The sequence below is a fragment of the Apteryx mantelli genome, chromosome 2 (genome assembly GCF_036417845.1).
Source record: "Apteryx mantelli isolate bAptMan1 chromosome 2, bAptMan1.hap1, whole genome shotgun sequence".
NCBI lineage: Eukaryota > Metazoa > Chordata > Aves > Apterygiformes > Apterygidae > Apteryx > Apteryx mantelli.
The window spans coordinates 51,017,520-51,583,332 of NC_089979.1; the positions used below are offsets into that span (position 1 = coordinate 51,017,520).

Consider the following 565,813-nt stretch of genomic DNA (forward strand, 5'->3'; position numbering starts at 1 on the left):
AGCACAAGCAGTTCTTTGTCCTGCTAGTCTTTCAGGCTCCAGTAACACAAATCATAATAATATCTGATTGTGTGCCCCTTACTCCTCCCTTGGAGCAGCAGGTCTTGAAACGTCAGTCTGGGACGGAGTCGCCCTGTGCCATTTTAGCTTGTCTAGTGCAATGGACTCTCATCCCAAGCTCCTCTACACAACTAATAAAACATCATAATATATAGCAAAGCTTGACTCATACTGCTTTTTTCTCCATTTACTCTTACCATAGGAACTGCTGGCAAGATCACATTTAATAATAATTTTAATGAGGTTAGGCATCATTTTGAATGTATATGAGGACAGTTTCCAATCACGATAAGGTGAAACAGATTTTTTTTTACTGCTGAGCCCTATTTGCTCTGAGTCATTATTTACCTCTGGCTCTTCATAACCCTGCTGTGCTAATACTGTTTCAACAGAGATTTTTTAACATTTAATAAAGGCACTACATTAGCTTTTAACCAACTGATTGTTATATTCTGCATTGCTGAACTTAATTTTTCCCCTCCATTTTTTTTTCAGTCTAAGCATTACATTCATTTCAACCAAACCAGTCTCTGAATAGGCCAAATTTCAATTTAGGCAAACTTTCTTATGATTTCTCCACTTCCAGATAATAAAGCAGCACATGATTATATTTTCTGAAGTGCTGAATGATACACTGAGAAATAAATAGCACAGATAGTAATGGATGAGTGAAAAAAATGACATGATGAGTGCTGTTTTAAGAAGAATTAACATTTTAAAGGAGAACAAGGAACACACAAGGACTATGCCTGGCCCATGGGTATGAGCAAGGGAGACTCAAAGAAAGTCCTTCTTGCACAGCTAGTGCAAGCCATGGCAATACCTTGTGAGTCTGATTGTTCCTCGTATGGATACAGAAGCAGAGAAAATCCAGTATATATATATATATATATATTTATTATATATATATAAACACTGGTAGAGCCCAAAAGATACTATATCCCTCTGAGGTATCTGTGGGTGCTATGGGTCTATGCTAGCATACAATCTAGCTCAAAGCAACTGTCATCTCTTTACAGCAGGTGGATAAAGGAGAGACAGTGTTCAATTTTCTGGCATATAGTTTAACACATCTTCCATTCTGGGACTTTAATTATATCCAGGTGGTGTCCAGGTGCAGTTGTCTGGACTATCTCCATTGGGCACATTTGCTTATAGAATAGGGTGGTTGGTGGTTTCTTTCTGTTTTAGAAAAATGTGCTCTCCTGGCCATTCATTATGGGCTTTCTTCCCAAATCTTCCCTATGTCCCTAAACTGAATAGCAGCTAATCAAAGTCATAAATAAAAGAAGCCAGCTCTGACAACTGAAAACACTTCTAAAATGGTTATATAATTTGCTTGGCCTCACTGATCTTTTCAAAATGTACAGCAAGCAGATTTTTAAAACATGTAGTATTATTCTTGTGCTGAAAAAAGCTTTTTTTTTTTTCCTGGTGCTCTGGAGAAAGCTGAATTTCCCATGATATTTAAAAAAGAACCTGAACTTTATAAGGTAGTTTTACTAGAAGTAACCCTTAAGAAGACAGAATTATGGCACCAATAGGCTATATGCACTGGAGGCAAAAAAAACTAAAAAAAAAAACCTGGGGGGACAAGAGAAAATAATCTGCACTAAACTCCACCACCAGATTTAACTATGCCTAACAATCTCACTACGGTCATTAAAGAGGTGAGTGCTGTCAGAATCAAAGAACCACAAAGTAGTTGACATCGGATGGCACCTCTAGAGATCATCTGGTCCAAATCCCCTGCTCAAGCAGGATCACCTAGAGCAGGTTGCCCAGTCAGGTTTTGAATATCTCTGAGGATGGAGACTTCACAACCTCTCTGGGCAACCTGTTCCAGTGTCCAACCACTGTCAGAGTAAAAAATTTTTTTCTTATGTTCAGACAGAATTTCCCATGTTTCAGTTTGTGCCTCTCACTCTGTCACAGGACACCACTGAGGAGAGTCTGGCCCCATCCTCTTCTCTTCCCATCATATATTTATAAACATTGATAAGATCTCCTCTCAGCCTTCTCTTCTCCAGGCTGAACAGGCCCAGCTCTCTCAGCCTTTCCTCATATGAGAGATGCTCCAGTCCCTTCATCATCTCTGTGGCCCTTCGCTGGACTTGCTCCAGTAAATCCACACCTTTCTTGTACTGGGGAGCCCAGCACTGGACAAAGCACTCCAGATGTGTCCTCATCAGTGCCGAGTAGAGGGGAAGAATCACTTCCCTCGACCTGCTGGCAACAATCTTCCTAACGCGGCCCAGGACGTTGTTGGCCTTCTTTGCCACTAGGGTGCATTGCTGGTCCATGTTCACCTTGTCCACCAGGACTTCCAGGTCCTTCTCTGCAAAGCTGCTCTCCAGTAGGTCAGCATCCATCCTGTACTGGTGCATGGGGTTATTCCTTCCCCGGTACAGGACTTTGCACTTCCCTCTGTTGAACTTCATGAGGTTCCTCTCTGCCCATTTCTCCAGCCTGTGCAGGTCTCTCTGAATGGCAGCACAGCTCTCTGGTGCATCAGCCACTCCTCCCAGCTTTGTATCATCTGCAAACTTGCTGAGGGTGCATTAAATCCCATTATCCAAGTCATTAATGAAGATCTTAATATTGGCCCCAGTATCAATCCCTGGAGGAAACATCATTATGGGAAACCATAACGTCCTAAATATAGGTTAGCAATAAAATGCTTCTAATGGTAGTATTGTCTGACAATACCGTTAGCTGGGATAGCCAACAAGTGTCTTCATCCTCAGTGACCTTCATTCAACAAACATGAGATGATCAGAGTTGAGATTTGGGTTTGGTTCATATTAAAGGCACTGTACAAGACAGCTGATCACAGAAAATAATTTTGCAGCAAGTAATTACAAACTGATTCATCTTAAATTAAATGGAAAACACAGCAAAATTGTTTTGCAACTAAAATTATTGATTTCACAGAAAAGTGTGGGCAAATCAGCTGAACTGAATCTTGAATGCAGAGAAAATGTGCAACTTCCCTAAGACAAAGGTGACCAGTGTGCTCAGATCAGCAGGAAAAGAAAATGTCCTGCCTTACGTTAGGAAAGCTCTGTCACATGATTCTTCAAGTCTGTTAGCAAGTCTCTTTGATAAAGTAATCAAGTTGTGGACAGTTCCATAGGATTGGGGAAACGCAAATGTATGACATGCAATTAAGAAGGTGAAAAAATGGACCCACATTAGCAGGTCCATTAGAGGCACTTCTATAGCTTGCAAGGCTTTAAAATAGAATTCTATGGGGAATCTAATTAATGATGCGGAGGTAAAAGCAATATGGGATAAAATGCAACATTGGTTTACTAAAGGTAGACCTTGCAAGACTAACTCAATTTCTTTCCTTGAAAAGGTAACTATGAATGTATCAGGGGAGGTATTGCCAGTAAAAATAGGGAAGCATTCATGTCTTTGTACGAGGCCCAGGAGACACCATATGGAAAACTGCATACAATCGTGGTCACCCATGTTTGAGGGAGACACGTTACAGCTGGAAGAGGCACAGAGAGGTCAGCAGAAAGATTAGGAAAATGGATACGAGAAGACTAGCTGTTCAGCCTAACAAAGGGGAGGCTGGCTGGGGACATGGCTGCTCTGCAAGCACTCTAGAGGAGGAAGACCTATGTAAAATAAAAGACAACACTGGCACAACAAAGGCAGGCATGATCCTAGTCTGACTGATGAAGCCATGCAGCCGTATATAATAATCATGCAATGCATAACTACACCCCACACCAGCCAAATGCTAACAGAGAGTCTAAAGATGCTTCTGCTGTACACTTGCACTGAACCTACGCATACAGTGTGGTCTGGAGGAAATTTAGGCTGGAAAGAAAGCTAACTGCAAAAGCAAAGGGGCTCATGCAGAGGTTTCCAAGAAGAGTTGTGGGACAGAAAGCTAATTACATCTCAGGATGAGCTTATGCTGTTTAAGAAGGCATGGCCCAACAAAGTAGCCTGTGAGAGCAGGGGCCTCTCAGACATTCAGGAGCTGTCTTTATTTCCTCATTTCCCACTTGCTGCTTTTTAAAGACCATTGCTATAGTTTTACATAAAACACATGCTCTAAACTAACTTTCAAATCAAATTATTCAAATTAATTCATGTTAAGAAATACAGCCTAAAACTATTACTATTAATTTTGTGAAATTGCAGTGAAAAGCAGGGTTACTTGAAAACCTATATAACTGAGTCATTTCAATAATTCACATAATTTATATTCAAAGATTCCTGGATTTTAACATCAATGAATATTATCTTGAAAATAATTTATCATGTGAGTAAGGTAATAAAATTAGGAATAGAAATAAAGCCCAGCAGCAATACACAGGTATGGGTATAATTACAGGATGGCTATTACTAACCATTACTGCAGACTTCCCCCATATGCGTAGAACAAGTTACACAAAACCTGATTCTGTTTCTGATTAAATCAGTTGGACTAGAATCAAGTATCCCTCCACTCTTTGATTTCACTTCCCCATCTGCAAAGTGAGGGTAACTCTTCCTATAACCATATTTTCTTGCTTTTTGATTAAGTTAACTAACATTTAGAAAATTCTCTGGATTCCTAGGACAAAGAGTGCAAAATATGGTAATTCTGGAAATATTTTTGGCTTTTTCTTACCATTCTGGAAGACAAAGGAAATCTCATTCCCAAAGAACTTTCCATCTAATGCTTTGACTCTCCAACAGTGGTATTTGCAAAGTAGTCAGAAGTGGCTAAGTAGCACTGTATCAGGGCATAGCATTTTCAATCAAAATTTTCTTAAGGCTATCCAGGTTGTGAAAGAAATTGTAATGGCTCACAGTGATCAGTAGGTCCACAAAGTTTGGGAGACACTGTTGTAGTAAATGGAGGTCAAAATGGCTGGAAAAAACAGAGGAAATGTTGTTTTCATATTATGACCACTACACTTTTAATACATGCCACCTTGAATGTCCAATTTAATGGTCATTGGCTGTACTATTATCATGTAACTGGTCAGCAAAATAGGAACTGTTAGCGATGGCAGGAAGGCCGTAGAGTAGAAAGGAGGATTGCTGGCCGTTCATGGAGTGTGAAAGCCCATTTCCCACTTTGAAGGGGCAGGTGCTATGAGGATATAAGTACCACATTGCTGGGGAACCCATGCATAGAGATCCTATTTCACAACCTCAGGACCTCATCTTTCACAACCTCAAGACCTCATCACCATTTACAATTTTTCTAAATTAAGCCTTCTTTATAATTCTCTTAAATAGGACAACAATCATGGATTGTAGCGCTGTAGTCTCAGTGCTTTCACTTATTATGCACTACCTCAGAGAATCAGAAGAACTAAAACAGAAGGAGAAATGACAAAAAAAATTGTTTATACATTTAAAGTGTTCTCTGCTTCACCTACAGCTGCAATTAAAGGACAAATTTTTCAATCCAGCTTCCCAGTGTTCCATGTCCATCAGCTCATTAGCATTTGATCTATCTTCCATTACTTACATTCCCTTTTGGATGACTTCCCCTTTTAATTCCATCTCATGCAAGTTGCTTTTCAATAGTTTGACCATGTCCATGCACTTAAGCTCAGACTGAAGTTGTCAGGTCCTCATCCTTCAAGCACTGCTCACTTCTACTGTGTGCTTTGATAGCCCCACCTTTAGTGGTAACACAGTCTCAGCCCTGGTAGCTGCAGGGTTGGTTACAGCTGTGAGACATGCAGAGAAATAGCCCAGAGGACTAGTCAGCTGCTCCCCTGTTATATAGCAAGTTCAACCTAATCTAGCTTCAGTATTAACCCTATTTTGAGCAGGAGTTTGAACCAGATGACCTTCACAGGTCCCTTCTAACCAAAATTATTTGAAGGAGTATTAATGGCCCCTTCATCCTCTTCTTCCAGCTACAGTCTCACTGAAGCTGGAAATGATAGGGAACACCAGGGCTCCATTCAGTGCCAGGTTCAATCCACCTACAAGGATGACACTGCAAGACCAAGTCATAAAAAAACTACTGACAGCATCCCTAAACTCATGAACATTTGGGGAAAAAATAATAATTAAACTTTGGGTTTCAATAATTTTATTTCCATAGATCACTTTGAGATGGACATAAGGTAGACCTCTAAGTACACTTTGAAAAATGTCGGATTAGAGGCAAACTCTGCTGCATGAGAAAGCCTTAAAATCTTTAAGTTGTCTTAGCAATGGTCTGCAAAGCTGCAGCCAAGCTACAATAAGAGTTTTAAGACAATTTATTATTTTCTACTCATCTAAATCCTTAAATCACCTTAAACTCTTTTGCTCGCACAAAACCTTAAAAGAATGGAAACTCACTGTGTCACTATATCAAACATTAATCTGATCAATATTTGTTAAAATTTAAGACTGTGAATAAAAGTATAAACTGCATATTATTAATCATTTGCCAAGTTTTAAAAATGTCATGACAGAAGATGCCTCTCAGCTGACTTCACATAGGCCATGAACAACCATGTGAAGGTTCAAACTTCAGAGATACTTTACTCCCTATATTACAGGCATCCCATAAGTTTAGGGACCCCACTTTGTCATTTATGAAGTTGTGGACCACTGTAAAAGGGGTTATTAAAATTGATGCCATAGCATTTATGTTTCTATGACTAAGGTATGCATTTCACAATATTTGAAGCTTTCTCTATGAATAAGTGCATTCAAATTTTGTAAAACTTTGTTTCCCTTCACTGGAGTTTTAGTCACAAGTTGCACAAAATACACCAGTATTGTGAAACATATATAGTCTGGCAGCTAGCCTCCTTCTGCTTTCTTTTTAAAATCTTCCCTCCTTTTCCAGAGAAACCTTACTTTCCCTGTTCTATGTAACTACAACCCTCCTGTACTTCCCTCTTACTATATCTTCTGCTCGAAATAAAGGAGAGTTTTGCTTGGTCTTTCTGTTCCTTTAACACAACCACAGAGACAGACAGGGAGTTTTGCTCTTTCCCTAACACAAAAGGAAGGAGATGTCCAGAGCAGTTAAGAATGAGAGAAGAAAAAGGTAGCTTTAATTGACTAAGAGCTCCTGTTACTAGAGGATCTTGAACACTATCAGGGGATTTCCTGGCTCAACATAAAAAAGGCATTGCAGTGCCTTCATGCACTGTAACAGAGCAGGGGCAACAGAGCAGCCTACGGTACCTTGTCTGCTTGGACAGAGGGTTTGCAGGGTGGCTGTTGTCTCTTTGCTTCCCCCTCCAAGCAAACACCTCAGCTGCACTCACTCTTGACCAGCAAATCAGCAGATTATCAGCTGGAAACATCCTGAGACAGCATTTGTACCATTAATTCATGGAATCAAAGAGGAGTCATTACCTTTTGGCCCTAATATGTGCCAGGAATTAAAAGCAAGTTTGCAGGCAAAAAAACAAAGTTACTTTCTGTGAAGTGTTAAGTTTAGTGCGAGACGGAAAGAATCAGAGGATGTTGCCCAACTTTGAACTCACAAGCCTGAGGAGAGTCATAGATTAGGCAAACCTGCCCTCAATTTGCAGTGTTACATATGAAGATAATTTTGAATTTGAGTCTTTGCAGGCCTGGGACATCCAGGTGCCCAAGGCACAGGATACCCAGAACTTGAAAGTTGCCTCCTGGGCTTGGTGTCATGTTGCCTACCTCAGGTCCCTGCCCCTTCTCCTTGGAGCAAGCCACAGCTTTCCAATTCACCTCATAGCTGTGGAGAAGTTTTCACCTATTAGAAAAGCTAAATTGGACACTATGTGCCCTGCCTGTCAGCAAAGCATGGATAACGACAACAGCCAGGGGGGCAGTTTGCAATGCAGCGCTTCTCTTTGCAGCCCACTGCCTGACCGCAGGCTCACCACCAGCTCCTCAGGTGGCTGGGCCGGGGTGGCGGCTTTCCTTTCAATTAATAAATCTAAACCGGGAAGAGCCATGGAGGGGGGAAGAATTATTCAGGGTGGTCAAAGGAGACAAAACAAAGGCTAATGGCCTGAAGCAAGAAAGAAAGACAATCCAAGATGAAAAGATCCTAACAGCAAGCTCAGCCAAAAAGTGCCCAAGGGAGCTCTTACACTGGTGATTTTTGCTTTGGGAGGGTTGGGGGGGAGAAAGGAGAGGAGGCGATGGCCTCTGTGAACACTGTGTGACTTCAGGGGCAAGAAATAAACAGACTTGGAGGAATACTAATCACTACAGACTGTAAGCTGCTCCATGGTGGGTGAGGTAGTCCCCACTCGCAGACCTGACTAAAAAGCTGTGATACTGTAAGCGGTGTGAAATTCCAACACACGCTCTTTCCCCTCTGGATATTTCTCTACACAGTTGACCTGTCGAAAACTAGAGAAACCACTTTTTTGACCTCAGCAATCTAGTAAACTACACCCATGTTACAAACATCCTTTTTTAAAACATGTAGTTAAAAACTACCAAATTGTGAAAAGAAAGAAGATTCTCTTTTAAATGAAACCTGTTGGAGCTTCTCCAGCCCAGAACTGAATTTAGCGTGGCATTGAATCACACCTGTTGCTCTGCTGGTCTATTTTCCACAAGAAATACATCCAAAGAAGTTTGCTAGATCTCTCTGTGGCATTTGATTCAGCCAATCTTCAAACAACCCCATCTAGTGTCTAAGAAGTTATGCAGGAAGAGAAATTCAGATATGGCTCGAGGTCTTTACCCAGTCCAGAGGTTTTCTCATCTATTTGTTATTTTAGTAGGCAACTAACCACTCTCGCTTGCATCCCCAGTGGCCAGTAATCATTTGGTTCAGCCTTTTCCTTTCTACCTTTCAAGATCTGTGTGGTCCAATCAGAAGTCAGGCAATCCAACACATTGCCTGCAGATACGCCAGCAGGTTGTATATGCTGCTGTCTATACATCTTTTGCCCATTGGAGCAATGGTAAGTAAAATGTGTTTCATTGCTCAATACTTCAAGTCAAGTAGTCAAAAAAAAAGTAAAAACTATTTGACTGAAATTGAGAGTAGCTAAACTGCTCTAGAGGTGACCACACTTCTGCTTTTGCAGCCAATGGAACTGGCTTTACCACCCAAGGGCAACATGGACAAAATATGTAATCCATGCACTGAAACTGGACTAAACTGAGATGTTGCTTGAACAACAAGAAAAGTTATGAGAAGAATTTGTCTCATTTGTAATACCTTTCACCATTCAGGGCACCTTTTCTCAAATGGATGTACAGTTTTTGTGTCATTCCCACCCACCCACTCCCCTCAGTGTCACTGGGAGCCCCAAGTCTCATCAGTAAAACCACTGACTTCAGCCTGTGAGCCTGATCAAATAAGACACAAGTTCTTCCTAATGAGCTGGTCAGCAAGAAACTTCTGTCTGTGCCAGGGACAAAGACACTCGATCCTATTCACAGCCATAGCTCCATCTGGAAATTCATTTCCCTCTCCAGGTTGGTTATGTTTTTATTCTCTGTTTTAAAAAACGAAGCAGCTTCTCAGCTCAGTATCGCCTGTTTTTGCAGATCTACTGTGGTGATTTGCACTCCACACTGGCTCCCAAATGGAGCTGACATCTCTCTTTTAATGCTCAGAAGCTGGAACAGGTTTAATCGTAACCTCCTGCTTTTCCTCCCTGCACAGTTGTGCCTTCCCACAGTACCAAAAGACAACAAATCTAGCAGCTTCACAAGGAAAAATTGCGCAGAGATAGGACCTAGGCTCTGGACACTGCCAGAAAGGAGACGTGTTCTCAGAAGGAAATTAAAACATCTTTTTGCCTCAGTTTTGGCTTAAACTTTCATTTTCTCATTCTCTTATATGCACAGATTCAAGTTGGCAAAGAAGACATAAACCTGCATGCTAGATGGGAGAATTAAAAAAAAGATAATATTGCCATTCTTCATTATGAAAAAATAGCAAGCATTTATGCACAGCTCCTCAAAAAACCCTATCTCCAATTCCCCCGACAAGATAGAGAGGAGGGGCACGCCACTAGGTATATGGCTGTACGAAGAGGTGAGTCAGAGGCTAGTGCTGTTAGCTCTGCATTAGGATGCACATAGCCCACTGGCCTGGTGCAATGTCAACAAAAGGGCAACTGCCCAGGCAGACCATGGTAAGGGAAGTCGGATGTATAATAATGAAAAGATTCACAAGTACATTGTAAGATTAACCAATTTGAACAATCCATTGATAGATAACAGAAAAGAAACACTGTATCTGTCAATATAAAACCAGAAAAGCCTGGCAATGGGTTAATCCAAAATAGCAATAGCAGAACAGGTTGAAAAATAATTGAAAATATTACTGAAATATAATACAAATAATGTAAACAGTTCAACTTCAGAGGCTATGCCCATTCCTTAACTTCCATGGCATTATTCCAGAAATTAATCTGGCTCATGTCCTGTAACATAGGCATTTGTATTGACATATTGTCTGTGTATGTCTTTGAGATCTGACTCTACCTGCAGTTGTCAAAAGCAGCAATAGCAGTTGAATGTAAATGTCTCAGCAGGGAACTCCACTAATTTTAACAGTTACAGACAGTCTCCCCAGACAAAGAGCTTGAGCCGGAGTTAAAGTTGCTAAGACCCTTACCATGGCAGGGAAAGCAAGAGAACCGAGATCTGTCCGGCTGTGCAAGCGCTCCAGCCCAAAAGCCCAGCTGAGCAGATCCCTTTGAAGATGTCTAGTCATGCATGTCAGGCAATTTCATCCTCTGGTCTATGATGACACAACTTTGCCCAGCTAAAGATCTTCTCTGCAGAAAACGGCTGAGAAACATAGCCAAAGCTGCAGCTTCATCCTTGTGTTATAACCAAAATAAGCTGCTGGCAAAGGGAGAGGTCTCTCCTCTTCTTTTACACCAGCGACTAGCGTTTATGTGGTTGTGTGATAAACTAGATAAGGTACTCGATCTAAACTAACTAATCAAAAAGAAAAATGGTTGCTTTTCATCTGGATGAGCTCCTAGGCTCAGTTTCCTGTGCAGCTGTACCTGCCCTTGCCCCCGGATGACGGCCAGGGCACGAACACGGGGTGGGGAGCAGCAATAGCAGCAGGCAGGGTGGGAGAGCTGGGCTGCCTTTGCAGCAGCAGTCCGCAGTTAGATCAGCTTTACGCAGTCACGAGAACAAAGCCTTTTATATCAGAGGAAAGGACATGTTTTTTTTCCATAAGCCAGTACTGAGGATCTGCTCTCAGCCCGGCAGGACTCTCCATCCTTTCTCATGGGTGAAAGGAAGCTGTGTTTTAAATGCAGAGCATAAGATGATTTCTATGCAGAGCAACTTAGGAAAAAGGCCTGCACTGACTTACGATTATCTGCATGACTAAACTCTTCCTTTCTTTTGCCTAGGTAATAAGTCCTTCCACTAATCTTTTCTGCAGTAGAGTAAATATTAGATGTAATATAACAGATCTGGTGGCTTTTTTAGCAGAAAGCTGCTGGTGTCAAATCAGGCAGTACTGTACAAACGGCACCTTTTGAAAAATCCACAGATTTAAAAGGTTTGAAAATACCATGTAGCACTAGTGACATCTGCAGGAATACATCAGTTGGAACAGCAGAAGGAAAATGCCAAAAATCAGGCTTTTGTGGGACTCTCTCATAAGGAAAAACAGCAGATGTATTCATAGCACCTGTCTTCACACGCCTACGAGGGGAAGAACAGGCCCTCTGAATCACTGTTGCACAAGGTTAAGTCAGGGCCCTCTCCTACTTTGCACTCTGGAGGATCTTCTCATTTCGCTGACAATATAGATGGGCTTGGAAAGCTAGCCCCCGTTTTACAAGGCACTTGTATAGCAGTTTGACTATCCCCCTTTTTCCCAGAAATAAGAAATAAAAGAAAAAAAAACCTCCTTCCAGGGGAGTTTGTGTTGTTTCCTCAGTCGGGCCTAGGTACAGTGAGCCAAGAGACACAAGCATGAAGGAGACAAACACAAATCATTGTGCCTTGTCCAACAGAAAATGGGGAGAAAGGGAGCAGCTCATTTAAATTTTTCCACGACTCAAGAAAGAGCAGGTCAGTAAGAGCTGTTATTGGTTATACTGAGTTTTTCTGCAACTGATAGGTCTACTGAATCTTCTTCTTTGAAGATATAGTGATAAGAAAAGAGTTCCCACCAAAAAAGCATATTCAGATACAACCTTTGGGCAGAGTTGTTTGGCATGGAAAGCAAGTAAGCGAGTGAGCATGCACATGAGTGAAGATGAGAGCAATGTGCAAACACTTAAAGGCAAGAAAGTTTGATTCAGCCTGAAGAAGTATAATAGCCAGATCCTGAAAAAAAAATGGCTAGAGGGAAAATGTCTTGGGAAGATGATAGCTAGATTTAGCGATGTGAAGAAGAGAGGGTCTCCTTTTTCAAGAATGCTGCCCCTTCCACATAGTAAAATATAAAACTTCACCTTCTCTCACTGTATGATACTGTTCCAATTTTGTCATACACAAAACCAGCCACTCTACCTCCTCAATAACCCTTTATGCTATTTACACTAGTAAACCTATTTCTAACCCACATAATTAACACTCCCATTAAAACAGTGTTTTCAAACCAAAGGCACATAAGCATAAAACCAGCAAAAAGAGGAATTGAATTTTTCCTGGTCTGGGTACATTTGTTGTGTTTCTTTCCTTCAAGTTGCTTCATTTCTGGTCTTGTTTTTTTTGAAAACATTATTTCTTAAATAAAATCAGGCATTTCACAGTACGGTTTAAGCAAAGTTCCCTAAACCCTTATAAAATATTGTGGCAGAACCTCCATACCATCAAAGCGAGTAGCTATGATCATTTATACTTGTTAAGAACATAGGTCATTAAGTTTTGGCATTTGTGAGATAAGGCAGCACTATCATTTTGCAGATGCTGGGAATGAGACGTGTTCTGAGGTGACAATATGCAAGAATGCTGTGTTCTACCTTAGAATTACAGCAGGTCTTTTAGCATAACAGCAGGTAGGCTGACAAATGGTAAAACTCTTACGAAGTAAGGTATTTATGATTGCGTTAGACTGCTAACATATTACCAACAACAGGTTTTACTCAGGAGGATATTCAATTTCTGATTAGCTTTCTTAAAAAGAACGATATCTTTACAGCACAGGAAATGAGAAAGAAAACAGTAATGTAAAGGAGAACAGTAATCACATCTATGATACATTTAGTGAAAAAGCCATACCAACATGCCTAGGGAACTGCTAAGCAAGGTACACAGAAATGTGCACCACGGCAAATCTATAGGCACCACAACAATATGGAGGAACATGAACTTCTTGATGCAAAATGGGAATCAGGTACTGCAGGAATAAAAGAAATGTGGTGAGACTGCAAGGAAAACAGTGCTGAAGGATTTAATAGTCAGGGAAGATCACTATGCTGATAAAGCAGTAGGACAGCTTTGTACATCGTGTCATGGTAACCTGGTTAAAAAAAAGAGGTGGAAGGGGATCTGGAATTGGTTTTGGGAAGAGCAGCAAGCAAACTTTGGGGGGCAGAGCTAGGAGCCTCCTAGGGATCAGACTGGATTTGCTCCACTTGTGTGATTTTTCTCGGAGACAAAAGCGGTATCACAGATATGTCCTTGTGGAGGACTTCTGTTCCCCAGGCACAGCCTGGGGAAGAGACACCCCAAGGCACTAGGAGCAGTGAGAGCAGGGAGCTCTGCAAGGGAAGGCAAGCCAGGGGACCACAATATGCACTGGCAGCACTCGCATCTACTGGGCGCAGCCCCACAGTGCCCTAGTAGAGCAGGGAGAGGACGGTCACAGTCCCATCAAGGGCCCAGTGGTCATCAACAAACATGAGGTGATGAGCTGGGTCCAAAGTCAACCCGGGAAGTCCAATCAAATGTCAAAAAATGCAGAAGAGAGGGCTGAGCGCAGCCTGCAAGCTCTGTTGTAGCCCTGGCCAGGTCTTCCCAGCTGAGGGGAACTCCAGGGCCCAAGGGTGAGGGTGTGGTGGGGGCCAGTGAGGCTGCTCATGACAGCCAAGGCCTATTGGTGCCCACAGTGCCTTCACACAAATAGCAATAGGACCCAATTGCTCTTGATTAAGATTTGCTCAGCAAGAGGATCCTTCCCACCATCAGTTCTTCTGCTGAAAGCCCAAAGAAGACCTTTTATCAAAGACCAAGCTGTTGTTCAATAATAAAATTCAAAAGCCATGTGTCCAGAATCCATCTAGGTACATCTTCCCCCTAAAGACTGTGACACTGTCTTTTTTCAGCTACAACTTTTGCAATTAGATGCACATCTGAATGCTGTTTATAGAAGTCTTTTCTTAAAACATTTTCACAGCAATTGTCAAGTAGATTATGTATTTCAAAGTATCATTTTACTCTGATATTTTGAAATTTTTTTTTTTACATCTAAGAAAGAAAGGAAGTTGTCTGGTTATGCTCAGTTATCAAATAATGCATATGTGAGAAGTCCCTTAAGGTTCAGTCAATCCAAGGGAGAAGTAAAATTTGCACTAAACATAGTATCGGTTTTCCCTCTAACCAGTGCACCTACTGACACCTTTCCTCAGCACACTCTGTGGTGTTCAGGACCTAAGCCCTCCTCCGCACATTAGCATACAGGTGCTGGCCAACCTTTTCTTAGCAAAAGCTATGAGTCCCCTGGGGCTTCCCCACACAGGGAGTCTGAAGCAAGAGCATGTAATTTACTGTGCGGTCCTTTGTGTTAAAGTATGCTTCATATTGACTTAATAGTCTTCAGTGATTATAAAACACTTCCTGAGAAATCAGGATGTCTCTCTTTTTCACCTGAGCTTGGCTGTTTGTCAATCCCTTTTCCTCTTGCTGTTCAACAAGATTTCTTCAGCTACTGTTCCCCTAATTTCCTCCAAGGGGAAATTTCCATTTGGAATTTCCCAAATCAATTTCCCTCTTCCAAGTATATTACTGTTCTGCCCTCTTTCTTTTCAAGGACATAAGCTCTTCCCCATTTTCTCTAGCAGTATGAATTACAGAGATCCTGTGCCTTTTTTTGTTAGAAATAACCTCTACATTTGAAAAACAGAGATTGATCTAGCCCCTTACCTAAATCGCTCTATTTTTCTTGCCCATCAGCCCTTTTTTTACTTCTCTCTCCTACTAACAATATCTGACAAAAGGTGAGGGAAGGCAAGAGCAATTAGATGGCCAACTTACTTCCCAGTATGGTTGCAAAGGCTGCCAGAAATAAGCCATGGGTATTACTGAACTATCTGCCCATGCCCCTAAAACTAAGTTTACATCAAGAAGCACTGTCCAGTTAGAAAAATTACTTTGACAACTTCTAACATGTCAAGTAAGCCCAAATGGAGACAGAGCTAGGTGCTTCAGTGCCCCTCAGAGGAGCTAGGCTTGTCCTCAGTATTTTCTATCGACTAACTTAGACTCAGTTGTTGGTTTTTGCAAATCAGGCTGCTGAAAAATAAGTCCCTGTTAATATCAGCATTCAGTTGATGTTCTGACCTGTACCAAGCAGCTGTGGCAGAGATCAGGCTGGTATGAGAGGCAAGCAAAAGAAGAGCGCAAGAAGGAGGAAGAATAAAAAAATTTAACTCGACATAGATATAACAATCTGTTTCCTCATCTACACACGGCAAAGGCTTCGTTTCACAGATATCCTTTTGATAAGTTAACCAGAATGAGATCTTTAGCCCTCTGTCCCTGGCACTGTCACAAGCAGGTCTTACAGAGCATTAAGGAGCCATTTGCTCTTCAGGCTGACACAAAAGAATTTCATTGTGCACATTAAACATTACTGAATTTACAAGTTGTGCTTTAAAAGAATGACAAAAGCTCTGCGGGGTACAAAGCTGGTACACACTGCATTTAAAGAAAATTGTTATGTGCAGCAGGCAGCTGTGTTTTGTGTTCTGCCCTGCTTCCATAAATCTGTAGACTTTGAGCAGTAACTGTAAGCCCAGGTGATGGACCAAGGCCCTGTAGTGCCCAGTGCTGTTTAAATATCAACTAAAAAGATTACTTCTAAACTAAAGATAAAATAAGAAGTGTATTCAGAGAATGCTAGGGAGGAGGTAAAAAAGCCAATATGCTTTTTTAGACCTCGCAGTTTCGAAGCCTGATAGGCCAAAAAGAAATATCATAGGAAGAAAAAATCAAAGGAAATGTTAATAGGCATAAGGCTGTAGAAGGAGAGGCCTTCTTATCTCCACAGCTAAGACTGACAACAAAACAAGCCTAGGCTAGGTAAACACAGAGTATGAAATTAGGGTAAAAACTAGACCTGGTCTGCCTGGAGACAATGTCAAATTAAGTACACCTGCTTGCTGTGTTTTTAAAATGCAGCTTTATATTAGTGATTAGACAATAAAATAATGGCTTTGTCCTTGGCCGTCATTCTTCTGACATTGAGCTTACGTTCATGTTTCTACCTGCAAGTGTATGAACAATTTTCCTTCCTCAAAACATTAAACCTGAATCCTGGGCAAGACTATTCCCAAAAAGCTGACCATCCATCAACGTTTGCTAATATTTTAAACCTCACAAAATGTCAAAATTGAGATTCTTATCTTCCCTTTAAGTTTATAAAAATAATACCACTTACATATTTCTTTCCTGAATTTTCTGTATTACATTATTTTCAGTTCATATGCTATACTCCATGATGAGTATCTTCAGCAAAGTTCTGTTCAAAAAACAGGTCTTTGAAGTAGTTCCTGTCAACTCTTTCAGTTCCCAGTTTATGTTAAAGAGACAACACTTCTTACAACATTAGTGAATACATATTTAATTTGTGTAGGTAGACAAGTTTACACTTTCATACCATAGAGCAGGACAAATGACTGTGATTAAGTGGTCTTCAGCCCAGAAGAACATTAAAAGGAATGTTAAGTTAAACATACTAACATGGGTTTGCATTAAATAAAACTGTGATGTAAAAGGGACACCCACTACCATTCAAGTTTCTTTAGTATTTATTCCTCCATTCATTTGCCAGCCTTATACTTACTGTGTTAAGAAAAGAAACTATTTGTATTTTAAAGAGTTACACCTGCTTATTTTAGTAAGGAATCTAGTACCTGATAATTCCAGAATTCTGTAACTAAATAACCTTAAACTTTTTGGAAGCTGAATGTTGGAAGGAGTTTACCTCTCCTCTGTCTCAGCTAATTCACCACATGTACTATCAACAGCCATTAAGATTAGTCATTTTTCTGGCTCCTACAGCAGACCAAACACACCATTAGCGTGTAAGACATTTAGCCACTTATCATAATTTCCAACAAAGGTCTTGTAAAAGAAACAGAAAATGTACAAGGGAGGAGAAATGGGATAGAATATTCGCAATCAACCTGTTTCTCAGTTATTTGAATTGTTTGGCCATGGGCACACTGAACTGAATGGGGTTTTGCTCACGTGTGGAATTGAGCTGGCCCTCATGTATTACACCATATTTGGAAATGAGAAAGGCCTGCAAGACCTGCATTTCTCACAGTGCGGGTTTCCGTTTCACTGGAAGTCAGGAAAGGGTTCGGAGGGGCCACAAAGTGTTTGCACTGCTCTGCCCACTGCACACATGTCCTCCTGGGTGGGCAGCAGCAGAATTTCTCCTCTCTGGGTATAACTGTACAAACTCAGGAAAAGCAAGTGACTCTCTCTGATGAGCAGCCCAGCTCCTTCACAGAGAGAGAAGGTGTGTTCTTGCATGGGATGGTTTAAGTCAGGCCCCATTCCCCCTGCTCAGGGTTGGGCTGATGCTCTTGTGGCAGCACAATCAGATGGGATCTGAGGAGGTCATATATTACAAATTCTGCAAGATGCTCTGTTGGGTTATTCGATAACAGATACATTCCCCACCATGGTCAACATGTTGCTCCCTATGGACCTGCCCTCAATTTCTATAGTAGCTTTGAATAGGAAATGCTACTCTTTTCTATAATCTTTCAAAACTATAGCTGTAGAAGGCTGGTTTCTTAAAGAACAGCTGAAGATGTGCATAAATGCCTTATACCTCTGAATTCTCCACCACTTCATCTAATCAGGTATGTAGATTAATGCCTTCCTGCAGAGGACATCTTCATTGAGGTCTTTAAAAGCAGTCCCTGCATTAGCCCTGATGTCCAAGCATCATGAAAGAAAGTAATCCTGCCATGTGCCTGACAACAGAAATCATAAATTAACTGAGTATTTTACAGTAGGAAAAGAATTGCTTCTGATTGCAGTACAAACTGTTAAAAAAAAAAAGAGAGAAGATATTGCCTTTTGAATACTATTGATCTTACAGCAAATACCCATCTTTATTGCCTTGTTAACTAATACCATCCATGAACACAAATAAAAGCTGTACTATTATTGAAAATAATGTCTTCAACAACCAGAATGAAGATAATGTGGATGGTCTGATAGGGTAAGTCAAGGTAAGCTTTGAAGATAGAGGCAATATCTTTTACCTGGCCAATTGAAATAGCTGGGAAAAGTACACAATCTCTGGGCATGCAAGCTTCTCTGAAGGAGGACATATTTCCCCAGAGGTTTGTCTAACCTTTCTAACTAGATTAATCTACTGAAAGATATTACCTCTACTTACAAACCTTGGCCATTTACATCCCTCATTCAGTACAGCTACAGCTGCTCTTCAGCTGTAAATCTGTATGGGTTTTTTTCCTTCTAAAAAGAGCTTGATCTCAATGTTGCAAACTTTTGGGGACATAATATTTTCATGAAAGCCATTCGAAACTTAACATGACAGAGAGGGTAGAGAAATGGGTTCAAAGACGAATTGAGCCACAAAAGCCAAAAGGTAGTTTCATACAAGGAGTTATGGACACACACTCCATGGCAGGCTCCACGAATAATCATTAGTAACGTATACGGGGCCCAGCAAATGGCAAAGACACACACAATTATGGCAAGTGACTTCGCAATTTTCTTGTCCTGCTGCAATTTTGACCTGGTCTTTGCACAGAAAGAAGTAGAGAGATCATTCTCTGGGGTTACAGAATTGCCTCTGGATGGAGATGAGCTTTCAGTTACCAAGGACACTTTCTTCGGCCTCATAGAGGAAGAAACGCTGTCCTCTGCTTCTACAGAAGATAATCCTTGCCTTGGCAAGAGGCAAGATCTCCAAGACAGGCTGCTGCTCTTTAGAGGTTCACCCTCCTGCACGCTGCCACGTCTCTGGCGCTTCTGGATATTCCAGAAGATGTGCACATTGAAATACGTCACTGAGACCAGCGGCACGAAGAACTCCAAGGTGGAGGCGCACAGGAGGAAGTACCAGTTGTTGAAGAACTCAGCGTAGCACTGCCACTCTGGGACCACGCTGCAGCCAGCCACGTGCTCCCAGAAGAGAATTGCTGGGCAGTAGAGGAGGAAGGCCAAGACCCAGATGGCTACCATCTTCACAACAGGATTGGAGGCTGCTCCCTGCTGGACTCTGTAAGACACCTATGAGAAACAAAGAAAAATGTCATACCTTTAGAGAAACATTTGGTACCAACAAAAATACCAGCAAAGGAGCTGGTATGCTATTTGGTAATTTGGAGCTACAGCTATGCTGAGCAGCTGAAGTTCACCCAGGAATGTCCCCAGTTATGTTTATTTTAGTGATGTTGACATAACATAGGGGTGTCTCTTGACAGGTTAATGTAACAGTGCTAGAGTCCTGGTCCAGGCAATGAAACATGATCATCCATCAGTGTCAGAAGTATCTCTTAATTTGAAGTGCCTTGTTTGAGACATCTGCAGTCTGAATTGCCAGACTGGTTAGCATTTTATAGTTGCTCAGAGCACAACTCCCATTCACTGACAACTGCACTGCCTTTTTACAGCATTTTACAAGGAAATAGGACTGTATATGTAAAAGTAGTTGACAGAAAACATGCCACAAATATTTAACAGACACCTCTGAAAAAATGCATTTACTGCATACATCATGAGGAGGTAGGGATAAACTCCAGTTCTGCAGTGCAGCCTTTTGCTGACAAAGCCATGAAATCATCCTTTTTCTTCCTTCTTCCCCCAGCTCCTAGCCCAGTACACATTTTCCACTATATGGTTTAGAACAGACAGATATCTTACAGCTCTCATGCCCTGCTCTATCCTTTTGACAGGATGTTAGGAAGAATCTATAATTCTGGGAGCTAAGTTAGACATCCAGCTGAAAAAAAAAGTATGAATGTCATTAAAGACTACCATATAGATGTCCGTAGGTCTTAATTGCATTTGCACAGGTGCTCTTAATTTGGCCCTTTGTAAATGTTGAGTCTTTGGCTTTCCAATGCAATGTTTCTTAAATGTAAAATGTTTAGGTGTTTAATTTCCTAGATTTTTTCCTTGAAATGAAATTAAATAACAGAAAATAATAAAATTTAATAAAAATAATGCAAGTATAATAATGTAAATAATTATAATTAATAAAAACAAAAGCTGAAATGTATCATAAGACATCATATTGATATCCTTATAGATCACCAAAGAGCTGGAACCTTTGGCTTTCCCACGTATTTCCCTACCACTTAAGCTAACAGAATTACTGGTGAGAAAAAACTGATCTCCATCCTTCATATGAACCAAGACATAAGGTATACACAAGGCACTCTGCAGAAAGCAGAGGCACAGCGTGAACTTCACATCTGAAGTTTTGGGTTCTGTTCCAGATACTGAGAGGAGTTTATTCCTGCATATCCCCAGTGTCCTTCACTTCACTGCCCTATCACCAGTGCCTTTTTCCCCCATGCCCAATTTTAGGTCCAAACCCAAATCCACAGTTTACTTCAAACTTCCTCTTTCCTTAGCCCTTTTGTTGTCAGACTCCTCCCTTACCCTTTTCACCCCTCAGGCTGTTTTCTTTAGAAGCACAACAGCAGCCTGTAGCAAAAATGGGGAGAAAAGAGCTGTTCTACTGGCTCTGGCTTGGAGCATGCTCAGTGCAGTATATTCACCTCATTTACCTGCAAAAATCTAACCATTTCCACATGTCAGCACATTTTTGAGAGCTCTTGTCTTGATTAAATTTGGGCCTATGCTCACTAATACAGCAAAGGGTATATCACTAATATCAAGATTTGACCTTGCCACATCCCACATTCTTGAGACAAAACTCAGAGAGGCTATAAACAGGGTACTTACAGCTTTAGTAACAGACAGGAAACGGTCATAGCTGATAAGAACAATGTTAAATACTGAAGCTGTGCACAGAAGGTAGTCCATAAGTAGCCAGAACTTGCAAACGCCTCTTCCCAATTGCCATTTCCCTGTCAGGATGTAAGGGATGTACAGAGGTATGCAGAATGCACCTATGGAAAGCAACAACAAAGCCACAATGCAGTTGTTACAATCAGGATTGCAAATGGTGCTCATGGAAGCAGAGAGTCAGTATTTTGGTATTTAGTTAAAAAGAAATACTAGTAAGATACCAATAATTTATACTAGCATGTAATTTATATATGGAAATTCTTAAATTCTCATGAAATCTGATGATGACTTTCTGTATATTAGATCTCAGTGAATTTGTGTATGCTGATTGTTAGAAATAAGCTTAGGGCAAATCAGCAAAGAAGGATCTGCTGAAGAAGAAAACTGCAATCTAACCAGCTTTATAGACTCTAAAGATATGTAATCTGTGCCCAGCATGTATGCATTGTGGTTAGGCTTAGAGATGTAACCTTAATACTATGTGTCCGACAATCTTTCATCTGTGTTAGAGTTTTTCCCCAAACACAACTACAAATGTTGCTAATGTTGCTTATTAATGTGAGATTGGTTAGCATTTCTAAGTTAGCAAAAATATACTGGAGATTTTGCATGTTGTCTGGAAACCTACCAAAGATAGAGTAGTCACAGCAGAGATATGAAACCCGCCTTAAGTGATGTGTTAAATCATGCTGGTTCTCCAACTGAGATAACTCCAATAATTATTTTTTGTTTTGCTGTGTTCAACTTTCATCCAAAAGGCCAAGAAACAAAGAAATTTAAGCAATGAGAGAAACAAGTCAATATTTGCCCTAATATGGGAGAAAGGTTGGTTAATAGAGACTGAAATTCTTGCAGTTAAGGAGGTGTTAAACACAAAGAAAAGAACAAAATAAAACAGTAAAGATGAAAATCCCCCAAAATCTCTCTATCTGAAATCAGGTAATATTTCATATTGTTGCAAAGTGCTGAAATGTAGTTGCTTGCAAATGTAAAAAGTTTGTATATTGCTACCGGTAGAGTTGACCATTTCTCTATTCAGCAGGAATCAGAAATTCTCTTGCCATAGGTGAAGAAAAGTCTCCACTAATCATTGCTAATTTGCTGGCAGATATGTTATTTTTGTATCACTTATTTGCATTACGAATAAAGTTGAAGTAGGGAGTTGCCTTTAGACAGAATACCAAAACATTGCCTTCCACTGGACTATTTTCACGAGAAAGTCATGTTTGTGTTTTATTTTTAAGCTAGTAATTCAGCAACTTCATTCTTAAAATGTAGTTTTACCACCACTAATATTCTTTCAAAAGTATGGTGCAATATCTGATGTTCCATGCCTGAAATAGCTGCTCCACTAGAGACAAATGCAGAACGATATGCAACTTCAAGATCCATTGTAAACTTTTCACACTGTTATTTTTTAATAAGTCAGCTGAAGATGACAAGATCTTAAAATTTACTGAACATATTCAGGCTGGTGTGATCCACTGACAATAATCGCTTTTGGGGGAATGAGCAATGGCTGCTATCAGCAGGCACCCGCATGGAGCACTTTCAATATCAATGGCTTGTCTTAATACACACTTGAAATACAAGCAGCATCACTCCTGTACAAAATACTCATTTTTCAGAGTTGCTGACAACAGCTACTGTTCTCACCGACTTCAATGTGATCAGCCAGTGTTTGGTACCATGTCAAAAATAATCCCTGATTTTAGCTATAGATGTAACTATAGAGGTAAGAACCAGGCTTTAAGCATTTGTATTTGAAACTATTCTCACTTTTAATAATAAGAGGATGCAAAAGACATGAGTCACACTGTCTGGAAAGATTCCAGTTCCCTAAGACTACATACTACAAGACTAAATACTACAGCAGTTTCAGAAAATAAAGCATTTTCTGACTGATCTCAGAGACAAAGGCACAGATTTAGGTGGTCTATAGGCCAACAAAATGCCTGTACCAACCATTTCCTCTGGGCTGACTTAAGACTCCATGAGGCACCAGCTACAAACAAGAACCGATATAGTAGGTAGGATTTAAAATTTCTTGATTAAATTGTAAAATACGAGGAGAAACAGGCTTTTTGCAGAAGACCTGAGCAATGAAGAGGCTCCCTACTGCATGTAGGGAGCAGGAAAACAAGGGTTTCAGCACAGGCATCATTTAGTTTCTGCCCCAATGGGTAAGCCCCAGAATTAGAGACTGTCTGTTAAAAATCACATAAATGAAGCAAAGTCTTAGAGGCTAACCTCATGTGCTCCACTACTCAGCACTGAAAGAGAAACAGTACTGAAGAGTGAGCATTGCTAGAAGCAGTGCAGATCAATGAGGGTGCTACTTCCCTCCTTGTGGTTCAATGAATACTGGTCTCTGTGACGGCCCGAAAGAGAAGCACTTGTGTGCAGAAATACCAATTTGCTAGCCTTAAGTCAAGATAATGCAGGAAGATTTTTATAATACTTCTCAAGATGCAGTCACTACCTTTGCTCCTAGGATCCAGGTTTAAAAGCTTGCAATCCTATACTGAAGTTGCTACATTAAAAGAGCCAGGCAGACCTCACTGAAAAGCCTTCTAAAAACCAATATTCAGCACTTTTGAACTTGCTAAGGAACCTAACTCTTGTTTCCTTTTTGCTGGGACATCTGCCCCTGGACAATGCTTGCACGAAGCTTTCTCTGCTGCACTGGTTCCTGGCTTGAACCCTGAAGGCATGCTGCACAATGCATTCCCACCACCCACCTCCTGTCCTGGCATTGCCCACTGCTACTGGCTTTATTGTATGTCCATGGGCAACACTCCGGTTCTGCAATGACATTATGGGAAGAGGGGGCTAATAAGGAAAATAGATGGGAGCAGACTGCTGCTGGCATCAGGACAATCCATCTGCTCCATAGCTTGCCCTTGAGTTGCAACCAGTAAAAGGAACAAATGGTAGAACACTTTTTCTGTAGTATAATACTTTAATAAGCCTTTAGTACTATGTAGAGAAGTAATTTACTTACTTTGATGTAACACAGGTAGCTATATAAGAACATAGTTACATTGTCAAATATAAGAATACTCTGACAGTCTGCAATGAATAATTTAACAGGAGGAGCAGAGTTAAATCAGAACTAGCAGCACACAACCTCTTTCCTTCAGTCAGTATTCACCTATAGTGGTTGCTCCTTTTTTCTGAAGCAGTAACATTAAAAGTATTTATGCGACAACAGATGTATTCCTCATTATAATACATTTCTGAGAAATAGTAGATTGCTAAAACACTTAATGAAGTTTCCACCTTTCCTTATCCCTCCCTTAGACACACAGCTGGGAAATACTGCTCTTAGAAGAAACCACCCAGCAAAATACACTCCTGCTTCGCCTAAGATTGCTAAGGAACAAATACTCCATGCCTCCACGGTTGCAACTTACCCACTGCAAAGTCAGAAATAGCAAGATTGAGAAAGAAGTAATTACTCCGATGCCGGAGGTTTCTGTCCATTATGAAAGCAAGGATCACCAAGGCGTTTCCAAGGATTGTGATCAGAGCCAGCAGCGCCATAAGGACAGCCAGGAGCACCAACACACCCAGCGAGAACTCTGAGCTCAATGGCTGTGAGGACGTGGTCCCATTGCACGTTCCAGTCGTACGCAGAGCTTCAGCACTGCTGTTGTGCATCCTGCCTGTCCAGGTCAGTTCACTCTGGGAAGAAACTCACGTCTCGCAGGTTTATCCAAAAGATTGAGACAATTATATTAACAGCATGGGCTGAATATGGAAACATCCAAAAAAATCACAGTATCAAAATAACGGACTGCAAGATTCCTGGGCTATTATATCTGGACTTGTTAATTCTCCTTGATCTGAAGACACATTTTTGCCTGAAAACGAAACCTGTAAAAGACTCCCCATAAGCAGCACTAAGTGCACACTTTTAAAATAAATTATCTGCTTCTCTCCTGAAGGTTGATCCTTATCTACTGAGGTTGAAAAGTTAGTCTGAAAACAACTCTCTTCAAAGACAAGCAGTTTGCATATTAGCATTATGTAAGCACTTTTACACACTGAATTCTCTTGAAGCTAAAAACAGAATTCATTTTCACTTCCCTAGTGGTCAACAGGGTTTGAATTATAAATTTCTCTCGCTGTAAACTGTAGGCATTGTTGTGCCTGCTGTCATACCTTGTACTGAATTATAAAGTTAAAACACAGAGATATATATTTCTTAATGTTGCTTATTACAGAGCTTCTAAAATTCAAACTTATACACAGAAGAAGTATCATCAATACCTTCTGAACTCACACTAATCAACATGCAAGTGTAGCCCTGGACACAGAAGACCAGATACCTGTGCTTTGGAAGACCCTGTAGGCTTAGCCTATTTAATCCTTCACTTCCCAGGTAATTTCAAGTAATCTTCCCCTCCACAAAATGCCAAACTCTAACCCTTTGCAGGTGTGAGGAGGTACATCCCTTCCTCCTTATCATTTAATTTATTTTGGAAAGAGTGACACAGAAGCTGGCAGGCCATGAATCATGCCCACAGCTCACCAGCTCCATAGCACCACAGCACAGTTTTTCAGACTGAGGCTGTGATGCTGAGAGCTTGACAAGACAAAGGGCAAGAAACAAGGAAAGAGACATGTACTTGGATGGGCTGGGGGGAGGAGAGACATGGTGCTGCAGGACAAAGTGGAATATATTGTAAAGAGTAATCAAGAGCAACGGCACTGAATGGCCTCTGGAGGAGAAAGAGCAGAGGTATAGTGCCCTGAGAACAGGCGAGAAAGACGATCTCTCGCCGGGGGAGGCGTCAGAGCCAGCTGAGACTCAACCAAGTGCTCGCACAAGAAGAAAAGGAGAGTGATGATAGCTATCAGAGTCATCCCTGCAGGGGACAGGGGCACCCCTCTGCCAACATGACATCTTGGGGGTTGCTGGGGAAACAAACTGGAGAAACTAGAGCTCTGTGTGCCATCACAAAACCACAACATTGCTGCAAAGACAGACGTGGTGGGACAGCTCACATGACTGGCATGCTGCAATGGACAGATACAAACATGTCAGTAAAGACAGACAGGGAAGACGAGGAGGGGGAGTTTCCCTCCATGTGCAGGGACAGGTTGAACGTATGGAGTTTTTTTATGGGATAGACAACAGTCTGGTTGCTATTTTGCGGGTCAGGGTCAGAGGAGAGGACAGTGACATGAGTGACATCATGATGGGAGTGTGTTACAGACTACCTGAACAGGGTGAGGAAGTGGATGAAGTCTTCTTTAAGCAAGTCAAGGAAGTGTCCGGATCACAGACCTGTTACTTATGGAGGACTTTAGTCTCCATGACATCTGCTGGACAGGCAACACAGCAGGGTGCAAGCAGTCAAAAAGATTGCTGAACAGCGTCAGGGACAACTTTTTGATGCAAGAACTGTTTGCCACTGGAGGGTGACACACAGCTGGATCTGCTATTCACTAGCAAGGAGGAAATGGCTGGGGGTGTGTAATCAATGGCAGCTTTGGCTATGGGGACCACGAAGTAGTTGAGTTCCAGTTCCTAAAGGGGTGAGGAAGGGGAGTAGCAGAGTACAGACCCTGGACTTGAGGTGAGCAGACTTCATGTACTCAGGAAACTGGTAGGGGGGATCCCATGGGAAGCAACTCTGAAGGGCAAAGGAGCTTAGGAAACCTGCAGGCCTTTAAGAACAGCATCCTCCAAACATAAAATTTGTCCATCTCAATTCTCAGAAAAACAAGCAGACGTATCAGGAGACTAGCTAAGGAGGGAACTCATGGAGCAACAATGCAAAAAGGCAGCATAGAGGAGTTGGAAGCAGGAACAGGCTACAAAGGAGGAAGTTGGAAATGTTGTCCAGCCATGTAGGCATGGTGCTAGGAAAGCTTGCAAAGGATGTCAAGGCCAACACAGAGAACTTCTACCACTACATTAGTATTAAAAGGCTGAACAATGAAAATGTGGTCCCATTGCTGAATGGGGTGGGTGATCTAGTGACAGCAGACACAGATAAGGCTGAAGTACTCAATGCCTTCTTTGCCTCAGTCTTCACCATCAAGGTCTCACAATTCTCTGTGTTTAGTGAAAGAGTTCAAAGAGACCTGCAGGGAGTGTGTGAGGACAGATTCAGGGATTACTTGGGAGAATTTGACACATACAAGTCCATGGGACCCGACAGGCTACACCCAAGGGTGCTGAGAGAACTGACTAATGTTCTTGCAAGGCTGCTCTTTGAAAGGTCATGGAGATCAGTGGAGGTCCCCAACAGCTGGAGAAAGGAAGATGTTGCACCCATCATAAGAGGCCAAAAGGACGATCAGGGGAACTACAGCTGCACTTTGGTCCCTGGGAAAATTATGGAGCAAGTCCTTTTGGAATGCATTTCTGAGCATCTGAAGGAGCAGATGGTGACTGGGAACAGTCACCTTCAATTTACCAAAGGTAAATCGTACCTGGCCAATTTGATTGCCTTCTATGATAAAATGACCAGATTCATGGACAAGGAGAGAGTAGTGGATGACATTTACCTTGACTTTAGGAAGGCTTTCTACACAGTATTGTTGTATCCAAGTTAGGATGTTAGGGTCTGGATGGATGTACGAATAGATGGGTAAAAAATAGTTGGATGGTCAGGCTCAGAGGGTAGTGGATAATGGATTGTACTCTACCTGGAGGCCTGCAACAATTAGAGTACTACAGGGGCCTACCCTGAGACCTGTCCTTTTTAACATCTTTATTGATGATCCGGGGGTGGTGATGAAGTACACTTTTTCAAGTTTGAACACAACACCAAACTGGGTGAACCAGTTAATATGCTCAATGCAGAGCTGCCATTCAGAGGGGCATAGGCTGGAGAAACAGGAGAAACTCCTGGAACCTTACCAAATTCAACAAGGACAAATGGAAACTCCTGCACATGGGAAGGAAAAGCCCTGGCAATGAGACAGGTTGAGAGGACTGGCTGGCTGGGAACAGCTCAGCTGAAAAGGACCCTGTGGGTCTGGGTAGACCCAAAATATGAGTCAGCATTGTGCCCTGGCTGGAAGGAAGGCCAAAATGTTTATCCTCCTTTTCTTGGTATTTGATAGACCAAATCTAGAAACTGCCCAGTTTTGGGTCCCCCAGTACAAGAAAGTCATTGATACACCAGAGCAAGTTTAGCAGGAGGTCACCAGGATGGTCGGGGGCTGGAGCACTTGCCCTGCGAGGAGTGGCCAAGGGATCAGGGTTGTTCTGCCTGGAGATGGGACAGCTTTGAAGGGACCTAACAGCAGCATCCCAGCACCAAAGGGGAGGTTATGGAGAAGACTGAGCCAGGCTCTTCACAGTGGTGCATGGTGGGATGCCAGAGACAATGGCCATAAGTTGAAACTAGAGAAGCTCAGGCTGTATATAAGAAAAAACTTCTTTACTCTGACAAAAGACAAGCAGAGGAACAGGCATCCCAGGGAGGCCATACAGTCTTCATCCTTGAAGGTTTTCAAGACCCTACTGGTCAAAGCACTGAACAACCTGGTCTGATCTTACACCTGACCCTGCTTGGAGCAGGAGGTGGGGGACTAGATACCTCCTGAAATCCCTTCCTACCTGACCTGTCCTATGATCCTATGACAAAGTGACTAAATTGTACGTGCATGGGAGAGGTGCAGAGTTTTGAACCAGGTATTAACATGATTTTAAGTCCTGCTTTGGAGCCATGTCAGACATGCTGTAACAAGTAAAGATTCTCACTGACATCAGAGGACAGAGTCAGTCTCTTGCTTTTAAAATTAGGGAAGTCAAATGGAATGCTGAAGTTCTATTATCATTCTCGATGGGGCTGAGGGAGAAACCTCTGTGGTCTCTCCTTCCTTCCTCCCTGGAGAGAAAAATTATATGCTAACATAAAGGAGACAGACATGAAAATCACTGGGGCTAAAGACCTGTCCAAAATAACAGGAAAACAGCATTTCCTCCAACGGGTATATTTGGGGTTTTTTTTAAGACTTGAGAGGGTAAGTCAGAAAAATGCTATTGTAGTTTGGGTTGAACCTCACTGACACTCACAGGCTAATCCCCACCATGTATTTACAATAGCTATTAGACATCTGCAAAGACAGAAGGAAATGAAAGGCATGAAAGAGTGAAATGGGTGAGTGAGTGAGTGAGTGAGTGAGCGAGCGAGCAAGTGGATGAGGGGACTTTGCCTAGGAATCGTTTTGGCAAACAAAGCACACTTGTGTCAGTGCATGAAAGGTGCACTCAAAAACAAATACTGAACAAACATATTAGCATGACCCTGAAAAATGTCCAACAGAGTGGAGAAGACTTCTAGAATACCACATTGGGCAAGACAGCTTTAATGTTGTGAGCATTAACTATCCAAATGTTTGACTTACCCTGGGTGCTGGAGAGCAAGAAATTCTATGTTTAGAAAAACATGATGATCTTTTCAAATATACGAGTGGTGTGACAAAATAGTTTGAACACTGAGTGAATACACAACCACAAGAATACTGACTTGTAACTTCACCACTCTCCTCTGTGTGGTTTCAAATTTGCTGCACATTGTGCTCCCTGACAAACTCTCGCATGCTGCAAAGTTTGGATCCAGTTTACATAGTCAATAATTGTGAAGGCCATTTTTCCAAAGTAATCAACCCATTCTTTATTCACAAAATGCAAGCAGTTCTCTTACATCAAAATTTTTATGCTAAAAGCATAGGGATAGAAAAGCAGCCAGCTCAAATACTTTCCCAGTTTGGGCTTACCTGCAGTTTCTCTGTTCAACAGATGTTTACTTAGTACACCAGCTAGTCTATAAATGTTCTAAATTTTTTTTTTAAGCTTTACAGAAAAATAAAATGAATAAAATCTATGCCAATTCCTTAACTCATGACAATGAAAATAGGTGTGCTGAATCAATGGCCTCCTGAAGCTGTACACCTCTCAGCAATCAGGCTCACAATGCATAACACTATCCATACAAGGCAAGGAAGCATAACAGGAATGGTGAAAAATAATGGCAAAAGAAGTCTTCAGTTACAAACCTCTAAATAGAATGGCATTTTAGTTCCTCAAAGTCATTAACTTTTGTGCTATGGTTAAGCTGTTTACATGCATTTGAATCGTTGAACAAAGAAATACTCTGCTTTTGCAATATTTCAACAGCCAATTTCAAATTAGATATTTATTTCAAATAAGACTTTGCAAATTGACTATTACTCTTCATTATTTTGTGCATTAGATTGGTTTATCTTTCTATATTTTATACTTTTATACATATATACAAAGAGGGAAGTACCTCAAATCCACAAATGACCCAAAAAGCACACCCAGCAAAACATTGTTATACTTTTCTTTGCACTAGATGGTGTTTATCTTGGCACGATACAAGCGAAAACAAAACAAAACAAAAAAATCAGGGCAAGTACATGCCTCCACTGCACTCTCAACCAATAACATCAGTGAACAAAAGCTTTTCCTATATTTCTGCTGAAAATACAAAAATTCAGCACTAAATAAGAGAGGTACCTTATCTGTAAGTTCTTTGCTTTAACTCTCTAAAAAGAAGGTGTGTTACGTGATCTCAATGTTGCAAACTTTTTGGGACATAATATTTTCATGAAAGCCATTCGAAACCTCATATGACAGAGAGGGTAGAGAAATGGGTTCAAAGACGAATTGAGCCACAAAAGCCAAAAGGCAATTTCATACAAGGACCTGTGGATGCAAGTTCCTTGGCAGGCCCCACGAATAATCATTAGCAACGTATACGGGGCCCAGCAAACGGCAAAGACACACACAATTATGGCAAGTGACTTCGCAATTTTCTTGTCCCGTTGCAGTTTTGACCTGGTCTTTGCACGGAAAGAAGCAGAGAGATCATTTTTGAGGGTTATGGAGTCAGTTTGTGTTGGAGAAGGACAGTTAGCCACCACTGCTGGTCTCCATGACCTTGTTAACGATGAAACGCTGTCCTCTGCTTCTACAGAAGATAATCCTTGCCTTGGCAAGAGGCAAGATCTCCAAGACAGGCTGCTGCTCTTTAGAGGTTCACCCTCCTGCACGCTGCCACGTCTCTGGCGCTTCTGGATATTCCAGAAGATGTGCACATTGAAATACGTCACTGAGACCAGCGGCACGAAGAACTCCAAGGTGGAGGCGCACAGGAGGAAGTACCAGTTGTTGAAGAACTCAGCGTAGCACTGCCACTCTGGGACCACGCTGCAGCCAGCCACGTGCTCCCAGAAGAGAATTGCTGGGCAGTAGAGGAGGAAGGCCAAGACCCAGATGGCTACCATCTTCACAACAGGGTCGGAGGCTGCTCCCTGCTGGACTCTGTAAGACACCTATGAGAAACAAAGGACACATCACTCATTCATATAACATTTTGGAACAAATATCTCATAAAAATAAAAAGCTCAAGTATACTTTTGGTTCTGTAATTCCCCAGAAACCCAGAACCCCTTCACTTCTGTACAGTCCTGAAAAACTCTATTAATCTTGCTCATGAAATATTGTAGCTCAATGATTGATTTTACTATTTGGGATTGGGGAGGAGCACAGAAATTATGATAGCTAAACTATCACCTGAAATCTAGGGGGAAAAGGATATGGTTTGATTTCATCACCACCACAGCAAGGAAATATTAAGGAATCAGTTTATGACTCAAAAAATGCTCAGGCTCAGAGAAGAGTGAAGACAATTGTGGAACTTCCTTTCTCCACTGGCAAAAGTAGAAGCCCTCTATAGCTTGCCAAGAAAGACTGCAACCAGTAGACAATCTAATTTTTAATATTATTTCTTCCTTCCATAACAGAAAATCTATTCCACACATACACTTTAACATTCCTTACTTTATTGAAACATTCTGTTTTTAACACTCACTTTACCTTGTAAACAGCTCTTTGTCTACTGCAAATGTTGAAGATTTTTGTCTACCCAGATTGCATTAATTTACCTTACTCTCTAGCCATAAATAAATATCTATCTTTAAAAAATATTAAGAATTAAAATCATGTCATCCAAAGTTAGAAAATGCAAGAGTTAATACTGCCCTTCTAACAGCCCATGTAAGAATAATACATACTTCTCGTTCTTGGCCCCTGCATCTTTCAATGCACAGGATGATCAGTTAATGAGAAGCTGGTCAATATTTTATTTCCTCCACACTGTTCAATATTTGTAATCTCAGGCTTTACTGAGATCCAGAACTATTATCTTCTTCACTGGGTTTCCTATGCTATTCATTAGTATAGCATCTGCATGCTATACAAATATTAATAAATGCTTTCTTCACAACATAAGGCATGATGGGCATCATTGTCCCTATTTTACCAGTGAGTAAGAGAGCAATGAGGCAGTGTTACAGGCTTTATTTTAGATTCCATATTTTAAACATCTGTAGCCTGAAGTGTCAGTGTTATATCTTGCACCATATTGTCTCAGAGCACAGCTCCAGTTCACATCAACTGCAATTACGAATTTGCAGTAAGACCACAAGCTTCTCAATTTAGTAGGCAGAAAACAGGAAGCTCAGTGCAGCTTCACTGAAGTTTAGTCTGAAATGACTGGCCCTGACCACATGCTAGCTCTGCAGCAGGTGCAGGGGAAGATCCCAAATCCATAAGGAACCATGGTGTCTTTTGGATAACAGTCCTATGTTGCATGCTCCCAGATTCACTCCATCCTAATCACCTAGAGGAGGAAAACAGAATGTGATCATGTCACTAAAAACTATCATCAATGCACAAGAACATGGGGCCCAGTTGGGTTGCAGAGACCTTCTTAATTTACATTTCTCGCATTCTGAGCTCTGCAACAATATTAATATTTCTCAATATTACCATTTCTCAAGCACAGGGGTTTTTGTACTTGATTGTTCAGCTTTAAAACAACAACAGCAGCAGCAGCAGCAACAACAGAAGACCTTAAAACCATAACACTGGGGAAGAAAACAGAGATAAGGCATCTTATCAGCACTTTCTGAATGAGAACCTCCAGATCTACCACATAGCTCATGTCACTTGAGCTAACAGACTGATAACAGCAGAGGATGTCCATCTTTCTTCTGGGCCAAACACGAGGTAAGAGCTTAGAAATGGTGAATGTTAATATTTACCAGTGGATTCCCCAGATATCCTCTGAAGCAGGAGAATGATAAAACTCATGAAACACCTTTTCCCTCACTGCACATTTCTATCTACTCTTGTTTTCACTTCCAAGGATTCATTTCCACCCAACTGCTTGTTTGGTAGCACATCAGTCACCCTCTGTGGTACTGCAGTTCCTCATATATTCTCCAATCAATCCATCCCACATCTCTCTCCATATCCCCTTCTCCTTTTAGAAATTTATCCTAGGCCCATGCACTTCCTTGACTTAACCTAGTTTTAACTACCACTCTTTTAATAATCAAAGCCCAAGTCCTCTACACTTCAGTTACCCCATTCCTACCTTGACCCCCACCTCCTCTGTAGTGTAATTAGACAGCTTCCCATGTGGGCAGCTGCAGGGAAACACTAAAAACTCAAGCAAGACATTCTCGTTTCCCCACGTTCCAATGCCACAGCACTTAGAGCAGCCAGCAAATTGATAGAAAGCATCTTATTTCTAGTATACCTAGCTTAAGCATGAAAAAAAATCTTCAAAGACCTTAGCTGCCCACCTCTACTAAGTCTCTACAGAGTCTTTGAAAACTTGCATATTTAGGCAAATTTTCACAGGCTAGGAAAAGGCATAGCCATGGCAACCTCTCTGCCAAAAATTGTACCTGTTATGATACACTGAAGCACCAAAGTTTATCCAGAAAAAAATGGTACAATAATATTTTAATGTTTTCAGAATAAAGAACCTTTCCCAGCTTTGCTCTCAAAAAGCTGAATCATTTCAGCTCAAACTTTTAATCCCCACAATGAAGGGCTATTGAGCTTTTAGTATTATTGTAAACACTCTGAGTTTTAGAGAAGTCTAAATATCTATTTATAGATATAAAAAAATAAAGAAATAATTAGAAATGTTCTACTTACAGCTTTTGTAACTGACAGGAAACGGTCATAGCTGATAAGGACAACATTAAACACTGAAGCTGTACACACAAGATAGTCCATAACTAGCCAGAGCTTGCACAGGTTTCTTCCCAAGTGCCACTTCCCCGTCAGGTTGTAAGGGATGTACAAAGGTATACAAAAAGCACCTATGGAAATAAACCAAATGAACACATCATAGCACTGCAGGCAGTGCTCATGAAAGCATAGGAACATCTTTGTGGTGTCTGATAAAAAAGTTATACAGATTGGAATTTCCATGTGGAAGGCTTTGTATTCTCATGCAGACAATGGACACTGTACCACATACTAGGCACCAGTAACATTCTTATCATTAATATTTTTTTGAAAGGCATATCATGTTTATTGCCATTACTTCTCAAATTTATATCACTTGATAAAAGAGAGAGTGACTGACTTTGCTTTAGCTGCTGTAGTAATACTATTCTGTATTAAGCCACTGAAATTCAAAAAAAAGATCTTTTTTCTTCTGGTGTAATCTGCTAACTGGTTTCTACAAAATACAGTCTAACAGTCATGCTTATATCCACTCAGAAGCATGATATGGTATCTGAAAGTGCTCCAGAATTTACTGTTACAGAAATACAAAGTGGACTTCATATTAATCTTTCAAATTATATAACCAAGAAGCTAAAAAGAACTGCACAATTAATTAAGTGCATTGTCTAACATTTCTTCTGATAATATGCCCTTGATCATAACCATTTTTCAGCAGTGAACTGATAGGCTATTATCTATGGGAATGCACCAAGCAGTGGGAACATACATGAGTGATCAGCACCCATGGCTATCTAAACTTAAGCTGTTATAGCCAAATGTTGTGAAAGTGCCAATGTGACTTCATTTTAATGAATTTCTAGGTGATTGTACTAGATACTCAGTTACAGTACAAACTTGTAAGGCTGAAGAGCTAACAGTGTAGTTTGCTATACTGGAGAAGTACAGCTAGCCCTAAGAAGGAACAGCATCAGTGCTGCAGTACAATGGAACTGCTGCATCTATAGAGCAACTATTACTTGCTCCTTCGATCAGAAGGTTATAGTATATATTTTAACGTTTTAACATTTTAACGTTCACAAGAAAAAAAACTGAGGATTATTTTAATTTTATATGTACTTCAAAATAGTGTACACTCATGTAACAGGCACTGAGGATTATCTTGAGAGTTCCCATTTCTCTAAAAATGTTACAGTTCTTGTTATTCTCCCTCTTTACTAAAACTTAAGAGATCTCTGTTCATATGCTATATGTTATAGGTCCAGAAGTACAGAGATAAAGCAAACATTGTTGAAGATCAAAATCATATCGATTAAATATAATAAAACAAAAGGCAAAGAGCTCCGCAAGCATTAGAAAAGCTCACATTTAGAAATTAGATCAAGTAGAAATTAAGGATAGTCTAGATACTGACCCAATCCTGAATCTAAATTATGCAGCCACATAGCTACAGATCAATTAATTTGACTCTAACATATGCAAAGCTTTCAACCAAATTTAGAATGAGAAACTAGTCATTGAGGTAAACAGAATATCACGAAACACACTTTTACAGAAGTTAGGCTGTGCTAAGTTGTACATCTTCCTTTGCAAGGAGAAATTATTTACTTCGTACTTCTCAGCCAGATGCCACTATTTATTCAACGCAGTGCTAGACTATGAGCATAATGACAGAACACCGCTCTATCAGTTGGTTTTCTATTCACTGCTGGTTTTTCTCTGTCTACCATAAAGCACTCCTCTATGACAGGGAAAGAACTGCTTGGGCTGACAGAGACACCGGTCTTAGAACACGGACAGGCAGAAGAGGGTTTGTGAATGGAAGAGGAAAGACTCAAACATGCCATGGTCAGGGGCACAACAGATTCAAAACTGCGCCTGCATGACTCTCCCAGTCCTGGGACCGATCTGAATTTTGACTCAGCTGCGATTCAGTGTTTTGACTCAGCAGCACCTATTTAGGTGCTCAGAGTACTACCATTCCCTTACACAGGCTCATGCCATTCTGGAGTCAGACCAGTGGCTGACTAGTTGAGACGATGCCCTCAGTGAGGCTTAGGATGCAGCCAAAGGGCAGACAACAATCTCTGCAGCACAAGGCAGGTATAAGCTCGAAGAAGTTATCATCCATACAGGGGAAGGGATCAAAACATTGTACAGAATGATCTGGATATCATGAAGACTGAAATATTAAAAGCCATGCACATAACAGAATTTCTGATGCTGGCTATTGTGACTATAAAACTTAAGAACAAAAATGGTGTCTTCTATTCTTTCAGTGTCCTTTTTAGATGTATATCAGGTAAAAAAGGTAGAATGAAAACAGTTTCACTTATAAAAAATTCTGTTGTGATGCAGTAAGTCAGAATATAGATTTTGTGAAATATTCACACTTGTTTAAAACCATTCTTCTGCCTATACAACATTTTAACCAACACTTTCAATAGAAATATGCAAGACTTCATAGAAAATATCAGTACATCAGTCAGTCTCCAATTGCACATCATGCTAGCATTTTAACTATACTTTTCTCAATACAAGTTTCAAAGGTAACTGTGTCCATACATATAAATATGTACATAAATCATCAAACTTCCTATAAATTGTTTGATTTGTTATTTTTATTTACCTACACAAACACATATTCCTAAGGTATGACTCTAGGTAGAGTCTAGGCCATGTACAATAAACTGTTTAAAAATATTATTCATCACTATTAAGTTGAAAACTTTAGGTGATTATCAGTATTGTGTTACAGTACAATGAACTAAAAGATAAAAACAATGTATGAAAAATCTGTCAGATAATATATACTGTATTCAGTTTCAGAATCTAGACTTTAGTCCAGACTAGTCACAAACAATTCCCCCTCCTTCTTATTCCGAATCAATCCATACGCAGTAATATTTTTTTTCCTGAAGCAATAACATTAAACATTATCTATTTATCTGACAAAGGATGCATTTCATATGATAAGGTATTTCTGAGAAATAATAGACTACTAAAACACTTAATGAAGTTTCCACCTTTCCTTATCCCTCCCTTAGACACACAGCTGGGAAATACTGCTCTTAGAAGAAACCACCCAGCAAAATACACTCCTGCTTCGCCTAAGATTGCTAAGGAACAAATACTCCATGCCTCCACGGTTGCAACTTACCCACTGCAAAGTCAGAAATAGCAAGATTGAGAAAGAAGTAATTACTCCGATGCCGGAGGTTTCTGTCCATTATGAAAGCAAGGATCACCAAGGCGTTTCCAAGGATTGTGATCAGAGCCAGCAGCGCCATAAGGACAGCCAGGAGCACCAACACACCCAGCGAGAACTCTGAGCTCAATGGCTGTGAGGACGTGGTCCCATTGCACGTTCCAGTCGTACGCAGAGCTTCAGCACTGCTGTTGTGCATCCTGCCTGTCCAGGTCAGTTCACTCTGGGAAGAAACTCACGTCTCGCAGGTTTATTCAAAAGGTCAAGATTCATAAGGAACATTAACAGGCTAGACCAGAAAGTCTATAAACCTCCAAAAAATCTGACTTAAGGGAGGGAATTAAAAGGTTCTGATGCAAGATAAATCTTTTTTTCCTAAGATTTTGAAATTTTAATAAATAGCAATGCATCTGAAACCGTGTAAACCTGTGTATGAGTTATCAGTAAGAAATATGTAGTGTTTTCAAGCTCACACTTTAAAATGTAAGCTCTTCTTTATGCAACCTGATCCTTATCTGTAGTGGTCAGGAGGGCTGCTTTAACATTCTCTCTCTTATTCTCCTCTCTCTCAGGAAGTGTTTTGCTTGTTAGCATTATGGACCTCAATTTTTTCTAAAAGTTGTCTCTTATTCTGGGGTACACAGCCTTATGAGACTTAATCTATCTTATACTTCTGATTTCATCCTCATTTATCTAGTGACATTAGCTTTCAGCAAGTCTGTGGTCCCTTTATATTGTCTTATATGTTTTTGCCATCCAAAGGCATAATCAGCATTTTTTTTTTGGTCCTCTTTCTGTAGATCCTAGCACTGAAAACTAATACACTGTAAACACATATACAATTACTTACCATGGTAGTAATGGTGCAATCCTCAGCAATCGGTTGCAAAACTCCCACTGAAATCAGTTGTAAAACTCTTACCCGCCTCAGTGACACAGCATCAGTTGCTACCTTCCTAGAATCAAGGAATGAAATACTCACTCCCTGAATGGGAGCTTTGCAGTTAACTTTAATAGGGTTAAGCCTTTCTCTCCACACTGATGGGAGAAATGGTGTGCCTTCTGCAAGTGCTTAGATTTTGTATGAATAATGATACCATTTGCAGAGAGCTGTGAATATTCCAGAGTTGTAAAAAAACAATCATTTTTATTGTAGGTCCTAAAAACTTTGGTGTCTAATTTAAGATATTCAAATTTGAAACATTTTAGCCTCCATGTCTGTGTTTCTGTTCCCCATGTCTGTGGGAACAAATTTATTAGCATTTGCCTAGTACTTTTACTAAATGTTTGCATGGCAAGAGTACAGAAAGCAAAACTTTATTATCCATACAAATATCTGCACAGCATGCATGTCCATTTCTGCTTTAAGCTTTATTTCACTTTCAGGTAATGCTGAAAATGCTGAAAACACACTTGGGCAAAAAGTATTAAGTAATGCTACTAACCTGTCTTAAGTTTTTGAGGTCCAAGTTATTACACGGTTGAAAAAAAAATAGTGGTGCACAAAAGCCAGGTCAAATTAAGGGTTCAGCTAAATCCACATCCTGTGTGCATCAGCAGCCAACAGCCTATAGAAGGGAGTAAGAACATAGCAAGATACAGTAATATATAGTATATATGTAGTATATGTAAATATGTAGTACATAGTAACTGCTGGTATGCTCTGCTTGCCTCCAGTGATTTGTGGCTCAGGGTACCAATATGGCATCAGAGATTACATTCACTTACTTTAATTCACTTCATCTTCTAAACAGTCACCTACTTACCCCAAGAACTTTTGCTTCTGCATTATTTTGATAATAAAAGACATCGCGGTGCTTCTATAGGCCTCTAAGGAGGGTAACAGTCATGTCTGTGTTTGCTTCTCTGCATTCAAACCCAAAGAACAGCAAGAACATTGCCACAGATACAGTCAAAAACCAGATCCTATATAAAATGTACCATGTCCCAATTATACTTACACTCTCTTTCCTCATAACTAATGCAATCAGTGCTTTTTGACTGGTCTCACCTCCTCATCACAGGAGCAACAGCTCATTCAAAGTGACAGTCCCACGGTAAGAAAGCACTGAACCCAGGACAGCTCGCATGTACACACCATGCCCACTGCAAACCCTCAAAACTGGGTTTTGAGACACCTAGTCACATATCATAGAGGAAAGCACATAAAAGGTTTCCTTCCTTTAGACGTGGGAGTGCTTGCCCTCAGACAGGAGGGGGTCCTGTGTTGGACTTTCCATACCCAGTAACACCTCCTCCCTTTTCGACTGCAGAAGATGGGAGAAGATCTGCGCTCTTAAGTATTCTCTACTACTGGGAACTTTTGGATATACTGTTGATTCCTAACTTGCCCCTAAGAGGCCAGAGATGTCAGCTTGAGTGTTCAGGCTTTGTAAAGACTGCCTCCTGCGACAAATCGATATACAGGCATCAATCCTGGAAGAAAAGCATTTGTTACAGTCTCCCAAAAGCTCCTCTATGACCAAATTGCTGTAAAAAATCTTATGAAAGCAGAAATACCATAGATCCAAACTGTGCTCAGATAGAATACATTTTTATAAAAACACAAATAGACAAATCATGGTGCAGAAAGCCATTGTGTGTAGCAATTGCAGTTAAACCTGGAGTCTCATAATACAAACCCCTTATAAATTTTTTATGCATTTTTTCTTCAGTGATAATCTATGACAAAACCATTAAAGCTACAGTAGCAGTTAAGTTACTAATGTTATTTACAACTATCCCACTTTAGAACTGGAATGCTGCAATTACAGTTCTTTGCAAAAGTTAGTATAACGGTTTGTATCTTCTGTATCTCTCTCAAGCTGCTTTCCAAAGTATAAATAGCCAGGTTCTCCTTGTATCTTAACCCAAAATTTTCAGTGCTCAGGTACTAAATTGGAAGAGCATTATGGGTACTGAATAAAGATGATGAATCTGCCCAAATAATAGCTTCCCATATACAGTGGCCACATCCTCAGTTTTGTAGCACGCAACAGAATACCAGTTTTAATATACAGATATATAACAGCTGGGCTATGTCTTGTTAAGATAAGATGTGGAAAAGAATTTAAACAATTAAATTAAGAAAAAAATAACTTTGAATTCCTTGCTTTCCTTTGTCATCTTTATTCTTTAGTATTACTACAAGAATTAAAACACCAACTTTAATGCAATAAAGTCTAACAGTCCTAGAATCCCCTGGGAACATGGAAATTCTGGGCTCACTTTTGGTTCAAGCAGATTCCCCTTGTAAGCTTTCAGTGCCTTACTTGATGTCTTTGCTTCAGTTTCCTCACACCCAAAAGGAAGGTAATGCTTAGTGAGCGTCTCAAAATCTGAGAGAAATTATGCATTAATTAATTAATAAACTACATCAGTAGAAGAAGATGAGAGACATTCTCCAAAATACCTTTAGAATGTTAGTTAGGATTGCTCATTTGAGAAGCAAGAAAGCCTTATTTTACAGCCCCCGAAAACAAGCAGAAGACAGCATTCATCCCATCTGAGCGATCAGCACCTTCACTGTTTTTCATGGGAAGCAATTGACCTTACTGAGCAGCTTAAATTCAAAAGTGCTTTCTAGGAGTATACGGGTACCTTATTCCCCTCCATCTCCCTCCCTCAAAATTTTTTCTTGGAGCTAACTATCTAATTTCTCAAAATCTTAGATACCTAATTCTTCCACACTATGCTTGGAAAGTCTGCGTGCAGCAGGGCACCTAAAAACACGGATGCTACACCCCTGTGCCTTGTGAATGTACCTCCAGGATCACAGACCTATTTTGTTTAAGTCATGAAGTCATTTAACTAATTCGTTAACATTCAAAACATAATCTATGCTAGTCAGCATTCTTTTTCGAAAACATCAGCAGTGTAAGTGAAGTTTATTAGCAGATCCATTAAATAAGCTTTTTGCGGAATTTTGTTGTGTGGCTGTAGCTATGATTAAATCAGTCTAGAAAACTATTGTCTAGCTAGGAAAACATCTTAAGTAGATGCTGAATAAACTGCTGATTTTCTACTGGAGTCAGGGCAGCATATAAAGAGTTTGATGATAATTCTGTAAAAATATGAGACATTTTTACTCAAATAGACATGCTAGACAATTCATGAGAACAGATTGGTACACTGCAAGGATCCACAATAAATGTTATGTCTTTCTTTTCCCTCTTTTCTTCCCCAGGCTTTTAAGAAGGTATAGGAAACAGTAAAAGAATCACCTTGAGTTATCTGCTTATTATTCAGGCTTTACAAAATCAAGGTACTACAAACAGACCAAAATTGCTATGCTGCAATTAGAGAGGCATTTATCTTCATTTTTAAAAGTTGCAGACAGCATGTTTTAAAAACAAGTGATCTTTTCATACTTCAGCATGGAATAATTCTGGATCTATAATAGGACATTCAGATGAAATGTTCTGTGTCATCACAACTTGAAGAGAAGAGCTAAGAGCTCTTTGTAAGAGCTAGAAAAGTTCTTTTCCATTTCTCAGCTGTCTTGAACTTATTAAGACTCTTCTACAGAAGTTCGTGTTTTACACAGAAACCATCTGGCAATTCTTCAGAAGATATTTTGCTAACAAAATCCCCTGATCAGAGACCAGATATAAACTCCTGCTGCTGCCCCACTCACTTCAGTTAGAGCAACATGAAAAATAAATCATTCTGATACTACCTTGTGGGATTCTGGGCTCCCGTAATGGCTAATCTGGTTTCAGCTGCATTCTGATTCATTCCCTGAAGAGCAAAGTGAACTGTAAAACAAAGAGAGAGGGCAGAATAGAATGGCAGAAAAGATGAAAGTGACAATTGACCTTCTTTTGCTATTATTTATGGACATATTTTTATGACCAGCAACTGTATTTTAAGTGTGGATTAATGCTATAGTCTTTCTCTTATTTTTTCAACTAATGAAATTTATAATTCTTTCACAAATAGGGGATATGTTTACAACCTATACTGTCTTAAACCAATTTATAATATTTGGCAACAAAGAAACTTGCTCTGAAACTGCTTTTCTTGCTTGTTACCAGTATAAATTGTATTAGGATGTTAATTTTAAAATTAAAGTTGCTGCAAATCATTTTAGTAATCTTTTCTTTGTTTGATCCTATGTGCTAGTTCATATACACAAAATTTGATTAATACAACTTGAATCCTCATCAAGTTGCATTGTCACTTCCTGGGCTAAAGAGCCTTGTGCTCTATTTCAATTCAGTTGATTTTCAATACATTCCTTTAGATCCGTATTTAAAAAAACTTTAATTTGCAGTAAAATATTAAACCATCACAGTTTACATTGATACATTGATTAGATTGCTACATTGTTTAGCAGTAGGAGTTTAGAATAGCAGTATTTATGATAATGTATTTAACACGAATATGGAGATTGTGTTCCTACAAAACTCTCCAAGTTAAAAGTCAGACTTCCTTACAAGCAAACACTGATCCCATCCTTGTCACCTGGTAGAGGAGTAAGCTGTGCCAAATCTAAAACAGATCTCCTGTCAGCACACTTTAGTTAACACAGAGTGAAAACATTCATTCCCACAGTCAGAGGTAGGTTGGCTGACTCTGCTTTAACCTAGTTTCACCGCAGAAACCTGCAAAAACGGTGACACATACATAAGAGAAAGGGTAAACTGTTCTTTCTCTTTTCTGTATAGAGGCATACTGAAGGTAACAACTTCTAATATTCACAAACTTTACCCAAAAATCAAAAATGAGAAACCATCAGCACCATAAAAATTAAATGATCGTTAGTTATCAAAATGATAGGGTTATCATGATTACCACATCATCTATTTTGTTGTCACAGCATTATTTTAATAGATGAGTGCCAATCTAAAATTACTACAGTTCAGAGTAAAAAGATGTTAATAATTTCAGTCTGTTCAAGAGTAACACATTGGCTCCCAAATAATATTCTTCAAAAGCATATATTTCAGCACTGTCAAAGTTCATCAGAGATACCAGTCTATCCAAGATTCAAACATGTCAACCACTGTAGTGACTGCATGTGTTTTTGCTACAGGAATCTGAAGCTTCTATAAATATTATGAATTCTATGATTTCACATAACATTTTAGAGATCTGCATATTTTTTCTGAGCAACAGCTCATGGCCTTAGAGCACAACGGACTTACAAAGCAAGCTCGCTGCTTGTAAGAGAGGCCTGTTTATTGTTTTCTTTCTCAGATTATGGGGCATGCGTGTTCTCCAATAAGTAAGAACAATAAAACATTTCATGGACCAGTTTCTGAAGAAGACTGTTTCTTGGTGTCTTTCTTAACAAGCCAAATACATTATAGGCAACTATGAAAGTGGAAGGATTATAATATATACCACATCTGTTGCTGCTTTGCTTTAGATGCTAATATTCTTTCTCTATTTGCACCCTTTGAGGGGACCAGTCCCAGTATGAAAACACTCTTGACATGCCTCAAGGACTTCAACAGCTAGATCGGTGCTAAATTTTTTGATCCTGATACTTAACGACTACTGCTGCTCCTATATTCTCTCCATTACAAAGCAGGAACAATTGTATTCAGTGAAATGATGGGACACAGACTCCCTGAAGGACAGCTATTAATCAAAGTATAACAAGAATAACAGGTTCTTTAAGTCACAAGGTGTACTGAGTCATTGCTCTCAAAGGTAAGGACAAAATTCACTGTTGCAAAACTCTTCTGGAAAGCCACATGTAGAACTTGTTCTTAGAATAAAGGAAGTTTAAACTTAGAAAATGCTTATAAACAAAAAAAGGAAGAGAATGCAACTTCTCTAAACAAATGTGTCCACAGGAAGGATAGCTAGCCAGCACTTTATATTCTCACTGAAAGAAAAACTGTGAAAATACAAACACAGCTCCGCTTCTATGATCTGCTTCTAGAGGTTTGTTACCAGCCATTCTAAGTTACTGTGTTTTAATTGCTCATCAAGTGGATGACCTATATGAGTCTATCTCATTAAGGCAGTGACTGGTTACCAAAAATCTGTTTCTTTCATTTGAGGGTTTTCATTTTCACCATCATGCAAAACTAGAACATGAGATTTTTGAGGACAAGGATCAGTATTTCTGAAAAAATGGGAAGACCTAGCTCAGTTTGAACATTCAAAAGCTAAGACCTTCAGAATCACTTGTTGATTCTGAGCGTTCAAGCTTCAAGGGTGCTCTTTGGAGAGAGAATACACGTTACCACGACTGAAATGGAATCAATGGCAGCTGTAGCAGAACTTCTAGCAATTAATTTGCTTTTCTTCTTAATTAATTGTGACGATTTCAAACTCTAATGAAAGTATCAGAAACTTTGGAATACTTAAGTCAATAAAATACTGCAAGTGAATGGCAAAATTTTTACTTTAAAAGAGTCCATCAGTAAGATAGATTCTTATGAACTATGAACAAGAAATAGTTGTATCACTCCAGAAATGCCAATACTTTTACATAAGGTAATATGTAAAAGGATATTACATGAGAAGAATGTCTTCCCTGAGAGGAATGCCTTTTTGTAATTACAAGAACAGATGTTAGACTGACCACGAAAGAGCTTAACAGTGCAGACAAGGAAACGTAGCTGCATAAAATTGTTTCAATAAATCATTGCATGATCTGTCTGCCAGAGAATCTACGGTAAAAGCTTTTTTTTAAAAAAAATATATATTTTAGTAACTTTAGTTATTAAAATACCTATACCATTAGTATACTATACTTACCTTAGTATATGATACTATACCTTTAGTATATTCAGTACCCCTTTAAGTTACTGAAACTGTTAAGAAATATCTCTTGCTATATGAAACTCTGTAATAATTAGTTTAATTTGATGAAGTCTACCTTTGGAAAGGTTTCCTGAAGTAGCTGTACTGTAGAAGTATAATGAAGTGTAAAACATATTGGCAAAAGGTGTATACCAGACTGATGGTCAAATAAGCAAGTCATACAAATATGCTTTTAAATTATGCAATTGTAACTATACCGTATCTTTTGCCACTACACAAAAGTCATTAAAAATTATCACAGTCCTAACTGGCACTACTATACAGGAAAAATACGTAAGGTATACCTGAACTAAGAAAGCATCTGACTCAAATGCTAATAATTAAAGATCACCACATTTAGAAATTAATTTGAAAAAAAAAAACAAAATCAGATCATTTAGTCCATCCTCTGCAAGTGAAAGATACCAAGGTAATGTTAAAAAAAAAAAAAAAAATCAAGATAACAATTTACTGCCAGAAATGTCCTGTCAAATTTTTCTGTAATGCATTAGAAAAAAGTCTGGAAGCTATTAATAAAAGAGAAGAAAAATGCAAGTGTTTGTGATTGTATTTTTAACATTTGTATTTTTTCCCACTCTACATCACTACAACCCGTTTCAGAATGTTCATTAATGTTCACTACTAGCTGTAACAGTGTAATTTCAAAGTCTCCATATTCTTTGTTGAAATCGCTGGTTCCCTTAGTTACAGGACACTTATCCTCAGCTGTTCAACAAGATTCCAGAGTCTGACACTCACAGTGTGTTCCTCAAAGAAATTTTGAAGCAGCATCTTTACATTTCTGTAGTTCACCACCCATGTCCAGTCTTCCTTATGTCACCAAGCAGGTTCTATCAGACATGACTGAGAACTGTGTAGGCAGGACCTGGCTCTCCAAAGCATTATAGTATTGGGTGATCTGTTTTCCTTTTAGGTACTGAAAACTTCAAAAACCAGGTCACTTGCAGAATCTTAATGACTTCAGTCTCACCCTCAAGACAAGAAATTAGGGTCCCACTTTTAGTACAGGGCAGGTGTTTGAGTTCCAACCCCATAATAAAGAGGATAGATAATCCACATTTTAATTAATTGTCCATAGTTGAGGGGAAAGAATGGTTCTGGATGCTATGATGCCCTCATAGCAAGGAGCTGAAATCTATACTGCAGAAAACTCATTTGTCTAAGCTCTCCACTTCAGAATAGCTGAAGAAATGACAGAACAAGAGGAAAATATATCTATAGCTTTACTGAATTTTCTTTTGAATACAAAATGTCTGTTGTGGATAGGCAATAATGTCCATATTTCATTTCTATAAATATGTGCAAAGTAATTCTTTTTAGTTTTTAATAATAAATTAATGTTCCATTCTCTTCTTGTCCTTCTTTATCTTTTTGCTCTTTCCCACTTGTTTAGATGATTCTTCCTGAAATAAAAACCAAGCAAATCAAAACTTAAAAGCAACATTCCTACACACTGCGAGTACTCTCTCAAGGTCATCTATAAAACTTATTCAAATAAGAATAGTGTTCATAATTCACTGGTATTTGTGACAATTTTTAACAATTGTAGAATATTTAGCCAGCAAGTTTCATTATTTTTCCTGCTTACCTTGCTATTTATAAACTTCTGCCTTCAGCAATGCTAAAATTACAGGCTCAAAATACAAAGCCTTTGGGCAGGGTACAACCTCTTTGAAACTTCTGTTTGACATACATATGCCAACAGAAGCATGTAATGCAGAAATAATCTAAGCCATTTCTACTCAAGGAGGAGCTTATCGGTATAGGAATACTAGTACACTATACTGCAAACTCCTTCTAGTGAGGATGAGACTATATCAAAAGATATGCTGTACACCAGTACATTAAAACCAGCTTCGTAAGTAAAACAAACCTACACTGGGAAAAACAAAACTTTACCAGTCTTACTGCATCAACATTGCAACAAGCAGCCTACTCTGACTGTCAATTCTGAAAAACACGATTTTTCTTCACAAGTGAAAACCAATTGCTGTATGAGCTTTTGCACTTTCTTTCTGAGTTTGGGGGACCATAGTTATAGTTTTTAATTTTTTTGTGGATTTCAGCATATTATTAGATTAGGATCACTCTAATTAAATGCAGCAGGCATTCATCTTGGGCACTTCCCAGTGTGATGAGGGAATCTGCCACTACAACTCACAGAACTTGTGATTTAGTAATCCTATCTCCTGCCTCTTGTGCATGGAACAGAAATAGACCCTAACAGAATGTAAGAACTCTGCCATTCTGAAGAAAGTTAGCCAAAAGCATACTTTTTCAAGAGCACATCCATGGGACTAGAATAGTAATTACTATAACTGCCATCTATTATTTTTCCAAGGGATATTGGTAACAAAACATATTGGTTAATATACAATAAAGAAATATGGTCTGACTGAAGTAATTAAAATATAGAAAAATGAGAAGTAATTTCTGGTATTAAACTTTCTCTTGAGGGTAAATGCTTAAAAATTGCATTATAATTTCCTATTATTGTATGACTAAGACATATAAATAAAAGAAAACACTGATCAGGTGACAAGAAGGGGAATCAGTAAGTATATACAAACACCTCTAAAATGCAAAAAGCAAATAACTGACAAGTGCAGGCAGAGGAATTGGGAAGAATGTTCAGCATCCAGCCACAACAACCTTAGATGCTTTTATGTAAACAGGAAAACTTCAGACAGTTGCATATTTTTTTCAGATATCCATTTGTAATTATTTCCTCATGTCTTAAACTTTCTACTGTTAGCAATTATGTATTTTAATGTACATACACATATTTAATATGCTCCTGAGAGGAAGAAGAATAGAAATGTTGAAAACCAGGAATATTAGCTGAATAAATGACCTAAGTCCCTTCGGAGGTAAAATGCCACTGAAAGACTTTTGGGACTTAGTCTCCTGAATCATTTAGGTCTCTTTGAAACATTTCCCTGCAACAATTAATGTTACTTGCATTCCCCTAGTCTAGCTTTAATTTTTTTTTTAATAGTACCTATTGCCTACTCTTTTAGTAGTATTTGCTGTTGCTATGAAGCTGTAGTATGTTCTATTCTATAATTCTGAAAACTTCTTTGGGTCTAATAAAGTTTTGACTTTTTTAAGTGTCTACTGGTTACAGGAATTCCCAAGCTCAGTCTGCCCACACACTAGCACTGGCAGTGGCGGCACGTGTAACCATAAGCACCAGCAGCAGGTCCCAGTCCCTGGCATGTGCAGGAGCCATATCACTTTCCCATCTGCCCCCAAACCTTAAATTCAGGTTTTAGACTGATCTCAACTGCTGCCGCCCTTCCGTTGCACACCTCACACTTATAAAGCAGGTCTCTAACTTCATTCCCTTTATTTGCTGTATTCTCTCACCCAAGCGTTCTGTGGAAGATGGGTAGCAGGCACCTGTATCTCCTTAAAGCCACCTAATGCAACAGGAAATTACTGATGGGAACTGAAAGACAGCTCCCAACTCTGCCTGGAGGCAGGCACAATACTGGCAAGGACACGGAGTCAGCCTCTCAGGTTTGCCTCTGTGAAGGTATTTAAGAAAAGCACAGCTGTGCTGTATTTTCTTTTTAAGGTGGACCCCATACAAGGCATATAAGGGAACCCATGGTATAATATTAATTCTGTCAATTCTGAAAAACATCTCTGTTGCTAAACAGTACCTAACAAGAAATAAGAAGAACATCAAAAAAGTTAGTCAAAGAAAATAGCTTTAAACCCCAGTCTCTTTCAAGTCAGTACTGCTACACACACAACTTAACATGGAGTTCCTACTAGCAGTGACTTCATGAAAATTTATTTTCCCATCTGCATCCGTACGTTACTTGAGGGAAAAACAGCACCCATTTTATGAGATTGGTTTTCAAGAAATATACCATAAGACAGGGATCTCGCACACCACCTAGGACCATCAAGTATTTTTTATTTAGAGGTTTCTTCAGTTTTGTCACCTTTTTGTTTACTATTAGCACTATTGTATTCCCAAACAAGTGACAAAATTACACAAATTTTAAAGAGAACAATGATAATTTACGCAATTTGAAAAAGGAAAACAATTCTTAGTTAGTCTTTGCAATGATCCTATGCTTACTATGAGTGCATCAAAGCAACGAGAAGATGACACAACTAGTATTACTTCTCTTCTGGCTTCATTTGAACAGTGAGAGTTTATGTAAGTTATCATATAAATACCTTCATTCTAAACAGCAGTAACTTACCACTGAATGTACATAGTTGTATTCCACAAGTATAGTTCTTGCACAATTATTGATGTGTTTAAAACGATCTGGTCCTAACAGAATACCTCCATACCAGCGGGATACCACAACTAACACATTGTGGACATTCAAAATCTGTTAAAAAAAAAAAAAAAGGAAAAAAAAGTGTTTTTTGTTTTTTATTAAGCTAGTTTTGCTGTTGACATCTGTCTTAAACATAGAAAGAGCCTACTTTTTTGTGCTTTTAGGAAGAATTTACAGTCAGCTCTGTTTCACACAGAGAAGTTATCACAGGGTAACAAATAAAGACAAGTCAGCAATTCTGTGGTAACTGTCCCTTTCTGAGCTTTTACCCAAAGGTGAATTCAAAGTAGAATGAGTCAATACTTCCCTCAGAGAGGGGTAAAGCTAAGTGGTAAAGCTGTCTCATGTACACTGCAGTTGCCCGTCCACGCATCAAAGGCCACAGATACTATTTATAGGGACACTTACTGAGTTACGCTTATTATTTTTTGATATGATGCATTATTATTTCCAGAAAACCTCTGTTACTAAGCAAATCATCTATCCACATTTTGGAATGTCAGTGTATGCAGTTAATGACAGCTAGGGAACAAGCAAATGAGGCATGGATTATATGGATACTTGAAATGCCATAGCTAGTACTGTTGCCATTTGCAGGATTTCAGCAACAGCATCTGGAGAATACACAAAAACCTCTGAATCTTCCAGATTTGAGTCATGATTTCTTGCCCGCTAGCAGAAGCTTTCCAAATTCCAAACAGCACATATATACATACTTCATGCTGATGATCTTTATTAGCAAATAGGACTGAAAGGAACTAAACCTTTATATGGTGTTTTCAAAACTATAAGTACTCAAGGAGAGAATTAAACAGAAGATAAAATTATGATTTCTTTTACTGTCATTTAAGGCAAGAAACATGGAAAATCTTCAACAGTTTTATTTTTCACAATATCTAAATGTGACTTGACAAGACTTGAAAACTATCATTTATTCCACCTTAGAGCAAATCTCTCCTCAAGGAGATCTCCATTGCCAGCAGCAAACAAACATTAGAAAGACAGTGAATACCAATTGTCTAAATATAGGAGAGAAACATACGTCTTGCCAAAATATCGACTCCTTGCTTCCTTTGAAATATCCCAGTTCCCAAGTTACCCTGAAGTCTCAAAGATCAAACTGCAAGTAATGATCAGTATTGGTTTAGTTCATCACTTGTATAAAACCATCAGCTTGTGTAGATTTACCATATCTGATCAAAGCACAGAGCTAGAAATTGCCCAGTCAGAATCAGCTTAGGAAGCCACATGAAAGCTAACACAAATGGAAGCACAAAGGCCCAGGTATCCCTGTTTAAGTCAGATCTATATTACCACATGGAAACATGTAGCAACAATCCTGAGCTATCATTTTTGCTCAAATTAGTCTTGCATGAATAGTGACCACGATCCTGAATTTGGCCCTCAAACTGAGAAGTCTAAAATCTCTGTGGAAAGTCTTCACTTAAAAACAGCTTACTCTTAGATCCCGCACAGCACTACACTGATGCCCACAGATGGCTTGGAGCCAGACAGCGCAAACACAGTTTTATTTGCATGCGGCTAAGCAAAAATACCATGCTCTGCAAGTTACATGGTGGTTTGGTGGAGTGGAAGAGGTGGAAAACCCCTTAAGAGGTAGCTATCAATAAGCAGATAAATACCATTCATAACCTCCATTAAGGAGAAGAAAAAAAAAAGCATCTGGGTAATCTGAACAATAATATCAGAAGATTCTACCATTGTGAAGAGAGAAATATTCTTAGAATTTTAAAATAAAAAGGATAATGTAAAAAACATAAAGTTTCTGTGACAGGCATCTTCTACTCTACATTTACACATTAGCAATAAAGTGCATTTATAGCAATTGTTCACGGTAAACAGGATGCTAAACACAGCTGGGAAATTTTTTTAACTTTAACTGTAAATTTTAAGAGTTAATCTACAATACTGTTTCTTGTAACCGGAAAATGCTATCTTGACTGAGTGTTAGGTTTATCTGAAACAAGATAAAATTTCTACTGCAGAGAAGAACTATAACTACGGTAGCAATAAGTAGACTAAACCACCTCATTTTCAAGCCCATATCACCAGTCCTAAGTATTTATACAAGAAAACTGAAGAGAAATAAGCCCATAAACTATTTTAATCATTTCCTAGTTGTGGAAATTCAGCTTTTCTGATCCCTACAGAAGTACTCTCCCAAAACAAATACACTCCAGTAATTAGGACGACAGATGGAAAGAAATGATCCATGTGATTTAAACACATTCACATTTGCAAGGCAGCACTTCATGTCATTTTCTAAACTGGATTTTTATGGAATGTTAAGAGCCTAGACACTGTAAATTTGACAACTTTCAAAAGTATACATTAGCAGACTGAAAAAACCCTGTGCTCAATATAAGCTCAGAATAGATCAGGTACCTCTGAGAACAGTAACTGCAAAGTTGTTTCTTTACATTACTTTTTATTATAATAACGTTTTCACACCTACCACCTATGCTTGCATATATTACATAAAATAAGATTTGGCTTCCCAAGTCAAGTTTCAGTTATTTTGGAAGTTTCAAAAAGTTCTAAATGAAAATTGTCAAAGTACTTCCATCAGTTACAACTGGTTTCAGAAACAAACTTTGAAATCAAAAATTAAGCTTTAAAACAGTCTCCAAGAGTAAGTGGTAGAAATGGTGTTGCTTAACGTGCTGTACAGCACGTTAAGCAAAAGAATATGCAAGCTGGAAAAGGATGGAAAAAGAAAACCTGTGTTCTGAAGGTGAGAGCAATCTAAATAAAAGCAAAAAACAATAATTATTGTGCCCATATAGTTAAATAACTTAAGGCACAGCATAAAATGTACTTAGTTGTTCCCTGTAGTTAAGATATTTTACTTGGGGTACTACTGATGGGCTTGCATCACGCTGGTGAATCACAATTTATCAATCTCAGTTCACATTTAATAGTAACTTTGCTGAGGGAATATTATTTCAATCCCGAAAACTAAGAAATATGTGAACATGAGGGCTAAGAACCCAGAACTGGAAACAGCACAAAGAAATAGATAAAATTATCATAACAGCTCCCTCATCCCCACTACCTTTTCCATTTGAAGGCCAACTCTGCAAGCTCAAATAGTATTGCTTTTTTATTAAGAATAATAAAAGGAAACGGAATGAAAGACTGAGCTTAGGTCAGCTCTTCTGTCCTGTCCATCAGTTTGTTTCAATCTTCATTCTCTGTATACTTACACCACATAGTGAGCATAGGAATTAAAATTTAATTCCCTTTTGAACTGTTCAAACTATTAATACAGTCTACGAACAGTACTCATTTTTATGATCGAAGAGTTGGAAGACTTAATTTATTATATTCATGCAGCAGTCAATACTTCTCTCTTTCATGTCCAAGAAAGCAATCATCTATTGGGCTAAGAGCAGAGCAAGAATTAAATAAACTTGTACAAATTTATTTACACTGCTGTGATTTTAAAAATCTATTCAAGACTGCCAGAAGTCAAAGTTTAATTCCTATAACCTGCATAAGATGAAGAAGGCGTCCTCCTGCTGCTGTCTCCCCATCATCTTCACAATCCTGTAAGAAGGTCTGCTTATCTTCACAGTATATTCTTAAAAAAAAAAAAAAAAAAAGTGAAAATAGGATGTCAAAATGAATTCAAATGAATTAAAAAATGTCAATCAATTAACATTTTCACATGATTACTGAAGTCTCAGAAATCTTTCATAAGCATGTGCTTCCCTACCAAGGGCATTTACATGAAAACAGGATGAGGCTTAGGGTAAACCACAAATATTTATCTGTACAGTATAACATGTGTTGAGACGCTTTTACAAATACTTTTGACTACCTCAAGTTAACTCCCAACTCATTATCAGTGTAAAGTCCCTATCAAGAAAAACCCTTAGGTTTTCAGCCTAAGCTTAGCTGAAACCAATTCTATCAGACACAATTATGAATTATGGTGTAGGAATGGATTTGGAAGAACTCTGACAAAACTACTATTAATAATTAGTTAAGTCTAGATTTCAGGAGTAGTGTGAAACTATTACTGAAATTCATCTTCAAATTCTCCATGACATCTACCGAGCCTTCTTCCAGAGCAAAGCTGTGACAGGTTATGGCACAGCTGAAGGTTTACACAGGGAGCACTCCAGGAGCCTTTGGAGCCTGTTGTTTCAAATAAAGGAATACAGTCTAGGTCTAATTTTCCAAAAGTAATCCTCACAGAGGTCTACTGTTGTTACCCAATTGATTTCATAACTTCCACATTTACACATGAAAATGACAGAGGCTTAATGTACCAGATGAAAACTATGAAGCAACAAGAATGTCTCTGCTACTTTTTAAAAGTATGTTTAGATAGTATGAGCGCAAGGAGTCAGATTAGCAGCAGCAGTGACAAAATAAATCCTCTCTTTATAGAAACCTTAATTTCAGTAGACTTGTTGGTGAAGTAAGCTTTCAGTTGCTCTAATTTTCATGTGTCACTAGCATCACTCTAAGATATGAGCAAATGGATTGGTTTCCATATGTGCTGTTTCAGCTCCTTTCACTGTTGGTTAGGTTCTTCAGAAAACCTACATCACTCTACCTGGACTGAGACCTATTCATTTCACATAAGCTATGTTTGCAAAAGCTGCCAGAGACGGACCACTGCAAAATTCTTTTTACCTTTTTCTCATTTTCCCTGAAGTTTCAAGTATTTCTGCAGAAATTTCATATGCCATATGTCTGCTTCAGGCTTTTGATTTTAATTCTTATTTGAGCTAAAACTTTTCAGTCATTTCCAAATCAGGTCAGGAATAAAAAGTTATTTTGCCCAGATAAAAAAAATAGTAATAGCAGACATTTATTTTGGGATGATGTAGCATTTCCATGCTCACACATCCTATAGAAAGTATAACAATATGTGTTCAAATCCACTTACAAGTCTTCCTCTTTATTCCTAATGCTGTTTTACTACCTTAACATATTTTCTACTATACGTTTTACTTTCTTGATCTCAAATTCAAAATAAAGCCTAAAACCTTTAATATACAAGAAGCCCATTCCTGTACAGATTTATTAGCAAAGAACTTCTTTAATGGATTTTACTTTTCTCCCATCCTGCATCCACTTGTCAAAGAACCCTGAAAAATCACTGTTCAGCTCTCACCTGTATGCATATATGTTGTGGGTAGCACTTGCAATTTTCTTATTCTCATATAATTTTTCAAGAACTCTCTTTACCTTTAAAGAAAAAAAAAACAGAAATAAATTTGCTTTTACAATGGGGTTTTTGTACACACCATCTCAATCGGACTGCTAAACAAATGCCTGCTTTTTAATAACACAATGAAACAGCTTTAAACTTTGACATATTTAGCAATAAAATAAATTAAATATTCAACATATTAACTTAAGCAGCAGCTTCTTAGTACCCTAATGCTAGTTTCAAATTATTTTTCTGGGATATTGAAAACTGCTGTTCCTTGAATTAGTACATTGCATGCTTAATTCATGTTATTGCTGAATATGTAAAAGTGCCAAACTGTTTCATTAAACAAGAGAGACAGCAAGATCTAGAAAACATTTTCAAATCAATATTAAATATAAATTGCACCTAACTACTTATTTCAAATATAACATTAAGCTGGAATAATATGACACAACTTGACATATGTGTTCATATTACATACTGCTTTTGCCGATGCCACAAAAACACGAGAGGTTTAAAAAGTTCTACTACGTCTCACTTTGAGACTTTCCTTTTTTCAAACTTACTTTCTCAGAGTTTCCATTTCACAGAAAGAATCAGAAAAATAGATTCTCTTTAAAGGTCAGTGTCAGCATTTCCCAGACAACAGACGTTCCCACCACATTTCTCTCTCTGCTCTTAAGCAGTATGAAATTCAAAACATTTATCAATATTAGTTCATCTTCTGTTTCTAATTAAACAAGCTAGCAGTTGTTCAACCCTTATCAGCTTGGTCTAGCAAAGAGGAGAGCTTTGATCAAGACATTGTTTTAATAGATAATACATAATTGATATTACTTTGAGCAAAGCATTACTGAAGTTGAGAAAGCTTGGGAAAACATGCCAGGCAAGCAAATTGCCTTCCATTCAAAAGAAAAATGTCCCTGAGGAGTAATCAATATACATATTTAATATCTGTCTTAGCTATAGTGTGCCATTTCCAATTCTTCTGGAAGAAATTCAAGTAATAACTTATAAAAATTACCTCAAATGTAAGACACCTCAATGAAAAAACTCCTATTATTAACTGAGAACATTGCCTTGGACACTTATTTTCTTCTTTTTTTTTCCCCCAAAGGGGAATATTGAAGAAAGACAACTTATATTACTTAATACGCACTCATAAATACATTTCAGTAGACTCATTTAGGGTACAAAGCCTATGAAATGATCACTACCTTTGACATTAGTCATTTGTCAGCTATGATGCTCCTAAAAACGTCTTAAAGATTCATTATGTCTGTATTAGCAATGAACCTCTGACACAGGCATCTTACTGCCAAGCAATAGCCTACCCTTCTTCCTGCTGTAGCTCTTGAGCCTTTCTTTCCCTGTTTCTTCCCTCTATTATTGTTCTTTTTCAGATTAGCTGAACAATAAAGTCTCCAAATTAATGGATGCAAATTCTCTACATGTTAGTCAGGCACCTGTTCATAAAAGACAAAAAAGATCCTTAACCAACAGATCAGCTCTTTGTACCATCTTACAAAATCAATGTCAAGTCCAAGAATGATGTACATTTTAAGCATTAGAATGAGCCAAAAGGAGACAAGGAAAAGCAGTGGTACTAAACCCAGCTTGCTAGCTGAAATATATCTATCGCTTTCCTTTCCCGTATGTTTTATGGTAGCATACTCTATTACTATAAATATACTGTAAATAACTACAGTATTAGTCTGGCTATCATTGAAAACTACAGTAGAAGTAAAATTTTATTATAAAAAATATTCAATAATTTACACAGCAATCTATGTACTGTATGTACTGTATTAAAAATCTGTGAACATCACTACAATATACAGTGATGCAGATAAAGTATTATGGACACACACTAACCTCTTCACAGTTGATCAAGAAGCTAGCTTTCATTATAGGTGCAACGTTTATCCCACTCTTCACCCCTCCTGGCTTTCTCTCAGGAAAATGAGACCATAACTCCATACCAAAGCAAAAGTGCCCTGCAGTCCAGAGACCAATCAAGTCTCACTGCACAGCAAGACTCAGTGAAACAAGATGGATTTGACCCTTGGGGAATTGCTCTACCTTTATACTCACCATATACCAAGAAGTCTTGACCTGGAATTCCTAGGTCTATTGAGTTATGCTGTCTTTAAAGGGAAGTCATAAAAGAAATTAAGAATGTCTTTGTATGCAAAAAGAAAATTACTAACCTGCTTTAAGTAAATACTCTTTCTTGACACAGACATGCCCTTTTGGAAACCCATGTCTGCTGGTATGGACTTCTTCTAGGTAGGAACTGCCTTACTCATAAATCATCATCAATGAGTGACAGTATTGCAGAATGAGAAAAGGAGATTAGGCCAATGATTCTGATCTCCTCTCTTTCTGAAGCAACACTGTTCACAGGAACTGAGCACAGCTAAGAAAACTTTTGAGGTTCAGTGCTACTTTAACGAAAACAATAATGGAGTGTTTTAAACCCCTGAATTATTCCACAATAAGCCTAAAAACATAATTACTTTCACTTTACAAACAGTAAAAGAACAGTTCAAGAAAACTGAAGCTGGGTTCACAAAGCTGAAGTTATATCCAAATACAGGCATACCTCGTTTTATTGCGCTTCACTTTATTGCACTTGGCAGATATTGCATTTTTTACAAATTGAAGGTTTGTGGCAACCCTGCGTCGAGCAAGTCTGTCGGCGCCATTTTTCCAACAGCATGTGCTCACTTCATGTCTGTGTCACATTTTGGTAATTCTTGCAATATTTCAAGCTTTTTCATTATTATTATATCTGTTATGGTGATCTGTGATCAGTGATCTTTGATGTTACTATTGTAATCGTTTTGGGGCGCCACGAACCGCACCCATATAAAACAGCAAACTGAATCGATAAATGTGTGTGTTCCGACTGCTCCACTGACCGGCCGTTCCCCTATCTCTCTTCCTCTCCTCAGGCCTCCCTATTCCCCGAGGCACAACAATACTGAAATTAGGGCAATTAATAACCCTACAATGGCCTCTAAGTGTTCAAGTGAAAGGAAAAGTCGCATGTCTCTCACTTTAAATCAAAAGCTAGAAATGATGAAGCTTAGTGAGGAAGGCATGTTGAAAGCCGAGATGGGCCAAAAGCTCGGCCTCTTGCACCAAGCAGTTAGCCAAGTTGTGAATGTAAAGGAAAAGTTCTTGAAGGAAATTCAAAGTGCTACTCCAGTGAACGCACAAACACTAAGAAAGCACAACAGCCTTATTGCTGATAGGGAGAAAGTTCTAGTGGTCTGGATAGAAGATCAAACCAGCCACAACATTCCCTTAAGCCAAAGCCTCATCCAGAGCAAGGCCTGAACTCTCTTCGATTCTACGAAGGCTGAGAGAGGTGAGGAAGCTGCAGGAGAAAAGTTTGAAGCTAGTAGAGGTTGGTTCATGAGGTTTCAGGAAAGAAGCCGTCTCCATAACATAGAAGTGCAAGGTGAAGCAGCAAGTGCTGATGCAGAAGCTGCAGCAAGTTATCCAGAAGATCTAGCTAAGAGAATTGATGAAGGTGGCTATGCTAAACAACAGATTTTCAGCGTAGACAAAACAGCCTTCTACTGGAAGAAGATGCCATCTAAGACTTTCATAGCTAGAGAGGAGAAGTCAATGCCTGGCTTCAAAGCTTCAAAGCTTCAAAGGACAGGCTGACTCTCTTGTTAGGGGCTAATGCAGCTGGGGACTTGAAGTTGAAGCCAATGCTTACTTACCACTCCCAAAATCCTAGGGCCCTTAAGAATTATGCTAAATCTACTCTGCCTGTGCTTTATAAATGGAACAACAAAGCCTGGATGACAGCACATCTGTTTACAACATGGTTTACTGAATATTTTAAGCCCACTGTTGAGACCTACTGTGCAGAAAAAAAGATGCCTTTCAAAATATTACTGCTCATTGACAATGCACCTGGTCACCCAAGAGCTCTGATGGAGATGTACAACAAGATTAATGTTGTTTTCATGCCTGCTAACACAACATCCATTCTGCAGCCCATGGATCAAGGGGTAATTTCAACTTTCAAGCCTGACTATTTAAGAAATCCATTTTGTAAGGCTATAGCTGCCATAGATAGTGATTCCTCTGATGGATCTGGGCAAAGTAAATTGAAAACCTTCTGGAAAGGATTCACCATTCTAGATGCCATTAAGAACATTTGTGATTCATGGGCGGAGGTCAAAATATCAACATTCACAGGAGTTTGTAAGAAGTTGATTCCAACCCTCATGGATGACTTGGAGGGGTTCAAGACTTCAGTGGAGGAAGTAAGTGCAGATGTGGTGGAAGCAGCAAGAGAACTAGAATGAGAAGTGGAGCCTGAAGATGTGACTGAATTGCTGCAATCTCATGATAAAACTTGAATGGATGAGGAGTTGATTCTTATGGATGAGCAAAGTAAGTGGTTTCTTGAGATGGAATCTACTCCTGGAGAAGATGCTGTGAACATTGTTGAAATGACAACAAAGGATTTAGAATATTGCATAAACTTAGTTCATAAAGCAGCAGCAGGGTTTGAGAGAATCGACTCCAATTTTGACAGAAGTCCTATTGTGGGTAAAATGCTATCACACAGCATCACACGCTACAGAGGAATCCTTTGTGAAAGGAAGTCAATTGATGCGGCAAACTTCATTGCTGTCTTATTTTAAGAAATTGCCACAGCCACCCCAACCTTCAGCAACCACCACCCTGATCAGTCAGCAGCCATCAACATCAAGGCAAGACCCTCCATCAGCAAAAAGATTACGACTCGCTGAAGGCTCAGATGATGGTTAGCATTTTTTAGCAATAAAGTATTTTTTAATTAAGGTATGTACATCGTTTTTTAGACACAATGTTATTGCACACTTAATAGACTGTATCGTGTAAACGCAACTTTTATATGCACTGGGAAACCAAAAAATTCATGTGACTCACTTTATTGGAATATTCGCTTTATTGCGGTGGTCTGGAACCAAACCCGCAATATCTCTGAGGTATGCCTGTAAAGAAAAACATGACAAGAAGGTATAGATGGCAAGATGGACGTGAAAAGCATAGCGAGGCAAGCCAAATTTTTTGGACATGTAAAAATGAAAGTAATAATGATTTTTTTTTCAAACACATAAGAAACAGAAGCCTACCAGAAATCTGTATTGCCAACACATAAACTTAATATAAAAGAACCACTCAAAGATACAGCTGTAGCACAAAAACTAAATGGTTGTGTAGTGTTTGTGAACTTAAACAGTCAGCCAAGGATGATACAGTGGCAACTTATTGCAAAGCCAGGTTTTAGAACAAGCTGACAAAATGAATGGAAAAAATCAGCAGAATCAGATCGTATTTTTATTTAAAAGGAATTTGAGTATGAAGCTATCAAACTGTGACTAAGGTATCTAACCTACCAGTTAAAATTGCTTCTACAGCAGAGCAGAGGAATGCAAGGTGACTAAGTGATGTAAAAGCAACTCCAAACTAGTTATTAGCACTCAGAAAGAGATCTTGGGGTTATAGAAGACATTTCTGTGAAAATAACAGATCAGTGCTCAGCAGAGGCCAAACAAGCAAACTGAAAGGTATTACTAGGAAAAGAACATGGAAAACAGCAAACTTTACATCACTCCAAGTCCTTGGTGTGATTGCATCTTGAATGTTGTGTAGAGTTCTGGACTGCATCTCAGAAAGAACATAGAAAATATAAGTAGAAGGGAAATAAAAAAAAATATGCGTACAGAATCACCTCCACATAAGAAGAATCAAAATAGACCATGGCTCTTAGGCCTGGAAAACAGAAAAGTAAAGTCTATAAAATATGACAGATGTCTATAAAATTCAACTATATAGAAGAAGTAAGAGGTAATTAGTATTTACTGTTTGTCATGCTACAGAAACTAAGGGGACAACAAATGAAATTATGATGGACTGATCACAGTAAACACAGGAAGGTATATTTTCATATGATGTTGTGGATTCCAAAAGTTAATTCTAGTTCAAAAAAGCAAGACAATTTCCCTAAACAACAAAAAAAAAAAGAAAAATCAGAAGTATTAAACACAAGGATACCTTCTTTGCCTTGGGTTAAATGGCTGAAAGATGGGATGTATGATGGGAAACAAAATATGGCCAGCCTACCTGGGTATACAGCCACTACTTGTCCATATCAGAGACAGCTGCACTGATTGATGTGAACTAGTATGATACTCCTACTGACTGTAGACAAATACAACTGTATAACCATGCTTACCCCTCTCACTTATTTCTAGATGAAGATTTGCTTATGCATTTTAACCAGTTTTATTTTTCTATAGAATTTCTTTCTGGAGAAAACATTTATAAAATCATTTTAATTCATTTTCCAAGCAGCATATGGCAGACTCAGTAGCTTCCAAATATCATATGACAAACTATCAGCATCCAAAAGGCAAATATCAGTGTTCTTATTCTCTCTCTTACATCTATGGCACTTAAGAGAAAGAAATAGCAATACCAACCCACTTCAACAATAAAACTGGAAAACTACTGGGAAGCATTGCAGAGTAATTATTTAGCTGATAATGAAAGCAGATAGCTGATGAGTACTCGCACAATGTTAGCACACAAAGATATAAAAAAAGAAAGAAATATGCAGCTAATTCCAAGTATTTCAGTAGTGTTTTGTCAAAGCATAGACAAAAAACCTGTAAGAGTCTGTCCCTCAATCTCTACTAACTTGTTGAAGTGTCACCACAGGAGCCAGATGTGCCTGGAAGGTACTCCTTCGGTCTGTGATTGGGTTTCCATGATGTATTGATGGCAGTTCTTCATCTACAGAACACAAACAAGGAAATGTTTCTTTCTTTTTAGGATACTGAAACAATATATATGGCTACATAAGTAAAGAATGTCTTAACTTTAAAAAAGGGACTAGTTAAAGTTAAGTATACAAGCTCACATATAGAACCACCAAAAATATGTAGTTTTTCTGTAACAGTTATTAATCTTTATTGTAATTTTTAATGTTATTAATTTGCATTACTCAAAAGCTAAGTAAAAACAGAAACTTAAGGCCTGTCTTTTCTAAACTATCTAATCAGAATTAACAAGGAAATATTCTTACCTTCTTGGCTTTCAGATGTAATAAAATTCAACATTTTAACTGAATCTTCCTGAACTGGCTGATAGTCCAGGAGAAAATCATCTTCATTATCTTCATCAACTTCTTCACTGGTTTTCTTATTATCTGGTTCTGCTAACATGTATGTAGTAGAATTTATTAGACATTTTTTGGAAGATAATTAATACAGCATTTCCAGTTGTTTTTCCTCAAATTATAAAATGTAGAATAATAATATTAATTACTGCAAAATCAGAAATGTTCAGTCCAGCATTAGCTAAAATCTTGCCTGGAATTAGGAACAGAACACTCATGGTATGGGATCCATGTGCAATCAATTACATAATACCTTCCGCTTTAATACTAATTAACACTATTTCTAAGACAAAAAGAACATCAATGTTTACATTTTCCATTAAATGTTTCCAATGCTACTGTTAATCTAATCTGAATTTAGAGAACAAAATAGTCTCAGTTCAGAGAGGTTCAGTCATTTGTTGGTCATTTCTGGAAAAATGTAAAGCTATGGTTCAATGCTACTTAATGAGGTTATAAAATCATTAAATTTGAAACATCTCTCTGGACATTTTTCAACTGCTCTGGGAGTCCTGCAGTCGTATTTTTCTTCATGCAAAGGACATATGGAAAATAACAGTCAATAGCAAAAGCATAAATATCATACACTTCCATTACTCAGGCAACTGGATTTAGAGGGAGTCTACCACACAGACAAGTTAGTATATAACAATCTAGTTATTTATTTAGAGGGCCTATGACGCGGTGATGATGCAGTTTTTGTAACACAGGTGTTTTCCAATAAAAAAGAAGAGGTGCAATACAGCATGCTAAAAAGGTCTAGAAAAATTATTAGTTGAAGTAGAAGCCATAGGGTCCAAATACCCAACAAACTTCCAATATTGTCACTAAAATTTTCACTTTTTCACAGAATCACAGAATCACAGAATCACTGAGGTTGGAAGGGACCTCTGGAGATCATCTAGTCCAACCCCCCTGCTCAAGCAGGGTCACCTAGAGCACATTGCACAGGATCGCATCCAGGCGCATTTTGAATATCTCCAGAGAAGGAGACTCCACCACCTCTCGGGGCAACCTGTTCCAGTGCTCTGTCACCCTCACAGTGAAAAAGTTTTTCCTCATGTTCAGATGGAAGTGTCTGTGTTTCAGTTTGTGCCCATTGCCTCGCGTCCTGTCGCTCGGCACCACTGAAAAGAGTCTGGCCCCATCCTCTCGACACCCTCCCTTCAGATACTTATACACATTGATAAGATCTCCTCTCAGCCTTCTCTTCTCCAAGCTAAACAGGCCAAGCTCTCTCAGCCTTTCCTCATAAGAGAGATGCTCCAGTCCCCTAATCATCTTTGTGGCCCTTCGCTGCACTTGCTCCAGTAGTGCCACATCCCTCTTGTACTGGGGAGCCCAGAACTGGACGCAGTACTCCAGATGTGGCCTCACCAGGGCTGAGTAGAGGGGGAGAATCACCTCCCTCGACCTGCTGGCAACACTCTTTCTGATGCAGCCCAGGATACCATTGGCCTTCTTGGCCACAAGGGCACATTGCTGCCTCATACTTAACTTGGTGTCCACCAGCACTCCCAGGTCCTTCTCAGCAGAGCTGCTTTCCAGCAGGTCAACCCCCAACCTGTACTGCTGCATGGGGTTATTCCTCCCCAGGTGCAGGACCCTGCACTTCCCTTTGTTGAATTTCATGAGGTTCCTCTCTGCCCACCTCTCCAGCCTGTCCAAGTCTCTCTGAATGGCAGCACAGCCCTCTGGCGTATCGGCCACTCCTCCCAGTTTTGTATCATCAGCAAACTTGCTGAGTGTGCACTCTGTGCCTTCATCCAGGTCATTGATGAAGAAGTTGAACAAGACTGGACCCAGTACTGACCCCTGGGGGACACCGCTAGCTACAGGCCTCCAACTAGACTCTGTACCACTGATCACAACTCTCTGAGCTCTGCCATTCAGCCAGTTCTCAATCCACCTCACTGTCCACTCATCTAACCCACACTTCCTGAGCTTGTCTATGAGGATGCTATGGGAGACAGTGTCAAAAGCCTTGCTGAAGTCTAGGTAGACAACATCCACTGCTCTCCCCTCATCTACCCAGCCAGTCATCCCATCATAGAAGGCTATCAGATTGGTTAAGCAGGATTTCCCCTTGGTGAAGCCATGCTGACTATTCCTGATCACCTTCTTTTCCTCCACATGCGTGGAGATGGCTTCCAGGATGAGCTGCTCCATCACCTTTCCAGGGATGGAGGTGAGGCTGACTGGCCTGTAGTTCCCTGGGTCCTCCTTCTTGCCCTTTTTGAAGACTGGGGTGACATTGGCTTTCTTCCAGTCCTCGGGCACCTCTCCTGTTCTCCATGACCTTTCAAAGATGATGGAGAGTGGCTTAGCAATAACATCCGCCAGCTCCCTCAGCACTCGTGGGTGCATCCCATCAGGGCCCATGGATTTGTGGGTGTCAAGTTTGCTTAAATGATCTCTAACCCACTCCTCCTCCACCAAGGGAAAGTCTTCCTCTCTCCAGACTTTCTCTCTTGCCTCCAGGGTCTGGGGCTCCTGAGGGCTGGCCTGAGCAGTAAAGACTGAAGCAAAGAAGGCATTCAGTAACTCTGCCTTCTCTGCATCCTTCGTCACCAGGGCACCCACCCCATTCAGCAAAGGGCCCACGTTTTCCCTAGTCTTCCTCTTGCTGCTGATGTATTTGAAGAAGCCCTTCTTGTTGTCCTTGACATCTCTAGCCAGATTTAATTCCAAACGGGCCTTAGCCTTCCTCGTCGCATCCCTGCATACTCTGACAACATTCCTGTATTCATCCCAAGTGGCCTGTCCCCCTTTCCACTTTCTGTAGACTTCCTTCTTCTGGTTGAGTTTTGCCAGGAGCTCCTTGCTCATCCATGCAGGTCTCCTGCCTCCTTTGCTTGACTTCTTGCTCATAGGGATGCACCGCTCTTGAGCCTGGAGGAAGTGATGTTTGAATATTAACCAACTCTCTTGAACACTCCTTCCTTCCAGGGCCCTCACCCATGGGATTCCTCCAAGTAGGTCCCTGAAGAGGACAAAGTTTGCTCTCCTGAAGTCCAGGGTTGCGATCCTACTTGGTGCCCTGCTGCCTCCTCGCAGGATCCTGAACTCCACCATCTCATGGTCACTGCAGCCAAGGCAGCCCCCAACCTTCACATCTTCCACCAGTCCTTCTTTGTTTGTTAGTACGAGGTCCAGCAGCACACCTCTCCTTGTTGGCTCCTCCACCACCTGGGTCAAGAAGTTGTCACCAATGCTCTGCAGGAATCTCCAGGACTGTTTGTGCCTAGCTGTGTTGTCTTTCCAGCAGATATCAGGGTGGTTGAAGTCCCCCATGAGAACCAGGGCCTGGGATTGTGAGGCTACTTCCAGCTGTCTGTAGAAGGCCTCATCCACTTCCTCTTCCTGATCAGGTGGCCTGTAGTAAACACCCACAACAGTGTCACCTCTATTAGCCTGCCCTTTGATCCTTACCCATAAGCTCTCGACTCGCTCTTCATCCACCCCTAGGCACAGCTCAATACATTCCAGTTGCTCTCTCACATAAAGAGCAACTCCACCACCTCGCTTTCCTGGCCTGTCTTTCCTAAAAAGTACGTAGCCATCCATGACAGCACTCCAGTCATGCGAGCTATCCCACCATGTCTCTGTAATGGCAATGAGATCATGGCCCTGCGACCGCACACACATCTCTAGTTCTTCCTGTTTGTTCCCCAAGCTGCGTGCATTGGTGTACAGGCATTTCAGGGAGGTGATCGAGCATGCAGGTTTCCCAGGAGGGATACAAGAGGGTCCTCCATAGCCACATCCCATGCGCACTTCCCTGGCTGCATTCACCTGTTGGAGGCATCCTGACTTGAGCAGTCTTTTGCCAACTACCCTGTCACTATAACTCTCCCCTTCCCCCATCTTTCCTAGTTTAAAGCCCTCCTTACCAGGTTGGCCAACCTGTTGGCAAAGACCCGCGTGCCCCGCCTCGTGAGGTGGATCCCATCTCTCGCCATCAGTTGTTGATCTTCAAACAGGGTCCCATGGTCGTAGAAACCAAAACCCTGTTGCCAACACCAGCGGCGCAGCCAGTCGTTAACCTGGAAAGTCCGTCTCCTCCTCCTCTCATCCATCCCCCTCACTGGCAGGATTGAGGAGAAGATGACCTGGGCTCCCAGACCCTTGACCACCATCCCCAGAGCTCTGAAATCCTGCTTGATGGTCTGCAGTTTGCCCTTGGTGTCATTGGCACCCACATGGAAGAGCAGCAGTGGGTAATAGTCCGAAGAATGGATGAGCCTTGGCAGTCTTTGCATGACATCTCTCACACGAGCCCCCGGCAGGCCGCAAACCTCTCTAGACAAGAGGTCAGGTCGGCAGATAGATGCCTCCGTCCCCTGTAGCAGGGAGTCCCCCACAACAATCACCCGCCGCTTTTTCCGGGTGTTCCGGCAGGGCACAGGGTCTGTTGTCCCGGTTACTTCCCTGGCAGCCATGCCCATCTCCTCCTCATCCTGGAGGGCACTAAACCTGTTCTTCAGCTTCAGGTCTTCGGGAGGAGTAGGAGCCTTTCTCCTCCCACGAGCAGTGACCAGTTTCCAGCCTTCTTCTATGATGTTATGATGTACCATTTCACACGGCACAGAGCCCTCTGGCAACTCCACTGCTGCAGGGGGTTGGGACTCCCGAAGCTGCACAGTCTCCGAGAATACCCTGTCTATCTCTTGCTCTGCTTCTCGGATGCTGCGCAGCCTACTGACCTCCTCCCGTAACTCCCTTACCTGACGACACAACTCGTCAACAGCAGCACACCTCCTGCAGGAGAGCTGGCTGCCAGCCCAGGCCTCCCGGAGAGGCCCCAAGCACTCCCTGCAGCCTGAGACCTGTAGAGCTGCATCTACTGTCAGAGGGCCAGTCTGGGTCCAAGCCTCTGACACAGCAACTCCAGCAGCCGCTGGGGAACGTGCTGTGCGGCGTGTCACGACCATATTGGGGAAGTGTACACCGCAGGGAACAGAAATGAAGGTCCCTTCGCACGTCCCTTCGCACGCCCTTCTGCGCGAACTGCTGCGCAAACTGCTGCGTCTGTTCGCTGCCTCTGTTCGCTGCGCTCTGGGAGCTGCGCTCTAGGCCTGGCTCTTATATAGGCCTCTCCCTAGCACTGACTCACAGGGTGCTTGACCGCCCAATCAAGGGCCACTGGGATCAAAGGCCCCAACCCCCTCTGGTCAGGGGCAACCCAGAGAGCTCGTTAGCAGCAGCCACTCCTAGCTGGAGCTTTTCCCACGAGCTTTTCCCAGGAGAAGTCAAGGCCTCCTGCAGTTGTCCTTGCCTAGCTTCCCCTTTCCTGTTCACAGCGATCACCTTCTAGGTCCTCGGGGGTCCTCAGAAAGCCCACAACTTCCACAAGATCCTCAAGTTCTAGTCAGAGCCCAACCACTGCTGCGCAAACTGCTGCGTCTGTTCGCTGCCTCTGTTAGCTGCGCTCTGGGAGCTGCGCTCTAGGCCTGGCTCTTATATAGGCCTCTCCCTAGCACTGCCTAAGAGGGTGCTTGACCGCCCTAATCAAGGGCCACTGGGATCAAAGGCCCCAACTCTCTTTGGTTAGGAGCACCAAGAGAGCTCGTTAGCAGCAGCCACTCCTAGCTAGAGCTTTTCCCACGAGCTTTTCCCAGGAGAAGTCAAGGCCTCCTGCAGTTATCCTTGCCTGGCTTCCCCTTTCCTGTTCACAGCAATCACCTGCTAGTTCCTCGGGGGTCCTCAGAAAGCCCACAACTTCCAACAAGATCCTCAAGTTCTAGTCAGAGCCCAAACACTGCTGCGCAAACTGCTGCGTCTGTTCGCTGCCTCTGTTAGCTGCGCTCATATCTATTCCTTCCCTTTCATATCTATTCCTTTAGTCATGTCAATGAGAAATGATTTTTTAAATTCTTTTGATGTAGCACCAAAATGCACACAGTCTAATGAAATACTAAAACTAGACCTTACTATGAAGGAGCACTGAAAATACATGTTTTTTCTCTTCAGTCGTTTACTCCTCACAGAACTAAGCTAACATTTACCACAAAAAAAAAATATTTGTTTCCTTTTGCCACAAGTGCATGAGAGATGTATGTACGTCTCTCATGCATTTAATAGACTGGCATTTTAATGCAAAAGAAAAAAGCTCTTCAAAAGAATGACTGTGAATTTACACAAACTCTGTCACTGTAAGCAACAGTATGTACCTCTTGGCAACTGCAGAAGAATCACTGCAACTCTAGTGATCATGTATGTTTTCATCCCAATATAGTATAATGCAATTCAGATGGAATACGATGATTTGTCTGCATATTCCACTGAATTTTGTCTTCTCTTCAGGCTACTGCCAATCTTCCAAGAGTGTACTCAACACCAGAAGTTAACTACTGCTATGAATGATTCCTCTGCAGAATAGAGGACAATGCATGATGTACCTGCATACTGAACTCTACTATCACAGAAGTAATTCAATTCCTAAGAGAACTGATGTCCTTGTTCTAGTTCACTGACATCCTCCCTTCCTTTTTTTTTTTTCCTATTGCTTTTTAAAAAGGGAAATCATTGTGGTAAAACAATAAGCCATAAAATTAGAGACTGCTGTTTTCTTTTATCTAGATCCAATACAAAACTGGAAATAAAGCTTTAAGTCACAGTGAAATCTTACTTTGCAATTAAATCAGAGGTAAACAGAAAAAAAACCCAACACCCATTTTCTTAAGTACCTGGATCTGATGACTGTGCCTTTTCTATCAGAACTTCTCGTATCTTCTCCACCCATAAATAAAGAATACTTTCACCAAGGTTCTGTCTGGAAGTCATTTAAAATTCACAATGAATAAGAATTCTTTTTTGCAGATTTCACTTGGAAAGTATCTACATTAAATAACATGCAGAGTTCAGACATGCAAAAATAGAACATTATAGTCTAGTGTGATAAAGAGTTTTGACAGGCTTGTTTAAAGGTCTATTTAGGTAGTTCACTGTATGAAACAGCTGACTTCTGCATCATTACGTACTGTCTTTGTGGCTTTCTTTGACATTAAAAGCATCAATGATGGAGGAAAACAGGCAACTGATGGAAACTGGCCACAAAAGAAAGTGAAAGCAACTGAGAAAAGGGTAAGTTGTTCGTTTCCCCTACTGAGTAACTTTTTGCAAGAATCCTAAGCCAGGGTGTCTAGCCTCAGAGCCTTCTTCAGGTCAGTTGCTTTCTATAACAAAGTATTGTACTGCCAGTGGTGAACTCTTTCAGCCACTCTGTGGCTGTAGGAGAGTCTTCGCCTTTATGTTTTCAGGGGCTCTTCCTTGGAAAGGTGCCCCTTCTTTTCCTGCTCATGCACTCAGTACACAAACATCTAGGGTTGAGTTTGGTGGACTGCATAGTATGGCAGTGGCAATAGACCAAATGGAGCACTGGATGGATTTGCTAGTTTGGGTGAGAAGCAGTCCCATAGGAGGGGGAGGAGAAGCAAGGATTTAGGTCTGGGAGTCCTTAGTTAGGCGGCACCAGTGTAAACATATACTTTTTATGTGTATATTCAGAGCTAAGTAATGTTGCCTTCATGCACAGCAGGACCCAAACAACCCAAAATATATTTAAAAGTGTCCTGAAAAGTAATCTTCACAATATTTTGATGAGAGTTGTGCATGTTTGTCTCAAAACCAAAACCGAAGATTTAGAGCCTTAGCTAACTCACACTTTCTCATTAATAATTTTATACTTACTGCCACCATCTGGGGCAGCATATAAGTACACATCAATGACAAAATTACATTTTTAAATGCTTACTTTGCTAATTGTGCACAGCACTATTGCTGAACAAAATCAGAAATTCAAACAGATATACATATTTCACGAAAAATATTCAAGGAACAGTAAGAACGTTATAAACTTGTAGCTAGGTCAAATTTGGACTCTCAAAATCTGGACAGATTCCAGAACAAGTCAGTGCCCTACTTCATGCTGCTGCTTATCATATAGAAGCACCACTTCAATACGCAAAGAACTACATTTAATTATGACATTTTAACTACAGAATCAAGAATTAAACTTCATAGTAGTTCTCTGAAATATATTTCCCATTTCCCATCTCAGAGCATATTTCTTAATATGGAGCTGTTATTAGGAAATGCTCTGGAATGAGAGAGATAGAATGAATATGATTTCTCTGCTGTGAACAAGTAACTAGCAATTTCTAAAGTTATAACCCAGTTTCAACTTTCACCTATTATTAGCAAGTTACACTTAGTCTTAAAGGTCTTTCGAGGCTGTTTTCTATCTTGTCACTTAGGTATCTAAGTCCTGAAAAAAGCTTTGCACTGAATAAAATTTTTACTTTGAGAATATCTTAAAAAAAAAAATCCAAATATTTGTTACTTTTTAAAGTACTTTGGGTCTGCCCAAATTGACTTGTGATCTGTAATTATCTGCTTTTCCCACCTCATTATGCAGACTAGTGACTAACAGTATAGTTCGAACTGTTTTAGATGGAAAAGGTAGGTAGTTTAGATCCTTAGGCATTAAAAGCCAAGTAGATCGCTTAAACAATTGCTAAAAAAGCACCTGCAAACCATGCAGTGTACCTATGTTTACCTGATAATTACCCAGATAATTACCCAGACCTTTTGATAGATCAAAGACTTTCAAGGAATACTGTGCACATCAGTGACTACTGCAGTAGTGAGACACTTAGTTTAAACTGAGTTAGTGTTACATTACACTGGAGATCGTTGTTTGAAACACAGTAGGGCCTAAAGTAGAAACACATTCATTTTCTGCTGAACAAGTAAAAATGACAGGAGAGCAGGGAAGCTTCTCAACAGCAAACGATATAGACAAAACAGAGCTCCCAGGGACTGACCTGAATAGCATAACTTAACAATCTACAAGACTGCTGCAAGTAAGAGTGCTTCAGAAGTACATTATTCCTCTCCACAGTTGTCATGTGGCAATTTGCTCCAGATGCTCAGGACAAAGTATAGGAACAACCTGCAGCAGCTCTACCCTTGGTAGAGACTCCCACAACTCAGGTGCCTGAACAGAGAGTTAAGGTCAATCTCTGTTCCTTCTGCACCGCTGAATACTTGTGGTTCATATGATCCCATATAAATTTTCACTGAGCATCCTCTTCTATTTTTAACACTTCCATTTTGTTTGCTTAAATTATCTGCTACTTAATTAAGAAACTCAGTTACCCAAGGTAATAGGGTAATTAGATAAAAAACCCTCATCCAAGTTAGAGTACCGCCTTCCTTATTGTATGCCATTAAAAAACAATACTTTTCTTATGTTCAGATTTCAGTATTTTGGGCATAACCATTCTCGCTTATGACATATTTCAGTTTCATTTAGTCTATATTATCTTTGGCATCTAAAAGGATTAAATAAACTATATACAATTACTATGGTAACTACCCCAATTTCACAGCACTTCAAAACCATATAATTTAAGTATTTCTAAATGTTATGTTTATTCTCTGAGTTGCTGCTAAGTTTGCTGCATGCTGTGATAATAAACTGTCTCTGTTACTTTATAGTTAATAGATTCTACACATGGTTTAATTTACTTTAAAAACCAACTCATTCCTTAGCTGAAATACTGCTTTTTAATGCAAAATTGTTTTGCCTCTTTGCTCTAAGATATCAACAAATATTTTCACATCTTACAGTTTAATATCCAAATACATAACAGATGCAGAAATCTCGTACTTAGTTCTCACAAAATGTTAAGTATAATAAATATAGAGCATATTTGACTGATTTATAAAAGAAACTTACTTTTGTATGGCTGTTGCAACAATCATTTTGTAACCACTAACATGGGTACTTAAAACACACATAGAGCATGACATGAAACTGGAAATCCATTTTCTCCTGTTAATATATTCCACTGTCTATCACTTACATGTATATTTCTTCCAAGCTATTTGCTAGTTCCATATAATCCTGTCCTCGAAGCCAAGAGGCACTAGGAAGAAAAGAAATACAATGAAAATGGTGCCCATACACTGATTCCAGCATCTCTACTGAGCTCAACAAACGTTCATTTTAAAATAAATGTAACAGAAAACACAAAAGTAACATTTTGTCAATCATTCCTGCTGAACATGATTTCAGTTTTAAAAATCTTGGTAAAACCAGGAGCATCTAGTTTCCCTTCAAAACTCGGTCCTTGGGGTTACACTCACCTCAGGTAAGAAAGCTGGACTCATTTTTCATTGTAGGCCATTGTCACTCCAGAGTCACCTTATGAATCACTAGCTTTCTTTTCTGGCCCATACCACCTATTACCTTTACAGTGACCCTTCAGTTCTGTACTGGTATCCTCCTGGTCTCATGTTAAACTATACTTAGTCTCAAGTCTACTACCCCTATTTTCTATTGTCTTGCCAATAAACTAAAACTCTGATAGACATGTTCTGTATCATGCTATGCAGGCTTGGTCCCTCTATCATTGGAATCAGGGATCCAGCTGGCACATCTCCATTGCCTTTGACTTACATATCAGGACTTCCTTCTAACAGGAACCAAGGCATGTGAGCAGCAGGGAAGGAAAAGAGTAAAATGGCTTGTATCGTTGGTTCCATCCCAAAAGAGTCAGTGCTCAGACAAAAAACATGCCTTATAATCTGAAAGAAGGATCCAGACAAGAGGGGTACTCAAGGAAACAGTGAGACATCATTGTCTAACATGACAAGCAGCAGTCACCATATTGCCGCCTTGCAACAAAATAACATTTTTATTAGAAGAGTTCTGAGAGAAGAGAATGAATTGTCATTGAGAGCTCCATGAGGCTGGGTTGGGAGAAAGAGTAAACGTTCTTGCTTGAAACATCCTCATCCCCAGGATATTTTAATTCAAGGAGTCATCTTAACTGAACTTCAACTTACACTTTGAACAATTAATGGTGGTAATTCAGAAAAGAGATACAAACACTTAAAAGAAAAAAAACTCGACAAGAAACTTCACTTACTTTAGTTGATAAATAGGTGGCTCTGCAGATGGATATCCTGGAGGCAAAACTACCTGAAAAAAACTTGGTGTAAATATTCACTGGACTATTCCTCTCAACTACCTGAACTTTACTTACAGACTCTGATGTGGAGCATTAGGGCAACAATCAGTGTTCCAAATGAAGAAAATAGTTGGCTTTGTTGTTACAGAATGAAGAAAACCTTTATGTCTGTATTTAGGATTCCAGTAACTGTTATATGTACAAATAATATATTTCGCAGTGTAATCTTTGGGGATGAAACGTCATGCAAACAAAAGCACAGAAGAAACTTGGAAGCAGCTACATGCATGGCTGCTGGATTTATTTAAGGGGCTCTGTACTTCCGTAATTAGGCACTTCAGTGTTACATCCTCTAAATAAAACTATTGTTTTCAGTGCTGTAAACACACAGTAGTAAGTTACTCAGCTAAGTTGATCTGAATTCAGTTTGTCTCCAGGCTTCACAGAAAGTAAGTCTAGAAGTGGTCACAGCTGGTTCACTCAGTTCTCCTATGCAAAGTCAATGTTAAAAAAATAATTTAAAAAGGAGACTTGGGGAAAACCACTGAAATTAGTTTTTGACAGGTGTGGAATTAGGCTGTGTAATGTTACATAAAATGTTACAAGCACATTGATGTGTTACAGGAACCATCACTGAGAAGTCCATCAAGCATTCTGATCCAGAAGCTTGTTGATCCATATTGGATCCTATTTAAAAGGGCTTCATGCAGGCACAAGGTTTCGTGGGGGGGTCCAGTGGCATATTCTGTGCCAAACTTTTAACAATACTATACCTGCAGACAGAGGGTCCATTTAGGTTGCTCCAGACAATCACTGATCTTAATGCAATAGATTTTTTCATCTTCATCAACAACACACCAATCTTCACCATATATGGATGAAAGGGCTTCAATTTCATCGAGCTAGAAAAAGGGTATGTCAAAGTAAACAATAATAATTTTGTGTGCCAAGCACAATTTTAAGACATGCTGCTCTACAGTTCACTTACAAATGTGATAAGATTCACTACAGCTGACTCTACCAGAAGGCCACAAATACTGGGGCACCAATGCAGGTTCACACTGTAAGTAGACTTTGCTCAGTTCTCCCACGCACACAAGTGTCTTTCACGTTTCTGTGGATAATCTGTAACTCTCAGCAGTGACAAGGTCCTTCAGGGAGCAGCTGCAACACATGCCTGCAGCTCCCAATCAGTGTAACCCCTGGCTGGGTCATCATCCAGGAGGAGAAAGACATCCAGAACTCAGCACTAACTTTTGCTGTGTAAGACTGAGTAAAATTATCCAGCAAATCCCAGTAAAAATTGGGCAGCTACATTCCACCTAGACATTTCTTGCTGCTTGCAATGCTATCTATTAAAAATCTGAAATCAACATCTTCAGTGCAAAATCATAGTCACCCCTCAGCGCCTGAGCAAAGACAATCAAGCTGTCGTGTGGGCAATATCAAGGCCTACTGGCAAGAAGCTCCTCACGGGACTTGGGGTTGTTGAGAAGCTACTTAAATCCACTCATTTTGATTTAGTGCTTACACTGACAGCACAAGGGTTTCCCCGAAAGACAGAGCACGCCGCTGCCCAGCTCAGCGAGAATGCTAAGCGGCACCGCTCCTCCATCGCCGCTGTAAGAGCCATCTCACACCTCCGCATTTCCCCACGTTTTACCCCCTTTCCCTCTGGGCTGGCGCGGCCGCTGGCGGCCGTTAGCGCCGGGCGCCCGTCTGGGGGGGGGGGGAGGGGCAGGCAGGGGGCTGCCCGCGCCCCGCGCGCCCCGCCACGTGCCGGCCCCGCCCCCCGCCATGACGAAGGGGGCGGGGCTGCACCGCCCCCGCCAGACCCTCTTCCCACACCCTGGCTGATCCCCGCAATCCCCGCACGCGTTCTTCTCCCCCACGGCCGCTCACTTGCTGCTGGGCTGTTTCCGGGTCACTCGCCGCCATCGGTACCTGAGGGAAGGGGCCGCCAGCGGGCGATGCGGAGCAATAGTGCGCATGCGCCGGCGGCGGAGTTTGCGCAGTAGCGGCGGCGAAGCTGGCCGCCCTTCCCCCTGCCAGCACCCCCTCCCCGTGGGGGGCGGGTCAGCGGGCGCGGGCGCAGTGCGCGTCAGTGGGAGCTGCGTCAGCATTCGCCGGCCGCAGCAGCGGAGCAACAGGGCGGCGCGTCGGCCTGGTGCGCGGCTTGTACCGCTCCTCGTTTCCCTGCCCGCCTGCGTGCTTGCTGCGCCCTGCTGTTGCCTCTGGGAGCCCGGCTCGCAACAGGCTGTCCCGTTGTGCTAGAGGGGCAAGAGGGGAGGGGCAGCTGCTCCAGAGCACTTGCAAACTCATAGCAAGAGCGAGCCTGCCTGCCCGCGGCCTGCGCCCCGCAAGGAACTTTTTTAATTGCTGTCCCAAATTAAATAAACTAACACATGCATACAGGAAGTGCCCCAAATACTAGGTCAAGATACAGCACTAATAAATTGTCAAAAAAATCTACTTTGGTCCTGTGTTGCCACAGAACTAAGATTACACTAGTCAGACTGTGTTTTCACCTTATTCATGACATCCTATTCTTAAAATATGCTGTATAAGCAGTTACGATTCTGTGACAATTTTATAGATACAGTAGTTTCAACCTTGTGTTTATGTCAATCAAAATGAATGTGTGGCATTCTTATAATCACACAATTAAAAGACAATTACAGAAACATCGTTGGTATCACATGAAATTTCCATTAGACTTACAGAAATGCAATTCATTTCTCTAACATTAAGAAGTTTCCCATATCTGTTTTAACGATAGGTCTGCTGTAAAAAATACAGGTTTTAATGTCTCTTTTTGCTTTTGTGCAAAGTATGGGTGCCACCTTTCCTTGCAGTTTGTAGTTCCTGTGTTTCTTCCAATGTATTTTTATACTGATTTAGTTGTGAAGAATTAAGCTACATTTTCCTCCTTCTCAAAAGTTGGGAGAATCTGCACATGCCTTGGAGACCAGAATTAGAATGGAGAACAATTGTGACAAATGGGACACGTTTTTCCAAAAAAAGAAAAAAAAAGGAAAGGATGTAACTGAGTAGAGACAAATACAGCACATTGTTATCAGCTGAATAAATTCAGGATGGAAAATTACTGTTAGGTAGACTTCCACAGAAATGATTTGGAAGTTATAACGAATCCCACACTAAGTATGCATCAGCAATGTCCTGCTTTTGCTTAGAGCAGAACCATCTTATGGGGATGCCCAAATGCACGTGAGGTAACGTAAGACGTGATGAAATCCTGCTCCATATGGAGCTGCTACAGCCACAGCTGGAACTGTGTCCAGTGTTAGCACTATCTTTTAACAAGGATGTGCACTAAATGAACAAAGTCCAGATTAAAGTGATAAAATCAATCACAAACCTAGATAGCCTGTCATCTGCAAAGACTGGAGAGAAGGCATTTTTTTAGTTTAAAGAGCAGTCTGAGAGAGGTAGGCGTCCTTCATACACGACAGATCGCTGCAAAGAAGAGAATACATTCTCATTGTCCACTCCGGAAAAGATATGAAGTACTAGAGGTTTAATTTGGATGTTAGGGAGGTTCAGATCAGATGCTAGAAAGAATTTGCCAGTAGTTAAGCTAGTCATCCTGAGTAAAGGCAGGGGGGAATGTGATAGTAGTCTTTAAGTACCCAAACTCTGTTGCAAAGATGGAGGCAATACAGCATATTGATGAAGCAACACAATGCCTTAGATTGCAGCAAGGAAGATTCAGCTAATTACAAGGAAAAGCTAAGCACTGAACAGTTTATTTTTGTCATCATCACTGTAAAGCTCTAAGACAGAGAGGTTAGACCTGGATACAGTTAAGCCTGGAAATGCAATAGAGGAATATGAAAGCAAATTCCTATGATGCTTGTGTACGCACCTGCTTGGGCTTGTAGTTCATTACCACTATTAAGTAAGACCCTAACCTGAGGGCAAACAGCTCACAGAGATGGTCTGGAGGCAAAATTTTATTACACACTTGGACCTAGATTCAAGAAAATATTTAAGTTTCACACTCCTATTTCGGCTCCTAAATTTTTAATTTAAATCATTTGGAACTTGGAAGTATATTAGAACATGTCTTTAATATGCATATCAGAACTTAATGGACACTAGTATTGATGATATCTGAGCCAAAAATCTTAAATCACAGGTTCAGATGGCAGGGGCGGAAGTTTGAAAAAATGTTCTTTTTCTTAGTGAGTTAATCCAGTTTGTATTAGTTTAAACTTAAAAAAAAAATAGAACTCTGTCCTGATGTTGTTTGAGAACTAATATATGTAAATATATAAAATATATAGTTGCTCCATATTTGATAACTGGAAAGGTAATTTTTCCAAGATCAGCAAGGCTTCTGACACTACCTTTGTCATCAGAGTCATGGCCAGAGTTGATTTAATTGTTCTTTGAACAGTAGTAAAAAGAATGTACCCAGTCATGGAACATGACAGAAATGAAGACTGATAGATATTTAACTGAATCTCATGGATACTTTGTCAGAAGTTGCCCACTCCACTTTTAATTCAAAAGAACACCCCACATTAAAAAAAAAAAAAAAACAGAGAAAGGAGTTTGTTAGCAGTTTCCTTCTCACCCCAACATAACAGAAAGATTTAATTTATAAAGACCTAGAAAAGATGGGTAGTTGGTGCTGCATCTGTTTGTCCTAATATTAAATTTTCTTATAAATTTTAAGAGGATATAATTATGACACTATGAGACAGCTTTTAACTTTATGATAGCAAACACTATATAGTGCTTGCACTCCGTAAGTTGCTAGTTTTGACTTAGCTGAACAAATGAGTTTACATGAGTATTCACTGTATTTGTTATTAAATGATTTAAAGTTATTATTGGCAATATTTATGACTGTTGTTGTCTATAACCCCTATAAAAGCGTTGATATGAAGGAGTTCAGCAACCTGCCATTGGATCAGAAAGAGACTGTACTGGATAAAAAAACACAAAAGAATAAAACACAAAAACTGCATGGATTGGAGACATCTAACAGATTGATGAGGACCCTGCTATTTCCTTTCATTGTTGATTATAATTTTATAAGTCTTGCTGAATTGAAATGGAGACAAATGTAATTAGTGAATCTCCAACATGTTTATATATACTAAATTAATAACAGAGTAGATGAATTGATATGATGCACAAGGGTATTTAACAGCTGATTAATTTCTTGCCTGTCTAAAATAAATGTTCTATTAAAGCTGGATATGAAATAAATAACTTTCAAACTTGGGCACCAACACAGTAGAGTTTAGTGAAGTGTTTGGGGTCTTCTTTTACTACATAACTGAACCTCACTGTTCTTAATAGCGAGGAGCGTCCCAAACTGATATCCTTCACAGCAGTGCATGAGCTTTGACATTTAAAATAATGGCTACATCTAACCTTTGGTCTATTAGTTCTCTCTTTGTGAGCCATTGATAGCCAAAGAAAACATTCAAAGCTCAAACCAAAACAATTAAGCAAAAGAAAACCCTGAAGGTCAGAAGTGGCTTAAATTACTAGAGGGAATGCAGCTTCTTTGTTCTGTCTTGTATAGTATGCTTGGTCATTACTGCTGCTTTTTTAGAACTAAAATCTAATCCTAGAGAATCAAAGGCTTAAACCAGATAAAAATAATATTCATGAAGTTAAGGAAGAAATATTTACACAGAAAACTTAAACAAAAAGAATGTTTTTTAAATGGAAGACATGTAAAAGCTGCCGAGAGTTTGGAAAGAAAACAATTACCAAAACTGCAGAAATGCTTTTTGATTCAATATAATAACACTTACATTCTATTACTAAATCTGCCCAAAGGGGGGAAGGTAAATAGCCATATCCTTATGTTAGTACAAAGCAAAATGAACTAGCTGAGCACGGGTCATTCTCTCTCTGTACATAACTTTAGGTCATGTGAATTTTACTGGTCTAGCATTGCAAATTCCTTTTATCTTTGCTAGTCAGTTTTTGAACTTCATGATCCAAAGCTTATAACCCTCGATTTTTGTAATAAACCAAGCTGGTATTTAATTGATGTTAGGAAAACTGTACAGAGATTGATAGCACACAGTAAATGCAAATTAGGTGTCAGATGCCACAATCGGTATGAATGACAAATTCTGATTTGTGATTAAGAATAACATGTATAGCATACATCACGAAATTTTAATCTCAGTGTTGTCAAAGGGAGTTTGACTATTAACTTATACGGAGCCACAATATGTAAACATAGAAGCATAGTACAGGGATAATACACAAATATGTAAAATATACAGAACTACACATTTTAGTTAAATATCAAAGATACTACTTGTTTTTGCATAGAACAACCCAAGCGGTATGGTGCATTTGCCACTTCTTTAAAAAAAATGGAAGATTAAGGACAATTTTAACATCTGCAAACTGTACCTCAAATTATCATGTGCAAATGTGTTGTTTAATTCTGCATCAGTATCAAAACATGCTTAAAGGTTCTGAGCCAAAAGTGAAAAATCAAGAATATTTGACCTTTCAGGTAAGTCTTTTAATAAAGGTAAGTCTTTAAATAAAGGACAAATTAAAAGTGAATAAATCCATGTGCTAGTGAATTTGATGCCTTACTACTCAGGATAAGAGTCAAGAAATGAACACCATACAGTAGTACAGACAATTACTTAATTGTCTGTTAAGTCTTCTCTTTAAGGTATAACTTTAAGCTTGGTACAGTTTAACCATCCTAATAGTTCAAAATTATTATGTCAAATCATATACTACCAATTTATGCCCTCAGTTCTGTGTTCTGTTTTTGTATAAGATTTTTTTCTATTGAGGCTACTTACTTGACAGTGCTAGTGCTGTAGCTTTATCTTAACAACAGTTCAGTGAAAGCATTTTGCTATAGAAACAGTAAACTGCTCACCAACAGGACACAGAATTTTAGATACTATTCAGCTTGCTACCAAACAACATCTAATATAAGCTCAGTTGCCACCATCCAATAAGGAACATATATGCAATTAAGCATAAAGTAGTTCAGCTGATTTCAGTTGCACAGTGCTGTATTTTGCTAGATGAGGGGTAAATTACTGTCAATTATCTATAAGGTTTCTAGTTATAAACTCCCTGCATGCAGCCAATTTATCATCTTGGAACAAAAAACAAACCAAACTGATTCAATCACAGCAACCAAAAAGTGCATTACACAAAGACCGAATCTTTGGCTGAGACTACATGGCTGGTAAAACACAGAAGTATATGTCACCTATGGGTGGCTTTGTGACACCTTGGGTTGTAACATTGCTTCCTTTCTCAGCCACAATCCAGTTGTGTGCTGGCTTGTATACAGCCTATAGCAGTGTACAGTTGCCTTCTGCAGAGCTAGGGAAATTTAAAAGCTTTTCTACAGTGTAATAACTGCTAGCAGGTTATAGGAGCCTCCAGCAAAAAGAGGGTCAGCGAATCTTCATGTTTCTGTTCTGCCATGTCTGCATTCAGATAAGTAGGGCAGGTTACAATGCTCCATTGAAATAATCTCTATCATATGCTTCTTTTCTGGAGGAGGATGCCTCCAGAAGCTGCTTGAGCTCGCTTCAGTGCTGCTTTGAGCAGCAAAGAGCATTCCTATCTCAACAGTAAATCAGGGTCACACCATCTACAAATTAACCACTTCACAGGGCTATTTCCTCCCAGGTATGAAATAAATATCACCAACAAACTTGCACCCGTAAAAAATTCCTATTGCAAGCAGTTCAGAACTGCATGAAAATTTTACTTTCACTGTTCACTGGAAGTTGCCCTTGGTAATTCAAGGCAAAGATCCACAGGACTCATATCTGAGACTATCAGCACATTTGTTAATTCTGCTGTGCCTGTCTTCTGCCAGCCTAGTAAGTAAAATAGGTATAGAAAGAGGACTAGGCCCTGTGTTTGCTGTGCTGTTCTCCAAACAGTCAAGCAGGAACTTTCTCAAGAACTGCATCAGGGCACAAATCTTGAATTTCTGTCCAACAACTGATGGTCAATTAATGAACATTTAATCATTAACCATTTTACTGTATGAAAACAGTACAACCTATCATACATACAACCTCATCTCATACGTATCTCATATGTTACTTCACTAATCTTCTCCATCTGTGCACTTCCTTGCTGAGTTGGGTATCGCTAATGTGGCTAGTATGTTCTAGTCTGAAGTGGAAGAAAACAAAGAGTCAGAGCAATATGTGCTGATTGGGGGCACCGTATCATAAATAAAATTGCGAAGTATTTGTGGGGGATAGCAAAATAAATGGTCAGTAGTTATTGTCTCTTTCCAAGCCCAAAATACTTTCCAAAAGTTCTTCCTTACTCCAGCCTTGGATAAACGCCTAGAAGTCTAGGCTAACTGTGCAGAGGCAGAAAAGGGGGTTGTGTGTGTGGAGGGGTGCTTCTTCTTGTCTTCTCTCAGCTGCCAACAGTACCTTGCAAAATAAGGAATGATCAGCATCTGTCATCTTAGCTTGTATAGTTGCTAATGATGACTTCAGTCATAACAGTGTGGTTATTTTATTCAAATCAGGGCAATGAAGAGTGGTATTATTTCAATTTTTTCACCCAGATGCTTCTAGTCATAGGATTTGATTGCCTGCAGCAATTAATTCAGCTAGTTGATTACGCACCTCTCCTTCCCCGTGCAGGCGGAGGAACAAAGCTCTCCAGCACCGGCAGCAGCCTCCACCTCTGGGCAGCACTACAACGGCACCAGCGCCTCACTGCTGGACTCTGCCCTATTCAAAACTCAAGTGCAATCAAAGCTCAGCTCCCCGATCTAGTTTCTACATGTTTGTTTCAGATTGAGTGCCAGAGACTAATTCTGCGGTCACTTGCTTGAAACGTTATTACTGTACACTGAACGCTGTGCAGAGACTTGCTTTGCTTTCACAGCACGCCTGCTCTGAGACCCTGTGCACTCCCCACCCAGCTGCAGCAGGGCTCAAACCAAAGTTCCCTCCCTAAAGAAGTTTCTCCTTGGTCTGGTCTCAGGAAAGCCTGTGTCCTCACGGCTTTGAATTCTGCAGTCAGGTTGCCCCATCCTAGAATGGGAGAGGATGTAAAATACACTCTGCTGCAAAAACCATTGACAAAAACAGTTCAGTGAGTTCTCTGCAAGGTTGTTTGCCAACGCATTCAACCCTAACACGGCAAGTGCTTCACGCTTTCTGCACCACTAATTCCAGCACGTTGCCTGAAAAAGGGAAGATATGAAAAAAAGAGAAATGACATGCTCAAAACAAAAAGAACCTATGATATTGGAAGAACTGTTTTCTTGTTTTCACACTTCAGAGTTACAAACTCCATGGGTGTACAAGGAGCCAAAACACTGGTAAATAACAGACACTCCTTGAAGAACCTGGAAGCAGGAGAAGCAGCACTATAACTGGCTGAAAGGCAAAGCCCTGTGCTATAAACTCTGCACCGCATTGCAAAGATGGATGGAGTAGGGGAGCTGCTGATACTTTTACTTTTATTACATAAAATATAACAAGTATTAGAAAACATATAAATATTTATATCTAGTATTTATGTATGTAAAATATAATGAAAAATAAGAAAAGAGGGGGTGGCTTAATTTTATTGTTAGGCTGCTTGGAGCAGTTACAGCACTGTGAAAGAAGGCTTAAAGCCAGAAGCAAGAGAAAGAAAGTGAAAGCTTTAGTGACTGACAGAAGTGGGTAGGTGTGTAAGGAAAGACAGGAGCGGGGGCACGATACAGTTGAGGGTGCTCCGAAAGTAAGGAGAACAAGCTTGAAGAGCTGCTACTGAGGAAAGAAAGTCAATGTGATGCTGAACTCCAGCCTCTCAGATACTGTATGCTTATTGCTGAAGCATCCCTGGAAGCTCTTAGTCTCTTAGCTAAGATCAACTAACAGAAGACAATGAAAAGCAGCAGAAATCAAAACACAGTAAATTTGTGCTTTCTTTGCAGGTGAAGAACTATTTCTTTTCTTCTTTTATCATTCTTAGAATGGCTGTATGTTAAAAATATGTGTAGTTATATACAATACGCAATACTGAAGAATGCCTTATTATTTATGTCCTAAGAATTTCACAGTAATTGCTCAGGTTGAAACTTGCCTACTCTTGGAACAAATGTCTCCTCCTAAACTTCTGAGATGTTTTCTCACGGCACCTGCAGCTCCTGCTCTGCTTTTCAGCACTCCTTCCGCATATGGCACAAGCTCGGGTATGTCTCAGCATCATAAAACTTCCATGCTATTTAACTTTTAATTTTCTGTGGGATTTCCAAGGCACTGCTGCGGGAGCTTTCAAAATGCAAAAGCCTTCACAGGTGGTAAGAGCAGAGAAGCAAGGTGCCAGCTACTGCCTTCAGCCGAAACGTGGAGGTGACATGAGGGCAAGGAGATTTCGGGGAAGGAATGGCAGAGCAAAGGGCCCTGAACCAAAAGCTTGCCTCGCTCCCTGCCCCCCGTCATACCAAGTCCCTGAATCTGGGGTTTCTTTTGCCTGAAGTGGTCTTGGGAGCTGTGTGCTCGTTAGGAATTTCCTCTTACTCAAGACTTATACAAGACCGAAGGGACTTCCAGAAACACTTTTTTTTCCTCCCCCTGGTGACTTGACATTTTTGCTTTCCCGGGGTCATTTTGTGCAAGCCCCGGGCGTCCCTCCGCGAAGAAAATACCGTTTAATTCGCCTTCCCGTGCACCGCGCTGCCTTCTCCTTGCGGCAGCCGCCCGGCGGGACACGGCAGAGGCCGGAGGCGCCCGGTGAGGGGGGAACCGGGCCGCGCAGACCCGAAACTCGCCCCGGCCCCGCGCGGGCTCGTTTCCCCGAGGCCAAGAGGCCGCCAAGCGCCGCCGCGGGGCGCTGCTGCGCGCCAGCCCGCCGCCCGCCCTCCGCCCGCCACCGCCAGGCCGCGGACGCCCCTCCCCCCCCAACGGCCGCGCCCGCCGCGGGGGGGAGGGGGGAGGCAGCGCCCCCCGCGGGCGGCGGAGCGGCCCCGCCTGGCCCGGCGACGCCGCCGCCGCGGTCACGTGCGGGCCGGTGCGTACGGCGCGGGGCGGGCGGCGGCGCGGAGCGGCGCGGTGAGGCTCGGCTCGGCTCGGCTCGGCTCGGGAGAATTTGGGGATGGGAGGGGATGGGGGGCTTCGCCGCGCTGCTCCCGCCCGGGGCGCCGCGGGAGGCGGCCTGGCCTGGCCTGGCCTGCGGGGCGGCCCGCTCCTGGGCTCGGGCTCGGCTGGAGCGCCGGGCGCCGCCGCGGTGTTCCCGGGCGCCGCGGGCCTCCCCCCCCCCCACCCCGATGTGACCCGTCTTTCCTTTTGCCCCCCCAGCCCACCGCGCGATGGGGAGCGGGTGCAGGCGGCGGTCTCCGTGGCGGCGCTTGTACAGAGCGCGGTGCCCGCTGCCTGGGCCCGAGCGCCCCTTTCCTACGCGCAGGGAGAGCAACGACCGCTGCGACAGAGCAGCCGTTTAACTGCTGCTGCTGCTGCGGGAATAAGGTGTGCGGGATTGCAGAGGGCGTGCAGGGGGCTCCAGGGTGCTGCCCGAGGTCCAGCTTCGCTTGCAGCCGTGCTTGCCTGCTGGTCCGGTGAGATCTCGCGCTGGCCGGAGTAGGCTTGTGCAAAGCTCCTGGGCTGAAAGGAAGTCTCTGACCTGACAGAACTAAACTACGTGCAGAAAATAGCCAGGAGATGTCCAAGAGCGGCGATTAGTTTAAGTACTCTTGCCAAGGCAAGTAGCTGTTGAACAGGTGCTGTGTTCTTGGTCCCACGTTAGTTGCTATTGAGCAGAAGTAACTTTGTTTTAGAGAGGTGGTTGTTTGACATGAAATATCAATGAAACCATATTATAGAAGCATGTTCAAGTTCTAATTTTTAGAACCTTTTACCTGGAAATTGAAATAACTATTTTTAGGTAGCATCACTGGAAGCTTGTGATACTGCAGCTCTTCCTCCTTGGAGCAACTGCTGTCAGTACAGTATGTTGTGTGGGTTTGTAGACCAGTTCTGTCTGTCTGTGCAGTTTGGGGCTTTCTGTCCTCTCCTTTATGAGCCTCGCTTCGTAATGTGTGCTTGCTGGGACAAGTAAGAAGTCTTCCTAAGCAAGTATCATCCTCTCCTACAGGAATCTAGTTTTCATTGCTAGAGGGAGATCTTCTGAAATACCAGCCAACGCCGTACTTCTGCCTAGCCTTACTACTTGTCATGAATGGAAAGCTTCCTATGCCACTGGTAGCTGCTGACTCAGAGCCTTCATGTTAATTTGGGCAGAGCCCATACTGTTTCTGCTGCTTGCAACCTCTGATAAGCTGCAGCGGAGTGAAAGCCAACAATGTTCTAGTTAACGTGCTTTGTTGCTGGTTTGGACTGTGTACATCTGGCAGGACACCTCAGAGTGGGAGAAGAAATCAAAGCAAAAGCATGCGGTTCATATCAACAGTACTGCTCCTTAGTCAGGGATGGCACTTTAGATCTTCATGGATCTCTTGGTGAGAAAGGCAGGTTTTTTGCTTGGACTCTCCTAGCAGTTAGATAAGCATAGCTTGTATATCAGCAGCTGTTAGCTGGCCTTCCCTGGTTAAGTATTCTGCAAGATTCCTTAATCAGGTGTGCAAACAGCATGCTAACTTGGGCTCTCTAGCCTGTGTTGAAAACAACCCCTATGTGAAGACAGATGCTTTAGTAGAGCGAGGAAAATCTCTCCAGTGGAGGGTTCATAGAGGAAGATAAAAGTGGAATATCTTAAATGTTATTCTTCATACTTTCTTACAGGATAAGAGTCAATTAGCAGTCAAGTACTGCTCAAGTAGTCCTAATGAGTTTAACAAAAGTGCCTCACAGTTGCATCTCAGCTATGTAGGAGATACTAAATATTGTTCCTGTGTTATTTTCTCATGACATGCCAGTGACTGTAGAGACTAGCATACAAGCCTTCCAACAGTATAAGGCATAACGATGAGCCATGAAAAGCAGTTTAATTTATATCATCTGATTAATGGACTAATGTAATGATGGCAACATCACTGACTGAACAGATGTCAGTTCACGTAAGTGGCTAATAACTTAACTTATAAGCAGCACAGTTCATGGAGATTAACCTATTAGTAGTATCTTATGGCTGATAAATCCAAACTAAACCATTAAGTGTCTCCCTCAGTGCTGGTGAGCTGTCGTGGTACCTCAAAACTGTTGGGTAAGGATTTTGGAGCTCTTTGGATGGCAGGTCATGTGACCGAATAGTATATTCCCATCTGCTGTCGAGTGCAGGTATACCAAATAAAATTGCCAGCCTGTAGAGTTTGAGTGCCTATGTATTGATTTCTTTCAGTAATCTAAACTTGCCACTCAAAGTCTTCTGCTGGCTGTTGCTCAGCTCCATTAAAGAGCAAATCATATTGCTTAAATCAGTATTTTCAAGATTATGCTAACTTCTGTTAAGGGCCACTTGCTGCTGGCTTCAGTTAGGCGCTAGTACTAACTTGAGCTTCTATTAGCTACAGCTTCAGGGTCTGTATCTCTTGTTGTCCAATGAATAACTCCGGACAGATTCACTTTCCAGCCCCAACCGCAGGAGCATTTCCATGTGAATGACCCTTCTAACTATGACTAATAGCCAGCCAGTCGTTCTTCTGCATCACTGCATACTTGAAGCTTACAAAGTGTGTTTGAAATTCAAGGCTTGGCCTAAACAGCAAAATCTCTGGGGACTGAAACACTGAAGCAAATGGACCTTTCTTAGCCATGTTACTACACATTTCACTCTACTGATAATATTTGCTGTAAGAGTTTTAAAAAAAAAAAATCAGTGATTTTAATCTAATGACTGTTAAGGAAAGAATCATACAAGTAGTTTTACCCAGTCATTCAGCTTTCTGTGTATGCTAAGCTGTTTAACATTCTGCTCATGCACATCACTGGCCCTGCTGCATACATAAGAGTTGTGCATTTGGATCAGTTTTTTGGTTCCCTTCCCAACCAGTCTTTTCTTCCTTCTCATCGATATCAAATGGGAAAAGTTCTTAATGTGTTGAATGTGCACTGCTATATGTACCTACTGTCTATGTGGGATGTTGACAAATAATATGGGGTTATGATAAGAGTATGATTCTCATATGATACATTGAGAGATTGCTAAAGAAATATTGTGTGGGAGCAGGAGAAATGAAGGATGAGCTTTGCTTTTTTTCAATGAATAAGTCAGCAAATTGAGCTCTAACTGTGCTGTTAGCTTCTGACTGTATGATTCTCGATGCTGTGTTCTGCGGTCCACCAAATAGTATCTCTCGGCTTCAGAGAAAGTATTGCAGACTGATAATGCATCAACATATTTCATGTTGATCTTTCTCTAGGCACTGGTAAAACAGCTTCACTGGACAAATGATACATGCCCTCATAACAACAAGCTGTACTTGTTGCCTCAGACAGATGGATAGGCTCCTGTTTAGAGGAGAAGGTGGCTTCAGGGCTTGAAGGTTTACTAGAAGTACTAGTGCTATTTCTTCTAGCCAAACTGTAGACAAAAGCAGATACAGACAAGGGTATCGTTTGTGTATTAACCCTTTGTTGAAAAAGGAGGTTGTGCCTCATGTCTGTGGCAGGTTGCAGGTGACTGATCCAGTCTGTTCTTCTGAAGCATGCTAGAAAGGGATTGCTTGGTCTTGTCTGGCAAATTCTTCAGTTGGAAGACTGTTTCCCCTTCCCTTCTCTTCTCCTGCCCCCAAATCCTTTGCTGTTAGAACTGCAGGGGAAAACTCTCATCTCGATGTTACCAGCCCTTTGGGAGTCTGTCCCTGCTCTAGGTTTCTCTTTTCTTAGATATTCCATGATCTGTCACTGTGATGTGCTTTTCCTTGCTTACTCAGTGCTCTCATCTTGTAGATTTCCCAGAAACAACTGCAGTGGTCACAAGAAACAGAATCGTCTCTTCTCATGTTGAGTGGCTTCTCACCTTGCGGTAGTATCTGTTGCCTGTGGAGCTATGAATGTGTGTGATGCAACCGAGCTGCCTGTCCAGTGCAGCAGAGTGTAAACATGTTGTGGGGCCACTGGAAACCTCTGCTAGTGTAGGAAAGCTAATTTGGGGGGGGGCTGATAATATTCTTTGCAATCATTAACTGACTTTAGAAATCTAGATTTTGCAGGATCTAATTAAGTCTGATGTGTCAGGTGAAGAAGGTAAATTGGAGGCAACAAATGTGGGCAGCCTGTTCTTTTGCTGTTGATCTTAGCAACAGTAAACTGTGTATTGCACCACAGTCTTTTCAGGTTGCTTTTACAGCTATTTGATTCCTCTTAAAAGGTGTGTGATCCATGAAAATGGATTTTCTCCCATGATGAGCTGTGCTGCATCTGGATCTAGTTGTAGTAGCATAAAAAAAAAAGTTTGAATTACCTATTTTAGTGTGGAAAGATTGGTCAAGACATAACTTAATAACTGACTTCAGTGAGAGACCTGATACGTAGCAGTATGAATTGCCCAAAGGTCTAATGCTTGGTTTAGTAAAGAGCTATAAAATAGCTATACTGATAAGTTTTGTTTTTCTCACTTCTTTGAAAGATGTAAATCCTCCTATTTTAGTTCAAAAGCAATAGTAATATGAGAACTAGCTAATGGTATTTTATAATTCTGTGTTAATTTCTTTATAGTGTACTAACGTGCATCTTAAGGTCAAATGTGGAAAGATGTTTCAGTATCTGTCTCCCCTTCAAATCAAGGTGAGGGGAGTCAAGTATCTGAGTTCCAATAGCTGGTTTTACCAGTCAGTGACTGGGCATCTGGGATCTCCGTATGAACATGGATTCTGTTCTCCAGGTGTTAGTAGTCAAAATGAGTCACAACTAATTCTGAAGAACTATTTTGGCTAATAGGTATACATCATAATTTTTTTTTTCCTCATTGTCTCTGAAAACCTTATGTGAAAAAGGTGAAAACCTCAAGAGGAAAAAGTAGAGGCTTACTGGTTATGCTTGTAGCAAATATATTTCTCACTTGTGTCATACAGTTTCAATACCCAAATCACCTAGAACCTAGAAAACCAAGAAGCAAGAAAACATGAGAATTATGTTATTTATCTTCTATGTTTAGATGAGAAATTTTAATGCTTCTTACAGTGGCATGACTGGGTGCTGGACAGTGAAGAACAGCTTGAACATTAAAGGTCTCTCACGTAGGAAATAACTACCTCTCTCATGCTGTGGTTCAGACTAAATAAGGTTGAAAACTATAGCAGCATAAGACACTTGCAAAATTAGTTCTCTTGTGTCTTTGTTAGAGATGAGTACAGAAGCAGAACAGCAGCTTCTCCATGATGCTAGAAATGGAAACTCTGAAGAAGTTAAACAGCTTTTGGATACCATGGACAAAGGAGAAATAATCTTTAACATCAACTGTAAAGGTTAGTAGCCCTCTTCACGTGTCTGTAACCTCACTGTTGAAGCCACAGTTAGTGAAACTGTTACTGATAGGACAACCTTACTTTCTTTAAAGTGCTTAATAGACTAATAGAAAACACTTATGCAACTGCTTTTACCATGTGACTTTTAAGGTCATACTGTGTGGGGAAGAGATCATAAAAACAGAGTATCGGTAAATGTAGTGTACAGAGATCAGAGGAGTTCACTGAAGCTAGAAATGTCAACAAGGTAGAAGCAGTACCTCTTTCTGCCAACACCTAAGCTGATGCCAACATTGGAGCTTATAATATTAAGCAAAACAGACCAGGATGCAAGGGGTGTTTCAGGGATGTAAAGAGCCTCAAAGAAGGCTGCAGAGGAGATCAGGTACCTTATCTATGCTCTGCTAGATCTGATTTTTAAGCCATGGTTCACTATCAATTCATTATCAGCAGCTGCATCTCTTACTGCTTGCAAAGGAGGATTGGGACAAATTTATGTGGTTTTTTTTTTCTTTTAGATGTATACTAGATCACTTGGAAAGAGAAAGCAGAAATTGCTGGTCTGGCTCTTTGGCCAACTTTAAAATTCTGCATATGCATATCCAACAAATAGTTAAGGCTAAGCAACTTGCTTGATGAGCATTAAAACTTCAAACTGGGGCTGGATTAGCAAGCTTGTTAGCAGCAGCAGACTGTCCTATTTTTTACTCATTAAATAGCTTTATATTTCTCTTTACTTACACAAGTGTTTCTGCTTGCTTCAAGAAAGTGGATGTATATCCCACCTTTTCTACACAGGCTGGTGTTTCTTTGTTCAACATTCAGCTGTTAATTAGCACTGAGAAGATAGTGCTACAAAGTGTGTATGTGGGGTGGGAGGGGGGAATCATCCTTTCTGGCTCAGCCATGACAAAGGGAACACCTTGCCCTATAGGGCAGGGAAGGCTGTTATCCAAACAAGTTCTATCCCTTTCCCAACTTCAGTTCTTAATCATCAGTTTACTCATGCTGTTGTTTGACTACTCAGCCTTGTCTGTGTTTTCACAATAGTTAAAGTGCTCACCTCACAAAACAAGCTGTGCGTAAAACCAAACTCTTGATACTTCATCTTCAGGAAGCTAGTTCATAATTTAAAACTGAACTAGATGGAGCTAGAATCTTCCACCCTCACAAGTATGTCCTTTGCAAACATTCGTGACATCATCTGTAGTGCCTGTTGGAAGAAAAATCCAAAGATTCATACAACAGTGCACATAAGTAGATCACCGGAATATCCTCTGCTTGGAGTTTTCAGAGCTTCTCAGGTGTGTTCTTCTTAAACATAGTCTAAAGGCAAGAAAGCCTAATGAAATGGCATAATCTGCAGTCAAGTAGTAAATCAAGCAAATTGGTCTCAGGTTAGCATTCCTGATGAAAGTCGAGTGCTAGTATTGTGAAAGTCAGCAGATAGGTAGAAGAGACTCAGCTAATGAAGGGAAAGATAGACAGTGCTTAGCTGTTACTTTTCCAGTTTAGCAGTACATGACTGCCAGCCAGCTAATACACGCATGCTAACGGAAGATCTAGGAAACTAGAGGGAATGTGTTGGTGGTAGTTTAGATGAAACAAAGTAATTCTGAAGATGGAATCCCTACTGGATGAAATCTCTGCTCTTTAAACTCTGGTTCTTCTAAATGGGTTAATTTGTTAGACAAAGAAGTGTGACTGAAGTGCTCTCTGGAGGAACTGTTCTGGTAGTGTGAAACTTCAGAGTTAAATCTTTATTCTTGCACAGCTAGTCTTCAGAGACAACTGATCATTTCGATTACTCTGCTTCTGTAGAGTACCCCATTGGAAATCATCTAAGACAAACTCAGGCCAGCCAGCTTCTACAGTATAACTAACTCTGCCGTTAAGCCTCCTCGCTACCAAAAACTTTGTCTTGCTGCAAATCCTGATCTATTAGGTAATACCGGATAGTAATCGCATAACCACATGATAATTAACTAAAATGAAGGCTGTAGACTGTAACATTTTGCAACTTTCAATGTTTCTGCTCTTCCCTTCAGCCTCTTGTCTTTCTATGATTAACTTCTAGATAATGATAGGTGTCCCTAGAAAGGCAGGGTGTGGGGTATCTTCAGTGCTTGCAGCCGCTCCTTCAGAACTTGCATCTGACCTGGCAGTGACGGAATAAAGTACTTTTGGAGCAGGTGGAAGGCCATACTGGAGGTAGTGTAAACTTCCCCCTAAAGCACCCTGGGAGTCTTGAGTCTAAAAGATTTATGTGCCTGAATGTCAAAACTTACCTTCAGCATCTTGTACAGCATGTCTTCTCTTTGCAAGGGTAAACCCTTGCTGAGACTGCACATGAGATTCATAACCATGAACAGTGATTCCAACATCTCAATTACAGCAAAAATGAAGGAAGAGAAAACAAATCCAGGCTTGTCGTACTTGTTCTGTTGTGGTTGGTTTCTAGTTAATCAACACTTGCAGATAAACAAGACATGCTTGATGAAGATCAAGCCAAATGGAGTAAACTTCAATTTCCAGTTTTCTCAGATCACTGATCGCGGAAGAGGTATCTGCACTAAAATAATACCAAACCTGGGTTTCATCCAAAACAGTCATGCTATCAAAGGCCCTGTCTTCATTGGCTTATTTTCCTCAAATACAAGAACCTTGAATATCTAGACCTTGCAAAGTGAGAAAACTGTAAAATAAGGTGAGTGATCAATAGCGAATGTATAATGCCAAAATATATATTTGAGTGACTGCACAGCAGCCTGACAGACCACAACCCAAAGATGACCGTCTGGTTCTTGTTCATTCTCTTAACTGAATGATTTGAGATTTACAGCTAAGTGGCATCAAAGCAAGAATTGGGGGGAAAGGGGGATTGTCGAGTTTCTGTTGTGTTGGTCTATTTTCCTATCTCCTTCTTGTCTATGTTCTCATTCTCCCCAGTGCACTGATGTCCTGGTAGAAAACATAGGATGTGGTGAAGTGCAGACACTTGTGGTGACTTGAAGAGAAGTAACATATACCTCAAGAGCTTGAAGTAACTGCTCAGCTGATATCAGAAGCACAAACATTCAGAGCAGGTGCAGAGCAAAGGCCTCTGGCACTTTATTGAATAAAAACTTCTTATCTCGACAAATTTCTGATTTTTTTCATAACTGAATTCCTTGGCAGCAGCACTGTCTTGTCATCTCTGTAATTAATGCCTGTCTTGGGCTAATTGTATGAATTCAGCACAACTTTGGCCCCTTTTGCGTTCTTTGAAAGAACTTTTCATTTGTCATTTTGAGGCTGGGAAGGCTCAAATCAGGACCAGTGTTCAAGCCTTCTTACAAACAGCTTGCATACTTTGGAACTTTCAGAGGGGTGGTGTCAGTTTAGCAGAGACCTTGGCATATATACAACCCCCTGTTTTACTCCTTGGCTAAGAAGCATGGCAGGAAAGATGCAGCAATACATGTGATCCCTAAAAATGACTTGTTCATATACCTAGTAAACTAAAGGAGTGGCTTCAGTCAGTCAAAGTTCACTAGAAAGTGTGTATCATAATCAGTTTTAAAAAAAAAAAAAGAGAGAGATTTGTGATGCCTGTTTTGGTATTGAGTGGTATGATGTTCAATGGAAACTTAAAGTTGAGCTTACATCATTTAGATCTTAGTGTTACTTACTGGTCAAAATGCAAGGATTTCTGCTCTGCTAGACTGATACGGATGATCTCCATTGGTGTGCTATTCAGTATAGTCCCGGAGTTAGTGGTCCACGTGGTATGTATCTTCTGTGGTACTTCGGCCCATCAGTCACATAGGGCAGGAACTCTGTAGGCAAGACTGGGATGAGAGGAAGGTATTGAATCTGGGGTTGGAACAAGAGAAGGAGTTGAAGAAAGAGAACCAAATAACAAAACAAATAGCCATTAGTAGGCAGAAATGTTAGCTGGAAACAATTACAAGGAATGAGGAAGTATTTCAGCTGTGAACCCTATTCTAATGTTAATTTTTAAAATGAAAGTAAAAAGAGAATGATGAACTTGTAAGACCAGTAGTTCTCTTTATCACTTGTGCTGATGGCTTGTCTCCTCAGGACAAACTCTTATGGTGTGCATGTTTCCAAATTCAATGCTTGAGGAGAAAACTTGATGGTGACTGTAACTTAATACATTTTAATGCCTCATGTCCCCTTTGGTTTCATAGCTTTTGGGTAGCACTCAGAATGCTGTGGGCTTGTTGCATAGTAAGCACAAAGCTTGAATCAGCTTTGTTTGATACAGTGGAGTGTTGCAGCAAGGGAAAGCTAACATGAACTGCCAGCTTAGTAGTAATCTCCAATGGTTTTATATCCTGCTTTTAAAAGAAGTGATTGTAGGACAATTCTTGAATTTCAGTCATAGAGCCAGTCCTCTAGGAAATGCTTTAAAAGCTCGTTAAAGCATAACTGTTGTTATCCTTTAGATTGCCACTTCTGTGCCTGCTTTCTTCTACATTTGTCTTGTCTCAAAGTTTTTAAAATCATGAAACTTTCTTAGTAAGGCTTTCTGTATTTAAAAAATGAATCCAAGCACAAGGCTACAAAACCCCCCGAACTTTGGTTCATACCAACTGTTTTATTCCGAATCTCTGTTCTGAAGATGCTTTGTCCTAGCTCTCATTTGCATGCAAGAAATAAAACCAGGTAAGCCAAACTTTTTTGATTCACTTAAGAGAAATATGTGTATTTGCACTCTGCGTGCACTTTGCACACTGAATGAAAGTAACTGAAGCTTGTTGTTAGTGTCAAAGCACAAGATATTACATGAATACAAAAGTTTTAACTGCCATCAAACAGCATGGCTTTCTTCTTCCAGAAAGATTTCGTAGATTCGAATCTGTAATTTGCTCAGACTATGGCCTGATCTAGTGATTCAGATTAAATGAATTGTAATGATGCTTCCTGGCCTCTGTGCTCCAAAAAGCAAAAGCCAAAAAATACACCAAACCCTCTCTATGTTACTATGGAGAATGATCATCCATGCCACCCCTCAAGCACATGACTCTTGTTGTATTATGTTACCAAAACTTAATTTGCCTGATTCTGTTTTGTATCTTCTAGGCAGAAGTAAATCTAATTTGGGTTGGACACCTCTTCACCTTGCATGCTACTTTGGACATGCTGTTGTGGTAGAGGATTTGCTGAAGGTATCTCTCTACTTGCCTCTCTGTATAAGGCAGAAGATTCTTCTGCTAGAATCACTTAGTATTTACTCAGTTTTTTGTGATGGAAGAAAGGCTTATTTGTAGAGACAGAGCCACTCTTACAGTTTATCTGTGTGTAACACAGATAACTAAGCTGACTGTTAAAACTAGGGAGTGGAATAGCTGTGATATTAAGAAGGTCATTCGCAGTTACAAGGACTCATGATAAGGACACTGGAAGTTGCTGAGATGTTGCAGTAGTATACTGCTGTCACTTTGAACAGTGTTTACAGCTACCAGTAGCGAGCTAACTTTCTCATGAAGCATGTGTGTGTTTGTCTATGTAACCATCTGAATGTCGGAATGAAAAACATTTTACAGTATATAGCTGTGCACTTGTGAAAGCTTCAGTCCTTTTCATGCTCAGTGGATATCTGCATATAATAAGCCAGCAACAGGTAGTAGTAATGCAAATACTTCAAGAGTCTGGTCTAGTTTACTGTAGTACTTATAAGTATATAATTCAGACAGTTTCACTGATTTTGTTATAGGAAAGGCTAAAGTGTTTCACATGCAAAAAAATCCGGGCTAGTTGTATGGTACAGTTGTACAAAGAAGTATGTGCAGAATTCTGGGCTAAGTAACCTGTGTTTATTTTTTTTCCCAGGGACAGACTAACATGGTTTGACTCATTGTTTCTTTCTGACTTCTTAGAAATGTTGAACTCTTAACCTCTGTGGTCAAAGCTGACCCATTTGTATCTTCATAACAACCACTGCAGTACATTTTGAGTTATCTCTGGCTGAGGTCTTTTCTTACCCCCAGTCCTCAGGGTAACTTCAGCCAACCTCAACTGTGTCATTTGGACACGATATTCCTGTCTGAAAGCTTTTGCTGTAGATAGCAGGAACACTTTAAACAGGCTCAAATGCAAAGGTAGCTAATCTAAACTTGAAATCCATTTGAAATAAAGACTACCAACTGTAACTGTGACTCTAAAGCAGGAAATAAAGCTGAGATTTCTTTGGAAAATTCTTCTCTAGCCTATGCACCTGCTCAGTAGATGATGCTGTTCTCAATCCAAGAGGGCTACTTAATGCAAAAGGTAAAGTTTTGTCACTTAATGCATTTATCAGCCCTTCCAGAGTTGAAAGAGAATATACAAATTTAAGTGCTCTTTCTTCATTGCCTGTAGGGCTTTTGAAAGGGTATTAGTTAAAGAATAAAGGTTAATAATAAAGGAGGCCACACATCTCTGGAAGCTGGCGTATAAAAGTCTCTGTATACTTGGGCCAAGATTTAATGTTCAAAGAGCAAGTCAGGTATGATCAGAAACAGGGCTCTGCAATTATAAGAACCAGAGTCGGAGCCCGTCAGTTAACTTTAGGCCAGCAGCAGTGGTCTGGTTAAACTACATGATTGAGGCCCATATGTGATAAAGCTAAATATGTCCTGACCTCTTCTGACCTTTTGAGACACTAGGTAAAGCAGTGTAGAAGAGACTTAAAGAAAGGTAAGGTTTCTTGTTCTACTGGAACAGTGTCTATACAGTGCCAAGCACTATTCATTTCAGAGAAAGGGAATGGGATGGGGAAAGTGTAAAACAAGAGGACGGGAGAGTTGAGACAAAGATGCTAGAAAAGAAAGGGTTAACTTTCAGGTAGTGCAATCTTAATGTTGACATTGACGTTTTCTCTTTGGGTGAAAAAGTAACAGTAGGCATTTAGAGAGAAAAAAGCTTGTTGAATCTGAGGAGGCTATGCTACCTTGTGTTGTACATCTGTAATAATAATGTATGTTTGCATGTTATCCAGTACTGTTACAGTTCTTCTAGTAATTAAAAAAAAAAAATCTGTTAAACTTGTCTTCTGTATACCTTCTTCTCAGAAATGAAAGACACTCCTGGAAAAAATAAGGGAGGCTTTTCCCTTTTGAAGCTATTTATTCTGGCTTTGAATCTTGCATATGTACTTTATCTTGGTTTCCATTGTGGCTGTGTTACAGTTCTAGTCTGATATGCCATAAGGCCTTTCATGACAGTGGCCTGCCCTCCCCCCATTAGAGCGAGCAGCTATGCAGATCTTGTTGGAAGGACATTCAGATGTCTTTTGCTGTTTAGGCTGGTGCAGATGTGAATGTGCTGAATGACATGGGGGACACTCCGCTCCATCGTGCAGCTTTCACAGGGCGGAAGGTAATGTATGTTGCCTTTTTTTTAAGCCTCTCTCATAGGATTATTAAGGAGACTCTAGCATAAGATCTCTACAAAAAGTTGTTTATACAGTGTCTCCCAGAAAATGACTTACTCTGTTTTGGTACAGTGTGTTCAAAAGAACTAGGCACATCGGACTTTTTTGCACAGCTGCTGCAACTGTGTCCTAAACAAAAACATGGTACAAATATCTTCTTTTTGAGGACAGGAGAAAACTGGTCCATCCTCTTCCTTGCTATACTCTGTCATATCTTTTTAGCTTTTTGTTGGTGAGAATGTTGCTAGCAGTGAGAGAAAGAAATCATAGTAGTTGTCTTCCACTGAAGTACCATGTGCTACTTGTGCAACTGAGTAACTGATGCTGCTTCTGTTCTCACAGAAGATCTGCTCTGTGCCAGAGGTAAAACACCTAAACACGGCACTATCTCCAGCTGCAGGTGCTAATTATGATGTGGAAACCAGTGTAAAGATCTGTCATCTACTGCTAAAGTACAATAAATTAGTCTGCATTTGTGCTTGTATCTGTTTGACGCAGTACAAGGAGTTGAAATTTTTCCTCCTTAACTAAATGCATATCTACATAGAGAACAGCCAGCATTGTTTGAGTTTTGGCTTCTGGAGGGGAAGCAAGGGGGGAAAAATAGGCCACACCAGTCTATTTGGTGTCTGGAAGTGCTGTTTCTTTCTAGAAAGCTGGAACCAAAGAGCTTTTTATAGGCCTGTAATGCGAGACTAGTTTGCTTGTTCCCCACTTCCTACTGTCATTTCCAAACTAATACTGCCTCTGTGGGTAACCACTCGGCCCTTCTGAAAGGGTGACTTCTTTAGTCACAAGATTACCCTTATCAAAAGTGCTGAACATACTTTTTTTTAATCTGTGAAATTCAGCATTAGCATCAGGCACAAAGATATGCTTTTAAATCAGACTGGGCTGCTTCAGCTGTAACTTGTTTCCTGTTGATTCCCTCAGCCTGACTAACATGAAAGAGGAGGTTGCAGTCAGTCCCTCAACTGAGTCCCTCAATCTCTCTAAAACATCCCTTCCTGCTCTCATAACTCAGCTGTGGTGAGAAGCTGTTCCCCAGCTAATGTTACAGGCTGTCAAAAGCTGGAAAGCCCAATTCTGGCTTTGCCATAACTGAGATAGATTAAAAAACGCTTCTCAACTTGTTTTCCAGGAGGTGGTGATGTTACTCTTGCAATGTAATGCTGATACTTCTATTGTTAATGGGAGTGGACAGACTGCAAAAGAAGTTACTCACGATAAAGAGATAAGGAATATGTTGGAAGGTAACTTTCATAGGTCATAGACTGTTTCTAAACATTTGTACTTTCTGAAGCTGTTCTTTCCTTACAAGTTACTGAAGCTCACTTGAATTTTCTCTTTAGATTTGGTCACTTTTTAAAAAAGCCATATTTTTTTTTCCTGCAATATTGGTAGTTTTTCCACAATATAGCTGCAATTTACTTGGAGAAATAAGTATTATAAATACCTACAGCATTATTCAAAAAAATATTCCAATCCTGTTGGTGTGTTACATGCTACAGTTCTGAATGGTAAATGGCAGTCAAAGCCTTAGCTCACTAGAATGAAGAAAAACTAGTCAAGAATAAGTGGCTTTATGCCAACAAGATTGTTAAAGAGCAAAATCCTGAACACTTTATAAAGGTGACCCAGTGTTGGATCAAGTTTAGGACTTGCTGTTGCAGTCTTAGAGAGTATTTAAAAAAAAAAAAATCCTTCACATCACTTCCTCTGCCATCTTGCAGGTGGTAAAAGTGAGGGAGATGGTGCCCCGACTACTTACACAGAACTGACTGGTTTTAAGGTTGGAGAGTTCAAGAGCTCTGTTGCCTCCTGGTATTATTAATAATGCACTGCCCCTAAATACTGCTGAAGTGTCATGTCCAATACAGAGACTATATGCAGAAGTTGATCTCTCTTCCAGTTCTACATGCAAGTGCACAGAAGTCCTTTCTAGACACTGATCTGCTGAATTGTTAGAGAAAAAACAGAATTTCTGTGGGATGGTAGAAAGAATAGATGAGAAAAGCTGAGAAGAGTGCAGAGGAGATCTGATGGGGTGGGAAAGAAAGCATATATTTTACCTGGTTTCCCTTTTTCTTAGGGGGTAGGGTTGGGGGTGGTAGTATAAAATACATACTCAAAACTTTTCGAATATTACTTGTTTTTGAACATCAAATTTTGTCTCTGACACTGACTTTTCTGGAAAAATACTCTGCTTAGATGGTATCAGTACATGTCCCAGATAAATGATACTATTCTCTAGGCTTATTTTGGTACAGTTTCTTAAGTGTGCTGCTTCAGACATAAGTGTGACTTTACTGATATGACTGTTAAAATCTTTCTTTAAAAGCAGTGGAAAGGACACAAGAAAGGAAACTGGAAGAAGAGCTCTTAGGAGCAGCAAGAGAGGGAGAAACTGGGAAACTGACTGCCTTGGTAAGAATTCAAGTGCTTGTGCTACCTTTATGTCCAACACTTAAAGCCATAAAACTAATATCACAGCATGTTCTTAGGGCTTGCATTTCAGAGTGCTGTGAATTCATAATAAGGTGCACAGCACTACTGTTCTATTGGTAAGATGAAGAAACTTCAAGTGTTTACCAATATCCTTGTTATCTAGTAAAAGCAATGGTTTTCTGCCTCTTTCAGGTTAGTTTAGAAAACTAAACTCTTCAGTTAGTTGCAAGTTCCAGTATAATTAAGTTAGATATATTGACATAAGTTTATTAAGTTTTTGTAGATGCATTAAATGTCATAAGTGTTTAAGCTTTCACCCCAGTATGGACTATTTTCAATCTTGAAAATAAACCTGTGTCACTAGCATCCATTGCAGCTGAAGTAACTGTAGTTTGTAACAGTCATTTGCACAGCATAATTCCACACTGAACAAGACTTAAACTGTACATGCACACACACTCTCTCATATTAATTCAAACTGAATGATACCATTGTATAGTAAGGCTGTAAGAGAAGCAGGGTCTGAATGCTTGAACTGAAGATTTTGAGAACCCTGAAGAGTTTCTTTGGAAGTAAGAGGGCAATACAGGACTTTTTCCACAAGGTTAGCACCTTTAATATTACCTTTTAAGACACCAAAACAGTCTGAAATCTTTTATTTCTAATGGAAAATTCTCAAATGTGAGATTTGTATGTTTAGAATTCTGGCATTCCCTACTTCTTTGCTTCGAAGCCACAGTTCTGTTTCTGTTATCTGCTCCTCCATGAAGTTTGTCCCTTCTGGGCTGAAGAGCCCTTGTCTGTCTAACTACTTCTTGCACGGAAATGTTTCTTAAATCTTTAGTCATCTTTGTTATTCTTATCTTTACTTTGGTACTATCCTCTCTTGAAATAGAGAGAGAGAACCAGTACTGCACAGAGTAGCTAAGATGTGGAAGAATTATGCATTAATGCATTGGCATAATTGTAATAATTGTAACTAATGCACTGGTATAACTGATCTGTTTCTGATTCTGGTAATTCTTACCCCATTGCATTTGACGTTGCATGCCTGTGGACTAAGCCTTAAACTGATCTGAAAAAGGTAACTCCTAATATTCATAAATTTATCATTAAAGAACTTGGTGCTTTCTCTCATGTGATATGTAACCATGTAGGCACATGTATCTCTTCCTGTAAGCTGTTTTCATTTGTAATTGATTTTTTTTTATGTTAGTATCATTGAGCTGTGTGTATGTGAGCACAGCTATATGTTGACCTCTAAAACTTTTTAAAGTACTTACACTTTTTCACAGAATCACAGAATCGCTGAGGTTGGAAGGGACCTCTGGAGATCATCTAGTCCAACCCCCCTGCTCAAGCAGGGTCACCTAGAGCACATTGCACAGGATTGCATCCAGGCGGGTTTTGAATATCTCCAGAGAAGGAGACTCCACAACCTCTCTGGGCAACCTGTTCCAGTGCTCTGTCACCCTCACAGTGAAAAAGTTTTTCCTCATGTTCAGATGGAAGTGTCTGTGTTTCAGTTTGTGCCCGTTGCCTCGCATCCTGTCGCTGGGCACCACTGAAAAGAGTCTGGCTCCATCCTCTCGACACCCTCCCTTCAGATACTTGTACACATTGATAAGATCTCCTCTCAGCCTTCTCTTCTCCAAGCTAAACAGGCCCAGCTCTCTGTCTTTCCTCATAAGAGAGATGCTCCAGTCCCCTAATCATCTTTGTAGCCCTTCGCTGGACTTGCTCCAGTAGTGCCACATCCCTCTTGTCCTGGGGAGCCCAGAACTGGACGCAGTACTCCAGGTGTGGCCTCAGCAGGGCTGAGGAGAGGGGGAGAATCACCTCCCTCGACCTGCTGGCAACACTCTTCCTGATGCACCCCAGGATACCATTGGCCTTCTTGGCCACAAGGGCACATTGCTGCCTCATGTTTAACCTGGTGTCCACCAGCACTCCCAGGTCCTTCTCAGCAGAGCTGCTTTCCAGCAGGTCAACCCCCAACCTGTCCTGGTGCAGGGGGTTATTCCTCCCCAGGTGCAGGACCCTGCACTTGCCTTTGTTGAACTTCATGAGGTTCCTCTCCGCCCACCTCTCCAGCCTGGCCAGGTCTCTCTGAATGGCAGCACAGCCCTCTGGCATATCAGCCACTCCTCCCAGTTTTGTATCATCGGCAAACTTGCTGAGGGTGCACTCTGTCCCTTCATCCAGGTCACTGATGAAGAAGTTGAACAAGACTGGACCCAGGACTGACCCCTGGGGGACACCGCTAGCTACAGGCCTCCAACTAGACTCTGCGCCACTGATCACAACTCTGAGCTCTGCCATTCAGCCAGTTCTCAATCCACCTCACTGTCCACTCATCTAACCCACACTTCCTGAGCTTGTCTATGAGGATGTTATGGGAGACAGTGTCAAAAGCCTTGCTGAAGTCAAGGTAGACAACATCCACTGCTCTCCCCTCATCTACCCAGCCAGTCATTCCATCAGAGAAGGCTATCAGATTGGTTAAGCAGGATTTCCCCTTGGTGAAGCCATGCTGACTACTCCTGATCACCTTCTTTTCCTCCCCATGCTTGGAGATGGCCTCCAGGATGAGCTGCTCCATCACCTTTCCAGGGATGGAGGTGAGGCTGACTGGCCTGTAGTTCCCTGGGTCCTCCTTCTTGCCCTTTTTGAAGACTGGGGTGACATTGGCTTTCTTCCAGTCCTCGGGCACCTCTCCTGTTCTCCATGACCTTTCAAAGATGATGGAGAGTGGCTTAGCAATGACATCCACCAGCTCCCTCAGCACTCGTGGGTGCATCCCATCAGGGCCCATGGATTTGTGGGTGTCAAGTTTGCTTAAATGATCTCTAACCTGATCCTCCTCAACCAAGGGAAAGTCTTCCTTTCTCCAGACTTTCTCTCTTGCCTCCAGGGTCTGGGATTCCTGAGGGCTGGCCTGAGCAGTAAAGACTGAAGCAAAGAAGGCATTCAGTAACTCTGCCTTCTCTGCATCCTTCGTCACCAGGGCACCCACCCCATTCAGCAATGGGCCCACATTTTCCCTAGTCTTCCTCTTGCTCCCGATGTTTTTGCAGAAGCCCTTCTTGTTGTCCTTGACATCCCTTGCCAGATTTAATTCCAAATGGGCCTTAGCCTTCCTCATCGCATCCCTGCATACTCTGACAACGATCCTATATTCCTCCCAAGTGGCCTGTCCCCCTTTCCACTTTCTGTATACTTCCTTCTTCTGGTTGAGTTTTGCCAGGAGCTCCTTGCTCATCCATGCAGGTCTCCTGCCTCCTTTGCTTGACTTCCTACTCATAGGGATGCACCGCTCTTGAGCCTGGAGGAAGTGATGTTTGAATATTAACCAGCTCTCTTGAACACCCTTTCCTTCTAGGGCCATAACCCATGGGATTCCTCCAAGCAGGTCCCTGAAGAGGCCAAAGTTTGCTCTCCTGAAGTCCAGGGTTGCGATCCTACTTAGTGCCCTGCCTCCTCCTCGCAGGATCCTGAACTCTACCATCTCATGGTCACTGCAGCCAAGGCTGCCCCCGACCTTCACATCTTCCACCAGTCCTTCTTTGTTTGTTAGTACGAGGTCCAGCAGCACACCTCTCCTTGTTGGCTCCTCCACCACCTGTGTCAAGAAGTTGTCACCAATACTCTGCAGGACCTTCCGGGACTGTTTGTGCCTAGCTGTGTTGTCTTTCCAGCAGATATCAGGGTGGTTGAAGTCCCCCATGAGAACCAGGGCCTGGGATCGTGAGGCTACTTCCAGCTGTCTGTAGAAGGCCTCATCGACTTCCTCTTCCTGATCAGGTGGCCTGTAGTAAACACCCACAACAGTGTCACCCATGCTAGCCTGCCCTTTAATCCTTACCCATAAGCTCTCAACTCCCTCTTCATCCACCCCTAGGCACAGCTCAATACATTCCAGTTGCTCTCCCACATAAAGAGCAACTCCACCACCTCGCTTTCCTGGCCTGTCTTTCCTAAAAAGCATGTAGCCATCCATGACAGCACTCCAGTCATGCGAGCTATCCCACCATGTCTCTGTAATGGCAATGAGATCATGGCCCTGCGACCGCACACAGATCTCTAGTTCTTCCTGTTTGTTCCCCATGCTGCGTGCATTGGTGTACAGGCATTTCAGAGAGGTGATCGAGCATGCAGGTTTCCCAGGAGGGATGCAAGAGGATCCTCCATAGCCACATCCCATGCGCACTTCCCTGGCTGCCTTCACCTGCTGGAGGCATCCCGACTTGAGCCGTCTTTTGCCAACTACCCTGGCACTATAACTCTCCCCTTCCCCTGTCTTTCCTAGTTTAAAGCCCTCCTTACCAGGCTGGCCAGCCTGTTGGCAAAGACACGCGTGCCCCACTTAGTGAGGTGGATCCCATCTCTCTCCAGCAGCTGTCGATCTTCAAACAGGGTCCCATGGTCGCAGAAACCAAAACCCTGTTGCCAACACCAGCGGTGCAGCCAGTCGTTAACTTGGAAAGTCCGTCTCCTCCTCCTCTCATCCATCCCCCTCACTGGCAGGATTGAGGAGAAGATGACCTGGGCTCCCAGGCCCTTGACCACCATCCCCAGAGCTCTGAAATCCTGCTTGATGGTCTCCAGTTTGCCCTTGGTGTCATTAGCGCCCACCTGGAAGAGCAGCAGTGGGTAATAGTCTGACAAGTGGACAAGCCTTGGCAGTCTTTCTATGATGTCTCTCATGCGAGCCCCTGGCAGGCCACAAACCTCCCTAGACATGAGGTCAGGTCGGCAGATAGATGCCTCCATCCCCTGCAGCAGGGAGTCCCCCACAACAATCACCCGCCGCTTCTTCCGGGCGTTCCGGCAGGGCACAGGGTCTGTTGTCCCAGGTACTTCCCTTGCAGCCATGCCCATCTCCTCCTCATCCTGGAGGGCGCTAAACCTGTTCTTCAGCTTCAGGTCTTCGGGAGGAGTAGGAGCCTTTCTCCTCCCACGAGCAGTGACCAGTTTCCAGCCTTCTTCTACGGTGTTATGATGTACCATTTCACATGGCACAGAGCCCTCCAGCAGCTCCACTGCTGCGGGGGGTTGGGACTCCTGAAGCTGTACAGTCTCCGAAAATACCCTGTCTATCTCTTGCTCCGCTTCCCGGATGCTGCGCAGCCTACTGACCTCCTCCCGTAACTCCCTTACCTGACGACACAGCTCGTCAACAGCAGCACACCTCCTGCAGGAGAGCTGGCTGCCAGCCCAGGCCTCCCGGAGAGGCCCCAAGCACTCCCTGCAGCCTGAGACCTGTAGAGCCGCATCTACTGTCAGAGGGTCAGTCTGGGTCGCAGCCTCTGACACAGCAACTCCAACAGCCACTGGGGAACGCGTTGTGCGGCGTGTCACGACCATACCTGAGGAAGAGTACACCACAGGGATCAGAAACGAAGGTACCTTCGTGTGCCCTTCTGCGTGAACTGCTGCGCAAACTGCTGCGCTCTGGGAGCTGCGCTCTAGGCCTGGCTCTTATATAGGCCTCTCCCTAGCACTGCCTAAGAGGGTGCTTGACCGCCCTAATCAAGGGCCACGGGGATCAAAGGCCCCAACTCTCTTTGGTTAGGAGCACCAAGAGAGCTCGTTAGCAGCAGCCACTCCTAGCTAGAGCTTTTCCCACGAGCTTTTCCCAGGAGAAGTCAAGGCCTCCTGCAGTTATCCTTGCCTGGCTTCCCCTTTCCTGTTCACAGCAATCACCTGCTAGTTCCTCGGGGGTCCTCAGAAAGCCCACAACTTCCAACAAGATCCTCAAGTTCTAGTCAGAGCCCAAACACTGCTGCGCAAACTGCTGCGTCTGTTCGCTGCCTCTGTTAGCTGCGCTCTTTGGTGACCTGGAGGCTGGATTTAAGCCAGTTAATAATTCAGTAAATTTATATAGTTTTTTCTTGGGAATCTCTAGGTGAATACTTGGACCTGTGAGCATTTAAAATTTTAAAACTCCTGCTGACTCTTGAGCAAGTCTGAAGAACTTTTTCCACCTCAAAATAGTTCTGTGGTATAAACCTCTCTGACTTTCCTATCCTTCAGTTAGTGCTTCTTGTGAACTGCCCTTCATCTTGAGAGTTCCTTACACTTGCCTGCTGATGTTCAGGACTTTCTGCTTCTGGTGTAATTTTTTTAATTACAAGCTACTGTGCTCATGAAACATCTTTAGCTGCTTTAGTCTACTTTATTGTGAGACCTAATATACCAGAATTTGTTCTCTACTGCCCTGCTTTTGGAGCAGAGTTTCACTTACTTGTAAGATACCTCTTTATCGTTAACTCTCCTTTATTTTGATATTTTTACCAATAAAAAGATTGTACTGTTTGTTTTTAACACAATTTTTAGGAAGAGATGATGTAATGGTATAGTTTCTCTAAACCTTCTCATTGAACTTCAGGCTCCCCCCCCGCCCTTTCCCTGCATGCACTTTCATCTTCTAGCTGCTCCTTCTGATGTATTTTCTTAAAGTCGAATACTGGTGGTGGCTCTTGTTTTTCCCTCTTGTCAAGATTCTCATTAGATCACAATATGTTTAGCTACCAAAAGCTAGACGTTCAGTAGCTGAATCTTAACCCGAGTTCTTTAGCCTTGAGACAAAGCCAATAACTGTGTTCTTCCTGTGAGTTCTCAAAAACTTACTGTACGCTTACTGAAATGGCTGGAGAACTTTTAGCTCAGTGAAACTATGCAAGGTATAAGCTGCTGAAAGCACAGGGATGTGGCTTAAAAGGTGTTGATGGAAGGGAGTTGGGAAGGGTAGAGATAAGACAGTTGTAAAACAGCTGGTCCGAAAGAATTAAAACCTAAGAACACTCAAGAACTCAAGTATTTAAGATCTTAATATTAATGAGGTTATGCTTCTACAAACTATCTCTCTATGACTTATATTCTCTTCCCAGCTGTAGCAGTTTATCCTTTAGGACGAACTATTTTGCAGCACATTTAAGGTGGTTAGTGTTGATGCTGACTTAAATTGCTGCTGTGGGAATCCTGTTATTTTTGAGTAATTTCTCTAATATAGCATATGGCTCATGCAGAAGACTGAAATCGGGTTTCTCTAAGATTTTTGCCATGCACCTGTGAATTTAGTCTCTTAAAACTGCTGAAAAGCAACTTAGTCTTTCTATTAAGACAGTCCTGTTTGGAAGCTGAATTTTAATGGCTGATATTGAATGTACACATCAGATAGCCACATATTTGAGCAGAAGTGTAGTAGTATTTTAGGGGGTTTAATAGCACCATGCTTAATAACAATGTTCTTGACAAGAAAAGGGGCAATTTCCCAAACCTTTTTTTTTCTTCTCAATTTCATAGCTGCTCTAGTCTTGAAAGTTTCCGTAATAGTTAGACATCTAGCAATATAGATGACTGAACTGTAGTGCTGGGGAATGTTCTCCGGCACTGTGTAACTTAACAATATAAATATTTCCAAGTTGTGCAGCAGAGGTGGAAAGGATGTAGGAAGTCCCCTACTGTAGCTGAATATCTTGCTTGATTGTTGTAGTTCTTGCCCTTCTCATAACATTCACTACCTGCCCTCTTCATTGCCAGGTCTACACTGAAGTGCTCTTTGGGTTTAGGAGTAGTTAACAGCCAAAAGAATGAACATGGCATCTGGGGAGTAAACAAAACTTTGGGTTTTTTTTTCAGTTAAACAAGCCAAAACCTCCTGATATCAACTGTACAGATCAGATGGGAAATACACCGTTGCATTGTGCAGCATACCGTGCCCATAAGCACTGTGCCTTAAAACTTCTGAAAAATGGAGCAGATCCCAAAATAAGAAACAAAAATGGTGAGTACCAAATGAAAGTCTGTAAAGTGCTAAGAAAAGGCAGAAATTTAAAGCCTCTGTAAGCTATGTTACTTAGCATTTAATATTTAGGAAAAATCTTATGGTGCTTTACAAATCTTGTATTGCTAATAAAGGAAGCCTGACAGTGACTAAATTGCAAGATAATTAAGAAAATGAAAAGCTTGTGTGATAAGTATTTTGCTGCAACTCTTAACTGACCATTCCTAGAAAATTCACCTGCCTTTTTTCTTAACCACGATAACTGCGTGGTTTTTGTTTTCTTGATACTGAACATTGTATATTGGACATGGATAAACAAACAAAAAGATTGGTAGGATTGAAGGCCTGGCACAGACAAGTAACTCTTCAGAAGAAGGATTATAGTGAAAGCAAATCCAGGAAGACTTTACACAGATGTTATGCAGACTGTATACTTATCATTATTAAGACGTCTCTATCTTGATATTTGTGAATGTTCTGAATTTTTTTACATAGCTGAACTGCTAAAAATTATCTTAAATAACTAAGAACAAAGGCCCCTTATACTTCCAGTAGAACTGAAGGGCAGTTCAGTGCACTGAAGAACCTTTTTCATCTTCCACCTAAGAAGCTTGTTTCTCATCCCCAGTAAGTTCAGATGCTTGTAGGACCAAACTTTAGTGGATATGCACAGTGTCAGAGAGATTATTTTAAAAATTAAGTGCCTCTAAGTTTATTTGCATCAAATTCTCATGCCTTGTCTTGGTTACTAAACAGATCAAACACCCCTTGATCTAGCCCAAGGTGCAGAAATGAAACAGATACTGGGAGGTAAAACTGGAAAGGTAGGCACTTTTGTATCCATTTAAAACACTGCGTTCCAAGACTGGCTAGTTGGAGCTATTTCTATAAAAGCTTTAATTTCTATGCAGGTTATCAACAAACCCCTGAGACGATATGAAGGTCTCCTATGGAAGGTATGTTTTACTTCCTTTTCTGAAAAAAAGCTTATGGTATTTCACAATAAGTTATTTTACATACTTAAGTTACAGTTGATAGATGAAGGAGGTTTTCAGTAATACCTTTGCTAGATGACTTAACTTTTATTCTGATTAGAATAAGTTATAATGGGATATAATTGGATAAGTTATAGATGGGCTGGCCAAAGTGGAGCAGTAACTAGATTCAGGTCACTCTGATCTTAAAAACCTCAGTCCCTAAAATACATCTGACTTATTGGGGGGGAGGGTAATTTTTGTGGCATATTTTCACTGTGGTAAAGTTTTGTACCCTATCTGTATGATGGGCAGAATGCTCTTTCCTCTCCTGCATAGATGTCTTAAATCTTTAACTTATTTGACTAACATTTTGCTACAAGTTAACCTTCTATCAGATTTTTAAAAACTTACAGGGAAGATATAAATCAAATACTTGTTTTTCTCTGATCTTCAAGCAACTTTCCTTTTTTTCCCCTTATAATAAAGAGAAAATTTTCTCCATCTTACACATGAGCACCTAATTTTGGTGTTCCTCTGTGGAATCTTTGAAGACATTCTGAAGTTTTCTTCAGTGTAAATTTTCCTATATACGCACACACAATTGTAAAATAAGGAACTGTTTTCTAAATGAGACCTATGTATTAATGCTTGTAAAAGGTAAAATGTTGCAGTTAGCTTTCTTAACGTGTTTTTTTGTTTCTCATTTTGTTGTATGAAGTGTAACTGTGCTGTGATTAGCAACCCCTCTAATATTAAAAAATGCAGTATTTTAATACTTCAGTTCCTACTGAACAGCAAGATCAACAAAACCTTGTCTTTAGGTACTTTTTAACTTCCAAAAAAGAAAATACTGTAATTATAAAGTATTCTCAGATTGTTGTGATCACCAAGATAATATGTAACGCCTGAAATGTCCTAAAGAGAGCCAGTTTTATGTAATGGTCTTCAAGCTATCAAACTTACTGTGAATAGCAACTGTTCAGCTGTTAACCTTCTCTCTTTTAGAGCTCACGATTTTTTGGTTGGAAACTGTACTGGGTAGTACTAGAACATGGAGTCCTTTCCTGGTATCGGAGACAGTAAGTTCTGTGTTTAAATTTCTGATAAATGAGTTAAGTAATTCCCTTCTTCACATTATTAAATCTCTTTTTCTTTCAAAGAGCTGATGCAGTAAATAATGATCATCGTCAGGGATGCAAGCATCTAACACAAGCTGTCTGCACGGTAGGAAGTGAGATGAGACTTGTAATTACTGTTTTTGTATGTGATGGTGTTCTGTACGTAGTCAATGAAATCTTTGGCTAGGTTGGTAAGCATGCCTTTTTAAAAAAAACGCTTGTGCTGTTGTGAGAAATGCTTTGTCATTCTTATCAAGCAAAGTAATTCAATATGTAAAGTGACTGTTTAGCTCTTTCATCTCTTTCCAGTCTTGAGGATATAAATAAACATAAGGCTTCCATAAAGGATGCCTCTTCAGTTGTACAAAATGGCTGTTTGAACTGTGTGATGCAGAGTAACAAAACTTTAGTTCCTCCGGTAACTTGCACTGGCTACTTGTGAGTGAACATGTAACTTAAGTATATCTCAGAGAACTGAAATTTTGAAAGTGACTTTTGGAAAACCTTCTTACAATGAAATTCAGTCATGCTTATGGGATTCTCTTTTGGAAGGGATGGATGGAAGACAGAGCAAAAACAAGCCAGGTGTGACAGTCCAGGCAAAGAATAATTATCTCAGACCTTCTCATCACATAAGTGTATGGGAGGGAAAGAAGGGTATATAATGCAGAGGAAGATGAAAGTGTTCAAGGAGAATGAATTTAGGATCATTTCAGTACTTTCTTCTTTAGCTAACTTGTCATAGCTCTATGTATTGGCACCACAAATTCTCTGTTAAGCTATAGTTATATATACTGTTGCTATATAGAAAGTGATTCTTGCCTTTCTATATCTATAATTCCTTAATCTAGGTTGTCTTGCACTGTTGTTGAAACTGTCTGAATCCAGGGTTGCTGTGCAAATATTTCTTGACCTAAAGAACCTCGGTATTTTCATCCATGAGGTAGCAAAGTGCAAGGCAGCATGCTTTGCAAAACTGTTCTAAAGCTTCTTTACTTGTTAACTGTACTTGCTTTGCATCAAAACTGAAGCAAAAACTTCAGAGTTGACAGTAATTTTCTACTTTGCTTACTTTAACAGCAGTTTTGTCTTTTTTTTTTTCCCCAGATTCATTAAACTCATTTTTGCCACTTCTCCCCATCACTCTAGGTAAAATCTACAGATAGTTGCTTCTTTTCCGTCAGATGTTTTGATGACACTGTTCATCGTTTCAAGATCCCTAAAAATAACATTCCTCCTCAAACTAGAGAGGTAATAGTGACTCTCTATTAAAGGCTTTAAGATGTAATAACTTCTATAATAAAAAATAATTTGCAAAGCTAACTATGGATGCCTAAGTAGTGGGTTCAGTATCTTGAACATCAGGATGGGGTGACATAACTGCATGTTTTGAATCTTTTAGCATGGCTATAGACTACATAGCATGTCATTCTCTTTAAAATTTGTGCCTTGTTTTCCAGCTTTGTTCCTATATTATGCCCCCTAGTCTAACTTCCTTTTTTTTTTAATTGCAACTTCCTTCTGTTGCATTTTCTTTCATAATTTGTTATCCCAAACAAAAAAGGTTTTAATGATATGTTCTACTTTTAGCCAAGCTCTAAGATGAGCTAATACATGATATTCAAAAAATAGTGGATCTGAAACAAGAGAATGACCTCTCCCCCCCCCCCCCCCGGGCTTTTTTGTAGTGTAGTTATTACTGTGTACCTCTATAGGTGTAGTAACTAGAGATGATGCAGGGGTGGAGGCAACAGGAGGAGAAGAATCTACCTCCTCTATTACAGCAGTGCTTAGTTTTGCAAACAGTTTGTCGTACATAAGAAGGCAGACTTTGTCACAGGGACCTTGCTGTCCGAACAGAAAGCAAAAAATGCAAAATAATTCCCTACAGTGTTTCTTTAAGAGTGACATCGATTAATTATGTAACCTGGGATAAGCTTAGAGAGGTATGTGGCATTTGTGTTTAAAGTCTGATCAAGCAAGTCCTAGGCAGCACTCTGGCCACTGTGTATCTCATCTTGAATATGATATGTTACAATTTTTAGCAGTCTACTTTCTCCTAATTTTAAGGTGTCTCATGTTACTACTGAGTATCTTATTCATGTCAATAGAACACTTTAATTCGTTTTCTTTCATGTCTACTGTTGCCTTTCAGGTGCGACTGTGGAAACATATTTTAACTGTCTCTTTTCTGTTCAGGGTTGGCTGGAAGCAATAGAAGACCACTCTGCATATAGCACTCACTACTGCACACAGGAACAGCTCAGTAGTGATGATGAGGAAGATGATACAGTATCTGTTACGGACCTTCAAGAAACTCTGAAAGTATGTGCTGAGTACTTGGCTCATGCATCTAGGCAGTTGCAGATTTAATACTGGTTTGTGTTGGAATACTCAAGTATACTTTTGGCCAAAAGTAATGATTCTTTCTTCCTGTAGATAGATAAATGCTGTTTGTATTTGCAGTGCTTACTGTCATATATTCCTGTTCAGACTGTATGTATAAAATGGCATGTTTATCATAGCTACAGGAGTTGCTTTTTTCACTTCTATCAGTACTACTGCAAGGTAGAAAACTGTTTTAGACTCTTGGCCAGGAGAGGGAGCCTCATGTACTTAATTCGTTATTCTCTAGCCTTGGTGTGACCAAATGTAACCTTCAGCTATATGTACCTCTGTAAAACAGTCAATGAAACAGCTTAGGTGTCAGCCTTTAACACCCCAGGTCACATCAGGTCCTCTGTACAGTGATTCTTCAGACTTCCAATGGGGAATGAGTCTCTTGATTATTCTAGTATCCAACCTGTGGTTCTTGCTCTTTGCCCTACTTCACCTTGAAGTGAAAGGGTTTAGAAGTATATATAAACAAAATTTCTGACACTGCAACACAAAAATCACCAATTCACTTGTACCATACCTTGTGATATAAAAGGAAGAACTTGAAATAGCTCATGGCAGAAGGGAGATGGGAGAATACCTGGTGCTGGCAATTCCCAGCAGTCCACTGAAGAAGGGGCTGCCAAGAAGTGTGGGCCTTAGGAGAACTCAGTAATTACTTGCTTCAGCAGTTTCTGCCAGTCATCTTCTGCAGCTGAGTTCTGGATTATTCAGCAGGTTGTGTCAGTGCAGTCCTGCTGTTTATCATGTGATTTATCTTCAACACACTGGGACCCTGTGGTAACACTCCACAGAAGCCTGCTCTTGGCCCCCAAATTGCCTGGCACTGGGCTTGATAGGCTTCTTTTCAAGAAAAACTTGAGTTATAAAACTTAATTGCACAAACTGACATAATAAACTTCAGAAGTAACATTTAATGACTGTTTCCTCAGTCAGCTGTCTTTGAAATAGAAGTATTTTCTGTAGAAACACATTTGTGATGCTTCATGGAGTAGAACAGGTACACAGTTCACATGCCAGCTTCTTTCTTCAGTTCACTGCAGTCTCAGTCCCCGTTTTGTCCAGGATTGAAAGGGGCTAGAAGGAATGGAAGTATAAGTAACTTGAACTGAAACTTAGAAGAAACAGTGTAGGAGAACTTCAAACCTTTTTTTTTTTTTTTTTTTTTTTTAAGGCTTCTTGACAGTCTGCTGCTGTGTGGGGAAACTGTAAAAGGGATGATCCAAAATACTAGTGTGTACTTCAATACTGCAGCTGACTTAACTTTCAAAACAACCTCAGTTTTGTGGAAGAGATGCTCTAGTAGTGTGTGTGATCTTGTATGTTATGTTTTAGCAATCTTATGAGAGTTCTGATAGGTTATTTACCATTATCTTTGATGCCTTACAGTTATATAACTTCAGACCATTTGAAGGCAGATTGGATTATTGTAAATGTAAAAAAGAGAATATTCAGACTTTGTCAAGCAAATTCAGAAGAGCCTTTAGGCAGGCCCAAGAGTTTGACTAGAAACTCAGGATTGTCTTTTTTAACTGCTGAAAGAAGTGTTTTGCTGAATCCCTTCCTGTTGCTTGGTAGCCTTTAGTGTTACAGCCTCCTCTATTGTTAGAGGCTACAGTTCCACTAATCTTCACACATTTGCATCTGAGCTTCAATGAAGGCATACGAAGGTGCCAAAACATGTCGCTCCCTGGTAAAACTGCATGGACAATGTTTCAGCACACAGATCTTTCTCCTCCTCTTCCCTTTCCCCCCCAACTTCAAGACCAATAAAAGTGTGACTGTTATAGGTATCAAGTCACTGTCAGTTCAAATTAAGCCTTTACAAAATACCTTCTCTACATGTTCCCCTCCACCATGGCTACAAATGAGCACTACAAATCTCTCTTATTTCTCCTTCACTTTGAGTTAAGAATGCTAGAGTAGCCATAGCAGCTCAGACTAGAAGTCCTCCAAGGTGATAGCTAATCACCAACAGAGTGCAGTAGATGTCTAAGAGAGTAAAACAAACAGGGGAAGTATAGAATGACTTTCTGCCTTCTTCCAGTCCAGTGTTTTGGGACTTCTTGAACCTGAGGCATCAACTAGATGTTCTCTTTAATGCCACTGGATCTGTGGTCGATGATTTTTGCTTTTTCTTTTTTTTCAATTTATATTTTTGTCCTGTGCTTCTTGCTGCAAGAATCTATACTGTATCATTGTGTGTAGCTTAGAGAAAAGCTTTTGTTGTTTGCAGCCTGCTGCCTGATGAGGACTTGGTGCCTTCCAGTTCTTTTGTTGTGCTGTAGTGAATAGAAATCAGTTATGTGCTGAGTGGCGAACTTTAATTAACTCCTATCTTGCAATTGGCTATTTTTAAGATAATATGATATGGATTTATGCTATGTCAATGCTGTTCTTTTCCCCTTCTAATGCTATTGTCTTCTTGACTGCTGCTGAAAATAGACCTGATAGTTCTGTGGCGGTATCCACACATCAAAGGGCCTTTTAGAAGAAGTGATAGGCTCTGAAGTCTATCACTCATGTACACTCGTCTGCAGGTATTGAGACTTTTGTCTATTGCTGTCTTTCCCTGCAAAAGGAAAGACTACAGCATTGCAAAAGAATTCTATATGTTCAAATCATGTCATACAATGAACAAGCCAGTCATAATGCATCTGGAAAGGGGGATATATGTTCAACAGGATGTGCTTCCTTGAGTGTATGTCTAGCTAATGGACAGGTCCAGAGCCTGGCTTTTGAAGTTCACACAACTACAAAGTCTACAGTCACTTCTGTGCTTCATGGTTTGTGGCAAGATCCTGCCCAACAATAAAATGGAAAAGACAAGCTAATATAAGTGCTTCCAAATGTAATTCTGTATAGAAAAATGTCCTGCTTATCTTTTTGAGGTGGCTGACTATAACATGGTGAATAAACTTTCAAGTGTCCATAGCTGGCATTAGTGTCTACTCATAAATTAAAATGCCACTGCACTAATTTTGTTTTTACTGGAGAAGCAGCATCTTATAAGGTCAATGATGGGTGAATAACACTGCCCTTGTTCTGCTAAGCTTACTTTATTAGATCTTTAAAAACTTGTGCTGTGAAATCCCTAGTGCTTGAAGACTGTGTACTGGTCTCTAAAAGTACAGTTGTTTCAAGCGATGGCTTTTCCTGGATTTTCAAACTTTTTAACTAAAAAGGGGGAGAAAACTGGAAAAATAGAATCTTCAGCATAGCTTTTGGGTTTGGTTTGCAATGCTAATTTAAACAAAAGCTGGTCAGTTATATAATGCACATGATTCTTCTGTTGGCTTTGCGTGTCTTTGAAGGTACTTGAAGTAACTCTTTTCAGTTTTAATGTAGCAGTCTCTTTAATTGGGATTCTTTGTTAATGTTTAGTGCTCTCCAGATATAAAAACTTCAGTATACTTAAGAGAAATGTGTGTTTGTATACATGTGTGTGTGTATATAGATAGATAGATAGATATGAGAATATATATACTTAACTATTTCAGAAGTGCCTTTTTCTCTCTTCCAGAAAGCACAAGCATGCCAACAAAGACTCAACAAAGAGATTTCAGACTTCCTTGCAATGGTTAAATCTTTGAATGCTACAAAAGGTAAAACTGTTTAGTTTTATAAAATGCTATCTGTTACCAGGCAACTCATTCTCCTTTTTAAGGAGCACATGCCGTAACTTCACTGAAATTCAATTTTCAGGAGATTGCAGATATAGGTCTGTTTTCCTTATTGAAACAGATTCAAATTAAATAATTATAAGAACTAAGATTTCAGATTCAGAGAAACAACTAGTGAGTACTTTGACTGAAAAATTTTATTGGGGCTGTAAATGTAGTGAAATTTCTCTTAAATATAGCTCTTATTAGATAGTATCATAGGATTATGAGGTAGGGCTTCACTTTCATCAAGGCCTTTGAAAATCTGTAATTGGTGGCTTTTTGCAGACCATAAATGTGCTCTGCAAGGTACAAAGAGCTAGCTGCCTCACTGTAGCTTCCCGCTCATAACTTGTGTTATAGTGAGTAGAAACAATGAAAGCTGACACATGATAAACAGGGTGTGAAGTGAAATTATAAAACTATATAACTGGAGGTAAGATGTGATGGGATATATTCCACAGTCATCTGCCATGAGTTTTATTCCAGATTTGAATTTCTCAGGCTTCATTTTAAATGGTAACTCTTAAATTGACATGTCTGGGATTTTGCAGCATAACAGCCTAAAAATAACATAAACATCAAGCTGCTAAAGATTAGAACTATTGCTTCGCTTAATGCCCTAAACCTGCCCACATATTAAACACATAAAGGAGAATAAGGTAGTTCTATATGCACATTTAACTGTTGTTCTTTTGTAACTGAGTCCTAGTTACTTGTTGTGGCTAAACTTTAGGAAGCTCAAACTAGAGTGCAAGTTGTTTATCTGTGCAAATCTGTAGCTTGTAACAGAACAGAAGTTTGGGGAGGAAAAAGGTTTGACCTCCCCCCCTTCCACTCCTGCACCCTCCCAAATGGAGTCTAAAATACAGATTTTCTCCGTATGTTAGTAGGGTCAGTTACTGTGTGATGTTAACCTAACTTGCACTAATTGGGTATGCTGAATTTTTTGACTTCATGAGGAGAAGTAAGGTTTTGTAACACATGTGAATCTTGTATTGGGAAGCATTTGTAATTAATAATACATTAAAACTGAATTCTTGATGAAGAACAGTTTGAAACTTAGTATTGCGGTAGATAAAGCCCATTTGGTAGATACAACCCCATAGTGCTGTCCTGAAGAGCCAGTGAGGACACCTACGCTCTTTTTTTTGGCTTTTCTAAAAAATATGGAACCTGAATAACCAAAATCCATAGTAAAGCAAAAACAGATACTGTCTTTTGCCAAGAAACTGTTAGTCTCAGCCAATAGCAGTAGTAAGTTCCTATCTTCCTTCCAGTGAATGTTTGTAACTTGATGTGTCGACAAACTGTTTCCAGCTTCATGTTGAGTCCCTGTAAGTCTCAACAGAAAACTCTGCTGTAGCTCTCCCAGTTCTCTGATCAGTACATTGGGTTGGCATGGCCTGTCTAAAGTATTTGAGTCCTCTAGTTCCTTCCAGAGGAATGCAAATTTCTGAGCTAAAAGGCCTTCCATGCGGAGCTTCTGAAAGCTTTAGATTAATCAGAATGGGCATCTTGGGGCTAGAAGATATTTTAAATTCTCGTCTTAACTGCCTTCCCATATGCTATTCAAAATCCAGGATTCTTTGAGATTTATGCATGGTATTTATTACAAATAAAAAATGACTCCAGCATTCAGTGTGCTGCCCTCCATCTAGAGGTGCTAGCTGTTCTTGATAGCTGCTGTAAATAGGGACTCCAAATTTCAGTCAGTAGTGAGCTTTGATATCGAAGGCAACAAGTAGTATTTGGAAACATACTGTGTCTTGAGGACTGCACAAACACTATGATTGCAAAATAAATGCACAGCTATTATAAAACTATCATCACTGGAGCTCTTAATCTCAATTGCTGCAACATCAACCTGAAGCGCATTAGTGCTAGACTCTATCTATATTACTAAATAGTGTCGAGCTGGAGGCTGGAGCTCCTAGACACTTACTTTTATTGCAGCTAGTATGCTACCTGAGAATGGCATGTGTGACAGGCTTGCCACAGGCACAGTCTCTTCCACATCTTTAATATGTGGAAGCTCATGGCTCATCACTTGGTTTTATGACTGGATGTGTGAAGCAACAACCTGAACTTTACTTACTTTCATACTTGTACAAATGTAAGTACAGTTTTTGGAATTTCCAGCACTAACTTCTGAGGAATTGCTGCACATCACAGAAACTTCAAAGATGAACTCAGCCCAATCAGCTGGTAGTTATTTAATATTTATGATAATGTGCTTCTGGTTCTAGACACACAGCCTTGTTCAGAAAGTCATACAGGTCAGGCTATGAGGTGGCATTGCTATGGAAGCTGCATTGCTTATCCTGGAGATGACTCCATGAAAATAAGGCCTCCTTCCCCTTTTATTGACCAGTGTCCTTGTTGCTCCCAGTCTGTTTTTTTCTAAGCTAATTTTCCAACTCCACTGTGGTAAGCTTTTTCTCTCCTGTATTACACAATGGCAGAAGGCAAAAAAACTGCACTTCCCACACTAGTTCGTATTAAACCAGTGCAGTATCCTTGTATTTGGATTTTGGCTCCTGGCAGCTCTGAGGCTTTTAAATCTAGAAGGTTAAAAGGAGAGACTGCTGCTAGTCAGTCTTTCAGTGTGTTGCTGCCATAGGTTACCTCCTCTGCTTTCCAAGCCGTGTTGAAAGAGAGACTTGATCTATTCATGTGCTTTTTATACCAATACTTGGGAAAGGATGCAAGAGAGGGAACTTGCTTTCTCTCAGTGCTACATTTGCTTGTCCTCATACAGACCTTAGTGCTTCAGCCCTCATGTAGAATATAAATGTTATGTTTGTGTTATTTAGAGGAGAAAATAGGGAAAGTATCCTGTGGTTTACAGTGTCCTTCCTAAAGCTCTTAATGTCTTGATGCTTTCAGGAATATCTTCTCCCCTCCTGCAAAAAGTTGATGTGGTCTCTGAAGTATCCCAGGAAACTTGTGATGCCCTGGCTGACTGCCTCAACCTATTCACAAAACAGGAAGGGGTATGTATTTTCTTGTGTGGGACTCTAAAGGGTCTGAATAACTTAAGATATTTTGCTAGCTCCCTGCTCAACTGCTATAAACAAATACACCTATAGAGCTATATATTGTTAGCAAGCTGTCTTTTTACATGCTCAGTGTCTAGTGAAAACTCGTGCCTCTAAAGAGAGTAGCTAAGTCCTTTACAAAAGGATATCTTAGTATTGAGCGTTCAGAATAGACCCAGATCTTGCTTATAAACGACTGCTTAAAATGTTCAAACTGAATGCTTGAATTCAATAAAACAGTTGCTTTGCTAATTTGAAGGTTACTGTATTGAGGAAAATTCTTCTCCTTTTTGGACTGACTGTGAGGTGCTGAACAGTATTGCTTCTGAATTTGTTTTTCAGACCATGTGCTTAGTGGGTGTATGATGGTATCTGTTGGACTTCTGGCTTTTCTGGTGATAAATACCTTGTATGGTGTTGAGTATAGTTCATATGCTTCAATTTGGGAATGTATGGTATGCTCATTAGTTCCAGAGCTAGGAGATTCTTTTTTTTCCTTCTCCTTCTAGAAGATACATTAGTACCATGGAATAAATGCATCTTCCTGAATTGTGATAACAGTAATTATTCAGTTTGTCTCTTGTTATCATCAGCAAGCTGTATTTCAAAATGAGGTAGTGTTGGTGCTGGTAGGTCTCCTCCAATTATTTAACAATGAGCCCTGTTGTCTAGGCTTGCTTTACAATTTTTTTTCATTCCTTTCCAAAGCTTTTTCTCTCCAGTCACAAGTCTTCTAGACTCACTTGAGTCAAGCTCCAGCAGAGTGGAACAAGCATTGCTTTTCTTACATTGGGTTTTTTCTTTCTATAAGAAAATCTAATATGAAGGTTGCCAGTTCCATTTATGGATGAGGGGGAAATTGTTACAATAGTGGGTGTAGTGCTAGTTAGTATTCCTTAATTGTGTTGGCGTCTTGCTTCGAGCAAGACTAAAATATCTTTCTAGAGTGGAGTGTGGCAAAACATATGGTGAAATTGTAATTTCACCTTACTTGAACTTGGACAGTATCAGTAGGTGTTAGAGCCCTTCTTTCAATCTGGAAGCACATGGATTTGGCCACTGAGGGACAGGCTGAGGTATAAACTTGAATTTCTGCCATAGCTAGTAAAAACAGTCCCTTATGACAGAGAGGAAAGATGTGATCGTAGTGTTTTGTGTTTTGGTATTTTTAAAGTTCAAAGTGTTGCAATTTCAGAGTATAATGGAGGCTTTTAAAAACACCACAAATTCATAAGGAAAAGGAATTGCAGCTGAGATGTCTCCTTAAGACTTGAATCTCTGAAAAAAAGTTATATTCCTTGAGTTATATATATATATTCCTTCCTGTTCTTTAACCCACAGCATTTCTTTTGTTGCCTTTTATAAGACAGAGCACTGCTCTTTCCTATCTGGTGTTGATTTCTAGGCTGTAGTTCTGTTGGCTTTGCCAAAGCAATCTCTTGGGTTTTGCATTAGTGAATGATACGACCCCAGGTAAATGCTTTAATATTCCTTCTAAAGATGCTGAATGGAAAAACATTACTCTGCTGAAGCGATCAAACTGTAATGTAAAAACACTAAATAACTCTTTAAAAAAAATCTTTTGCATTTATTTTTCTTCTGATCAATGAAATTAAGGCATATGTGTTTTAAGTGTTTGGCAGGCCAATTCTTGCCAGGTCAGAACACGGGAGGTAGCTGTTTCCAACCTAGCTTCAGGAAGGATAACTCTGCACCTGCTTAAAGGCTTCTTCCATGTTTGTCCTGCTGTTTCCAGGCCTCCTTCTTCACCCGTTGGGCTGCTTCATTGCTGCTCCAGTGTCTGAGCTCTGCTGCTTGTCTTAGGGCGACTGCCTGATGGGATTTCCTCCTTGATCCCCGGCGCAGAGCTGAACTGCTCGCTCCACACTTTCAACCACGCTGTGCATGTCCCATGAACTCTGGTTCTCTTCCTAAAATGAGCGTATTCTCGGGCTCAACACCATTTTATAGTGTCTCTTTAAGCATAATTCTTTTTCCTTCTTTAGCTTAAATTGTCAGCATACCAGGGACGGCTGCTTGACTAATGCGGAGGCTGCTGGCTTCAGCAGGGATAAACACGGCGCACGCTTTCTGGCTTGCGGATGACCTCTTTGCTCAGGACGCTGTGGGGAAATGGTAGCAGCATCGCGCCACACGCGGACGAAACTGCTCAAAACGCGGCTTGCGCTCCCAGTTCCCCCGGAGCCGCCTTGACCCCCGCAGCAGCGGCGGCGGGCGCCGGCCCGCCTGGCGCAGTGCGGGGCGCAGTGCGGGGCGCTGCGCGGGGGCGGGGGGGCTGCGCTCGGCGCGGGGCGCCCCGCGCGGCCGCCTGTGACGCCACAGAGGGGACGGCGGGGGAGGGGGGGGCGCCCGAAGAGCGCTGCGGCGCGGCGGCGGCGCCCCCCCCCCCCGCCGCGGCAGGCGCTAGGACCCGGCCGGCGCTCCGCGACGATGTACCGCGGTGCTTCCGCGGCCGCCGTGGCGCGGGCTGCGGCGGGGCCGCCCCTCGCCGCCGCCGCCCCGCTCCGCCCGCGGCCGGTGAGCGGCGAGCGGGCGCCGCGCTCCGCGGCGGCGGCGGGGCGGGGCGGGGGCGCGGCAGAGCGGGAGAGCCGCGCTGCGAGCCGGCTGCTGCTCCTCAGTTCGGGGTTGCGCGGGGCTTTTTTGGGGCCCCCCCGCACCCCTGTCCTCCCGCGAGCCGCCCCCGGGCCGCCGCGGGGCGCGGGCTGTGGGGCGGGGGGATCGGCGTGCGGCCGCGGCGCGGTGCAAGGTGACGGGGCCGCCGTGCCCGGCTCTGCGGGCGGCGAGGTCTGGGAGCGGCTGCCCTCCAAAAAGCGGGTCCGCGGTATGTAGCGTGCACGGGGCGCGGCTGGCTCGGCGCCTTCTCCTCTTATTGTATTTTTTTATTATTTTCCGTCTTGACGTTGGGATGAGCTGTTCTGTGTCAAGCGCAGAAGCGGCACATGAGCCCGATTACTTTTGTGCAGAGCCGGGAGGGAAACACGGACATAATTCAGCTGCTTTAATGCGAGCGTTTATCGAGGCGTTAGTGTCGGAGCTAGTGTAACTTGAAGCGTTTTTCTGCAGTGACTTTGGCACAAGGTTAGTAAGTATTGTTTTGAGAGCAGGACTTCCCTTGCGCTATTTCGAGCAGGTGTTGGAACCTGCCTTCGAAAAGCAGTTTGATCCTGGTATTTTTATATTCTCTGGTATTTTTATATTATGGTAGCAGAAATTTAAGTTGAGCATCTGACTTAATCTGTCTTTGCACGCTGTTATTTTTGCCGGACTTCCTGGATAAGTTTAAAATCTGTTCTTAATATTTGAGCACAGAACCTGAAAGGAAAGGTGTTTTTTTTAAAATCTGATTTTTTTTTTTCTTTTTGGAGGGTTGTTTGTTCGTTAGCCAATGCTAGATAAGCATGCTGATGAGTAACTTGACTCTCCTAAGTTTCACTTTTACCATCAAAGACTATATTTAACAGCAAGTGCCACATCTTACTGCATGACTTGAGAACAAATAGCGGTGGTAAGCTGACTTCATTTGCGGTCTGCTGTTGGCTCAAACATTCCTCCCTTGTTTGTGGGTGTTGTCATTCTTTCTTTTTTTTTCTTCAAAAGGGGATTTGTTTGCAAGCTGACAACCTCAAGCCAATGAGATAAGGGATTCAGAAAGGACGGATTTCTTCGTCTCAATTTAAATGAGTTGTATCTACACCTAGGTAGAACTCGTGACAACAAATCAAACTTACCGTTTTTTGCAGGAGCTCTGTGGTCAAAAAACTGTAGGTCATTGAATTAGTTACCTTTAGCATGGCGTAACATGCTGTCTTTTGTATGTATAAGTGACGTAAAGTAATGTAAATAAGAAATGTGCATGCAGTTCAGCTAGCAAATGTTAATGACGATGTAGAAGTTCGGTGTACTGCTTCAGTTTATTTCACATTTCTTGAATATCTTGGGGACATAATTGAATGCTTGAGGGTTAGGTGTGTTTGCACATGTTCTTGTAAATAAACATATGCATAGTCTTTAGGATGAAAATAATTGCCTTTAATACTTGTCTGCTATGTGGCCTGGGAGATGTGTATGAGCGTGGTGTTATTGCTTAGATCTGCTGCCTTACTGGATTGTGAATGAAGAAGATGCCTGTAAGCTGTGTCCAGGTGACTTCTTAATGAGATTTTTGTATCAACTGCCTTGGGTAAGGATGAGGGGAGTAGTAATGACACTCTCTGCAGTCGAGGGAGAACTATTGATGTGGGCACCCTGAGCAAGTCTGTCTGGAATCGATCAGCAGTCCCTTTCCTGCCTGCCACCTGGCAAAGCACACTCATCTACATTAACCTTTGGTCATTAACCAAGGTCTTAAGAGCCCTTGGAGTGTGGGAGGGGTGAGAGGGATCAAGTGAAATTAGGGAAACTAAGAAAGTAGCTAATTTTGTGACTTCTGAGATATGACTGGAGAAAGGATAGTGTCTTTCCTGGCCGTTGTGTTGGACCTAGAACTGCAGAGGTCCTTAGCCCCTATAAGCAGAGAAACGCAGGCACTGGTTTTGTGACCTTTTCTCCTTGCACTCAGATACAGGTGAAAGTCCTATTTTTTTGCTTCCTTTCAATTGCTGGAGCACAGCAAAGTGATCCTGTGCGATTGATACGTTGTCCATTCTGCTCTGTGGCTCTTGCTGAAAGTAATGGAAACTAAGGCAAGAATCTCAGGGTGCCGGGGCCAGTAGGCAGTATCACAAACAACTGAGACACTGTGTCTATTCAGCTTTTAAACCTGGAGGGAGGAGAGGAGTTTTCAGACAATTCGTAATTGCACTGGGCACATAGTAAGAGGTATCTGGTGTTGAGGGATTCAAATTAAGGTGTGTCTATTTCAAGAAAATATCGGCCATCCAATCTCTAACTTGCTCGGCCCTGTTTTTTTCCTCCCTGCCAAGTCTAAGTATTCTTTTGCTAGAAATACGGTATCTAGTGTAGATTAAATCCTGTTCCAAAGTAACAAGTTAATTCGAAGATTCTCTATGTTAAAACAAGTGTCCAGATAAAGAATGATTTTATTTATCCCTCATACAGGAGAGCACAGGATATAATGCATTGTGGAATGATGTGTAGGCATGGAATACAATAGAACAAAGCTATTGAAAAAGAAGTGTTTTGGCAGATTATTTCTGTCCTTACTTGAATGCCAAATATTCTAGTCGTGCCTTGATGATTCTTGCTGTACTGATTTTTGGGCGCTTTACATACATGTCATTCTTCTGCAAGTTCTAAAGGTGAGATGGACAAATCAGAGCAACTTGATAGTGAAATCTGTCCCGATGGCATAGTGTTCTTCCTTTGGAAGCATTTTCTTTCTTGCACTTTACTGCAGCTTTGCAGGCAGAAAGCAAACTATAGGTCTGTGAAGACAGTGGCCTTGTCAATGTTACGTAAAGGAAGCAGCTCAGTGAGTCCAAAGTATCCCAGGGACAGGGGAGTTAGAGCATAACTGTTTTCAGAGACTTTCCTAGAGCAGCCAAGACTGAGTTAGATCATCAGAGTGGGCAGAGAAGCTAAGCAGCAGCCCAGACAGAAGCTTGTTAAAATAACAAATATTGGTGTTCCATTCAGGGAGAAGGTAAGTAACTGTTATTGCTTCTCTTTTCTGAAAGGGCACTATGTGTATTGACAGAACACTTAAATTTCAAAGCAAGTGATAAGGTCGGTGGTGGAGTGCTGTACACAAAAGGCTTCTGGGCTGCAGAGAGTGCTGACTGACAGCAGGACACCCAGGTGTTACTATAGGACAAAAGATGAGTGGTACTTGTCTTTGTAGTGCAGCAGGGGTACTGTTCTGGTATCAGTCTCAACATTTTTTTCCTCAAGAATGCGCGCTTCAAAAGTTAACCTTTTCTTTGTAGCAAATGATGTGTTTGAATATAATTTACTGGCAAAGTAGCTTATTGACTTGTAGTGATAGTGGAACTCTTGCTGACTTTCAGCTCTACAAGCCTGTGCAAAAGCTTATCACACAACTTGTCTGAAGGTATTCGCCATTCAGTGTTATATTGCCCAACTCAAAGCATGCTGCTAACCTGTTTTTGCACTTTCTAGAGTGCATTAATGCTTGTTCAAAGCTTGTAGATTTTATGTGCACACTTATTTGGTGGTTGTTAAATTGGAATTAGTTCATGGCCCTCTGGAGAAACATGGTGTAAAAAGCATGTTACTTTATAGTGAAACCTCTTCTGTCTATGCCTCTGCAGCACCAACTGTGAGGCTTACTTATAAGGTCTTGTTTGCAAATTGTTTGGGGATTTTTTTTTTAATGCAAAAACATGGAGAAAAGGAACTTAGTTAAGGTTGTAGGAAGGAAAGCAAGCAACAATCAAGTTTAGTGGAATAGAATGTGATGTAGTAAGCTTTTTAAATAGAAATTATTCAGTCTGTGTTCTATGAATGTATTTGAAAAATGGTGCTGCTCTTCTGTGTGTGAGGAAGCTGATAGCTGGGAACAAAAAGAGAAATACATAAAATGGAAATTCTTTGCATGTGTTCTTGCTTTTTGTTCTTACTGCTATGAGGATATTGTTTGTTTTCCTCTTCTCCATGCCTGGAAAACAAACTGGAATGAGGAGGGTACACATTTTTATCCTTCTAGTTTCATCATGATTTCATAATGGCATATAAAGCTGGTCAGCTTGTTTTTAATTTGCTGGCCTAACGGGTATCTGACATGTTTTGGAGGAACAGATGAGAAACAGTTCTGAAACTTGTTAGCTCTCAGTCAGCCAGTGTGTATTCTCAGCTGAAGACTGATACTATTTCAGAAAAAAATGAAGCAACAGAAAATAGGATTTAAGGCTGAATCTCTGTGCATAGCCCCCTACCTATTGCTGTTATGATGATCTGTGCACAAGTGTGTGAGGTACATGACTGCAAGTAGGGCTGAGTGTTCTGCTTTTTTTCTTTTGTTTTTGTCTCTCTTTCTACTGCGTAAAACATCAGAATGCTATTTAGGTGCTGGACTGGGTGACTGTAGTCAAATATGTTTAGTAATTCTCTGGAGATTTACTCTCCTCCTTGACCTTTCCTTCTTGAAACTTCTGTTTTTTATAGTACCATTTTTCTTGTAAGGCTGATAAAACTGGCTTAATAGAATAAGAGTTAAAAATCTATATCTCCACAACTGAAAAATTAATTTCACTGGGCCTGTCCACTGTTCTATATTAACACTTGTGTTTCTGAGGGAGATAGGATATTTAACTTGTACATTTTGCATGAAGTTGTTTGGAAAGCATCATCACTGAGTGGTATGAGTAACTTAAAGTTTTGTATCATTGAACTGCTATCAAATCCTATCAAGTTTGCCAGTATGGTGGGATTTTTGCTTTGTTTTACCTGGCCTCTTAAAATGTTGATGATTCAGAGTTAAGGTCTCTTGTATTGTGGCCCTTGTCCTGCTGTAATAAACTGTCCATGTGCAACTTTGCAGCTTTTCCTTGAATAAACGAGATTGGTTGAATCTAACTTTACTTCTGTCCTGTTCTTTGCTGTGTTTTTAGATTGTGTGTTTTAGTCATTTGTGGTTCCTTGGAGTATATGGGTCTTCGGCTGTGAAGAGGAAAACGGATGATCTCTTATCTAGGGTGTAGTAGCTGTGTGTGTCTCTTTTGGTTGTTGTGGTACTTAAATTTTACCTGGCCACAGTCAAGGCTTTTCAATCAGAACTACTTTTTTCACTTGTTTATTCAATGATTCCTCTGAACTGATAGCATTTTCATAACAGAGGTAAGCCTTTGTGGAATTTGACCTCTTGTCTGATTTTTCATCTTGTGAACTGAGCGTGTACTTGTTGACCTTCCTCTCTCCCAGACTGCCAATGACTTTGAAAGCTTTTCTGTTTTTAATATTAATATTCAGACTTGCATTGTCTGAATATTGTTGTGTTGTATCTGTCTTGTGCAGTGCAGAAATGCATTTGTGTAATGCTGACTGCTGAGTCATCGGGGTTATCATTAGAATTGGTAAATGGACTGTGCAAAAGTGTTTATGTACTGAAAATAAATCACTGCCACTGTAGTTTTCCTTGAAAGTACACACCAGGTCAGATTGTCAGTGAATGCTCATAATCTGTTTCTCCAAAGAAAACTTGTACTGTTCTTAAAATGGTCCCCTTTTAAATGCTTCAGTAATAGACCTGAAAAAGAAGCATGTTCGGTGTTGCGCACAGATGGGCAATGCAGGCATATGCTCACCTGAGGATAGCTGATAAGTGCACACAAAGCAAATGATGCTCAATTTATAGTAAAAAGCTTGAGAGTTGAAGGTTGCTGCAAAGGAGTGGTAAGATACAGGGCCTCTTATGAACAAAGCATATCCATTTGTTCTGAATATCCTGAACAGTCCAGTGCCAAGAGGACCTCTAGCTTTTGATGCAAGGATGGTCTTCATTTAGATGTCTGTTATCTTTATAGGATGCCTTTGAGAGTGACAACTGTGATGTCATGTTTAATTTGCTCTCGTAGTTAAGTCAATTGGAAGGTAAATGTGGATTCAGTCGCTGGTATTAGACAGGAACGTTTTCCCTCCTCTCATACTTGTCACTACTACAGTATTAATATTAAAACTCAGACGTCAATGCAATAACTCTTGGATCCATGGATAGACTGGGAGACTTTATCAGAATGGCTTTAAAGTATGCTTATTTGAAGGAAGTCCATAGCCTGCATGATAATGTAGGGGTACCCCTTAGCTTGGAAACGGAAACAGATTAGCTACAGAAGCAGACTAAACTTTTTCATCTGCATCAGAGAGGTCTGTGCTGTAACAGCTATGCTGTTTTTTTAACATCAGCTAGTTTAGGTATGTTGTTTTTCCCTTAAATGGAAAGATGATTTCCCATTAAACTTGAAAGTTAATAGTGTCATTATTGCAGGTCTCATTACTCTTTTTTTTTTAATCAAGAGCTATGGTGAGGGGGAAGGGAGAACAAAATTTTTCTCACCTTATGCAGGAAGATTCAGTTTAACTTGACCTGAGCATCAGCCTCTATGCCTTGTGCAGGTCGTCTGCCATAGCAGAAGAGCACCAGCAGGTACTTGGAGAAATTTGAAACTGACAGACTTGAAGAAATGACACAATCATATGTGGCGATTTTTTTTCTTTTTTTGATGGAGAATAAGTGTAAGATGTCAAGATAATTCTAGGTAACATGATAATCCATATGCACCTGTGGTTTTTACCTTATTGGAAATGCCAACAAGACTATTAATTGTGGACGTATTCTATGCTATGCATGTGGACTGTCTACAGATCTGGTGAAACACCTTGCTGCAGAGTGAAGCAAATCAAATTCAGGTGAAAATGCTGACTGAGCCTTTAAGACAGTCTGAAACCATTGGCAGTTGTGTCTGTGGATAGCTGACACCTAGTTTTGTTTAACCTGCATCTTCTCCACCTCTGAAGCCATGTTTCAAGCTAAAGGCTAAAGCTACTCTCATGTGTGTGCTGTTCCCAGAGATTTACTGCTTCACTGGTGAGAATTTGTGCATAAATACAGGCAGGTAGTTGGACTATAAGAATGTCATTTTGGTGCTGTTGACTTTCTTCAAGTATCAACACAATACTTAAGAGACAGTCTATTATAACCCATACTGTTTGAGACAGCTTAAGGGGTCTTTGTGTCACAGATCAGTTGATAATATAATCTGTGTTTTTGACTCTGACTTTACTCCCAAACTAAAATGTATAGAATCTTGAAAGCAACCTGTCACTCTAAGCTGTCAGATTCTGTGTCAGTTTGGGATGGGAAGGCACTTGGTTTTCCTTAGATTTACACTTGCCTCAAATCTCCTTCCTTTTGGTTTCATTTTAGCGACTTGCGGCTTTTACTGGCGTTCATAAAAGAGATTACTAGAACTTAAAGCCAGGGCCCTTTCTTCCTGTTCCGTGTTGTAGATGCTGCTGTGTTGCAGATCAGGGAATAATAGATAAAATAGCTTTACTACAGTGTTAAGTCTAGATGAACTGGTTGTCCATGGAAGACTGCATAACTCAGATAAAACAAGCCTGCTTCTTCTCTCTGCTCAGTTCTTGTTTAGCTACTGGTCATGCGAGAATGAACAGAGTGGCAATGGATAACACACTCAATTCTTGCAACAAAAAAGTAATGAAACGCCCAGATAGAGGTAAAAATGCTTGAGATCAGTCATAAGGAGAGAAGATGTGTTTCACTGAGTGACGATATTTGTGTTTGGATTACCCGGCTGTTTCAATAGCAAGGACAATGTTTTTTGGTGTTGTTTTTTAATGTAATAGTAGGTATCATATTTCAGGATAACTGTAATGTTTTTACACTCTAGCAATTACTTCTAGCAAATATGAGAACTGGGAGGCTGTATTTCAGCTTTTAGTTTCAATATGTGAATGTCTTTTGCTATTTTGATTTAAGGCTGTGAACTTTCAATTCGAACTTCCATGGCCCAGAGTATCTATCTGCCCTAAATCCAGGATGTTGAGTATAACGTACTCAAATTTCAGGATATGCCTTATCTACCTACCTAAGACCTACTTTATGCCTGCCTGCTGTTGTCTGCTTAAGGATAAGGTCAAAACAGTGTCTGAAAGGAAAAAAATCTCTTTAAGGAGAGACAAACTTCTTAATGCTGTGAGCCATTCTAAAATCACTGGTAGAACTGGGATTTTTGTGCTTATGTATCTCTCTGTGAAGTCTGACCTTCTAATACTGGAAAGCTGAAGTGTGTTTTCTAGGATGTAGCAACTGAGGATGCCTCACACCTGTGTTGTGAGACTCACTGTTGACTCCTGTCCTATCTAGGAGTTCTACTTTTTAAATAGTCTGGTTATCATTCAGATTTGTTTAAGCACTTCTATTCTGAAATAAAAACTAGCAAATAAAACACCTGACTGCATGTTTTATAAATGCAAAATAACTGTATGGCATGCATGTTTTATGGAATTACTTTTAATAAACTTTCGCCTATTCTTTATGAATAACAAGGTTATGAATCTGGAGCTTGTAGAACAGAAAACCAGCTTCACAAGTGTTGCTCCTTTTGATCGGAAGCTAGTCTCGCTCTCCTGAATCTAAAATGCATCCAGTTGTGCAGCAGCACTACTAAGCCAGTAAGAGCCAACAGAAACGTGGCAAAAACATGACAGTTGCTTCAAAAGCAAAAACACTGACGCATGCACTGGGTCTGATCCGACTGGGAAGAAGTGTGGGGGAGGGAATACAGAGTAGTTGATCAAAGTCTTCAGTCGTATATTCCACAAAATATTTAAGGGAAGTAGCTAGATCAAAACTGCCTTAAGATGTGTTTTCAAAACAGTCCCTTAAGAGTAAAAAGGAAGCATTTCCTGTATGTGTTCTTAAGAACCCTTACATCTTAAAATCTAGGCTCTCTGTTTGTGAGTCTAACAAACTTCAAAGATGTCCAAAGTCTCCCAAAGGAAAAAGACTCACAAAAATCCCTGCTGCATCTGAAAACATGTAGTAATGTTCTGCTCTAATCCTCTTGGCATCAATATTAATGTATAAGGGTCATGCCTAGGTTGAATGAGACCCTTACTCGTGTAAGGTTGCCTCTGAGGAAATGGATGCTTAATCTCATTTGGGTAGGGCAGCAGAGTATCTTTTGGGTAGTCCTGTGGCTCTGCAGCTTAAAACTAACTTCTCAAAGATGTACATCACCATAGATGTCATTCAGCCCAAGCTTATTTTGGCGTAAGCTGCTGGCAAACTTAAAACAGCAGCCATATTTAATTTCAGCTTGGCTCAAAATAGGAACAATATTAAATAGAAAAGGACAAAACAGGAAGAATTTTTTTTGTTTGAACTCCTCCTGTTTGACTAGTCATTATTTTAAGACCGGAGCAAGAGTAGGGACAGAACATGCTCTGGAAGCTGGCAGCTTCTGCTGTTTTCAGACCTAAGTAGATTTCGTATGAGATTTATCAGTTTACAACTGAGTCATCTAAAGAAAATGCAGCTGCAAAGAATATACCCTTTGAGAGGAAGAATTAAAATTGCCAGAAATTCTCATTTTAGAAATAAACCAAAAACCTCTGCTAAATCTTGACTAGCGCAGAGTCATTTTGAAGAGAACGGTTTCTCCGATTAAAGCTTAAACCCAAGCTTTTAAGCCCAAACTGTCTGTTTAATCTGCAGTCAGAAATAAAGTCTTTGCAGCACGTTCGTGTGCTGTGGAAGGGTTCTTGCCTCAGAGCTACGATGTTCCCTCTGAGTTAGACCTGCAGTGCTTCATCAGCTTCTGAATACATAAACTCTGATGCAGCCAAATGTAGCTGGAAGTAAGGCAGTAAGCTCCACATGCAAGAGGAAGTGTCACGGTCTCTTACCACAGAAGGGTGGAAAGGCTAAAGGTCTCTGTCCCTTCCATGTGGATAGTTCAGAAACAGTTCATCCAGGAAGTCTTAAATCGTGAATTTTGATAATACCCTTGTATCTTGGAAGAAGAGGTCTGACTGCTTTCAGAAGCTCCAGCTCTTTCCTTGAATAGCAGTTCTGTATTTTGATACCTGTACACGTTGCCATGATCTGGCTGAGGCTGATCCTGCCGAAGTCTGTTTCTTCTGTGTGGAAGACAGTTTGGATCTTGCTTCTAGCAGGGATTCCACTGTCTCTTTTTAAACTTTCTGATTGCGTTTTGTTCTTTTCTTCACAAGCAGAATTTTATTATTTGCATAAATCAAGTACATGGAGACACTATAACTCTGTACTGAAGAGAATGAAATGTAGGCTTTCCAACTTTCCCTGCTAAATTCCTTCTCTTGAACTTCTGAGGTGAACTTTGGTAGCTGACTAACAATGAATTCTTATGTTCATCTGGGGAACGGTTGAGGCAGTCTTGTGACTTTATGAAGCCTGTGGTATCTTCTACAGGCTTCAAGTTGGGATGTAACTGAATAGATGACCCGGACTGCCAATTGGTTTGTATGGGATTGGTTTATGTGGGGGTTTTGTTTGTGTGTTTAGGGGTCTTTCAGCCTTTGTTTAAAGAAAAAAAAACAAAAAACAAAAAAGATTTTAATAGTGATGTTTCCTCTGTATGAGTCTGAAAGAACAAAATGTCATGTTTGGCTCCTCAGTTGCTCCTTTGAATTTGAAGTACCCTTGGTAACATGTGGTAGTCTAATGCTGTAGTTGTAGATTACCAGCTGGTCAGTTGGCCAGACATTTATGATAAAGACTGATGTTCTCTTGTGATTCAGTAAGTAACACTTCACTATCATCAGTGAGCTCAGTTTACCCTGATTAATTGTTCATATTTTATTTTGCATTTCAGTGATTGCACTAGCAGTAGTTTAAGTCACTGGCAAGTGGTATCTAACTATTCTTTTGATAGATCTTTAAAACTGTGTAAATGGTCAACCTGTAGCACCAAGAGAGAGATACTTGCTGCATGCTGATAGACCTAAGCAGGAGACAATGGTAAAGCAAAGCATGACTTTTTTTTTGGCTCAGTCTTCTGTACCCTAGGATGAGCCAACACTGTGGTCACGCTTCAAGAAGGAAAAAGCTTACAAGAGCTACTTCACTCCAGCGAATAAGGAGTTATGACATGAGGCCTTGACATATGTTAAGGTAGTTAATATTTGTCATGAGTTCCTTGTGGCTGATGGGGAGTGGTGAGTCAGCAGGGGGATTTTGTGCGTGCAACCGATTGGAAAGGCGTGTGTGTAAACAAAACCAGAAAAGAGCTCAGAAAGCTTTGCGTATAATAATTCACATGCTTTAGGGCTTTAGCTATCCAGTGATATGTTCACAAAACTGACTGCATCTGCTAGTGCAAGGCAAAAAAAGGGTTCCCAAAGTAGGCTGTCACACTTGCAATTTTATGATGTGCCATAAGATTATACATAAAACACTCACTCATTCCTTTCTCTGGAGGTCAAGTACTGTACTCAAGCATACTTGCAGAGAAACACACTGATACTAAAATTACTCCTGTTTTTGCTGGGTTTGGAGTTGTGCGTGGGGGTTTTGTTGTTGGGTTTGTTCCTGCGTGTATGTGTGGTTTGTTTGTGTGTTTGTTTTTTGTATGCTTAGTAGGAATTAAACTCCAAGAGTAGAGACAAAAATTAATTCTCTCTTTTATGGAGAACTTCCTTTATTGAAGCTCAAAATGTGTTTAATACTATGAGAACTCAAAACTACAGAATTATAGCTTCCTTCTGGTGCATGTAGCAACTGGTTTCAGTTTTCACTTCAGTAGCTGCTTAAGCAACAACTTAGTCCTACTCTAGGTAGTGGAAAATCTAAAAGTATTTTGTCATAGAAGCAGATCCTGTAGAGTTAGTGCTGTAATAGCATGCTTCTAAGTCAGCTAACAAAACACATAAAACTGTTCCATTTTTAAATAGCTATGCCTTGGGGAGCTTATTCTAAGTCTTTCAATTTATTCCACAATGAAGTGAAAATACAGGTTTTGTTCAAGACACTAAAACAGACCCGACTCTTCTCAAAACCTTATAGTTCTCATACTACATTAAATGTAGAAGAATAACAGATTTATTCCCTACTAGTTTAAACTGGTCATCACAAAGAACTGGCTTGTGTAGGGAGAAGCTAGCAATAGGGAAAGAATAAACTGTATTGTGCTAACAGCAAAATTGCAATTATGTGAGCCTGTCTGTTAGAATAGACGAATAGTGTACATATCGCAGACTATGCACATGGAGGTTGTGATTTGCACTGTAAGCCTCAGATTTTTCTTGTGGGTATTTCCTTTTTTGATACAAAGATCACAGAGCAAGGGAAAGAATCCTCCTTTTTCAATTCTCATTGTTTCCTGGGGGTAGTTTGCCATAATGTAACATGTTACAATGCACAACTTTGTCCAAAAAGTTGACTTTCAGGCTAGTATGTCCCACTGGAGTAGCCAAGTCTGGAAACTAACAGTTTGATATGAAGAGATGTATGTGAAACAAATGGCAGGTTTGACTGGAACTTATTTTTTTTTACAGAAAATGGGATTTCATTTCTCAATGCCAGAAGATGGCCACATAAAACTGACAGTTTCATTGTAGCAGCATTTTTCTAATTGTGTGGTTAAATATTAATTTTCATCTGGGTATTAGACTAGCCCTTATCTTGCTACTGAAAATTTGCATCCTCTGTGCTTCGTGGCGAATGTCCCTATGCAGTGACGTTTCTGGGAGGATGGAATTTCTGTGCCAGTTGGACAAAGACATTCATTTTGAAAACCAAAACCCCGCTTCTGAGCCATGAGATGTCTTGGTAAGACAGTGTCGTGGGCTGCCTTTCTGCAGTCAGCTTATTGCAGAGCAGAAGTGGTTCGCAGAGTACTGAAACTCTGGTGGAGTCTGGCTTCAGATCCCCTGGTGGCTGCTATGTGAAAGAGGTGGTTCTTCCCACGCAACTTGAAAGTCTGCATATTTGGACATTCTTATTCATAACACTGAAGTTGTGCGTGCTTGAAAGTAAAATTAACTAAATCACACTGGTCCTGTGAAGTGTTTTTCTCTCTTGATTCAGAAGAACCAAGAAATTAAGGTATGCTGTGTTTTAATTCACTATTTTAGTGTTAAAAGCAGGTAGCCTGCACATTGTTGAGGTGTCTGTATTTGTTCCATGCCTTGCTTGCAATGTGTTGTTTTTAGATGGTTTACTTGCAGCTGCAATAGCGTGTTACTGAGATGTTCATTTATTAGCTGAGCATCAGTGGTGTGACTATTTCCTACCCCACAAAAGTGCCACTGTTGTTGAGCCTTAATTTAAATTAAAAGCATTGAGCGCCACACAAAGCAAGTATTTTGTGTATTGTACTGAGATGCCTTCAGGAGGCACAGAAAAGAGCCTTGATTACAGGCTGTGTAGATACACTTCAAGGCTTATGGCTTTAAAAAAAGGGAGGTGGGGGGAGGTCTTCTGGTCCACTTTACTAGTCTCCACCTACAACTTGAAAGCTGAGGATGCAGAAAGGAATGGGTCTGGTGTTTGTGACACCCAGAGAAGCTATTTGATATTTTGGAATAGATATGTGAACATTGAATTTTTTTTTTTCCTGCTAGTATTATGCAGTGGAGGAGTTACCTTTTAAATCATGCTCTTGTGAGTACAGTAGCATAGAAAGACAGTCAAAGTGTCTGCATATAGCTTGTTGCTTTCCTTTAAAGGAAAAAAAGGGGAGAGGAGGAATAGAGCTGTAGCCTGACTGCTAAAATAACTGGATTCTAATCTTTAAATTCACAGTTTGGTACTTAAAAGCCTGAAAGGCTCTAACGTTTACAGAAAAACATTGTAGGTGGACTCCATGTTCAGTTAAACTATAAGTGAAGTCGGTTACCTCAACTTGGGTCTCAAATCTCTGGTTGGAGAAGTATTTAAAAAAATAAACAAATTGCTGCACTGATCTAGATACTGAAGTCTTGGTTCTATGTCAGTGTATCAGGTTATAGTTGTGTCTGTAGCTGTAAGGTTAATGACTGAATGATCATTTACTTCTGTGGGACAAAGCTGGGTAGTTCCCACCAGATTTACAGCAGTCGTAAGTCTGATGTTTTGCTATCATAACATTATGTTTAGAGGTGAAAACAAGGTTTATCTCAACTGTTATCATCATAACAGTGCAAACACATCAAGTCAACCTTCTTGACGTAGTGCAATTGCTCTTGTACAGATAACTCCCGACAAGGGTCGGGTGCAGAGCCCACGTGGATGAACCCCATGAGACCCCAGCTGGCTTTGCACGGGGCTCTCTGGGGCGCTCTGTGCTGCTGCCTCTGCCAGCTCTGCCGAGAGCTTATGGAGCCGATGGTGGCGCTGGCATTGCGGGGATCAGCTGCAGGGATAAAAAAAGAGATGACAACTATTCCATCGCTAGAGGATGAGGAGCTAAACACCCTAAGATGTGAATTACCATCTGTCCTTTTCGCAGCTCGGCACAACTACAAAAAGTATGGAAGCTGCTGCTATAGCACAAGGTGTGTCTTACGCAGGCTATCAATAGAACATCTTGTCTGGTATTTTTCTGAATATGCCTAGACTGGATTTCCGGAGCTGTGTATACAGTGACATCTGCAGCATTTTGGTGTGACGTTTACTACCTTATTTTTATTTAAGTATTTGTACCACTGTGTTTAAAACACAGTGAGACATTCAGGTAATGCAGCTTCACAAAATCAGATGATATTTCACTGAAATGTTTTGGTCTATCTGCCTCCATTCTAATAGACCAAAATGTGTATGCATCTGAAAGCTGATTTTTGGGGAGTTGTTTTTTGTTTGCGGTCATGTTTCTGCTTTATACATAGGTCCGAAAGATTTTGTTTGAAGAAGTATTTTTTAAAACTAGTCTGGAGGTTCTTTCTGTACTCTTGCAGTTGTTTCTGTGTTGGGACACTGAAGAAAGACAGGATGGGGAAGAAAAAGCTTTGATTTAAGGGGGTGAAGCTGAAGTGTCTATATTTAAGTAGATTACATGAAGATGGTACTAATTCTATTTGTGCAAGTACCAAGCTTTTTTACATGTGAAACCAGTCAAATAATGGTAGTAGAACTGTCTTTTTTTGGTTCTCACATCAACACCATTGAATTGTTTTGATTATTAAGGATGCGGTTACTGCTATTACAGACAGTATTTCCAGACTCTGCCTTTTAAGAGCTGCTCATGTAAACTCTTACCCTGCAGTGAGTTCTAGACTGCAGGACTTCTTGGGGCACCTCTGCGTTGGCTGAATGTATAGGCCATCCTGCAGGTTGAGTACTGTTGGCAAAGGTTTTGTATTGGACTTTCATCTCCTGCCACCAGGTATTGAATTAAGGCCGCTTTAAAATGAACCCATTCAGATATGGACGAGCATTTTTAAGCTGAAAGCAACGAACTTCAGTCTGAGTGTGTTTTCTTTTATTCCTAGCCTTTGTTTCCTTATGTAAGAGATGAAAAGCTTTTTTCCTGCCTACTAGTAGTATCAGTGCTTTACTAATAAGTGTTTGGCAGCTAGGAAATCTGGAAGTACATAGAAAAATGAGCCTTACTGTTAGGCTGGCTGTTTATTTTCCAAATGGGGCATTTGTTTGCATTCCACCTTCTGCAATCACAAATAACTCTACATAACAAAAGGACAGAGGAACCTTTAAAAAAAAATTTTACAGACTTTATTTTGATCTCAAGTCTGTATTTATATTACCTGTTTAGTTGCACTGCCATGCTTGGTGGATGCAGGAAAAATTTCATCTCTGTTTCAATTTTCCTTTCTGTTTGCTGTTAAATAGCATTGAAACTTAAATTTTTAATACTTAACATCACTCCAAATTACTTATCAAAACAGAACAGAGGATGGAGGCATCTAATTCTTCTGGTTTTAGTCTAAAATTGCAAATACCATATAAATAACTCGTTTCATTTTGCTGCTGTTTAATAATAATGAAAAGCACCACTTCAGTTTCAGTCCTCACCCTTCCTCTCTCAAGTGTGTGAAACACAAATGTTGTTTCTATAAATGAACAATTCTTTAAATGATTTGTTCTGCACAGAAAAATCTCTGCTGGAACTGCTTAATACCAATTCTTTTGCCATGGGGTGCATCTGACTTCCATGAAACATTGCAGTAATTGACTTTGTTGGGACCTTCAAAGTGAACTTTAACCAAAAGTGGCAATAACTTGTCTAGGTTTTTTTCATTCTGTTCAAGGTAGAACTGTTAGATAGTAATTAACTTAGTGATTTTATTGCTTTCAATTAGCAACCCAATTTTATTCTCTTTAATTATCATTTAATTGGATTGCCCCTCTACACTCAGAGCCTGGCAGCAAAACCAGCTGATTTAGTATTTGGCACAACTGAGGGGGTGAAAATTTCTTCCACAGGTCTTTCTCCAGTGGATATGCTACTGCCAAAATGGAAACTTCTCTGGAAGTGGCAAATCTGCTTTGACATTTCCTTTCTAGCCTCTAAATTCCCACCCTCTCATTTGTGCCCAGTCTGAATCTGCTATTTCGCTGGTTGTTATAACTGAGGGGGCTGAAGCCTCCGTAGGGAAATAGAAGCTATTATTAGATCTAGAACTATTATATTAGAACTTTTTTTGAGTTGAGCAACTACATTTATAAATGTAGTTGCTTATGTTAACACTACTTGAAGTAAAGCTAGGATGTAGAAAGTAACCAGAAAATGACATACAAACAGTTCCTAAATTAGATTCAGAAAGGCAATGCTGGTGTATGTGTAACTTAGGAAAGTAAGTCGTCCCTGTAACTGTTCCAAGAGATTAATTGATATGTCCTTGCAGGTTCTTAGTGGAGGGGGGATTACAGTTGTAAACTGACCTTTGAGAATAAACTAGAGGCGAAGGCAATAGCTGGGGATGCTGAAAGCCTTTTGAACAGGAACAAGAAGGGTGAGAAGAAGGAGGAGGAAGAGAGCAAGTCATTTGGGGATTGGAGGAAAATGGCACATGACAGCCTTGCTGGGTTGGGAGAAGAGGGCCTTCAGGAGTCATTCATGTAAAAATTCTCTCCACTCCCCGAGGAGAAAGAAGAGGTAGGAAAGCACAGACAAAAAAGGAGGAGGAAATAGGAAGGACATGTTGCTTTCCTGTTACTAGTCTTGGACTCAAGATGCAGTTAACATCATCCTCTCTGGTGCTGGCTGCATGTGTGGGCTTGAAAAAACTTCCACCATCTGGTGGCTGGTTTTTTGTTCGGTTTTTGGCTCCTCTGTAAACTGTTTTGAGTGTGGGGAGGGAAAGCTGTTTATATCAAAGAGTAGAGGAATCTCTTCCTTAACCTCCTTCTCTAATCCTCAGGGTTGCATGTTTTTAGCTAGCTCATAGTTCAGTTGTAGTTATTTGTAGCTGGCATTCACATTTGCTCTGTAATTCAATTCAGATGATGCTTCTTGGCCCAAATTAGAGCTGACTGGTAGAAGTAGCCTTGTACATGTAGAAACTGATCACTATAGCTTCATAGTTAAAGTCGTCCAAGAAAAGAGTTGCAAGTATTTCCACTCAGATTTAAGGTGCAGTTATCTGACTGGCTTGTATTCACTTGTGGAATTTTGATTTATTCTATCAAATTTTATTTGGCAGACTTCTCAGTTACTGAAAAATGCTGAGATATAACCACACTGTGGTCACAGAAATATTGTAGTATTCTCATTAATCCATGTGGCTTCAGTTTCAGCCATTTGCCTTTGAACCAGTTACTTATTTATTACAATCTATTTTCTGAATAGCTTTGAGCTATGCATCCCTCAGAGAGATGAGATTTTATTCATACATGTATCTACTTATAGGTGAGGAATTTGAAACTGGAGCATGAGCAGGAGAAAAACAAGATCTTGTCAGAAGCATTAGAGACGCTAGCCACTGAACACCATGAACTAGAGCAGTCCCTAGTGAAGGGATCTCCGCCTCTAAGCATCATCAGTGAAGAGCAGTTCTATGATGCTGTTTCAGGTAAGTAATGATGTCCAGAATACGAGCACGTAGCAAGCATGTGTTTGGTGATCGTGTTGGGGACAGGGGGAATGGTCTTGCTCTAAGTGAAATCTCTTTCCAGCGTGGAACTAACTTCAGGAAAATACTGTGCTGTATGAGTGGGCCTCTAAAATTATGCCTGAGTGTAAACCTTCCTCAGTTCACCTGTAGAACTGTGTTGTTTTACCTTACAGGCTCCAGGCATGAAAGGTCCAATTGGCTGGATGTCTATGCCCTTTTTTTAAATAGCAAAACTTACGAGTCATATTTTAGGAGATGTAAACGTAGCTAGAAGTCTTCTGAATTACTTTCTGCATGGAGATGTATGGGGTTTTTTGTTTTGTTCTTAAGATCAGTCCGTAACAAACACTGGTTTTGAGGGATAAAGAGGGTTAAGAAAGGCTTGTTTTATTTCACCTCCGTGAAATAAATCTATCCCTAGATTTATTCGCCTATCTTAACTGTCACAGGTGGAAGAAGAGGATCGATCATAATTTTCTGTGCATCCTCAAAGTACCTTCTCACTGTCTACTTTTCAGTTTAGTACCTTTCATGTTTTCATGTGTAAAACATGTAATAGTGATTTTTGGAAAACACTGAACTGCATAGGATGATTACAACATGCATTGGTATAGATAGGATGTACATAGTGCAGCTCAATAACAGCTCTAATTGGGTGATCTGGCAATGCACAGCTGACTAAAACTACAAAAACTGCTAGAACTACTAACAGGATATAGAAAAGCTTGAGTGTAAACATAGTCTAACTGTAGCAGATAATTAGATTGTGATGGCATACTTAATGAGCAAGTACGAATGGGATTTCTTGTTCTGCAAACTTAACTGTCTGATGGTTTTGACTGATGAGAAAACCAGTGTTTCCCATCTTTAAGTGTACTGCAGTGCACAACTTAACTAAGCACTGGATAAAAAACAGGCTAAGTAGAGTCTACGTTCAGATGCCCAAGCATATAGCCGAGGAACACAATAAATCAACAAAAGACTTTGCTTCTTGGCACAGTAACAAATGTGTCAAATCTTCAACCAGAAGAGATTAAGGAATGCTAGAAACAGGTTCTTCAACCAAAACCAAAGGAACAACTCTGCTTAAAGGCCTTGGGCTCTTTTGCTTGTTGCAACAAAGCAGAAAACTGTTGTTTATCTGGTGCTCCTGGAATGTAGTCTCTCCAGCCGGGCTTGCTCTGTTTGTATATACGAGAGAATACTCGCTTAGCTTTAAAGAACTATTAGTCTATAAATCTCCTAACTGACCCAGTGTCTAAAACTTCATCTTGAATGAAAGTGTCTAAAACCACCTTTCTAGTTGGAAGAGGTGGTATTTTTGCTGCTTGAAGCTGCATATAAGTCATATCAAGTGGATTTGTGTAACTGCGAAACTTATTCAGCATATATATCTCAATTCTCTCTTTGAGAGAAGTTACTTGAAATAATTCATCTTGTTTGCAATTTAAATAATTTTTCAGGACAGACTCACTTTCTTAGTTCTGTCTCTCTGAAGGCACATGGCTGGAGGAAGGGTGCTCTGTTGCTGGCTAGAGAAAGGGAAATGTGGCATGGCTTCCTGGCCGCTGGTTGCATGTTATGACTTTCAGCTTAAACACGAAAAGAACTAGTTTTTGTGTCATGTTCATTTTTAGCTAATCACTGGGATCCTGATAAAGTGTTCTAACCCTCTTGCTTTTCTGCCATGTTGACTTTTGGAGTCTTAACTGGAAGGACAGTATGACAAGAATGTAGTGAGAGCAGAGAGATCAAGAGATGTGACGCTGGCTCTGAGTTTGGGGATGTGGGGCTCCCTTCTTGGGCTAAGGAGACAGGATATGATCGTAAATATCTTCGTAACAGAAAGCAGTGACTAGACCCAATTGTCAGAAGCCAAAAGCTTGTAATTCCAGAAGTCTAAACTGCTAGGACTTTCGGTGTCTTTGAAGATTTGGCTAAACAAGTTCAATGATACCGATTCTGGATAAATAGATTCATGAATCATTTTACTAGTCTGTATGGGGGATTGAGTGAACACTTATCAACATATTTTAGCAGGGTGATTTGACAAGTCATAATGTCTGTCAGCTGGAAAATGTCCCTACTTCAAGAATATTTTTTCTATTAGGACACCACCTTCTTTTTCTAGTTACAGTTTTCTGAATTTTTAAATCTCCTCTGTGGGAGTGCCTTTATAGAAGTGAGAGCATTACATAAGCAAGTTTGCGCTTTGAGCTGAAGAATCAATAGCTTTGACTTGACAGGTTGAAAGGAAGTGCCACTGCAGCTTTTTTTTTTTTTTTTTAAGAGTGTTTTCTGTGTATTAGATACTTCTGCTTGTTTACTGTCAACAAAAGTATCACCAGCTGTGACAACTCGGAGCAATACAAGACTTTTTCAGTCAGGTTTTTGAACAGGAAGTGTATTACAAAGTGTATGTAAACAGCAGCTTCTTCTTGTCCCCATGTGTCATGCTCTGATCCACACTGTAGAGCAATCTGAATGCATGAACCAGACTCCTGAATGCAGGTAAAGCAGAAGATATGTTCCAGTGGCTACCAGACACTCAATCCATGATTGCAGAGTAGAGCTAAGCCAAAGAAAAAGAACACCAGAAATGTACCTCGTTCAACTGTCAAGTCCTCAGCACCATCTGTTTAGCTTACAAATCTGTTCCTACTGAGCCATTGCTATTTGCTGGTGTTGATGTAGGCTAAGTTGGTCACTGGTGAGTTTGTGATGTGTAATTTGATTTGTAGAAATGTGGACGCTATTAAAGAAACATCCTCTATCTCTTCCAAAACTAAGGCGAAGAAAATATTTGTAGTGTGGTAAGACTGCTTATTGAAGTTGTTCATTTTCTGAAGTCTTCCCTCTTTTTTAAATGAGTGCTTTCTGGTTGTTACGATAACTTCTAAATCCCTGTGATAGGAGGCCAGTAGACACTGAACTTGACAGCAAGAACTTACAGGAAATGGGAGTAACTCTGTATTACAAAAGGATGATATCCACTGTTAAAACCAGCAAATGCGAGTGTTACTAATCTGAACTCTGATAGCACTAGGTTAGTAAACAGCGTTTCTGGGTGCGCAGATCCTCTTATCCTAGGCGTGGAAGAAATACGTAGTAAAGCTCAACAGCATATGGAGCCGTGGAGCTCTTGTTGGAGGATTAAATGCCAAAGGATGTGCCAAAGGATGTGGGGAAGGAAGAAGTATTATACAAGCTGCAAAATTTGTTAAGACTGATGGCATCTTCTAGAGAGCTAGATGACTTATTACCAGCTTTGATTAAGCTTACAGACCTCAGGAAACAGACTGAATACAAATCTGGAGTCCATCCACAATGCTAAAAAATGGCAAAGCAGGTCAAGAACTAAAGGATGAGGATACTTGACTTTGTCTTGCAGATGAAAGTCCCTGATTATTTGCAGACTGCAAACCAAATTTGAGGAGAGCTTGGAACTGTCCCAATTCTATTAATATGCTTTATCTGAGAGGTGGGGATCTTGCTGCAAACAAAGTTTCTTTTGTGTTGGAGGACATTGATGGTCTTACATGGATGCGATCTTACTATAAATGCAGTTATTTAGCTACAGGCATATTTAGGTTATATTAAACCTAATCTGTTGTAGCACAGATTCAACTGTTATGTATTAGTTATGGATCTTGTGTTCCTAACTAATGTTCTTAAATGGTACCAGAATCAGTGTGCCAGTTCTGTCGCTTTTGTTCACTTCCTAGTTTGTCTGCAATTATCTGCTCACTTAAAAAAAAGTGCAAAGTACTATGGGAACTTACTGTTCTCTCTTTCCGTATTTGGAGTTTATCAAATAGCATTTTTGAATGTGTACCAAAAGTATTCTGCAACGTCTGTAAGAATGTCTCTTGCTGTGGACTTCTTGCCTTGTGTATAGCTTAATGAGTGAATTCAAGTAGCTCAGAAGGAGGATGGGTGGGAAACACCTGGTCAGAGTTGAATCCCAATCCTGTCAGTGGTTCAACACCATCTTTCTCAGGAGTATTTATTACTTGGACACATTGGCCAAACTTTTGTTCCTGGAAATCAAGACTTGTCGGTTGTTACAATAGGAGATGACTTTCCTTTGAGAACAAGTGGTTAAGTGACCACTGCTTCTGCCATTTCCTTTTGCTCTTTCACTTCTGCAAAATATAGTTGGCATTTTTGCTGTTACCCTGATACTTGTGGTTTCATGAGCTGGAGGGCTTCCTAGTCAGCCTTCTCTTGTCTCAAGGATCACTTGAAAATTTTGGCTTCTGAACAGGTGCTCTTCTTCCTTCCCTCCCCTCTTTTCCCCCACACCTTCTTCAGTTCACTAGGAAAATCTCGTTTTCTCCTAGTCATCTGTTTGACAGCTGCTCTGTAACAACTTGTGAATATAAATCTTTTTTTACAGTAACGGAGGAGTATGTAAATCTTAATTCAGAAAGAGTTAGTTGCAAGTACACCGAGAAGAGTTCAGTGAGTTGCCTGTTGATCCATGTTCACAAGACAATCCTAGGCTCATTCTTGTTGACACCTAAAAAAGAACTCTGAAGCCTTGTTAAGCTCAGTGAGTCAGAGGAGATACCTGCCTGGAAAGGTTTAGGGACTGCAGATTCAGAGACCTTTGACAGGCTGAGCTGTTGTAGACATACTTTCTTAATGAGAACTGTTTCTCAGGGAGATGTGAGAGGTGTCTCTAGAGAGCAAGTTACTTATAACAGTGTCTGGTTTTTATTTTTCTACTGTTCTTCATTACGTAGTATGTTCTTATTATATTAAGTAAGCCACATATATTCTGGAAAAGACTGTCTGGTCACCATCTCTAGCTCTGAAAAGAAGGTTTGCAGGTGATGAGCTCAGTCACTGGTGTAGTCTTTTGGCGCTGTGACCTAAAGCCAGGAGTAGCAGGAGTAGGAGAACTGAGTGTGCCTGTTACATGTGTAGTGTTTAAAAATCCTCCCTATGCTGAGAAGCGTGTTAGAGAGTGGTCAGATTCTGACAAAACTTACCTATTCTTTCCTTTCTAGATCTGGTACAGCAACTCGAGTTGAGGAAATAATTGTGGGAAACCTTGTAGTGACTTCTAGCTGAAAACAAGACAGTTCCTGATGGTACTGAAAATGAAAGGAGTCTTACTACAGTTACTCTTCGCTTTATTTTACAGAGTTTGTTTCGCAGTTCTCCTGTCAGAATAATTGTTGGCACAGTTGAGCAGCTCTTTCAATAGAGAGATGTAATACTTACCTTGAAGGGATTTATAGCTTGTCATGTGTTGGCTGTACAATGGGATCAGGAAGCTGAGGCCCAAGTTGTGTTATGTTGCTAAGAGTGTCTCTTCCTTTGTGGTATTTGGATATATAATAATGTTTTTCTCTCTAGCTGGGCTTAGGCTCTCTGGAGAAGTCTGTACTTGTGGAGAGATCTGTTACATAAAATACAAAATCCTTCTGCTTTTACTCTACTTGTTATATACAGTACCCGCCAAACTAGTGCTTGGTATATTATATCATAACTTTGCATGTAACTAGACTGACAAATTTGGGGAAATGTGTGAGATGATTTTCTGGAGTGCCAGTCTGCTCTTTTAACATATCCTCAGCACCAGCTGGCAGTTCTCTTCATTTCCTAGCAACTGACTTAATTTCAGTACTGTCTTTACAAAGATGGGGATAGGTGTTTTTAATGAAAGCCATGATCTGCTTTATGTTCCTAAGTGTCTCTCTCTGGAGAGAATGCACACCTTGTGGCACAGCCCATCTATTAATCAGGACTTTTTCCTGTTCCTGACCCTAATGTGGTCTGGATCTAGCAGAAAGTCCTCTTGTCAGTGTCCTCTTCACCAAAGTATACTTAACATGTTCTGGAGAAGCTACCAGCATCTCTTTTTAAGAGAAAAGAAGGTTGCACCTGGCAATAGGCAATTGTGACTGAGATATTCTTATTATAGATATTCTTCTGTATGGACTACTCCCTCAGCAAGTTTTGATTGCTGTTTTGTTTTGTTTTGTTTTGCTTTAATTAGAATCAGAATTAGAAACAGAAGCTACAGAATCTGGCCTCTAGTAGAAGTTGGCTTTGCTTTTTCCTGAATCAGGGACACTTTGGTTAAGCTGCTTATCATTCATTGTTGTATCTGGTCTTAGCTAAAGGGTTTCCCAGATGAGGTGGAAACTGGTGCGTCTTTACTTGTCTTGAGCTGCTCATTTGCTTCCTGGCTCTTGCAGTTGATAAATCCTTTGACGAACTTGTCAGCTTTGAAAGAGGAAAACATGAAACAAAGCTAAGACTTTTTGCCAGGAAACTTTTACTTTCTAACATGGGTCAAGACTCTCTTCTCCAGAGCAGGTTAAGCACTATCCAACCAAAATGCTAGCTGGAAATGAGGTTGGTTTTGTTTCATGTTTAACTTTAGACATGATATGGATTGTACTATTAATCTACCTTCCAGAGTACAAAGTTTATTTTACTGCTTGGTGATCTTATCATTTAGACTTTGCTGGGACTTAGGTGGCTAGTGTAATCCATTGCGTACAATATCCTCTTGTTCGTTGATATGTGTACAGTAAGTTGAGAAGGGAAGATTGCTGAAAAGCACAGAGTGTTTCAAGAATTCAGACCAAACTGGAATCTTACATAGAAGGAAGAGCAGAACTTGAATGTTAAGCTAAATGTTATTTAGCTAGGTAAGATACTGGCATCCATTTGACACTGGCACTAGTCTTAAGCAAGTTGTGGTAGCTTCAGTTTAATCAAAACATCAGGTTTTGGCTCTGTGTGATATTTAATCTACTGTTTTCTTGCTTATCTCACAATCTCTTTAGTCTATATCTCGATACAGAGCTGTGGCGGTCTGTGGCAGTACGAGTTACCTACCAAATAGATGCTGTCACCAGGACACAGTAGCCTACTTAGGTTTCAGTTTTGTACGGAGAGAGAAGGTCTGTTAGTGACTGAAGTCTAGCATTGACGGTAGATTCATTAACATGCACTTGCTCTTTTGCAGATTCAGAATCTGAAAAATCATTAAGTGTGTTTGAGACAACAACAGCTTATTCATTAGAAGACAGCATGGATTCAAAAGATACAATAACTTCAAGCATGTCTGAAGAAAAAGTTTGTGGCAGTGGGGAGTCGCTGTCTAACGGCATCAAAAAACACAGGTAGGATGTTGCCGATTCTTAAGGTATATAGTAAGCTTTAATTGTGTGTGAAAGACCACAACAATATCTTAAAAGGTAGTTGTGAAAACTTTTAAATAAATTTTGTTAGATATGATTGAAAAGTAGTTAATTTTCATATGATTTTATAAAGAATATTTTTCCAAGGCTAATGTGTTCCTTTGCATCTTGCTTTTTGATAATCAAATCTGAATAAGTAAAAATACAGTATAATGTTATGTAAAAGCAGACAGAGTTGTTTTTGAATAGATCTTATTGAAATCTATGTGGATTTTAATTCCTTCATGTAATTTTAATGATCTTTGCCTCCTATTGCCTCTTTAATTTCCAGTCATTTGATCCCTCTATTGGTATCAAGAATGAATGAAAAATATTGCTAGCCTGGCATCAGAAACTCAAATGTGAACAAAGGGAGTCTTATTCTAAAAGTCTCATCTATGTTTTATGGGCTTATTTTGTGTTGTCAAATGATCCATTTTTGTTTGTTTCCGTGTCTATAAAGGAGGACAATAGGTCTAGAGCTAATGAGATGTAATAGACACCACTATTCTCAAGTTTCAGTGGAAGGGCAATATGACATGTGTGCTACAGATTGAGCCAGACTTAAGCATGTTTCAAAAAGACTAATTTGGAAATGTTTTGGATATGCAAAATGATGATGATAAGAGGTATCTGTAAAAATAGGGAAATAAAATTTAATTTACAGAAACAAGCAAGACATGCTTCAGTTACTTGGTATCTTAGATAGTTAAACTGTAGTGACTATCAAAGTGTGTGGTAATGTCTGAGACTTGATGTCTCAAGGTTCAACTTCCGAATGTAGGTCCCTCCCATACTAGGCAAAGGCTAAGGCATATGAGGTCTTGGGTGGAGGAGCAGGGGGTGGTTTTAAAAGGCAGTGTAAAGCAGCTGACTAAGCATTCTGCTTTGCACGCTTGTGCTATTAACAAGGTGGTATTTATGACCTTGGCTAAGTGCCTTTCTGGGTTAGAGCAGGAAGTTTAAGGAGGGAAAGCACTAGATGAAGGTGGACATCTGAATTGCATTCATTGCCTGGGAAACAAGGAGGAGAAGGGAAGCAATTCTTGAACAACATAAATAAAGATAATGCATGTTGTGACATACATATTCTGCAAAGTTTAACACAGTTGATCTTCTGTTTAGTATAAAAAAGAAATAACTTGGCTGATTTCCGTAACCATGCACTAACTGTGTTGTCAGAAGTGTAACGAGCAGGTGACCAGAGGAGCATTTAAGATCCACTGTTTTTGTAAGGGGGAATGAAAAATAGTAAGTGACTCTCAGTAAGTTGTCTCTCTAAGTTGTATATGATTTTATAATAAAGAAGGAAATTGCAGTAAAACTAGTCCATAAATCGGCTGGCTAATAATTTAAAGAAAGTTGGAAACAACTGTCTTATATATATATAAGAACGTATGGTCGCATTTTAGATGACTGAATGTCTAGAGCACATTTTAGGTTGAGCTGTAGTACCGAGCTTTTACCAAACACCTTGGTGACACATTGGGATTTGTGTACAAATATATTGATGCAAACTGTTTTTCCCCAGAGCTCAGCCAATTTAAATTTTACCTCTAAGAGAACGTTCTCAGGGGATTGGGAGTTGCACAATGTTTCTAGCTCTGTGTCTGAGACTCTTGGTGGCAGTGATATTCGTGTCCTGATGTGGGATTTGTTTGCCACGTTTGATTACAGTGAGTGCAACTGCAGGTCTGCAGCTCACTACAGAACTGTGTTACCCAACTGGGGCTGCTGGTGCCTCTAATTTGGGCCTGTTTTGGGCTAGTTAGGGGGCATTTAGTCAAATATGCATCATCTATGATACCCCCGTTGTCCTTTTCAGAGTAGAAACCTTGTACTTTGGGGTTTGTTGTAACTTCTTGTCTGTTTATTGTTTAACTTCCTTTTGTTAGCCATGTGGAAGCAAGTCACCTAGAGCAGATCAGAGTACTGCCTTTTGCTTAAAATCTTGATACCTTCATGTACTTCCTCAGAAGAATAGAGGATTTGCAGCTGCATTTGAGTTGCACATATAAGTTCCTGACAGTGTTCACCAGCCAGTGTAAATAGAACTTTTTCCTTCCTTCATCCAGAAAGTCTGAGCTGTCATCTGCCTCTCCTTTTTGAGGGGTGTGAGTTTGGCACAGGCTGATGAGTGTAGGGGCTTTGTTTTTTGGTTGGAGCAGTAGGAATCAATCTGTTGGTTCCAAGGAAATAGAAGTGGTGGGACGTAAGTATGCACATAGGTGAAGCTAGTGCCCATGAAGAATATTAAATATGTTGCCAAGGTGCTTTTGGTGGTAGTTAAAATCTGGCTTTCATCAGACTATTCACTTTTTAAACTTTCTAGGTGAGTCTCAGTAGCTGTGACATGAAAATGCCAAGGAATAATTATCACTTGTAATCTGCTGTCTAGTACTGATTTATTAACCTCATTTGCATCCTATTGATTGATCGTAGGATGCTTGAAAGAATGTGGGTGACTTGATTTCCTGTGGTTTTAGGCTGATGTGAGAGTGGATTTCATAACATTGAAAACTTTATGGGGGGATTCAAGAGATAAGAGAATAGTCCATAAAATAGCTAGGCTAGAAGCATTCAAATTGTGGAGGTTTTCTTGGTTTTTTTTGTTTGTTTGTTTGTTTGTTTTTTTATATGTGTATTTAGAGGAAAGCTTTGAATCTGAGCCAAACCTTACAAAAAAATGCACAAAAATGTTCTGTAATACTTACCAACATTTGTTTTAACATTCATTTCGTCACTGCTGCTTCCCTCTGTTATTGCTGAGTTTCTTTGTAGTCAGCTTTCCCTTTCTCAGGGGCCTTTCAAAATGCAAATATGTGTGTTTGGGATTTGGGGGGGCGGGAGGTTATTTGGTCAGGTAGACATGAAGAGCAAGCTAAACATGCTTCTTCTACACTGTATATGATCCCCACATCTTCCCCACAAGATCACTGCAGCGGTTACCCTACTGTAGATATGCATTTCAGACAAGTATTTTTGCTTTTAAGTGAATGGTCTTAAACTTATCTGTTCTACTGCAAAGAAATTCCAGCAGATGTTTTTGTCACTTAAAGCTAAAATTAACTTCCTGAGTTGCTTCTAAAATTGACATCTGGAAGGAAATTTTTGCATTCGCAAACCTTTCCCTTAATCACAGGGACTGTGTCAAGGTTAGTAGGCTTCGAGTCTTGGCTGCCTGTCATTTTCCATGTGTCCTTACTTGTCCCCAGGATCCTTTTTGCTGGCTTTGAATTGTTTTGTTTCTTCAGTATGAGCATGTAATATGGAGGAAAGAACTGACCTTCATTTCAGGTTTGGCTTACACATTCGCGCGCAAGCAATGTAGATGAATGGCTTAAAGGGAATGCCAGCTTGCATGTAGTTAAAAGAATTGAGTAGAGAGACAGGTTAACTTTAGTGAAAATGTGAATTTTCATATTTAAGAAAAGTGATCCCTCTGTATGCATCGACAAACCAGAGGTATGTGAGAGTCTTTTCCATACAAAAGGGCTCACTGAAAACAAATACCTGCTCTGCAAACTGCCTTCATTAAAGAATACACAGAAAAAATAAGTAAACACTACGAAGGGAAAGGATAAGGCTGAATACTTGGTGGACACTGTCCTCTCCTGGACGTTAGTATCAAAGCATTCACAGAAGTGGTGTTATGCCTAATATCGTTCAGGCAGATCTGGTTCACTCTGTATTTTCGTAGTACCGCAAATTAGAATAGGAACAAGTGATATCACATGGTTCGATTAAAATAACTCCTCCTCCCCACCCATCCCCAGCATGGGAGCCGAGTAAGACAAGTCAGTATTTGGCTGTTAGCAAATAAGACAAAACATAGTTTGGTACGTTGAGAGATTCAGATACATGACAAGGTTTCTGATTGGATGGGGCCCATTGCGTTTTAAAGAGCTTTTTTGTTTGTTTGTTCGTTCATTCTGAAAACTGAAGGGTGAGCCCTGGTGAAGGTATTTCTGTTATAGGAAGATAGGAGAGGTGACAGCAAATAAAGCTACTGCAACTAACTGCTTAGCCTGCATAGAGTCTCTTCTTTGCTACATCGGTCTGTTTATCAGAAAAGTGGGATGGAGGAGATGACAACACTCTCGTCAGACTGTAGCTCTCTAATTACTGCTTTAGCTGTTGTGGGGGGACAGGACCTCCTGGGGCTAGATGTTCAGGTGGAGTTAACTAAACTTTGCAATTCAATAAATAGTTTGTGCAGTTTGAGTGAGCTGTAGGTAATTTTTATCTCAATTTTCCTCATTGATATTAGCTTTATGGTACAAACAGTGACTTTAGTGTTATTATGGACAAAGAGCTTTAAGCTACGTTTATAACTCTCTATAGGTAAATTAGATTAATAATTTAGCTGGTCAGTAGTAGTAAGAAAACTCAACACAATATGTGCCTAATTTAATGTAATGCTGAGAAGTACTGACACAGCCTAAATGTTGGTCTTAAAAGTGTATTTAAAACTTGCTTCAGTATACGTCAGCCCTCCATACAACAGGCTGCAATGTTTCCTGTTCTCTAACAATGCTGCTTTTTCTGTTTTTCCTGAGGGTTGATTTTAATTATAGACAATAAATGTTGTGGCCCTTGAGTCAGTACACAGGTGACTAGCAAAACCCCCCAACTCTTTAACCCTCAAATCTATTCAGATGCAGTGAACCCACCTACAGCGTCTTTCATGAAGAATACTCAAAAGCACTCAGTTTCTCTCGGAAAAACACAACTGAATGTTTTAATGATGCCATCATGCAAACACTGTTCTGATAACTGATGTAGAAATTCTCTTTGCTCTCAAGGAAAATGAACAGGTAGTTCTGGTACTGTTCTTGGAGAAATTCAGCTTTCTTTGCAGGTAAAATAGTTAAATGCTTCAAAGTAGCACTGTGTTGTTCCCCCTTGCATTTTAATTTTAAATTATTTTTATTATAACTTTTAAATTAAAAAATAACTAAAATAAAATTAAGTTTAAATGAGGTTGATATTTGTAATGAAAGCTTCCCAGTGTTGCTTTTGCTTGATAAGGGTGGTCTGGCTTTACAGTTACTGGATGACTAGGAAAACTGTTACTTTCAAAAAAGGGTATTGGAGTTTTTCTCAGCCATGGTTAGTAATGGAAAACTTCTTTCTCCTTCCCTCCTCTATTCTGCCTTCCTTTCCACAGAACAAGCTTGCCATCTCCAATGTTTTCCAGAAATGACTTCAGTATTTGGAGTATCTTAAGAAAATGTATTGGAATGGTAGGTAATCAGAAAGCTACAATAACAGACTTGAAATATTTTGTTTCATTTGAGGCCCAAATTAAAATTTGTGTGTGTGTGTTTGGAGGAGTGTTAATCTCCTCCTTAGGCTTTTGCTTGCTTTTATAACTCAGGAAGGTAAGACTTGGTCAGAACAATATTGGTTGAGTAACGGCATTTTCTCTTGCATTCAGCCCTTGAATCACTTTGTCATATCAAAAACTTGTATTTTGACTCCGAGAACAGAAACTTTCAGCTTTCTTTGCCCTTCCCCCTTCCCCAGAGTATTTCAGCGGTGTTACCAGCCAGACGGTGGGCAGATCAGAGAGTTAGTTGGTTGGCACTTAATCTGCTTCCACCTAAGGGTGAACTGAGAAGAATTCCTCTCTCCATTAGATCCTGCAATAGGCTGAAAGTATTTACTGCCAGTAAACCTCCATCATCCCGTACCACTAGCATACAGAGGGGAATGTGGGTTTAGTAATTGTTCTGGTCTGCAGAAATGGTTGCGCAGAGGTAGCAGTTTGGGGAGGGAGCAGGGGAAGGATTGTACTTAAATATCTGTCAAAGCTGTTAGTGTCAGGTGCTGCTGTTATGGATGAGAACAGTCCTGGCTACTCAGCACATTGGCAGTGTGCTATACTACGCTTTTAATTTGCTAATGCTGGCAGTTTAAAACACTGCAATGTTAAGCATTCAGAAGGTATGCTTTTTAGAAACAGGAAAGAAAATAAACAGCAACAAAACAACTGCAGTACTTCTCTTAAATTTGCATTCTTGTTAAAAGATTTTTTTTTCCCTTCAGAATATAAAATTCTTACTTTTTATTCCTGTGCTGCCACCTTCCTCCATCCCTTCTCTTCCTTCTTCCCCTGCCTGCTTGTCTCCAAAGATGTTTAAGTAATTAGGTGGCCTATATCTATTTTAAGACTAATAAATAACTTAATTTTTAAAAGGGCCCTTAATATTTCATTCCGTTGTTTCACTTCACCTTCTTAATGCATTTGTAAGTAGGAAATTTGTTTGATGTTTGGTTTTCTTTTTGTTTTAAAAGAAGTGGCCTTAATGTTGAGATAGATAGGCTTATCAAGCTCATAAGGGATGTAAAGGGTTTTTTCCATGCAGCATTAGCAGGGCCAGGTCAAGCACATTGCATTAGCACTAAGAACATAAATTATTTTTGTAATAAGCCAATTACATTTGGGTTACTGTAGGTCAGTGTATCTAATCATTTGGTTTTTAACACAAATTTCATTTGTGTGTCAGGAGCTGTCCAAGATCACAATGCCGGTTATATTCAATGAACCACTGAGCTTTCTACAGCGACTTACAGAATATATGGAGCATACATACCTTATCCACAAAGCCAGCTCACTTTCTAGTACGACTGAGCGAATGCAGGTATTTTGCATGTGGTAATTTATAGTAGCCCTTTTTGAATGTTCTTAGATTTTCTTCTTCATAGATAAACTCTCATTATAGGAGGAACTCCTGTAATTTGCTGCATGTCAGATTTTGTTGTTAATTTGTTAACTGGTTTTGCCTATCTAGGAAAACGTTGTGCTTTTTCTAAGGCTTGCTTTTTTTAGCCTTTTGATGAAACCTATTTATGCCCCTCCCTTGACTTAAAAAAAAAAAAAAAAAAAAAGGGACCAAGAAGAAACCTACACTTGCTAAGCCACCAGAGAATAAACATTCTGTAATACCATGGCTGTTGTTGATATCTGACAAAGACTAAAATCAGTAGAGTTAACTGTGTACTCGTGTTCGTTTAAATAGTGTGTCGCTGCGTTTGCTGTGTCTGCTGTAGCCTCACAGTGGGAACGTACAGGGAAGCCATTCAACCCACTGCTTGGAGAGACATATGAATTAATCAGGTAATGAATACAAGGTGCACTGAAGAGTGGAGGGTGATATTCTACATAACTAATGTTTTGTTAGGCTTGTTAGATGGCATGCAAACTGCTCTTTGGCTTGAAAAATTCCTGTGTTTGCAAGCACCTCCTGCAGCTGCTAGGAAATGTGTTGCTGGTGTTTCAGCCATGCTCGCCTCAGTGAAGAGAAGCCACTTAGCTTTTCAACCCAGAGCAGGCTTTAAAATCCATTTAAAAGCAAACTTTATTTACAAAAATGACTTTTTTCCTAAAACCTGAATGAAAGGATGTGTGTTACATATAAAAGAGGTGGTAGAGTTGTAATACTCATTATATGAGTGTCCAGAGTATGAATAGTTGGTTTTAGTGTATTAGTCTGCAGGTGTCTTTAGAGGAAGTTCTTCTCTCAAACAAGTGAGGTTTTGGCCTGTGATTATGCAAAAGTTTGAGCTCACTATCAAAAGTAAACATATTGGCTAATAAGATTTGGTTGCTCTTTTTACTGTTTCACATGTCCTCAGTTTCTTAGAATGAGGATGTTATATATATTAGTTGATCTGTCTCTTTTGTGTTACATGGCATTTTAACTAACTCTTGCACTGAGACCAGTGACTATGCATGCATCAACTATGTATTTCACACTAGGGGAAAAGAACCACAACTTCATCTTCACTTGATGATTAGATATATGCTTCCAGTCTTTTTTATTTTGTATCCTCAGAACACTGATTTTTTTTTTTGAATTTTATTTTGCAGAGATGATCTTGGATTTAGACTTCTCTCAGAACAAGTTAGCCATCATCCTCCAATCAGTGCTTTCTATGCCGAAGGTTTAAATAATGATTTTGTGTTTCATGGATCAATTTATCCTAAACTCAAATTCTGGGGAAAGAGTGTGGAAGCAGAACCAAAAGGCACGATGACTTTGGAGCTTCTTGAGTAAGTTGATAAGTGATAATTGCGTGGGCACAGTGGCCACATCCGTAATGATTAGTGCGCATTACATTCTCATGGCTTAAGAAGGGACATGTCTAACAGCCACATCCTAATGTTTGATGGCAGATGGCTTTGCAGGGAGGAGGAGATGAGAAAATGGGAACTGCCATCATTCAGCCTAATACACTGCATACTAATAAATTTTGTGTTTACTAATCTGTACAAACTGGCATTGTAGCAGTTGGTGCATGTGGCTGTATGTCCTGCAGATACCTGGACATCCAATCTTACCATGACTAGCACGCTTGAGTCCTGTTGACTTTCCTCGTGTGATTCAGTGCCAGCAGAGACTGGCAGCACTGAGGCTGCTGTTTTAAGGAACTGATAAAATCAGTAGCAGTATCCCTTGCTCACCAGGCACGGTTAATAAACTCCTTGAGTTTTCCTGGCTTATTGCCATGTCCCTTTCAAGACTTGATGCCCTTTATAGAAGACAGCTTGTTGCAGCAGTGCCATTCAGTACAAAGATAGAGTATTTTATTCTTTCTCTCTCTTCTTCTAGACACAATGAAGCCTACACATGGACAAATCCTACTTGCTGTGTGCATAACATTATTGTGGGCAAACTTTGGATTGAGCAGTATGGAAACGTGGAAATAACTAACCACAAGTAAGTTAAGAATGTGAATGTGTTCACTTGCTGGGAATTTAAAAAGAAAAAGCATTTGGAAATAATTAGTGCCTTCTTCTTCTGCCTTTAGAACTGGTGAGAAATGTGTTTTAAGCTTCAAGCCCTGTGGCCTCTTCGGGAAGGAGTTGCACAAAGTTGAAGGCTACATTCAGGACAAAAGGTAAGATTCATTCCTAATAGAAACAAGTTACTGTGCTGTTTCTAATGGGAACTGCAGAATTGAATGCTGTTAACAGTGCATCAAAAGCATGAACCTAAACCAGGAAGGTTATAACTTGTATAACACCAATAATGTAAGTTTGCAAGTTGTTCTCAAAAGCTATTCTTTCAAATAATATGTTTGAAATGCTGAAATAAATCTGCTTAAGCTCTTTTGTAAACTTAGTCTTTTTTGACAGCAAAAAGAAACTCTGTGCGCTGTATGGGAAGTGGACTGAGTGCTTATACAGTGTTGACCCAGCTACTTTCGAGGCTTACAAAAAAAATGACAAGAAAAATGCAGAAGAGAAGAAAAGCAGTAAACAGGTATTAATCATGTAAAGAGATGGTATCTCAAAAGCATGATAGTACAACTAAATATTTTAACAGCACTTAAGTGCATTAAAGCTTACTTTTCACTTATTCTCTATTGCCTAGTAGGATTCAAAAATGGATTGAATGAGTACCGGTATTAAGGGATAAAATGCTGGCTCTTTCAAGGATTTGTATTCAAACTTCCCAAAACTTGGCACAATCTAACCACTGGCTGGTGGCTCCTCACCTGTCTCCTGCAGAGTTGTTGCCTCTTCATCCCAAGTCACATGGAGAAAATAACATGTGTTAATTGGACCATGGTTCTGATTACGTTTGATAATATTTATATTCCAGTAGAAGGATTTGGACTCCTATATTGTTTCATATCTTGATGAAAGATCCTATTCTCCAGGTTTTAGAAGAAATTTTGTTTTTCTCTTTATTACATAGCTACAACTTCTGAAATGCTGCAATTTCACAACTGTATTTTTTTTCCTAATGGAAAAAAATAACATTCTTAATCCTTCCAAATTTCTGACAGCGGTATGCTTTCTGTTTAAGACGAATAGTGGTGGTAACAACATAACAGCCTGATGAAGAACAACCTTTCCTAGTATCTTAAAAGAGTTATTGTCCTCCTTTGGTGACTGAAGCCAGATTTTTTTTGTTTAAGTATTGATAGCTTTTAACGTAAAAAAAAACAAAACTCTAAAAGCAGTTGTTCAGTTGTTCCTGTGCAGATTCAGATTGTTGCTGTATCTGAGATTGCTCCAGTGCTTGCTATCATGAGAGTGCTAAAGCACTGGAGATTTCTGCTTCTCTTTGAAGTCTGCCCCTGTGAGCTCTAGGGAGAAGGAGCAAAGAAAAAACATACCCTGTGTCTTTGTTATACTTGAGCTATCACTTGGCTTTCTCTGACAAAGCTCAAGACTACCCTTGCTTTTCAATTCAGAATAAAGCACCCTATTTCATAAAGCTCAAGTTGCACATTGCCCTGATTCTAGTAAAGCACACTTTTCCTACTCATTTAACAGAACTATTTCTTTGTAGAAGGCTTAAAGCTTTGTAATGTGCACTATAAATCAGCTAGTCTTTCTCTGTTGAATATATATCCCCACTGCCCCCTTGTGTCTGAGGAGCTGATATTGCTTATGGTTTTTGAACTTCTAAGTGACCAAGTCTCAAGTGTAATGTCTGGATGTGCTTTGTCCCTTCATGGTAATGAAGCAGTCATTCAGGCATGAAAGTACATGGCCTTTCAAGTTTCTCCTAATTAGAGTTTTCAGATTATTCTTTAGTTGTTTTCCACTCTTCCTTCTTGCTTTGTTGCTGCTAATGTAGGCTCGCTTCTGTCTCCCTTTAGGGGACCTTCTTGGGTGTGAATCCTTTTGCAGATCCTTTTGTCTCTTCCCCAAAATCCCATTGACTTTTGTAGGGATTAAATTTTTGGAAATGCAATCTTGCAGGATGCTAGACAAACCTTCATATATGCAAAGGTAGATATTTTACCAACATCATAACAGAGTTACAGTAGGCCTGGGGCTATGCCAGGGTGTTTCAGCTCTGAGGGAACTAGAGCCATTTTTTGATTTAAGATAAAGCATTTTGTGCCAAATTTCCAGTGCAAATATGCAGAGGAGCATAATGTAAGACAGCCATCAGCAGTTGCCCTCACACATGCAGAGCTACAGACACGAGAGGTCTTGCTTTAGCAAAATGTGTTACTATTCTCCTTAGAACTGGAAAGACTTTGAGTAGTGGTGAGCATAAATTGTGCAGCATGTGGCAAGAGCACATTGAAATCCTAGTTTTAGCTCTTTGCAGTTCTTGTGACATCTCAGATTGTATCAGACAAGGCAAAAAACTACAGTGTGTATTGTAGTCTTTTTATAAAACTTGGTCTTGAGTTTGACACTCTGATATTGAAGTGTCCTTGTTTTGATAAAAGGATATCTTTCTGATCTGCGTTTTGCCTCAAATCCTGATTTCTTAGAGTGATCAGTGTCCATTAAAGGTTAGAATGCCGAGTTATCAGGACAGCTCAAATGTAGTCATCTAAAAGCCTTGTTTAGCTGGGGGCCTGAACCTGGTCTGTTGTTCTGGTTCCTTTGCAACTGGTTCACTGTTAAAAAAAAAAAAAATGTACCCAAGTGCTCCACAGCGGGACAGAATTCTTAATTCTTTCTAATTTTCTAGGAGCCGTAACCCATGAATCATCTCAGAATACAATTAAGTTCAGTTCTGGGTACTGGGCTACTTTGTACAAAAACATCAGTCTGTATTATCTGATGCAACCATCAGAGAGCAAAGCTTATTAGCAGCAGGATTAAAGTTGCTGGCATGTAGCCAAAGTATTTAAAGCAGTTGGGTTCATTAGTTGCCTTTAAATTCAGCGCTACTCTGCAATGATCTCTGAAATGTACTGCTTTTTTAGCTATGATAATAATACCAGACTTTCTTGGGAGAGGTCTTGCTCATTGCCTAGCTGGCCTTAGTTCAGTGTTGTAACATATTCTCTTGTGGCTGAACTAATATTAGCAGTTCTGGACCTCAGCTGTTCCGAAGGAGTTTGTTAAAAGCATAATGGTTTAGAACTAGTTTCAGTCACATCTATACTGCAGCCACCACTTATTCTCTACTGCCCTAGTAACCCTGGCTGAAGGAGTTGCTCCCTTTCTGGAAAAGCCATTCTGGCTGAAGGAGTTGCTCCCTTTCTGGAAAAGCCATTCAACAGTATTGTGGTTGCCTCAGGCAATGTATGTCAGCCCTTATAGGATACCTTTCCCAGAAGAAGTGGCAACTCTAGAGTATCCATTTAACACGTTTGCAGTTTGCCATGTCAGTAATGTAGTGGTCAGTGGAAATGAAGATTCTTCTGAGCAAAGAGCAGTAGCATAGTCCTTTCCATCTTGCACAAGCTTCTACTCTTCAGTTTAAATCAAGCAGTAATGGAGTTAAATATGAGGCATGGGAATGCATATGTTTGAGGAGATCCTTAGTGATAGCAAAATTGCCATTTCTTAGCTCTTGAACATCCAGATTTTATCTACGAAGACACTAATACAAGAAACTGGTAGACTTCCCTTGGGAGGGAGTTGGGGACTATGTATTCTATTTTAATCTTTCTTGATGAGCACCTAGAAAAGTTCCTGTGTTATTGAAATTATTTACTTTGGTCATGGAAGTAATTTTACCGAAGTCTCAGCATTGGAGTGAGTGTATTCAAATGGCTTATGACTCCAAATAACTCCTTCCATTTTCTGTGTGTTGCTTATAGGTGGGCAATACTGAGGAACCAGATGAGATGCCATTGCCAGATTCTGAGAGTGTTTATGTTATTCCTGGAAGTATTTTGCTATGGAGGATAACTCCAAGACCTCCAAATTCAGCTCAGGTCAGCTGTTGCTTCTGCTTCTTGAAAATGCAAGCTATTCTGTCAGTTTGCCTGTTCAACATAAAGCAAATCCATTTGTCTTCCTTTTCATTGACAAGTCTGAATTTACCTGTTTATTGTAACAAACTTTCCCACTACTATTGTAACCAGGTGAGGTGGGGTTGGAGGAAAGGCATGACTCTTTCTAACTAGCTGAATTTCTCTGCGAAATTGAATGCTTCATGTAGCTAGTGGTACAGGGGATTTCCCTGCCTCTTCTCCTCTCCCTTCTCCCCCAGCTGAAGCACTTACTGTGTGACAAATCTCTTCTGAAGGGCTGTATTAGAGGACAGACACTTCCTAGGAGATGTGTGCTCTTACAGAGCTTGCAAAATATGCATAGCACGAGTTGGTCTGTGAAGGGCCATGGAGCTGGAGAGCCAGTGAGCAGAATGTATGGGTGCATGTGCAGCTAGAAAGACCTAGAACCAGAACAAGAAAAAGTGTCTTCAGCAGGTTCATCAAGGGGGAAATGCCTCAGTAGAGATGGTAGGGAGAATGCTAGTAGGACTGGAAAAAGAAGATAGAAATAGTGCACTGAGTAATTGGATGCTGTCCTGATTAAACAGAAACACCAAGGATCACCTACACTGTGCCCGACGCTGCAGTTCTGCTTGCATCTTTAGTATTTCTATCTTGAGTGATTAAAAATAATAATCATAACCTGGATATTTGTTTTTAGAATGCTGCTTTGTTGTGTATTAAAACTAGCAGCTAAAGACTTTCTTATAAAGTCACCCTTTACCTTTGTCTCTTTCAGATGTACAATTTTACTAGCTTTGCTATGGCTTTGAATGAGTTGGACAAAGAAATGGAGAGTGTCATTCCCAAAACTGACTGCCGGCTACGACCAGATATCAGAGCCATGGAAAATGGTGAAATAGGTAACTTAGTTATTGCAAAGGTGGTTTATTTTTCCAAGCTGGGGGATTGGAAAAATGGAAATAAAAAAAATTCCACTCTCAAATTGTTGGATGAATGTTAGAGTCAATAGCAACCCATAAAGATGTGTTCCTTCATGTTACAAGACAGTAACTTAAACTCAGTCTTCCCAGGTTATGGTATGCTTCTAGTGAGAGTTCTGTTACCCACCTACTTATGTTATCCATATAAGCAAGAATCTTAAAAACTTCAAGATGATGTGCTTTTTATTTGCTTTTAGCCCCTTTGCTGTGCTCCATAGTCAAGCCCTGTAATTGGAACCTTGTGTAAGGAGACAAGCCTCTGAGCATCAAAACTATTTATGAACTTATCATTTTTCTGTTTCCACCAGCCAAAACAAAAGTATTTTGATGTGCCAGTTCTGAGTATTACAGTCAAAACCAAGTCGAACTGCAGTGACAGAAGATGCTTGATGCAAAATTATTCTTCACTGGGAGCTGAATATTTCTGTTGTCCTAGAATAGTGAATTAGAAAAGCGTTGTGAGACTTTACACAAGTAGAAATTGTATGCTATTTAGAAACCCTGTCAGCATTGTTACAGTAGATTCCATAGAGTAAAAGTGCCTTTTAGAGTCTTCTGATACGTACTTGGTGTTGAATGCTTTGATACGTAGCAGCTGACTTGAGAGGAGTAAAGTTTTACGGACAGTTGTGTCCTGCCCCGGCCATTTTTTTTTGCTCCTCTGTTTCTTTTTGGCATTTTGCTTATAAAGCAGGGTGGCTTGGTTTGTAGACTAAAAGCATGGAGGCTGTTAGTTTCTCTGGTCTGCCGAGTGATCTCCGTAAGTCATGAAACCTCTGATTCTGTTTTACCTTTTTCAGTGATTCTGACTACTTCTGATAAATAGTCTGAGATCTAGATATAAAACATGAAGACACAGGCATAATATCATGTAGTTGTGCTTGTGAAGTTTTGGGTTGTTTTTTTTCAGAAGCTGATAACCACTTCCTTGAGGCTTAAAAAAATAAAATAAAATAAAATAAAATAAAATAAAATAAAATAAAGCAGATCAGTGAATTCCCCCAAACAGTGTCTTCTGTAAATAGGATTGTTTTGTGGCAAGTGGGATGGCCATACTTGGTTCATAGCATTCTCAGTGACTTGCATGCCTAAACTTAGAGTGAAGTAGCTATGCCTTTAGCAACAGACTATACTCCTTAACTGTAATAGCAGCATAAAGACTGTCTAGCAGATACACTGGTACGTATGTGGTATGTCAGTAGCTGGTAGGATAACTGGGAACAGCTGATACTCTGCCAAAAATTATTCTCCCAACTACTTCTTCCCAAGCTGTTCATGATTCGGGATTCTTTCTGCCAAATGGAAGTGACTGTTCTGCATGTTACAGACAATGACCCATGCTATCTTAGTGGCTTAACAAAAAAAATGCAGAGATGTTGCAAAGAGACAGTTCTTTACGATTTGGAAATGAATATTCCAAATCCCTATAGATCAGAAACTTGGCACTAGTAAGATCTTACCCCAAGACTTTACAAGAAGTTGGTGGCCTGACTCCTGAATTGAATCCAGCATCATGTCTTAACCAGTTTCCGTGTTGAAATAAATCCCAGATGTGCCACGTCCCCTAGCTCACATGTGCTGTGAAGAAAACGTTTTCAGGGTCCTCAGGCCATGGCTAAACACATTTAGAAGATAGAACAGAATTTCCTTGGCTGTCGTTGTGCTGCAGCTGGACTGGCTTTTAGACTAAAATAGAAGTGCTTTTGTGTTATGTAGGAGGCTCTTTAAATGGACAACTTTTACTGCTTCCCTTGTTTATTTGCTGGGTCAGATGAAGTAGATGTCCCTGTCCTATTTTACACTTAAGGCCTTATTTTTTGTTTTTTTGTTTTTGTTTTTTTGTCCCTTTAAGATCTAGCTAGTGAAGAAAAGAAGAGGCTAGAAGAAAAACAGAGGACTGCTCGCAAAAATCGTTCCAAGTCAGAGGAAGACTGGAAGACGAGGTTAGTGTGTCTGCCTGTAGGTGTATGTAGTTATATAAAGATTTTGAACATTCAGGTTAACTGTCAGTTCACCCAAGCGATATGCACTATCGTGTCAGCGTGAAAAGCTGAAAACATCAGCAGGTTGGGTGGTGCTGCTGTTGTATTTGCAGGCTTGGTCAGCGCAGGCTGTAGCGCTTCCAGAGAGAAGCGTCAGGCTCAGCCTGTCGGTTCCTTCCCTCTCGCTGTTTGCACTCCCATGTTCGAACACGAGTTGTGTTGTCTCTGCTGAGCACCTCTCAGTTCCATCAAGAAAAAGATGTTGCCACTGATAACTGCTTGCAAAGGACTCTTGTTGCTGGTGATTAATTTATAATTGACCTAAATTTGTATGCCTGGCCAAAGGGGAGGAGGAAATGATTCCTCCAAGGAAATTGATAGCTTGTTGCCCATGACTTCCCAGATCAGTGTGTGTGTGTGCTGGTAATACTGTATTCCCACTGCACACAGTTATTTTCAGAGTTGGCGAAATGGCTTTATTGCCCAGATAGCCAAGCAATTTTCTCCTTTCTCTGAGAGGAGAAACTAACTACAAAAATAAGAAAAGCTAAGGGAAAAATTAGCTTACAAAAGTTTTGCCAGGACTTTTATTCATTTTGTTTAAAAGATGAGAGAAGAAAGTTGGGGGCACTTAGACACAACAAGCTAAATAGAATCCCTGTAAAACATTACAAAATGCATCTAGTTTGACCAGACACAGTTGTTTAAATGCATAGCAATAAATTGGTAGCCTGTTCACAGAAACTTTCTCTTCCCTATTAACTTATTAATACACCCAAACACTGTGGATTAAATGTCTTTATAATGTCTATTTGTAACTATAAATCACTTTTTTCTTTTTTTCAAATGAAGTCACCCATCAGCCCAGAGTCCCAGGTTTGGATGTGCCTGACTTTGTGTCTTTTCCTTTGCTTGCTCTCCTGAAGTGTTTGGGTTTGTTTGCCCTGAGGCTGGCACAAAATAACACTTTTGATAATTTGGAGTAAACATGTTAAGGAACATGTTAGGAACGGTCTTGTCCCTCCCTTTTCCTTTTCTGAATTCAGGGGCTTTTATGCTTTGTTCCTAGCTCTCACTGAGTATTTTCAAAGCAAGGGATAGTCATACTATGTTCTTCCATGTGTCTGAAGTACTTAAAGTATAGCTCAAAGCACCTGTGTGCTGTATTAGAGGGAACTGGGGGAACTTCCAGAGGGCAATTCAGAGCAGTGGCTACAGGGGCTATAATTAGTGCAAACACCATTCATAAGGTTCTTCAGTTATTAGTAGTGCAGTTAGTTATTACATAAATAGTCTGTTCATGAACTCTAGACCTGCCTACCGCATACCAGTATCCTTTAAGAACTCCTTGTTTTCCAGTGTCTTTTTCTAAAGCTGTGGCAGAAACTTCCTAGTATCTGATCTCCTTAATAGGAATGCGAAGTGTGACTGCTCCTGAAGGATGAAGTAGAGAATGTAGGAACGGTTACTTTCCATTTAAACATAAAGAATTGTGCTTGAAAAAAATCCATACTTTGAAGGGAAACTCTTCAACTGAGTTCTTCATCTGCTGTGTGATATAATCTCTGTAAACTGTAAACTGATTTCCTTGCCACAGAAAAGCATGCGCCTTTCTCTCTAGTAGAGTTCCTCCCTCACAAGATGCAGTTCTCAAAAGTGCCTAGTAATTTTTTTTATTTTGAAGTCTAAATTTTTAGGCACTTTATAAGTGGGATCTTGGTGTTTCTTAAGTGGTTCACGTTGTGCATTTGATGAGTTACAGTAGAGACTGATGAGTAGTTTTAACTCTTGAGTAAGAAAGAGCCTAGTTCAGTTCTGAAACACAGCAGCAGTCTGTCATTTGTGATGAACACCAGTCATCTTTCTCCTCCTTGCTTACCTGGGTGCTTATTTGATTGCTTTGGGTCTCCCCGTGTCTCTCACTTAATTCTTCTATCAATCAGCTTTCCCTTTCTTATAGAAGTAGTAGCTTCACTGGAGGAGGAGAACATTCCCCTGACCTTTAAGTGTGCTGAAGACATACCAGTGAGTTATGAGGGGTAAAGTTGCTTTATCTGAGAGATGAGGTATCATCTGTGCTCATACCCTTACCTCTCAGCAGGATGGCTTGGCTCTTGCTCTGGAGTAAACTACTATTACCTGCGGACTAGGAGGTGTACTAGAAAACACACACCGAGCAGTTGCTTACGAATATGTGACATACTGTAGATTTGCATCCTGTGTGGCAGTGTTGTGGTAGCAGTGTACCACCTACAACGCAAGGGGTGAATGACTTCTTTTCTTCTGTTGGTTTCAACTCATTTAATCTGGCCAGCTGAACTGTTGAGGTATTTGACCGTTCAGTTTATCATAGTGAGGATGATAGTACAAGGCATTACTTGTGATACGCATCTCAAATCTTTTGACCAAACAAGACATGCTAATTAGCAACCCCACTTCATAACATACAATGTTATAATATTGGTGGTCTTTATGGTTTTGCTTTTTAAAGATACCAACTCATATTTGGTCCTAATATGCTGTAGTTTCTGTTCTGAAACCTTATCCTGAAGGGGAAGGGTTGAGCTGAATGGGCAGTCTTGCATAAGGATGACTGCAGCGAGGCATACAAAGCAAGAACTGGCTCCTGCGGCCAGTGAAGAGCTGAAAGGAAGCTGTGGAGCATATTAACCACAGAAGCAACATACAGCAAGCTGACTTGTCCTATGAGCATGGCCTGGCAAAATATAGCAGAAAGTTAAAATGCTACAGAGGGTTAGTGCTGTGCAGAATGCTGTTGTTGTAAGGCATAAGTAACTGGGCCCAAACAGAAAGCGCTGACTAGTAAGTGCTATATACTGCATGCATATTCAGTGTGTACACACAGCACTTCCAGATTAGGGAGAAGAGGGAAGGAAGGAAGGAAAGATGGTGGTAAACTTCAGTATTTCTGCCACCAACCAGCTCAGCAGAAGTTTGCAAGTAACTTAATGCAGATGGAAGCAGCCTTCTGGGCATTAAAATAGCCCCACAGTGTGACAATGTAATACAATGTAGTTAGGTTGTAATGAGGAAGAACCTTTCCTGTGGCCTGTGGGTGACATTGCACCTACGCTGAAGCTAACTGACACCCTTGTTCTGGGCTAGTGTTTTGCAAAGCAAGGCTTTACGACACATGGGGAAATCTAGATCCTGGGGAAATAATGTTCTTCTGTTTTCAGGACTGCAGTGCTTGTGGTGTTCGCGTGTCTTCCAAAAAACATTATTGCTTATGCATGCCATAATGATTGTTCACAACTGCTTTGAAGTAAAACTGTAGCCATCCTTTCTATGTGACGGTCTTGAGTGCTTCAAGTGACAATATACTGGTGTCAGTAACTTTCCCTAGGAGACATTTAAGGGGTATGGAGGAAGGGGAAAATCTAACCACTGAAGATGGCTATAAATTCACTTACGAATTTAAAACCAAGAGAGTTCCTGCACTCATGATAATTAGTTTGAACAGTAACCAGTGAAGACAGAGCAAAGCAGTTCTGAACTTCTATAAAATGTGTGGTAGTCAGTTCACTAATACGCTGTATTTTTTTTTTTTCTCCCCCTTACAGATGGTTCCATCAAGGCCCCAATCCCTACACTGGTACACAGGACTGGCTTTATTCTGGCAACTACTGGGACAGAAACTACTTTAACTTGCCTGATATTTATTAAAATGCAATAAGGAGCCTGTGGCTGATAAACATAAGTCTTAATCTGTTTTAATGATGTTTTCCCTTGTTTTACTTATCTCCTGAAACAAATGACAAGTTATCAAACAGAATATTAAGCATCTCCACAGTAAATCTGGTGGTACATGAACTGCAGTCCCTTAGAGAGGGGAATAATATTTCTGGCTGATGGTGGGTCCTGCATGGACAAAATTAGTAAGTAAGTTGCCATGGTTTAGTGCTGCCCTGTTTCCTGAATACACCTATATGAGGTTGTGGTGTATGAGGAATAGAACACCTTCAGCTGTTCTGTGAATACTTTCTTTCATAGATAACACTGGCACAAGTAAAACTGGTTTTATTTATTGTGATACGGGAATGTTTGAAAGCGCACACAGTAATTGGAATATTCCGTGCTTAAAGCAAAAAGGTGCGTCACTTTTGTAAAGATGTAATTTTTCATAAAGTGACTTTTACTAAAGTAACTACCTGGAATCCTGAGCTCTGGTCAGAGAGATTCCAGAAGTGTTCCCATCATCTCTGGACCATTCATACAGTTGTTTAAGCTGGTAACATTACTGAGGTATTTATTCAATGTTTTGTGCAGTGTGTTCTGAATTTTGCTCTCCTGTTTTGTTACCAACCTTATGGTTTTAAGGAATTAAGAGCCATTTAAATATCTACACGTTTTATTTGAACTGCACACTAGTAACAGGTTTTTAAAGAATCTGTTTAATGCACTAGTAGTTCTGGTGCCCAGCACCACTGCAAAAAGACAAGAACCGAATCAGTCCAGGACCAGTGGAACATAGTGGTGGAGGGGGGAGGGGGGATAGGACCTGTGTATGCACTGTACAAACTCCTTGGGAGGAAGTCTTGTGCATTTCAAAGGTAGCAAGGCACCTCAGTGAGGCCTCCTGTGCACAGCTGCTTTACCCCTTTTCATTGGGGTGCTTTCAATCTTGGAGTGTAAGTTTATATTGAACTGTGTACAGAGCTTCAAGAGGATTTTAACTGCTGTCTGGAGGTTAGTGTTAATTGAATAATTTAATTGCTACTAAATAAAGGCTTCAAAACTTCTCGCGTCAAGTGTAAACTGGTTGGTTGATGGTGCTGACCCTTTCGGAAAGATCCAAAAGCAGCTGCAGTGAAGTTATATGGCTCTAGTATGTCTCAGGGAACCTCATTATGGGGAGGGCAATGGGGGAATGGTGCTTTTCTTGAGTGTTCAGTGACACTGCAGCTGGAGCCTTGAAGGTAGGTTGGTGAAACTATTAATAAGGCAATGAGCTTTCTATTTTTATTCTGTCCTCTGCTGGAATTACCTGAGCCCTATTTGCATAGATAAGGGAAGCATTTTCTTCACCAGTCTGTTTGATGTGAGGGCCCAGCTCTTAAGAGTGTGGAAGGTAGAAATTGAATACCTGCACTGGTATTCACCTCCTCTTTGCTGCCCTCAAGCCATTGGCTGCCACTTCTTGAAGTCTTGTTTAATATTTGGTCTCTAATGTTTGTCCACTTACTTATTCCTGTGTAACTTCAGGTGTGATTCTGATCAGTGAAAACAGTCTAGCTGTGTTGGGTCAGTGCTTCAGCAGGTCGCACAGCACTGAACATTCAATGCTAGGGAAAAGAAAGCATTTAATCTCCCCTAGATTCAAGAGGGAAACTTCTGCACAACATAAGGTTTTCTTATTTTCATTTTGAGGGACTTCTGCTTCATGAGAACATTCATAGTTCAAGGGCCTGGCATACTTAAGTGATCATAGTATAGTTCTGAAACCTCTAAAGCAAAATGAAGATAGATAATTATCTTAACCCCTTCCTTGAAACAGAGCCTCAACTGTCCTCCTTGACAAGCCTAATTACATGTGACAATATTTCCTTCCTCCAGTTAAAAATGTGACTGTCCCCTTGTTCCTGAAACTTGGGCTCCTTTCTAGAGTATAACCTAGCAGTACAGACTACATCTGATTACATTGGACTAATTTGGCTGTGAACGGCTATGCAATCTCTTAATCATTTCTTGGGTTATGCATACACTATAGTAGCACAGTGAAGAGGCTAGGCCACTCTTCAGTGAAACAACTGCAGCAGGTATCTAGTCATATTGCACTCCCAGGAAACTGAAAGTTAACTTTCAGTATGCTAGGAAAACACAAAAGGCATGGGATTCTGTTCTGATCGCTGGCATTTAATTTTGAGCACTTGCTTTAGGTTATTTGATTTATTAAGATGTAAATTCCACTCCTGATGAAGTCCAAACAGCCTCTCTTCTCAACCTGTTTAAGAAACAGCATGCATTCAGTAGATGGTATACATTAATAATTACATTTTGGAACATGAACTCTTAATTGAGAGTATGTGTTACTTTTAAACTGTTGTGCAAAGAGGTTTCATCTATTAGCAAAAGAGAGATTGCAACTTGGTTACTTAGACTGAAGCTAGAGCAAGATGGTACTACTAATTGCAGGGTGTAACAAGCAGAGGAAGGCACAGGTTCTTTAAGTATGACAAATACTTTAGCCACTGGCCTTAAACCTCATTTTACAGAAAGAGGGTCAAGCTAAGATTCAGGTAGCATAGAACTGCATACAATCAATGCAGAAGCCAGACACTAGTATCTTTGTATGCAAGACTCAAACTTACCTTTTCATGAACCTGCTCTCTGGATTGGACCACATGTAACTGTAATCTGTCCTGCAATACTATAACTTCCTGCAAAGGCATGCATGGCTGTTTGATTATCACCAGCTGGTGAGCCTTTCTTTACAGACATTACATCATCCAGAGGGATGGCAACTGAGAGAAAAACTGGGGTTGGCGGCCTAGCAGTCTCCTGTGCAGCATTAGGATTGGGGTTTGGCATAGCTGCTTGCTGATCGACTGGCCTGGCAACTGGTACCGGGATTGTAGTGAATCTCCTAGCACCAGTGTCTTGCTGTGCAAGGACAGCCTGGCCAGGAATAGGTTTCCAGTCCCGTGTGTTCTGAACAGTAGAGCCCACTAAAATGAAAGGTGGGACACTTCCCCTCTTGCTTTCTTCTGGCATCACGTAAGTTGGAGAGAATAGTTGTGGTGGTTGACCTTGTAGTGGTATTGGTTGGAGGACCTGTTGTTGATCCTGCCCCCCAGATAGATAGAGAGTTGCCTGGGGATAAGGAATGCCAGTTCCAGCAGGAGGAAGGGATGGTGGTGATTTTTGACCTTGGCTCAAGTCAGTTAGACAATAGAGGGTCCACACATTAGAATATGGTGGTGGCTGTCCTGCTTCGCTTGCTGCCATGGCTACAAAGATAAAAATGTAAGAGTGCTGGTGTCAGGAGCAGTGCATTGCAGTCATATTGCAAATCCTTATATCTAAAACATACCTACACTTGTTAGAGCAAGCATGTTAGAGAAGAGAGCTGGGGTAGCAAACAGCTTGGCACATGGCTGAAGAACACCTGCAGCCTAGAAAAGTGAAACTCCTTAATTCTCAAAGGCATTTCTGGTCAAGCCTTTGAGAACTGCCCCATTTGACTGGCATTTCTGAAACTGAGGTTTTGTCAAACTCCTCCAAATAATAAGGTTTGGTTTTTTGGTTTTTGGGTTTAAGAGCCAATGTTGTCACTTCACAAATTTGCCTAATGCAGCTCTCTTCTACAAAATGCTTGGCTGGGACTCACACTTCTATGGGCTCAGAAAGATTCTGTAGTACTAAGGAGACTCATGGGGGATCTCCACCCTGGAGGGTTTTTCCAGCTGGGCAAGGGATAAGCTGGACACATGCCACCAAAGAGAAGAAATTCTGGGTAGGTGCTTGTTCAGTGCAGATCTTACCATGAGAGATGAGCACAGATCTCTTCCAGTTTGCAGAAAAAAATCTGCCACTAGCTGATGACCAATGCTTAGCCACCCAGCCCAGCTGCAGAAACTCACCAAACCCAACAAGACAGCACAGGCAGGCAACCACCACCATTTTTTGTTAAATGCAAAACCCCCATGTTAGTGCTGGAATATGAACTCTTTCAAGGGGAGGAGATGCAAAACTAGGGCTCCCATCAGTCACCTGTCCTTAGCCACAGGGCACATGTATTACATCTTAGATCTCTGATACCTGCTTCAGAACATGTGGCTTGTTTTGATCAAGACCCTTTGGACTCAAGGGGCACCTTCCCATCACTCTTATCTGCACAACCCACAGGAGTGCATAAGTCCTGCTCAGAGCCAGCCACATCCCTTGGAACAGGTTGCAGAGAGATCTAACACATGCGCATTGGGGCCAGGCAGATGGTGTGGGTACAGGTGTTTCTTACAAGTCATCTCCACCCTTTGCTGCACTGACATAGGTGCTTTTCCATTTAATGACCACTGACGAGACTGTAGGGCTCTATCAGGAAGCTGTCAGAAAGACCCAGACTTTCTTACCTGACATGGCATTACCTTGTTCAGCAGATGCCATTTGTGCTGTGGATTCCATTTTCTCAGGGTCCCACACTACGTCATCAGCAGATGGACCTAAGATTTTAGCACATGAGAACTGGCCTGCATTTAATAGCTGCTCAATCTTCAACAGATAAGCTATTTGGTCTAGAGAGAGAATGATTTTCTGTGGAAACCGCTCTATGCAACGTGGAACCTCTGCATCCATAACCAGCTCATCAGCACGACGCACTGATACAACCTCAGTGGTTAAGGTAACCTCAATTTTGTTGTGGGGAGGCACGGCCTGCAATGGAGTTTTAGGAGGAGGTGCTGGTGGTGGTGAAGGAGATGGTGGTGATGGTTCTTCCTGCAAGGGGACTGAGGAAACTTGATTTACATCATTTGTTAAGACTTCAGCCTGACTGTCTGAAGGACCTAGTTCTCCCGCCTCGGAGGACTGCCTTTGCACTCCCAGTTGTGCCCTAATAGCCTCTGCAGACCCCTCAGCTGCTGGGATAGCAGGATCATCTTCAGCAGCACCTTCTACTGGTGCAAATATGTTCTCTGAGCTCAGAGAGACTTCAGGAAGAGTCTGCGCACTTGTTGCCACATCCTTCACAAAATGAACAGAATCAGTGTTACCTAGCATCTGGGTAGCAAGTTGGGCAGAGTCAGCACGGACATATGCAAGTTCCGGTCCCTTGGGGGACGAAGCTTCATCAGGTCCGGTGGGGGATTTGTCTTCTACAATGTCATTGTGAGTCGATGGGTACTGAGTCATTTTGGAGGTATATTCAGTATCAGGGCTTTCAAGGAGTTGGTCCTCCTCTGTGTCAGTACACTTTTCCTTTTGTTTGGGCTCCCCAGGAACTGAAGTGTCTTGTGTGTCCAATTTCTGTGGCAGTCTCTCATTCCAGTCTTCTGCAAGATAAAAGCAGACAATGGCAATGTTTCAGCAGATGTTTCCATTTAAATAAAATTTCAAGAGCAATTTGGCATCTACTCCATTAGACACTTTATGGCACTTTCACAAGGCCTTCCCAGGTTGCAGACATGGAAGAATTTACAATTTGCTTGCCTAGTGATAGATTAAAAAAAATTCAGAAAGCAGTGGTAGCACTTCAAAAACTAGGAAGCCTGAACTGTATTCCTGATAATGGAATGATTAATTATCAAGGAAAGGAGAAGAGAGAGTAGTCAAAATGATCAAATAAATAATCAAAACAGTGTTCCATCATATGACTAATAAAATCCTCAGCCTTGGAAAAACCAAGGAAGAGGTCTGGTTTCTCCCAAGATTATCAAGTGTTGGCCAATAGGTAACAAAGCAGCACAGTGGTAGATGTAGCATAAAATGGAAGAGCAGGTAAATCTTTGATAAATGATCACAGCTTAGCACTGAGTTGTTTTGTGAAGTCATGACTGGATGAGAGCAGGGAATTTCAGAGAAAGATAACAGCAAGAAGTCAAAGGATCCTTCTGATTGACATCCCAAGCCAACACTGACCCACTCACAATCCAGCATCAAAATCAGCCGGGGGGGGGGGGAGGGAGGGAGTTCCCTTGCAGCTACAGCAGTTGTAGCTAGTGATCTACTGGCTCACAGGCAGCCCCAAAACCATGCTAGCAACATGGAGGGACACTCCATTGGAAACCTTGCTCAAGCTTGCTAAGAAATTCCTCTCTGGTCATCCCTGCTGTGCCTCAAGGCTTATGTGACCACACCATAGGGGAAGGGGACCAGGGAAAGAGAAAGACTAAGTGGCCAACCTATATGGGAAAAGAGTGAGACAGACTGGTTTGTACTGGAGCTTGGTGCAGGGGTGAGTGCACCACCACATAAGCCAGATCACTGACAGGCATTTGGAGAGAGAATAATTTCAGCCATGTGACATCATTAATGCAGCAATGGCCAATGCACTAACATTCAGCCTCTGGTGATATTTTTAAGTCCTGCTGCAATATCCACCAGATGTTTTTACAAGAAGAAAGCAGCTACTTCAAGTATTGAAAGCAATGATCATTGGCTCTTTTAGAGGAGATCCTCATTTGGGAACCCTACAAGATTATAGCAATATCTGGCTGTAGCTGGGGCTTCTCTTCATTACAGTAATTACCTCAGTATGTAACTCTTGGTCTATAGACCAAGTCTCTCTCAAATGCTGGCTAGTTCCAGGGTTGCTGGGAAGCCAGTTCAAGTGGCCTTTCTGAATAAGGGGTAGGTTTGAAGCTGCTGACAGTCATGATGACCAGATGACAGAGATCCAACCCAGTGGGGCAGACAGAAATGGGTTGTGTGAGGACAGACACTACACCCAGCACTGCTCCCACACAACCTGCTTGTGCATGTACTGTATGCTGCCATAAATTCAAGCCTTTAAAGCCAAACTCAGGGAGCCACTGAAAGCATCCAGCACATCCCAAAGGGATCAACATCACACAGAATTAGGTCTGTGCTTTTATAAACCAAGACATCTACTCTTTGCAAATAGGTATTGTATAAATGTAAAGTCACTATCTGCTCAGGGTGGGATGAATCCCACTTTAAGACATTAAAACTAAAATGTCCAAAAGTATATACACTCTCCTCTATATTCAAGGGGAAAGTACAGCGTCCCAGGAGACTGGTTCTTCCCACATTAAATGGAAGTGCTTTCTGAAGATACCTGCCTCTTCTTATAGCACACAGCCTGTGTGCTTCTTCCACAGGACGAGATAGAGCTGGGGTTCAGCCCATGGTAAATTCACACTATTTGCATCCATTCAAGTTGAAACTTTATCTCAAAATATCTTAAGAAAAACAAACAACTGTCTTACCACTAATAAAATTAAATTCTCTGACCAGCTCTGTTAAATCCCGATTGGGATTCCCTGAAAACAGAAACACAAGTTAACCCGGAGCTGGACAGCACTCGGGCATAGCTCAGCTCTTCAAATAAAGCAATGGGAGGCACAAACCTTCTCTGAAGGCAACAAGCTCTTGGAAGTAGAGCGCTGCAAAGCCAGTGATGTTGTTTGGGTTGGTCTGGAAGACAGCTCTGCTCACACCCTCCAGCAGGGTCTTGAGGCCGTAGGGAACCACAAACCTGGCCCTTGAAGAATGCATCTTCGTCCACTGAAGTCAGATTATGGTTTCTCAACTGTAAAAATAAAAAAACCTAAGCTGAGCATCCACCCTGTCCCAGCGTGAAGCGTTTAACTACAAGAACGTGACTGCAGCTGCTCCTCCTGCAACATGCCAACAGCAAACCCTCCCCAGGCCTTTCCAAATACTCCTTTAACTTAAAGGAGCATTAAGCATTTCTAGCAGCCAAATCTTTTATTCCCCTTCTGCAATTTTAGGCAGCACAAGGCATGGTAAGAACAGCCAACCAACTGGGAAACCGTGATTTTAACTCAAAACTCTGCAAGAACTTAAAATAAAACTAAACAGCGCCCCCCAGTACTTGCTGGCTCTCGGCCTCCCGGTGCGGAGCCCCGCCCCCCCGCGGGGCTTTTATAGCTGGGGGAGGGCGCGGCCGCCTTGTGACGCCACAGTGCCCAGGCATCACAAAGGAGAGGGTGGGGCGCGGCGCGGCAGCCAATGGGAGCAGACGCCGGGCCAGGGCTGCCCCGGGCCCAGGAGGTGCTGGCTTTGCGCTCCTGGCACTATAGCAGGGGCAGGACCTTGCTGAGGAAACACCTCACCAGTGCAGACAGAGTCACCAGTTTGCCTTATTCGCAGATGGCTGAACAGGCATTTTTCCTGGCACCAGACAAGTTTTCGATATAGTTCCCCTTACCCAGTTTTGTGGCTTATGATGATTTCACATGATCTGACTCACTAACCCACTGCCACATCTGGCCCACCCCTGCCAGCGGTGGTTGGGCACATGTCCCCACCCCTTCACAGCCTGGCCTTTTCAGCCAGGTCACATACAGTGTCCAAGGGATTTATACTGACACACCAGACTGCAAAATAAAGCACCTGAGAGGTGGCTGCTCCATGGTCATCTTTGGCAAAAGTTCAGAGCAAAGAGCTGGGGACTGTAACCACATCAGTCACTGCAGCTAAGTGCAAGAGGAATTATATTCCTTAACGTGACTGTTCCTATTGCAAGACCTTACGATTGCAAGGGCAGAATTTGAAACATACAGATAAAACTTGACAGCCTCATGGATGGCTTTCTCCGTCAAGTATGCATTACCAGTGGACACATACAAAATCATTTCACATTCCAGTAACACAGGCAGAAAAAGGTAACTGTAAAATGCCATATTTCCAAGGCTGCTGGGTTTCTCTTTAGTTTAATACTACCTGGGTTTCTGAAGATCACAGAATCACAGAATGGTTGAGGTGGGAAGGGACCTCTGGAGATCATCTAGTCCAACCCCCCTGCTCAAGCAGGGTCACCTAGAGCACATTGCACAGGATTGCATCCAGGCGGGTTTTGAATATCTCCAGAGAAGGAGACTCCACAACCTCTCTGGGCAACCTGTTCCAGTGCTCTGTCACCCTCACAGTGAAAAAGTTTTTCCTCATGTTCAGATGGAACTGTCTGTGTTTCAGTTTGTGCCCGTTGCCTCGCATCCTGTCGCTGGGCACCACTGAAAAGAGTCTGGCTCCATCCTCTTGACACCCTCCCTTCAGATACTTGTTCATGTTGATAAGATCTCCTCTCAGCCTTCTCTTCTCCAAGCTAAACAGGCCCAGCTCTCTCAGTCTTTCCTCATAAGAGAGATGCTCCAGTCCCCTAATCATCTTTGTAGCCCTTCGCTGGACTTGCTCCAGTAGTGCCACATCCCTCTTGTACTGGGGAGCCCAGAACTGGACACAGCACTCCAGATGTGGCCTCACCAGGGCTGAGGAGAGGGGGAGAATCACCTCCCTCGACCTGCTGGCAACACTCTTCCTGATGCACCCCAGGATACCATTGGCCTTCTTGGCCACAAGGGCACATTGCTGCCTCATGGTTAACCTGGTGTCCACCAGCACTCCCAGGTCCTTCTCTGCAGAGCTGCTTTCCAGCAGGTCAACCCCCAACCTGTCCTGGTGCAGGGGGTTATTCCTCCCCAGGTGCAGGACCCTGCACTTGCCTTTGTTGAACTTCATGAGGTTCCTCTCCGCCCACCTCTCCAGCCTGGCCAGGTCTCTCTGAATGGCAGCACAGCCCTCTGGTGTATCAGCCACTCCTCCCAGTTTGGTATCATCAGCAAACTTGCTGAGGGTGCACTCTGTCCCTTCATCCAGGTCACTGATGAAGAAGTTGAACAAGACTGGACCCAGGACTGACCCCTGGGGGACACCGCTAGCTACAGGCCTCCAACTAGACTCTGCACCGCCGATCACAACCCTCTGAGCGCTGCCATTCAGCCAGTTCTCAGTCCACCTCCCTGTCCACTCATCTAACCCACACTTCCTGAGCTTCTCTATGAGGATGTTATGGGAGACAGTGTCAAAAGCCTTGCTGAAGTCAAGGTAGACAACATCCACTGCTCTCCCCTCATCTACCCAGCCAGTCATTCCATCAGAGAAGGCTATCAGATTGGTTAAGCAGGATTTCCCCTTGGTGAAGCCATGCTGACTACTCCTGATCACCTTCTTTTCCTCCCCATGCTTGGAGATGGCCTCCAGGATGAGCTGCTCCATCACCTTTCCAGGGATGGAGGTGAGGCTGACTGGCCTGTAGTTCCCTGGGTCCTCCTTCTTGCCCTTTTTTGAAGACTAGGGTGACATTGGCTTTCTTCCGGTCCTCGGGCACCTCTCCTGTTCTCCATGACCTTTCAAAGATGATGGAGAGTGGCTTAGCAATGACATCCACCAGCTCCCTCAGCACTCGTGGGTGCATCCCATCAGGGCCCATGGATTTGTGGGTGTCAAGTTTGCTTAAATGATCTCTAACCCGATCCTCCTCAACCAAGGGAAAGTCTTCCTTTCTCCAGACTTTCTCTCTTGCCTCCAGGGTCTGGGATTCCTGAGGGCTGGCCTGAGCAGTAAAGACTGAAGCAAAGAAGGCATTCAGTAACTCTGCCTTCTCTGCATCCTTCGTCACCAGGGCACCCACCCCATTCAGCAATGGGCCCACATTTTCCCTAGTCTTCCTCTTGCTCCTGATGTTTTTCCAGAAGCCCTTCTTGTTGTCCTTGACATCCCTTGCCAGATTTAATTCCAAATGGGCCTTAGCCTTCCTCATCGCATCCCTGCATACTCTGACAACGATCCTATATTCCTCCCAAGTGGCCTGTCCCCCTTTCCACTTTCTGTATACTTCCTTCTTCTGGTTGAGTTTTGCCAGGAGCTCCTTGCTCATCCATGCAGGTCTCCTGCCTCCTTTGCTTGACTTCCTACTCATAGGGATGCACCGCTCTTGAGCCTGGAGGAAGTGATGTTTGAATATTAACCAGCTCTCTTGAACACCCTTTCCTTCTAGGGCCATAACCCATGGGATTCCTCCAAGCAGGTCCCTGAAGAGGCCAAAGTTTGCTCTCCTGAAGTCCAGGGTTGCGATCCTACTTAGTGCCCTGCCTCCTCCTCGCAGGATCCTGAACTCTACCATCTCATGGTCACTGCAGCCAAGGCTGCCCCCGACCTTCACATCTTCCACCAGTCCTTCTTTGTTTGTTAGTACGAGGTCCAGCAGCACACCTCTCCTTGTTGGCTCCTCCACCACCTGTGTCAAGAAGTTGTCACCAATGCTCTGCAGGACCTTCCGGGACTGTTTGTGCCTAGCTGTGTTGTCTTTCCAGCAGATATCGGGGTGGTTGAAGTCCCCCATGAGAACCAGGGCCTGGGATTGTGAGGCTACTTCCAGCTGTCTGTAGAAGGCCTCATCGACTTCCTCTTCCTGATCAGGTGGCCTGTAGTAAACACCCACAACAGTGTCACCCATGCTAGCCTGCCCTTTAATCCTTACCCATAAGCTCTCAACTCCCTCTTCATCCACCCCTAGGCACAGCTCAATACATTCCAGTTGCTCTCCCACATAAAGAGCAACTCCACCACCTCGCTTTCCTGGCCTGTCTTTCCTAAAAAGCACGTAGCCATCCATGACAGCACTCCAGTCATGCGAGCTATCCCACCATGTCTCTGTAATGGCAATGAGATCATGGCCCTGCGACCGCACACAGATCTCTAGTTCTTCCTGTTTGTTCCCCATGCTGCGTGCATTGGTGTACAGGCATTTCAGAGAGGTGATCGAGCATGCAGGTTTCCCAGGAGGGATGCAAGAGGATCCTCCATAGCCACATCCCATGCGCACTTCCCTGGCTGCCTTCACCTGCTGGAGGCATCCCGACTTGAGCCGTCTTTTGCCAACTACCCTGGCACTATAACTCTCCCCTTCCCCTGTCTTTCCTAGTTTAAAGCCCTCCTTACCAGGCTGGCCAGCCTGTTGGCAAAGACACGCGTGCCCCACTTAGTGAGGTGGATCCCATCTCTCTCCAGCAGCTGTCGATCTTCAAACAGGGTCCCATGGTCGCAGAAGCCAAAACCCTGTTGCCAACACCAGCGGTGCAGCCAGTCATTAACTTGGAAAGTCCGTCTCCTCCTCCTCTCATCCATCCCCCTCACTGGCAGGATTGAGGAGAAGATGACCTGGGCTCCCAGGCCCTTGACCACCATCCCCAGAGCTCTGAAATCCTGCTTGATGGTCTCCAGTTTGCCCTTGGTGTCATTAGCGCCCACCTGGAAGAGCAGCAGTGGGTAATAGTCTGACAAGTGGACAAGCCTTGGCAGTCTTTCTATGATGTCTCTCATGCGAGCCCCTGGCAGGCCACAAACCTCCCTAGACATGAGGTCAGGTCGGCAGATAGATGCCTCCGTCCCCTGCAGCAGGGAGTCCCCCACAACAATCACCCGCCGCTTCTTCCGGGCGTTCCGGCAGGGCGCAGGGTCTGTTGTCCCAGGTACTTCCCTTGCAGCCATGCCCATCTCCTCCTCATCCTGGAGGGTGCTAAATCTGTTCTTCAGCTGCAAGTCTTCGGGAGGAGTAGGAGCCTTTCTCCTCCCACGAGCAGTGACCAGTTTCTAGCCTTCTTCTACGGTGTTATGATGTACCGTTTCACACGGCACAGAGCCCTCCGGCAACTCCACTGCTGCGGGGGGCTGGGACTCCCGAAGCTGCACAGTCTCCGAAAATACCCTATCTCTTGCTCCGCTTCCCGGATGCTGCGCAGCCTACTGACCTCCTCCCGTAACTCCCTTACCTGACGACACAGCTCGTCAACAGCAGCACACCTCCTGCAGGAGAGCTGGCTGCCAGCCCAGGCCTCCCGGAGAGGCCCCAAGCACTCCCTGCAGCCTGAGACCTGTAGAGCTGCATCTACTGTCAGAGGGTCTGTCTGGGTCGCAGCCTCTGACACAGCAACTCCAACAGCCACTGGGGAACATGCTCTGCGGCGTGTCACAACCATACCTGAGGAAGAGTACACTACAGGGAACAGAAACGAAGGTACCTTCGTGTGCCCTTCTGCGCGAATTGCTGCGCCAACTGCTGCGTCTGTTCGCATCCTGATCCTGAAGGCTTGATCCTGAAGGCTTGGGGCAGGCAATCACAGGAGATCCCTGTGGGTAAGATCTGTTGCACAAAACACATCCACACAACAGAATATTCTTCATGAAAGCTGGAAAACTACTAATTACCTTCATGCTGTTGCATTCTCGCTGGTCTGTATTTGTACAAAAACCTGAGAAGAATTCCTGTAGCACTGAAGATCTAAGACGCAACTGTCATGACTATTAAAACATCTAGGCCATCTACAACCTCTTCCTTTAATAAGATAAGTAACATTATATTCCTAACAGTTTATTTAAAGTTAAACAGAATATCACAGGACTGGAAAGTTAGTTCACTGGAGAGTATGTAAATGGTAAACTCACCAAGACATGTTTCTTCTCAGAAAGAATCCTAGAAAATTATTTTCTTGTTAAGAAAACCTCTCAAAATAGCTCTTCAGTCTCAGACGGTAACAATAGAAACCATGCTATAAAAAGAACAAAGTTAAATAAGAATATGCTATGACTTACAAAATTAGGAAGAATAACTTCTGTACAGAAGGATATGACATACTTTGAGAATATACACGAGGGTTAGAAAATGTATCATAGGAGAGCAAGCTCAAGTCTGGATTTCTGTCTGGGAGCATATTGAAGCAACAGGACTTAATAAATGCATTAAACATACCTGTATGCAATGATAGTCACGTGGTCACCTTGAAACCATCCAGGAATACAGACAGATCAGAAGATACCTTGTGAACTTGCCTCTTTTGAAAGCTTTCAAAATTCTAGGTCTGCAAAGTTCTATGCAGCAAAAGCTTCAAAAACTTCAACACAGATGTCATAAAAAACAGGAAAATTTATTAGAGCCTACTGAACATAAGCATAAACCTCCTTAAGGATTTTAAAAGGCTTCAGCCCCTCACATAGAAGCCTGTCTGTCTGAAATTCAAGTGCAGCATACAGTAAAGAGGAAAAAGATTGCCTAAATTTACTCACTACCCTGGAACTTGAATGCCATTTTTGGAAGCCACCTAGAGGAAACTGTCAGACCACTATGACAATTGTATCAGTTGGTCTACTAAAAACATATCACCACTTCGTCCCCAAACTGAAGAGGCTGTCGGCCTTAGAGCAGTTTGCCTCAGAAGATAAGCACCTTGTCCTACCTCCTTTGCCCCATCTGCAGAAATAGCAGCTTCCAGACAATGCTGAAACCTTACAAGATAGCGATCCCTTAACAGAATTTCAGCAAATCAGCCATGCAATTCTGCCCCCAAAAAGGGATCAGTTTTCGTTATACTAAGCAGATGCACAATAGTAATCAAATGGATTTAATGTGACAAACTCTTCACTAAAGAGAATTTTTAAGAGGTAAATGAATCACACTGGTTAGCTCGAGCCAAAGGGGTAAGAGAACAGGCTGAAGCATCACCTATTTCTTCCTCCCAGTAACTTTAATTGAATCCTAAGTAGGAGTTTTTCCGCTTTCTGGCTTTTCCTACCAAAGCTGCAAAACACTGTTTTTACTTAAGGTGCCCCTGTACATGTCTCTGTTTTCCCCCTAGTTCCCATCTTTGCGATAAGTGATGCCTGTGGGGACAAGTATATATCCCAGGAGTGCAATTATCTTTTCTTCAATACAACAAACATATTGCTCTTAATGAAACACTAGCAGGTGTTTGCTGTTTAAATGGTTTACATAACCAAGTCTGACAATCTCTCTCTCTCTTGAACGTTCAACTCAAAGGAGCTCTTCCTTTAACCTCTTCATCTGGAAGTTTTTCTGGACATATAGGTAAGCACAGCCTGCCAAACAACTGGAAAACACCAAGGACAGTTCAGTTCTGCAGAGCTATGTAGATCACTTGATAAAATGGTACAATGGAACATCATCTTGAATGAAGCCACATCACAAGATAAATAGCATTTTGGAAAAAGCAACAACTGAAAAAAACTAGGGGTAATAAGCCAACTGAACGTGAACTCGCAGTGTGATAGAGTGGCTAAAATAGGTTGTGCAAGTCTTGGGTAAATAAGCAAAGAGGCTCTGAGCAGAAGTATGAAGGCAATATGCAGTTGTAATGCCCCCTACACTGGTAAGCTATACTGAGGTATAGATTTTTTGGGGTCCAAGCTTAGATGAAAAAAAGATGGTGAAAAATAGAAACCATTCATTATCTAACTCTGGAAAGCCTGCCTCATGCCAACCTTCTTTAATGTCTTGTTTATATTGTTTGTGCGAAAGAACATTAAGAGGTGACCTGAACATTCTTTATAATGGCTACGCAGAGACATGACAAGGAACAGAGCATTTAATATAGCAGAAAACAAAAACAAAAAAAGACCCCAAGAAGATGCAGTGTCTGAAAACCAAAGCTAGACAGCTCCAGGTTTAGAACAGAAGAGGGACTGGATCCTTTCAGGTGTAGGTCTCCAACACAGAATGACCTTCTTCACTCCGTCTGCTGGTACATGGTCACCTCTGCAAGCACTCTGGAGACGTATGCAATGCCAGCAACAAACTACAGAGGTGGAAGGGATGCTGAACAATGAGAGATTTAAGTATAATTCAATCAAGGGAGACAATCTCAAGTATACAAGTGTCTGAGAAAAATCACTTTTTGCCATCTACTAATAATAGCACCATTGCACAAGTTATAAAGTTCAGAGAGAATACAAATTTGCAATACAGTGACAAAATTTGGCCTTTTTTTCCAGTGCATCTTGTATACTGGCTAATTTCATACAAGAATTTGCTTTGGCATAAATTAAGAGTCTCATATACAGATAGGGATAATTCAGTGTAATGAGAGCAAATTCTTACGCTTTCTGAATCTCTGTAAAGACTATTTAAGCTTTACTGTATTTTTAATTGTTCTTTGGTCACAATGCACCCGAATCAGGACTTGCTTACTGGTAGAGAGAATTCCCATTTTATTTTGAATGGCTGACTTACAGAAAAGAACATTAAGAGATGTTGATACAGAAAAGTAGTTTTTGAAGCATTTTCTAGCTCACTCAAGGCATTAGAAAGCAACAGTATGGTATAAGCCTCTTCTCAAACTGCAATTAGCAGGGTAACAATTCCCCATCTGCCTTTTATTTTAGAACTTCAAATTTATGTAAAATGTTCTGTTGCACAATTACTTCAGGTTGAAGAATTAGGGGCAATATATCTGTACCTAACTCCTTATTGTTAAAGTTCAGAGGAGCTCCCTTACGTTCTAGAGAGCCTCTAGAGTGCCTGCTGATCTATGCGCAGGCGTGCTGGTCCGACATCACTGGCTGCCCAATGGCCTTAAAAGACAGCTAAACATAAATTTAATTCTTAACATTAGCTTTAATGATACTTTTTTGTGATCACTTAATTTTTTCATGCAAGTGATTGCTACCACTGTTAATAAGAATACCCTACAATCACGAGTGGAAAGAGAATTTGAGTGTCTTTTACAGACTGCCCTCTTTTCGCTCCATTGATAGGTTTTATTAACATCCTCACAACACCATGTATAGCTTTACCAATATAACACTTTCCCCCATTCAAATTTCAAACAGTTACAGAGCAATTTTTAAACAATGATCAATTGTTGAAAAAAGGATCAGATTGTTGTAAATTGAAAAAAAATTCAATATAAGATTTGGGGAATTTTATTTAAGAATAAAGCATAACTAGAATATGAAACAAGCATCCAAAGTCAGCGATAGGAGAAACTAAAGTGCTTGCTTTCAAGTAAATCAGAAACATTTTAAAAGGTGTATGAATACAGAGAGCACATTTTTTGTTTTTCTTTTTTTAAAATGAGAAACAAGAAAATTTGATGTCTTAAAACATATGTTAAATCTTGTTCATTCTACAGTTGATCTCAACATGACACATGTAACTCACTTTCTAAACCAGGAGACTATAATTATGCTGGAAGAACAAAGGCTGAGGTAATTGCTGACTAGAAAACTTTGTTACAGAGTCACTTGACACCCCAGAAGTTTTCCCTATCCTTAGTATCGTCTTGTTCAGGAGGCCACCAATTAAAGGCAAATTTGAGGAACAAGGGAACAAAACTCATGTCCACATTTCTTTTAATTTTACTCAGAAATATAAAAGTGCAAGTTCTGTAAATTAACAACATTTACAGTACATCACAATAAATATGCCACATTGTGACATCTAAAAATTCTAGTTATTTATCTGAAATGAGTCATATTGAGATAAAAACTTCATCAACATCAACAAAAATACCTGACCCAGTAAAGATAGTCTTAATATATTAAACTAGCAAGATGCATATTCCATTATTGCTATTAGACCATGCCTCCGAGCTCCAAAGTATAAAAAAAAAATCCATTTACACAAAATACAGTCGAAATTTTTCTCATCACAGGCACAATCTAACATAAAAAATAACTTTAACATTTACGAATTAGGAGACTCTCCTATGAGGGGAAAAGATACAGAAACAGATAGTTCCATTTCAGCGATGATTCTCTAAACCCACAGAAAAGCTGCAACTTGCACAGAGTTAAACTGTTGTATGAATACATAGTGTCTTTCCATACCATTGCAGGCCTGGTGAGAACAGGCCATTTAGTAAGTTTACTACAGCTTGCTAACTACCTCCAAGTATGTAGACCCTAGACATCCCAACACAAATTGCATGCAGGTGCTGTGTGTCCTGAACAGCCTAGTCTCACATTACATTTAAGCAGTGTATTTAAAAAATTTTGTCAGTACCTGTTCCTAGCTATTTACCCAGACTGGACTATGTCTCTGATCGCAAAATATAAAAATTAGACAGGACAAAATAAGCTTTCACGTCCATTTCTAAAATTATGATCAGGATTCTAAGTAGTCACTATATATATACAGTATATTGTTCCCTATTCAGTACTTCATTTGGATGGGCCACTTCAAATAAGATTGAACACTCATTTGTGACTCAGCATTACTGATAAAGTTGAATGAGAAATCAGCTTACTATCTGTAACATACCTAGATTATAGATTTTTATTTATTTATTTATTTTTAAGAGTTAATTGCTCCCCTCCTTCACAGACTGCAGAAGAAGCGTTTAACCGCTCTAGGAATGCCTTTCATAGCAGGAATTGTGTATTTCTAGAAGGAAATAAAAGTGCGTCAACCTTTTCCATTGGCCTACCACATAGGATACAACTTTCCTCCTCCATATCAGTCTTGCTTTAGATGCAACCTCAAAAGCAAATCAATGAAGGTTAGGTGCGGGCAAGGTCTAAAACTTTGGCAATATATTCTGCAAAAAGGTAAGAAAAGAAAAACAGTTTAAGCTAAGGAACTGTTTAAGGCAACCTGACCAAAGTAAAGATAAGGCTTTTCAATAACTATTTCCAAGGAAATCCAGTTTTCTTAGCTTTGCAAAGTAACATAATTCAACTAACTTTCTGGCCAGATTTCCATTCATAAGTTTCTTTAAAAAAATATTTACTTTCCTAGAAAATAATATTAACTGAATATACAAGGTAAGGAGATGCCTGTTACAGACAAAAGTAAACAAAACTACACAAGCACACGTATGGCCAAGTATTAAACTTAATATGGTCATGATAAAGATTTAAGCTGTCCGAGGTATTTCAGTATCTTAACACTACGGGTTTGGAATACCTTTTAGAGACTTAAGATATTGTACTGTTGGTATGACTATCAAAATAGGGTTTTGGTTTTTTAATACCTTTAAAAGTCACTGCCATGAAGATTCAGCAGCCTGAATCGAAAGCAAGTTCAATTATAATATCTGGCCTATGTAATTTAATGCACTATTCAGAATATTAAGAGCAGAAATAAGAACTGCTCACACAGTAACTGCGTGTCAAACAAAATAAGTATTTGGCTGGAACGTACCAGAAGCAGAGATCCTAAATATTGACATAATTTATATCACAAACATGAGTTGGGTGGGGAGGGGAGGATGAAGAATTGGAAGGAAAGTGAGGTCTGAAATTCACACATCATTGTGAAGTTGCTGAAATAACCTCCTAAAATTTCATAATATCTACTTTTTGTAGCTGAACAGTTTTCCTTCTCTTGTGCCCACCGTATTGGCTAATTCTCAAAGAAAAAGTGTTCTGCCCATTTCCAGTGTCAACATTTACACCACTGACTTATATCATATTATTCTAATCAAAACAGAAGACTGTTCCCCTTAGCATATTTTAGATGTATTTTAAAAGTTAAAAAAACAATACCTGCCAATATTGTTGAAGTAAATCACGTGTGCTTATTTAGACTCACCTGCAGAGTTACAAGTAATTGTGTTTGGCTTTGTTTAAACAAAATAGTAACTGAAGAGTTAAAAACACAAGGTCACTTAACCCTCATCCTGGTTGATTTATTTTTAATTAAAATTGTGATATTTTACTAAGCCATAACAACTCTGAACACACTAGCAAAGTGTCTCTGGCACAAATGGTTTTCAGAAGAAAAGCTGGTCTTCCCAACAGCTTAATCCTCTGCTTTATCTTAAAGTGCAGAAACTGTGGGAAAGGATAACAAGACTTCCTGTCCATCACTGTGGAACAACTTCCCTTAGAGAAGCTAAGGCTGCATGTATGCGGACATGCAATCTGTTCTCAAAATCATAGCCAGTAAATTCTTCCTGAAATACAAAAAAAGCATACAACTATTAGCCTCCTTCATCTTAGGATGTGAGGACAATTTTACTAGTGAAGTCATGAATCTACAAAACAGACAGAAGAGAAGTGAACTGGAGAATGCATATTGCTATTAACATCCCTATATTACCCAAAGCAACAGAATTTTTAGAAAATTTTTTTGCTCTCTTCACTAACTAGGGATTTCTCTATTTCCAACACGCTGTTCAGATCCCATTTAGCTGAACAATATTTGGAAAGTTATGCAAGTCCAAAAGCTCTAGAAAATTCCAGCCTGCCCAAGGCAAGGACCAGTGGTAACACACATGAAGTGGAGAACTGTAGTTTGCAGCCAAGTTTTAGTTTTGAAAGACTTGGCAAGGTTCTAACAGCTCAGCAGAGGTTTACTAGTATGGGCTCAGTACTATGCCTCACCTACAAAAATGCATGCACACCACTATCACTGACTCCCACCTCAATACACAATCAGTAATGTTATAGACTACGTATGACAGACACCAACACTATTAAAACCAGAGTTAAACACCTCTGAAATGTCTTTCTCTCCCAAAGATATAGTTGGAAGCATCTTAGCTTTTACCTTAGCTTGGAGAAGTAAGGTTTTGCCTCTTGGCACAGTCTACAAAGAGAGAAACACTGCATTAAAAACACATCACAAATGTTACAGAAATTTCTTAAGTATATGACCTGGTCAGTCTGAAGTAGCACCTCTATCTTGAAAACAAGGTATTAAGTACACTAAAATCTCTCACATTAGAAGGCTAGAAATACTAATGAAATGAGGTTCATTACATATTGCTGAGACTTCTACAGAAAAGGAGAAATTATAGCTTGACATGGAAGTTGCTAGTGACAAAAGCGAGCTACAACAATGCACAGAAATACAAACAAGGTTACAAGTAAATGACTAATTGATCAAAAGAGTGAGTTCTGTTTCTTAACTGGAGTTTAAGGACATTTACAAAACTTGCAAAACAAGAGCTATTTTTAAGCATTAAAAGTTGTTTCAGAAGTCTCAGTTTCAAACTCTTAAGTTATATATATTTGCAGATTAATATTTATCACTGAAAAGCTCACATTTTATTTCTTATTAAATAGTACCTTTTTTTAATTTTAAATCTTATAAATAGTTTCTTCAACTACCTGATAAAAGACATAGAAAAAAAAAGAAGTTTTCTTATTCAGTTATATCCGAGTATGAATTTATGTATTTGCATTAGTTACATTACATTCACAGTGTATAAAACATCTACAAAAAAAAGTCTGTATCCGGTAAACTTATTCTTGACATAACCATATTAAAATCTTAAAGAAATTCATGAGAACAAAGTTAAAAATAAAAGATATCAGTCGATATGTTAGATCAAACATATAATTATGTGTCACTTTAAAATATTGTAAATTTAATACAAGTGTGCTTTTTATGCTAACATGCATATTTGCATCTGTATCTTTTGCTCAGTGTCTTTAATATGCTCAGCCACTTTGGTAAATGTGATTTATAAACTCCTATATCCTTCTCTTTTTAATCACTGTACAGCTCTCAAAAATGACTTGCATGATATCTCAGCTAGTAAACTGGATCATCCACAAAAAAAGGAAAAGAAAACACACGCACAATGCCACACCATCCACATGCCTCTAAACCTAGCTCTTGTTCTCCTCACGCCACCACACTTTATTCAAGTCAAGCAGCTTCTACTTCCTCAGTGCCCAAGTGCCACGAGAGGGAGCGTTTCCTCCTTTTAGTTCACATACGAAGTGCTACCACAGTTTCTGAATAGCAGCTACAATCAACGGCTTCTTCACTATTCCCCTGAATACACAACATGAAGTGTGTTACTGTGTGGCAAGGGAGAGAGAAGAACCGTTCCCAAATTATGAGAATCTTCAGATTTCACTACCAACCTCCACTCTTGTATTTAGCGGCAGTCCCAACTACTGTAAACAGAATAGTTTTCAGAGACACTTAACATAACATAATCAAATTCAAACATGAACATTATCAAAAAAAGCAGCAGGAGCATCACTGGCCTCAGACCCTCCTACCAGGTTTCAAGGCCTTGCTCTAAGTCACACAGCATCAAGGCTTTCAAAAAAGAACCATTTTTTTTTTTAAAAGCATTTTCTCTAGCTTTGTCCCGTGTCATGATAGCAATTTCTATTGAAATAGTTTCCTTCCCATTTAAAGGGAAAGGTTCAGCTCAGACAAGATTAAAAACAACTGAAGACAGAATCTTAAGAACAGGAGATCCTGTCTGCCCAACTACTTTATCAACTACATACAGTGGTGCACAGGTTTAAAAAAAAAAAAAAAAAAGAAAGAAAAAAAAGTCATTACTCTGTAACCACTTCCCCAAACTCACAATGTGATTCAGGAAGCACTATGTAAAACAGCATGAACTCCAAGTAGCAGCCTTACATATTTGAGAAGGGAAATGGTGAAAAGAATAGCAAAAAGCTGCCATAGTTCAAGCTAGTTTGAGTTCCCCAAAAGGCAGAGTAGGGGCAAAGTTCATAACAACCAAACATATGCATCAACCAAGCCATTTGGACAGCCTAAAAGTCAGATGGTTATTTTCCCTCATCATCCTGAGCAACAAAAACTCTCTATACATCACAGAGAAAGTCAAAATGCAAAGCACATGCAACTTTGGGGGAATTTGGATGATTGAATCACTTTCCTTAAATATCCGCTGCAAAGAAACAGTACAATGGCATGCCTGCCCTCAGTAGAGCTAGGATCCCAAGATCCTCTGAGGCTGGATATTAGCAAGATACTTGCCCCAGGAGTGGGTATAAATATTCCCAAAGGAAAAAGATTTTTGACAAATACCATATTGTTCCAACTGTAAGTCTGATCCTGAAAACACGGAGCTATTTTAGGAAATCATCAACTTCTAAATGGAGAAGAAAAGTTAACGACACGTAATCTTTGAACGTGAACGGTATCCAACAGGAAATTCAAGCGTGCAAGAAGAGGATGCTAGACATTCACCACACTCAATACTACCCACAGGCGACAACTCCCTACCTACTCAAGGCGTTCTTACCATGCCTCTGCTGCCCGTTAACAGCAGGAACACATGGGGCAAGTGAAGGGGGGTGCGGGGGGCCTGGATCTTGGAGGGGTAAGGGAAGTATTTCCATACCCCAGCATTTATACTCACTGTTTCTACAAGGGACATTAGAAAAACTGCATATCATGGCATGATCAGAGTTGCACTACATAATGAAAGAAAAGTGAAATATTTATGGTACTTTTTGGGGAAAAAAATACTGAATAATAATCAAAACGACACGGTGCTACGCTCATTAAAATTCTTGTTTTGATGCTTGCTGTCCATAAGCAACTGAACAATATAAAGTAGAGAAAGTCTGGAAACATTATATTTATCTTACTGCTAGAGAAAGATACCACTAATGCTCAGGAACGTAACAACTGAAGATGCCCAGAAGAGTGTCAGCAGGCTACAATTTGTAGGAAGAAGGAAGAAAAGAAGAAAAAAGATGACAACAACAACAAAGCAAGACATTTCAGTGTTACTAAGAGATACATTAAACTCAGTGTTCTCATAGAAGCTCTTGACACTGAAGAATAAGATGCTGCTACCTTAAATGCATTTCTTGGTTTACTGAAAGCAAAAAAGTAGAGTTTATCTTTAGAGCAGCTGTAAAACACATTTTTAAAGTTTAACAAACACTATCACCTATAAACAATGTTTTATTGTTTGTAAAGTGACATAGGAAATCCCCATCCCAACTTTAAGAGTTTGAAATTCATTATAGTATTACCTCTGGATTGTCTAACAGAAGACAGCCAAGTTCATAGCAAGCATATGGCTGAATGTATAAGTTGTTTTGACGGCACAGTTCATCTTTAGCAGCTCGCTGAAAAAACTGTAAAAAAAAAAAAAAATTACAGTAACTCATTAAAATGGACTGTTTGATCACTTAAAAATCCAGAAGCATCTTTCAACATCAAGCACTACAAATTAGCCCAAAGCTAAAATGTGAATACATTAAGTTTCCAATGATAGAGAATCTTTAAGCAATGACCCAGAGGTTCTCACTAACAATACCATATCAAGGCAAAATTAGATTGTTTGGATTTTTACCAAGCAACATACTGATTGTTTCAAGAGTTTTTTAAACTTTAGATTGATGTTAGAGTTCCTTGCTATATCTAACATTTTTTTCAGAGATGAAGTAACCTGGATTATTTAAAATACATTTGAGAAAACCAGATAAAAAGATTTTAAATCAGCATTAACTCCCTTCTTGTCTATGTGAATTCCATTAAAAAAAAAAAAAAAAAAAAAAAAAAAAAAAAAAAACAACCTTGCGCCTACAGATCAAAGTCTGGAGTAGTGGCAAAATTATTCTTTGATATATGCTAATAATCAAACCTCTCAGTGTCTTACTAGCTCTGGAGCAGGAGCAGCCAACCTATGCCTGCAAAAGGCAAATCTCCAAATTATTTTTAAAAAGATCAGTTTTCCTTCTTGGGCAACAAAATCTAGCAGAGCTCAAGAATTTCTCCATTTTCCTTCCCAGCTTCCCCATAACTCTTACAAGCCACTTTAGCTGCGGTGTTTGTTCAACATCAGCCATTTATTTTTACAACACAGAAAATCTAATGAAGCTATGCTAACTTGGAAGATTTGAAGAGCACATGACATGTTGGAATTTGCACAACAGAATGATTAATAGCACTGAAAACTAATGGTTTACTTAACACTTTTAACAATATTTACAGAATAGCTCATAAAATAGGATTCATGGTGAAAATTATCATTTAGCAACTTACCTGAACAGCATCTTGAAAATTTCCCAAGCATTTGTGTATGGCACCAAGAAGCAAATTCCTCAAACCGATAGCAGATGAATCATCAACATCTTGACAAGCTTAATGAAAAGATTCCAAAAAACAAGATGGATTGAAATTCCTCCTTAGACAAGAAGTACGGTCTATGATGACTTTTAGTCTGATGACTAAAATTTAATTGGAAAGAAGAGATCCTATGAAAGTTAGTGACATTATACACAACAAAATAATTTGGTTTCTTTTAAATACAATGCATTTTGTAGGAATCCCATCAAGCAAGCTGCCACTCATGAGAAGAATTCCTAAGCAGGAATGAATGGGCCCCCTGAAGTCAAAGGCAGTTGGTGTGTCCTTCTCACAAGAAGAGAAGACATTACCAGTCTTTGAAAAATCCAACAGAGGGTAAAGGTAAGAAACAATCACTTCTCTTGGGTGTTATAGGTGACTGGGCTGTCTCAGATAGTGGAAGAAAAATAAACAGTCTAAATTATAAGGTGTCCAGTACAAAAACCCCACAAGTAATTTAGGCATAAAGCTGATTTGTTCTGAACTGAAGCCAAACGACAGATACAAAAATCTGCATTGGAGCTAAAACCCCAGACTAGGCTATTTTGACATCACACTTCCCAATTCTGACAGGAGGACAGGGCTTATTTGCCAGACCTTAGATGGTCCACAATCTAGGACAGACTGTGCCTCAGCTGAGTGGTGCTCCGTGTTTGGAAAGAGCTCAATCACGATGCACGTAACAACCAGCTCCTGCTGAATCAGGCTCCGGCTTGGTCATGGTTTTTGGCTCCAGCTCACAACAGCTCTGTTGGATCAAGGCTGGTTCCATGAGGAGCCATTTGCACTTGTCTGCACCATCTTTCCAGAGAGACCCCAGTCTGCATCGTTTCTCATCCCTTCAAAAGGAGCTGAACTGCTACGCCTGGGAGCAGTACAGCTGCTTCAACTTCACGCTCTGCCTCATCTAATAAATCCTGCCAGATTCAAACAGGTTCTACATTCACGACAGGGTTAATCCACAACCCAAATAAACCACCTATGAATAACTGAAAGTTGGCTGCATTAAGTATTTGGATGTTACATAATGCTGTCAACTCTTTCACTTTTATTACAAGTCTCAAGTTACTTGGCATTTTACTTAAAGACATTAATTCCTGCAAATCAAAGCTTTATTTTTCAATTATCTTCTAGTCCAGAGGAAAAGTTTAAAAAAAAAACCCTCAGCAAAGTATATCCCAATTGTTCAAGAAAAGAGGAAGTAAATAAAAAAAAAATCTGCTATAATCTCATCATTCTTGAGATACGTCTTATGAGCTGCAATAATATTCTCATTGTGCAGAAAATCTTCAACCTAGTATCACTGATGTAGACGCTTCCGTCCGAGTGTAACGCCTTACAGGAGATACACTTCTGAATTTTAATCATCAATATTGTTAACTATTTCCCATTAAGATGTGCACCACCAGCTGGAAGCTTGTAAGAAAGATCTACACTGTTTCTGAGTGTGTGGGATAGAAGTACATACTCTTTGCTACCCCTAAAAGCTGATTGTTCTGAAGCCAAGAGAGAGACATACAAAATGCATCCTGAAATCTATTTATAATCAAAGTAAATCTAATTTTAAAGCCTTCACCACTATCTTTCAGGACTAGAAAACCAGGGATCTGAATGTAACCCACTGCCATCACACAAGTTAAACGAACAAATTGCCTTTAATTAAAAAAAACAAAAACCCACAGTTAGTCTTGATGCCAGACTTCAAGACAAGGCACTTTTCTAGCTTAACAGCATGTACGATCCCCAGAATTTCATAACAACACGAGTAATGAAGTATTTCAGTGGCAGATATATTTTTTGGTTTACTTTCTAAAGCAGCAGGGAATAAGTCAAAACTGTGTTTGCAGACTGCAAACAAGACTCTTCCCTGGAGATAGGGGTAGTAAAAACCTTGTGATAAACATACTGCAACCATAAACTTCATTTGACAGATATCATCCAAAGATTCTGGAGATTGAGAAAGAGGCAGGTCCCAACTATCCCTTTCACCATTAAGACAGTCAAAGCAACCAAGATCAAAAAAACCTCACCATATCATAAATGACCTTGAAAGCTAAGGGTTTTTTTAAAAGAAAAATGACATACATAAATCAATTATTAGTTTTATTGTTATTTTGTAGCTAGGTTTAAATGAGTCAAGTTTCTTTAGTGACTCTGAATAATGGCTACCACATAGTGTTTTATTTTAAACATGGCCATATGCAACAAGTAGTTAAAAAAGCAAACAAAAAAAGACCCCCACACCTTCTCCCAAAAACGGTAAAATAAAGCTTTAAGCCAAATCTTACTAGAATAAGTTTTCCTATTGCTACTCAACCTGTTTTATGCATGCATATAGGTTTAAGTTTTCATGCTACTACAATCAACTGGTCTGCACAACAGAAGGAAAACATTATAAATCTCACCAAAAAAAACACAACAGCAACAAAGATCAATGAACCATATCATACCTTGGCTCATATGTTGTAGGTTGGAGAGGGAACAGTTTGGAAGGGCTTTCCATAAGTATAATACTTCAATGGATGCCAAGACACAGAGCTCTTTGGTTGGCATTTGTTTTCTAAATCTATCTGCCTGCAAAGTAGGGAAGAAGAGAGAAGGGGGAAGATCTGTCATCTTTTACAAAGAACATAATACTCACAAACAGTATATCACGAATAGTGATTCCAACATTTTCAGGAAAGCATCCAAAAATTTTTATAAAAATAAAGTCAGTAGTAATTTAGCTTAAAGATTTCAGGACTAAAAAGCAAAATCTTTCAATTAATTCAAATGTTTACATATTGATCAAAATTAAAGCTTCTTGGTATGCAGACTGGATTTGTTTTATTCTATTTCACAATCTCAAACACATATGGGCCGGATACTAACACAGCAACATCTGCAAGATCAGCAGTAGCTATTTCCTAGACAACTCCTAGCTTTCAAAAATATTAAGGCTTTGAAAAACAAGACAAGATAAAAGTAAGTAATAAATGCAAAGCTAGAAGGAAAATTACTGAAACAACTGCAGTATCATGTACTTTTATCTGTAAGAACTACTGAGGTTAAGTTGAAAAGTGAACAGCTATTCACATACTCGGTGCCCAGCGACAGGACACAAGGCAACGGGCACAAACTGAAGCACAGGAAGTTCCCTCTGAACATGAGGAAAAACTTTTTCACTGTGAGGGTGACAGAGCACTGGAACAGGTTGCCCAGAGAGGTTGTGGAGTCTCCTTCTCTGGAGATATTCAAAACCCGCCTGGACGCGATCCTCTGCAACATGCTCTAGGTGACCCTGCTTGAGCAGGGGGGTTGGACTAGATGATCTCCAGAGGTCCCTTCCCACCTCAACCATTCTGTGATTCTGTGATATTCTTTGCTGGCTCCTTAAAATACATGGCACTATTGTTTTTCTACCTGAATCCTTCCCACTAATTCTACAGAAGCAATATAGCAGAAAACAGTTTGCTCAAAAATAAATGCTGCTGGAGAATACAACACAATTACCAAGTGTAATTACTGTACTGAAACAATTCAGCTTATGCTAAAATCAAACCTTTTTCACTGAAAATTGTTCAATCTGATTGTTTTTTCTTTTGAAAAGCTTCTGCACTTCCTTGAAGACATTCTGAGCACCACTGACATCACCAGTGGCTCCTTGACACACTATAATAACACAGAAAAAAATATATATGTTAACAGTGCTGGGACATAAACAGGAAAAATGAAGGCTAGCTTTCATACTACAGGGGAAAAACAGTGACTTTGGAAAAGAGCTGGACTGGGACTTGGCAAACATGCAAATCCCAGCTCTCTCAGGTGTCCTCTGTGAGCATTAGCAAGTCCCTCAATATTTTATTTCATATCCATTAAAGAAACTAATATCACCCAATGTCTAGGGATTTGTTTACAGTATGTTAAATTAGTTTGGCAATAGGTCATATAACAACCATAGCAATGGAGACCCAGAGGGAAAGGGTACACATGCGTGCATGTGTTATATAAATTAATAAAATTATGCAAGTAACTTCTGCTTCCTTCTTATGCAGCTGGGGGTCAGTGCGGGAAGCACCATGGGAAGCACTATGTGCACTAGTAACTTCCCCAAAATAAAACAAACAGAAACAGTGTCAAAACGTGATACACATAACTGTATTTATCACTTATCCAACTCATTGAAATTACTAACCTGCTGTTAAATAAGCATAATAGCATTGGGACCACCTGGATTCATTTTTAAGCCTTTCAAAAGATTCAAATGCATCTTTGAAATTCATCTCTATCATGCTGCACCAGCCTAAAAATGAGACCAATTTAACTTATGAGAGAGAAAGCACAGGAATTCAAGTCTGGTGTAAACACTACTGAAACATAAAATTTGTCACGAGAGCTGGAGCTAGTTTAACAATTATACCAACAGCTTGAAAAGTTAAAAACAATAAAAACAAAACCAATCACACATACATTGAAAGTCTGGCTTAAATTTACTGGAAAATGCTTAATTATAGATGCCACACAAGACAATAAATGCATTTCAGATCAACAACAAGTTGATGCAGACACTTAAGACTCCTTTTACAAAGTATTTTGTAGCATGCTGAAATTTACAACAGAGCTCCTACGTTCTCCCCTTTTCTCCTACCTGTGACAAGATTCCTTCACTAGAGACATTTAAAGACTAATTCATCACTCATTTTAAATAACCTTGTATAGAGGAATAGTTTGCCCTCGATTCCACAGTCTTCTCTATGATTTTGCATCAACTTGTATTTGTGGAAAATTGTTTAAAGATTATGAAACTGTGAAATGCTACCCTCTCCCAAACAAGAAGACAGGATTATTAAAGTAATTCAACCAATTAAGACAACAGCCAGTATTCCAAAACTTCTTTTAAATCCTAATTAAAATAAGCTAGCTTGTTTATTAGTTATTAGCCAAAACTTAAAAGTGAAATATTTACAGCATAAAGATATCCAATTTACCTATTTCATACAAGCAGACATGTTGAATCTCCCTTTGGTCTGTTGCAAGTTCCAGAGCAGTATGAAATGAGGTCAAGGCACTATTGATTTGACACTAACAAAGGTGAAAGGAGACAAAAAATAAAAAAGGTCAGATTTCTTAAATTCAAATTTTCCAACAGATTTTAAGAAAACATTGATTTCTGTTAATAGATATTAAAAAATTATTATATAGGAAGAAAATAATTTCAGTGTCATACAGATGACGGCCTCTAGCTTAATTAGACGGAAGAGGCACATCCTATTGAGAGAAAAGCCTCAGAATTCAGCTCAGATTCTAGATTGCTTTAAGTGAACTAAAAAACACCATACAGGTAACAGTTTGAAGGGGAAGGGATAATGTTCATTTACATATCCAGCTCCACACTGCAACTCCTTTGGCCAGCTTCCCTCTTCCTAGCTCTCCAGATCTGATCACTTTTGGAGAGAAGTATGGGCAAATTATGACAAAGCCTTTATTTGCAACAACAAACACACATCTTAAGAGTTCCTACAGTGAATGCATTTTTCCATATTAATGATATGATAAGAAGCATAATACAATAAAGAATCAGATTATAAGAAACAAGGGAAGTAAGAATCATTAATACCAAAAAATTCAGATTTATATTTAAACAAATCCTTACAAGAATGCAAAGCACCTGCTTGCAAGGTACTAAGAATCAATTCCACAGCGTGCAGAAGTAAAAACCAAACCATAAAATATGCAACTTACACAGTAAAAGTCAAATAAGAGAAATACAGAACACTATAGAGGGGCAAAAAAGGAGGGGGGGAGAAGATACCAAGGAGTTTTATAATGCAATAATAATAACCAATAACTTCTAATCAATTCAGCTCTCAACCTTAAAAATCAGTGGGTGTATTCCTTCTATTTGTTATTATGTCCAAAAGTCACTGGTTTTGTGTGGTAGGTTTTTGAACAATCTCATTTCTACTCGTATTAGTCATTCCACCACTTAAAAGTCAGAATAGTCTTAATATCTGTTAATAATTTTATTTTTCTACACAATCAATACAATTAACCATTAAAGGTACCCTATTTTGAAGTATTTCACCTCTTTACACATCTCTCAGCAACCAACTTAAACAAAAATTAGTACAGAATTGATAAATATTGCAACACATGTACAGAGGTAGAAAGGGATATGAGATAGAAACATTCTGATAAAAATCATCAGTTATCAATGGCTAGAAATAGGCTGATCAGTTCTGTAACAAGCAGAATGATTGTTCTTTTGGCCAAATATTACCCCCTATACTTGGCTAACTGAACAGACAGCAACTAATCTTCATTTCTAGTTTTCACAGACAATACAAGATCTTATAAGACCTCTCTGTAACCATCTGCAGCTTGAGGCCTTTATGATGATGGAAATCAACATTTAGTTAATTTTTATATATATATATATATATCTCAAAATGGCCTACAGTTCCATTTATAGTGTTTCTATATTCATTCTTGCAAACAGTTAATTTACTTATGCAAACAAATAAAATTTTTAAACCAGTCACTGCCAGCTAAGCAACTAAGTGAAAGAAACCCACAAACAAGCAAAGCTGCCATCTATGCAAGCACAAATTTATTCTAAAATTCCTGCAAAAACCTACAGCTTGTATCCTTAAGGCCACATACAAAAAAGCTCTTCCTAAGTCTGGCAGAGAGCTCTAGAGTGATTTTGTTTGATTTCCTTCTCTGTTTCATCAGGGACCACTATTTAAGCTGTTAAAGAACTATCTCACAATAAATCATACATGTTGCATCAAGACAGTGCAACTGCCAAAGGTAGTGCATAGCTATAATAATATAAACACTGTACATTTAGAAAAGAAAGTGATGATCAGACTAAGGTGCTTACTGGCACAACAGAAGAATATAACTCATCTGTCTTTCTGTGCAGTGTATTTGCCCTCAAAGTTACCAGGGAGCCTGAGCAATGTACAGCTTATTTACTTTTGTAGCAGCACCTTCTATCCACTATTCATTAATAAAAATACTGCTGCTGCATCACTTCCCAGAAAATAAATTTTATGAGCCCAATTTTACAGAAAAAAGTTTAACATAGGCTTAGAACTTGATCTTTGCGCTAAGAAGTTTCGAAATTCAGTAAAATTACATTTGGAATGCTTCCGAGAAAAATGAAAAAAAGTTCAAATATTTATTCCTCTGAATATGCTCTACCTTTTAAACAACTGAAAAAATAAACATGTTAAAATATAAGTCACTTTTGTGTAGGATATGTTGTTCTACACAATGAGCAACGGCAATTGCATCATTTTTCTACAATGCAGTATACCAAATTCTGGGCAGCATGTGAAATACTGAACACCTAATAATATGCAATGCCATTAGCGGAATATTCTATCTTCTATAAACCATATCTGTAACCTCCTATGTCTCTCAAGTGCTTTGAGATCTTCATAAATTTTCCTTAATCATCAGGCACAGTAAATGTTTTAGAGTCATTCCTTGATAATTAAAGTTTCAAACATCTCCAGGAACTGTGACAATATCCTGGAATATGAATTTCTACTTAGTGCTAATCCTTAAAATAAATGTATTACTAACTATATAAGGGTTCAGAGAATAAAGTGAAGAAATTATAAATGCCCAAGAATCACCAAATACAATATTATAAGGTTTTTTTTTTAAACTCTCCAGTTTGCAAATTTATCTTTATAATTCCCTCAACTGCCAGCACTCATGCCTCTCTCTGACCATATACAAAGGCAAAGAAAATTAATCCATAAAACATACAGGATAAAGAACTACATAAAGAGGATTATTAAATCTGAAATCAAGAAGTGTAAGATTATGGTTCTTACATTAGCAACAGAAGGAAAAAAACAAAACAAAACAAAACACCACCAACTAAGTAACTATAAAGCTTCCTGAGCCAAGATGGGTTTCCCCACAGAGCTGTTCTGAAATCCAAGGACAGTCTCTTATTCTCAGCCAGCACTATAAATTTGTGAAGCTTTTAGAGCCATGCTCAGAATTAAGGCGAAACCCAACAAACAGTATGTAAAGTTAGAGGGGGACAGTTTACACTGGAGGACACTACGCGAAAATCAAGGCTTTCAGAGCTCTTTATTTCATAGTTTTATTTTTATACTGGTATTTTCAACTACACTTGCATTCATTATGTATAGCTATTCCTAAAGAACCTGAATTTTTCCATGAGAATTTCTGTAATGTTCAACTAAATGGAACAGATGTATGACTGAGCAAAAGGCTTTAAAATATTCCCACTGAGTAAAGACCAACATTTCCCAGATAGTGACAGTTTGCTTGTGGCAGTGTAATTCCCTAGATGCATCGTTGCATCAACACGCTGCAACAAAGACTGTTCATACTGGAACCTTAAAGTACTTCCAATAAATAAATAAATAAAATCACAAAAAAATGCCAGCAAAACCTGATCTGCCACAGAAGATAATTTGGAAAGCCTGCCCTGCTGTTTTGTTACTGTTGCTATCTCCACCAAAATATCAGGTTGTTTTCACGAGAATTGGCTGCAAACCCAACCATGGAATGAGTGTCACTATCAAGATACAGATTAGCGCTTGTAATTATGATATTGAGGTGAAGAGCTGGAACAAACTGTTTTTGTGATTCTGTTTTTTGTTGTTGTTGTTAATGTAAATGCTCTAGAAATATTCTGATCTGACAAAAGCAGCAGCTAGAAGTTGAGTTTGAAGCACTCATCACCATCTCAGATTATCACAGATTCTCAGACAAAAAAAAAAAAAAAAAAAAAATCAGTAAGAAAATCCACAAAACTGCTGCAATTACTGAAGAATACCACACTGCAACAGTACTCAAGAAGAGTTTCAGGGAACACATTCTGCTTGGGTCAGAGCTCGCTACAGCAACAGAAAACATCCTGTTTGACCTCTTAAAGGCAAAAGCAATTACTTGAGGAAATTACTGAAGATCATTAACTGTATGGACAATGCATAAAATGAAAAGGGGTAGATAAATGCTATGTACTCAGCAGATTGAATATTCAGATTTTAGCGTGACAAGCAAAACTGAAATAGCTATTTATACCACAAGAAATTCATAAGTGACCAAAAGCACTTCCTTTTAGCATAGAGCTGCAAATATATCAAGTGGCAGAAAAAGAATTTCATAGTGTTATTAATTCAGATACAAGTAATGGTAGAGATGATTTGGCACATGAATTTGAAACTAGGAAGAAGTTAATCCTTTCTTCTTACTTACATTTCCATATATCTATATCCTTAATCACAATTTGCAAAGTTTGTTCACATCAGCGAAACATAAAATACCAAGAAAAAAAAAATCAGTCAGAAGGATGAAAACATGCAGTACCTCTAATCGCTGTATCCTCCCCTTGAAGAACATGAACAGAGAAGAATTTGGATAAGCAGATTCTTTTTTTGCAAGAATCTCTTTTGCCTCTTTCAATCCTGCCTTGTTATCACTGCCATCAAGAGCAAAGAAGGGACGAACAACTGTGTGGTACCACAACAAAGCTAATCTACAAGAAACAGAAGAATAAAGATTACAGCTCATAAATAGAAGTTTAACAAGTCTACGCTCTAGACAGGCAAATTTTAAAATGGCCCTGCAGAACAAAGCAGTGTACCTGTCTTTTCTTTCACAAGTTGCCTTTAAACAAACATATTATTGTAATACATCAACGTATTCCTAAACTGCACCTGAGCATACAATTCAACGCACATTACCCAAAGGTAAAGTTCAATCAAGTTCACAGTATCAAAGCACCATATAAATCGAGTCTTTAAAAGTCTACAGGATTAAAAAAGAAAAAAAGAAAAACCTGCAGGAAAATTTTAAAAATGAATTGTTCATTTAAAAAAAAAAAAAATATCAACACACAAAGTCCATGTAAAACAGAAATACATCTGATGTTCAGAATGGCAGACATCTACATGACCTACATCACTCCTGCAAACAAGGGCAGAGCATAAAGATGTCCAAGGCCATCTGAAGCAGCGAACACCCCAAAATAATGGCATTCCTCTTCTCCAGAAGGGGAAAAGAAGGAAATCAACAGGAACATTTAATCTCAAGCCTGTTTAACCAATCAGAAATCTGATTCTTCTCTTCACAGAGAGGAGATCTTAGCTCTGCAGACAATGTTTCAGAAGTGGCACTGGACAGAATTTACTGTAGATCTATAATAAAAGTATTAATTTGTGGAGAATAGAATAAACAGCCTTCATAAATTGGTTTAAATTAAGTCTGGCTTACCCTTCACTCAATAAAAGGACCAGAATGCAGTATGAAGGCTTGGGAAAAAGAGGACACAAAGAACGCTCCTCTAAAAAGATCAAAAAGACTGTGTAAGGGAACACTCCATTATTCTTAGATACTAAAATTAAAAATAAACTGGAAAAGATCATTGGATGATAATAAGGATAAATGACTAAGTGACGTCAATGGCTCCCATGACATTCTCCTCTATGAAAGGGTATACTATTTAATAACTCATAGGTAAATTTATTAAGCCCTCATGGGGTGCTTTTATTTACTCTGCTGGCATATAAATTACTAGACATTACAATAGCAGGTACTAAAGAATACAGCACAATTCTCACATGAACCCAAAAGATATCTGAATAGCTAGTTATAGTAAGATCTTATACACTACCAAATGATGAATTTAATAAACCATGGCATGTTAAACAATTAATTACAAGTTTATTTTACCTGCTGTTGTTTTCTTTAAAGCAACATGACTTTTTTGGTTTTGACTTTTTCCATTCACTTACTTTCAGTACTAAGTTATCTACCAAAGCATTTCAATATAGCTACTCACGTAGCTAAAGGGGCCTTCATGTCCTTACTTTCACTTGCATACATCAGTGAAGAAAGCCCCTGTAGGCGGTCTCCAGGAAAACCCAGCAGGTTGATGATTTTGAGCAGGTTTGGGGGCACCATGGATATGCAAAGATGAAAAAGTCCATATCCAAAGCTAACAGCACCTTTCAGTCTGTTTAGCGAATCCTCCGTTACACCTTCTGCAGCAATATGATTATCATTTGCAGCATCAGAAGTCAAGGATTCCTGAGTTGTTTTCTTCTGATATAATTCCTGAAGCGTATTAATGTCCATATAGCACTTATTGTAAATTTTCCAGGCTTTTCGGAGGATCCACCCACCTTTTATGTATGCTACAGATCAAGAAAAAAACATGTCAAGGACATGTTTCAAAAGTGTAACACAGTATTTCACAAATCCTAGAATGCTCTCTCATTTGCATTAAATTAACTGATTACATGAAGGATTTTGTAACAATAGCTACTTCTGTCATATTGGGCATTACCAGCTTACGTGTTTTTCAACCACAGACTTTAAGAAAGTATGCAACACAAAGGTATTTCCCTTCTGCTACGTGGCAATACGATTGTCATAAAGGAACAGAGAAACCAAAACAACTTAAAGCTGAATTCCACTCCACTATAGAGTGAGGATGAAATGACTGCCTGGCAAACAGAGAGAAGCAAAAAGAAATTTTACTTTTAAGCCCAAATGTTGGTAAAAGAACGTCGATGGGAAAAATTACCTAAAAAAACAACAACAACAAAAAAAACCCCTTTCCTTTGGGGTAGACAGTAAGATCTTCCACAGTTAGTATGAGTAAAAAAAAAAAAAAAAGATATTGGATACAGTGTTTCACAATTAAAAAAAAAACAGGCAGAAGAAAAATAAATGAATGCATAAATTTCAGATTTTTAACATGTTCAGGTGCTTAACTGCCTCAATTTCAAATGCCAGCTGGGTAACTAAGTTTCCTTAAAAATCTGAGTTTGAGCATTTTCAGTTGGTTTAAGCAAGATCTATGTTTACAGAAGAGATGTATAAAAGTACATTAAAGATGGCAGGAGTGTAAAAAAAGAAAAAAAAAAGCATGGACAGCTTCATCTTCTGATGTCAATTTGCCTATTTATGCAGTAGCCATCTTGGTTATAGCACCTCTTTGGACAAGGATGAAAATGGTAAACAGAAAATAAATGCAGAATATAATTGCACAAATTAATTGTAAAAAGCAGACAACAGCATTTTGCGCTATAGCCTTGAGAGTTAGGAACTGCAGTGATAAAGCAGTTAAAAAGACCAAAAATAAGGGGAAAAAAGCATGGATATAGCAACAGTGTTCTAAACAGATCACCAAATTTGCAAAGATCAGTGTCATAACCGGAGCCAGAATTAGAAAATATGTGTGTGTCAAAAAAGCGAAAATGCTATCAATACCAAACCACTCTGTATACCTGCTTGACATGTTTTTGACAAACTCCTTCCAACTGCAAAAAAGGAATTCCTAAAAAGACTACCATTGTTGACTAGTATAACCTTTTTTAGATTTTTGTTATATGAAGAGGAGATGAAGCCACTTTGACAGTCTTAAGAAACCACAGTGAGAAAAACTGCAAGATTTGTATTCTCAGTTGTGGCAGAAGGGTTAAACTTGCTGCCAACATGAGCTGAAACTATTAAAAAAATTAATACCAAACTCAACATAGAGCACTCAACTACCTGTTATAATAAAAAATGCAAACCCCTGCCATGATTCAGCTTTAGTATAAAGCTAATGTTACTTAAATTTTCAGCAATTAGATCACTTTTTGGCTGCACAAAGTTATGTGGTACACCACAAGATGAACGCTTATACAATTATGTAGAGCAATACAACAGAAATAATAAGGAAAAACCCACATTTTACTTATCCTACAGACTGTTTCTGTTAATAGCTTTGATAAACTATTGCACTCTGATGCATGCATCAAATGGAAAAGACATATGATACAAAAAAAAGAAAACCCACCCAGTCTGAGGCTTTACACTAACAAAGCAGAACCCTATAGACTTGACATACTAAGATAAAATAATGAATTAAAATAATGAATTCCTGACTTTACAAACATAAAAATTTCACAATCAAGCCCAATCACTGAGCTGAGATTTCCTAGCATGAACTTCTGAAACTCGTCATCAGACCAACGACAGCAGTGTTTATAAACATAAAGAAAGGGTAGTTCAATATTGCTGTTGGAAGATAATTTTAAGTTGCTGTATTATTAATTTTATTATAAAGCTATTGCTATTGCATCCGTGAGGGTGGAAAAAAAAAATCTAAAATGTGTTAGCCCGCTATGCTATTAAAAGCCATGTAAGCAAGTGGCTTGTGCACTGTCATATGCTTCTTGCCAAACTCTCCCAGGAAGAAAAACACAAGAATTTTTTCTACCCATCCACTTATCAGCAAAATCTGCCTCTGAAGAAATGACATTCATTTCAATGATCTGGTTGCTATTTCTATACAGAAATGCAATCATAAAAACAAGATGTTTATACATAATCAGAAAGGCAATACAGTCAAAAAATTAACTAAAATAACAGACCCAGCAGTTCAGCAAAACGGTGCCACAATGGCAGCCACTAATAGTCACAGAGACAGTGTTTAACCTCTTGAAAATCTTAACGAAAGATTTTAAGGATGTTTTTACTCAGTAGAGAAACCCAGATATGCTGCATGTTCTGCAGTACTCTGCTAACCACTTTAGTTCTCTGAGCAGCAGACAAGAAAAAAGGGGACAGACACCACGCTCAGTAACTACTTTGGATGCTGTAATGCGGCTGCAGAATACATACTGAAATGATGAAAAAAAGCTTAGAGAGAAGGGGGGGGACCCACAAACAAATGAATGAAAACCCAGAGCTGAGAAAAAGAAAACCCTACCTTCTTACACACTGACACAGCAGACAAAAACACTCCCTGAATTTCTGTTAACTAGAACCAAGTACATTCTTGATGTCCTGGCTTAGAAGAAACCAAGTCTGCATATCGCACAGAAAGCATTACGTCCTTGACTGAAGATCTTAGCATTATTTTAATGATAATTTGGGTATTATTTTCCTGGTTCCTTCCAGCTGATCCGCGGGGTTTTCACTGACATCTGCTCTGACTGCCATCGCTTGCTCTTTGCTAATTCCGGGGAGTACTTGGGAACATGCTTCTGTAGCACATGACCTTGACTACTTTTTATATGAACTCAGCGGTGAAGGAATGTTTCCAGTTTATGCAGGAGAACCAGCAATGCAAAAGAAACTTAAAAAACAGCTCTGCAGCTGAGACAAGGAGGTTTGTTTTCCACAAATCACAATTAACCTCTTTGGCATGCGAGAACACATTTAGGTGCCCAAAGAATAAGAATTGATTCAGCTCATCCATCTTCAACACACTTCACTAAAATTACTTTTGCTGGCAGTTTGTCATCTCCCCGAGTTCCCACTAACATCCTGCATAGGAGACACCAGGCTTCAGCTGTTCTTAACTTCTTGTGTACCTCATGCGGCCTGCAAGATAAAGATGCTACCCATCTTTGTACCAGCTCCTACAATGCCTCTACGGGAACATGCAAAGGATTCCAGCCTAAGAAGAACCAGCTGAATATGATTACTGGCATGCAAAAAGTGAAAAGCTGTAGTTTGTAGCAATCCAATTCACCTTATGATACTTCTGTGTACACAAAGGTAGAACAATATCTCTGCAAGCACATGAATCTTGGAAAATCCATCCCTTGTTTCAAATGGAACTGTTTTTTATTACAAAGCAATCATCTTTACTGATGTTAATAATCATTGTGCTGCTTTACTATCAAGCTTTACTTACACACATATCATGCAAAAAACCAAACATTAAAGCCACAGCACACCTGATAATTCCTGTTTTACAAATGACAGCACAGCCAAGTAGACTTGACAGTCAGCTACAATTATTTGTCTTTGTAGTCGATCAGTCATGGATACAGTGGATTTTCGTCCATCTACCTGTATGAAATACACAAACAGAGCAGAGGGGAAAAAAGTTATTTTAACATCAAACTGAAATCCTGTCTTTGTGCAACATTTAATACAGTTGAATTAGTAATTTTTCCATTGTGATTGTTGGTATTTTTAATTTCCAAGTAATATTGCTTTTAACTAAAGTGGCCAAACAATTTGTATGAAAACATAAAAAAAGGATATAAAATCCATAGGTTTTTGTAACTTGATAAGTCTGAGCAGGACACGTGGCAAGATCTGCCTTATTTAGTACAACTTTTCCTTGTAATTGCTTTCTAAAATGCTTAAACCACATTCCTTAAAGACTGCAAAAATAATGCAGAATACTATTTTAAAAGATACTAAGTTAACAAATCCAAAATTAACTGCTAGGGGAAGTATTGCTATTAAAATAGTTTAGCCCTTAAGAATGCTGAGTTATGCTGAATGTTCTTTGACAGCACCTCAAGCAAGTTCCTACTTAATAAGCAGGGAAACCTTATATATGTGTGATCAGCTTTGGGTTTTTTGTTTTGAAGATTTTACAAACACTCAGAACACATTTAAACATCATACAATTATTAATACATGCATCAAATATGAAACTAATGTGTTAGATAGGAAGAACACAAAAAGGGATACATAGTGAGTGGCAGGAAAAATACAGTGCCTCTTAAGAACATGCAATTAAGTATGTCAGGTTCAATGCTTTCTATCAAGTAAACTAAATATCAAGGAGAAACAGTTTTTCCTTTTTCTGCTGTAGATCTACAGTGTCACACTGGGAAAGCCACTCAACATTTTTATGACACTACTGTCTTTACTATTTCCCAGTTTGCATGCTATATTCTTCGTTGATTATTTAGAACAAAAATTCTAAAATAGGAAGAAAAATTCCCTAGGAATTGCCTGGCACATAGCACAATGCGGTCTCAGTCTCATGACTTCTGAACATTACTACAGCATATATAAATTAAAATGACCCTAATTAGCCAGGTTAAATGTTTCCTGAAATAATTCTAGTAGATCACAAATTTGTGGTGTTAAGAAAAGTATTAGCAGTATCAAACAACCTACTGCTTTAGAAGAGGAATTGCCTGAATCTATCTTATACTTAAGAAATTTAAGCAAAATGTTCAACTGGAGTTAGTTTCTAATCACAACTGTTTTCCACACACCAAAATCATCTAGTCAAAATACCAAGAGGGCAGAAAGATTTCCCGAAATATTTTTTCCAATACACAACTCCATATTTTCAAATAATGCTCTTACATTCTTTTTAATTTTATTCTTGATTGTTTCAATAACTCCAGCTTCTTCACTCTCACAAAGTTTTTCTGTAGCCTTTAAGTCATCACATGCCAGCTGCATTTTCTCTTCTTCAAATGTCATCATGGCATTCTTCCAAAAATAGAACACAGATTTGAATGATAAAAATCACAAACAAACATAAACCTGTTATTGCTACAAAAGCTACAGGAAAGCTATTTCCATACAAGTTTGGCAATAAAACTGCTACTACTTTTCTTTTAAACACATCTTAATACATACACACACAGCAGTACACATACTTTTACACAAAAAAATAAAAACAGAGATTTAAGAACACCTTTCCAAAATTTCAAAAGACTGAAATCAGAACATATTCACTAAGTCCTGTTCCCTTCTCTTAACAAAAATTAACATGCAGTCAAACTGAATACGCTGTCATATTACATTAAGCAAAAATTAAAAAAAATTTCCTTTCATGAACATAAGGCATGATTTGCATCTGTGCAGATACTGCTTTTATTTAATTCATCCGCATAAATAATAGGCCTGCAAAGTCAGGAACAATTAACAACTGTTGCATTGTAAGAAACAGCGTGCAGAATTCCTACGTATGTTTGAAGAAAATGCACCAGACTCCAACTCCTGTTGAACCCATTTAGAAAGAATTTTAGAACAAATAACTTTCTTTTCCTGCTGCTTTAGTTAATGAAAGGTCTGAATGACACAGGCACATGAAGTGCTGCAGCTATCTTTAGAACAGTAGCTAAGTGGCTAAGCAGAAGCTGTTCAAGATCCACTGATGCTGCACTGTGATGCTGCACTGGCTCAGCACATCAATTCAGACAAGCAAGCCTGAGCAAGTCTCTCTCCTTCCTTCCTCCTCCCCATTCCCTTGGCTTAAAGCAAGCGTATGCCGCAGGAGGTTTCCCAACCAATATACCTTTCTACATTGCATAGCCTACAGACACTAGAAAGAATTCAAATTAATTTAATTTACAACATATGAATTTCTGGCATATTATAATAAATTCTGATTTTAAGAAAGGTATTACCATAGCGAATTTCTGATGCAACATAAGATTAAGCAGCAAAGTCAGAATAAGGACAGCCTATAAAAACAAGATCTGAATGTTTTCCAATACATCAACTCATTTATTTTTTTTTTGGGGGGGGGGGAGAGTAATGCAAGATATCTTAATTTTTCCTATGAAAGCACTTAACAGAACTAACATGTTTTCGTTATGACTCTTCAATCAGTCAATATTCTCAGTTCTCATATATTCAAAAAGGCAGCAACATGAATGGATTTAAGATTAACAACCTCCACCCTGTCGTACTGCTGAGAAAGTCTTCAATACTAACAGCTATTAAGAAAATGGTATTTATAAGTGTTATTTTAATGCCATATCTACTGCTCATTTAAGAAAGTTTTTATGGCTCTTTTAATGGAAAACAGATACTTCATACATTTAAGAAGCTGAATCACAGAACCCTTGCTTTCTATTTAAACCATATGAGCAAACAAACTTTATATAACAATGATTTGTTTTCTAGCTATGTTTAATCTAAAACTTTGGAAAAAAAAGTCTAAAAAAAAGTCTAAAAAATAAATAAATTAAGAGTATCCACCATTGTGAACACATTCATGCACAAAGATTAATTACAAAAGAAAAGATATATACTCTCTGTATTTACTCACCAAAAAACTGACAAAACTGGCTCCAAAACTCATTAATGGACTATGGTTTCTGTCAAGAGAACAAAATGCAGTTAACTACAATGGCACATAACACCAATATTACATTACTTAATTTTAAATCATGATTATACACCTGTAAATAAACCCTATTTTTTTAATATCAAGTTACAAACAACTACTGTATCATTCTGCAAAATATGATGGAAACAAGAAGCCAAAAAATCATCATTTTTACTAAGACTTGAATATACCTTTACAAAAAATTAAATTTTCAAGTATTAAGCAGTAGATATTTTAAGAGGAAAATATTGTTATCAAAATATAATTAGTGCAGGATCAAAGAAAATTTAAGAACTGCAGAAATTTCAAAATCCACTAATTCTACTCTTCTCTATCAATTGTCACCACAATTCTGACCTACCAGACAAATGTTAACTGGTTCCACTAAGCGACTCCCAGCCCTGTTCCCATGAGTTAGGTTAACCTACCTAAAACCATAAACAAAATAAAACAAAAGCCACAAAATAAATTGCTGGAAATATGAAGTTCTATTCTTATGGTTCTTTAGCTGCTTTATTTCAAGCCTGGAGTACAAATCTTACTATACAGTATGGAACAGTTTAAATATGTTTCACCTTTTCTGTTTGCAGAGATTTCCAAAAGAGTGAAAGCAACTGCTGGACCAAAAACGTAGGCAGCCAAGATCTTGGTAATACATGGGACAAGTTTCAAGCTTCAGGACTACTGCAGTCACACAGACCATGAGGCTGTAGTCAAGTCAGATAACACACACTAAAAACCTGTTTTCAGGATCTCACTGCATCTACTGTTCAGCTTTAGGAATCACTGACTGTCAGTTTATATGTCCATGTATAAATACCATTACAGGAGTAAAGCTAAAATACGTTCAGCACTCCAGAAGAAAGAATAATATATGAACACTAACTTCTCTTCTAGGTTTTAGGAAAAAGTTACATTTACACTGTAAGTACACATATTGCTACAGTATGGTACTTACGCTGTTTCTAACTTAATTCTGCAAGCATCAGTTTAAAGCAGATTTTAAACTGGGATAGGCATTTGAAAAAACCTGGAAGAAGCAATATATTGTTTATTACAACACACATTTTCACTAATAAAGCTATAATAGAATACACCGGATTCTTTTCAAAAGGTAGTCATTAATATCCACCCTCCATTTTCTTTTTGATTTAGTGTACATAGACAAAAAGGAAAAGAACAAGAACAAAAAAGAAAAACAAGTACATTAAACAAGAAAAATTAGACCTGAAAATCCTTCCCTTTATCTACACTGCTCATTTCCAGATATACATATAAAAGTAAAAATCAACTTATAATTTTTTCATTATTGTTTCAAAAGAAAAATGAGTTAAATATTTTCCTCTTTGTTGGCAGTCCTAAAAGAAAAGCTGCCAGTAAATGCCTCTGCTACTCCGTATCTGGACCATTCTCTACCAACAACTGTGTTATAAAGACAGGTAGAAATCAGCCACAGGAGTTACATTTGCCGCATCTGGCGTTTTCAGCAGGACCTCAGACTGCAGAGGGTACATCCCTGTCTCATAATCCACCTTTCAACTCACGAGGCCCCCGTTGCATGGTCTTACCACCCTGCTGTGGAGCACGATCTCCACCAGTTTTCAAGGACGCACTTACTATCCCGTCAGCACTCTGCAGATCTAAAACAGCAAAATAGGTTCCTGCAGGACATTTTGATGTTTATGTCCTTATGGACGAAGTTGCACCTACATAATACTTTCAAGGAAGCTCAAAGGTAATCCAAATGTTTCACTTTTGAGCTTCGAGGGTGTGGGAGAATAAGGTAGGTAGTTTGGGGTATGATTTTTTGTTTGTTTTAAATGAGATGTCAAAATAATCCTTATTTAGCATCATAAAGCAATCAATCTTTCATACTGAAATCCATTCAGAAGGGAGAACTTCCTGAGTTTGATGAAGGAAAAACTATTTTTCCGAGTGAATTACAAGTAGTCAACCATGACAGTCTTTGAATGTAACCAGAAAAAATACAAGACACAAGAAATACTTAATAAAGCTTGCACCTTTCAATAAAAATCTTTAGAACACACTTTGAATGTTAAGTTTCTATCCACAATGAAAAAATTTTACTTCAGCAGTAGACATAGATCTAAGGAGGTTATTTTCATGTCGTGATTTTAAATTTGAGCATCTGAACACCTGTAAAAAATTATCTGTAAAACAGATGAGAAAAACCATCTCTCACTAAAACTTTGTACAACAGGATCCAAGATTTTGTTTGTTTTTGAAGCATGTGCATTAGCAAATCAAATATGCTTAGCAACATATAGATTTTGTTCTCAGAAGAGTGAGCATCCAGACATTCCTTATGACTTGGCAAGATAGATATTGGTTTTATCAGCAAAACATAAATGCAAATTAAATTTTGTGCAATTACAGAACAAGTAGTAAAAATGGTGCATATGAAAGTATCTTAGATTCTAGACCTTTTTTTCATTTTCTGTGTATTTATAAAAAAAAGAGCCTTTTATTATAGAAATAGGTAAGCTGTTAAAGCTTAAAAAAATTGAAACCTAACAGCGTTAGAGGTAAAGTGATTCCCCATCTGTGGGAATAAAATTTTCAAATAGAGTAACTTGAATAACTGCCATATTTGGGAGTGAGACCCCTAAAAAGAAACAACCGGTAACACAGTTAAGAACGAAACAGCATAATCTCTCATTCAGCAGCTCAATATATACATTAATTTGGACGTGGCATTCAAGCATCATTTTACTAAATGTATTTTTTTTCCTCTTCTGAACTTAAAAACCTGTTCTTAAGAGCATACATTTATCTGTGAAGGCATCAACATTTAAATAAACATCTTGAAAGCCTGTAGATTTCTTTTTGGTAGTATTTTAATATTATGTTAAAGACAGATGGCTAGTTACAGTTGAGTCAACTGCTTTTCCAAGATACCAAAAGATAAAGAATTTTTCATTGCTTGCCAATAAACATTTATCTAAGTATAAACACCGAGAAGTTTCTTCCACAAATATTTATCTTGTAAACTGATTTGTCAAAATGGCTTCCCCATTTGCACTTGGACACCCATAACTAGACTGCCTTTACAGTTCTTCTCCTATCAAAGACAAAACAAAACAAAAAAATACCTTTGAGAGCCGCATCACTCTACTCTGAAATTATCACTAGCTATAAATACATCAGGTGGAATGTTACAGATTGAATGATTGACAATTAAAAAGGACTTCCTATAAAAAGCGTTGTCATTAAGCACATATGGACTGCTTTATCACCCTGAAGCAAGAAAACACCATATTTAACATTATCTGTGAAATGCTTCTGTTGAGACCATGGAGTCTGGCAATCAAAACATGAAACCTCTACTCCCTCAGCATTTTGGATGTGCCATCAATAAATGAATTAAGGTATGCTTCTATCATATTCCTATGCAGTCACTGGGTAGGAACTATAGCTTGATGGAAAAATCATTTCTTAATGTAATTTTAGCATTTAAAATCCATTTTAAATAACAATTGCATTACTGTTTAAGCTTTGCAGATAGGATGTAAAACAATAAATTCTTTAATAGCTCAGTGTTACCTTCTCAAGAGCTGTAGAGCAGTTCGTAATGGCATAGTAAAGACTCAGTAAACAACACCAAGGCATGACTAATGCTGAAAGTAAGTTTCTGAAAAAAGCACACTTCCATGACAATACCCCTCAGTTCAAGCTCATTATCAATGTCTGCTGAAGCGACCTTCAGCATCAGACACGATTCCACATCTTTTGCCAGAATCCAAAAAGTTGTTAAGATATAACAAAAAAAAAAAAAAAAAAAAAAAAAAAGAGGCAGCACACTTGAGATAATACTAACAGTGAAACAGTGACCACATCTATGTTGACAGGATTTATGCCATTGAGCACAAATGAACCTTAGGACACTGCACTAACCAAGTTATCTTCACCACTTCAAAACAATAGCCTCTAATAAGGGGGAAAAAAAAAAAAAAGATTTTTAATTAGCCCAAAGATAAAGTTTAGCATCAGGGCCAAACAAGTCCCACATTGAGACCGCTGAACTACATTCTCTTACAGATCTATGCATAGTACAGTAGGATTCACCAAATTATCTTTGTATCTTCTTCTCAAACTATTGCAAAATATCTTCCATTCACATGCCATAGTCGAACTTTTGGGGGTCCTAACTGAGGATAATAGATTACTATATATTTAAATCTACCCCAATTTGAAAGAGCATTTAAGCATGAGGCTTGCATCATCAATTTGCTTAACTACTGTCCTCAATACCTTCATGAATGGGGGTGCTAACCAGCAATCCAAGCAACTTAAAATCAGTTAGACCTTAAAAATATTAAATCCCCAACTGCGACAATATTTTTGTTCTTATTTGTGTCAGCATCTGGGTGCTTACCCAGGATTTGGGTGTGCAGGGCAAACACCTGGTCTCTGACAACTTCTGTGCTTGTATCCACCGTCTCAACCAGCTAAATATTTTGTGACCATTTCAGTTACCAAAGGGCCATAATGCAATCAAATAAGGCAACAGAGTGATGCTGGGTGCTTGGTACATTGTAATACTTTTGCAGATAACGATCAAACGATCAATAGGTTTTTAGATTTTTGTTATCACCTTTCTGGTGCAAAACATATGTACTATGCCAATATTCCAACCTTTGCCTGCTCAAATGCTTTCTGTGAATACTACCAATTACAGCTCTGAGCTTTTCCTTTGCTCTAAAAAGGTACCAATATCAGTACTACAATACCAACCATTTTCCTTTACTCCATCTGTTATCATACTCGGACAATTACTCTGTGGCCTCTAAAAGACAGCTTACAACATGTCTGCCATACTGAGCTTTCTACAGGAAAAAAAAGGCAAGGGAAGAGAGAAGGACACAGATCTTGGATGTACCTGCTCAGTAGATAATTTACAGATACTATTCTATAAATATGTTTTTAATACCAAATTAAAAGTTAGAAGCATTAAAATGTGTCCATTACAGAAATTCAGAAATATCTTTGAGTATTGTTTTCTACCTCCATTATTCTCTCCAGATATATTTTGCAAAATATGATTTGTACTTTGCCTATCAAATTGGCAGTCACAAGATACTTAAAAAAAAAGTTCTATTAATACAAATTCTACACAATACCACAATAAAACTCAGTACAATTTATTTAGAAAATGAAATTAGGTATAAGTGTATGGCTTGAATTTAGTTAAGTGCTCTGAAGTAGAACTTGTTGCCTTAGAGCTCTCCCAGCTCCTCCAGTTGTATACATCGGTGTTATATGAGACATTGCTTCTCCCAGCAAACCCTGACTAATTCACCTCATTTCATGGCCTATCTTTAAGATGATCATTTACTTTCAGAAGAAAGGTCTGCCAAGCCCCATTTTTATGCATGATAACAACATCCAGGAGTTTTAAAATTTGGTTTAATAAAGCTGGGATAATACAGCCTTATTTTAATCATTAAAAACCAGAACTGAAGCACATCAGAAGAAAAATCAATTACTTCTCCTTTTTCCTTTCTACCTCCATTTTCATGATAATATTTTGCTTCAAAAATACATAAGCTTCAAAAGCTACTATAGCCTAGCTCAGGTTTATTAAAGTAGCATAATTAGCCCACCATTTCCTTCCCTCTTTTCTAGGCACTGCTACTTTAGCAACACTCCATTAAGAATTCCAGTCATCATACAGCTCGTGACGCTCAAGTTGAAACTAAACAAGTTATTTTCCTCCAAAGTGGGAGAGTAAAGCATAACAAAAATTAAGAACTTGCTCAAGTTCACAGATAAATATAGAAGCAGCTACCAAGTATTTTAGAACAAGCAGAAACACACATATTTAGTTTTAAGGGATTTACTACAAACACATACAAATCTTTTCATCATTATTCGATGGATTGTTCTAGAATATATTCTATGTATGATTTGTGAGGATACAAACATAAGGCATTTTTATACAACTACACATTTCAGCCAATATTGATGTGTGAAATAGCTAATGCAATATAAATGTATTAAAGAATCACAGAATTAAGATACATTTTAATTAAGAATTTCAAATGTCAGAGGTGGTTTATAAGTTATAATTAGCTCAAATTTGTTTTAATTGTTGAATGAGTTCTAAACACACACCGCTACTTTCACTAGAAATAGCCAACCATAAGCGAAATGCAGGAACAAGAAAAAAGTAATTCTATGGCTCTTTACTTGATTTTGTTTCGTCCTTCCCTAAATTACCAGGAGATTGTTTAGCTCTAACTTCAGGCTGTTAATTTTAGATGCACAACAATATCAAAAGAGTGGGAATTATCAAAACACTGAAAAGCATTTCAAATTGCACCTGTACTTTGAAAAGTAGTTACAGAGCTGAGAGACAACCCAGTTACTGTATATCGCCTGATCTGTACTAACTGCCTAACTGCACACACTTAAAATCCACAGCAATTACAAACTTGATCAAAATCTTTTTTCCACTGTAGGCTCAACTAACCTGACTGAAATTAGGGCAGGACAAACTATAGCAACTTAACTGACACCATGTAGCTTATTGACACTTCTGAGCTCCTGAAGTATATTAAAACAAAAGTATACCCATCCCATCACAAAAACCTGAATTAATTTATCAGAAATACTAGATCAAGGAACGGGTGCGCTAGCAAGAGTGGAAAGTCTTTACAATTTATCTTTCACAACACTACTTTCCTATGTTTTAAAATAGTAATATGTTTACTACCACACCTCTTCTGCAGTCTCCAAAGAGTGGAGAACCCTCTCCATTATAAACTCAGATTTTAGTTTTGCTTTCTGACGTCTTCCCATGGACTTCTAGCCATTGGATTTTGCTCCACATAGCAAACAGAGCTCTCAGCCTTTCTCTACCCTTTTTACCATTTCTTTTGGCAACACCAATCTGTCTCAAAAGCCACAAAACTAGGTGTAACATTCAACCTGATCATCTCTAGAGATCACTAGATCCAGATATTGAAGATTTAAACTGTATAACACTAAGTTTTTCTAACCTATTCACATTAACTAGAAAACTGATGCTGATTTTTTCGCACATCTATTACTATAATGTGCTTCTAACCTTGAGAAATGAAATTTAATCTCACTAACATACATTTAGAATAGTGCCAGTAAAAATCACTTCCCTCATAAGTCACTTACGACTTCACTCCTTTCCATATATCCACCCAGCTGCTGCTCTTCTCCCTCTACTGCTCTGATAAACAATAGCAAACATGGCTTTTATCAGGGCATCCCTGACTTATTCTCACACCACCAATCGAGATGCCATCATCCTTCTCCAGCTGACTCATATCAGTTCCCACTCTTCCATCCTTAACTTTAAAGAAGCTACTGAAACATTTACCAAGTCACTTAATTTTTGTTAAGAGTGCTTTGCCAAGCTCCGTAAATGAGAGTCTGCAACAAGGGTTAGACTGCTCATACATGGGCCACAGTTTACCTGCGGGTCTTAATGTCACCTTGTAGTCCTGTTATTTTCATCTGTTGCCTCACCTTATACTTGAATCATAAGTATTTTGAACCACAGACACCATTTTTACTTAGGAATGGTTCAAACACCTACCACAACGGGATTTCTGTTCCATTACTGAAGTTTGTATGTCTGGTAATAGTATACTATGTATTAGGCACTTTTCCTCATTTTTATGCTTGCTCTAGCTTACCATTTTTCTCCACATTCTCTTTTCCCATAACAGATCATAGGGCATGTTTTCATACACTGACTCTATTCTTTAGCCTTCACACATTTTGTCTTAGAATCATGTCTTCTCAGCACCCTCTTTGTTTTCTTCTTCAGAGAAGACCTTATTATACACATCTCACTTCTCCATCTTGTACCACTTCTCTTTTTACTCGCACACAACCTAAAAATTTTAATCAATTCTTCTCAGAAGAGTCATTCATGCAAAGAGTCAAACGTTTCCCTGGTAGGAAACAGAAGGCTGTTGGATTCCTTACGAGATATCATTCCCAGTCTTACCTGGATGCTTTCTATTGTGAATCAAGATCCAGCTAAAAAAACTTTTGATTATATTTGACACTATCTCCCATCTTCCTATCCAGAGGAAGCTTTCAACCATTTTTGATTTGCAAATGGTGTTAAAAAGTGAAGAATCAGCAAGAGAGTCTTCTGACAGTTTCTTCTTTTCCTAATTACTTTTTGCAGACACAAAAGTAGTTCAAGTGTCCATAAAGCTAAAAAGAAAAGAGAGCACGCCAGCTCCATTGGCTTTTTTGATAGTGTCAGGGTGGTCCACCAAAATGATACTTCACAGGCTGATTTTGGGCCCCATATCCAATGCCCACATTATAGGTTAACTTTCATTTCTCTTGCAGTTTTCAAAGGTACTCAAAATTTAAACCAATCAGAACTAGGACAGTTTTAGTATTGTTCAAACTAAACAGAAGGATTGACATCTGCAAATTTCGAGTATGAGTTAAACTCTGTGGTGACCTGACAAAGCTAAAAGCAAAGACAGTGGTGCTGTCCGTTGCAAATTTATGAAATTGTTTTATCAGTTTGCATTCGATTAAGGTTCAGAGGGCTATCACTACAAGTACACTGAGGATCTAGATTTCTTCAAAAAATAAAGCTTATGTAGATGCTGATGTTATTTGCAGATGATTTTTCAAACCCTGATAACAATCTTATATCAAGTGTAGTTTAACATAAAACAAGTCATAAGCCATACCTGACGAAACACTAACTGGTTTACAGCAGTAGTCAATGCAGTTTTAACTACTGGTGTGATCTGACACATAGCAAACACATTCAACTGTCTTCTTGACGTTTTGAACAGATACGTATGAGCTCTAAACCCTGAGACAAAAACAGTATTTTATTACCTATACCTCTGTCCAGCACAGAAATGATGGCTCAAAAGCCAATCAATTCAAAGTACCACCACTCTTCAAAGGCATGACTATACTGTTGTGGTTATACCCATAAAAAACAGTTGCAATTTCTATCCTAGTTTCCTCAAGAGCTGAATTATGACCAGTTTTCAAAATGACTTTGGGTTCATAAGCTGGCTTTTTAGAAGACATGGAAATGCAGAGTAGAAAAGAAAGAAGCAGATCCAACCTATCTTGTAATGACAGCTGTGTTTAGGCTCATCAAGATTGTCCATTTTCCCATAAGGACTGCAGAACAGATTTGAATTTAATTTTTCACAAAATCACTCAAGGTGGCAAATGAAGAAAAAAAAAGGAAGTAATAATGAAATAAGTAATAAAAAACAGAAGTAAAGTAACAGTTTATAAGGAACAACTTTAACATTTCAACTGAAGTGACTAATAAAACTGAAGTTTTGCTGCATAATTGGGTTTCCAAGTGATCTTTAGAGTCTTAATAGGTTTCTGCAAGAAAACAATGCCTTGTTCCTCCCTTCATTTCTAAGAATCATTTGATGACTGTTAAACTTCTGAAGCAGAGCTAAACTACCTGCACAGGCAATGGTCTATAATTAACACTTTCTATAATAGAGGTCCCATTTCAAGCACACACAGACAAAAACATACTCATTTAAGACTGTATGCAAAGAGGCATTTATTAGTGTTTCTTAAGTCCTTTTAGGGAAGAACACATCCCAGACAAGCATTAAACAAAACTATTGGGGAGAGGTGGGGCACAGGGGGAAGAGGGAATCAAACTTCCCACACATCTCTCTGAAGTCCTAATTAAACACAATTAAGCAAACTTTGGTATACTTCTTTCCTACTTCTACATGAGGCTTGAACATACAGTTAACGTGCAACTCAAAGGTGTACTAGTTGACAGCAAGAGGATCCCTACTACTGATTTAAGGATGGGACAGACAGGGTTACAGACTTTCACAGTATTAAAAAAAAACCTAAGGCCATGATTAGCAATTTGTGAACCATAAAACCACTCAATCCAATGAAGGAATTCAGAGCTACTAACTTGTAGGTAGCATTTAAAGGCCAACATTAAATACTGCATAAAACTAAAAGGCACCTCTTGACAAAGCAAAACAAACAAAAATAATATAAACAACAACATACACCTGGAAAAAGGTTAGATATGAGTTTCTGTTTTTAAGAAAACAAAGAGTTGAGCAGCAAAGCTTCTAGATAACCAAAAGAACAATTTGTAGAAGATATCATTATTCATTGCCTTTATACTTAAGGGAGAACTAAACTGTATTTTGAAAATAGGAATCTTAGCAATTCTACTCTCCAGCATTACTATACAATATAAGAAGCATCATGTATTTAGACCACCTAGACTACTTTCAGATTCACAGTAGGGAGAGAAAGCAATGGCACAACACAACCAACAGGGGAGGAAAGGAAACCACAATAGGTGCTCCTTAACTGGCACTTTAAAAATAAATAGGTTATGTCCTCCCTTCCTTGGATACCTAGAACTACTGATGACCCCAACAGACTCAAGGAATAACACAAATGGTGCAATTGCATATGAACATGAACTGCATGTTAGGCATACGAGGAACACAGAATCAGGACCTTACTTGTCACCTGCGATATTCCAGTTACCTCTACACAACAGTATTACCTAGCAAGAAATCTAGTACTATGTAACACAACAGTACATACTAGAGACAGAATGACATGTTTAATTAAACATGCAAGTATACAGTTATCATTCCATTATTATTGAGAAAACAGAAGTAAGGTTTTCTTAATTTTTAATTCCCACTTCCTCCACTTTACTTCCAAACATCCTATTTCTTTCAAGCTTTACCATCTGTAAATAAAAATTTAAGCACGTTAAGTACACATCACTTACAAAGCCCTATTTTAAGTCAGTCAGGATCTTTTTTAATCATACAGACAACAGCAGTGTAGTGCATATTAATTATTTAGGGCATATGCGCAATTACAACAGCTCAGGCTTGTGTGGAACGCATGAATTCTTCCCAGACAAAAAAAGGAAGGATAGATACAGGCAACCGCCTCTGTAAGACCGACTTACACAACGGCATTAATGCCACTTTTTCTTAATTTACAAGCCTAGGCAAAACGCAGGTAGAGATTAGGAAGATTATCCTACGGCCCGAAGGCAATCACGGCGGCATTCAAGGACCTCCTGTCAGTGCCTGTTTTGCCAGCGGAAACCCGCATCAGTCCATACACGAGCATCGGGGCAACCCCCCCGCCCCCCCGAAACGCCGCCAGGTGCGCGCCTGCGTTTTCACTCGGGAGCGTTTGCGAAGTGTCCCCACGGCACCGCGGGACGGGACGGCACACGCCAGGCCCTGCCCCTGCCCTCTAACGCGTGGAAGACGGCAGTTACCTCCTACCAAAGCAAACAGCCAGACCCCTCCCCCCCCGTCTCCTCAACCGCCCGAAGGCGCCCGGCGGAGCGGCGCCGGCGCCCGAGGGGACAGGTGCGTCGGGCCGGGCCGCGGCCAGGCGGGGCGAGGCGAGGCGAGGCGGCGGGGTCCCGGCGGCTACCTGTATTTCTTGAAGAGCTGGTCGGACTCGCGGAAGCCGTTGTTCAGCAGCATGTTGATGCCGGCCAGCGCCAGCTCCGCGTCCTCGATGGGCAGCGGCGCCTCCCCGTCCTCCCGCCGCGCCGGCGGTTGCTCCGAGCCGGCCATGGCGATGAGGAGACAGCGCGACCCCCCCGCAGAGGCGCGACAGCACTGCCCGCCTCGCCGCCCGCCCGTCGGCCGCGCGGCGCCGCGGCAGCCGCCTCGCACCCGCGCGCCCTCAGAAAGCGGCGGCGGCGCCCGCGTCGCTGCCCGCAGCGCGCACGCGCCAAGGAGGCCGTGCGTGTGCGGTGGGGGCGGGGCTGCCCGCCCGCGCGCGGCGGGGCGAGGGGCGCAACAGCCGCGGGGCCGCGCGGAGGCGGCCGTGGCCTGAGAGGGGACTGGCGGGGGAGCGCTGCTGTGGGCGGCCGGGGGTAGCCTTTCCCGTCGCTGGGGGTGTGGGGGGTTATTTGCGGGCTCTCGCCGCCGGTGAGTTTGGGTAACGGCCGGCCGAGGACGGTGATGGCGGTTTTCCTCCACGGAGGAAGCCTAACCGCCCTGTTGGCCCTCCCGCCCAGCGCGGGCCCGCCGTCCCCGGCACCGGGGAGGTGGCGCTCAGGGTAGCAGGGGTTTGTGGCGGGCTCCCCCCACACACCTCGTTTTTCCCCTCAGTCTTTGCGGTTTCCTCCCCCCCCCCCCCCCCCCGGTATTTTCACCTACCGCCTCCCGCTACCGCAGCTCTTTGGCGTTGGGAGCCGTTTTTGCAAAATCTGCTCGGTTTTCCTCAGGTGGGACGTGGTAGCTGGGGCTGCAGCAGCCAGGCCTTCAGTGCAAAGTCATAAACAGATACCTCGCCCTGCAATGCAGCTTTCCGTTTTCTGTGCTTTCTTGATTCTGTTCTTAAAGTGATTTCAGTCGGTGGCTGAGTTGACTAGCACAGAGGCTGAAGTGCTTTGTTTATTGCTAGAGCAGTGCCTTGGCGACTTCCCCTGTGCTGGCCTAATGGTAATTCACTCCCTGCCCCTCAACGCTTCTCCTGTTAGTAGTAATGTGAACTTGCCCATGAAGCTGACTGCAAAACCAGAGGCAGGCATTCAGATAAAGCCTAATCATGCAGATGGCTCCAAAAGGATAGATAAGTATACTTACATAAACGCATCCCTTCTAGCTCAAAACAGCAGTGTCTGGGCACTGAAAATACATTCACAACATTTCCCCCTTTGCTGGGAGAAGCTTTCCTTTCTGTGCTTCCATTTAGAGAAAGCCAAGGGCTACTGCTTGCAATCTGGTCTTGCTTCCTGCTGGCTAGGACACTGCTGCAGCTGCTCTAGTGAAAATTAAGAATTAGGCTGCTTTTTTTTCTTCCCAGCATACAAAAGAGTGGGACCACACTACTTGTAGTGGCAACCCCAATTCCCTGTCAAGAAAAATATCTGTCCTCTTGTGAATCCGGTAGCAATATTCCTGTACATGACTTAGGGGAATAGCCATCACCACCTAAGGAAATACTCTGTTCCTAATCCCTCTTGAGACAGCCCTTCCTGAAAGGCAAGGAGTGCCAATGCTGGGAGCCCTCTGAGATCTGCCGGTTGTGAATCAGGCCCTTTGGCTCACTCTCAGCCCCTCTGCCTGTGCCCTTACTGAGCAGGGTAGATGCTCAGCCAGGTGTTTACAGAGAAACTACCTTCTGTTGCAATGGACGTCTCCAAAATAGCACGATTGTCTACAAAGTCTAGAAACCCTCAAGAGCTTGTAGGAAGAGCAAAGTCAGTACAGCGTGAGTGGGGAAGTGCGTGCTCTCCCATACATTCGCAGGCAGTTTGTGAAATTGGGCCTCCAGAAATTCAGACAGCTTCACTGAAAGGAAGTTGCAGGTTGCAGTATTACTGCCTTTATTTTCTGTTTCAGTTGAGGGCAAGATACTGCATGCTAGATAAAAAAAAATTAGGAAATTGTCTCTCACAGGGGATTCTGTGCGCAGAAGTTCATGGTCAATCTATGAGATTTCCTTTCTAGGACCCAGTTACTCCAGGTCTCTTTCAGGGCTTGCACTGAGAATCTGTTTTCTGTAACAAACGTTTTTATAACTATCCAGTAACTGGCTATTAATTTTGAAACTCGAGACACAAATAGCTAAATCAACACTCCAGAAACATGTCTGTAAGTCTGTAGAAAGATTTGGCAGAATAAAACTGCATTTCAGTGGCTAAAGGAGAAAAGTAACACACTTAAACATCAATATTGAAGCCATGTGACATCTGCAGTTTGGTTTTAAAAGCTTAGCAGCAGCAGTTTTATAGTGCCTATAATGTTATGAACACTTCAGCCTTTTTCTGTAGGACTGGCTTTGAAATCAGCAGTGCTCTAAGTTTTGCCTCCTGCCACGTAATGGCAGACAAGGTCTTGTGATGGGTTACAGTTGATCTGATTCACATGGAGGATGTGGTACTGCTGATTCAGTTTACTGAAGAGGGCCAGGGTAATGAGGAAACCTGTGAGAACAGAGCAACAGGGATGGCTGGTACCGGCTAATCTAAGCTAGTATGTACTTTCCAGTGCACTGACACTCTAAATAATTTTTTTTCTTTTAATCCTGATCACATACAGTCATCAGCATCATAGGCACTCGCTAGAACTGCAGCCAGTAATTTCAGCAGAGGGGCCAGTCAGTGACCATGTTCAACTTTCCACTTACCCCCACAGCTGCCCGCAGTGCAGTATTGAAGAACCTACACTGCTGCAGCCTGTTATCCCTCTGTTACAGACAAAGATTGAGGTGAACAGTTTGTAATTTCTCATGGGCAATAAAGTTACTGATGGTGAGCAAGAGTTGTACTTTTAATAAATTAACTGGCCTAAAATTTCCAATACCTTTACTCTGGTTTCCCAGAGACTGTTTTAAAAAAAGGAGAAGAAAAGGTGAGGTGGTTGGAGTATTCATCTCCTATAAGAGATACAGAATGCTGGTTTTTTAATAGCTCCTTTGTAGGGGACTGCTGTCACAGTTCAAGATAGCCTATGCCCTTGAATACTCAATTGCTCTTTCCTTTGATAAGCTTTCCAAGTTTTTGCACTGTGTTTGTACTTCTGACAGGAAGTCCTGCAAGTCCTCGTATTCATGGACTGGTTCCTGAATCAAAAATTCTATTTCATCAGTGTTTTTCCTCTGTAAGACTAGTTGGAATTTAGCCCTACTATAAACTCCATGATTTACAGACAGTGTCAAAAAAATGTAGTCACAGGGAATAAATTATTAAATAAAAGCATTATTGATTTACTTGAAGTATCAGAGAGGAAAGAGTTAAAAACAAGAAAAGGCCTATATTCCTGTTTTCTTCCTTGAGTGTCATTTCTTTACAATCTAAATTAGGTCCCACTTGTCCCAGGGCCCTTCTCCACTGTGTCTGGATAAGACAACCTAAACCTTTGCTTCTGTCTCAGAGTGCCCCTAAATCTGATTTTCCTGGGTTTCCTTTTACTTGTTTTCTTCTAAAAGTCTTCCTCCATCCTGGAAAACCTCAGTAAGCCTAGTACAATTCATGCTTCTTAACCCAGAGATGAAATTTCAGCAGTGGATTTAGAATATTTGTTCATCAGCAATTGAGTTAGAGTCACTGCTCATTTGAGTAGAGAGAAGTAAAATCCTTCAGAATTGAATTAACTTTTTTCCTCCGTGCTGCTGAAAGCATGACTATATATGTATAAAGTTTTGAAAATTTTGAAAATTAGTTAAAATCATAAAGACATCTCACACACTTTTTCAGCCTCAGATGCAAGGCTGCAGAATCAGCTCCTATAATTTCAAATTCCTCTCAGGGATTTGCCATTCTAGTTAAATAACAGATGCAGTCTCACTGTTAATCATGAAGGCATGTTAGCATCCAGGATATAGCTATCTTCTCCAGACCAGCTGTCAGACAGGTCTTATCTCTGTCAGTAACTGCTCACTGTCAATAATGGTTAGTGAATACATAAATTTTAGTGTTTTCCCTTTTTGAGTATATTGTATTTTGTATGGAAAAAATGACTACACTCACAAGTACATTTCTAAGGAAACATTGCACTTTGTAAGTAGCTAATGGCCTTTGTTCTTGGGCTTTGTGTCTCATACTGTATCACTGAGTCTTGCAACGATGAAGGTTCTGCCTATTGTGTCTTATCACTTAAATATTTATGAGTGGTGAGCTCTACATCTGTTATCATCCTGCATTTTCCATACAGCACAGCAGCTAAGCAATCCTACAAAGCCAAGCTAATCTTCAGAGTTGGCTCTCCACATCTTCCTATTAGGATGTATTGTCTTAAAATGACAATATAGGGCTAAACCCGGGCTAAACCCAGCCTGAGGACATACACGTGAAGTGACTACTATATTCTGCTCTGTCAGTAGACAAGAACTCTGCATACATATCCTGGTAAACTAAAACAGGCTTCGTGAACCTCTTCAGTCAAAGCATACCAAGGAGACTGAAATTGAGTCTTTTGACCCTTTCTTCTGATTAAATAGCATTACAGTAATAACAATTAGAAAAACAACCTCTGCTTGTGGACTTCTATTCCAGAATTAAGTACCTCTTCCCCTCACAAGCTCTCTCTTTTTCCTGCCTATCTGTCTCCCCCCCAAAGGTTGGCCCTGTATCCCTAGCTGTCAAATGGGAAGTGAGCGAGCCCCCTATTCTGTTCCCTTGGGCACTTGGTCATTCGTGGCTGCTCTCTTCTGTCTCCACCGAATTTCTGGTCTGTAACAACAGCATTTCCGCACAGAGAAGCCTCAGAGATGGTGGGTCAGAGCAGGTAGCATTCTTGGAAAGTCAAAAAGGGAAGTAATAGATGAGACAGAGCAAGTATTTCCAAGTAGTCTGACCATTCTTAGATAATGCTGACCTCTTCTGATGGCTCTTTTTTCATGCGTTGATTATATTTGGTAACAACATTTATTTTTATCTGCACATTGCTGCTCTGGATCCACTATTTAACCAGTCATGTAATGGTATAAATCCATGTGCAGTCACACAGAGCTATTTTTACTGAAGCATATGAAGGTGTGTAATTTTTGCTATTTAAAGCATGCTAAATGGCAGAGCATTTTGTTGGTTTTTTTTCAGGATTTGCTATTGGCCAAACATATGCACCCAATTCCAGAGAAAACAAAGGAATACACAAGTATTAAATACTAACAGCTGCTCTGTTCAGGCAGCAGCCACATGCTGGCCCGTTTCATGAAAATTAATTGGGAAAACTTCAAAATAATCATCCTACTTGTATTTTTAAAAGCCAATTTAAAATGTTTTACTTCTGAAGGAATGCCTTCATAGAATTCAGATCTACATTTGGTTGTAAAAATACCTTCTTAACCAAACTGTATTGCCAGAGAGCATGAAATGTAAAGCACAAAGTGATTGCTAGAAATCACCTAGTTCTAGTCCAGTCCTTACTAGTGAGTCAGAATGAAGTTCATCTGGGTCATTCCAGACAGAGCTTTGGCTAAATGTCCTTAAAATCTGCTCATATGGAGAGTCTGCAAGTTAAATTTCCCTCCTGTTCTTGCTCCAGCAACTAGTGAAAACAGTTGATTGTCAGCTTTGTTGCAGAAGCAGGGGTGTAATAGTAAATGCAAATGGATGAGCTCAATGGTTTGCTTATGGGAGAGTGAGGTAGGCTGTCTTGCCCAAAGTGGAAAATAGAAACATTTTTTGCCCCACACAATACCCTTGTTTTAACACTGTGGGATCTTGACTGGGGCCCTATCAGTCTTTCACTTTTTAGAACAAATAACCCAGTTGCTTTGACTTTGAATGGCCATGAATTTTAAACCTCTTAGCATTCTTCCTGACCTGCTTTGGAGCTTCCCTCCAATTTTCCCACATTCTTCATTTGTGCATATAGCCATTTCACAGACTAGATGCATTTGTAAATATTCTTCTGTATACATGTGCATGTATCTAATTATATGTGTAGTCTTCAGTAACAAATATATTTGCCAAGTTACTGAAGATGTGCCTTTGCACTTTTAAGCTTCTCATGGAAAATGAGGGGTCAGCAAAGCCATAGATAATCAGGTGAACATTTCAGCCTTAGTAAACACCCTCTTTATTAGTGCCCCCCCCAATCCTTGTATTTTAAAATAATCAAAAATCCATGTAGAACATATTTTACAATGCTTGGAATGTAATAAATATCTCATAATATTTTGCTAAGGCTTATTTTCCTTCTACTAGTTTAGCAATAAATGTTTTCTCACAGGTGTCAAGCAGCTTGATGCGGTCTGCAATGAGATTATTTGAAGATTACTTGTAAGCAACATTCATATTTTTCTACTTCCATTTGGGACTTTTGGCATTAAATGTGTTTTATATTTAGCATTTTAACATTTTTCACTAACTTGTTCCTCAGTCCTTCACTACAAAAGTAGAATGGCCTCTATTGGCCTCTGCAGAGGTTGTATTTGGGCCATGTTAGACTTCATGTTTGTTTTTCAGTTTTGAAATCTGCACTCCTTGCACCTTTATTTTTTCCCTTAGCTTGAGAGCAGGGAGTATTTTGTTAAAAATTCTAGTGACAAGAAAGTCAGCAGACCCCACTAATGACAGTTTTTCCGACACAAAACACAGGGATGTGTACATGTATTGTCATTTCCTACATCCAGGCTGATCATCTAGGAGATGCTGGGGAGGGCTGTGTAAGGCTGGGGCCTTACGTTCATTTTGCTGAAAGATATTCACAACCGGCAGGGCCAGTACTTGAGACAGACAGAAAGGAAGGACTGGAAGAAAGACGGGGTGGCTGTCGTTTGGGTCCAACCGGCAGCCAAGATCTGCCCCTGCGAGGGAGAGGGACCCATGAAGCGGCTGTGGCAAAAGCATGAATCTCCCTTTCCTTGCACTGGTGAAAATGAAAACCAGTGGATTCCTGTGCAGATGTCCTTTCTGTTCCTCTTTCACTTTTTGCTGTTGCTGTAGAGTTGTAGGGGGGAATTCCCCCTTAAGCTCTAACACACCACCCCCAAGTGATAATCGTCCTTCACATCACTCGCACATGAGGAAACCTTACCTCACTTACCTGTATCCTTCAGCAAGACACCTAAATTCTCTGTGCAGTGGTTTTCATACCTATCGAACAGGGATATAGCTCACAAAAATGGTGTGCCTGTGCATGCGTTAACATCGGTGGCTATACTGCATCACGGCATTCAGCAGTCTACAAGTACCTCAGACTAAAACATCTTGACTTTCTATAATGGGAATAAACCGCACACAGATTTTGTTCTATTGAGCAGCCCTGTCAGCAGTGTATTTGCCTACAAAGCTGGTGAGCCTCCCCCCTTGCATATAAACTTTGTTAACTACTGATTTCTTAGTCCCTGACTATTTCTGTTCTTTATGTTTTCAGAGTTTGCTCCTGTCTTCCGGAACACAGTGCTCTCTGCTTTATAAAACTCTTCTCTGGGGCTTGCACACATAGACATGGCAACTGCCTTTTAAAAGAAGCAGTACGATCTGCGGCATCTATCATGAGACATAAAAAGCCTAAAAAACATATTGAGAGACAGATGCTACCCCAGATATCAAAGTTCTTGTTTCTGGATGCTAGCTTTTCATCTCTGAAACTTGTGCTTTGGTCTGAAAGGTTTTGCTGCACGCTCAGGAAAATAGCTAGTTATACCATATAATTTAGAGGGTGGGAGGAAAGTCATCATCTCTGTTTGTATAAACCTAAAGTGAAGGGATTATCTTCTATTAAGTGTGTATTCAAGCAGCATATCTTTTATGTGCACTCAGGTTACAGCATTATCTAGAGGAAACAGCTAGATAGAGCCAATCATGCTTAGATCATTTTTATTCTAGTGCCTTCTTTGCCTTAATTTGTTGTTCTATCGTCATAAGTATTTGAATAAACAATTCATGTAACATTCTTTACATTTTGATATAACTATAAAGCAGACATAAAGCCAAAATATCTCAGTCACTTGATGAGATTATTTTTCCTTATCCAACACTTAATTTAAAAGAGAATTTAAGAAACTGGAAGCTGATGCTTGTCCAACTTCCAGATTCTTGGTTTTGCTCTGTGTGTTATCTCCTGGTACTCAATGAAATAATCAGCAGCATAGAGTTGACCCAGCTTCCTCTTCTCTAAAATAAAAATATGATTTCTCTCTTTGCTTTGCTTACCATCAGGTTCTCCTTTCACTTACTTTTGGAAACCTAGGCCGTTTCTTCAGAATACATACTTTCCCCAACTGGTTTATAACATGTCCATGTGTAGGCACTTGTCAGTCTAAGTACATGAACTAAGAAACTATATCTGGAGGGTTAAACACTCTTCTAAGCAATGACTATCAGACTCAGTTCCAACTATGAAAAGTGGCAGACACAGCATTTTGTCCTAAAAGTGAAACACTGCATTGCAGATAGAGGGAAATGGCAAAGCCAAGAATCTGTATGTGTGTGTGCATGTGTGTACCTCTGTGCATATGTAATAATCACAGGAGTCACTTGCAGATCTTAACATGCAACAAAACTCATATTAAAATACAGCAGAACAACAAAGCTAATAACCTTCCTCTTCAAAATTTTCAAAGTGCATTTGGATTCTGAAAGCATACCTGACCTTAAACAGTGTAGTGCCTTTTAAAACCACATATTGGCAAGTGGTTCTGCACTGACTCATTCTGCATTGCTCCACCAACAGCATTTTGTGAGGCTGCGAGCTGTATACCATGCAAGCATCTTAAACTGGGTTACGTAATTTTAGCCATTATGAGTTACGCACAGCAATAACCGGGGTAATACAGCCAGAAAAGCTATGCTTTTATTGCAGGCCGTTTTTTTGGAGTTCCTATTCCAAACATAGCACAGGAGAAATAATCTTTTATTTTCTCAGTGCACTCTCCATTTTTCATTCCATTAGCATTTTTCTCAAATGCTTTCTTCTACTGCAATTCATCCAGCAAGCATTCTTCTCTTTTTTCTTCCATTCCTTTAACAGCTCTTTCACTTGCCTATTTTTAAAGGGGTTATAAGCACACATACATTTACACAAACACATCTCTTGATTTTATATGCCTTTCTCTTGGGGTTCAGTCTACATTTTCTCCTCAGGTTCTCAAGCTTCAAATCATATAAAGTGCAGCAAAAATAGTTCACATATGTTATTTTTTCCGTGATGTAAGGGAGAAAAAGAAGCCCACCAGTCTGCCTAGCTCATCACAAAAGCAGTGACTTCAGTAGAGGTTTCTTCCAGTGGTAGCACCAAGACACTGAAGGTGGAGAAATGCTGGCAAATCTAGTGTTATAGATCCAAGCACTGTGTTATCATCGTGATGAATGACGGTATCACAGCGCAGAGATGCTAGGAGCTAACCACACTATATTTGGGTAAATCAATACTGAAAAGGATGAGTGACAAAAGCATTTGTAATGGCAAATTTTCTTTGTAACTGGAAGCAGGAGAGACCTTGTCATTGGAAGCAGGAAGCAGGAGAGACTTCTCTTTGGCTTGCTCCTTTCTTCGGTGAGGCCTGCTGACAGCACTGCACAATGGTATTTCCAGACGTAGGTCCTAAAGCAGTCTAATTATTCCTTAGGACTAACATGTAATCAAAAGCCACATCCATCTTCAGGGAATTAGTTCAGTGAGTTTCTTGCTGCTGTTCCAAATGGTGCCTTGGGAGCTCGGAGCTAGGCTGACTGTTGCCATGTCCTCTTACGATACATGTTTAAGATAGTGTGTGGGTGTGCTCTTGTTTAGGGATCACTAACCTCCTCAATTGATTAGAGAGAGAGAGCAAGCGCATAGAGTAGATACCCAGCTTTTATACAGCTGAAGTTGTGGGATGAGTAACTGTGCCACTCTGCAAATGCTGGGGGTCCTACTGAATTGAGGTAGATGTTATATGGCCTGTGCTACTAGAGTTTCATATAAGCACAAATCTATGTCTAGCTATTCAGTTTGCTTAAAATCAAGTAGGTCTACATACTTTTGAACTTTCTGTGGATCGCAAATGAAAAATAATGAGTTGACCTCTCCTAATAGTAAAAGTCTTAACATTTTTGCCTGGATTTGGTGGAGGAATGTGCTCCCATATGCACAACTATGCCTGAACTGCAAATGCATGTGACAGCGTTACAGTACTGCTTGGTGCCAGTCAGGCTTATTTTGTGCATTGCTGTTACAGGACATTTGCAAGAAACCTACATTAGCATTCCCTGCTGAAACACCAGCAGATTCCTCTTCATCTTTATGAAAAGCAAACTTTTGTTCTCAAACAGATCTCTGGGCCTTAATAAGTTTCTGAAGCTGCAGTTATATTTTCAGACTAACAATGCAAATGGTTTCTGCAATTTGTGTGAATTTGTCATAGCTGGGTAAGTGCCTACTTACTACTAACACACGCAAGTAGAAATGTTACAAATTATACCCAAGAATGTCATTTCAAACACATGCAGGAATTCTCCAGTGAAGCTCACTAGGTAGGTGTGAGACTCACTTCAAGAAAAGCCTTGATCAGACGGCTGGGTTATACAGTGAGCAAATGCAAGGGACCACATGGAGTCATCCCTGTTATCCAGCCTGTGAAGCCTTTCCGGTGAACCTAAGTACTGCTGGTGGCACAGCGGACCCCTTAATCATGCTCCAGCCCTTCCTTCTCCAGCTTGTGCCTGCCCTTTCTGAACCTGCCCTGCCTATTACTGTGTTCCACTTTGGCACATAGGTAAAGTAAAACAATGATGCCAGTAGCAGAAATTCAGGAATAGTCAGCACAGTCTTTGGTTTTCACAGAACTAGAGATGTTTGCTGTACTTTGTAACTGACTCTAAATTGTATCTCTTACTTGCAGCTCAGAGCAACTTACATGTTACCTGTCCAGAGAGTTTGACCCTGTTACAGGAGAAATGAGGACACCTGTCATGGGTGACAAAATGCTGCCTATGGCTCCACTGCAGGAGACTCTACAGGTGAAAAGGCAGGCGTAGGCTATATGAATTTACTTGATGTGATAAAATTTTAAAATATGCCATTCATAGGCCCGGGGTGGAAGCCCTATAACAGGTGTAAACTTCTTCATAGCTGAAGGGAGTAGAGAACCAGCTTCTGCCTTGCCCATGCACAGGGAGGCAAGGTTCAGATATAAAAAATATTATCACTCAGAAATGACTATCCAGAATTCAGTTTCCCCAGAGCTAAAAGGAGGGACTAGGAATAAAACCAGCTTAGCTCCAGCTCTTCTTTCTGTGAAAGCTTATGACTGGAATGCAGACACAGGTGTTTGGATTTGGGCTGCTTGCATCATGTCTTAGGCAGGAAGCAGTTTCTACTACAAATTGATGACTGAAGTTCAGCCTCATCAAGGTTACATCAAAGGGTTTAAGCTCAGCCATGCAACTGTCTTCACAAATATATAAGAGGTCAGCACTCAGCAGCTCTCGGAAACATGTGCTTGAGAGGGCACTGCAGGGGGAAGAGCAGCACAGGCAGGAAGGGGTGTGGAGAGCGCTCTGTATGACTAATTGCTGTTTGCAGCTGCAGACAGACACGTGTTTAATTATCTGCTATATGCATGCAAATTTGGTGTGCTGTCACTAGTGTCCAGATGTTCCCTTCTGCTATAGAAAATAAAACAAACAAAAGGAAAAAGGGTCAGAGAGCAAAATAAGAAAGGGTAGGAGTGGCAGCCTCGTGCTATTTTCCTTCCTGTTGGGTGCTACCCTGGCCTGTCCTCCCATTTTTCTGAACTCCCAGCGCAGACTGAGATTTGGGAGCCCACAGGTGGAGCATCTAGTTAGGGAGGAGGTGAGGCCTGAGAAAAGCTGTTCCCTGCAGTGTCTCCCAGGCCAATAGCTTTCTTGCTAGCTTCTCTCCTGTAGAAATATCCCTCAGCAGGGGTTAAGTCCTCCCTGACCAGTCTTAAGGCTTTCTTTCCCTTATTTACTTTTCCTTCTTTAACTGTAAAATCTTTGTTCTTTCTATCCAGCCCTCTAGGCTCTCATCTGTCCCCTATGCATTTTTGTACGGATAAAAAAATGCTGCATTTTTTCACAGAAAGTGAATCAAAACATTCTTAATTTTAACACTTTGTAACAAAGAGATTTTCATAAGAAGAGCTATACTTTGTGTTCCCAACATTTAAAAACAATAGGCTACACAGGCAAGACCAAATCCTTTTCTCTGGAACTCAGCTCTGATCCGGCATCAATGGAGCGATGTTGATTTATGCCAATCATGCACCTGGCCTTTATTCCCTTTGATGGCATTTCAGTGTCTCTTTAGAAGATTGACCTATTCATTCCTTTTTAATTAAATAATCATTATGATTATTAGTGTTTTTGTGGTGTCTGTTTTGAATTAAATTTGTTCCGAGTATACACATCAGGTCAGTTCATTTTATCTCCCACAATAAAGATAGTATATAGCGATTCAATGATCACATGTCTTCCTAAGTGACTCAGAAGTAGGAGCATTTCCTTCCTCTAATGTGGCAGCATAAAGTTAGAAGAATCCAAGTATTTACAACTTATCAGTTCAAAATCTGGATTTATTCTTTTGCACTCAGGGGTTATATCAGAAGGGTTTTCCTTCTGTCTAGTGAAGGCACAGCGGGATCGGTGAAGTTAGTTCTGATTTAGAGCAGTGAGAGAGAAGACTAAGCCCAGAGCGCCTCTGCGGGCTTGCCCCTTACTGGCATACTGAGGCCACTCATCAGTGCTGCCTTCACCACTGATATTTGTCCGTCAGAGTGTTTTACTTGCTTGGTCTCCTTGTTTCCAGCTCTGTTGATAATGCAAATACCATTTGCATTGGGTAGGGTTTACATTTATGTAAATTTACATAAGAAGGGTTATCTTAGGTCTTCCGGAGACTGTGTCCTGCTTTCTTGCATTACAGTTTTATTCTTCAATACAAATTCTTTATAAACCTTGGCAATATCTTAGAATATATATTTATAAACATTATGTAAAATTTTCTGAAGGTTTTACTAAAGTGCGTGAATGAAAGTCCTGTGAAGTGGTTAGATCTTTCCACCAAGCCACTGAACTTTGGATCACACCTACATATTTTCTTGGAGAATTGCCCAGAGCTCCTTTAGCTTCTTTAATACTTGGGTTACTCTGTCCCCAAGGGTACATCATTACCTTTGATTTAAATGAATACAGCAAAGGGAAAGTTACAATTTCATTACTGACACCTTGCTCTCACAGGTAAACTTTATTAGCTGAAATCCTTGTCTTAGCCAGAGGAATTGGTATCTGTGCATTTTACTAACTCTCTAGGTTTGTAGCTTCTAGCCAGTAATTTTGATCAGAAAGTAATCAGAAGCTTCTGGAATTAAGATTTATGGCAGGTGCTATTACATAAGATTATAAATCTTATATACCAAGTAATATCTCATTCTTATAGATCATGGCTCATTATGTTATTAACACATTGTTAATTAAAACTGTATCTGCAAGAGTTGGACACAGAGCTATTTATATCAGTATTCTTTAAAATTATTTTCTCTACTATGTCTTCAAGCCTCAGAAAACAGATCTCTGAACAGTTCTTTCTGGACTGAAATTCTAATAGCGACAGTCTTTTTCTATACTAATTGAGATTCCTATGCATGTAATTATTCATTCTTAACAGTGTCTAGTTCTTCAGTGACAGAAATCTTAGTTAAGACATAGGCTCATGCACAACAGAGAAATCTATTGCTGTTCCAAGTTTAAATATAACTGAATAGAGACAAAAGATCATGATGCAAGCTAACTCTGTCTTTTTATTCTGTGTAATAATGCGGCAGTGCTCAATCTCTATCAAGGAGCAGGTGACATCTTAACAAAGAAACTGTGTTGCACCGACCATTTCACATGTGCTTCACATTCAGAACAACCTTTAGGAAACACAGTCACTGACTGAGGTGCAAAGCAGTGATAGGAGTGTGTTTAAAACATATCTTATGCATTTTGCATGCTGGCAGCTGCAAACCTGGAGACACTGCATGATGTGCACACAGGTCAGAGTTTGGGATCCTCTGTAGCAATGAAGCCAGAAATCAACACAGAGAAAATCAAGACCCAGTGGTTATCTTGCTTTCAATTCTTCTTACTCAGAGGATGCTTCACTGCAGCTCTGGCAATGACCAACCTCTTGCAGCTTTGCAGCATCTGGGCCAGCTGCACAAAGGAGGTTTGTGCTTATGCCTTCCAGTCTTAATGCCTTGAGGGAAGCTGTAAGATTGTATTGTGGCACTATCCCATTTAACATAAAGTGGTTTCTTTTGCCAGGAACATCCATTTAATGTATTTTTAGAAAATACAGGCAGATTTACAGAAGACTGGACCATTGTGCCCTAAGTTTCTTTGCAGCACTGGAGAAAGATGCAGCAGTTTGTAAAATGAGGAAACCACAAAGAAAATAGTAAGAGACAAAAAGCATAGCACGAGTTCATCACAAAGCCATAATGCGTTATAGAGTATTCAGTGAGACCACATTTTCCAGCCTACTCTGCTATTTTATGAGGGGTAAAAAGGAAGCAAAGGGGAGCATAAAAACAAATATTGCACTGAAGACTCCAGAAGATCCAAGGCTACAAGCAGGAGGAAGGGCTAAAATGAAATCACTCACGGATGAACCCAGACAAGTGGTTACAACTCTGGAGAAAGCTGACCCTCCCAATTCATTTTGCTGCTGAAAGAAATGAAAGGATGAGGGCTCTGTATTTGCATGAAAGCTCCACAGTAACAAAAGCAGAGACCTTCAAGCACAGATAAGGGAACACTGTGAAGAAGTTTTACTTGGAAGCTTTTATTATTAGAGACTTAAGTACCAGTATTGTTTAGAAGTAAAATGAAAAATGTTTTCCTTGCATATACATATGCATTCTACTGCTTTCAACAGTAATTGTGTATTTCTTTCTACAATGCCTGTGATCTATTTAATTTTATTTGCCTGCAATTCTCAGTGTTAGGCTTATTAACTCTCTTTCAACTCCCATTATAATCTGGCTGTGCTTTGTAGTTACAGTAAATGGGAACTCACGGACCTTGGTGTCATCCACCTCAAATCATGATCCTGTTAAATCTAATCCAAATTAACTAAAGAAGAACTCTTTGCCCTTGATTCTTAAATAGACAAGAGAGAGGCTTGGCAATGGAAAACAAATGTGGTTTAGTCTAGAAAGAAAATCTTCTTCCTTATATAATTGATTTGGGATTCAAATGAGCCATTTCTGACAATCTAAACATACTGCTAAAGAGCATGATTATTTAGCAATGCACTCTCAGTTTATTGAACCCTGTATTTGATATTTTTCATTAAACTTTTCAAAACTTTTCTCAGAGGCTTGACTTTAAAGAGGTACAAACAATATAGCAAAAGTTAACCAACAGACATTAACATATGCATTGTCTTTGGTTACTACTTTTAATCATAAGGTGAATGACACTGTTTCAAAATACAAGCTGTGATATCTTTGCACCCTTGAACACAAGCAATGAGCAATGAGCAATAATGCAGGCTGAGAAAGGATGGCCAAAGTTAAGAGGTTTTACTGTTCAAAATATTAGCATTACTTCAAGGCTTGAAGCAAATAATAAAGAAGACTACAGAATAAAAAATTACAAGTAAAATCTCTCCTGATGGAAAGTTATTTACTTTTATTATGATACAGGAATGGATAGATTTGGATGTCCATCTGAAATAGGCAACAGAGGAAAATAATCATGGAAGTTACCATCAAATGCCAACACTAGAATGACAAAAGCCTGGTAACAATAAAAAAACGCAACAAGGTATTTACCAAAGGCCTCGCATTGCTATTTATTCACTTAACTTTTCATCTTACTACAGGATTTGTTCACTTTTTGTCTGTTATAAAATGTATCGGGGGAAATTGTTTATTTTCACTTTAACAAATACCTTTCTTGGTGAACTTGAACAGAAGGACTCTTTATAGTTGAAATTATGCCTGCCATTCATGACTTGAAATACTTGAAAATTCAGGCTCTTGTTTTCCAGTAGATGTTTCCCAGTGAGAAAATTCAGAGTATTCTAAACACAGATCAGGCAATGCATGAAATATAGTTCAGTGTCCATGTGGATTTCCTCAAGTAATAAGAATTCTTTATCAGACTAATCTAAACAGGACAACTTCTTTCCTCATGTAAAGATTATCCACTGGCTTTTTTTGGATCAAAAAGCCTTTTAGTAAGTGTTTATCAGCCTGATGTAGATTCACCTATGTTTCTCAACAACTTGTGAGGCCTGACTCTATGGAAACAATACGACTCAAGAAATTGAAAAAAAAAAACCCAAAGCCAAAAAGAGAGACTTTTCAACACTTTTTAGTTATGTGTTAGGATTGTACCGGAATGAATGCTTACTCATCATTATCACACACATTTACTCAAGTCTTTATACATTTTTTCATTTTTTTTCTAGTCAGCACTAAAACTATTTCTGATAAAATAAATTCAAATGGAAGGGAATTGAAATCCAGGACTGGCTCCAGGTTGGGATGCAAAATCTTTGCTATGCTTGTTTTTTTCTGGGGAGAGGAAGGGAAAAAGGAAAAGGCTTTTTTGTGAGTAGGAAAAAGTCACTGAGATGTTACTGGAGAATGGCTTGATAAAGTTTATTTAACTGTTCTTCCTTTCCCCTCATGGGAATTGTCAGTGCCAATTAAGGCCAATAAATCAGTTGAGTATTTCAACTGTTTTCATCACCTGAACATTTGGCAATACTTCAAAGGTAGGGAGCATTATGCATAGAGAGGATTCAGCTGTTGCCATCTGAAAAGATCCTTTCCAAAGCCATGGCCTCTAGGTAGATGGGTGTTGCTTTCCGGAGGGGCAGGCAGCCATGCAGGAAACAGTTTCTGGAGTGCGTCTCCAGAGAGAGGGGGTTGGCCAGTACGTGCCCATCGTCTGCTCCTGCCAGATCTCACCCCAGTGTGATTTCACCATGTCCCATTTCCCCAACATTAGTTTTATGGCCAGAAGACCTCAGTGCAAAGGGACGGATCTGCCTGTAACAGAATGGCACCAAAAGACAAAGCAACCAAAGGTTTGATGTGAGCAGCTTTCTGACCGTTTTGCCACCATGAGGACCTGAAACTGCAAGATTTTATAAGGAATTAACGACCAAAGCCATGAGGGCTATTGATCTAGCATCTTCTTCTACTAATCCAGCTAGCAGCTCCTTCCAAACACTGACACTGAGGATAAGCTGCTGAAGCTTGGGCAAAGAGGCACGGGCAAGGTGGGAGCAAACGGGAGCAAACATGGGAATCGGTGGCAAGGGAGGTCTGCTTGTATTGCTGTCTTCTCCTGCCTGGTGGCCAGCTGTAGAAAAAGCTTTAATTTTAAAAGGGAGAGATGGCATCAGGGAATGGGGAAAAAAAATAGCATCAAAAGGCTGCTTCTGAAGGACAGTGGGAGGAGAAGCCATGTCAAGCCTTCTCGGGCCAGTCCTTTATCCAGAAAAATAAAGCAATAAAGCTGTGTTCTTTCGTCCACAGGTCATGATTGTAGCTCTGAAGCTTACAAGGAAAAATAAAGCAATAAAGCTGTATTCTTTCATCCAAGGGTCATGATTGTGGCTCTGAAGCTTACAAGGAAAAATATTTTCTTTCAGAGGTTTTTATATAGCCAAATCCTAATAAGCAGAGATGATGGACTCCTGCTTATTCAGGCAAATGAACTTTTAAAGCTACAGAAACATTTGCATAAAGCAAGCAGGATTTAGTTGCTTGTAAAAAGCGCATTAAGGAAAAAAAAACAGATTAAAATAACCAAACAAGAAAATGGACAGTTTACAGAACATACTGCATTTATTTGGCCCCCAAATTCCTAGCACTGTAACAAACTCCCAGAGTTTCACTCCTTAAAGTGCTTCAAACTCCATTTATATTATTATTACTTTTAACATTAATGTACATTTCTGTATAAACATTCTGTTCATCACTCCAAAGAAATTTATATTTTTATAAAAATTCTGTATATTAGTGGATCAAATTTGCTCTCAAGATGACCAGCATTAAGGCAAATTTCCAAAATTAAGACACTGGAGTTACTCGATACTATGCTGTTATGGGTGAGAGCAAAATTTGGCCCAGTAGGTGTATATACAATCCTGTTTTATATTTTATGCATCTATTTTCAAAAGACACAATGGATTACCTTGGAAATCAATAACATTTAACAGGGAGTTTATCAAATCCAATACTTTCAATTTGCTTCGGCACAGTCCACATCCAGAGGATGCATTTGCTCACCAGCCACTCTGAATAACCAGCCTGAGGACAGTGACACAGTGATCAGGAAAAGGGAACCCACATTGCATGAATTCACAGAGTACTGCAGCAGATCCAATCTGATGAGTGTATGAGTAGTGTAACAGCAAAGTTACTTGGCAGGGCATCCATGCAAACTCACTACACCATGAATCTCTGAAATTTTCTTGGTGGAGACAGGTTTGTCATTTATGCTAATATTCCGAAGACAGCCAAAAAATGGATCTTTAACTGGAAGCCATGGTGTGGCCAAATTTGCTACATAAAACAAAGTAAAAAGATCACATTAATAACATAAAAATGATTTTAAAGAACAGTAATTACTGCAAAACTTGCAATGTTTTGATAATGTACTCCTAGATCTTAGATCCTTTCTGCTAAATGTAGTAGGAAACAAACATCCCAAGATGCAGTGAACTATTTTCTACTGTAGATAAAATACTTAGAATATTTTTCCATGAATCTATTTTTCCATGATTTGGCTCCAAATATGACCAGCACCTGATGTTCTTCATTCTTCTTTCAGTTTGAGGACCTTTTCCTCATGATCTGTCTTATGAGAAGAAACACCTCCCATGTAGTTGTATTCTCCCCTGCTTCCCATCTGAGTGAAAACTCTCTCAGCGGGAGCATCACTTCCCATCTTTTCTACCCAAACTTAATGGGGAATCTCAGCACAGAATAAAGACACCAAGCCCTAGCACTTCTGAGGCAGGGATGTACCCAGCAGACACTCCTTTTCTGTTGAAGCTGAACTAACTGGAGATTTGAGTGTTAGAGCTTTGATTTGATCTTGGAACATCTGAACTGGATTCTTTTCAGGTGAAACTAAACCAGAAGATCCACTCCAGGAACATTCACCTAATGCACCCCAGCCACTAATAGGCAGTCAGCCTGTTTAAAACTAATCGGAAGTAAAGCTCCCAAAACATGCATAGCATACATGCTGGGCCCTCAGCAGTTCAGATCTAGTTCTCTCTACAGATCTGCTCCTATTGCATGGCACTACTAGATAGAATCTTAGTCTCTATCAAAAAGAAGTTGTTCAAGAGAAGAGAGGGAATGATATAGGACTACATGCTTGAGTGGGCCTTTGTACTGGAAAGGAATAAAAAGCCAGTAGATAACTGAAAAAGTAAGCAGCAATAATATTACCTGGAATTCTGCCAAAGTAGAGTGGCTGACGCATGTGTCTAGGAGTAAAGGGTGGAAGTCCAGTGGTATAGTTACTCTGCGTGCCTACCTCTAGCTGCATGGTGTTCTCCCTCTGAGAGACTGTGAAGAAACAGGTAAATGAATTCTCTTTCTCAACCCTATTGAAGAATTGGCGAGATATGACACTATTTTAAAATGCACCTGTCTTGTTGAAACGTAATTCATAGGAAAAATATATTTTATTCTAATTCAAAGACAGATTGACACATCTAGATACTCTGGGGCTAAATAAACATACCCCCCCACACACACACGTAATGCCCTGAATTAACACAAGACACTTATATTGTTCTAAAGAGCATTCTCAGAATAAACAGAAATGAAATGATTAGTATAAATCTGGGTGTGCAAAGCTCTGTGTCCACCCACCTTTCCAAGTCTCAGAAGAACTGGAACAATACAACATACCTGCAATTGTATGCCACTGTCCATTAAACAAAGATTGCTTAGGTGTGACTGATGTCTGAAACTTGCCAGCCCCATTATTTCCAGTAGCAATGAGCTGTAAAACAGTTATCTTTTAAGGTACCATAGTAAAGAAAAGAGCAACAGAAAAATACAGGACTAAGTAATTTACAGGGAAGATGGGTTTCATTTAATTTTAAGAGTCACAGTCAGTGTATTCATATCCCAGAAATGATCTTCTCCAAGAGGAAACTAAATTTCCCTAGTAGAATCCTAGGAGAGGATATTTTATAAATTGTACAAGCATAAATGCACACTTTTGTCTCTCTTTGCCCCTCAGTCTTACAAAATTATGTTAATTCTTTTGACATAAACTCATTCCTTGTGAACACATTATTTTTCTTCAACATCTTCCTTTCAAACTCTCTTTTGCTGTGATGCTTACAACAAGCTTGATAATGGTCAGGTGACAGATACGCTGAATCCACTTCCTATCAGGCTGACTGATGGTGTCTCATTGACCTTTTATTCCATCCTGTTGCTTTCGGTCCACACACACACCCAGCATCAATCTAAGTTACTGCTGAAAAAAGTGGGCTTGCCCTTAAGGAGTCCCCAGGTGCTGATGCTCCTGCCTCCACGTGCTCATTGTGCTTTGAACCAGATGAGTGTTCTGAGTGAAACTAACTAAAAACAACAATAAATAAATAAATAAAAATGTCAGCCATCTCAGTTCCCTAAGCTGGTTCACTGGTGCCCGCCCTAGTGATGGCCAGGAATGGACAGCTATGTCTGGCGAAAGAAAGGTAAAGCTGACCCTTTCTGCAATTAGGTGGACTCATGCTGGTTTAAACCACGTCTTGAGACAACAAGTTCTGTGGAGCAGAGACTAGCTTTTTATTTGATGTCTCTCCAGCAGAGAGCACAATGGTTTTGTGGTCCAAGACTCACATTCTGAAGCTGTTTTTTATGAAAAAACAACAGTGATAACAACCAGTATCATTACCCGTCAGCTAGAGGCAAAGATGCTAAAACGAAGCAAGACTGCTCACGTTCTGCAATGGACATAGTTATGGAACTGCATCAGTACCTTAGCCAAACGATGACTAAAATAGGAGTGGGAATAAGCCATGGAGTTCTGTGGCCTCTGGCCAAAAGCCCAGTGGGCTTTTGTAAAGGCCAAGAAATCCAAGAAGATGAAGATTGTGGCCTACTGCTGACTATCGTGAAGAGAACATGTGCAAGCCAGTGTGCACACAATGGAAGCTCCTTATGCAGGCACAGAGACAGGTTTCATGCTCAATTTTCCATAGGATAGTTTTAAATCATTGGAGGAACCACATGAGGAAGTTGTTTAATGTTAAATCTATAAATGTATGTTGTAATAAGTAAGTCCAGTATTCAGGGTCAGAATTTTCTCTGCTGAATGATGGCAATACAGCTGAAATGGAAACAGAGCCTGTAAAACTTACCTTTCCTCCTTCTATGTAAACAGTCAAGTAGTTGTCTTGCTTGCTTCCAGAATGGAGGAGTACACTTGTTGAGCTCCTTGGTCGAATAGTAAATACAATCCTAAAATCCAAGCCCATCACCAAATTATCTGTAGAGAATTAAACAGTGGGTAAAGGAGTGACCACAGAAGAAGATAATTGGAAGAACATGCAAAAAACGTAAAAAAAATAAATTAAAAAAAAATCCTTGCATATACACATTCAAGACATAATTCCATATAACATAATCTCAACACAGCTTACCAATGGTGATATATCCTCCTTCATTAAAGAAATAAATCCCAGTCTCCATGGGAACACCCAGACATGGAAGTACACCATTTTTTTGCTGAGGTGTATTCATGACTTTTCCATTCATCTTAAAATTCCTCAGGCAACCTTTGAAACTGTTCACTGGCATAATCTGAAAGCATATTTCAAAACGTGAATACTAGAGCATGATGACAATCTTTTTAGTAAGAACATCCAGTATTTCTTTTGTATTGTTCAATTGTAGAAAGCCAGCTGTCTTTAAAGGCATCTAAAACCTGTCTCTGATGCATTGAAAACATCCTGAAATTAAAACAAACAAAACATGAAAGTAACAGCTGATTTTGAGTTAACACAACCTGCTTGCAGAACAGTTGCTTCCCAATGATGTGTCAAAAAGACAACGCAACAGGAGTTGTGAGAGCTCAAATATACCTTTCCTTTCCTAAGAGGCTGCATATTCATATCTGATTTTATACAATGCCTTGCATCATCAATTGTCCATTTTTAAAGTAATAGGGACAACACATATTTCAGATTAAAATCAGGTTTTACGTTCATAATTCCTTAATGAGAAGTATTCCCTTGCTCCTCTACTGAATATCATTAAGTCCATTAAAATAAATATTCTGTAGGAAGACCGTATCTCTGGAATTAAAAATGTGACTTTGGCCTTTTCTATTTCTTAAAGAACAGAAATGAAAACAGCACATGGTTATCATCAGTGTCTCACCAACACATGTTGAAAACAAGGGTCCAGCTGGTAGCTGTGTGTACAGCTGAGGAAGAAGATCTGTAATGAACAACTACAGACACCAAGCACAAATGGTGCTCAGTCAGTGCTTGGAAATATCTCCCAAACCTTTTCACCATGGAAATACGGCATATTAGTACTTTCACATGTAATTAATGCAGCATGGGGAGTGTGTCAGAGTGGATGCATCAGTTATTTACCTGTTGTTTCAGTGATGGCAACCCTCCCAAGTAGATCGGTGGCTTAATGCTGTTGGCAGAATTTGTTGCTAATCTTCCATGCTGTACCCTTAGACCATCAACAACAAGACGGATATTCTTCCCATCTCTACTGAATACCACCTTTGCAGGGTGCAGACATAACAGAATGAGAAATCCCAAGCCCAGTGAAAGTCACGGGAGCTAGTGCTCCAAACAGCAAAAAGGTGTTTTTAGAAAAATTAATCATACACAGTACAGCTTTAAAGCAAGCATATACTTTTCTGTCTAGCCTGAAACTAGTAAAAATAGAAATGGAAGTAGATAAATAAAATGCTTCCATCAAATATCAAGATGGTTTGAAAACCAGGAGCACCTTGCACCTCAATCATTCAGACTTTCAGGGATCCATTCTGGTCACCCTTGCTGCAGTCTATGAATGGAATAATTGCATTAGCTCTCTGGGTGTGACAAAAATCAGAACACTGCCTGCTACACCTACACTCACCATCTCCGGAATCTTAATGATCCTTTTTGGAGAATTTTTCTTTAACACAGTATTCTTGAAATATTTAAACTGAAGATAACATGTTAGGACCTTAAGTCACTATAAGCTCTCTCACAATAGATACCTGTCAACCACATGAACTTTCAGCAATATGAATTAATTTCAGATGCCCAAAAGGAACAATTTCGCTCTTTGCTTCCCTGCCTCTGCCCAGTAACTTAGAAATTGAATAGGCTGTGCCTGCTGAATGCTTATTGTGGTCTCACCATGGTTCCTGTGCCATACTACTTACAGTGTGCCATTGCCCATCATTGTATTTAGTATCAGTTTTGATTTTGATTCGTTTTCCTCCAGAAACAAGTGAAAAGACAAAACGTCCTTTTGAAATGTGGAGAGCCATGTAAGAGTTCTCAAATCTCTCCTCCACGAAAAACATTAATCCTCTTGATGATTGAGTCCGTATGTCTACAGAAAAATGTAACCTACAGTGGAAAGAAAGCATATTCAAATGTAGGTCTATTTTGTTAATTGTTGTATCCTTTCTGTTCTCCAGAAAAATGCCAGTAAAACGCCATTTGGGAAATGCAGAATAGCTTTTGGGTAGAATCACTGTTCTACATTCTTTCCATTTCTGAATGTGGATGAAAGTTGGCATATTCAGCTTTAGGACTTGGCATCAATATGCAGTATAGTTGTCAACCCCATCCAAGTCATTCATATAGCTTTGTCTGGGGAAATGTTAACTACGAAAAAAATTTCCTGAACCTTTAGAACCATACTTCTGTTGTGCCCAAACATATTAGCAAGAAGAAAGACCTAGCCCTTAGCACCCAAAGATTCAAGCAGCATTGAAGATTAAAGTGAGGTGAAAAGAGAACATTTGTATTACCTGTCTGTAGGGGACATTGGGGAAAATGCGTATGACACAAAACTGTTGGGAGTGTTTCCAAACAGATATGCTCCACTGCTGACATTTAACTGAGGTGGCAAAGCATGGTTTTGCTGGTCCTGCTGCACTTCAGCATCTGTTAGATAATCAAGGTATTTTTCATTCTGTAACTGTAAGACAGAATTGAAAGTTTCTCAGTCCTACAAACCATGGTTGTGCAGACAAAGCCTCAGTATCAATATGGAGTAGAGAAGACTGTAAAAATAAACATACCTTGAGCATCTTAAACCTGAGAGGATTTTTGAATTCTTTCAGCAGCATTGGTTCAAGGTTCTTGTATTGGCGGCAAGCTCCAAGAGACACACCGGTCTTCCTAGTGTAGTCAACTAGATTTTGAACCTCAGGGAGCTGACCTGCCCTAGAATGATAAAAGCAGTAAGTGCTATAACACACCATTCCTTTTCTTCAACAGAATCAGCAACATACTGTAAAACTGTGCTCTGTACAAAATAGATTTCTCAGTGACCTGATGTTGAAGTACCAGTTTTCGCCTGTCCTCCAAATAGAGTTGATTTCACTTTTTCTTCCAAATATTTTTTGGTGAAAAATTTAGGTTTGTTTGGGTAAAAAGTGTTCACATTTGTCCTGGTTCTGTCCTTTTCTTTTTAGCTTTGGAAAGAACCCTTTTCTCTTTGGAAAGAAGAGCTGTTTTGTTCTCAGCTCTTCCAAACAAATTATTTTGTTTTAAAAGACATCTTTTTAAAAAATATATATTGCCATTGAGAAAAGGGGACAAAATGACAGCAGCCTTAGTTGAATAAGATTCTGGATCAGACTACAAAACTTCGCTGGTTCATATATGAATAGCCAGTGGCAGATCAAGAAAAAATGGAAACATCAAGTCCTGCTAACTCAACCACTCTCTCCTTCAATAAGATGTTGTAATGAGATTTGTCAAGGGGTAAAGTCCATCACAACTTGATATGCAGCTCTGGTATTATAGCCAAATTATCAGAAAGACTGTCAAAACCAATTTCCTGTGTGTAAAAAGAATATTATTAATACTATCATTTTGTAGGTCTTACAGAGTATCTTTAATCAATAAATTACAAAACACAACAGAGAAAAATCAATGAAGCTCCTTGCCCATTGATTTCTATAAGAAGATTTGGGAGCAGAATCTAGACTTCTTGAAATCCAATCCAGTTCTCCATTCACTTGATCACACTAGCTATGATATTAATTGTCCAGCTAAAGGTTTTCATTTTTGTATTGAAAGTAACTCTCCAAATTTGTTTTTTGATGGGGAGGTTAATATAAATGTTACTTCAATGTCTTGCAGTGTCTTGGTTGAGATTTAAAGAAGCTTTAACCAAATCAAAATACATTACTTTTTGTAAAACCACACATGTATAAACATTCATTAAGAGTCTGCTGAAACAAAGCCCCATTGGGACAGCATTTGTGACTGAAGGAATGCTTTTATTTAAAGAATATGTGTATGCCAAATTTCTCTCCTAAATTTCACTTGTAAGATATCTCTAATAACCAGATAAACACATGTGAAAAAGAGATAACATAAATCAGACATCTGCTCTTATTTGTTTGTGTAACTGTTCTGGACTCGTCGGTAAGCTTTGCTCATTCATTACCTGGCTCCCTGCGTAGTTATAATGACACAGTCTAGGAGATCTCTTTGGATGCCTTGTTGGGACACTGTCAATTCACTATATTGAGTTTATTCTTTGATTAAAAGACTACTAAACACGTATCATTCAGCCTAAAATTCTATTACATCTGAACAACAGATTTCATCATAACTTGATACTATGTATAATCTGTCTGAATAAAAGGATATTTTGGGGCAGCAAAGTTATGTATTCATGAAGGCTTCATGTACGTGGAAGAAAAGCAATTTAGCAAAAAGTAATCTTAATATGATCAAAAGGGAAAGTAGATCAAAATGCCTGAAACTGAATATCTTTCTAGGCCAAATACCTTTCTATAAAGATGTTTGAGATGCAACCTTCAAAATCATCTCCACCAAATCTTATAGGCTGGATTAATGTCTGTGGTACTGGAGAGTCAACTGTCATTGACACAGGCTCATCATCAACCAGCAGTCTTAGTCTGAAACAATGTGAATACAAATAAGCATGAAATCTGAAGAAATAGTTATGCATCTAAACGAGAGAATAAAAAAAGAAGAAATATTTGAGAGGTGTTTCCCTGTTATATTCTAATAATGCTAGAGCTCCATTACCTTATTTCTGGGATTTTTACATCAGTATGTGCTCCCTGACTTCTGTGGAATCACCCTGCTTCTCAGTGGTACATATTTAGCAAGAGTTGAAGCTAGCCCTTCAGTGCTAGGATAAAATCCTGATATTGAAATTCCCATTGACAGCTATGGGATAGATTTCATTGTTTGTATCAAAATGGTGCACTTGACATGTTAGCAACAACTAGTGCAGAAAATATTAAAAGTTATAATTAGCCTAAGTTAGGGACAATCATGGAAAACTTTCTTCTTTAGCCAGCAATTATTTTATTTTATGTAATCCTCAAAAATCAGTACGATTTAGAAGCTTTTCAGGAAATTTTATTCAACTCCTGAGAAAACAGACACAATTATTAGCTTCTTCCCTGGGCTTTTAACCACCTATGCTGGATAGATTTATAACTCACGATGACACATGTAAAGGCTATGGGAAGGGGAAGAGCTCCAAAGCTCAGGCTTGCCAAGCAGACAAAAATCACACAGTATATACAAAAAGACATCCATACTGATGTACAGCTGAAACTTAGTAGGTACTGACATGCAAATTCACAGGCCAAATATCTCCTTTTGCTTCATTATTTCATTATCCTTTCCTAGCACAGGCCATTTTTAGCTGTGTACCCAAAGAACAAGTCACACAAAATCTTAATCTTTCTCCAGCTACAACATTAAAGAATCAGATAAAGAACTGAACTCACGTATCATCATTTTTTATGACTGTCACATAATGCATTGACCCATCTTCATATTCCTTGTTCAGTTTGTTTTCCGTCTCTCCCATCCTTACAACTACAGAGCCAGGTCTCAGGAAGATAATAAGAATATTAGGCTAAAAAAAGAATCCCACAAAATGATCAATAAATGCCAAGTTCCTTCAGTTCTCCTTGACACTGCCGTTAATAAAGCTCTCAGTGGTAAGCAGGGGGGGCAATATGCCTTGCTCCTGGATTGTCTATATCTTACATTGCCTTGTAGGAGAGAAATCGTCCTACCCCAAAACCACGTTTCTCAGGTAATCTATTATCGGACTTTACCCCCAGTTCTTTACAAATTGCATAGTTACTTTTTTAGAATACCTCTGCACCTTGAATACCAGATAGTTATTTACACTTCTTGTTTAAACAATTTTTACAAAGAGTAGAGGATTCGATTCTCCACTTCTCAAATATTTGATGTGCACTCTCTTCTTATCATCAGCTCCTCCAGCTAGCAAGAATGGGATTATGACTGAACTGCCCTGCTTCCTGAGGAAATATAGCCAAAATCAACTCCTTTCCACTGAATATTTGATCATGGTAACATTTTTGTTTGGGGAGAATGTCAGTTTTTCCTCAGAAAATTTCCAGCCAACTGTATCAAGCAACACTTATGATATTGGGATGATGGTGTTGTGGGGCATGAGCTGCTTCTCTGCAGAAGGCTGAAATTCAAAGCTCTGTTACTCATGAAACAAAATACTGGTCTGGGGAAGAAATCACCAGGCTGAGTTTCTTTGGCCTGTGATATGCAAGATGCCATACTCGAGAGACTTATTTGTGATGCCAAAATTGACATGGTCACAAACACACATGAACGATCCAGAAACAAAAAACAATCACATATTCTAAGATAAACAGGCTTCATACTCATACACTGTAATTTAAGAGTGTTCCAGTTGATGCCATGGTGCGAAAGCCAAAGCTGACTTGGAAATCCTTGGGAAATGGGAAACCTGTCGCGCTCAGGCTCAGTGTTCCCTCCCTGGAGAAAGCTGCAGATCTGACAATCTGAAAAAGAGATAATAATGCTTTCAGTGATTTTCCTTTTAGTCTGAAGAAATGACAACATAGGACAATAACTGCCCTACGCAACTTAACATAATTGTGATTGACTCCAGTCAAAACCAAACAGAAGGTAAACTGAAAGTTCAGTATTTCAGTACAGAACAGATCGACTGAACTGGTTTCACTGGAATTTACTATGGTCTGAGAAACTCTAAAGGCAAACAAGGCCTGCTGAGTATAATGTATTGTTTGTCTCTACTCTTTGCATTGACAGGACAGTTTTATAAGGTTTTACACTCAGAGGCACAAAAGCGAGCAGCTGGAGAAATACTTTGTAGGTACAGAGCTGTGAAGATGAGCATGTATATTTGAAGCTGTGTGAGTCATGGAACAGAATATACCTGGGTCCTTTTGAACAAAATGCTTTTTAATACATGACAAGTCATACAGAGACAAACAGAGAATGAAGGCCAGATCTTCTGCATAGGGAAATAGCCTGCAAAGAAATTGCTCTGTGAAAGGTTTAGAGGTCGCAGAAGGAAAGAAAATGAACACAAACTTTCTGTACAATACTATCATAGAAAGCACAAATGCAGTTGTGCACCACGTAAATAGCAGTAAGCAGAAGCAGAGGGATAATTTTCATCTCTTCACACATCATTGGATAAGCCAACAATGAAACATCACATTGTCCCATTTTAAAAAGAATGTGGCAAAACTCATGGGTGCACAGAAAATAACTACAAAATGATCTGATGAGTGGAGAAATTGCCTTACAATGAGAGACTTCAGTGGAAGTAGAATCTGCTTAGCTCTTTCAAGAAAAAGAATCAAGAGATGATTTGTTTACAGAGCATAAGCACCTCAGCAAGAAGAAAGATTCTGAGTAGTATTCAGTGTGTAAATCTTCTGGAGAAGGCCTAATCAATAACTGAAAGCCAAAACAAATTTACATGATAAATATGCACTCTTAATTGTACAGAGTTTAAATTAAGATGGTAGACTATGCACTGGAGCAAAGTACCAAAGCAGGGGTGGATTCTCTTTTCTTTCTTATCTTCATACCAAGCTGTGGCTCTTCATTATCATCACATGTTAACCAAAAATAATTTTTGACCTCATGTAAGTAAGTAAAATATAATGCTTTTATATAATATAATATATCCTAAAATATAATCCTGCTTTTATAGATGAATCAGACTCTGCGATCTGGTGATCCCTTTTGGTCATGAATTTTATGCCCAGAAAAAATTTTAAAGTAATTTTGTTAGTTACCTTCCAGTTATCTGAACATTTCTTGCTGACACCAACAGTCTCATCAAAAATAACAGATGCAGTTCTAGGGTTTTTCACATTCTTCATGCAGCCTCGGAATGGAGGTGTGGATATATTAAAGCTGGTTTCAGAGAGTGGGAGAGAAAAAAAGAATTCAGTAACCTGGTATTTCAAAGCATTCACCAATATAATAGCCTATAGATGTTGACAATAAAATAAGAAACAGAAAAATAAAACAAAAGCAATCTTTATTGCACACACATGCTTAATGCTGATCAAAACCTTTTATCAGGACACACTCCAACAAAGAACCCACCATCAGCCAAAAATTGCAGATTATGATCATGTATCATAAACCGGTTATTTTCCAATCACATATGATACACAATATACAGTTTGAAAAAAAATACCTAAGGAAAGAGTTTAGATGAATGTCCCATAAAAAGGCTGTATATTATGGTCTTTTTATAGTAACTCACCGTTCCCTTAGAGAAGATGGAATTCCACCCAGGTAGTACTTAGTGAAACTGAAGACACTTATGTTGACACTAATACCAGGACTGACACGAACAATACCCTTACTTCTGGCAAGCAACAAACTAATCTGAAATAGGTGAATAATGAGAATTACTTCACTTAATAGCCTTTAATCCTGAATAATTGCAGTAGTGCAAAGGTACTTAGCAAAATTTTGGCATTTTAGCCAAAGCAAATGCCTGAGGAAAATGCTCTACTATCCAAATAAAGGATGAGTTTTTATTCTTCTCGAGAAGATTGCCCTAAAAATACACCTCACCTAACATTCACATATTGCCTTCTATTTGCAGTTGAAGATTGAGGAGCTGCTGCCTGATACGAAGACTAGATCAGTCAACTGACTGGAGGTAACTTGACCCAGTAGAGCATAAAGACTCCTTCCAGCAGTCCCTGCAACCTACACTATCTAGTTGAAGATGCAGGAAGGGGAAAAGGGAGAATGAATCAAAATAGCCATCAAAGGTTTTAACAATGTCCTTAAGATTTCACTTTAGTAGCACAACAAAACAGCTGGACTAAAGCTAAGCAGACAAGCAACAACAAAAAGATTACAAAAAGTAATCTCTATAAAGATCAGACTGGCCTGAAGAAATAAACCTTGAGCTGGTGAAAACACTTATCTACATATTAAAATAATGTTGATATTTACAATGAACACAGCTCTCTCTTAATAAAGCAATGCTCTCACAAAGGCTGTTTTCTCTTGTGGTTATTCTGTAAAAATTGAACTTGGTCATAGGAATGCATGACAGTAGACAGTGTAAAGATTCATTTTCATATGTTCAAACTAATCCTATCCAGCTCAATCTTCTCAACACAAAAGCAAAACTTCACAGCTAAACCTTACTATAGGATGTTTAGTTTCAGCTAATGTGTATTTCCACAAGTAATGGTCACTTAATTGTTTAAAAGGACATACTTGTTTATATGTTCCATCGTTTACAATTGCATTGTTTTCTTTTTCCTTTGGAGGCCCAGAGTCAATTTTGTATCTAAAAACTGGATGACCGTTTTTAATGAGTATACTGATGAACTGATCCTGCAGTAAGAACAAAAATAATTTAAAAAATTAAACTGTGCAACATTTCCTGTATATTTCACTGTCATGTGAATTAATGAAGCTATCCAGTTATTTCAACAAAGCTTTAGGGGGAAAAGAAAACACAAAACAGCATAAAACTTATAATAGTTACTATAATTACTTTAAACTCTTACGAACAGATCTAGTGTCAGCTCTCCAAATCTCTAGAGGACTTTTTCTCATTTCAAGATGTCTACCTATTTTTTACAGCATTAAGAAATTACTAGTACCTGTTACAGTGACTGTAAACATTCTTATAATATTATTAGCTAAGTAGTATCATTGCTGTGTTTTGACCAGCTTTTACAGGTATAATTAACCACTTTCTAAATTCTTCCTTACTGTGTTACCAAACACATCTAGATTTGGGAAGGAGACGGCAATTCCATTTTTGGAGGATTTCAAAATCAAAATTGGTTTGATTCAAATTACAAAATGAAATCCCTCAAATTCTGAATTCTCTGCAAAGCCTAACAGAGGAGCTATCTGGAATGATTTTTTCTCAACTATGAAAAATGAGTCTTCAAGCAGCCATAAAATATACAGCAGAATATACTAATCTGTTACACAGACAAACATAACAGTTTTAAGAAACTTTATCACAGTTATTACTAAATCTAGCATGTTCTCAATTACGTGAAGTTTTTAAAAAATTTCTTGTACCACAGAACACCACAGACAGAGGCACTCCATGAATTACCTCATTTGCTGCAAAAAACACTAGGCCTTCATCTGCAGTAGTCTGAATTGTCTGTTCATAGCGTGCTGGTATGTAAGCATTTATTTCTTTAGATGTGACACTGGCATAACCAGTGCCTTCAAAATAGCTTTGGTCAGACTCTTCTTTATACCTGCAACAATGTGACAGATGAGAATATATGAGAGCAAAAATTCCCACTACAGGGACTTACTGTCATTATCATTTAAAAAAAGCTTAAGCTAAAAGAGTTTGGTACAGGGCCACTAATAGGGCCAAATTCTGATCTAACCCAATTAAAGAGAAAATCTTCCACTGGCTTCTATTGGATTTGCCTATGGTCTTTACAGAGGAAAAGTCTGAATTTAAATTTTTAGTGACTGAATTTTTCCACTTAATACAATATTTATCCTATAAAGAAGCTGAATACATTAGTCCACGGATTTGGGACTTCAATTTTTGTCTGGGTATTGCAATGTTTAAGTTCTTGGCCAGTGGACTGAGATTGCCATAGATGTGAATGTTGCCAACACTGAGGATTTTCTCTAGGAAATGCAGTTAATGATCAAGAGTTAGAGAAAAATCACCAGTTCAGCTACAGTGCTTATTCTCCTGGATGTGAAGAGACAAGAATTCCTGATGATAAAATAACAGAACTGTGAATTTCTTACTGTAAAACACTCTTGTGTTTATATCATACCTTCTGCACGGTTGCACTTCAGTGGTATTGAGATTAAATGTCCTCTTGAAGTTGTACAGGCTCAAAATATTCTCATTTAAGTTGTCTAATTCAATGCAGCCTTCATAATGAGGATAGTCTAGCTTATGCGGAGGCTGCAAAATAGTGTCATCAAAAACATACTGTCAGTATCAGCTGAAAAAATTTTACATTGACATGTATCTGCTAGTACTTATTGCAAATTTTAATAAGACACAGAATATGATATTCTAAATATCATAAAGCTATTGTATGTTTGGATATAATATACAAATCATCCAACACCACCCCAGGAGTACTACCGCACAGTTTAAAGCGGGGTCATGTGGGTAGATTGAGGAAAACACTTAGCAGGGCTGGACAGCTGTCATGCTGTCCTTGGTAGATGAAAAAAACATTATGCTCCCTTCTTTGAGTTCTAGCATACTACAAGCCAGGCAGCTTCTGCAGGATGAAGCATCTTCTTTCTCCCTCTTTATTCCTGCTTGCATGGATAAACTTTTATGCAAGCAAGAATACAGTCTGGCACCCCACCTTTGAAAGACTGCTAGTTCCAATCTTAATTGTAAGAACAACAGAATAATTAATACTGAAATTTTTTTAAAAGCCTAAGCAATTCTTTTTACCCTAAAATCTGGTGGGTATCCTCCAACATAAAAGACAACATTGCTGGGATCAAGATTTAGGAGAGTGTGACTCTCTCCACTGTTCCCATTCAAAGGCTTTTCATACTCTGGAGAAGTTGATGTAGCTGCTTTGATGTAATTCAGCTTCGCATACTGGTATATCCTAAAATGAAAACAGAAAGGCAAAATAACACATTTAATTAAAAAAGATGTTCTTAACAGGTTCTGGAAGAGCATATCTGTTGCACACTGTGGATCTTTTACCTTTCAAACTTAACTTGATCCAAAATGGCTTCCTCAGTGTTGCTCTCGGTCACCAATGGCTCCACATCTATTTCCGCCTCGTTGCCTCCCAGGTTATAGACACAAGTGAGGTGACCACGTTTCAGGGCCATACCGATATAGTCCTGGGAAGCCTAAGAATAGCAAAGCAAGTAATCATTAATAAATGATTCATGTTAGTGATGGTCAGTATTTTCTCAGAGACAATATCATACTGTGAATGAGTCAGAAGAAGTCCACCTCCTCTAACATATAAAGCACTGTGATCAGATTTTTATTAAATTTATCGGTTCTATTTCTGGGAAGAATAAATTGTAGTCCTATGTGTTGCACTGATTCAGTGAAGGTATTTATAATTTAACTGAGGAGTCATGAGTAGCTTTTTATTTTTATAACAATAATAGTTAAAATAATTTCCACTTTTGTAACATCTTCTGGCTAAAGTCATGAAAATGTGACACATTTAGTAAAAATGTAGACTCAACACTCCTGTGAAATAAAAGGAACATTAGGAACAACACTCAATCAAGGGCAACGGTTCCTACTGAGATGACTAGAAGCAGTAATTTTCCCCCAAAATTTGTGTTTTATTTCTTCAACATACCATCTTTCACAGGGAAAAATTAAATCTCTGTCAATGGGTATCCTGGCCAGATGTTCAGGGGAGAAAAAGGGTGAAATCCAGTGTAGAATAACTACCTTTAAACAGCTGTCAATCTATGCATAAGACTTACTACAGATACAGCTGCTGTCAGATAAAAAGACATAAAAATACATAGTTAGGCATCTCATGTGCAGGAAAAATTTGAAATGTTTGTTGGTGCCTGTGCAAGCAGGAATGTACAAACAAGTCTGTATTATTCTGCATATTCAGGAGAGGCAGAAATTAAGAGGTGAGAGGCTGAGTCTTAAAATGAAAAGATCACTTTTTTTCATTTTTTTTACCTAATACAGAAAAACACAGTTCTTTATCTTATGATAACAGTCAAAGATCTGAAACAGGAGAACTGAGTTTGTGCTGAGTGCTGAAGAAACACAGCTAGTTCTGACAAGATTATATGACGATATCCATGACTGAGAAGTAACTTCTGAAGCAGCAAAACAACAAACTGTCAAAGAGGAAAATAGTTATTCACCCAACAAGTTACTTTGTCAGTGGAGGAATGAACCGGTCTTAACAGGACACTTCTTCCACCACATAATGGCAATTATAAAAAATTAGGCTAACAGTAGCTACAAACTTCAATCAAAATAAATTGTCTTTTGTTTATTTCTCAAAGCATGTTGCCTGTTTTAAAAGTTGTATTAAATTGCAAAATATACCTACATCTTTACTACCCAGGTACAGGACAAACATATTTGGTGCCCTCTGGAGGATATCTGATCTTTTCTGAGGTCTTTGGAGAAAGAAAGAAAGTGAAGTATAGCCTCTCAAATCTTCAAGGTTCCTTGGAGGTCGAACTTCTACCCCAGAGCTGCCATTGAACCTCATAGGAAGAGCAACCTATTAAGAAAACAAATTCAGTTAGCTAAAAGTAGCTGCTGCAGGTATTTCTACTTATCTCACTGTTGTGTGAATGAATGGCTCTGATCCTAACAAACAATATAACTACGAATCAGGATGGATAAAACTGTATTATCAGTACTTATCACTTACACAGCACATTTTTTCTTCAGTATTTAGTAATCAACCCTCACCGCACCTGTGTCAAATAATTGTTACCTTCACTGTACACACAGGGGAGGATGTGCCTTGCAGCTCTAAAGAGCAGACCTACAAATTACTTAGATGTCTATTTACATATCTTCATGCTTCACTTAGCTGGACTTGATTGCTGGAAATTAAAATGAACCACTATTAATAAAGATATCTTCTATTACAGCTCTTTACACCAGGGTCACAGATTCATATTATTCATTATAAGGACGCTATGTTAATTGTGATTACCTCAGGGACGTTTCTGCCGCTATCCGAGACCACACTATCCCTTGAGCAACTATAGCAGTTGCTTAAATGGAAAAAGGGCATCCTAACAAGAATATGTTAGTAGCTGACTTCTAATGTGGTGAGGCAGTTAGAGACATGAGAGGCAGCAGCACATGCTTACACAGCTTTTTAGGACGCACCAGTGCTCCACGAGCCATGCATTGGTGGAGAACCCTGCCTCTGAGCTACAGAGCTGACTTTACCCCTGCTATCAAAGAAAAGTCACCACAACATACCTTGGAAGGAAAGAGACTATTGTACAAATGGGGATTGTAGAGATGATCTGGAAAAAAAAAACTACAAGAGGAAGGAAGGAGCAGGAAGGAAGCTATATGATGGTACTGTATCCACCACTCTATTATGTATGAATTATTATAATTCCCATCCTCACAGTTGCTGTAAGTGCTGGGTGGTGCTACTGGGTTGAATTTATGTCCCGTCTTTCATGCACGTTTTAACAAAATGATTTAGAAGAAGAATAAAAGCACTGCTGTGTGCCCACGCCACTGAGATCAACCATGACCTCAGGACAGGCTCAGGACAGTGTTCAGGACAGACCTTGTTTGCAGCATCTCTTGCCTGCTGAATAAGCTCCCTTATGCGATTTACGTTCTCAGAGATGTTGCTTATTGGCATTAGCTGTTGGTTAATACTCTCAATCTTGCTGAATAGATCCGGAAGCGTGTTTGTCAACATTGTTACTGAAATGAAAGAAAAAACATCATTGAGGGTAGAAAGGAGGAGGAAAATGGATGCAAAATATGAGAAATGATTATATGGTTATCATTAAAGCAGTGAAGGGGGTGACTGCAGAACTGTTTTCATCAGTTCCACAATACTACGGATTTCTCATTGAAACTAGCAATTTACACAGTAAATATTATACTCCTGGGATCTCTGACCAAAGGTATTTGCGGAAGCAGACAGAACTAGCAGTTCCAAAAAGGTGTTAGATAAATTCAATCCACAAACAGCTACTAAATAAGAGGCATGGATGTTCTCTTTAAAACTATTATCCATTGACTACGGATACTAGGGGAGTAATGGAGAACACATAGGGTCAGGCTTATGTGCATTCCCTTGAATAGCATCTCCTGTCGCCACTGTTGAAGAGTGAATACTAGAGTAGGGAGACCATTGGTCTGACCTAATAGGGTATTTCTTATGTTCTTGTGTCAGGGTTGTCAGTCATCACAGTTCGATAGTGAGTCTCACAGTATTTTGGAAGGTTCAGTTTCAGGAGAAGAAGAGATATTATGAAAATCTCAACTTTCATTAAACAGGAAACAATTTTTCAGCTCTTGTGATTGCAAAGAAAAGATGGAAACATTAGAAGACTGCAACCTAAAGATGCAGAAGCCCAATAAAAATAAATCCAGACCTATTATTTTTCTAAATATGACTTCTAAACTGATCTCATATCTGCAGGGATGATTCATGACTCGGCAGTAACACCCAGTGCTAGCTGTTACAATTATCTTGTTTATTCAAAATGTTTTATCTCACTTGAATTTATCAGATAAAGTTGCTGAAAAGATGAAAAAAGATCCCTGTAAGTGGTTTGGCTTTGTGATTGCCCCTTATTTTGTATTCTACATGGTCTTTGTATACAATGGATGCTAAGGGTGGAATCCACTTCACTTAATTTCAGCTGACAGTCTAATTGTCTAGGTCTTTTCTGTAGTCAGTGTAGTAGAAAATACGACTTCAGGAGCAAATCATGGTATTAGCTGTGCTGCCATCCAGAGAGACCTGGACAGGCTGGAGAGGTGGGCGGAGAGGAACCTCATGAAGTTCAACAAAGGCAAGTGCAGGGTCCTGCACCTGGGGAGGAATAACCCCAGCCACCAGGACAGGTTGGGGGTTGACCTGCTGGAAAGCAGCTCTGCCGAGAAGGACCTGGGAGTGCTGGTGGACACCAGGTTAACCATGAGGCAGCAATGTGCCCTTGTGGCCAAGAAGGCCAATGGTGTCCTGGGGTGCATCAGGAAGAGTGTTGCCAGCAGGTCGAGGGAGGTGATTCTCCCCCTCTCCTCAGCCCTGCTGAGGCCACATCTGGAGTACTGTGTCCAGTTCTGGGCTCCCCAGTACAAGAGGGATGTGGCACTACTGGAGCAAGTCCAGCGAAGGGCTACAAAGATGATTAGGGGACTGGAGCATCTCTCTTATGAGGAAAGACTGAGAGAGCTGGGCCTGTTTAGCTTGGAGAAGAGAAGGCTGAGAGGAGATCTTATCAATGTGTACAAGTATCTGAAGGGAGGGTGTCAAGAGGATGGAGCCAGACTCTTTTCAGTGGTGCCCAGTGACAGGACACGAGGCAACGGGCACAAACTGAAACACAGACAGTTCCATCTGAACATGAGGAAAAACTTTTTCACTGTGAGGGTGACAGAGCACTGGAACAGGTTGCCCAGAGAGGTTGTGGAGTCTCCTTCTCTGGAGATATTCAAAACCCACCTGGACGCAATCCTGTGCAACGTGCTCCAGGTGACCCTGCTTGAGCAGGGGGGTTGGACTAGATGACCTCCAGAGGTCCCTTCCAACCTCAACCATTCTGTGATTCTGTGATTAGTTTTAAACCCATAACTCAGGATGGCCTGAACTACCTTCTGCAGTGTCTGTCTCTTTCCATTGGCAATAAAAGAAGTTCAGATAATTAGCATAGGCTAGATGCCTAACTTTTAGATGACTAAAATTAGAGAAGACCATTCCTGCTGCAGAACTAACTGGGTTCACCTAACAGTGATTTAACAGGTGTCAGACGGTGAGCACTTGCAATAGCACTTACAACACCCACCTGAATTGTTTGCCTCCGTCAACATTTTATGGAAGTCAGCGCTCTGTGTGCTTCCATAGGTACTCTTAATTTTTTCCACATCTGCTTGAATTGGGAGCAGTTCACCTAATACATTAGTCATGACATCCTTGGCACTTTTTACCATGCTCTTTGCATTGGTGATTTTGCTGTCGATATCATCTGAAACGCACACAAACACATGTACAGATTCTTATAGTAATAGGTGAACAAGGGAAAATAAAAGTGAACAGTAAGTAACTGACCTCTGTTTATCCCATTGAGATTATTTTGAAGAGTAACAAGATCAATTTGTAGTTCATCCTTCTGTCCATCAACAACACCGACTCTTTGATTTATGTCTTCAAGGTCTGGACCAATAACTGCAAAACAGTAAATCTGCCTTCAGAGTTTTATACAGAAATACCACCTCTCTGATGGACAGATCGCGTGGTAGCATCAGTCTGCACCACTGAACAGATCTTACATTGCCACTGAGGTTTGAATGTACTGCAAAACAAATGCAAGGCTTGGAAGTTTTGCTGGAGGGGAATGCTGCGAAAAGAGGGAAAAGGGAACAGCTGGACACCTCACATTCCCAAACATAGCAGAGGTGAGAAATCTACTTCCTTGCCCATGAAAATAACTATCATGATATGTTCCATTTTAATGGCACTATCCTCATCTGGTTAAATATGTGCTGAAATGCTTCACTGAACTGTGAAAATTGCATCATTCAATGAAAATTTCTAATACTGTGCCAACATTTCTGCTATTGCTTTCTTTCTGGTACCTTTTAATGTCCTTTCAGTCTCCCGTGCTTGTTTCAAGAGCGCACTGCTCTCAGCTTTTAACCTTGCAGCTTTTCCTGATAGGTCTTCTCTCTTCACTGTCTGGTAATAGAAGCATTGTACTATAAGTTTGTTTTAATAATTATACTAAAATCTTAAGTAGTAAGAAAAGATAGCCCAATCCAGTTTAAAAAATAAATACACAAGGGCTGAGATTTCATGCAAAGAACAAGACCCTCCAACCACAATTATCCAGATTAATCTAGCCATAACACAGCCTTGGTCTTTGACAAAGTTCTAACAGAGTTTGGGGCATCAGACAGCAATTACAGAAATACAGCTGTTAGATACTACTCTCCTGCTGGAGCACTCACGGGCATTACTAGAGCAAAATAAAAGAGAAGAGCTGAAACCACCTTCTGTGATTATCAGTACTGGGTCACGCAGACCTCTCTTATTTTGCACTGCAATGGACAAGGAGTATTCACATGGACAGCCTCACCAGAAAGGCAGTAACTAGCCTCTTTAATGCTCAAGCAAGACTAATATACAAACATGCAAAACAGCAACTTCCTCATATAATGGCCACAGGTAAACAAGGCATGCTAAGACAAACAGGTCTTTGACTTTGGTGCCCCTCTGATAGTAAAAAATGTTATCTAGCTGTAACAAACTTACCATCGTTTGGCTACTAATGGGGACTTACCAATAAAGCTGAGTCAGCTGCACCCCCAGCTCTGTTGGCTGCTTCCTCCGCTGCTTTGATGGCATTAATAATATTGTTATAGGCAGTAGAAGCTTCCACAGCACAGCTTACCAACTCATCCTTCCTGGCATTGTTCTTTATTCTGTAGGAAACACGGTGAAAAATGCAGTCTTCTGCAAAGACCACAGACTTCGAGAAGCATACTGAACAGACCTGAACTCAGTAGTTTTTAATCAATATCAATACAGAAAATGTTTTTTCAGTTAGATCTTTAATTTCATTCTGCAAAAATGTCAAACTTAGAAGCAGACCAATATGAAAAGATTCTTTAGAAGACAGGACAAGTTCAGGTACTTGGCAAGATACAATTGTGGATATCCAAAGTAGTGTTTGCGTGACTAAGATAGAGAGAATTCCCCAACACACAGGTCAGTGAGTCACCTCCATCACAGCCCCCAAAATATAATTCAGTTCAGAGGATTAGTTCAGAGCACTACAGCTTCCAGATAATTTCTGACTGCTCCAGTGGCCTATAGAAGTGGCCACTGATGGAGCACAAGGCAGCAACTTTGAGACCACTTGTTCTTGCTGCAAGAACCAGTGTGATAGCTCTGAAATAAGAAACAATAGAGAAAATATCTTGTACCCATTCCACTTGAGCTATGCAACCACCCAATACTAGCTACCTTGTATTTGTGTGAACACTGTCTTGTTAACTGAAAAAGTCACACTGAAAACTAACAAAAAAACCCAACAGTTTTTTACCAAGAATTTTCCAGCTAAATTTTGTCTTTTGGAATTTAACTTTTTGAACTGGTATATATAGCTCATATAATGACAAAATGCAAACAATTTGCACAAAGAAAAATTAGGGTTCTGCTTTTTCTGTTTCTTTCCAAAGTACTGTTGAAGGCCTCCAAAACCTCCCTCATATTTCCAAGGTAAAGTACAAACAATGGAGAGAGAAAACCTGAGTCATATCAAGTTTTCCTATCTTTGCCTTTCTAGAAGATTCCTTGAAGGATGAGAAAACTATGGGAATTCTTTAACTCATTAATGCTAAACAGGCATGTTTGAAGACTCTGCTAAGATACCATTTCTCCCAGTTATTTGTCCCAGTTCATTCCCATCATAAAGGTATGAGTACAAATACCTAAAATAACACTACAAAAATTATTCTAAACATCTTCCCACTCCCTGCATGAGGATTTTCTCTCTTGTTCATGAAATGTTGCTGTAGTGCAGTAATGCATTATTCTCAACCCCAAACAGTTCTCGAGAAAAATAGAAGAAAAATTCAGGAAAATACAGAAAGACCCGTTTCTGCAAAAGGGAAAGCTTGCAAGAAATTGCCATGTATCCTGTAGAGGCAGAAAAAGGCACAAACAGAATTTTTTCTGGCTTTGCAAATGGTCATAAAAGCAAGTGAAGTTACAGACATTGCAACCGTGGATGTGATGTACAAAACTTGCTCATTTACAAGAATGGTAACATACTCATCCAATTGTTTTGCCAAGGCTTGCAAAGATTTGGCATGATCCTCAGCCTTCACCACCAGAGGTTCTTTGCTGGCTGATAAGGAACTGTTTGTCAGCTTTTCATTCAGATCCTTCCTTGCTCCATCAAGCTGAGCAGCCAGACTTTCATATTCCTATGGGTTTATAAAGATAAAATTTAATCTGTATTCATATATGTTTGATTTTGTCCTTGCCACCTTTAGTGTGACATATACATTGCACCTGAGAAGACCAAGGGGAAAAACAACCTTTTCCCACATACTCTGGAGTTTATTGTAAATAACTGCTAGTCGTTACATTCTGCTTTTATGTCCATTACATAACAACATAAAAACTGCCATACTGAGTCAGACCAAAAGTCTTTCTAGCCCAGTACCTTGTCTCTGACAGTGGCTAAAAGCAATTGCCTAGAGAGATGCACAAGAACAGCACAATCACGTAACAATATTGCTCCCAGCTACCCTCCCAAACATCAGTGGCTCAGTGTCTTTCTCAGACACATAATAACCCTCTCTTCCAAGAACTTGTCCAGGCAGGCTCCTCTTAGAGCCTGAGATCCTTCCCTTCCCTTCTTGTGTGGCTCAGATAAGCCTCACGTTCTAGACATGGAGGTTTGCTACCCTTTACACTGACAGCAGGATTTTTTTTTTTAATCTTAACTTAAACAGGTTAACTGTACCTCTTTGCTCTTCTGCAATAATCCAAGTACACCATTAGCTTGTGTCAGGGAAGTTTGGGTAGAGCTCAAAATATCCAAGATATTGTTCTGATGTAAATTTGTCTCATCAATCCGTTTCTGAGGAAAAATAAAGGGTTGAATAACATGTGATTGGTTCAAAGATGAGAGACAGGGAAAATCATATCTACGTAGTCTAGCTTGCAGTAGGATTTTCCAAAGATACTTTTACTATGTTAATCAGGTGCCTATAGTGTTTAGGATCTAATGCCATCTTAATGATGATAAGAGTGAGAAACTCAGAAATTTGCAGTAGTAACAGCAGAGCGCCTCAAGACAGCTGAGCAGCAGGCTACAGAAGTTCAGTTATTAACTCTCAGACAATGAAAAAGTAGTACTAGTGAACTCAAATGGACTGGCAAGACAGACCATCTAAGTCTCTGTTCTCTCAGATCTGGAAACTATATCAACAGCTCCCTGGTGACTGCTTCTCTTTCTCAGAGGCAGAAATAAAATCTTTACATTATCCTTTGGATTGGGAATCTCACCAGAAAGGGGGTGTGAAGCCTCCCCATCTTACCCTATGAAGACTTGGAGGGGAAAACGAATGAAATTTCTTGGTCTAGAGCAGCCCTGTGACAGTTTACACAGTAGCTCTGGGGTAGAGGCACATTATCAGCTCAATCAGACAAGTTGTATGGGTAGGTAAGCGAGTGTTCACCCTCTTCAGTGGTGTTTCTATCATTGTAACATGTCAAATCTCTCTCTAACAGAGAAGTGTATCAGCATATTTATGACATGTACAGATGCCTCCATCTTTTAAGACAACTGTGCTTACTGATGTGATGCACATATTGTACTGTTCATGCACATAAAGGTACAACTTAACAATTAAAGGTAAAGGTCAATGCAGAAATTATTTTGTCAACCCGTGCTAGCAAACTAGAGAACAGGAGTGTGGTAAAACAGTGACATATTTCAGCAAAAATCCAATTCATTTAAAAGAATGGGTCCTGTAGCACTCTGGTATTTCTTGCATTATTTCATAAAAAACTCTAAAAATTAAGCAGTGTTTAAGAATGACAGCTCTTTCTTGTCACCTTTCGGATGAGACCTTAGGAGCAGTTATGTAGACTATTAATCCCAAAATAATTTAACAGTATGGCACACATTATTGCTTTCATTGTTCATGGCTTTTAAAGCCAAATACTTTAAGGACATTACTACAAGAAGTACATCAGAATCAGGAATTTCATCTAGAATAGGAGACAAAATGGCTAGTTACAGCTGAAGAGAATGGACAGGCAGAGACTCTCCTTCCTATCTCTCACTAGACCTACATCCTTTTCACACTGTCCTGGTCACACAGAAAGGCCACATGTAGAAGTAGACTACATTTATACCTGGGCATACGTGGATTGACAGAAAGAGACCTCAGAGAAAGTTTAAAGAATTTATGCCACTTGGCTTTGCAAGGCCAAAAGCAGCAATAAAAAACACCCCCTATAGCCTGAGATTTAATTTTCTTCTCCCAAACCCCAAGTGCTATTACCTTAATGTCTTCCAACAGAACTCCGTTATCTCTGTTTAAATTTTCAGCCTGCTTGATTTGTCCAGTGGCCTCATTCAGAGCTTCACGAAGATCAGTGAGTTTGGATTCATATTCATTCAATGAATCCCTCACAATTTTAACAAGCCCATGATTTTCTTGGTGGTACTTTTGTAGTTCATTCTTAACATGTGCCAGTACTGCAGTATCAGAACCAGAAAGAAAAGCTTTGTTCAGAGAAGAAGGGAACCAAAACAAACCTCCTTCAGTAGGGCTTAACATTAGGATTAGAAAGCTGTGGTGATGTGACTAAACATCCTTTGCATTGCTATAGTATCAGTAATACTATAGCAGATATATTATTCAGCATCTCACTGGCTCAAATTTGCTCACAAAACTGCTGCTGCAGACATGGAGCATACTCTTATAGAAAAGCATTTATTTGGCTATTTCTAAATTAAATAAGGATGATCTTCTGGATATATTGAATTATTTTCTTTTTTAATACAAAACTAACACAATTTCATCACCATTTTCATCTACAATGTAGACATCTGCATCCCAGTTAGTCATTAAAGCTTCCTCTGTAATCAGCAGAGAGATACATGCACTTCCAGGTCACATTTCATCTCACAGAAGGTAGAAACCTAAAACAGGTAACATGAATCACACTCTTTAAGAGTGTCCATTTCACTGCCTACACATAGGATACAGAAGAGTTGCTCAGAGGTAGGTATCAAAATCCAAAGTTAAGGAAGACGAATCTCACTCATAAAGTCCTTCACACTTCTCAGCTATAACCCTGGTTAGGAGAGAAGGCTGTGACCTTGCTATCCTTGCTGTCTCTACTATGCAGAATCAGGTTACTGGCTGTCCCAGTCAAACACATGCAGAGAACATAAAATGGAGTACAACTAAAACTTCTGTACTTCCTTATCCTTTTATGACCTGAGCCTTGTATTACTCTATTGGCTTCTTAACATGTGACTTTAAATTACAAGTGTAATTTTTCTAAAAGAGCTACAGGTACCATATCTTATATATTATAATACATAGAAGCACTGGGTAAGTATATATAATCAGCTACATTTTTTACTGACATTCCTCTAGTTATTAAAGATGACTGTACTGGGTTTCTTCCCCAATCCAACTCAGTTTCTTTCATAACAAAGTAAAAATGCCTTTAAATGCCCTACAGAATTACCACTTTGATTTTGACTAACAATTACTACAAACCCAGCGATACTTGCAAAATGCCCCTCCCTGCACTCCATCCCAAACAGTCAATAATGCTTTGGATTTAAGACTGATCTTTCTAGAGAACCAAAAGAAGAAGCTGGGAGAACAAGCCCTTACGCAGCTGAGCTTCTCTTCTCTCCTCCTCTGCATCTGTTTGCAGTTGGCCAAAGTTGCGGTTTCGCATCTCTGTCATCATTCGTTGAGCTTCAGCCAGTTCTTTGGCAGCATCCCCCAAGGGCAAATTGTTACCTTCTGCATTTGTACCAGCTATTTGTTCCAAGAGCACTGAAAAAAAGAAGTCAAAAGAAGTCAAAAGAAGTCAAACAGAGGATGCACTTAAGCCTATGCAACAGACACAAATCACAGGGCTGCTATCCTTTCTGAAAAAGGCATGCCTATTCCTGAATTCATTAATGAAGTAGATCCATTTTGTGTTAATTGTACCAATCAGAAGTACCCTGTGTCACACCACCAAAGTTAGTAAGATGGAATCAGGCTTGAAACTTGTCCAAAATTACCAAATTCCCAGCAATAATTTTAAGCATCTAATTTAAAATACCCTATGTTAGCAATCCAGGCTAAAGTCAGGACAGTCAACCAGGTGCTCTAAATTGCCCCCTGGAAAAGCTTCTCTGTCCCTATTCACTATATAGGGAGGGTAGGTGCCTAAATTTGCATCATATATAAGATTTTTAATAGGAAGAGTGAATTCCACACCTATGTCTAACTTTCTATTTTATGAAGCTGTTTTCTGAAAAAAATCTCATGCTTAATTAAGAATATTGTAAGTAGACTGTTCATAAAACAAAACATACTGGAAACCATTGGAACCATTTTTACCTTGTATATTATTGACAACTATTTGTATTCTTGAAACCAAATCCTTTCCTTTCTGATTAGTTTCACCAAAATTATTAAATAATCTCTCTGCTGTCTTGTAGTTCATTTCAGCCTAGAAAGGGAAAAAAGCAATTACATTAAAGATACCTGGATACAACAAATTAATATGCAGTTAAGAGAAGTTTATTTTTAAATTAATTTAGTAAGTCACCTTTTCCTGGAGAGCATTTACATCACGATTTAGGTTAATGAAGTCTGTCTCCAACTCATCTGCCTTTGAACCCTGATTATGAACAACAGAACGGTAATTGTTCAATAAGACCTGGAACAAAAGTAAAAAGAATTTCAGTAAATCACCCAGACACAGGAGATAATGAGCAAAAATTCACTGGCTTAGATCTTTGCCCAAGGTAAATAAAGACAGCATTACTAACTTCATAGCTGACCAATTTAACAGCTGGGTCTTTGTTTCTGTGAGTCCGGCAACTGCTTTTCAACTAAGGAAAATTCATTTAGAATGTAATGTTTACAGTAATTCAGAGGCATGAAGTGCTGGAAAAAGATAGGGCTATAGGGAAACCTCAAACATAGAGCTTTCAAGTTGAGTAGGCCTAAGAAAAAGCAGAGATACTCATTCCCTTTCAGAGCACAAGATAGAACTAAAAGCTTTCTGCCAACAGGTGGAGCCCAGTACTGTCAAGATGCAGCACTTGAAATTAAAAGTTCATCAATGTCTGCTTGTAAACTGACAAAAAATGGCATAAATTCCCAGGTTCAGCTCTTGTATGCTTAACCTGAAATCAATTTAAGACTGCTCCTTTTATGTGTGTGTACCTTTAAGTCCTTGATGCGTGTTTCCAAATGTCTCATCTGCTCCAGTGTGTGGGTACTCACATGGACATTTTGCAGCTGAGACTTAATCAGCTGAAGCTCATCACCTATTGTGCTCAAATCCTTCAGCAATGTAATTACACAGCTATCGCAAGCTGAAGAGAAAGAGCATGAGCAAAGGAAAACAATACATATTATTGATATTTTGCACAGAGAACATTGCACTGAGCACATTAATAAATAAGATGCAGTGGAAACTTTTTGATGCTTGTCACCTGGTGGCACCTGAAGAACAAAGGCAACAACAAGGCCCGCAGTATTAAGGAGAGTGACCAAACCCAGAAGTGAGGAGGAGGCCCCACCTACATCTGGCTAAATGGCCTTTTTAATCATATTTCCCAAATGTTTGCTTGACTGTTTGCTTTTTAAAGATTCATTACAGGACACCGCCATGCCTTTTTAAAATCTGCCACCTTTAAAACAGTCATCAGTATATATCCAAAGCCAGAAATCAGCAATCTAAGTGCAGTTCTGTTTTACTACTTACAGTCACAATCTTCATCAGGATCCACATCTTTTGGTTCATTATTTAAACATTCTGAAATCAGAAAACTATCATCAGTAACCAAGATTTTCTTATGGAAATGTTACTATTGCATTTTTACACTCACTTTGCATGGTTGGCAGCCATGAAAACACTGTGCAGCCCTCTCATAAATCCATAATCAGTGTGAACTAGCTAGAATGTCCAGAAGGCTTGAGAGTGCTGAGTTCAGCTCCCACTTGTGCCTTGCTGAGATCTACATCTTATTCATCCCTCAAAAGTGGACTGTAACCTCATAATATATGCTACTTGTGTAGCAGCAGGAAGCTCTCTTGCATCAAGGCTGCTGAATCTATTTCATTTTGCCTAGAATAATAATACTGTGATTGGAGCCAAGACTATAGAGCCTACTAGTTAAAGCATGTACCCAGGACATAGGTTCAAACCCTTTATCTACCTCAGCATCCACGTTCGAACCACAGATTCTTATTCCCAAAGGATTTTAATCCACAAGGTACTGAGAAGTGTTTATGGCCTTCTTTCATAGCTGCTCCAGTTTGCATGATTAAGAGATTAATCAGGCTTGAGAGAAATGCTGAGTGTGTGGATGGAAGGAGGCACTGTCCGTAACCTAAAGCACGGAGCCTGGGCCACAGATACGGGTGGTATACAGGTGGTATAGACACTGCCATCAGACTTTCCAACAAGCCAGCTCAAGTGACTGCCTGTCCCATGTGCTGTTTTCTTACAAAACTTGTTATAAGAAGGTTAACAATCTCCAGGCATTTGTAGGATTCTTACCCGGAATTCTAACTTTTAGGAAGCCGGAGAGGAGCTGGCTCCTAAAAATATCATCATATAGGACAGGAATCTCCCCACCTTTATGCCTAGGTCCCTGTTAACAGATTTGGTCCTATTGGCTACTGCAAAACTCACAGGGCTGCCATCTCCTGTTGAAAATGAAAAGGGCTGAGCAAGTCTTTTCCTTCAGAGGATGCACACAGGATATAGCAGTCTTTGCTGCTGCTGTCAAGAGTCAACAACAGCTTGCAACTGTGAGAGGCTACCGTGATAAAATTAACTGTGAGAGGCTACCGTGATAAAATTAACTGAACTTTAAGAGTAGCATGAAACAGCCTGGAACAAACTGCCTAGCTGTGCCATTTCCTTTGGCACTTGCACATTAAGTCATCAGGAAGTTAAACAGGATTGGTAGTGAGCATTCCTGCCAAAATAAGAAAAGTCACAAAGAATGTATTTGTAAGAGAATGATGGAAATTATTTTGAAAGCAAATACACGTGCAGTCCTGCTGTTGTATAATTCAGCTAACACCAGGCACATTTCAGCTGTGGCGGTGAAGTATCAATTAAATAAAACTATTATTACAGCTTGTGCACCAATGACATCAGCCAAGAAATGATGAAATGAAAAAATTCAGCCAAGTACCAAACATCATACACATATAAACCTGCTAGAACATGCTGTGCTGCTGATCACAGAAGGTTTTATTGCTAATGTGGAAAAAAAGATGGCTGATCAGAATATATTGTTGGAGACAAACTGAAAACAAACTGGCTTGCTGAATTTTGCCCTAAGGATTAGTTTGTCCTAGCAAACTCTTGCTTCAAAAAGAGAGGAATGATAAAACATCAAACACTGCTTGGATTCGTTCCACACAAAATATAAATATAATAAAGATGCCTTACTTTAATGATGAAATACAAAATGAGAACTAGCTATTGAAAAATTGCACCAGGTGCCAACTGCAGTTCACATCATTTGCTGTTTTTTTCTAATTTCTGTGACCAAAGAAAGACAAGATGATCCTTACAGTCATTTGAATGTAGTATGAACAGTAGGTGCAGGGAAATGAAATGTGAAAAAATCAGGAGTCATTAGTCTGACATTTCACTAAAATGTGAGAAGGAAAAGCTGCCTATGGTGAAAGAAAAGTATAAATTTATTGGAGAGTAAAAATATGGGAGAATCAAGAACAGACGTCTGCATGTTTCTGAACAGAAAAGAGTATTTCAAAGGACTGAGATGAATCACAGTAAAGATGGGCTGAGGAACATAGGATTAGACCCTTTACCTCAGAATTATAATAGATAAAGCAAACATACACCTGCGGCATAATACTCTTCAAAGAACTTAACTAGTAGCGGAGTATATATATGACTGATACTGGGAAAATTAAGGATGTCTCAGTCTGCAGATAGGTGTATAGCAGGATTTATAAAATAGCCTCCTGAGTTAGATGCCTAACTTCTATTGTAAACACAGTTAGCTTAGATACCTAATATGGCAGTGCCTGATGCAAACTCTGAAAATGTCATTAATCTGTCTCAGATACACTTTAAAAAGGCATATTAAGACTGCTCCATGAGGCTTGTTTCATAACATCTAACACAGAGTGGCAAGATATGACTTAAATATTTCAGAGGAAAAACAATAATGCATTTATATACACGCCTGTGAAACAGAAAAGCACAATATAATTGATACTGTTTATGAAGGAAAATACATGATAAAATGCCCCACAAGGATGAACTCAGTGACTCAGGACAGCTCTTCCATTACTATGCTCTTATATTTTAGGAAACCTTACATTTTGTTAAAAATGATCTACATTTCTTATAAGTCTAGGTTTTTCCCTTAGTTCAACTTATCAAAAGATCTTCCTTCTCTGCTTTCCAGAGAGTAAACAGTGCTTCCTTACATGTTCATAGGCCCTTACATACCTCCAGTCAGGTGATCACAACTAGCCAGCTGACCATTATTATTACAATTACATTTTCGACAGTAGCCTCCATATTTTTGTGGATTTCCAAAATATCCAGGAGCACAGCTAGATAAAAGAGATACAAATGTTGTTTTATTAAGTATTTGAACCTGCTTTTGTCAAATATATTTTCGCTTAACAAAAACTCAGTTCTCCTCCTGAAGAAACTGTCAAGTAGTAGATTTCATGTCTTGACTTAGACAAAAAGGGTGTATTTTTGGTTTACAGTATCCTCTGCACTGTGTTAAAAATGTCTATCCAAGTGCTACAGAAAATGTTTCTAAAAATAAAAGAACTCCCACAATGCTCATCTAAAAATAACTCACTTAGTCTATAAAAACACACATGCACACAGATACATGTATGAAGAGTGTTTTAAAAGGCTTAACCCAGCAAATCATATCATTCTGTTCTGTGATCCCACCAGAATTCATTTATTCAGTAGGATCATACTGCAAGCACATGCTGAGTTTTCGAACAGCAGTGGCACTGAACGACATTAGCACCCTTCTGCTGGATGCTATCTCCTCTTGCCATCTGCCAGCAAAGCAGTTTGTGTGAGCAGTCCCTAAGTATTTTCTAGGGAAAATATATTGCCTGGACTGGCTAGATAGTATTTCTAAAAGTATTTCTAAAGTTTTTCACTCTGTTGTATGACCTAAAGGGGTAGTAATGCGTGATCAAGGAGCCATGATGAGTAGCTGAGGGTGGTAATATTTTCTACTGGTATGGCTAGATCTGGAAGAGCAAATCTGTCCATAACCTACTGCTTATATGTCAAAGGTAACAGCCCTGAAATACCACAAAGTTGCATTCCTAAAATATAATGCGGTATTGGAGATACTACCTTCAGGTGAGCCACCATAACTTACTAGCCTCAGGTTTCCGAATCAGACAACCCTATTCCATTATCCTTAAATTCCTCCTGGATTTGAAACTCAGTGAAATTGCTTCCTCTTCCTGCCTGAAATTGTTATGCTGTATTTATTTTGCTTTGCCAAACTGTTGTAATGTTCCAGCAAAAGAGATAGCTTCAGTATTGTGTTTGTACACTCCACCTGCAGGGCACATCGGAATGATTTGGGATGAAGGGTATGGTATTAAACGTTACATGGTCGCCACTGGATAGCTAATAAAGAACACTGAAGCACCAGCAAATATATTAGAAGAAATGGGAATATGTTTTCAATTGGAAATGGGACAAAATAAGTGAGAGTTATTATTATTAGCAAGAGTGAAGGATAAGACAATACACAGGGCACATATTCAAAGTGACTGACACTACCCTTATTGATAAAAACTGTGCAGTCACTAAATTCATCGTGGAGAATTATTTACATTTCTTCAGGGTGTGCTGGGATCTCATCTGCAATTATACTACAGCACCACACTATAGCAGCTATTTATAAAATTATATGCCTCCCTAAGTGTGTGCATATTATGCAAACACATATGTACATATACATATAATACAGATATATTATAATACATAATACAGATATACCTCCTTTCATGGTGTCTCTCAAAGACATTTGTCCTGAGAAACAAGTCACTTACCGTTCGCAACGAACTCCGGTATAGCCTTCTTTGCATAGACACTGAATTTCTTCACCATTTGCCACACAGCCAGTTGCAAATCTGTAAGAAGAAAGAAAATTTTTTATTGGGAACACATAATCAAATAGATTTTAGATTCTGGATGCTAAATTCAGTTAAATGACTTTCACATTAAAAGGCTTTTATACCACCAAATTACTACTGAGTTAATTTAGTTGCCTCCAGATAAATTGCAGTGACCAGTTCTTTGAAGTTTCAAATTTTTCTCTAGGTTTTCTCCTTAGGTTAAAAAATAATCATTTTCTGACCCTCTGGACAGAATGTAATAGTTCATTACACAAAGGAATGCCTAAAATAAACCTTAACAGTGATGACGTAATATAAAACAAGTCTATGTGGCTATCTTATCTTACTAGGCAAAAATCAATAGCCTGTACTAGACAAAGTTCCCTCTTGTTTGTATAGTTTTTTTCTTATTTATGGGTGGGAGCATTAGATCTTATTTTTATGTAGCTAATACTCTTCTTCTTTTTTAACCAAGGCAGGATAGAATTGTGAACTCCCTTAGAGAGCTCTAGGATATATCTCATTAACACAATGAACATTTTTGTACGCTTCTTCTAGCAGACTCACCTAGATTCAAATTTCAATAGGGTGGATGACCATTTTTTGCCCATTGTTTGGTGTGAAGAAGGCAGGAGGTGAAGACAGGATAGGCCACCTTTGCTGTTTCCATTTTTTATCCCATGAATAGTTGGATAAACCAAGTCTCTCTATCAAAGACAGGTATCAGAAGTCTGCACTAAGAATTACGTATAATTTGACTAGGTGGAAAATTGTTAACGCCAATAATGCAAGATGGGATGCATTTCCCATGTAATGAATGGTATTTACCACCCTAATGTGCAGCTATGAAACTACTGCAGGTTTCATGGGCTCCTTAGATACTTCAGCACCCTTAAAGCAAAAGACAAGTAAAAATATGCTCAGCCAGCCTCAGGCAAACACCTGCAGAAGAGGCCAGTGCTGTCAAAAACAGATCTATCAGAGAGTCCTCTAATAAAGGAAAAAACCTGTCTATTGTCTACTAGTGTAAATCTCTCACTTAAGGCTACCTGGTGTTTGCTTCTGCACCTGGCAAATACTATGTGGTGCCTTTAGCAATTCGTAGCTTAGAATTTTTAAAACCTACTTGTTTTTGTTTAATACATTTCACATTTCAGAGCTGATCAATGACAATAAACAGTGTGGCTCAGCATACCATTTATTTAAAATACAATTTACTGCCCAGTTTTAAAAGCCTGGCAACATTGTTAGATCTGAGGAAATTTAATTTTTCTAGGTCAGTAATATTTGCTGAGTTCCATTTGCAGTTCAAATGGAGCTTCCGCCTGATGAGACAGCATAATCTTTCAGATATGTAGATATGTGCTTATGAGCTTTAATTTTCTAAATTATTTTTTCATCTTACTAAATTTTCTGAATTCATAGAAAAGGCTTCTTTCATCATTGCCACTTATCTCTATGCTGAAAGAGATCTGGCTGAGCGGAATGGTAATAAACATGAGATTAAAGATAACTTACATCCTACATTTCTCCCCTTTACCTTCTGTTTGGCTTCTCAGGACCTTTTACAGTACCTGTTTGTATAAGGGCAAGGGCACGTCCGACAGGAACCTTGAGTGGCATCTCCAAAATAACCATCTTTACAGCGCTCACATTTCTCCCCAGCAGTATTATACTGACAGTTCTTAAAGAGGAAACAAGCAACATGGTTAACAGTGCCTTCTCATTCTATACGGTTCTATAGTTATTTTAAAAATTATAGCCCAACTATTCAGAAACTAAGGATGTTCTTTCCCTTCCACATAACTGAGCATTTATTGCCAAACTGCCTTCACTATCAAGATAGATTGGTTTCTGTCATTCTCTAACTGTAGAAAGCCCATTTTGCTCACTATTGTGGAAGGGCAACAGATAATAATCAGTATTACACATATTTTAAAGGAATTCAGTCAGATGTGTGGTTTGTTAGGAAAATTCCCATAATGCATTCTCTATGTCTTGATATTTCAATGGCAGCCATTAAAAACTCACAAGATTTAAATGTAACTTTAAATTTTGCATCTTAACACAAATTAGAAGGCAGACATGATTTAAAAGCATGCAGTGAATTGAGTCCAAATACATTCTTAAAAAATCCCATGAAATTAATTCCAAAACTAATTCTATTGGTTGATTCTGATTAGATTTGAATTTACTGTATCTTCCTCAGTGTACATGTAATTTGTTTTTAATTTGCTAACTGCAATGAATAATGAAAAGTGAATGCTGGGAAAATGAATGCTGTAACTGATACAGCCCATTTTCCATGATAAAATAGCTGGAAATTATATCTTATTTTAGAAACATTCTTATTCCTGCTGTCGTCTGAACATCACACATGTCTATGTGTTATGGTGGGAGGACAACCAAATTGCTTTTGCTTTAACTAAGAAGATGTTAATTTACAACAGAAGTTATTTAAATGCATTGGTGAGCAGTCATAAAAATTTAGTGAAACCAAAACTCAAGGCATTCATACTCCCTAGTTCCACAACTGCTTTCTTCATAACTTCAGAGACCCACAAAGCTGAGTGTGTACTAATAAAGTGAAAGATGGAAAGAGAAAGTGGGCAACTGGCTGAGCAGACTGACTGCACACCTGTTTCAGGAACCTCCAATGGCCTAGAGCCATGGTGAAAAGCCCTAGCACCATGACTTGCAGCAGGAGAGCAATTTTCCCCTTCAAATGAGGATCAGTTCTGTCCTTTCCATCTCCCCTTGTACTCCATTCTCATTCACATTTCCTCATACCAAGATTCCCTTAACCACACCAACAAGCCCTCCTGCAGCCTCTGCACATAGTAACCCATAATTTGTTTGGGTTAAAGAATTAAATTTGTGGCTCATTTATGAAAGGCTCTGGGAAGGAACAGGCAAAGCTTCAGTTCATGGTGACTATGGGCCATTTAACTAGGGTAAGCTAAAGAAATATGAAGACCCTAAGCTTATAAAAGAAACCATTTTAAAATGCATTCTCTAAAAAAACCCTGTGAATATTTTCCTGCAAAAAGCTCATGGAAAATTCAACTGGTTTCTTAATAGTTACTGTAAATTTGGATAAACCTGAAGAAAAATTGAACAGCAAAAAAGTAAAAGAGAAGTATTTAATACTGCCTTAGGTGAAAATAGTTGTGTTGGTTGCATCCTGGAGCAAGCTCCCCAAAAGTTTATCTACTGACTTTTGTTTTGCTAAAGCCCACTCTGTCTACAGAAATGGAAGTAAATCATATATATATGAAGAAACTTTTCATATGAAAGCTATTCTGAATGTGCCCTACTTCCCTCTAGCTACACGGCATATAAAGAATGGTGGGGCATAATCCAGTGCTCCTACGGCAGAGTGGAAGGAAGCCAGACCAGCAACTCCCTCAGGGGTCCTTCTTCAAGTTTCATTGGGCCTTGCATAGGATAGGAGAGCAGAGACACCCTGGTGTCACAGCCTTTCCAAACAGTCAGGTATTGCAAACTCTGAAAGGAAAACTCTCACCTGACCCCCAAGGACCCATATGGAACAGGATGCCACTGTCCAGTGTGCCAGGGTCACAGGGGAGATACCTATGTATATGGGGTTATGTGACATGAAACAACACATCTGAGGATGAGGAAGTCTCAGCACCATGCTGCAGCAAAGGGAATGTACCTTTCAGGAGGAAAGGCAGGGACCACTGGGACACAAAAATCTGATTTGTGCTAGAAGGGCAGCATCTTCTCCATCTCCTCTTGTACTTCCTTCTCCGCCACATTCAGGAGTGCAGTCCTGCGACCCTCTCATCCCACCACCAAGCAACAGGACACTGCCTGAGCTGAGGAGGACTGTCCTGCTGCCACAGAGGAAAGGGTCAGGGTGAGCTGAGCAAAGCCTCCTATGGAAGCTGTAACAGCAGAGAAGCTGCCATGTGAAGGTTTTGGGGGCCAGTGCCCGTGGAGAGGAGCAGGGAGCGGGAGGCCGAGTGGGCAAGCCTTGCACTCTGGGTATGAAACACGACTGCTCCACAGTGGGAAGTCTCTCTGCACCGCTACAGGTCTTTGTGCCGTGGTTCCTCTACAGAGGGAGACAAACTCACTCCTTATTAGCTGGAGGCTCATAAAGGAAGGTAAATCAGGCCCTTTGCATTTTGTTTTTCACCGCATTATCCTGGATGACTTTGCTCGCCCTAAAGTTTGTCCCAGGGCCAAGTGTTGATTTAGCTCCGTCTATCTGAAAGTTAATACAATGGTGGAAAGAGGGACTAAAGTGAAACATTTTAGGAGGAAAAAGTGAAATTTGCATTTTTTGGATTTATAATTTTCATCTGAAGTAAAACCCTCTCATCTTTACAGCTCCGTGGCAGCAGTTCCTGTCACGGCCTGCCCTGCCTCACCACGGAAGCAGACTGTAAGTCATTCCCCAGAATACGCTGAATTGGCTTATAGCTTCCATCCAAGCAACAGGGTGGGTTGAGACAAAGTCAGGGCTGTTATATAATGCACAGGAATGCACTGCGGGCAGAATGGATTCAAAATGAACAAGGAAGAAATAACACAGAAAATAAACCATTGAAAGATTTTGGCAAGGTTCTTGTTTACACAGTAAGTGAAAAATTAGTGAAAAGTTTTAAGTGGGAATTTTTCGGAACAAACAGTTTAAACAAGCGTCACAGATGTAAGCTAGAGAACCATGGGCGGCCAAAAGTCACATTTTCATTCCTACTAGGGCTGATCAACTCTGATGAGGCTGCTTTAGATTTAATATGGTGTGTCAGGGAGCAGAATCTGCCCCACTATAACTCCTGTGACAGCTGCAATTTTCTAATTAACCTAACTTTTATCCCATTTATCTTATTTTACTCTCATACTTTTAAATCCATCTAGCTGTAAATTAAGATTAGTGGAGATTTATTGACGCTGATTAAAAAGACATTATTCTGCAAAGACTATACTATGCATGAATGTACTGTTTGTCAGCATTTATAAACCCTAACTTATATGTATAAAACTATACTGCATATGCCATGGTAAGACCGCACATTTATTAAAAAGAATTGCAAACACTTATATATGTGCTTAATTTGGTGTCTTTTTGTACCATGAGCTAACAAAGATTATAGGGGGAAAGAAAAAATCAGAACAAGGATACAAATAATTTTAATTACTTAATTATGTCAAATATACATGAAAGTGTATGCAAAACTGGAACTTACACTCATTTATGATACAAGATATAAAGAATGAGGTATGTAAGGATTAATTTTAGCTGCTAGCAAGACGACAATACTATCTAGCTCATCCTGCAGTAAGGTGAATGCTTTTTCTTCTTTTTTCAAATTCATTTCTTCAACGCTAACATTTTACTTACAATGCATTTTCCAGAACCATCCTGACATCTGTTTGAATTTCCATTGCAGTTGCAGGGAACACAGCGTCCAGTAAATAATCCCTTATTCTCACGGTAAAATCCAAGGCCGCATTCCTAGGCAGAGGCAGGAAGAAAGAAAAAAATGGTGAAAGTTGATGAAAAGAAAGTTTTCACAGGTTATGGGATGGGAAATTGTTTGCCATTCCCAAGGAGTAGTGGAGGTACACATTTCTTGACAAACTCTTCTAAGCCCATGTTACTGTTTAAATAACAAGTATTTTAACTCAGTAAATGGCAAAGAATGGAACTGAAGCAGTTTCAGCCTAAGCATCTGAACCTTGTGCTCTACGTTTTGTGGTTGTGGGGATTGCACCATTTTGACTCTAACCCCTGAGCAAAACATATTTCCTGTGGCTATGTACAAAGATGTAGAATGTGACTTTTAAACCACAAAAAAAGATTTGGATATAGATTCATACTAGAGTGTTCTCAAAGAAGAACATATGGAAATCTCATATATTAGCTAGTGGTTATATGAACTCTTGATAATAATTTAATTACAGTGTATTCTTTGGAAGTACTTCTAATGAGATATTTTTTATATGAATTCATCATGACTTCCAAAATAAGTCTACCTGGAGCTATATGAAGCCACACTTAGGCAGAGCTAGATGATCTTACAGAACACACAGTGGTCTAGTTTGTAAGTACAGGCTTGTCCCAGAGACCCAAAAAGTATGAAAAGAATGTTCAGCCACTGAAAGCACATGAACAGAAATATAGCGCATCAGATCAAAGTCAACTTTAAACAGGGAGCTGAACCAGAGGAATACCATGAATGAAGCAAGACACATTGTCGTTAAGTTTGTTAACCTACACCAGGTAGGTAGTAACTAATATGTTAAAACCACAGTCTTGCTTGGCATGGGTGCAGAGGACGCGAAAGTACAGGGAATTCTTCCTGGGCATGGAGCCTTCCCATATACAGACCAATTCAAATATTCATGCCCATGTTCTCTGCTCAATATCCTCCTAGGTCTTCTGCCACACCAACCACAGCAAAAATGACCGAGCATAAGTCTATCCCTGCTTCCCTTCCCCAAGCTCCTTTTCATTAGTAACTAAGCTGGTGCAGTGTAAGGAAGATCACAGGTTGCACTGAAGCAGGGAGAAAGCTTTGCTCCCATTATGCAAATACCTCCCAGATTCTTGCCTCAGGCAATGTAGTCCTGCACTGTACCTGTACCTCACCAGTATATCACAATTAGAGGCTGGCCCCAATGACATTCATAAATAAAGTGACAGTTGAACTTTAAAGCCCATAAACCTTTTCTCATAGCAATTCACCACCTAGATTGATGGGAGTAATCTGAAGAGCAAAGGGTTTGCAGGACTGAGCCTCAAGTCATGTTCCAGTTGGTCGAAGCATAAGCATTTGTGCAGGAACAGAACTAACTAGTGTATTTATCAGCCACATAAATACCAGAGAAAAAAATTCACCTCTCCCAAAGCAGATCCCCAAAGGAATATTGAGCTATTTAAACCAGATGCAAATGGCATCTTTGCCTTCTTCATATATGGGATAAATGGAAAAAAAATATGCAGAATACTAATATCATCAACAGTTCTTTTAATATTGACTTCAGTGAGAGCAAAGACTGAATTCAGAATATGCATCCTCTCTTGAAATTTTTCAGATACATTTTAAAAATGGTGAATATGCTCCCTGAACAACAAGGAATCAGTATACACAACTTCTGAAGAAGTCAGGGCCTGAACATTAAAGAGCATGACTAAGTAAAATATAGACACTGGTGCATATAAATTTTACTTACTGAAGTCTCTTTTTGGAAAGCAAAATGAATCGTTAATTTTAGAAATATATCCAAATGCATTTGGACATATCTATACAGCTTTTTCTTTTTTCATATTTATGCTCTCTTTAAACTTTAAACAATACATTTGAAGTACTGAGAACTTTGTTTTAGAATATTGAAATTAATATTGAAATATTTATTCCACATGAAGGCAAAGCTCTAGGCACCTTGAAGTGCATAGGAGTTCAGGCTGATTGTTTTCAAGTAAACAACAATTTAAATGCAACTTTTTGTACATACTTTTGTTAGCAAAATAATTTGAGATATAAGATTAGCCTTCTGATTACTCTTACATTAAATAATGTAGAAGTTGTTATAAAATTAGTTCATTTAAAAACAAAGGGAAAGAAGGAAGCAAGCAAGGAAGAGAAAATGAATAAATTACCTGTCTCAGGTTAAAATCCCTTTGAACTTGTTGGTGCTGATTTCTCTTCTGAAGATGAGGAAATGATAGCTTCTGTTGCATATCTTGTGAGAAACAGTGCCCCATGGCTACTAAAATGACAACCAGCCATCCTACATTCTTTAGCCTCTGTGTTTTGGCCGTCATTTTACTTTAGCTCAACTGCTAACATACACCGTGCTTTCAGTATTCAAATGTTCTCTTATACGCTCCCTTATTCTTAAGCTTCTGACTCAGATTAATGAGCCTATGTGCTGTGATGGGCCCCACCTTTAAACTTCATACGTGCGTCAAGTCGTACAGCACACATTACAGTTCCTGAGGTTAACGAATAACTCTGCAATTCCTGTAGCTCAGTATATACCTACCTGAGGGTGTGGCAGGCATCACCTTCTCCCCACCTAAAGCAGTCAGACTGAGCTAGACGATTAGAATAGTAAATCACGGAATGAGTAATGCTGCATAAACACACAGCACTTATGAACTACACCGGTTTGTGTCTCGATCGCTTCCTTTGGGCTACGTATTTTCACCAATTTATGTAAAAATACCTCTTACTATATAAAGGCAGTATGCTGTAAGCAATGGGATGGGAGTAGGAATTTCAGTCAATATTCATCAATTCGCATGTGACACAGAATCAAATATGTGATAAATTAATTTCTAGAAATATTTCCAAAATGATATTCAGCAGATGATGAACAGTCCCTGAGCAGTGGACATGCATGAGAAACATAGGTCAATTGTAAACGGCAGTTTGATCAGTCTCTCTGCAGCTGCTCTGGTCTAGATATTATTCTTTCATTCTCATTTCAAAGATGTTTTCAAGGTTAGTACAGCTATTGCTGCTTTATGGTAACCCTCAACCATTTTCTCAAACAATAATGCCTCATATTTTGTGCCCTCTGTACACTGCTTATCTCTCCACTACTTTTTATGTTACCTTGGGTATTAATGCATGGGAAGAGTTGAGCTCTAAGCTAAGCAAAGTGACAGCCAAAAGATTTACAGCCACAGGAACAACTGGCTGGGGCAGGATATATAACTGAGGCTAGGATTTCACCATTCTTCAGGTGATAGTATTACTCTGCAATTTTCACATTATCTTTCACAAAAATATCTCCAAATATTTTGCAAATATGGACAACTTAAGTTTTAAAACATTTTCCTATAAAAATAGGAAAATGTTAGCCACCCCAACAGACTAAAAAAGTGCCCAGAATTATCCAGGCTCAGTTTCCATCCCTTGGACTTTCTCATGCATTTGCCTACTAAATAAAGAACTTTGTTATCAGGAAACCTTCTCCACATGTAGGGTCTCACAGGCTTTGATCAAATCAACTCTGACCTTCTCTCCATTAAAGCAAGTATAGACTGAGATTCTTCAGCCTGTCATAGGGCAGCAGAGAATTCCTCATTTTAGTGCTTTATACATGTAAAATGACATTTACAGTTCCACAAAGCAATCAAGAGTTGGATATCCCTACAGAGCTACTTAGACAGTGAAAGTAATTGAGCCATCAGAAGTGTACACACTTAAAGAAGCATATCTAAGTATTTTAATAACTAGTTTGTTTCTTTAACTAAACCAGTATGCATAGCTGCAGGCAAGACAGAAGATAATGGCACAGTATGGAGGCAAACATTTCCTACCTGACATGAGTCACCAGCATACTCAGGAGGGCAGGAGCATTTCTCTACATTGTACGCAATGCTGCCATTTCCTGTGTTGGTGGCTTCTTCCAGCCCAACCTCACCAAGGGTTAATCGCTGAGTCTCTGTGAAGTAAAGGCCTCTGATGTGTAAGCCATCTAGTCTAGACAGGATCACCATCAGTTCTTCTCTGGATACAAGGTTATTGCTGCCGAAATGTCTGAAGTTTCCCTGCACATTAAGGATACAAAATGAGCACAGCCCTGCAGCTTCTTCAGAAGAATATCTGCAGAGAAGACAATGTGGCAGAAAATAGAAAAAATCATGGAATAGACCCCTATAGTCCCAGGTACTGTGGGGGGAAATAGAGCTCAGGAAAATAAGAACCATGAATGTAAACACAGAATAGGTGGAAAAAGAATAATGAGCATAAAAAAGGACATACTCTGCACTTTGCATATTTACTAGTAACTAACTGATAGTATGTGCCAGCTCCCAACAAACTACAAAATACCTGAGAAAGATGTCTGGAATCAATGGGTATGTCCTGTAGAAAGAAAGTGGTAGAGAAATTTCTTGTGTGGGCAGAGAGAAGGAAAGATAATCAAGAAATAGTTCAATAGACAGAAAGTGAAAACAGAGATCCAGAGAGATGCTGACACCGGGAAAGGTACGTGAGACTTTGAAGCATCAAGAATCTGTCCTAAGATAGGAATAGTGATGAAGCAAATAGATTCCTTCTCAGTCATCCAAATTTCTTTGAGTGATCATTCACCAAATCAAAAAAGGGCAGAGGAAAATTATTTTATTTTTAAGAGTAAGCAAAGTCCTAAAAGCCCAATCTTTCAGGGCTGCCTTCACACAGCATAACTGAAAATGGAATTTGGCTTGAAGAAACATTATCTTTTTTGCCTGTACATGGGACGGAAATAACCCAGTTTGACTCTCTGAGCAAAGACTTAAGGTAGGAAATGCTAACTTCATCTGTCTAAATGTTGGGCATCCACTCTAAGTACCTAGACTCCTTTTAGAATCAGAGGAGGAAAACAGATAACAATTCATTCCATCTGTATTAAGTACATGTCTGGGGCTGGGATGAATCATCTTCCATTGTTTACTGAGTCAGTATTACTCCACTGACTCCAGAAGGAGTGCTAAGGACTAGTACTGGACAAGATGCCTAACTTAAAGGTGCTAAAATTAGGTGGCATGAATCAGAACCCAGGTTCAGTGTGGCAGTATAGAGAAAAAAAATTTTTTAGTATTTAAAATCTACAGTATATAAGTTTTTATTCATTAACATTATCTAGTATTTGGTATTTCTGCACAGATTACTGGCATATTTTTATGCACCTCAGAGAAGAAAAGGGAAGGCATGTGAAATAGACTCTTATCAACTAGGAAAATCAGGCCTTTCCATTTTAATTTCTTACCTCAACTAGCTGTACACGGCCATAATATTGACGGTCAGGCAGTGGGTTGTTAGGATCCACATAAACTACTTTCATTTGCTGGCCCTGTGTGAGAATGAGGATATAACATTACCATATCACTACTTTTTATGATGAAGTGTTCAGATGTTGATGAAGCTCATTAATCTTGTCATTTGGGGGATAAGAACTAAGTAATACCAGTAAAACTGTATGCTATTTTGTCAGCAAAGTAATATAGCAAGCATTGTGTTCCGGTGTCAGCAGGTTTTTCCCTGCTTTTGCCTATTAACCTCCTTGCTTTCAGATAAAACACTGAGATAATTAAATTAATGCTTGCCAGTTTTTACAGTAACTAGTTATTACTTCTGTTTTGCCTTTGCAAATAGTCTCTTTTGTTGCCCTTATCTTCTTGTTAGAAAAGCAGCTGCCTCCTGATATCATCTTTAGAGCTTGTCTTGAGTGTAAATTTTTTTATTAGCATGAAAAGGGAAGTAAAAACAAAACTGGACTGAGCAACGTTCTTTGACCCTGATGCACAAACAAGTGGGATACTACAGAAATACTTCATGAAGCATATTTTCCAATGAGAATCCCAGAAGACCGAATTAATATTTCAAATGGCCTGAAGAAACAAAACCACCAAGTTGGGAATTTAAACAAAGAACTGAGATTCCAATTTTGGCCTTCATCTAGCTGAATTAAAAAGCAGTTAATCTAAAACGCATTTTTACTTCAGTCCATCAAAGGCTTATAATTACACTTAATTTTACGCTGAAGAAAATTCTCACAGAAAATGAGATTAATTACCATGGAATCCAGGACATATTTTGCAAAGTCAAGGTCACACTTGCTGACAAGTGTGCAATCATTAATTAATTTTTTTCCACAGGTGCATTTTACAGAGAAAACTCTATTTTATCTTTTTATTTGCTCTCAGGTCAGTTATGCTTAATAACATATTACTTTGGCAACAGAGATAGGTGTGTTGATGGCTTTGAGCAAAATGCAATAAAATCACTTTTATAGAAATGTAGCATTTTGCTGTAAAAGTTAAGCACACTACAGGAGCAAAATTCACCACAGCTGTAAGGATAATAGAAAAATTCATGGTATTGGTATTGCTTGAAAGAAAAAATAATAGTACAAAACTTACTGTCAGTTGTATATCAGGTCTCTTATCCAGAAGAACCATGCCTTCACTAGGTAAGCCAAATGATTTCACTTGGTAACTTAGGTAGCCACCATAAGAAGAAAGCTATAATAAAATACACAAGATTAGAAATACTTTACTGTATTATTGCTTGATATTAATATAATTTTGCATTCAGGTTTACCCCTTCATCCAGCACTGTAAATAATATATTCACTCTTTGTTCTTTAGACTAAATATGCAAATACATGTTGCCTGGCAGAAATCATTTTTTAAATTGTTTACTTTGTATATCTTCATGAGCAGTAATTGTTACTGTTCTCTGGAAGGCCATCTGCACCTTTCTTTTTTTTCTTTTTTATACCTGGGATCATGTCAGCTGTGTCGTGGGGAAATCACATGTTCATATGAATGTTCTTCCCCAGATTCTACAGGACAGATTCTGCTCATCAAGAACAGACACCAGAGTGACAATGAAACTGGAAGCGTATACCCCACGAACAACCATGGATCAAAAAGAGATGTTGGTCTGAACACGTCTAAAGCATTTTCTAAGCTTATGACAAACCTGAATCTAATCAGGAAATCTTTGTCCCACTTTCTGGCAGACAGGACTTCTACTGATCTCAGCTCTATAAAAAGTTGATAACAGACCCTTGTTGTTGTTTGAGCTAAAATTACCCTTCTTTTGGCTCAACTATTAATGACCACAGAATGCCTCAAACCAAAACAAATAAATATACTGCTGCCCAAACCAAAGACTTAGGCAAGTATGTTTGAATTATCTGACAAATAGCTTCCCTGGGCTGTTTATGAGTGAATAAGTTAGAAACACACAGAGAGGAAAAGAAGCTCCAGGCACAGCCTAGATGGTTCTTCTTGTACCAAGAGGAGCCTAGATGGTTCTTCTTGTACCAAGAGGAGCCTAGATGGAGGGTTTATGGGCTACGTGCTAGGTGAAACAAAAACTTTGGAAGAGTAAATAGCCACCTTTTGTGGCTTGACCTCTCCAGTGCCCAAATAGGACTCTTTGCAGTCTTTGGGGACAGACAAGACTGCATCCAAGAACCACCTGATTCCATTACCAATTTCCCCTCCACTTGCAGCAACCTGCAACACCTCAGATTTCCCTTTGTCTCTTGGATTAGGAGAGAGAATGATATCATAGTCAAGTCAACTCTATAAATTTTAGAATTTTATGCCTGAAGTGCATACAGGCATTTTCCCTCAAAAGTCTGTTCTCCATAAAATGTTAAGAATAAAATCTTTCAGCCACTTGGATTGGGATGATCAACATCAGAAGCAGCATTTAACAGAACTGAAAACAATTTGCTAACTCTTGATTTGACTAATAAACTCTATGTCACTAGCTCCAAATGAAATCTGACTCTCAGATCTACAGCAGTGAGATGTTAAGTTTAGAAAAGTAAAAAAGCTCAAAAGCTCGGATGAAAGTATATGTAACAAGCTGCTAAGCTAAAATCAGGTGTTTTTCCACAGGTACACTGATTTCTTTTCCATTCCTTGCTGTCTGCCCTTACAGCTCATGCTTGTTTTAAACATGGAAGGAAGAACTACTTTGTCAGGTTTTAGTGTTCTGCAGGTAAACACCAGCATTTGCTTTATCATTTCCCTGTATACTTCGATGAATTACAAACAAAACACAGACATCTCACTACTAAATTTGTTCCTTTGATCACAGAGCTATAATTAATGCTATTATATTTAGCTAACTGCATTTTCAATAGCATCATTTGGAACTTTGGATATATTTTGCCAACACAATCAAAACAACCCTGTATAAATAAAATTTTCAAAAATGTAAGAAGATTCAAGTCAGAACTAATTTCCTGTTTAACACACATTTTAGAACTCTACCATACCACCAACATGTTACATTATTGGGTTCTTTCTGAATAAGCAGCATCTCTGGAAATGGAAAAATATCAGTCTTATCAGCTATCCTCTGTATTCTATACGTATACTATTTATTTATAACATTAGCAGTGCATTAAATAGTATTAAATAGTGCTAAATAGCATTAAATAGTATGTTAAAATACACAAGAACAGAAAATGGGGACCATGTGTTGTCTGAATTTCTCAGTAAGTTAGTTTATAGCACTGCTATAGATTTTACATTTGATTCCCTTTTGACTTTGTAAACAAAAGATATATATAGAAAAATATACTCTACTAAATATTAATGTTTCAGTGGAAGTAGTTAAAATGTTCAAGATAATGGAAAACAGTGTTTTCAGTCTCCGCATATTGAAAAATGTCTGTAGTGATCTTGCTCACATTTTCCAAATGAGATGTTGTTATTTGAAATAGACTAAACACTGAAATTTTCAGAATACAATAAAATGAATGATTGGGAAGCTTACTGGCTTGTAAAACTAGCATCATGATACAGCCAGTGCCCACTAAAACATACACTTACACAAAACAGAAGGTAAAAGCAGGGCCAAAATAGAACTATTTTATTTACAGTGGTTTCACTGTAAATAAATGCAAGTCATGACATGCCTGGTTTGATACTGTTATAAGCAACATAAAAAGTATAGCACTGTTCTTCATAGCTGTGCTCAGAGGGTTATGGATTGCTTTTCATTTTATTATGGGAATAACAAAAGTCCTTTTGGTTTAACACTATGGTAGTAAACAAAACATATATTTTTATGAAACTTCTTTAGAAAAGAATAGCCATTGAAACAAGAATCTCTTAAAAATAACAAAAAGCACCCTAACTAAATGCATTGTTTAATCACTTTGAAAGATATTTACCTCCGTGCGTAGGAGTAGGATGAAACTGCTGTACTCCTTAAAATGAGACTAAGAAGAACTTTGCAAATTTTACCGTCTTTAATACGACAGTGTCTATCCCATTAGTTTTCTCTTTTGTGACAGGAGGATTGCATCTGAAAAGCCTGTATGTCCTACAGATAGCTAACAGCTATAGACACTGTTAGAGCTGCAAATAGAGAGAACCGGAGACACTGAGCCTGCAAGCAACCACTAGCAAAGACCACCTGGTCAGTATAAACCCCAGGCTGAAACGACGATAAACATTAACAGTTAGTAAGGGACTGCCCCATGCATGAGCAGGAAGAGCAGCAAGTAATACAAAGATACAAAGAAAAGAAAACCAGGTGCTACTCTTCCCTTCATGAAAGCTTTACCCGACACAAACAGTAAGTGTACAGTTCATGAGCAAAAAATGTAGTACTGGTGTCACACAGCCAAATAACACACCTTTAGACCTTTCACTCCTTCTTTTAATCAGCCTTTCCAGCAACATATCAAAAACAACGGGGGGCATTTTCGTTGGCCGTTGGGTACTTAATCACCTTTTATGCCTTTGGAAGTCTGCCCAGAAGATATTCTTAGGGAGTCTAAAGGATACTCTGGCATTGGCAAGCTCTGTGTGTTCTGAGTTTCAGAAAAGTGCCTGAAGGTATCAGTTCCCCAAACCATAGCTTTGACCATGTTGTTCACATAAATATCACTCTGACACCCAGCAAGGTGATTAATTCTATATTTTTGGTTATAATTTTAACACAGTACTCAAAAGTCAAATGTTGTGATTCCTGGCAGGTCAGGGGAGAGAGGTAAGCATCTATTGGGGGAAGAGAGATAAATGTATCTAAGATAGAGAAGTAGACTTTTCATCAATGGTGTTGGCAAAAAATGAATACTTAATATAAAAGCAGATGAGTTAGGTGTCACTCACCTTCTCTCCCAGGTAAGATGGCGGTGCTTTCCAGTACAAAGTATGCACTGAAGCAGGCAATTCTTGAACATCGGCCACTACACTATTACTGACTGGATTGAAGGTTACTGGAATGTCAACGTTTTTATTCACTGTCTCCAAGCGCCAGTTCCTCATGTCCACAAACTAATGAAAATACATAAAGGAAATAAAAGCTTGTTTTATCCTTTCCCAGGATCAACTAATGAGGCAAAAATGTTTTGACTCTATAATTCCCTGAGAATTAAATTCAATCCCTTTAGAGACAGCCTAAAGCCTTTGCACAACGGATGTTGCAAGGACCTCAAAAGAGAGCATAAGTGAGACAGATGTGCCAAAGCTATTGGGATGTAGGCGTTTGGTTAGTTAGCTGCGAACTAAATTCTGTCTTCAGTCACATGAAGACATAATCCTTATGGAGGTGACTAGTAATTAATTTGGTGACAAGGTGACATGGACATAATTTGCAGCTGTATTTTTATGTTCATTCCAAAACCATGCCAAAGAGACTAACCAAAAAGACAAAGCGTGGACCTGTTGTAGTAAGGTAAGGTAACAGGGAGGGAGGGAACATGCTAGGATATTATGGGGAGGCAGGCAAGATAACCTAAAATTCTGGCTCTTTACTACTGCACATTTGAATTTGGCTTTTTTTTTCCATGAAAGACCAGACATCCTGTTATTTATCATTACACTCTTGGAAAAAAAACATAATGTATATGGACCAGAATAGTTCACAAAGCAATATGACAAAAAGATAGACATGTTTTCAAGAACAGGCTTTGGTGAGGACAGGCAACCACTGGGTGAAAGCTCCCTAAAGCCAATGGAAGTTTGCTGCTGACTTCACCAAGGCCAGGTTTACATCCTTTGTTGGTAAATAATAAAGTGCCACAATCTGGATTACATCTAGTGTATGTCTAAACCTAAACCAAACTCCACGTCCAACATTTGAGGACTCCGCTTCTCTCTTCTCTTTCTCTTGCACTGTTTCAGGCAGCTGTTCCTTATTTTCAGTTTTCAGCCACCTTACATTACTTCTACCACTCACTTATGCTATTGTTACTTAAATATATCACATTTATCATCTCCTCCTCCTTTTTTTTCCTCCTTCATGTAATTTCTTTTTTTTACAGGAAGGGAAGAAGGACAGCTCTTATTTTTACAATCTCTATGGTATTTCTCACACATTTCTTAGGTTCCAAAATGTGTCTATGGTACAGAGATGTAAAATGACACAAGTGCTTATTGAAGCATCTTGAAGGAGACCATTGACTTTAATGATGAACTGGTGTTTGAAGCTATAACAACAGATGGCCAGATCAATTACTCCAGCTACTGATTTGTAAGCAACTAGTGATTTGTAAGCAAACAGGTGAAAAAGGCTGTTTCTGCTGAAAGGCACTTTTAGACTATATAGAAGTCTTAACGAGGCTGCACCATCATCTGCACTATTTCTTGCAGAATATTTCTCATCCTTAGCCACTAATAAAATATAATTCCAATTTTGGAAGAAATCTGACATTTCCTTAATGGGAAAAAAAGGCAGGTTCATGATAGCAAAGAAAAAACTATTGAATACACCTTGGTTCTACGACGATTTGTGCTGCGACAGTTGTTGGTTGCCCCAAAACAAAAGCAAGAGGTGCATCCCTTGGGATTCGAAGGATCCTGATAAAACGATCCTGGTCGGCAAACATCACATTCTGCACCTTCAACATTCTCCTGTTAAGGCACAGTTGAAAGAATTCTTAGAATTTTCCTTGTGTTAATGGTGAGACCACCAAAATTTGCACATAAAGCAAATCTTCTGACAGAATATTTATTTAAATATACAGAAACACAAATGAAAATGTATGCTTCTCTGTATACACCATATTCCAAATGTAAACAAAACTGACTTCTTTAAAACTACCTTAGTTGTGAGCTGCTGAGCTTTCCAGCATATAAAGTGAATTGAGGAGTAATAAATATTAGTCAGAGACAGCTGGTAACTTCCCTGCCAAAACCCTCCTGCTGGGTTTTCCAAACCTACAGTATAAATGGTTGCTTGTGAAAGTTCACATTTATCACATTCAATTATGCAAATCACAACAAAAGAAGATTTACTGGATATAATGATGTGGTGAAATGTCAACTGGCATAACATGGCTAAGAAAAGCATGGGACCTGGTCAACATCCAAAAACTGAGGTGCAGATGCATAAAGCAGATGTGTGGGGGGTACAGACTGTTTCAGTGACTCACTGAACATCTATTTGGTAGCACCTTAACCTCCTGCAAAGATGATGACCACCTGTGAAACTCACAGATAGTGAACTCATTAAAAACCTGCATTTATCTGCAGTCATGATAATCTGTGCACTTACTGCATGGTGGGGTGTTTCTGTTCGGATGAATTTAATTCTTACTGAAAACCTGGTGATAAACTCACTTTATTCACCCTGTTAAATACAAAATAGTCACTGAAGTGCAAATGATGTTTATGAATGCAGAAGTAATTTGATTTATCTGACCTTGCAGAGACAAATTCCTGTCTGGGGATCACAAACATCTGGTTCTGTTCCGCCTCTGTTGCAATTACACGGAATGCAGTTTGGGAAACCGTAAGTACCAGGACCACACCGATCACACTGCCGTCCCTTTATTCCTGGTTTGCATCTTTACCAACAAACAAACACAGCAGCAGTTAGTTCTTCTCACACAGGAAGGAGTCAATGGGAGAGGCAGCAAGAGAGGGAGAGATGGAGGGGGAAGATTAAAACCAAGGGCAGATGGATCTTTGAAGTGACTCCATGGCTATGAAACAACTGCATCATTTCCAAGGAAGAACAGCAGCAGGTTAGTGTTGTCCTCAAACTCCAACTGTGAGAAGTACTGCAATTTTTTATAGTGGTCATACAACTACTGAAAGACGGATCTGATTTTGAATGGTATAAATGCTCACAGTGGAATTAGATTTCTGCAGCTGTTCAGTGCTTGCAGCAGGGAACTACTTTCTGTATACAACAAGGTGTGAAATATGCATGTTGTACTCAGGTAAGCAGAGCCAGCAGAAGATTTGTAACTGGAGCATGTGACAGAGCATTAGTCAAGGCACTTGCCTCCTAATAAGGTGGAGAATTCCAGGCATATTAATAATTATGGTGACTTCAACCTGCCTCAGTTAGTTTAAAACTGTTCACAAGGGATAAAATCCTCTTTGCTCACAGCAAAGGCTGAGTGTCTTGGATTTATTTAAGTGAAGTACAGAAGATGCGAAAAACAACACCAAGCTATGAACAGGGCTTGAGATAGCAGAGAACATCTTTCTTTGGGAGCAGCTACCTCCTACTGCCTTTGCCACAAACTTGCACAGACTGATAAAACTAGTTAAAATGTGGGTCTGATGATCCTTCTTGCTCCTGTCCATGCTGGCATCTTCTCACAATCTATCTTTATCAAGCCAAAACAGGTTTCAAGAGAGTAGGGATCCCTTGAAAAGGAATGTCTGCCACCACCAACGATCACATCTTTAAATTTTATCTGTGATAAGACGATTTTTAAAACTCTCAGCAAGTTGGCAGAGTCTCCTTTGGCTCTCAGCACCACATTTATATGTACACCAACACTATGAATTTAATGGAAATAGAAGTTAAAGTATGGGGACAAGGTATACTGCACTTCATGTAACACCCGGAAACAATTACTCAATTCAGCAGACAATGTGTGAAGTTTGTCACCATCTCCCTGAGCGTGTTACCAACATGAGCAGATAAATGGAGCTAAATGGGGGCTTTGAACTTCATGTAATCCACAGAGGGAATAATATTAATCAGAATGTAATGGTTGGCTACATACTTCAGTAATCAGTCCAAAAGTATTTGCTAAATGTCAAATTTTGCTTCAGAGTTTTTTACTAATAAACGGTCATTTTCATAGATATTACCAATTAGGCTGCAAGCGAAAAATACCACCCTTAGAATCAGGCAATATAGCTTTTCACTGAAACAGAAAATCTGACTATTTCTGAAAAAAAAATCCTCAATTTTACTGGAGCAGAAACATGCTAAGCCCTTTCTTTGGAGTATTAGATTTTATTTGACTGAATTATTGATTTATTTTATTTATTTTTGCACAGCTTTGGTTGACTGATATGAGAGTAAGGTATGGGAGAAATGAAAGCAGAGACCAATCAGATTTAGAGTGCATCAGGAGGTGCCAAATATGCTACACTTTACCCCTGAACCCCAACTGCTATGAAAATAGATTCCTGTTTTGCCTTTGGGATAAGACAATTATCAAATCAGCTGACATGGAAAGGACACACTTATGAAAATAAATTTAAATTCAGGAAATAATATACGTATTCTCTGAAAATAAGGTTTCTGTCCTATTTACAGGATTAATGGCAGAGCAGGAAGGACCATATTTTTTTGTCAGGACTGTGCAAACACATAACCAAACCAATTAAATTCAGCTAACTCTGGCTTTACGCAACCTACTGACTATCAAGTATTTCTTTTACTATTTAAGGACTCTTTATCTCTCCAAGCAAACAACAGACACGTTCAACTGCACTAATGTTGATGGGATGTGAATTTACGAAAATTCACTATTACTGTGTCTGTATGCTATACCTATTTTAGATAATGTAAATAAGAGAATTAAACTAAGGAATTTATTTTCATCTCAATATGCTGAGATACAGAAAAATAAGCATATGTTATGCGTAGGACATAATTTTAAGGGCCGTTATCACCTATGGTTCCAATGGAACAATATTTTCCATATACATAGCACCTATCATCAAAGTTTCCCAAAACTCACTGCAAACACTATTCAAGATTTACAGTCCTTAAAAACATTACAGGAGTTTCACCCAGATTTTAGACTGTTGAAGGCCAACTGCAAAGTTTTAAGAATTTGGGAGATTATGTACACAATTATAATTGATGTACATGTCTGGAAGTCAGGATGATCTGAGGTCTGCTACTAACTGGACACTGGATAAGCCATATGAAACGGACAAAAATTTGGTGACTTACCCTGAGTAGCGTGACATGCCACTGGCAAACAGAAGTCAAGCTCAGGAATCCCAAATCCCACCATTAATTACCAGCACAAACCAAGTTTCCACTAAATATTCCAGGTATCCTTGAAGCAGCTGAGTTCTAACTGTAGGCTAGCACTGCTTAAACCCCTATTCATAAAAATTGCCCACATCCCCTCCAAATACCTGAAGAGTGAAGCAAACCACCCATGCATTTTTATAATGCACATTTTTAATATTAGTTATAAAGTGAGTTCAATCCAATAATCCAAACTTACTTGCACTGGCCATTGTTTTTATCGCATTCTGGGCTTGCCATATTAACAACTCCTCTGTCTGAACAGTTGCAGTTTTCACAGCCAGCAAGAGGGTGATAGCTGAAATAATGTTCCTTGCACACTTCACATTTTGGTTTCACCGTTTGGGGAGGGCAAATGCATTTACCAGTTATGTCATCACAAAGACGCTGGCCACAGTTGCATACTAGGTCAAAGAAAATGTTCTATAAATTAATCATATCTCAATTTACAATGATCGAACTTTATTGTTCTGTGTACAAAACAAACAAAACCTCATAAAGGACATAATTCTTTTCTCTCTTTCACTGGTTTTAAACTCAAGTGGCTTGTTTGGCTTCAACAATCACAATGATGTGAGAGTGACATGAACCAGGGTCACAGAAACTAACTGTGTGACTGTGACTGTTTCAAAGAGTAGCTTGAGACTCTGGCTCTTTTCCATAGATTGGTTCCTTATATTCATCGCAAGCATTATCATTTTTTCCCAAAACTTCCAAGCATTAAACAATCAATAGTTTTGGTGTTAAGGACAACACTTTCACAAGCAGTTTTAATAACGATAGAATATAATATCTGGGGAAGGCAGCTGAGGAGTGTTGGTGTAATCTATCAGTCTGTTGATGCTATTAAGAATAATTTTATGTCTCTGATATCTACGGAAAGCCTTGAAGGCCGAGATACAACAGTAATAACTTGGAAACTATTTCACAGTCAGTACAGAAAAAACCATTTGACTGGTAGAGTGGCAACATGGATTTTAATCAGTAAAATTGTAAGCCTACTACACGTGATCAGACAATACATGTGAAGGCACACTTCACCTTAAACCAGGTGTGTTTAAAAGGAATGGGATTACTCCCGTTAAACTGAATCCCACCTAAATCTAAGCTAGCTCACTCAGCCTCTTGCAGGATAAAGGCCTGTACAGAGGGGTGAAGTGGCAGTACCTGTTCAGTGAGAACAGAGGATAAAGTTCAGGTCAGCTGCTGGGTAAGTCAGAGCATATACTTACACTTGCAGAACGGAAATCCATAGTAGCCGGTTTGGCATCGACTACACCGACGACCAATGACATTAGGTCTGCAAATACACTGTCCTCCCATGGGGCTGCAAGCAGGGCTTGTGGCACCTGCTTTATGGCAATTACACGGCACTGCTCCGTTATTGTAGAAAGCCACTAGCGACCTCACAGAATCTTTACAGAAGGCTGATGATCCTTCTGGGCTATTGAAATTAAAATATAAATCACATAAGGGCTTGGAAATTGTAATGTACATACTTCGCAGTGGTTCAGTGAATTAGGGTCCTGTCTTTAACAAAATTCCTGACACAAGGATGATATCCATACACATGCAGGGACATACTTTAATTATAATTAGTAGCAAATGGCTTTGAACATGTAGGTAAGAGATTTTTTTTCAAAGAAAGTGCATATATTAGTCATATCTGCTCAGGCATGCCAAGCAAAATACCAAATACCAAGGATGGAAATACCAAAGACAGAAAGATGACACAGATTTTCTTCTTCTGTACAGTGAGCAATAAAGCTCTACCTTTACATTTCATTTACAATAGAAAGTCATGGAAAGATGACTCATGGAATTTTAATGGGCCAGCATAAGCCATGAAAAGCATATTCATGTAGCACAGTGACGGAGATTTTATATGTTTCTTTAATACAGAGTGAAAATAGTATTAATTCCCAGCTTGCTGACAAAGGTTCATTTTTTTAGAAAGTGATGCTTACTCAATATAAAAACTGTTTCCTCCACATTGGCTGATAAAATCAAATGACTTGTCCGCAGTCTTTTTTTCAAGAATTTTGTAACTGTAGTTATCTGCTGGAACAACTAAGACACTTTCCTTGAAACAACAAGAAAACTGAATTTTACATTTCAGAGAAAAACAAAAGAAATGAGCTAAGGCATTTATATATTTAAATGTTGCTTCATTATTAATTCTAGATTTTCTCACAAACCATAACATTTCAACTGAAAAAATAGGAAAATATATTTCATATCCTCCCTCCCAAGCTGTTACACTACAAGCAGTGCACAATAAAAGCAGAATATTGTATCTTAAAAATTTAAAATACAAAAATAATGTACAAGATCCTATAAATTTGAAACACAAAATTCAAAAACAAATTCTGGCTTTCTGGCTTTCATCTTTGCATCCATCTCTAAATGAAGGTGAAACTGAGAAGAATATCTCCAAGTACATTTGTGTAATAAACTTACCAGAATAAGCATTTTTCCATCAGGTATCATTACTGTGACAGAGACCTCAGGTTCAGAAACATCAAGTTCAATTTGGCTTTCTGCAATCACCTGGTCTCGACAGCCAGAGGTATGAGGGCAGAATGAAGCATTGAAGGAGCCTAGAAGAAAAGATATTGCTCAATGTCCCAAAATGCTGAGAAAGGGAAGAGAAAAGAACTTAGAGTAAAGTTGGATGCTCACCTGACCACACGTGTCCTGCGTCCGCACGCACTTGCACAGGGAACACTGGGTGTGCCGGCTGGTAAAAATGTACCACAAATACATATCTGCCCAAGTGGGGCACTCTCCCACTGAGGGTGATCTGGTTCTGCAGAAACAAGAACAGCTCTGGTAATATATTTGTTTTGTGAAATATATTTGGTTTTGTGCGCTTTGCTCTGCACTACCTATCTGCAATGAAAGAGATAGTGCTCAGCATCTCTCAGGAGGTTAACAACATCTTCCAAGAATATGGCATTATGTCTGCATGCTCCTATCTGTTTTCCTGCCAAGCATATCCAAATTCTTTCCTGCAGTCTGTGAGACTACTATGTGGTTTAGAAAGAAACTGCTATTTTTGTTTCTGTTTCTGTATATTATCTTTTTGGCTTACCCGGTCTGCAGCATCTTGGTTATATCACATCATTATTTTGATTCTCTTACAGTACTTGATCTATTTAACTTTTCTAACAATGTATTTTGTAACTTAGAAAACAATATTTTCAAAATATGAGCTACCTGTAATGGTGTCAAGGTGACTCCATTAACTGAGTCAGAAGGTAAAGGGGCACTCAGTGGATCATAGAGTATACTTCTCTGCACTTCAGAAATTTTTCCATCCCTGAATGCATCCAAAACCAAAGTCACTGGCGGAGTTTCATATACTGAAGGAATGCATGTTGCACTAAAAACAGAATTATATTAATTACTCTTGGGGTCAGGAGAATTCCTTAAGCATCATGGAAGAAAAAGCAGAAAAATGGTAAAAGTTAATATATTAGAACATAATACAAATAATAATGCAATAATAACAACATTTACTCCTTGGAGTTCTATGTAAATGCTAAGAAAGTAGAAGAAAACAAGATGCAAAAATTTAACTCACAGAGGGGAAAGTGTAAATTAATTGATTTTATTTACTCAAAATTTCCATAACCTGAATAGCTTCAATGGAAAAGATAAAGATGAAACAAAGGCAAGCAAGAGTGTTAAAAAAAAAATTAAGCAAATTTTAATGAATCCAGTTAGTTACACTCAACAAAATCTGAACTAATATTGAATTCTCAGTTCTACAAATATTTATGTACATGTATCCTTTAAACATGCAAGTTATCCCACTGAAGCCAATGCAACTACTTAAGTACTTAAAAGTTAAGTACACTCTCAAATATTTGTACAATTGGAGCCAAAATAAGTAACAGTATGCCTTGAAAGCATACTTATTCATCTGCTGCTATGTTTAACTATTCCTCTCTCAGTACATTTAATTCTGAAGATCTTGATTGAGAGAAGTGTGTTCTAAGACTGCAGGAGAAAATGTTATTTGGTTGTTTCATGCTAGTCACTTGTGGTATTTATTCACTTCTTGTAAGTACTGAACCAACAAGGATTAATCTTTATTCAAGAAAGGTCCAGAACTGGAATGGCAAGTATGTTCCAGAGCGAGAACTGAGATGTATTTGCCAGGGCTGTGTGGGAAACCACATGCTGCAGCCACTTATAAAACTATTAAACTGAGCCAAGGCTTTGAATCTTTCAACTTGGTGAACACTAAACACATCCACAAAATTAAAAATCCAGCCAGATAGGGCCTTTATAACACAACATAAATAAACAGTAAATGCTATATGCTGGAACAGAAGCAAATATAACAAGAGATTAAAAGCAAAGTTAAATGTACATATTTTCACATTTGCTTTATTTCAAATCATGTTTTTCACCCAGCCTCTTTTCCCCATTTTACTCAGAGTGTAAATGCCCAAGAATGCAAAATTCCTTTGGTGTGAGGACAAGCATTTCCTATATTCAGTGCTAGAGAGCTTGTCTCTGTAGTAAGACTCTGAGCAGGAGAATTAAAGCTGAGAATCAACATTATGCATGCTTGGAAGCCGAGTACAGTCACATGCTTTTACCCCATTTACTATCCAGATTTTTCTGCTTTCTATTTCAATTCAACAGTTATATTAGAAGCTATCATCTGGAAAACTATTAGACCTAATCACCAACTCTTTCTGCCTCTCAAGTTTTGTAAATGGCATTTGCTCTTACTTTAAGGCCTTTTCCTTTGCCAGTTCAGTAGGAAAAAAGCCTCAGGACTAGATTCCAAAGGGACACTTAAGGAATTACAACAGGAATTGAGATCTGGGGCTCCCTAATTAGGAAGCTGCAGTGATAGCTCCTCTCCTGCCCAAATAATACTAAAACATATGGAGAGGGGAAGAGTTTCAACAGGACAGAACAAGTGTCCTGCGCAAGCCAAAACAGACTACCACTCAGCAGTCAGAGCCTCTGCTTGGGAAGTGGAAAGTTCAGGTCCAAATCTTCACAGCAAAAAGGAGACATCAACCTGGGTCAACCAAGCTGCATGACTGCTCTAATTACTGGTCCTATAAAAATATAAAGGACTCCTCCTTTATGGATCACCTAGTATTGCTGTGCATGATGAATGCTGAGGGCACAACTACCGTACAGGCCCCGCAAAGAGATGGGCATAGGAATGGCTTGCGTGTGAAGTGGGGATTTACATGTTGAGTAGTTCGATACTGCCCAGTTGAGCCAGGGAATTTGTGAATTTCGGACAGCTCAAAGGGCCTTCACATCCCTACCCTAATACAAATTAAAGCCATTTTAAAACAGGTGAAGTGGCAACACACAGAATGAAACTCCAGATAGAACTGTAACCGTTTCAGGCCTGGTAATTCATGACTTACCACAGAAGTAGCAACATCCTTACAACTTGGACACCTTTCATACTGTATGGTATGTGAAAGAGTCATGTTTTCTAAGGCATTAGCGCTGAATAGTTCAGACAGGCTAGGAAGAGACTAGTATTAACAGAATCCTGTGAAAAGACTGCCTAAATTAACACTAACGCTTCAGCTTTTTACAAGTACTACTTTGTAACATTGGCCTACCAATCATCTCTGAGTCACCGAGCAAAGGTTCATAAAATCATTAGAATTCCATTTAGTCTGCCTTTCAAGATCTTTTTCAGAAAACACAAAGGATAAAAACAAGCAAATTACCTTCTGTCATGGGTACTCTGGTAAGCAGCTATGCAACGTACTTTAGGCTCCACATATTCTAGAGAAAATTCTTCAGCTGATATAATACAAACTTTGTGCTGAAAAATAAGCACAAGGCACAATTAGCAATTAATGTTGTAAATAACAGGACCAGGCCCGAAAGGGAAGGATGGACCTAATTTTAGCACAGGGAGATCTGAGTCCAAACCCATGTTCTGCCATGGACTTCCCACACAAATTTGGATCCCTTTACCTATCTGCACCTGAATGTCTCAGTGTTTAATATCATGTTTCTGTCTTTCTCAGGGCAATGTTGAGAGGTTAAATAGATCAGACTGTAGGGATACATATGGTAACGGGAATCACAGAAGATCAGCTCAGTCAGAAGTTAGTCAGAAGCTAGCCAAGGAGCACACAGTGTGGGAGAGAGAAGCCCTCATCAGTAGCATTAAGGCTTTTTTTGGACCCTGGGGGAATTTCTAGGCTTTCTGAAATGCAGGTACTAACAGTTGCTAGCACAAAGTCCTCAGGAATGCGTTTCAGTGAGGACAGGATTTCTCCCAGTAGATTCAGAACTCATCTTAAAAGCCAGTGAAACTTCATATGATGTTTTGGACTAAAAATTCACATGAGCAAATGAAGCTGTGATAGTTTTGCTATAGCCATGGTTGCCTAAGCATAAAAGACAAGGCTTGTAGGCAGACACAACAGCTTGTATTACTGAAATGTATTAACTGCACTTACAAAATACACTTGTGCATGAACTACTTGAAAGGAGATAAAAATAGCTGATAAGTAGTAAGATAACTAACACTATATGATTAATATAAATTAAAATTGCATAGGAAGAATGCATTAATGTACAAAGTGATCCAGTTTAGAAGCAGGTCTTCCAGGAGCTTAGCTTGGGTTTTAGCAGTATAGAGCAGGGAATATAAAGCTTTATAGGAAGTAGGGAATTTAGCTTTATAAGCTAGAAGGCAGATGCTAAAAATCCCTTTTCTTGAGCAGCAAGCATTGTGCCTATCTTGCCTGTAATGACCCATGGGACTCCAACCTATGGCGGTAGAACAAAAGTAGTCTCTGAAACTTTGAACTGTACTTCAGGAGCGACTAAAAAGTTTGTGTGAACCATTGTCTGGACTTAGATAGCTCATATGCATCAGTCTGAGATGAAGACTATCAATCTGTAAGAGCCTTTCTTGAATGCTGACTACATGTTTCCTCTTTCTCCTTTGCTATTTATACCAGATTTCTGAATTCCAAAGTCAGGGGTGGTTCCCCTTTGTCCTTCTGTTCTTCTACATGACAGGGGGTCATATGAGGGTCTTTAATTCCAAAACTGCTGGGATACTAACTCCATCGTCATATTAGCACAGAGGCTCTTCTTTTTTCCCCTTCTTTCTGTCTTTTGCTAAGTGCAGTCTTTATATTTAACACAGGGAAACAGCATTCCCTGTATCTCAAGAGAATATTCAAAATTATCTGGCAGCGAGTTTATTCAGAGAATGAAAGTTAGAATTTAGATATAAAAATAAAGACACTCTTAGCACAAGAGACTTACATATGTGGAGATACAGCCTAATAATATCAACATCTTTTGGACATGGACCTTGTTAGCACAGCAGTCACTACAGGGAACTAACAGACAATTCGATTGGTATTTGTTAACACTGAGCACTACCTCATGAAAATAAAAAAGCATGTATCAATTATTATTCCTAATAGTTCCATGAAATTTCTCTCTGTTTATAGCTGGATTTCAACTTTGGATTTTAATCAAGTGCACAAATAGCCTTGTGTTTCTAAAATAGAAAATACCAGAACAACTTAGAAGAAAATTCAGTGTCCAGAAAAATGTATTACTGGTGTGTCCAAAAGATGGCAGTAAAAGTTTTCCATTCAAAGTATTTAAAAGTGCTGGCATGTCAAAAATGAATGCATTCATTATCTGAAATTTTGTAAGAGACCCAGGAAACTCTCATATAGTTTTTGAGGATGAAAAAAAAGTGAGAGATACAGGAAAACAAGTATAATGATGAAGAATAAAAGCTACCCAAAGACTTTTCATTTAATCTTTACATGTAGAAAAGAGAGAGAAACTGAAATAAAGTACAAGAGAGTTGGTAATACCTTTGCCAAAAAGGGCAAATTTCCGTTTATCTTTAAAACTGAGCGTTGACTCAGTATTCCTTGAATATATCCAAATCAACATCTTCAAAAAAATCTTTCACATGACTTTACCATAGAGCATGTGAACAGATGGAGAAAGGTATCTCCCTTTACCTTCTCGGGGAAAAAGCACTACAAAAAGGAAAAAGAAAAAGGAAACTTACCAGAAGAAAATTAATTGACAATGCCTTAAGATGTATCTTTGTATCTGCTAGAAGGTCATAGGCTGCAATGCGATTCCTATCATCAACTACAACACTGCGACAAAGGAAACTGCAAGATATAAAGCAGAATTAATAATTAGCCTCCTGCCATTGCCATACTGTTTATGCTCTTCCAGCTGGTACTCAGTTGCCTAGCTTTTGGCTAGCTTCACCACTGGTGCCTAGCCATTCTGCTGGATTGTGGGTAATGACTACCTTTGGCCACAGGTGAACATACAGCATCCTCACTGGTGAGACAAAGGAGGTACCAGGTAGAAAATGCTGCTTGCCTTTTGTAGGTGGACCGACCGAGAGTCCAAACCTCCAGACTTCAGCTCGTATCTCCATTTGAGCTCCCACTGAAAGTAGGATGTGAATAGAGAGACACATACACACATTACCTGCAGGTGTTTCCAAGCTATGTAACATGTCGTGTAACTCTGTGCCTAGTCCATGCTCTCTGAGGTGCCAGTGCATATCAGCTGCTGCATTCCACTACTGCCACACACTGTTCACGGTGTGGATCAGCAACTGTCACCCCCTCAGTGGCAGCTGGACAGTTCTTGAGTTTTGGAAGCTATTTATACAGCGAAATACTCTTTAATACAAGCGAAAAAATGCAGTTCTACCTCTTACTGATTACCTTTTATTGGCTGTGCATCTATGGTAAAGACAAAAATATATACAAAGAGGAAGAGTCTTCCCAAAGGCTTCAGATATTGCCTTGTGAAGGGAACATGATCTCTGCACCTTTCCAAAAGTGGCAACAGGCTCCACTTTTGCTCAAAAGGTGGAATTCATAAAATGCTCTAATTCTTTATTTGTCTAGCTAAGCTAGCCAGCATGTTGTGGGCGAGAGGCTGTAATCACCATATAGTTCCTTCTCTATTTCTCTACTTGGAATCAGGGCATATGAGAGTCTTAGTCTTCTTCAGAGCACAGCTCAGAAATACAGGCCAAAGGACATTTAAGACAGAGAAATACAGCTGCCTTATTTGGGATTCATCAGAGGCTAAGCAACTTAGTATCTCTGTGAATCTGGAATCTGTTCTCTTGCAATGTTTTATTGGAAATAATCAAGTTCATAGAGCTATAAATAGGCTTGGCACAATTTATTCATGATTCTACAAGGTACGCTTTAACTGCATGTACTTCACTATGTGGTTTCTTGACTTTTATTTTTTAACAGAAAAGACAAGTAGCTTCCAGCTCAGGAAGATGACACAGCAACTTACCTGCAACATAACCTTTAACTTCCTGCAGAACAGCAGCGGAAGGGATTTACTGCATTGCTACATAAAATAGCAAGGACTTTCTTTGTATTTTCATGAGCAAGTTCTTAGCATATAATATAAACAAACAAATATGTTCAAAATTAGCCATAAAAATGTGCTGGGAAAAAAGCAATAAACTGGAAGCTTTATAAAAAGTGCTTTGGAGTTCATAAAGTGTTACATAAAAGGTTAAAATAAGAGCTTTCCCCAGTAATAACCTGACAAGGTCACTGCTCCACATAGCTCTGTTCTGTATCACAAACATGCTGGTGCAAATGATTTTTCTTACAGGGCAGTTTCCTCCCAAATATCCCTAAGCCTCCAACACGTCAAACACTTGGCTCACAAGAAAAAGGGATACATATAAGTAGTCCCCTGGCACTGGGTAGGCTCTCCAAAGGGCACAAACATCTGTAGAGTCATAATCCTAACTTGAGTCATCTGCTGAAGTACTCAAGTGTCAAAGACAATCCCACTCAGGACAGACAAAATCTCTCCTGCGGAAACATCTGCAGTAACTTCAGTAGTCGACAAGGATAAAGAAGCAAACAGCTTAGACTTTGTCTATGGCCTAACAGCTTAAGAGGATGGCTACACTGAGAACTACAGGGAAACCTTTCTACCCTTTCTTCAGCAACTCCTGTTAGAAATGGTGGGAATACTCTTGCAAACTGGCTGCTACTTTTTTATAGCTAAAGCCCTCAGACATGTTCTTAACTAGATAAGTGCATGCATATGCAGCCAACACAGCGATACTCTGCCAATGGACTCTGAGATTAATAGTTTATAAGGATTTATGAGTGTATACAAAAAAGTAACTCTTTGTACAGAAAAACAGTTTGCTAAAGCAGCAGCAATATTAAACGTGCTGATGGCACAAACAAGAGGGAATTGGAAATCTGTACAGTACCCAGAGAATCATACATTTGCTTTTAAATCACACTAAAATTTGAACAAGCTATACAGTGAAATGCATTCCAATATATAAAAAATATATGTCTTAAATGGTAATTTAACCATTTAGTGATTACTTCTGAAATTCTTACCTGTATTTACAACTGTATATGTTCACTCTGCCTTCAGTGACAGGTCCAGGACTATTTATTATCACCTCAGCAGTGTATAACTGATCCTCTTCATTGGCATATTCAAAAACCAGAATGTAGCGACCAACTTGAGGAACATTTATGGTCATCTGAAAACTGACCTAGGTCAAGAATCATCAGAAAAAAAACTCTTTAGATTTTTCACCCTGTTTCTTGCAGGAAACTCTCTTTGCCTGCCCTGCAAGCCAACCAGTCTGCGTTAGTCCAGAGCCAATCCTGCATTGCCTCAGCAAAAGACAATCCAGCTTTGCAGAATAGAAACAGTGCTTATAAATATCACTTTGTCTGCTAACTAGAGGCAGTCAAATTCAGGAAACAACTGCCATACAACAGTTCTAGGAAGGTGGTAAGATAAGCCTAGGAAATTATACTACATATTATTATTTCTACTCTTCCCTGTAGGGACTAGCAGTGAGGAAATTTCAATGACAAATACTAAATAGTATACATAATACTATTTATTACAATAAATAAATGACAAATACTAAATACACTTCAATGACAAATACTAAAATACTTTAGTATTTTTAGTAAAAATACTGAACTTTTGTTAGGATAGGGAATTACCATGCCCATCTCTAACATATCTTTAATAACAAATACAAATTGATGCTATATCTCCACTGAAAAAAATATTTCCAGGAACATAATTCCCACTACAGCTGTGCTGTATGTTGATTCCTTAAAAAGAGGGAAAGTATCTACCCCAGGAAATAGCCAATGCCACTTTCTGAAGCATCAAGTTTTTCTTTGAATTTACCTGTACAGATTGGTTAAAATTATATTTGATGCAAAATATTTTGAAGCAGTTGCATGAAAAGTGCTGTAGTTACAGAGGTTTTTGCTACAGATTGCTATATAATTCTTTTGAACTTTAAACTGTTTTTCTCAGTATTGCCTTAGGCTATGAACACCTAAACATGCGAATAACTGTCAACAGCCACCTTGACTTCACTGCAATTATTCATACCATAAGGTTTTGCACATGCATCAGTGATGAAGCATCAGGGCCTTTGGCATGTAAGGATTCTTGTTGTAGTTGGTATTTTTAAAAGCAACTGTCAGAGCACAGTAATAGAGGACATAGTCATTTTACATGTAATTATCAGGAACTTGATTAAATACCTTATTTTTACTGATCACACTTCTAGTACAATTTTTCATTTGATAACATTTCTCTTTCAATGGACCTACAGTAGTGGCAAAATTGCTTCTGCTTGTTTTTTTCAGTAAAGCAAGTATTTTACATAGGTATAGCTATTTAAGAAACCAAAAAATGATGAATTCAGAGTGACATATTTACACTATTACCGCTGACAAACCATTATGCCATTTCTGCTGCAGCTAGACAGTATGCTGAACAAGACAGCATCCCTAAAGCAGAGGGATTTCAGGAAAGTATATTAATAAAATATTTTTGTCAGAATGAAATGTCCACTCTACTCACAGCTATAGATTTGTCTATATTGATCTGTCTATAAATAGCTGTATAAAATGTGGAACTTGGCTCAGAGTCAGTTTTAGGGATGAGTTAGAGATTTGCAAATGCAGAGCTATATGGATCTGCAACCTTTCTAGTCCAGTAGGTTTATAGTTAACAGTGCATATGGGACTGTTAGGAACTGTGCAGGAATCTGACCTCTCTTCCGCTGATATGGGACATCACTGGATGATCAGGAGTCGGCTGTCGAACAGGTATTTTTCTGTATTCTCCCCCATTTGTGAAATATGCTGCTTCTGAACCAAGGACACAGGAGAATCTGCCCAATGGCAAATGCTGATAAAGCAAGCAGCTTAAACAAAAAACAAAACACAGGATTATTATTGTTATCAATTACAACAGTATAATAATAAAATAATCCAAGGCAAAAGTTTATTCTGTAGCGTATATACTAACTTGTCTGTCGAAGCACGTCCTGAATAGGTGCAAGGTTCAGTAACTTGTAACTGCAAGATGGATGCTTCATAATAATCACTAGGTAACAGCACCATATAATCCTAAGAACAAAGAATACAACTAATGCAAGATCATGCAGAAAATTACAAAAGGAACATCTCCAGATTTTCATAATGTAGCAATGATCAAAACCAACCAAAGTAATGATGTTTTTGGAGGATATCTGCAAGACACATATGCATTTGTTGTTACATGTGGCAATGACACCATAACATGGCTCAGTAATTCTAATTATATCTTCTTAGAGACGAGATGAAGGCAGCTGCACTGTGAGCAGGGAATCTCTGCAACTGCTCTACCATCATGTGTTGTACCAAACAGTCCTCATACAGGAGCCTCCCCATCGTATCTGTGCCTGGCAGGAAGCATGAAGGCCAGGGCCTCAGAATCTACCAGTACAGCTCCCTGTCGCTTAAGCTTTAAGCTAAGAAACCCAGATCTACTGCTAGGCTGTGCCTTGCAGATCATAAGCCTCTAAGTAGTCCAGTCACTAGAGGGGGAGAGCGAGCCATTTGGCATGAGTTTAGATGCCTCAAAGGTTTAGTATGCACCGCTGGCTCTGCACGGTTTTCACCCATGCCTGCAATTCCCATGCATACAGCTCAGCTGTGTTTGACTCTGCAAGGGAGATGCACATATCCCAGCTGTCTGTATAAAAACATTCCAGAAGATGTTTCAGAAGATGGCATATTTTGGCTCTACCTTTCACACTTAAATCAACATCTTAGAGCTTATTTATAAAAACTTTTATCATGAAAAGCAAGCATGCTGGGTTAAGATCATTAACAAATTATTTTAAAAGGTGTTAGTAGAAAAACGGGCAGAATAACTACTGTCAATTTCAGCAAGAAATATGTATGCAAACCCTCTAGTAACATTTTACATGGTATTCCACAAATTTAGCAGAGCCCCAGGCTTCATGACTAACGACATTGGCTACTCATTAACCCTAAATAATATACAAATGAATTTGTGTGATATCTTTGCAATCATACATTTTTAAGGTTTTTCATAAATGATCACCTGAAACATTCTGTCTTTTTATCGTAATTTCTCAGAACTGCTGTCATAGATAATCTTTCAAATTTTCAGTGAGTGAAGGAAAGGTAATGAAAGGAGGACAGCAACACTTAGAAAGTGACCTGCCAATTATGCAGCCCATCTTATAATATTTTTCTGAAGAATCTTTGCCAAGAAACTACAGGCTTGATCATCTGCAACTAAGCCAAGCTTCAGATATATGAGATTATGAATTTCTGTGAGTTTTTGTGCTCAATCAATTGAGCTTCATATTAACATTATTTTATCCTTTGAAGGTATAGATTCCAGGTAGACTGAAAGTCTGTAAGTACATAAAAATTTAGAGCAGGTGAAATTCAGAAGAAAAAAAAAGAAATAAGAGGCAGAACTGTAAATTTTCATAATGATATTCTGCTGCTGTACTCTTTTCATTAATGCTGAATTTCAATCCCTTGTGGAGTTTTTCCTGGCAAATAACTCCAGAGCAAAACTATCGTACAGGCTTCAAGCACCTGTTTTCCTCAATTGTTTTCTTACCAAGAGGACTTCCTCTGCCATTATACTGACAATCCATGTGCCTGGAACCAGTAAGAAAGGTTCTGTGAAGCTTTTTCCTGGGATTGTGACAAAAGCTGGCTCCTTGCTGGGTGGGAAGACAAATTCTTTGCTCTGAGCAGCCCCTGTCAAAAAAATAAAAGTAAAAAAATAAGGGACTTTGCAAAATGTCTCTGCTAACTTAGTGCTCAGGACTGATGATTTCATCCATTAAACTTGGTCTAACAGGAGCTGATCAGTGCTCTTCCTTCAGTATGCATTAATAGTGTCTCCTATGACACACAGTAAGCTACAGAGCTATGCAGTTCTTGTCCTCTCTGTTCTTTTTAGTCTTGAGCAAACTGGTCCAGAAAAGCAGAGTTCTTCCCCCGCCACGGCCAGTTTTGCGAAGTTCTGGAATGCTCACTTCGCTTTCCACTTCCACTATTTTCCATTCCCTCTGCCTCTGCGCTGACTCGTGACACATTCAGCTGATGAAGGCCTGCTCTCATGTGACTGTCAGCAGATATTTCAGATACAAGAGGTTCTCAAATGCATCTAAAATGTTTGGTTACAAACAGTAACTGAAGGTGACTTCTGGGCAGAGATAATATACAACAGAAGCATAGCTGCGGTATACTTTCGAAAGAAGAGACATGAGGATCAACTGTTATGAATATTAAAGCCTTTCTCTTTGAAGCCCCTGGACACCGACAGGAGCTTGTACTTCCATTTGCCTCCCTATCTCCCAGGCAATATAACCCAGACCGGACTGCCAACTGCTGCCACCCTGCTACATGCTATCTGTCAATCTAAGTTTTGTCTCTTCCAAGTTACTGAAAGGATCTATGACTAAACTGCATTCGCTCCCGCAGAATATGCTGAAGGTAGGCAGACTAAGAGATAATTCTGAATACAGATTTGATATTTCTCTATCACTCAAAGGATCTGGAGTACTTATTTCTTCTCAGGGCCCAAAACCTCAATCAATGACATCACATGTTGCTGAGAACTAACTTTGTGGATTGGGTTCATCATTAAATAAATGTTACTGATGGAATGGAGACAGAAGCCACCTTTAAACTGAAATATTAAGGGCAACTAAATGAAGATAAGCACTGTTATTTCTTCATTAAAAACTTCTTAAAACCTACAGTTCTGAGCCTCCAAATGCAGAACTGAAAGTACTGAATTTGGCAAACATTTTAAAAAAAGCGATTAATACTGTAAGCAGAGGCTTCATGCAAACACAGCCACATCAGTTACAACAAAATATATCAGGAAATGCACAAAAGCACCAACAGTGTTAAAAAAAAGCATTTTAAGCAACATTACATGTTTGACTCAGCTGCAGCTCGGAAAGGCTTCTCTGATCTAACATTCATCTGTTCTGTTGTGCTGTTAAGTTGTACCTACCTGTTTCAGGCCGAGATTGACAAGCAGATATGCGGCCAGATAATGTTGCACTTCCAGAATTAATATATCTCAGGATAACGTGAAATAAGTAGAGGTTTGATTTTTCCACATTCAAAGTTATCCTCACTTCGTTCTGTAAAAGGGAAGTTAATAAACAAAAACAGCCGTAAAGTGCCAAATAGAGAACAGCTCGAAGCCATGCAAGCACCATACTAAATTCCTACAAGAAAAATACACATGCAGACAAGTATATAGTGGAATGGCAATACCAGTGTATGACAGATGAAGACAGGTAAGCCTAGTGAGAAAATTAATTCACTTACAAGTATAATTAGGGCCAAAATGTTTTCCCTCAGCAATTGAGATCTTCCCTTTAGAGCTTTTTGAACCCAGGCTGACATAGCGGAGGACTAGGTGGAAGAGCTTAGGGGAAGTCACAGTGACAGGTACAACCACCTCTGGCTGGCAAAAATAAAAAGAAAGGGAAAAAGGAGGAAAGGAAAATATATTATTTGTTACTAGCACCCAGAGAAAGAAAAACCATTTGGCAAAGACAAACTCCATAACAGAAAAGAAAGACTTGGGCAGCTTACAAAAGAATATAGAACAAAACACTCCTGTGAAATAAAACACCTTATTGAGGAACAATTCATCCAGAGAGACATGGAAGGGCTGACCTAAGATGCATGTTGATATTGCACCTTGAAACATAGGCAGTATTTTACTGCTACTCTCCCCTCCTGTGCCTTAGAGGAGACACATGGTATCAAGGGCCATCCATACCCCTGGATTCCTGAGCAGTAGGCCAGAATCATTGACACACATCTCACAGCATGCAGAGGCCTCAGGCAGTCAGTGCAATTTCTTCTGCTCCTCCACCAGCTCCCTTAGTTTGTTACAGCTGTGATACTCTGGCTCTCTCTTTGCCCTGTGGTTGAACTGACATCTCTTGAACCTCCTCAGCCACTGACTGGCAGTGCCGCCCACAGAAGACAGAACTCACCTAGCCCATTATTCAGAGCTTGCAGAGCAGTAGCGTCAAGGACAGAAATTTAGTCAGAATTGGCAGAGACATCCTCAAAGGTCATTGGTGGGTTAGGAAAAAATAGGCATGGTGCAACCTCAAGGGTTTGGCTTCCTTCTTCCCATTCTAAATGAGAAATCTCCCTTCCTCAAAGTTCACCCATCATAATCATCTCTCTGTCCCATTCCAAGACACTGGTGATATCGTAAGCTCCCCACCATCATGGTCAGTTCTGCTTCCCCAAAAGCACACAGGTGGTCTAAATTCCACACCTCTGAGAACTGAGCACAAAGCCTCTTCTTCTCTTATATCTGATACGGATGCTAGACAAATGCTAATACAAGCTGATACAAATGCTAGATTGACAGCTCTCATATGCTACTTTGAATGTGTATTCTTAAATTGATCTTCATTGTAGAGACCTCTTCCTTCTTACTAGAAAAGCAAAGCAGAAAGCAAAGATTGACCTGGAACAGATGACAGGGCTGAGATCTACAAACACTAGACAGTAAGATCTAGGGGATCACAGAAGGGCAGTGGAACAGAACAGAAAATATGAACAAGTGGGGGAAGATTTTACAATTGTTGTTTTAAGTGGAGAGAAATGACTGTCGAAGGGAATAAAGATAAGATAGGCACTGGGGGACACTTGAAAAATAGATAAGAACAAAAAAGAAAAGGCAAAAGAAATTAAAAAACATGCTTCAGAAGGCTTAACAAAACGGTTTCTAGGCATTTTAGGGGAAGTCCAGAAGACACAAGTGAAGGGAAGAAAAGCAGACACATGTGAGAAGTGAGGGAGAAAGAAATGTTAGTCCTTGGCTTCAAGCAAAGGCAGGAAGTGGGAAGAATTTGTTCTCTGAGCTCTGCCACAAACTTAGGCAGCTTTGGCCAATGCTTTAAAATCTGAGCCCCACTGCAGACTTCTCTAATGGAACTCCCGTTCCAGCAGCATGATAGGACACCTGCGACTTTGACTGAGGTCACACAGAGTCCAGTCTATTGCACCTCAACAAATTTTAATTGTATTGAAATAGTTTCTTTTCAAAAAGAGTTGTTATGTTAGCCTTCCTTGTGATAGATAGTATAACACTATTTGTCTTTCACAAGAGAAACGTCAGGAGGAATATTTCAGGGTCCTGCAAGACACCGAAAAGCTGCGTCAAAATTATAAATGGTCCTTGAAATGAAGAATGTGAAACTATCTCAGCTATGCAAGGATCTAATTGTAGAGGGGCTGGGGTTGGCAATTACTTATATGAGTGAAAAGCTTTATTCAGCTGAGCATAGTAACGCACACTTGTAAAGATCTGCAGGATTGGAGATTACACCCTTTCTCTGCCTCTGCCAATTGGATATGAAATGCAAAAAGGAGCAGAGTTAGAAAGCAGAGGTTAGGAAATCATAGTTGTTAAGCATTGCCTTCTGTGAATGTAGAGTAATTCTGAAGAGCCAACAAAACAACTCTGGGATAAAAAAGACAGAAAAGAACAAGGAGGAAAGAGTGAAAAATGAAGAGCAGAAAGAAAATGACTATGCTTGTACACTGGTTATGTGCTTATGTCTCAGCTTATAGTTTACGAAGGCTGGACACAACAATACCCCAGGACTAGAAAATCTAATCAGCATCAAACTGATAATAGAGTACTATTTTTAAGAAGAGTGAGCAAATACCATTTATTGCTCAGATTTGCTGTTTTAAAATCCTGGTTCCCTTGCTCAGTAATTCAGTCAAAAGTCAGACAGATCCCTTCTCACACAATTAAATTATGTTGACTTTCTTCCTTTAATGTATTTAATTTATTTATTCTTTCTGTTGTTGTCTACTTTATTTGTAGATTGTCAGTAAACAAAAGATGTTGCCAATGCACTCCTGCTCACATCCTGTTTTACTGAATTATATGTTGGCCTGTTTGCTGCAAAGTAAAGGTGTCACTCTTAATAAAGCTGGTGCCTTTTTCTCCCTTGCCCAGTATGAGCTGCAAGCATAAGAAGGCTTCAAAAACAGTGTTGTGATAATGCCTGAGAATCAAATAGACACAGACTACTACAGTAACCCAAATCATTTAGCCAAACATTAACCTTCTAGTATTTCTGCTGTCCTTGGCATAACAAGAATTTCTGCAGTTAGTATTATACACTTTAAAGCTATTCTTTTGTTTAATCCTATGGCAAAATGCACATTTCTCACACATGCACACACACACAAAACTCTAAGAATGTCTCTGAAGAATATATATTTGCAGTAGCAACTAAGAACTCACAATAATACTAACACTTACTAATCCAAGCAGTGATACAGTGCCAAAGTGTTGAGATTAGTGAGATCCTGTCATTTATTTTGATTCCTCCATGACCTTGCACATACACAGCAGTACTATGGAGACACACATCCCAAAGACTGTGTTTTTAATCCAAAAGCTCAGATCCAATTACCAGCTTACTTGTATAGAGGACATCCGGGCATAACCTCTCCAACTGAAGCCAGGAAATTCCTCAGGATTGTAACCAAAACGAATTCCCCTTCCTTTGACAGTAGTACCATCTTCAATCTCAAACTTCATGTGGTGCAGATCAGGGAAAAAGTAGTTTTTTTCAGGCCTTACAAAGAGAAAAAGAGTAACATTCAAGGACTATTCCTTTTCTCTGAATCTTTTAATTTTTGCTCTTACTGTCAGCTTGGGCATTTTTGCCAGTATAAAATACAAATATAACTACTGACCAAACATCTGATACTAATTTTGGAAAGACATTTTACGCAAGCAGCCTAAATCACATCACTGAACAGCTAACACAAATTCATTCTGATTTGAGCTCTCATTTCACCAGTATGTAAGCTAAAGAAGCCTGATGAATGCATGACATTTCTACACAGTTTGTTACCTGAATATCACCTCTACATCCAGCATTTTGGTCTGTGTCATTACTCAGATTAGCAAGAAGCTTCCATCCACCATTGTAACCTGAAAGCATTACCAATCGCTTATGATCTACCTCGAAGAGAAAGAAGCGACAGAAGGGAAGTGGTCTACGGACCACAGAGAAATCGTTATAGCATTGGTTTATAAATTCCTGACAGCAGCTAAGATGGAGGTAATAGAATTCTCTTTCCAGTTACATTGTCTTTTCAGATAAAAAGCTGTACCTTTTTTATATAACTCTTAATGAATACAGATATATACAAATACATGCAATGCTATTGCAAAATAGCTACTGGCTATTTAAGAAAACAAGTTTAAAATCTATACATATAATATTAAAATAACAAAAGAAAACTGTCAAACAAAAACAATCTATAGATAATACCACAATTTACTGGCTTATTAATCAACAAATCCAGAATCTCATGTGAAAAGAAAACAAGGAACTCATGGGCATTTTTAAAAGATTGTTTTGAAGCATGAGCTGTTTGCTACAGCTAGACTCACTCCTGACAGGTCATCCCCACAATGTGTTCTCTGCACTGGCAGGCGCCCGAGGGCTCAGTGCACACAGAACTGATGGATCCTCCAACATCACACTGACAGCCTGTCAGGCAAAGAACAGAAGCCAGATATCCCATCAGAAAAAGTGATAAATGTTATCCAAAAAACACACCTCGCTTCCTCTAATTAAACACCATTATCAACTCATTTCCTCCTTACGGAGCCCTTTAGACTCCCCTTGGAGTTTTTCAAACACACATTAACACATGTGCATAAACTGCAATTATTCCTGGATTCTCATGTTTGTGTTTGTTTTCCTTTTTTTTCTTTTAATGTGACAAAAGCCAGATTTTTTTTTTAATCACAAGTAATAAACCATGCCACATTTCCAGATCTCCTTCATTAGATCCTTGGTTTGAAAATTAGGCATGAAAGCTATGTTTGATAAGCTAGCCATTATTTTTAACTGTGCACACATAAAACGATTGCTAAAAGTACTTCAATGTTTTACAAATAAATCTCTTATATCATCACTGGACAGGTGCAAAGCACAGTGAAGTCTGTGGAAGTGCTTTCAATGATTTTAACAAATTCAAATTCTGGAGGGGAGCAAGGAGGGAACAATTGAAGTAGCCCTACGTCCCTCAAAACACCTTCTTCAGAGGAATGACCACTTTCTCCACATCATAGCTACACCTGGCTCTGGTTCAAAACACTTTAAGCCAGGGCCTAAAGCAATAAGCATAAATATCTGCAGAAAATCAAGCTAGTTATCTGTTGCAACATTTTAAATTTTTATTGCAGCAGCAGACCTTAAAAAATAGCTAAGCAGAAGAGAGAGCTGCCACTCTTACAGGTATCTGATGTCACTAACACTTGGAGGAAAATCAAACATCCCTGGTCTCACATCTTGGGTGGAGGATTGCGAAAAGAAACAACTTTCAGTTATCTTGTTTGGGAATCTCTTTAGCAACAATACTTACATATTTTGCTAGGATTATCTGGGTATTATGCACTGCACTAAACTTTCCACTTCATTTAAACCCCTGACTGCTTCTCAAAGTGGGGGGTATTAGATTTCAACAGGGAAGTACAGTATAATAGATCAGTGAGGTAAGCCATATGAATGAAGCCGAAACACGTGCGCACGAATGAAGGGGAGGCACAGAGCCCAGGATTTCCCAGGCCTGCACTGGTTCTGTGCTGGGCAAGCTTCAGCAGCTCCTCAGCACGATGCCACAACAGGTTTCGACAGCGCCACAAGAGAGCCTCAGACACGCTGAGCCCAGTGAGGCAGGAACCAATTTTCTGAAGTGAGTGAGCCACAGAAATGGCTGGGAACTATGTACTATGTACATGTGCCATGGTTTCTCTCCCCTTGGAAGGCAAACATGCTTTAACTGGGTGGAAGGACTCTAGAAATTCTAACCGAGGAGATTTTCACTGCAGAACACATCCAGTTCCACCAACTGAGACTTGCATATGTTACAAGCAATTACAAGCAACAGTGCAAAATGAGTGATTCAACACGAGTGATGCAACAAATGCATCCACATTTAAAAAATACAGCCTATGGAATTCTAGAGAGTTTTGTGCTAAGTGCAAATGTTTTACTAGAAATGTTTCTTATTCATCTTACCTCGGCAGCCAAAATAATTCTTGTTTTCCAGAGCATAACAACCAGCTTCACAAGTGTCACAGGAATCTCCACAAACATTGGATTTGCAATAACAGTGTCCATTTTCCTGGGAAAAAACAACTTGATCAAAAATGTTTCAGCACCTTTTTCAGAACTTCATTCTTTCAATATTTTGAATGCCCTCTAATTCTAAAGAGGGTAAAAACTTTAATCTCAACAAAAAATATTACCAAGACATATCACCTGTCATTCATCATCTTTAATGAGCAGACTAGAAAGTACATACATTCAAGGTGATGAAAAATTTTCAGAACTTTTATACAACTTTAGAAAGTCACCAGTCACTTTATGTATAAAAGAATAATCAGTTCTGACATTTTTATCTTGCAAATGTTTTAACAATTATCTTTACAGAAACCTATTTAATTAATGTCTTTCTATTAATTTCATTTTACCTGCTGACATTCTCCAACTCCACTTAATGTTCCACTCACATCACACTGGCATGCTGCAAAGACAGAAAAAAGATAATCTGCATTTTATCTTTCCAGGATCCTTTGGAGGTGAAAAAAAATGCTGAATCTGCAACGGTGAGTCACAGTGCAGTAAGGTGGATTTTACTCTGGAAGGGTCAGAATAGCAAATAGATATTGGCACAAGGTAAGAAGAAAAAGAAAATGAGAAAGAATGAGGACTTTGTGTGTGTGTCATTTACTGACTTGTGCTAGTGTAGTCTATCTTGTGTTTAACAGAAACAGGCTTGAGTTTGGATTTGGAGTTGTCTTTCTTTCTTAGAAACGTTCAGATGACTGAAGCAAAACTGTGTTTTCCAGCCTGACTGGCAATTCTATTTTGCAGTGCTGCTTTGGGACCAGTACAACTCTGTGCATGAAATATAAATTAAGGAAATATTGCAGGAATGAGCTATGCTGACAATGAGGTTTTGTGAAACCCCATATTGACTCTGTGGCTGAGGGAAGAGAAGACAAATTGCATGAAAGGTGCAGTAATTAATCTCTGAGGAGATGTTTGGACTGTGCAGTATTTAGAGCCAAAATGTAATGATATTGGTAGCTGCTCTGAGGCTCCTCATCTCATCTAGGTAGCTGTTGTGTAACCTGCTGGAAAAGAAATAGATGGGGAGAAAAAATAGGGCTCTGAAGATAAAATGATTCTTCTCTGCCTGAAGTTAGCAAACACTGAAAATTGCAAAGTGATCATTGTTACATAGGCTTAAACCATAACAGATTTGTCGGACTTTGAGGCAACAAGAAGGCTTTTCATCCCTCTGCAAGCTAGGAGAAGATAATTAATGAATAAGCATCTTTTTCTCCAAACAATGAGCCAAATTCTGGTTTCAGTGTTAAGGAAAAAAGTCCTGCCTCTGCAATACACATCAATGTAACTCAGAGTACACTTCGGTCCAGCATTATTAAGCACTCATGGAATAATGGTCTAATTTCTAAAAATAACTGGTTTCATGAGTAATTTGGTGTCAAATTTAAGCACTAAGAAAAACACACTATTAATAAGAGTTGTTAAAGTCACTAAGCATCAAAGATGGCCACTGCTAACAAAGATCATTTTCAAAAGAACTTAACACATTTCATGACCAAAGAAATAAGTCGTGAAGCTGTACCTGTACATCCCTCAGGGTTTTCTTTGGCCAGGTTCCAGTACAAGGGTTTGCATTTACTGCAGGTAGGACCTTCAACATGCTGAAGACACTGACAATAGCCCTAATGACAGAAATAAGTCAATATGGGTCTTTTCAGAATCAAAATTAGAAACAAAAAAAAAACAAAAAACACTTAGTAAATGCATGCTATTGGAAAAATAAAGCATGACTGACAACTTTTTCCTACAATGGCTTTCTAAGGAAAATAAGACCAAGTTGCTGTACGTTCTATTCCCCGAAAGATTGTCATTACACACAGCATTTAAAAGAAATTAGAACCTTTCTCTGCTATCCTATCTTCACAAAACAGAGAACTTTTACTATATGAATTCAGTAAGTATTCAGAAAATCTCAGTTCATATGTTTAATAAAAACATACTGCTCTTTCTTGCATATTAAACTGCCCAAAGTCACTGAGAACAAGAGGAGTCCTCTCCCACTGCTACTAAGAAAATACTAATATTGTAACAACTCAGGCAGTTTACTGACTTTCACAATGAAGCTGATTCAGACTTTTTTGATTTTTCTGTCCCATATACCAGTACAAGATTGTTCCACATTGCCTATTTTTTCCCTACCTAACCTATCCTAAATGTCCCAGCAGACATACTTTCCAACTCTTTCATAGCCTTATTAGAACTGTTCTAAAGTATTAATTGTTTTTCAGAAAGTTTAAAAAATGAATTTCCTTAAAAATAGTCATTCATTTCAATATTTTCTCTTTCCTTTATTGCTTCCTTTTTCTTCAGAGGACAGAATGGAAAAGAGGGTGGGAAAGAGAACCAGTTCAGATTCCAAAATGTTAGAATTACTAAGAATTTTTTAAAAATAATGGCACTGTCATACCAAGAAAAAAGATGGTTCTGTACTCTTAAGACTAGATATCTTGTGTTCTAATTCACCCTAAGTTCTGTGCAGCATCGGGAAACAGGCATGATGTCTGTTTTTCTTTCTGTAAAATTGACTTGGGCACATCTATTTGTTCTGTCTCTTCTCCCTATTTTCTGGGACTTGTCCATTTATTCATTTATTTTAAAAATAGTTATACAAAGCTCAAAGAAGACATTTCTCTGAAACATACCTGTTCTTATGAACAAACAGAAGCAAATAATGAAGGATTCTGCTTTACTGTGGAACTCTTTTCTTCTATCCTTTCTATCCATCTATCCTTTTCCATAAAAACTATGGACGCCTCTCAGTGGGGTTGTTTGCTCATGTCACCACAGTTTCCATGACTCCCAACAAGCCAATTTTGAGTAGAGGTGAAAGACACACAGAGCTGTATATATTAGCCTACACAGATACCTCTTTTACCTGCCAGACTTATCCTCTGGTTGTGTTCAGTTCACAGTGTCAATGATGCAGGCCTATCTTCTTTGCTATGCATTTATACAGAATATAGCATAATAATTTCTGACTCCAACTGTGATTTCTGGTAATACACTATGAATAACAACCATAGTTGTAATAATAATAATAATACGGAATCATAATGGTAATAGTAGAATAACAACAGTTATTAAGATATAATAAATTTTTTCATGAATAATTTGGTGCTGTAATGGTCCATAACCATCCAGAACCACAAAGTCTTTGAGACATGCATATGCATGCATGCACATCTGCATATATATATTAGTGTTCTAGCACTCCACGAACACATAAACTGTATGTACATTCCATAAATAAAAGCTTAAAAAATACCACCCTCAACAGGTAATTGCACTGTTATGACAAAAGAACAAGAAACAATTTATCTCCATCATTTTTCTGCAATTAAGCTTTCGCAATTCTTTCACAGTCTAAGACCAGGCTCTAGGTGCTTAAGCAATGAAGTGAATATATTCAGCAGAGACAGAGATTCACAGGCAGTACATGAATTCTTAACATGCATTGTTAGCTGCAAAGATATAATACTTACAAAATGAGACCCAAAGCTGCCTGAAGGGTCACATTCACCATTGATTCCTGTATGAAATTAAAAAAAAAAAAACATATTGAAAGATCTTTTTAAAAAAGAGTCCTGGAATACAGCACTATAGAACTGCAATGTAGCAGTTTTAAGTTTCAAAGGTTTATTTTAATGTGGTTACCCTGGGGTGACTCAAATACTTTAAACTTCAAAACCAGCAGAAATCTTTAATAATGATGGTGCAAATGTGTATTTCACCTAGTTTAGACTATTTATTTTACTATGCAAAGTAGTAATTTGCAAATATATGTCACTGACCTACGGACCTGAGAGACTTTTTCTTACATTTCCTGTGCCACCAGCTAAAAAAGAGTTTAATCTTAAAATGTCCTTCATTAAGTAAGATATAATACAATGAATAAGCTCATCTAAGATGTGCTCTTGGTGTGTCCCTCTCTCCTTTTCAATGGATTTCTATAATGCTTAATACATAGCAGAATGCCCTGGAGAACCTGGTGATAAAAATGGAGGAAACCTGAATCAGAATGAAGTATTTTCTGTCACAAATGTTACCTTCACAATAGGGGAAACTGTAGGCTCCAGAAAGGCATGTGTCACACTGTCGCCCCATAACGCCTGTTTGACACTCACACTGCCCTGCTGTTGGCTCACATGTGCTGTGATGGGAACCGTGAGGAGAACACTGACAAGCTATATAACAAAAAACATTGACAATGTTGGTAGGGTTCACCCTGTATATACCAAGCAGTAACTTTCCAAACCTTTAGTACTTTAGAGGTTTCGAAAACTATTTGTCTGGAATATGTTCGATTTTTCTTTGCAATAAACAACTCACATTTATACACAATCCTACTTGGGACCTATGGGTTTGAGATGACTTGCATCATATTGACAAGCAGGATTATCAGGAACCTTAGTAAGTTCCTCTTCCTCTACTTTGTTCCATTCTAAGAGCAGACTGAGGGGATTTGGTTTTCTGTTTTTTTGATTTTTTATTGTTACAGAAAGAACATGGCAAATTCTGTAACTAGACTTGCACCTAAAAATATGATGGCAAAATACAAAATGTAAAATTGTACGCCCAGCGCACCTTTGAATCAGAGAGCAGAGGAGGCAAGGAAGAAGCTTTGAAATAAATCATGGGACAGTCTTCTTGTTTCAGATTCTTATGTAAGGCCTCAGCTTTCTAATGATTTACACGCACAGAGTAAATAAGAATAATGCCACAAAAATGAACGATACTACTATAACAAAGGAGGCTAATCTTTGCTCAGGTAGAATCTAAACTTGAAATGGTTAATGACAATTATTTTAGACAATCTCCTAAAGAGGGAGAACAAACTTGTTAGATTATTTTTCGTTATGGCTGTGGTGATCAGCAGTAGCCAAATTTTGAGGACATGTTGCTTCTTTAGCACTAACAATCTTTTGATTTTTAGGAAAGAACATCCCTGTTTATGATGATCAAGTAGCTTGCTGATTTTTATCACAGGACCTGCAGGTTTTACTCTGCTTGATGTGAAAAACTTATATATATATTCTAGGTCTGATCAGTTGATCCACTTGGACAGTAAAAATTGTTGATGTGATGGAAGTTTTTCAGAGTCAAGCCCTTCTAGACTAGGATTTAAGGTTGGTGTAAAGAGCACCTATGAATGCACTTTAAAAACTTACACAATAGTGTGTGAAATAGTAGAAGTCCAAACTAGCTGAAATGAAGCTTATGCTCTCTAAGTTGAATGAGCCAGAACTCATAAAGGTGCATGCCCAATGCCTACACTCAACTTCAGATTTCCTATATTAAAAGGAAGATACAGCTACACCAAGGCCAAACATTCTCACACTCCTATTAATCCAGCTAGCACAGATAATAGGAACAGAGATGATGGCCATGGTGAACTTGTTAGGAATACTGGCCATTGGCTGGGTCTTCAGTGTTATTGTTGCCAGCACTGAATGGAATGAAACTTTCATAGTTACATATGTAGTTTTAGACAGAAATATGTTTGAGGGAATCAAATGAATCTTTTCTGTGTAACAGAAGTGAGAGAGAAAAGCCAGTAAAGGGAGGAAAGGCTATTACTCACGCAAGCAGCTGGGATAGCTGTAATAACCTGGAGCACACTGGTCGCACCTAAGTCCAGCATAGTTACTATGGCACAGACACTGACCTCTAGGACCACATGTATTGGCCACTGAGCCACGAGCATCACAGTTGCATTCTGCACAGGGAAAAATAATAGATAATTATCCTGACAGATACATATCTAAACCGGTATTATCTAAAACAGAATTTGCCAAAAAGCTACCTTTGAATGCAAAGCAATCTATGAGGAATTCAGACAAAGCCATAGTTTTACCAGCAAAAATAAATATCCTCAAATAGACACTTACAATGTAATTGCCTTCTCAATCATTGATAATAAAGTTCTTATTGCAATGCTATAATTTATAGTTTTGAAATTTAGTTTGGTCCCTTGCAAAACACATTTAAGGAACAGTAATTTATCTTAAAATGGAAAATCACATGAGAGAAGTACTTAATAACTTAAAAATTTAACCTCAGACCAAAAGCATCCACAAAGCTAGGCTGGGTCTAATGGCTAACAAGAAGCTTACTAGTAAAGCAGTTTGATAAATGATGCACAAGGTAAAATCTGCTCACGTATATTGGTTCTACAAGCCAGCAAGCTGGGCAGTGCAGGAATCAGCATGTGATAGATACAAAGCACATTGGCAGACTATAACAACTAGCTGGATGGGTTCTTTTCATGGAGTTATCACTATTTTAAGCTAACGGCTCTAACACAGATAAGATACACTCTGTTACTGATACGATGCTGGAAGTTACACAAGCCTAAGCTTTATAGGTACATGAATGGGAGCCCATCTGGAGATCCCAGCTGCCACAGGTAGAAGTCGAAGAGTTGCAGCTGATCACTTGAATTTTATGAGACCACAGAAGCTGAAGGGTGGAAAGATTCCACTCAGCTCCACCGTCCCACCCAGGATGACTGACAGAAATATAAAACAGATGCTATTTAAGCATTGTCTTTCTGTTCCATTTTGATATTCCTGGTTCCCCCTTTCGGTTCCTCTCTCTCTAGCAGCCAAGGATGTCTGACTTTGCTGTGTTTACTTCAAAGGTTCAAGGAAATATGCAGGACTTGTTCTGAAGTTAGTATGACAGATACAAACACTGAAGCTTCCAAAAACATCATCTATCCTAGAATCAACCCCCAGCTGAACATATATTACAGCCTCTCTTCATTTTAATGGAACTGATTAGTTAAAAGGCTTCGTATTGATATTGCAACTATTGAATACTTCACTGTGAGGGTGACAGAGCACTGGAACAGGTTGCCCAGAGAGGTTGTGGAGTCTCCTTCTCTGGAGATATTCAAAACCCGCCTGGACGCAACCCTGTGCAACGTGCTCTAGGTGACCCTGCTTGAGCAGGGGGGTTGGACTAGATGATCTCCAGAGATCCCTTCCAACATCAACCATTCTGTGATTCTGTGAATAAATCTTCTATTGATTTCAACAGGGCAAGACCAGAGAGGTCAAGTTTAGCTGTGGCAGCCAAAACGTTGCAGATCTACCTCTCTTCTAAAGATCAGAACTCCAAACAGGAGTAGGTTAGGCTGCTCATCTTCCACCACAGTTTGCAGCACACCACATTTGTTTAAATTTAAACCAATGGCAGCTTATTTTGACAGAACAAGCTGCGAACAGTGGCAGTTAGGAGTGATCCCACTGCCTGTGTTTTCAACTGTTTTTTTTCTGTCTTTCACAGCTTGTTTTTGCATGCTTTCTTAAGCTTTCATATCTCTTTTCACGTTTCAGTGTCAAAAGTTTGAACACATTCAATATGGTTTGATTTGCAAACATGTGAGCGAAGAGGTTATACAACAGAGCATACACAGAGGCCTGCCAGGGCAATTATTTTTGATGCTATACAAAGAAGAAGACAATTGGCTACAAGAGAATAAGGCTTTTGGGGATGTAATGGCAACTGCAGACAGCTTCAAGAAAACAATTAGGACTTGTAAATGCATAAATGGATTAGCACTGTCTGCTTATATTTAAGTGTCTGCTCCATTAACAGAAGAAAATACTTTTCCAAACGCCAGCATAAACTCCAGTTCCATGAAAGCTAATAGATATAAAGCGGAATAATGTCAATTTTAGTATCTAACAAAGGTTGCTACTTTTTTAAATCTATTAGTCCCAAATTGCATTACAATTATGTATTTAATTAAGTTCTAGCTGTGATGCTGGCTCAGTTCTGCAGTATAATAATATATACTTAAAACGTAAACCCACTGAAGGAATCTTTACGGATTTCAGACAGCTTTGCAGTGGGCTAAATAATAAATATGTAGCTCTTTTAGAAATCAAAGTAATACATTGCCAACGGCAATGTACAACTTCCCAGGTGTAAGAGGACAGTCCAGAAACAGAGGGCAGTTAGCCTTAAGAAAGAGATTTACACTGTGAAGCAGATGACAAGTTGTACACGTCAGAAAGTCTTGATGGATTTGTTCATAAGAGCAACAAACAAGATGGTCAGCTTCTTCTGCAGATGTTTGCCAGAGGCTGGCCAAACCTGTTTTGATCCATGATTCTTTCTGGAACCAGCCCACTAAATTGTTTAATATTAACATGACTATATGATAAACTTCTGGTAAGACCAAAGCCTCTCTAAAAGATAAATATCAATACTGGCAAAATTACAACATAAATTTGCATGAAAGAGCAAGCAGCACTGAAACAGTGAAGAACAGCGAAACAAGGAAAAACAGTGAAAGAGGGAAAAAAAAGAAAAAGAACTTGCCTATTATGTCACCAGCCATAGCATCTCTTGGATTTGGAGAAGTAAAAGGATAAACAGGAATACCTTTAGAACAAAAGAAGCAACAAAGTATACTTGAAACAGACAATAAATTTATTTCTCTAAAGATCATGCCATGAAGTTGTCTGTTGTCAATACAAAAAGAATGACAATCATATGACTCTAGTAACCAACTTCAGTTTAGTTTTGTTTTAGTTAGGAGCAGCAGAAGAAACTTTTTACTTTTGATCTCCAATTTAAGACCAAACATCCCTTCTCAAAGAACAGTATGAAAGGCCAAACATCATTTGGAAATGCTACCAGGTTGATTCCCTGCTCCCACAACCCTGGTATTATATTTTCTTCTCAATTATTGTATATTTAATTTGTTCATGAGAAAAGCATTAGTTTTTCTGAATTCCCAATACTTCATTTTAATATCCTTATTTAAAAGTAACAATCTCATTTTTAAATAATCCATAGCATTAGATACTGTTCCAATACCATTTTGAATAAATGGAAGCAGTCAGCATTTGTGTCACATCATTTTTGCAATGTGTTTATTTTCTTTGGATTTACAAACATCTTTCCTTCAACCATTTTCTTGACAAATCCAAAACAAACTGTAACCCCTCCTTCAACCACATATCAGCAACTACCAGCAGTCCAGCAAAAACAGAGAGTGTGTCTGAGAGTCTAATGCTCTCCCAGGAGGCTCTTTCCAATGTTGCACAGGCACTATTTCAGAGTTAGAATCCTCTAGAAGTCCACAAACTCGGTTTATGGGGGGTTACCCTAGAAGACCTCAAGGAGAACACATAACCATTTTCTCCCCTCTCTCTTGCTACAGCTATGTTCCACTTTCCAGCTCAAGTGAGTTATGCCTGAAGACACTGAGACATATTTAAAAGATTTGTCCAGGGCTTTAGGACTGGAATTCATGATGTATTGAGAGACAGGCTCTAACTTCTCCCAAGGTGTCTTAAATGAACTCAGAAGTCTGAGAATGCAACCAAATCTATTTGATTTTCAGGTTAACTGCCACTTTGTAAAACAAACCAGACTCTCTTTAGTATTATGACAACTGATTTACCAGAATGTGTAAACATCAGAATCCAAAATGACAGATGTTTCATCCAAGTCAAGTGTAGTGAAAATGGTTAATTCCTTAATGCATGCTAAAAATAATTGAAAAGATACATTTTTATTTATATACTTACGGATACAAAACGGAAAAACATAGAATCCATCTGCACATTGCTCACAGCTTTCTCCCTGGAAATTCTGCTTACAGTAACAGCGGCCAGACCCTTCCTCACAGCCCTCTGCAAGCTCCAAGTTACAACTGCAGGCTAAGTAAGTATCAACAATTAGGCACTTTATAGAAAAGAATTAATTTGCCTTCTGTAGCAGTGCACAGTGGCACTATAATAGTGTTTCATTTGCAGTTGTGAATGTCTCATTATTTAAAGAATTAACATTTGCATGCTATTTCACATTTTCCAGGTACTCTATACCAGCAATTAATCTTTGTGATATTCCTTAGGAGTGATACCATAGGAGTATTTGTGATACCTTAGGAGTAAGACCTATATTATTTTCTTACAGTGTTTATTTTTCATAATTCAGAAATTTGCACTTTATTACTCCACAGCACTGCAGCAACTGCCCTTTCTGTGGCTTCTTCTCATCTCTCTCCACGGTCTGGGCTAAGCACCAGATTCTGTCCACCCTCCCTTACATAGAAAATTCAACAACATCACTGCAGCATTCCTGCTCTGTTGACTTCCCATGCATTTCAATACACAGTCTGCAGCCTTCTCCTACCTGTCACAAAATTCCTTCCCCCTGTTTATAATTCAACCTTTATCTCATACCTATATTCAGTTCTTCTTTCTTAAATGTTGTATTAATAATCATCCTATTGCTTTATTTATTATAGACACTAGCTTCACCACTGCATAAAGTAGGAGTAGCCCTCATGACCTGAGCTATAGAATAAAATTTTCAAGTGACCAAGAATCAAAAGGTATCTTACATGTACATCAAGAGCTAAGAGGAACAGGGTCATGAGGGTGGGAGATGAGAGTGGCTTCTAAGAGGTCATACCAGTTCACTGTGGGGTGGGCAGCTGGGCCCCACGTCTGTGTGATCCTATCTCCTCAGCAACCTTTTCTGGCTTACTTCCTCCTATTGCCCTGCTGCTGCTCTGAAGCTTATGGCTCATATGATACAAATGTTGAGAAGAATATCATTAAAAAGGTCTAAAGCAACATAGAAAGTCATTTGCAGTTACTCTCCCACATCTTTGGGGCACTTTTAATATTTCCTCCCTGAAAGACACATCCCATGCCCTGATTATAGGAAAAAAAAAAACACAAAAAAACCCCAACACCTTACCACTATGAGAAGATACTGCATAAAGAAGGACTTACGTATACAGCCATCATGAGCTCTCACTGGAACACCATAAGGACGATAGTAACCTTTTGCACATTTCTCACAGTTAACACCAGCTGTGTTATGCTGTGCAAAATAAAACAAAAGGAGAATATGAGGTGAAAAAAGGAACTTAGATGGAGAATTAAGAAACAGTAACATCCTTTATGCTATTCCTATACATCACTAAGCATCCTATACATCACTTCAGCACAGAAAAAAATAGCATATGACTGCAACAAAGACAGCATTTGTCAGTCGGTGGTTTTTAACTACCTGTATTCTCTAAAGCTTTCTGAATTACAGTATTCTCAAATTAAAAAGCTGGATTTTAACTTTAAAACATTATAAAAAAGACCTATTTTAACAAAATATTAATTTAAATCAAGGGAAAAAATCTTCTATACACTACCATCAGATGTTTCTGTCTTTCATACTGCATTCTCATCACAATGAGGACATAATCCAGGCAACTGCATTGTGAATTTTTCTCATGGCCTACATTACTTTTTAAAATACTCTATATCTAAGTTCAGTAACATCAAATGAAATCAAAACCTGATCAGTCTACAGGAAATGAAGTAAAAAGCACAAAACAGATCTTCCATTAGAAAAACATACATTTCTGCAAATGTGTTTTAGGCACACAGAAAAAATAGTGTAAGTAATTTGAACTACAACAAAAATATATAAACCTGCCATCGCAGAACAAAGTCCTGAGTGTATTTTGACAATAAATCTCTCTCGCTGCAAAGCTTTCTCTTGCTTGAGGGAGGCAGGAGCATGCAATGGTGATGATGTTCACAAGTTGAGTAAATCTTGCTTGGGAGGCATTCTGGCGGGCTTGTAGTCACAAGAGGAGACCCAGCAGAGCCGGGGGGAAGCCTTGTCCCAGAGCAGCCAGAGAAGGAAGCGCCTGCCCCTAGTTTCCATTTGCTGTTTAGTTGCTCTTAGGGAGTGCTGCAATTCAGGGGGCTGCGAACAGGGACTCGGCAGTTAATGGGGCTGGTGGTGGGGCAGTTTGTGTGCAGGGCACCTGGGATGCTGCTGGGGCTCATGTTTGCAGTTGGTCTCAGTCCATGCCGCTGTTTCAGGCTATGCTTCCAGCTCTGCGGGGAGTTTCTTCTGTTACCTTCAGATCCAAGCTCCTGCTGGGAAAGGCTGACTCCTGATTAGGGAGGGTCACACTCACATCGTGCAGCAGATAGAGACACAGTAGTTGTTGCAGTGCTTAGCATAGCAGGGGTGCAGAGGGGCCCAGCATTTCTACTCAAGACTGTGTGGGGCTACTTGGATATTGTGCAGTGATGGTCTCCATACACTGTAGGGCACAGTCTCTAACAGCTACGGGTGCTAATGCCCTTGGCTCAGATAGAGCTCCAGGAGGCGGATGCCACTCTCCAGGTCTGGGCCTGCTGAGAGTGCCTGGGGCCACCTGGGGCTGGGGCAAGTGATGACCCAGTGGAGAACTTGTGCATAAGATCAGAGGACAGACTAGCACAGATGATGTAGTAGGTATCTGCTACAAACCACCTGATCAAGAAGAGAAAGTAGATGAGGCCTTCTTTAGGCAGTCAGAGAAAGTTTCACAATCACAGGCCTTGGTACTCATGGATGTCTTTAACCACTCCAACATCTGCTGGAAGGGCAATGCAGCTGGGCACAGGTAATCCAGAACCAGGCCTTTGACAGAGTCTCCTTTGACACAGTCTTCTTATCACCACATTGGTGAGATATGGGCTGGATAAGCTGATGATAAGGTGGGTGGAAAAATGGCCGGACTGTCAGGCTCAAAGAGTTGTGATCAGTGGTGCAAAGTCCACCTGGTGGCCAGTAGCTAGTGGCATGCTTCAGGGATCAATACTGGGACCAATACTGTTCTGTGTCTTCCTTAATGACCCGGATATCAGGACAGAGCGCACTCTCAGCAAGTTTGCGGATGACACCAAACCAGGGGAGAGGTCAATGTCCTGGATGGTAAGGATGCTATTCAGAGGGACCTGGACAAGCTCAAGAAATGGTTTCATAGTAAACTCAGAAAGTTCAAAAAAAGCAAATGCCAAGCCTTACATGTGGGATGGAATAACCTCATGCAAGAATACAGGCTGGGGGCCGATTGCCTAGGAAGCAACTTTGCAGAAAAGGACCTAGGAATCCTGATGGGTTTAACAAGTTTAACATGAAGCAGCAGCATGCCCTTGCAAGAAAGAAGCACAACAGCCTCCTGGATTATATTAGTAAGAGTGTAGCCAGCAGGTTGAGGGAAGTGACTCTTCCCTCTCTTTGACACTTGTCAGACTGCATTTGGAGTACCGTATCCAGTTTGGGGATCTCCATTACTAGACAGATATTGGCCACCAAGATGGTCAGACTGGAATATGTGACATTAAAGAGGAGGCTGAGCAAACTGGGTCTGTTCAGCATTGAGAAGAGAAGGCGAAAGGGAGACCTTATTGCTATCTACAACTACCTGATTGGAGAATACATAAAGGATGGAGCCAGACTCTTCTCAGAGTTGCACAGCAATAGGACAAGGAGCAACAGACACAAGCTGGAACATGGAAAACTCCGATTAGATATTAGAAAACAATTTTTTACTATGAAGGTAAGTCACATAACAAAACAAGTTTCCCAGAGTGGTTGTGGAATCTCCATCCTTGGAGATGTTCAAGCCACAACTGGAGAAGTCCCTCACTAACCTGACTTACTAGACCTGCTCTGAGTAGGGGGTTGGACTAGATGATTTCCGGAGCTCCCATCCAACCTAAATTATTCAATGGTACTATGATTCTGTTCCCTTCCAAAGTTGTGGAAGGATTAAAGTAAGAGAGAACATGGAAAGTACAATACTTAACACTATTACTATCTGACACATGCAGAACAGAATATATGGGGCAATGTTATCAGACTCTAAAGAAACAAAACCTGTACTTGTGTGCAACACTTCTACTCCTATTAATTTGTCATTCAGGCATCCATTCCTAACACTTTCTTCCATGACACAAACAAAAAAAGTAAACTAAAATCCATGTGTTTTTTCTATGAAGAAAATACTATAATTAGATTTATGGTAAACTCATTTAATCCAATGTAATTTCCTCAAAATTAGATTACAAACATCCAACATCAGTTATACAACCAGGACTCATAGATTTAGATTAATCTTGCTCTTTTATATCCCGAAAGCAATTTAAGAAAAATGTTCTTTCATTAATAAAGAGCTAACAGGAAGCACCACCATGATATATCTTACCAGACTGGGTGAACAAAGTTATGCATAGAAATGTCAATTGAAAGACAAAGAACATTTCTTCCACTCATGTTAGCAAAAATAATTCTACTTTCTTCTGACAGCCATTTGGACAATATCCGATTATATTATGGCAATAAATGGGAAACACGCTATATAGTTTTACAGAACATTTCCTATTTTGTTGCTTAAATAGAATTATATTTTTAAATGCATAGTATGGTAATATATAAGTCATCATGTGTAGGTTTCATAGGAATATACACTTGATGCTAATTTTCCCTCTGATCTACATTCTGCTCAGCAGCTTCTCATCATTCTTCAGAAGACTGAGTTGACAACAAAAGGAAGACATGCTTCCAAATAAGTCTGGCTGTATTTAGAGACCCTGAGATCATTGAATCAATGAATAATTTAGGTTGGAAGGGGCTTCAGGAGGACCAGATGGTCCAACTGTGCTCAAAGCAGAGCTAACTCTGAGGTTAGATCAAGTTGCTCAGAGCCTAGTCTGATCTTTCCTAATAGTAATTAGTCAGAGTAGTGTAAAAGTTACTTAGGATGAGAGACATTCTTTCTCTTCACAATAACATAATATTCAGTAATGACACAAACAGTGTAAAGTCTCCAAGTTTACATGTGTTGACTGAATCCAGTGTAGCCTCGAAGATGGTTAGGGGCCTGGAGCACATGACATGTAAAGAGAAACTGAGGGAATGGCTTTGGTTAGCTTGGAGAAGAGAAGCTTAAGGAGGGGTAAGTTGTCTAATTACAGTTTTCCATTACCTAAGAGGGGAGTACAGAGACAACAGGGCCAGACTTTTCTAAGACATGCACAGTAAAAGGACAAAAGCCAACTACCACAAGTTGCAATTGGGGAAATTCCTATTGAACAGTAGCAAAAATCTCTTTACCACTGGAGTGATTAAGTGCTGGAACAAGTTACCAAGAGATTGTAATCTCCATCCTTGGAAATATTCAGAACTCAACTGGACAAGTCCCTGTGCAATCTGATATAACTTTGTAGATAGCCTGCTCTGAGTGGAGGGTTAGACTAGATGACTTCCAGAGGTCCCTTCAACCTAAATTTATTCTGTGAACTATGCTTTTTCAATAGCAATAAGCTTCCTTCTTGTTATAGCCCATGCCCTCCTTTACTCCTGCTAGTGAAGGAGAGGCCCTCTGTGTTTGCTTCCATAAGGAACCAGTTGGTCTGAGTTGGTATTTTATTTGGGAAATTTTATTTCTCCTTTGTTAAGCAAGGAAATGACAAAGACCAGAGTAACAGGAAACAGATTTTCTTCAGTTATTTAATTGTTAAATGGTGTGGCTTTATTTGAATCACATGGGACTAAAGTACCTAAACACATTTACTTCTAGTGCAGGCACAGTCATACTCCAGTATCCATTTCTCCAAATGTCATTAAGTTAAACTGACCAAAACCACCTTTTTACCTGGCAGTTAATGCAGACTCCTCCACCTTTGTAATGCCCATTGATGTTTAAGCTTTCTTGATGCTGATCAACATCAGCATCATAGTAGCAATCAGTGGCATGTCCATGACAATTGCAGGCTGAAAAAGTAATTATCTCAAGTCAGCTTCCATTATAACAGCGGAACTCAGTAACGTAGCAGAAGTGAAAAAGAAGCTTTGAGTATTTATATAGATACATGCACTCATGTGTGTTCAAGTATGCTCAGATACACATATTTACCTATCAGCAAATGATCTCTCACACCTAGAACAAGATAAGATCATCTAGACATAACAAAAACATATGCTGCTGGGTTTGTCAGAGGAGGCAACAGTTGTACCATCTCAATATTATATATTTATGGGTAAATGCAGAACTAGGAAGCTCCAAAAGAATGGTCTCAACTGGTTTTTAAAAACTATCAAAATCATGTTCAAATGCTTATTCTATTTTTTCATGTCCAAAGACACATCTAAGCTGAATCTGTGTGCACTAATTCTTTATTTAAAATAAACAATTATAGATAAGCTATACATATTTGAACAAAAAGACCTACAACAGGGAACTCACATACTCAGCCCTAAGCACAAAGATACCAACAAACCTAACTATATGTTTACCCAGCTGCTGTTTTCTGAATGGAGAGTTTTTAAGAAAGAGTTCACTCTACTGCCCGAGAATTATGGACTCAAAAAAAAAGCAGGTTTATATAAAGAATATAAACAAAAACAATAATAATAATAATAATAATAATAATAAAATACTCTAGAAGGGGACAGATTTAGGTGACTGAAATAACTCATTTTCCTAGTTTATGGCTGTTTACAGTCTCAGCTGTGAAAAATTTTACTTTGTGTGGTTTGTGGTTAGCTCATTTCCTTTGTTTATTTTTCTCTTCTATTAAGCCAAATAGAGGTAGCAATTGAACTCACAGACACTCTGAAACCATCTTTAAATGATATGTTCTGCTATACTTTCAATTTCTTCTAACTAACATTAATATTGCAGTCTTCAATATAGATTGAAAAAGAGATGCCTGTGAGGCCTTGCTTGCAGGCACATTAGCCTCACAGATGCCCTGACCTAGGAGATTCACCTATTGAAAGCATCTGAAGTACATCTATTGATTGACCTTGTATGCACATCAGCTGAGTTCACTCTCAAGATGTGAGACCTAAAGCCAGAAAAGCCTTTGCTGTTTTACCTTTGGCAGAAGGGCTGTAACAATATAAATCCCAGGACCAGCCAAATGTTCATGCCTTATTTGCAAAAGAGAATTAATCTGAAAAATAGCTCTGCACTTAGAATAGTTCCTCCAAATACAGTTTGAGTAAAGGGTGATGGATTGACCCAGAAAAGCATTTATCTAATTTCCTGTAGGCCAGTTAGTGTATCTCCTAATCTGCTCATCAAGCAGGATATTAGCTAAAACTAATCTCTGATCTTCACTCCATTCAGCAAAGTAAAGCTCTGCCCGTGTTCACTGAAATCTTCCAGAACTGCAATATAATTCTGAATATGGACTAACTATACCAATATACAGGCAGAATAAATGAAAGGCAGGCCTGTGGTTTTGCCATAAGCTCTTTCTAGCTCCCTTTTCTTAGATCTGATCTCCTTTCCTCACTGGAGAGGAACAACAGGAAACTCTCTAAAAGAACACAGAAAGCAAAAAAGGCTTCCACAAGCATCTGAATACTAGGTGTGTTTTTCATTACAAATGCTCCAGTATTCCAGGAAAACCTTCCTAGAAAATTCCTGAAGTTTGTTTCATGCTTGAGAAAATCCTCCCTTCATCTGGACCAGGGGATACTCTGAAAGGCACTGAGTTCCTGAGCACCTCAAAACAAAAGTTAAGGTCCCTGGCCCTATTTTTTTCATGATGAGGGAAGTGTATCCTTCCAAATTCTACACAAAATACCTGGCACAATTGGGAGCATAACTTAGGCAAAACTAATTCTCCATGCCTTGCTATGTGACCAAATAGACAAAAGAAGGGACACTGGATCATTCTTTGTATCTCCGCTAGGTCTTTACATCTGAACAGCTTTGGACAAGGAAACCGTTTCCTAGAAACTGTCAACAACCTGGATGAGGAAAGTTGTAGCCTATCATCACATCCTTTGACCTGCTGAGAGGACCCAGAGACAAGACTGGGTTACCTGGCTGGGTTGTGATAGCCTATGTGGATCTTTTTGTTTGTTTGTTTGTTTGTTTAACTCATATAATTCTTCAAGAAAATAAAACATTACACAGAAAGGATGCTGATTCAAGACACTAAGTCAGAAAAGGCACAAAGAGAAAACAAAAAAAAAGATTGGAGGGGGGGTAGAGTGGAACGAAAATTGGAGGTTTTTGTTTGTCATCAGCCCACCTGATGGACAAAATGAGGATCTGTTCATAGAAGTGAACATTTCCCTTTCTCTACGCTGTCTAAATAAAAGCTTCTTGTCTCTGTGGCCAAATGCTCTGAGAGATACAGCTCACAAGTATGTCTTTTAACAGTGACAGGGAATTATTTGCTTTGATCAAAATAATGGCATTTTTTTCGCGCAGGTGAATAAAAACTCCTTCAGTCTCACAAAGCACTTTCTTAAAACTTTGAGTCATTTGCTGACCCATATAGTACTAGGAAACTCATAGCAAAAATTTGGGTACATCCCTACTATCTCTCATCAATCTCTTTCAAATAGTTTCTCTCAAGGAATCTCAGGCTTCTGGGAAGCTTAATAAGGTTGCTCTAATTCCTTCACTACCGGCTTCCAGGGAAAGAGGTCTGCACCTGGCAAATACTCTCAACAAATCACCTAAAACCACTAGGAGCAATCTATACTAAAAAGGGTATTATTTCAGAGGTAGTTAGAAACTAAGTTATTTTGACTCAGTATCTTGTAGATGATTGTTTATAAACTGATTATTTTAAAAGCATGACATTATTTATGCTCTTTGTCTATCTCTTCCTGGCAGAAAATATTTTCCTTTCAAAGAAAGGAATTCAAATGGGGTTTCAAATATTTTTCAGAAGTTGAGTCCCAGCATGCCTACCCCCTATCAAATCACAGAATCACAGAATCACAGAATGGTTGAGGTTGGAAGGGATCTCTGGAGACCATCTAAGTCCAACCCCCCCTGCTCAGGCAGGGTCACCTAGAGCACGTTGCAGAGGATCACGTCCAGGCGGGTTTTGAATATCTCCAGAGAAGGAGACTCCACAACCTCTCTGGGCAACCTGTTCCAGTGCTCTGTCACCCTCACAAAATGTTTTAATCATCTGTTTTTTTTCCCAACCCTCAGTCTTAGTGCTGCAATTCTGATTAAAACAATACCACAAGGTTTATTCCTCAAACCAGTTATATAGGTACATCTATTTGGCTTTCAAATAAGATTCCCCCATTAACAGTTTGTACCCACTGGCTATGTTACTCTCAGGAAAGGTAGACCAGGAAAAGGAAATTAAATTAGGCCTGACACAAAGGAAAGCAGCAGGCTGCCAACACATTTGCTCAGAATAAGAGATGCACAAAGACAGCAAACACCATCTGTACCACAGTCACTGTTTTCTGGCTAGAAGGATACAAAACACCTGTGTGGCAGTATGTATCCTCCCATCTAAAGAGGATCCATGTTGTCAGTTTAACCCTATGTTACATTTTCTTTCGTAAAAGAAGGAAACACTGGGAAGACAGGGGAAAGGACAGTGGGCTTCTCCAGTTTGAATATTCAGTCTGTGGGGCTAAGGCACTCTAAACTATTAACTATGAGCACAGAAAGGAGAGCATGTATGCACTTCCTTGGACTCCTCATCAGAAACGCTTTTGTGCCCATTTACATCAGGTCAGAGAGGGGTGACCGTCAGCACGAGAATGGAGTGAAGCTCCAACAAACACATGTGAGTAGTGCCAGCCTTAAACAATCTGCCACTACAGTGCTCCAGAGACAGGAAGTTCAGAGTCAAAGGAACCTGCTTAAGAGCTCAAGGCAAGTAAGGCAGAAGAGCCTGCATCAATTTACAGGAAGCATGTATCAATGCCAATGCAGCACTCTACTGCTGTAAGGACTTTCAGACCCATATGTCTGAGTAATTAGATCATAAATTCAAGACTCTCTTGGAGAGATGACATTTTACACTGGCTCCTTAAACATGTAAGTATGCTTAGTTTCCAAAACACAGATTTTCTTCTAAAATACCTAGTTTATAAGACAGATTTTTGAACTAGGTTCCTTTACCATATTAAAGATATAATAAGTACAACCACAAGAACAATGAATAACTAAGATTCTCTTTCCAACAAAATACAGCAAAGACTGAGTGAGTTGTACCTTATCAACAATACTTCACCATTTTCTAAGTGAGCTTGGTTGTATCAAAATGAGGTTTGCAGTATTGTACTACGTAGTTCTCTTTTCTATCAGTAGCAAAAAAATACATACCACACAGGTGAACACACACATTCGCCTTCTATTGACAATACATAAAATCTAGAAGTCAGATGGAGAGTCCTCCTTTGACATCAGTGAGTGAACCTGTTTACATATTTAATTAATCTAGTTATTTATACAGTCTGTCTCTCTAGATTCTGAATAGGAAGAGGTTGGGCAACAGAGGGACAAATTTTGAAGCTGTACAAGACAACTATAACCTCCGCTCTGCTGATGAGATGCACAGTCTGCTAACAGACACACCTGTGACTGGGGGAAGATGTTGACTCAGTGTACTACAAGAAGGCTTCCACCTTTCTTATGTAATATTTTAAATGAATGACTATTATCATTGTTTAATGAGACCAAATGTGAAACAAATAATACTCACTGAATCTTTTAATCCTTACTGCTGTATGGAAATAACTTTTTCAGTAAAGAAAACAGGTGTTAAAACCTCCAGTGTGTTAGTTATGCTCCATGAATATGTGTGGTCTACAGTAATTCTCACTCATTTGTCAAAGTTGCTTTTAAACTAGCATCTTTTAGGCTACTCACGTTCACATATATTCATGTTCCCAGCTGTTGCAGGTTGCCACTGTTTCTGATTATATCCAGGACAGCAGTGATCGCAGGTTTCTCCACAAGTATTATGCTGACATTCACACTGAAACCTAGAGAAGGAAAGACCTCATATTCTGTTGAAGTTGGATTTAACACCCCTTCCTCCCCCCATTTTTATTGCAGTCCAAGACTTACACGTAACATGAAAAGGACAGGACATAAGCTCACATGTAAAGAGGTCAAACAATAATTCTAAAACATTTTAGAACTTTTCTAAAATTCTTCATAATGGATTACTTTAATTATATGATTTTGAGCTTATTAGCACAAATGACTTGTAGATAATATTTATAATTAGATGTAATAGACTGGATTATAAAACTTTCTCCTAGAATGTTGAATCAAGGTGATGCACAACAATTTAAGTTGTATCCTATTTTAGCATCATTCCAAAGGTCAAGCTTGTTGTCCTACTTTAAATCAGAACATTTATCACCTTTATATGCATGCCCTCATTACTTTTCCATTATGCTTTGTTTACAGTAATTAGTGTCCTCAATAGGCCAAGTTTGTAACTTCATCCACTTATTTTTAAAGCAATGCACACTATTCATCAAGAAAATGTAGTTCAAATTTATTTTGACTTAGCTGAAGAGCCTACATAAGGGCAGGGTCTCATTACAGGCTAGGTCTTACTACCATCCATAGTAACTGAATCCCAAGATTAACAAAGAGACTTTGAGATTGGAGAGACCTCTTCCAGGGATGCTCTGTTATCTGTGTAGTCTAATACCCAAGCACAAAACAATTGTCAAGTATAACCATTCTATTCTGGTAGATTTTATGTCTTTTTCACTTACTTTTCTCTAGAATAGACATCTGGAAAGGGTAAAGGCATGCATCTGCTCACTTACTCTTCTTTAAAAAACAACTGAAAATATTGAATCATCCTGACAAAAGTTTGTTTCATGATGCATAAGAGCAATGGCTGTTATAAACCAGGCTCTTAAAGTATGTTTTAGACAGCCTGATTATTCACTGTCACTTTCCTATAGCAGAGGACCACAAAGCGTAATCTAACTCCTTGTGAAATCTATATGGAGATCATAAACTTCACAGGAAAAGAAAACTTTCCTACAGATTTCAGTCAAGTGTATGACCAGTTGTCAACCTATTTTAATTCAAGCTCATTCATAGAAAGTGACATTTGTAATTGAAGTTAGAATAACATAATGTATTCATTCTGGGAAATGAATATACCACTACTGCCAAATCACTTCACATTGCCAAAAGAAATTACGTTTTTTACATCTGATGTTTGATTGCTCATGTATGTGACAATAATGAAAACACTTCTCACACAATTAAAGGCATTTAAGGATAATTGTAAAAATACGCCAGATTTATTACACTTGCAGAATGGCTGCTTTTGCAACTATTGTTCTAACCAAATGTTGGTTAAAGCCAGATGTCCATAGGTCCTAAATAAATAGTCAGTGTTCCCAAGTTCTGCTCATACAAAATGTTCAAGCAGAAAAACACGGCCTGTCTGAGTTCTATTAAATTCATGGCTGTCCTCCTTATGTATGTACTAAGAATATTGTACCAAAGGCCATGCTTTTCTCTTCGAAGTATTTTAACAGTCAGTTCAGCTCAAAGGAAGTATCACCTTGTTGCCAGAGAGGACAACAGGATATAGTTCATTCAGTTTCTGTTTTTATTTTTTCTAGTAATGATCGACAACCGTTGGATCTTGGCTGACCTCATTTATAATGCTCTATATCTGCAGGAAGTTCACTAGCTTTGTTCTTGAGTTGGCCTTCTAATTTCTGCCGTTCAGAGGTGATATCAATCCAAGTTTTCCAAAAAGAAGTAAGGGTTTTTAACAAACTATTCGCTCTGCAAAATTCTTATTTCAATTTAAAAAAATCTCAAGTATAAGACTTTTTATTATTAGATTTCACGCACAATAGTTGTTTACCTATTTTCATATCAATCATTAATAGATTCTCATTTTTAAAATATGAAAAATCCCTGTAAGACTACATCATTCTTTAACAAATGAGGTCATTTGAAAACATATCATTTTGCCTGATATTAAATTAATGGGATGCTCAGTTTACTTACTGGTATTGGTTTTCAGCACTCTTTGCATTACATACTTCAGCATGGCCATGGCAAACACATCGACCGCCAATACTGATGTCCTTTATACTGTAGTAATACTATGGAACAAGCACAAGAAGCACATATGGATCTTTCCTTTACTTGCATGATGACGGATACCTCAACATCAGAGTTATTTCTACATTGTTAAATCTTGCTTATCCGAATTTTAAAGGCATGACTTTAGAAAACACCGAAGTTAGACGGCCAATGGCCAAACCTCTATTGATGTCTGCATTTCAGTATTAGTCCCATCAAATCAAAGTCAAGGCACATGGGGCACCTGATAGCAACAGAACATGTCTGCAGGCTTGTGCAGCTCACACTACATCCATTCTGCTGTAGCTGCCCATTCCCAAGCAGCTATACAGCTACCAGTACCCAAGCTCAAAGCTAGTTCAAAGCCAGCTTGAGGATGGAGACATAAAGTACAGTCACAGCATTGTTTGTGAGAGCTTGGTCTGTTCAACAAACAGGACAAGCTGGTGTGGGCAGCGCGGTTTCCCCATTCAGTCAGTCATGATCACTAAGCACTAGAAATAGATTGAGATTACCAAATCAGACAAAAGCTGTCGTGACTCACACTGGATTTAAATTTGTGACCTGAAGTTGAAATATTTTGTATCTCATCCTCATGCCTTGCAGGCATCTGGGCAATAGGAGATAAAAATTTAATCACTGATTCAATGCAAATATCACCAGTATAGACATTTCAATAGTAACTTCTGCATAGTTTTTGGTAGCTCTGAAGTTGTTTCCCTGTCTCCCTAGAGCATCAGCTTAGTGACCCAAGAAAGGAGGCAGCATGGAGAGCTGGTTGTAAATCTTGATCTCTGTGTACCTCCAGAAAAAAGTTAAAGGGGCAGATTTATTTTTAATGCCACTGCAGGATGAGGAGAACAAAGAAAAATTTTTGCAGTTATGTCCCCATCTGTGCTCTCTCTATTCACAGTATAGGCCTCTCAGTGGTCTATACACCTTCTCTTTGTACGTAGGGGGAGCTGGCTGGCACAGAAGAGATGCTTCTCCAAGACTGAGAGATTTTCCTACTAGCTCTCTTTGGCTGCTATAAAGCTACTTTGCTGGAGGCAGGTGAAGAACAGTAGGTAGGATATATGGACTAAGAAATACAGTCTGTATTACTTTTTGTCTTCTGAACTATCTCTATGTAAATATACATGTTAATTTCTAATTGTGCTTACTGTTTCCACATTATAAACAAAACCTATGCTTTCAGTGTTTTCAGCATAGCTAGAAATGATCATTGTGACTCTGTCCAGCATATTTGACAGTGTTTGCTCCAGAAAAAGAGTCCTCACAATCCAGTCTCTAGTCTGTTACAGCTTTGTAGAACTATGCTGTACTACTAATAGTAATTGTACTGTTACAGGTCAGTAATAAGTCAAATTAGCAATAGTCCAAAACTAGTAATAGGCCAAACTGCCACAGTTTAGACATAAAACATATCTTAGATAATTCAGAGTGTCATGAACTCAAACCATTAACAGGCGAAGCCAGGCAGTTACTTGGACAGGAGAACAGACGGGTCTGGTTTTCAGTTGTTTCTATAATAAGTTTAATGCAAAGACTCTCCTTCAGAATATTAACCTTTTCCTAGACTTTGAAGGTCTCTACAATGAAAATTTGTGGTGTCTTCTAACAATTTAATAAAACGCTGGACCCTTTATTCATCTATGCTACATCCCATGGCCACAATAACATGGAAAGTTCCTTACACTAAAGCTATGTTGCTGGCCAAGTAACCTAAGTACTCCATTTACATCTGCCTGTAAGCAACATCTTAAAATGCACTTAAGACAATAAAGGTATTTAATGGGAGTGCTATCAAGTAACTGGAATAGTTTCATGATTTTTTATACAGAAACCCACATATATTTGTGCAGTGCCTCAGCTCAGTATTTCCTCCAATTGTTACTGAATCTTCATTTTAAATTTAACAGGTTAAAAATAACAATACAATATGAAGTCTGGAATCAATCTAAGTATATGAAATTCTGTGCAGTGTTCCCTTGAGGGGTCTGAATTTCCTTGCATTTTCCCACTGAATGGGAGGGGGATTTTGTCTTTCAAGCCAAAATGGGATGTGGCTATGGAGGACCCTCTTTTATCCCTCCTGGGAAACCTGCATGCTCGATCACCTCCCTGAAATGCCTGTACACCAATGCACGCAGCTTGGGGAACAAACAGGAAGAACTAGAGATATGTGTGCGGTCGCAGGGCCATGATCTCATTGCCATTACAGAGACATGGTGGGATAGCTCGCATGACTGGAGTGCTGTCATGGATGGCTACGTGCTTTTTAGGAAAGACAGGCCAGGAAAGCGAGGTGGTGGAGTTGCTCTTTATGTGAGAGAGCAACTGGAATGTATTGAGCTGTGCCTAGGGGTGGATGAAGAGCGAGTCGAGAGCTTATGGGTAAGGATCAAAGGGCAGGCTAATAGAGGTGACACTGTTGTGGGTGTTTACTACAGGCCACCTGATCAGGATGAGGAAGTTGATGAGGCCTTCTACAGACAGCTGGAAGTAGCCTCACAATCCCAGGCCCTGGTTCTCATGGGGGACTTCAACCACCCCGATATCTGCTGGAAAGACAACACAGCTAGGCACAAACAGTCCTGGAGGTTCCTGCAGAGCATTGGTGACAACTTCTTGACACAGGTGGTGGAGGAGCCAACAAGGAGAGGTGTGCTGCTGGACCTCGTACTAACAAACAAAGAAGGACTGGTGGAAGATGTGAAGGTTGGGGGCTGCCTTGGCTGCAGTGACCATGAGATGGTGGAGTTCAGGATCCTGCGAGGAGGCAGCAGGGCACCAAGTAGGATCGCAACCCTGGACTTCAGGAGAGCAAACTTTGTCCTCTTCAGGGACCTACTTGGAGGAATCCCATGGGTGAGGGCCCTGGAAGGAAGGAGTGCTCAAGAGAGTTGGTTAATATTCAAACATCACTTCCTCCAGGCTCAAGAGCGGTGCATCCCTATGAGTAGGAAGTCAAGCAAAGGAGGTAGGAGACCTGCATGGATGAGCAAGGAGCTCCTGGCAAAACTCAACCAGAAGAAGGAAGTCTACAGAAAGTGGAAAGGGGGACAGGCCACTTGGGATGAATACAGGAATGTTGTCAGAGTATGCAGGGATGCGACGAGGAAGGCTAAGGCCCGTTTGGAATTAAATCTGGCTAGAGATGTCAAGGACAACAAGAAGGGCTTCTTCAAATACATCAGCAGCAAGAGGAAGACTAGGGAAAATGTGGGCCCTTTGCTGAATGGGGTGGGTGCCCTGGTGACGAAGGATGCAGAGAAGGCAGAGTTACTGAATGCCTTCTTTGCTTCAGTCTTTACTGCTCAGGCCAGCCCTCAGGAACCCCAGACCCTGGAGGCAAGAGAGAAAGTCTGGAGAGAGGAAGACTTTCCCTTGGTGGAGGAGGAGTGGGTTAGAGATCATTTAAGCAAACTTGACACCCACAAATCCATGGGCCCTGATGGGATGCACCCACGAGTGCTGAGGGAGCTGGCGGACATTATTGCTAAGCCACTCTCCATCATCTTTGAAAGGTCATGGAGAACAGGAGAGGTGCCTGAGGACTGGAAGAAAGCCAATGTCACCCCAGTCTTTAAAAAGGGCAAGAAGGAAGACCCAGGGAACTACAGGCCAGTCAGCCTCACCTCCATCCCTGGAAAGGTGATGGAGCAGCTCATCCTGGAAGCCATCTTCACGCATGTGGAGGAAAAGAAGGTGATCAGGAGTAGTCAGCATGGCTTCACCAAGGGGAAATCATGCCTAACCAATCTGATAGCCTTCTATGATGGAATGACTGGCTGGGTAGATGAGGGGAGAGCAGTGGATGTTGTCTACCTAGACTTCAGCAAGGCTTTTGACACTGTCTCCCATAGCATCCTCATAGACAAGCTCAGGAAGTGTGGGTTAGATGAGTGGACAGTGAGGTGGATTGAGAACTGGCTGAATGGCAGAGCTCAGAGAGTTGTGCTCAGTGGCACAGAGTCTAGTTGGAGGCCTGTAGCTAGCGGTGTCCCCCAGGGGTCAGTCCTGGGTCCAGTCTTGTTCAACTTCTTCATCAGTGACCTGGATGAAGGGACAGAGTGCACCCTCAGCAAGTTTGCTGACGATACAAAACTGGGAGGAGTGGCCGATACGCCAGAGGGCTGTGCTGCCATTCAAAGAGACTTGGACAGGCTGGAGAGGTGGGCAGAGAGGAACCTCATGAAATTCAACAAAGGGAAGTGCAGGGTCCTGCACCTGGGGAGGAATAACCCCATGCAGCAGTACAGGTTGGGGGTTGACCTGCTGGAAAGCAGCTCTGCAGAGAAGGACCTGGGAGTGCTGGTGGACACCAAGTTAAGTATGAGGCAGCAATGTGCCCTTGTGGCCAAGAAGGCCAATGGTATCCTGGGCTGCATCAGAAAGAGTGTTGCCAGCAGGTCGAGGGAGGTGATTCTCCCCCTCTACTCAGCCCTGGTGAGGCCCCATCTGGAGTACTGCGTCCAGTTCTGGGCTCCCCAGTACAAGAGGGATGTGGCACTACTGGAGCAAGTCCAGCGAAGGGCCACAAAGATGATTAGGGGACTGGAGCATCTCTCTTATGAGCAAAGGCTGAGAGAGCTGGGCCTGTTTAGCTTGGAGAAGAGAAGGCTGAGAGGAGATCTTATCAATGTGTACAAGTATCTGAAGGGAGGGTGTCGAGAGGATGGGACCAGACTCTTTTCAGTGGTGCCGAGCGACAGGACGCGAGGCAATGGGCACAAACTGAAACACAGACACTTCCATCTTAACATGAGGAAAAACTTTTTCACTGTGAGGGTGACAGAGCACTGGAACAGGTTGCCCCGAGAGGTGGTGGAGTCTCCTTCTCTGGAGATATTCAAAATGCGCCTGGATGCAATCCTGTGCAATGTGCTCTAGGTGACCCTGCTTGAGCAGGGGGGTTGGACTAGATGATCTCCAGAGGTCCCTTCCAACCTCAGTGATTCTGTGATTCTGTGAAGCCCTTGAATTGCCCCAAATCCACAGGAAAACCCTATGCATCTCAAATGATTTGTGGTCAGATAGCACCTTTCCAGTATGCCCTTTGATTCTTTGTTCCTTCAGAAACTGAGGTACAATTTCTGAAAATCTTTCTTCTAATAGATAAGACAGAGCAGTGTAAAATAAATCTGACAAGGTCTAAACTATCTTATACAGAGCTGAGGAGCAAGATAATTTCCACTTTGGCTCCTTATAGTTTCCATGATGCACCCAACTCCCTTCAATATTCATAAATGGTTTGTTAGCCTTGAAAGAAGACAGTCTGTTACAAAATCATTACTTGTTCTTCAAACTCTGTGCTGTCCGAATCACTTTCTCATCACATGCAGATGTGAAGAAAACATGGAGATTTAAAGGTGGGTCACAGTGCATTTTGATTGTTTTGAAGTTTGCAAACTAAAGAATTTCAGTTCATTCTGTGCTGAAATGCTGAATACAACTGTTGAATCTATCCCTGCGAAAAGAGTACTTACCCTGCGGGTTACAGTGGGGTCCCGTTGAGCTTTTGATATCAAGTGTCCAAGAAGTGTATTGGTTCTGAGAAAATGAAGGCGGATGTTTGTCGCTTTTGTAAATTCTCCAAGACTAGGGGAGTAAGTGAAGTTTTTTGCTCCTGGGCGGCCATTTACTAAGGATACTACAACCTAACAGAAGAGTAGACATATGTTTGTTAAAACGTATCAGCTGCACATAGCAGCAGTGGGCACAGAGCCAAAAGTTTGACTACTAAAAGAATCCAAAAATTTGCTATTGCTTCTGAGTGTATCTGCAGTAGCAACTACACTTTCCATACTGAAACCAGGATATTGATAAAAATAGTGTCATTAGTCTTGAACCCTGCTGAATTCTTGTTACCTATATTACACATCCAAAACCAAGTGCCTCTGTATGTTTTGAAAAGAGTGGTAGGATGCACAAAAATACACACTTTTTAATAGGAAATAACAATAGTAATAGTCACAAATAGCAACACTAAAAGCTGATTGTGTCAATGGGAGTTTTGCCTGAGTAAAAACATCAGATTTTGGCTCTTTCCCAAAGCACATTTATTTTTGGGTTAAGGCACAAACATTCCCGGAAAATATTATTGTTACCAGGTCCAGTGCCTGGGAGCATATTAATGGTCTTCTGGAAGAAAGTACACAGTGTTACTTCAGAAAATCCCTTCACATGAAAGCAGGCTTATCTGACATTCAAAACAAGTGCTGCAGTACTTTTTATTTTTTAAAGAAATTGATGTCTGCAGTCTAGCAATCATGAATCTGTTAAATTAACAATCCAATATGCATGTACACAAGTAAGTAAGGGACTTTCATTTATTTATAACTGACGAGATAACATATTTCTACTTCCAAATAACTCCTATAATCTGTAAGCATGTAACAATGGATTGATGATGTCTAATCACAGTACAATTCCTTTAGGAAAACTGATACAGCATGCAATAGGGGATGACACCAGCAACGTACTTCTACAGAAATTATTCTTAAAAACATATTATTAGGACAATTTTACAGAAATGTTAGTAGACAATTTCTACTTTAATTTTAAATTACAACTCAAAATCCGAACCCTCAAAACTCCGAGGAACTCTGAAGGAGTTCATATCTGGATTCTAATTTCATCAGAAGTAAAAAGAGAATGACACCAAGATTGATCAGTATGGCCACTAGTTTAACATTTGTTCAAATAACATAAGTCAAGCTTCTGCCTAGGAAGGAACAACAGCTAAAATCAGAGAAGCACTTTTCCAAACACATGTATTACATTATAAACAAGTATCATTTTTTATGTATTCCTTACAGTTACTTATTCTTGAATGGTAGATATCTGTTTCTACACCATTTACTCCTATGAGGAATTCTTATACAATAGGTTATACTATGTACATTGGGACTACTCAGAAAATGTGGTCAGCAGGTTCAAATGCACATGTCTAAAGTAAGGTATATAAATCATAACAAAAAATCTACACAGGTGGCTCTGAGAAGTCCCCACCGCCACAGGGAACGGTGAAAGTTGGGAGGAGTCAGTTCATCTGTCAAAAATCTTACCACATACTTAAGTGCCTGGTTATTGATTTATCAAAGTAGTTTCAGTCAATCATAACTGAAAATTTACTTCATGTTTTAGGTTTTTATTGAAAGAGCAAACTTCTAAAACTAATGCTGTTTACTCCCAATATCACACATTAGTTTTCTAAAAACACTTACCTCTCCGTTTTCAAGAGGCACAATGCGAGAATACTCTGTAGTGCAAATGACATCATCGTCCCTCCTCACAGGCACATTAGCTTCCTTTCCAAAATGTTCCAAACAATCTGCTTTGGAGTCTAGTCAAGTGAGATTGAAATTATTTTTATATATGAAAATATACATTATTGTTCTAACTTAAATTAACAAAGAAATACCGCATGTGCTTTCAAGTAAATTCTCCCCCTTAACTGAATGATAGCAGTGATTGCTTCACTCAGTGCAGGAATAAACAAATATTAGTACAGAAAAACGGAAATTACTAACAACAAACTAATTTTTTTTCATTTCTCATCCTAAGTGATGCCTGACAAGGTACTGCACCATCTTTCCCTTATCATCACAAAAAAGCTACATGTATTTCAAGGTGCCTTGCTTGTATCTCATTTTGATTTTTGTAAATAACCTTAGGGTCCACTGCAATGAATAACACTGCAGTTCTGATATACTAAAAGAACAAAAACAAAACAAAAAAAACCCAACAGATGGAAAATTTTTGCAAAATATGTCAAAATACCATGCTCATTTTCAGTCACACTCTTGTCACTAACTTATTGCAGATAACTAAGACAGGCAGGAGAAATATACTTGACATTAGCTATCTTCACTACAGTTGAAATCTTCAGTGAGGCCCATGGGCTGATTTTCCTGCTACACTGCAAATAATTAAAGAACCTGTCTATAAAAGAGCAGTGACACAAGAGTTGATACTCACGAGCAAAATATTGCCAGGGAGTGTAACTTCTTCCAAAATCCACTGATCTTTCTAAGATCCAGAGATCTGGGCGAGGAGAATTTGCAAACTTGATAAGGATGTAGGCAACATGGAAGAGCTGGTTACAAAATATATATAAATATTATCAAGAGCGTGTTGAATTTTGTAAAATCACTGCAATAGTAAAACTAATTTCAGCGAACACCTTTTCTTTGTGGACGTTAAGAAGGTTAACTTCTACAGTTTCATTCCCATTAAAATAAGAGGCCAGATTCTCTGCTGGGAGCCTCCAGGCAGCTGCATCAACCTATCTCACCTAGCAATATGCTTCAATGCATTAAGAAAGCCACAATACAATTATGTTAAATGCCATCTCTTACGTTTCAGAATAGCTCCATCTTGCATTTGATAGTAAACTGAGCCACTTGTTCCCTCACTACAAGAATGTTTCTAGATAATTGGCTACCTGAAAGACCTTCCAAGTAACAGAAGCAAGTCTCCCCAGAGCTCTGTTTTTATCAAATAACTCAGGAGAGATTCTTATGACTAGTAGTTCATTTATTGGCTGAAACAGCTCAAAAAGCTTAATCAGATTCAAGGTTCCCAATGCCAAGAGTTGTATCCATCCTCTTTAATCATTCATTGTGTATCATTGTGATAGACCACAGCCACAGTAAGCTCCCAAGCACTAGAGTAAAAATGGATTTTCTAAGAAAAGAAATCTTATTGGGAGCATCTTGGGATATAAAAATCTGGTCATCAGCTAATCTAGGGTCACAAAAATCTGCACAGTAAAATTACTTCTACACGAAAGGCTGACAAAGTGAAGCTATACTAATTGATTCTAAGGGTCATTTAAAATTTAAACAGCCATGGCACAGATATGAGGTAACAATAAAAGTGATTAGATATTGAGGGATTGTCAATATCAAGTGCAGCTTCACTGGAATTTCTTACTCCACAACATAAATTCAATTTTTCTGTTTGCAAGAGATTCTTACTTTGGTGGAGGAGGCAGGGATTTACCAGTCAATGTTCTGTCAAATAACCTGCTGTCAGAGTCCTCACACCAAATACATCTGTACAGTTTATCTTTGTTCAGACATCACAAATGTCATACCCTGGAGGCTAATATCTTCCATAGACTATTAGACTCCAAATCACAAAGTTGTACAAGTCTCCAACCACAGACTGGGAATAAAAGCTGTTGCCATGCCTGGCTCATTCACCTGCCAACTAGGGCCAACTCAACTGCTCTCATACCAGCTGGGGCCACCAAGAGCCAGACGCAAACAGCAAGTAGAATGGACATCTGGAAATCTTCATCCCTAATCAGTACTGCATTTGCTGATCATGTGGCTACAAGCACAGAGTGATCATATGGCTACCTGCAGACTAGATCTTCACATATTCATCTTCTGAACTTTGACAGAATGGTTCTGTCAAAAGCATTCACAAAAGAAGGTGAAACTTTCTCACAGAGAAATGGGAGGAATTCTGGGACACCATGGAGCGTGTTATCATGACAATACCTCACATCTCATCAGAAGAAATAGCTTTTTCACTGTGCTTTCATTTAATGTAGTGTGTACATCTACTATCCAGGACCCAATCTACACATACCAGGCAGCACTGCAGTCGGTGTTGCACCCTGAAGGCTATTTCAGAAGCTGTTGATTTGCTGAATGTTGCTGAGTTAGGTCAGTGGAAGAGGCAACTCAAAAAAAAAAAAACCCACCCCTCTCATCTGTCTCTTAGTAAGTATCGGAATTACCCTGCCTACTTAACACAGCCTGACAACCACCAGACTTCACCTCCTGTGATACCAAATTAGCTAGCTGAGTAGCCAGAAAGCATCTACATATGGGAAATGACTTACTAGATGACAGTATCAAGCAAAATAAATGGCAGATACTCTGTTGACAGAACTATTCTTTTCCCCAAAACTACACACAATGACTGCACAGATAGAGTAATGTCCTTAAATTACTGACCGAAAGCCCCTAAACTAATTATCAGAAGAGCCAAATAGCTGAACAGTTTGGGGACTGTATGCCAGACTTGCTGTTACTGAGTTTCTGATACTCTTTGCCTAAGTAACTTCCACTACTTTACTGGCCACTTTCAGAGAATGGATACTGGCCATGTGAACCTTATATGTCACCCAGTATGGCCATTCAGTGTGAAGTTTGGTATCCTCACAGGGAAGGGTAACAGTTCTGAAATTCCTAAAACATTTTTTTCCATGTTCGTGCTTCTGGCCAGCTAAAACTCTCAAAGAGCATTGCCCTGTCAAAACCAGGTTCCCACTGGGCAGGCAACTACTCATCCATTAATGTTTTTGCTTCCCCTAAGTTTTAAGGTCATACAAACAAGGGTGGATAACACTCTGTGTGTTGATCAAGCCAGATTTTATCCAACCAAATGGTTTAGAAAGCTCAAGGGGAAACAGAAGAGGTGTACAGAAAAGGCAGACTACTTTTTCCACAACTTCATTGCTGGCAGTCACATTGTTGAATCAACAATAACCTTCCACACACTTGCCAAAAAAGCAGATGACATCTGCTTCAGCCTGTCATATAGTTACTACATTTTTCTACTTATATGCTACTCAGAGTGCTGACACTGCTAGTTTGGCCTCATATAGTAACAGGTGATACCTTCTCATAAGCATGTGCAAAATAGTAGCAGTGAATTACATTTCCACAGTGCTTCCACACTGCTGAAGAATTGAAATATGAGACATGCTCAGTTATACATCAATGTCACCCTGACTATAACCTTTCATAAACATTTAAAAATCCAGTGGCCAAAATGAAGGCACAAAACAGTCTTCTATGTAACTTAGCTGACTCAGCATGTAGTGCCCTTCAAACACCTGCATGCCACATCTGCTGTTCAAATGTGGAATTTGCTTAACCCCATGACTACTCAATGCATGTGAAGTTGAACTACTGTCCAACATGTGCATTATATCAGGAACTTTGCAACATATTCTTCCACCAGGTCTGTCAGTGCTTAAAGAACAGCCTCACAGCACCACACTTTGCATACTTCCATGCAAATCACAAAATGGAAAAGTAAAATTACGGCAATTTCAAACTACCGTTGCATATGGAAAGCTTCAATTCACGTTAGCTCACCTCTCAAGGTGCTGGCATAGCCTGAAATACTGCTCAGAACAGGTTTGTAAAATCACATTGGAAAAGGAGAAAGGGGATAGGTCTTCATAAAAAGTAAATTAGTAATAGTTGATGACAATCCTTCACTAAAACTTAAGTCACCAACCTGTCCAGATTCTGACTTCACACAGGTGCTAATGAGTTGGTTCTGACCTGGACCAAGGATGCATAACAGCACCTGAAAGTCCAAATGGCAACTTCAGTTGAATGCAGTCCAAGTTGATGAATGGTCTCTGTCCAGATTTGATGAGGCAATGAAGGAAGAAAAATAATCCTTGACTTAGCAAATAAATCCCAGCTAAAGATAAAAGAGTAACCTTTCCGACATAAGACCTAGAACAGCAACTGATATTTCCGAAGTTGGTTTTTTTGAAAGTTAATTTTAATTACATATCCTAAGCTGACATTTCACTAATTTAAATCTTGATCCCATTGCACTGACAGAAATAAGGCATATAGTGAAAAAAGGCATAACAAACTCACAGTACAGTGAGTTTATTCTCTTACCCTTTTTCTTTAACAATCAGTCATTAAGTTTCAAGAAAAGGAAATGCATTTCTTCATATCTGAAAATTTGTTTTATTTGGTTACTTTTTAATTAAGTTTCCTTGATTACAGAAAAGCACTATTTTTCAAAGGGAGTGTTGAAAATGTAACAAGGCATTAAAAATAACTGCTCTTTTGATGCAATTATCAAGTTATTGGTTGTCTCTGTAAAAAAAAATGAAAAAAGTCTGAAATATGATTTAATCAAAATTCTTATAGTTTTTTCATATGAATAAAGAATTAAGTTTAAAAATAGAAACATCATTTGTTTCTGATAATAGAAACTATCTGCTCTGGAAATGCATACTTGAAAGAGCATATATAGACCTATAAATTTCCCAGTACCATATGCTGTTGTAATCTAGCAGCGTTGATCAAATCTGATGGATTGTCAACAACCGGAATTTTAACCACTTCCATATTTCTGTGACTTTTCCTGTTCATTAAAGTTCATTCAGATGGGAAATGTTCTTGCAGGCAGTGGCCTTGAAAGTTCATAAATATCCAAACAAAACTTTAAAAAATCATCCAATACAATGAGTAAAATGTCTTCTTCATCTGCGAACTCAAATGATAATTAATTGTTGTGAATTAACAATATTACACTATAAAGACAGAAAATTTCTATAAAAACTCTTACAGATTAATTTAAGACTCTCTTAGAAGAACTTGTTTAAATTGAATAGGAATCATTCTGTATCGTTATTGTTAATAAATGTTTTATCTAACAGAATGCATACTTATTTTAACTCAGTAGAAAGAAAACTTCCTGCAACACATTGCATCCTCATGAGTAGTATGAAAATTATAATAAGATCCATTAAAAATCTCTTCTCCATTTGCTCCTTAAAACTTTACTCAACTCTTTAAACAGAGGAATTTCCAAGATCTGTTTGAACCCTGAAATACACTTGCAAATGGAAGAAAGTTAGATGTGTATATTCAAAAGTATATCATATTTTTCTCCATCCTACCACCATAAACTCAAAACAGAATACTAAAATAATGAAATGACCGTTCATTAAACGCTGAACATAAACACCTACACAACAAAAATGCAGTATGTTCCAAACAATCATTATGCAGTACATGTAGGAAAGGATTAACAATTGTTCTCCCTTTTTGGTTCATGAAGAATAAAAATTTCTGGAGTGTGGTAATAACAAGAACAAAACTAAAGTCACGTAGACTTTAGTCTGGTAGACCAGCTATCTATCAGACAATCTACAGATTTCAAGATGTGTTTAAAGAGTTACCACAATGATCTCTCTTCATATAAACCTACTTTTAAAAGCACAGAGAACAGCTGTTTTCAGCAGAATGGATACTTCCTATGAAGGACAACATCTCCTCAAACTATATTAGCAGACACACCTATACCAGCAAAACTTCCCTCGACATAATCTAATTGTTCTTGTAAGCTTCTTACTGACATTATCTTGAATGATGCCACTATGTTTGGCATTGCACATCATCCAGAAGACAGTGAGGTCTCTATGCTGAAGAACGTCTGCCAAAGATGTCCTTTATTAGCAGACATGTGACCTTACTACACTTGCAGCATAAACTAATGAAGAAAGTGAGAAAGGGGCAGAAGTCTGATGACCTTTTGGTACATAAACTAAACTTCTTAGAGGTGGACCAATGTAGGATTGGGGTTTCAAGGAAGTGAGACTTGTTCTTAGCTCACAAAAAAGAGCTATTAAAGTGTTTATGCACCTGCTCCAGAACACACCTTAGTGCCACTGATTCCACTCTCTCATGAGTCTCTTAGCTTACAATAGGGTAGGCACGCGCATGCACATAAGTTTCTCACTGTAATGAAGCCTTGAAAACTTAAGCATGGCACTGATTTCTGTCAGAGATCAGGTCATGAAAATAACAAACTATTCAAATGAAATAAAAGTCCTATGCATTTTGGTTAAAAGGTTTGAAAGGTTTTTTAAAAGGTTGAAAGGTTTTGATTTGAAAGGTCATGGTGATTGTGAGAGGTGCCTGAGGACTGGAAGAAAGCAAATGTCACTCCAATCTTCAAAAGGAGCAAGAAGGAGGACCCAGGGAGCTACAGGCCAGTCAGACTCACCTTGATCCCTAGGAAGGTGATGGAGCAGCTAATCCTGGAAACCATTTCTGGGCACACGAACAACAAGAAGGTGATCAGGAGTAGTCAGTGTGGATTCACATGTTTAACCAACCTGATAGCCTTCTACAATGAACAATTCCTTTGGTAGATGAGTGGATAGCAGTGGATGTTGTCTACCGTGACTTCAGTAAGGCTTTTGTCACTGTCTTCCATAACATCCTCATAGGCAAGCTGATGAAGTACAGGCTAGACAAGCAGACAGTGAGGTGGATTGAAAACTGGCTGAACGGCCGAGTTCAGAGGGTTGTGATCAGTGGCATGAATTCTAGCTAGAGGCCAGTAACTAGCCATGTACCCCAGGGGTCAATACTGGGTCTAGTACTGTTTAACATCTTCATTAATCACCTGCATGATAGGACAGAGCGTATCCTCCACAAGTCTGCAGATGAGACAAAGCTGGGAGGAGTGGCTGATACACCAGAGGGTTGTGCTGCCATTCAGAGGGACCTCAACAGGCTAAAGAAATGGGCAGAGAGAAACCTCAAGAAGTTCAATAAAAGGAAGTGCAGAGTCCTGCACCTAGGGAGGAACAACCCCAGGCACCAATACATCCTGGGGCTCTGACCTGCTGGAAAACAGCTCTGCAGAGAAGAACCTGGGGGTTCTGGTGGATGACAAGTTGACCACGAGCCAGCAGTGTGCCCTTGTGGCCAAGAAGGCCAGTGATCAAGTTGAAGGAGGTGATCCTCCCCCTCTACTCAGCCCTGGTGAGGCCACATCTGGAGTGCTGTGTCCAGTTCTGGGCTCCCCAGTACAAGAGGGATGTGGCACTACTGGAGCAAGTCCAGCGAAGGGCTACAAAGATGATTAGGGGACTGGAGCATCTCTCCTATGAGGAAAGGCTGAGAGAGCTGGGCCTGTTTAGCCTGGAGAAGAGAAGACTGAGAGGGGATCTTATCAGTGTGTATAAATATCTGAAGGGAGGGTGTCAAGAGGATGGGGCCAGACTCTTCTCAGTGGTGCCCAGTGACAGGATAAGAGGCAATGGGCACAAACTCAAACACAGGAAGTTTCATCTGAATTTAAGAAAAAACTTTTTTTACTGTGAGGGTGAGTGATTACTGGAACAGGTGGTCCAGAGAGGTTGTGGAGTCTCCACCCTAGGAGATATTCAGAAGTCATCTGGACAGGGTCCTGGGCAACGTACTCCAGGTGAGCCTGTTGAACAGGGTTGGACTAGACGATGTCCAAAGATCTCTTCCAACCTCAACCATTCTGTGATTCTGTGATTTCTTGTGGTTTCAAGGAGGATCAGGGGAGGACCCCCTCTTTTCAGTAACCTCTCAGTGGGACTTGAGGGCACCCACGCTTACTCAGAGACTTAATAATCACTCCTGACAATCAGAATTTGGCAATCTCCAACAATGAATTCTGCAGAGAAAACTGATATAAAAAAATGCCAGCTAGAGAGAGCCAAACTGGAGTTTTTGGCAGTTACTAGTTACACTTCTGGGCATCTGGAAAAGTAGCTACTGCAAACGTGCAGAGAAAAGCTCACGTGGGTAGTATGTGAGACACATTAGATCCACTGAATGTGTTCCAAACAGTTTGACCACATACATATATAACAATGCTAATGCCACACAGCACATTTGTGGAGACACATAGCACACCACACAGAAGGCATTCTTTGCATGCCAGCTTCACAGTCTGGGGCACAGAAGCCACCAATAAACACAGGACTTCCAAAATTGTTCAGCTAGCACTGTATGCGTAGTATTCATATCACTTTTTCAATTAACTAGCCACTGATGCTAAAAAGCTACATTTTTACTTAGATAAGTCAGTCCCTGTGAATATGCATCACTGACATTATTGGAGACGCTGAGTCCTTTTTCTATCACAGTTGATGTGCAGGACCAGAAGGGAGAAGTTCTCCATGATTCATGGCCAGTATTCTGGAAGGAACACTTTCAGAAGTGAAAGGGTAGTCCATTGTCCAGGTTCAATCAGTCTTAGTCTTTTTGCCAAGACTGCAGGCAAGTACATCAATTAGTGTCAGTTATAATCTTGAAATTTCTCATGCAGTCACATTTCCAGTGGGAACTGGTCAAAGACCAGCTCAATGCTCATAACTATTTCTTACATATGGCCTATTTTTTCACAGAACACTGAAGCTATTCATATAGGAAAGGATTTGTAGGATTCAGACCTTGGTGTGCAGGAGATAAACATCCCTTCATGAAGGCTATAGTCCAAAGTAAAAAGAACACAGTAGTACTGTCAGCGCTGAAAGGAAACACAGGGAAGAGTGCAGGGTTGAATGGTATCAGGAAAGGTTCTGCTTTTACTATACTCAGTTTAAGTTGAAAGTGAGGTACTTGACAACATACCATAGAATGAATGTATTACGTAGGACTGTGTCAGAGCCTTGAGTGCACTAATAGACTTTAAATGCCCTGACCAGCCTCACATGGGGCCTCCATCCACACCCCACCACTGCCCATGGGCCCAAAAGCTCTATTTAAGCTCAGCCCTGGGTGTTCAGTCCCCACATGAGCTATGCTGAAGGGGTGTTGGTCTGCAGCTCAACCACAGCTGTGCCTGGCCCTGCTGATACAGACCCCAGACTGTGGGTTGACTTCCCACTTGGTTTCAGCCCTGCCTCATCACTAGGGACCTGTCCAGCAATCACTGGACCTGATCCTGACCTGTGGAATGATTTCCTGGTGTGACCTTGGAGCTGCCTCATCACCACTGACTTGCTGGCTGATCTGGACTCTTGGTGGAAACTGGCTGCAGTCTCTGGGTCTGCCCTACTCTCCTTGCTTGGGTACTGTGGGACTGGGTCCTGGCTGGTGAGGCCTCTGCCCTGCCAGCCATGTTACTGCCCTTGGCTTCCTGTCCCATAGGGAAACAGCTGGCCATTGCAGCTGCCTGACAGACTGATCATGGGAAGGGAGGTGGGAGATGTACAGACACTGTCTAAAAGACTGTAGTTTAACAGATAAGAGTCAAGAGGGAAGTGAGACCCAGAAGTGAGAGTAAAGACCTTCTTAAGGAATGTTGAAAAAGAACCAGAGGAAGATAGTGTCAGGAAAGTTGAGGAGAGCAAGCCTTATCTTTTTTTTCCTGCACACTTTGAGAATAAAATCTCTGAATGCCCAATACACATTTTAAAGCCAATGACCTAGAGCTATTAATGTAAGCAAAAGGAAAAACTGTAGAGCCACCTGAAAGATCATTTAATTAAAGCTTCAAGAAAATACATCCTATTGCATACATATTAAAGAAAAACATATGAGTAAAAAAAGCTGTATTTAGGGTACTTAACTCAAAATGTGCTGCTGCTATGTGACTGAGAAATAAATGGATTGTTCACTACCTGATAGAACTTCTAGAAACATTTGTCAGACAGCTACCTGATCAGCTAAAGTTGTTAATCTAGTGTTCACAAGAAGTGGATTCATCTTACTGTGATATGAGACAAAATCAGCTAACTTCAAAGCACAATGCTTTGTGGCATGATCCCAAATTGGCCTCCTTTAGAAAGAGGAGGGCTTTTCTCTGGTATGAAGTAATATAAAATTTTCTATGATGCTAGCATCCCAATTTTTGGTCATTGCAGGGACAATGTTGGACCTTCCCCAGCCCTAAAAGCCCCCTTTTCTGAAGTGAACCACAGCACCAGAGCAGGGTCAGTGCTACTAGGGAGCCAGCTCTATAGAGGTTCCAAGGAAAGACTGTCTCATTGTGGGGGCAATTCTGTAGGGCTGCAGAAGCTTTATTTAGTGGTTCCTGTGGGCTGATCTGTAGAACTTCTGGGCATTAATACAGAGGTTCTGCAATTCCACACTGGACTTGGGTCTACTTTCAGTCAGCTGTAATATAAAATCTACAATAGTCAAGCACTATGATTACATTCATTACAATGAATGTAATGACTGTTTTGGGAGGCCTAGTTCAATGCAGCTTACCATGATAAATCTACTGCCACTTGACAGTTTCCCCTGAGAAGGGGCCTACAGGACACTTTCTATTCTAGAGAATGATAGTTTAATTAATTGTAACTTCAGACCCATTTTAGCAAATGATGTCAGATCTTTTGTAAGAGAAGAACAATTGTTTTTAATAACCACAGCAATAGCTGATTAATATCCTCAACAACAAATATTTTTTGTTAAGCTATGCACATGATTGCGATCAAATATAAAAACTAAATTCACAATAAACACCTAATACAAAAGCAACTCAGAAGATCTGCCAAAATATGCGGGCTTTTTGCAAAACATTTACATGCTTTAATCAGCGGCTAACATAGAAGCCTCAAGTCCTTCACAGTCCACACCACTGATCTTAAGTTCATGGTTGAGTTTTCCTTCCTTCCTTCCTTCCTTCCTTCCATCCTTCCTTTCCACTGTGTGTGTGTGCACACAGTGGTGTGAACCCTGATTAACAGTTAATTTAGCTATTTAGCTGTAGAACTTGGTAACAGCAAGATCACAATAAAAAGCAAAGGCTATCTTAATTGCTGAGATTTCCTGCATATAACCACACTGCAGACCAGAAGTATCAACCTTGGAAAAATCACTCTTTTTTTTTTTCACTGTTTCAGCTTTTCTTTTGATAAAATAAGAACAAAAATGCTTCTCTGTCTCTTTCAAAGTTCAGGCACTTATACTCACAAAATACTCAGATTCTACAGGGAGAAGCAGCATATTGAAAAAAAAGCACAATAAATATATGATTACCATTTTGTAACAACTATCTGGAGAGATTTCACAACTGTTCTTCATGTTTCTGCTGAACAATGGTATTGCCCATAAAAGGTGCAAGTTTGAGAATGAAAAAGTAAACTCTGAAAAGGTTTTTCTAATCAGTAGGCAAGCAAGGACCCCATCTCAAATGCTGTCTGAGAATTTTATCTGTTGAAAGCATTACTTTCATCACACACTGTACTCTCACTGTAGAGCAGGCTACAGCTAGCAGGCCACAAAGCAATGATTTTCTGGAAGACACTCAGGAGAAGTCTAATGTGCTTTGTGCAAATCTTTTGCTTGGATTAGAATCCTTGAAATGGTAGATGTTCCTTTGTAAGACTGTGAGCAGAACAATCAAAATTAGAAGTGAATGAAGTGAGCATAGTTGATTCCATGGAAGATAAGGTCTATCACAAGTCATTTTCCTTACACATTCCATGTGTTCTGAAAACTTGAGGTCATGAGCCATGTATATCACATGTACATGCACAAAGAAAAAGTTCATTTCTGAAGCAACAAAAAAATCTAAACTAAATGGAAACAACAACAACATGGAAAACAGCACTATTGCAAGTCGTACGTAATGAAAGCAGTGTCCGATCACATGCACTAGACATGAAAGATTTTCACAGCATAGCCAGTTTTCTAAGAATTCCTTGACACCAGCACCAACAAATAAACTAGAAATCAGGTTTCAGGCTTTTCTCAACATGTTTCATATCAAGTTGACAAACTGCTATAGAAAACAGTTTCAGATCCCTTCTCCCATCAATATGGAAATAAAAAAAGAGCGTACAGCACTTGTGAGTATATTTATTTATTTCTCTTAGAGAGCAAAGAGACAGAGAGAACTATTTTGGACACCACATTCCACTGTATGCCTTCAAATTATGACAGTAGTTAATTAAAAATATCACCACACCACCACTACATAAAAACAGTCATCTATTAGTGCATGAGGTCTCAGAGAGTCTGAGCCTTTGAGCGTTACACTATTGCCACAAAAGCACCGCAAAGAAATGACACTAAAAGCAGTGTCAATACTAAAAGCAACAATGAAAACTGCGGACTATATTTTTCAAAGTGTAACGATTAGACATTTAATTTTCATTCATTTTCATGCACTATCATGCTATCCTGAACCTTCATCTTCTGCTTCTGAACACAGAGTTCAGCAAAATACCTGGGGGAGTATTAATGTAATATCTGCTGAGCATTAAGAAAGCCAAAGATGAGGGCACACCTGCTAAAACTAGGCAATCCAGAGAGTCATGTGAAGGTCAATGAACTTCAGGCAGACATTCTGGATTTGCAAGTATAAAATACGTTGAAGACTATGTTGGCAAAATCTGGACCAATTAAAGGAACAAGCAAAACTTATTTGATCCAAGTATTTTAAACAAGTCAGGAATAGCCACAGTATAAATATGTATGTTATCAGGATGGAGAGATGCCTCAGGGATCAACATTATAATTATTATTCAGAAGGACTGTGATTGATTAGAAAATTTAACTAAAGTACAGTAGGTCAGAAAGGGAAGCATAGCAGGGCTTTTGCTTTAAGGTTTTTGCTTTTTCTCATATTACAAACTACAACAAAATGAGCATTTTTCTAGCAGAAAGATTTAAGATCCTGGAGGGATTTTGACTTTCAAAACCATTCCTAGTCCTTGTGAACCAGAAACAAATGTGGGTGGGTGTTCTATTTTAACTCCATTTTAATCAGCTCTCAAACTTTCATCACCGTGCAACTATTTAATTAAATGCTGTCTTCTGAACACTGACAAAAGGCTCTATTGGGACTCCACTCTTAGTCTTAAAGACTGCAGCAAATGAAAAGATTTTGACACTGCACTAAGTTCTGCTTCCTCTACTTGTGAATATTTGATGATCAACTTAGTCATTGCTTCTCCGCATGCAAATGTACTTTAATCTTTGTCAGTAAGTTGCATATTTTGTTTGCAGAAAAAGCTATTCTGTGTTAAAATAAAGAATGGGACAACTATTCAGTGAGGAAAACTATGTCTTCCTCATCTTTTCAGTATTACAGCATGTGGATCTGCAAGGTATTTAGGCACACATTTAACTTTAAGCACATTTATTTTTCCCTAGAAACCAAAACTTTCATTTCATCTCACCTAAACTGAGTGAATTGGACTCTGAAAACATCTGTCTCTCTCTGCTAACTACTGAGAAAATCTGCATGACAGACTTAGACTAAGCTCTTAATTTTTAGGTCCCTGAAATAGGGTAGGGTGAATTGGGGTCTTCATGTTTACCTATTTGCTTGAGTAGACTTACTCCATCATAGTATTTACTTTCCTTCTTTATTATTAGCATTGTGCATAGGGACTTTATTAGAACACTGTGCACAACAATATGAATTTGGGGTGCGAGAATACAAGGCAAATGTTAAGAGTGAATCCCAAGTTCAAACAGATCCTGAAGCTAAGATTTAACTGACTGAACACACAGATGGGATCAAGTCTGTGAAATGAAAAAAAAACATGAATCCTACTAAACCCTTGTCCGTTCACCAACTAAAATTATCCCTTCCTGATCACATAACCTGCAGTCATCCTGACCTCTTGTCTTGCGTTTCCCTTGCTTCCATGTACGCGAATTTGAAGTCACCTTTCCAAGTAGTACCAGAGTAAAGAGAAAAACATGGTCTCCTTCCCAGAAAACCTTTAATAATTAGAAGAATTTCAGTACATATCAGTTGGTCTCCAAGGAGTTCAACGAGAAGCGGGCACTCAGTCCATATCTTTCCTCCAGAGGAAGAGAGTTCTCTGAAGTTTATGCAACACAGAAAAGTTTAAGGGTCTGTTAGTAGATCTCCAAAGAAATGTACAAATACACAGTGGAGTCAGTAATTTTGGATGCAACAGCTTCATGGGTGCTACACAAGATTCTGATGATGATATATAAGTGCTGGCCAGAAATATGCTGGACTACACTGCAAGGTAAATTATAGACTTCAGTCTGCAACCTAATCCTATGTCATGCAGAAACCACGATGGTTGCAAGAAGCTCAGAAGGTAAGGCCTGCCTTACTGGGAGGTGACTGTCTTCCCATGCTACTCATAGCACTCTGCTCTCTGTTCAGTGTCCCTACTCTGTACGCCCAGACAGACAGGCACATTTCTTTACAATTCGCTGGGAAAGAATGACTGAGTTGTGCACTTTACAGGAGCACAAAGCATCAGGGGATGCAGAGCCATCAACAGCACATTGCACCAGAAAGAGCAACACTAACTCAGAGATAGCTCTGATCACTCTGTGCTAGGCTAATGTGGATGCTGTGACCCAAAGATTAATCAGCATACACATAGCTCTCCTTTCTTTCATGGTACAGTCAAGAAAAACAATCATAACTGGCATGTCAGTCATGCAATTAATATATATACAAAAATCACAGCAGTTTAGTTTAACTGTTGAAATTCTCCATCTCAATCTTAAGTTGTCTTGCATTTCTGCACTGCTGGTACACTGGAAGGTTTCAAAAACACTACAGAATGAAGATACCATCCAAATGTGAACCATTCCAGTCATGTGAGGGATGGGAGCATTAACCCCTCATAAAAGAAGTAACCACAGCACCCAGGGAGAAAACGATTTGCACCTGGTTCCCCAGCAAAGCAGCAGCCAAGTCTCACAACAAAACTAATTTTTTTTTTTTAATCATTTCTCCCCTTGCTGACAATTAACTTGAAAGCCTACTAAAAAAAAAATCCTGTGCTATATAATCAGTGTCAGTAAACAGCTACTATTGTCCAAAAAATATATATATATATTGCAGCTCAATATGTATTTATAGCCATATATTTCCAGCTGGTGTAAACTTGCAGGGCATAACTAATTTTACTGGAACAGTGCCCAATTATGGCAGCTGAGAATCTGGCCTTATGACTTAAAAGCTACATTTACAGATACAGAGTCTTTACTGCTAGCCTATCGCCTGCAGGAGAAATCAGAGTGTCCATGTTACTAGTCATATTACTAATTCACATTACAGTGATTTGCTGTCCCATCCTTTTAGGCTATTCTATCAATATTTTTCTGTTTCAAGAAACTGTCTTATCTCAGAGATCTTGCTGTACAACAAAGAAACCAGAAAGACCCCCGAGGCAAAAGCAGACTCCCAAAATTAGTCTAAAAATAAGTGTATGGTATGAATCATGAAAAGTCTGTGTACCCATGGAAAAGGAGAATATGAAATGGTAGGTAGAGCCCCAGTTTCAATGGGCCAATCCTCTCTGTAACCTCAGGTTAAGGAATTATAATGCCTGTGTCAAGAAGGCACACAGTCAGTGAATCAGTGTGATACCTGTGGCAAGAAACCACATCATCAAAATTCCTGAGGAAGCTAATCACTTTAGTAAAGTTAAATTAGTAAAAACAAAACACATGCCACATAAAAAAGCATGGCACTGGAAGGTAAAATCATCAGTTCAAACATTCGCTCTGCAATTGTAAAGCTTTTATATAAATACAGAAAATGATCAAACGTTAAATAGTAGCTCATGCACTCACCTGTCCCAGATCTAAAGTGACATTGACTTCATTGTACTTTAAGCCCATAGAAAGAGGAGGACTTTGCCACCAGCGTTCGGTTCCATCAATCGCATTAGTTACAGGGTGAGCTTTGCTGGGATCATCAGCATTGCAATAATCACAAAACTGGCCCTGAAACACAATATATTGAAGAGATGGTGTCAGTTGAAATCCTATGCACTGCAGATGCTGTTGTTAATTGAGATTCTAAAATAGAGCTTTGACTAAAAGAGTGGTTAAATTTTGTTTCTCTGTTTATATAGTGTATTTCTGAGTTTTTATGTAAAAATGTTACAAAATTAAAGTATACACTTACACCTGGATACACACACAGTTTTATGTTACAAAACAAAAAATGTCAAAAATCTCTTCAAGGAAACTACAATAAATCTTTTCTTTTTTTATTAGTAAACATACTGATACTTTGGTGAAATTACCTATACCTATTCCTGCAGGCTCTCTGAGGAAATTAATGAAATGAAGAAGCTTAATACAGGATTAAGAGCAAGGCACAAATTATCCTCGGTTCTTCTAAACTACTGTGAAATATCATTATATGCACATAGATGGATATTAACAAAACAATAAAAATACTATACCTGCTACTCATTTATAATTTTGGTTTTATAACTTCATAATACTGATTTCATTTTTTTCATGACATTATAATATGTGCTGAATCAGAGACTTCTGAAAAATACACGTTCACAGAAAATGTAATGGATAATGTGGAGTGCTCCCTTTAAGAACAATTAAAGAATCCCATTGTATTTTCACTTGCACAAGTTGCCACCCAACTCTCAGTCCACAATTAAAGCCATACTCTGGAAATGCCCTGATAAGCTCTCTCTGATAGTATCTAAAGCTCTTTGTACTGTTCTGTGTAATAACAATGAATAGTCTTCAGAAAACTTAATTGTCTTTTAACATGATATCTTGGCTTGCCCCACAGACAGTATTTTTATCTTCAAGAAACCGCATTTGACAGTCCACTAAGATTAGTGTTAAGTGTTGAAATCAGTTACTAAGGGATTTTTTTACTATCCCACTCACGTCCTACTTCAGTCACTGGGTACAGAGTCTTCTCAGAAGTAGATAATCGATGGAAGTGTTAAACAGTGTCAGGCACAGATCTTTGTAGAACCTCACTAGAAAAATGGCATCTTCATTAAATGGTAGTATCCCCTCAATGGTGACTTTGGATATCTGTCAGAGAGTTGCTTAATCCACTCAGTCTGTGAGGTGTAGACATTGTACTGGATTAATTTTTTAAATAAGGATGAAATACTACATCAAATTTCTTTTAAATGTCATATTTGCACCACTCCCTTTGTCAGTTAAACATATTTTCACAGAATCACAGAATAGTTGAGGTTGGAAGGGACCTTTGGACGTCATCTAGTCCAACCCACCTGCTCTAGCAGGGTCACCTAGAACACATTGCCCAGGACCCTGTCCAGATGACTTCTGAATATCTCCTAGGGTGGAGACTCCACAACCTCTCTGGACCACCTGTTCCAGTAATCACTCACCCTCACAGTAAAAAAAAGTTTTTTCTTAAATTCAGATGAAACTTCCTGTGTTTGAGTTTGTGCCCATTGCCTCTTATCCTGTCACTGGGCACCACTGAAAAGAGTCTGGTCCCATCCTCTTGACACCCTCCCTTCAGATATTTATACACACTGATAAGATCCCCTCTCAGTCTTCTCTTCTCCAGGCTAAACAGGCCCAGCTCTCTCAGCCTTTCCTCATAGGAGAGATGCTCCAGTCCCCTAATCATCTTTGTAGCCCTTCGCTGGACTTGCTCCAGTAGTGCCACATCCCTCTTGTACTGGGGAGCCCAGAACTGGACACAGCACTCCAGATGTGGCCTCACCAGGGCTGAGTAGAGGGGGAGGATCACCGCCCTTGACCTGCTGGCAACACTCTTCCTAATGCACCCCAGGACACCATTGGCCTTCTTGGCCACAAGGGCACATTGCTAGCTCATGGTCAACTTGTCATCCACCAGGACCCCCAGGTCCTTCTCTGTAGAGCTGCTTTCATCAAAAAATGAGAAAAAAATTTTTTGACAAATCTGTTGTTTCTATAATCCATGTTGTCTGGCCTTAAGTTTACTCCTACCATTTAAGTATTAATGGAATCCCACATGACTGCCATTATTTTGTTTGTGATTGATGTCAGGCTAACCAGTCTAAAGTAACTAGGGAAAACACACTTGCCAACTTTTAATACAGGAATAGCAGCAGCACTGTTTCATTCTTACTGGGTGCAAGCCTTGCAATCTTGCTGATTATAAGATGTTTATCTCTCATAAAATTTGTTTAACATCTTCCTTAGTTACTAATGGGTTGGAAACTACTTCATCATTCTCATGTGATACAAACACATCATCTCGTGTCTTTCCAAATACAAAGCATAGATATTCACTGAATATTTCTGCATTTTCTGCATCAGGAATAATAACTTCAGTCTCTGCATCTGGTCTTGTCCCACTCCTGCTCTTGTTGAAAGCCCAGAATATGCTGTTGCTTACAGAAGAGATAACTAGCATGAGTTGTTCTGATTCAGCACTGTACTTGTCAACCTGACTAAGTATTAACTCTTGAGAATTCAGAGTTGTTTAAAGACTTACTAAATTCTCATGTACATATGTTGGTTAGCTATGTCTGCAGATCATGTTATAATATGATTCTCCTCCAGCTCTGCTAGAGATGATCTGGCTGACTTTCGTACAAACAACTGCAATATGCCAGGACACTACTGGATTCTGGCATAGTTTGCTGCAGTAGACACCACATCAGCCTGTGATAGCTACAGGCAACATTGCCAATTTCTGTAACGACCGCAAAGAACAGTGTGTCACAATCTGCAAAAATCAATACACTGAGAAATTAATCTATGCACTAATGACTGCAGTTACCACCACATCAGAGCATCTTTACAGTTAGGAAGAATTTCCTGACAAACGCAACTTAGAGTTCTGACATCTATATTAAAACAGTTCTAGCTTCCTTAAATAGTTTTATAAAATGCATGAAACAGTCTTTAGATGTAAATTCAAGTTCACTGTAATCAGGCTGGAAATATAGAGGAAACAGTTGCTGCTACAGCAGTTTTAACTCTAGTCTGGAAGCAACTTCAAAGAAAGGCTAAATGAAGAGAAAACAATGAGGAGTATTAAATGCAAGTGTTACATTTACATACACCTATGTTATTTCACTATACTGCAGCACTTGATCTGAACTCAAGATACCACCTTCTTCTCTTTCTTTTTGACGCATAATTCAAAGAATTTCATTGCAACAGCTGGAGTTTCAGTTATTTAAAGTACATTCCAGACAACTTGCCAACAAGACAGCAAAACAAAAAAATGAAAGAAATAAATTGTTGGACAGAGCAGCCTCCTCTGCTTCCCACTGGCAATATCTGCAGGCATGCCACACAGTCTGTCTGCTATAGACGTCTCAATCCCAGGACCCTGGGCCTCGAGATACTTTTTGATTTTGGCTGCAGTTCATCAGCCAGGCAGGTGTGCATTTGCTGGTGACCTTGTTACCTCCTTTCCCTTGATTCTCTTGAGTGAAGGACAACACTGCAACTACATAAAGCAGTTTGCTGAAACACACCAATGTGGACCAATGACACCCAGGGAAGAAAAAGTCTCACCTGTAAATTATAGAAAGCTACAATAATGAGGGATTTGTTCACAATCTAATACCTAGAAGTTTTGCACTCACTGGCAGGGCAGGACAAGTATGCAGTTAAACTCTAATTCACACCCGCACACCATTGTAGATAGATTTGCAGACAAAATGAGATATGCCATTTATCCATCAGAGCTGCTGAAATGTTTTGCACTGAGGTGCATCTGTTCACTCAGTACTATTCTTATTAAGTGATCATCCCGCTTGCCAGCGTGCTAATTAAGGAAATATACTGCTTTCTACAGTGTGTGTTCAGCACTGTATGTAAGTGTACGTTCAGTACTGTATAAGCCTCAGATTGTACCATGTGGTTGAGCAGTATGTGAAGGAACTGTCCAGTCTACCTACCAGCTCTTGGAAGGGCTCTAAATGACCTCCAAATGTTCCTTCTAGATTTGCCTGGGACCACACACTTCATTAAAACACACATCATCAAATAATAGGGTGCACCAAAGAGACCAAGAAGCAGCGGAAACTAGGGTATTCTTTTCTCTGCCTTATTTTAAGTGCTTGTGATAGCACTGGCAACAGAACAGTCTGCTCCCTTCATTTCATGATTATTTGAAATACTAAAGAGGTCAAGCACAGTCTCCGCACCTTCTTTCCAGTTTCCACATTTGTCCAGTGACAGCCATAATCCAACTTTGTATATACCTCAAAAGTGAGTGATTCAACTGTACAGCATTGCTCAAACTTGGAACTGGCTTACTACAGTGTCTATTATAGCTGTCACTTTACGTAAAAGCCGTGTGATCTTCTGTCAGACTCTTAAGAAAGAGCAGATGAATACTCATGCTGATTTAAATCCTTTGTAAGCTCAGCCTCTGTAAGAATTTAATATACTTCTGTCCATTTTTCCACAAAAAGAGATTCTCTTATTTACAGTGTCTTTGAACTTGAGAGGTGGAGTGGCTTGATAATATGTACATTGTGCTGTTATCACATTTTCCATGGCTGGATTTCCCTGGCCTTTTGGAAGAATTTCCAACCCCTCTTGAACCACAACAACTACTGGTAAACTACAGAAGTATTCATGTTATGTATCTCAATGGGGCTTTGTTAAAATTGGAGAGAGAGGCTGCTGTAGCCATGTTTACACAAATGCTGAAAGAGGCACAACATGCTCTCTTGTGCCATGGCTGAGCTATCAGTAATCCTTCTGGCAATCTGAATCAGGCACAAACCATAATTACCCTCTAACCTAAGACCTGTAAGGTAAATATTTAACAAGAGGAACTCCCCTCCTTTCTAACCTCTTCCTACATACAGCAAACTTCATGAATTCATTTCAACTGGGTATTAGTACGTAAATGGAACTATTAAAAAAAAAAGTGGCAACGCATCACACAACATGCCTTGTCCACTTACTTGACATCTTTATTTGCTATTTATCTTGCTGACTTTTGTTATACTGCAATTTCTAATATTTCATGGCATATCACTACGAGATTTCACTATATCACTGGGTTACACAGTGTGTTGCTGGAAATGTGGCAGAGATGACTGAGCTTTCTTTTCACCTGGTGGCATGGTTGCTTCAGGCAGTTTCAAACACGGGTGTTGTGTTCAGTATGGAGGGATGGTTGCCTAAGCTGCAGAGATATTTTAGAAACATAGGACCAAGCAGCTTCCTGATCATCACAGATTTTCTTTGTAACCTTAGTTTAACATTTAACACCTGTGACACAGTTTTCCTATTAGTAAAACTGCATATTACTCATCCTGAAAGCATCTCCAAAGCACTTGGAGCTTTTTATGATGGAGGGCACTACATGGAGTGAAGGTAAACTGAGAAGACTTCATGGTGAGGCAGGAAGGCATTACAGACAGAAGTTCAGGACAAAACACAGCGTTGGATGTGACTGCCTAACAAACTGTGATGGCAGGCTGCATGACAGTGCATGCTCCCTTCTGGCACACGACAAAGAGTATACACACTGCACCTTCTCAGTCCTCCCCCCCTCTCCTGAGCACCTGCACCCCACTAAAAAACAAGAAGATGAGCTTTCTTATCCCCTGGAACCTCTTCTGAAACCAGATCTCAAGGGTTATTTGAATATTAAAACATATAAACACCTCATAAGACTTATAAACACTAACCCTTCTTCCAAGATCCAAAAAGTTACTTGCATTCTTTCTGTACTGCCTGGAGTCATAAACTGGACCTTAAAGTTTTCAAAATCCCTTTCATATTGCAGTTGCATCCTGGCTGTCCTCTGATCCCACAAGTGAAAATACAAATAAAATAACTTTGGAAGGTCTGAAGGCTCTAGGAAAGTCCCCCCTTAAATAAAGTACTGATAGAAACGATACTGAACATATATTTCACTACATCACAGAGTGATGCATTTGTTGCTCCTTCCTTACCCTCTGCATAGACATGTTCACACAAGTTTCTACAAAAGGAGGATTATATATTTCCAATAACCCTTTCTTTGCCTTTTATGTTTGTCTTTTTTTGCCACTGGCAAGAAATGCATGTAATAAGCTTATCCTCTGCTAGGAGAGACCATCCTCCTCCTCACTGTCTGGCGTTCTCATACTCCCTTTCCAGAGTCGCAAAGGGACCCCTGGCTTCGTCCCACAAGCAGCGCAAGGCATTGACTACAAGCCTCAATGCTTAGTAGTTGTAAAATGCCACAAAACCAGCTGTCTAAAAGGGGACATCTTCCCCCCACCCCCATTCCCCCGAAAGGTACCCTCTCTCCAACGAAGCGGTTAGAAGTGCAGTGCCTCCACACACACCCCGCCCCTTTGCTCACTGCTTCATCCCCGGAAGGGAATAAGGGGATCCAGAAGGGATCCCTGCAGGATCAAGAGCCCAGCGCTGAAGCCACCAAACACCTGACGGTCTCTAACTAACCCTCAGAGGTTCAAGCGCTGGGGGGGGAGGAGAGGAACAGGCCCCCCCTGAGCACCTCGCCCTGCGGGGGCCGGAGGGCCCTGCGCGGCCGCGGAAAGCGGGGCAGTGCGGGGCAGGGGCGAGGGCAGCTTGCGCGCCGCCCCCCCGGGCAGAGGGGACCCCACCCCAGCGGCCGCCGCGCGCCCCAACGGCCGCCGCGCGCCCCAGCGGCCGCCTCTGACAGGCAGCGGCGCGCGACCGCGGCGGCGGCGGCGGCGCCCCCGAGCGCCCGCCGAAGCGGGGCGCCGCCGGCGCCACGGCCCCGCTGCGCCCCGGTTACCTGGATGGCGCGTCCCACCGGGGCCGCCGCCGGTCCCCCCACCAGCTTGCAGTACAGCTCCGGCCGCGGCCTCCCGCCGCCGCCGCCGCTCGCCTCCTCCCCGCAGGTGGCCGTCGCCCAGATGCGGGCTGTCTCGGCCAGGTTGAAGTACGGCGGGTGGAGGCTGAGCGCGGCCCCGCGGGAGCCGGGCGGCCCCAGCTGCGAGGCGCAGAGGGTGCAGAGAGGCGAGAGGAGCGCCCAGAAGAGCCGGGAGCCCCGCGTCGAGGCAGCGGGCGCCGAGCGGCTCCGCCGCGGCCGCGCCGCGGCCATGCTGAGCGGGGCTCTGCCCTCGCCGCCCCCCGGCGGCCCTATAGCGGCGGTGGGCGGGCTGGGGGCAGGAGGCAGGAGGCGCCCGGCCCTGCCTGCGCTCTGCCCGCGCCTCGCTGCGGGCTACGGCGAGGCGCGGCGAGGCGGGAGCCCACCCCCTGCCGCGGGGCGCCGGGCGCAGCGGGCCGGGCCGGGGGCTGTGCGGGCCCCAGCCGTGCGGGGCCGGCGGCAGCGCCCTCCTCCGCGGCCAGGGGTCTCTGCGCAGGTGGGAGCCCAGCTCGGGACCCCACGCCAGCCGCTTCAGGCGTCTTTCGAGAGGCGACTCTGCACCACAGTTCTGCGCCAGCTTTCTCTCCCCCCCCCCGCCCCCTCAATAAATGTGCAGTTTAATGTTTTTAAGGGGCTGTGACCCGCCAAATGTATCATAAAATTAAGACTTCCTGGGCTTTCTCCTAGCACGGGGGATGTTTGCATACGAGGTGCACCCTGCTTCCACCTGTGGATCCTTGGGGAGATGCCCTGCTCAGCCCTGCTGCGGACATCACAGCTTCCCTTGCCGTTATCAGTTCCCCGATGCTGCTGGAAGTTGTGCAGTCCAGGCCAGTGCTCTGCAAAGCACAGCAAGTGCACTTGATTCTTTGTGCAAAGGTGGCTCCTGCTCATCCAAGGCAGACAATGAACCTCCTGTCTTTTTTGAAGATATTTGGCACAGGGTTTGGATAACACAGAAGTTGGTGAAGGAGAAAGAGGCCTAAGAACCATATTGTTTTTCTAAGGAGTTACACTACTTAACAGCTTTGCTGTCCTAAGTTTTGTACCTTTTACGTTTCTTTCCCCAATGCGCCCTCACACATCTGGTGCTCACTTCTAATAAAATTTGCAGGATTCAGGCACAAAGATATGCTTAGACACACATGCCTCTAATATTTTAACAGTGATTCATGTGAGTAGTGAAGTATTTCATAACTTTATGAGGGCTTTGCTACATGCCACACAGCACTGGCAAGGGAGATCCTCAGTGTACTGTTTCAGGAAGCACCAGTCATGTGCTATTGGTTTTGTCTGCAAAAAAATATCACCACCCTTGGTCTTGTGCCATTATGGTTTTAACACCATAGGAACACATCAGTGGGAGACAACTTTTGTGTCCTCCATAGAAAAAGTTAGCTTTCCTAAATGTAGCATACTGCAAATTATGTATCAGATTTGGATATTCCATCTGTAAATATTTTCAATTGCTAGAGCAACTTGAAAATATCCTCCTTTTCTAACTATGACACTGTGAAAAAGAAATTACCTTATGGCACATGCCCATCATATCACTTCCTACAGCAGACCACTTGGTACAAACTATGAGAGGTTTGAATATAAACAAATAATACTGTCTTCAAGTGTCCATTAAACAAAATACTACATTATTGTAAAGGATATCCACTGGTGTTTTCAGCCTGTTTCTTGGAGATTTGTTGAATCCTAAGGGACTTGGAGTATATCAGGTACAAGCTGAGATCTGGAAATATCTGACTTAAGTGGTGTTTAGATACAGAGCAAGCATGCTTCTACAAGGCCTTCTTCTATCCATTAACTTGCTGAGTGTTCTTGCTCTCTTTATTGTTGGAGAAAATGAATTAAATTGAATAAAAACTGAACAGAGCGTGTTCCTGGTAGAAAAATAAATGTTTGGGTACTTGAAGGGAAATCCATCTTAAAATACAAAGTGCAAATATAAGAGGAACCAATGAAGGCTATAATTATGAAGATTACAAAATCATCAAACTCTTCTTGAGTAGTCAGATTACCTGCAGGCTGGACATTTTAGTTAACAGTTGCTGAAAGATGTTGCTTCTGTACATCATCCAACTAGCCATGAAAGATTTTCTCCTCTCCAAGAAGAAATTTACTGTCTTGCACAATAGTTGGGGGAACTAGTTTACTTCAGTTATCCTATAGATTTCTACAAATTGGACTCCAGTGATGGGACTGTTGATTTTAAGGACAAGCAATCTTTTGATATGAACTTTTTGATTAGGAATAACTCCAAAAGAAGTATCTTTTGGTTAGTTCGGACACGCTTCTTGCACAGAACCTTGCCCATTTGTGCTTTTCATAGGTGTGCGGGGGTTGTAATAAGCATCTCTGCGTTCTCAGTTTTGAACTCTTCTTCAGCGCCTCTGTCTCCAAAATAAACACTTGTAGATGGCTTTCTGAGAAATATAAGCCTAGCAGAAGAATAAGCAGAGTATAAGTCTGGTGATGAAAATACATATGATGAAGCATAAAAAATTTTGCAGAAAGTACCATGAAAGTATAGAAAATAACTGCATAAAACTAAGAATTTGAGGTGGAGAGCTAAATCCTCTATCCTATAAATTCTATATCCTATAGAATAATACCTTAGAAGTTTATCTGATATAGTTTTGTGGGTAGTTCAGATAAGGAATCCAGCTTCAGCAGATGCTTCACAATCTCACTTTAAAGAACGATTGCTGTAAGCTGTTTGGTATGTTGCACAGCACAAAAGGCAGCCCTTGCTCACAAGAGTTGTCCTTACTCAATCAAGCAGTATGAGTTGATTTATTAGGGAGTATTCACATGATAAAAGAAGGCTTATGTGAGCAAGAACCTAATATTTTAGTACAATAATGACACATTCTTGGATCTTGTTTCTTAAAAGGTAAAAACATGAATGAAACTTTGCAAACACTCAGAAAATTAACCTAACAAGTAGCAAAAGGGAGGAAGACATCCTCCTAGTCCCTCGTTCATAAAATTACATGCATTTTGCTTTAAATACAACTAGATTAAAAAAAAAATTGTTGGCCTTGCAGGTGATTTTCTGTCCTTTTGTTAAAGACTTATGCAAAACAAGCCCTTTTATTCATTGTGTTTTCTAGAAGTGGAGTGTAAGATGTTACTTTTTATATTTTGCTGCAAGATCTCCAGAGATATCTAAAAATGTGGGCAGATTTCAGGAAAAATACTATGGCAGCTTTTGTCTCTGACTCAAAACTAGAACAACCAGAAAAATAGTTCATAGTGGCTTTCCCAACATGGGTGCTCAATAACTCGACCACTATAAAAAGGCAAAGTGACAAAAATATAGAAATAGTGATACTAGAGTCATGCAAAGCCAGAGCAAAGAGTGTATGGGGGGAAGCAGACTGGAGCAGGAGTGTGGGGGTATATGTAGAGATGGTAATGGCAAAGTAGCCTGTCACGAGCAGATGGAAAACCAAAATGGGTTCTGCTGTTCGGTCAGTAGTGTGCGGGCTGCAGCGTGACCTTGTGCCGCCATGAATCTTGCCTGACTTCTGCAGGGCTTTAGGACCACAGGAAGGAAAGGTACAGCAAGGACTGGCTCCAAGTTAAAAAACAGAGGAGTGATTTTTCTGGCATGCAAGTCTCCAAATGTATAAATGCCATGTCTCTTTTTTTATCCATTTTAAGCCAAATCCAAAACCGGCAGAAGCTCACTGAAAAGTGTTTATTAACTTTTTGAGCTTTAGCTCACCCTGTCTAACATAGAACATTCTTTAAAAACATCAGCATCAATAATTTGTGGGATGCTACTTTATCTTCCCCTCATGTCATCTTTTGGCTTCAATTACAGGCTCCAGAAGCACAGATAAGAATTTATTAGCTGGCAGTTCTCAGGAATCAGCATTTATAAGATGGTGCCCACAAGCAGAAAATACACTTCTCCAGCTACCTGCCCTTCCTCTTTTCCTTCCAGTGAGTCCTTCCCTCCTTTTCCCTCAGCCATTATAAGGTTTGCTTTCCTTGTTTCTTTCTGTCTGCAAGGAGTGGACTTTGGTACATCTACTTTGGTAGATGTCAAGCACTTTATTGAATACTTGTAGGCAATTGAAATTGTTTCTGAATCTGTAAATAAAATCAACAAATGATGTTACATTAGTAGGAATTTACGCTATAAATCATTCTTTGTGTTCACTTTTTCTATTTTAAAACATGCACTTAAGATTGTGTTTAAAATTTTTAAGTCGGGAATGTTTGCTTCAAAATAGCATGGCTAATGTAATTTCTCTGTTTCATTCTGCTATTGGTGTGTGCTATATAGCATTTTCTCCTTTAAGAATAACATCTCCTACTGCCATTTCAAAATGTAATTAGGACTTGGCATATTGAGCTCACAGATCAGAAATCAGCAATGAAAATGAGAGACCATCAAAAAGTAGTCTTGGTGACTAGTACAAATTGTAATATTTAGCTCCTGCATATGATTTACCAAAGGAATTGCAAGGTAGCATCATGTACTCCAGAATTTAGGAGACAGGGAAATTAGCACAAGTGAAGACTTGTGAGCTGTATTATGTGAGCTGCACATAGTAGGTAAGAAAAGGTAGGAACAAAACCTCAGATTCCTGTGCAGGCACCACATTCACTACATTGTCTCACCAGATGTTGTGCGAATTCGCTCTTTCTTTGAGATAATGATGAATCAGTATGTCAGCAAGTAGTTAGAAAGTCTTTCAGATTAGACAGATCTGAGTCAGTATTCTGCAATCATTATTAAAGATTAAATTGTTTTTTTTGTTCCCCTATAAAAGTTTCATATCTGGCATTTACGTTGAGGCCAATCCTACAGATTTAGTCCATGAAGAGGCTTCCTGCAAAGTGCTGGAGCTGCCTTAACTCTTTCAGAGTTCTAATCAGGGAAGCACATTTGTAGCCTAGAGAGTAAATACACAACCTGAACATTTCTAGCTCAGGTTGGGCTCCCTGCTTCTTTCAAAGAAATAAGAGGTTTATCACCTCTGGTCATAAATACTTATGCATGGTTATTACTCAGCTCCTGTCTATAAATAGACTTTCACCAGGTTTACTAAAAGCAGATTGGAGTGCACCTAAGCTAAAATAAGATTATCTGCACACAGTCTGGTTTAATAGTGAAATAGTACAATACACGTTTATGTGCTGGCAAGCCCTATGTGTTCACTGCTTTTCAACAGGGAAGATGCATTCTGTTAAGCTCATTTTGGTCTCTGCTTTTCTAATGATAGTATCTTTTTTATCTTGTGGAAATTTCTTGTATGACAGTATTTGAGGACCCTACCATATTGCTTTGAAAAAGACAAATTATCCCCTATATAGTTGGAATATGGGGACACATAGAAGCTAAAACCCAAGTCCAAAGATGCAAATTCAGTCAGCAGAAACTGTTTAGATGCCTCAGGTTCTTAGTGTAATCCAGAACTTTGAATTATCCAGAACTGCACTTTTATCTTGTCCTGTTGTCTGACTTCTTTTTTCTTGTTTTTTTTTTTTTTTTCCAGATGTTCCATCCTGGATGTATACAGTAAGATGATGCCATCCTTCTTCACAGACCATCTTTTTCTGAATCTCCTGTGCATGCTAGATTTTATATTCTCCATCCAGTGTACTCTCTGCCCTATTAACTCACATGATTCATTTATATCAGTTGATGTTCTTTCAGCTTTTTCACGATGGCAGGCTGCTATTCCATAGCTTGCTGCACTGTAGTTTAATAGCTACCATTTTACCCAGCATCTATCTATCTACAGTCTTATATCAGGTACATCTTCTCTTCTGTCAGCCAGCAATCTCATGTACACCACATCTGGACTAAGTTTTTCTTGCACACTGTGCTCTTGAGTTTACTTGACATATTCCCATCATAGAGAGCTACTATGAATTCCCCGTTTCCAACAGGGCTCTCAAGGTAACCTGCAATGTCCACAGCCACATTCTCATCAGAGTGCAACACCGAACCACTGAACTTCTGTACAGGCTTAAAATACTACCATCTAATTTGATTGATTGGTTTCTCATTGTCTTTCTCAGGGAACATATGTATTGTGGCTGACTTATAAAATGTCATCTTCTAAAGCAGTGCTTGAGTATTCTAAATATCTCACCTGAATCTTTGCTGCGTAACATAATAGGAAAATCTGGTAGTGGAAAAGACTTCTCCTTAACCCTCTGCATCGGGCCAGTTGTTACAGTTTTGAATAGGAATAGGCTAAACTGTGATCCTTGGTTTAAGTGGGGACTGGCTCATTGAACTGCTTCTCAGTACTGCTGCGCTCCTGATGTCCAAACGCATGCCTTGGCAGGGTGCACAACTCTCTAGGAACTATGTTTCTGTCTTTTCCAAGTCCATTCTAGCTACAAACATCTTCCTAGCAACATCTCATGGCTCAACGAGACTGTGGACAAAAGACAAAAAATGTGTATGTGGCTGATGCAAGGCTTAGCTTGGGCAATTCTCACCCTTTATAGAAGAGAAGTACTAAGCAAAAAGTGCAGGGATGGTGAAAGTCTGGTACCTTTAAACACATTCCCCATTTAGGAGAGGGAAGATTGCAATCTCAAGCCAAAAATATGAGTCCTAGTCAGTAGCCAGTCTGTGAAAGTTGTGCCAATCCCTCCCAGTCTGGATCTTTGTATATTTAGTAACAAAATGTATCAGGGGCTAGGTCAACCCTAGAAATAAGACCACTTCTTTGCTATGCAGTTCTCAAGATGAGTCAAGAGAATCACGGTCTGGGCCATGCAGCTGAAGATACAGCTAATTTAAGATTAGCAAGTTACACTTGACCATTCTCCATTGTGCTGATTACAGAGCCTAATGTATCTTTTTTTTTTTTTACTTAAAGAAATTTACTAATGGGCAATAATAAAAATCCATATACTTTATTGTTTTTCTTCTTAATGGATTTCCTTTTTACTCTTGGCTTTCTGTACTTTTCTATAGAGTTGTTCACAGACTTATAGTTCAGAAAGAAGAAGACAAGTCTTGGTCACGTAATGCCTGCATTTTTGTGCAGAAACATGCATTCCCTTTACTCAGGTAGTACCTACTGACCTGTCAAGCATCTGGGGAAAAATAAAATGTTTACTCTTGTATTTTTCACCCTCTGTTTTTTTATCTGCTGCCATCAGTGTTATTATTGCTGCTTTTGCCAGTATAATCAGGGAAAACACCTATTCACAGACCACTTGCCAAAGTATGTTGAGCAGCTCTCAACAGTAACCACTTCTTTGTGAACTGCTTTTCTTAATAGATTTCCAAAATATTGGTGAGATTGGATTGGCTTATGAAATTCATAGTTTGATGCTTTCTTCTCTGCAAGAATTTTCTATGATCTGATTTCTTTTCATAAGGCAGTGCTTCTTCTAGGATCTGCTTCCAGCAAGCTTTTTATATTTTTAAGCAGTGTTGCTCTCACAAACTTGGATGCTGCCTTGGGTTCACTTCAGCCTTTGCTCAAGGGTGACCATTGTCTTATCAAGTTTTTCAGTTTTAAATAGAACCTTATGTTTAAATGTGGGAAGGAGCTAGATCTTCAGCAGTACAAACTGAGGGGGGTCCGTTGATGTTTCCAGTGTTGTATCAATTTATTCCAGCTGAGGATCAGGTGCAAATGTTACCAAGAATTCAAACTGGTGCAGGTCAAGAGCGTTAAGATTTAATTTGGGGGACACAGGAAAGACAGTGAATTTAGAACAAATCCCATGTGAAAATGTAGAGAATTTAATGGAAAATACCTTTGCTATATTTTTAAGCACAATTACAGATTTCCGTAACACAGCTATAATACACCACGAAAAATCTGAATGGCTTAAAAAGTCTATGGAAGAGTTATAACTATTATAAATCTCTAATTTTTTGTAAATAACAATTGTTTTCATCCCTGTTAATTGTTATAGGACCCTTTCATAAGAGATATGATAGTACTAGCTTCTTAGCTCTGCTGTGATATTATTTTCTAGTTTGGGCGTTTCTTCAGACAGTTATGGCCCTTTGGTTCTTTAGCTAAGATCTTTCCTTTCACTTAGTGGACTAATTTTTCTCCAAGTACAGCATAAGACAGAGACATTGAACCGCTTTGCTGTAGCCAGGAACTCAAATATTAAGTTTTGTCCCTAGCAACATAAGTTTTGATATCACATGGCAGAGTAGGACTCCAGTGCTATGTGTATCAAGGGATATCATATGGGAAACTATTGGGAGCGGAAAAATTCCTCCTGATTATCTTCATCATCTTAGTGTTTGTATGTTATCTGGAGAGAAAGGCTGATATGAGATATGCCATACTCGTACACATGTAGTCTACCTCTAGCATGTACACAGACTACTGTCAAATTTATTTATGCCCTGCCACACCCTTGCCCTCAGCCCATGGTCCCTAGTCACTCCCTTTGAGGACTCCCACTCTTTCCAAGTGAGGATAAAACCAGTCTACCATGTCACTTGTACTGAACGGGATAAGCCGTTTCAGAGTGTCTGGGCCCTGAAAGTTATACACTGTGATGGCTTGTGTTGTTGTTGGACAAGGCTTTTGGGACAGACAAGAAATAACCAAACCTACATAGGCTTAGGATAGTGACTGGAATTTGGCCCAATTTCTTAATTTAAGTTTATTCTGTCTTTGTTAGTAAACGTACGAACAGCTTCCACTTAGAAGAATAGGAGCCAATTATATACTGCGGAGAAAAAACAGCTAACCCTAGGTAAGATGTTGTGCAGCACATGGGATATGTCATGTATTGCTCTCAGACTCATGCGGTATATATGTTCTCAGACCCATGTTACCTCCCACAATAGAATTATATACAACAGTACAGAAACAATACTCAGGAAGAATGGCCGTGATGAGTTCATTTCCACATGAATTTATATTTCAAGAGCTCCACTGCCCATCAGGTTTATGTTCTCCAGATTGCATTTTCATTATCAGCACCAGCATCAGTCACTAGTTAAGTGCTACACATGGAATTAGAAAGCCTGCAAAGACAAAGCACCTGAATGCAGGATCATTGGCCTTTCTCTCTTTGGCTGAGCAGATGGAAATAGGTAAACAGTTAACTTCAGACTGAGTCATAAAATCAACATATACAGAGGATAAGCAAGAAGAGGAAAAGGAAATGTTAGCTGAAGCAAACATGCAGTCACCATCTGGACACAGTGTACTAAAGCACTAAAACTTCAGGAGGGCAAAATTCCAAAACTTGGGAGGGGAAGGATAAAAAATTTTAAATCATGATGCACAATCTGTATAGACGCTAACATATAAGTGCTTAAGTTCAGCTATACAAAGGGTGAAATGCATTTGCACAAAAGTGAAGAAGATGGTATACTGGTGCTTATACTTGGGGACTGGAAGTTATAGTCTTAGATGGCAGTTGTAGTCCTTCATAAAGTTCCTAGACAATCTCTGTGGCTAAAAGCATTAATTTGCTGGGAACAAATGGAAAAGAGGAAACACAAAAGCTACAGCAAATTCATTCAAACACTCAAATGAAGATTTGTGGAAATGATTATGTACTATTTATTCAAGTGCAATGCTAACTTCCCTTTGATTCCTGGGTCACTAACCCAGACATCAGTTAGATGGTCCACATGAAATAAGTTAATGATACTCGCACGGTTCCTAACAGCTAGATATACTTTCACCAGCTTATACCAGCAAACTTGGTACAAAATGATCTATCATAACATGCCTCAGCAAAAGGATCATGGAGTGAAAAGAAAGACTCAGGGTAATATCTCCCTAAAATGTGAACATGTAAGGAAAACTACTTCTATTTTAAGATCAACTTTTCCCTTTTAAAGTCTAGTTTTGTAAATTCTATGCTCTTTTTTTAAAAGGTTTATGGGATATACATAAATATTTGATAAAGTTTACCTGAAAAGTTTTCAGGATTTGTTTCTAAAATCATCTTTACTATTTCTGTTACTGTCATTATTCTTTTCTAAGAGTACCTCCCAAACTAAAGAGTAACTCAAAACACATTATTTGCATAATAGGTTTAGTAGAATGGGTCTGTATTTTTATAAACATATTGCAGAAACAAGAAATAGTCCCTCCGGCAGGTTAGGCTACAGTTTAGCAATGGACAGATTAATGTAAATGCTAGGCCAGACACATCTTAAATTATTCTCTTGCTTCTTTTCAAATGAAACCAATGCGTAAAGGTACATTATTAAAAATATACTGCTTTGCTGTAATTCTGAAATGCCGGGCTGACCATTCAGCTCTTCCATTGCCCCAAGTACAGTTCTCTGCGCAAGCACTCATCAGAGTTTGAACCTAGTCCAAACATTGACAACTTCAGCACAGAGCCCCACTGCCTGTGATAAAGGAGTAACTGGCAGCACTGCTATTCATTGCATGGGCCAGCCATTGAGAAGAACCTCTTTTTGACAGCATTTTACAGACTTATCTTCAGGGTTACTAAAATCTCTTATTGACCCTTAAATGGAAGCTGGTTGAGGACAGCGATGAAGGCAGAGCAGTCATGGAGAAAGACATCATGGGAAACTGCCTTCAGAAGGATCTTATGCAAACCGGTCAGAGTCCATCGCTGTGTCGGGCGGAGGTCTGTGTTACACACCTACAACCAGCTGGCCCTTGGATTATTAAACAGGGCAGACCTCTGTTGGATTCCTTGAAGCAATGTAGACAAAGCACATTTTTCTTCCAAAAGGCAGTGCTATTTAAGGGGTAGGAACTGTGATCTGTTATACACAGACTTGCTTTCTGTTCCCAGTTCTGTCTGTGAGATACTGGGAATGAAACGTATGTCCTAGCCTAGGTGCGTAAGGAACCTGGCACTGCCAACTGATGTAGGTAGAATTAAGGATGGAAGTCCATGGAAGAGCTGTAATGTGAATGTGTGATTTTTTTGCAGTACACAGCTTTATTTATGGTACATAGCTTAGTATTTGTTCCTCTGGCCCCAAAAGAGACTCTAGCTAAGAAGCCTGAGGGATGCTTAGAGGAGAGAGCGTGTAGAGAGCCCTGTGTGACTAGGGTTGGCTTTGGGACTGAATGAGCAGTAAACTTCCAAAATGCTATGTGAAATATTTGCAGATGATCTATTTCAGCTGTTTGTGTTTCAGTCAAATGTGGAATCTAATCCTGAGCCTCCTATAAGCTTCCTGTGTGATTTTGGAAAAAAAATTGCTTTAATTTCCGTAGTTCCCTCTTGAATAACAGGGATAACAATATGACTTAAAAAAAAACCCAAACCTTTAAAGTCTTTACATAAAAAGTGCAATATACAATTTGAAGATTATGGTGCCCCTGGTAATTGTAAACTTAGCAGTCACTCAATATGTTAGATTAATTTTCTCTGTACTTTGCAGTATTCCATTTTCCATCCAAATTACATTAGGTTCTTTGTTCTTTGTGCAACAAAAACATCGACCAAACCAGGTAAGATTCCTTGAAGAATCACTGCATAAGGGCTTCCCAACACCTCAAATCAGTCTCATAGAAGAGGGTGCTAATGTACTCGAAAGGAGTTACAGCAGGAATTAACTTGATGCAGTCCTGTGAATTAATCCTAGGAGTTGCACTGTATGGTTTCTGATTCCGGTATCCCAAACATCAAGTCTTCTGACGTTTTTTCTATGCAGTAATCTACTCTGTATGTTACTGAAATCTTTGTCCATGGAGTGCTAGCAAGAATACCATTTTTGGCTTGAAACGAACAGCATCTTTTTCATTCATAAATAGATTAGGTGACTACATGCCACCTCAATATTACGGCTGTGAGGCACCTAGTATGTGTGTGTGCCTGTGCATTTTTACAATGACATGTTGATGGATGTGTACTGGCACTTTTGTGATTTAAGACTGTCTGCACTCACAGTTGAATGCAGGCTGTAAAATATCCTCTAAATAATTCATCTAAATAATTTTGAAACTCCTCTCAGATCTTCCGCTACTCCCATTTTTAAGAATGTTTTTCCAAAAATATCTTAAAAGAAAGTTAGAATAACAGCAATATATTGCACTTGAATTAATGTCACCTCATGATGTCCTAGCATTTAGCAAGCAAAGGTTAGCCAATTTCATAACCAATAATCCATTTGAGACATGCAGCTATTTTTATGTGCGGTTGAGTGTTTCACATGAGATATGCAGTGCTGTTCTTATTTAAAGGAGGAAGCCCAGATCTTCAACCCTAAGTGCCTGGGAAGGAACCATAGGCCATTAAAGTTGCAACCAAGAAGCAGCCGAGGATTCCCTCAGGCAGAAGAATACTTTCAGGTGATATAATGTGCTAATTTTGGAATGATTCATACTCCCAAGCAGAGGATGGGCATGGCCAGGCACTCCAGGATGTACTGCTCATGTTGCACAGGTATAGCATGCTTGGAAAGTGTCAAGTTTATTGTGCATGTTTTATAACCATGAATTTGCCTGTGCACAGTGCATCCTGAAAAGGTTGGGTTCACTGTGTTTGTGGAGAGAGCTGGTGGAGCACACATATGATAAGTCTAGCATGTGGACTGCATGTGAGCTACAAAGTCAACCTGTAAAGCACAGTAGGCAGGCCCAGGATTTCCAGACACTTTGTGGCCCATTTGTAGTTATTGCAGGACATCTATAAGTCCCTGGCAAATATTGAGACTTTCAAAATTCTCACTGGATGAGAAAACAAACAGGAGAAGAGGGAGGAGCAGTGGCACAAGGCTTTGGCTACTTTTCAGCCAGCAGAGTGGGCCAGAGTGGATGTTGGGCCAACATGCTGTAAAGTCTTTCTTCTACACCAAAGATGGCACTGTAGTGTGGAGATACCTGAGCTACCAGGAGCAATCTGCTTTGGACAGCACAGGCTGTCTACATTAGCAAGTAGTGGAGACTAATAGGGATAGATCTGGAGAACAAAACAGTTGGTGCTGAGGACCTGAAGTCCAGTCTGTACCCATTTCAAGTTCTTTTTTTTTTCTCTTCTTTTTTTACTTCAGATTAGCTGTTGTTCAATCCCAGGACATGAATGCCCATTTGCAGCTGCAGTCCTTCAAGTCTGCTCCTGGAGAATTTCTTCCAGTTTCATTTCATTCACAAAGAAACCAGTTTGCATGCTGCATGGTCAATCCCCAATATGAACAACAACACAGAAAGAAGAGACCATCAGGAGATTTGCTTCAGAGGTGTACTCCTGATCCCGACTAAAACACTAATGTAGATATGCCCACAAAGGGTCCAGAGGTCAGGCAAAGAGAAAGAAGTTTTAGAGCTGCTGTCTTCTTGTGTGCTGAACATGCTGCTGGTGAAAACTGACATGCAAGAAAGTTCAGCTGATGTTTTCAAAAGTAGCCTTTGACCTGGCTGTCTGCATATTGGGTTACAAGATGAGAGAGCATGCAGAACCCAAAATAAGGAGCTATTTTTGAAGATACTAGTGCAAAAGGCTTGCCCAAATCTACATGGTAAGTCATAAGCAGAAATACACAACAATCTTCTAAAAGGTGATGATTCACCTTTTTAAATTTGCACAGAGAGAACTAGAGTAGTAAAGAGGATTCATTTCTTTAGTAAAATAGAAATACAATCTATTCTTCACAGTAGCCTTCCCTTTTTATCCAGCATATTCAATAAGTTTTCATTTGTAACCTTATAAAACATTCCTATTGTTGACTGAGTAAATAGGCTTCAAAATTTGTAACTGAAACTGCTAAAAATTACTCCAATTAAATTTTTAAACTACCTTGTCTTTTTAATCACTGAATAAAGTAATTTATTTCTGAAAAAGTAAACAAACCCATTTATATTTTTGAATATTTAAATCACTAAATATTCATGACAGTACATGTTACGAGAAGGAAGACAATGCAAACAGACCTGAAATCTATAACATTATATTAAGATCTCCACCTTCTCTCTCTTAAAACTTTGTAAAAAATAAGTTACAGTCAGGGAATAAATCTCACAGGCTCCCAGCAAATGGGAAACAAATGTATCAACACTATAGACATACTGCTGTACAGGAAATACAAAAAGTTAGAGCGGAAACACATTTGCCAACGCAACATGTCCTGGGTTATATGGCTTTGGGACAGATGCAGTGGATAATACAACCAGCAGTACTGAGCTCTGGAGTCTAGCAAATGTCATAGTCAAAGTCAGCTATGGGTCCTCGAGATGGGGCAGCATCCCAGGTCTGAGCTCACTGAAGTCAAAATACGTACGCTAACCACCTTACTCTGCTGAAATACATATGTCTGTTTACTTAAGCAACAACAAATTTATATTGCGCTTTATCAGCGTTTCTAAACACTTCATGGATGATAGCCTGTTGATAGCTATTTTTTAAAACAAATAGAAATGTATATATATGTTTGCATAAAAACTCATGTTTGGATCAATATTGCAAAGTGAATGTTTTGGCTAACCAAAATTTTGGCCACTTTTTTTAATTCTCTCTGGATAGATAGGCCTGAACTGTTCTGGCTTAGATGAGGTTTGTCTATGAGTTACACAAAAGGGTTTTCTGTAATAATTACACCTGGACTAGTAATGATTCTTGGGTTAGATTGCTAAGATTTCAATTATATTAACAATAAATTCTTGGCTGTATAAATATAAGGTGTGTTTCCTCTTTGCCCATAAACAGGATTTTGAGTGTAACAATAGATAGAGATGTGCACCAAGAAAGATAGTTCCAAAATGCTCTCTGGGATAACTTTTCAAAGGGTCTCCAAAACAGCACATAGCTAATGTACATGCTCAACACTTCTCACACATTACTGCATCTGAATATGAAAACAGCCACCTGAAAGCAGAATCACAGCACAGCATATGCAGCTGAAAATAGGTGGCAGTTTCGGATTTTGTGGGCAAATTAAGAAAGGCACTTACAATCTTTGTTCCTTAATATATAAAATAAATGCAGCCCAAAAGAAAAACTGTATTGTATTACTCTCCCTCTTTGTAGCTCATCCAGAGAATTCTTTGTTTTTTCTTTGTCAGAGAACGAACTTTTTTGGCTGTCAACTGTTATATGGTTGGCATATTATTCAAGATAGATTAAATAAATACAGGGATTTTCCAGGGGTGAGGCAGGGAGTGTGTACAGATTACTAATATTTTCCTCCATCAATGGGCAAGCATAGCTGTGCAGCTGGATCAGAGCAAGAATGACTCTTAACTATGCAATCTATTGAGTTTATCCAGTATTTTTAAGCTTCAGAAACAATCAGAACAATCACCTGTATTTATATGATCCTTGCAGTAATTAAGGTTGGGGTCACACCAGGCCATGCACTCTAAAATGAGCTTATGCTATGAGCAGCTCTCATCTGCTTGCCTACAGTTTGTTTTACTGTATGCACAGATGAATTTTGCCTCAGGAAGAAAATCTGCAGACAATCTCCACTTACAGATTTGCAGAATAAACTACTTGGATCTTACTGCAAATATATTTATTCTCTCAATGCACACGCATAATTGTCTTATGAATGGGATTTATGCGTGCACATCAAAAGAACAAAACCCCTAAGGGCTCGGTTTAAACCAGCAATAGCAAAGAAATTCAGGAATCTCCCACCAGAGCATGCCCCGTTTTGCCTACTTTGTATCACGCCAACTTTCAATGAAATCTGCCGCAGCCAGGCAAAACAAGACACGTTTGGGACAGTGTTTCAGCACCGGCTTTATAGCTGTTCAGTTTTACAGGTTTAAAATTAAGCCTTTGAGAACTTGCTCGCTTCCTAACGCTGCCGCATCCTCAGTGCGAGACAGCGTCGGGGACAGCTGGACGCGCACAGGCTGGGGGGAAACCCGCTCCCTCTCCCGTGCGTTTCGGGTGCCGCTCCAGCGTGACTATATATATATACATATATATATATATATAAACCACTTCAGAATAATGCTGTTCGACTCGCGGGCACGAACGCCTGCAGGCGGCCCCGCTCCGCCCCGCGCTCCACCCCGCGCAGCGCCGTGGCACTGCGCGGGACGGAGCGGGGCGGAGCGCGGAGCTGCGTGGAGCTGCGTGGAGCTGCGCGGGGCGGGGCGGGGCGGCGCGCTGCGAGGTGCACGATGTCGTTCAAGGTGAGCCGGGCGCCGGGGAGAGGAGGGAGGAGTGCGGCGGGGTGCTGGGGGGGATGCACGTTTGGCCTCTCGTTTTGGGCTTTCCGTGCCGGCAGCCCCTGAAATGCTCCGTCATATTCAAATTTTTAATTTTTTTTTAAAGAAATAATAGCGGTCCGAAGCCCCCCGGCCACCACTCCGCTCCCCTGCTAGCGCTGCTTGTGTAATAGTTGGGAGGCAGCGTTCATCCGGGGTCGCCGCGGCCGGACGGGCTACGTTGCCTTTTCTGTTTGCGATCGCTTTTACTCGTTGTGCCTCTCGCATGCAAAGCCAGGCCAGGGCAGCCTTTTTCAGAAATTTGTCTAAAATGAGTTTTTAAGCCTGAGGGAGGCATTAGTGAGATCAGTCGGCGAAGAGGGAGGCGAGCAGCAATGTACCGCGGATAACAGATAATATTTATGCTAGCTGCACATCTCCTCAGTTATGCACTTTTTGGGTCCTCTGCCGGCTCTTGCTGTATTGATCGGCAGCTTTGTGCCAGTCCGCTGTCATGCTGCTTGCGTTGCATTGCTTTACATGCAGGATTATTCCCCATCCTTGCCTCTCTTCACTGCTGGTGCGTGTCCCCGCAGGAGCGCCGTGGCATCTCCCCATGTGGTTTCGCTGGTGGCACTGCCCAGCGCAGCAGCCAGCAAAGCCCTGCTCTGGCACGGGACAGGGTGCCATTTCGCATGGCGCTGCTCAGTCGTGCCCCAAGCGTTGAAATCCCTGCTTTCGTCCCCTTTTTGGCCCTCTCTTGGCCTCACACCTCTTCAGTCTGCCCCGTCCCTCTGTTCTGTCTCTGTGACTCGTTCCCACCCTCTTGCTCCTTCCCTTCTTTTCTCCTGCCCTCACAGGCATCTGCCTCAATCTGCTCCTGCTCTTTCTCCTGCTTTTTGGTAGCAGCTGAGGTTGTAATGTGGTACCAGCCCTGTGGTTTTTTGCCTTTTCCTGCCTTTTTGACCTCCTTGACTTTTTACCTTGTCCATCAGGTCTTCTTCTCTATTCTCTTCCCATCAGCTCCTTTTCTGTGCCCTGTTTCTCACTTTCTATCCCCTCGAGTGCTCCTGTTTGGGGCAGCTTGCTGCCAGACCCCTCTCCCTCTGGCAAGCTGCCCCCCAAGCCACCTCCCCCTGCTTTCTCTCTCTTTTCTGTGTCTGTCTCTCTGCTTGGTATTTTTTCTTTTTCTCCAAAGTCTGTATACGTACCGTGCACTCCTCCCATCTCCATTTGCTGCTGTCTACCCAGTTTTCCCCTCTTACTGTCCTACTTGCTCATGAACGAGCATTTCTATGTATTTCTCACTGTCTATTCACATGAATACCCCCTCTCCTAGCAGTTTCTCTGCATTTTTGCCTGCTTAAACTTCCATGCATATCTTCAACTACCTTTCTCTTTGCTCAAGATCCTGCACGTAGGATGTGCTACTGTCCAATAAAGTCCTTTGTCTTTCCTCCCAAGTCCCACTCACATTTTCTGTTGCTTCATGTTTGATTCAGATTTTCAGCTCTTCTTCTTAAAACCTTTTACTCAGATCCTCTTTTCCACTGGGACTGGTTTGGAACCTGAGAACAAAACAGGAATATTCTTGTGTTTTGATAGTACAAGGAACCAGGCCCTGGGCTGGTGCTCTCTTTCTCCCTCTTTTTTCTCCCTCTGGCTATTGCCTCTTCTCTTTCACCTTCAAGATCACTGTTTAAGAACTACGCTCTTCCTCCTCAGCTGTTACCCTACTGTGACCTGCCTCTTCCCTGCATACAGCAATTCAAAGGTAGGGCAGGGACTGGGACCTGGTGATCACAGCATTCAAATGATTCCCCCCCCCCAATATTTCTAAGATGACACATACAGTTACATTATTCCATTTTATTTCTTCTGTATTCCAATACAGAGAAGGTCTTGTCAGATTTGTAAAATATATTTTCCTCTAGACTATTTTTGAATAGGTTTTTGTGCTTAATGTCAGTACAGCATGAATATAATGCAAGCTTTCCACCACTGGGCTTTTCTAAAAGTGCAATAACAATTAAAATTAATAGCACAGCCAGAGTTTGAAATAATGCTATAGAGATCTTGATGAAGTATGGACAACTGCATCCTGAAAGTTGCTGATGCTGGAGCAAATGACATAATGAAATACGTCATTTTCACCAAAGCTATTAGCTAATCACTTTTTCAGACCTTTATTATGTTCTGTTCCCTGGCTGTCAGTGCTGAGGATCAGTTGTGTACTTTAAGGGTTTTTTAGGAGCACACTAGCTTTATAATAAGAATAACATCAAAATTTTAGCCAGCTGATCTCTTGCAATTCGACATTACCTCTCCCTAAGAAATATCTGAGGGGAGAGGATTGAATACATAGCTAAACAACAGCAGTCAAGGCTTGTGTCATGTCTTGGGGTTTAAAACCAGTTTATTGCTCAGAAATTATTCAGTTCATCTGACCATTAATCCCCAAATACTGCCTTTTACTTTGCCTTCTACTGATGTCGGTATTGCTGATATCATCTGGAAATGAAGAGCACCAAGGTACACATTTTTGCTTTGAGAACAGAAGAGAAATTGCTTCATGGCACTTCTCCAGGCTGTGCCTGTGTAAGTGGCCTGGCTGTTCAAATGAGTTTTGCACATTCCTTTCAGCTTAGCATACAAAATAGCTCAGGTTTGTGTTTGCTTTCTTTATCTAATCACTACATAGTTGATGTTCTGAGTGTGCTGTATACTCAACTTTTATATAGGGAATTTACAGCAATGTGGGGGGTATTAGGGGAAGTAAAAGTGCTGAGAGCAGTCATTCCAAACTGGGTCAAAAACACCACTGGGAAAGACCTGATTTCATGTCCTTGATGCATTCTACCATAGCTTGGACCTGATCCAAAGTATGAGGACAATTTTACTGGTGTAGGAATTACAGGAGGAATTTTTGGGTCATAAAGACTTCAGACCTCTAGTTTCAGACTAATCTGGCGCTGGCAACTCAGTTCTCTTCTTCTCTGCTTGTGTAAAGTGATGGAAGCAAGTAAAGAGCTCCTGAATAGTGATTCCAGTTCCTGCCTACTCGATATGCAAAGGGGTTATAGGCAAAATAAAGTGGAATCACATTGGCACTATGCCCTCATAGTGGGAACCAGGCTGGAGGAAATAAACTTTTCCTTATATGGATATATTGCAATCCCCAAAGTTTTCCATACCTTTGTGGGACAGTGTGGGATGACAAAAAATAAGGAGCATTGTCCCTCTTTGCAGAGCTCCTTTATTTACCTTGAAATCTGATTTTCTGCTCTGTAAGATCTAAAGGCCATTCTTTTGCAATAATTTTCCACTGAACACCATAATAATAGAGACAATATTCCTAAATACCAGCTCTTTAAATAAATACCTGCATAGTAGGTTAGGGCAAAATGGGTAACATGGATCCGCTGTGTGTTTAAGTGACCTGTCTGCATTTACATAAAATTTTAATGGGTTGTAGGGGTAAAGATAGAAAAACTGTACTCCATGACTAGCAGCCAGCAAAGAGGGTAAAAAACGCTAGCTGTATTCCAGTTGGCACTGTCTACAGATTCATCAGTGGAAATGCAGAGTCCGTCAGCTGTGAAAGGAACACCAAAATTTAGCCTACTGTGCCTGATGTAATTCTCTTTTCCAGACTCCTGCCTCTATATGTGCTGGTACAAGAAATATTGCTATTAATTTATAGGAAATGTCTCATGATTTACAGATTGGTTGAAACTTCTCTTGTCTTCAACAACTGCCAGTTTCCTCCTTGCTAACAACTAAGAATATTAAAAAAAAAAAACAATTAAAAGTGCTCAGTGTGACAGGTCTGGAACAGATTCACACAGAACTAAGCTTGTGTCTACAGGTTTCTGTGAGGTTTATGACTTGCGTGTCAATGAAGGAAGCAATTTAAACTCTGATATATGTGTATATTTTAAAACATGAAACTATTTAATCCTTTTTCTCTACCACATTACACTTGTGCATTGACATTTGGACATGGGCAAAGTGAATATGAAATATTCTGCAGAGGAATGGCTGACTTATATTCACTCTGCATTCCCTTTGGGTTATCTTGAAGGCAGGATTTATCGGAGACTAAGGCCCCTCGGTGCTTTTGACACTGTTGCAGTCTCAGATTACTCAGTGAAATGCTGCTTTATTGAACTGTTAGCGATATTGAGCCTTATTAAAAATCAGATGCGTGCCCTGCTACAGGACATGTATCATTGCCATTTATCAAGCAAAGCTGAAGCTTTGCTTCAGCTCAGCACTTCGCTCTTGGCAGTGCTTATCTTGCAGGATAGCATTTGGGCAGCTTTCTGCATGGATTGGATAAGGAGGTCAGGAGCGGAGTCTCCATCTTTTTTTGCTGTCTTCCTCCTGTTTTGGGGCAGTGATAATTTGCTCCCACACAGGAAAAGTCACCATGTGGCAGTGCTTTTAGGATGCCAAAAGCCCAAGGAGTTTATTATATTATATTGTTTAACAATGGTCTCTGGTATCTAGATTGAAGAGTTTCCCAATTTTGCCTTACATACTGCCTTGCATATATAGTAAATGAACTTCAAAGTCTGTAGACATCATGATTGAAGACTTCTTCTTCTGGCATCACCCAGGAGATATCTCACATGACCACCATTACACAGAGTGTTATTTCCAGGAAGCAGGCAGACCTAACAGTAGGGGAGATGCATGAGCAATACTTTTCATGTAGTGGGACTTTTTATGCAGCAAGGAGGGAGATAGATAGTAGAGAAATAGCCTGAAAGCCACGATGTCCTGCAGCAGGGCTTGTCAGCGGGATGATTCAGCCTCCATAACCATGCTCAGCCCCACCACATGAACAGAAAATACAGGTACCGGGTAGCAGCACGTTGTTTTTTTGTGATGTTTCCCTAGGGATCTGGACTTGCATCATCAGCTCTCATTACAGAGCGAGCTAAGAGTCATAGGCTGCTATGGACACAGGGAGGACCTGAAACAACATGAGATAACACATGAAGACTGATCTCTTTAATTACACAAAGAAACTAAATTAGCTTCCCTTCCACAGTCTGGTTTTAGGAGGACAGTGTACCTGAACTGAATCATGCTTGGTTTGAATGCAGAATTTGCATGTTTGTGCTTGTCCACAGTATCTTCCAAAGTTTTCTGTTTCTGCTTTTTTTCACCAGAAAGAAACCCCGCTTGCCAATGCTGCATTTTGGGCTGCAAGAAAAGGAAATCTGGCTCTTCTCCAGCTGCTGCTGAACAGTGGGCGAGTAGATGTGGACTGCAAAGACAGTGTATGCATGCAGTGCACACATGCCCACCACACTGATTTACATCACTTTTCCATAATCCGCTGCACAGAGGGTGTGGCAGGCATCTAACATGAGACATTGAGAGTCTTATGACACTTAGACATGATTTAAAACCTTCTCTTGCCAAAAAGCAAGTTTGCAACTCAAGATGAAATAGCGTGATGATTTACATCAGTGGCAAGGGGTTAGGAATTTGCCAACACTCAAAAATGTGTCTCACATCATAGTTATTTGTGGAGTTGACATTAAAAACACACATTCTAGCATCTCAGGCTTCTCCTTGCAAGGAAATGCCATTGTAGTAATAGATCACTGTGACGAGTCGACTCAACTGATCATAGGTAGCCACGATTCTCTCAGCTACCAGAGCTCCTCATAATTAGCTTAAAATAACCCTGGACTTTAGTCTCCATTTAGGTGATGTAAAAGATTGCATTTGATGTGCAGCTCCGTGGGGCATGCAGTGCCTGCTACACACAGTGGTGCTGTTCGAAGAGGTGCTGGCCCCATAACTTCTTCCTTCCTCTCCTGTACTTGACGCCAATACAAAAGCACAATAGATTTCCAGGCAAAGAGGAGCCCAGATGCATTACAGATAGATTTGATGGGGATTTCCTGACTGCCTTGGCATGAGTTGAAATTAGTTTTGAGATTAGAAATAGTCTGAAAACACAGATAACATGTATGTCTTGCTAGTCTGTTTAGAGCATATGGACAGTTACTTGATTGTACTTGGCTTCTGTAAAGAGCAGGGGAAAGCCAAGGTTAAGCAGTCCCCAAGTTTCCTGTGTTTGGTGTTTGGGCTGACTTGTTGAGAGTCACACCTGTGTTGTACAAGTTTAGTGCTACTTCTAGCCTGAAACATGAACCTGCCCCAGCTTCTCTCACTTTGAGCAGCTTCAAAGCGCAAGAGATTTTCTAAGTACCTAGCTTGATGCCCAACTCCCATTGGCTTTTTCTGAAAGTCAGGAACCTGTCCATTCATTTTTGCCCTGTAGGAAGGCACGATTGTCCTGCGATATTTCTGGTATTGATTCTATGACTGTCATTCTCAAGGGGAATATTTTCGTAGGAGAGGGTGTTCAGATTGGGGTGTGAAGTAAACAGGACAGAGATAGATGTCAAGAAATAAGGTTCATGACTGTTCATTTTTTCTCAGACTAAGACTAGCCTTGATCAAGAGTTTTTACAATGTACTGTAAAATATCCTGACTTGTTAATTGTATCAGGCATACATGTTTTCTAGACTCAAATATTTTCATATAGTTAAGGCTGCATGCTTCTTCTTTGCAATATCACATGTTCCTTCCTTAGATTGCATTGGTATGTGTGAATGTTTTAGAAGGATGTTTCATCCTTATGCATATGGTCTTGGCATATCATCCATACACAACCTAAACACTATTTGGTTCACTGAAGCAGTGGCCTTGTTGGGCCACCTAGGTAACCTGAACACAGAGCTCAGGTTTGGCACATTCTCTGATATAACGTAAAGAGTCACAGCCTTCTGGAGACAGAGTTTGCTGTAGTCATTTGGATAGGGAATTAGCAGTCGAGACACCTGGACCCTATTCCTGACACTGACTCTCTATATGAGGCCAGAAAAGTCAGTTAACTTCTGTGTCTAAGGTTGTTATTCTGCAAATGGTACAAAGATTTTTGATATTCTCTCATAAAAAGCTATATATAAATCAAAAATATTGTTGTTATTATTGTTGCACTTATCTTAGGGACAATAATGCAAAGTCATTGCATACGTAGTTCCTTGAAGGGTCATGCCTTAGCGTTGCAGGCAAGTCTGTAAAGTTTTTGCTGTAACACTGGTTAATTCCTCATTTTCAAAGTATTTTTTATAGCAAGTTTCAAATTGTTTTAGAATCTGATTAGGGGAAAATTGCTCCACTGTTTGTGAAGAAGAAAAGAACAAACAGGTTCTCTGGTCAATGATCATAAACTTCCTTCAGCTTTTCAGAAGAGGTACTGTCTCTTCCGGACAGCCTAATTCCTTGCTGGAGGTGTCTGTTGAAGGTACTGATTTGTTTTTCCTTACTCCCAGCTTGGCACAACAGCTCTGATGGTAGCCTCTTACTATGGCCACATAGATTGTGTGCGGGAATTGGTGTTGCAAGGAGCAGATATCAATCTGCAGAGAGAGGTAGGAGAAGTTCTGTGTTCAAACAGGGATTGATTAAGTGACTGTTGTGTACTGGAAATAATAAAGGAGTGTTGTCTGTTTCTTATTTGCCAGTTGCTTATTTGGCATTTGCTGTGCAGTGCATGTCTAAACAGGATCTGTTCTCCTGAGGACACCAAAGAATCAGATGTCTGGAATTTGTGATAGAAAATGAGATGCTGGAGCTACATTTATATGTAATTCATCAAACATTTCCAGGACATCCACTTGACATGGGGCAGTTACATATGAGGTGTAACCCCATGGTGAATCCATTTATGCATCTGCCATTTTACTTACTGACACAGTAACTTACAGCTCTCAGGATGGGATAAATGTCTTATGATATGTGGAAGTCCTTTACCTTTTGATTTGCAGAGTCTGGTCATTAAAATGGAGCTGATGCCACTGCTAGCACAGGAATTGTTTTGACTCAGTTGCTTTGGAGTTTCTGCTTCTCAGTCAGAGCCAAATCATCTCTAATGATCACACAGCTTAGTCATCCATATTTTTCCTGCATGTCTACTCTGCATTCAAGGCATCTCTCATGCCATGGCATGCTTTTTTGTGGAACCCTAATTATCCTTGGAAAGGGCAAATGTCAGTGGCTAGCTTTGTGAAAGTGCCTTCCCCTTACACCCTGCACAAATGATCATAGGAATAGCTACAACCATTCTGGTTTTGTGTGCTGGCTACAGAGAAAGCAAAATTGCTATGGGACAAAGAGAGTTGCACTGGTCCTAAGAGAACAGCGTTTTAATGAGAGCATGCAGTAATATGGGATGACTGCAGGAGATATGGGATGGCAGTATTTTCTTCTCTCAACAGTACAAGCAGATGTTTCTTACTTTCCTTGGTTACCTGGAACTAGAGCATTAATCTCATGCCAATAGCTGCAAGTTACTGAGTCAGTGAAAGCCATGTTTGGTGGTATAAGTGTCTTTGCACTAACTAGCCTAAGCTTGCTTTAATCATGATGTCAGCATCTTTCAGCAAAATCCTGTTCCAGCAAAACATTTAAACATGTACTTTCCCTTAGATAAACATTGCTTGAAAAGGAGCAACAAAAGGAGAGATTGAGAACAGAGTTTTATAGACATGCTCTTGAATATCACTCTGGATATATTGATTCAGCAATCTAACAAAAAGAGAAACACAGGAATCCTCCAAAATCACTCCATTGCAGATAGGAAGGCATAGCAAAATAGATGAAATACGAGCCATGAAGTCTAATGGCACTATTTTGGAAGTAAATCCTCATACTCAAATCAATGCTCTTGTACTCTGAAGTTGCTGTGAACCTCAGGGACGTGAGAGCCCCACAGGTGTGCCTTTGAGAGGGGACTCTAAAATGGTCTCAGGGGACCATGTGCAATTGTAAAGGCCTTTGGCACTGGAGTGAATTTCATATGTAGCTCCATTTTCCTGCATCTCCTACATGGGACGAGAAAGCCCAAAGCTAGGAAAGCCTGCTTGTCTTCTTTCCTTCCTCCTTACCTTCTTTTTTTCTTCTCTCCAACTGTTAAAATATGCATTTTTCATCCTGATTTACTCAGATGTTAATGACAGAACTCATTGTTTAAAATACAGGGTTTCATTTCTTCAGTGAGATTAAGCTGAGATGGGAAAAAAGGAGTTGCAGGGGTTGGTTATAGTTGATTGAAGGCTACTTGGCCGGAGGGAAAGCTAGTACTGTGAGAGACAACAGTGATTTACACCAACAACATTCACATTTTGTCAGTGCAGGGTCAAGGAAGGTGGAGCTCTGCTGTATCAAATGACTCCCTCTCTGATCCTTCCACACCCTGATCCAAATCCATCCCAAATTCCCATTTGTCTTGGGTGAAGGGGCAGGTTGGCAGGTGGTATGGGGGTGAGTTTCAAATTGGCTATTCCTCTCTTGTCTCTTCTCACTCTGGGCTTTCTTTCCCCATCTGGAGACTGAGGAGAGGTAAACGAATACTAAGAGGTCTGTACTAGAAGCTCTGTGCAGAAGCCTGTCATGGAAATTGAATTTTATTCAAATGCATGATGCTGGACAGATCTCTCAGTGCAATGGGAAGAAAACTGACCACTTACTTACCTAACATACCTTGTGTCCTCTGGAGTCCTCAAAGTCATCACCAGTCTTTTCAGTTGATGTTCTATTGATTGTGCTCAATATGTTTTAATTTGAAATGTATACTTCAGTCAAGTGCATTATGTGTTTGGGTTGTTTTAATCCATTTTTTCCTTACAGTCAGGTGCAACTTCTCTGTTCTTTGCTGCACAGCAAGGCCACAATGATGTAGTGAAATTTCTCTTTGAATTTGGAGCCTCCACTGAATTCAAGAATAAAGTAAGCTTATAGGTCTGTTTTTGCATGTTGATACATTCTGAGAGTCAAACCTGTTGTTTCCCATTGACATGAAACATGACATGGCAGCAGGAAGATCATAAAAGGATTTCTCACTTGAATGTTTTCTGAGTAATATGAGTAACATGACATACTGTGAAAATATTAAGTTGGGACTAGCTTTTATTACCTAGACTTAATGGCATAGATTGGTCAGAGATCAGTCCCTTGACAGTGAGATCAGTCTTTCCTCTTAAACTGTCTGGCAATACAAGAATGAAGGGTCTTTCTGTGCATGTTAGGTAGGCTCCCATTTTAGGTGTAAGTACACCACTTGCACAGGCTGGAATTTCGTCCACACTGGGGTATCTGTGCATGCCACCATAGGAGACATAAGAATATAGTGCCTTCAGTCCTCCCTAAATTCCCGTTTACCCACCTGTGGCAGGAAGATGAAATGCATCTTCTAACTTCTGGTTCTTTGCTCAGGCTGGTCCTTTTATAAAATCTTCTTAGAATAGCTTCCTGAAAGCTGTCTGTGTCCTCTGCCTGAGGGATGGTTGCTCTCTGAGCAGATGCTCACAGAGGCTCCCCTGCTCACGTTTATCTACAGGACCCTCACAGAGTGAACAGCATTAAGAGCAGATACACTGGCAGCAGCACATCAGCTCAGTTTCTTTGTCCAAGGCAGCACTAGTACTTCTGCTTTCAGCAAGCAGAACCAGAAGTACCAGATTTTTGTTAAACGTTCTTCCCCTTGACATGGTGGCCACATTTGGGAGCACTGGGACTGATGCAGCTGAAATTCTTCATTCCCATAATCTGGAGAGGACACTTGCCAGTACCCTGGGATCTGCAGTGACTTGTGTTCAAAGAAGAAAGAATTGTTCTTTACTACACAATAACCAATTTTTCAAGATGTTGTCATCCGGGATTCAAATGGCTCTCACAACCCATCCCTGCTTTTCAGAGTCCTTGCAAACACAGACTTTAAATTCTAAGGGAACTGATGAAAGGTCACTGCCCTCAACTTGTAATGCTCCAGGGACTGCAGCAGGTATTAGGTTAAAAATCGCTAGGTTTTGTGGCCACAAAGCTCACACATGCCCATACAGTAGGATTTGCATTGATTCTGGTATCTCAGTGAACTATGCTTGTGGTAAGCAACCCTCTGACCACAGCAGAAGCATTGATCAGTACATTTAAAAGCATGAATGGATCTGTGGCTATTTAACACGACATGGAGTGTGCCTGTGTAACTTACCACCACAGGAGGTTGCAACCTTAAATGCAACAGCTGGATTTTGAAGTGTTGAATAATCTCATGTGGAACAGAGCTATTAGGAGAAGCTGCCTGTTAAAATAAGGGCCATTACTCAGTCTTTTACTTCAGGGCTGAGGTGGCGGTAGTAGGAATCATGAAAATCATCTTCTCTCATGTTAGGCTGTATAGAATTGGACTGTGACCATTCTCTGAGTCATCTAGTGGCCTGCAAAATGTCCATGAAACCACACTGAAGGAGCAGAAGTGACGCCCGCTATAGGGAAGCTAAAGAAGAGCCTGGACTGCTCTTTCGACTTAAGCGTGGAATTGGGTAGTGTTTTTGCAGAAGAGGGGAAAGCGGTGAATTCAGGAAACTGTTGGTAAGGAGGGAACACAGAGACTGAGCATGTGTTTCTGTCTAGAGGGACAGTTATATCTTCACTTTAGCAACCTTCACACAGCCTGTGAACTAGGAGTTTGCAGAGATCAACACTTGGCCCAGAAGGTAAACAGCAGCCTCGAAACTGTTGGCAGTGTGTGCTCTTTTATGAAGCACGTAAAATAAACTGATTTGAGTCACTATAGCAGAAGAAAAAGAGGTAAAGATCTAAGTGATTAGGAAATCTTTCTGCATTCAGCCCCTCCTAAAGGCTTCCACCTTTGGGCAAATGCAGGTTCAGGCTTTACTATTGTTCACCTCGAAACTTTCAATTCAAACCTGACTTGGCCCATGTTCTCGTCCCAAATATCTTCTCAGCTGCAAGCTGCTCTTCCTCTCCAGGCCGCAGTTTTCTGTTGCTTCCAGTAAAGCCGGTCGGAAGGGAATGCCAGCTCCTGTGGGACGTGCCCAGAATGGGACTGGACTGCAGCTCTGCATAGGCTTCACTGGTTCCCCTCAACAGGACAAACTGGCGCATGACATGGACATGAGACAATTCCCCAGCAGCATCAAACATGCCTGTCTAAGCACTCCCTCCTTCTCATCACCTCTTCAAGAGGTGTATCAATAATACCAGCCACCTCCACAGCACTTCAACACTCACAGTATTACACAAGCTATAGTCCCTGAAAAGGCTCTCAAAAGTTGGATGAAGGACAGCTGAGTTAAAAGGAATCTGTGCAAGATTAAAGTGATACTGCTTAAAAAGTTGGGATTAACTATCACGTCCATGTCCTCTTTGCAAAAGGATCTGCTCTTTCTGTACCATTGTGCAGGTATGAGGACTTTACTAGATACGTCATTAATTCTGGAAACCATCCTGGAAATTGTTGTCTCACTCATTGCTCATTTGAGAACTGCGGGTCTTCTGCAGCTCTTCCCTCTGAAGTGAGGATGTAGCCACAAGGATCCAAATGTTTACAGTGTCCAGGCTGGGCTTTGGTAACTCACCCTATTTTAGACTAAGGGCAGGTGGGAAACTAACTTGTATGCTGGGCAGCAGCATGTACCCCAGCAAGAGGCACCATGGAGAACATACCACAGTGCTGCTGTGCACCACTTATTGGCCTTGTAGTTTGTTTTGTTATCAGTTAAATTTCTGATTTACAAATGCAAAGCTTTCTGTAGCTTGGAATTGTTGCATCAAACCACTGTTCTGTTAATGGGCAACTAAGATAACGGGCTCTCCCCACAACCCTGGACACCAAGCAGTTGACAAAATATGCCTTTTCAAGTCAGAGGTAAGGGGTTTCCTGTTTAAGCCACTTAGCCAGGAGTCGGCCCTGGAAGAGATTAGGCTGAGCCTGACTGCTTTCAAGGGGCATTGAAAAATTCATCAATTTGCATTGATAATTTCTGTTATCAGTGAAGACGTGGAATTAAAATAGCAAAACAAATCAAACATACCCTAGGAAATAGAGGCTTTAAAGCAATGAAACATCCAGCATCCTCTTTATAATTTACTTCTCTGTAAATTTTAGTTACTGCATTTATCACCCAGATCTGAGAGCACTGGAGAAATATCTTAGTATAGGCATTCAATTCTTGTTACCCCTTGTACAGTTGAATCTGACACTCACTATGGCAGGCAAAAAAGCAGGTTCTAAAGCAGTGTAATGAAGCAATCAGCAACAAATGCTGATGTGATGAAGGAAAGTAAATACTGCACTCTAAGATTATTATGGACGCAAGCTTCAATAATATTTTCGGCATTGTCACAGTCTGACATCCCCAGCAGTATGTATCATAAATTAAAATGTGTTTTATTTATTTTCTTAATGCGAGACATGTTATGAGCATGTGGGTTCTTAAATGGATTTCCCCAGGTGGATGTTTTCTGAGCAATACTGAAGGTAGGACAGAGGCAGAGGCTTTTTTTTACTGGACAGTGATTGCAGAAGATCAGGTCCCCTCCCTTTTAGCATATTTCAGAGATCATAAAACACCATATAACTCTAAGGTACTTTCAAGGAATGATGACAGAGGTGAAGGAAGAGGTGGGCAAATAGACTGAGGAGTCCAGGCCAGATACGTGGTCTCATCAGGTGCTGCTTACAGAGGAGACTGGCAGCTTCTGTATGTGCTGCCCACAGGGAGGAGAGACTGTGGGGATACGAAAGGAGGTTGCAGAGAAAGAAGTGCAGAGGTGGCTGAGAGAACTGGCTCTCGTCTGAGTCCCAACTGTGCTGGAATGGTCTGCAGCAAAAGATTAATAAAAGCTGTGTTGTGTCAAGAAAACAGGATATGAGCAAGAAACAAATGCGATGCTCTGGGCCTTCTCTCAGTTGCAGTGCCCGTCTGCCTCCCACTGAAGAGTGGGTTTTGCTCTAGGAGAGCCTCTGTGGCTGCTCACATGTCCCGGCTCCCATCTGCTGCCCTGCTCAGAGTTTCCAAGATGCTTGCCAGTCCCAAAGATGCTGCTTCAGCTCTTTGCCTGTTTCAGCTGAAGCCAAAAAGTGAAGAAAAGAGGGAATCACATGGCTGAAAGGGATTTTAAATCTCTGACATTTGCTTCTTTCTTTCATGCCCCCATCTGCCTTCCTTGTAGTCTGTAAAATGTTGGCCTCTGCAGCCGGAGCTTGCTGGGGTACCAGGAAAGGCAATTGTGCTGGTGAAAATGAGAAAACAAGGAAGAAAGTGTGAGAGAAGGCAAGAGGGAAGCTTAGTAGGGGGGGCTGAGTTTTCCCCTCCTAAAAAAAGTGGCACTTTGCGCTGCCAATTACTTGATTTAACTGAGTGCTGTCTTGCCACAAGGTGTTTTCAGTGAAAAAGATTCGCAGCCCCAAACTTCCTTTTCTTACAGCAGGACTCATCTCTGTTTATCACAGTGCTAATGGTCCCCACGCCTAAAGCATGCAACTGACTCTCCGTCTCTTCTGCTGACCCCATTCAACTTTGTGGGGACACACAGTAGAGCAGGTCTTAGAGCCCAGCTGTCTGTCTGGTCAGGGACAAAATCTTTGGGCCAAGGAGTTGTTATCAGATTCTTTCTGGCCCAGTAAATATTTGATTTAGGGGGGGCAACTGGAAGCCGGGGATGAGACCTGGCCCACCAACTGTTTTTTTCTGGTCCCTTCAGTCTGACCAGGGTGATCATGTGGTCACTCTAGTCTAAAAGAGCCAAATGGTGTATTTTGGAAATGTGTTATTGTTTTCAAAAATGTAACTAGCTAAAACCATCCACTGAATTCAACCAAATATTTGGTCAGAATTCCCATTCTGAGACACTCCAACACCTCCTGCTTGAACTGTCCCCCTTCTTAAACCTGAAGCTGTTACAGCTCCCAGGATGGGATCACACAGTTCTACTCAAAGTGTTTGGCCTCAGCTCAGCTAGACTAACTGTTGTTAGCTTTGCAAGCCTGACTTGTATTTGGGACCTGTCATTTGATTCCCTCCAGAAATTACGTTAATAACCAAACAGTATTCTTAAAATCACTTATTGTTTGTTGGGAACACAAGAATTTTAGAAAACAAAAAACAGACCATAAAGCAATAAACAAGTTATGCCCATATCCAGGTCACTGGGTGTGTTTTTACCTTCTGCATGGGGAACCTCAGTATGTTTAAGCTTCCTATAGTTAGTTCATCCTTCCCTACCTCTCCACAGAAGACCTCCAATCTGGATAGCACAGTTCCTTTGCTTAGCAAACCTTCTCTTCCAATTTCCTTCAGGGAAAGAGTCTTTCAAAATGTCTCTGGTTTTTGTTTGTAGCCCTTTGATCTGGTAACTCATTACTTGGGCAAAACAGCTTTCAGCTGGTTGGAGACAGGAAATAGGTTTCATGAAGCTATTAGCTTTTGCCATTGTCTTTTAAGCATGCGTAGAGGTTTTTTTTAATGTAGGAACCGTTGTGGTTGCTTTTCTGCTTTGTTTCAGCAGTTCCTATTTAATTAGGGCAGTTTAATTTGACAGGAAAGTTTAGTAACTCACTGTAGCCATAGAGTAACTTGACTCCACTGATCAGTTTACACACTGTATTTACTCAAATAGTCCAAAATAAATATGCAATTCTTTGATTGTTACGTAACAGTTTCACATCTGTGACTTTGCTGACATTCAAGACCTGTTTGCTTTTCAAAGTTGTAGGGAGGAAGGGTGAATATGAATTTCTGAGAGTAGCCATAGACAGTCCCAGTGGGTTAGTTCAGTTATGTCAGAGTTCAAGTTTTCGTGAGGGTATTATAAGCATGAAATAGCACCACAGATTAATAGTTTGATTGGCATTTCTCATTAGAAAAGATTCAGTTGCAAAGCACTGGTCATTCGTAATTTCCCTTGCTGGATATCTGTCTGTGTGGAAAATTTCAGGCAAAACTTTGGAGCTGTTTCAGAGGAACAAGGCTGAGGGAAAGCACGTATTTTGCCCACATTAATAACAGTTCTAGAAACCATTTACTTGAAATACCACTGTCTTGTGGAGCAGGGGCTTGAGATTGGGAATAGGCAGGGAAGGAGTGAGGAGAGAAGACCTTGGGTGCTGAGGACATGAGGTGCGCATCATCCTCATGCGATGGCATTCCCTGTCCTCACATGGGCTGTGGTGAGCCAGAAGACTTGCCCTGCAATGCCTGCCCTCAGCTCCCAGGTGCCCCGAGGGCAGGCCTGGGCGCAGAGCAAAGACTTTCCCTTGCTTGTTCTTTCAGGGACGCTGCACGCTGCACCATCTTCCAGCCCCGGCTCTTGAGGAGAAGGGACAGACCCACTTGTCCCAGGGAGGGAGGTCAGGGTCTGTCTGGCCAAAGAAGCTGGGACCAAGATGGGGAGGGTTGGAGAGGATAGATCCAAAGGGACAGGCAGAAGAGAGACCAAAGGGAGACCCAAGCCGTGTGAATCTTGTCCCTGTCCTCAAGTGTCAGTGGCACCCTCTGGCAAAGAGAAGATCTCCTCCTGCACACTGCCATCCCAGGCAGAAGATGAGAACCTCCTCTCAACCTCAGTGCCAGAAATTATGGTAATTTTTGAGTGGAGTGCAGTGCACTTAACAAGACAAGCTACACATTTGCTATTTTGGTGTTTTCAGCTGGCTTGGAGTCATTAGCCAGCAACACTAAAGTCTTTCCCTCCTCACATGGCTCCTACAGGAGCAGCTGTACAAGCCAGACTCCTTGCATGTGTCTAGGTCTCCCTTTAGTGGTGATCTATAGCAACTATAACCACCTGGGATTGCTCCTGCCTGCAGGGATCACTTCCTCAGCAGAAGTAATGGGCTTTCACTGGTGGTCGTGTGTTTGATCTGAGGCACGCTTCCATGGTTAGCTAGCACACTTTTTAGAAGTATCATACTTACTCTTCTTCAGGCCAGCAATCAGCAGGTGAGAGGCAGGACCTGACAGGACATGAGGCTCTGGCCAAAGAAGAGTAGATGACCAGTAGGCTTTGGATCAGGAAAAGGTTGCCCTTCACTAGGTGGAGGAGCTTGGCAGGGTTGGGGGTATGGCTGTATATGGGAAGAGACATGGAGGAGCTCAGAGCTGTGAAGGGAGCAGAGCTTCTAGTGTAAAGGGAGAAGATGAACTAAAAGCAAAATTTTTCTTGCTTCTTGTCCCTCACTAAAAAAGCCTCAGGAGAAAAATGTTTGCAGAGACAGAGCCAAGTTCAAAGATTTATGGGGCAAGGCTGTGTACTACAGTTATGAACGATTCGGTAGCTAGTCACTACAGAATTGCTGTGAGCCAGATTCTGAAAAGCCTCAAAACTTGCTTATGTTTTATGGTGAGTACAGCATCTGCCCTCTCCCCTTACTGTGCCCATTCTTTGCTTTTTCACAGGAGGGAGGCACTGCCCTTTTAGCAGCTTGTCAGTACGGGCATGCAAAAGTAGTGGAAACCCTGTTGAAGCACGGTGCCAACATTCACGATCAACTTTATGTGAGTTTATTTGACATAGATACTGACAACACTGGTGATGGAACAAATGTGCTGTTCGTTGGAAAACAGCAGATACTCCAGTGCCAGTACAGTAAAGCATTTGCCAAAAACTGTGGTTTTATAGTATTCTACTTTTCTAAGATGTGATTTTTGTTAACTGTCTGCTCTTCATGATCCTGGGAGAAGTGGCACAAAATCAGAAAAGAGGGTTTAGCTGCCTTTTAGTTCATTATCTGTATGAAGGAAATGTTCCAAATTTGGACCAGATCTGTGCTATCCCTTACCCTTGCACAAAAGGTCATGTCCTGTTTTACCATGTCAGGATAGCATTACAGGCAGAAGAATGAATAACTATAAAGCCACTGAGGTATTAGAGAATCTGTTAGTTTTCTGGACTAGCTGCCAAAAAGAGTAGAAAAGTTATGTTGTCTTTAAAATCTTTTTAAAAGTATCCCATTAAAATGATGTTGTTGGCTATTTGTGCATCTCTATCGTGTCTGTGCTTTGAGGAAAGAATGGTTAAAATGACTGCGTCGACATTGTTTAGTTGACTTTTCAGAAAGCTGGACTGAGCTGATCAAGCACTGGATTTAATTTACTTCAGTAGAGACACAAATAAGCTGAGCTAAAATAAAACCAAAAAGCATGGCAGATTTTGTCTCCACTCCCCACCACTCTTCCCACCCCAGGGCACTTCAGATTTGAGAGGGATTTGTTCCTCACAGACCCCTGAGGGTTTTCAGCCATTTTCACGAGGGGCAAACATGCAGGGTGTTGTGGGGCAGCGCGGAGCGTTCCCAGTTCCTGCGAGGGCCTGTGGGAGCCAAGGGCTGGCAGCTCTGCAGAAACCACCAGCACACAAGGGGCTGTGCATGGGGTGCACAGGGAGTCCCCCGCTCCGAGCTGCGCCCGCCCCGCGGTTATCAAGAAGGGTGTTGCATGGTTGCAGCTGCTGCACAAATAGTGATTATCTTTCTAATGGGCTGGGATTCGTAACGCTTATCATGCCCTCTATGGTAATCCCAGGGTTTTCCACTCGCTTTAAAAATAGCAATGCTGCCACACCTGGAGACACCCACTCAGAAGTAAAGGCAATGAAATATCTTCCTTGTGGTGTCTCCTGGAAATGAGCAATATTTGCAATGGGATTTAGTGATGTGTTTTTATTGCTTACAGCCATTAAGCAAAACCATTCAGAAACAGCCGTTTCATAAAATAAGAACACATTCTCTTGAAAAGGAGCATTAGCCTGAGTCCTTTTGTGGGACATTGCCAAGCTGAATTTGCAGAGTGGTATCTATCTGGCTGGCAGTTTCCTTGGCAGGCTGCCATATGAGAGGGATTTCAAACACACACTTGGGCAGTCCTCCCCAAACCATCAAGATAGATATTTTAATCTTAAATTGACTAAGGTGAGGGATAGAGGAGAAGAGAATACCCTAGCTAAAGAGTATTTCTTGCAGAAAGGTTTTATTACAGTTTTCTTATGACAGCATCAATTCAAATGAAGTATAAAAACCTAATAATTAATTTTAAAAATGGTTAGACGATAGGTAAAGCAAGGTTCTCCATATCGACTGATGCTCTAAAAAAGAGCTCTTTTAATATTCCAGAACCTTTTTCCCTTTCTAAATGGAAGCATTCCTGCTATGCCTGTCTCTGGAGGAAGTCTGCAAAAGACCAGATACCATCACCCTATTTTATGCACCTGCACAGCAGTCAGAGAAAACAACCCCTCAGAGAGCCTGGAGGTATTAATTTGTAGTACCAGCAGACACCTCGCTTGTTTACCAGGACATTTGTCTTGAAATCAAGGTCAAACATTTTAAGGTCGGATGCTGGGCACTGTATTCAGCTCATGCTTCACCAGGCATGTGCTGAGTTTTGCAGGATGAAAAGTGTCCAAGTAGTATCTCTAAGCAGACAGCAGCATTCAGTCCCAAAGTAGGGACATGCCAACAGTGTCAACAAGGGGCTTCCACTAAAATACCCTGTATATAAGCATGAGCATGAGGTGCCTGGAAGATAGGTACCCGCACATCTGAGAGACAGCAGAGGGTCTGTGTTCATTCATGTCTCTAAACCAAAAGAGTCTCAGCTCCCAGGAAAACTTTCCCTGTGCTGAGCACTCTGCGTGTAGGGTGGGTAAATGCATGTCCCAGCCTCAATACAGGTTTCCACCTCTAATTGGGTAGATGGATTCTAATGCCGTTTGGATTTTTTTTTTTTATCAAAAAATTCAATGCTTATGACTTCATAATTGTTTCTAGGGAAGAAGCTTCCGTGAAGCCAAATGTTAAGGATTTTCTAACACGGAAAACATCTGCACATGAAAGACATGTTGAGAAAAAAAAAATCCCAGATTTCTTAATTTCTTTCACAAGCTTTTTGAGGGAACTGCTAGTTTCTGATAGGGCTGCAAGATACTCTGTCTTGAATATCCTACTGTTACATGCCTATATTACAGGTCCAGTCTCTTTTGCAAGATGTGCCAGAGCAGTGGTGTGGTAGTTGCTGGCAGACTTTAACACTGTAGTCCCCAGTTTTGCAAAGTACTTGAGCATTTTTTTACCGTGTGTATCTCTGAAGCAGAACACTTCTGTGTGAACATGAGGAACCTAAATGAACCTTTCAGCTGAACCTAAATGAATGTATTTTGCTATATAGGAATGGATTCCTTGTTATGTGGACCAGTGCTGTGATGAATTAGAGCATTAGTATTCTAGACCAAGGATTTAATGCTCAGTTTGATATATGATGGGAGCTAGCGCTTGTGCATGTTGAATGAAAATGTTACCATAGTCTGTCATGAACTAGACTTTGGATGTTAGCAATTATTTTTTGAGCTCAGTTGTATATGTGCTGCTACACTGCACATTAGCATCAGAAGTAGAAGTTGATTCTGCCTGGTTTGGTTTTGTGCAAAACACTGGCATCATTTTAACATATTATAAGCTGGATGTGTTTGTACTCAGGATGGAGCTTCTGCAACTTTCTTGGCAGCACAAGGAGGCTATCTGGATGTCATCCGATTGCTGCTGTCTTCAGGAGCAAAAGTCAACCAGCCACGGCAGGTAATGTTCAACACTGCCAGAGCAGAGCTGGGGTCAAATTAACAATCTCTTACTAAAAATTAACGCTGGGATTTTCATGGGGCATCAGATTCCCAAGGTGGATGGTGGCTGTGCCTGCATTCATGTTTGAGCTCAGATCAGTAGTGTGGTTTTGAAGGGAGTTACCCAGTCCTTTCTGCTTGCATGCAAATTAGATCCCTTATAGAGGAAATGAAACTGGAAGCCCCGGTCCAGGTGTGCACCAATTGCACTTCACACCCAAAAGAGGATCAGACCTCTGACAGGTCCTTTGGACAGCTTTGAACCACATGCATGGTGGACATGTTTGGGCCGCAGGACCAGGCTAAATCAAAATAAAACCCTCAGGCTGTATATAATGTTGATGTGGGGACCTTGCACTAGCCCTCCCAACTACTGATCTACTCCTGTTGTGCCAGCTTATCTGCGAATGTGCACACAGCCCATAAGGTCCTGGGGTTCTTCTGAAAATCCTATCTGGAAACTCCCGTGAGAGACAGTGCCAAATTCAGTACACTGAAATCAACAGTATCAGCTTCAGTATCAAAGTTAATCTTTGATGAAACCTTTTATTTTTTTACTTTTAGTTTTACTTTATATCATCCACGTGCACTCTGAAACTCAGGCATAAGTTGTACCTTCATCTCTGCAAGTACCTGCTATATGTGAAAAGTTTTGCTATCCCTGTTTGCAGTTAGTTACTCTAGTGGGCTTGATCCTGCAAACACATAAGACAAGAGGCAACTGTAAGCACAAAATCAGCTCCTCTATACGTAGTGGGGCTGCTGTTTGAACATTAAATGATATGTATGAGCTGGATTTGGGGATGATTCAGAGGTCCCTGCACCAAGGGCTAGATCCCGCTTGTGTTACTGTATGCTGGTGATGGATTAGGATAAAAGAGACTTGCTGTATTTTAAAATAAGTAAGGGATACATAAGCATACATGGTCTACAGAGACACATATAAAAGCTTTCTTGGTTTCCAAAAGAGGGATCATTAGCTGTTTGGCTGTTCTTGAATCTAAACTCAGTGCTTAAACAGCACATTTAGATGCTGCTTTGAGTAGGCAGATGTGGGAGCTGCACATCTAACTTAAAAACTCTTGGCACTTAGAAATGTCTAGTTAGACATGGGGCTTCCCAGGAACCTTTGCTTGCCTTGAGAGAGCCTCTGCTCTGGGCTGCTGAAACCCTGCAGGCAAGGTCACTGCCGTGAGTCCTCACCGCACGTTTTAAATTGAGGGGATATGGTCTTGTTCTTGCAGTCAGCCACCTATGTCTACCAGATGGCTGTGATCACTGATTGCAGCAGGTAAGAAATCAGGAGGCAGGAAAAATGTGAATCAAATAAAATGTGAGAGCTCTAATAACAGAGGACAATATGGTGTGTGACTAACTTCAGTTATTTTCAGTGTTTTCTTTCCTCCACCCCGAAGAGCCTGACAAATCAAAGCTAGGCAGCAGAGATGGATCTGTATGACTGCAGTGGTTTCTTTAGGTCTGTGTAGTTTCTCTGCTGCTCCTTTGGTTTAAGGAAACTGTATTAGGGATTCGCGTGCCCCAACTAAAGCCATCGTCCCGCTGCATCTTCCCCCGCCTGTCCATCACCAGAGTTGTGCTGGCAGGAAGGGAGGTTGGCAGCTACTCCCTGGACTGATGCTTCACTTGCTTGTAGCCTGCCTCCACACTGTCTCCCTGATTTTGCCTAGATGAAGATATAGAAGTGCTATTAAGAGCTGTTAATTAATATAGTCTAAAAAACAATATAGGAGGATAGGCCAGTGTATGCTTTAATGTCTTTTGAATAGGTCAAAATAAGGCTGGGGGAACTTTAGGTTTAACTCAACCAGTTTAGCACGTGTCACTGTAAAAACTGCATTCTGTACACTAACCATTTAAAATGCTGTAATTATAATGTACCAGCCAACTCTAACAATATTTTTTAGATCTCTAATACAATTTCTGTAATATAGTGTTTCATTTCATAATGCATTTTTAAATCTTAGCTGAGGCAAAGACTCTACATTGTGTGTGTGCTCTTTCTGGCTCTCTTTCATCTCCAGTAGTCTGGGCTTAGTTTGTGTCAGGGAACCACCAATCTCTGCTAAGATTATGCCTGGATAAGTCAGTGGTATTTATATGTGAATGTTGTATTTGGGCTCACTGTATTCTGAAACAATTCCTAAACAAATGGAACATTTTAACCCATTTAACTAGTGAAGTAATGGTTGGATGAACTTCAGTCTCTTACTGACAAACAAATTCATACTTTGTTCAAAGGTGGGATGTTGGTCATAAGGAATGTAAGCCTCGATGGCAGTTTCCATGCCAGGTGACTCTGTTGCTGTCAGTCACAAACCACGCTGCTGTTACTGCTGTAGAAATTTTTTCTAAGCAATGTTACTTTGAATACAGGCTGACCATAGCTTCAGAGCACCTGATATGAATTCATGCTTCTCTTCCCTCATAGCTGTCCAGGTCTTCTCTCCATTTTGTTCTCGTGAATTTGGGGGCTTAATTCATTTGCCTGACTGTGTACATCTACCCTGTATGTCTCCACCTGCTGCTCCAGTAGGGTACTAGGTCCCCTTCGGTCTTGTGTCCTATCTCCCAGACCCGTGGGGCTGCTTCTGATACCTGAAAGCATCTCAGATGGCACCAGTTGCCTGTGTGCAGGCCCTTTATCACAGCTGCCACAATTTTGAATAGTGAAGCCTTCCGGTGAGTTTCTTCCCTGGCAATGTCATTTCTCTTGGTATTTAACCTTCTTCCATTCTTTCTGACACAGCCACAGGCCTCCACGGAGCTGTACTGGCATCCTTTTGTCATCATTTCATCTAGACAGAGCTCTGGGCAGTGTCTGAAGCCTGGTGCAGTCTGTGCTGCTTTGCTTCTCTAACTCAAAAGCAAAGCAAGAAGATCATTTGCCAATGAATTTTACGCTGTTTTGGCAGCCTGTGTCGCAGGAGGCTTTAGTCTGAATGGCTAGGCAGATTCAAAATAATCTGAAAATTAATGTTTTTCTCTTTACGTATGATATGCACTGACACGTATATGTAAGCCAGTAAACCTACAGAGATTGTAGAGTTCAGTCAAGCATGCAATCTCTTACTAGCAAGATTTCAGCTGGTGCACTGGTGCTAGTGGGCTGATGGGCAGCACAGCAGAGGAACGGACACCCAGCAGCCTGAGAGCAGGGGTTCTCCGTCCCTCAAAGACCTTAGTGGGAATTCAAGGGGCATCTCAGTTCCTGCCTTAATTTGGCCCTTTCCAAGCCAGCAGAAAATATTATGAGATCCAAAGCCACAAAGCAGTGTCTTTAGTTAACAGGTAAGAGAAGGAACAGCATCAGTCTTGTTGAGGGTATGTTTGGGACTGTTGGACAAAATGAGACATAGTTCATATCTATTAGCTTGCAAAAAATAAGGAAATAAACATAGTTTAAGAACATACGGGGTATTTAACATTGTTTATTCTAGGAATGTAATGGTCTGCAGGTCTGCTGGCTGGGCAGAAGGACAGGAAAAAGAAAGTACTTCTTGAACTCTTCTGATCGTTGGACAGCCAGAGGCTGTTTCGTCCCCTGGGCTTATTTTCTTTCTGGCTTGTCTCTGTGCCCTAACAGTTGTTTATATGGCCTCTTAGTACAATGTAGCATCTCTTTTGCATTATACACCAACATTAAAATGGACAGAAATCTCATCTACTCCATACAAATATTACATACTGTTGGATAAACCTGCCTGATAAATGTTGTTTGTTTAAGGGAGAGAAGCTGACATTAGTCAATGTGAGTCCACCATCATCTTCATCATCTTTCTTCTCTTTAAACTAAGTTCTCCAAGATGGTCACTCTTTCCCACGATGTTTTGGGGGGGGGGGGGGTTTGACTCTTCTGTAGTTGTGTAGTTGATGGTAATATCAATACTATTAAGGACAGTTAATGGTAACGGTGATGTTGCTCAACACTAGTATTTCCTTCCTTTCCACTAGTATTTCTTTTCATTCATACCTGATAATAAGGGTTGTGCCTATAAAATTCACTGTGGATGAGAGAGAGCTGCTTTTTTTTGCATAAATAGAGCCACAGATTTGCACATTACTAGTTCTTAGTGCAAATTTAATTGTATTGGTGGGTCTTGGGTATTTTCCAAGTTTTTATAGGCTTTTTCAGTGTCCCTCTTCCTATTTTCTAGAGCCCTCTGGTGGAGGAAGATTCGAAAAATAATCCCACTGTCAATTTACTGACAGGGAAAACACTATGTTGGAGAGGGACAGTTTTTGCCGTCACACTACTGTCACGCATTCTGTGTACAAGAGGCCCTTTCAATGTTATTTTTAAATCACAAAGAAAACTCATTGTATTAACATGATATATGCTGGAATGAGGTCAGTAATTTCAATGAGATCATTTATGGAGAATTGATTCAAGAGCAGGCAGAGATCCTGTTCTTCACCATTTGTGAAGACTGAACCTCGATGATCTCAGGATGTGCATTTGCTCTTTCTCAGAATCAGAAGAATGGAAACCCAGAATATATCAAAGGAAGAAATGGCTCATCTGTTTCTTCTGGTGGATTAAATCACTATCCCATAGAAAACAGAGAACTGGCTCAACAGTGGTTTTGGACAGCTTCAGCAAGTCATATGAATCTTCATTTGGCATTGATGAGAGAGATTCCTTCTTTGAGCAAGGTGGAAATATTTTATTAAAAGCAAAAAGCTGTTTTCTTTTGAAATTTCTCATTAAGACTCTTTTGAAAGCCTTTTGAAATATATTTCCAATTACTTTTTCCTGTCAAGTCTAAAGGCTGCAGAGGGTGAGCAGAAGAACAGGCAAGCAGTGAAGGCAGTAGCAGACAGTCTGCTACTTGAGGCCTCATTTTTGCATTAAAGTCCTTATAGGCAAAGCCTTTTGTTAAAGGCCCATGAAAATCAATTTGGCACCCCACAGGTGCTGGAGTCCTCTTGTAGTTTTGAGAATCAGGCCATTTAGAAATAAAATTAGGCAAAAGAAACAAAACTAAATTCTAACTGCAGCAACAAATGCTTCTAGTGCTTCAACTAACCTTTGCATTTGGGATGGAAATCCATCACAAAGTTTAGCTCATTTTGAATGCATGTATTTTCTGACATTTTCTGCTCAAATAATGATTGTATAGGACCTTTTTTTTTCCAAACCAGACTGTCTCCTGGATAATTGCCTTGTTTTCTAGTGGAGGTCTTGAGGCTAAAATTTGTGAAGTACTCACCACAACTGTAAGGCAGGACATTTTTACCGTATTCCTTAAGAGTGGATAATGTTACTTTACGTTGAAAGTTGCTGATCATCCTTAGCTTCTATAACCATCTGCCATTTAAAAGGTGCACACCCAGAATTTGCCCATGCATGTCTTGAGCTTTACCTGTATCTTTGTCACGTCTAGCCACCTAGGGTTCGAACTACATAGGATACCTCTGATCTTTACATTTCAAACTTCCCTATGTACTTTGGGCACAGTTGGGTGAGCAAAAGAGGGCTTTAGGTGTTCAGCCTGTGATGTACATTTCAGGCCAGCTATGCAAGAGGAAATAGGGAAGGTGCCTCTAACCCCACAACAGGGAAGGTTCGGACTTGATACACTGAGTTCCCATGTGCTTTTGGAAGTGCGTTTGCATTTGTCTGTCTCTGATGGCAATAGGGTTTTATCGAGGCATTGAAGTTCATCCATTCCAGCAGGCAGACTCTGGTGGTATAATACCAGGGGGTAAAGGGTCTCAGGGTGAAACCTTTAGCTGTCTGACTTTGTTTGAAGGATGGGACGGCACCCTTGTGGATTGCATCGCAGATGGGTCACAGTGAAGTGGTGCGGGTGATGCTGCTCCGGGGAGCTGAGCGAGACGCTGCACGGGATGTGAGTAGTGCTTCTTCTTGTGCTGTGCCTGCACCTTACACTTCCTAGCTCTTTTTGAGGACACAAGGCAATGTGCATGGAGGCCTGGTGTCCCTCGAATTTGTTGTGTTCACCAAGTTATACAGTTCCTCCCAAGCCACAGGCTCCCTCTTTCCTTTTGTGTCTGGGACAGCTTCCTGGAAGGCCCTCCTGGAATAAGGGATGGCAATGTCCATATAAAGGAGAGATGGAGATGATATATGGGGTCACTGGGTGATTTCTCCCTGAAGTCTTCACCTGTCGGAGGAACTATCCTCCAGACACTTTAAAAACAGCAGGATACACTGGGGAGGTGCCTCCTCGAAGACCATGAACCCCCTTGCAGAGGTGTGGGGGAGACCCAGAGTCTCCCTCCAGCCAAGGGGAGTGCTGACAAAGCATTTGTAATGACTGAACTTATGTTCCTCTCTCTTTTAAAGGATGGTACAACTGCTTTACTGAAAGCTGCCATTAAAGGATACAACAATGTGATAGAAGAGTTACTGAAATTCTCTCCCACGCTTGGCCTGCTGAAGGTTAGTAGTGAAATATCTAGGTTTTTACACAGAAACCCAGGAAGGCAAAGGGTCTGATGAAAGGCCTGACGTTTATGACTATGCAACTGGAAAACAATAAAGAGCTGGAGTCCAGAGAAGTCAAGGGAGACATGAATTATCTTATTTAGCCTTTAGTGCTGCACACAAATAAATCTTTTCAAAAAATATTGTGATGTTGATTTTTGGAATGAGAAAGCACCTTGTGTTGTAGGAGGAATTCTCTTTTGCTTTTTGACATCTGATTTTATTTCTACAGTAAATGGACTGCTCTTGGTGATGCAGTTTTTAACATTATACCCTGCCCTCAATTGCATTTAGTCAGCAAAATAGAATCTAAGAGATCTGTTGTGAGTAATTCTCTATTTGATTTTATTTTCCTCTGAATTAATACAGTGACTTCAAAAATAGTAATGGACATTTGGAAGCTGCTTTTTAATTTTTATAGCCTCTGTAGATGCAACTAATGGGCAATTTTGATGTACTTGAAAATGCTGGTGGCTTTAACTTAGCTGTTAATTATAATTATGAAATAGCTTCCACACTTATTTGAACTGTCAGTTCTGCAGCCTCAAACAAAAGGCCAGCTATGAAAAAATAACAGCTCAGCTCTCTGACATTCAGATCATTAATCAGCAGAGAAAGGAAATAAAATGTGCAGATGGTTTCCATTACTGCTTGTGCTTCTGTTTCACTTGCTAATGGCTGAGTTTTGCCAGGCGGAAGCAAGTGCTGTGTTTATTTCACCTCTAATCTATTGAGAAATGTAATTTTAAAAGAAAATATTATTGTGGTAAAGTGGACCTGACCTTCATGTGTATTAAAGCATTTAAAATCACCTCCTTCACAGCCTTCTAGCCTGCCAGCATCCTGTGTAAATGATAATCAGATGCTATATCCTTGATGACCTGACCTCTCTTCCACGTTATTTCTCTCCTGTTTGAAGATTTGTTCTTCGCAGGTGCTTTGGTTTCACTGCCTTCCAGTTTCCTCCCTTTACATGCACTGTGCAAACGTCTGTCAATATTTTCCAGAATGGGACCTCAGCTCTCCACGCAGCCGTCCTCAGCGGCAATGCCAGGACAGTAGCGCTGCTGTTGGAGGCAGGAGCAGACCCATGCCTGAGGAACAAGGTACGTGCTGGCTCACCACTCTGGGCAGGGCAACGGCACCGACCTTTGGAGCCAGACCCTTCATATAGGCTCCACCTTTTGGGTGGTGGTTCGCGTTTGCACCCTGATCTCTCCTGAGGACTCACCATCCTGTCCATTAGTTTCTGTTTACAGGCATTTATAAGCATGCCAGATGGGGCCACTAGCTGGTTGGTGCTTGTGACGTAAACATCAGTCTGTGAATAACCAGGAATAACACTATGCTCTAATTACCTTTGGCATCACAGATGCAATTGCTAGCCATAAGTCATCATGGGCTAGCCAGATAGCATTTCAGGGAAATAGTAATCTGTTATTGCCCTTGATCGGTCATAAATTGTATCAGTGTCTCATGTAACAGATGAGTAAGGAGGATATGCCCAGGTGAGAAGAATGTATGCATGGGTGCCTTTGGTGAGAAAATTTGATTACATTTCTAATATAAAAAAGACTTCAAAATTACATGCATCATTCCCGTATTTTATTACAAACCTGTTGGTTCATTGAAATAGTTTCAGATTCTTTTAATGATTGCAAATTGTCTGCAGTAAATTTATCCTTTCCTTTATTCTGCAAGGTATTTTAACATATGTTCAAAATTTCTGCGGAAATGTCTTCCTTTGTGCTGTGTTTATGAACTATTTGCTGCATGTATTTGATATCCAGGTGGGTCTGTTAAGTTGTGAATGGATGATCTGGTATTTGTTTCTGTCTTATGACTGGACGAATGAAAGTTTGTAAAGCAAGTAATCCAGCACCTGCTTTCTGAGTATTTCGGTCATTTAATATAAAATCTGTGCATGTTGTTTCTATATCGTTCCACTTGATGGCAGCAGAGTTAGTGCCTCTAGTACAGTAGTTTGTTATTTTATTAATGTTGTACATTTTGTTTTCATACTGTCATACAATGTGTAAGGTTTTTGCAGAGGGAGGGTGTGTAGTATAAAAAAGTCTTGGGTTATAACCTCTCCTACTGAAATTTTTGGAAAATGATATGCTCTTTCACACAAGACAGTGCATTTGTAAAACAAAAATACCAATTTTCAGAAGTAGCTTCATTATAAGTATTTTCTATTACCAAAACTGTATTCAATAAATACAGAAAACTAAACTCTCTGATGTTCTATTACTTATCCTACAGAATAGCACTGACTATTTCTTAGCAATAAAAGTCTTTCCTTGGATTTTTATGGACTGTGGTACCTAAAGCCCTGCCTCATCTCCCACAGATATCAACAGCAATGTTCTCTTTTAATTTTGTGGCAGTGGCATAGGGAGCCTGAGGGATACCATTTAGCCTGGGTAGTCAGCACAAAGCAAGCTGTCCACCCAAGTCCTAGGCTAGAATTATCCTGAAGACTGAAGAGACACTTGCACACTGTGCAGGAAAGCGACTTTTTAAAGGATTTCCACTGCCATTCTCTAAAACAGTAGCTGATTTAAAAGAACACTGCAGGTGGTGGAAATAACACTGAAACAGGCATTTTAGTTTTGTGCCTAGCACTGTCTTCTCTAGAGCTTTAATGCTTTTACCATGTTTTGGAAATACTCTTTCAGCTTTGCTAACCACAAGGTTTTTTTGTTCCAGGCAAATGAGCTGCCAGCAGAACTCACAAAAAACGAGCGCATCCTCCGACTGCTCCGCACAAAGGAAAAGCAAAGGAAAAGCTCATGCAGCTCTATAGCGAATGCGGTTTGACAGAGATGCACCCTGTCCGCACTAGCCTGAAAGTAAACCTAGCCCGCCTGAGCAGAGTTTGTTGGACCAGTTTGCAGAATTGATTAGCCTTTCCACTATACGCCCCGCGTATACGTTGCCGCACACTAAGGCCTCCACCTGGCACCGTTGAACTCAGAAGGACTGCAATGAGAGCAGGATTTGGCCTGAAAGCTGTATCTGCACTACAGCCCTGACGATACTCCAGGATCCCACCGGTCCCAGCACCAACGTTAGCTCCTCTGTGCCCGCGGTGTGTGTGTCCCCGCATACACCAGGGCTCCCGCCGTTTCAGACACGCGCTCCCTAACGGCATGGCTGCACACCTGCATGGGGTCCCTGCGAGTGCCTCGGGCGCATGCCGAAGGGACACCCCAGATCTCGCAGCTGTTTGGATTCGCTCGGTCTCGGGCCAGCCCCACGGTGCTGCCCTCGCTTTGCTGGCGCTGCCAGCTCTGTTGATTCCTCTGTACCTCCAAGCGCCACGTGGGGCTGGAGGTGACATCCCACTGATGACATCCCTCTGGGAAAAATCCTCCTGTCAGCCCAGGGCTCTGATAACCTTTTGGTTCCTATATGGAGATCCATAAAATGATCCAGAACATTACGAATTATGCCAAAAGCTGCCAAACAAACAATAGCAATGTCATTTCCTCCTCAGTGCAGCACCTGGATCTTTCACTCTGTGGAACAAGAGTCAGTGGGACAGCTGGTAGCAGTTTGCAACGTGTATGTAGCGCTGTGGGATACATCCTCAGTCCTATGGTGTACATATGAGCATTTCTAAGGGCCGGGGAGGACTGGTTACTGAGCAAACCAGCCAGAGCGTATCATTCACTGGCACAAATATTTCAGAAACTTAGCTGTCAGACACAACAGTGCAGATGCTATACAAGTATCTGATGTACGTTCTCCACACACATGTATGTGACCCTATGGTTTAGTATCCACAGCTACTATGCAATGTACTTGTTCCCGAGGCCTGTGATTGGGTATGAAGGAAAAGTGCGCAGTATACAGGTGTTTTAACAGCTGGTGAGAGCATTACATGCAGCCACACCCTCGAACAGGCCCATTAATTAATGCAGGCATGGAAACTGAACTCTTAACAGCAGTTCTGGCCTTCTTTGTGATTGAGATGCTTAAAATAGATATGGTTGTTACTAGTGCCTGTGTTGGAAAGGCAGTGCAAATTGTTAAGGTTTTGTAAGGAGCTATGTTTTAACCATGTTGCTGTAACACACCATCAATCCCAATAGTTTCTGCAGTATAAATATATACTAAGTCCTGTTAGGCACAAACATGTTAGAGATTATTCTTCAGTGAGTTCAGGTACAATGTTAGTTCAGTACATAGATCCAGGCACTTTACCTGCCTTCAAACTGTGGCAAGTTACTGAAAAGTTGCTTAAAAAATTGAGGATAGGGAAGATGATTGTGAGGGAACATAAAATGTTCCCCATTTAAAAAATATCTGTCTGGGCTTCAGCTGAATTGTTGCACTTTTGCTTTAGTGAGTCAAAAAAAAAAATTAGTGAGCTAGCTCAAATTAATGTAGTTAACTTAAATGCAAATTAGCCATATCTATTGCCAAATCATAAAGTTATTCTTTTTGTGGGTAAGTTAGGTAATAAATCATGGTTCTGATGAAGAGAACAAAAGTGGACATACCTTTGCTTGCAAGCTACAATTGCTATTCAATGTCTATTCAGCATTAGAAAGGAAAACTTTAAGTTTTCCAGTGACAATATAAGGATACACCAAAAAAATCTATTTGTTAAGGTAATTCAAACTGTTGTATTTTTAATTAAAATAATGTTGCGCCTAACTGAAACTTGCAGACAAAGTGGTATAGAACCAAAGAATTATGCAAGATGTTTAGAGGATAGTAGTATCCAGGCTATGTAGGTTTAATTCCACAAAACACTGAGCATGCAGAAATCTCAAGAGCCTTATTGGGAACATAAGTTGCACAGCATTTTACAGGACTAGACTCTCTAACTTCTCTGTCAAACAACACTGGAGAGGCTACATTCATTAGGAGCCCCCAGTGGGTTGAAGATGAAAGTGTTGTCTTGGAGAAAGCTAGAGGGACTCTAAGCAGCCCTGCCCTAATACTGGTCTTTCTCCCTAGAGTTTCTTCAGATCAACAGCTGGAAACAACTACACTCTTCAGATGAACAGCCCCCTTTCACTTGTAAAGCAGGATGATAATCATTAGAAGGTCTTTAGTAGCCAGACATGCGGGGTGAGCAATAAATACTCTCAATATCAGACAGGCTGTAATGATCAAGCCATCCTCTTTGAGAAATGTGGAAGCATCCACTGTTGGTGAAGGTCCCTATTTTTTCTTTATGGCAGAGCACAGAAGAGCGGATAGGGAAAGCCAACAGTGACCTTGTGATGGCTGGAGTAAGCAAACTGAGATAGCAACATTCAGGTGGCTGCAGACTGCTTCTCCTGTTTGCCAGGATGTGGCATATTTTCTTGTAAGAGTGGTCTCACCCAAGAGAGGCAGCTACTCAGCAGACAGTTTCTTCTTAAACTATGCCTATCTATGAGAAATTGCCTGTCTGCTTCCTGCTACTTATAGTAGGACTTTCCAAGTCCTGTTTCCAGTTGCCTCCATGACTGGCTACCACAGCCTGGGCTCTAATGCAACAGATGAAGAACATCTGGGATGCCACTTCCCATAGGGAGGCCCTGCTGACCTTCTAAATGGGTAGCATATGCTAGTACTGAGAGGACAGAATTATCAGGACACTTTTCTGGAGCAATAGTGGACTATAACTGGCTTTTATTATTTCTCAACAGAATTTAAAATGTGGGACTAGCACAGGATGAAGGGAGAGGCCTGTAGCTCCCTCTTTGCTCTCAGTGCCAGCAGATGTGGTGCACAGGTGCACAGCAGTGGCTGGGAGCAAAGCCTCACTCTGCCACATTCAGACTGAAGGTGAATCTGGCTCCAGTTAAGACAATACTCAGCCTACTTGAGATGTTTAGGAATGGAAACCTTCTTGTTGGGAGCATTTCTTTCATCTCAGAGCCTTTGAAGAGAGGGCTGTTTCTGGCTTACAGTCCTGTGTAACCAAAAAGTGCTTATTCTGCCTGTCAGGGGGCTTGGCAGTTGCAATACCATTTCTCACCATGCAGTTAACCTTTTCACAAAGAAACCTTAATAACTCTTAGTGTTTATGTAGCCACCATCACCTTTAAAGTGTTCAGTAAATACTACTGTGGTTTGTTTGTTGTTCCAAAAAGGAAACCTGCTTTTCCTTCTTGGCTGAAGTGATTCATTAATATTAACAGTAGTTCTTTGTGTAGTTGTAGTGCCTTTTGAGCAAGGCTTTCAAAGCGGACACTATTAGCTTTGCAAGTTCCAAAATGCATTTATGAAAGGGGGTAGGGAAATAGATTATTTTAATCACACACACCAGTGAAATGCAGCAGCTGTTCATCAGTTCATGTCAACAGAAGAGTAAATTTAGGCTAGAAATTAAGGGGCACCAAATCCACTTCGTAGACGGCAGGATGAAGGTAGGTACCATGTAATGACATGAAATAGAACTGGGACAGGACATCTGGCCAAAGTGTTTTTTCAAAAAGTGCCATATGTATATATATTTCACACAAACACAGCAGCTCCAGTAGCATGGTGCTTTTAGGCTGGCTTCTGTGCACATTAAAATCCAGGGGCCCAGCCTGCCGTCTCCTCTGCCTGAGACTTATGATGGTCCTGTAGCCTGGTAACTTCCCATCGGGTGCAGGTAAGTGCAAAGTATGTGCAAGCAAGAACAAGTTACATGAGTCAAGGAAAAGTACAGAGCACCATTCCTTTATTTCATTGATATCAAACCATTGTAGGATGGGGACAAGCGCAAGGGGTGGGGTGTAGAGAGGACTGGCATCCCATCATCAGTGACGTGGCAGTGGTGTAGCCTTAGAGCTCGCAGATGTATGGAGCTCTTCATTTAAGATGGTTGCTGCAGTGCAGTGTGCAGGGACATGTATTTAGCAATGATACGAAAGGCAGTCTTGTACTTCCTGACTTAATGACACTCCTTACACATGCTGTTCATTCCTTGGAGTGAAACCATCTCACTATAGATGCACCCACCTTTGTTTAGTTTAGAAGACTAGAGAGGATTACACACCAGATCAAACAGTTGCATGTCACATTTAATGCACTTTATTAGTAACAATGATTATTTGTGTCAGAGTCAGGGCCTAATTGCAAGAATAGTTCATACTTCCTTATTCATCCAATCACAGTGACTATTGGGAAATCCATAAATAAGCCAAATCTCATGTTGTCTCAGTAATTTCAGAATTGTGGTACAGAAAATGAAGTAGCACAAAAACTGGCCCATTTGTATTTCACTTAATATAAGCACTGAACAGACATAAAATACTGTCTTTGTTTGGAACCCTTCTCATTACCCTACACACCATTAGTCAGTGGTGTTAAATGTTAATGTATGCTAAGAATCCAACCAAAGATTATTCACATGGCTCTTGTCTCCAGCAATGCAGTATTGCATTGCACATATGGGACTAAATGGAGCTGTGCCTTCTCACAGCAGCTCTGCATTTGGTCCTTGGAAATTTCATATTAGTTTCATACTTTTCTGAATTCCATAGTTTCCTTTGACCTGCCCTCTTATGCATTTGATAACACCTATATGAATTTTGTGTAACTCAGTGTAAGACTAATATTCCACAACAGAAATGTTGCTTTGCTAAAACACATTCTTCCATATCATCATTCCAATAAAAATGAATATACTATTCAGATTATCTTAATTGTCTGTATACTTCAGTGTCTTTTTCCCTTCTTCTGCATTCTATTCTTTCCATTTGTAGAATACTAGAATTAATTTTCTATTTGCTATTTACATTGAGACCACTTTGTTCTATTCCATTTGATTCATTAGACTGTTACTATTTTTCAGGTCTTTTTACAGATGAGATAGCATTCGCAAAACAAATAAAGCTAATGCCCTTGCTTGAAAAACAGGAAGACTTAATTTAGCATGACATAACAAGGTTTGTTTTAAAGATCCAGATGTCACTGACAGACTCCCTTTGACATTAATGTCCATTAGGTTAGATCTGAAGGGAAGATTACACACAGGCAATTTAGGAACCAAGAGGAATAAGATTGTACTTTTATTCAGTTAGTCAAATATGTTTTGATGGTTCTGTTACTATTTCTAAAGCTAAAACCGACCTTTACACTGATCTGACTTACTTCAGTTAAATGTCTACATCCTGCTGATAGGCTTACTATGGTATGCAGTGGATTATGCTCATTATAAAAGGGAAAAAGAGTCTACACTGAAAACTTTATTTTTGACCTTGTGTTTGACATCACAAGCCTTTTGCCTTATTCCTACAATTTTCTGTTGTGATGAGCTGCATTTTGAATCGACATCAAATATTTCTACAGCCACAATTCAATAAAGCATTTTCATCTATTCAGTTTCTCAAAAGAAAGTGGTGTGACTTGTTCATGGCTTAAATAACTACAAAGAATGATTTCGGGTAGTAGAGATCCTTAATTTGCACACAAAAGCCTAAGAAAATGCAGAGCCGGGAGAGTGGAACTACACAAATTCAAACGTTCAAGCAGTGGATTTTCAAAGAGGAGGATAATTATCCATTGAAAGAGATTGCTTGAGATGATTCCCTTATCATTTGAGTTTTAAAAACCAATTCGTTTTCTGTTTAAAATAGGTGTTTCACCTGAAACATTTTGTGCTTGATGAAGGAAGTACTGGAGGAAATTGTATGATATGCAGGAAGCAATACAATATGATCATAATAATCCCTTTGATCTTAAAATTCGTGAATCAATAACATTTTGGTTTATTCCCTCCAGTGGTTTAAAGAGATGCTAACCCCCATGAGTTCAATATCAAGACCACACGCCCAGCAATGGTGGCCGTAGCTGCATGGCAAAATGAAATCTCACAAGGACATACCTAAGTTGCCTCCAAATAATCCATTTCACTCTTGCTATTTTGGCAAGGCATTTTAACCAGGCTAATGCACCCCTGCTTTTAATGCCCAATCAGTTTGTTCAGAGCTAGCACAAGATCTGTGTAGTGCAGCACTTTGCCAGGGAGCAGGGAACAGCACAGCGATCTGCAACATGCCAGTGGGGAGCGCTGCTAAGTGAGGAAGGAGCAAGGCACACAACTTTTTGCCAAAGCAAATGTTCCACTGGCTTGGATGCACAAATGGAGGCTGACGCTAGCATACAACACAGATCTGAAACAGACTGCACCTTTATGTGTACTGCACATGTGTGTTCTTGTGTGGTATATATGTATGCATGCCTATTTTGTGTCCAGTTTATAGGTACAAGCTCCTATATTGCCTTAGGAAACAGATACCAGAATCTTGTGGTCTGTTTGTATGGACTATATAGCACAGAGGTTGAAGAAATATTCCACTTTCTGAAGCCTCCAAGAGCTGTCTCTCTATAGGCTCTCACTTGGCCATGCTTCTGTACCGGACCCTATTCACTGGCACAAACTTATAAAATTGACAAAAGGTCTTCAAAGTCCATGAGTAAACAGGCTGATCCTCAGGTGAGCTGTGGCTCATAAACCTGCCTCCTGCTCCTCCACTCAGTGAGCTTTTGGTAGTGCCCATAGCGACTCTCCTGTGACTGTCCTGCCCATATTCTCCACCTTGACAGCAAATCCTAACTTACTCATCAAGTGGCACCACAGTGCTCAAAGGGACTCAGTAAACTAAAGATGCTAATGGGAACCAGGAGCAACATACAACTATTAGTAGGGGTGAACTTTGAATTTTGTTAGCATAGCAGTGCTTATGGGTAGTATCTGGCCTGAGTATACACTGCATGTATTTGCTCACAGCAAAGTGTAGTCTCCCCAAACTCTATTGCAATAATCTGCATTTCTACAGTGTTTTCCTTCAACAGTTCACTGTTACCTCTTTTTGAAGATCTTAGACCACATGTTGCCATACAATTGGCACCACTTTACAGAAGAAGAAATTGTACTGGAGAGGTTGGGACCGGCCTAGAACTCTCATCAAGTTTGTAACAAAGCCGGAACAAACTTTGAATCATTTGAATTCAAGTTCCAAGCTTTCACTAGTAGAGAATAAATAACCACACCCAGAACATGTAATAAAAATGAAGATATTCCAATGACCTCAGTGATAAATGCAGAAAGGATATGATATTAAAGAGTGACTATAGGACTTGGTAAGGTTAGATAGGGACACAGTGGAACAGGTTTGTAGAGCAGCCATACAAATACATTAGGGCAGATACGATGATGAAAAGATAAAAAGATTTGATTCAGCATCACCTGGCATATTATATGTATATTTAACTGACTGTTGGCAGCATCAGGCAGATTGCTGTCAGCTCCCTCAGTTTGACAAGTATTATGCTGGTTTAGCTGGAAAAATATTCTTGGAACATGTGATAGTGGTTTGGATCAGCTCTACAGAAAAGTGGAGGTGTGTGAAATTGGGTGAAACTTGCTAACCCACATGTTGCAGCTTGTCTTCACACAGACTGCAAGACTTCCAAGGAGTGTATCATGCTTTCCTATGTGCTTGTGCAGGGTGTTGCTTAACATAGATCCCACTTCTTGCGATGGCCTCCAGGCGATATCGCAATACAAATAATAAAGGCTCATAACAAATTGTGGAAAAAAAACAGCAATGGGCATTTTAATTGACTTTCCTGCAAAGCGGTCACATACTGTGCTTCAGTCTGTATGTGCAAGTAAGTCTTTTGACAGACTGTAATCTAGAAATTGCAAGGTCACTGCCGTTAGACTCCTTCTGAGTTTCTAGTGAAAGCAGCACACAGTTTCACTTCCATACTGGGTAAAGCAATGGAAACACAGTAAGGCATACGCTTCTGAAGGCAAAGCTCAGGGCTGTCTGTCCAAGAAGCAGAACAAAACGAAGCAGGTAATTATTCTACAATAGCTCTCAGGCAGACACCTTTACACCAAAGGGGAGGTGTTCAGTGAGGGAAACAGTTTATTTGGTCCTGATGGGCAACCAAAGGACTTGTTTGGTGTGATGGGGGCACCAAAATGGCATTCTACGCTGCGAATTAATTTTGGCCTCTTCTTCCACGTGGCAGCATTTAGTTTTGTGTACACTGCTGAGAACAAGAATAACTATTACCCATTAGCTTTCCAAACAGACAGTCCTTAAAAGCTATGCACAATCTTGGGTTTTAAAAGGAGCCTTATAAGACAAAATTCAGTCCACGCTCTTCAGCGAGAGCAGATGGCAGTGGGGACGGTCTCTTTTGGGCCATGTCCCACAGACTTGGCAATGAGTTGTTAGGTGCTTGTGACACTGATCTAAGTTAACCGTTCAGGGCTACTTCTTCCCTGCCCAGAAGGAAAGAGATAACTTTAAGATGACAGAGTTAAAGGTGCTAACTTAACTGTTCTGTAATACTCATGGAAACAGTGCAACTACACTTTTTAATGCCAGGGAGCTGATACAGTTAGTTCCATATCCTCAATCTCTGAAAGCTGCAATTAAGACTGAAAGAATACCCAGCTCTGTGCCCCAGGAGATGTTGCACAGATGCCCTGTCTGGGACTGGTCCACTGGCTAGGAGGAACAGAAAGAGATAAATGTTCTAGTTTCCGCATCCGTATTACACAAGATTTCAGAACCCTCTATGACTAGAGATGGCTTAGGTAGATTAGCGTTTATTAATCAGTCTGTGTGTATATACCACTTGGCTTCAGCTTTTGAGTGTAAAAGAGTTGGCAATCTCTGAAGGGATTGCACTAGAAAAACAACTTGAATTTGTTTAGCCATCTAAATACAAATATCAATCAGAGATTTAGACAAGTATTAAAATATTCCCTCCTCTCTCAGTTTATGCTGTAGGTGGTAGACAAGTGTGATGTGATGGACTTAATTTACACTAGAAATTGTTGCTCTAATAGAGCCAATTGTGTTTGCGATATTATAAATTGGTTCACTCTCACCTATGATCCTTAAATGATTTTTTCTCTTTGGAATTCATTTGGGAAGAAAATGCCATCTCTGTTTAGTCAGTTTTGCCATCCTTTACCTTTTTCACAAGCATTGAAAGGTTCTTACATTTTTTTATTTGTAACTATGAAAACTATGCCCATTGTATCCTTTGTTTATGTGGAGTCCCTAGAAAATGTCAAAACTCAATCTATTCCTTTTAAGGATCATAATGCATAGTGCTGAATAAAACTTTGATTTATGACACCAAAATTAAAACACAGTATAACTTTAGGTGCTTTTGCTTTGATTAGCACTTACCAAATGCAAACTCCTGCACCTGTGATGAAATAATTCCATGGAAAAGTATCATCTGGGCACTGACTGGATAGAAAGCAATTTTGCAGAAAAGAACATGGTGGTCCTGCTGGAAAACACATTGAACAGGAGTCAGCAGTGTGCCCTTGTGACAGAGGTGGCCATTCTGGGTTGTAGCAGCAAGAGTGTAACCAGTAGGTCAAGGGATGTCATCATTCCTCCCTATTTGGCACTTGTGAAGTGCTGTGTCCAGCTTCGACACTTCCCAGTACAGGAAGGACACTGACATGCTGGAGCAAGTCCAGCTTATGGCCACCGCGATGGCTGGGGGCGCTGGAGCACACGAGGGCAAGGCTGAGAAAGCTGGGTTTGTTCAGCCTTAAGCAGAAAGCTGGCTAAGGAGAGATCTTACTGCTCTCTACAACCACTTGATGGGAGGACACGGAGAAGATGGAGTCGCACTCTTCCCAGCAAGGCACCGTGATAGCACAGGAAGCAACAGACTCAAGCTGGAACATGGGAAAATCTCTTTAGATACAAGAAAAAATGGTTTACTCTGAGCGTGGTCAAATACTGCAACAGTTTGCCCTGAGAAGCTGTGAAATCTCCATCTCTGAAGCTATTCAAAATCCAACTGGAGAATTCCCTGAGCAATCTGATCTAACTGGATCTACTTTGAGTAGAAAGTTGGGCTAGATGACCTCCAGAGGTCCCTGCTGGGACCTCAGTCCAGCTGGGACCTTGGTCCTGTCAACCTAAATTAGCCTATGAATCTATAATACCAAGAGCAACTTACATTTTTGTCAACAGATGGCAATATCAGCCAAATCACATATTTTATTCCAGTTGTATCATGTGCACTAAACAGCCACAAAGGCAGGAAGGTGGTGGGGAAATCATAGAGAAACTGCGAATGTGTCACACCCTGCTTTTAGCGTGTTTCCTTTGAGACAGATTACAAACAGATTTAGCAGGCTGGAACCTCTTTACTTCTAAATTTGTGATTACATCAGTCAGGTCACTCAACATCAGCACTTTATGAACAACAAACAAAATGCTGCAAGCCAAACTCCCCTGCATTAAAAAAACCCTGTGAAATCAACACCAAGAACTGTTTTCATTCCATGCAAACTTGTCGGGGAAGCTATTTTTACTCTCATTTTGTTGTAGCTGTACTGTAATAGTACTTAGCCACATGGTCAAATACACATGGGATTGGGAGACTAATGCTTTAAAATCATGAATCGATAATTTTAAAGAAAAATTAAGAAGCTTTTGTCTAAGCCAGTATTTTTAAAACTACTTAGACATTTATAAGCTATATAATATTCCATACTCATAATATAAATTGCTAATATACTGCTGATACAACCTGCACAGAATTTTTCATTCTGAAGAGGCCCAGCTTGCTCTACAAAAATTAACTCGGCATACGAAGCATTCGCTGAGCCTTCACTTGCTGTCGGAGCATGGAAACGGGCTGTCACAACTGCAGTTCCCAGGAAATGGCAGATCATAAGACCCTGGCAGATCACAAGACTCAACTAAAATAAGAAATTATGAGTAGATCAGTTATTAAACAGGCCCGGTCTGAGTTCCCAGCCTGAAGTTTTCTGTGGGCTTGTTGCTCTTCCCGGGACCTGCCTGCGCTGCTGCCAACACCAGGCCATGGGGAACAAGGTGCGTGGGCCAGCGCGGCTTTTCCAAGGCCGAGCGGTGTTTATTTTCACCGGCTACTGTGCCCACGCCACTCTCCTGCCTGCTTCACGGTTGCGGTCACGTGGCGCCGATCCCCCAGACAAAACTGGAGAACTTTATCGGGCCTCTTATCGCTATCTCCCAGCGTGGTTTCGCTCAGGAAAGGGAACAAGCGCACAGCTGCTCACTGCAGAGCTGCGGCCGTGAGACTGCCCGGGCCGGGATGAGCAGAGCTCTTCGCCAGCGCTGCACCTACGCGCAGGCCTCGCCGGCGCCCGCGCCGGGCCCCGGGCGCTGCGGGGCGGCTCAGCACGGAGGGCGACACGCCACCCTGTGCCACGATTTGGGGGGGGGAGAGGCGGGCCGCGGCCCTGAGCCCGCCTGTGCTCCCCCAGAGGGGCCGACTCCCCCCTCCCCCCCGCGGCAACGGCCGCGCGACCGTTGGGGGCGCTGCGCGCGCGCCAGGTGCCGGGTGCCGGGGGGGCGGGGGGAGGGGATCCCGGGCAGGGCGGACACCCCCCCCCGCGGCGCGAGGCGCGGCCGCGGCGTGGCGTGAGGCGCGGCGCCCGCCCCGCCCCGCCGCGGAGGGGAGGGGAGGAAGGGGAGCGGAGCGGGGCGGCGCCCAGGGGCGGGGCGGCGGCGGCGGGCGGCCCCCCGCCGCTCCTCGAAGGGGCCCGCCGCGGGGCGGGCGGCATCGCGCGGGCTGCCGAGCAGCGGCCCTTCCGGACCTGCGCGGGCGCCGCCGGCCGCCGCCGCTTTCCCCCCGCCTCGCCGCCGCCGGCCGCCTCCTTCCCCGCCGCCGCGTGCTCCGCTGGCAGCGGCGTCCCGGTGCTGCCGCTGCGTCCCCGCCCGCGCCGCCATGGGGGGCCCGCGAGGCGGCCCCGGGCGCGGCTGCCGCCGCCTCGGCCTGCTCGCCCTGCTGCTGCCGCTGCTGCTGTGGCCCCGGCGGGTGAGTGCCGGCCGGCGGCGCGGGAGGCCGGGCCGGGCCGGGGCCGCCCGGCGGGGCCTGGGCGCTCGGGGAAGGGGCGGTTGTGGAGGGGAAGGCGCCGGTAGCGGGCGGGAGGGCGGAGGGAAGCCGCGGTGTCGCCCCGCGGGTGCGCGTGGGGGGAAGCGGCGCTGACCGGGAGCTGCGGTGGCCGCAGCGAGGTGCCGTGCGCGCCGGAGGGGGAGCGGGGACGCCGCCGGGGGAGGCGGCTGTCCCGTTGGCGACCCGCGGCAAGTGGGGGCTCTAGCTAGACCATGGGAGAGGCTGCTGGGGGGGGGGGGCGGGCGTGAGGCTCGCTGGGGAAAGCCAGGCGTAGTACCCAGGTGCCTCTTGCGTATGCCTGCGGCTTATCCCCTTACTCATCTAATCCAATGCTGCATGAAGCCTCCGTGCAACAGGAGAAACTTCTTGGGGGTGGGGGGAGAAGGAGGGAGCTTTGCTTCAAAGTCCCAGTGCAGGATTTAACCGGAGGTTCAGCGAGCTGGTTTGGGAGCGCTTGCTGTGTGAAAACAGGTGGGCTGAAGTGCTGTGCAAGGCAGACTAAGCAAACTTCTGCCCCGTCCTGCTCTCCTGCTATTGCATAAAAGGGCCGCTGCCTGGGATGCTGCTTTCCTGTGATGTGCCCTGGTTATGCAATGCTTGGTGCATGTGAATAGCTGTGAAGTCACATGTTCCTGCAGAGGTTTGTGTATGTCATCAGCATCTGGTTTGGTTTGCTTTAAGTATTTCTTATGCTAGGTGATAGCTTCCTGGAAGTAATGGAGCTTGTAATAAGACCTATACCACTTATTATTGTGCTAATACAAGGAGTATACATTTTTGTAAAATTTAAGGAATAAATTAGACTTGTTCTGTGCAAATTTACTGTAAAAGAAGGTAAGGTGAAACCTTAACTTCCTTCCAATTAGTTCTCAGTCATATTTTCTTTATGCTGGGGTTTCAGACAGGAATAAGATACTCCTTGTTTCTCCAGAGAAACAAGGAGTATCTCAAGCTTAAGTGCCTTTCTTTCCTCTTCTAACAAAGTGATTAGAAATGTACTGTCTAGGTCAGGTTTTATGCTTGACAAACCTGCCAGTCTGAACAGGGTTTTTTTAGGTGTACTCGGTGTCTTCTGTTCTAGTATCCTTTTCAAACAGCCTTTAAAGAGCTTGAACAGAAAACTATATGCATGTGCTCCCCTATTACAGGAGAAGCTTGTATATATACTAATGACTTGATCTTCAGGTGGGTACATAGTGAACTTAGCACCTTCCCAACACTCATTTACATAATCTTTTGGGAAAGAGACCTTGCAGCATAACAAGGCGTGTCCTAGGCTAGTGCAGGGGAAAAACAGAAGTGCTTTACCTGTTCTGGTGACAGAATGCTGAACTTGAGCTTGAATGAAGTTCCCTTAAGACTTAGAGGATCCTTGTAGAGCAGTGTCTGTGGCCTTGTGGTCCATAGGAAGTTCATATTGCAAAATGACTTCACAAAACTAAAACTTGTGTGCCTAATGTAAGAAAGAAAACTGGAGGTGAGGGGGGAGTGAAAACAAACTTGCTTAGAATTTGCTGCCACTAATTCTTGTTTTTAGCCAACAGAGTGGGCCTTGGTATCCTTCAAAGATAAGTTGGTCCTTCAGTTAGACCGAGTGTAGTGTTAGATGATGCTTGCAAAAGAGAAGCATTATAAAGGTGAACTTGTTTTCTCCCTTAAGTATACAGGTAACCTAATGATTGCATGCTTTCAGTTTTATTGTATATAAACCAAAGTGCCCTCTGTCATGCTTCATCTAAAAACAAAAGTGTATTAGAGTGGCACTTCAGTTTGTGAAAATGTAATGCAAGATTGCAGTGAACTTAGTGTTCAGCCTGTGTAAGGTATCCTTGTCTCTGAACAAGGCGTAGTATGGAACTTGTGCAGGTAACCTATCGCAGGTTGATAGTTAACTACACATTATTACCATCTAAGTTTTACACTGCAAGTCTCTCTGACTCCTTTATTCCCATTTCTAAATGTCTTTATATAAAATGTGGATTTAAGGGAGGATGAAATCTTGAGACTGTTTTTGTTGCCTCATGAACATCTGTTAATGTACTGGACTACATATTGTGTGATTAATGCCAGATGTTTTCACTGATGTATAATAATACTAAAACACAGGCTGTCAAATCAGTAGCTAAGCAAGGCTGAACACCTGTTCCCATTGGCAACTAGGATCCTAAGCTATAGGATCAAATTAACTTGAGTGCTTCCAAAAACCTGCTGGATCGGTGGCAGGTTCTGTGCAGTCCTGAACTTGTGAAATGGCCTGCAGTTGTGTGCAGCATTACCTGACCTTCAGTGTAAACTTCTGAAATCTCTGTGTGGAGGAACTTGCTTGGCAGGGATGGCAACATCACTCCAGAACAAAACAGTAAGAGTAGTTACTTCCCACAAAACTGGGAGTGACTTGTTCATAGCCTTTCTGGCTAGAAAGTGAAGACGACCTCTTTGAAGGGGAGAGGTGAATGTGAGATGAATAACTAGTAGAGCTAAATAACACTTTCTTGGGCAGTAGCCAAAACTGTTCATGTCCCTGTTGTGCAGTATCATTACTTGTCCTCTACAGGACATCAGAGGTATTTCGGTGCAAATGGCTTGAACTACAGACAGCTGCTAGCTAGGAGCCCTGTGCTTTCTTGATTATGCATGCTGTACTTCTGTTCTCCCCCTCTCCCCCCAGTAAAGCCAAACTGCTGTCAATTAACACCAGCTGGCTCCCACAAATACTGAGTTCTTGTCATTATTGCAACTTTCTTTTTACTGAGTCTCTGTGGTATCCAAGGATATCACCTATACTTGGCATAACTCTAGAACTGTGGCTTGCTTTGGTGGCCAGGACTAGTTAATGATTTTTCCTTCCAGAAGGAAACAGCCCTTTTTGTATGGGCAAAGGAAAAAGAAAACTAGCTGGCAAAGCTTGTTGCTGGTTTGGCTGTGTTTGAACAAATTATTGTTAGTCTCTTCCAGTAAGAATTAGAAGCCTGTAAGGTTTCCTTTAGCCTGTGTACCCCTTCTGCAGAGTACTGTGTGTAGGCTGCCAGATAGTGTATAACTATTGGGGCAGATCTGCAAACTTGACTTGGTTGCCTCTTTCCATAAACTTGACCTTACTACTTATTAATGATTACATAGTACTGGCTGTTCCCTTAGAGCTTAATTTATTAACCTAGTGGGCAATATCAGTTATTCTAGGTGATGCAGCCTAGATAGTTAAGTGTTTCTGTGGGGCAAAAAGAAAGTATGCTGGCTTCTGGAATCTCCTTTCTTGCCTTACAGGGTCTCAGATGCCGAACCATGCTAGATAAAGAAGGAAGGAGAAACAGCTGTATCTGCTGTTGATTCTTCTCATACATTCCTCATCTTAATTTCAAAAGCTGAGCACAATGTTTGCTTGTCATCTGGTATTTGCAAAATAGCAGAAAGTCACTGTTTCTATAAACAGCAACATCATTGTTCGTTGTCTGCCTAACAGTTATGTATTCATTTGTTCAGTGATGGCTAATGCTGCTAGAACCATTATATTGGTCTGTAAGTTTCTTCAACTGCACGTTGAAACACTTAAGTAAATGTGTTACAATCTGTTGGAACACTAGTTTAGTCCAAGGCATTATAATTTCTTTGTAATAAGAATGAAAAGATAAGTCAACAGATCTGTCTCCATGTAGAACCTTACTAGTCAGGAAATGGCCATATAAGCTCTTTGAAGTCCCTTGTTAGGACTACTGGAGCCCGGTCTACTTTGAACTGAGGTTAAGTCTCTCCTCAAGCAGAACAGTTCTAACAGAAGCAGAAATATGCTTCTCTGAACTCTGTGGATGTACTAAAGCCTAGCTGGTGTACTGTCAGATGGCTTTTAAGCTCTGCTGGGGGCAAGGAGGAAAGGCCTTAATTTCAGGTTATGCTGCTACTGGATTGTAAAGTACTTAAGGAAGTCCTGTCTTTAAAATATGGAGGACTTAGTATTATTGTAGGACACCCACATCAGAGCCTTGCAGGGTATCTTGCCTTGTTTAGAAGGGAGTTTTGTTAAGCACAGTAGTTGTTCATTTAATCTTGGGGTAGTGAGGGCTTTCATCCATTGAAGATGATTGTTCACTTAAATCTTTAAGTGATTTGAAAGTATGGTGACTTTGCAAGTAGTAACTTTGTTTTATTATGTGATTTACAGCCACGCTACTTTCTTTCGTATCTCTTTATGTAACAGTCAAGATGGAGTATCTTAATGTCTTTCTGATGCAGAAGAAAGAGTACTTCTCTCATTCTGTATCTTACTCTGGCCTTTACTAGAGGGTTTGGGCGGAAGAACTTTCAGCTATATCTTATCAATGGTAGAGTAGTTATTTAGTTACTTGAGATCCCTGAACGCTGGTTGAAGACTGGGAGGAGACTAGCCCTCACCTCCATAACTTTTGGCTAAATCATGTGATGAGCATGCAATTAACTTGTTAACAGATGAAAACTGCTGGTGACCTCAGATTACTAACTTCAAATTATTTGTCTTTTTGTTTTTGGTGTACTGATTTTGCACAACCACTGTAAAACATAAAACCACAGCCTTATCAGTTCTGAGAACAAACTTCTAACTTACCTTGCATTAGTGAGATCCTATAGGTTGTGGCATAAAACTATCTAGACTTAATTGTCACTGAAATTGAATATTCAGTGTTCAAACTGAAATAAGATGGGATATTCTAATTTGTAGCTTTAGGTCTAAGTGCTCTTTTACTAGTTAGAAAGCAACTGACCTGCTCATCTTTAAATAAGGTCAAGTTTGAATGAGCATGTTAATTTCCCATGTTAGGTTTTATCCATGTGGAACTCAAACTGTTTTCAGAGCCATATTCCTACCTACTCAAATTACATAATTGTAGACTAACACTGATAAAGCAAGATGGGATATTTTGGCTTATCTTGTTGGTTTTGCTGGATTTCTACTTGTCATGACCAAATGTGTCTTGTGCTGAGTAAGTTGCTTTATATTCTATCCTGAAAGTGATGGCAAGAAGATAACGTTCTAGGTGAATCTATAGGCCACTGCATTGTGACCTAATGTAGCTTGTATCTTATTGTATTAATCTAGATACAATATTATTATTGTATCTAGATTATTACATCTTTCTGTGTAGTTATATACAAGAAAGTGTTAATCTGAAATGTAGATAACCTGTCTTAAAACAGCAGAACCTATCAGTGAGCTTGATGAAGTAGCAGAAATCTGCTTTGAGTAAGTCTTTTTATAAAAAAGCTGTCCGGACAAGAAACTTCATATGGGGTAAAACTGGTAATGCAAAACTACTTTTCTGGTAGAATTAAAATTTTTCATAAAGAATAGGTTGATAGTTTTTAATAAAGCCTGCAGAGTTGAGCAAGATCTAGCATTCATTACTAGATTACAGGACCTCATGAAGCATAGAATTGGTGTTTTTGAGGTGTGATTGCAAACTATTCTAGACCAAATGTTAGAGACCAAGCTGTGATGGAGGGGATACCTAAAGAATTCTGTCCTCTTAGTATAGTAATAGCAGCTCTAAAAATCCTTTTTTTTTCTTTTTCCAGGAATAGTGATAAATACTGAATCTGTGCTTATTTAAGAAGTATGATTGAGTCACTTCTTACAGGGGTACATGCAAGTACCTAACCCTCTTGCTTCCCCTGCTAACAGATAGTTTGCCATTTAAAACTGAGCTTACATAGCTGTGAGGGAGCAGAGGTGAAGATACTAATCTAAATGTCTAAATACACAAAATGGTTGATCTGTTTGGACAAATTAATACATAGTTTCTGTTAAAATAGTCTTCCAGCTGTTCTGGGAATTTTTTGCTTGGGCATTGTGCATTCAGTGTTTAAAAAGTACAATCCTAAAGGGGTGCTTGTCAGCATAGGCATAAGAATATGGTAACATTAGCAGCTGGCTACAGGTTTAGCTAGAAGAAATGCTAAAGTGGACAACTGAGGGTGATCTGTATGGGTGGTACTTAAACTGACTTTTGGCCCTGGCTTATGGTGACTAACTTTATATTGGGCTACATTGCCTAGTTAAACTAAAGTATGAGGAAGCAATTCTAACAAGTTCAGATAAATTGGTGATGCTTCTGTCCCAAAAAAATGTTCCAATTACCAATGTGCTTCTTGAAGAACTGTTGGTGCTATTCACAAAAATGGATATTGTGGGAGCACTGTTGTAATTTTGGGTAGCTATTGGGTTATGAATAGAGCCTTTCAGGGCCCTCTGATCAGTAAATTGTTATTCATAGTCAAGCACAAAACAAAGTACTTTGTCCTTGCAGTGTAAGCATGTGTTGTTTCTACAAATACTAGTCAAGGCTGTTCAGGAGATAAAAAATAGGTCAGTTTTCTTAAACTGTATCATGCAATCTTCTGATCAGAACTTGCAGAAACATAGTGAATGTTTGTGCAGTCTGCATTCTGCTTGCAAGCCAGATGCTTCGTAAAACCTTGGAGCTGTATTAAAGCTTTTGCTGTAAATCAGTTTTTGTTATTGCATTGTTCCCTAACTGTTTAAACTTTTAGAAGAAATCATCTTAGTTTAGAACTGTGGATGTCTCAGTATCAGACCCACTGAATATAAATTTATGGCATGCAAGACACTAATGTGACTTTTCAATTTCTCCTTTGTCTTTGCCTGTAATCAATAAAGAACCAGCTTGTGAACATTTCAGTAATCCCTTATAGTTTAAGAATCTTTAAAGTGAGACTTCAAAACTCTGGTCCTTGTTACTCTGCACCTTGATCTAGTCTTGTGTTTGAATGCCATATTAAGTGCTCTTGGAAAGCCCATCTTTAATTTGTCACAATACAGGGAACTTTATGGTGAATGGAGAGCTGTTAAATTCTGCTTCAGTATCCTTGTTCTAATTATGCTACTTACTATGACAGATTTCAAAAGGAAGTGGGCCTACAAAAAGGGCTAAGAGGTGGCAGGGAGAGCTGAAGTACTGCATATAAGCAGTGTCTCATATGTGTGCACTGAGTTGGTATACTCTAAAATGACAATTTAGTCCACACTTCATATGGGTAATCCTACATGAACAAATTATTTTCTACATCACCTTGTATTTGGAGATGCTTTTTAAGTCTTGATTTAGTTCTTACTTGAATAACCCGTGAGCTGTTTATCTTAACCATACAATGCACTTCCTGTCACTAGATTGGGCGAAGAAGGGTGGAAAGCTGAGCAGGCGATCACAGTAAGAATGTATGCCATGTCAGAAACTCATGTTTCTCTTAATGAGTTTTGTATGGTAATATGGGTTACTGATAATTCAAATTAGCAATAAGTTGCTTTCAAAGAATAAATATCTAGATAAGCTATCTAGTCCAGACTGTAAATGACTTTGAAATGTTAACCCCAAGTTTCTCAACTACTGGCAACTGTTCCTTGCAGCTAATCAGTTTTCATGTTGATTAGGTATCTCCACAGCTGTGTGTCTGGTATGGGGAATGTGGAATTGCTTCTGGAGACAAGAGATACAACTGTGCTTATAATGGACCACCAATACCACTACCAAAGGATGGCTATGACTTAGTGCAGGTAAGCATCTTCTGGAGGTCTGCTACTAAAAGATAATTCCCTTTTACTTTAGAGTGCTGTAGTGGGTTCTGGTGGACCTGCACCATACTGCTAATCATGTTTAGGGTGAAAAACCCACAAAGATGACAATTAGATTGTCTTTAACTTCTTTGGTCACAGCTCTTAGCCCCCGGCTGTGTGAAGGCAATATATCTGCTCCTGTTCAGGGGTAGGAGATAAGCCTCCCCTGTATGTCTCTTACAGATTTTCACAAACATAACTTTAAATACAGGTTTGGTACTTTCCTGCAAGTGTTTTTGCTGCTTTGAATGCTCTTTAGTCGGACTGTTTTTAGGTGTCTTCCAAACTGACTAATTTCTTACTAAAAAGCTTTGCTCTTCTGATCTCTGAAATGCAAGAGTAAAATTTTCTGCTGTTAGAGGACTGTTCCTGATCTCTTGCTTATTTGGGATGGTAGTAACTGACACCTACTGATCACTCAAATGGAGCAGCCGTGGACAAAGTTCACAGCCCTCTTTTTAGCTCTGTCTAGTACAAGAACTTGATTTGTTGCCATATGTGGGCTTAGGTGTCAAAGTGAACAAAGCTGAAGTTAAAATGGCTTGTGGATTTGCACACTATGGGATGTATTTTGAGACTTCTCTCCTGGCAGATGGTAGTCCCAAGCCTTAAAGCAACTATAGAATTAAGTTGTGGTTTTTGGCTGGCAGCAGCAGTGGCTTGAACGTAGTGAGCTGACTGTGTTGCACTCTTTTTGAAGACTTGATATACAGTTTCTATTAGTTGTATTTGTGTAAAATTACTGCTTCTAGAAACTGAACATGAAAAGCTCCTCCAGGTAGTCCATGGTTTTACAGTTAGTGGGTTGTCTTCTGTGACTTCTAGAATCTGACATCCCTTAATACAGATTCTAGATAATCTCCAGAAATGCTTTCAACTTGGATAAACGTGTTGTGTTCTTACTAATACACTCTTCAATACCATTATCATTCTATATATAGACTCTGACTAAAGCTCATTTGAAGGAGCTTTATAAATAGGAAGTCATCCTTTGAAGCAAAACAGTTCTTTCCCCTATTCTCTAATGAATCTGACTTTGGCCAGGCTCTCTTCATGCATCTCCTATAACAACTAATATTGTTACCTTCTGAAATATGCTGAAGCAGAACCCATAACTATAACAAGTTTAAGTTTTTGGGGGTTTTTTTGAACATGTTTTTCCTCACTTCCCCTCCTTATCTTAATGCTATTTCTATTTAAGGAACTATGTCCAGGTTTATTCTACAGCAATGTTAGCACTTGCTGTGATGTTCCTCAGCTTCAGACTTTGAAAAACAACTTGCAGCTGCCTCTGCAGTTCCTCTCCAGGTATGGTGAATGGCAAAGTGACTAGAGCTTTGAAACATAATGTACTTTTTTTATTATGCCACTTGTGCTTGAGTAGATTGGAGAAGATGTAACAATTTCTCTTAAAGGCTTGCTGGGGTGAGCTCTTGAGACTTCCTTCTCTGTACTGGAAGGCCTTAACTCAATGAACAACCACTTGGGATTGGGTTAGCTGGTAGAGTAAATGCTGGCATAGTTTGTCTCAAGCTACTGTATTTATTTGTAATGAAGTCTCCAGCAAAGGGTGGGATAAAACACTGTTCAGACTCTGATTCTAGTAGTCTCTTCTGAAACTGAACTCGGATTTAAGAGGCTTAATTTGTCTCCTGTGATACCAGTCAGTATCCTGTCTTTATGCTAGCAGCAGTTAAACTTTCTTAACTTCTAGTTGGTTTTGTCTATTTTGGACAAACAGTGTTTTCCTAGGGAGTGATGTTGATGCTAGTGATGAGTATTCAACCATTTTAAGCATTAAATGTTGTATAGCTAATTAAAAGTAACCTGCAAGACTGAAATGTTCTTGTTCTGTCACTCTTATCAGGTAGTATCTGCATTTTCTGTGGAGGTCAAATCTGATATGCCTTGTATCTTTAAGTTCTTTCTTAATCTGATTGCTGTTCATTTGACTTCTTCCCCAGATGTCCATCATGTTTTTATAATTTAATTAATCTCTTCTGTGAACTGACTTGCAGTCCAAATCAATCTGACTTTTTGAATGTTACAAACACCATACCTTACTATGATCCAATTAAAAAAGAGAACAAAACAAGCATCACAGAGCTGCAATACTTCATTGGAGAACACTTTGCAAATGGTAAGAAAACACTGGGTTAATGTAGCAAGTGTAGCTCAAACTGTTTTCACCCAGGCTGTTATCATCAAGGTAACTTAAGATGGTGTCCAGTCCCCTCTCTGGAAGAACTGGGAGGGGAAGAGGAAACAATGCTCTAATGACTGTTGCCCAAAGGTTAAGGCATCAAATAGATGTTGGTAGGTCCCCCCCTTAAAACTGCTAGAACAGTAACTGATCCCTGTGTAGGAGACATCACATGAGCACCTCTGTAATAGTGTTTTTAAAGGCTTGGCTGTGATTGGGAATCTGCTGTACAAATTTTAATGAGTGATAGCCCAAGAGACTTAAAAAAAAAACAAAAAAAAAAAAAAACAAAAAACTTGCTGCCAACTGCTGCATGTCCAAAGCCTACTACCTGATATTGAAGTTGTCTGGCAGGTATGGCAGTGACAGTTTGCACACAATGCCCTACAGATCTTAAAAGATGCACTCACTTCTCTTGAAATGGACTGCTCTAGTTCCTTGTCAAATTCAAATATTTTTTTTGAAAGATCAAACTGAGATCACTTGCTATAAAATGAGACTATAACCTGAAAGCATTAATTCAGTCCTTATGCCTCTTGTACAGTAATCATTAATCTAATTTGGTTGTATTAAGGCTTACAATTTAAATGACTTGTGTCACTTATGACGTAACTTCCCCTACTGAGAAACTTAAACTGTTAGATTAGGTACTGTTCCCCTTTCTAACAACAGTCAATTCTAGTGTAATGCAGGTTCAGCTAGGCTATTTGGACTAAGATAGCTGTAACAAAGTATTGCAGCATTGAATATTTATAACTAAACTGAAAGCAATATTTCATTGTCTTAGTCTTTCTCTTGAAAGATATAGGCATTCTGTTCTTTAAACTCAGTGAATGAGTCTCTGCTTGTTTCCCAAGCTTGGAATTGCTCACTTAAGTTATACCATTAAAGACTCTTATATTTAATCTTCTTTTCCTAGCAATGTATAATGCCTGCAAAGATGTGGAAGCTCCATCAAGTAATGATAAAGCACTGGGGCTGCTGTGTGGGAGGGATGTCAAGGACTGCAATGCTACCAACTGGATTGAGTACATGTTTAGTAAGGATAATGGACAGACTCCTTTCAGCATTATTCCTGTCTTCACAGGTAAGAAACTGGATTGTCCGTGCTCATGAAGCTCCTGTCAGAGGTTGTGCGCTATAGCTACTATACACCAACTTGTTAAACAGAACTCAATCAATAAGCTGCTTGCTGTAGATTTCTAAAACTCATTGAGAGACGAATTGAGTTTAAAACTGTATAGCTTATTTTCCTTAGTTTCCTGAAGCAGTACCCTGACCTCTTAGAATCCCCTTTTGGAGGGGACTGTTAGATACTTCACTAACTGAACAGACAGTGGGGGGGGGGGGGGGGGAAAGATGTAAAACTGGTAAGGAAAGTAAGAGGTTTGCATTTAACTCGGTCATCTACAGTTAGCATACAACTCCTTGGAGTCAGCACCTGTTGTGGAAAAGGCAATGGCTTCTTTAGCTGTAAGACCAGCAAAAGGACTTTGTATAAAATTAGTTTAACTCATGTGGTAGCAGGAAATGTCTAATGACCTGGAGTGCTTCCTAAAGGCCCTCAGCTTTACAGAAACCTCTCCCTCAAACTCTGGCTAAATCTAGTAGCTTTGGAGGAAGATGGAAAGGGGGTTCATCTGTTAAGCTGGGAAATCTGTTGCAAAGATCTCGTTTTCTGCTCATTAGCAAACTGGCTTTGCAACTTGTGATTCATTTGTCTTAGATGTTCCTGTCCATGGAATGAATCCTATGAACAATGCCACCAAAGGCTGTAATGAGTCTATGGATGATTCGACAGGACCATGCAGCTGTCAGGACTGTTCAATTGTTTGTGGTCCAAAACCTGAACCACCACCACCACCTGCTCCATGGCTTTTGTTTGGTTTGGATGCTGTATATGTCATCATGTGGATCTCCTACATGGGATTTCTACTAATATTTTTTGCACTTGTCTTTGGTGTCTGGTGTTACAGGTAAGCATTCAAAATGCTAAGCTCTAACTTATTGTATACTGAAAGCTTGCTTTGCCCAAGGCATAACTTTTATGCCTCTGTCTAGAACCTTCCAGCTGAAAGTCATGTTCTGTTGCAGATATTCCTGTTTATGGGGAGTGCTATAACACTAAAAGCATGTTGCAGAAAGTGAGTGCAGAAACTTAGTTGATGTATAGTCTTTATAGCTTGCCTAGCTACAAGATCAAATACACAAATGAACAGCTTTTAAAAGTATGAACTTGAGAGTATGCAAAAATCTGAGGAACTGCATTCATTCCTTTCATCTCACTGACATGAAGCCTTTGTAATAAGGAGTAATGTCTCGGATGTGTTAGTCTTCATGAAACTTTAAACACTTGAAAGAGTTTCATACTATTTTTTGTGAATCAAAACCTGCTTTAGGACCAATGTGCTACAAGAGTTAATCCATACAAGTTAGTAAAAATGCAATCCTGTTTTCTTCAAATTCCCTGTCCCTTAAGTTGTAATTGGAGTGAGCTGGAAAAATCCAGTGTGGAGAGGCCTCTTTACCGCATACAGTGTTTCAGGAAAACCTCCTTTACTCTTGGCTATTGTTACATGTGGAACAAAGTACTTCAGCCCACCATGCTTAGTCAGGAGATGTGATGGGGTGGGGGAAATTGCTGAAAGTGACTTAAAGGGATTGGAGGGACTCATCTTTGGGAGGGAGCAGGATTGAGTGTCAGATGCATGCAATCATAATAGTGTTTCTGCGGACTAACTAATGCAGATTTTAGACTAATAGTAGTAACGAACAATTGCTGTTCTGTTGCATATTAACTCATGACTACTTGTCCCCATTTTCCTCTTCTGAAAAGCTAAAACAAAAGCTGAGCTTCCAGTAGTTATAGCCTTTTGTAGAGTAATGCTTGGCAAGCAGGCTTCTCTGTGCTGGACAATACTTTCTAGTGGTGATACCAAATCTTTTTATAGCTAGTTGTTTGCGTGGGTGTGCTAGCCATCCTTAATAGCATTTTCCAGAGGCTTCTTCTAGCCAATGTCCCGAAGTAGGGTAGTGCTTTTCAATCCAACTTTATTGTTCAGTTGAGACCAGGAATTTTAATTTTGCTGTGTAATATGAACTGTAGCTGTGCGGACAGGGATAGTGGGTGCAACATACATTCACAACTTGTTCAGCAACCTTGTCAAGTAATCTTGCCGAGCAACATGTGTAGTAAAACTTGAATGAAATGGTGGTTTAGCCTTAGCATCATGCCTCTGTAGTCATCAAGCCTCTTCTGTAAAAGTCTTTTCTGGGACTTCCTGCCAACAACAAGCCTGTTAACAATAATTTGGAGTGATGGTAGTACTTGATGAAGGATCTCTTGTCATCACTTCCTCCATACTGAGTCAAAACTAAATCTCTCATATGAAAGAGAAGGCTATAAACAATTGGTTCAAGGGATTGATAACCCTGGAGTGAAGAGGCTCTTCAGTTGGGAAGAGTACTGTGAAATACTCCTTAAACAGGACTTGTAAGGGTGTTAAATGTCTAGTTTCTAGTCTAAAACATCCCTCCATAATTTGGAGGTCTCTGATTAGATTACCATGGGGAACTATAGAACCTGTATCATCTGTTTTAGGTAGCAGAAAAGAACCTAAGCAATATATATTGTCAATATCACAAGTGTTCAGTACTGTAACTTAAGATTTCCTCAAGACAGGGAGAGAAGACTTTAATTCCTCTTTCCTCACATCCCCACTTCTCCAGGCTAAATACATGTAACTTGTGAGCAGTTTAATGTTTGGTTAAAACATCTGCACTAGACATGTTTGACTTTATTAGTAAGTTTAAGTTATGGTCTGTTTAAAAGGCTTTCTGTACTATTAACACTACTAATATTCTGAAGCTCCTAAATTTTCCATAGAGAAACATGTTCTTGATCTAAACTGGAGAAGTTCATCAAATCAGATGACAAGGCCATAACTTGTTCCAAAGGATTATAGAAGCTGGAGTTCTTGAGTGGGAAGGGGTTGGGAAACAAGGTGCCTGTACATTCTGCAGGAGTTAAATGTAAACATATTAGCACTGCACTTCACTTTTACTGCACTAACTGCAAAATACTTTCTTCAAGGAGCAGATAACAGCCTTTTCTCTCTTACAGGAGGCGGCATTTTGTCTCGGAATATACACCAATTGACAGCAATATAGCCTTTTCTGTCAATTCTCGTAATGATAACGGTATGTCTGGGATCAGAGTAACAGGTATCTGTCCTGCGGACAGACTTAAAACTTCAGCTTTACTAGTCCATTTAGTCTATTCTTACTGTGCTTTATTTCAGTGGCTCAGTCAGTCTCTGCCTTGTTTTATGGAGTAGTATGTAGTCCTGTTTAGCTAGATGCTGCAAGCCTGGAGTGCACAGTCTGTGGGTCTAGCTATGCAGATAGATGGTTGTGTGGGACAACATGATGTGATAAAGTTAATCATGTTATGTCTATTCAAAGCATAGATACCTTAAGCTGTGCTCTCCCTGCTGTAGAAGAACTGTAGATAAGTTTGTGTAGCAGCTGAGGTAGCGAGTCACTTCAATGCTCGTGTATCTTTTAGCTTGCTTCCTGGCTCTTATTTGTTATGACTACTGTTCTTGGACAAGCTTGCATGAGAAGGGAAGTACCTACCCTGCTTGGGGCTGTGAGCTGGTTTGTGACTTTTGACCTCAGTAAAGGACTGCTGCCTGGGTTTGAATTGCAGTATAGACACAACTTTTGGTGCTAACTGTAAATAGAGCTAGAATAAAATATCTCAGCCTTTTTAATGGGCTTCAGGAAAATGCTGTTAAACTGACTGCTCAAGTGTTTGCTTTTTCCCTACAGGAAAAATTACCTGTGGTGAAAGGCTTGGTGAAAGATTTGAGAATGGTTTAAGGACAACATTCACATCATGGGGGGCTTTCTGCGTCAGAAATCCACGCCCTGTTATTCTCTTCTCTGTGATCTTCATTGTCATGTGCTCTTCAGGCCTCCTGTATGTTAAAGTAACTACAAACCCTGTAGACCTCTGGTCAGCCTCAAGCAGCCAAGCACGCAAGGAGAAGGAGTATTTTGACACACACTTTGGGCCTTTCTTTCGTACTGAACAGCTGATTATTCAAGCCCCCAAAAGCCATCCAGACACTTACTCACCGTACCCATCAGGAGCAGATGTGCCTTTTGGGCCTCCACTTGCCAAAGAGATTCTCCATCAGGTAACTGAGACTCCCCAGGACAAAGATCCAAATATATTTAACAAGCATATAAATGGAAGCCAACTCCATGATTAATGTGATGTGTCTTTCAAAACAGTTGCCAAAATTCTAGTTCTTAGAGTAGCTTTTTTCTGAAAACCTGGTTTTTGACCTCTTCTCTACTAGAGATCAGAACTTGCAAGCTAAGTCCCAATAAGTACTCCTACTGTAAACACCAAAATAAAATGACTTACGTGATTTTATTCGTGTGCCTTTGGATACTGCCAGGAACACACTGAAGGCTTAAAATCCTGTCTTGCAGCAGAAATGTTTTCTTCTGCTCTTTAACCATAGTTTGGTTTGATTTCAGGTGCTGGATTTGCAGGATGCTATTGTGAACATAACTGCTTCTTTTGACAACGAGACTGTAATGCTGAAAGACATTTGCCTGGCTCCTCTTGCTCCCTACAACAACAACTGCACTATACTGAGTGTACTCAACTACTTTCAGAACAGTCACTCTATTCTAGATCACTCTGTTGGTGATGAGTTCTATGTCTATGCTGACTACCACACTCACTTCTTATACTGTGTTCGGTAAGCAGTATGGTTATGTTTTTTTAAATGGGGCTGTTTGTTTTTTATCTGCTCAAAAAACTAGCTAATTAGTCTCTTTGAACCTCTTGCCCCCAATTAAATTTTCAATTAGGTGAAATGTAAGATTAGTATAGATTGTTTGCATTTCTGTCTTGGTACTTAAGTAGGTGTTGCACTTTAATCATATTGCAGGTTAAGCTTGGCTTGGTGCAGGCACTGGCTGTGGCTTGCCGTAAACATGTTTCTCCTAACCATTTCTGAGCAGTAGAGTTCTGATACATAAGATGCATGTGTTAAGTGTTCTTAAGCTTGAGTACAGTTCTGGAGGTGTCTTCCCAATAGCTTCCAAGACAATGTATAGCTTCTACCCAACTGAGCTATAAATTCTTAGCAAACGTAGCACAAGAGTGATGTCTTGCTAGAAGCTTTCTTATTGCTCTGCTGCCAGTAAAGCTGCTGTGTTATAATTCACTATTTGTTTCTTCCTATGGCTCTGTGCCTTAATTGTCAAGCATAAGCTGACAGGTATATTGCTGGTGGTATCTTTTTTAGGGCTCCAGCATCACTGAATGACACAAGCTTGCTTCACGATCCCTGCTTAGGAACATTTGGTGGGCCTGTCTTTCCATGGCTGGTGATGGGAGGATATGATGGTAGGTGATTAAACAGTGTTATAGTTTAATGAAATTTTGAGCACATACTTATGTGTGCTGCCTTTGGCACTAAAGTTTCATTTTCCTTGAACATGGCTATTTAAAGGAATTCCAGAAAAAATATTTTGTTAAACTTCCAGTAAGCAAGGATGTTTAATAATTTATTTTTTTTCTCAGTATGTCCATACTGAAAACAGGCAGATAACTACAGAAGTGCCAAATGCAAACAATCTACTAATGAAACGTAATTTTGCTTTTGAACAGTTGTTTAACTGTTATGAGTGTTGAGTTTGCTTTGGGCTTACTGAAGGATTTCTTCTGTCAGACTAGAAAAAAAGATAAGTATCTCAAGCTGACCTGCTGGGGTGTGAATGGATTTTGCTTTTCAGATGGAGCAGTCTTTTGTTCCTGCAGTTTAACAAAGTAGATAAGAATAGATTAAGGTGTTTACAGAGGAAACCCTTCCGCAATTATCTCCTGAAAGCAGAATTTTGTTGAAGCAACTTATCCAATAACAGAATTTGGCAGATATGCTGAACTGAAGTGTGCTAGAACAGCTATTGAAAGCAAACGCTTCTGTAAACTGCAGACTTCTTGACTTGTTCTGAGGCAAAGCTAAGTGCACAAGAAGTACAGTGTATTAGGAAACCACATCCTGTTTCTCACTAAGTTGAAAATCATAACCAGTAGCTATATAGTAGCCCCTTGTCTAACCATGTGACAACTTGAGACTTGTTAATATTGAGCTGCTGCAGGCTTGGCAAAGAATGACTGACTACCTCTGCATACAATCTGGAATGCTTACCAACCCATATTACTATTACATTAGTGTGTTTAATCATGCTGAAGTCCTCAAATAGACTGCATTCAAAGGAATTGTGATGATGGGATTGCTTAGGACAATACTCCCTTAAACTTAATTGCATCTGTGTATACTAGAACATATGTGAGCTTTATTTTACAGTGCCTGGCAATTTTCTACTACTTTACAGATGAAAACTATAACAATGCTACAGCTCTTGTTATTACTTTTCCTGTCAACAACTACTACAATGACTCAAGAAAACTAATGAAAGCCTTGGTGTGGGAAAAAGAGTAAGTATGCTTTTGAGTTCTGAAATGCATGTGGCAGTGCTTAGAATAATCTTACTTTAAACATAAACAAAGGCATTTCGTTTGTCTACAACTTCCCAGTACATCTACAGGGCTGTTTTGAGAAGTGATACTGACTATGCTGGTCAAAAGACTTCCACTCTGACATGCCTTGCTCTTGTGAGGAAATGGTCACTAGCCAGAATGAAATCTCTAGGAGTACTTGCTGATAAGGCACTTCAAATCCTTGTTGTAACTAACTTTGTTGTGTGATCTATTGGCAGTTAGAATTTCTCTTTCAATCTGCTGGACTCTTACCACTGGTAGAAAGTTACAGCATTATTCTGCAACTCTTGCACTGTCAGGGTTTAAAACCCATCTTCCAAGTGAGGGTCCAGAAAAACCCCACTCATCTTGAGTAAGGCTTCACTGTCTTGCAGAGCTGATGGTGGCTTGTGGGCCAACAGCTCTGGCTAACGTCTCAGATGAAAACAGACAAGCTATGGTAACTCTAGACCTGTGCTCAGTCTCAGACTTTCTAGTATCTACCTGTGTCGCAAGTCCCCTTGAGGTTAGGGGAACTGAAATAAGGTTTAATTGTTAAATGACTATAGCTTGCTTTCAGCACTTGCTGCACTGTGTTCTTCTAAGTCTAGCTTTGTGGAAGACTGCATTTGTGCTTTTAAGTAAGATAGCTGTTTGTCCTCCAACTGTGGAGAGAATATGAAGTATACTTCTGTACAGAGCAATTCCAGTGCTTGGAGTCAAGTTCTAAGGGTGTATAACCAGCATCCCTCATCTAAGTTTCACAGTTAAAATAATTGAAGATTAGTCTAATGTTTTGCCACAGTGCACTCCTCTACAGCACAGGTGACTAGAATATGCTTTCTGCTATGAAGTTGTAACTTCCAAGTCTTTCTAATATAAGATATTTCACCCTTTGAAGTGTGGCTGTTCTTTTTTTAGGTTTATTAACTTTGTGAAGAACTACGATAATCCAAACTTAAGTATTGCATTTTCTTCTGAACGGAGTATTGAAGATGAGATCAACCGTGAAAGTAACAGTGATATTGGCACTGTTATGATAAGCTATATTGTAATGTTTGTGTACATCTCCATAGCTTTGGGCCACATCCAGAGCTGTAGAAGACTTCTGGTATGTTTGTAGTTCTCGTAACTCTAAACTGAAGTAACAGCTTGCTGACTAGCCCCCTTAGCTTTGAGAGGCTTTTGAATATGGTTGCAGTACGCTCTTATATTCAACCTTGTCTCAGAGCAGTGAGTTCCAGCCACCTACTTCTACCACCTGGCTTCTCCTAGCTCCTGTCCATGTTGCTTTATTTAGCAATTCATTGGTGCTTCATAAATAACCTCAGCTAGGTTGATCTTCATTTAAGATGTGCAATTAACTTGAAGTTTTAAGGTTGGTAGCTTCAGATTTTTTTTAACGTATCCTGGCTCTTCAAAAGAGGCAGATAAAGTAAGCTTTTTACCAACTGCACTAAACTTAAGAATACCTTTTTTTACCTTTACTATAAAATCTCCTATGTGATAATGCTGGTGTGATTGACAGTCATTACAATCTCTTTTTAGGTGGATTCAAAGATCTCCCTGGGCATTGCAGGCATCCTGATTGTACTGAGCTCAGTGGCATGTTCTCTGGGCATTTTCAGCTACTTTGGAATCCCGCTAACACTAATTGTGATAGAAGTCATTCCCTTCTTGGTGCTCGCTGTTGGGGTGGACAACATTTTCATTATAGTCCAGACACTTCAGGTATTTGCTCTTCTGTGCAGTCTTTTTAAACATGTATCATTTCTGGGGGCTTTTGTCTTGGAGCAGAGTCCTCTGTATTCCACTGCTCAGCCCAGTCTGAGCAGATCTGGGATCTTGCTGGGTATCTAGTGTTCTTCAAGAGGAGAGCCAAGGTAGACATGTGTCTCCAAAACCAAACAAAAACTCAGCATGTTCTTAACTGCTGGTTGATACCAAGCTCCCTTTACACATTTTACGGTCCATATTATATGATGTACAAATGACTAATACACTCTAAACAGCATTTGGTAGCTGTAAAACTACTACTGTTTTTAACTTGTAACTTCAGTGTGCTATGAGCTCTAATATGGTCTGAAGCTTGTAGTTTAGTCCATGAGGCTAGTATTTGAGTAATAAGCTTTCTAAATTGACAGGCTTGACTAACCACCAAAAAAAAGGTGTTGCCTTTGGCAAGTTTGTGGTTCCAGATGAAGCACTGAACTTGCTTTACATTTAACTTAAAATACAGTAGTAAGGCAACAGGGGGAGGCTTATGCTACTCTTGAATTAAAGATGCACAAACTCTCTCTAGTACGTTAATGCTGCTAAAACTATGGAAAACAATTTTGGATGTTAAAAAGTTTTCATGACTTTAAAAAAAAATTTCAAAATTCCATGATGCCCAGCTCTAACAAACTACTGCCTTAAAACAGAGAGATGAGCGCCTTCAGGGTGAAACTCTGGATAAACAGATTGGCAGAATCTTGGGAGATGTGGCACCTAGTATGCTTCTCTCATCTTTTTCGGAGACCGTGGCATTTTTCCTAGGTAAGACTTCTGCACACTTGATGAGAGGTTTTATCATATCTGCATGTTGTAAGAACGAATATGAAGAACTAAAGTATAAATAAGAACAAATCAAAAATCTTTATAGAGGAAGTTTAGCTTAGTAGTTTTCCCCTGGTATAATGGTTTAACTTTCTCTCCTGTGGACAGGCTGTCATAGCTCTTCAGACTGGCACAACGAGGCCATATTCTGTATATAAGAGGTCTAATTCTGTTTTTTGTCAAGCTCTTACTCAAAAGTCCAGAACTTTGTATAGTATTTGTGGTGATGGACACTTCTAACTTTCACATTAGGAACATACCAAATATCAGGATATATTGGCTCCTACACAGCATATAGTCATCTTGCCATTACATGAAAAAAGATGCTGCTGTCTGATTACGTTTGAGGTCGCTCCTACGTACGTGCAGTGGGTATTACAGGCATGTCACATGCTAGAACTCTTCAAGTATAAATCAGACCTCTTTATGAACTTGTTTACTTGGAGTGTTGCTATTGGTTTGACTTGCATTGGCTGGCTTCTTGGGGGAGTAAAGTCTTGCTCCACAGCACTCCTTAACTAGTGCCTTATGCAGCCTGCATGTGACTAGTAACTCTGGAATTGGGGAATGTCTTAAGCTAGTCTTCCTTAGCACAGCCTCAGTGCTGACAAACGGCTCAACAATGGCTGTCTTACCTAGGTGGCTTGGCTTTTTTCTTCTCAGCTTGCACGGGGAGAAGGGGAGGTGTTTGTTCTGCTATAAGGCTAACTCTTTATCTCTATCTAGAAAACGCTTAAGCAGGATAAATAGAACAGCCCTGATTTCCCAGCAGGGGAGGGGACTTATTTAACAAACTGGCTCCCTTCTTTTAGGGACATTGTCTACCATGCCGGCGGTCCGCACATTCTCTCTTTTTGCTGGAATGGCTGTGCTCATAGACTTTATTCTTCAAGTTACCTGTTTTGTAAGTCTCCTGGGCTTGGATATTAAGCGTCAAGAGGTAAGTGTGAATGCATCTGTGACCCCAATGGGATAGGGATGGTATCTTCTGCAGAACTGCACTAAATTTGGTATATCTTGGAATCTCTTTCCAGAGGAATAGACTGGATATTCTGTGTTGCATCAAAGGCGAAGAAGAAATGAGTCAAGTTCAACGTTCTGAGAGTATCTTATTTTTGTTCTTCAAAAACTTGTATTCTCCATATCTGCTTAAGGATTGGATGAGACCAATAGTAGTAAGTATGCTTTGTTTACCAGTGAGCAGTCATCAACACTTGAACAAAAGTGTACTCGGCACCAAGTCTCATACAGTAGAAAGGTCTATAGAGACTTCATCTCTTTCGTTATGTTAGTGTATTTCTGTTTCAGGCTTTACTATTGGAATGAGCTTTTGTACTTACCAGAGTATTTCTAATAAATGTGGCTAGAGGCTTGGGATCTCTAATTGTCAGTAATACAGCTCTGCACAGCTTGGGCCTTGAACCATAAAATAATCTTAAGAATATGTCAAATAGTCAATACATTGACTCCTACGCTGCATTAGTCCATAGCCTTGCTGTTGCTGGAGAACAATGCCTAATTCAGTTTGAGGTTATCACCCTTATTTACAGTAGGTGTTAGAGGAATATCTTACACTGGTACCCTCTATGTATAAATTAGCCCTTGGGGCCCTAAAGGGGGCTCTAAGGAGCTAGATGTTACTGTCACTGTTGGGCTAAGCCTGACTAGCATGCTTAATAGTGACTGTGCAAAAAAGGCTGTAGCTTAATTTAGCAGATTCGTTCTAGAGTTCTTGCTTGTTACTTCAGTACAGTTGTCACTTCCATGAATCTGCTTCTTTTGCAGGTAGCCTTGTTCGTGGGTGTTCTATCATTCAGTACAGCGGTTATGCACAATGTAGAGATTGGATTGGATCAGTCTCTTTCAATGCCAGATGTAAGTCTTCAGATCATGTCCCTCCTTAACAACTTGGAGCCCCTGAATTATTGAAGCCCTGACATCTTTGTGCCACCTCAGCATTATGCAGTAGTTTAACTTGAGCTTTCCCTTTAAGGACTCCTATGTAATGGATTACTTCAGCCAGCTCAGCAAGTACCTGCATGCAGGTCCTCCTGTGTACTTTGTTTTAGAAGAAGGGCACAACTATACCTCTTTGGAAGGGCAGAACATGGTGTGTGGTGGAATGGGATGTAATAATGATTCGCTTGTCCAGCAAGTCTTCAATGCTGCGGAAATTGGCAGCTAGTGAGTTTTTCATGCTTTTTTTTTGTGATTACATAGAGCAATGTTAACTGCCCAGTGTGTCCTTTTAACTTAATTTAGGTTCAGCTGTTGATTGTGCAATTGACACTCTGTAGTACTTGCTTTCTACTGTGGGTTTGGGGCAGGGAGGAAGGAGGAAGCTGTGATAAACTTCTAGAACAAGACTAAAACCTGTCTGGACCTGTGGGATGTGCTCATGTGTCAAATCATGCTTGGATTTGGCAAAGGGGTTTAATGTCCAGGGATGAGGAATGAGAGGAGGAAAAACTCATGTCTGGTTAAGCTCTCCTGGAAAATCACTTGCATGTTCAGTTTCTAAATGTGGTAGATAAACTAGCCTAGTAAAGCTTCCCCACTGAGTTGTGGAGGCTCAGTAAGAATCAGGAAATGCTTCTGGAATACAGCAGTTAAGGTAACTGAGGAAAGCATTTTCCTCACTCCCTTCCCCATAGTTCAGTGGTTTTACCTCCTTCAACTTAACTGGAAGAGAAACCTCCTCTGAAAAAAGGCAATAGTCTCTGGGATAGGATGAGTGGGACTGGGAAATGGAAGTCAGTTTGGCTATGGAACTTGGGTGCTGCAAAGAAGCTTTTGCTGTTGGCTAGTCACAGTGTTAACAAGAAGATTCATTTTGGGGCAGGGGTTCTAGAGCAGGGGACTACATGGAGAATCAAGGAGCTTGGACTAGAATGAGTTGATATGGAATAAGACAACACAGAGCTCAAGGAATGTGTTCTGGAATGAAACACTAGATTACTGACAACTGGTATGTTCTGCTTATTTTGTCAGCACAAGGATAGGCTATGCTCCATCATCCTGGATTGATGACTACTTTGACTGGGTGAAGCCACAGTCATCCTGTTGCAGAGTCTACAATACAACTGGACAGTTTTGCAATGCTTCAGGTACTAGCATCTTTCTTGTTGCTAGGGGATTAGTTTGTTTTATAGGAGCTTCTCTGCCAAATGTCTTGTCATGATATGAGCCAGTTGAATGGCTTTTCTTATTGTGAACTTCTACCTCTAGAGTAGCTCTAATCTGTTTGAATTGTCACTTTTGAGTGAACTTAAATACTCTGTCTACTAGAATGCTACAGGCTGAAGATGGCTAATATAATAACTATTCAAAAAATGGAGTTGATTATGAGAATTTTGATCCTTATGTGCTCTTATGAAATGAGTGGGAAACTTACTGTCCCACTTGTGTTCAGATCCTTCAGTTTTACATAGTTCTTCATATCAGATTTAACGTAGACAGTACAAAAGTAACTAATAGGTGTCTGGTAAACCTTACTTTGGTAGTAATCTTAACCAAAAACATGGTGGCAAATTCTATGCAGAACTGCAGGACTACATTCTCAGTTGTTTTAGCAGTAAAAATGCTTTTCATGGGTTTGTAGACAGTATTATTGCAAGTCAGAAGTGCTTAGTACTAAGACAAAGAATATTTGATTCTGTACCTGACCTCCTTTCTCTATTACTCTTTCAGTTACTGATCCATCCTGCACTCGTTGCCGACCACTGACTCAAGAAGGCAAGCAGAGACCGCAGGGGGAGGACTTCATGAAATTTTTGCCTATGTTCCTATCTGACAACCCTAATCCTAAATGTGGCAAAGGGTAAGAGCCATATTCTGTATATCTTGTTTGAGGAGCAGTATGTCAGATACAGGTGGGTCATACTTAGAGCAAGTCTGTCTGGAAGCTTGGATATCTAATGCCTGTCTATAAAGCTCCTACGAACTATAAATCTCACTTATGGTGTTCTCTGAAACAAAACCAGGAAAAGAAATTTAGTATCAACTAAATGGAACAGCAGCTTTTCCTCTCTACATAGAAGCAAGTTTTGTAGTCAGTCTTGCCTAGTATAGCCTGCTTAATGTATTGTGCTCTGAATCCTTGCAGTATCATCTTTGGAAACCTAGAAACAAGGTTATACACTATAAAAAGCTAATAAATTTGAATATGTTCATTGACACTGATACTTGGAACTTTGCTCTCTTTATGCAGAGGACATGCTGCATATAACTCTTCTGTCAACTTCATAAACAACAAATCTGATGTTGGAGCTACTTATTTTATGACTTACCATACTGTACTAAAAAAATCCTCTGACTTCATTGATGCTATGAAGAAAGCTCGGGTTATAGCAGATAATATTACTGAAACCATGGGCATCAAAGAGAAGAACTATCGAGTGTTCCCTTACAGGTATGCATAAATCCTTCTTACTATAGTGACAATGTTTAACTTACACAACTGAGCAAAAGTACTGGCTAGCAACATCTTACAAAAATCTGAGTCTTGGTGTTTAACAGGCACTCTGGAATCTACTAAATCCAACTGTTTATCCACAGTGTTAACTATGCTTTGGTCCATAGTTAACTTAAATTGAGCAACCTGTCCTTTACTACAGGGCTAGCTCTGTCTTCAGCTCGGGCACTTTCTAGTTTTTATAGTAAGGTTTAATAATTCTAGCATAAATATGTTGACCTGGATGAGTCCCAAGCTGTATTTTGAATATATTGGCTTCAAACTTAAACTGTTGCTGAAGCATTTAAACTTAAAGCAGACAGTGGTGATATCAAAGTACTGCTCACCTAATGAGTACATGATTGTTAATGTATCACTTGAGACTCCATGCAGTGGTACCGCAGTGAAACTGAGTAGGAATTGGCATCAGTACCACAGAAATATACAACTTTTGCTTCAAAGAATCTTTCCCAGGCTACAGTTTCGTTGCAGGATCTATCACTCCAGACCCTCAGCAACAGCCCAGTAGCTATTGCAGGTATGGCAGATGATCTGAGGCAACCATTTTATTTGAATATAAGTAGCTACAACAATTCTAGATGCAGTCTTTACTGAAGTGGTGCTGAGGAGCTGTCATCACCAGCAGGTGTTTCATGGGTGATCCTGGGAAGCAAATTCCTGTTGGTGACTCCTTCCATAAAGAAGGAACTACTTCATCCTTTCTACAGAAGCTTATCTAATACTAGCAGCTTAGTCTCTGTACTAGATTACCTCTGGTTTTTGTCTGTAGTCTGAAAAATACTAAGCGGCTCAGAACTAAGGCATTCTGTAGAGTCACTTTGGAGTTTTCACTATGCATCAAGCATGCAGATCATGCAGTCCTGACAGCTTGAACTAGCTGATCTTTAAGGCTGTTTCTACTCTACAGACTTTATACAAATAGTAAATGACAGCAGATAGTCATCCCAAGGAGTTCTGCTCAAATATTCACTGCTATTACTTTTAAGTACAGTTATTAAAGTAGCTAGTTACCTATGGTACCTCCTTTTTTGATAGGAATACTGCATATGGCTTTTTGTATAAGACCTGATGGTGGTCCTAAAGTAGAATGGCTAATTACAACCTCTGCTCTTTCCACAGTGTGTTTTATGTCTTTTATGAACAGTATTTGACAATTGTGGATGACGCTATATTTAACCTCTGCATCTCCTTGGGATCAATATTTTTGGTGACAACTGTGCTGCTTGGTTTTGAAGTATGGGCTGCTTTTGTGGTTACAATAACTATTGCGATGATAATCATCAACATGTTTGGGGTGATGTGGCTGTGGGGCATCAGCTTGAATGCAGTTTCATTAGTAAATCTTGTCATGGTAAGTCACAGACATCTCTCTGTTTACAAGTCTTGAATGGTTTTGTGTAATAATAACTCATGAAACTGAGTAGTATTTCTGTTAAACTTCAGGAGCTTGAACAATAGTAGAACTTACTGCTTCTAGATGCTGTCTAGAAAATAAATTTTACTCTGTATGACCATAATTTAGTTCTAGTTCAATTGATGTCCTATCTGTAAGCTATACTGCAGCTGTTAGTCTGCTGTTCTGCAGCAATGGTGGGGATGCTACTACTTAGACTAGGTGCTGTTGCATGTCATGAGGCTGTAAGCTGTGTATCCTTACCTAGGCATAAACAGTGTTTAAGGCTTTTGCTGCACTGATGTTCTGTGGAGTAGATCTAGGATGTGCTAACATTTGTATTTTTCCTGCATAAACAGATGAAACACAACTAGTGCAGAAAGCACTTTGGTAAAAACTCCAGAACTGCACTATCAGCAGCTGAGAGTGCTGGAGCTCTGGTTTATCTTGCTCTCTAGTGACCTATGGCATACTTGAAAATGTTATGAGAAAATAAATTGTCAGCCCATATTACAACTAAAGAATCATAGTTGCACAAGTGTATCTGCTAGGTAACAAGTCAAGAAGGACTTGCCAGCTGTTCAGTGAATGTTTTAAATGACTTGCTTAAACAGCTTGCTTTAAGACTAAAAATGTTAAACTCGGCTGACCTTGTATGGTATCAAATAACATGCATACTAAAGTGTTATTGCAGAGTCGTGTTATTCCAGCTAGCATCTGTAAATTGATTTTGAGTTGTGTGCTCACTGCATGTACTGTATTGAAGCCAGGTTTTTTCAACTTCAAGAAACTTTTGTCCTCTAAAACCTTAGCAGTGCTGTGATACCTGATTAGTTGTCAACTAGTAATGGCTAGTTAAAATACTATACAGTACCTTTAATAGCCTCTAGTAGCCAGTTAATGCTAAACTCAGTTTGTTACAACTTCCAAGGGCACTTTAACCCTGGAAACTGATGCTGCCTGCCATAACTTTTCAAGCCTGTCTCAGGTCTTATAACTTACCATCAAACTGCTTATCTACTGATGCCTTATTTCATGTTTTCTCTTTTACTCTCTCTAGAGTTGTGGTATCGCTGTGGAATTCTGTAGTCACGTGACAAGAGCATTCACTGTTAGTACTAAGGGCAGTAGAGTAGAGCGTGCAGAAGAAGCTCTATCTCACATGGGCAGTTCTGTAAGTATCCATTGTACAGGGGCGGGTAAAATGGTTGGCTCGGGCTGCAACTTCAAAGAGACTAGGACAACATCCTTAAGTCATAAGGAATGCTTTGATTTTTTTTTTTTCTTTTTTTCTTTTTCTTTCTGAGAATACATAAAATGCCTAAGGATCAACCTAGGCTTCTGCTAATAATAAGGGTGATCAAAAGACTTCATAATATTGTTAGGCCAGTATAACTTTAATCTAGTGGTAGTAAAGAACAGTACAGCTAAAACTTCAGCTTCAACTAAACCAGTAGTTTGCATAAATTCTCCTTGAACTGTAATGTTACAGCTTAAGTGCATCACAGCCTTCCAGATGCCTGGGAAAGGCCATTCTGGATAGTGTGGCACTGGGGCTCTAAGAACACAGGCAGGGCTTAGTATTAGGCAGTACTGTCATCACTTAAAGTCTAAGATGAGCAACCTGGGCAGGGTTGGAGCAGACTCTGTTCTGCTGCTACGTCTACCTGATCCAGAAAAGGAACTTCACTGAAGCCTGAGTTATGTCAAGTGAAGGCTTTCATCTCTTTGCCTGAATTCAAGATTATACTTAGGTGGCTGTACAGATTAGAGTAGAATTCCTGAGCTTTTCCAAGAGGAAAAAGGAATAGAAAAATGCTGAACTTCCCAGTGTAAATCATCATTAACTTTCTCTAACATCTCCTGGCCTATGGCAGTTCAAGTAAGACTAAAAGTTGATCTTAAACTCCTCCTGAGTTAGATTTGGTTCTAAGGTTTAATGGGGAGAGGAGGTATACTACATATAGGAGGATCAATTAAATTAGATGAGCATTTTTAGCAAATACTAAGTAAAATAAATGGATTAAAGCTCTTTGGCACTTACAAAAACACTCTTTTACTTGTCAGGTTTTTAGTGGTATCACACTGACTAAATTTGGAGGAATTGTAGTACTGGCTTTTTCCAAATCTCAGATCTTCAAGATATTCTACTTCAGGATGTATCTAGCTATGGTCCTGCTGGGAGCAACACATGGACTAATATTCCTTCCAGTTCTCTTAAGTTACATAGGTAAGATGTGATAGTCTTTAAAACTCACTTCAAACACAAATAGCTAACTACTTATGGAAGCTCTATTAAATATGCAAAGGATTGCAAAGATTAAAAAGCAGTATTTGAATTTGCCTTTGCATCACACAAGGAGTGGCCAGACTCGTTTGGAAGCAAGGCTTGGCTGGTAGCAGTGCAAGCTCCCTGTTCCAGGCATGCTGAACTTGGTCACCCCAACCAGCCCAGCATGGCTGTGCTGCACTGTTCCTAATGGAGGTGCCTGCCTAGCCCCATGTGGTCCAACAGACTGCAGCCCATTTCATTTCTCTGCACCTGGGGACAGAGTGGAAGCAACAACTTGCTATAGGATGCTGTTTTTGCATCTGCAAAAGTGCTCTTGCTTTACAATAAGAATGGTGTCCTTTCCAACTTAGAAATTGATATGTATGGGGAGTGTTTAAAGTGCAGACTTGAATGAAGCCTCGCTAAGGGGATTAAGACTGAAGGTGATTCACTTATTGCCCTTGCTGCTGCTGACAGCTATTGCATCTGAACAGAAGCATATTTCATAAGATGTCTAAATCCACCTTAATGCTGAGATAGCTAGGACCATGCCACCTTCTTGTTCATGGTGGCTGGGTAATATCTGCTGTAAAGTTAAGACTTCAGAGTAACTTCTCTTTCTCTTATTCAGGCCCATCAGTCAATAAAGCTAAAACTCATGCTGCGCAAGAGAGGAGCAGAGGTACAGAACGAGAGAGACTCCTCTACTTCTAGTCCTTTTAACAAAGTGTTCAGTGGATTGTGAACTGTGGCTGAGACACAGCTCAGCCTAAACTGAAGTGCAGCAATGTTCTATGACTATTACACTGTAACCACCACTGCACAGATTCCTGCACAGATTCAACTAGAAGATATCAGCTGCAGCTTTGGACTTGGCTTTAAACTCAGGAAATGCTGCATGTGGCTCACATAACAGTATTACCAAAACTAGATGCATTAACGAGACTACTAAAACACTTCCCTCTTCAAGAGGCTGCATCTTTCTTCTAGAAACCTAAAACAGCTGCACTGCAAGTTGAATAGCTTTTTTTGTCAACGAAACTGAGGTGATGTGTACAAGAATGGACTGCTGTACCACTGACACTAATTTTAAATGCAGGTCAATGCAATTTTTGTCTCTTTTTAGGGGGAAGCCATCACAAGTTGTAATATTTTTAGTACTATTTGCCAAAATGTCTTGTATATACTTTATTATAAAATAGCAATTTTGTAGTTCAAAATCTACTCAAATGCAATAAATTAAGTTTATACATTTCAGTGGAAGAGTATTTCAGAAAGTTGTGGGCTTCATGAGAGCTTGTTCTCCAAAAACTTGTTTAAAGAAGGTGACATGTTCTTCACAGTGCTCACCTAAGAGGGCAAAAGAAAAGTTAATATTAGCACTGAAATTAAGAGAACAAACTGTTCATGAGAAGCAAGATAATGTAGTTTCATTTATCTCAAATGCAAATACTAAATTTCATCTTTAATGCCTTGGAGCAGAGGAGTTGAATGACTTTTTAAAGCAGTGGAATACTGAGGTATCTCCAGTCCTGTGACAAGTAGTCTCATGGTGAAGCAGATATCTCATCTAGTTACTGTATCTAGCCAGCAAACTTGCATCCATGTGAGTTCTCTACTTCTCCAGATTTAAGACCACCAAATAGAATTCTGAGTTTACAGACTGTCTGATTAATGGCATGTTTCTGGTGCAAATGGTTTAACTTGATTTTTTTTTTCTTAAGTGAGAGAAGTCTTAGCATACAGTAAGCCTAGAATTTTTGGAAAGTCTATGGAAATAGACAACTAAACTCAAAGGTTTTCTTTGACCCAATTCTTGGCTTCACTGAAAGCACTAATTGGAGATGATGGTTTTGCCTAACCAAGCAATGCAAGTAACTGCAAGCCAAATGGGTTAGTCTAATCTGCAAGTTCCTGTGTCTGGCTCAAACTAGCTTTACTTCTGGGTGCAATATACTATGGGGTAAGCAAAGCTGACTTTGAAACTATGCTTCAAGGTGAATCTAAAATGCATCAAGAATTTTATTTTCACATACTGCCTCCACTGGAGTAGAAGTGAAAGGTCTTAATTCAGTTGTGCAAACTGAATTATCTGGGCTTAATTCTCTACTCAATACTTACCTGGTGTGAAACTAGGGTTTCCTCGTAACCGCTGATTTCTTTGTTCAAAGAATCTGAATATAGTATAGAAAAGCATGTCATCATCTGCCTGTTTTGCTGCATCAAGGAATTTGCGGGCCGAAATACTGTCATGTCCTCCAATACCTCTGATGAATCTCAAGGCAGCCAGAACTTGGTGCTTGGACAACAGAACTTCCACTATTTCATCATTTGCTGTGGAAAGCCTCTGAAATTAATCACAGCTGTAAGACAATGCTTCTAATAATTTAAATGCTAGGTAGTCACTTCAAGCTTGATCAGGTAAGCTGTTTGATATGTCTAACCCACATGTGACATGGAGTTACTAGTCTGAAATGCTTACTTTTAACATATCCAGAGAGAGCTGATGTGCAGGAGGGTAAATGCTTTCCAGGGACAGTAGTAGACAAGCCTAGGGCAAAAGCAGAAACAACCTTCAAATTCTGACAACTTCCCACCTCCATCAACAGTTTAATGAGGCAGCTCATCTTACATACCAAAGGCTTTGAGTCACTGAGCACATGGTACTGCAGAAACTGATGGAGCATGTAGAACAAGTTGTGTTGAACAAGGGTTTTGATGACCAGCTCATACAAGTAGTGCTGTGAATGCAGGAAGACCATCAAAGGTATGTCTCAATACCAGATCTTTTAGATCTAGAAGGTAGTACTGCATATGATTTAAACACTGTTCCTGTACTAATCTTCTCTCCTGAAGTAAAGACAACTAAAACTAAAGTATTTTGCATTATGTATGCAAAGGTTTGGGGTTTCCCAGCATCAAGTTCTGTTGGTTCTAAAGTTGTAGTATCAGGTCTAAGCTATTCCTACCTGAACAAGACTGGTCTGAGATATCATGTAATTTCATGGAGTGAGGTGATGTAGTTGGTACTTCATGCATGTAAAAGTGCTTTACCTGAACAGCAATCTGGAATTGGTTAAGAGAGCGAATGTATTCCATCAGGACTGCTATAGTGAACTTATGAGGTGCTTCCTGGACAAGAAAAAAGCGTTAGGTGGAACTTGCAGGGCTTCCCCTGAAAATTACAAGTCTATCCTATGAGGATGGTAACTGAGGTCATAATCCTGACAGGAATGATGCCTCCTGCAGGCTATGCCAAATGATCAACTTAAGGTTGCTGCTAAAACTACTGCTAAACCAGCACTTAAAATTAACTTACCTTCTTCTCTGTAAATACAGATAAAACATGGGTGTACATGTCAGATTGGTCAATAACAGCTTGAGTGCGTACAGGGCGTTTCAGGGGTGGATTATTTCTACTCTGGCCTGCTTCCACCACCTACAAGAGGAAAGCATTGTTAAAAGAACACTTTAGTGTTGAATAGTACAGGTTTTAATAAAGTCTCACTTATACAGAGGCTAGCTTGTACTATCCTACATTAGGAACATAGTTATAAACTTGCTTGTTACTGAGCAAATCCACATCTGTGGTCATGAATACTGGATGCACTCTCCTCATGGAGTGTGGACTTTGTAGATTTTTTTTTAAGTTAATGTAGCTAACTATTATACCTCCAAGCCAGCAGCTAAGCAAACTTAGTGCAGGAGCCTGTGTAAACATAGTATATGGCTATACCACTACAGTTAGTGTTTGAACTTGCTAGCTTAGCTAACTCTACACAACAGATGCAGGACTGATGAATGGCAGTGAGGTATTGTGCCATACAGTCACTGGTCTGGAATTTCTTTGACAGTTAGGGATTGAGTTGCTTTTTTGAACTTCTACCTTGTTTCCTTCTCCAGTACTAGAGTATGCTGCTTGTCACATTGGAGATAAGCTATGCAGCCTCTGCCACAGCAGACTGATGAACAGTTGTCTTGCAAATGGGGGGAACCTACTGCACTGTGCAGAGCAGGTTACTCTAAGTTTGAAGCAGCCAGGGACTGATTAATCTTGTGGTAAACCTGACTTTCCTGAGTAGAAAGGAGCAGCTATTTTGCTTCTACCATGATGCAATCAAACTGAAATGGTGTTACCCTAACTTTGTAAGCTTCTGTAGTTAACAGGGTTTACCATAGTATAGCTCTGCTCAGCTTCCAAGTACTTCTTATATTCATGATTCAGTTTGTCAAAAACAGTTGCAATCACAGACAGCGATCCCCTTCCTGGCTCACTGAGCACTGAAAAGAAAAAACTATGAATAAACTCCTAGAGAAAATAAACCTGTAGGTTTGAAGCTACCTTTTCTGGAAGGTGATCTCTACACCAACTTTTATTCTAAGCTTTAAAAGAAACATCTTTTCAGCCATGTCAGATTCCTTTTGAATTAAAGGGAGTGTGTGGGGAGGGAGGGGAGCTGAACTTTTTCATGCTGTTAAGAATTCCTTTCAGAACAATGACTGAGTACTCTAGGCTTCTGCTCTTCTAGAAGACAAAACTAGCTTCAGAAGTGATCTTGGATCTGAATAAGAGTCCAGCTAACAGGTGCAAGTACTGATTGAATAAGCAATATTTCATTTTCAAGGTATACCAGTAAAGCCCTTTTAAAAAAAAAAACACTTTCTCTTCTTTGAGAGAGAACTTACTTTGAGAGCATACAGACAGGATAACCATTTTGCATTCTCTCCTCTGGAGAAGGAAATCCATTAGTTTTCCTTTATCTGGCAAGAGGTTAACTACAGGCTCAAGTTTCACCTGAAGATTCCAGAGGTAGCCTTGATTTAAAGGAGTAAAACACCAAATGAGTTTACTTGAATAGTATAATCTAGATAGCCAGACTTCTCACTGTAAGAAGTGAAGTACCTTCCTAACTATGCTTTAGAACTGTATGACTATATCCTTACAACATCTGGGGGTAATACTCTATCACTGCCAAGCCCATTCAGCTTTCTGGGTACAGCTGTTTAGTCACTGTTAAGCTGCTTTGTATGCTAAAGGTGTAAAGGAGCCTGTACCTCTCACTGAATATAGCAGGCTCTTTAAATAGCTTACCACTCACCTTCACTCGCACTGATGATAATATCAGGCTGAAAGACAATCCAAGAGGAAGAATCTAAATGTTAAAGTTTTAAAACCCATTTTAGTATTGATTCTAAACTGTAACCACTAAATTCATATTAATACAATATGCTGAAGCAGAGCCTGTTAATACCACTTATTTATGGTCACAGCCCTCTCATAGGGTCTTGAGTCATCTCCTCAGAAGTACATCTCATACTTCAGTTTCATGGTGCACACTCACTAATTCCACACCCAAGTCTCTAGTATAGTGCAGTAGGGTTTTCTTTCAACCTGTTGAATTCCCTCTTAACTACACAAGCAGTAAAGCCTCTCAGGCAGCATACTGTTTTACCTTAGAGATGTACATATGCATGATCAGCTGTAGCTGGAGATGTAAGGGGTTAGACTAACAAATACTTATTTTCTCTGTGCTTGGTACATAATGTGAGGCTTCAGAAAGAGTTCTATGTCTTAGAGTATTTAAAGGATACAGAGTTTACATGGAACAGGAGACTGACTTGTCACAGAGGCTGGACCTGCAGAAAAATAAATATTAGGTAAAGAACAGTAGTACTCTGGGCACCTTTTTCACACTAACAAAATACAAGCCACAAGCTTAAACTGAAAAAACAGTGTGGATCACATGTCTAGCAATCCTACAGTATGCAGGCAGAAAGTTATACCCACTCACGTAGCTAGCTCACAGTATAAAAAACCTAACTGTGGGAAGGCAAAGTAAAATTCTTCAAAACATGGTAGGTTTTGCTTTTTATACAAGTGAAATCATGTATGTTGAAGTATTCCATCTCTAAAGCTGTAATTTTAAATGCATAAATTTTGTTATATTTACATAATCACTTCAGCTCCTTAAAAAGCAAAACAGCTTTGTATGTCCTGCTGCTAACCTTAAGATTAATATTAACCTCTTCACACAGACTTATTCTTCTTTTCCATTAGTGACTTCAAAATTGAGATGTTAAAGAAAGACCTTTAAGATGCAGTCATTTCCCACTGAAGGGTCTCTTTCTTTACTGCAGTGACACCAGTTTCCCATGTGCTAGTAGAACTATGCTCAGGTGATTTCTCTTACTCCTAACTTGCACTGCACAAGTACCTTCAAGCTATCTGCTATACCTTTAGCAAAGTGTGGCAGATGCTAAGTCACACAAGAGAGTAAGGCAGATACTTGTAAAAAAAGTGCTTTTGAGCAAGGTTCATGCCCCCACTAGCTTTTATAGCTGTGGCAAATTTGGAAAATAAAGACTAAATAAGTAGACTGTAAAACTGTGAAAGATCTTCACTGTAATGCTGCAAGGTACTAGGGGAAGTGCATATTTTGAAGAGCAACTCTTCTGTAGTGGGCACAAATCTGGGACAAGAATTTGGGTACAATTCCTTGCTATTTTCTTTCCTCCCTCTCCTAAATATGTAAGAGGAGAGTATCTGTAACCAGCATCCTAAAGACCAAAGCACTGTAGTATACCAGCTATGAAATTCAGTAAACATATCAAGGTTGTTTATGCTGCAGTTCTACCTGCCACAGGTATTTGGTAGGGTTGTATTGATCGAGGTGGAAGTACAAACTGATGGATGGTAGTAGTCCCATCAAATTCTCCTTTTAGCTTGATGTCAAATATAACTGAAGTCTGAAATGGAAAAGAGAAACTTTCCCTCAGTCTGGCAAACATGAATTAGCACTCATTTAGAGGTATTCAGGTTACTTTTCACATTTCATCTTATACTCTCCATTAAGTCATGTTGCATTCCTGGCTTAGTTTATGGATGCTGTAAAGTGAGGGAAATTGTGCAGCCTCCTGCAATACCCTCATTTCCCCATTCAGTTTTGTTAAACTCTGCTCACTAACAGTTGCAAAAGCCTTGCACAGTGGAAATTCACTTCAATTTTGGTGCTAATTAAATGAGACTGCTATTACTGATATCTACCCTATTCAGTCTATCTATCTGCTTTATCTATACAACCATGTTTATAGCCTGACCTAAACACTGGAGAATAAGAGCTCTGGGTTGAATGCTAACATGTAGAATTAATGTGAATTATAACTGCAACATTAACTAATCATCCTAATGAGGTATGCTGACCCTGTTCTTGAAGCTGTCCAGCAGGAGATAATTCAGGAAACAAAAGCCTTTCGGCATGTTAAGATTCAAGTACCACTTCTAGCTTTTTCCACTGATTTAAGCCTTACTACTGAGACTACAGCTAAGCAAGTTTCACATATACTGACTTACACATATGATCATTTTTGTTCCTATTAATTTTAGCAAGTCTGGGCATTTAAAGAACTGATCATTCAAATGCTTGCTTCTGAGTAGTTCCCAGGATGATTAATTTAGTATCCACTATAACTCTGTCTTTTTGTACATGCCTTAAAAGCCTACACAATGCAACAGCAGGATTATCATAGAAAACTAACAAATTAGACTGCTGCCTGAAAAAACAGGTATCAGAAAAAGCCCTAATTAAATGTTAGCTCAACAATGTAAGGTTAGGCATTTTAATTTCTTCCTTTAAGTTTCATGCTTTTTCTTTTATGTTTTTGTTTCTGCAAATACTCTTTTTGGCAAAGCTAGAGCACCTGCAACAATATTTTCCAGAGCTAACAGCCCAGTTAAGATCTGCCTATAACTTTTAAAAGTAAAGGCACAAGAAAACATAAATAAAATCAGACCTCAGTGTCCTGATGATGTACTACCACCAAGTTATCCACAACATTTAGTGCAAACTTTCCTGTTCTGTTCAGCTTTAAAATATGTGTCTTCTTACAGGAGCCTTCCCTATAGAAATAGAGATCAGAAGAACTAGTCAGTAAGCCTATTTAAAGTAGAATGTAGAAGTCTTATACCACTTCTGTTCTTTATTGTGCTCTTACCTTGGTAAGTGATACAGAACTACTTCTGCTCCTGTGCTATTAGAAGTCCTTGAGTGATGCCTCAAAAAGAGGACATAAAGCTGCCCGTATCTAATGAGACAACAGGATTAAGATATTACTTTCAAATAAAGAGCTAGGAAGGATATGAGACTTAGATCTCCTTTCTGCAGCAAAGGCAGGAAGTTGTCTTACTCTACTAGTTTGTCAGAGCCATATGTCTTATCCTAAAATAACAGATAAGAGATTAAATCAGGTGATCAATTAGAGGACTGAAAGACTGCTTGATAAGTCTCATAAAACATACGGTCTTTGCTCATGCAAGTTAGACATTTAAGAGCAGCTCTACTAGTACATTGGTTCAAAGATGAAGCACTCACAAGCTTTCTGGAAGAAAAAAAGTTTTAAAAACTAAAGCTCCCCAGTTAGCTCCATCACATCCCCCCCCACCCCGAGAGTACTTTAGACTCTTTGTTCAAGGAAGTGACCAAAGCACTTTCAAGCAGAGTACTGCTGAAACACAAAACCAGTGCACCCATGTTACTGTTCTTGTCTTCTCTCAGCATCCCTAAACTGTCATACTTTTGCCAAGGAAGGTAAAGGCTTGATCAGTCAGAGACACATACATTGTAGCCATTGCGATATCCCTTTCTGAAAGGCTGAGCTTGGAGGACTTGGGTGCTGCAGGTAACTCAATTTCAAATTTTGATAGCTTCGACATTGTTCCACTCTGTTAAACAACAACGAAAAAAAATCCAATGTTAAGACATGAGGCAGAAAAATCTTGACTAACGTTTAATCATATGCTATATCAATAGCCCCACCATGAGGTGAAGAGCAGTGATATCAAAAAAAAAAAAAAAAAGTTTGACACTTTTCTGTTCTGTGATCCTGAACACATACATCTGGTATTTTAAATTTAGCCACTTTATCATCTTAAGATTCTACTGCAGTAACTTTGGCTAAGAAAAATTAAATCAATACAAAACTGTTTGCAAATCCCATTTACAATTGGCCTGAAGATTTCAGCCAGCAGTTCTCTAACTTCCTCTCTCCCCGTGAAATGTATTCTCCCACTCTTACAGGGAAGGAGAAAATCAGTACCTCCTACCAGTCAGTCTCCTTTTGTTCCTGCTAACTCCAGAATCTGTCTTATACTCAGAGAATACCCCTGCTCCTACCTAAGGTTTCTTCTCTCCTCTTTCTCTTTCCCTATGGAGTTTATATTTAAGCAAATTTTCAGAAGTGCCAAAACCCCAAAGCTTCTACTGAGGCTCACTTACCATTCTTGTTAACTTATTCTTGAGTGTAAGATATGAACACTACAGAAACTTTATTTACAAAGATTATTTTGCTATAGCCCCTATCTATCTCAGGAAATCTTTAAAGATTACCTCCTGAATACAGAACAAAAATTATTGGGTACCTAGTAGCTGCAAGATGAAACCAAATATTAAGAAGGGGGGAGCGCAAGCTGAGTCCTTGCAAAGAAAATGGTGAGAAGCTAGTAAGTAAGTTCCACCTAGCCACCTATGAAGGGAGCATTGTATCAGGATCCAGTACAAACCCTCAGCTCATATTTCAAACCAGGAAACCTATTTAAGTGAGTTAAAACAAAACAAAACACAATCCTCCCTTGGACTACTGGAAGAAAACTTGAATTTTTTGATAAACTCTGTAGTTCTGTTCCTCAGTTTTTAAATCATCTTACTGTATGATTAACTTAAAAATAGATTCTAGTTTTTACTGCACTGTTTTTCCAAGCCAAAAAGAAAAGTGTTTTCCTTATAACTTTAAATGCTGTCCACAGGGAAGAGCATCAAGAGAAATAAATACTGTAAACTAAGCTCTCTCATCCTTGGGACAATAGCTGTTTCTGATGTGCTACCTTTTTTCTTTTGTTAGTTTTCTAATTCATTCATTTATATTGGGAAGGTTACAGTTACAATCACAAGTGAAAGGTCCTTAATTTTTCTTTATTATCACACTACAGAATGCAAATACCCATATTAGAAATGGGAAAAAAAAATGTATGCTCATTTAAATGCAAACATGTCTGTTGAAAGATGCTTAATATGCCAAGAATTGGCCCAGTAATTCCCCCCTACCCTTTCTCAAGGTCAACTGTCCAACATTAACTAGATGAACTTCTTTCCAAAGACAACATAAGACAGAGTGAGTTACTAAACGCTCTTCCAGGAACTAGCTTCCAGGTTTTTGCTTTGTCTTTTGCTTATTGTCATGTAAGGATGTGAACACATGCACCTCTTCAAAGAAATCCGGGGAAAGGGATAGAATATTCAAGTGAAGAAGTAGCCTGAAAAAAAATGTAGTACACAGAAGTTCAGAACATATCCCTTTACCTTGAAATAGAATGGTTGCAGGACATTGCCGAGGACAGTGGTTGACAGAAGAATAACAGAGCTCTCCGGGCAATACATATACCAGTTGACATTAATACTTTGATTTTTCAGAAGTTTTAAACTTCGTTTCTCTGGTAATACCTGGAAACAGGATATTATATGACCATCAGGATTCCAACAGCACAGGTGTTACTGCACAGTGGCTGGGAATTCTAAGCAATAAACAGCTAAGTTTAAAAGCATTTACAATGCTGGAGTTAAGAATCAGAAATCTGACAATTAAAGCTCAGGGACTAATTTACTGTACCTAAGCAAATGCACATCAAATCCTTCTCAAATTCTAATGAGCTGAAAGGTGATGCCTCTTCCCTTGCCTAGTCTGGGTATAAATGGAGAAAACACCTATAGCTTTAGATAACTTTTATAAAACCTCAGTAGTTATTACAATAACTTTGCTGCCTTCTCCACCCTCCAGCTTACTTGTTTTTATAAAAACTAAAATGAAGAGAATCAGTTTATATATTATCTTAAGGGCTTAAATAATTTTAACTCACTTATTTGATTTGTCCTCTCACTTGCAGGGGTAATGTTCATAACCCTTTTAGGTGCCAAGTATCTTTTTTTCCCCCAAATCAGCAGGAAATAATGCTTCATTTTCAATCACTATTTAGTATCAGTTGTTAGTAACAGTAATTAAATGAAACACTGTGGCATAGTTCCAGGATTAATTGTATGCACCTATGCACAAAGTGTATAATATCCCTCACCATGATCATCAGAAAGGGCTATTTATTCATTAGATTTCTCCAAAAGCACATGCAAAGGTAATTAAAATAACACAGAGGAACCTGGACAATGACATCAACACAGGAAGATGTCATCAGTTTGCAGAAGGATACCACTATCTTATACTATCTTATTCAATCAATACTTGTTGCAAACTTCGCTGCATTTTAAGTATACACATAACCCTCCCATGTTAATTTGTTTTACATGAAATAATATTTCACATTAGATTTAGATTTTAATTTCCACACAAGTCAAGAGCATCTACTAATCCAGAGTTGTCAATGCTTAATTCAGTATTCTTTAAAGAGGATCTTTGTTAAGCTGTTCTTAATAACCTGTTAAATCCAGAAAAACATGCTACTCAGAAAAATAATAATATTCTGCAAACAGAACAGTTATTCCATCTTTTTAACAGTTCATTTTCTAAATTTGAGGGCTAGAAAATAGGAACTCAAAAATACAAGCTACAGACACATTTTCAAATCTCCAAATATTTCTGTCTTATAAGAATTATTTGTACTACCTGATAGAATTCAATTCCTTGATCTGTGATGAAGACGATTTCTGTAGAACTTGTCCAGCAGAATCCTAGAATACTGGCATTCTTGGTCTTTAACAAACAAGCAAACAAACACTCTTTTACTTGGTAAAATTAAGTATTCAGATAAGCTAGTATAATTAAATAAAGAATGAGAGATCAAAGGTACTTTAGTTAGCCAACCACTGAAGTTAGTGCTTTTTGCAGTTAGACACACAACGTGCATCAGCTATTTTTATAGAAGACTCCTAAAAGTACATAACTACATGACCTGTATTTTTGGTGGCACCTGAGATTTATGTTTACTATCCAGTCAGGTTTTCTTCTCCCCTTACATACCACCCAATTCTTTTGGTTCAAACCATATTACCAAGTCAACCAATTCCTGGTATGAAAAGCTTTTTCCTTCTGTTGCCAGAAGTGAAGAATTAAGTGGAAGTATTTCCCATGACTTCACTCAGAACACTACCATGAAGGATCTGCTAGGATCATTTACTCAAACACATAATCCTAAACAATGAATCAAAGTCAGCAGGAATAAAGGAATTTTGGCAAGTTGTAAGTTTAAAAATTTACTATAGCATCGTATTGCCTTGAACTATAATTCTCTTAATTACAGGTTGGAAAGTTCCGAACAAATGCAATAATATTTATTTCTGGTAAAATAATGGAGGAAAAAAAATCAGAAAGGTTGAATTCTATTTTTAATGTTTTGGAACAAACTGCTAGCAGCTTATTATCACTTATCAGTGAAATTAGGGTACAAAATCCAAATTAACATATGTTGTATTAGTAAAATTACTGTACACTGTTTTTACAGAATCAGCACTTAGTTTCTTCTCCTCTAAACTTGACATTTGTTGCCTCCACAGCATTTCCAGTCCTTTCTGGGAAAGGATTAAAGTGACTAGGACCAGGAAGATTTTTTGGATATTGTTAATACTTGGTCATTAACCTCAATTCAGACAGACAGTAGTGACTACATATATCATTTATTTCACATTAGTTTTTAGAAGGTATCTCAGTTAGTTCTCTTGTAGAGTAGAGGCCATCAGGATAACTAGCATTAGAGCTTCACTTACTCATGTAAACTTTGGACATTGATTTAACTTACCTTACATTCCTGTGTATATTCTAGCTGAGGGCTGTCTGGAATAAAATTCAAAAAATCCTGAAACAAGGCACATTAAGTATGTTACCAATTACGAAGCAAATAATATTAGAGATAAGATAAAGGAGATAAGTTTATCTATCTCAAAAATAACTTGATAAACTACACTATTATTACCTTTTACTTCCCCCTTCCAGAGAGGGCTTTATAGAAGTCAATTTTTCTGTTTTTTTTGTTTTAAAATGGTGATACTAGCAAAACAATAATGTTGACTGCTGGCTGTTCCAGCTGACCTGTGACAGGAATTTTTACTAAAGCTATATTTGCCACCAGAACTCTTTAGCTTTTATCTCAGAGGCTTCTGCTCTGGCATTATGTACTAGAGTTCCAGCTCCAATTCCCTGTCTGCAGGGTACAGGTTTCTTACCACATTCTTCAAAGTCCTCTGGACAGCCAGTATCTTGTTTCCCAAGGAAAACTTGATGCACTTCACTTCTCCTTTATCTTCCATCCTATACAGTTAGAAAAAAAGTTATGGAAATAATGTCTAAGATAGTTTGTTGCAGAACTCTGTAACGCATCCTCAAAAAGACAATGATGGGGGGGGGGGGAGGGAGGGGAGAACAAAGTCTAATGCAAATGCTCTTGAATAAACTTATGAGAGCTGCTAGAAAAGTACAAGACCCAAAATTCATGCTGGAAGATAAAAGCAGTTCACTCTGCAGGAAGTACTGTACATATTCATTACAGAAACTTGGCTAAGACCACACAATGTAAATTAGCATCTCAAGTCACTAAAAATGCTCAGCTGTGTTGGCCTATGATGTGGAATTAGAAGCCTGGAACTATTCAAACATGCATTCTCAGTGCTATCCCAGCAAGTCTGGAGTAAGTCTGCAATGCCCACTGACAACCGCAAAGCAGCTTCTTTACTTCCAGAACTACTGCTAATTGACACAAAACTACTCACCTCCCTGCTAGGACACATCCTCTAGAAGAATTTTTGAAATTAAAGACAGAGTAAGGGGGTTTTCATACCATAAAAAAGATAAATAAAAAACACTCCAAAACCACATTTATTCCTACCAAACTGGCATCAGTACAATTGGAATTAATAAGATAGTTCTATTTCCAGCATGTGTTAGTAAGTTAAGACAAAAAGAGAGCTAGACAGTCGATCGGAAAAATTGTGGATTCAGTGTTGCCCCATTCAAGAACCTCGTGGAGGTCACTAAATGTTTTCAGTTCGCTCAGCATTAGTGCCGAGGGTACTTGGGCACCTTTCAGAATAGGCCCTACATAACAGCTAATAGGTTACGTAAACACACCGCAACTACAAATTGCTTCATCCATATCTGGATTTAAGCAACCTTAGAGTAAAGGAATCCTTCCTAACACATGGACAAGAAGAGTGCAAAGAGCCATCACACTTAATACAGACATTTATAAAAGTGTTGTAAAGATAAAGTAGTTTCATTGAAAGCACTGTTGTAAGATTCGAGGGGGGGGGAGGGGGATTTTCACAAGAAACAAAAGATATTAAAAAAAACAAGCTAGATTAAACAAGATACAGAATGCAAGAAAACTACATATAGGAAATACTGTGCTTGAATGAGGGGCAAGAAATTCAGAAATTATGGTTCCCTACATATATGAAGTTTACTTCATTTTGTTTAGCTTGCAAAACTGCATCCTTGGATAAGTCATAGCTGCTGTAGTAATCACAAGTTTGTACCTCCCCTATTCTCTCACATTTACAGCATGTTTTAATGAAATATTGCTGTTAAAAAAAAAGTCACAGCCTTTTTTCCAGAAGACCATAAATTCACAAGGGAAAAGCATGCCATGTTAACTGCAAGATGATGTTTAAGAACAAAGTCAAAAGATGATGACAACTTTTATGCCTGAATCACAGTATATCAGGACTAAGTACCACATAATTTTAAGATCACAGAATTCTATCCTAGCATAACAAAAATGAAGGTGCCTTACCTGAATGAGATGGGATTTTTATCCTCCAAACCTTTAACAACAACTCCTGTAGCTCCACCAGATCGAACAGCAAAAACCTATAAAAGTTATTTAAAACACATTTGTAGCTTACTCAAAATCATAACCTTAACATGCTTTTCCCCCCCTGTAAGCCACACATGTTTTTTTGACTAGACAGATTTTATTCTTACATAGGTCTGTGAATTCACACTGAGAATCACCGCATTCAATCCCTCCCTCTGAATCTCCAAGTTTACTTGTCACTGATCTAAGTAGGACATAACCTAACGTTTCCCACAAGAGAGCAACATCAAAGGAAGGAAAAACTTTATAGATAGCATACTTTGCCTTTTTTTCCACATTAGAATTTAATTTTTGAGACATTTTCATGTTAACAGGTAGAATTTTAAATATATTCTGTAAATCAGTCAGCTATTTAACAGATACATCCACTTTTTACATCCCCTATTATAAGCAAATTCTTAACAGAAGTTTTCACTCCTACAGAATCATGTGAGCAAATGTCTATCATATTTATAATAATGTTAAATGGAACTGAAACAGTCTGGTAAGCAAATTCTGAATTACTGGGCAAGTTAAAATAGTAAAAAAAAAAAAAAAAAAAAAAAAAGTATAAGCTTAGGGTTTTTCCAGTATATTCATATTTTCCTCAAGTCAGGTATTAGTAAAAATATCTCAGACATCAGGGCATTGTTTAAAATAAAAGGGAAAACAGCTAGGTGGGTAGGAAAGGAAAAGGCACAACTCACTGACCCAGACACTGATCTTGTCCGAACATGTTATTAGATAGGAATAGTTTAATAGTAACAGGCAGTTTTGTCTCTGCTTATGAAGTTTCAGCTGGCTTACACTTACAGCCTTAGTACAGCTGGATATACATTTGCATAAAACCCGTTAGAGCAATACTGCTTGTTGAACTGGAATAAGCTAACATTAAAAAAAAAAAAAATGCTTCTACAAACTGGCTGAGAAAAAGAAAGCTAGGTAGACTCCTTATTATCATAATTATGCTTGTAGAAGCATTAGCCACATCTCAGAATAATAGATATATTATTTTGTTGTATTAGCCATGCTACTAGTGCAGTATGCTCATGCAGGGGCACAGGTTTCAAGGCTATGCACTGCAAGCAAGTCCACAGCCTCATTAGAATGAAAAATATTGAATTCAAATGTTTCTAATATTGATTGTAGAAAGAATAATGAAGGCAATGCTGTCTTAAAGTTAGCAATTTGGCCAGTGATCAAGGAATGAACCATAAGCAATAAGTGAGATGAGAAGATAGCAAGGAAGATGTCTCTGAAGGCTGTTTGTGTGGGAAACTGTCATTGAAATGCTGGTTACAAATGATTTGGAGACACCTGGCAAATTAAAAAATTCTAAGTAAGAAAAAAAATGGAAAATGGTATTTACAACCGAAAAATATTTCTTTTAAACGAGCCCTTAATATTCAGTTTCTGTGTAGTTTTAATCTCATCCACAATTAAATACAGTGTCTCCAGACAAGCACATTTAAGTTTGAGGGACAGTTGAAATATGATAAACGTAAGTAAAGCATTATGGTTTATGAAGAGAAAGAACACCACTGATTCAGAACAGAGAATAACAGCAAGAAACACATCCCAGAAATATCCCCCCCCCCCGATACAACATTGATTTTATCCACACCATGCATGCTTGAACATTTCAATTCTGTGAATGCTTAAGTTACAGAATGGTTACAGGAAATAGAGAGCAGAAAGTATCCACATCTAAGTGAACATCATGATAAACTGCAGACCTTTTAGCTATACCCAGCCAACTGTTCAGAAGTCCATAGGGATATTAAGGAGAAACAAGCTTAAAAGAACTGAGTCTAAAAAAAATGTAAAGCAAAGCAGCCATTCAGGCCCGAGCCACAAGTAAAGCTATAGATGCTAATTTGACATTTATGAATATACTGAACTTTATGCATTGAAAAATCTGAGAAAAGATGCTAGTACTGAAGGGACAAAGTTTGCCAATAACATTAGGATATTCAAAATAGAAGAAAAAAGGGCCAACTCTGAAGAATCCCAGAAAGACCTTATGACAGATAACAACAAGATACCAACACGGCAGATGAAATTCAACAAAATAAATGTATGCTTATACATATAAAAAAAAAATCCAGCCTCACTCGTCAAGTGACAGTTTCTGAGCTAGCTATTAGCATCCAGCAGCCAGACCCCAGGCTAGAGCAGTTCCACACAAGGGGGACCGCGAGCCTAACGCCCAGCGGCAGCCTACAAAACCACGCGCGGCCTCAGCGGGTGGCCAGCAGCCACCGGTCGCTCCCGCTCCCCGGCGGCGGGGCGCAGCGCCGGCAGCGCGCAAGCAGCCGCGGAGGCGGTCGGGGCCAGCAGCCGCTTCCCTCCCGCACGGTCGCGGACCCTCTCGGCTCAGCGCCCGCAGGATCGGCCCCTTCCCCCGCCGCCGCGCACCTGCTTGTTGGCCTCATCAAAGAAGACGCAGTTGACGGGGTTGGCCTTCTCGAAGTGCACGGGCCGCGCGCACAGCGCCAGGTAGCAGCCGCCCTCGCCCTGGCGCTCTCCTCCTCCTTCTCCGCCCGGCGCCTCTTCCTCCGGCGGCGCCTCGCGGCTCATGGCGGCGGCGGCGCGCGACGCCCGGCACCAACGGTCCCCACCGAGCCCACCCAGCCACCCGCCCGCTTCCTGTTTACACTCCCCCCCCCCACGTGACGCGGCGCCGGCCGGCCCTTAAAGGCGCAGGGAACAGAGGCGGAGGCGGCCGGGAGCGCGCGGGTGACCGCCTCGGCCGGCCGGGGAGAGGGGCGCCGCGGCCTGCGCGCTGGGAAAGCCCCGCCCCCGCCCTCGGGCGCGCGCACCTCCCCCCCCGCCTCCCCGACGGGCGGTTGCCGGCGGGAGGCGGGGCTCCGCCCAGCCCCGCCCCTCCCCGCCCCTCTCTTTCCCTCCCCTCCCCTCCCCTCATGGCGGCCGCTGGCTGCGGCGCAGCGACTGCCGCCGGTCCCGGCGCCTCCCCGCCCGGCGCGGCCACTGCGCAGGGCCCCGCGGAGGCGGCAGGACCTGCTGCTCGCTCCTGTGTGAGAAAGCGGCTTCCTGACAGGTGATAAAATCCAAACGGACTGCTTTCATTCCTTCCAGCGTGTTAACACTTTAATTAAATGCTACTCTTTAGTGAAGCACCTCGATTAAATATGTTTTCCTGTACGTAAGGTATACCTCTTAACTAAATACCTAGCCGCATCGTTAGCCTATGGACAGGAGAATAGTTTTAGCTGAGACATTTCATACAGGAAATGAACATGTTTGTAACAATCTCTTATAGTGCTTTCCAGAAAAAAATAAAGAAAGAAACTCTGAGGGAAAAAAAAGGAACTAACTGCTTCACAGCCTTATGGTAATTTGTTTATGCTTCACTTCATAATTGCTAAAATGCAGATATTATTGATAGCGCAGTTCAAGCATTTAACTGCGTTTTAGCAGCTATGGTTATAAAATAGAGAACTTATTTTTACACTTAAAATGCTCCTTATTTCAGGAATATGTTTACTAACAAAGCATTATTAAAGTTAAAATCTGGATTGCTTCTCAATATTCATGTTTATTTCTTATTTGCATTTTAGTTTGGAGAATAAACTAGTCAAGTTTGTTTGCTTGATGCACTAAGTGTAATGCACTTTTTCACTAGTTACAAAACCCCCAGTATGATTGAGAAATTCTGAGAGATCATCACCAATTATGTATTTGCTTATTGACCATTAGGCTTGGAAGGGAAGTAAAGGAAACAAAAATACTCAGAGGGAAAAAAAAACACATCATGCAGATCATATGATTGAAAGTTTTCAGATTAGACTGGAGTCACACAAATTTAGTAGAGGAAAAATACAAATGTTAAGTACCTCTTATTAACACAGTATCTTGCAAACAACCGCTTGCTGACTTGTGATCCACTTGGACCAAGTTCAGTAATTTCACATTAAACTAGAGAAACCTGAAGTCAGGACAAGGAACTGTAAACAAGCTATTTGTTCTGCCAAACCCTTCTGCCTGATCAAATAATTAGATGTTGACTAGAGATGACCATTACTTCTAGAGTGTTCAGAGTACTTTCAAGTTTATAATTTTCTAGAAAATAAAAACCTCATTGAACATTAGCCAAAAAGTTTAGTTAATTCAAGTTAACTCAAAATTTAAGATGTGCTACTAGTGCTTAACTTTCTGCTATTTCCCTACAGGACAGTATTTCCTCTTTCAAGTACTGAAATTGGAATATACACATGGTAGAAAATTGAGGTGAGGGGAAAAACAGCAATTGAGTACGTAACATTCAACTTTGTGACAGTCTTAGAATGGGCCATTAGAACAGTCATAACCTCAGAAAAGTTAATGAAACCAATGGCTAGGATTTTGGCCATGAAAATCTAGATTTACTTTTAAGAGATTCAACTTGCCTAAAAATAATCCTGAAACATTTTACTTCACAAGAGTTGAGGAAAATGCTCATTTTAGCAGCTTCTTTCTTTTTTCCCCAATTGCTCTACAAAGCAACTGTTTCAGGCAGTCATTAGGAAAATTCTCATGTCTCTAAAAGACTTAAGTTCCTTTACTTAGGAGAGTAACAACATGGGGCAACATGACTGTCTAATTCAAAAAACGGAACAGTATCCAGGTCCCAGAGATGAGACAGGCACAAAAGTCAAGGTTATTAGAGTAGCCATCAAAATAGTTGATCATTTTTATGTTATAATGAACTACTGCAGTCACACCCTAACACCACTTCATTGTATTGAGGATTAATGCTGACCAAGGTACTGCTTTTACAAAGAACCACACAAAAAAATACCACCACAAGATCTTAAGTTTTTACTTTGCCATCAGTTTTCCAATAGAAAAATCACTTTCACAGCACACTGTGAGAATGTCACACCTAGCAACACTATATTCTGCTTGATAAAGAGCATCATCAGAAAGATCAAGAAGTTAAAAAGAAGATGGTCAGAATTTAATTCCAAACCATCGCGCTACATTAGTTTATCTTTAAACGTGTTGGAGAGAAACTCTGCTAGATTTTTAGAGCTTGCTAAAATTACTAAAGTGTTACACAAACATTCAGAAAGAAACACTGACACTGAGAATAAAAGTATTAAAGAGAAACACTTTTGAGCTTTATTTGCACACCTTGTATGCAAAAAGCTTCTTTTAAAAATAATTCTGATCAGATGTGGTTCTTATAGTCTATGATTACTGTCCAGGTGAATGAGAATGATGCTCTACTCAGAATTCCAGTGTAGGCTACAAAATTAATACAGAGAATCACTTTTGGCTTGCACTAAGTCCTTGGAAAGACCTCTATGTTAAGAATGAAGCTAACTGAACTTGCTCTTTGCTATGCAGCCAGGTCATAGCCCTCAGGATTTCCTGGTATTTCACCAAAGAAGTCCTCTGCTGGTTGGTTTCAAATCTCTGTTTCTCATGGAATACCCAATTACATTCACAGAGGTAGTTTGTGCCACACTCCCATTTACTTTAAGTGAAAAAGTCTAGATTTTTGCATATATAAAGATATTGTTTTGTTAAATTAATATTTGCATCATATGATTGCAGCCCATACTTTGACTTTTTGTTTTGCTCTCGGGGAGAAGGGCAAAAGGCTCTACTGACATTGTGCCTATACACAATTTTTAACTAGCTTTTCAAGTAGCAATAGGAAAGAGAAGAGGGACTCTTCTAGGATGCTTTCCCATAAATACTTTAGACAATCTAGAATTTTTTTTTTTTTTTTTAAACTAAAACATATAAGCTCTGAATCATGCAAAATATGACCACCTCAGCTACATTAGTCTAATGTAGCTGGACAGTTGGTGAAGGTGTCAGAACATCCAAAGAGGCAGTGACATTCCATTCTCACAGTGCCAGCCTCCCTTGGGGGCTAAGTTAAAAACACACTGACGCATCACCATATGCTTGCTGTGTTTTCCATTTTGGTATTTGAAATCAACCACTCTCTTGACTGTGGTAGCTGACGTTTACCACTGCACCAACATAGTTAGAAGCAGCAAGTTTGTGTTTCTTTCTTCTTCAGCAGCTTTACACTCAGTGCTATTCATCATATATAGGCGGGTCTCCATCACTTGGAAATGCAGACACTTTCTTTCCATGTTTCTGCACGTGATCTTCATTCACCTTCTCCAAAGCTTCAATCTAGAAATACAAAAATAAACCCATTCTGAAATCATAAAACCATGCCTGCACTGGGATCTTTCCAAATACTGTTGGAAGGTAGACTTAGGTGACTGATCAGGCTTATACAATATTTCTATTTCAATGATTCAGTCAAATGTATGATGCAATATTCTTTGCAAGTACAGCTTGAAACATCTGTTTTCCATGGTTTAGTAGAACCAACAGCACTCCTTTTACAGCTTTATGCTATATAACTTAAAATGCATGTGTTACAGGGAAGACAGGATGTTCCTTGTATCTTCAACTATCTTCCCCAATGTGCAAAAGAATCCCTTTCTCCAACTCTGAACACCTCTGCTGTAATTCAGGCCATCCATCAGTACTGGAGAAATTCCAAGTAATATTAAGATTACAAACCCACTGCCATCATTATCAACGGTGAAAGCAGAACACAGTTACATTTAAGTGTTTTGCACAGTGAAAGTATTACAATTTCATAGCTTATTCTGATCTTCAGATTGTTATGTTTGGATTACTTCCTCTTACACTCCAAGGGAGATAAGTTTAAGTTACTAGAGACTAAAGTGTAAGTTCAAAGTTCAGGGGTGGGCTACTCAAATTCATGCATATAAACAGCTATGCAAGACTTTTAATTAAAAAAAAAAAAGTCATGAACAAACTGGAAGATTAAAAAAAAAGGACTACCCCAAATTCACAACACAGATAAGCACTTTTTTTGCTTGATAAATTGATCTATACACACTTTGGAACAGTCTTAAAGATTAAAAAAAAACAAAAACACACACACCTTCATGGCTACTTTACATGGTGTTCCATTTCCCTCCTTCTCATTTTGAGAACTTTTGAATAACTCTAAATACTCATCTACTACATGCAGGACCAGCATCGACTTGCACTGCTTTAATAAGACAGGTTAGAATTGCCCTGCAACCCTTATTTTAAATAGTAAATGCAAAATTTTTGATGGCTTATTTTTAGTGTCTGATATATCAGGATTCATGCCTGGAGGAGTTACAGCCAAAACTTGAAAATAAAAAGTAAAAAAAGACCAGAGATTCCTAGTCCATATTTAGGTGAGTATGAATTTAGGTGTATCATTTTAGGCTTAGAACATGCAAAACGTTAGCCTACAACTTTAAATTTATTAAATTAAAACATGTAAAACATTTAACTGATTAAAAATAAGCAGGAAAATTAATAGATTTGTTTTTAAACAGCTTTCCTTTCTCTGCACACCACCTTTAATATTTGTAAGGCAAGACAATAAAGGTAGCTTTTAGCTTTTAACTAAAATAGCCTACCAGATTATCCAGAACACTGAAAGGAGCAACTATATGCAACATAGAGCCTTTTAGACTTGGGACCACAGAGAGTAGGAGCAGGCTGGGAAGGTCTGTCAGTTTTAGTTTCTGAAAATGTTTGTTTCAGGTTGAAACAATCAAGTTTTGAAAAAGAGATGCAGAATGGTTGCTGAAATTATACACACTAATCATGCTAACTAAATTTGGAAGTTAAAGAATTACAATAGCTGATAGCTAACCAAATTGAAGTGTTAAACACAAAGAAAGTTATACCTCTGCTTGGAAGTCTACTTCATTGTCAGCTGCAATATTTAAATCTGAGACAGCATTGAAGAGTTCACGCTCATTAAGTGCTTCTGTCACACCTCCCTTCTGGAAGAACTATTCAATATAAAAAGCATACATTAAACAGTGTCTTTACTACATGATACATAGCTTTTCTTTTCCTTCCACAAATTACAATCATTAATTTTTAGTCTGTCATTTTCACATTTGTTGATCTACAGACAAGATAAAATTTGAAAGAAGTTTTCAATTTTAGTAGTATCATTTTATTCACCTATAGTTTATTCCCCTTAGAGGGACACCATTCAATATTGACAAATTTCCAAGACTGACCTCATACATAGGTGGTGATGATCATTTTAAAAATAAAAAGTTAAATTGGTTGATTTTTATTAGCTTTGAACTGAACTGATGCTGTTTTCCTTGAAAAACATTCAGCGTAAGAGCAGACTGTCAGATGAAGATGTCCTACCTGTGAAACATTCCTACAGTCTCTGAACAAAAACTCAAGCCCATGAGGGTGGGTTGGCTCCACAGACTGACTGACATCAATAAGCCACACCTATAGTCAGGGAGAGATAACAACTCACTTTTATTAGCATTTCACATTAGATAGAACCTTTGCTTCCCACATGAAGAATATACTACCTTTCCGTCATGCCAAAGCATATTGTATTCACTCAGATCAGCATGGACCAGACTGCACTCTTTATACAACCGTTGCATCATCTGCAAGGAACCAAATCAATGGAAAAAACAGGCATATTCCAGTCAACATTGTTTGCATGACCATAACAAAACAAATCATTTCTTCCTTCCCCCACACATACTTTATATCATTTTTTCAAGCCTACAGTAGTTTCATACAGGCAATTGCAGTTTTAGTAAACTACCTGCAGACTTCAGCTTTTAATCACTAAACTTAGTCTCGGTAAGTCAGAAGAATCATTCTGGTAAACTCATGTCATCTCTCCCAATAAGTGCAAGTGCATTCAACAGACAGAAGTTTTCTAAACATACCTATCATTCTCATCCCTATCACAGAGGAAATAAGTGTCACATTCCTCCCATCCCCATGCATACTTTCTTGTTTATTCTAAGTCACTCTTTAAAGAGCAGTAAAATAATCCTTTGGACTCTGTACCTTGAAAGTGTTGCAAGCATCCTGAAAAGTACATAGATGCCAATTTGTCCTTTAAGTTATTTCCCTAAAAGAAAATACAAGCCAGAACTGGGAGAAAAATTAGCAGTCTTACATTAAGAATCTGATAGTAGGCCTTTTTCATATCTTCACTACTAAGTTTTACATCCTTTAGTTTAGGAGCTGGGACTTGATCCTGGCCAATGAAAGACATAACCAAGACATGTTTCTTAAGGATAACCACTTGAGGACAAGGAATTCCTGCATTTTGCATTCTGTGGAACAGAAAATAGACATTGATTAAAATATGTTATTTTTATATACACACACATATATATAAAAATTCTAGTTCTTGCTTGCTCCTTTGCAGTCTTAAGAGCTAGAGAGCTGTGTTTGAGCAAGTTGATCCAGAGTCAAAAGATCTATTCAGTATTTCACATGGGATAATTTGGATCTTAAAGTGGTCATAACAAAAACTCACTGAAAACTAACTGCTTTTAGAACTAGAACCTGATAATATCAAGGACTTATGAGTTCTGTTACCAAATCTTTGAAGTTGCTGATAATTCATTAAACCATCAGAAACTAGAAGCTTGTTCAATCTATGCCAGGTTTTAGGTTTATTTAACCTAAAATCAAATGTAGACTTCTACCCAGTCCTAGTGTAACTTCCTTAAACAGGGAATAGGAAACTGGTAGTGTTTGATAACTATATGTTTTTGTACCTTGTCAAGTTATGCATTTCTTTCTCAGCCCACATACGAATAATCTTGCGTGGATTCAATTTACTGAAGCGGTCTTTAAATCTGTAGTCATCTTTAATATATTTGTCACGGTTCTTGAATTCATTAAGAGTTGTTTTAAACACTTTGATGGCACATTCTGGAGGTATAACTTTATCATCTTCATTTGTACTTCTGGTGGAAAAAGTCAAAACATATAACAAAGTTAACTATTCACTCGCATCCTTACAAGCAAACACAGGGTTTTGCTTTAATGTTGTAAGATGCAGTAATTTTTAAGCATAAGAGAAGATCTGTTCTTTTTTAATCAAGTTTGAAAGCCACTTCAAGTTAAATCTGCAAGGATTGTATGATTAAGTTTAAATCTTGAATGTTTGGTTTTTGGAATTTCGATTATATGCTGCTTATCAAATAGATTCCACTTCCTAATACGTTAATAACGTCAATAATTTAGTTAGGAATCACAACTAACAGCAGCTCTCTGGATGGATATAATTATTTCAGATACATTACAAATTAAGTTAATTCTTCATTAGAACTATAACCCTAGGCGCACTGTTCTTTGGTAAGCATCACAAAAGATGTTGCCAGTTGAATAATAACAAGCAAGGGAATCCGCCTGAATATCATTCAAATAAGGTGAGAAGAATATGGATCTTCTTCCTACTATTCATTTCTCCCTCTCACATTTGTAAACAGATTATCTGTATTGGATTTAATTAGTCCTTACTTAACATACTTTAAATAAGGGTGTTAATTGCAATTTCAGTACAGAGTCTGGAGTCTTACACAACTTCTAAAGTGAACAGCATCCCAATGCTATTCTCAAGTTATCCTAAAAGTAAAAAAGAACACCTCCACTAAACTGCACAAGGTGGGAGCCGATAACACAGTGATCTGTACGGAAAGACATCTTCAGGTGGCCAGAGATCATCATGACAGCTCCCTAGCCTGAGGCAGGTCAGTGGAAACAGTTCCCAGAACCTCAGAGACTTATTTGTGTGTATAAAAAGGTTTTCTACAGAAGTTACAGTGGATTTGTCCCTGTTCATTAAATAGCCTCCAGGGAAGAAAGTAGGGATTGTTTGCTTTAAAGCTGGTAAAGTTGGTTTTCACAATATATGTTATCATCTGCATATACGTTAATACAAATGTCAAATCTTGGGAAAGATTAAAAAGGCAGAATGTTTGAAGTATTTCTGTGGTTTCCCCTTTTTATACCATCTCTGACAGTTAAGACTGGTGTCAATAACAAATAATGTACGTACTTTCCTCCATACGCATGGAAAACAACAGATTCTTTTCCTGTGCTGATACAGCCAGTAATGGTCTCTAGCATCCCAGCATTGACCATCTTGTACAGAAGTAAACGTGTCTTAGGATCCACTGCTTTCTCCTACAAGCGTGAAATGAATACTCAATTCACTAAGGTCATTAAGTTAAAGCAAAAGGATTGTTTCAGAGTGTTTATATGCTGCAGATGTCTAACTGCATGGAAAGAATAACATTAGTTAATATGAAAAACTCAAATGAAGCAAAACTAAACTATTCTAGCGCTGTCATCTTTACTCCTTAAGATTTAATACTCTCAAGTAGATTGTAAGCTGTGCAGCACAGTGTATTTTACCAATTCTGCATACAGTATAAACATTGTCATTGCTTAAGAGCACTTCATAGAGGTTTTTCAGTCTTAAAAACAGTGAATCATAATATCCTAAGTATTATATTCATTTTACAGCAGTAACAGCAAGATAAAACAAAACACCCAAGTTTAAAAGAGTCCACAGCAGGAATTACCAGAGGCCCTACTCGAGACTGGGCCTACAAAGCATAACAACTGACTTTGTAAATTATTAAATTGTGGAGCTTAACTGGTCATTTCATCTTCCTGACAGGATTACCAGAACAGTCTTCGTTGTTACACAAAATAAAGGATATAAAAACAATTAAAAACATACGGCAGTGGAGTGCTCCTTCTTTTCATGGAGCCTTGCACTTCGACGTTCCTCAGAGTAGGCATGTTGCTTTAAGGCATTGAAGACTTGATTGGACAGCTTTAAGTCCATCCCAATTCCATCCCCAACTTGGAATTCAGGTGCAAACTACAAGCAGATATAATAGGATTTTAAGCATTATTACCAGCAGACACCTTCCCCTCCCAGCCCCCCCCCCCCCAAAAAAACCCCAACAACTCATAAGTAGAAATTTCTTGCTCCAATCTGCAAAAACCTAAGGTAAATTAGGACCTAAGTGACAGTGTTCCACGAAGTGGGTTTCACAGAGGTTAAAAATACACTTCTCTAAATTCAGAAATCAAAGTTCTGCCTCAAATAAGCGATAAGAGATAACCCAACCTCCTGTAAAAATATTTTCAGGTGCTGTACCAATTAAATTAAGGCAAATTTAAAGGATGGGTAAACAGATTGAAAAGCTGTATATCAAAAGTAAGTCGCTTGAGTAAGCATGTGAAATGAATTCAGAGTTTAGATTACATGATGGCTATGGTTTGCAAGAATAATCTTGATGTTTTACTTGCTCAAGTACCAAACTTGCTGAAAACTTTATTTTTTCAAAACAGTTTTGTGCAAATTCTTGAATCTTTTCATTAGCATACTTAATAACAACTAACAATTAACAACATATTAAAACAGAAAATGCACAACCCAAACTCCTACTTTGAATAACTAATCCAAGCATTACATTGGTTTCATGTCATGGAAAAAAAGTAAAAGAAAAAAAAAAGTAAAAAAAACCCCTACATAATAAACAGTAGCACAGACAAACACTAGTTTTTTTAGTTGAATTACAGCATTCCAAGCATTTTTGTAAAATATATTTTTATATACATAACACAGAATAAATTCTCTGAAGTTTTCACTTACATTTTCCATGCGAGCAGTGTTCTTTCTTCCACATACCACTTCATCATGCTTAGTAGTAATGTCTTTTCCCTTTCCTATGAAGCCCTTTTTTGGGGTAGTAGTAGGTTTATCTGCCAGTAGCGAAAAACTAAGTCAAACTTTACATTTAAGTAAATATAACTAATGTTCATAAAGGTTCCCTTATGCCCACAGAAGTTGTACAGTTCTTATTTATTAAAAAGAATAAACTGTTTCAGTTGTGTGATCTTAACACAGTTATCTTCTCTTATCCTAAAGGTGACAACTTTTTTTGCTAAGCCATGACTACTTCTATGCCTTCTCTGGGGTGTCAGACACTTTTGGCACATTACAGATGTAATATTCTATATGATATGCAGATGCCCAATACATACTCTAGCTAGATGTAATGACAAATATCCGTATCCCACAATACAGTTCATATATGATAATAATTATTTCAGATTCATCCACTGAAGCCAGAATACTAAAAGAGAAAAATCTGAAGTTACCAGACTAACTTCCTGCACAGCACCTCACAATCAGATGACCTGTTTTCTTTACAGTCGGTCCCCTTACATTCAGGGAACCTAAGTATGGCATTTTTTTAGGTCTAAATATGTAACAGGAAATTTTTGTACTGTTTAGAATTACCACATACCTGCTCTATAAGGATCATGACGGGTATCTTGCCAATCAACCTCATCTTCTGAACTGTCACTGTCAAAGGGATGCACCTTCCGATAATTTTCAAAGGATATGGAAACTTGAGAAACAACAAACACGCATGTCTGTGGTTATCAGAGATTCACTACTTCCTCACATCTCTGTCAACTTAAACAGAATGCCATAAAATATCTCCAAAGCAAAGATATCACCTTTAATAAGAATACCTTTGCTATCTCCATTGAACTTCTTCTCTTCACGTCGAAGCTGTGCATCATATTCCCTGTCAAATTCCATCTGCAGCATCTGAGCTAGCATTAGGTCACTAGACGTGTCAATATTTTCTCCTGTAATAAATGGTCCTTCAGCAACACTGTGTAACACAAAAAAAGGAATTAAAACAAGAACTTAGCTAAAAACAGTAATCTAAACACAAACACCACTTTATATTATTTCATTACTTTATACACAAGATCTAATGTAGACCTGCACAGAAACTAATGGATCTAAACAGAAAAAAAGCTCTAAGGAGTAATAGAGCTCCATTTCTCTCTTTACCACTCCTTTACAGTGGAAATATTACCTCAATGCCTTTATTTATCATTCTGTAAGAAACATCAGGTTCTAGTTTTAAGATGCCATTCATGAAAAAGAAGGCTTACAGCTGAACTCAGTGTTGTATTGATCTGCTTCACAGAAAAGATCATTGGCAGAAGTCTTTGTATGAATTTAGAAGTAGCAAGCTCTTGGGTTGTGTTTTGAGCCTCCAAATACTGAGAGGATACAAATGATAATGTGGATGAACAACAGAACAGGCAGTTTTCAAAACAACCTAGCACACTATTAACAAGAGTCTCTACAAAAGAAGAAAAACATTTTTGACAATGTTTCCCAAAATATAGCTTATGGATTCGCTTAAAGCACCCAAAACCCTGAAGAAAGCAGCAGGAAAGGAGTGGTGGCAGTAAAGAGTCCATAAGGAAGAATTTTAAGAGGATTTTTAACAGAATTTTAACATTTAACTATATTGTTACACATGAAGTACACTGCAAGAAAGTCCACAAAAGACAGATGTTGACTTGACAACCATCAAGATCACTAATCCAAGATTTAAACTTACGCAACCACTTCAGGAAAAGCAGCATTTTCTTCTTCCAGCTGCAACTCTTTTGCCAGCTGTTCACTCATTACATCAGCAAGGGAACACGATATTGATGTAGGCTTAGGTGCTCCCCAAGGACACTGTAAAAAAACATTTTCCTCAAGTTGGCAAGAGGATGTAGAGTCAACCCCCAATAATCCCCATAGTTAGATATCACTGGCTTTAAAGCAAGCTGATACAATCACACAAGATTTTGTCTTCTACAGACACTTAGGGAAATATGATTTTCTAAAGTACTGAAAAAGACTCAAGGAGTAATTTCATAAACTCGGTAGAGAAAAGGGCGATTCAAAAGGTGCCCATGGTCAATTACTAATGGCAAAAAAAAAGGGGGGGGGGGAGCAAAAACCCATTGCAGTTTGTTGGTTTCGGTACGCTCTGAAGGCATGGGGGAAGCCTATGTACTGAACACCACAACAGTACCAGAAGTTAGCTTACACACCGTCCCTGTAAGACTTCTCTCGGGATAACACACTAGTACCTCACGCACAAGCCGCCTCCCCCGCTTCTAGAGCCCGAGAGGACAATCACCACAAGCACGCCTCCAAAGCGCAGCAACACGCACACAGCTTCGGCTTGGGGAGACAGAGAAACCCGGCCGAGCTCCGGCTCGCGGCGCTGATAACCAGGCGCCCTCTGCTCCTCGGCGAGCGGCGCCTCGCTTATCGGGGGCCGGCAGCAGCTCCCACCGGGCAGATAGGGGCGCCCAGCCCGCCGCGCTCACCTTGCTCTGCCAGGCGGGGCCCGGCCCGGCCTCGGGGGGGGCGGCGGCGGCGACTCCCACCGGGTCCATCTGTGCATGTAGGGCGGGCGGGCGGGCGCTGCAGCGGCGGCTGAGGCTCTCCGGAGGGCAGCGTCGCTCGAAATACAAACTCTTCCGGGTTCTTCCCGGTTCTCTCTTGCCGTCACCTGCCGTCCGCGCTCCTCATTGGTCGGCGGCGTGCGGGCCTCGCACGCCCTTCCGGTGATGTCCGCAGGAGCCAAGGCACTCCCAGAACCGCGGCACCGGCACCGGCACCGCCACGGGGGAAGCGGGACACGGCCGCAGGGAGGTGGGATGGGCCATGCCGACCCCGGAGCCGTGACCCAGTCCTACGGAGCAGGTGGATAGCGCAGAGTAAGGAAGCAAGAGCAAAAAATCCCTAGAAGGGCAAAGCCACGAGGGAGGTGTGCTGAGGGAAACCCGAAATTCAGAATGCCTCCTTTTGTCTCAGGAAATAACTAGAGAAGCAGAAAAATAAGCGTAAGCAAAACTAACTCATTTGATCGTGATCCCTTAGCTTACCATAAATACAATTTGAATACAAATACTTTGTATGTGATCCTACACCTGTTGCACTGCAATTTTATACATAGCATTTATCTGTAAAATAATATTGTAATTAAAACGTGCTGTTTCCATGAAAATAAATTTTCAGTTATGGCATTTTGCTGCAATACACTTGCTGTCTTACCTCTGTGTGAGCAGGTTTCCCTACAGTGAGGAAGCAATGTACAGGAACCTCCCTACACCTGGCCCATCCCCTGGCATCAGAGGCATCTGTACATATAAGGCTACTGTGTCTTTCCGACCACTGTCAATAGCCAGAAAGCCACCCTCACATGCGGGGTTGCTCCAGGCGCAGGAGAAACGGTAAGGGGTCTTAACGCCACCCGGGTGTCCCCGACGTGCTCGGGGTATGTGCCCTGTTGAACATCGAGCACAGCTGTGCCGCCAGGGCAGACCTCCCAAAACTTCTGTCACCAGCTCGGGCACAGGAGAAGCAGCTTGCTCAGGCAAAGTTGGCCTGCTTTGTCCTCCACGACCTCTAACAGCATACCGCACCAGTCTCCCGAGACAGCCCGCGCCAGTGCTGGTGCCTGCCGCAAGTCACTCCCGGTGCCGGTGACAGGGCGGGCTGGCCAGGTCTGGAGAGGGTCGGGAGTGTGGTCGTGATCCTGCCCTGCTACACACAGTGAACAGACACAGACACGTGGGCCCGCAGATGCGGCTGGGGGGCTCAGTCTGGCCCTGCGGTTGCAGTGTGGTTTGTACCCCCTCTGCCCATGGCCCTGGAGAAGACAGATTATTTTTCTCTTTGCAGCTGCCTTTTGGGGTTTGAAGACTGCTGCCATGCCCCCTTCAATTTGTCTTAGCTAAATTTATCACTTACATAAATGAGCTGAGTGTCAGAGCAATGTCCTGCTGTCCTGAGAAAATCTTTAGCACAACTGTACAAGCACAGATTAAGAAACACTTTTTTTGTATTCTTTTGTTCAAAAAAACATTAACAATGACTTAATATTCCTTTGCCTTTTAATTCAGTTTTTAATTTTCAGAAATGAGTCTTTTTTCATATTCTTCAGTTCTGCAATTTTACATAGGATTCAAAGCAAGTCCTGCTTGAATAAATATTATGATTGAGGCCTTGATCCCATGACCCTTTGTATGAGTGGATCAAGCTTAGAACTGAATTGTATTAAGAGGAAATGTTCTGTAAAATGACATGTAAACAATTATTTGCCACACATTCACATCTACTAATAAAAATAGTTAAAAATCCAGATGGAGCAGAAACTTCCCTTTATATTACTCAATATATTTCCAAAGCTGTTTTGCAATTACTGAATATGTAGTTCAAAGTAATTATTTGCAGAAATGTCTATCTTCATTCTTAATCCAAGTGATTTACAATAATTCAAATCTGCCTGTGCATTTTGCTGTAGGGAAATACATTACTTTTGGCTGAGAACAAGCCTCCCACTTTTAATAGAAAATGCTGCAAGAAGAACAAAGAGAGATATCAATATAACATTATGTATGAAAATGATATTTCACTAAAATAACAAGTCAAAAGTATTTTGATCACATGCTTACATTAGTCTTTGTAGATACCTGTAAACTTTTCTTACTCTTTTTGATACAGTTAAAGCCTTCTAGGTTGAATTTGTGGTACAATACAAAGTATATACTTTTGTCTGCAAAAGACACATTTGACAATTTTAAAGATATTCAAAGCACTTTAACATATGCTCTGTGAAGCAGAAATGCTATGTAATCTACCTTGCCATTCCTATTGCATCCATTGCTGTGGCATGTAAGTGTCCTTTTTAGGTCAGGATGGACCACACCTTCCAGCAGTGGAACTCAGATGTCTGTTTTGGGCCACCTCCTTATGAATCATATGGGATTGTGTCTCATGGACTAAAATGCTTGAATTTGCCTTGGGGCAATGGGGACTGTTCAGCTATTGAGCTTTAGCCACTGACTTTGTCTCTGAGGCTAAGGCAGCAGGTTACCCAGAATTATATGGTGGGCTGGATTTGGCCTCTGGTCTACCAGTAAGGTTCCCCTCTCTCTCCCTAGTTTAGGCTATGCTCACCAGTTCCCTGTTTATGCTGCTTTGTTTTGTCCTCCAAAACCAGGATGTACACGTACCGAGTGAGGTACCCTGTACCTTGAATTACCCACGCAAAGTCGAAATGACAACTGCACAGACAGTGCCTTGCCAACATATCAGCTGGCAAGAATGTGGCTTACCTACGCTATAATAAAAGAACGCCCAGCAATCATGGCAAGGTGGGGCATGACTTTCACTGTTTCTTTGCCTCCCTAAGATATTTATAGTTTATGCATCATTGACGTGCATAAGAACTGCTATGAAATCTAGTTGTTTACATTTGGTTTCTATTTGTTTTACTTTTTTTTTCCTTTTCCAGGGAGGCTTGCAAAACAAGTATCACAAACAGAGTCAGTTAAGCAATAAAAGCTGCAGTTTGTGAAATCACTTTTGGTTAAATTTCTGGAGCTGCTGAAGGCAGAGAACACACGGGAATTTCTCAGGTTGAGTATCCACCATTTGCTGAATATATTTTACCACAAACTGTTTTTTTAACTTGTTGTTGAACATACAGTGTTCAGATAGTACAGCTAAAATTAAATACAAAGGCAGCAATTTATTTTTGCTAAAACATGCTATGAATGTTATTTTTGTCAAAATGGCTGTTCTCTTTCTTGTTTTCTCAAATGTGAGTTGTAACTGAAGATACCAAGGAATGTTGTTATTCTGTTTTTGCTGTATTACCTAAAATGTCCCAAAAGATTTGTTAACTTTTCTTTTCTAAAAATCACTTCCAAAGTACTAATTTTTCACCTTAGAAATAAGAAGTCTTTTCTCCTATTTTTACTGAAAAATGACTTGGAGATTTAGAGAACTGGAAAGGAAACTTACCTTGCAAAGTAGAGGAAGAGTTTTAAATATTTCACTTAGTGTTTGTCAAATGCCTGAGTTAAATACAGACCAACAAAAGCAGGGGTTTTTTTTAAAGCACAAAATGTCTTATTAAACATACCCTAATTACTAAAATTAATTTCTCTTGATGATGGTCTCACTTATTTTTAGTCATTCAAGGATTGCAGAGAATCATCCAAGTATGACAACTTTTCCAGGAAGAACAAGTTCCACATGCATGGGTTTCTAATATTGAAAAAACAAGCAGGACAAGAATACAAAATTCAACTCTACCTTTGACAGGCTTTTTTTTCTTCATAAAGAAGTTTTGCTTTTAATTTCATAAATGATTTTGAAGATATTTTCAGAGAAAAACACATTGCATCTCCATTCTGCTTCAACTTGATAGCTAAATACAGGCAGAAAAGTGGGCTGATAAATTTAATAGGCTATTTTTAACTGAAATTAATTGATATCTTGTCAGAAATTGGGAGCAGAGGCAAATTCTATTTATGTATTGCCTCTCAAAGTACCCAGAGGTGTCAAAAAAATGTGTATTCCTTATGTGCAAGGTATGTAAAATGTCTGAATCAAAGTTTATGATAAAAGGCTTGTCTAATGCATGGAACTTACATTGATATGAAGTAGCAGATGAATATAAAATGAGATATTCTGGTGTCCACTTGTCATGTGGACACTTTTATTTTGGTATGAGTCTGCGTTTTTTTATACTTACACCACTTTGGATGTGGTTTAAATTAACTTCAGTGCAACTGTGCCAGGTTCTACCACCAGCAAAGAAATTGGCCTCACCTTTGCATGTCATCCTGTCACTAGTGTGATGCAGCCCAATCATTTACATGAAGAATGCAGACAAAGATTTTTACTACTCTGTGCATTATTCCTCTTCATGAACAACAGAACCCTAAAGGTTCTTCTGGACTGTAGAAAAAAAAAATACAACAGTTATGGAAAATGACTGGCATTTTGATGTGTAATGGAAAAACTGCCATGATCATATTTATTAGAAGCAAAACCACATCCACAAGAAAAGGCTTACATTGTTAGATTTTCCTCCCTGCCTGTCCCACTGTAGGCAGTCATGATGATTCCTTTGTTATTTATGCTGCTCTTTGGATATGTCCTTCCATTTTCTGAAGTGTTTTTGCATCCCTTCTCTAACAAACTGCCAGTTTAGATAAGGTTCTTTCTGGTATTGCCCAAGAAACAGAAACACTGATCATGAATGACAGCCTCCTTCTGCCAGGGCTGTTTCTCCACCTGTTCAATCTAACATACCCACGTTTAGCCTAAAACCAACTCTCTCTTCAGATTGGTAGGCAGTGGCAACAGCTTCACAGACTTGTCATCAGACCTGTTCAAGAACACAGAGAAAATCGTTTGCTTTGACTTAGCTGAAATTAGACTGAGTCACCTGGACAACAATATTTTCAGCACCTTAGAAAAACTTTATAATAACAGGCTGCAGATACAAGAGCCTGTGTTTGCTGGGCTCTCTCAGCTTGATATCTTGATGCTGGCAGGTAACTCTCTCCATACTGTATCAAAAGGAGTTTTTGATCTCATTCGTAATTTTAAAATCCTAGTGCTGTCACATAATGAAATAAACTATTTACATAACATTTGACAGCATAAAGCATTGTAATGATTTACTGACTGATGATAATCATTTTACGGAGATACCACATGCAGTGTGTGCAACCTAGAACACTTTTCCGTACCTGAAAACAGACCCCCAAATACTCTACTGCTGCTGTTTGCTGGCAGGTTAGGGAAGGTTGACCTAACCAGTAATTTACTCGCAGAATTGCCTCCTGATTTCCTTTCAGGTTTAGGGCAGCTGGAAGTTCTCACTTTATCTGTAAATTGTTTTTGTAATTTTCCCAGAGATCTATTCATAGATAATAGTAAGATAGCATTTCTGATTCGGACAACAGTTGTCCTTAAACTTAAACTTCACCTGTTTTTTCAGGCCTTCAGAATGCTATTAAGATGGTGCTGTAATGGCATGAGCAGCTCCCAAAGAACATTTATTGACAATACGGCTAATTTGGAACTGTTAGATCTCTTCAATAACAATAAGTCAAATAGAGGATGATATTTGGAAGATAAATTGTAAGACAAAAGTAATTTTGAATAGAAACTCAATTTACACAACCAAATGACTTTTACATTTCAAGGCAATATATATTTACAAGCTGCGATTACGTGAGTGTATGTTTAGGAATACATGGTCAATTGTACTAGGAAGTACAATTTTGCTACTTGTGACTGAAGTCTATATTACATATTACAAGCCTCTGAAGTACTGAAGTGCAAAAGACCTTCCATTAGATGCATTGTAACACTTCATTTGAACTGCACTTTAAGATGTTATGACAGATGCTCTTAACTGATGCCAAAAGCACTTTGTCATCTCCCATGCAAACTTATAAAGTGTAGGGATAGTTGTAACAGCTACACCATTTATTTCAATAATATCTCTGTTTTAATCTCTCAGCTGCACATTACAATGCCGCTAAGCAACAGGGTCATACAGTATAGACACCTAAATAGGTACAGGTGCGTTTTGGAGGGACTGAACTTTAGCGTGGTATAATATGCCATGAATTCGGGGTGTCTCTCTTTCTTGTGCCTAGTGAAGGCATGAATTAATCTGAACATTTCAAGTAAGCGCTGATAAAAATCTCAGTATGATGCTATTTTTCTGTCACAGTCCCTTCCAGCCTTCCAGTGTGCCAGTTATCCTGGCTACAGTGATACCAACCTCGATGACACGCGTAAAGGCTGTAAAACCCCTTCACGAAGCCCTTTCCAGAAGTTTCCGAGATGGCGGCCGGGGCTGACGGGCGGGCCGGAGCCCAACGGCCGAGCGCGCGCCACGGTGGGCCCCGAGGGGGCTGGGGGGAGGCATCGCCGCTTTAAGGAGCCCGCGCCTCGCGGCGGTGCGCGGTGCCCATTGGTCCCGCCGCGCCGCCACGCGTCGCTGTCATGGCCGGCGTGGCTGGCCGGCGCCAGCCCCGCGCCCCGCCGCTGCCGCGGTCGCCCTCTCCCCCCGGCGGCGGGACATGCGTTGACAGATGTATTTAAAGCGGCCGGCGGGCGGCCTCGCCTTCTGCCTCTTCTACCTGGCCTCCTGCTTCACCAACAAGGTGAGGGCGGGCGGCGGCGGCGGCGCCGGGGGACACCGCACGGCCCGGGCCGGGCCCTGCGGCCCCCCGCTTCTACCGCCGATCCTGCCGGCCCCGTCCGCCCGGCCGGGAGCGCAGGCCCGCTGCCCGCTGCCGGGGCGGGTGGGGGTGCGGGGAACGGCCGGGCCTGCTGGGAGCGTCGGCAGCGGTACTGCGCGGTGAGGGTGCCGGGCGCAGCCGTTGAGATTTAATTTCTGTTTTTTTCGGGGGGGGGGGGTGTAGGAAAGAATGGGTGGCAGGACAGTTGTTTGTCACCACGAGGCTTATTTGGCTCTTGTGGAGAAATCCTTGTCGTGGAGTGTCTCTGTCTCGCTCCCTAGTGTCTGTGGAAGCTTGAAGCAGGAGGCTCCTTGCCAGCTCCAGGCTGCAACCGAGACTACTCTTCCAAGCCGTGCAATTAAATCCCTGTTAGATGAGGATCAAGCCCCTCAGTTCTTAACTATGTCACCCGGAGTTACTGCTGTGCTTATGTAGTGACACTTTGCTGTCTTTTTTTCCTTCTTTCCTCTGAAGAAAGGAGGAGACTTGGAATATTTAAGGCCCCCTCAAAGATTTAGAGGAATCTTAAAAATAGCAAAGGAACAGACTGCATTTTGGATTTATTCAGTGAGTGTCTATCAGTGAGACTCATAAATACACAGTAGTGGCTGCTAATTTGCTTTAACAGATGCACAGTGGTCTGTGCCTGAAAGGATAAGATTAAAGCAAAGAACCTGCAACAAAAATAGAAGTATGCTTTCTGTGTATTTTGTACTGATTAGCAAAAGCCTGCTAGTCAATTCGTCCAAAATGAGGACTATACTATCAACAAAATAACATTTCAGCCAAAAGACCCACCATTGCCAATCCCAGTGTGCATTTGTAATTCAGAATATAGCTGCCTTTTCTACCCCTTCCATTTTTCTGAATGTGCAAGATTTTCACATTTCTGTGATGTATAAATTTAAAGATCAGCATATTTGGAAGAGTGAAGGGATGATCTCTTATTATTCAAATGAATAAAATGTTAGTTTTCGAGCCAGAGACTATACTGCCTTGAAAATATCAAGTATTGAATATATTATTGGGTATCTAGCAACCATTGAGCCCAGAGGCATTAGAGATCCATTTTGTATTCCAGTCAGCTCCTATCCACACAGGGGCCTGACTGTATGCCGAAGTGCAGGATTTTCTCCATTAACCATCAATTGCTATTTCAGAATTCTGAAAAATTGACAGAAGAAATTCTGTTAACCTGGAACCTAGCCAAGAGAAAAATCTTAAGTATTCAAGGTATTACAGTAAGAACTAAAGAAATATTAACCTACACTGATCTGTACAGCAATTTAACCCCTAAATTAGGACAAGAAATATTTTCTACTGTGCAACTTAATTGCCAGTTGGTATTGCTGAAAGATCTAGGCAGAAGCAGAAAGAAAAATATGCAAAGAGTAGCTGCATGGCGGATAAAAATGTGTAGCTTAAATAGTTTGAGCTAGTTTCTTTGCTCACTCTAGGAGGAGGGTTATTAATGTTATCCAGTTCAGGTTAGATAGATGTCTGACTTCAGTCTGATTCAGAGAGTGTCAGTTAAGAGTCTGATTCCCCTTATGGTCAATGGAGAGACACCGGCGCTCTAGGGAGCACCCAGAGCCTAACTTAGGCTGTGTGAATGCCCTCCCAAAGTGCCCGAGTGTTTTTTGTTTTTTTTTCTTTTCCTTGCTAATTTTCCAATGGTTTGTTGGGGTTGGTGAGAATAACTCTGTGGCAGTTGCAGTGAAAATAGTCATAATAAAACCACTGAAATCTGGGGAACCTCAGTGAAAATCATTGACACCAGTGGGTTAGATGAGTTTTAAGGCTTACCTTTGAAATGTCTTATTATTGTAAACTAAAGACCTGATATAGTAGCTACTTGTTCCTGTCCTATATATCAGAGAGTACTTCTGTGTTCCTGGTACAGATTTCTGAAACAAAAGATGCTTCTGAAGCAAGCAGGGTATGGATTTCCTGAGGGAGAGTTAGAGAAATATAGCGCTTTTTCAGAGATGGAAGTGAAATCTCTCTTCTGTATGTAGACTACTGATTTGTGTTCCAAGGTACGCTTACTATTAAGAATGTCCAGAAGTAGACTGAAGTCCAGAAATGAAGCAAAGTTCACAGGAAGAAATAATGCACTTTATTTGGCAGACTGTTAGGAGCAGTGATTAGTAACAGAAAGGGGCTAGAAGAGCTGCCGAATTGTATCATGAGTTGGAAAAGACACTTGGCTTAACTGTAGTTCAGAGGAAGTTGGAAAGCCTTTGACATAGGACCCTCTTTCTCAACCCCACTTTAAAACTTGAATGTATGTTTTAATGTAGTAAAGTTAAAATAACCAGAATATAGACTTTTTGGTTGTCCCGGGCAGTGTGTAAATGCAAGTGGGGTACAGACATGTACAAGTAACTAATTTAAATCATCCTAATTTAAAACCCAAATGCCATTTTGACAAGTGTATGTATTATATGACTGTTTATGAATCAATGTGCCTTGTCTCTGCGTATATTGATGTCATCTTTTTAGTGTCTCTGAGTATATTGATGTCATCTTTTTAGTGACACCCCGCCTCTGCACACGCATGAAAACTGGACCTTGCAAAGTGCTTAGCTCAGTTTCCTCTCTGAAAGCTTTTAGCTTCTCCTGTTGCCATTGACAACTTCTGCTGGCTCCTAGCAGGAATGGCAGGGTACTTTTCCTTTCCTCCGGGGAAGTCCCAGGCGTCCTTCTCCTTTATAGGAACAGAATTCATATACTTCATCACAGGAAGCTGTTAGACCCTGATATAATATGTAAAGGCATATTTCTCCCTCATATTTGTGTGTGTGTATGTGTATACATATATGTGTACACACACACACACACACGTATATACAGTAGTGAGAAAGGACACTAGCATCCATAAACACAGACCCTGTCAAAGCATACCAAAGCAAAGACGTAGGCTACTTCTACAGAGCGTAACAGCTCCAGAGTGCTTTATAGACATTGTTTAATATTTTACACAAAACACTCTGCTAACAATGTTAGGTCTGTGAGATGAAATAACCATCAGGAGATGATTATGTTAAAATTCTCAATCTTAATTCTGCCAAAGATTGCCTCTGTGGCATGATACAATTGTAGTTGACAGATGCTTATATGTTTTGTTGCTGTAAACACTTTTCCATTCAGCGCAAAGCATGGAGTATGCTCAGCAACTGAGAGAGCAATTTAGCGGGTAGCCCTGTCTTCATCATTCAGTGTGTGCATCCCATACCTCATGTACTTTAGTGCCAACTACCTTTCGCAGTGACTGGGGCAGTATCCAGCAGTTCTGGCATGGGAAGAGAAATTATTGAGAATTTTCAGAATCTTTTTTATTTTTCTTTATTTTAGTAGGAGCTTCTTGTATTTCATTCTCTTGCGATTGCTTGTTGATGTTATAACACCATGGATGTTTAATGTCCATTAATTTGGTATTTGTTTTCCAGTATGTCCTGTCTGTCCTGAAATTTACCTACCCTACCCTTTTTCAAGGGTAAGTACAATTTTAAGAATACATTTGTTTGAAAAATGACTCTCATCAGTAGATGTATTGTTGTTCTGTGCTAAAGCTAACTTTAGTATTTCATGCCATTACTGGCTTTTGCTGTCTAGAGAACATACTTTATGAACACTTAGTAAAGTGTTTATTAGTTGTCTTGGTTAATTTTTAAACATCATGCTGGTAATGTATTTAAGAGATATAGACTCTCCTTAATTTCTGGGTTTTCTGGAAGTCTTATGTGTTAGTGTTGACAAGTAGCAGTTATAATACAGCCTGTCTTTGGAAATGGAACTTAAAGTTAACATTCAGATGTGGTGTATTCTTTTTCACTACACTGGTGAAAAACAACCTTAAACAAATCTTTAGGCATACACAAATAAAAAGTTGCTTATTTTCATGCTTAGCCTATTTGCTGTAACTCTGTATGGTAAGTCACAAGCATATCTTAATGACTGTAACGAGAAATACAATGTGTGGCCAAGTATCCATGCATACTGTCAGTGCTGTTACTAATCTGAGACATTTAGTAGAATTGTGTGTGGTCTCTTAGAGTCAAGATTCCCCCCATTTGTTCTTTCGGTATATGGGTAAGATCCACAGACACTGGATAATTTTTAAATCCTGTACTGCTGCTTAGCATGGTTTATAATTTTTTGCCTGCCCTCCAGCCTCAGGACTGTGATCAACCCTAAGAATAATTCCCTAGGGAATCTCCATTTTCTTTGAGCATACTCAGTTCTATTAAGTTTGCATTGAATGCTTTCTTCAATTCTCTCATATATATATATATATATATATATGTATATATAATGTACACATACAAAAACTCTCTTGGACAAGACTTACCATATGGGGAAAGGTTTTGAGTAATGTAAGTAAAATACAAGTGTGGTAAGTAAACAGTAAAAAAGCATGCATTCAATGGCATGCAATTGCACTGTGATATCTATGTTACCACAGTTATTTCCCTTTTCTAGTATTTGGAAATGCTTTACTGCCTCTCAGCATCTTCATATTTTTCCATAAATGCTGGCTTCTAAAAGTAACTCCTTGAAAATTATTAAGAGGTTCAGATGCACTTTCATTTAGAGCTATGGGAGATGAGCAATGGAGAAAGAGTGTTATCCTCAGTAGTTCATGCTACTATTGTCTGTTGTCATTGTTTCCCTTCCCTGTATAATTTAAGACTGTATCAGATGGTGCTGAGGATGTGGAACTCTTATTAACTTCAATTTCTGTCCTTAGCACCTAAGATGAGATTCTTCTATATGCTCTAAATCTTTCAAATTAAAGTTGATAGGAATTCATCGCTGGCTTGGGATGGAGCATGATCAAGCCTGTAGCAAACATCAGGGATACCCAGCTTTTAAGCTCTCATATGCTCCTCAGCTAAACAGTGTGAAGTGAGCTTTGATAGTAGCACTGAATGTTCAGCATACTCCTTATGGGCAATGAGCTTGCTCTTCTCTCATGGTGTCCAACTGTACTTAATGCTGCATAAGGTGAATGTGCGTGTGTGTGTGAAAGAGAGCAAGCTTTTCTAAGGCCTCATGTACAATTTCCCTAGTAGACTGAGGAATCTCTTTGAGAGGCTAAACCATTAGGTAGATAAGTCAATGCAGAATGTCTTTAATTGTTATATACCTTTTCAGTAAGAACACCACAGTGTTGTGGTTGATGTGCAAAGCTATCTTGCTGTAAAGAAGTTTTTTCTCTAGAGACTCTGGACCAAAGAGGCTACGTGCAGCATGATGATTTGGTTGTTGATGACACTTTGCTTGGTGCTTGCTACACAAGATGCAGGGGGGAAAACAACCCCAAAAAAACAGTCTGAGTCATAGGAAGTTTGTAATCTAGGCCCAGCATGAACTACCATGAGGAGTCATAGAGTTAATGTTCGAAATTACCAGGACTGCACTTCTCATCCTTGGGGCTTATCTGTCCAATTGAAGTAAGTGTTTGAATCCTGAAAGTGTGTTTGTCTATTCTAACAATAACAACTTACGAAAGGATATTTATCTCCTGTGACAAACCCTGCCTCACTTGTATCTTTAGACTATCATGGCTATAACATCACTATTATTGTAAACCTTGCATGGCAAAAGACAACAAAATGGAGATTGAACAATGTTACCAGGGACATTGTGGCAGGTGATCCTTTATAAAACACTTGAAACAGGAGGGGGCAAGCACCAGAGAGACAGGAAGTTTGGAGGAAATGAAGGCCCACAAAAGATTTAAAGGGGAATAGTGGGCATCCGTGGTAAACTGGAGAAAAGGCAGATAGTTAGTCGTAGGTGTGCTCTGAGAAATAGGTTTCTAAGGTCATGCTCCATGTGGTTAAAAAAGACAAATAATTCAGAGGTACTGCTTTGTTTCTATTTCAGATGGCAGACGTTAGTTGGTGGACTTTTGCTTCATGTCTCTTGGAAACTGGGATGGGTGGAGATAAGCTTGTGTTCAAGGTACAGTGGAGTTTTCAGTATCTACTAAATATTTATTTTCTGTAGCTGGGTTATGATGTAGTTAGGTTGGCTGTGGAAGACAGCAGCTTGCTAAAACATAAGATTGTGTGTAAGCTTGTGTCTGTGTGTTTTGCCTCGCAAGCATAGGATGGATCCTGTGTTATAGTCTAATGTTCAGAGAAATGTATTTCAATGGGTTATTAATATCAAGTGGATTAAACTTAACCTTATTATGGTGATGAAAAAAGTGTTGCCGTTAGTGAAGACTATAAGGATAACTTACCCAGTCATTTGTCTACTGTAAACATCCCCTCCCTGAATTATGGTATCATAAAAGAAACCTCAGTAATGTTAGGTAAGGGCATAGTCGTCCCCTACCCCAAAATCTCAATGCAATCAAGTCAACGAATGTGATTATCTGCCTTTTTCTCTGTACGAGCTGATTCCCATAAATGGAAATAATTTTACCTTCTCCTGCCTCAAACGTTCATAAACACAAAGCAAGTAGTCATTGCAGTGGTGCACAGGATCTGTATCATAATCAAATTCTAGATTAAAAGGTGCTTTATAGATCAAGATAATCTGCTTGAACTGACAGTGACGACAAGTTAGAAAAGTCATCCAGAATACTGTACTGTGTTCATACAGATCCAATCCACTACATGGAATGGGGTATATCCTTTTTATTTTGCAAAATGTTATGATATATAAATTGTATGCTCAGAGGGATAGTTCAGTCTCCGTCCCTGGAGATATTCAGAACTCGACTCTTGACTGGACTATGCCCTGAGCAACGTGACTTAACTTTGAAGCTGAGGGATTGGACTAGATGACTGCCAGAGCTCCTTTCTAATCTAAATTTTTTTCTGTGATGCTGTATTAGCTGGTGACAGCTGATAGATTTTCAGTTTGGGATTCAAACAGTTGGTTTGCAAAACTGAAGTTCCTCATTTGGAATAAAGTGCTTTGTGCGTGCATGTGTGTGTAAAGAACCAGGCCAAGTTTTGTTTTTATGCATGTGCAAGTGCCTACATCACCCTTGACATCTAAGTGAAATTATAAACAAACAGAATTTATCTTCTTATCTTTTAAGTGCAATTTAGGTAAAATGGGGGTATTGGAGTAAAAGCTGTCGTGGATATTAGTAGAAGCAGAATTAGATACCAAATCTTGCTTTAGTGTCAGTTAGTGATATATATTCTTATGAAGTTTTTATTATTCATGCATATTTTGTCTTCACAGTACAGCCAAAGGACAAAGGAATGCAGCCATCAGTAATGTCCGTCTTAATTCAGGTTTCATTGCTAGTTGAGAAATTATTTTTGCCTTAAATCATGAAAATAAAGAGGTTGAATTTTTTATTTCCAGCTTGGAAAGCTTTTTGTCAAAAATTCTAAAGCAAAAGGGGAAAAAATATATATATTTTTTCCTTTCTAAAACCTGAAAAACCTTAAAGAAAATATCGGACAAGAGCCATTCCCTGCTATTGAAGAAGATGGCTTTTATTTAAGAAATATTTTGGTGAAAAATTATTTTGAAGATAGACTTCAGACCACTAGATGTCAGCATAATCTAGGAAAACTGTTTAAAATAAGTCTTGCAAAACCTTTTCAGCAGTCTTCTGGAATAGGTGTGTTCTGTATTAGCTATGTACAAAATTAAATGACCAGGATTCATTCATGTGTTTTGGCTGTAATTTAGCAGTGTTAGGCATCAGTTTAAATCTGTCTTTATTCAGAAGAATTAAGTGCATGCTTTATTGCTTTACTGAACTGGACTCATAGCATGTATCACCTGTGTATACATGGGGGGGGGGGGGAACCAGACACAACAACACAGAAATGTAGCTTCTCAAAGGCTTCTCTCCACAACTTCCCTGCAAGCTCCTTCCTCCCACAAAGACCTTTTCCCCATGGTATGAAACCATGTTTTTTTCCCCTCACAGAATATTGGTCTGTGGATCTATCTTTTTTGTACATACAGTAAATTTAAGAATACCATATCCAGTCCCCAGACTTCTGATACTGGAAATAATAAACTGGCACCCATTTATTTATTTATTTTCATGTCGTCTTAGTATCTTCTATCTTGCAGACCCATCTCATGTGCTTTCTGAGCTAGTTCAGGTTATTCCAAAGTGTCCTAGAAAAATTATTTCAACGCATAGAGATTACCACCCTTTGTCCAAAGGGTCTGACAAACTCAGGGACATTAACTTCACAATAAAGACCAAATGAAAACGTCCTCAGTTCTATTAAACATGTTACTTAGAGTAATTTCTCTGAGGTTTTATGAATAACCTGCTTTTCATCTGCTTCCCCTCAGCTCTCCCAGCTCCCAAGGACTCTGTTACCATTCTTGTTTTTAAAGGGTGGATGGTGACTGTCTGCAAACCCGTATCAAAAACAGGGACTCTGTGTAGCACAAGAATATGCATAGGATCTGCATAATGCCTTCAGTGCTGTGATCTCTGCCACCCAGCTTCTGCCTAACCTCCTAGGCACCTAAATTGTCTGTTTTCTGGTTGCCATTTCTATTACTGTTGCATTTTCCCCACAGCTAAGTAGCGGCTCGGAACCTTAGCTTAAAACAAAGCTTAAAAGTGTGGTTTAGGGGAAACTACCCATTGACTTCAGTGAGCTTTGAATCTAGCCCTACAATGACAAACCAGTCAGTTCTTTGATGTCACTGAGCTTGCTTTCTTTGCACATACATCGCTATATTGCCAACATAAGAAACTACTAATTGGTTTATATACAGGACAGATTGTAAGTGCTGATATGTTATATCAAACACTCATGCATTCTTTTCCAGTTCAGAAATACCCCTTGGCAGCATAAAATTCTACTTTTACATCATGGGAAAAGCATCTGAAGTCCTTTTCCATTACACTTTGCATTACTGCATTGAAGATGGAGACATATTTGCGATTCCTAGAATTTAGTGGTGTGGAGCATGAAAAGGTGATATTTTTATGGCCCAATCATTCATCCTGTGTTCCTTCCTTCTTTTCACCCTCCCCCTTCTTTTCCTTCCCTTCCTCTTTTCTCCAATTTATTCCAATTTCAATAGATATTTTTTTTGGTTGATTTCTGACAGGAATTCATTGGTAATGAAGTATGGCAGTTTTAGATCCTGGTCTCGGTAAAATTCCAGTTGAGTCAATAACCTTAAAAGGCACAGTGCTTCTTTTAAAATGGTGATGACTACCCCAGAAAGCAGAGTAGATATTTTTTCTAGTGAAAGGGTCTAAAGATTACTCTATTTTTGCTACCCTGGGTTTTTGACCAACTATCTTAGAAAATTATAAAGAGAAAGGAAGCATGATGTTTAGGCTTTTCCCCTTGTCTTATGTTTATATAAACCTTAGGGCATGTTTTACTTTTATTCAAACTAGAATAGTTTTCTTTTAGTGGTCTATTTTTCATGTATTCTGTGAAATGTGGTAATATAGCGGTACTTACAGTTGCATTTTAATTCTTCTGTGCTAGTTGGAAATGTGATCCAAATTAAGGAACTGCAAACAATTTTATTTTGTTCTAAGAACCAGAATTATTTGCTAACACTCTCTTGACTGTAGTTCAAAGCTCAGGAAGAGTTAGTGGGGGTACCAGTGTCTTCAGTAGCCTTTGGATCAGGCCTTTAAGTCATTGCCACTCTTTTCCTGACTTACTCAATATCTTACATTGCTTCCTCTGAAATTTACCACCTACCTGATCCCCTTTTTGCCCTTAAGTACTGAGGTCAGCAAAGGAATAGTGCAAATCTTGAAGCCCCATCTCAAAACTGAAACCTGACCCCACTGCAGTAAATATCACTTAAACAAAAAATCAGATCAATCTGCAATGACTTCATTCCTCCATTAGTTGTCAAACTACCTCTAGGAGTTTGGCTTAGTCAAAGGAATATCATTAAGAAATCTCAAGAGACAGGCTCCCACAGAGACAATCTGATCTTTAGGAAGAATCTCTTTGTAAATCTGGCTGAGAAATGAATGTGTGGGTGGGCAAGTGTATTTGTGCGCAGTGAAAATGTGTGCTGTCTGTGCAAGTGTGCCATTTTATGCCTTCGTTTGTCAGTTTTTCTTCCTTTTATGTCAAGGAAATCAGTTGAAATGAAATGTCTCTCCTTTAAAACCAATACTAGTAATTGCTATGAAAGTGCTAAACAATTTTTGAGGGAGAGGAGAGAGAAAGAGTAAAAAGTATTTCTGCTAGTTCATATCTGTGATTAGATGAGATGGTTCATTTCCATCTCAGAGACTTAAGTGGGAGGAATACTGAACAATCAGACAATGAATTAATGTGCACACCTTTGAAATAGATATACATATTGTTGTATTCCTTGTAAGTAAGTGATGCTGACCACATGTAAACAGAATGTGGTGAAGTAATGGGGTTTTAATTGTTTTCACAGGTCTGACATCCTGTCATGGCTTCCTGCTTCAGCACTTTTTGTGGGCATTATTTATGCTGGCTCCAGGGCACTGTCTAGATTGGTAAGAAATGCACAAGTAGCAATCAGTTCTTTTTTGTCTCTACTTTCTGAACAAAGAACATTTCCTTCACACAAGGGGTTTAATGCTGTTCCTGGGCTGGGGGGAAAAGAAGGGAGGAGGGATTTAAATAACAACCTGTTAACTATGCTAGAGTAGTGGTCCAATCCTGCTGTAGAGCAGTATCAAAAGGTGCAAAATAGCTTCAGATCTCCCTGACCTCAGTGGTAGTCAAAAGCACTCAGCATCTCTCCAGAGCACTCAGTATTTTGCAGAACAGATCCTCAAGGGTCTGAATTGTGCCAACGGGGAAGAAGCTGAAGAAGTTACTAGCTGTAACTTTTTGCCAAGTGGGGAATGGGACATAGGTCAGTAGGATATGTTTCTAGGAAAAGGGTGGAGACCCTTTCAGTGACAGGGTTTTGATGCTTTACTGGGTCTGAAGAAATAAATTGGAAGTTGGGAAGAGATTATGGGAATGGCTAGATTAATCAGATTTATGATTCGTTTTAATCACAATAACATACCAAAAGCTTAGGGGATATCAAATCTGCTTTCATTAAAGCTAGATGCTTTTTTCTTAAATGATCCACTGTTTCTTTAAAAAAAAAAGAAGAAGAAAGTTTTGTGACCTCAATTTTAAAACCAGCAGTGTTATACTGCTGTTATACAGTCTGTAAGACCAGATTCTATGCTAGTTTCCTCCTGCATTCTGTCAAAACATCCTAGTCTGACTCTAGAGTCAGCTTACTCCTGTCAACTCCTAAACCCCAAGAAGAATCAAACAGGAATTTTCAACAAGAATCTGCTTGCAGTGATCCCTTCTTGAGCATTCTGTGGGAGAGGTAGGGCTGAAGAGGACAGGAGAGCTCTGTCCTCACCCTGATCTTGGACCCAAGTGATCTTCAGGGAAGCTAGGCCATGTGCTCAGATGCCACACGCCTCCAAATTAGCTGTCCCGTGGCGATTGCATTTACTTCCTCTTGATTCCTTGTCAAAGCAAGTTCCATTGGGCATAAACAGAGTAGAGATCTCTAAGGAAAGAACTGCCTGGAAACAGTAACGAAGCCTTTGGCAGCAGCATCTTTTCTGCCTGCTCACCTGGGAGGCGGAGGAGGTATGAATCACATCCTCTCTTGCTATTTCTTCATCTTTGAGCTCTCTCATAAGTTACCTTGTTTCCTTCCTTTCCCTACTCTGTGGTCACTGAAGAGGGCGAGATGCTCTGGAGCTGCACAAGAGCTGAGTCTCTTCCATGGGTGAATAGTTTTGATCTGTATCCCGGATCTTTCTTGAGCAACATCTTCCATTTCTGCATGACTTTTTTGTTGTATGTAACTGGGGTTTTAGAGGCCTAATTCTTTGACTATTTTAACATGGAGGAAAGACACAAAGATGAGTAGTCTCAAGCATAGTGGCATGTAAAACCTTGTACTGGGGCAAAAGTTAATCTTAAATACAAGCTTTACTTACAGTAACTTTGCCTACAATATTTTTACTGCACGGGGAGAAGGAAGAAGGACTCTACTGATCCTTGTATCTGAATTATCTCACCACAGCAGTGTATTTGAATTAAATGGGCCTATTTCTAAAGTAGAAATTATGTGAACTTCTTTTGATCAAAGCCAGGAGCACCCACTTTCAAACGCTCCTTGTATACTGGCAGGACTACAATCTTAATCTCCATTTGTCTCTCACAAGGGACACTGGTAGTCTCTCCTACGCAGGAGTTCAGGGCTAGAACTGGAGGAGAGCTGCTTAGCTCTGGACTGTGATGCATTACCAAAAGTATGCAGGACTGTGAGGGGAGGTTTGTACAGAGTCTGTTCTCCTGCCTGCCTGCCCAACCAGTAAACCTTTCTTTTCGTAAGCACTAAGCCCACTCACAAATATTCACATCAAAGACAACAAACATATGGAGAAGGTTAACTGAGCTAGGCAAACTGGAGCCATTGTTGGCTCCAAAACACATTTGGAAGAGCCAAAAGCAGAGGAAAAAAAGAAAAGGAAAAAAACAACAAATTGGCTCCACAAAAGGAAGAATGTAAATTTTTGCTGTCAGCTTTCCTTGTATATCATTTTTTTCTTGTATTTCTTGTAATTGTGTCAGGCTCAAGATACTTATGTTAGATACTTCTGTTTTAGTGTTCAGTTGTCCAGCAACACGGATGAGAATTGGTTTTCAGCACTGGTGAAGCAGGAGCTGACAACTTCATTTCAGTTGTTTGCGTGATTTTCATTCCTTGCTAATTTAGAGGTGTTAAGTTATCTTGGTGTAATTTTTTTGTTTGTGGATCCACCACAGTTGTCATTATGACTTAGAATATTTACTTAATGATTATCCAGCTTGATGGGAAAAGAAAAGGAAAATTCCCCAAAACCCAGATTTCTGTTTGCAAAGTCAAATCTAAGAATATCACCTGATACTTAAGAGGTATGGACACCACTGAGATATTAACTCGTTCTCTACTCATGTGAATAGAGTGAGTGGGCACAATAGTGCTTCATAAAACTGCCTCAGTTTTTAGGTTACCTAAATTGGGGCAGGGAGTTGCTTCAGTTTTGACTGTCTCTGCTACACCATGGATCTGATTTGGAGGAAGTATTATGAACCCCTAGTTCTTGCTGATCTTTGCTCAGGGTGGTGGGTGTTTGACTCATTATCATTATCATTGGAATTTGTTTTTTAATGATTTCATTTTGGGAAAGAGTCCAGACACCTCGTTGGCTGTAATTTCTGCATCACTTGTTTATGAACTATTACATTTCTACCCTAATTTCTGGCAGGTATTCATAGCAGTAACTGAAAGCAACCACCTAAAACCACCTTACCCTTAATTTGGTTGCTAGGAATAACACAGTGTTCTTTGTACCAGTAGACAGAGATGGGAAAACTGAGGAAAACTGTTTACTATGGAGGTTGCTGATATGTGAAAGGAGGGGCAAAACTAGAAGCATATACTTGGAGCAGTCTCCCTGTGGTAGCTCTGTAGAAACACACTGATTGTGCACTCCAAAGCCAGAGAAACAAGCAGGGTCTGGATTTAAAGGCAGTTGCATGAAAGTGCCTCTGTTATGTGATCGTGAGCCCATTCTTGGGATGGGTCTAAGGCACTTTTAGGAGCTGTGATGTGGGTTTACAGTTAACAGAAACAAAAAACAACCCTGGGATGGCTAGCCTCAACTGGAGTGCCCCTTCCTGTGTCCATGACTGTTCAGAGTTTATTCAGACTGTTTTTATATTCTCTTCCCATGGTAGCCAATTCCGGTGTTCCTTACAGTACACAATGCGGCAGAAGTTATAACCTGTGGGTTCCAGAAGTTTGTGCAAAAAGAGGTAATTGATATATTAATTGATACCTCCTGTGATATAACTGCCCTATAACAAGACACCCACTTTCTTTTATTACTGGCTTTAGTACTGTCTGCTTTTCTAGTCTTACTGCTGTGATAGCTAGTCATTAATGAGTCCCAGAGAGAGATTTGCTGTTGGCAAGTACCTTTATTGACCTTTTCTTCTCCCTTTTAGTTAGGGAAACACTGCAAATGCATATCAACAGTTTGATCTGTTTTTAAGACAGGCTTGGTCCTGCTTTTTTTTTTTTTTCATTTTGGAAAATTAACATCCCCTCTCTCTGTTGCTATATGTAAGAGTTTTGTCATTTGAGCTGAGGGGGTGGAGGACTGGGTCCTTAGATCTAGTCGGTATGATATATCTAGCATTTGATACATTGTATGATTATATGTAGATTATATCTCCACATGAAATGCAGGAAATGCATTTTTTGGATTTGTTTTTTAATGTTTTGGAAGCTGTCCCAAGACCTTTTAAAGACAGGAGAATAATTCCTGCTTACTTTAAGAGTTGAGTGTTTCTCATAAACTGCACTGGAGATCGTTCTTTTTAGGCTCTGAAATGCTTTTCTAATTGTCTGACTGGAGAACTGCTGTGTGACGTAGCTCTGGGAAGTCGTTCATCACAAACTCACCTCTACAAAGGCCGGCAGCTTGCTATGGAAGGGATCTTCCCTCCATTTACCTTTCTCCCTGTGTATATATAGAGAGACAAATGACCCGTGTTTGCTACTCCTAATAAACTGAAGAGCTCCCTGAGGCTATGTCCAAGGGGCATAGCACTGTGTACCATGGCACACCCCGGGACAACCCAGGTCTTGCTGGGAAGCCTCTGGGGAATACATTTTGGCCAGAGGATTGGGGAAACTCTCCTGGGTTTAGACCAAGACTAATTTGGCTGGGGTAGTACCTAATGAATAAAGAATACTCAATATTACAGTACATACACAGTTTTGGTAAAGGTCAAGATAAGTTTGAAGACCAGGTATAAACTTCACATCTGGTTTTAGGTTTACTCAGTGGCAAATAATCTGAAAGTATAGATCAGAAGTTAGAGTAGGCCAATCTGTAATCCTTATTCTTTTTTCAAATTAAACTTGCTTGGCAGTGCTCAAAGATAATGGACTGTTCAATGTTGCTCACTGTTTTTCTAGTGTTTGCTGCAGTAAGATCAGCTATGATCCCTTCCTATTTATAGAAGGGGGAAAGCACTCTTTCACCTTTTTTTAATCTTTAATGTTTTTAATTTCACTTTATTTTTTACAGCAGACCTCTCTTCTGAAAGTCTGTAGGTAAGTTTTGGGCTTTTTTTTTTTTTTTTTTTAACTACTCAGATTCAGACTTGTTTTGGCTCCAGCTTCTTGTATTTGCTTCAGATAATGACACACCAAAACAATAAAGAGTGTAAGACACATTCCTGTGGGCAGTAAGCCTAAATTGCAACATAGGAGTAATTAAATATTTTTTTAAATGTATTTTCTTTTTTTTAAACAACTGGTTAAATACATTTAATTTTTTTCTTCTTGTAAAAAATTTTAAAAAGTCAGAAAAACAGTATTCCTGAATAACAAAGCATTACTTGTAAAAATGTTTTTGGAAAGGAGACAGAACTCAGTTTTAAAGTTCCAAGAGATAAACAGTAAGAAAGATAATGAATGTGATAGAAAACAACTAAAAATATCTTTCTTAAGACAGAAAAGGTGGGTGACATCCAGTTCTATTAGCGTTGTTCATATGAAGCTACACACCCTCAAAAATTTTTATTGAACCTGGGTGTTTAGGCTTCAGAAAGGAGACAAAGTGAAAAATAGAAGCAGCCATTCATACATTAGAAGTTTCTTTCTTCCCCCATCCCCTTGAAGAACATATAATAGATATTCCCCGTATTTTTGTAATATTTTAGCTGCTCTTAGAATGTACAATGTTGTTTTACTATTCAGTGTGTTTAGAGGCCCTGTCTTCCTACTTTCTCCCCTTTGCTTCCGTTATCTGGCTTACTATGACCTTGTTTTGCCCACTGGATTATCAGTCAAGGATAGCAGTTTTTTATCTTCTTTATTCTGTCTTTTCCTTCTACTCTGCTAGAAAGTCAGAAAATGAACTGCAAAAGCAAGTACTCATTAATAGTGACAGTCCATAGAAATTCTGTATCTGTGTATTCAGTTTAGCCTGTAGAAATACTGACTCAGCCACAGTTTAAGATTTTATTTAGTCCAGCCAGTTGACTAGGGGAGGACTCGTGCTGTCCTTAAGGTATTCAAGTGTGGTACCTCCAACTCCCACTTCGGTCTGCATTCTGGAGTTATAGCATAACCTTGAATGTTGTCACTTCTGCTCCTTTCTGCTGGAATTGTTGTAATAGGCCATCTAACTTAATGAATAAACTTTCTGGTAGCCATCCATAGATTAAAAATTGGTTCTCTTTCAGCTTTCTGAAGTATGCAAGGGAAGCCAGATGGCAAGTGAAGAACAATATTCCTTACAACAGTTTGTTTGCATCACTAATTAGATTGTTTTGTGTCGCTTTTCTCCTCTTACAACTTTGCTGTGTATTAATTATGAAGAAGACATGATATAAAAATTAATTTTGGTGGCAGAAATGACTTCTTAAATTTATGGAATAAGAATGAAACAAATGAAATTCCAGTGTGGAAACCTCCGGACTCCCTGGGAGGTACAGATCCAGGTTGCAAGCTCTCAGTCTTGTTTTTTCTCTTCCCAACAGTTCATTGTTCCTCCTGGTAGCAGCAGTGTGCCTTCCCTTATGTGACACACAGGTGAGCTCTGCTTTATAAACCAGCTCTAGTTTAACCTTGGTATTTTACATCTTGATAGTATATGAGGGAAAATATATGTGATGCAGCCTTTACTTGTAAGCTGAGGTGGTCTGAGAGTTCCGTGAAGGAATCAGAAATGTGGCCTATTGCCCTGTTACAGTGTTGCTGTTTTTAATGTGTTTGCATTGTGGTAAAACCTCTGAGCAATTCAGACCTGGAGCTCTCGGGTAAAACCCAGGGCTGGGGAAACCTTTGTTTAACCTTTAAAAGGGCTTTAAGCAAATCACTTAGGCCTGAATTTATTGTACATACTTCAGCAGGTTCCTAAATTAGCTTTGTAAGCACTGTATAGTCTTTCTGTAGTCACTGGAGAGAGGGAGGAGGTACCTCCAGAGAGTAGTCCAGTCTACTGAAGATCTGTTCAGGAGGTGCCTGTCTTTCTCTTTTGGAAGCTTATGAAGGCTGCGTCCTTGATATAGATACTTCAGTTAAAATATGGGGTTATGTCTGATAAATCTGGGAATTTGTTTGGAAGCGTCTGATCAAATGTAGGCATCCATGATGCTGAACCTAGCTGGCCTTGTGAGCATTCTTCCTAGTTCATAGTGCACAGTAGGTAGTTCTGGTGTGTAAGTCATCTCAAATAAAAGTAGACATATAAAACATGCCAGATGAATTCCCCTCAAAAATTTTTCTCCTCCTTGATTGTGAAGAGAGCCTACCTTGCTCAGAGGTAGATGTCTGCTTAAAGCATTCTTTTTGATATCCCTAAGAAAAGGATTGTATATAAGAGCAGATTGAATGCTCTTCCCTGTCACTTCTGCTTGATCTAGGAATAAGTTTCCTCCTATCATAGTCCTGCAGTGAGTGAGAGATTTGGAGAGACTGTTTAGCTGCTGCAGGGAGCTGAGAGGGGAAAGGAGACAAACCTCTTACCCCCTTGCTCATCCCTGACTGCCTATCCAAATATACAGGAGGAATCATAAATTAACTTTTCTGCTGAATGAAAAATGGCTGCAATACACAAACAGGGTGGGGTCCATATTCTCAGATTGTTTAAAATGATGTGCATCTGCTGAAAGAAACAGAGCTGTGCTCACCTAGGCTACTTGAGAGCCAGGGTCAAAGAGGATGAAGATATCTAGAGTATGTCAGATCTCCAGAGGGACAGAGAAACCTTTAGCATTCTCCAATACGCTACTATTTGTAGTATAGCTTCCACTGTACTTGCTTGGTTAAACTAACTGCAGGGAAATAATCCACATGTGTGCTTACATGAACCTGCATTTATTTAGATGTTCTTTTTTTGCAGTTTGATCCAAATGGTTATTTATGGGCTTTTATCCACTTGATCTGTCTTGGTAAGTCATTGTCTTTTGGAAAAAGAATTGGGAAAAATAAATGTGTTGGAAAAGCAAACCATAGCTTTATTATGAAGTTATTGATATTTAAGATTCTTGATGTAAGAACCACTTGGAAAGAATAAAGATGCTCAGTAAAGATAGGAAAGCTCGTTCCCTTTATAGCTTTTATATTGAAAACAACAATAGAATAAACTAGATGTAGCAGTCAGTTAACATGAGAAAATGCACATGTAGTTTTAATTAGCAGTAAGCTTTCCTGGGAGTTTTTGATGGTTGCCCACTAAAAAACCTTCCTTGGAGGGGTGGGAGGGGCTAGGAAACATGAAAAAACTCCCAAGGAATAGCTTGTAGTTAGACCTTTATTGCACACACTGATTTTATTTAAAAACTGACAAATAATATTCTAAAATATCATTGAATATGCTCCCAGAGGAAGGGTGTTGAAATGTTGGGGTTTTTGGTGCAATCATATGTTGGGGGTTTTTTTGTTTTTAATTTTAACTGTGGGTTTCATGACCTGTCAGTACTTGTATATTTCTCTTCTGTCTTTTTTAAAATAAATCTTTCGTCTGTTTTTAAATAAATCATATTCTTCCCCTGAAAGCTATAACAGTCAGACGCAGAGAACCTGAAGAAAAGTAGCATTTTTTAACTAGGAGAAGGTAACTTTGTAATTTTGTGTCTTTTGGAGCATTAGACTGGGTAATAAGGAACTTATTTTTAGTTCTTAGCTGTTTTATAGACTTACTGAGTGACTGATTCATATGTTAAGTCTTGTCTGCAAAACAGATGATTCTGTCTTTATTTTGTCTATTCATATTGTAAACTTTTTAGGGCAGAGATTGTCTTTTTATGTATGTCTAGGAAGGTCTAGAGATTCCATTCTAAAATGTTGTTAACATACAAATAATAAACAGTATCTTTTTTTCCTTTAGGAAATGTCATATGGTAAATATTTGTTCATTTAGGTAAAAACAAAAAGCTAAGGATTTTCCACTTCAAATATTTGTGTTTGCTGTAGCAAGTGATGTTACTGCTTTCTCAAAGTCGCGAGGTCTCATTTGTAAAACAGTGCTAGGCCACAGAGGTGGAAGGCAGCTTAGAGAGTTTTCAGGAACCCTCTGCCATATGGTTAAAACGTGTAGGAAGTGCCAGTGTAATGTTTATGCTCAAAATATAGCTTCTTCCAGTTTCTCTTGTTTTTGAGAGAAAGCTGTTGACATGCCTGTTGGGGGTTTTTGTGTAATTACATTTCCTATTAACTAAGACAAAGTAAAGATGCTACAAGAGGGTGAACAGGTGAACCAACTTAACATACAGTTAATTAAGACAGCATTAAAGGAAGGATGTGTTCTACCTTTCAGCTTGGTTAATGGAGGCAGAATTGAAGAGATTGATTACATAGTGTTCTAGCAGATTTGCTTTTCATGTTGTGATTTTCTTTGTGATTTAAAAAAAAAAAGGGCATTGAAAAAAGGGTCTGAAAAAAATAGACTGAAGCTGTATTATTCCTTTTCTGACTGGCTAAAGCCTTTCCCAAAATAGAAGTGGGAGCACACCAGGAGGTGAATAGGTCAAGAGTGCCAAGAACCTGGAGAGTCTAAAGCTGAGGAAACTTCGGACAGCAAAGGTGATTCAGAGCCAACGGTGACAGCAGCCTACATGGATGAAGACATCATAGAAGTTCCCCCCCCAAATGGGCTGACCCAGAGAACCCATTTTTCTGCAGTGGTTCTCTTTTTATGTTTATGCACACACCCATATGCCCACATCCCTTGATAGTTATCATGAGCTAGGAGTCATCTCCTCTTCAGAAAGACTAGGAGAAACATGTAGTATGACAGTACTCTGAGAGGTTAGTGCTTTGAAAACCATTGATTTGAAGCAATAGGTGACTTTACTCATGGTTTGGGTGTCCTTTCTACCATGTTGCTAACTGTAATTCAGAAGGTTCCATGTCTGTCTGTACCCTGGCCAAACAATTCATTGTTTGTCAGAATGACTGCATGTTGCAGCGATTACACTTGTCATTTCAATTGCAGGAGCTTACAAAGTATTTCACAAGTTATGGAAACCTAGCTCTCTAAGGTAACATGTTTTAATATTTTTTTAAAAAGAAAGATTGCTATCAAAGAGGTTTAGACTCTTATTTATTTAGCAGTCAGGTAAACTGTAGAGATCTCTGCTTTATCAGGATAAACTGGGGCACTCTTGGATGATCATTAATGACTTTCCTTACCAGAGGAGCGGTATTTATTGTTGATGATTTTAACTATACCATATGGCTATTGATATTTATACTGACTCAAACACTACATTGGTTTTAAATAGTATGTTATCAAAAGATGATGACTTAGTTCTGGAAAAAGATCCGCTGATTAATGTCAGAGGCATTAAGAGGAAATGTTAGTTTGTTAGCCTTGAAAGCTGTGGGGTTTGTGTGTATCTATCTCTTTGCAACAGTCTCAAACGCATGTAACAGCTGGTGACTTGCAACAAAACTTGAATGTCTAAATACTTTAAAAATCTTGTAATCTTGCACCAATCCCATGAACACTTTAGCACTAAGGCAAGAGTGAACAAGAGTTTGTTTTGAAATCAGGTGACATTACATGTTCACAGCATCTGTAATCTGCAGTTGTCTGTGTGGGTATGGATATGTTCTCAATATTATGGACATGTATGTGAACATAACGTGTATAGGATATGGATAGGCTCATTTATTTCAAGACTGCTTTCCAACTGTGCTTAAAGGGTTCCGGTCTTTAGTTCATCTCCTATTATCTTCTCTCTCAATGAGATTACCATTGGCATAGTAACAACAGAAGTAATGTAAAAGCAGTGTAAATGATGTGTAAATTAATATATCAATCTCTTCTATCAAATATCAAATGAACTGTGTTACTAAAAGAACACACCTTTTTTCCTCCCTCCCAGTGACCTGGACCAGCAGTACATCAACTATGTATTCAGGTAAAATCAATAAGCCCTTGATATACCATAGTTGGTTTTATGTAGTATATGTTCTCATTTTCAACCATGTCTTGCTTAGGAAACTCATAGCTCCTACTACTTAAGTATATTTGGTTAGCAGGACATTCATGGAAAGAACATGGTTTAGCAGCTGAATGTTTTGGTCTGGTTACAGATAGACATGCCAATATACACCTGAGGAGGTAATGATGTGTTAATTATGATTTTTTAATCACCATGTGCACAAGACAGATCTTTTCCAGAATAATATTTAAAGAGTAGCTCCTTGGCAATCCCCACTCAGAAAATCAAACTTGCACAAAATTGCCAGAGGGGAAGATAGTGATTATAGATGTACCATGTGCAAAAAACATGAGCAGTAACTGATTGTTCAGAATGCTGTTAGGAGGATTGAGTAATTCAGACCTTTAGTTGTTTTCCTGATATGGAGAGATAAAACTGTTTTGTTATTTTGTGGTTAGTGAAGGAGCTTGAATCACCAACCAGAGTCCCTTGTGTGTGTGGTTGTGTGTGTGTTTTTGTTTTCTGGGTTTTTTTTTGCCAGTCCTTTCCCCAAAGAACCATCTAAGCCAATGCAATCAGCTTGCATGACTTCCACTAGATTTTTCTGAGGCTTTATTTGAAGTAAGGAATGCAGAGATTTTGCTAGATCCTCCTCCATCCATAAGCAAGCCTCTTGCTTCACTTCTGCTTGTGCTCATTGACCTTTTTTCTTGGAATGCTAGATGAAGTTGTGAGGAAATACTGTGCAGTGTGAATACTAGGCTCTTATGAAGAAGGGTGATCAAAAGAAATGAAACCCATCAATGAGTTTGGGTAGAAGCGGAACAGAGAGCATTAAGATATGGATAGGCCTAACAAAAGTGAAATTGTGCTGGTCTGTTTGATTAGATAGATATGTGCTCTTGTCTGAGCATGTTTGGTAAAGATCCTTGATAGGGATGCATTAAGGACACTGCTGTAGGACAGTTGTTTGACTGCAGTTCCCTTTTATCTTATGAACATCAACTTGATAACACGATGTATCTCTATTCATCTTAGTCTGATCAAATCTCCTATATCCATAAATGAGTAATGGAGCCCTCTGATTATGGGTTTATATGGTTCCAGTGAGTATTCACCAAGGTTCCATGCATTGGCAATATCTGAATGTCAGTTTGCTTGCAGTAGGCTTTTAAGTCAGTTGTTGTTTTCAATCTACTGTGAAGTGCAAAGCAAATCCAGTTTAGTCAAAGAAGGCAGTTGTGTCTGTGGAAGCTGTTTAAAAGAATGTTACAGTCACAGACCTTGGAGATATGCTGCTATGCACAGAAATAATCCATGAAGTCTTGAGAGAGCTGTTCTGCTTAAAGTAGCTATTTGTTCTACTGGCGGCTATTTGTATAATGTCGAAGAGAGAAAAATTGAGAGCAGTAAAATCAGTTGATTTCTTTTCATTTAGCGTCTGTCTGACTATAACTCTCAATTGTTATTTTAGTCGAAGCTCACGTGGGCCTGAACCTTTAAATTCAGATTTTAGCTCAAGGTCTTAGTTTTGCGGCTTAGATTGAAAAATCCGGGTCGGATTTTCTGCTGTGTTAGCTTGAAGTCTGTGAGGTTGTGTCCAGCAGAGAGCAGGAGTTCCACATTGAATGGAAAGGATGATTACTGATTTAGAGGTTTTTGAAAAGGAGGTACTGTTCGCTAAGGAACTGTGAAGTCTGCTGGTGTAGTGGTTTGTATTTAAAAGCTGCTATTTTTTTAAGCAATGGAGTTGTGGGAGTTGGGAAATTGCTTTTTTTTTTTTTTTTTTTAAAGCTCTTTACAAGCAAAATGTGTTATCAAAGCTTGCGAAGATTTTCATCATTGAGGGGCTTAAAGGTCAGTGTAGCTTGGGAGGTGATGGTGCAAAGCAATTGCTGGAGAACAGGTTGCTCTTTGAAAAGAGGAGGCAGATAAATATTTGCTTGCTTGTTTGTGTTGCATCTGTGGACACGCACGCGCACACACATACATGCACACTTCTATCTGTTAGAGAACGTTGCAGTCCATGGCATTTTTACCTCATTTTGTCAATGCAAAACAAATAGTTACATGAGCAGTAGAACAACTGGCATCTGGTTTCTTAGATTTCTGTTTTGTTGTTATAGCCAATGATGCTCAACAGGGTGTGAAATTTGGCAGAAGCTTTTTCCTTGTTTGTGACCTTCATGAGGTACCACTGCAGTGGAGATTCTCGGGTGTCTAGTGAGGCTGAGAGCTTTCTGTCGCAGAAGGCATGGGAAGGAATTGTTTCTTCATGAGACCTGTGAGCATCTTTGAGGTGTCTGCTTCTTAAATTTGGGTGAAACTGGTTGGTGTGCTTGAGCTGTAAGGGGTAACTGAGAGACACACAATATTATTGCATAAGCTTAATTTCCATAGAAGACAGTCAAAAATATATTTTAAATCACATTAAATAAAACACTTTATTTTGAACATTGTCTGAATGTGTGCTAACTTCTTATGGTCAATTCTTGGTCAGAATTACTGTAAATATGTGATTACCTCTGGCAGAGGGTGCCCAGCCTCCCATTATGTGATTTTTAGCATGTGTTGAGGTATATGCTGCTTTCTCTACACCAGGCTTCTCAGACTGTTTCAGCTGTAAGAGGATCTCAGGTCCATCTCCAGAATAGGAAAGTGTGACACGCTGGTGGTCTTGTCTATACTAGCATATCTGAAGAAACTTCCTAATGATGTCTATGCAACTCCTTTTTATTAGGAATAGTATCAATAGACCTTTATAGCTCCTTATTTCTAACATAGATCAGACAGCTAACATGTGACTGTATGGGGAAAAGAGAGCAGCTGTGTGAGCGTAGCCAGATAGTGTTTATTATAGTAAGGTCTGTTGAAAGTGTTTGTTTGGTACAAAAACAGACTTGTACTCTGAATGTAGATGCTGCCTGGATAGAGCAGATTAAAAGTTTTGCCCCAGGCTACTGGATGTTTTCATGTACTAATATGTTAGATTAAAAAATACATATTGAGATTAAAAAAATATATTACCATCTTGGCTCTTTTGGACATTGCCAGAGGTGCAACTGAAACTAGCAAAGTCTCCTACCTTACTCTGTCCCTACACGCACTGTTTCTTGTTTTAAAATCTGGAACAAATTTTGGGGGAGAATGTCTTAAGTTAGGGTGTTAGCAAATCTACGTGGATGGGAGGATGGGAACTTTCCAGAACCAAATAGGTCTGAAGAAATACTTGCTGATGTTGAAAGTGTGGTGTTCCTCTCACTTCATCAAGTACAGCATGGTTCTTCTGGTTCTTTTTTTTAAGGAGCCAAATAGGAGACAGATGTAGGAGGGAAGCAAAGCTGTACTTTCTGCACAGAAGGGAAGGGTGATGCTGTTTCTTGTCTCTCTCCCTTGTATTTAAGTGGGGGAAGAGGGAAGATATACTTCTAAGAACCTCCTTCTGATTGTCCCAGTCTTGCTCCCATCACTACCACCTTTAAAAAAAAAACAAAAAACAAAAAACAAAAAACAAAAAAAAAACATGGTATTGTATTTCCCTACGCTCTCAGACTTCAGTGCTACTGGTACTTACTGGTGTTTGTTCAGTAACCTTGCATTTTCTTTTATTCATTTCCAGTCCCCCACCAAAGTGGGAGCCAGATTTCTCTCCCCCAGCTAGCTGGCAAGACATAGTGTAAGGGGGTAGTAATGTCTGCCTGGCATGTTGAGGGATACATAGTGCTTCTTAGAAGTGGGTCACAGCTTGTCTTGGTCTTTTTCATATGGTGAGGTGGATACAGATATTTTGTTCCTGGAAAACCTAGAAAAAGGTTTTGGTACACCCCAATATCTGTCTCTGTTCGCAAAGGCATGGCAGACAACTTAGTAGTCACTAGTGAAGAGAAAACAAAGACAAAGCAGGAGAATGTCAAACAAATTATTGGCACTGGCAAAGATGTGGGGTAAAGGTTCTAGCCTGTGCATCTATACTATATCTGGCTTTTGGAAGAGCTGCTAATTTGTCACATTTGTGGATTTAAAAAGCTGCAGTAGATTTTCAGTAATAGGGAAGGGCAGCTTTGTGGGCATAAATTGCTTTTGCTGCTGAAAAATATCTCTTTTTAGCCAGACTAAAAACTGAAGATGACCCAATCCAAAGTAGTGCATTATGAGTATGGGTGAAGAAAAGAGGAACAGAGGAGCCCCCTGCAAAGGGATTTTTTTTTCTACTGTGGCTTGATGTCCAGCTGTCCCTCTGGAAACCCCTGAATCCCTAGTCTGGTCCTCCAACATCATTTTGTCTTTCCTACTGATGTTCAGTTCACAGCAGAGTTCCAGTGTGACTATATTGCCATTTAACCCATTTGCCTTAACCTGCCCCTCACTCACAAAAAAGACTTTGTTTTCCTCCCATGTTTTCTTTGGATTCAAGCCTGGCATGTCTGATGAGGTTATCAATTTTTCTTGGTTGCAGAAGGAAGTTTCTCTTTGAACATTTCCCAATCTCTTTTTTTGTTTAAGAATTAATAAAGCAGAAAGCAAAAACAGAGGAACACAGCTTAGTCATAATTCTCATCACTGTTGATACAGTTTCACTTGTCCTTCCAGTCTCCTGTTGTCTTTCTTATTCAGTCAAAGCAACAGGCCTTTGCTTCCTTTTCTGTCTTTAACAGGAAACTGTGGCATTGAGCCTATTTATTGTGACCTCCTTTTGGCCATCTAGTGTGGGGAGAGTGTGTATGTGTGGGGAGGAGGGGCAGAAGAGCATTCCATATTGTAAGTCTTTCAAAGACTTTGTTAAGCCTAAAATACCTGACTATATATCCCTCATGAACAGTTTCCTTCTTCAGCCCTTTGTCTTCTACTGCTGATTTCAGTTATGAGTTTCCCCTCTGAGACTTTACTAGTTACAGGATTTCCATGTTCTTTGGAGTTCGTTTGGTGCAGGCGCCTCTGAGAATAACTCTGATTCACTAAAGCATGCTGAAGGCAGGCCACAAAGTGCAGTCGCATGGTCACACAGGGAATGGGAACTAGCTGAAAGTGCACTAGCTTGGAAACAATAGCTGTGTTAACTCTGAAAAACAGAGTTGGCCTGGTCTGAGCACCTTGCTGATGAGATTGTACAGTTGTGGGTACCTGAGTTAGCTCATTTACAGTGAGTTCAGTTTTCTACCCATCATGGTGTGTGCTGGGAACCACTTCCAGCTATTGCTCTGCCTTATCTTTTTGTTAGGCAGGCTTCCACTCCTCCACAGGTTGGGTTTGTATTTTACTGCTACTGGGCCTAGTGAGAATTGGTGATAATTAGGGGAAATTGCCTAGCTTTAGCATTCATAACATTAGCAAATGTCTTTCTACCTTCATAAGTTCAGCGCTTGTTATTTATCACAGAAAAGGCCTCTCCAGACACTCTTTTGTCCCTTGTGTCCATCATTGACATGGACATTGGTATCTGGAGGGAGCTGTAGTTCTGCTTTGGAAGATTTCCTTGCTTCTCCCAGCTTACAGTGCCCCAGAATCTTCTGTCTGTAGTCTTTTAACCTTGGAAACAATGTGGAGTGACAGGAACAGTCAGTAGCGAAGAAGCAGCCTCTGTACAGCCTATACTACAAACTCAGAGCATGAGTCCTTATAGGACCTCAGAAGTATTACGTGATCCTCCAGTAAAAAACTAGTCATAGCTGATGTTCTTATTCACTTGCATCTTTGTAAAAAAGTGTGCATGAGTTGATGATGCTTAGTATTTAAAAATGCATGAAAAAAATACCTGTAATTGCAACATTTGTCTTTTCTCCGAGTGACATTTTGAGCATGAATGTACAGTGCATGCACAATCATGCACATAGAATTGGATATTTGACTGTTACACAAAATATGTGTGTTCCTACAGACCAGACATTTGCATACATGCAGTTAAAATTCATCCTTGGACAGAGGGGGACACAAGTTTAGGCACAAGTGCAGTTCCATATAAATTCTGTCTCAGTGGTGTCACCAACTGGCAATGCTGAATAGCACCTCTAATGAAAAGGACTTGGGGGTTATAGTGAATGGTAAGATCAGTATGAGGTACTCTCATGGCAAATTAAGGCAAACCGTGTATACTGGATTACATATAGGAATAGTGCAGCCAACGGATTGAGGGAAATTACTGTTCCCCTCAGTATTATCCTACTTAGCATTTTGGAGGCTGCCCCTGGAATACTCTATTCAGTTTTGGCCCCCTAGTTCAAGAAAGATACTGAGAAACTGAGGAGAATCTAGCAGAGGGCTGCTGACATTGTTAGGGACCTAGAGCACATGGCCTACTACAAGGAGAGTTTGAGGGAGCTAGTCTTGTTGAGACTGGCAAAAAGGAGACCAAGGGGCAACCTACCAACTGTCTACACCTGCTTGAAAGGGAGTTTCAAAAATGACAGGGCCAAAATCTTCTAAGGAGTGGCAGATAGTATAATATGGTACAACAGCCATAAATTGCAGCTTAGGCAGTTTAAAAACTGCACGTTAGGAGGAGTAGGGTGATGCTAGAACAAGTAACACAGAGGTGTGGAATCTGCACTCTGGGAAATTTTTAAAACCTGGCTAGACAAAGCCACAGGGAGCATGTCTAAGTATTGGTGATAGATCCACTTCAGATGAGCAGTTGGACTAGATGACCCCAGAGATCCCTTCCCAACCAACTTTATTGATTTGATACTTATGCCTCAGTTATTCTACTTCAGTGAAATTTCACTCATGAAATAACACATGCAAAGCTGTCTATTTATATGTTCAAGCTATGTCATAAATACTATAGCATACTATTATTATTATTATTTTTTTTTAGTGTGGTACTGTTGGCCTCTGCATCCCATCCAGCAGGTAAAGTGGATTGAGATGTTCCTTTTTTAGGTTTGCATATTGCCTTTCCCTTTCCATGCATGTAAACTCCTTATCTTGTAGGAGTTTAGCCCTAGAATTCAATGGCAATATGACTAATAATGCGACATCCTAAAGGAAGAGGAGGAAGGTACCTAGCACTGTGTAATCTATGTGTTATTTAGTAATATCTTTCTTACCTGCCCTTTGCAAAGAAGCAATGTGGGACAGACAGCAAACAGCTTTTGAGCTGGTTTATGGTAAAAAATAAGGATTCTTTATCAACAAAAATCAAAGGATAAAAGTGGAGAAACTGGGTATTTGAGGGTAGGTGAAATACTCCTCTCATACTGGTGTTTCAATAGTTAGAAGAATAAAGATGATGATGTATTACTTTCACTAGAACGTTGTTCTGTCAGAAAGACAAAGAAAGAAGTATTAAATAAACTTGGAATTTCTGTTTTGCCTGGTCATTCACACTGTGTATACAGCATTCCCACATGAGGATAGACAGAAATGCCAAGGAAAATAGACCTGCATTTCAAAAAGTGAAAGACAGAACTTTCTGTGAATCTGTAGAGCCTTGAAGGCAAGAAAACTCCATGGAATTGTTGTTACCTAGAGCTCTTGGGCCCAAGTGCCTGGAAATGGAAGTACTCCAGAGCTTTGCCTGGATCTGGGAGAATGTTCTTAAACCTCCCGACTTGTGCTATGTGTCAGGGTTCAAATTCCAGAGGGGGAAACAGCCAACATGTATCTGTGTTTCCTGTTGCTTCTGTAAATCAGTTTCCTGACTTCAGTAGGAACCGTTGCAGGCTCTAAAGTAAGAGGTGGATATGATGCATGTCTAACTGGCACCTGTTGCATCAACAGGATTATTTGTATACTAACACAGAATATTCTTAGGTTTTATGTAATCCCTTCCCCCTTTTTCAACTGAAGGCAGGAACTGGCTAGAATCAAGAAGGTCAGAGAGAAATCATTAAACACACTAGAAATGTGGAAAGCATCATAAATGAAAAGACAGGCATCTGTAAGGGCTCAAAGAAATGTTAAACTAGTAATGGTCATGTAATTGCTGTTCCCCTGCCTTTAACAATGGTGGTTTTGTTTTGTTTTTTTTGGTTTTGTCCCCTTCCCCCCCTTCCTGTTTTCCACTGAGAGTACTGCTTTGTCCCTCAGGTGATCTCTTCACTGCCTTGGACTTTCCGTTCCTGTACTTCTACAGATTTCATGGCAGCTGCTGTGCCAGGTAACCTTTCTATAACAGGGCGTGTAAATGTGTTCAAAATAAGAGAACCTGTTGAGTTGCAAGCTTGACTCTCAGTTAAAAATTTGGAACATGCAAAACTTTAGTTACACTAGTTTCTCCTGGCACAAGTCAGTAAAACTGCAGAGAAGTGACTCTCTTGTCGATGTGTGTTTGAAGGCTTGTCACAGATTGAAGTATGTGTTTATTTGGGTGAGTGTATTCTGACCGTGAGGGTTCCCAGTCTCCAGTAAAATATTTTTTACCTAATGTAGCAAAGCTTTGATAAATAGCATCTCTCAAATGCTTCCCAAGTTGGATTAGCCCTGTTTGCAGTGATTACAAAGTATTAGTCTTCAGCAATATATGAGTGTACATGGATTTATTTGCCTGTACATCTTGTTATTTGGCAGAATGTTTTTTGGGGGATAAAAGGGAAAAGCTTTAACAAGTGTCCCTCTATTCTGAGCAGCAAAAGTTAACAGCCCTCACAGGACAACATAAGCATGTCTTATGTAGCTCTTAATTATCTCAAATTTCATTCCTCTTTCTCCTCCAAACTTTTGCCCAAGGAAAGTATTTCCTTTTTAAAGGGCAAAAAACCTGTATTTTCATGCTAATTGATGGCAAAAATATTTTCTGATTGTTAGAGCTTTTCTTATTTGTATCTGGGCTATCTATTAAAAGGAGATGTGAAAAATGATCATTAAATAATTCCCCTGTGTAGATACTTTTTGGTACAAAAGTAACTTTATTCAAGAGTAGACTATACCCACCATTAACAACTTGCATTTAGTTTTTGATAAATAGCTTGTTCCATGGTAGCTAAGTGAAATACATTTCTTCTTGAAGACAAGGTCCAACTTCAGGCACTAATGAATGTTAGCTAGCCCAGATGCTTCTTTTTTTTACTTCATTACATTTTTGTTGTTGTAGCCTCCTGCTTCTGTTTCCTTTTCATTATACATATAGTAGATAGCACTCTATATCACACTTCTCTAAAACAGTTGGAAAGGAATAGTTAGATGTAGAAACAAGCTTCTCAGTTTGTCCTCTACATCTTGTCATACAGTGCCTTTGTAAACAATAAGGATGTAGAAGAAAACCTATACGATGTAAAGCAAGGGTAACTGATGTAGTGAAATCTGCCACCTGTGTAGCATGTCTGGCACTTTCAGAGTTAGGTGCAAACTGCTTCAATTATTTCATTAAGTGTTAACTCAATGGCATCAGTATTTCAGGTACAGTGTTATACTTAGCTGTTTCACTTTTTATCTCTGAATTACACTAAACAGCTTTGAATCAGTCTGACTAAAAGACTGTTTCAGAAGGGAAGTAGTTGTTAAACTTTAGCCAGCTACTAGACTTTCAAAAGTTTGGGCAATGCTGCTTAGTATTTCACTGAATTTACCAACTTCTCAGTGCGGAATGGTCTGCCTATTCTCTGTAACTAGTAGCTAATTTGGGGCCTTTTTATTGTCATCAGAGCAGCATCTGCTTGGTTCCAGGTGCAGCAGGTATTCCTTTGGGGTCTTGTGTTATGGTTCAGTGAAAGACACTGTAGTATCTCCTCCTCCTGGGCTGTTATAATACCCTACTATGTTTGGTGTATCAAAAACACCGGCACTGACATGTGACTGAGTCATGACTTTGCTGCATGTCCTGAGCAGGGAGCAGCTCTTGGCTCAGGTTAAAGGCCCAGCATGGAACTTTTAGCCTGGGGCGGGGGGCCACAGTCTTCTGCCCTTCCTGCTGGAGCAGAGAGGGGACCAGTTGTACTGCATCAGTATCTGGGGCAGCATACCCTCTTCAAGGGCCAAGGCACGTTTTGCCTCACTACCTGCATGCTTTGTTGATCCTATTTCCTTTCCCGTGCTGCCTCCCACAATACTTTATAATCTCTTACGCCTCTGTATTAGCCAGGCAGTGACTTGTCCCTTATGTATTTTGAAGTTTCTTTCTATTCCCTGCTTGCTTACACTATCCCACTGGTTCATAACCAGTGTTATAAAAATATATTACAAGTGAAACAAAATCCAGAGCCCAAGCTTATAATTTATCTGAAGTCCAGTGAGATGTGGAACAGAGTTTCCTTTAAGAGTAGGCTTGGCTTCAGGAGCACTGGGGACTACTGTCTTAGGTAATTCTCAAATCAAAATCACTTACTAGTCAGCTGGGAGCTTTAGAGTATTATGTTCCCCAGCACTAGTGAGTCATCTGTCTATTTGTTGTCTAGTAGAGATGTATTTGACTTCTTAATTGGAATTAGGGCTTTATGAAGTTTGCATGACTTGAAAGCATCAGGCAGAAATTTTCCGATGGTATGGGGTTTAGGAATTTTTGTTTGTTTTTTTTCCAATCTAAGGCTCTGTGGAGGTTAAAGTGAGTTTATTCAGAGCCATTTCAATGCCTGAAGTTAATATTTGACCCCTTGTTTCCAATAATCTCTGCTTTTCTGATTATGCAAGTGCATTAGAGACCAAGCATAAAACTGACTTACTTTACTCAGACTGCAGTCGCTGGCTGAACAAACCCCCAAATTTACTGGACATAAAGTAAGTTCTTTGTCCACCAGCTTTCTTTCTCCAAATGGGATTAACACTGTTTGAAGGGTGTCTGTTTGGCTGTGCATTAGGAAAACCAAGATACCAGTAAGAGGCTGCTTAGTTGAAATTAAGAGACTTTATTAACAAAAGCTTTCTCTATCTTTTACAGTGGACTGTTAGGATTCTTTCTGATGTTGCACACAGCGAAACTAAAAAACAGCACAACCTCAGGGCAATATGCAGCATGGAGTTTCCTTGCAAAGGTAAGAGAAAGACCACCACAGGAACACAGTTTATCTTTGTGTCTCCTAGGAGAACTGTGAGGAAGTTCACATCTTTCTAGTTTCCCCAGCTATTCCTATCAGAACCTCCAGGGCCTGTCCATATAACATTCTGCACAAAGAGTTGAGGCAACAAATACCAGTCCCTTTATCAAAACATCTTTATCAATGACCTGACAGAAGTGATGAATGCATTCAAGTTTGCAAATAACACCAACTGGGGGGGGACCAGCCAATACACCCAATATGCAGGGTTGCCCTCCAGAGAGACAGACACAGGTTGGAGGAATGGACCAGCAGGAATCTTATAAAATTCAGCAAAGACAAACAAAGTCATGCACAAGGGAAGAAAGAGTCCCTGACAATAATATAGGCTGGGGACTGGCTGGCTGGCTGGGAAGCAGCTCCGGGGAAAAGGACCTGGGTTTTTGGTAGACAGCAAGAGGAACATGAGCCAGCAGTGTGTCCTGCCAGCAAAGAAGGCCAACAGTATCCTGGGTTTTATTAACAGGAGCACAGGCAGTAGATTCAGGGAAGTGATTATCCTCCTCAACTGAGCACTTGTTAGACCACATCTGGGACAGTGTGTCTTGTTTTGGGCCCCTCAGTACAGGAAAGACAAACTGGAGCAAGTTGAACAGAGGGCCACCAAGATGGGGGGGGCTGGAGCACTTGCCCTGTTAGGAGAGGCTGAGGGAGTGGGGCTTATTCAGCCTGGAGATGAGACAGCTTCAGAGGTGCCTAAGAGCAGCTGCCTAATAAATACGGAGAAGTTATCTAGAAGATGGAGCCAGGCTCTTCAGTGGTGCATGGTGGGAGGATGAGAGATAACAAATGTAAGCTGAAACAAGAGAGGTTCAGACTGGCTATAAGGAAAAACTTTTCCAATCCTAGGATGGTCAAGCGGGGGCACAGGTAGCCCAGATAGGCTGGACAGTCTCTATCCTTAGAAGTTTTCAAAATCTGACTGGACAAAGCCCTGAGCAACTTGGTCTGATCTCACAGCTGACCCTACTTGGAGCAGGCGGTTAGTATAGAATCACAGAATGGTTGAGGTTGAAAGGGACCTCTGGAGATCATCTAGTCCAACCCCCCTGCTCAGGCAGGGTCACCTAGAGCACATTGCACAGGGTTGCGTCCAGGCGGGTTTTGAATATCTCCAGAGAAGGAGACTCCACAACCTCTCTGGGCAACCTGTTCCAGTGCTCTGTCACCCTCACAGTGAAAAAGTTTTTCCTCATGTTCAGATGGAAGTGTCTGTGTTTCAGTTTGTGCCCGTTGCCTCGCGTCCTGTCGCTCGGCACCACTGAAAAGAGTCTGGTCCCATCCTCTCGACACCCTCCCTTCAGATACTTGTACACGTTGATAAGATCTCCTCTCAGCCTTCTCTTCTCCAGGCTAAACAGGCCCAGCTCTCTCAGCCTTTCCTCATAAGAGAGATGCTCCAGTCCCCTAATCATCTTTGTAGCCCTTCGCTGGACTTGCTCCAGTAGTGCCACATCCCTCTTGTACTGGGGAGCCCAGAACTGGACACAGCACTCCAGATGTGGCCTCACCAGGGCTGAGTAGAGGGGGAGGATCACCTCCCTCGACCTGCTGGCAACAGAGACCTCCTGAGATCCTTTCCTACCTGAATTATCCTATGATCCATGGGTCTTAGGGGTCTGGCTGTGTATTATCAGAATAGCAATATGTGTGTGTGTGTGTGGTGGTGGTTTTCTTTTGTTTGTTATTAAGTTACTGACACCTCATTTGTTAAACTATCTGTTGTAAATGTGGTCAGAAGACCTGATCTGACTCCTTTTCTCCAGATAGATATACCCAATTTCACCACTGTCAGCTAGGCCATCTGAAAAACACAGTCTTCCTACATGGTTTGCGATCACGGCAGTGAGTGAAGCTGTTACCTTAAACAAAATGGACTTGCATAATATACTTGTTTAGAAACTGTAGTCAGATCATTCCTTGTTTTTTTTCTGGGGATAATAAGAACGGAGTAGTGTGGCTGGTTTTGTGTTTGACAAGCCTTTTCACATTGTACAAGTCTCAGTTTCTCATTGGTTTGAATTTCTCTCAGGAGCTCCAGAACAGGCTGCATGTGGAGATTTTAGTACTTTAGCTTTCTCCCTGTTCCTTAGTAGCAAGTCAACTGATCTAAAGCTTGCTGTTACTATTTTTTGTAATGCTCTGAGTTGGAGATAGTAATAGCTGGCTCTGCTAGCAGGTATTGTGAATAAGGAAAAATGGTTCTGCATGTGGTATGTATGACCTATCTGAAAAAAAAAAATGCAGGCAAAGATGTGTAATGAAATATCTTTTAAGCAGATCTGGGTCCTTCCCAAGCTGAAGTGAATCAGAGCCACAAAGTCTGGACTGGATCAAAGCTTTCCCAAAGTTCAAGGGCTTCTAGATCTGTGGGGTTTTGGCCAACTCTAGATATAGCCTTCACAAAGTTTGTTCTAGCCACTGTTGACAATGAGATTACATGCCTTTACTGCAACTCAAGATTTGTCTTTGTATCACTGTGATAATTTAATCTGTTCTTGTTTTGTAAGCAGCCTTACAAGTCTGTGTGTGTTCATGTGCAAGTCTGTGGTTTAATTAGCTTTGCTTAGGAGGGTTTTGTAACAGAGAAAATTAGTTCTTTTCCTGTTATAACATCTAATCTGGTGTTCAATCTATATGCCTTGTCTTGAGTTCAAAGGAGGGGAATAAATGCTAAGGACATAAGAGCTGTCTGTAACTCAAAAAAATAATAACAAAACTAGCAGTTTCCCTAATACCTTTCACTAACATTTTAAAGCTTGTCATAGAAATGTCATTATGACTCAGTTATACCAGTCTGAGAAAATGAGGAATATGCAGGAACTGCTGCTCTCAGTGATGAAATGTAGCTGATTCTGGTGTCAAAGTTGGTGAATGCTTAAAATTCAGAAATGCTATACACCATTTTTAGAATGGAGAGCAAAGGAGACTGCAGAGAGATAAGTAGGCAGAAAACAATGAGCTGAACTGGAATTTGCATGCGAGGGTTGGGACGGATGTATCAACACCTACAAAATTCTCCCAAGGTATCTTGTAACAATAAGGAAGTATGGCCTAATTAGAAAAAATCGTAGTGACTCAGCCTGACTTTGCCTGGGTATGAAGCCTGTCTCAATCACTCCACAAGCCATCATAGGTGTAGAAAAGCAGTGTTTAACTAATAGTGTAAAAATGTGTTTGAATCTGAATGTGCAACTCCCCTTTAAAAAACAACAAAAAAAAAAACAAAAAAAAAACTAGGAAGGAAGTCGATGTGGATAAAGAATAAAGATAGAAACTATTTGAATCTGGACTTGCAGAATGAGATCCAGTGGAAAAAAAACTCTGGGTCACAACAGCAGCTTTGCGTTCCCACATGAGCATTTTTCTTGGATTGAGTAGTGCCCTAGATCATCCTCTTAATCTCTCAGACTGACTGAAGTTTTCACCAGCAGTTGGAAAGGAGCAGCAGTTGAGGCCAGAATATGTTTATCTTGCAAATGAGCCAAGGAAGGAGAATGCTTTAGTCCTCAGACAGCAGTGCAGGTCTCTGGGGAGGAGAAGAGAATCAGGAAATAAGTTTTCCATTTGCATGCTTTGTAGCTTTGACTGATGAGCTGGGACTAAGATTGTTGCCTTCACTTTGTTTCTTGTTCAGTGCTGATAGTCCAGTAAACTAACCATGAGTTCTAATTGATCCTGCTTTATGGATTCAAGGAGACGTTCTTTCTGAAGCTCACATATTTGGCCTCCTTGCCCTCTAATTTTTCATTCACTTAAAAACTAGAGCTGGGTCATAACTTGTTTTTATGATACTTACTTTGGCTGCAGCAACTTGGTCATTGTATGAGGTTTTTAAATTCTTACCCTGTAATGATTTTTGACAGCTTTGGTGTCAAAGCTTTGCTCTGTGCATAGGAAAAGCCCAGGTTTCGTCTCTGTGTATAGCCCTGTGTGATATTTATAATGACAAATACACTCTGAAGTTTTGCTGTGAAAGCAAATAGCCTGTGCGTTAGTCATATCTGTATAGATTCATGAGAAATGCCAAAAATGCTAAAGCGATCTGTAAAACAAAAACTGCTTTTAAGAGGCCTAATAAATATGGAAATGTCATAGCCTTGCATACATTAATCTCCAGAAGAGGAAGAATTTGAAGCTGTTTTGTGATTTCTTGATTTAATTTGAAAGCAATGCTAGTATCACGGGTCATGTACTGGAAGGAAAAACTGGAGATGCTCATATATACAGACAGAAGCATCTGGTGAGAACGCTAATGAGCTTAAACAGTGCTGTTAGTGAGTTTGTTTAGATTAAGGCTGCTAATCTATATCTGGTGATGAAACCTCTTAGATTCTCTAGAAATTAGGCAGCAGAAATAATTGCAATCATGAATAGAAGGGAACAATGGCATTTCATAACTTTTCTTCAGCAAGATACTGGTTACTTATGAATACATACTCCTGTATCATGTCTAGTGTTATCCCAATAAAATTTGCAGTGGCTTGTTTACAATAGGAACCTACTGAGACAACCTGTTACAAAGAGGAAGAATAAATAGGAAGGACAGTGGAAAGTGGATTTTGTATTCTCTCTCTTCCTCCTTCTGAAGAATTGGATAACTGGAATCGGGTTGCATTGACTTTTCCACTGGTTTTCTTATATATTGTTTGGAAGAAAATTTAGTTTAATATTAAACAGGAATATGCAGCTCGCTCTTATGGCCTTCCTGTGCAGCCTTATGTAATCTCTAGTGTATCTGAGTAGTGTAAAAGCATCTCCTTACAGCTGCTTTGGTTCCTTATTTGTTAACTTCAGAAGTGTTTGCCCCAAGTCACCCTGTGTTTATTGCTGGCTGCCAGACATTGCCAGCGTGCTTCTGCAGGAGCCTCTGAAAGACTATCTTATCTCCAGGTCATATGTAACTAACTCTAGCCCAGTGTACTTATACCCCAGGAGTTTTAGCCCTCCCCCAACATGTATAACAGCTATTAGAATACTTTCTGTAGTCTCTGGTTTTACATTTTGTGTCTGTGTATCTGGTCCTTAGGTCCTTATGGTGTCTTGAGGAGAAAGGATAGACTAGATCATCTGTATTTCAGCTCAAAGAGATGGATGATATCCCTCTTAAAAACTGGAAATAGGACTGATGTTTTTTATTAAAATAGAAATTCTCTGTTTTTCCTGCTTCTGACAAAGCAGAGAGGCCACCACTGCAAGTCTTTCAGGACTCCTAGCCTGGTTATGTTTACTGCTTCTCTCAACAAATAGCAATTCACACAAAAACCTGTATCTGCTTTAATTCCAGGGGCACGTGAACCAAGAGAAGTAGAACAAATTCATCATTTTCCATGTTTTTGCCTCACCTAAAAAAATATTTTTTATATATATGCGCTCCTATATATGTATATCTTAATTCTTCTCTTGCAGTGCTGCTTAGCATGCAGATGGCATAGATACTCTGGTTCAAACTGTCAGTGTCTTACTTTTGCTGAGGAGTGCTTATATGCAGAAATAGGTGCCACTGTAAGAGTCTTGCCATTGGCACCTTCTGAAGCAAATGGCTCTGTTTTGTATCTCTGCCTCAATGGAAGAGATACATGTATATCATAACCAGAACAAGAATGTGTTTTGTTGTCTGGCACTTGCCCATTTGGTTATACTGCAGTTTCAAGTATTCTCGTCTTGTGTGTTGGTATACTCAGGCAGAAAGTGACAGTGAAATTTTTGGCTGAAAATAGCATTGCTTCCTTGTCTTGGACCTTGTAAAACTCTATACAAGAATGTCATAAACTCCCACTGCAGTTTCATAAACACAGTATACTTTCATTTGGCAAGTCTTCTGCGCAGCATGTAAGACTGTCTCAAGATCTCTGTTTCTGACCTGGAAGAACTACGTAGATGCATGCCAAAGCCCTGGAAGAGAGGAAAAATTGTGTGCCAGAACTGATCAGACTCTGCTGGCACATGCTTGCTGTGGCACAGATATGGTTTAAATACATCTCTAACCTGAGAGAGGGAGTTTCTAAACCCTACAGTTTTCACGTATACTGAGAAGGAGTTTTTAAAGGTAAAAGAATTAAGTGAGCTTCTTCAATCTTCCCACCGTAAGTGTGTACTTTTATGTGTATGCATGAATTCAATTAAGAATGAAAAATCCGTATTCATTTGTGGCCCTCACTCTATGAAATACAGAACATACTTTATTCTTGATGCAGGTAATTGATTTCTGTCAATCACCCATAGGAACTATATAAATACCTTGGAAGAGAGAATGTGTTTTTTGTTTGAGCTTGATAAACAAATAAGGCAATTGGGGTGCTCTTAAATACATCTTAACAGTCTATAAAAAAATACCAGTTGCTAAAACCTTAAAAGTATAGGTTTTCTGCTAGTTACCATGGAGACAGCTTGATAGTTGCATTGTAGCATCCAACACTAATTACAGCCTAGAATTGATGGGAAGACAGTCTCCATAACAACACCTCTGTGTGCTACATGACCACTAAGCTAAGTGGCATATGTTCCTGGGGGCACTAATACAACTTAATAAGGAAGCTGTCTTATAAAAATAGCTGAGACTTACTGGAGATCTTGAGACTCTTGATAATAGATAGTTTAAATAGGTATATTAGCAGGTGTTGCATAGGGCTGCAGACAGTTATGTATCTGCTGAAAATAACAGCCACCCAGCTTTTGGGCATGACATAGTTATACAAGTAAGTAGATAAAGCTATTTGTTGCCACTTGGGGTAGTGGCACAGCACAACTTTCACTTGGGCTTCATTTTCCCGGCTCAGCAGGCATTAATAGGTTGAGCACAAAGAGATGCTCTGAGTTAGTTTGTTTCCTCTCTATCCTGATATCCATTTAAAATGCATTGTGTACATTTGGTATTGTCATTCTCTTGAACATAAAGGTAACTGCTGAGTTGCTAGCTTGGAGTATGTCTTTGGAAGGTACTTTCTCACCCCTACCCTTGACAAGCCACCTCTATTTTTGTATGTTTGACACCAGAGAATTACAATTTAAAAATAGATTTTTGTCAAATCTAACAGATTTTTGAATTTGCAGGGGAAGCAGGTTCATTGGTTCCAGCATAATAGATTCCTACCCTCCCATGTTTTTATTTAGTCTCCTGGAGTTAGTTATGTATGGAGAACTGAGGCTGAGAGGTGAATCATAAGTGAGACAAAGAGAAGACAAAAGAATGAGGGCTGGTTTGCAAATAGTTTTCATCCCTAATGTACTCATGTAAATGCCAAATTATATGGGGGAGCCATGTGTACAATATAACAAACTAATGTAGAAGCTTTCAAAGTTAGCCACATTTAGGATTCCAAAAATGACCCAAACCAGCCACATTCTACTCCCTTGCTGGTTCCCTGTTCTTTTCAGGATCTGGATTGCCAGCTGCCTTTCTAGTTCTTAAAACCCTTCATGGGTGAAATGTCTCCAGACTGTCTCACAAATCTTGAGCTTGATCACTGACCTCTGATAGGTGCTCAGTGTCAAACTCCAGTTGCTTTCTTCAGACACTTCTCATGTTAGTGAGACATAGCTATCTCAAATGGATCTTCCCTGTCTCTCTCTTCCTCTCCTCTCCGACTCAGAAGCAATCTTTCTAAAATCGCATGTGCATTCATTTCTAAATCCCTCTCTCTACAGTTATCTAAGGATTAGATTATGACTTCTAACCACTGGTTGGCAAACAGCCACAGGGCTCTGAGGGAGGCAGACTGAATGGCTTATGTCCCCTGATGTATGTCCCCTCCCTGAAAAATGTGGTGCTCCGGGGACTTATGTAAGTGTCAAACAATCTTGAGATGATGTGACCTGCAAGTTACTCTGTTCCTCTCCCTGGATAGCATGGAGAGCAATGGGGCAGAGTCCAGTTTTCTCTCCATGCGTCTCATGATGGATGATTGTCCTAGCGGGGCAGGAGGAAACAGTTCTTATTGCAGAAGTTCCCCTCCCCTTTCTCAAGTAATGGGAGACCAAAGAGTCTATAGTTACTTCTGTCCCTGTCTTCTCATCCATTAGAAGCCCATGGAGAGCTGAGGCCCACAGAGCTAACTCTGTAACCTTGTGACATTGCTCATAAAAGGAATTACTCAAAATGGATTAACTATATTAACATTTTTTTAAGTACCACATTTTTTTTAAGGTTTCTGATGGAATATTCTGACCTTTTGTAGCAGTGAATGGCTAGAAAGCCCTGGACAAGCTTTTGTTTTTGAATGGAAAATTAAAACCTTAAAGAATACCAGTTCTTCCTTGCAGTCCTTAGCATAATAATAATAATAATAGCATGTCAATTTCTTTCCATTACATCATTACTAAAGCAGCGTAAACACACCAGAAAGTGGCAATGCTGAGACTGTGGTTCTGTTATTGTTGGGTTTTATGGAAAAGGGTCAGTACAGCGATTTAGTTATCTGGTCTGGGAATTGTTTGTTTATGAAGTAGGTTTTCCCAAAGGAGTCATGAGATGGGAAATACAATAGGAAGTGGACTTTATACATGCACAGAAATACTGAAACTGTAAGTGTCGTGCGGGAGAGAGGTTGATGGAAACTTGCTATTTTTGCTAACAGATTTTTCAAAAATACTTGATTACGCATCCCCAAGTTTTCTATGCTATTTTTGATACTAGTGATATCCCCCACAGAGAACTGAGTTTTAGAGACATGACAGAAGTGTTTTGCATCCAATTTGGTTGACTAGGAACATAAGGACTTCAGGTGTTTCTACAGATTGTAACAATGGGAAAAGGGCATTATAGTGCTTTTTACAACTAAAATATTCCCTTTAAACTAGATGTCCTCACTGGTGTTCTAGCAATATTCCTGAATCCCTTTCAATTACATTTTTGCTATTCATGCATAAGTAAAGTAGCATGCTTGGGATCTGTTCACTTACAGCAATGATACTGAGGGCAAGACAATATTTGAAAATGCACCCAAAAAATTCACTGATCTTGAACTGATAATGGTCTTGGTCTGTACTGTTCAGCCTGAGACCAGGCAATTTGGCATGCAAAGAGCAGTCATTGGGAATGTGTGCAGCATCCCCCAAATTTGGTCGGTCCTGGCACAGTGGGCCACAGCACATCTAGGTCATTTAAGCCAGTTGCAGAGGGGACTGCAGAGCACATAGCTGGGTAGGTGTTCACCTACATGGTATTTATGTGAGGACTTATGGCTGAAGCAGGGACTTGGTCCTGTACTTTTTACCAAGGTGAGCCAGTAATGTCAACAGGTGTATCAGGGTCCAGGCTGGAGAAGTTGGTAGGAGCATGGATCCCATCCTGTGTCTTGGCAGAGATCACACACAGCATTTGCTGCTATTTGTGATATATTTGCTGGGTGGTGCGTTCTGACTTGAGGTTGGGGAGTGGTTGGTGAGGAATGTTAGCTTCACTGCACATCTGATAGCTCTTAGTGTTGAGTGATCAGGATATGCATCTGATGTAATCAGAATGTAACTGAAGTGTAAAGCATGGTGTTTTCCAACTACATAGCAGAAAGCAAGCCCCAAGTAAGAGGGGGGGAAAAGAAAGTTTACCATAGGTTTCCCACATTGCTCAGGGGTTATTTTCTGCTGTCAGTCTTCTGCTTTGTTAGGGTGTTATCTGGTACAGGGCAATACCTAAGCACATGGCCTTGGACTGAGTGTCAGCCTGGCTTTTGAAAAGATGTTGAGTTCTTGGGGTGCATGGAAACATGTTGATTTTTAGCTTGTAACATATCTGCCTTTGTCCCTGTTTTTTGCCTTAGCCACCTCACAGGTGAAGTTCTTTCAGAAGTCATTGTCCCTTGAACTATGTTCTCTCACACTTCAGGAGAGAACAAACTGAAAGTGACTGAAACTATTAGATTCTGGTTAATTTGGACTATGCCAAGAACTCTGAAATGGTGGATGTAGTATAGTTAAATGTTGAAGTATTATCAGTCACTAAGCAATCTACTCTTAAAAAGTATTGTCTTCCACCACAGTGCTGAGGTGTTCAACCCAAGTCAATTTGCCTGTTCTTCATGGACTGAAACTGCCAAGAACTTTATGCTCTGTCTGCTGGAACCAGCTTTTTTCCTGGGTGTCAGCTGTCACCTCTGTGAGAGGTCATGGTCCACCTGTGAGGTGCTTGGAATTTCCTTATCTCATACCTTTTTTTCAAAGGTCCTGATGCTACAAGGTGGGTTGTTAAAACAGCCCCAGTACAGTTTCTGCCTGATCTGGATACTGGCACACCCACTAGTATCTGGCATTTGGGAGGAAGATAGCCACAGGCAGGTGCTGAACTTGGTCCTTCCCAAGGAGCCTGCTTATGTTGTGCCAGAACTGTGTAGCAAACTGTCAGTGCCTTGGCTCTAAACCCCCAGGGGTGACAATAAAAAATATGGTTTTCTTACCAGGGTTATCAGGCTCCTCTGTCTCCTTATAGTAATCGCTATTTCATAATCTCATATGGGTTAGATGAGGTGAAGAATAACTTGGAATGCCAAAAGGCTAGCTGTTGGCGAGCTTAACATAAGATGAAGAGTATTTTATTGCAGTATTTTACAGCAGCAGAGCACTGGAACAGCTGGCCATTCCCCCAAACTGAAAAGTAATATGTTTCAAATCAGATAGAAGAAATAATTCTTTAGCATAGTATACTGTGTTACTGATCAGGAAAATTCAGGATGTCAAATGTGAGAAATACTAGGAAAACTGACTGAGTAAAAGTAAAGAGAGGTTTATATTTTATGTGGACTGAGATCTCCTGAGAAGGCTTCAGTGGCAGTGTTCCTAGTAATTTCAGCAGAAGCAGACATTATATGTAAATCTTTCTAGAATAGAAGTGGAAAGACTAATAAACTGCATGTCTTGGGGTGTAAGTTTTGTATCAGTTAAGGCCAAGATGCAAATCCCTCCTTTTCTCTGATGTGCATCTGGATTGCAGGCTACCTGCATTATGGGAGGATCTTAAATTCTCCTGATGTCTCTGGCACCAGCCAGCACTTGAGTAAACAAACACTCTTGTCCATTCCAACAAAAGAGTGTCTGTGGAACACTTCACTGCTGTTGGTGCTGTTGTTCAATGAATACTTACTCCACTATACAAATATTTAATAATACATAAAATGAGAACAACAGGATGAATTGCCCTGCCAACTTCTGAGCTCAGAGGAGAGAGACTTTCAGAGGAGAGACTAAATGTCAGGAGCAGTTTAAGGCTTTTGTAGTAGTGGGACAGAGTTTAAGGAAAAGCAACTCCTTGACAGGCTGAAATGACAGAGAAGAAATATGGTTGTGCAGAACACTCCTTGCTGATGCTGCAAGAGAGCAACGCATGAAGGAGTTATGGGAAGTGGGAGGCTTTGGGACTTAAGTTTGGTATAACCTAGAAATACAAAAATATTTCACCTTTTGGTCAAATTTACATGAATCAACAATCCATCTTGTAACAGCAAGAATGGAAAAAAACACTTGACAGAATCAAAATTATTTGGCCTAATGAAGCCTTCTCTTATCCCTCCTCAAATGACCTTTGTTATCTTTATCTGACAAGACTTCAGCTGCTGAATCAATTCTGCCTCTTACTTTCAGAGCCTCAGCTAAACAGATGCTATTAATCTGGAACATGTATGTGCACCTGTTTGAATCATGACTGATAGTGATTTCATGTCAGCAAAGCATGCTTCAGGGAGAACTTACATGAATTGCACAAGGTTTTCTCTTTTCCTCTTTAATGCTGAAGCTGAATAGCCAGAGAAATATTTGTATCTGGATTACATTTACAGTGGTCACATTTAAGAGAAATATTTAAATATGAACTGAAGCATGGTTAAAATTGAATTCTGTATTGTAACCACACTACATTTTATAGGCTGAAGCTTGGTGGCACTTCACCAGCTCTCATTAGTCATAGGAAGGGGAAATGTATGTTTTGGCTATTATCTCCAGTAGCAGAGAGCACATGCTTCTTGTTTTGGTTTTCTCTTTATTACGACAGGACATCTGATATTTGTCTTTGAGTGAAGGTAGGGTGGAGTGGTTACTTGATGTCCAAAAAGAAATAGCTACCATAATTTTCAACCAAATCTAGTGTTTTACAAGTGGCAAAAGAATTTTTTTAAAGGTCTCAAGGTATCTTTCATTCCTTGCAAGAAATTAGTGAGTTATGATGCATTTGAATATTCCAGTCATAACCCAGCAGTAATGTATATTATATATTTAGTATACTATATATATAATCTTATATATGTATGCATATATTGATATATATTTGTACCATGATGGATGTAGGCCTTTCTGAAGAGAAAGTCTTGTCTTGTTCATGTCTAATCATTATAAATACTGTATGACCATGGTATCGCTGAATTCCTAATAAGAGGGCAGTTGTCTTGTGTGAATTCTGTTTATTACATTCAGTAACCCAGATATCTTTCTTTACTTTCCATATTTAACAATCGTAATGTGGCTATGCAATATAAAGTATATGCAATATAAAGTTTATCTTTCTCTGTGGTGGCTCTTGTATGATTTTTAAAAAAGGGAGAGAGACAGTACAGAACCAAGGAAACGAAGGAGTCTCCAAGAATCAGACAGGCAGTCCATGAGCTTTACACCAAAATCTTTGGATGGCTGAGAGCCATTAGGCAGGTGTCACATACTTCAGAAAGGTGAGGGCAGAGGGATCTCTGAAGGTGATTCAGAAGCAAGAGAGAAGGGGCTTTTTCAAGACCCTTCTGCACTGTAGGATGGGTCTGGGCATACAGCTGGGTTTCAGGATGACCTGGTAATGACAGCTTCAGTATCTGCAGGTGGCTCATTTTCTCCCACAGCTGAACTCCTAATGAGATGCGTACAGTTCAAGAAAAATAGCTTGGCCACCTTGTCTTACAAGGAATAAAAGAATGATGAAGTTAGCCAACAATTCAGTAGTTCTTTTGGCATTCACATGATGTTCCAGGTTCCTTTAAAAAAACAACAACAACCCCCCCCCACACACACACACACTTTATCATATCCTTGGTAATATATTAATCTGATAGGATTGGATTCTGAATGAGTTTATGGAAGCTGATACAATCACCTATTGCTTCAGTTTTGCCCTGGGAGCACTTGCAGGATCAGGGTCTTGGGTGTGTTGGTTAACTCATCAGATCGCAGAACAAAAAGAATGTTCAAAAAACAACACTGAGGAAATCTTCATAAATGTGACTGAAGTAGAAGATGTATAGCTAATTCCCTAGCTGTTGGAACTATGTACACGTATCTAGGCATAGAATTGCAGAGGATTCTGTCTTCTAAAATCATACCGGAGATATTTAAGAAATCTGCTTTCTTGTAGCAATTGAAAAGCTAAAGTATAGAAACACTCCCCTGTGAGATACAGATTTTTATTTTGGGTATCAGTGTGGTTTTAAAAAAAAACAAACCCTTACAAATATCTGGTTTTACTGGAGATGAGCACATATACCTCCTCTGTTCTGAAAATGTTTTAGGAGGCAGGCTGCTTATTTTGCTTTTGTTTGTCATTTAATCAACCCTTCTGCCTTTCTTTTTCTCATCCTTTTTTTTTTTTAAATGCACATGTAGCTGATTTTAAGTTGGAGTAGAAGTTAATTGCTATGTAAATAGATTTATTTACACTAGAACTAAGTTTTGTCATTATCATTAGGCATTTGACTGCCAGGGCATACTTAGACACTGGCTGATTTCAGGTTACAGTGCATGAAGCTAATTATGTTCTTAAAGAACCATTTGAATTTGCCATTGTGGTTCTAATAATGCTCAAAATTTAGAATTAAAATACAAGGACAAGGCAGAAGATAGTGACCAAACCTCCTCTAAGGACAGTGTACTCTAGGGAAGCTGGGACCTGTGCAGGCACTTAGGCAAATGTGAAAAAAAGGATCTAAGACTTAGAGCAGCTGGTAAAACTGCTGTGTGGCTGGATCTAAATGGTGTAGATCATGAAATTGCTGACTGTCACCATTGCCATGGTGCCATCGTTGCCATGGTGCCAGCAGCACCAGGCTATCATTTAAGTAACAACCCTGCCCAGTCCCATACACCTCTTGATCAGGGATGTGGGGGGCTAAAAAGGTTCATTCTTCCTTTTTCTCGTAGAACAACTGCAGCAGAGCTGAGCAGAGTCCTCCTTCTGTGAGCAAAGTACACCTAACTGCTGTAATACATGAATTCAGTGCACTTTCTGCTAAATTCATGCTGTGGTGTGTGCTGAAAAGGTGGCTATATCAGTCTCCAATTAAGTCTGTCAGGGAATGAAAATCCTTAGGGCATGTCTGTACTTTGGTCAGACTGTGAGAGCAATGCAGGTAGACATGCTCAAACTACCTTTAAACTAGTAAGCAGAACTGAGAGCAAAACCTGTTTTGCTTTCCCCCTTTTTCTAACACGTTTCACTTTGAATTGTTTGTTTCCCTTGTTCAGGCTGCTCAGCTTTGCAGGCAGGATCATGGCATTGCTGTTTCCTTTTGGAAGGGCCATTTTTTTTGGTTTCAAGGCTAAAGATTCTTTTTCTTTTTTTTCCTCCCCCTCTCCTTACAAAAAGCTGACTCTGCTTAAAATCCTTCTTTGTCAGTAGATTTTAGTTCTGCTCTTTCAAGGGGCTCCTCTATTACCTGAAGCAGTTAAGGAGCATATTTTCCTCTTTCCTTTTGTCTGGACTCATAACAGCAAGTCCTCAGAATGAAGTAAAATCTCTCACAGTTCCTTTCAGTGTTTTGATCAGTACAGCTGAGTTGATATCTGGGGGAAGGAGGCTTTACAGGAGAATTGGGTGGAGAAATTTTGCCCTCACTTGCTGTATCTCTTTAAACCAGAGATTGACTTCAGCACTTCAAATATGGTTTACAAGGAGCCAGTACTTATTGTTCAAGCTTCTAGAAATGATCCAGACTGTGGCCTTCTTATTATAATAGGCAGTATGCTTGAAAGCTTCCAGGGACGTTTTATTTGCATGGTAGTTCATCCCCAAAGCTGACCTGAAATTAAATAGTGAATGCTAGTCTGATTTTTGTCTGATTTTCTTTGAAGGATTCGTTCAGGTACTCTGTAGGACTGGAGAGAACAAGTGGGGAAATCTTCTGTGGACAGTATCTGCAGCTGTTACAGTGCTATATTTTGGCTGATGACCATAGGAATAAAATAGTGTATTTGTTCTTTCTTTGTTTTCTTTGATTCTTCCCTGCCATATTCACAAACAATCCAGATGGCATGACTTTAGTTATAGTTCCATCCTATCTTTGTGAGAAAAGATCTGTACCATGTTTGTCATCTTCAGCAGGGAGTTTTGTTCTGCTCCGTGTTCTGCCCAGATAAAATTTCCAGTGCCTGTAACAGCCTTCCATAATCAGTGAGCTTACTGGTGCCTGGCAGATGCTTCTTGCCATGCAGTGCTGGCTTTATGCTGTTGGTGAAACTCCACAATCAGCATCTGATCTACAAAGACCTCAAGGCTTGTAATTTCAGAAGGGCTTGTCAGTGCACACTGGGCCATTCTAGTCAGGGTTTAGACAGAGGAGGTCCAGGTCCTGCAGTGTTCTTCCTTGTTTTGGATGTCCCTGTCCATCAGAGTCACGGCCTTGTTCAGCTGTTTCTGTAGCTAATGGATCTCTCTGGATCAATATATTCTTGCTTAGGTGCAAAGAAGTTTCCCATTTGGCAATGCTTGGTTGCCTTAAATTTGCATGTAGTAAAGCAGAGGAGAGCTAGATAGAAATGGCTTGTAGTCCACATGAACTGAAAAGTATATGTAAACAATGAGGAATGGTGTTAATAGTTTGGAGAATTCATGTGAATTAATGAATACAGATGATGGCATTAAAAGGTAAACTCTTCCTTTTTTCCTGTTCTGATTTTTTTGTTTGTTTGTTTTTGCTAGATCCCTATACCCGACATAGCATTTTATATTTGAGTGTACATATACTCACTCTCAGGTGAGTGTGTGTGTGTATATACACAAATACACAAAACAGACGTAACTCTGAAATTTCGGAAATTATATCAGTGGCTTTCCCTGAAGAAATGAAAGAAAATGTTATTGCTGATTTTGCCTACTGTAATTTTTGCCTTTGTGGTAGTACTGGATTATCTTGATTTAGCTGTTTTCAGTGGCACTAACAGTGATCCATTTCCCTGGTGATTTTTGATGATTATCTTAGCAGCTGGTTAAAACATGCAGAAGAAGGACAAAACAAATATTATGGCTATAAAAAGCCTGACATTGCTTTAATTCCACCAGTAGAATGAAAACAAAGGTTACGTACATCAGAAGCTTTTTCCTGATGTTTTGAGAAGATGACCTGATGATAAATGGGAAGATTTATTTTGAACAGTGAGTGAACTTGATGAGCTGTTTCAAAACAGTCTTTGGAAAAAATATCCTTTTTTGTAAGGACAGAGGTTTTGGCAGTTTAGGGAAGTGAGGTTAAATGGATTGGCTCTGTGTACACAAACTAAGGAAAACTTCCATAAAGTATTCTGTGTTCACTTACAGCACGAATCATGGCATTTAACTTACTAGCAGTTTAAGAGTGAATCAGAAGAAACATACTTTTTCTAGGGTATATAAAAGTATAGTTGTAATATTAAAAAAAAATCAGTTGTCTGGACTAAATTCCCCCATATCTTTCAATTCCACATAGGAAGATTAAATCAACATCTAAATTTTGGAAATATCCAAATCTTTGTTCTTGGCTGTATGAACAATGTGTTCCTGAATACCTTGGAAATGTTAGATACTCAAAATCCAGACCCAGATTTTGCTGTTTGAAAACCTTTCCATAAGGTAATTGTGACATCAGGGATGGAAGGGATCAAATATATTTTTGTCAAGAATGACATATTTGTCTACTCAGAACTGGCTGGTTTGAACTATCTGAGAATTGCCACCACAGGGGCTGTGGGTAATCACAACTCTGGTCTGTGGAGGAGGCAAAGCAGTGAAAGAACGCTGATCCAACATTTCTGCATCTCCCAGGGTTCAAGTGTCTGCTTAGTCAAGAACTGGGAGCTCTTAGGATGCCATTGCTATCTCCTGTCATTAAGTCACTTTCCTCAGGGGTCATACTTTCACCAGAATTTTCTTACATTATATGGTCAGAGATAGATCTAATTGAGAAGCTGGACCAACTTTGATTTTTGCCTGTTCTTAATGTCCTTCAGCAAAGAGTTCTCTGAACAATCTAATTTTTTGCTTCTTTCTCTATAAAGCTTTTTTTTTCTTAACGCACATCTTAAGTCTTTCATACTGAATTCAGGTGCACTAATTCTTATCCTTGAGAGGACATGACTAGCTGATTAGGATTAGTGTTCAGGGAATCCTTTTTCCAAGACACTGGGAAGGAGTCAGGAGCTCTTGACTAGATTTGTCTCTAACAGAGGTGTGGGCAAGCTCAGTTGGGACTGGATATTAATGTCACTGTCTGCCCTAATAGCAGATGCTTGAGTCTGTCCTGACAATAGTGGAACTCAGGAATGGATTGCAGCCCTAACAGTTACAGCAATAAAACACGCAGAGGAAGTAGCTAGTTTACCCTGTAGTGTCTCTAGCCAGGTTTACGTTCCTCCATTAGGTCATTTCTCTTGATGCAGTGAAGATGCCCCCAGCTGGAATGTCCTATCCATTTCCTTTCTGAAGGATTGCGATGCCTTTGGAGTGGTCCGGTTTCATTTCTATTACATACCATCAGACACTTCTGGAGTTGGCACCTGTATCTTGGAAGTTGCTCCAGCACTTGGCCTGCCCTAATCTCGTCTGCACGAAGTCATCACCATGTGGACTTCTGTGAACGGTCAATGTTTTCCTTACTATCAGCCTTCACACTGACTTTGTTGCACTGAAACATTTCAGCAAGCTTGGGGAAGAGTAAGAGAGGGTGGGAGTCTCTAGGAAGAGGCAAAAATGCTCTGTGGCCATAACTCAATGACATGGCTAAATTGCTAGAGGCACCTCATCAGTACAAATGGGCCAACAATGTTACTTTGGTTTTGTTTAGCATCATTAGCATCTAACAACAGGCTCCTAACTTCAGTATATACCTTGTGCCATCAGTTACTACTGGTTCTGCAAAGGCAGAATACTCATTTCTGGTCTTGCCTTTTGGAGGTTGACTATATCAAGTTTGTACAGATTTAGGGCCAGAGGTTTCAGTATTGGCAAGTCCGTTGCAGCCATCACTACAGTGGAAGTGTAGAAGTCTGTATACTGGCCAATATATGCCTGGTTGTTTGGGGCTGAAGATGTCTGGGAGAGCACTGGAACTTTCTGGAGAAAGGGTAGGCTCAGTTATGTCAGGGCCCATCAGTGGAACATACATATCCTTAGAGTTCCTGTTGGAAGGAGACCAGGATTATCAGAATAAAAAAGGGTATCATTCCATCATATTCCAAAGCATCACCATGTTTGTACACACTAATGCCGGGGTCACTGGTTGTGTGCGTATCATCTCCATGTCTGCCACCTTAATTAATGTCTTCCAACAAACTGACGTTGATGGCATGAAGGCCTGAACTGTTGGCAAGAGCTCACTCCTTGCTGCCACTGTGTATCTGGTATATCCCTGGTGCCAGCTGGGATTTCAGTTGCATCCTCCATTCCTCCAGTTTCTTCGGGAAGCTCATGAACCATTTGACTTGACTGTCAGCTTAATTCCTGGACAGAGAGGTCCTACCAGATTTCCTGTGACCTGACGCAGGCTTCACACTCTGGATATAGGAAAGAGGGAGCCCCTTCCAGCCCCAGTGGCTTCAGTATAAATGGACATGCCTGAGGCCTTTCTCCTAGGCCAGTGACAACCTTGGTTAGAGAGTTGGTGCATAGGACTTATGTCAGGAAAAAGAATGTGAAATGTAAGCATAGATATGCATAGCTCTCCTGGTACCTATCAATTTATATATCTCAGCTTAACCCTATGGTATTGCTTTGTTTCTCTTCCTCACCACCCCTTTTCCCTTTTACAAAATATCTTCCTTCCAGAATACATACCACTCACCTTCTAGCATTTTTCTTCCTTCTCTGAGCGCTCCTCCTTCTGTTGCCTGAAAAACCTTCTATGAAACAAATTTGGCTCTCCATTGGGAACTTTTTTTCTCATCCAGCTATAATGTGATTTGGAGAAAGAGGGAATCATTCACATCATGGGTTGTGTGTATCTATCAAAGTTCCTTGGGATCTCTTTAAAGCTTGTGGCAACAATGCTTCCCTATGCTCATGGATTCATAAAGCAAATTTATAAATCTAGATGTATGAGAGCACATTCTTTCCTATGCCTCCTTTTTCCCTGTGCAAGGTTGACTTTACATGCTGGATTTGCTCCTACAGTGCAACAAATGTTTCCACACATTAGGATATTTGTGCTTTATGAACCTTAGCCTGGTGTCCAGCTCTTTAATGACAATATCATTGTTCTTGCTGCCAATAGTTCAGCTTGATGTGGAGTGAACTCTGCACCTGTGGAATCGACTCTCAGCTTCTCCTTGGATCGCAAACTTAAGCACTGTATTGTCCTTCAGTGCAGTTTGTTGAATGTAAAAAATGATACAAACAATTTGTGCAATGTTGTATGGCTTCTGGGCCTGTCTTTTGATTCCTAGAATGATGGAAATGCCTTAAGTTTTCACCCCTTTTGGTGGGGAATTGAATCTGGGAATCTCTCCTAACCAAGGCGTTTGAAACCTCTGGCCATCCTGCTTCCTGTGGGTTAATGCTCTAGATCCCCACACTACTCTGGTTTGTCAGGCTGTGGTGTGCCAGTGGTTACTGTCCACTTATCTACCCAGAGCTCAACCTTTCAGGCCAGCAGTATATGCCCATTTCACTGCAGAGGAAACAGAGATGAACTTTATTCCTCCTAAGTGATTCCTTACACAGTTCAGGCCTTATCAGCTCCCGATGAGTTATTTTTGATGGTCCTGATTTCTCTGGTGTACAAATATTAGAGCTGTTGTATGTTCATAGCCATTATGTAAAATCAGTTCAGGCTCCACCTTCTTCCGTTTCACTATTTACGATGATCAGTTACTGAACCTCCTCAGAACATGTCACTCCTAGTCAGAGACAGGAGCAGAGATCTCACAGGCTATGTTTCCCTCTGTACGGAGCGGGTTGTAAGGTGACGACTGAGTCTATTTCTCTGCTCTGTCATCTTTTCTAGGTGGGTCTGATCCCACTTCTAGTATGAAGTTGTGAAAGGTTTGCTATTTCAAGGCACTTGTCTGTGGCATAAGCAAGCCACAGGGCTGTATTGTCCTCTGTTTTCTGGCTCTTGTTCTTTCCCTGTACTGGAATATCTGTGTAAAGAAGCCCCTTCTGTTTTGTTTCATTATCCAACTATTCAGGCCCAGTCTTTGCTCCAGCAGTCCTACAACATCCTCCTTGTGTTTGAGGTAATCACTTCTCTAAACTTCTTTCTTCTCCTAGGCTGGAGATCAGCAAACTCTGTTTATTCACAGACCTGATTCCAGATGAAGCTATCTATCACAAGGATAAAGTTATTTCCCTCAATTGCCTGCTGATACACACTTTGTAAAGAGCTAGAACTGTTTTTGATTGAGTTGTTGACAAGCAAATGCAGTCTGTAATACCAAGATTTTTGTTTACTGATATAATTACCTGTAATAGTTCAGTGATTGGAACTATAGAAATATTTGAAATTGAGGTAAATATGTATTAATCAAGTGCTCCTTCTAAATGGGTGTTGTTTCCACAGTACAACAGAGTGGTACATTAAATTTAGACTGATTTATTTTAAGAAGCAATGTTTTATCCTTTTGTGCAGGAAGGTGTTTGAAATGATTTCTCAGGAACAATTTCAGCTCACATGGAAATATTTTCTTAAATGATGCTATACCTGGATTTTTTTTCCTAATTACTGAAAGCTGTGTCAGAATTTTGTAGAAATGTTCACAGTATAAATGTCTTTAAAAGTAGCTTTTGCAGTACTGCACGGGCACAGATTTTTTTAAGCATATAAGGAGTCAGAGTGAATGGAACTATTCTTGTGCCTAAGGTGGTTGGGGCTCACCAATCTAGTGTGAATCATTTGGTGGAATTAGTGACTATATGTCAAAATCATGGGGAAATTGGTTTATAATATGCTGGTTATAGCTAATTAAAATTTTATTTCCATCTTTTAATGATTCAACACCATAATAGATTTTGCAATCATCAACTTTAGTTTGCCCTTTACTTGGTTTTCTTTGTCTTGTAAGCTTATTCCTTTTCCTAAGGCATCCGAGTGCCTGAGAAGACAACTGTGACCTTTAAAGTGAGGAAAAGGAGATTACTGCACTTAGCATGATTTTTTTTTTTTTAAAGGACATTCAAAACATCAATGTAGGTGTCTTTTTTTCTTTTTATCTAAATACATGTGCACTTAAAACACTTCAATAAATGCTCAAATGTAGTAAAAAAAAATAGCTTCTGAACTATGTCCCTAGATTTTACATTCTTCCCCTGGAACAAATTATATGGTTGACTTCCCTGAAAATTTGTTTTTCATTTTTGAATGCGTTCCTCTTTTGTATAAACAAGAGAAGGTGGCCATTTTAGCAATGTGTTTTCCTTTTGTTTTGTTTTTTCTTGCACACACTTACTCCATGTGCTCTTCCAACCCGCATTTTGTTTCTCTTTGGCACTGGGACACTCTTACATAATTTTTCAAATATAGATATGTTCTGCAGTAATAGTCCGAAAGGCTACAGGCTGCAGTAGCGTTTTTGCAGAGGTTTGGGATGATCACAGTAGAATGGTGTATTGTTTTTGATAAGGCTTGTTCTCAGAGAGTTCTTAAATGCCTGTTTCTCTGTTCTTGGCCTCTTCAAGTTTCTAATAAACATAGTTATAATGGAGTGGCTGATACAACTTCAACTTGTGCCACTTCTCAAATACAGTTTCTTTCAGGAGAGCAACTCGAAGAAAAGAATTGCTCTGTAGATATCACGGCTGCCACCCTTCATTAATTCCTATTTACATGCTTGGTAATGGATATTGTACATTTTTACATACTAAACTAGCATTAGCCTAAGATAAGCACAGTACAATTAACTCTACAATCATTTGCCCTGATGTAAATGAGAAATAGTTCTGTGCAGGTTAACGTAGTTCCTGCAAGGTGTGTAAGGAGAAGATCTAGCCTACTAGAATGAGATGTGGAGTCTTTTATTTTACAAAATGCTGCATTTGAGCTGACAGATACCCAGCATAGCTGTATTTAGGTAAGCTGCATAACAGATTCAGCTTCCAAATGGTTAGAGTTTCACTGTTTAGTGTGTCTACTCCCTCTGGCTGCATATGAAACAGTCTAAGGTGTGACCTCAATGGGGACAGTTGCAATATCATCTTCTTGAGTTCTGAAGAATAACTCTCAATTGGTGACTTGTCTTTCTCCTCTCTCAGTCTCTCTTGGGTGCATCTATTTATTCACAGGTTTGCTTGTATACATGTTTTACTGGCATACAGTGGAGGAGGGAGGAGTAGTAGTACTAATACATATCTCTGATTTTCCACTGCAGTGGAAACTTATATTTTCTGTTAGCTTCATGCTTTTCAACACTGCCCGTGTTGTTGTATGCTACTATGATAGGCACTGCAGAAATATTTAAGTCTGATGGATGGGCAGTTCGTATCAGGTGATGCGTTTGTGGCTGTTCTGATACCAGCAGTTTGATTCCTGTGCAGGAATGGAGTAGATCTGCAGTCCTATGGTGTCCTTCCTGGACCAAATCCAGCTTCTGCCTCATTCCCTGTGCAAGGCACCTGTGCCATAGGCAAATGGAGAACAGTCAGGGCATGATGTAGGGTAATGTCAAGGAAGAAAAAAGCCATCTGTGCATCTCCAATTCTCCCTAAAGTAGAGAGCATCCCCAAGGAGGCCAGCAGAGGCTCTAGCTCTGCAGGGCCCATTGAACCCCACAGCTTCTGTGTGGTGCTTGCTGCCATTGTGTGGCCTCACTGCCAGCTTTAGGTTACTGCAGGCTGCTCCCCTCTCCAGCTAACTGTTGGACTGGGGCTGGAGGAGTGATGTACAGCCATCTTCTCCTGATCAGCTGCTCTTGATTCTGTGATGATTACACTCAAGGCAGCCTCAGAACCCTGTCTTTTCAAATGTAACCATAACAAATGTAATAGGTATTGACTAACAAACTTATTCCAAGTTCTGGTGTGCAGAGTTTACTCTGAATTGGCATTTGCTTCCCTACTGCACACCTATTAGTGTTTTTTAACAAGTCTTTAATGGATTAAGTAATGAAATTTTTGCTGTCTCCCCTGGGAGACAACTAGACAAACAACTATTACGAAATCTTTCCTGATAATTATTTAGATGTTTTGTTTCTTAATTTCATCTTTTTACTTAGGCAATTCTGTATTATCCTAAACAGTTCCTTTCATTCTTCAGTGCTTGTGTTTCCCAAGCATTTGTAAATCACTACCATGTCTTCCTTTCCCACAGGCATTGCTTATCCTAACTGTTGACTGAAAATCAATCCCTCCATCTAATGACTCTGTCACTGTTCTCTGAACTCCTTCCATTTACATTATCCATCTGGCAACAAAATGTCCAAAACTGAGTGCAGAGTGCAGATGTGGTAGCTCCATAGCTGTTGAAACAGGGATATATTACAAACCATTGTATGTCAGGAACTAGCTGTTTCCAGCTGCTTCTTGGATCAGTGGTATAAAGATATGAAGTTGTTTGCCACCATCTTCTCTGAGCCATTCTGAGGACACCTTGGTGTAATGAGAGATTTGGAGTATAAGAATACCATAATTGCATTGTTTTTCTTTACCCCATAGTCTTTTCCTTGCCCCATATCCTTTTCCTTTTTTGTCTTTTCTACATCCGCAAATGCACATCAAGCTCTCATTTTTCTCAGAAATATATAGTTTTTCAAGCCCAAGGCCTGACTGCTGTCCCAAGTCTAGTCTGCTATCAGCAAAGAAGAGCTAGCAGGTTTCCAGGCTAAACCAACTGGGTTGGGCAACAAAGGACTTTCTGCTCTGGTTCCCTGCCCTGCCTCTGCTGCATCCTAAGTTCTCCAGAGGTAAAAATACAGTTGCAGTGTGTAACAGTCATACTATCTTCTTCATTGGTTTCCCAGCCTAATGAGCAGCCTACGTGCTTTCCTAGTGGTTCCTACGTTTCAGGTCCCTGCTGCTGGCTGCACAGCTATTGCTTTCCCTGTGTGTTGGGTCTTTCTAGGGTTTCTGGCCTGCCTCCTCCTGGCCAGAGGAAAAAGGAAGTGCCTGTGTTTCCCTATACGTATGTAGGGGAGGGAGGTTTGGCAGGAGTGGTAGTTTCGTGTTCAGCAGTGTGTTTGTCTCACTGGGTTTCTCCAGTCCATTGACTATCTGTTTTAGTTACTGAATCTAAGGGTTAAAAATAAAAAATAAGACAAAATGTGACTGCTTGTGTAGAAATTTAATTTCAACAAAAATATTTCAGTTTTCACTTGTGATATCAAGTTTTTTCCTTTTCAATTTTACAGGTTATCACTGCTAGCTTATCACCGTTATTCTTTGTCATGACTGCCAATATACTAACAATTTCTTGGTAAGTGCCTATGTGAGCTTTTTCCTTAATAGTAAAAATGAATTTCCCCACAGTGCTTCATGTGGAAATACTTTTTAAATGGCAAGTTCTATTAGCGTCAGTAATATTTTATGTGTAAGGAGAACCAGGTGTGCAATGAGGGATGCAGTATAGCAATACAAATGGAACAGAGTTTCTTCTGCCTTTGTGGAGAACATGGACATTTTTGGACATTAAGCCTCACCACAATTCACTCAGCACATTTTACAGCTAGATAAATGGATGCAATAGGCAAATAAATGACCCATTCAAAGTCGGACTATAAATCAGTGGCAGAGCTGGAAGTAAAACATTGGAGTCATGGTTTTGTAACAGCATCGTTCTAACCAATAGAGTGCTTTCAAATTTCTGAATGGTCCCTAACACAATGTATACTATGAATACATTAATACAAGTAGGAAAATGAAATAATATTTAACTCTTTCCAAAGCTCTGTTTGTCTTTTGTAACATGTGGCCTAACATATTATGAATCACCTAACTTGAAATTTTTAGGAAGTGATATAAATGTTTAGGTTGCAAACTGCTTCGGTCAAAGGCAATGTTTTTGGTCTGTGTTTGTACAGCACCCAGCAAAAGGGGATTCCAGTGCATGGCTGATGCTCCTAAATGCTTTTGTCATGCAAATAACAACTAAAAAGGGGTTAAGCATGTATTTCTAAGGCTAGATTTGTTATTAGAAATAAGTCTGCTTGCTTTTGAAAAGCTTTGGCTTCCTTTTTTCTTCTTAGTCTGATTTTTGCCCTGAAGTTCCAGCTCTGTACTAAATGGAATTAGCATGTTCTTTTTCCAGGTGTGATACTTAAAATAGTATCAGGACCCTGAATTAATGTGTCACTAGCCCCCCATTTGTTTCTGAGGATCTCCTGAAGAGATGTTTCTAAATCTCTGGTCTGATAACACGTATGCCAATTTTCAGCCATTTGAAACATGCTTTTTTCTCAGTGTTATTAATGCTAAGAAGACTATATTGCTAAAGCCAACATTGATAAAAGCATATAGGCACCTGAATCCTTCATTTAAATAAGTGGGGGGGCGGGGTGGGTGGGTGGGGAGAACATGGAAGACTGCGCATCCCAATAGGGTTCTTGTGTTTAAATGCTTCATTTACAGATAGGTAGATGGTCTGATTTACATACCCAGTTTGTAAAAGCTGCTTCTGACACTTAATTCCAGCCTATAATCTGTAGATGTATATTCTCAGTTTACTTTGACAATCCTGGAAATCTTCCCCAAAACTCATTCTGCTTATCAGGAAAATTTTGATTTCAGTGACTAGATGCACCATTTGCATTTTTTTCTTCATTGTCTCAAAGAATTTCATAAGTGAAAAGCACACATTTCCTTCCTGTATTTGACATTTTCTTGGTTATGTAAAGGTATTTGTGCCTTAATTGCCCAGAAGCAAAGAATCATTGTGAAATGTGACCTTGAGAATGGAAAGGCAAAGACATAAAATACATAGTTTGTACTGTAATGGTTGCATGGTGGCAGAGGCAGTATTTAGTATCTACCAGGAGTCCCTGGAAACATAATGAAATGGATTTAAATACTGCCATTTATATTCTGCTCTATTTTCCCAAGTGATTTCTCCTCTTGCCTTTTCTTCAGCTGCTGCTTGGAAGTTAAAGAAGTTACTGAAAGCAGAATCTCAATTTAGCCCCGTATATGTATGTGTGAGTGTGCATGCATATATGTATGTTATGCACATGTAATCTCAAATGCTCAAATAAATCACGTGTATTTTTCTTTAGCTCTAGGAATACATTTCTGTGGCCTGTGTGTATAGGAGGCTGAATATCAGTGCACCTACAACACTCCCAGTCCAGGCCATTAAACTTGCTGTGTCTCACCATGTTTTACCTGTGTTTGTGCAGGTCTATCATATGCATGCTAGAGTAGACTTTTATAATATATACACATTTACTGACATGTATACTAAAAAAAAAATCATGTGTACCACTGTGAATGTGAATACATGAACCCGTACAGCTGCACACATAGTACATGTCCTATATGCATTGACAGTGATATAAATAATGAACACATTCACATCTTTACAAGAAAATTTGCTTTGGCCCTTAGGCTACTTTTAAGTTTTGTTTGTTAAATTCAAGAAGATAACCATTTCTTGTATTTATTTTTTGAATTCTGTGCATCAACAGGGTTTGGGCTATCAGCAAAGCTCTGGAAATAGAGTTTGTTAGATGATAGCAGCTGCAAAGTGCTCTTGAGATTGTAAACCACTGAGTTTTTTGGTGTTGCTCCAGCGCTATTGTGGAATGTTATATCGTATGTTAATTTCTGAGTGATGGGCAAGTGTGATTAGCTGTCACCCCATAATAAACAGAAGCCAGAGGATTTGCAGATGGTAAATTGAATGTAAATCAAGGGCCTGCATGCGATGTTTTTTGCTTTGCTCCATCTTGAAGTTACAGTGATTGCTTCTGTTGGCCCAGTAATCTGGTGAACATGGATTGCATCGAGCGTGCAGACACCTGGGATTTCAGATCTTTCAAAAGGGGATTCTTCTGTCTATTGTAGAATGTAAGATATTAAAGAATGATTTAGATGCAAATGCCATTTTACAGAACAGTGCTGTACAGTTTAATATCTTTTGTACAGAATTGCTGGTCTAACTTTTAGAATGCTATAGCAAAGATAGGATTCTTTGTTAAAGTCTGTGTTAAAAGTTTAATAGGAAACTACACTTCCATAGAAAGTAAAAATGAAAAGAAAAATTGAGTCATTTCTAAGAATCTGTTGGTTTTGGTCCTTTTTATATTCATTGTGATTTTTCCCTAGGATAAAGAAGTATACATTATCTGACCTTAGCTTCAGAAGGAATTAATGCAGAGGGAATGTTTATAACTAGAGGTGAAATGTAGGCAAGACACAAAGGTTAATCCTCTCCAGAGAAAAGTGCTTCGAGATTGTTAGTGATTAGATGCAGACAGACTCTTGTGTTTTAGATCTTTTTGAAAAGCTTGCATTCTCAGCAGCCATTTGCTCTTTCTTGGTAATTCTACATCCAAAGGTAGACTGTCTCCACAACTGAATGTCTCTGTCTCCCTAGCACTTACTTTCCAGGTCTGTTTACTGTGTTATTAGAAAATATTGTGTTTTTGTTATATAAGGTTAGTTCCTCTCAGGAACAAGGGGAATTATGTGATTTTAAAAACAATTCACTGAAGCTAAGAATTAAGTAAATGTAATAGTATTAAAGTCCAGACAGTCATCAGCTTTACATGTTGGGTTCCCCCCCCCACAAAAAAAAAAAAATTACCCTCCAACTATGAATTTACAAAAGCTTGTTTTGTTTATAAAGTTCATTAAGGAGCTTTTCTGTTTCATAAGCTAACTAAGCCATGAGGCTAAGATGAAAGATCAGTGCACTTAGTTTTACACTGTTATAAAAGGGGAGAAGAGTCTGAGTCCTACCATATTCCTCTTGAATATGATGGCAGAGGAGATTTGGGGATTATTAACTATTGCACAAGTAGCTTATTTCAGTGAATTATCTTTTGTTTGTAAAAACCATTCGTCCTTACTTGGAATCCTACTTCTAGCCTGAGTCTTGGAAAAAAATATTAGTGCCACCACTCTGTTTTGAGGAAGTTCTTGGGCACATGTGCTTTTTTGGCTTGAGCAGTTCTGTTCTGCTGGGTTCCTCACAAAAAGCAGTAGATACAGGAATTTCCACTGGCCTGGCTAGGCCAGTGGGATCTCCCCAAAACAAAATTCTTTTTCCTGATTTCCTCAGTCCCCAAAACCTAGGCTTACATCTCCCTCCTGACTTGTCAGGTAGCAGGTTTTCAGGCTAGAATACAAGCAGAAATTGCAAAGGGGAATCATTAATAACCTAATGAGGTTCACATTCTCCTGCCTGCCTTTCCTTTTCTTGCCTGTGTGCTAGGGTGCAGCTGTTTTCACATCTAGATGCATTTTTTTTCTATGTAGATCTCTGTCTATGTACTTTCTATAGACTACCAGCCCTACAGTTTAGGAAGGGTAGGATTCTGATGAGATCTGTAAAATAAGACATTTTCAATTTCAGCCATTTCTTAGCAAAATGAATGAAAAAATCACCGGGGGTAGTGTCACTAGGATGAAATGTGTTTAGACAAATTAATACCTTTCTCTTTGATGTTGTGACATTTGGTATTTTATCAAGTGGAGGGATTGCCTGATGCTAAATTTGTGCTATGCTTTGTTTGCAGCCTTGTGATCGGTGGAGTTGGAGAAGTTTTGCTTGTTTACACTGAAAGGACAGGCACATAAAGAAGAACCGTATCTCACCAGTTGGAAAAGAGCTGACCTGCAGCTTAGAAACTCTATCATGAATGAAATGCAGCAGCAAGAATGAAGAAATGCAACCAAACACAAGGAAAGAGACCCATTGGTTTTTTATTAAGAAGGGAAAAATATGCTATTAATAGTGCTGGTAAGAGCAGCATATTTGGTAGGGTGATTAGGAGGCTTTGCCTCAAAGCACAAGACAAAAGCTATTTCTGATTGATGTGATAAAGGAAAAACTGCACTGTCTCATGCTGATGGCTCTGTGTGAGAACCTCTCAGTAGCAGCTTCTTGCACAGAGATCTGAACTCAGGAAAAGCAACAATCCTCACTGGATGCCTCCAATTTTTGTTGGAGGCTGACAGCAGATTGTACCAAGCAATGTCAGAATCCAGATCCTGCCATGAATTGAGTATCAGGAAGCATGGATTTTGTTCCCAACTGTTCTGTAGCAGCAAGCTACCACACACGGGTCTCTAGTCATGTTGTCTGAACTGCCATAGTGGCTAAGGCCATGGGGCTTCTGAAGATAGTTCCCTTCTGCCATTGTGGCAGATTGACAGCTTTGCTGAATGGGGAAATCAGCAATAAATCTCATTGTCTGTAGCGCTTGCTCTTTGTGTATTTTTCCTCCTTCCATTCTCCAAGATTTCTCTTGAACTCTGTGAATTTTTGTCAGCCAGAGGGGGCTGGAGGGACTTGTACTGTTCCCAGCAGTGGTTTGTCTCTTAAATTATTGCAAGAGGCAAAAGAAATTATAAACTTTGAATGAATATCATAAAGAGTAGAAGGCAATTAATCTCAAGAATTCTTAAAATAATTTCATTTCCAGTTGTTTAATGGCTGTTAGAAATTAGTCTTGACTGGACTGGGAACACAGTCTGTGTAAAAGCAATATTAAATGGTGATTTGATAATGTTTTGGGGAAGTTTTACTTGGTAAAAGGAATTTGGTAACAGAAATTCTTACTGGAAGGAGAGGGACTTGTCTCACATAATATTAAATATCTAAAGTGTAGTCTCTTAATCTAACTTGACTAAATTTCCTTTATAGTCAATGGAGAGAGAGGGACTCCCTCACAGAGATGATTCTTAACAGATTGCTGTGTTAATGTGACTAAGGACCCTCTGGAAGTCCTTATCGCTCTATAGGTGGAAACTATGTGACTAATCCAGACAAGACACTTAGCTTTTAGAAGACTACAGTTAGCTGAGACATATCTGCCTTAGTCTAGCAAGTTCTACCAGCTGGGATTTAAAACATATCTACATTTTAACTTTAAATAAAACAGCATCCTTTTAACAAATAAGGCACATCTTACAAGGGATTGCAGTTAATTTCTATGTCTGGAAAGTTTTAGATAAATATTAGTAGGTTTTCAGAAAAAATGCTGTAGTTTAAAAAAGAGAATTCAGAGAAGTACTGTGGCCTGTATTATACTTAAGGTTATCCTAATTAATCATAATGGGTCTGTTTATATTGGCATGTTGTCCATGTATGTTGAATCACACTCTGGCTTGAGTTAGGAGTGAGCCATTTTCTTGCCAGGTGGCAAAATTCACGTTTGGGAAGAAAGGGGGAAGAGAGAGGGACAAGGATGAAAGAAACATATGCTTGCACTCAAATGCTGGTCCTGAAACCAATATGAGCCACATGGTGCAGTGAATTAGAGCCCATACTCAGCCCCTGTGAGCCAAGACACACACACGTAGCCATGGACCCTCACTGCCTTCCAGTCCAGTTAATTCAGATAGCGCTGGGAGTGATGGTCATAGCATAGGTGGTTAGCTCTGCTAGCTAGTTGTGACAAAATGACAGGATCATTGCCATTCCACCTTTCTACTGATTTTGAAGTGATTAGTAACCCTGGGAGAACAAGGGTTTCTCATGAAAGAGTCACTGTGCCTAGGTTTTGCAATCATAGCTGGAACCTTTGTTGTGGGAAAAGCTCTTTGTGTACCTCTCTTCTTGCATAATGTTCAAGGGTAGGCTGCAGTCTGGATTTTTTTTCCTTTCTTGTCTTTGCTATTCATCACAATGTACCAGAACCCAGAACACCCATTTGCTTTCTTGCTGGTGGTCTCAGCAGAAAGGCAATGGCCAAATCAGCAGTGTGGTTGCTGTACTTGTTTAATTCCAGAAGACATGTTTGGGCTGGGGGGTGTGTTTGTGGGAAGCTTATTTGGCTACATCGGGCATTACATTGTCTGGATTCTGGGGGAATTCAGTTTCTGCAGCTGCTGAATTACTACCTCCCTGTGTAGTAAGTCCACTACATATTTATTTAACTTTGTGCTTGTTAAACCTCACTGGGCTGTTTGCTTCTGCTTTCATTTTTGTGCCTTAGTGCAATTTTCTTGCATTTCCAATACTCTGTTTGATGTGTGTAAAAAAAATTTGCAGTTTTCAGTTAATCACCATGTAAGGAAACCAAGAAAACAGAGTTAATAATGGAGTTGTGCTTCTCTGTCAAACATGACTGGCAAGGAAAAGCGTGCCCTGAACCAACCTGACCTTGCCTCAGTTGAGGATGACCCTGGAGGGTCAACACAGGGCCTGTCAGTCCTGCTGAAGATTCGAAGTAGGGTAAAAGTGGAGCTCCAGGGCCTTTAAATCCCATCTTTGTGTATTCAGAGTTGTACTGATGTGCTAAAATTGCAAAGCACAAAGGCATGGGTTGGTTTCCTTCTTCCTCACAGAGCAGCAGTTGACAGCAGAGCTGTGGTCCTAGCTGGCAGCCAGCCCGTGTTGGAGTGTGTGCGAGTGAATGGCTGCCTAAGTATTGCCAGTAGCAAGCTTATGGATGGCTAGACCTGTTCTAGGGGGGGAGAGGGTGCAGAGAGCCATTTGGAGGCTGTTAAAACAAGTGGTGGTGTCTTCATTTGTTAATAAGTTTCCTATGGTGGGGATTTTCAGTCTGGGAACTGATGAGATGCAGCAGTTGTAAAGCTCTAAGACAGTGTCTTAGCTGGAAGTTTAGAGCAAGCCAGAGATAGATCTAGAAGTGAGCATGACGTGGGCTTGCCTGCCTGACTTGGTACCTGAGGGGGAGGAACAGCCACCTTCAATAGGCCCTGCAGTGTGTTTTTTTAAAAAACAAACAAACAAACAAAAAACAGCTTTCCTCGACTCTAACTGAGGTGGAGGGAGAATGGCTCTGAGCCACCCCTCAGCCAGCTGTCAGAGGGAACCTACATGAAGACCCCAGCTTCCCTCCTGCCTTTTTTGGGAAGAGGTCCTTTCCCACCAGCCAGCCCCGGGTCAGAACAGACAGCAAGAGGTGTGTGTTGGGGCACTCAGATCCAAGCAGGCAAGTAGCCTTGAGACCCAGAGGTGATTACAGCAGAGAGGGAATGTGGGGTTAAGAGAACAAGAACATACTGGCCACTCACATGCTGTGTATGGGTTATGTTGTTACAAGAGTTGGCTGCCTAGCTTTTGAGTAAGACTGTGTAGCCTTGAGTACCCTGTAAAGCCCCTTGCCAGGTCTCATTATTTGAAACCCAAACCATTGACAATGTTTCTTCCAGTTGCTGCTATTGGGTCAGGTCCCAGACAGTGTAACCAGAACTAATATGAAAGACATCAGGCTATGAGCTGGGAGAATTTTTTCTGAGGTAGAGCTCTTAGTTAATTCTTTTTTTCTCTCAGAAAAGACAAAAGTCTTAGTTTGTTCTCAATCAGCTGTAGAGCAGGTTGGGCTTAAGGAGATAGGTGACTAGATGGGAAGGGGTAGAGCAAATGTGGTAATTTCCTGAGGAAAAAATGGCCTAATCTTTAATTCAGCCCTATCTCTGAAGGAGGATATTGCAAGGGTAAAAAACACATTTCAGGGTTATAGTAATGATCTTCAAATATGAAACCTTAGAAGTCCAAACTTAAGATCGCTCTTTCAAGACATGCAAACAGTTACATTTAGTAACTTAGAGAACAAATATGCGAAGGGCAGAGTGTTTATATATAATTGACCTTTTCTGTGGTCATTCAAAGATACCAAATAACAAATACAGTGATCTGAGGAAGGAGGAGTTTGTTTACATTGGAGAGATGCAATGAAACTAATTAATGCCTGAATATATAGCAATGGTCCTGTGGTTAAGGTGGTGGAAGAACCTCTGTTTTTTCAATATCCGTCTTTTAAGGACCCTTAGAGTCTAAAGGCTTTTCAGTTCTTGGGCCTGCAGAATGTGGGATGGCAGAGACAAACTTGAGTGTGGTGGTCTTTTTGAGGGAAAGCAGATCACTGGTAGCTTTCTCACGTACTGTTTTCGTATCTGCTGGTTTTGATCAAACCACTCTAACAGGAGATGGTCCTGAATCATAACACCTTTTTGATCTTGTATTGCTTACACGTTTTTTTCCAAGTGAGCATGAGGTTTTTTGGTCAAAGTAATAGGTTAGCGAGGAGGCTTGTATTGTCTGCTGCAACAGTGTACCTTTGTGTGTGGCTGACTTTCATGATAAAGAGACTCTAATTAAAACAAAGGGAAGTGCCATGGAATGAAGATTGAAATAGTAAAGCTGATGGGTGTTGACTGCAAGTGGGTTACTAAAACACAGGCCACATGAATGCTGCGTAGAAACAATCTTCTGGATCTGGTTGCTGTGACATAGCTTGCAGCAGAAGATTTTATTGAATGAATGAAATGAATCTGATGCTTACCACTGAAGCACTTTTTTTCTGTTGTTGCTTACTGCAGTGTGATTGTTGTGCTTAGTGTTGGGAAGAGAATGTATGCCAGTGTTTCAGTACCAATTTAATAGTGAAGCTGAAAATCTGCCAAGCCAGTGATCTTAGCAAAAAGCAATAGGAAGGGTATTTTTTTCGAAAAGTGATGAACGTATTAAATATCTTGGTAAGAGTCAGAGTTCTGGTTTACAATTATGTTTTGAACAACTATGTCCTACCTGGTGGATGAGTGTGTATATTTATGTTCTTATTTCCCATCCTCAAACAAGAAGATCTGAAGAATTCAAGATATGCTGTGTGGGCATAAAACATGTTTTGAAAAGGATGCTTTTAATGGGTATTGTAGAAAAGTGGGTTACTTGGAGCAGTACAGAGTGCTGAGGAAAGAACATTTCTCCTAATTTTCTGTTTCACCGTAAGCTAAAGGAGGTAGTAGGCTATAGAAAACCCTATAGCAAATTGTCTTACCCGGAGCAGAAGCTGAATGAATACCTTTCAAAAATATCATCTGTTACTGTGAACCAGGCAACAGACCCAGTGCAAAACTTTAATCCTGTTCCAGATGATAGGCACAGGGACAGACTCAAATTTTATTTTGAAAAGAAGGCATGAGTGAGGGCTTGGAGATTGGGGGCAGGACTGAAAAAAGTTGAGACTGAGTGGTTTTGTACCAGGAGATAAAACAGGAAGAGATTTTTTTTTTTTCCTGAAAATGTGCTGCTTATTCATTGTTTTTTTTTATTGGGGTATGCTATAAGTACATGGCTGTTTAGTCCCAAAAAGGAATTAAAGGAGCCTATGGGGTTGTGTAACCATTTCCATATTAACTGCATTGTTTTAGAAACTTGACACTTTTTAAACTACTCTCTGAAAATGAAATTATGTAAGCTTTGATATCTACTAGAAAAGCAACTCTATTCTTTTGGGAATGCTAGTGAAAAAGTTGTAATCTCTTCATCACCAAAGTGGGGAATGTACCTCTTCCCTGTCTGGGGTGGGGAGGAGTCAGAGTGCTTTCCCACCTTTTAATAAATAAATGTTGCTACTTCCAAAATAGATGGGGGTAGTCAGTTGGCATATTAAGTTCTTGATTTGATGATATACAAAATCTCTTTGAAAAACATGATGTGAATATGCTTAGTATATTTTTCTTAGGCTTTGTGATTAATATTTAGAAATACATAGCTTAGACTTGTCAAATTGTTTGCTTTTCTATACAAGCACAAACTAACTGCATGATTCTTTAAATTCTAAAATGTCTGAGATCCTTCTTAACCCTTTCTACCTGGTGATGAATGCAATCTCATAACTGCGTTCGCAGACCTTGCTTTAGAAGACTAATGTCAGGAGCCAAGAACACTCTAGCTTCTTTCTGCTATTTGCCATTAGCGGTTCCCCACCTTTCACGACTCTCTGCCACTGGATCCAAATTTCATTTAGGCCTTCTGTTTTACACATTGTTGGTGAAGTGATAGTTGCTTTACTCTGTTGGCTCAAGCAGCTTAGGGTCAGTACACCTTTGGGAGGTGGACTTAAGGCCTATTTCAATTTAGGAATTTGATCCATGTTTACACTTAAACTTCTGATTTCTGTACCTTCTGATGATGAAAAAAGCTGATGTACCAACACATTTGTTTATGCTGGAATTGCGTGCATCCAGTGTCTTGCAATATTGTGTAATAATAATGTCTGCCTGAAGCAAGTTGTCTGAATAAACAAGCCTCCAGCCCAACTCCTTTGGAAAGATAAGGAGAATGCATTGATGTTGTTTGGAGGAAATGGATATTCAGATTGAGAAACTGGTAGGTTGGAGCTTTCACTGGTTAGATCATAAGGCAACACAGATAGTCAAGGAAAGGTGGAGAGCTGGGAATCCCATTTGTCATGCTTAAGCGCGAAAGGAATATAACTAATGCAAGATAGATTAACGAGAGGGTTAAAACTTCTAAGAAGATTATGGTTCAAGCTATGAAGTTGTTCTTAAGTGGAAATGTCTTAGAGACTTGTAGATGCCCACAGTAAGAACTACACTGTTGTAATAATCAGCAGTCACACTGCAAAAGCATAAAGCATTCATTGGGGTTGTGAACACCACGTGTGACAGGTATTTCTCAGACTTTCCTTTGAAAGCACTGAAGGCTAGGCCAGTCTGATTAGTTGTCCTCTCTAGCCCTGGAAGGAGATTTGGCAAGAATCTTGCTGTTTCTGTGTCACACAGCTGCTAGGACACCAAAGGATCCGTTGGCTATGGCTTCAAACAAGGCATGGAGGACTTTCCTCAAGGAGTCACCTCTTACTGATGCCTAGAAAGTTTGCATTTTGCCTTGTCAGTGGAGGGATGCCTTATGCATCATTTGTGCCAAGGTTGCCCTCCAAGTTATCAAATGAAGTTATTTCAGGTCAGAGCACTTTAATTGACACCCCCCGCAGTAAGTGTGCAACCCTGCGGGACAGTTCAATGCCAGCAAAAGAGTCTCAGCAAGTTGCCAGGGGTGCTAAACAGCTCTCTGCATGATCACCTGTTACTCTGAGTTTCTTCATCTAAGCTTAATGACAGAAGTGCCAATCCCATCCTGGTGTCATTGGAGATCAAGTTAGAGGTAAAATTGTATGCAACTATGCAAGCATTGCCTTGGATCTCATCTGCCAACTGTTGAATACTCTAGTTTATTTGTGTAGCAACCTTACATTTACCCATCACAAAGCGGTTAGTGGAGAACACACAAATAGCTGTAATGTAAGAGATGCAATAAATTTTAGCAGGCAGAAGAGAACAGCGTCCAAATTCTTCTCTTCACCATCCTGCTTCTGGCTGTCTTGCTGCCAAAGCCTGAGCTCTGCAAATCATTCTAGCAAAGGCCTCTCTAAAAATGGAGTTGAACTTCCTTTCAAACGTTCCATTCCTTCAGGGCTAAGTTCATTGTCTTCTCTCATTTAATGTCTCTAGTTATATGCAAAGAATTAGGATGTAGGATAGACACAGAAGCTAAAAATTTCAGCAAGGCAACTTTTATTTCTTTATTATACTTGTCTGTTCATACTGTCTTCAGCATGGGTGCTTGTTGAGCTTATTATTGATGATGAATAAGAACAGACTGTTCAGAGATTAACAGAGATGGTTGTAGCCTCAAGACTTGATGAGCTGTAACCAAAGAAAATAAATCTCTACTTTCAAGGAAAGGGGGAGCAAGCCTTACACAACTGAATTTTGTGTGGCTCAGCTGTATTCAAAGCGGAATAGTGAAATTGCTGAGCAAAGCACTGAATGGCTCGTGTTCTGAATAGCTGTGTTGTAGGAGTAAGTTGCTTACTGCAGTCTCTTGAATGGAAAAAACTCAACTGTATTGTTTTCTTTCGGGTTAAAATAAACAAACCCATGAAACAAACGCCCCCATGACTGAGAAGTCTTTGGAGAAAAGCAGTGTAGTTCACCAGAGCAAATACTGACTCGCAAGGCAGTACCAATGAAAATTATGACAGAAGAACTCTTAGCCCCTGACACAGAAATTGGTGTAAAAGCCAGAAAGTAGCATCCCTTTCCCCTTCAGAATATCTCTTGCTTTTTACTTTTCTGGTTTCTGAAAATATGACATAAGGACACCATTCTGGTTCAAAATAGTCTTTGAAACCATGGAAACTCAGTTTTAAAAGAGTAAATGCAGTGAATAACAGCTGTGATGATTATCACATAACCTTTTGCCTTCAGGATCTGGGGCTTTAAGTAAGATAGCAGACAACTTAAGTCTCATGGTAAACTGCTGAGAATTTTCTAAGCTAGAGGAAACTTGGGTCTATTACCATGTTCTGCACTATGAGTCAATAAACTCCATGTGTACTTCTTTTAAAATTATACAAACTGAATCTGCTTATCAATCAATCATGATATTCTATTCACTTCATATAGGCCTCAGGCTAGATACAGCTCCCTTAAACAGATGATTGTGCTGATGAGAATATCTTATGCTGTGAATTCAGCTAGAGGAAGAAAATAATGGAAAATTATATTGCAACAGCTACTATTGCAAGTGTTTGTTCTTCAGGGAAAAAAGAGTAGGGAACATGCTCTTAAAACTGGACTGGAAGAAAGCCAATGTCACCCCAGTCTTCAAAAAGGGCAAGAAGGAGGACCCAGGGAACTACAGGCCAGTCAGCCTCACCTGCATCCCTGGAAAGGTGATGGAGCAGCTCATCCTGGAGGCCATCTCCAAGCATGGGGAGGAAAAGAAGGTGATCAGGAGTAGTCAGCATGGTTTCACCAAGGGGAAATCATGCCTAACCAATCTGGTAGCCTTCTCTGATGGAATGACTGGCTGGGTAGATGAGGGGAGAGCAGTGGATGTTGTCTACCTAGACTTCAGCAAGGCTTTCGACACTGTCTCCCATAGCATCCTCATAGACAAGCTCAGGAAGTGTGGGTTAGATGAGTGGACAGTGAGGTGGATTGAGAACTGGCTGATTGGCAGAGCTCAGAGAGTTGTGATCAGTGGCGCAGAGTCTAGTTGGAGGCCTGTAGCTAGCGGTGTCCCCCAGGGGTCAGTCCTGGGTCCAGTCTTGTTCAACTTCTTCATCAAGGACCTGGATGAAGGCACAGAGTGCACCCTCAGCAAGTTTGCCGACGATACAAAACTGGAAGGAGTGGCCGATACGCCAGAGGGCTGTGCTGCCATTCAGAGAGACTTGGACAGGCTGGAGAGGTGGGCAGAGAGGAACCTCATGAAGTTCAACAGAGGGAAGTGCAGGGTCCTGCACCTGGGGAGGAATAACCCCAGTCACCAGGACAGGTTGGGGGTTGACCTGCTGGAAAGCAGCTCTGCCGAGAAGGACCTGGGAGTGCTGGTGGACACCAAGTTAAGCATGAGGCAGCAATGTGCCCTTGTGGCCAAGAAGGCCAATGGTATCCTGGGGTGCCTCAGGAAGAGTGTTGCCAGCATGTCGAGGGAGGTGATTCTCCCCCTCTACTCAGCCCTGGTGAGGCCACATCTGGAGTACTGCGTCCAGTTCTGGGCTCCCCAGGACAAGAGGGATGTGGCACTACTGGAGCAAGTCCAGCGAAGGGCTACAAAGATGATTAGGGGACTGGAGCATCTCTCTTATGAGGAAAGACTGAGAGAGCTGGGCCTGTTTAGCCTGGAGAAGAGAAGGCTGAGAGGAGATCTTATCAACGTGTACAAGTATCTGAAGGGAGGGTGTCGAGAGGATGGGACCAGACTCTTTTCAGTGGTGCCGAGCGACAGGACGCGAGGCAACGGGCACAAACTGAAACACAGACAGTTCCATCTGAACATGAGGAAAAACTTTTTCACTGTGAGGGTGACAGAGCACTGGCACAGATTGCCCCGAGAGGTTGTGGAGTCTCCTTCTCTGGAGATATTCAAAACCCGCCTGGATGCAATCCTGTGCAATGTGCTCTAGGTGCCCCTGCTTGAGCAGGGGGGTTGGACTAGATGATCTCCAGAGGTCCCTTTCAACCTCAGCGATTCTGTGATTCTGTGTGATTCTGTGAAAAGAATTGTCTTTTATATTGGTCCTCTCTGAGAGACTTCATGAAATCACTTCATGACAAATTGTTTTGTGAGTTGGAGGTTTGGCTATCTTGCCTTAATAGGAAGGTACAAAATACTCTGACATATTTTTGACTACTCCAAAAATATATTCCTGCTATAGAATTCTATCATCATTTTCCATGTGATCATTTAAAAACAAACAGTAAAGGAAGCCTGTGGCATGAGATTGCAGCTATAACATTCTTTAAGGTTTTGGAGTTTTTTTTTTTTTTTGTAGAGCCCATTAAATTTCCAGGTCACTGGTTGCATCTCCTCCTTTACTCTATAGTAGTCTTTTTTAAATAACTATGGTTATAGTTATACTAAAAATTATTATTATTATTATTTTTTACTTTCTGGCTCTTATTACTACACTGTTAACTGGGAAATACTTTTTATCATATGAGGACAGCATTGTTACAAAATCAATCATTAGGTCTAAGGGTAGTATTTCTGCTTTTTTTTAGCTTTTGAATCACTTTTTTTTTTCTTTTAAGAATCCCAGTACTAGCACCTAAGCTCATTTGTGCTTTGAAAAGTCTATTCATCGAGTTACTTGCTTATAGTGCATGCAATTTGCAAGCAAGCTAGCTATACAAAACGCAGCTCAGTATATCTATAAGTGCCTTTAACCATTGTGTGAGACTGTGTAGAGTTTGCTTAATAAGCTGCTTTGTGGGCAGCAGCATCGCAGATGTAGGTGGTTTTTCAAGGCATATTTGTGCCTTGATGGGCTTCTCCAATGTCTGATAAGGTCTTCAGTGAAGGCAGCTACTGTGACTTCTCCTTCAGCTGCTTATTTTAATGAAACTTTCAGGAGCATATCCCTGCCATTCCTACCACTTTCTCAAACTTACTGATGAGTACAAAAGCTAGCAGGGGGAGGCCAAAGTGTGATCAAATAAGTCTCAGATCTTTAAGAAACTAGGGAGAGAATAATTTGGATGGATAGCCATTTTAATGTCATTATTATAGATATCCTATCATATCACTTCAACAGATCAATTTTGCAAAGTGTGTGAACATCACCACTGGATTCCAGAATGGGTTTTCACAGCAAGTACCAAAAGAAGTAAAGAATTTGTGCATCTGTGTACAGTGCTTCTGAAAGGACAATGTACTAGCAAGTTCTTTGAATTACAATCTATGAAGGGAAAATTCAGGAATAATTCATTGGTTTGTGTTTTTGTTTTGCTTTCTAAACTAAGCAGTTCTTTTCTGTTACCTAACTCAGAAGAAATGAAAGAAGGTTGTGAAAGGGATATGGGACTGTAGCAAAAGGTCTCATTCTCCTTTTCTTTACTTGTGATCACTCTGATTATCTAGGCCACCTCTATAGGCTCCAACAGGCAACCTCTGGCTAGGTTTCCTGCAGTGTTTTGCAACTCTTACGGCAAAGTTGGAAGAAAAGAACATGTACCTGTGCCTTGGCCTCTCCCAGAATGAAGATTATGATACAGATTATTATAGGTTATTAGTTTAAGTTGTGAACAGGTTGTCAGCACAACACCTTGCAAGTTTATTGTTCAGAAATGTTCCTTGTAGTCTGCACCTGGTGAAGCATGAGATGCTAGTGGGACTCCTCAGTAAGTGCACTGTAACAGGTAGATTAAGACAATCCTTCTATATTGCCATAAATTATGCAATGATGGATACATTGTCTTTTACAGCAGTCCTTGGGGTACAAATCTTGTGTGCCTACAATTCTGTCTTTGCCAATATAGGGTTTTAATTATTCCTTGAAATAGCCCTTCCTAAAGGTCTGTTGGGAGAATGTCCAGGTCTTCATGCCAAAGGTTGTCTTCCCTGCTGTCCAGAGGGCAGAACTGGGAGGGCAGGAGATGACTGTCCTCTTGGGCCCTCAGTGGACCAGCTTGGAGGGGCCTCAGAGATGTACTTTGTTCTGCCGTGGTTTCAGTCCAAAGTAGAGCTGTTCCCTGGTTATTCCCTGTTTTACTCTGCTGCAGTAAGAGCCAGCAGATGCATGAATATTTCTATATCAGGTAGTGTTAGCCCTGATGGGGAAGAGGAATGAGGTCTGTGCTTTGAGAGGAGTGTCCTAGGTGGAAAGCTGCTGAGTTAGATGTGGGGAGCAGTGCTCGGTGGCTGTGGGAACTGCAGAATCATGATTTTTCCTGCTCTGCTGCCTGCAAACCTCTTGGTGGCTGCAGTAAGGAACTGCTTTCAGCTGGTAAGGAATATTTCAGTTTCTCAGCCTTGTGGCCTTGTAGCCTTTCATGCCACCCTCTTCATCTTTCTAACTAAGGATCTGCTTTGGATCACAGGTTGCCATTTCTTCAGTGTTTGTCCATAATAATTGTGTTGCCACCATCAGTTAAATTCACCAGATATTTTTCTTCCTGGCCTCCTGCAGCTTTAATCTGAGACTTTCCATTTTCCTCTCCATGGACACCATCATAGCCTGAACAGAGTCCAATTTTCCATTAATGGACACAGCAGGCTTTTAAAATAAATCAGACAAGGGTGGAGTCCGCAGCTCCGGATGCACTGTATGAAAAGAGTCAGCCAGACCCAACTCCCAGCATTGCACCAGCTTTTTTCTGCTTATCTTTGGGTTTATTGAAATAATAAAAAATGAACCAAAAGAAAAAAAGGCACCTAAGCAGCAGCAGCAAGGGCAAAGCAGCTAACAAGGAATGAAAGAGGAAATGGGATTTGATAGTTCTTGATTTATCTATGTGACCGGTAATTTAAACTTTGATACTTGAAATGTTCATTAGAGAATACATCTGAATGCAGTGGGTTGTATGCTCCACTGACTGGTAGAGATCGAACTGTGTAATATTGCTCAGGTTAGAGGAAACTGAAGATTGGGTACTGGACAAAAAATAGTTGTTCCTTTTTCCTCAACATAGGTTGTTATCTTAATTCAACTGCAATCTCTACACAAATAAGATGATACATAGGTAGCCCTGGAAGGCAGATGACAATTTATGGAGTCTTGGATTCAGAAAATACTAGTGGCTCAGGCTGACATGGGAGTTGAGTACTTTTCAGCTCTGGTTTTGGGTTTGAATTTTAACGTTTGCCCATGGAAATACTCCAGTTTCTGATGGGCTTCCAATCTGTGCTGCTCACTGGAGGAGGATGTTTCAGGATAGCAGGGAGGATGTGTAAATTGCTCCAGAAGGCGGCATTAAATATTAAGCTTTCAGAAGCACTCTAGATGCAACTTTCCTGTGTTTTTGGAAGATGTGCATCTAAATGCTTTGGGATTGTTCATAAGCTTGAATTGGTCCAGTTTTAACAGGAGAAAATGCTCACAACTAGGAGAGAGAGATTAGAACAATCTACTGGTGTTTGGAGATGCATTGGTCTTCATCCATTTGAAATGTCTCAACCGTACCTAGATGTCTCTTTAAAATGCTTGTGCCCCATGAGGAACTGCTGTGTGGTTAGTTTGTGGGCTACATCTTGGGAGGTCAGATCTCTGAATAACTTTTGGCCTTGAAGGCAGAAGGTAGGTGACTACTGATTGTACTTCAACTGGGCTGTTCAGGACCCCTGCAGTCCTCTCACAGCCAGTGGGAGGAGACTCCTTTTCTCAAGAAGAGATGGTGATGATGTGTGGAGGGTAGTCATTGCTCCAATGCCCTTTTCTTTAGGTGGGCATGTCTTTAACATACCTTGGTTCTCCGTTTTCATCTAGGGACGCTCAGGTGAGCAGTGTAAGGACGAATGTGGCCGTGGCTGCTTGCATCCCTTCTTGTCAGTGCCGTAGGTTTCCTGTGGAAGGAAATCTGAAGGGATGATGGGCTGGTTCACATCCAGCCTCGTCCCAACATGCAGTGAAGATGTAGCCAATGTATACACCTGGGAATGGCCCACAGTGTGCTCCTGCCCTATGCTGGAGACAGAGCTGATATCTTTCCTGATTAAAAAGGACCGCATGTGGCAGTTTAATCAACGGAAGTTGATTGCATTGCCTCACAGTCTATGCTCCTAGCTACAGAAGTGGGAGGACGAGAGGACGGTGTTTTCGGCTGCAGTCCCTCGATGAGTGCTGTTCATATGTGCGTTGTTCTGCAGGGGCCTCCAGCCACCAGGAAGTGGAGAGGACCTGGGGAAGCAGCACAGCCTAGACCGTTAATCCACCTTGGATGGTAACAATTTAGTCATTTTTACTGGTGAGTAGGATGAGCAGTTTAGAAATGAAAGCCTTTTATCCAGCTTTTTAAAACTTTACAGCTACTATGTTTCTGCATTCATTCTTGATCTTTTTTAACTAAAAATATGACCAGGCTTCTTGGGTTGCCAGCAGAAACTATTAATGGAAACCGCAGACTCCCATTATTTTCTGCATATTTATAACTTTGTGAGCCATTCCTCCCTCCCTTGAGCAGCATCTCAGACTGTTCATCTCTGCAATTTTTCTAAGTCTGTTCTTGGTACTTTATCTCCCCTCCCCATCTAAACTGGCTATTCAAGACAATGTTGAAAAGTGGAAGGGTGGGGAAAACTGCCACAAATACACTGCTTCGACCAGCTAGGGAATTCCATATGCTGCTCCTTGCAGGGAGAGGGGGAAGAGACCAACACATGTCTCTTAAGCTTACAATTTGATAGGATTTTTTTAGCATTTCAGAAATACATTGGGATTTGCCATCTCACCTGCTTTTTAGTTTCATTTTTTTGTGTGTGAGGACTGGCTACAAACAGAAGGAGAAGAAGCTGAGGCCTGTGCACTCCCAAGGGTTGAATGATACTCAACAGATAGATAGGCGGAAACGTAGAGCCAAGTATGTGTAACCTTTGTGTCCTCTGGTGTGAGAGAAGGAAAAACAATCTGATCCTGCCACCGCAGTTCTTGTGCTGCGACAAAATGCCTTTGTTCTGTGTAAAAAGCCAGCGCAATGCAACTGTGTTGTCAAAATGACCAATTAGTAAAACAATAGAGGAGAAGCAAATAGTTTGAGGTAGTCTAGATTCCTCCAAACTTTTTCTTGCTCTAAGCCTCTAGCCTCTAAAGGTGCTGAGGAAAATCTTGAAAAAGATGTAGATGCAATCTAAAAACTAAAAGAAAAATCAAACTCCCAAATCTTCCCTCTCCTAAATCAATGAACAGAATCTATTCCTGTTAAACTGGTCTCTGTTTGTTAACACAGGGATCTTAATATTGGCTTGTAAATAAACTGGGCTTTATGTTCTCCCCTTCTGCTTCTCCATTCTCTCTCCCCCAATAAAATCTCAAAATAACCCCCTCCAGCTGCTGGTAGAGGGAAACAATGGGGAAACTTCCCCTTCTTGCCTGTGTATGTTGAGAAGGAAAGGAGGGAAGAGGATGAAGTAGAAAGGGTACCTCATGGAGGCTGGGGAAGAAAAAACTAAGGGTATTTAGTCGTAATGGCAGCCGTTCTGGAGCCCTGGCTTGCACAGCTTCTTCCTTGATGAAAATGAAATACTTGCTGATGTTAGCTAAGGCAACACTCCACTAGGCTTGGAGGCTCCTCTAATGATGAGCAATCTCTGCAGTGTTTACTGAGACGTTGTATGGTGTTTCTCTGGTGTCAGCTTATCCATGATCAAATTTGGAGATCATGCCAAAAAAGGTAGAAGAGCAAAAGGAAGAGGAGTCGCAAAGCAAGGGGCTAGGAGACCCTCACAGCAGCAAGGACTATGAGAAACAAGGAGATGGTATGTTATGACCGACATAATATACAAGGTTTATTATGACTAACAGTGTCCCACACTAGGGGAAAGAGCTCCGTGGGTGCACTCTCACATAGCATGTGTTTGCTGCAGTAGAAGAGAGTTATTTTCATCCCTTCTCTCCCTTCCCTTTTACTATCTTGTCTAACTAAATACTTTGCTTGTTAAGCATATCTACTGCGATGAGGGACCCCCCCACCCCATCCCATGGTTCAGCAAGCTGTAGGGGAGGAATTTTTCTGTTTCAAGTTACATGATATACTGGTGTGAGTTCAACAAGTCATAAATTAGTCACAACTAAAATTCAGCTGCAAACTAGAAGGCTTCTAATGGTTTAAGGAATTAAGTCATGGAGCATCTGTCTAAACAGGGTAGTAGAGGTAAGGTGCTCAGTAAGATTATGGCGAGGTTTGTGTGACAGGCTAAAGGGAGTCACAGAAACGGGAAATTAAGCTTGTGATGGTAGCCAATATTTAGAGCTCTTTAAGCGATAGAAATTGTTCACATCTGAAGTCAGCAGCAACTTGGTATTTCTTTTCCCTTGCATTGAATGTATACAGTCCATTTTCCAGGATCACCATTCCTACTCTTTTTCTGTAGCACACTGCAGCTGTTAGTTTTAGTCTCACTAGTCCTGATACCTGCTGTTGGGTTCTGGGCAATGCTTTCTGGGTTTACAGTGAATGAAAAGATGGTCTCTGAGCTCATCTGGACCAGATGCCTACATAACAGATGTGCTTGCAAGTGCCAGACCCAGGGCTCCCTGAGCAAGGTGGTTCCCTCCAGTACTTTATTCCTGAAAGTGTCTTGTGGCAAGAAGCTTGATATAAAACATATGTCTTTAATATAATCTAGAATTAACTTTAATATATCCAAATTTAAATTTAATCTCTTCAAATATATTTAACTTTAAAACCCTCCAAGATTGATTCTCAGGTTAGGAGGGAAGGAGAGAGCATGTGCTATATGGGCAGCTTTTGATCAGCCTAGGTAATTGCAGTGTCTGATTAATGTGGTTTGAAGCATGGGTGATGCAGTTAGGAAAGGATTGGGGCCTTGGGGTGCTGAACAGGTGACTTTGAGTGCCCCATGCAGCTCTTGCTCCTCTTTCTTTGCTACTCTCTCTGGCAGGAAGGATGAATTTGAGGTTTGCTTGTGGCCCTTCTGCTACTGTCAGGATGGAGCTTAGATCATGGTCACCTGGGGTGAAATGGGAGCATACAAGGGGTAGAGAAAACATCAGCCTAAA

The 565,813-nt window shown here is 40.0% G+C and overlaps 12 protein-coding genes, 1 long non-coding RNA gene and 1 pseudogene across 32 annotated transcripts; 6 read left to right on the forward strand and 8 right to left on the reverse strand.

The window, feature by feature from the left end:
• Nucleotides 1-18,636: 18,636 nt before the first annotated feature.
• Nucleotides 18,637-24,851, reverse strand: LOC106484918 (histamine H3 receptor-like). The gene is made up of 4 exons (XM_067290024.1): nt 24,582-24,851; nt 21,100-21,266; nt 18,983-19,416; nt 18,637-18,922 (listed from the first exon to the last, which is right to left on the reverse strand). The coding sequence occupies exons 1-4, from the start codon at nt 24,826-24,828 to the stop codon at nt 18,637-18,639; spliced, it is 1,134 nt and encodes a 377-aa protein (XP_067146125.1). The 5' UTR covers nt 24,829-24,851.
• A 4,955-nt stretch (nt 24,852-29,806) lies between these two features.
• LOC106484900 (histamine H3 receptor-like) lies at nt 29,807-38,219 on the reverse strand. 2 transcript variants are annotated; one of them, XM_013943202.2, is made up of 3 exons: nt 37,416-38,219; nt 34,175-34,341; nt 29,807-31,494 (listed from the first exon to the last, which is right to left on the reverse strand). In XM_013943202.2, the coding sequence occupies exons 1-3, from the start codon at nt 37,615-37,617 to the stop codon at nt 30,706-30,708; spliced, it is 1,158 nt and encodes a 385-aa protein (XP_013798656.1). In that variant the 5' UTR covers nt 37,618-38,219; the 3' UTR covers nt 29,807-30,705. The 2 variants fall into 2 exon arrangements, with proteins under 2 accessions (XP_013798656.1, XP_013798650.1); XM_013943196.2 differs by having other exon boundaries at nt 37,371-38,219.
• An 8,191-nt stretch (nt 38,220-46,410) lies between these two features.
• IMPACT (impact RWD domain protein) lies at nt 46,411-74,845 on the reverse strand. 4 transcript variants are annotated; one of them, XM_067290620.1, is made up of 12 exons: nt 74,787-74,845; nt 73,658-73,786; nt 72,843-72,895; nt 71,775-71,837; nt 68,592-68,677; nt 61,810-61,938; nt 61,423-61,517; nt 60,330-60,389; nt 54,663-54,736; nt 53,024-53,114; nt 49,427-49,561; nt 46,411-46,606 (listed from the first exon to the last, which is right to left on the reverse strand). In XM_067290620.1, the coding sequence occupies exons 1-12, from the start codon at nt 74,820-74,822 to the stop codon at nt 46,538-46,540; spliced, it is 1,020 nt and encodes a 339-aa protein (XP_067146721.1). In that variant the 5' UTR covers nt 74,823-74,845; the 3' UTR covers nt 46,411-46,537. The 4 variants fall into 4 exon arrangements, with proteins under 4 accessions (XP_067146721.1, XP_067146720.1, XP_067146723.1 ...); XM_067290619.1 differs by having other exon boundaries at nt 61,810-61,941; XM_067290622.1 differs by lacking the exon at nt 60,330-60,389.
• Nucleotides 57,669-59,507, forward strand: LOC136991358 (tigger transposable element-derived protein 1-like; annotated as a pseudogene).
• Nucleotides 74,846-83,862: 9,017 nt separating the features above from the next.
• OSBPL1A (oxysterol binding protein like 1A) lies at nt 83,863-166,217 on the forward strand. 4 transcript variants are annotated; one of them, XM_067290623.1, is made up of 29 exons: nt 83,936-83,950; nt 87,743-87,818; nt 89,137-89,259; nt 94,348-94,433; nt 96,550-96,624; nt 97,821-97,932; nt 99,021-99,106; nt 106,772-106,916; nt 107,673-107,740; nt 107,828-107,872; nt 108,899-108,972; nt 109,054-109,117; nt 110,161-110,262; nt 111,211-111,336; nt 114,932-115,013; nt 117,960-118,066; nt 138,400-138,562; nt 145,596-145,752; nt 150,980-151,055; nt 152,322-152,456; nt 152,835-152,932; nt 153,686-153,868; nt 154,428-154,535; nt 154,627-154,716; nt 154,955-155,081; nt 158,347-158,463; nt 159,263-159,386; nt 161,320-161,410; nt 165,034-166,217. In XM_067290623.1, the coding sequence occupies exons 2-29, from the start codon at nt 87,794-87,796 to the stop codon at nt 165,134-165,136; spliced, it is 2,892 nt and encodes a 963-aa protein (XP_067146724.1). In that variant the 5' UTR covers nt 83,936-83,950; nt 87,743-87,793; the 3' UTR covers nt 165,137-166,217. The 4 variants fall into 4 exon arrangements, with proteins under 4 accessions (XP_067146725.1, XP_067146727.1, XP_067146724.1 ...); XM_067290624.1 differs by lacking the exons at nt 83,936-83,950; nt 87,743-87,818 and adding an exon at nt 83,863-83,909; XM_067290626.1 differs by lacking the exon at nt 87,743-87,818 and having other exon boundaries at nt 83,887-83,950.
• Nucleotides 166,218-167,125: 908 nt separating this feature from the next.
• Nucleotides 167,126-178,072, reverse strand: CABYR (calcium binding tyrosine phosphorylation regulated). 4 transcript variants are annotated; one of them, XM_013940557.2, is made up of 5 exons: nt 177,973-178,072; nt 172,498-172,679; nt 169,558-170,460; nt 167,782-168,420; nt 167,126-167,414 (listed from the first exon to the last, which is right to left on the reverse strand). In XM_013940557.2, the coding sequence occupies exons 2-4, from the start codon at nt 172,643-172,645 to the stop codon at nt 167,786-167,788; spliced, it is 1,686 nt and encodes a 561-aa protein (XP_013796011.2). In that variant the 5' UTR covers nt 172,646-172,679; nt 177,973-178,072; the 3' UTR covers nt 167,126-167,414; nt 167,782-167,785. The 4 variants fall into 4 exon arrangements, with proteins under 4 accessions (XP_013796011.2, XP_013796021.2, XP_013796002.2 ...); XM_013940567.2 differs by lacking the exon at nt 167,782-168,420; XM_013940548.2 differs by having other exon boundaries at nt 167,126-168,420.
• A 5,949-nt stretch (nt 178,073-184,021) lies between these two features.
• TTC39C (tetratricopeptide repeat domain 39C) lies at nt 184,022-219,634 on the reverse strand. 3 transcript variants are annotated; one of them, XM_067290629.1, is made up of 14 exons: nt 219,618-219,634; nt 207,349-207,397; nt 205,650-205,778; nt 204,269-204,383; nt 200,371-200,725; nt 198,897-199,065; nt 194,519-194,612; nt 193,726-193,833; nt 193,093-193,202; nt 192,002-192,125; nt 189,468-189,565; nt 188,453-188,557; nt 185,238-185,276; nt 184,022-184,641 (listed from the first exon to the last, which is right to left on the reverse strand). In XM_067290629.1, the coding sequence occupies exons 2-14, from the start codon at nt 207,379-207,381 to the stop codon at nt 184,552-184,554; spliced, it is 1,569 nt and encodes a 522-aa protein (XP_067146730.1). In that variant the 5' UTR covers nt 207,382-207,397; nt 219,618-219,634; the 3' UTR covers nt 184,022-184,551. The 3 variants fall into 3 exon arrangements, with proteins under 3 accessions (XP_067146730.1, XP_067146728.1, XP_067146729.1); XM_067290627.1 differs by lacking the exon at nt 219,618-219,634 and adding an exon at nt 218,881-219,048; XM_067290628.1 differs by lacking the exon at nt 219,618-219,634 and adding an exon at nt 208,367-208,383.
• A 14,886-nt stretch (nt 219,635-234,520) lies between these two features.
• LAMA3 (laminin subunit alpha 3) lies at nt 234,521-365,392 on the reverse strand. Its single transcript, XM_067290025.1, is given in 75 exon segments — nt 234,521-237,429; nt 238,327-238,446; nt 238,795-238,888; nt 240,264-240,391; nt 240,546-240,705; nt 241,506-241,646; nt 242,303-242,492; nt 242,900-243,069; nt 243,173-243,317; nt 244,898-245,029; nt 245,879-246,009; nt 246,806-246,946; nt 248,219-248,339; nt 248,698-248,822; nt 249,675-249,794; nt 250,537-250,687; nt 251,234-251,367; nt 251,878-252,040; nt 252,142-252,293; nt 253,487-253,663; nt 254,705-254,847; nt 256,944-257,123; nt 257,207-257,323; nt 257,734-257,833; nt 258,438-258,579; nt 259,934-260,088; nt 260,634-260,750; nt 262,183-262,379; nt 263,536-263,703; nt 264,259-264,370; nt 264,470-264,580; nt 265,093-265,244; nt 265,637-265,687; nt 268,376-268,482; nt 269,974-270,054; nt 271,614-271,723; nt 275,414-275,527; nt 279,347-279,577; nt 280,780-280,863; nt 281,933-282,034; nt 285,662-285,826; nt 287,264-287,404; nt 288,195-288,339; nt 290,989-291,193; nt 292,022-292,233; nt 292,757-292,872; nt 293,250-293,389; nt 293,472-293,598; nt 294,009-294,174; nt 296,516-296,613; nt 298,852-298,960; nt 301,211-301,371; nt 302,910-303,063; nt 303,168-303,268; nt 304,785-304,927; nt 306,521-306,659; nt 309,666-309,822; nt 310,650-310,749; nt 312,286-312,391; nt 312,741-312,793; nt 313,925-314,024; nt 315,885-315,931; nt 316,449-316,586; nt 317,984-318,127; nt 320,734-320,796; nt 321,951-322,082; nt 323,166-323,256; nt 327,872-327,990; nt 332,870-332,985; nt 335,003-335,100; nt 340,573-340,743; nt 342,313-342,431; nt 343,067-343,184; nt 358,174-358,326; nt 365,084-365,392. Coding segments are annotated over 75 exon segments (10,071 nt in total). The 3' UTR covers nt 234,521-237,283.
• Nucleotides 365,393-381,210: 15,818 nt separating this feature from the next.
• Nucleotides 381,211-411,038, forward strand: ANKRD29 (ankyrin repeat domain 29). The gene is made up of 11 exons (XM_067290026.1): nt 381,211-381,222; nt 384,103-384,141; nt 386,418-386,528; nt 388,603-388,701; nt 390,959-391,057; nt 398,530-398,628; nt 401,604-401,702; nt 407,518-407,616; nt 408,075-408,170; nt 409,223-409,321; nt 410,928-411,038. The coding sequence occupies exons 1-11, from the start codon at nt 381,211-381,213 to the stop codon at nt 411,036-411,038; spliced, it is 963 nt and encodes a 320-aa protein (XP_067146127.1).
• An 11,865-nt stretch (nt 411,039-422,903) lies between these two features.
• On the forward strand, nt 422,904-452,283 carry NPC1 (NPC intracellular cholesterol transporter 1). Its single transcript, XM_067290633.1, has 25 exons — nt 422,904-423,020; nt 430,516-430,638; nt 431,900-432,006; nt 432,663-432,838; nt 433,821-433,988; nt 434,628-434,877; nt 437,025-437,101; nt 437,735-438,105; nt 438,455-438,681; nt 439,234-439,334; nt 440,327-440,429; nt 441,393-441,582; nt 442,020-442,202; nt 442,895-443,009; nt 443,882-444,009; nt 444,104-444,244; nt 444,855-444,944; nt 445,063-445,253; nt 446,061-446,176; nt 446,760-446,889; nt 447,280-447,480; nt 448,663-448,894; nt 449,997-450,110; nt 451,004-451,166; nt 451,840-452,283. The coding sequence occupies exons 1-25, from the start codon at nt 422,931-422,933 to the stop codon at nt 451,920-451,922; spliced, it is 3,870 nt and encodes a 1,289-aa protein (XP_067146734.1). The 5' UTR covers nt 422,904-422,930; the 3' UTR covers nt 451,923-452,283.
• Nucleotides 452,284-452,383: 100 nt separating this feature from the next.
• On the reverse strand, nt 452,384-468,690 carry RMC1 (regulator of MON1-CCZ1). 3 transcript variants are annotated; one of them, XM_067290630.1, is made up of 20 exons: nt 468,472-468,690; nt 465,991-466,067; nt 464,426-464,510; nt 464,002-464,058; nt 462,873-462,959; nt 461,561-461,701; nt 459,824-459,927; nt 459,201-459,290; nt 459,000-459,105; nt 457,844-457,955; nt 456,801-456,845; nt 456,308-456,361; nt 455,895-456,023; nt 455,383-455,489; nt 454,528-454,647; nt 454,263-454,340; nt 453,845-453,949; nt 453,691-453,759; nt 453,330-453,555; nt 452,384-452,558 (listed from the first exon to the last, which is right to left on the reverse strand). In XM_067290630.1, the coding sequence occupies exons 1-20, from the start codon at nt 468,631-468,633 to the stop codon at nt 452,479-452,481; spliced, it is 2,034 nt and encodes a 677-aa protein (XP_067146731.1). In that variant the 5' UTR covers nt 468,634-468,690; the 3' UTR covers nt 452,384-452,478. The 3 variants fall into 3 exon arrangements, with proteins under 3 accessions (XP_067146731.1, XP_067146733.1, XP_067146732.1); XM_067290632.1 differs by lacking the exon at nt 461,561-461,701; XM_067290631.1 differs by lacking the exon at nt 455,895-456,023.
• Nucleotides 468,691-470,859: 2,169 nt separating this feature from the next.
• Nucleotides 470,860-481,200, reverse strand: RIOK3 (RIO kinase 3). 3 transcript variants are annotated; one of them, XM_067290636.1, is made up of 13 exons: nt 481,117-481,200; nt 480,351-480,472; nt 479,458-479,603; nt 479,226-479,330; nt 478,568-478,677; nt 477,644-477,787; nt 476,954-477,081; nt 475,668-475,859; nt 475,058-475,217; nt 474,450-474,530; nt 474,274-474,363; nt 473,790-473,897; nt 470,860-472,212 (listed from the first exon to the last, which is right to left on the reverse strand). In XM_067290636.1, the coding sequence occupies exons 1-13, from the start codon at nt 481,183-481,185 to the stop codon at nt 472,111-472,113; spliced, it is 1,557 nt and encodes a 518-aa protein (XP_067146737.1). In that variant the 5' UTR covers nt 481,186-481,200; the 3' UTR covers nt 470,860-472,110. The 3 variants fall into 3 exon arrangements, with proteins under 3 accessions (XP_067146737.1, XP_013798592.1, XP_067146736.1); XM_013943138.2 differs by lacking the exon at nt 481,117-481,200 and adding an exon at nt 480,874-480,944; XM_067290635.1 differs by lacking the exons at nt 480,351-480,472; nt 481,117-481,200 and adding an exon at nt 479,814-480,332.
• Nucleotides 481,201-481,319: 119 nt separating this feature from the next.
• LOC136991263 (uncharacterized) lies at nt 481,320-485,673 on the forward strand. Its single transcript, XR_010883321.1, has 4 exons — nt 481,320-481,509; nt 481,861-482,025; nt 484,092-484,215; nt 484,775-485,673. It is a non-coding gene; the product is annotated as an uncharacterized lncRNA (long non-coding RNA).
• Nucleotides 485,674-487,606: 1,933 nt separating this feature from the next.
• On the forward strand, nt 487,607-549,267 carry TMEM241 (transmembrane protein 241). 4 transcript variants are annotated; one of them, XM_067290637.1, is made up of 15 exons: nt 487,607-487,776; nt 491,307-491,353; nt 493,750-493,827; nt 498,244-498,325; nt 501,582-501,659; nt 502,943-502,968; nt 504,402-504,453; nt 505,766-505,814; nt 507,860-507,905; nt 508,755-508,790; nt 515,626-515,660; nt 516,840-516,909; nt 519,622-519,715; nt 544,262-544,326; nt 548,585-549,267. In XM_067290637.1, the coding sequence occupies exons 1-15, from the start codon at nt 487,705-487,707 to the stop codon at nt 548,643-548,645; spliced, it is 891 nt and encodes a 296-aa protein (XP_067146738.1). In that variant the 5' UTR covers nt 487,607-487,704; the 3' UTR covers nt 548,646-549,267. The 4 variants fall into 4 exon arrangements, with proteins under 4 accessions (XP_067146738.1, XP_067146740.1, XP_067146742.1 ...); XM_067290639.1 differs by having other exon boundaries at nt 502,946-502,968; XM_067290641.1 differs by lacking the exon at nt 544,262-544,326.
• Nucleotides 549,268-565,813: the final 16,546 nt, after the last annotated feature.

Coding starts and splice junctions, on each gene's coding strand:
- LOC106484918 (XM_067290024.1), bottom strand. CDS start 24,828: ATGCACAACAGCAGTGCTGAAGCTCTGCGTACGACTGGAACGTGCAAT. Junction 21,267..24,581: donor TATTTCTGACTTTGCAGTGG/GTAAGTTGCAAC, acceptor TGCTTTCCATAG/GTGCATTCTGCATACCTCTG. Junction 19,417..21,099: donor TCCTGTCTGTTACTAAAGCT/GTAAGTACCCTG, acceptor TGTTTCTCATAG/GTGTCTTACAGAGTCCAGCA.
- LOC106484900 (XM_013943196.2), bottom strand. CDS start 37,617: ATGCACAACAGCAGTGCTGAAGCTCTGCGTACGACTGGAACGTGCAAT. Junction 34,342..37,370: donor TATTTCTGACTTTGCAGTGG/GTAAGTTGCAAC, acceptor TTATTTCCATAG/GTGCTTTTTGTATACCTTTG. Junction 31,495..34,174: donor TCCTGTCAGTTACAAAAGCT/GTAAGTAGAACA, acceptor TGTTTCTCATAG/GTGTCTTACAGAGTCCAGCA.
- IMPACT (XM_067290619.1), bottom strand. CDS start 74,822: ATGGCGGCGAGTGACCCGGAAACAGCCCAGCAGCAA. Junction 72,896..73,657: donor AATGGACCCTCTGTCTGCAG/GTATAGTATTGT, acceptor AGTTTTTTTCAG/GTAGTTTTGCCTCCAGGATA. Junction 49,562..53,023: donor GCCTTCTTCATCTTATGCAG/GTTATAGGAATT, acceptor TTTTTTTAACAG/ATTTTGAATGTCCACAATGT.
- OSBPL1A (XM_013943185.2), top strand. CDS start 88,537: ATGTGGAAAGATGTTTCAGTATCTGTCTCCCCTTCAAATCAAG. Junction 99,107..106,771: donor CTGGGAAACTGACTGCCTTG/GTAAGAATTCAA, acceptor TTTTTTTTTCAG/TTAAACAAGCCAAAACCTCC. Junction 138,563..145,595: donor GTTCTATGATGCTGTTTCAG/GTAAGTAATGAT, acceptor GCTCTTTTGCAG/ATTCAGAATCTGAAAAATCA.
- CABYR (XM_013940557.2), bottom strand. CDS start 172,645: ATGCATTCTTCAAGGGCCAGGTTTGTGGTTCCCTACGGCCTCAAGACC. Junction 170,461..172,497: donor GCTTGTTGCCTTCAGAGAAG/GTTTGTGCCTCC, acceptor TTTATCTTGCAG/AAGACTGGAATGAGAGACTG. Junction 168,421..169,557: donor AATGGCATCTGCTGAACAAG/GTAATGCCATGT, acceptor TTATCTTTGTAG/CCATGGCAGCAAGCGAAGCA.
- TTC39C (XM_067290627.1), bottom strand. CDS start 219,026: ATGGCCGGCTCGGAGCAACCGCCGGCGCGGCGGGAGGACGGGGAGGCG. Junction 199,066..200,370: donor ATGAAGGCCCCTTTAGCTAC/GTGAGTAGCTAT, acceptor TGTTTCTTGTAG/ATTAGCTTTGTTGTGGTACC. Junction 185,277..188,452: donor TTCTGTTAGACAATCCAGAG/GTAATACTATAA, acceptor CTCTCTTTGTAG/ACTGTGCCAAGAGGCAAAAC.
- ANKRD29 (XM_067290026.1), top strand. Junction 401,703..407,517: donor AAGTCAACCAGCCACGGCAG/GTAATGTTCAAC, acceptor CTTTGTTTGAAG/GATGGGACGGCACCCTTGTG. Junction 408,171..409,222: donor CCACGCTTGGCCTGCTGAAG/GTTAGTAGTGAA, acceptor AATATTTTCCAG/AATGGGACCTCAGCTCTCCA.
- NPC1 (XM_067290633.1), top strand. CDS start 422,931: ATGGGGGGCCCGCGAGGCGGCCCCGGGCGCGGCTGCCGCCGCCTCGGC. Junction 432,839..433,820: donor TGGAGAACACTTTGCAAATG/GTAAGAAAACAC, acceptor TTCTTTTCCTAG/CAATGTATAATGCCTGCAAA. Junction 444,245..444,854: donor ATTGGATGAGACCAATAGTA/GTAAGTATGCTT, acceptor CTTCTTTTGCAG/GTAGCCTTGTTCGTGGGTGT.
- RMC1 (XM_067290630.1), bottom strand. CDS start 468,633: ATGAGCCGCGAGGCGCCGCCGGAGGAAGAGGCGCCGGGCGGAGAAGGA. Junction 466,068..468,471: donor TTGATGAGGCCAACAAGCAG/GTGCGCGGCGGC, acceptor TAACTTTTATAG/GTTTTTGCTGTTCGATCTGG. Junction 453,950..454,262: donor AATTCCAGATTGCTGTTCAG/GTAAAGCACTTT, acceptor CTGCATTCACAG/CACTACTTGTATGAGCTGGT.
- RIOK3 (XM_067290636.1), bottom strand. CDS start 481,185: ATGGACCCGGTGGGAGTCGCCGCCGCCGCCCCCCCCGAGGCCGGGCCG. Junction 474,531..475,057: donor CCTACTATCAGATTCTTAAT/GTAAGACTGCTA, acceptor GGTTCCTTGCAG/ATGATGCAACGGTTGTATAA. Junction 472,213..473,789: donor AAGTAGACTTCCAAGCAGAG/GTATAACTTTCT, acceptor TTGTATTTCTAG/ATTGAAGCTTTGGAGAAGGT.
- TMEM241 (XM_067290637.1), top strand. CDS start 487,705: ATGTATTTAAAGCGGCCGGCGGGCGGCCTCGCCTTCTGCCTCTTCTAC. Junction 498,326..501,581: donor CCAGGGCACTGTCTAGATTG/GTAAGAAATGCA, acceptor TTCCCATGGTAG/CCAATTCCGGTGTTCCTTAC. Junction 519,716..544,261: donor CATGGAGTTTCCTTGCAAAG/GTAAGAGAAAGA, acceptor TCAATTTTACAG/GTTATCACTGCTAGCTTATC.